The following is a 576,716-nucleotide window of genomic DNA, read 5'->3' as shown; positions in this document are numbered from 1 at the left end:
TTCCTCCAGTCATACATACATGGGAATCAAACCCAGACCGCTCCAAACGAGTAACAAGTGGTGAAACTACTATACTGTCACTGAAAGCTTAACTTAAAGCCAGGAGAGAGGGCTGAAATTTGATCATTGCTCGTCAAACTTTGGAATAAGGATAACCAATAATCTTGATCTCGATGGACGTTGAGCACTGTTCACAGAATACAGACAGATTTATTTAAGAAAAAAATGTATTCGTGTAAAACTGCAAATTGTGCTCCCTAGAAACTTATTAACCACAGAAACTATTAATTTCAACATTCTTTCGTTACCTTTCATTATTTGTAAATGTCCCACTTCTCTCTGGGGATTTCGGCGATCCGTTATACCCAATTTGAGAATATTAAAGACTATTATTATTTATATTTGTACCTTTAGCAATCGGGAAAACATGTCGCAGTCAGAATACAGTCGTAAAGATGATAAGAGTTGACGTCGCTGGAAACAATCCTTTACATTGATTTACATCAATCCTTTACATCTTTAAAACTTCTTAATTCAAATATATTAAGACATTACTAGACCCATTCATATCTTGTCAACATTTTGCTACAGAACTGGCCGTGAACCTTGGATAAAGTACGTGGTCACATGTGGTGTGATCGAATCAATGCTATAACAAGTTAGTTAACGTAACTAGTGCGTTATATTTCAGAGGAAATACAAATTAAATTGTTTTTCCTTTTCTGTGATTAACAGAAGTGAAGAGTAAATTTATTTATCTCTTATTAATTAATAATATTATAACTTTATAGAACACTTTAGAGAACTATAGTTTAACATTCCCCAAACTCTATCGTTCAGTTTAATTACAACTATACTATATTTATTGCTCTTCTCCCATATACTTTTTTTTTTAACTTACTTTTCTCTATACATACGAGTAAATATCTCTTCACAAGGATACCACGTTCACGAGTCTTACATATGCAATAGTATGAAACAGCAACTAGATGTATCGATATTTATCTCTTTTTAGATTTTTTCTCGACCGACAAAGCAATTTCACTTGAGAATGTCATGATCTTGACTAAAATACCTCTTGTCACGTCAGTGATCAATAACAACCTCTTATTCCCGATCCAAATAGCACAAACGATGTATTTGTTCGTTGACTATCGCTACAGGTGGTCGTCTTGGCTCTTTTCGCCTTGCGCTGTTGCCATAGCAACCCTATGCTCTATAAATAGTATTGTATCAATTTTACTTTGCTGGAAGCAACAATTTTTATTTCTCTGACATTTTGTATCATGTTGCTGCAAATATGCTGTTCGCCTTTCCTAATACACAGAATTAAGATGACAGATTAGATTTTATTTTACACGAAATTTCCACCTATGTTGAATTTGGACCAGTCTAATCCATAAACTGAAGTATTTGAGACAAGTTAAATTCAAGTTCCTAAGTGTTAACAACAAACAGGAACAAATGGTTCCTGTTTCCATCGAGGGTGATTATTGATAACTAAAAAAGAAACTGAACTTGATTACATTAAATATACATGTACTAATAATAACAATAATTAATTACATGTAATAATACTAACAGTGGCTCAAAACGAACTATAAAGTAGGTAAAAATGGATGGGGACGTTCTTTTAATTTATAAGTATCCAAAGATTCAAATTCAATGATTCTCAACGGTACGTTATTGAAGAAAGAATTTTCATTCTATTCTGCATTAAAAAAAGTCATCATTTTTTTTTTTAAATAAAGGCAATTAATACTTTCCGGTTCTCAAAAAAGGACGTCCGCTCACATGGGTAATTTTTCTCAATTTTATACTGTAGTTGAAAAGTTATTCCGTTCGAAGGTGAAGTAGTTCAAGGAATATAACGACACCAGAATAACAATAAGATACATATACGTCTCATTTATGTCATAGTATATCTTTTTTTTTCATAATAATGGAATCATACTAAATACTAAACACTATGCTAGTACCAAATTAATATCTAAAACACAAATTCGGGTAATAACCTACGTTACATTGGCATGAATGTGTGTTTCTAAAAAAGGAAGTTGGAATTAGCAATTATTAGAATATCATAACGATGTAAAAGCTTTCGTAATACGTATAGAAAGTAATTTCATAAAATTTCACATAAATTAAGTTATCCCTCAAAATGTTTACAAATATTTAATCCAATTTCTTAGTGCAGTTTCAGGGAGTTCTGTTAATACTAACTGATAAAGGTCGAGAAAATTCTAAAGGATAAATCAGTACATCTTTATGCGAGATACGAGTATTATCTCGCTCTCTCTTGTAATGGGAATCAATCATTTCAAAACAAAGTATTTGCATCCCAAATCTACCACCTCCCCATCCCTATTCCCTCCTTCCTACTAATTCTAGTTTTCTCCCTCACATATACAGTGAGACGTGACTTACATATTAACTAGCAAAGTCCTGTTCCATAATTTGAAATTTCACTGTCGCCACCAAGACGAACGATTAAAATACCTTCCAGGTATTACAGAGTGCAGGCGCCCTCACATAAGAATTCTTTCTTAACTCAGATTATTTGCTAACATAATTATAATTCTTTGTCTGGCTATCGGTCATATCTATCCACTCCTCTTCTCTGAATCACTGTCAAACAAAATTAAAAAGAGTATCTTTAAACTACTTTATTCTTCAGAGGGAAAAAAAAATAACATTTGCATGAATGTGCACTGACACTACCTTTTGATGCCAGTCCTTGATACGGCGATGGACGACGAGAAACATGGCAGAACACCTCCTTTCCTGCACTGTCGCGACACTATCGAGCCGCTTTCGCTGGAAGACCAGGAAGCGGTGCTCGTTCTCACTACAGGTTTCGGTTGGAGAAGAGGAACGCATCCGACAAGTCAGTCAGCACTAGTTTAGGTACTAGTTATGTTTTTATTGCACTGAAAACAAGAAGGTGATGATTAGCTTCATCTTCCTCATTCAGTCAGGCATCCAGGTGAAGGAATGGGCATCCATTATATCCGAACTACCTTAAAGTAAATATCACAACACCGACTGGATAAAAAAGGTCGCAAAGCAGAATAAAAACGCACTCATTAAGAATCACATAAAAGCGACCGAGCAATCATGAAATTTCAGCAGGTTTCAAAGTGATGCGGAGGGATTTCTCAGTGCCATAGCAACCTTCTACCCCCATCCGCAAGGTTTATCGTCTTTTCCTACATCCGATAGTACTTCATTTCGCCTTCATTGATCCCTGCGCGCGCACATAAACGAAGCAGCGCAAGACACTGTTTGAGAGAGAAAGAAAGAGAGAGAGGGGATTTGTATTTCAGTCTCGCTAAGGTTTGCGGCTAAAGGAGATGATTAGTGTAATATTTTGGATTTTTGTTTCGTTGAGCATGTGTTCGAATCATAAATCAATTTCGAGTTCCTCTGCCAGACATTTTTGAGCTAGGCAAACACTCACGCGATATTAACCAGTTTCTGTTTAAATTAATATATATCGCAAATAAAAAGTTGACAGAAGAAGACAAGAAATTAACCAGCCTTATCTTTTGGACTGTGCTTTCAATTTATCTTCGAAAAGATGGATACTGTGGAAAATAAAGATAAATTAATTGAATTTAAAAAATGCATTTTTTTCCATTTCACTGCAAATGAAGAAACAAATAATTACAGAACTGCATTACTTTAAGCTCTATATATCAGCATTTTGTGGCATATGCTGCAGTTAAAACCGAATAACTTCTGTGCCAAAGTAAAATTACGGCTCATCAAATTAAAGTAGTTCTGCATTAAAAAAAAAAACACTCACTGAAACAGTGGAATTGAAACAAATATTTATATTTTAACATTTACTTGCACCATCCTTCAAATTCCAAGAGGAATAAGAAATATTTTCATAAACTTAAGAAGAATTCAAAACTTCACCACATATTCACAGGTTCACAACCAAGATATAAATACTCAATCATACGTTTTACAATCACTAAATAAATGGTAGGACCAATCCCAAGGGACGCCATCCTGATTGTTGATTTGTACTGATCCATTATTAATATTATTATTATTAAATAAAAGGAAAAATCCTGCTAAGAATAATCATCCTAACCAAAAGATACTACAGGTATTAAACATCTTCAGTTTTCTAACAAGTCTATTAAAATATTTTTTAATTTTTCGCTTTATTATTGAACAAACATACTCTATGGTCCTTAATTCTGCAATGTAGCTAACCCTTATATAATATCAGATCCCTCCTATGAAGATATTACTCATATCTCACCTCAAAAATAAAATTTCAAAAGGTCAACAATATCTCAGTTAATGAAACGAAGCTACATCACTTATTTGCATTACTATCGAATTTAAATATCATTAATTACAAGAATATTGCAAAAGGAAGTATACTCATCTCCTCTAATCGTCTTTAGAATAGCATCAGTACATAAGTAGTTATATTTTAATGTTGCAAAGTAGTAATTATAGAAATTATAGGACTATTCCTGGTAGTTCTTCATAGTGGGATAGAGTTACAAGTGGGATCCCTCAAGGTTCGGTCCTAGAGCCGATCTTATTTCTGATCTTCTTGAATGATATAGAAGACGGAATAAAGGGAAAGATGTTGAAATCTGTAGATGAACAAGTCCGAAGGATGGTTAACAATGAAAACTAAGGTTGCGCTTCTCGAGAATGATGTAGACAGGCTTTGTGCATGGGCCGACAAATTGTAGTTATATTTTAACGTTGCCATATACTGTATAGGAGAAAGAAATGGGAGCTTTGATATAGTCAGACATGAAGGTCAGCAGGGAATGTAAGCAGGCGAACAGGAAGGCGCAAAGTATTTTATCAATGGTTTACCGAACCTTTACATGTTAGGAAAAGGCGGCTGAAATTCCATTATACAAGTCAATGGTGAGACTGCATTTGCAATGATGTGCTCAGGTTTAGAGGTCGCATTTGAGAAAAGACATTGAACTTTTTGAGAGTTCAAAGACGGGTAACTCTCTAGTGCGAGCAGCAAAGTGTGGGTTACCAGTGCTTGGAAAGAAGATACCTCAGAGGGAATCTGACAGAAGCATATAAGGCAGTGAGTGGGAGTAGTACAGTGAATATAATTACCGTTTCCCCCACACCGAGTGGAAAAGGCCTGGGTGCGAATCTTCCCACTCAATGCGAAAATTCCGCTGTCATTCAAATTGAATGATGGTCATGACCCTCGTTAGATATACTAGTCAGTATCCCAACCTGTCACGAGGAAGACCGGGGTTCGATTCCAGACAGGGGGAAGTTCCCCCCACCACCCAGTTCAATGGCAAGTCATTCTCCAACTCATACTCATTCAAGTATCTCAACAATGTGATACTTGATGACATAAGTCCTTCATCCTACATCTAAAACTGATTTAGGAAGAGGCTAAAAATTAGATAGCTATGCTTTCCCAGTTCACTAAGGACGGTGTTTGAAAGTCCGGACTCTGCTTCTGATGTATTCTGTAATCTGTAGTTACATATTGTGTAGGGATCTGGTTTCGAAGCACGGACAAAGTGATGATACGCGAGGAGCTCTATCAAATTCAGAGATGAGATTGATCCTGATTCAGATAACAAGAGGTTGTCGAACTACCTCAACGGATGTGCTACAGATCATTACAGAAGAATTATCCATGAACCTCCATTCTGTGGGTCTATCGCACTTTGTAAGGATTACATATGCGCGGTGGCACAGTGGTATCATCTCCGTCCTCCCCCACCGGGTGGAAAAGGCCTAGGTTTGAATCCTGCCGATGCCGCGAGGAACTTTAATGTGCTTTCTTCACTCCGTGGCTGAGTCCCCCCCCCCAAGAACCTGAGGGTTTTTTCGTTCAGCAAAACTTGCAAATCGACCAGAGAACACACGCAATTTACAAACAATACATATACGGATATAGGTAAGAAATTACGGGTGGCCATAATATAATAATTTAAATTTATTTTTATTTAATTTTTTTGTAAGGATTACTAAGGAAACTGAGTTCCTCGGTATCCCGTGTATACGTTGACGCGAAGCGAGAGAAAAATAATACGGGAGGATTTTATCTCCATCTGGCAATCCCGGAGGGCATTTCCCAAAGGCAAAACTTCATTTGTTCTGTAACCATTCATTTGAACGAAATGAATGGTTACAGAACAAAGGTAACGAAATCTTCATTTGTTTTGTAACCATTGTCAACAGTCAGCATCTCACTTGGTTCAAGCCTAATCTTTAGAAGAACTCTTTATTGCATACAGAAGGCACACGCCGTACACAATACCCTTCATGGCTAGAAGCCAGGGCAACTGTCCGTTAACAGGACATGGGTCTATCAGGAAGAAGCTTGAGGATTGCGACTTACCGATAATGCACTCTCTGACTGCGGTGAACTAGAAGACTAGTCTCGCCTCGTATTCTCCTATGATGCTGTACTTGGATAAAGTAAAAAGTAAAGTGCAGCCATTATCAACCCACTGCAGGATGGAAGCCTCCTCAACAATTCATGTTGAGGGAAATGGACCATAATCTGCCACGCTGATCCAGTGCGAGTTGACAGATCGACTGTATTCAGCAGTCAGGGGCTTGAACCCCGGTCTGCTCAAAGAGCGTGTGCTACTGCACTCCCGCTCCTGCCCACTCGGCTACGGATACTAGGACGCAACTCATCTGGATCTTAAGCTCCCAGGCCTTCAAATTACCTATAAGTAATTTGCGCCGGAAAGTGCACAAATTACTTATAGGGATGTTTTTCGAAGCATTTAATGCTTTTGCGTTAATGGTCTACCCTGTGCAACTGAGGATTTTCTAATCTGGCGCAACTATCAAACATACCACCGGTTCTTTCAACTTCAGTAGCTATTACAGTAGTGTCATGATCTTTCTTGCTCTACCGACTTCGGGGTGGGCACCAACACCACAGGTGCTGTCGGCTTCTCAACGCTGTCCCTAACTACAGTCTGCGCGGGTAGCACAAGTGGTATCGTCACGGTCCTCTCCACACTGGGTGGAAAACGCCCGGGTTCGAATCCCGTCGATGACGCGAGGAAATTTAATGCGATTTTTTCACTCCGTGGCTGAGTTAATTGAGGTCAGGCGTAGATAGCAAGGTTTTACACCAGAAACTGAGGTTTTTTCGTCCAGCAAAACAGGCAAATCGACCAGAGAACACATGCAATTTACAGACACAAATGCGAGTTTATGTACTAAATTATGGGTAACCATAATATAATATTTTAATAATTTTTGTCCCAACTACACTGTCTTCACTAGATCCCCCTACAGTCTCGGTGGCTTCCCCAGACACTTTTCAAGCTAACGTGGAGTGAGTTTTCATCTAGGTATGATTACTGATGACACTAACCATCCACCCACGTCACGGGATCTTTCTGATAGGATTGGACTTCCTTTCTGGCGGACGTCGGGGACCTCTTCCCCCTGGCGTGGGCACCACTCGCATTTGCCTACGGCCTACTAGGATGTTATAACACTTTGTTTGATGACCTTGTTGTATTTTCCTCCCAGGAGGGATCCCTTTTCATAGTGTCGAAAAGTGGTTCTCTTATCTCCCAATCTAGGATTATCTGCTCGTCCTTTCGGATGGTTTCCTGGAAGGATCTTTCTTGCTTGATTTCTCTTCTTCACCAGTGCTGACCCATTGGTGAAGAGCAACCCACTGGGGCTTACCTGCTGTTCGGCTGAACAGCAGGATTCACTTGCTAACGGCTGAACTATCAGCTATTCTTTTTATAGCTCTCTCGTCTGACAATTTCCAACTCCAGGCTGCTTTCACCCTCAGTGTTACCGCGAAGGTGCAATTCCCCGGCGTTGGAGTTGCTGACCTCCCTCAAGGGATGAGATATCCATTGGTTGAACCATACATCTTTTCTGTGGAGTTTTTCGTCTAATAGATACAGAAGCCAGAGGAGAGGGCGCTGTACTTCTTGCATTGTAGCTGTAGGATTTTGTGTTCCTTCAGTTTCGTCTAATAAAACTGGCAAAAGATATTATTGCTTGAAAACGAGTTGTGGATCGGATAAATCAATGCGTAGTGAGTGTAGTATTCAGTTTTTGGACTTAGATTGTTTATGTTTCAAGCTATGAGCGTATTTCAATACTTCGTTTTCTCAAGCGATAAAGTGGTAATGGCGGCCAAATAACATTATAGCAGATAACACAGTGTGTACAGATATATTGGAAAATTCAAGGTTACTAGTTTTTTGTGAAAATAAAAAGACGTAGCCGAGTGGCCAGGAGCGAGAGTGCAGTAGCACGAGCTCTTTGAGTGCCCGTAACTGCTAAATACGATCAACTCCTGGCTTGTAGCCGTGAAGGGTATTGTGTACGGCATGTGCGTTCTGTATGCAATAAAGAGTTCTTCTTCTTCTTAAACATTTGTATTGACGATTTATTGTAAATTCCACTGACCTGGTGGTCGTGCCGGAGTGTAAACAAGAACATTTGACTGGTTTAAATGTTTGTACAATAGTATCCCTTAATAGGCCTCATTTACAGCTACGCGTACATATCATTATTTTTCAAGGAATTTGCTTTATTGTAGATTTATTTATTTCGGTAAACCCCGAAAACTAACAGAACGGGACAAGAGAATTCTGCGAAGAACTGTGCGCGAAAATCGTAATTTGCCATTGTCTCGAGTCACACAAACCCTCTGTGAGAGTATTGGGACTAATGTCAGCACTACTACAATACGAAGGACAGTCCATGATATGGGTTACAATGGTCGTGCAGCTGTTCACAAGCCATTGATCACCTCAACAAATACTAGACGCCGAGTAATATGGTGTAATAACGCGAATCCTGGACTGCAGAGCAGTGGAAAACAGTCCTATGGACAGACGAGTCGAGATTCGCACTCTACCAGTCTGATGGCCATTCCTGGGTGTAGCGAATGACGGGGAACAGTTCCTTCTTCGTTGCATCCTCCCAACAATGAAGTTTGGTGGAGGCAGTGTCATGGTACGGGGCTCCTTTCATAGTTTGGCTTGGGCCTATTAGTCGTTATCGACAAAACCATGAATGCTGTGCAATACCAGAACAGCCTGGACAATTATGCACTTCCGACATTATGGTAATATTTGGAGGAAGGCCCATACCTGTATCAGCAAGACAACGCGCTATGCCATACTGCTTGGGTCATAACAGAGTAGTTCGAGGACATGGGTGTGGAAAAGTTGGATCGGCCAGCTCAGAGTTCTGATCTGAACCCTATCGAACATCTTTGGAATGTATTGGATCGTCGGGTACGTGCACGTCGAGATCGCCCAAAGAACAAGACCGAACTGGTGGCTGCTTTAAATGCCGAGTGGAGGAACATATCGCCTGACATTTATAAAAAGCTGGTCGAGAGTATGCCGCGAAGATTGAAGGCCGTCATAAAAGCAAAAGATTTCAGCATAAAATATTAAATGACACAATAAAAGCTCTTTTTTTTTGTCTAAAGGCAGATGTCTGGATATTAATGGTAGGGCAGTGTACATTTCTTCACTATGGACATACGAAGGGACGCTTTTATGTAAAGGTAATAACTTATTCTCATTATGCAAGGAGCGGACACTCCTTTTAAGAAATATTCAGGGCCCCGCAAGTAATTCTAGAACAGGATCCAAAAATTTTGTGACCGGCCGGCCCTGCCCACCGCTACCGCCCAAAAAGTAATGTAGTAATGTTTCCTAAGATTTTCACGGTAGCACAGTTGGTATAATCACCGTTTTCCGAACACCACCTAGACAAGACCTGAGTTCGAATCTCGTTAATAGCGAGGAATTTTACGTTTTTTTTTTTCACAACGGGGTTGAGTTAAACAGTCTCAGGCGAGGCTCAGCAAATCTAACAGAGAATACATGCAATTTACAGACGTATTATATACGTCGCAATATAACCTAAGTTGCTGATGCGCCTAAAATCCAACAACAACCTTTCCACAGCGGGTGTAAATGCCCGGGTTCGAATCACATCGGTGGCGTGAGGAATTTTATGGACTTTTTCAGTCCGTGGCAAAGTTAGTCGGTCTTAGGCCCCCCACCTCCTCCCGAAAACTTGGATTTTTGGTCCAGCAAAACAGACAATCGATCAGAGAACGCATGAAATTTACAGACATTCGAGTACACATGGGCGGATGAGGTTGTTCTAAAATAGCTTTAATATGACAATCACATTATAGGGTACTCGCGGAAGCACAACGGTTTTAGTCATCGCCCTTCCCACACCAAAGAAAAAACTCGCCCTGAACTTGAAAAAATTTTAAACTTCAGAACTAAAAGAGAAATGCAGCATAGCATTAAGAAAATAATGAAACAGTTCATTGAAAGACTCGCGCACAAATGTCTCCTTCACACTAATTAATAATTTCTTTAAAAAACTAAAAGCACGAGCACTTTTTGCAATTACGTAAAGCCCACGAAAGCGTAACACATCACCTAATTTACCAAAATTAGTTTTGGGAAACGCAAAGGCAACGACTTCTCAAGAAATATCTGATTTATTCGCATCTTATTACGAAGAAATAAAATCAAGCCCTAGGAAACCACCAGAGCAAATCAGTACAAAAAAATCACTCGCATTACTAATTATAAATGAAAACGATATCAAAAGGGCAGTGAATAAATTAAAAACCGATCGCTTCAGAGGACCAGACAATATCCCATTATTATTTTGGAAGCATGCTTTGAAAACTTTAATTTCCCATCTGTTATATATATTTAACAAGTAGTTATTAAAAGGAATATATCCCGACCATCTCAAAAAAAAGCCTTTATTTCTCCAATTCACAAACATGAGTCTAAACTAGAAGCAAAAAACCATAGTCTTATAACTTCGTTATAAGACTATAGTTTTATAACGAAGTTATAGTTTCATAACGCGCTGTCCCCATACTTTAATCCTATGCTAGCAGCTGAATCCCACGGATTCCACTCTGGATGATCCATTACAACTAACCTGGATTCTCTCAACTGAACCTGATGGGGGGGGATGACTCGGTTCATGTGGTTTATACTGATATCTGTCCAGAGCATTTGATTCAATAGACCATTCCTTATTAAGTAAAAAACTGCAGTCATATGGGACTACTAATCGTCTATTAAACTGGTTGTTAGACTATGTATCTCAATGATCTTATCAAGCCTCTTTGGGGCCATTGAAATTTAGCATACGAGATGTGGCAATAAACTTCCCCGACTAGTACTATCATGTCTCATGAATTTGAAAATAAACCTTTTTTTTCCCCTTCCCGATCTACCACTTGAGAACTTCTTCCTCTTTCCCATGGTGAAACTGCCATCAAAGGAAAGAGAATTCAGGTTGTTGATGACAAAGAAAAACGTAATCGTTGAACTGAACATTACCTCTATGGACACCTTTGCTGACTCTTTTCAGAAACTTTTAGAACGGTGTAATAAGTCATTCAACCAGTTGGATTGCTTTGACGAAATATAAAACCATTTTTGAGCTACTTCACTTTATGTCCTTTTTATTGCGACAGACCGGGAACTTTATTGCCACACCTCCCATATATTAACGATCTGACACTAATCCCATTTGCTGAAGGAGTTAAAATTGTTCTTTGCGCTGATGAGGTCAAATTTTATATTTCCACTAAAAAAACCGAACAGTCCCATAACCTTGAGTCTGCTCTCACTAAATTTATCGAATGGACAGAAGTAAATAATTTTTAAATAAATGTTATGTAATTACATCCAGTGATCCTAGAAAAGGTTCATACCCTACAATTATTCTATTAATCAACCAATTATATCTAAATTTACCTCTATGAAGGAGTTGGGAATTACCTTCTCAAACAATTTCTCTTTCAGAAAAGTCATTAACATCATCGGTCAAGCATATAAAATTTATAAATCGCTTTGCTCATCGTTGAACTGTTCTAACTTTAACCAAAACTGTTCACTTCACTAATTCTCCAGACATTACAGTTTGGAAATCCTGGGTGGAACGTATATTTTACAACCAAGAAAAATTAGAAAAATTCAAATCTAGACAGTTAAATACATGTTAAGACAGAACAGAATACATCAATACACCAACAACAAATATCACTCATACTATTGAAATATAAAATGAAATCTTTAAACATACGAAGAGACACTTAAAGTCTCAGATTTAGTACATAATAATAAATGATAATGGTTTAAACACCACTTTCGAATATATGACTATATTTTAATGTCTCTGTTAAAAGAACTCAAAACCCTATAACAAGAACTTTCGGATAAATTTCGGAAGATTAATTAATTATCTTCTATCACTTATGGATCACGATAATCCGGATCTATTCTTGGATGTTTTTTCTCCCGGAAACTCGGGTTTTTTGCCCAGCGAAAATATGCAAACCCACCAGAGAATACACGCAATTTATGGACATAATACACGTGGGTGGAGGAGGTTGTTCTCGGGTAATTCTAAATGATATTCGTTATCATGTTATAGGAAGTCCTTCGTATTAGCTTAGTGGGCACGATATATTGCCATCTGAACTCGTTTGGAGAGGTCTGGGTTCGATTTCCTTGGACGACTGAAGGAACTGCTAAAGTCCTCTTCATCCGAGCCTGTAGTTAACTGATCTCAGGCAGAAGATGCGGAATTTTTTCTTCGTGAATTATTCCAGGTTTTTCACCTTACCCAACATTCAAATCGGCCAGGAAATACATATCGCAACAGATATAACACTCCATTCACACCGCTACTAGGCACCAGCGAGGTGATCTGATAGAGGTGTATAAAGCCTTGAATGGTTTGAGCATGCTCAATGCTGATGGGATTCTTCCTCTCGCTCAGAATAATCACCTGAGAGGGCATAAATTCAAATTGAGGAAAGACAGATGTAGGATAGACGTGCGGAAATTTGCCTTTAGCCAGCGGGTGGTTGGTTGGTGGAACAGACTTCCATCCATTGTCGTGGAAGTTGATAGCCTAAATAAGTTTAAGGCTCAGCTGGACAGGTATTTTGAACGAACAGAGGGGTGAAGTGGAAGTGGGTTTTTTTTTTTTTTTTTTTTGGCTGATGCTGCATAAGCTTGCTTTCTTGCATCAAATGCCTCTACTAATGCTAATGCTAAAAGTACCAATAATAATATCACACTATATGATGTTTTTCATCAGACGCAGAGATTTGGGAAACTTCAGAAGGATAGAGAAGAGACATAAGCATAACTCCGTGATCAATGAAGGCATCTTTCGGGAACGAATGGGTCAAAGAAATGAAAATCAAAAAGTCGTTCAAGTCACTTGCTGTCCTGTGTGTAAGGTTCACCCAAGGCCAACTGGAGAACGAGAATGACTGTTATGTTTTGGAAAGCTGCAGCAACATCTATGCAAATATCCGTTTTACAACCGTCCGCGTATATCTGTTAAAATTATGGATACTGAAGAGAGTAGACTGATGTATCGTCATCACAAATAAGTAAGCACGAACTTGTTTTTCAACCTTTTAGACAATGGTTATCACAGCACATTGAATGTATCTGCCACTGAGGCGTCGATATTGTATGCTCACCGAAAACTTTACCTGGGATCATTTCCCAAATAGTATTATTTCGTGCAACCGTATCCAGGGTGATGTATTTATCCTAGGTTTGTTTTATATAAGCAATCTCATTCCGTACAGAAAAGAATTTGCCAGATTGGATGCTTGTATGGCTTCGGATATATATATATATCCTTTATAAGATTTTTCTGTTGTGTGATTTCTGTAATTGGGTAAATCTATTGGTCTATCTTGCGACTAGCTGCAATGATAAAGTTTGGTAGATATACATCTTACATATATTCATTTTGCGTACAATTTGTGTTTTTTGGTCACAGACAATGGTACAGCTAACAGGAGGCGAAATTAGGTAAGGAAATAGGATAGAAATAGACACTCCTGCCCCTGTATAAAATTATTTGGAGGGAAGTGAACAGTGTACGAATGAAGAATATAAAGTTAGTGCTCTGGGTTACCCGGAAGGGCATTTCCCGCCAACGCCAGCCGTGGCCCTGGACATTGTAGATATACGTACAAGTTGCATGTATAAAAAATATGATAATCTTATACTTAATATATTATAATACTAATCTTATCCCTCTAATACAGCTTTATAATAATCTTATACTTGGATGATATATTCAAAACGGAATCTCTTCAGGGTTCCACCCATTTCAGTATTTCAGTATAGTATAATCTGTACCAAAATAAAATTAAAAAAAAACAACAAAAAAATATATTTTATTCTTTTGCAGCATAGTTTCAGTAACTTTTGTCGGTGGAGGTGAAGCGAAGGTTGGTGTAGTTCTACGTATAAACTTGAATGATGTTCTGTAAGGTCCCAATGCAACACGTAAAGCAATATGATGGACTGCATCAAAGTACTTCGTCTCCCGGGTTATATATTGGAGTATAATATTACAGCCTAAGTCTGATCGATATAAATCTAGTAAGGTGCGACAGTCATAGTTCACGTTTCTATTTTATTTATTACGCACTGAAGTAGCCTTTCAATCGTGTGCATTCACTGCGATTGATATCAAATGGTAGGATCATCTGCATATAAATACAATTTGATTATGTTTGGAATATGTTTTGGAACAGTTTATTCTTATGGAAATAGAGCAGCACTGAGCAGCGAGCCCTGCGGGAATCTCTCTCGATGCCTGAATGCTTATGAATATGTATTTTGGATTCTGAACTGAAACGTTCGACAGCTAAGGAAGTTCGAATTAGAAGTGGCAGATAGCCCCGTAAATCGTAGTCATAAAGCTATTTTAAAATGTCATATGTTTCAACTCTAAACCAAGATAGTATCCTTTTTTTTTTTTTCCAAGGATTTTCCTTATATATTCGCTAAAGGCAATTGGTGGACAGTAAGTTGGATTCGTATAGTCTTTTCTGATTTGGGGAAAAATATTTGCAGAATAAACCATTTTGCTGTTACTGATACTGACATTAAAGGATTCTGTCCAGCCATTTACAGATAGTGTAAAAGGTCAGCCATTTTAACCACAGCAGAAAACAAGAGGATGTTTAGAGTAATAATGAAATACGTAATACTACTGAAATATATACTAGTAACCTGTCACAGAGCAGGAGGATTAGAGCCAGAAATTTATTAATCAGTCCCAGTCATAGAGTAGGTTTAAATATCAATTTATTTTAATCTCTCTCCAAAGTAATGTAGCTTTTAGCCGAAATGTTTATTTAGTGATACTGTATTAATTATTTTTAATTCTCTACATTAACTGATCGAAAAATTATTTTAATTAAGCACCAGTTTTACAACGAACAGGAAACATTTTGTAGAGAAAAGCCCGCAACATCACTATCGATGAAAATAGGCTAAAGTAACAGTTCGTTCGTCTGGATAAGCAGTAGGTTAATGTGCTGCCATCTATGAATGAAAACGAATGAAAACTAATCGAGAAATTACAATGGTTTTGTAAAATGGTAAGAAACATGGATCGAAGTGTAAAATGTTAAACGTAACGCTCGTTAATAAATTATCTCATTTTAAATGATTAAGAAGGTACACGACATCACTGACCCGTTAGTTCATTCCGAGCACCGCAAGAATTGTTTGTAAGAAGTTAAATAATCTTGATTGGTCAAAGAGATAAAAATCTTCATCCAATAATACCCCTAATGGCAAAACGATGCTATGAATTTCCAGTAGTAATTATAGTCGACAGCATGGAGGTAGGGTTATCGCACACAAGCATACAGATTTGGGGGGTATTTAAATAGGGAGCAGAAAATTATAATTAAAATTATAAATTTATAAAAAAATAATAAAAATAAATTTCTGTTATAATCAAGTTCAGAGGAGATTACCTACTCAGTCCTTTTAAGTTACTGATATGTTTAAATCATAAAAAATAGGAAAACAAAATGATGGGAGATCCATCACCCTATATTTCTAAATATCCCAATTAAAAGAAATAAAGATTTACCAATAACGAAATGTCTGTGTTTTGTCAAACAATCTAGACAAACGCAAACTGACTTTTAAGTAAGGAGTAGTTTATTTTGCTTTGTTTAGCAAATTTTTCATTTTTATCATGTTTATTTGTTTGAATAATTAGGCTAGCAAGAGAATAATAAATATTACTCACCAAAACGCTATTATATGCAATAACATTTTAGAGTTTATCAGAGTTAATCAAATTACAATTTCTCTGCATTCCACATTTAAAATAACAAAACAGTTAACGAAAAGTTTTAGTAACGCTAATTGTATAACTCGCACGTGGAAATAACCTTTATTAGTAATTATAATTCAACTGGTCAACTCTAAATCTGTGGCGTTTATCGTACAAAATGAATTTAAAGGTAGAGAACAATAAATTTAAAAATGTGAGCGTTCGAAGCTTTTACTTGAAATAAAAATTGTTTATTTATTATTTAATTCCATTAACAAAATCGTCTATTTTTTATACAGTAAAACTATAAAATTCGGAATTCTTAAAACCGGGCACATTTTACAAAAAAAAAAAAAAAAAAAAAAATCCCGAAATAGAAAGCAATCCGGCACTCCTTTCAAAGATCAGATTTGTCCTTGAATATAATAAGACCAATATAATAATATAATATAATGAATATAATAATTCCCCTTTATGACTTTCTGATTCTCTGCCGCCAACACGTACTTGAATTTTACCCTGGGATTGAATATTGGATTCATCATTGGATGAATAGTGTCATAAGCAAACCATTCACTATTTCACGTCCATTCTCTGTACCATGAAAGCTGCAAATTATCAACCATCATTTTGTGCATTTCATTACAAAAAGAATAGACTCCTCCAAAAATACCTTCCACCCACACCATGAGACAGGAATTTGGCTCTGGCAAGCAGCTTGAATCCCTCGAAAGGGTGTTTATGTCAACTTCATGGAAATAATATCCACGATACCCAAGAGCTGTCTTATTTGCCCATGTGTATTATGTCCACAAACTGCGTGTGTTCTCTGGTCGACTTGCCTGTGTTGCTGGACGATAAATCTCGGTTTCCGGGGTAAGGTGCCTTGCTATGCATGCCCGAGACCGAGTAATTAGCTTACACAGTGAAAAAAGCCCATAAAAGTTCCAATCGTCACTGATAATATTCGAACCCGGGCCTTTTCCACCGATATGGGGAGGATGGTTATAACTAATGTGCTACTCACGCATGGCAATATAATAATATAATAATAATAATTTTAGCTGAATACACTGGCTTTCGATATACAATTTATTGCGAGTAAAAGGCAAATTATACCTTTGTATACATTTCAGTGGATTAGCCACCGCGTACAATTATAATTTTGGAGGCAGCTAGATGGTTACAAATTGTATGGCTGTGTAGATATATTGCTCTGAGCGATCATTAAAATTAATATAGTTATGCCTATATTTATATGATGAGGTGTATTACTATGATGAAGGCGTAAGGAGGTTTTGAAAACTAAAGGAGGCTCAACACGCTACTAGGTAGGTGTACCTAATAAAGTTGCAGCACAGTGTTTAAAATTTGGCGCCCTGGGCAAAGGCTCTGCTAGCCCGTGCCCACTGCCATCTTGGCCCACAGGGCTGACCTAGCAAATAACTCCAGAAATCTAGTCCATTCATAGAACAATGCTGCCCTCTATTCCCCGGGCGTGCTGCACGAAGGCAGTCCAATAAGTTTTTTAGATTTAAAATTTTTTAGATGTTTAGATTTTTTAAAGATTGCCATTTTACAACATGGACCAGAGGAAACTAAAGGTAAATATTCATGCCTGCAGTTGAAGAATCACAGGTAAGTGTTTTTCTTATTATAATATTAGCCTATTTCACATTTCTGACCCGTGCGCGATTGCCATATCGTTAGTGGTAGAAATTGTGCAGTAACCGCCTACTATTTTGTCCAGGCTCTGTGTAAATAATAGAAATATTACTATTATAAACGGCGAAATAGAGCTTATCTATCATATAGAGTACATTAATATACTTTATTCGGGGATTTTACACGAAATTAAAATAGTTTTCTTTGTTATAGAATTAAAAAGTCCAGAAACTTCCACTCCCCCCAACAACTTTAAACGCTAATATCTCCAGTTATTCTGTGAATTTTAGCATAACTTTGGTATCGCTAGATAGCTGTCGATGGCTCCTAACATCTTATAAGCTATTTACTATTCAGAAATTCCAAACAAACGCAAAAGAAAAAAAAATGCGCGAAAATACGCAAGACGCCGATTTTAAAACCAAAACTAAAAATGCACCGGAAACAGAGAGCGATCGCGAAACGTGGGAAAACATCCCCGCAGCTGATGAAGAAGAAAACCGTCCACCTGGGCCTCTTAGTGCTAAGGGAAACATAAAGGCAAAAACTCAAGAAGCAATTGAAATGCAAGAAATTCTAGGCAAAGAAGTTGTAGAACAGCTGGCCTCTATTGTAAACATAAAGGACCGAGTAAACCAAATAGTAGCTACAAAACTACATTTGGATGACTTCGTGGCTGCTAGCAGAATTACAGTTGCAGTATGCTTACAAATTGTCCAATACTGGACGATATTAGAGAGCACAGTGAACAAACCAAACTGAATGTGGAAAACAAAGTGCTAAAAGCCAAAGTTGAAGCATATAAAAACATAAATGTAAAACCTTATGCACAGGCTGTTAGAGCTGCCACAAACAAAGATCAGACTCAACTAAAGAGATAATAACAAGGACAAAAAAATACTTAACCCCCCCCCCCAAAAGGATGCAAATGTAATAATATTAACGGCTAAAGAGAAATCCTCATTTAAAAGTAGTGAAGTCAAAAAAACATTGACTAAATTAAAACCTCACCTGAAGGAAGTGAAAGTTAACAGCCTTGGGAAAACCAGAAACAATGGTGTTATAATTGAAGCAGCCATTAAAGAGGATATAGAAACTATACAGGGACAACCTGAAACCTAAAAACTAGAATTACAAGTTGAAAAGCCAAAGGGTAGAAACCCAAATATCATCGTTGACATGCCTAAGACTACACCCCCCATGAGAGAGGTCATAATGAACTTTTATTATAAAAATTTCAGTGAGCAATTAACTTTAGACTTTATATGAAAACTTTAGATGAAATGGCTAAGGAATTCCAAATAAAACATGGAAAAACAAATAAAAAATGGCAAATTAAACGCAATTGCGGAACTTTCTCCAAGGGCGTGGAGAATCCTAAAAAACCAGCAGAGAATCTATGCTGGCTGGACCAGCCATAGATTCAGGGAATATTTCCCAGTTCAAAATGTTCCCACTGCCACAGATTTGGTCATACAGCCAGGCAGTGCCAGCAAAAAGACCCGATCTGTGGCCACTGAACAGTCACAGGCCATGCCTATAAAAACTGTAACAGCAGAACCACACAACTTAAATGTGCTACATGTAAGTTGGCCAAAATAGACTCTCACCATAGTCTTAGGGACAATAATTGCCCCAGATATCAAAAAATGGTAAAACAGCTTAACATGAGAACCAATTATGGGCCTTAATTTAAACCAGACTTGTTACAGGGCCTAAAGTTTATCCAATTAAATGCTCACAGAGCACGTACAGTTGTGGATCAAATCAAGCTTAAAGCAGAGGAAAATAATATAGATATCCTGATAATCCAAGAACCATATACTCATCGGGATAGGGTTCAGAGATACTCTAGAACATACAGAATAATAGAATCTTCACATGAAACCTCACTAACAGCAATAGTAATTAGAAATCCTTCTCTTACAGTTACAAAGGATAATTCTGTTTCCCATTAGCAGTTTGTGCACAGATAATTAGCCAAACAGAATCCTTTCATGTTGTATCCCTCTACTGTAGGCCAGGAGAGGATATAAATCCCAGAATTCATTATCTAAAAAATGTACTAACAGTTCTTCCAAATCCTAAGATAATAGTCTCCATGGATGCCAACTGTCGGTCAAGCCTCTGGCACAGCCAGCCATACAGTTTACAGACTAGGAACGCATAATGGCCAACTCCTAACAAACTACCTAGCCACTTCTACCCTACAGGTAATAAATAGACCCCACAATCTACCTATCTGCCTACTGCAGTAATACGCTGTGGGAAAGTGATATAGATATAACTTTGGCCACTACTTCCATATCCACCAAAATTACAGATTGGATGATCCATGTAGCTTGGACCATCTCAGACCATAGGGTTATAACTTTTCCTTAAAGAGAAAAATAGACAGCCAGATACAGCCACTCCAATATATAACCAGATACAACTTAAAGAAAGCCAACTGGCAGACCTTCATAGATGAAATCCGAAACCAAATAGAACAGCAGCACACTCAGACCCATAACAACAACTATAGCCTGGAGAAACAACATAAATGTCACATGCTTCAAAAAGCATCCAATCTAGCAATACCCAAAAGAAAACCGAAGAAAAAGCTGTTCCCTAGTGGTGCCTTGAACTTGATATATTCCGGTCAAGGGTGCATCAGGCCAGAAAACACTTCCAGAGAGTAAGGGCAACATGGCCCCAGAATGAGGTTAATACCCTGATAGATTCCTATTGGACTCCAGAAACGCATATACTGCTCTAACAAGGACCAAAGAGGAGTGTTGGAGGGCCTTGGTGAGGAAATTCAGTAACGCCGACCCTTGTGGTGTGGTCTACATGATTGTCAGCAACAAACTGCCAAGAGGTGACGTGGTGAACTCCACAATTAAGGCAGATGGAACCCCAACTAACACTTGGGGGTACTCTGTAAATAACATATCAGATAATTTATTCTAGTCTGAGAACCAAGGGTTAACCCAGGCTCATAGTGACAGAATGGCCAGCAATTTAAATAATAGCAATATATCAATTGAACCACCCTTCACCATGGAAGAACTTCAAGCAGCACTCTTGAAAACCAAAAACAATAAACGCCCTGGGCCTGACTTAATTGAAATAGAAACTATTAAAAAGTTAGCAGAAATTTCACCTGATACTCTACTGAACCTATTTAATCACTCTATAGACTTAATTTATATTATACTGAAGCCAACCTAAATTCTGAACAGCAATTTGGTTTCAAGTAAGGGTCCTCAACTGAGGACGCCATGCACTACGTCCTCACAACAGTAAATAATAGTGATCAAAAGTACATGCTGGCAAATCTATTGACTTCGTTGGTGCATTTGACACCTTCTGGTGTGGTGGCCAAGTATCCTCAGAAGACTGCCAGAAAAAGGGACCACAAAATCAATAATATCAATGTATAAACACCTATATTGGTAACAGACGTGTAGCAGTACGCACACAATTCCAAGAAATAAAACGCCCAGTTACAAAAGGTTGCCCACAGTGACCAGTACCAGGTCCATTCTTTTGGGCATCAGTTCTTGATGAATTCCTGACAAAAGCTTTAGGCCCTACAGACAGGGTCGCCTTTGTTGATGACCTTTTCTTATTGGTAAAAGATAACACCAGAAGTGTGGTGGAAGAAAGTGCAAACGTGGCACTCAAACAACTGCAGAAATGGGTACTAACTCACATTCTCAAAATTTCGGCAGAAAAAACTAAATGTATCCTACTTAAAGAAAACCTAAATATAAGACGACCACCAGTGATAAAAATAGGTGATACCTCAATTCATATGGTCCAAGAATTGAAATATTTAGACATAATTCTAGACTCCAAATTAACATTCTATCCACACTCGACATACTTGGCTAAAAAAAGTACAAAGCTATGCCGGAATGATTGCCAGAATCAGCCTTACCGATTGGGGTCTCAAGCGCAGAACTCTAGCACTCATTTACCGAGCAGTGCTTTTTACCTGTAATCTCCTATGGTGCTGGCATATGGTTTCATCGCACAGTCACAGTTAGAAATAGAGCAAAATTAAATATCATTCAAAGAACAATCTTATTAACAATAACTAGAGCATGCTGTACAATCAGCATCCCGGCCCTGCAAGTTGTGGTTGCAGGGCCGGGATGCTGATTGCATCCCGGCCCTGCAACCTTGAAATTGAAAAAAAATATAGGGTAAAATTATAGACTTAAAAAAAAGGAATCCACATGGGTTTCCTAGGCATAACCTCAAACCTTGCCAATGACATCAAGGGAGAGAAACGACAAATTGCCACAGAACTACATCAGATATGGCAAACTGAATGGGAGCAAAAGACCAAAGGTGCTACTACCAAAATGTTTTTTTCCCCCAGTTGGCTATGGTTATCCCAAACCAACCTAAGTGGTATGCTCCGGACTTTATACTACATTTCTGTAGACAGGTCATGGATCCCTTAAAGCTAAATTACACTCTTTGAGACTGGCCGATGACCCCCCACTGTACCTGTGGCGAAAGTGAGAATTTGGCACACGTTCTATATGACTGTGTAATCTATGAAAAGCAACGTTGACAGTTAATCACGGAAATTGGACGTCTTCCTAAGGGCCAAGAACACCAATTCATCATGGAGGAGACTTTTTACAAGGCCCTTCACCAAGTATGCAGAAAATATTTTTGAAATCCGCCAAAACTTGCAGAGACAGGCTCTTCAACCAGTCAATATTTTTGAAATCTCGCCAAAACGTGCAGAGACAGGCTCTTCCCTATACCAAATCAATAGACCAAATGCATAACTAGCTTATTTCCCTCCCCACGCCCAGTAAATGGTAAAATCTGTACATGACTGAACACAGCTGAATTGACTCAAAATTAGCGGACGTTACCAGATTTTACACCCTAACTCTGGGAACTCCTTTGGCTCATTGCCAGGGGACCATAGAGGTAGGAAAATAACCAAACGTGACTGATGGGAATAAGGGCAAGCTGGTACGATCCTCATCATAACATACGTCTAACGAAAATAAACCGAATTCCCTAACTTGACAACGCTCACGGAAAGGACTTTAAAGAGACTGGCATAGACACACAGCCAGGCTTAGCTGTCAGCTGGAAAAAACTAGTAAGCTACAGGTTTTTGAAGTATGCTAGTATGAATGAGGATGGATTAATGAATGAGAACTGGAGTGAAGGTAAAGGTGAGAGTATGAAAGGAAATGCTAGGAAGGGTGAATGAATGATAATGTATGACTCTGGGGATGAGTGGGTGAGAAAGGGTGAGTAATGGAAGAGTAAATGTGGAAATTGAGTGAAATTAGTTGTGTGAAAGTAAAGGATGAGTGTGTTGTTGAGCGAATGACTGGAGTCTGAGTGAAATGGGCTGTGTGAATGTAAGGGTGAAAAAGTGTGTGCCTGGATGAGTGAATAAATGCGAGAAGTAGTGTGTGTGTGTGTGTGTGTGTGTGTTGATTGTACAAATGTCGAAGGCAGAATGTAAAAGTGTACTAGGAAGTTTGTTCAAAAATTTTTAGTATTAGTATAACTGTTATATAAATGCGTGTTTTTGTTTCATTGGTATTAGTATAACTGTTATATAAATGCGTGTTTTTGTTTCATTGTTCAATTAGATATGTAGATAAATAATCTCCTAAATTTTATTATTTGCATGTCATTTAAATTAGCGTGCTTTCTTTAAATTATTTACTTGTCTAATTTTGCTTTGTTTTAAATTGACAGCATAATCCCCTAATGTGAATGAGAATGAATGGAACAAAAAAAAATTTTTAAAAACTTCTAAAATGTAGAAACTATAAAATGTTACCTTGAAACGTACGATAAAAAAAACTATAAAATATAATATGTAAAAAAAAAATGGTGTGTGAGCGAATGATATAAACTGCATGTTCTATTCCATTCTCTACACCAAACAGATGGATGGCCATGGAAACCTTATGGACCCCAAGGTCGTCCATGCTGACACCATGCTGTTTGCTGTTCCTAGCTGGCATGGTGTGGGATGCTGACACTGGCCAGGACAGGACCTTCGTCCCAGGTGTGACACTCCACCAGCACAGCTCAGCTGCTGCCATCAGCCCTTCCTAGCCACGCTCCCTTGAGTGGTCCTTTGCCTCCACTCCTCCCCGCGCTGACACCCCTATCTATAGCGGTGTTTTTTTTTTAAGTACTAGTCACTAAATCTCTGGAAATTAGGTGGCAGGACCTGCCAGAGTAAATAACTATAATAGTGATGTACCTGGTCTGCCTCCACAGGGTAGAGTGTGGACAACGCTGGGTTCCATTAGGGGCCCAGCGGCTAAATGACCAGAAGAAAAATGGTACACGACACTACACATATACAAACTCCATACACCTTCAAACCTCTGGTAATTGACAGGGTTCTGTGTCATACCCACAATGTATACTACGCGGAGACGGGGGAACCCCTGGTGCCGCTTGACACTAAACACACCCTACGTGCTGCACGGTCAGCACCCAGGCCCTCCAGGTTCTTGAGGGAACTCTCTACCTGGACCTGAAGGTCATTCTCCACGGACTCCTCTACAGACTGCGCAGAGGAACACCCACTACCATCTTAGATATAACTATAAATATTGCAAACGACGTCAGGCAAGAGATAAAAGATATCAATAACCACCTCCACTGTATCTGGAAGTTGGGAAAATACTCCCAAAGGCACTACTACCAAAATAATTCTTCCTCAGTTTAGAATAACCAGCCCGAAAGGATCAACCCCAGTTCACACCGGGCCTTTATGTCACATTTCTGCTGAAGTTACATGGTTCTCTCAACTTCAAACTCACCCAATTGGTCATCAAAGACAAACCACACTGCTCATGGACTGGACGATTGGGAAGGTGTTCTGTACTCCTGCCCCCCACTATCAGGACCTCAGGGCCAATCTCATCAAAACGGTAAATGGCTTGCCTATTGGCAAGGAACATATGTTCATACTTAAGCAGGAGCACTACACGCTCTCTCTCCCATTTCGTACCATTTCGTCAAATGACATCCAATACCAACAATGCAAATACGGATGCCAGCTTATGACTCCCAATAAACGTGTAATCTCCCTGAAACTGATTACAAAACTTTGATTTGATTTGATTTGATTTGAATTTTATTGGCGCATTAGCATCTAAGGCTATAATGCGCCATTACAAAACTTTCCCGTACGATTAGACGATTAACTAATGGATTCGTCTCTCGGAAATGATATCGCTCTGTGATGTGGGAGTGGGATCCGTGTACTATGCACTCTTGCTGACATCATCCTTGGATGGTATGGGATTGCTAGCGCCAACCCAGAACAGGACGACATGTGGCTACCTCATAGGACAGTCTGTTAACCTATGACTTTTGCTCTGGGTACTCTTCCCCCCCCCCCAACTATTACCCATTTCATCTGTTCACTTACTTCGGGCGGCTGCCTTTACTACAGCACTCCTTTTCCCCCTCTCTATCTCTATACGCTGATTCAATTGTTTTTTATTTTATTTTATTTTATTTATTATTATCTTTTTGGAGGGAAGGCCCGACATAGAAAGCTCAGGTGACTCTGTTTTGGGTCCAACCAGAGACTTAAGCCCTCTATTGCCTGTCCTACCTTCCCGAATGTTAGTGACGGTCAATGTTGGGTCCTACCAGGGATCCAGCGGCTAAATGGCTAGAAAAACAACAAACCCAACCACTGCACAAACCTACATTCACACATACATTCTGGACTTTACAGCGTACTGTATACATCACAGAGTTACAATGTGGAGTTGGGGGAGAGCCCTATGCCTCCTGACAACTAACACTATGTCACTACGTAGAGAAAAAGGGGCCCCTTCATGACAGTATAGTGGTTTCGTCACTTGTTACTCGTTTGGAGAAGTGTGGGTTCTTTCCCCCGACTGGACGAATTTCTGAAATCCTCTTCAATCGAGGCTGCAGTTAAGATTTCGGGCCGAGAGAGTAGGGTTCCTCCCATGAATTATTCCGGGTTTTTCAGCCCTCACAACATACAAATCGGCTCGTGAACACACTCCTACAGACATAATACACTTATAAAGATATAAATTACGCTTGGAAGCCATTAATATAATAATAATTATTATTATTGACACAAAGGAAGAACATGCTATTAGAATTACCATAGTAAACAAATTTCCCAGTAGCGCAAAGCACTTCAAGCGAGCCAGTTGCGTGACCAACTTACAGCGCGTTCAAAACGGTGAAGGCTACAGAAAGAGTTAATCATCTCAAATACGCATTTCTCCTAAAGCGATACGATTTAAAACCCGTGATTTTTTTTTTTTTCTAATCTGAAGATGATTTTGCTAAGAGACGAAAATTAATCAAAATAATGCTGAATATGGTACTTTACGTGTAATTTTATGTAGTGGGTATGTGTATAACGTTTCCATTTCATTAAAATGAGATGGAAACGTTAAATTTGGAACGGATGCAGAGAATCAGAACGAAAGCGATTAACCGCTGTCCTGAGAAAACTAATGAAGAAACTGGCGAAGAAAAGGACATGATAAAAAGTAAAAGAAGTGAATCGTGAGATGCCATACTACAATTTGCATAGAATGATCAAATTACCCCGCTTACAAGTCCAGCTCGATCGGTAATCGACATGTTTGGATGCGATTTCGGCTCGTTCACTCATGCAGTCTCAACCACAGCGAGACAAACTCTTTCTAGGAAAAAATGTGAACAGGATCTTCACAGTCCATGGGAAGATCGGTCATCAAAATTGAAGATATACTAGTATGTAAATCGCATACGATAAGAGAGAAAACAGAAACTGTGACCCCATAATAAGCTTACAAGAAAACAAAATAGACAAGTAACAGATAACACTGAAGTAATTAACAGACAACTCAATCAGAGACAGAAACCAAAAATACCATAGACTAAATAAACGAGATGAAAATGTGATACGGATTCGGAGCAATATCAAAAAAAAAAAAAAAAAAAAAAACCGAGAGAAGACAGACCAAAATTAGCAATTAACAATGAGGAAGTAATGGGCAAGAGCACAGAGGAGTTGGACGAATGACCTTTCTTCAAATGAAACAGCGCAGAGAGCACGCCGACCCAAACATTTCACTGAAGAAGGGTACTGAAACATGTGTTGGTACGAGAAGACACCCACGACCATTTCGACAACCGCAACTGGATGTTCAGGCCAGGAGCCAGGAACCATAAATATTAAGTACTAAATATTTATTAGAAGAACAAGAGGAATTGAACTACTTAATTTTTATCAGTGGCGAACGATAAGAAGAAAGAATATCTTTAAAGTATCATTATACGTAATTTGAAATTATAAATTTTTAGTTTTTTATGAACAGATCAATTATACAAATCCTTCTGGTCATTTCCATTGACTTTGCCAGGGAGTTTGACTCACTTTGGTGGCCAAGCGTCCTCGGCAGACTCAATGAGGCAAATATCCCGGGCAATCCATATGACTGAATACAAACCTATCTCTCTGACAGAAAGGTCACTGTAACTACCCCCTACTGCCAAGTCATCCGACCTGTTCATCGAAGGTGCCGATACGGCTCCGTACTGGGGCCAGTACTTTGGCAGCATGTCCTGGACAGCTTCCTGTACTGTGAATCTTGATGGAGTAGATACCCAAGCATACCAGGACGATCTTGTCCTCATGCTACAGGCGGACAGCAGAGCCCAAATGGAAGCAACAGCAAACCAGGCCATTGATAGACTACAGAAATGGGCCAGTCTCAATCACCTGAGAATTTCCTCAAGCAAAACTTCCTCAATACTCCTTAAAGGTTCTCTGGACATACGCAGACTACCACAAATCAAGATACAGGATACTACAATAAAACTAGCGACAGAACTGAACATCTCGGATTTACTCTTGACAAGAACTTATCTTTAACCCCACAATTTGTACATCTGCAGAAAAAAAATTAAGAGGTACTCAGCATTTATTGTCAGAGTTACTCGGAAGAACTGGGGCCTAAAGCCATATTTATCCCAGCCCTCTCATATGCCGCAGGTGTCTGGTTTAAAAAACCACCACGACAGTCAATAGGAGAAAATTAGAGACTATACAGCACTCCATCCTACTAACCATCACAAGGGCATGCTGTACTGTAAGCTCGCATGTACTCCAGGTCCTGGTGGACTGTCTCCTCCTAGACCTGGAAATCATCCGTTGCGGCCTACTCTACCACCTTTCAAAGGAAAGAACAGTGACCTGTATTAGTTTCATCACCAACCCAATCAGTAACACTGTAACAAAGAAGAAACGCCTTACAACCTTCCTTGAACAAATCTGGCAATCCAGATGGACGGATTCAACCAAGGGGACCGTCACCCGGAAATCCCGCAAGTCTACCCACGCCAATCACTCTGGTTATCAACTGGCCTCTACACCACTTTTCTGCTCACAGGGCACGGATCTTTCAGTGCAAATTGGCTGCCATCTGTATTGTAGAATCACGACTATGCCACTGCAGTGAGGAGCAAACCTGGAAGCATTTAATACACGATTCCCCCTCTACGAAAACCTCCGTTGCCATTTCATCACGAATATTCATTTCAATCCAAATGATCGGCAGCACCTCATATTGCTGGAGGAGGAGGACCATTACTGGACTCTCTCACAATTTGCCCAAGAGATGTTTACCACACTAAGCACCCTATCGCGACCACCCTAGAGCCTACTGTTTAATCCTGAAAAAAGCAAACAGAAACAAGACAAACCACTGGTTACCCAGTAGTGAATTTCGAACACTAACTCGCAGGACCGAAAACACCACATAACCACATTCGCTAATGGCTATAAAAGGAACTAAGAAGAAGACACCTACATCAAGAACAAGAAGAATTGGACTACAATACACCATCCCAAACTTAGACTTGCATATCAAGCATGAACATGAAAAAATACTGAACTGGACCATGAATAGCAGTGCAGCTATGCTGCCTAACGCCACTATTGGCGATCTGAATCGGACTCTCTTGCCTAGTTTCCCTTTTAACTCCCCTTCCTTGCGCCTCCATAGCCAGGTGGGCAGGAGCAGCAGTGCGTAGCACACGCTTCTTGATTAGACCGGGGTTCGAGCCCGTCACCACCAAATATGGAGGATGCGGAAAGGTCAGGGAATGACCACCACATATCCCCGGAGAAATATGGCCTTAATTGCTAATGCTCCTAAAACCAAATAACAAACAAATAAACAACTCCCCTTCCCTTGGCAGGGGGAGGATACAGGTCCTGTCTCCCCCTACCATCCACTCATTTCATCTAGTGAAGCATGGGCCTGCCTAATGACTCTCTAGGGTCGCCTTCTCTATCGTCCCCATATTTCTACCTCTTCCTCACAGCCTTCGGTCTGTCCCCCCTCTACCTGTATGCCAGCGAGCACGCTACACGTCCAAATTTAACTACACCAAATTGCTTCGCCCACAAAATTTTCGGCCCTTCAAATTCCAGCGCTGTCCCTGCCGCGATCACTGCACATGTGTGTGCTCGCTTTTTTTTTTTTTTTTTTTTTAAGGTCCTAGCTACTGAAATCTCAGGAAATTAGGTGGCAGGGCCTGCCAGAGTAATCTTAAACTACTGGTGTATCTGGTCTGCCTCCATGGGGCGAAGTGTGGGCAACGTCGGGCCTCAGCAGGAGTCTGGCGGCTAAATGACCAGAGGAACAACGGTACACAACAGTACACGTGAACAATACCCGTATAGTTTTAAATCTCGGGCCTTTACAGTGTTCTGTATCACAAGACAATGTATACCACGTGGAGATGGGGAAACCCCCTGGCGACGTTTGACCCTAAACACACTTTACACTTTACTTTACTATACAAATCCTTTTCGCCAAGAATGAGATAACTAACTCTACTATCAACACCACAAGGTGTTATGACTACGTCCTGGGACCAATCAATGGATAATATCCTCAACACCTTATTAATCAACGATATACATTTTATTAATAAGAAAACCTTAAAACGGTTTATGCCCAGTATGTTTACAAATTTTCTGCTTACTGGTCACGGTTCTCCTAATTCTAAGTTAGCTTATTTTAACTTATAAGAGTTTGATGTACGTGTATGTGGTCTTCTTGCAGATTGGAAACATATTTTGTACAACTGCATCCGTTATGACATTTACGGAAATCAACGTTTTGTCATTGGTGGTATCTTTCAATCTGGTCAGGAAACAATTTTTGGAGAATAAAACCTTCTTTTTAGAGCTACAAAATTATGCAAAAACGATATTTGAACATAGCAGGTCTTTAAGGTCTTCAATTTAGTTACTACCAGATCATTATTAATTTTAGTTAAGATCGATATTAGTATGAATTACCATGAAGTATTTGTTTAATAATTAAATTCAAGTACAATTATAAATCTTGCTATATTGAGTTTACATATACCCTTGCTAATTGGCCCAAATATTTTATAATAAATATTTGCAATTATACCTGTACAATATGTTTCATTGTTCTTTGATTAAACTTGACCGTTTGTTAACGCATTCTATAACGCATTTTGTACGTAGTTCCCACTGAGTCGATTAAAAGTGATTACAAGACCTGGGGCATCCCATGAAAATAGTTCCCAAACCATAACACCACCGCCTCCAGCCTGATGAATACCAACAGTGCATCTAGGTGTCATGGTCTCGTGTTGCTTTCTCCGAATGCGGATACGCCCTATCCGCATGATAGAGATGGAAACAGAATTCATCAGACCAGCCGACAGATAGCCACATGTCGGTGATCCAGCTTTGCTGCTGACGTGTCCATGCAAGGCACAGTTTGTGTCTCGCAGTGAGTATGGGTATCCGTGATGCCCGTCGACTGCCATAGTCTATATGAGCGCATACTCAATGTGGATATCAGTCTTGCTGTTCCTACGTTGTATTGGGGGGGTTAACTGGGCCACTGCACTGAGTCGCTACTGTGCTACGAGACGACACGCACAGCGCTCACCACGACGTCGACCACATATGGCTGTCCCACGTATGGCCTTACTGGTTGTTCGAGTTTTGTTGAGCCAATTAAGATAGACTCGTGACACTACAGAACAGAAGCGCTCAACCATGTTGGTTGTTGTCGAGATATTGGCACCTGTATGTCTTGCCCTCACAATCATTCTACGGTTGACGTCAGAAAGATCTCCACGCTGACCCATTCTTTCTCACAGACAATCAAAAACTGACCAGCACACTGGCATTTCAGTGTTCATATTTCTAAAATCCTTTAGCATATTTCTATGGCTTGTTTGTGATTTTTTTTTCTTTCATTCCCACTAATTGTATTTCAAAAGAAAAATAAAAAACAAGAGTTGATGAACAGCACACCACTTGGATCTAAGGATTCCATGCCGTGGAGTGGATAAAGTATACTTGATGTACTGCAGTATGACTGATGTGTCTTTTGAGGTTATGATAGACAAACATGGCAAGATGCAATCTTCCTTAGTTTCGAGGAAGCTCTAAACATCTGTACGGCTCTAAAACGGGGGTAGAGAGTGAAGTGTACAGTGTGTTTAGTGTCAAACGGCACCAGGGGTTTCCCCCATCTACGCGTTGCTTTCATTGTAGGTGTACTAGTTCACTGGGAAGGACAGAGATTTAAAGTGTGTGGATATTGTATATTTGTTGTGTTGTGTACCATTGTTCCTCTGGTCATTCAGCCGCTGACCCCTGCTGAGGCCCAACGTTGCCCGCACTCAGCCCCGTGGAGGCAGACAAGTAGTTTAGATATTATTTACTCTGGCAGGTTCTGCCACCTAGTTTCCTGAGATTTCAGTGGCTACGACTTCTAAAACGGGGGTGTTTGCAGGCCGGACCGAACCTATTGGTAACTCTCAAGGAGGCATCTGGATCAGCTAGGGTATGGATGTTTATGGTATAGATCTCGCTGCCTCTACCCAGTAGTTTAGCCAGATAGCGACTGGAAGGAATCCGAGTAGTGTGCATTTGGGGGGGGGGATTTTCGAGGGCACTTTATGTCAAAGAGCCGGGTATATTTTGCTGAGTGTATTTCGTATCCAAAACTTATTTTCATACAACGTGTAACCGCCACTTTTTTTTACTACTGAATATATCATCTGCAAATTAGGCCACTTCGCTCCAATCTAATCTAATTGAAAAGTACAAACGAGATGTATCCACTAAATACCATAGAAACCGTGAACCGGTTTCAGGTTAACTGCGAAAAACAGAAACGCTACCTACCAACAAACAACTGAGTCACAACACTACTAGCTGGAACCCATCATCTTCTAGTTACTCTGATCATGCTGTCATCAAGTCCTTCGGTGTGAAGTTAATCAAGGTTTAGTGTTGCGAATGCTGCTCTATGAAGACACCCAGCAAAGAAGAACAATTTTTTTATATAAATATATATTTTTCTTTATTTCTGAACTGTGAATATTTTTGTAAATTTATTCTCTGCATTGTAAATATACCCCTCTGGCTTGCACGTTGTACAATGGACGATTGTAACTAGCAATCAACTGAATGAATAAAATAGTCAAACTACTGATATAACTAATTTATTTGCGAAAGTGATCTAAACATCCCAAACACTTCCTCCTTCATTTCACAAATATACGTGGTCGCAGTTCCAATCTCAACGATCACTATTCCATTTAGAGGATTGACAAGCCCCACTTACTTTTTATGAGAGAATCTCAACTGCCGGTTGATTCAACCACTCTTCATCTCAGTTGTCCTAATCATTCGCTTAAGAATTCCTTTCGAGTCAAAGGTGGTACTTGCACCAGTCGGATGTTCCCTCTCAGAGACTTAGTAATTTAGAATCTTATCTTTTCGAACTTCTCTGGCTTAAAAACTCTCTATCTAATCTGTGAAATTCATCTGTTGCCTCTATCGATTTCCCAATTCCACTAATCACTCGGAACCCTTTGACTTCCTATCTTTGAAGCGTGACTTTCCCCAGTCCAATTTTCATAAAAGTGAGAAAACACTCTTGGTCTTTTTTCTCACGAACAACTGTTCCAAGTACACGGTCGAGTGAGTGGTCCTAGGCATCTTAGCTCCAAATTTAGTGAGCGTCTCTTTTCCTATGGAGCCTTTCTCTCATGACCATTCCCAGCCTCGTTTAGTTTGGCATTACAAGAATACAAAATGGGATGCTCTGTTATCTTTCTATTCTTCTTTTGCTTTGCTGAATTCATTCCTGAAATCCTTCGTTCCAAAAGGATTTCATTCCTGAATCCTTCGTCGTCACAATCTCGTCCATTATCTAAATCTTGGTATTTATATAAACATGCCAAAGCTGTTCAATACAAGAATGTTGCACATCGCAATTGACTCGAATCCATATATCCATGTTCATTTTCTGCCTATACCAAAGCTCGCAACAACTGTTAAGCAGTTATTAATCAGTGCAAACTAGATTTTTAACAGGCAAAAAGTAGAAAATTTGTTTCTCGTCCAAACAGTAATCGAGCATTCTGGTCTCTTACCAAAGCTATTGGTCGCAACCCTTGCCCATCTGTTCTCTCGTCCGTGGTAAAAGCTGATGATTCTATTACCACCTCTGCTAAAGAGTTAAAAATAGACCTGACCTGCTACTCTTCTTATAATTCTTGTATTGATAATCTTGGTAAACCACATCCTACCATTCCATGTAAACGACACTCAATGCCTCCTGTGATCTTCTGTCAAAAGGGTGTTAGAAGAATTTTGAACAGTCTTGATGCCATTGAATTTTTTCCAGGTGGTCCTGATAGCGTTTCTCCATTTGTTCTCAAACTTTGTGCTCCTGAGCTTACTCTTGTTCAGTGCTACCATTTTACACTTTCTTATTCCGCTGCTGTTTTTCCTTCTGCTTAGAAATTTGCTCATATCCAGCCAGTTCCTAAAACGAGTGACAAATCCCTCCAATACAATTATCGTCCCATCGCACTTCTACTCCTTTTAAAATAATGGAGAAATCCATATCCATTAACCGCCAACTTCTAAACCATCTTGAAATCTTCCATCTGATTAATGATAGCCAATATAGATTCTGCCAGTGGAAGAGTTCATTGGGAAAAAAATTCAATGGAAAAGTTTGGTGAAACTCAAGCAGTTGCTCTTGACATTTCTAGGGCTGTTGATCGGGTTTAATATTAATGACCTTCTTCTGTTTACTGGAAATCCTATCCATAGTTTTGCTGATAATAACGCATTGCTTTCCAGTTTGAGAAACCCTGCTATGCACAGCTTCAACTTCTCGAATATCCTCTACCCATTCTTTAAATGGTGAACTCGAGGCCATTCTCCAATGGGACAAAAATAACTTATTAAATCTTTTTAAAACTCAGTCCTATCTTATGTCTCGCAAAAGGGATTCTTCTGCTCCTATGCTTATCTTCGATGACACTCAGATTTCTAGACAAGATATATCTCTATTAGGGATTAGAATATTTCTCCCATATCTGGGGCGATTCCCCCATAACTCTTTCAGACTTCTAGGCTCCATTCAAAAGAAGGCAAGACTTCTAATATCTTTAGTAAAAGCACATCACAAATATTGCTTCCACTGCAACTAAAAACTGGGTGATCTCCTTCAGTGTTACTTTTCTTCTAAACAGCTATTCACTCTGTATAAATCTCAAATCCACCAGACATGGAACAGTGCTCTCACATCTGGGGTAATTCCCTCGTAACCTCTCTCAGGCTTCTGGACTCAGAAATCCAAAGACGGCAGTTGTGTTAATTAATAATCGATCCCTTACAAAGTCTGTTCACTCTCTGTCACTTGACATCTTTGAAACTAAATCGGAAATAGAAATAATATATGCGAACATCGAGGCCGCCTTTGACAGCCTGAACACATCAGCTCTGCTCTGTTACAATTCCTTCTTCAGAATAAATGGGTATCTACTGGCTTTCCTTACTTCACTGCTGATGAATAGCCTAATCATTCCTAATCCACCTAATCATTCAAAACAGGACCGTCACCCTAAAGATTACCACTGATATCCCACAAGGGGAGGGGTCCTTCCCGGCCTCCTATTCACTGGATTCTCATTCCCTTCATATGCCCTCGAACTGATTATTTAATATACGCAGATGATATTAAGATACTCAGTAAAATATCAACGTCTGCAGACATATCTTTTTTTACTTCAGGCATAAATGAGAGCCTCCTAGCACTTGCCAGTTTTCTGAAAAACTTCGGCCTACACCTCAACCCAGAAAAATAAACCATTATGGTATTCTCTCTGAAAAACCACCATACTGTCATTCGATCCATCCACAGTTCGAGAGTCACCGATATCCACTGCCACCAATTATAAAGATCTGGAGGTATATTTTGATCCTAAGCTCAGATTCGCCATCCACATCGAGCACTTACTAAAACGGTTCAAATACCTTCGATAGAGAGCAAAGCAGCACCAACTTTATATCCACGATGGGGAAATAACCTAAAGATACATACTGACTTCTGTATATCCCGCAATCCTGTATGCCACAGAAATCTGGGCTGCAATATCTCCCTCCCTGCAGAAGTCAATATTCAGTTCCGAATACTGGACCTTGAAATGTATGACAACCAAGAACCCCCCCCCCACCCCAGGCTAGGACCACAGAAATTGCACAAGAGCTGAAAATCCCGAGGTTGCCAAACCTCATCACCACGAGGCGTACTATGATGGTGATAAAAATGCTAACAGGTAACATAAATGTCTCAAACATTTGGGGTACACGTGAGTGGCACGTCCCTGCAAAGTCTCTGAGATTGCGTCCCCATATCATTCTAAAACAGAACCGGCTGCACACGTGAGATCGATTCTTACCAGCTCAGCACTTCCGTGCGTAGAAGCACTTCAAAAAATTTAAATTAATCTACAGAAACTAGTGATAGACAAGAAACACAGACAACTCCCCAGAGAGCGGATCTCTCACCTCAAAACCAAGTAAATGCCTTCGATGGAAGGTATTAAAAAAAATGCCGCTGTACCAGCAATAATCATCCGAACTGAATTATATGTAATTTTGTTCTACGTTTATAATTGTATATAATATACCTATATAACGTCCTTCCATCATCATCATTATAACCCTGCCCGAGAGAAAGATAATAATTTGTATGTATAAAAGTTATGCAAATATCCTAATTAATATTAATCATTTCCACCCTTTAAGTGTAAAGCACCTGGCCCTGATGCCATTATGATCATGTACCAGTACTAGTAATCCACTGTAACCAGCATTACGGTCATTTACTAGTAATAATAATTAATTATTTTTATTTATTTAAAACCAGAACGAAATAGCACGCGGCAAAGCAAAAGACACTAATTTCGTTGGAATTAGAAGATTCCGAAAGGAGGAAAAGAGACCAGGGATAAATTAAAACCAAATGAGTAATAATTTTAAGCCAAAAAAAAAAAATAATAATAATAATAAATAAATAAATAAATAAATAAAATAATAATAATAAATAAAAAATAAATAAATAAAATAATAACAATAAATAAATAAAATAATAATAAAATAATAATAATAATAATAATAATAAATAAAATAATAACAATAAATAAATAAAAAATAAATAAATAATAATAATATAATAAAATAATAATAATAATAATAATAATAAAATAACAAAAAAATAAAATAAGAATAAAATAATAATAATAATAATAATAATAATAAAATAAAATGATAAGAATAAAATAATAATAAAATAACAAAAAAAATAAAATTATAAGAATAAAATAATAATAAAATAACAAAAAAAATAAAATTATAAGAATAAAATAATAATAATAAGAAGAAAATTAAAAAAATAATAATTAATAAATAAAATAATAATAAGAACAAGAAAATAAAAAAATAATAATTAATAAATAAAATAATAATAAGAAGAAGAAAATGAAAAAAAAATTAATAAATAAAATAATAAGAAGAAGAAAATGGGAAAAAAATAATAAATTAATAAGAGAAAAGGAAATGGATAACCTATGCGTTTCCCTCCTCCCGTAGGTAATTATCCAGCTGACCTTTGAATTTCCCCAAACTGTCAGCCTCTAACACCCATGTAGTCAACTTATTCCAGTAATTTATAACTCGCTGGCCAAAATAAAACTTCCTGCAGTCCAGTCTAAACATCTCACCCCCGTAACTTGAAATTATGGCCCCTAGTTCCAGACTCATTTATAACCGTGAAAATTTCGTCCTCATTTCATTTTACTTCTGCCTCTCAAGAGCCTTAAACACCTCAATCAAGTCTCCTCAAAGGTGCCTAGTTTCCAAGCTCTGCAACCCACATATACGAAGTCTTTCTTCATAAGAACGCCCTTTTGCCGATCTCAACTGGCGAGTTACCAGTCTCTAGACCCTTTCAAGAAGCTCGATGTCTTTCTTTAGGTGCGGTCTCCATACTTCAACACAGTATTCCAGGGGTGGTCCAATAATAGCCTTATAAATGTATGTAATATATTTAGTATTACACCACTGAAGAATATGTTATATATTTGGTATTACACCACTGAAGAATATGTTATATATTTAGTATTACACCACTGAAGAAGGTTCCAATATAAAAATTAGAACGTATGGTTTAATGTTGCTTAATTAATTCACTGGAAAGAGATTTAAAAATATATTTCTAATGAATATATGTAAGGAAGTTCCACTCTTTATAATCATTATATGCTACGTTATTATACCTCTGAACTACTATATTAAAGTGATTCATTATTTTAATACAAAGTACTAATTTTAAAATTAAAAAATAGATGGCGTTAATTATAGAATTCCACTTCAAGTAAATTTCTGAATTACTGGCAAAATTACAGTAATGTGAAGTATATCCTTTCAATATTCAGTTTCAAAAGGAGTTTTTACACAACAGTAATATAAACACTCTCATCCACTTAAGCATTCCAAATGAATTCCATGTAGGATTCAACAAATACTTAAACGAAATGTTCCATCTAGCATATTATTTTGAATATCACTAAAATTAATGCAAATGTTTTAGCTTTTTGTGTTTGCATGTTTAATTATTTTTTAAGCTTACTACTTGCGTTAACAACCAATGTCTACTGAAATGTTGTAACACATCGCTCAAACTTGCATCGATAATCACCTGATCATCTGCAAATAAAAATAAACATTCTTAGTTTCACCTAACGGAAATTTGGCAATATGGTCGATAATAAACAGAACTTATGATAATCCATAAAAACACTGATTCTAGTGCGAAACACGCCATATTTCAAGTACTATAAAAACGTTGTGTCAATATCATATAAAATATATTAAAGGGCTAATAAGAATTAAAAACCCCAGTTTGCCACCTTTTTAGAATAGACCTTTTTAGAAGATAGACCTTTTTAAGCAACAAAACCCATTTTAAAATGACAAATAAAGAACAGATCGTACTTAAAAGAACAGCAGAAAAAGCATCTATGACATAACACAAACTGTCTATATTATCTTGTAAACTCGGTTTTTTTAAGAGAAAACAAACAACTGAAAATTATGAATGAAGACATCTTTCTCTCTCAGCTAAATATGTAAATAATAGTATAATGATCAGTGTACTTATAGTAGTAACAGTTTGTAATATATTTTTTTAAAATGTTGTTGTTTATACTCTGGCACAACCACCAGGTCAGTGGAGTTTATAATAAATTACCAATACAAAAATTAATCGTATTTAGCAGCCATGGGCTTGAATCCCGGTCCACTCAAAGAGACTGTGCTATTTGCAAAGTCGTTCCTGACCACTCGGCTACGTCAGGTCAAAAAATTAAATAATGTAATTAAGTAATTAAATATAATTAAGTAATTAATTAAATATAACTAAGTCCCCATATTTCAAAATCTCCAGGTTCATTTTCTGCCTACACCAAAGCTCGAAAAAACTGTAAAGCAGTTATTAATCAGTTCAAACCAAATTACGAACAAGCTAATCGTAGAAAACTTGCTCCTTGTCCAAATGATAGTCGAGCATTCTGGTCTCTTGCCAAAACTATTGGCCGCAGCTTCTGCACATGTCTATTCCCATCTCTGTCAATCCAGATGGGTCTACTATCACTTCAGCCAAAGACAAAGCCGACCTGCTAGCATCCTACTTTTCTTCTAACTCGTGTATTGATGACCTTGGTAAACCACCTTCCACCATTCCCAGTACACTCAATTCAATGTGTCCTGTGGTCTTCCATCAAAAGGATGTTAGAAGGATTTTGAACGATCTCGATGATAAGAAAGCTCCAGGTCCTGATGGTATTTCTCCACTTGTTCTTAAAACTTGTGCTTCTGAACTTACTCCTGTTCTGTGTCACCTTTTTCACTTTCTTATTCCAAAAGTATTTTCCCTTCTGCTTGGAGATTTGCTTATATCCAGCCTGTTCCTAAAAAGGGTAACAAATACCTCAGATCCAATTATCGTCGCATTGCACTTAAAGAAAAAACAAAAAAAAAAAAAAACTATTTATTAGGGTCACCCTGATAATACGCATGGGTAGATGAAAGGTAGTTCATCTACCCATGTGTATTGTGTCTGTAAGTTGCGTGCGTCCTTTGGTCGATTTGCCTGCTTTGCTGATAGGAAAAAACCTTGCTATATACGCTTGAGACCGACTAACTCAGTCACGGAGTGAATAAAGCCCATAAAAGTTCCTCGAGTCATCAACAGGATTCTAACCAGGGCCTTTAACATCCGGTGTGGGAAGGACGGTGACGATACCACTGTGCTACCCCGCAGACGTCACATTGCACTTATTTGTACTCTTTGTAACGTAATGGAGAAATCAATTAACTGCCAACTCTAAAGCTATTTATAAACCTACCATCTGATCAACGATCGCCAGTACGGATTCCGTCAGTATCGGCAGTGATTGTAAACAACTGAATTCTCGTGTCGGGTTCAACATCCAGTCTGTAACGATAATTAGATTTTGTTTAAAATATAATTAAAATTCAAAATAGCCATTTAACAAATTATCCACGCATCCCCTAGAAACAGGTTGGGAACCACGGTTGGACTACATAAGTCCACTGTGAAATTTTTCTTTGTTCATCTTTGTAGGTTTCATTCGACCAACGTTTACAAATTTCGGGGCTTCCTTAATCTAGCATTAATCTATCAAACAAGTCCTCCCTTACAAAGAAATGCTTAACAAATGAAGATCGCTCCCCTCCCCTTTTCTTGATCTAAGATCCGCAGAGTTTCACACCCTTTGCAAATCATTCATTACTATACCTCCTAATTATAATTCTCTAATTAGATACTTCCCCCCCCCCTCATACCATCGTTTCCTATTTCCTATAATTAGCTATCTGTGATACAGGAAATAAGAAATTCCTCTTTATTGAGGTCATCCTTGCGATCAGAGTCCCATGCGCACATTCTACAGTACCAGTTAGTGAAGTGACTGAGCCAGAACAGTTCATTTCTGCCTGTTCTTTACCGTGTGTACGCACGACTCTTGAACGCTGTATGGATGACCAAATGACACTGCAATTCTCTTCCAGTTCGCCTTGTCTACTTAGTTTCAAGTGTTATGTTCTTTCCTTTCTTCTTTTCGAAAGGAAAAGGAAAGAGCAATAAAATGGAGACGGTGTGGACTTCTGAACTTAAGCATTCGTATGATGCAAATCGTTCGTAAATACTGTAAGAGCAAATACTTTTTTCAATGCATAAAAAACGAGGAGGGGGCAGGTAGAGGGGAAAAAACAATACTCACAGGACTTTATCACTTGTCTAAAATGGAAAGGGGACCACAGATATGCAACAGAAATAATTAATAAAGCCTACATGAAAATACAATTTTTATAAAGTCGTTTTGTTATTTTTTTTGACTCGATTATGCTTTGAATGTTATTCTTGAAGGATGTTAATTTGGGTTTAAACAAGTAAAATGGAAAATTAATTCATTACGAATATAATATCTTCACATATAATTTAAACTAAAATAGTTTGGCTCTCAGTGATCATTCTACGTGCTTAAATGCATTTACTTCTCAGACTATTCATTTCTTAAGGTGCAAAACTGATTAAGTTAACTTTCAATTAAAAAGCGTAATCGAGCAATAAAAAAATCAATTAAAATTCATGAAAGTGAAGATGCGAGAGTAATTAAGCTTGCAAAACAGGTTTTTTTAAGTCTACAAAGCGAGAAAAGATATAATAACAATAATATTTGTATAAATGGTAAGAGATAAGCCAACCGGAGGGCATAATGCAATTAACTTTGGAAATAACTTCCATCAGGTAAGAAGAAGTTAAAACGGATTTAAGAATCAATCTGTCTGTAACCAATACAATAATAAGAAAAAGAAACGACATGAAAAAGCACTTAAAATATTATCATAGCAAAAAGAAAAAGAGGAAAGTTATTCCGTCTAATCAGCACACTTCATTCCATCCGAGAGCGGATTAACCGGGATAGCTACAGAAATAATAATAATAATAATAAACAGAAAAGAAAATACATGAAAAAGCGTTAGTGTCAACTTTAATGAGTCTCTACTAACTACGCGAAAGAGACGCCGCTCTCGCTGACAAGATGATGCTTTAGAGCTCTTCTGTACTGGACGAAGGATAAGTTGAGGTCACAGTAGAATCTGTTTTCTCGCGTGATTTTGTTAGTCTTCATGTTCAATAAATAATGTAATTAATTTACTCTAATGCATTAGGGCTTAAAGCCTCAAGCTGCGAAAGAGATTAGACTATGTGTGTTTTAGTGCAATTGCATCATTTATACACAGCTAAATATAGATTAGCAAATTTGCAATAGCGGCATCGTTTAAGTTACATCTCATATTGTGAATACCTTCACGACGAGTTGCCATGACATTGCACTACTTCGAATAAGTAATGCTTCACCCAAAGGAGAAGACTATTGTTACTTATTCTCAGTGGATACCACTAAGAATATTTGGGTCTTGAATATTTGATCCTTACATGGACAACCATCAACATTATCAGGATCAATTACGGATGAAAACTTTGAAAAAATAAAACTATTCAAATTACGGAGGAGAAAAAAAATTGTGTGTACCGAGCACGCATAGCGGAAGTTAGAAACTTCTTTAGGCGAACATTTATCACTTGACCGAAGATCCCGCATTGACCGTATGAATGCTGCAGGCGACAAATCTACATGAATGGGAGCCGCGGAGATTTGAGACGTTCCGTTACCAAATCTAGTTTCGGCAAGTGCTGTGGCATCGGATGATATTTAAAACCATATGACTTCGATATAGCCGGAATCACTTTATTCTTGAGAGAGAGTGACAGCTGTTGCAGGCCGATATTTGACTTACATCCTCATTTGGAAATGCTGTTTGAGGAAGAGCATGATCTCGAGCTATTACAATCTTCACATCGCTCTTGAACCAAAGCCAATCACACACGGAACAGACTGAACCAAAATCCTTATCCAGGAATGTACGTTTAAACTGTGCGTGGATGCGTCAGTGCTTCTTAAAATCCTGTTGCTCCTCTGGCTGTGTATTACGTGTTGAACAATTTGATGGAGTACTTCTGGCAGTCTGTTTTGGCTTCTTCGCTTTTCGTTTAAGACTGAGTTTCGAGGACTCTTCATCGTTTTCATTTGCAGTATCAACTTCCATGACTCCTACTTCCAAATACACTTCTAATAATATTAAAGCGACTGGAAATATACAAATCTAGCATTATTGGACAGACTGATCCTCCATCTACTAATTTACAAGTAGATGGCGGATCAGTTTACAAGATACACAGAACACAAGAAACAGCACCGTATTCAGCAGTCACGGGCTTGAACCCAGGTCACTCAAGGCGCGTGTACTGATGCATCCACGCGCCTGACCACTACGCTACGGCGGCCATAGTAATAATAAAACATGTTCTCAATCAATATTGATTATTGCTTACACACCCTCCAGTGAAAACATTAAGACCACTCCTGTGTTTTAGCAATCGGCCGTTCCTCTCCGCCTGGTGGCACACGTGTCGCGGTGATTCTCTTGTAAATGTGATGCTGTAAGTTCGTGGTATACGGTCTCCTACCAAGTATTAATTGACAAGAGCAGGGAAAAGTCATCTGAATGACTTCGAAAAAGGGTTGACTGTCGGGTACCGATTATGAGTGGTAGTATTAGAAAGACTGCGAATCTTGTGGGCTCTTCCAGAGTGCTGAAGTTACAGTGTTTCCAAAATTGGACGGATAACAGACAGTCGTCAGCCCAATTACGGGACGCCCATGCCTCATCGATGATCATGGTGAAAATATTCTGTCCCGCTTTGTGCGAGCCGATACACGGAAAACAGCGGAATGGCTAACCAGGGGACGACCAGCAATGTTTCCAAAATCAAGATCCAACCAATCCTCCTCCGTATGAACCTGCGCAGTAGGCGTCCTGTCAAGGTACCCATGCTCACTACCACCAATTGCCAACGATACCTAATGTTTCCATTTCAATGGCGTCACTGAACCATTGATGACCGGAAAAATGTTGCTGTTTCCGATGAATCACGTTTCCTACGTGATTCATCGACGAGGATACGCCACAAACTGCCGAGAAGGATCACTCAATGTCCTGCAGAAACAGCAGGTGGTGGTAGTATTTTGCATAGAGTATGTTTTCCTGGGAATCTCTTGGAGTCCTCATACCCCTACACCGTACTCTGAATTCCAAAAACTATTATCCATTGTAATTTTTCACTCCGCGGCTCAGTTAGTCGGTCTCAGGCGTAGACAGCGAGGTTTTTCCCCCCAAGAATCCGGGGTTTTTCGTCGACCAAAACGGGCAAATCAACCGGAGAACGCACGCAATTTAGAGACACAATACACATGGTGGGTAGATGAAATAACTTTCCGAGTGACCCTAATAAACGATTTTTTAAATAGTGTTTATCATTGTAATTGATCAGACACTCCCTTTAATGTCGAATGTCTTCCCGGGTGAAATCACAGGTACGTTCCACCAGGATAACGAGTCTGCCACGTTGCCGCTATGTTCCAAAGTGGTTCGCAGAACACAGTCGGTTCCAGGTGTTATCTTGGCCCGCCGAATTCGCCCGATATGAATCTCATCATCTCTTTGAATACGTGGATCGAGAGGTGTTTGAATCCTCCACCATGGACTACGGGATGCAATCCTGGCGACAAGGTACAACATACCTCCTGCAATGTTTATAGGGTCCGTGCCTCGCAGTGTGACGGAGGTAATGGTGGCAAAAGAAGGATATACCTACTGTGAAGTACGTTGTCATAATGTTTTGACTGTACAGTGTGTGTACACACACATACACACACACACACACACACACACTGGCCTACCATTATTATGTAGACACCTGTATATCTACAAATAACCTTTATCTATAGAAAAACTAATAACGTGTGCTGAAGCCTTTATGAAAGGCTCCATCTTTTTGGAACACTCTCAACCAGATTTTTGTAAATGTCTTACGATATTTTCTGTTATTCGGCTACCTATAACCCCAATTGAAGAAGCGTTACAAATTCTTTCAGTCTACGACGGCACTCAAAATAAGACATCTCCAAAAAAGAGTCACAAGTTGCGAAACTCTCTATGCTATCATAGAAAACTGAAGTACAGTATTATACTGGAGAGCAAAATTTAAGGACCAGTCAGGTTTTCACCTGTAGCTTCTCATAGGAGTGGCCTGGATATGGAAAAGCATACCAAAGGAATCTCGTGAGGTACAGAAATGATGAAGGAAACAACACCGACACGACAATGGAAACAAAACGGTACAGAGGGACTTTATTCAAAAATGACAACAGAGCACTGGTTGCCATGATACAGATGCATCACTGCCAAAGATGGAACAAAGTGGAGAGGTGGTCCTCAGTAGGAGATATGACTACCCCTAATGTCGATGCAGGCTTTGCACCGCCTGTCCATACTTAGAACAATGTTTTTGATAAGTTCTTGCGGTAACATCGTCCATTTCTTTGTCAGCGCCATCTTCAGCCTGGTGAACATTTTCTGGTGGGTGTGGACGTGCCGCTAGGCTTCTCCCCAAAGCGTCCCATATGTGTTCTATGGGATTTAGATCGTCGGGAACGGGCAGGCCAATCCACACGAACAATGTCCTCACTTTCCAAAAGCATATCACAGCTGCAGTACGATGGGGTGTGACGTTATCATCCATAAACACGAACTCGGGGCCAATGGCACCTCGAAACAGACGCACATGGGGAAGGATTACCTCAGTACAGTAGCGTGCACCGGTTATCCGCCTTCCAGTATCTGGAGTTGTGTACGTCCATCCAAGATAACGCCTCCCTAGACGAGAACACCTCGACCGCCATATCGATCCCTTTCAGTGATGTTTGCGGGGTGATACTGTGTGCCAACCTCTCGCCAGATTAGCTGACGTCCAGAATCGCTGCTGAGACTTTACTGAATCTACTCTCATCAGTAAAGCGTACATTAAGTAAAGATTTTGTGGTTGTAGCCTTTATAAATAGTGTTAGTTCTTAAGTTTTGCACACCAGTGTAGTATTAATACTGGCAAATGATGCAAGACAGCAAGCTTATAAAGCATCAGCCTCAGGCAAAAAAAAATCTTCCCACGTGACCTATACATCCCTTCCAATATTTTTTCTACTTCTTCCTTGAATTTATGCAAATTATCCACCTCCACAATGACAGATGGAAGTTTGTTCCAACAACTACTGCCAGCTGGCTGCGAGTAAACTTCCATACACCTATCTTGCAACCATTCTTCCTAAATTTGAATTTATGCCACCTGTCGGAGCAAGAGAAAGAATGCCATCAGCACTGAACATTCTCAATCCATTCAAAGTCTTAAACACCTCATTTAAATCACCTTAGAGTTACTAGTCTCCAAACGTTGCAATTTGCAGAATTGAAGCCTTTCTTGGTCTTCTCTGCACCGATTCCAGTAGATCCACATCTTTCCTGAAATGAGGCCTCCAGACTTGTACGCAGTGCTCAAGACGTGGTATAACCATTGCCTTATACAATCGAGTAAGTCCGGGTCAACCTTGAATTAGTCTCGTACACAGGCGAATCTCCAAAATTCGGCAACCATTAACCTACCACCCATTTTCCGGCTGTGTTTCAGCAAATGGGCGAATCTGACAAACCAACCGAGAATCGGAAAATTTTTTTGGACTGGCCATATGCCAAAGCAGTGCATGAGAACTGATTGGTAATTGTGCACAGGATTGATTTCTGAACAGAGCCATAAGTTTTAGTGAACCAGATAACGGACTCTGATAATAAGTGATACATTAATTAGTTTCACGAGTCGCATTCTGAAGCAACAATTCAATAAACACGTTAGTTAACATAGTGAATGTCTTTAGAGTTTTTAGATTGCCTTTGAAATTATCAACAAGGCAATTTTCTTTAATTTCTAATTGCCCATGTGCTGCATATACGAAATTAAGTAGCTGACAGAACTGTAGTCGTCTGTGATATATAGTGGTTTCACCACTTTTCACTCGTTTGGAGAAGTGTGGATTCGAGTCCTGTACCATACTGGAAGAAAGTCCTTTTCAATTGAGGCTATGGTCAGTTGCTCTCAGGCGGAGCGATTGGGGGTTTTTCCAGTGCGTTATACACTGTACACATTACAGTACGTTTTGAAATGGAAAATAATTTAATTTTTACTGTACAATATACACTGTATATTTATCGTACGTTACTTTTCTCTAGAAACAAAGCCTATACTATGCACAAGTAAAAGCCTTGTTTATATTGTATATTTACTATATTTATCTTTACTAGAAAAAAAGCCTGTATTTATGCACAAAAAGTTACTGTATAGAAACGCAGTGTTTTTAGAGGCATTTTTATTACTATTTTTGATCCTCAGAAAATTCAAAGATCCGGTAAGGATCTTGAAAGTCCCGAAGTTTCCAGATTTGGCCATTTCGCCTGTACTTGCTGTGTTTATACATCAAGTTGACGAAATACAAAATATTGTAACGGTAATAAGAGTGATGCAAGATTTCAAATAGGAAAAGAATATCAAGAAATACGTGAGAAGAACTTAAAAGAAACGAGTTTTCTGGGACTAAAAATTAAGAAAGTATTGAGACAAAGTGTTGATGAATCCCAGCGAGGGAGAGATTAATTGAAGAAACGTTGGTCGCCTAAAAGGTAATGAAATTCAATTAAAATAGAAATTTTTCGTCCTTATTTAATTTGTTTCCAGAAAATCTTTGAAATATCAGCCACAAACGAGGGAAGAGATTTCATTGAGATATTTCGACAATGGAAGGAAGAAGAAATAGCGCGATGTTAACAGAGTGCTGTTAGTTAATGAGAGACACCACGCACTAATTAAACCACAGAAAATGTGTTTAGAATTCAGCTAATATTGTATAAGATATTATACAAGAAAGGCCCGGCTTTTGCTGCACCAGCCAAAGAGAAAAAAAAGAAAAGGAATAAATCAAAACAATAATAATAAAAATGAAATATCCCAATTAAAAAAATTAAACTGCCTATGCATTTTCCTCTTCAACAAGCAGACACCCATCCAGCCGTCCACGAACTTCCCCAAACTTCCAGCCTCAACTACGTACGGAGGTGACTTATTCCAATAATTAATGTTTTATTTTAGTCGGCTAAAAGAGCACTTATATAATACATTCTAAATCTCTTCCCCTGTAATTCGAATTTTGAATTCAGCAATAATAATATCTACAGAAAATGAAATACGATGAAATACTGCACATAATTATTAGACACCTTTCATCTGCCAAAGAGAGCAAAACTGTTTTCTTTAAATAGTGTTCCCTTTATAAAACTTGTTTAACTTTTATTTTTCTATCCAAATATATTATTTATATAATTAATAAATATTCGGTTTTACTCATCGCCGGTATATGAGTGTGTGTATATAACTCATTAAAAGTATATTTTATTTAATAACTGCTTTCAACAATAAATAATTGTAATTTTAATCGATGTTTGGAAATGCTTGAGTGAATGCAGTAGATAAACTTAATGGTTAAGGTAACCATAAGAAATGCGGTACCGATTCACGAGTTCTCCATCACTAATCTTCCTGCCCAGAAGCAACGCACAATTCAGACAATTCCATTATCTTCTAACAAATTTCTCTCCCTAATGTCGAAAATGAATTACACCAGCCCTCCACCATGAGCACACTAACGGGGGAGGGCTGAAAAGCTCAAGTTCTCCAAGAGCGTTGTTTTTTTATATATATATATATATAATTGTACTGTCATGTGTTCACGGTTGTGAAAGATATTATAGCAGGAGGAAAACAACAAGCAGCTGAAGGCCTTCACTCATTAGGCTTCTTCAATAACACTTTAGTATGGTGTGGGAAGTCAATTTGTTGTTGTTAGAATGGAGATTTAATGGCGCAAGGGCTACTATGGTCAAACTGAGCCTATAACTTTTCAGTGATGATTAACATGGTAAAGAAAAAACTTGAAAGTAGTTATATAACGTGATTGCTTTTAGATATGTGAATAGTTCATTAAATTTGCTCATCTCCAATAACGTGACTTAGGTTTAGAGATTCTGTTAAGTTAGCTATAGATCGAAAGGAAGAATTTTAGCAGTATGATACCAGCACCTTTCCAGAATGGTGCTGTTAAACGGGAAGCAGCAATGTACAAAGTGTGAAGAATCTCTGAAGTATTCAGCAATGCAGTGTAGAAGATCTCCGAGCAGTGAAAAGAGATGTTAAATGAATGTCAACAATTCTTGTCCCAGCCAGTACGATCTCTTAATGCCTATTATGGAAAGCTGGATTGCCACAGTTCTATTCTTTCAACAGCTGGATTTCCATAGCCGTCGTTTCTGTTTGATTTGTGAAGCGCAAAAATGATTTCTTATACGTCATTAATTAATTGGAGAAAAGTAAATTATATACTTTTCTTATATAACTTTTACTAATATTAAATTTATAAAAATTAATTCGTTTAAATAAAAAATCTAAAGTTCCTAAAATGTAACGTAATGAGTACATTGCCAAACTTGTACATCAAAAGCCCTTGGCAAATAATAATTTGCCTATTACTGTATTTGCAGACTTTATCAACAACAGGGAAACTGCTGAGTATTAATTATTTATTTTCTGTTAGATAACAGAAGATAAGAAAGAACATATTAGTGTAACAGAATATAGATACGTACCTTAGGTTTTATTTTATGCATTACTCAAATACAATTAAAAGAAAAAATATTCACTGTTCACGCGAGCAGTACCAAACAAAATAGTTGCTAACACGCATGTCATCAACAATGTCATATGCATATAGCAGTTAATAAATTTTAATATTATTATAAATAATAATAAGAAGGATGTAATTTTCATTAGTTCTCAAATGATTACAAATACACATAAAATTTAATAAATTATCAATTTTGTAAAAACACAACCCGTTAAGTAGATCCCAAACTTAGTACATTCTGCATTCAGTTTATGTTAGCTCTCACACAGTCACATATTTTATTATTAATATTACTCCCGTTCCATTAGGATAAGTTGAAATATGACGTGTTATTTGTAGGGATGGTTTGTTTAAATTAGCACAAAAGCAACTAGGACCGACCATGAAACCACAATTTATCTTCTCTGCAAATACGCCATCTGTTATGCGTCCATATTTTAAAACTTAACTTTGTATAATGGCAAAGATTTAATACATGAAACCGTGGCCATACTTTTGACACATATTCATGCGTCAACATACTACTTCACAAATAATATAAATAATCCGATTAAAACCAACACATAAATACTTGATAATGGTATTCTCGGAAAGCACAAGAGTGAAATATTTTAATCCAGTTTTCGTAATTCTTGCTCATCTCCTTCATTAAGTCAAATTGATAACGTTCACTTTAAGAAATTATTCCAGTCCTGAATTTCGTAATACTTCAATCATTTCAATTAAATTATGTTTCCCATTCTTCTATACAAATCGCGATAACTCTCGGATATACCAGATATCAGCACATTGTAGTGGGAATTATTTTCAAAATCGCGTATGCCTAATTGGGCACACACCATTTTGGACAAAAAATGAAACCATATCAAAGCTGTAGTTTATAATTATTACCGACTTTAAGGCTATTTCGATCTTAAACCTAAATTCTATCTAAACGAAAAACGCACAGATTCTGAGTACAAATCTGAGTACATTAACTTATTCTAAGCCTAAATGAAAACTTCAATGAATATAAACTATGGTACGATAAGCATTCCATACTTACTCTTTCTATTATGTTTGCGTCTTTCAGTTAGCTGGAGTAGAATTTTTATTGCGCGTCCCATTCACGGTTCGATAACTAGTCTGAAAAGAAGGAATTTAGTTATAGAAGACGTCATGGTTTCCAGAAATAGATGCCTGCTTACGTTATTCCACTTCAACCTTCCCCGGGCATAAGCATCTCACGCTCTCTGTCTCCCCTCCTTCCTACTACTAGAAGGAATTTTTGCAGGCATTTTACAAGCAAAGCTTTGGAGTAAACAGATTTTTTTCTTGATTTGTCTGTACTGTAAAGTGCATTAACTTTGTACTAAACTAATCTCTGGTAACGTGATCGCAGGCACCAGGCATAAAAAAATAAACACAGGCATTTCGTCCAGTTTAATTAAATAGGAAATAGATAATCTGCACGTTCTCAAACAAATATAAAATTACAACGGTTACTTAAATATACTCTAGTTTGCAACGTTATAATTAGTCCAATCCAATAAAAAATCCATCAAAATTCTGAAACCGATTATCCGAATAATGCACTTGAATATTTGTTTTAAAGTTATTTAAAAATAATAATAATAACTTTGCACTATATTCTTAACTGCAGAGTACAAATTAGATGTTTAAACAACCGGAATAAATGCATAATATTTAACTCGCTTGTGTGACTACTTTTCACCAAATAAACAATTAGCACATTTTATTTTATTTATTTATTATTTTAAAGATTTCAACAGTTTGTAAATAAATAAGCGGAAGTAATACAAGCATTAATCAGTTCCGGCAAAAAAAAAGTTTATTTCAGGATTTACACTTAAGTTAAACTTACGCGTATACAGACATTACAACCAATTTGCCTGCTACTCTCAACGAAAAATAAATAAAAAATTAAAAAAACAGAGAAAACAATTGACTGCCACAAATTATAAATACGACGCTCAGTGCCCAGTTTATCAGACAAACCAAACTGATAGCGAGTAGTAGTATGGTTTTTTTAGGATCATCGGCGACTAAGGACATATTGCTCCGTGTATATTGTCTATAAATTGTGTTCTGAGGTCGATTTTCTGTTTGCTGAACAAAAGCCCCGACTTTCAGGGAGGAAAAACCATGCTACCCTCGCCTGAGATCGACTAACTCAACCATGTTGTGAAAAAGGCCCATAAAAATTCCTCCCCTAATCCATGGGATTCGAACTCAGGTCTTTTCCACCGGGTGTGAGGAGGACGGCGATCCTATCAACTATGCTGCCCACGAGAGCCTAACAGCGAGTAGTACATCATCTTAGCCCTCAGAACAGCCTCAATTTGGCGCTATGGACTCCATGAGGCGCTAAAATCATTCCAGTGATGGCAGCCTTGATCACATTCCTTCGACTACGAATATAATTGCTAATCGTATTTAGCACGGTCCACTCAAACGAGTGTACTTTTGTACTCTCACTCTTATGTTTCTTAAATGATATTTAATAAAGTTTGGTTTCCTATAATAAATAAAATAAAAACGTGGAAGTTTGATTTGTTGTAATTGTCGGTTATAGCACTTTGACAATAGTTATGATCAGAACCCAACAAGAGATATCATACAGTTAGGTTTTCAAGCTATTTGACCTCATATGGAAGGTACAGGAAAGTTTTTGTTGCACATGAAAATATGATCAACGACCTGTATACAGGAAGGTTCAAGTTGTTGATGGGTGTTCATTTTCTCTTTCCTTGTCCTTTTCCGAGTTTTCTATTACTCTAATCAGATCGCTCTTTCACGAAAAAAAAAAAGAACTTTACTGGTTATTAAACTGACTGTATATGTTTGAGAGTGCCTCATATAGTCTCTATATAAAGTGATTTAAAAGTATGTGTAAAAAATTCTAGGATCCAAAATAAGCGAAAAAATTCATAACAAACGTATGTCCGAAAATGCTCTATTGAAGAGTTATTAAGAATGAGTGATTTACAATGATCATTTAAAGATGTGGCCTTATCCCGGGAATGGGCACGGAGGTGTGAATGTGGTAAAATATTAGCAAATAAAACACGGACAATGTTCGAAAGAACAGGATCTCGAAATGAAGCAGCTAAGACAGAGCTTCGAAGTAATTTTTGGAGATACCGATAAATTACTAATTCCAATAATTAACATCATGTCATAAAATTAGCGAAAAAGACAAAGTGAAACAACTTTAATCTCAGTTAGAAATAGTTATCGATATAGCTTAAGTTACTACTATTGAAAAAGAATAAAATGAAGAGGATTATGTTTTGCTTGATTCCTTCCCCTCTCCCGTCCAACCTCTAAGAGCAACACATTCTGGCGCGTCTGCTGAGGACTCGTTCAGTGAGTCTTCGGGTTCACAATAGCGACTTCATTTTCTAATGGAATGGTTTTGTCATTTGCATTATAATACGTATCTACCTATCTAGTTGCCTCCGTAGCCGAGTGGTCAGGAGCGGGAGTGCAGTAGCACACGCTCTTTGAGTAGACCGGGGTTCCACCCCCTGACCGCTGAATACGGTCGATCTGCCAACCCGCACTGGACCAGCGTGGCAGATTATGGTCCGTTTCCCTCAGCATGAATTGTCGAGGAGGCTTCCATCCTGCAGTGGGTTGATAATGGCTGCACTTTACTTTACTTTACGTATCTACAGTAATGACAACCACAAAATTTACTTATTTTAATAAATTTAATTGATCGTAAAGTCAATGACTTTACCAGTAAAGCCACCATTATAAAGGAAGAATAATACTATAATTGAATGCTAATTTTAGGAATTGACAGAAATCACTATGTTCCATAGAAAGATAATGTGAATTAACCAATATAAAGAATGGTATTCTTATTCAACAACTATTGCGCTGAGCACTGAAATCATGCTGCTGTTGTTATTATTGGGTTTTAGGAGCATCGGCGAATAAGGCCATGTTGTTCCGCGTATATATTATCTGTAAATTGCGTGTGTTCTGAGGTCGATTTTATGTTTGCTGCACGAAAAACCACAATCTCCGGGAGAAAAACCATGCTATCCTCGCCTGAGAACGACTAACTCAGCCACGTTGTGAAAAAAAAAAAAAAAAACCATAAAAATTCCTCCCGTCACCGACGGGATTCGAATTAATTTCTCTTCCACCCGATGTTGGGAGGACGGTGATTCTACCAACTGTGCTACCCACGAGGGCTTGGAACTACGCACCAACCATCTTTATAATTTAATCCACCCTACGTTGAGGTTTTGCGAGGTGAATTTGAGTAGAATCATATGCAATACTTAGATTCATATGAATAATTAAGTCAATTTTTCACTTCTGTTAGCCTTCATCATCATCATTAGCCATTTTCAATCCACTGCAGGATGAAGGCCTCTGCAACAACTTTCCAGATTTTTTTCTGCTTTGTGCAATGGCCATCCATTTACCACCCACGAACTCTTGAATTTCATCTGATCTGTCCATCTCCGTTGTTGTCTTCCAGGTTTTCTTTTAGCTCCTCTTGGGTACCATTCTGTTATTTTTTAATCCATGTCTTCGAGCTATGTATCCTGCCCAAGACCATTTCAGGTCTTTAGTTTTGATAAAAATGTCCTTTATTTGTGTTTGCTGCCTAATCCATGTGTTTCTCTCCTTATCTAAGAGTCTGATTCCTAATATAATTCGTTCTATTCTTCGCTGTGTAGTTCTCAGCTCTCTTCCATTCTTTTGGTGAGTGCCCAAGTTTCACTTCCATAAGTCATGGTGGGGAATACACATTAGTTCATTATTTTACGTTTCAGAAAAATTGTGATATTGCTCCTCAGTATGTGGCTATATTTCCTGAATGCTATCCATCCAAAATTTATCTTTCTCTTGACATACAGCCATGTATCATTATTACAGCTAATGACTTGTCCCAGATAAGTATATGACTCCACCTTTTCAATTACTGCTCCTTCAATCATTATATCCCTTTCTGTGGCATACTTGTTCATGATTACTTTTGTTTTAGCCATAGTCATCTTTAGTCCAAAATCCTTACTAACTGTGCATAACTGATTAAGATTTTCCTCTAATTCTTTGGGATCGTGGCTTATGACCACAATGTCATCTGCAAATCGTAAATGGTTTAGGTACTCTCCGTTCACATTGACTCCTTTCTGCGACCAGTCTAATCTTCTGAAAGCTTCCTCAAGGGCAGCAGTAAACAGCTTCGGAGATATTGTGTCTCCTTGTCGAACTCCTTTCTCAATTTTAAATTTGCTACTGTCTTTGTCTAGTCTAATAAAGGAGGTAGCGTTCTCATATATTTTCTTCAAAATCATAATGTACGGGGTATCTATGCCGTGGCTTTCCAGTGCCCGAAACATTGCCTTATGCTGTATAGAGTCAAATGCCTTTTCATAATCCACAAATGCCAGGCATAATGGTGTTTTATATTCATTTGCTTTCTCCATTAGCTGTGATATTACGTGAAGGTGATCCATAGTTGAGAATCCTGTCCTAAAGCCAGCTTGCTCTTTCGGTTGATTCTCATCAAACATTCTTTCTAATCTGTTAATAATGACCCTTGTGAACAACTTGTAGATGTGGGATAACAAGCTAATTGGTCTATAATTTTCAATTTCTGATTTATCTCCTTTCTTATGCAGCAAAACTATGATTGCATTACTCCACTCCTTAGGCGCCACACTTTTCCTAATGTATTTTGTGAAGAGTCTTGCCAGTTTCTATCATGTCTCTTACAATTTTAACAACTCTACAGTAACTTCATCTTCACTCGAGGCTTTCTGATTCTTCATTTTCTTTAAGGCATGTTCTACCTCATCATGGAGGATATCGTGTATTTCGTATGTGTTACTAATTTGTGATCCATCTTCCCCACTGCTGGTATCATTCCCTCGCTCCTTGTATAATTCTCTATAGAGAATTATGCCTTCTCTGCTATTTATAAGTACACCATCGCTATTCTTCAGTTTCAGCATCATTTGTCTTTCTGTATTACTGCTCATGGCTGCTGATTTAAGTCCTTTGTTTTCCCTTAATGCTTGTTCTACTTTTCTTGTGTTAAATCTTCTTATGTCCTCTCTGAGTCTCTTTCTAATGGCTTTGCATAACTCAGTATACTCAATTTTGTCCTTGTCAGTGTTTATCTTGATCTTCATTTGTCACTTAGGCCTTATAAGGCATATTAGCCGAGAAAAATAAATATTTTCATTAATTAAAGTGCATATTTAGTATATACATACTAAATATGTTTTAGTACATAAATAATATATACTAAATATCTTTAAAATAAAAATACATAATAGATTTTATGTATTTTTATTTTAAATATATAGTTATAATTAAATATCGATTTAATTTTAAGAAGGAATTTTATGTTTCATGATTCTTTTAGCGACTTACAGTGGTATCGATGTATTCGAGAAATTGATTTAATGAATATTCCCGATGCAAAAGGCCTTTTTGCTAGTAATATGGCGAGATGTCTGTTGTACTCGCATGCAATTTTATAGAAGTGTACGGTACAATTTCTTATATGGGCGTTATAAGTAGATTTGGGCATCGTTTTTATCCAGCTTTATTGCGGTCTACAAATAAAAGTGAGATTTGTGGACTGTTTGCTTTCACAAACAACGTTCCGTGGTAATAACAACAAATTGATTTCTGATCATAAAATTCACATTGCAGACAACTGTGTAAAATGTCCTTCCAAATTTTCATTATCACTCGATTTAAAAATGCCAGTGAGCACTTTAATATATTCAATTAAAATATAGTAAAGCGCTGAACTAAATCAAATACAGAAATTCATTTTAAATAATCGCAAGAAAAATACAACTGAAGAATTCAGCACTGTACAGGACTGAGCGGAATGGAGAGCAATGATACATAATTAAATGACTTTGAGCAGTTTCTTCGTGGTTAGCGTTCCCAATATCTAAATTCTTTTCTTAATCTTCGACAAGCTCAATATTATGTCACGCCTATGACGTAAATACATTTCCAGCAGAACTATATTATTCATAATTTGGAAAGATTAAACAACAATATGTCTTTTTTATGGTTTACTGTTCGGTTATCTAATTCTGTAGAATAATAAATTTATTATGTTTTTTCCCCCTAGATTCTATTTAAAGGAAAAACTCCTGGTGCCACCAAAAGTTAAAAATCGACACTGCTACTGACCAAAATAAGCAAATGCTAAATCAAATAATTCTCTCGATATCGATATAATTTTAAACAATATTATTTATTTCATAGTTATATTATTTAAAAATGCTTTTACTGAATAATATCAATATGAAGCTTTCAAGCCATTTCTTCGGTCTGCGATTTTCAGCTTACGGAATTGATTTTCAGCTTAGAGAAACCTTTCCACAAGCAACTTCTGTACATGGTAGTGCCAATACGAATTTGTAACCAGCAAATACATTTGCATGTGGCTGCGAAGTACCTTCTTAAAATAAAGTAACAACTTATAGACTGAAATTTCGACATACTCATACTTTAACCTAAGTTTGTTTTCAATTTGAAACTTCATACTTCGAGTAGCAGCTGCTGATAATCGTGGTGTAGTTGTTTAACTTATCCCTCGAGGTGAAATCTTGGAACTCATATATTAAATCATCGAAATTTTCTGATGGTAAGGCAATTCTACAGCGTTTTACAGATTTTTAAAAGCGTGCTGCGGCATATCAATAGTATCTGCTCGAAATTTGTAGAATTTTTATTACTTCATTGCGTTAAAGTAATGAAATAGCTGATGCTAGTTCAGAATGAGATTTTAATTTTTTTTTCTTCATTGTGTGATCCAATGCAATTATACTTTCGGAAAGCGTGGCGCCAGTCAACAAGTGCTTGACCTTCCTGAATTTTTACCCTCTAATCCTTTATAAATTAAGAACATTTGATTATAAAACGAATATTCAAAAATTTCCTAATTTTTCCAACACCAATCGGCCTCGGCCCTGCTTTAAAATACAAGCCCATTGAGAAAAACATTCGGTTGCTGTCTCCAATCAAATATGGCAGCCATATTGCTGTAACACCCACCAATTTTAAGGGAGAAGGGATTAAAGTCAAAAACCAAGTTTCTAGTAAAAAAAGAGTTCACAAATTTTAAGAAAAAGTTACGTACAGTATTAAATATTGAGCAATGGGTCTATTAACCTCATTTTATTTATAAAAATTTTTATCTGATAGCAAAACACTTATTTTGTCTTCTTTTTCCCCTTTTATAGTGGTCCATTGGTGTCTCCCGTACGAGATTCCAACAGAAGTCTGCCAACATATTTGGACTCAATTTCCCTGTCATCTTTCTTCCATTTGAGAAAATCTCCGTGAAACCTTTCACCGTGTTCATCGGAGGCCGCTCCCAAATTTTCAGGAAAACAGTCTAAATGCGAATGTAGGAATGAAGCTTTAACGACACGTTGCATCCCAACTCCCTGTACGCTGAAATTAGCTCATTCACAATTTCACTGTAAATTCATTGCCTAAAAGTTTTGGCAGAGATTTTCGAATACTTTTCAGGCTCTCATTTCCGTAGCATTTAATTTTTTAGTGAATTCCTCATCTTGGAACAGCAGTTTGACTTGAGGACCGTCAAAATTTCCCCTTTTGTTTTGGCCTCGCTGACTGGAGGAAACTTTTGCCTCAAACAGGAAAATCCTTCCTTCTCCTTTGTTTTTTTTTTTTTTTTTTCTCCACCGATTTCACAAATATTTTTATCAAACCTAGCTTGATGTGCAATATAGGTAAATATATTTTTGACTTGTCCACCAAAGGAGGATGTGCTATATTTTTCTGGCCTGGTCATTTCTTTTACCTTGTAGCGGCAATCTTTCGCGCTCGGCTGTCCCACCCGCATAAAAAGCAGCAGGATTTAGTGTACCCACCTTGCAACCCAGTCAGCAAAGCTACCACATTTAGTTCGGCACAGATATTCCATTTTTATTCTTGATAGCATACTTTTTTTTGTAAATGAACCTGTAGGTTCTCGTACGTTTCCTTCATGTGAACTGCATCTGCCAGTGATATAGATGGATACTTATTTCCATTATGGAGTAAAACTGCTTTCGAACTGATCATGGATGAATTAATGAAAAGCCTCCACTGCTGAAGTCGTGATCCTAGTAATTAAGTCTTGGTTTAGGAATGATCCAAATCTCTGACCAAATCGTTCCAATCTGCCTGAGTGATTAGATGCTACGTTGCATTATCAAGAGTTGAAAAGTCTGGATTTGTGTTCGTTCTGAGTTCTTCATCTTCCAGCAGAACAGCAAAAGGCATCGATTTATGACTACCTGTAAGCCAGTCTGTTAATGTCCTTGAACATTAGCTACAGAAAATCTTTGGAGCCCATACTTTATCTTGATCTCCGACCTTACGTCCATAATAGAGTTCATAGGCTTTTCTCACAAGTTATGACAATGGCTTTCGCTGCAATTTTGATACCGTTTCTCCACAATCGTATATATACCGGTAGAGAAGTTTCTTCCTTAATACTTAATATAAGCTTAACAAGCGTTAATAAAATAAAGCTAAGCTTATATTAAGTATTTCAGTGCGACGTTTTTTTTTCGAGTATATGACTAAAACAATCGAAAACAATTTAGAGAAATTCCATAGGTATTTTCTAAGACAGTGTCTCGAAAACGTTTTCGGCCCCGGACATCTTTCGATTCATTACTTTATTTTTTATTTATTTGCTGGGTAAAAAAGATGTTTTATTGTCCCCAATAATACAGCACTGTTATCAACACACAGAGAATATTTCTAACCTGAATTCAAATTTTGTTTTTCCACTTTTCAAAGTATACAAATTTAAAAATTTAAATCAAGAAAAGATCTGCTTATCTGTATTCAGTCCGTTCGATCCTTTTAGACAAGTAATTATAAAATAATCGGCATAATATAATGTAATATAAGAAAAACATTTCCAATTAAAGCTTACATATCTCAAATATGCCATCCACAATTAAACCCACACCTCAGAGAACAGTAGATAAATCCGTTAAATATCAGTACATCCAGAAAAAGAGACAGAGTATTGTTCATCAGTGTGAGGAGAGAAGAGAAATAAAAGAAAAATATAAAATTTTCCGTGATCAGCATCTTAAATAATTAGGGAGAAAACAAAATTTCCGCATTCATAAGTAGTAATAGAGCGTGCCAAGCGAATAGTTGTGTAAATAATTAGTTCTAAATGGTAATAGGGCGAACGTAACGTCATCATCTAAAACCAAATTTAGACAAAGCTATTGATTAGATCGTAGTCTGATGCATCGCGTGATGTCACTTCTCTCTTCATTGCTGTCTCTCTTTTTCTTTATTGTTATCCTTTCCTGCAAACGGCATGATGCTGACTAATAGAGAAAATATGAGTGCCATCAAAGCTAAGCATAGAGGCAGTACACTCCTTTCTGCGAGATGTAAGACAGTGCATAGTTTTAAAAGGATTGAAATTAACCAAGTTATCTTTGCTCCATTGAAGAATTAACTAGATATCACTTAAGGAATTGTTAGCGTTAGTGAATAATCGAAAGGATGAAGCTGTTTGTGCAGGGAAAAGCTTCTGAAACTGGAAGGTGGAATGTAATGTGCTATTATCAGCAAAATTATATGAACAGGATTTCAAGGCAATGGAAGGTTCTCTTTTCCTCTTGTCTACAAGAGGAAAAGAGAATTGATCCTTGGGGAACCTTGCCCTTGTGGGTAGCACAGTTGGTATAATCAAATGTCCTCCCCATACCGGATGGAAAATACCTGATTTGAATCCGTCGATGACGTTAGGAATTTTTATGGATCTTTTTCATAAACGTGGCTTAGTCATCTTCAAGCAAGGATAGAACAGTTTTTTGTTGGACGAAAAACTCCGGTTTTTCGTCCAGCAAACAGCTAATCAACCACAGAACGCAAGTTATTTATGGACATATTATACATATCACAATATGGCCTAAGTTACTGATGCACTTAAACAAAATGGGTAACATAAGCCAACAACAAAATGGGTAACATAAGTCAACAACAAAATGGGTAACATAAGCCAATATATCACCAGTGGATTGAGACTGACGGGATTCATAATGGTGATCACATGGACGGTTTCAAGATAATTTAGGAGTTGGTGGTTAACGGATTTCTCTATTACTTCGGAAAGAGCAGAGATAACCCCAGAGAAACGTACCAACTGTGCGGTACTATACTCAGGGTAATTGAGAATGAAAAAGATCTGGGGGTAATTGACAAGACCCATGACCTGCCAGAGCAAGTCACGGGGTCTTGTCAATGATATATAGGAATTTTTCTAGCAGGGATAAGGAGATGATTATCCCATTGTATAAGGCAATGGTCAGGCCACGTCTTGAGTACTGCGTACAGGTCTGGAGGCCTCATTTTAGGAAAGATGTTGAGCTACTAGAACGAGTACAGAGAAGGGGAATGAGATTGGTCAGTGGAACAAAGGGTTGCTGTTACCAAGAGAGGCTTAAGTTCCGCAAATTGCAGCGTCTGGAGACTAGGCACCTGCGAGGTGATCTAATTGAGGTGTATAAGGTCTTGAATGGTTTGAGCAAGCTTAATGCTGATGAGGTTCTTCCTTTTGCTCAGATTTCGCACCTGAGGGGGCAAAAATTCAAATTGAGGAAAGACGGTTACAGAATAGATGTGCGAAAATTTGCCTTTAGACAGCGAGTGGTTGATTGCTGGAACAAACTTCCATCTGTTATTGTGGAAGTTGACAGCTTAAAAAAATTCAAGGAGGAACTAGACAAACTTTTGGAGTGAATTGATGGGTGAAACGGGAAGTACGTTTCGTCAAAATAAGCAAAGCATTCCATAGAAACTAAAATCTTAACTAAATTAAATTTTAATTAGTTTATTGGTATACAAAAGCCAGTTGATACAATTAGACCCCGAGCAATCCAAAGAACTAAATAAATTGGCTACGTTTCATCTTTCACTACCGAAATACGTCTTCAGACCCAGGTTTTTGAGTTCCATATAATTATGTAAAAAAAGAGAAGTTAATAAAGGTTGCAAATACATGGCACGAATCCAATTCTATAGTAGTTAAAAGTATAATTTTAAACTCTAATTTAAAACTGTATTTATTCAGTTGTTGGGATTGTTTGGGTATAACCGTACCAATTATCCTTTTCATACCAATAAACTAATTAACATACTTTATGGAGAAAAGAGCATTATTTTAAATATTTCTTATTTAGCTTAAAATTTAATTATTAAAAATTAGTGGTATATTTATTTCTTTCACACTCTAACCTAAATGAAACGAAAAATTATTTCATTTTGGGGTCGGTAGGTGGCACAAATTCATCCATCATTTTAGAATGTCAAGGTATAGCCAAGTTTGAGAACTCCTGCCTTGCGTTTAATATAATATTACACATTTAACTAAATCAAAAATATGATAAGAGTAGAAGAAAGACAGCAAAAGTAAACTAGGAAACCTAGTTTATCATTAAAGGCAAATTTTTATTCTGTTGTGGCAGCTTTATTTCTCTTAAATTAAAATATGATCAGAATTAAACAGTTGACTTCGTAGATCATATCCAATTTATGAAAATATTGTTTAAGAAAATGTGCAGGGGAGAGCAACAATTCATTATTACTCCAAATGCTCAGTTTACATAATACAATATTTTTCTCTTTCTGCTTTTGCTCTATCTAATTTATTTGTCACCTCACCAAGATATTGGGAGAAAGTGAAACACCATCATATTCCTTTCTTTTCATCTTACCTTGTTCGAGTAGAATGGTATGAACCTAGGAAATCGCTGCATTAAGATTAATGCCAACAATAATGTAGCACGCGCATCCAAGATACCACTATTCTCCCCCTCCCCCTTCCCAATTCCTGCTCCATAAATAAATTAACTGGTAAGACAGTTGGAGGCTCCAACTTAGAGCTAATATTGATCGATGCTGCTGCTGAACTCCGAATCTGGAGAATGGAATTCGCGTAAAAGATATGAAAATAATTACAGAGCTTAAAATGATAAACTTTCATCACAAAATATAGACGACACTGCAACAATTTGACAAACAAATCCCTATTCATTACCAAGTAAAGTATTATCAACAGCATTATTAAGTTAACTAAAATCATTCCGTTGAAATTTATTTTTAAACTTTTAAGCGCGTGATACTACTGAGCCCTAAAGGATAAAAGAATCATTCAAAGTGCAGCATGGGAAAAGAAGTTACCACTTAGAATAGAGTAACCTCATCTTTGGTTACCCTTAGTATGGCATTCGCACTTACACTGGTCAGGCTGGAAAAATGTTGTGAGTTAGGACAAAGTATTCTTGTGTATATGCCATTTTGCCTAGATATGGCAGGCAGGCAGGATTATAATGGAATCCCTGCGTAACTCGAGATTTCAAGGACTATCGCTTAGGCGGATAAGTTTTCTGAACAGGAAACGCAACGATTTTGCTAATATCATTGAGAATGTCTTTATGGTTCACGAAAATTGCTAACTATAATGGTAGGTGGAAGTCATAGGATGACATACAGTAGGTAGAGCAATGGACCAAAATTACATCCTCATTAGTTTATCACTGTTTTTTTTTTATCCTGCATAACAAGAAGTTGGCTGAACCTCCACAAGACTGCATCCCCACCCTTCCTCAGGGACGCTCCCTAAAAAAAAAAAAGGCGATAAAGATGTCTAAGCAGATCCAAAGAGTACAAACAAAGGTTGTGAGGAACTGCGAAAATCGGTTTATCATCCTGTAAGCTCTCGCAGGTAGCACAGTGTATATAACCGTTCTCCCCACACCGAGTGGAAAATGTCCCAGTTCGAATCCCGCCAATGATAGGAGGAATTCTTATGGGCTTTTTTCACAATGTGGCTGAATTATTCGGTCTGTAATTTTACAGAGTCTGTAAAATTACAGTGATACGAGATGGATTTGAACTAAAGTTCTAAGAGCCACTCTTAACGATAACACATGTCCACACATGTCCTGATTCAAAGCATAATGTTATCGGGGAAGCTCATCGATCAGACTAAGAATGCGATAGACTTGAATGCTGTTGGATTGAGAAATTCATCCCACACAACAAAAAGTTGACCGAACAATCTCCAGACTGTAGCTTTTCCCAAGAGGGGTTGCACAAAGAGGGCGATAAAGCTCCCGAGCCTGTATCCAAAGTATAAATGGCGGCTGTCAGGACCATGAAAATCACTTTTCCATTGGTTTTTATCCCATAAAAACCGTTGTAACGTACCATTATTGCTTCAAATATTCCAAGTGTAGAAGTGTAACGTTATCGTGAGATTTCAGCAGTAAAGTAGAAAATGTGAAAGATTTCAGCGTTAAGAGCTGAAGAACTTCAGTTTTTTTTTTAACCCTTCGCAACAACATTAAAATAGATCGAATTACGAAGACTCTATACCCTTACCCAATAAGGTCGCCCAATGATAATGAGAAGACGCCCATCAAATTCGCGGAGTATAAAAGAAGGCCATGAAAGGCCTCTGAAAATAAGTTTTTATAAATAAATAAATTTTCTGTTTATACTCCGGGACGACCAAACGGTCAGAGGAGTTCACAAGATAGACAAAATGCAAGAAACAGCACCGTATTCAGTAGTCACGGGCTTGAACCCCGGTCACTCAATGCACGTGTACTTATGCACCCGCGCGCCTAACCACTAGGCTACGGCGGCCTTCCCCACAGAACGTTTTATTTATTTATTATTTATTGCTTTTATATGCTATTTTTTATTAACACCATTTTGTAAACTTAATGTAACTGGGCGCCACTGACTATAAGGATAGATGTATAGTTTACCTTTATATTTCTGTTTTGCCCATTTATATACACAATCCGTTGTAAAATATAACGGCGCTGAGTTAAACACCACCAACACAGTTGGTAGAGAATTACTGTGACCAATTTACAGAACTTGCCCAACCAGAGATGCTGGAAACTGACGCAACCTTTCGACTGGAATTCTATTCGTCTCAGAGCTTTTATTTTTCTGGTGTAACGTGCATAATAAACATGCATTGTAATCGACAGTCTGGGCCGAGCCGCTGACATGCATGTCTGAGTAGTTCATCTTTCTGGTAACAATTTTAATACACCTGTCTGTTACAGGTAGGGCAAGGGTCTGACAGATTGTGTAGCCTTCGACGTTAAATGAAGTTTCGTCTTATTTTAGAAAAAGTCAGTAATAGAAAAAGTCCGTTTACACTTTGCTATTGTCACAACATTTTGCAAGAATGGTGTGGTCCATCCAAGTCAAACCTAAAGCGTGATATGCCACCTTTAACCTTATAGGTGATTTCTCTCATGTTCAAAGACAAACTGCTTATGCTGGCGACAGGCCAGGGGCAGTCATAATTCAATAACTAATGAAAAAGAAACACAACCGGTACGTCAAATGTTGATAACTATGCAAGAATCATTTAAGTACAATAATAAAATAACAATAATAAAATCTACCACCTAGCCAGTTTGTTACTGACTGTTGTAAATCATTAAATCTCAGTAAATCACAGTCGCCATTAGTCCAGACATTCACGGTAGTGTTTATAGGTACAGTCACATAATATCTTGCATTTGAGGAAGTTTATCCATTATCCACATCCGTACAACGAACTTACATTGAGAGATGAACTATAAGAAAGCATTTCTCTTCACGGTTTGAATCATACAATTCTTCAGGTTCTGCGAAGTGAAGTCACTAACTCTCTCTCTGAGGGAGGAGGAGGAGGAGAAGACCCAAACAGCAACTACGAGGGACGTTTGAAAAGTTCGTGTCCTTAGTATGATGGATTTACTTAAAGAGTCTGGTAATCTCTTACTTTTCAACATCGTCCTCTTTGGAGTCAGAACATTTTTGCCACAGATGCTGCAATGCATTCATTTTAGCTGCGATGTAAGTTTTCTCTTGGACCTCCAGGAATACATCCACTGCAGCAATAACGTCATTGTCGGTGGGAAAAGAGATGCCAGCTTGGTATTTTTTTCAAATTACGAAATAGGTGAAAGTCCAATTGTGCGAGATCTAGTAAGTATGGGGAACAGTCCAAGATTTCAAAGCCGCATGAATCGACTTTGAAATCTTGGACCATTCCCCGAGGACATGACGGACTTGTTAATATGCGCGTTATTCTGATGGCACAAGACTCCTTTGCTGGGTTTTTCTCGACGTCTGCTTTGACGTTTTCACGCAATCCATAAAAAGTTCTGCGTAATATGTCCCCGTGCTGTCTGGCCTTTCTCATGGGAATTCACTAGCAACACTTCATCATCATTCCAATAAACCGGTGCCATCAACTTGTCAGCAGAACGATTCGACTTGGCTTTCTTTGGAAAAGAAAAAGAGCCTGTTTCCACTGTTTGAACTGTTCCTTTGTCCTCTGGCTGAAAGTGATGGACCAACGTTTCATCCATGGTCACAAGCCTTGCGAGGAAATTTGCTGAACCTGCTTGAAAACAATGCAAAAATTCACTTTTCTTGACAACTCTTGTACGTTTTCCATCTACTCTCAACAATTTTAGAGCCCATCGTGCTGATACTTTTTTCACAGCGAGAATGTCTGTTATTATATGGTGCACACGTTCAGATGAGGTGCTCAAGACGTGGAATACTGAACTGTCACTCGTCGATCACTCAGCACCAGATCATGCACACTGTCAACAACTATGCAGTGATGGACGTTGCAGGTCTTCCGCAGCGTGGAACATCTTCCAGGCTCTCCAACCTCGTTTAAATTCTGTTGCCCACTTCTTAGCCCTGGAATAGAAAGGGGCATCCTCCCCCAATTTTGTAACCATATCCTCCTGAATTCCCTTTGACGTTAGTCCTTTTTTTCCCAAATATTGGATGACTGCACGGTGACTGATTTTATCCATCTTAAGTCATCACAGAACTCTGTTGACTTTAGGATCTGCAATTAAAAAAAAGACGTTAATCGAAACGGTATGAAACTCGATGAGTTACTAATCGAAGTTATATATGTTAAGTACAGAATTTTTTAACAGTGCATCACTACCCTTTCATACTCAGATCACGAACTTTTAAAACTCCCCCCCCCCCGGTATATAACATACATACCCTGCTTATTTAAGGTTGAGAGAGGGAAGAATGATTATATCTGCAAACTGGCGTGTGTATCTGCTGTCACTGACAAGATTTATAAAGTCAACATCAATCTGAAGTAAGGACTGGATGGTTTGCAGCGCTTCAGCTGGGATAAATCAGTCTACGACTTTTAGCCTTGATTTTATAAGTTGGAGCCTGGAATTCGATCGGCAGGCAAGTGTGGGGAGGGGGGAAATTATTAATGGCAAAAGTCCCGCATATGTGGAACTTTTATTTTGCCCGTGAACATTTTAGCGGTTGTTGTGGTTCTTCGTAAGCATATTAGGTTTGACAGCCTGGATATGTGGAATTCCTCAGCCATGTCAGTAGTACGTACCAAAGGAGGGAAACCATGTTTTAGCTGGCTCATTTAATGGTCCAATATTTTACATAGAAAAAAATTATTTCCTTCTACCTCTTAATATGTAAAAGAAAGCGCAGAAGAAAGATGACTGGAAGCACTCAGCAGTAGGAAACTCACTGTGAGTTAACTTGATTACTGAAAATATAAATGCACTGCTTAATTATTCATGTTGGTAATTTGGGTTTCCCGAGTGATTATTTGGAATGACTCGCTTGGGCTCGAGTTCAACAAGGGCTTGGTGAACTCGAAATTCAATGGTAGCTTCACTCTTATTCATACATAGAAATATGTATACTTAATACTTTCATAAGACATAGAACGAATACAGTAAGGGCCAGAGTAGTTTTCAATAGGCTCAAATCGTTGGCAATAAAAAGGTATACAAATCTCTCTCTCTCTCTGTCTCTCTCTGTCTCTCTCTTGTTTCACAAGTCTTACATAACAATACATACGAGGCATGTACGGCCTGTAAAAAACTAACAGTACTACTTAAAACACGTTTAATATATGGATTTTTTTTAATACGAATTGTATGGAAAAAAAAGAAAACCCAAATTTTAAATAATAATTGCTGGATTTCTATTTGTTCGATTTTAATGGAATTTAGACGGCCGACAAATCGTTTTAAAATAAATAAATATAAATTTCATAAAAACCCGTCCACTGGGAGTCTAGTTGTTACATGCGGACGCACAGACAGACAGAAATGGTGAAGATAACAGGCGATTATGTGCAACGCGCTAAAAAAATTTCGTTATATATGAGAAATCGAAGATAGAGAATATCTTTGATTTCTCTATCTTCAAGATCATCATAAAATATTTAATAGTCACATTAGCGTCAACCACGATCACTCAAACGCTCGCATTTCTGTATCGTTGTCCTTCACCATTCAATAGGGTATGTATCTAACGTGATATTATGTCATGTAAGAGAAATTGATTATGGCTATATATCATGGATGAATAGATTATTGTTAAACCATTTTTATTTTTAAAAGCATTGTATCAAATAGACAGCCATTAAAAAAAGCCAAAAGAAGTGTTGCTGGAAGAACTTGTATTTAAGTGGTATTCAGAGCAACGATCAAGTGGCGTTGGCGTGAGACGCAACGCCACCTGATAAATGTATAAAAAGACAATACATTTATCCATCTATCGATGGATAAGTTCATTGTCTTTTTATAGTTTTTAAATATAGGCTCTACAGTGATATATTTTTTGTTTATTTTCTAAGTATTTTTTGTGTTCTAAGTATTTTTGTCTTTTAAGGCTATCTTTTACTTCACTGATTATTGCTTAATCCAGATGACTCCCCTCCGAATTAATCCGGATTAGCCAGGGTTTACTGTATATCTTAAACCAAAGACAGGAATGAATTAAATGACGGGCTATGACGAGATTAGGAAGTGTGAAGACGAATAATTTTGAGCTCGTGGAAACGGATAATTTTTAGAATATTTTACCGTATTTTTGATTAATTAATGTATTAAATTGTTTTGACATATAGGTCAATCAATTAAATTAATTAATTTTCATTGTTATTATTGCAAAGCAATGGGGAAAATGAGCAGGAGTGCTTTGGCTCTGGGGAGAACCGAAGAGGGCGATTCTCCTACGAATCACGGCCTAACAAAATGTGCAACTTTAGCAATGTTTGCGGATTACTGGAACAGGACATGATACAGCCAAGGGGAATGTCTTTCAGTGTATACGGCGTAGAGTCTGAAGAAGTTAGGCGCCGACTCAGCGTAATGATGTGCGTCTATGAGAGATTGAAGAGTAGGGCGGATGCTCTCGAAATTTTAAATGGGAATCCATCAAGCTCTCAGCTGCCAAACTCAACACTTGTGCGTCAGGCAAAACAGTGGCAGTCCCCAAGGCAGAATGTACTCGTCCCTTAGGAGTTAGTTATTGTCGGTGACTCTATTCTCAAGGAAGAGGGAAATATATTGTGCAAGAAGGATAGGTAGTAAAACTAGATGGCGTTGTACAGCAGATATTATCTTTTAAGGGCACAAAAGGTGGTATTGTTGTACAATATTACCTTTTGAAGTAACGATATTAACAGTAAGAGATCGATCTGGGGATTTACTTAACAAGTACAGGGCAATGCTCAGGAAAACGTCGCCAGTTAGGATTGAATTTGAAATCATCTGCAATTCTGCCCCCAGACGCGATAGGAACGAGTACATGTTGAGAGTCTTGTCAATAATGGAGAGAATATGCAAGGTTCATAGGGTAAAATTTTCCTCAGCGTGGTCTGTGCTTGTTATCAGGAGAGACTGTTAAAAGGATGGGATACGCTTAAATAGAAGAAGTGCAAAAATATTTGCCGATGTTATGCAGGCAGTGATAGGTGGGTCGGAAAACTGCAATCTTGGGGGATATACAGAATAATAGATTAACTGGATCCGCAGGCAGAAAGTGATTATTGCACTTATTCTATTGGAACGTGCAACAGTCTGGAAAGAAAGATGTCGGGGATTTCAAGTCCTGCTGTGGGTCATCATGGAAGTAACATAGGCTGTGTTAGGGTAACTAAGAGTAAGAACATGCGAATGTGTACTTGCATGTACACTAACGCTTGAAGCATTGCAAATAAATTTGGTGAATTTGAAGTACTGATTAAGTCATCAAATGCACACACTGCAGGGAGAGCGGAGACATCGTGTCACTCAGACATAAGCAATGTGAATTTGAATTTGGGGAGTAAAATAATATAGAAAGGACAGAAGGTGTGGAAGGTTATGCTCTAAGTTAAGAAAGGTATTAAATATAAAGCAGTACATCCAGTCGACGTCGGTGACCAATGCAATGCTGAGTCAGTTTGGTGTGACATACGCAGTGGGGAAACAAAAATGAGAGTAAGAGTGTGCTACAGGCCTAATGGCTGTGATACCAAACAGCTATACAGGGAAATACAGAGTGGGACATCAAACCAAAATGTCTTGTAATGCGGGATTTTAACTTTCCAAATGTTGACTAGAATTTGCTTGTTGCTCATTCACACACTTGCAAGGCTTTTGTAGATTTATTGGATGACTGCTTTCTGCAGCAGCATGCTGTAGAGGCAACAAGAGAAACTAACACTCTTGACCTGAGCAACGATTCTTCAAAAATTAAGAAACTGCAGGTAAAAGACCTACTGGATAGCAGTGATCAAAGTGTAGTAATGTGAAGTTTAATTAAAGACATAAATGTCAAGAGTGAAGGGAAACGCTTTTTCTTTCGTAAGGGTGATTACAATGGTTTCAGACAGTTTTTAAATTCTTTGTAGTGGAACTAACTGATAATGCTCCCAACAACAAATTATAAATGGGAAGCATTCAGGGAAGTAATCATAGAAGCTACTAGGCTTTTCATACTAACTAAGAAATACTCTTCAAGGCCTAAATGGATGTCAGATGAACTGATGAGACCTGTGGCAGAGAAGAAAATTGTGTGGAATGGGCGATACAGAATCCTATATACCATAGGATTCTGTATCACCCGATAATTAGTCTGTAATAACATCACGAAGGATGATAGGCAAGCTAAGGAAGATAAGTCTGACAAAGACTGCAAAGAACAGCAACAAATACCTCTATGTTTATATTAACAATAGTAAAGAAGGGGTTAAATCACATTTGGCCACTATGTTAATGGGTTACCTGTTGATGACCGATTTATCAGCAACCATACTCAGGTTGCTGATATATATATTTTGCATCTACGTTCACACATAACGAATTGTTTTGAGCAAGGGATGATAGAAGTTTATCAGACTCTAACGATGGGTTTGAGTTTCATAAAATCTAAATGATTTTGTGATAACTGAAAGGAAGGAAAATGGAAGAGAAATTGTTGAAGCTAAACATAAAAAAGGCTCCTGAGGAGCATGAAATTTATCCAGTTATATTAAGGGAGGCACCAAAGGAGGTAAGCAAACCTTAGTCATAATTATGAGAGCATCCTTTGATTAAGAGGAGGTCCCTATGGACTGAAAATGTGGGAATGCATCCAAAAAGTAACGAGTAATTATAGACCTGTTAGCTTAATGTCTGTTCCAGAGATATTAATGGAGTCCCCGGTTAAAGAAGCAATGCAGGACCATCTAGTCAGGAATCTATTATACTGCAGTCACAGCATGGAATTGTTAAGGAGCGGTCTTGTCTGACCTATCTCATTGGATATCATCATGCGGTAACAAAGGAACTAGATGCGAAAAATAATTTTATATCATATACTTAGATTTCAAGAAAGCTTTTAATGCGGCTGCACATAAATTACTGCTGTTCAAACTGCAGAAATTTGGCATTAAGAGCAAGTTACTGCTATGGATAAAGGACCGGTTTGGTGGAAGAAGACAGAGAATGGTTTTTAATTGGCACTGCTCTTGGTGGACTAATGTTATTTAGTGGAGTCTCCCCCCAGGGTTCTTGCAGGGCCCATTGTTGTTTTCAATATTTATTAATGATATTGATGAAGGTATATCACGCTTAATGTCTAAGTTTGCAGATGATACAAAGCAGAGCGGTTAACGACAGTAATCAGAGTTAGCTACTTCAACAAGATCTAGAAAATTCAGGTCGATGGGGTGAGAAATGGCAGTTGAAGTTTAACATTGACAAATGCTGCAAGGTACTGCATATGGATAACAGTAATCGCAGATTAATGTAACAAATGTTACCTTACAAATGACAATTAACTCATTGACAATTAACGTAACAAATGTTACACTCAGGGATGTGGAATAAAAATAAAATTCTCTGAGCAATGCAGAAAGGCTGCCAAGACAGCTCATGGAGTATTGTCAATGAGACGCAGAAACTTTGCTAGCGGGGATAAGGAGATGATTATCGTTTTGTACAAGGCCATGGTTACGCTGCATCTTGGATATTATATACAGGTCTGGAGACCTCACTTTAAGAAAGACGTAGATCCACTGGAACAGATGCAGAGAAGAGCATCCGGATTGGTGAAGGGAACAAAGGGATGCTCTTACCAAGAAAGAGCTTCAGTTCTGCTAATTGCAGCAACGTATAGAGACCAGACACCTGCAGGGAGATCTGATTAAGATGTTTGTCTCCCTAGAATGGATTGAATAAGCTAAATGTTGATGATATTCTTCCTCTTTCTGAGACTACACACATGAGGGGGCATAAAGTCAAGTTAAGAAAAGATGGTTGCAGGATAGATGTGCAGAAGTTTGCCTTCAGTCAGTGGATGGGTTGATTGTTGGAACAAAAACTTCCATCTGTTGTTTTGAAAGTGGGTGGTTTTAATAAATTCACGAAAGAACTAGACAAATTCTTAGAGGGTAAAGATGAATGAAGTGTATAGTTTTTTCCTGCTGATGCTTTATAAACGCGCTTTCTCGCATCATTTTCCACTAATAATACTAAATTTCAGAATTAAAAATCAACAAAATAAAAATATCCTCGTAAAACAATTAACTAAGTGATGGTGATTAAATAATTTACAAATAGAGGATTAGAAGAAAAATATTTCGCAGGGAAAACTGAAAACAATTAGAGGAAATAAACAAAATAGCTGCTGCTGAATTCAAAGAGCCAATAACATTTGTATTTTGTACATAATGAAAGAAATATATCTATAAGAAAATTATAATTAACTATGTGTGTTATAATTGATTGTACCTACAATATACGTCAGTAGGAATTGTGGAATGTTTATAAACATAATTATAAATTAAGCATTTGCGAATAAACTCAAACGTGTCAATATGATTGACTATTTTGGGATGTTGATCCGTCGACCATATTGGTCATACCTGTACAAGTGTAGACTGAAAGGTTTTGCGGACTGAAAAACCGGAATAACTACGCAGGAAAACCTAATCCCTTGTCTGTGATCAGCTAAATACAACTCCCCAAATGATGACGCCTTTAAGAATTCTTCCAGTCTCCGATGGGATTCGAATTCAGACCACTCCAAAACGTTAGAAATGGCTGTTGTTGTTTGGCTCGGCAGCAACAGCTTAGGCCCTATTGCATCTAACAAAGGATATTGAAGATATCATATTTTTATTATATGTTAGTAATGACTATATTCTGTTGAACAGCTCTATTTTTAGAAACATGAACACGCTTTTTCATAAGCTGCGTGTTCACCTATTAGGTGTGCTATGGTCAGCTGGTCCTAACTAGTTAAAAGTGGCGCAGCCACTATAATGTCACGGAGGAACCATGAAAGTTATCATTAATAGTTTGTCATAAAGCATTCGTCGATTCAGAGTAATCAGGTATTTTAGCGAAACTCAAACCCACTTATTCAGCAACACTATCAGTGAGAGCTAATCAATTAAGAATATTAGAGGAATCTCTGCGGCCTCTTCAGTACGCTTTGTGCAGTGTGAAGCGTTTATATCAAGAAGAATGCATTAGGATGCAGGCCGTTTAATCACTACACATTCATTAAGTTTGTTTAATGGTTAAGCAACCGTAACACATAACTACATTTAGTTATTGAAAGGATCTTTGAATCTCGAAAACCGAATGTTTATTTATCTCTAATTGAATTGATGAATAAAAGATCTTTGAAATGATCGAAAAATTTAATGTGTGTGCGGAACATATGGTATTCTATCACGATCTATGGATTGAAAGTTCATAAGAAATTTGTTGCCACTGCCCTTGAATTTCTGCAAAATATAATTTTGAACCAATACATATGAAGGTTCTTTCAGAGAAGAGAAGTAGAGGGGAATAAATGAAAAGGAAAACTTAATTCAGAAACGTTGGGGTTGAATCATGAATGGTGTCGGTTGGATGTTTTCAGCAGTAGCTTGGGTTCCCATGAATTTAAGGTGCAAAACCACTGCAAAGTCTTAAGATGTCATTAGGTAAAAATTATTTTATTTGTTACTTTCTGCCTTTCTTTGCTTCTAAAAATTCATAAAAGATTTTGTTCACCAAACAGAAATACAGCTAGAGTTCTACAAATAAAATTTACGACACTTAATTCTTCCAATATGTATGAACTGCTTTTAACAGCTGTAGCTGGTGTGGAAGGGTGAATCGTAAATTGAAAAACTGAGGTCTTTAAATTTAAAGATTTGCTAGATGGTTTAAAAACAATAATTCTGATAGAATCACAAAACCAAAAACCATGCAAAATAAAGAGAGCTGAAGAGTGTAAGTGGTCCTACAGTGTGTCCCTAAATCTTGATAAACTTCTGACAAGGTCTAGCTCACGATTTGTTTGCAGGAATAAAAAAAATTTGGAGTAAATGTAATTTCCAAACTAGTAATGCAAATTTTAGGATTTTCTCAAATACACAAAAGTAATAATTGCAAATACGTAAAACCATGAGGATATATTGTAGTTCGAGTCAGTGTTCAGTTGGAAACGAAGTAAATAACTCAGGAAGCAGAAAGAAAAAACACTTTTTAGATAACGAAGACGTAACTAGCATGTTGGCTCTAAATTAAGTTTGAAGTTAAATACATTCTAAATAGATAAATCTCGTATAAGTTTTAAAGGATATATGTGTTGGGTTTCAGGACACCGAGACCCAAAAAATGTTGTAGAAGAAAGAGCAGAACCTTTAGTAACCGGAACATTGCTTTGAAAAGCTTGAAGATAGAACTATCTTCCATCACACAGTGAATTCACGGAAGGAAAGAGCTGCTCAAATGCAAAGGAAAGAAGATCGACCACATATTAAAGCTTGTTGTTTAAAATGACCAAATCCATGGAATTTTCACACGCATATTAACTAGTATAAGCCAAATTCTCTGTCGCCGCCCCTTCGGTAACGACATAAAAGAAATCCACACTTGTTATCATAAAATCAGCTGGAAGGACTCGAGATAATAAAAACAGTATGTGTCTCAGTAAAACTTAAACTAGATTAAAGTAAAATTAAATTATAGAGACAAGGTAGACTTAGTCGCATCATATTCAAATCATTTTATTCACGTTGTTTTATGAAACTAAATAAAATTACATAATTGTTTTATTATTTATATGCTGCAGTTATTGTTGTAGTAGGGTTTTAGGCGCATCAGCAACTAAGGTCATATTGCTAAGTATATACTGTCTGTAAACTTCTTGTGTTCTGTGGTCGATTTTACTTTGATAGACGAAAAACTCGTGTTTCCGGGAGAAAAAACCATGCTAACCTCACCTGAGACCAACTCAGCCACGTTTGTGAAAAAGGCCCATAAAAATTCCTCACATCATTAACGGGATTTGAACTCAGGTGTTTTCCATGTTTTCCAACCGGTGTGGGGTGGTTGTTGTTGTTGTTGCTATAATAGATTTAAATTTACTGTCTGTAAATTTAAATTGCGTGTGTTGTGTGGTCGATTTTCTGTTTTCTGGAAGAAAACCCGGGTTTCCGGGAAAAATAAAAATGTTACCCTCGCCTGAAGCCGACTAACTCAGCCACGTTGTGAAAAAGGCCCACAAAAATTTTCTTGTTCGACCGAATTCAGGTCTTTTCCATCAGATGTAGGAGGACGGCGATTTTGCAACTATGCTACCCACGAGGGATTTTTTATATGCATATAATGTTTCTTTTAGTTTGGTATATGATTATTTATATTGTACTGTGACTATACACCATTCTTATTATTGTTTAATTAATGCTTGTTATTAATAAAAATACAAAACAAAAGTATTCTAACTTCAGTCTCACCTGAGGTACCACGCTATTATGTCTGCTGGTCTTTCTACTATAGATAGACTTCAACTCATCCTTAATACTCATCACATCTGGATCACTATTATCCACATGCAAGGTAACTACACTCTTTCGTGCCCTAGCTCCATTTTTTGGTCGCACGTGATTCACTGGAGTGACACGCCATGATGGGTATGGATCATCGAGGCTGCCAAACTTACGCCCAGCCCTGTAAGAAGTTACAGCACCTGTTTCCGAACGGGAGCGCTCCTTCGAAACTTCTCGAATGGGTATCTGGCACATGTCTACCAATCCTTGTCCTCCGTCCGTATCGACGCACAAAATTACAAACTGCCGGTCGGCGGACGGTGATGTGACCGCTCCTTTTTGTCCTCCATTGCTATCTGTGGATGGTGAATCCTTACGTTTATCCAACGCTTTATTCTTCTCGACATTGTCTTCGTCCCCTTGGTGTGTCATGATAGATTTTCTGCGTAGTTTCAGGACAGGTTCTTTCAGTGTAGTGAAACTGCCTTGGAAATCGTTGAACAAATTCACACTTTCGTTAACTGTAACAGCTTTTCTCTGCTTTCCGTTTTTTACAGTTTCGCTGTCGTCACTCGTACTAGGCTTCGGTTTTTCTAGACGATTAAAAGAACGAGTTCCCAGAATCTCATTGTTGAAAAACTTTGGGTCAGTGACGCTACATTGATCTGACAGAAACTCCCCAACCTCAAAAGTTGATAGACATGGTCGATCGCCCATTGCCAAACTTAAACTTCCATGGTACGAAAGCACGAAATTGAAGAGTGATAGTTCCACATCTTCGGTCGTCTTTCAGATCAACCAGAGACAGATCTTCTGTCTTAAGTAACAGCGTCTGGAAAAGCTACTTAAACCAAAGGAAAACGCATGACTTGCTTCCGTCTATGAGGCGGCTGCAGCCATCCATCCATCCATCCAGGAGATTGTCGGGCAAATTATCCGAGATGCGGTAGTCTACGATATCGTGAGGAACTCGAAAAGATAAGAAACTGGAAGGCGTTGTAAACATATTCCAATATCGACATCTGAATATCCCAATGGATACTTTAGAAATCTGTTAAAAATTAGAGTTTTAAAAATTTGGAGGATTATTTGTGCTATTTTAAACGCCACTTGTTACTGAATGCGCTCTCGCTTCTCGTCTAAAACGGTCCATGGCCTACTTATATACGACTCTCGCTACTGGAAACAGCGCTCCCTCTCTCTTTCTGTTTCTAAGAGGAAAAAAAGTTTCCGTAGAAGAGTCTTGTAGACTGGTGAGACTACACAGAAAGCACGGCAGGAAGCGCTGAAAATCTTGCGTTTTAGACGAACATTAATTCCTTAATCATGCCGTGTAAACGACAAATGAAATGCGATGAAAATATCCAGATGAATGAATCGCAGAAGCATCCATACTTCCAGTGGATAAAAATAGCTGTCTCATTCGAGCTGATTTCTTAAAATTACTTTAAACGTTCAAGAAAACAAACGAAAAGCGACGCTCTCCAAGTACGGACGCTTGATGATACTAAAGGCAACGGAGGAATAAACAGGCACTGCAAAGCCATACCTTTAATCGGGTACAAACATCAGTGGACGTCTGAAACGTTTGCAAACAAGGATTTTAAAAAATTGAAGACGTTTTAACATTTAAAAAGGCACAAAGATTACTTCGTTTATACTGGTGAAATTGTTGCAAAGATCTAAGCGTGAGTCTTCCCTCCTCTACCCCAGCAGGCGAACGAGGGAAAAGACACACGAAGATAATCATCCGAAAGAGATTGTGTGGATAGCAGCGTCCTCTGCAGGTAGAAAGTCTGTTACCGTAATAGAGTTCTTAGAAAACGCACGCGCGTTAGGTCATTTGACAGTTGCGAGGCTCCTCCCATTGGTCGATTAGCACATGTTACCAATGTTCTGAAAGAGGGAGAAGATTTGCCATGCAACTCTCCATTCTATGTGCCATTGGGAAAATTATCCGAGAGGGTCAACTGCAGACAGGGAAAAAATCAATTGTTTGAATATCACATAATCCTTATTTCAGTTAAATGTTGAGGAATATTTTCTTATCGCTTTTCCGATTTTGCTCAATATTTTAAACATAACTACAATATCTCGATACACAAGCAGAGTTTAAAAATTAAAATCTTCAGTTAATTAATCATCCATTTCAATCGTAACGGATAATTCAAGATGATATAAACGCACACACGTACGTGCTTATTATTCTCATTCAAAATTGCTAATTTGAAAAATTCTTCGCATGGCTGTGTTTCAGTAAAAATCCAACGTCATAACGCAGTTAAACCTAGAGTAATTTAGACAGACAAGGGGAAGTGGGTAGTGCAAATTATACAATATAACGATGAGTAAATATCTTAAAGTCGTAGCTCATAAAATAAAGCAAACTTATTCACAACTCTGCAACATATGTTATCATTTATGTTTATATTTAAAACAAAACTAAACAGAAAGAGTATCAATGATAAGCAGACAGTTTCTTTCCCATTTGTTATAATATAATATATGTGTGTGGACCAATGACAAACATACAAACTCTGACAAATATAGGACCATGCAGAAAAATTGGCGCAAGTTAGCAATTCAGTCCAGCTACGACAGGAGAGACTGGGCAGAGACTACACTAGACGCGGAGGGACTTTATCAGCGAGGCCCGCACTAAATACAATAGAAGGAATGTATTTTGTAGAGACGGGATACATTAGAACGATAGTGCAAGAGTTTTTGCCGGTATCACTCAAGATACCTTAAGGGATCAGACACACTGGGGAGAGGAGGGGCGATTGCATTTATCTGATGATATGGGTCAAAGTAACGCTTGCACACATCTCATGGTAGCAACGTTTCAAATGCGTGGGAAGCTAATGCTAGGGAAACAAGCTTAAGCAGTGTGTGTGAGTAGTAAATGTACAATAACACTTAATTAAGTCTTTCTTAATTGTGTATACAGTAATGTCCGGAGTATCGTAAATAAAATTAGTGAATTTGACCTCCTGGTTATGAACAACTAACGCTGATATAATAGTGTTAACGGAAATATGATGAAACCCAGAAATAGCGGATGATGGGTTTCACTATGGTATGTTGTTGGTGGTTTTTAGGAGAATCAATAGCAACTTAGACAATATTGGCCCGTTTTGTATTACGTCTGTATACGATTAAGTGTCTGTGTGTTCACTGGCCGATTTTAATGTTGTGCAGTTGAAAAACTGATTTTAACTCATGGGTGAAACACTACTCCCTCCGCCTAAGATTGGCTAACTACAGCCCCTGTTGAACAGACCTTATGAAATTTCCTCCAGTCATCAACGGGATTTGAGTCCAGATCTCTCCAAACGAATGCCAAGAAGTGAACCACTGAGACTATGGAATACAACGTATTTAGAAAAAATAGAAGAGGTGGTAGGTCATGCTTCTTATCAAAAGCAATCTGAGAGCGACGAAACCTTTCACAGGTTTCGCATGCTAAGTATAGAATCTGTGTGATGTGAGATAGTTGGAAGCAAAGATATAATGAAAGTGGAAGCAATCTACAAACCAGATTATGATAAGAACCTCTAGGTGCAAATGGATAGACGAGCAAGTGTGAATGTCTTGTCATGAATGATTTAAATTTCCCCCTAACTAGTTGGAGCAAGTAGGGAGGAGAACACACCAAGAAGAACAAAATTTTAAATTAACTAGATAATTGTTACTTGTATCAGAATGTTAGGGAAACATTCTAGACCTGATCATCACACAGGAACCAGATGGCATCATAGGGCTAATGGTACAGGAACCATTAGCAGGGAGTTATCATGGAGTTGTAAGTTTAATAGAGAGAGAGAGAGAGAGAGAGAGAGAGAGGGAGAGAACAAGACTTCTATGAAATGGTGAGACAGCACACAGGGTGCGAATACATTCGAATTATGGTACACCTTTAAAGCTATAGTATGTAATATATACTATAAAGAAAATATAGAAATGAAAGAGAAGGCCAAAAATTATATAAATATGCTTGCTCGCTTCACCCGCAAAGACAGGGGTCTTAAGGGACCTGCACTCCACCTTCTTTATTCAGCTGTTTTTGTACCGTTCGTAACATACGGCGCTGCCGTATGATTCCATCGTTTGTCCATCATCAGTACTAGGAACGTTATTTTGCAGATACAACGGTTGATGCTATTAAAAATGACTCGGGCTTGTAGAACGACCTCAACAGCAGCACTACAAGTATTAACAGGTTGTATCCCCCTTGACCTCCAAGCGGCCTTCACAGCACTTTCACATACCATCAGAAAGAACAAAGAAACTGAATTCCTGGAGATAAAAACTATTGTCGATGCAGATCCGAAACAAGAACTCCGGCCTACTTGGCAGGAATTTGTTTCCCTCTGGCAAATCCGTTGGGATGATTCCACCAAAGGCAGTACTACGAAGCTATTTCTACCTAGTGTCTCCTACCTCAACAAACAAAGACTTGGCTGGTTCTTCGCTAATTTACATGCTACCTTTCTTCTGACAGGACATGTGTCATTCAAAAAGCGACTTCAGGACTTTGGGCTTGTAAACGATGCCCATTGTGTTTGTGGAGAACTGGAGGACTGGCACCACGTAATGCACTCGTGTAACATCTACCTAGACCTCCGTAATCAACTGTTACTGGATATAAATTTACTCACACTCGGCCCGGAAAGCAACCTGTTAAAATCAAAAGAAGCGTTTTTAGCTTTTATCAGGTATGCCTCGGCAGTCTTCAAAAGGCGTTGGTATCATCTCTCCTCATCCGATCCCACAACATAGACATCCACACCAGACGTTCCTGAAACAGCTATGATCTCTCCTCGTACCTGCTCTTCCCTCATCACCGGCCACTATCAGAACTGGATAAACACCTAACTGGACATCTTCCACGTTGAAATGACGGCACTGAACTGATATAAATAAAACTCAGACACTTCCCGTTGCACCTTCCCAACTTTGCAGACCTCTCTTGTTCTGCAAGCTGTCTTCCTTTCCCTGGCCTTCGGTGGGCTCCCAGATCAGGAGTGATACCTACTTCTCCCTTCCCACCTCTTCTTTCCACTAAAGGATGCCTTCTTTCCTCATCCTCCTCCTTTTGCCTACTTTGACTCCACCACTTCTACTATCCTCCCCACTCTCTTCCTTTTTTTATTTTTTATTTATTTATTTATTATTTTTATTTTTTTGGTCTCCGTCCAGAAAGCTCAGGCGACCCTGGCAGAGATCAGCCAGAGTATGAAGGCAGCCTGGCTCACCTCCCAGTGGTGGTGGCGGGCAACGTAGGGTTCCACTAGGGGCCCTGCGGACAAGTAGCCAGAGACACAACAAGAGAACATAATATAATACTGCATAGAGCAGACACTACGCTTTTTTATGCAGTAGTTCTGCATTCCATCACAGAGTACATACGGCGCAGATGTGGGAAACCACAAGTGGCGCCTAACCCTAAATCTATGCCACAGCACGAGGATTCTGTGATGGGTAATTAACGAATTAATCAGTTTCACAGAGCAGAAAAGGATAGGGTGAAAAAGTTACAAAGAAAAACAACATACTGATCCCTATATAACAGCTACAAATTGATCTGTAATAATACTACAGAAAAGGTTTAGTCCAGATCAAAGAGCAGGATAAGGAGTTTTTCACGTATGTGAATAAAAAAAACAGACAAACGAATCAAATAGGATCCTTGAGTAGTAGGTGGGGGAGGACTCTTAGATTAACCCACCTGATGAATTGAACAGGTACTCTGCATTCTGTAGAAGAATCAGAAGAATTTTCTTCTGTAAATTCGACAATTACAGACGAACAATATAAACAGTGAGGAGAAACTATGCTAGTGAAGCTAGGAAGTATACAATTAGCGATACTGAAATATCAGACGCTTATTTATTAGAAAAACATTCCAGCTCAAGGCGATTCCTAGAGCTGATGGCATATACTCAGTAATTTTGATGAGGTGGTACAGTAAGTGAGTGCATTAAACCATTAATGTTAATTATGAGGTTGTCACTGGACTCGGGAGAAATTGCCATGGATTGGAGAAGTACCAAGGTATCATCAATACATAAAGGCGGTTCAAAGATAAAGGAGGAAGAGAGACGAAGAGTCTCTCTTCCTTCTTTACCGTCTGAAGGTAGTAACCACCGACGTCAGCTCTGACTTCAGTGGTAGGCAAAATCATGGAAGCAATACTTACGAATACAATATAGATATAAATGGAATTCTGAAGGAAACAAGAGTACGGTTTTTTAAATTTTAAAGGGAAAACCACGTTTAACTAACCCGGTTACCTATTTTGCCAGAGTTACTCGTGGGATGAATGTAGAAGATAATTTAGGAATGTAAGGTTACTGCATAAGCGGAAACACGTTGGAATCACAGGACAATCCTTATATGGCTGAAAAAGCAGGAGGCAGAGGGTTGTGATTAATAGTTATTCTTCAGATTTGGCTAATGAAAGAAGTCTGGTTTTTCTAAGAATGAGTACTGGAACTACTACATTGTGTGATTTTCTTAAATGGCATCAACGAAGGGATAGATGGTGATGATGTCATTTAATGAAAAGGATGTGATGTCAAAATTTATAGCTAATGTTGTCAAGAACGATAATTAATGATCAACGCCAAGCACAGCTACTTTAGGATGACTTACATAAACTTCAAGGACGGTCGAAACAAAAGTGGCAGCTATGTTTAAATGTAGTAAAATACAAGGTCTTAAATTTGGGGAATTGAAAATCCAAAATAACTTATACATTTGGTTGAGTTGAGCTAAAAACATTAGGGGAAGAAAGTGATTTGAGAGTTACTACATGCTTGGACACAAAGTTCTCCGAGAAGTCTAGATAGGTGCCAAGGAAGACCCATGGCGTCCTATTGATGATTTATCTAAAATTTGCTTGTAGAGATGGGGAGGTCATAATCCCACTGAATAATGCAATTGTAGGACCATATTTACCTAAAAAAAAGTCATCGACCGTCTATAAAGAGTTCAAAGTCAGGCAACGCGCTTGGTGAGATCGGCAAAAGGGCGTCCCTATATGAGGAATATGAGGACTTCGAATAGGTGAGCTACAGAGCTTCGAAACTAGGCACCTTAGAGGAGGCTTCACTGAGGTGTGCAACTCTGAGAAGTGAAAATAAAATGAATGATGGTGAAATTCTCACTGTTATAAATGATTCCAGAACTAAGGGTAATAAATTCAAATTACAGGGAAAGAGGTTTAGACTGTATTGCAGGAAGTTTCCTTTAAGCCAGCGAGTTGTTAATAACAGGAATAAGTTTCCTCCATGAGCGACTGTGACTGACAGCTTAGGAGAATTCAAAGGTCAGCTGGATTGATCCGTGAGGTCGCGAAGATGGTGGAAACCTCTGGTGACGTCAGACAACTAACACAACACACACACCTACGTGAGGAGGAAGTCAAATAGGCAGTTTAAAATATATTTTATTTGGTTATTGCATAATTTGTAACTACTTAGTAGTTGGCTACGTATAAACATGATGCAATAGCACAAACCTATACGTTAATTTATTTTGTTATTTATTTATTATTTTTTAATTAACTTATTTTTTTCGGCTGGTTTAGCAAAGCCTAGGGCTTCCTTACACCATATGGCTAATATTACCTTTCAATAATTCAACCACGCTTAACATAAAATATTATTAATATTTGATGATGACGAATATAATTAATAATTGTAATCAAAAGTGTTTAATGCTTAAGAAAAAATTACACTCTTGATCTAGACTATGTATATAAAGTGCTTAGCATCATAATACACAGCCATTTCTGAATAAACAGAAAATTTTTAAGGTGGCATCGTTTTAGGTTATATCTCATATTGTGAATACCTTCACAACGAGTTGCCATGATATTGCACTACTTCGAATAAGTAACGCTTCACCTAAGGAGAAGACTAGTGTTACTTATTCTCAGATAGGTACCACCACCCAGACAGCACTGTTTCAGGGCTATTTGGCCCTTCGTCAGTGAGTGGGTAGGTACCCAAGTGATGCAATGATGGCAAAAACAGTTATGAAGTATAACTCCACAATATGAGAGATGCCTGATGGTGTATGATGTATTTAGACTAATGCGCGTTTAGGGCTAGAGCCTCAAGCTGCGAACAAATTTAGACTATGTATATAAAGTGCTTAGCATCATAATACACAGCCATTTCTGAATAAACAGAAAATTTTTAAGGTGGCATCGTTTTAGGTTATATCTCATATTGTGAATACCTTCACAACGAGTTGCCATGATATTGCACTACTTCGAATAAGTAACGCTTCACCTAAGGAGAAGACTAGTGTTACTTATTCTCAGATAGGTACCACCACCCAGACAGCACTGTTTCAGGGCTATTTGGCCCTTCGTCAGTGAGTGGGTAGGTACCCAAGTGATGCAATGATGGCAAAAACAGTTATGAAGTATAACTCCACAATATGAGAGATGCCTGATGGTGTATGATGTATTTAGACTAATGCGCGTTTAGGGCTAGAGCCTCAAGCTGCGAACAAATTTAGACTATGTATATAAAGTGCTTAGCATCATAATACACAGCCATTTCTGAATAAACAGAAAATTTTTAAGGTGGCATCGTTTTAGGTTATATCTCATATTGTGAATACCTTCACAACGAGTTGCCATGATATTGCACTACTTCGAATAAGTAACGCTTCACCTAAGGAGAAGACTAGTGTTACTTATTCTCAGATAGGTACCACCACCCAGACAGCACTGTTTCAGGGCTATTTGGCCCTTCGTCACAATATGAGATATAACCTAAAACGATGCCACCTTAAAAATTTTCTGTTTATTCAGAAATGGCTGTGTATTATGATGCTAAGCACTTTATATACATAGTCTAAATTTGTTCGCAGCTTGAGGCTCTAGCCCTAAACGCGCATTAGTCTAAATACATCATACACCATCAGGCATCTCTCATATTGTGGAGTTATACTTCATAACTGTTTTTGCCATCATTGCATCACTTGGGTACCTACCCACTCACTGACGAAGGGCCAAATAGCCCTGAAACAGTGCTGTCTGGGTGGTGGTACCTATCTGAGAATAAGTAACACTAGTCTTCTCCTTAGGTGAAGCGTTACTTATTCGAAGTAGTGCAATATCATGGCAACTCGTTGTGAAGGTATTCACAATATGAGATATAACCTAAAACGATGCCACCTTAAAAATTTTCTGTTTATTCAGAAATGGCTGTGTATTATGATGCTAAGCACTTTATATACATAGTCTAAATTTGTTCGCAGCTTGAGGCTCTAGCCCTAAACGCGCATTACTCTTGATCTATTCAACAGATGATGTGCATCAGTATTGTTCCTTTTTCACGTTGGTATTTGAATATTCAAAATAGATTTATCAATAAAAAATTTTTTTATAAAAAACTAGTAATCCATCTGTTCGTTTTCGTTTGATGACTATTGTTTTGATTATCATCAAAACAATTCTCCTTTAAGGCCCATCCCTTAAAAGGAGAAAAAATCCAATATATTTTACTCCTACCTGAGGTTGGAGTAAAATATATTGGAGTACAGATACATGCAATCCAAGAGAAAAGAAAAAAAAAACCATGAAAGACCATCATATAAAGAATCGCAAAATAATTTAACTATTCTACAAAATAATTGTGAAAAATACACTGGTGTTACTAAGAATACATTCAATGTATTCTTATATTAGCGGTTCCAGAGACAGAACCCCAAAATGAAAAATCCATTATAAGAGTGTTGTTAGATTGTTTAGAACAGACATTTCCAACCAGTGAACCCCAAAAATATAACATAATTACATAAGCCACGATCGACATAACTCAATACAGCACACTCTTAAATATAATTTAGTTAATTCTGGAAATCATTGGTGGCTCCTGCTGTACAGAGATAGTGGAGTCTGGGTTTTTTACGAGAATTTTTTTCTCTTTATAATATTGTTGTTGCAAAGAGTATATTTCGGATCATCGGTTTGCCTCCTACAGTTGCAATACAAGAATTGTGAGACTGTGCCAACAGTTCCACAGAAACGTTATTATTCTCGATTTTGTGTTGTAATTATATTTTGCAAACAACTTTTTGGGGAAAAAAGTGAACTAGTAGAATATGTTATTATACATTTATCTACTCTGCTTTGATCGGTTACTTTCCATCATATTTTTACAAAAGAATAGAAGTAGGCGGTTACATTTTCTGATTCTTCCACTCATCTCTTCAATAATGCAAAAATTAGAAGAATTTATGAAATCATCTTGCGCCACGACGGTTCATATGAAATTCGTGATCTTTCTCTATCTGCGTTTTGGCGATCTCCCCGGATGAAATATATCCTACAATACCCAGAAGAGATTTCGATATTTTGCTATTCTTCAGCTTCCTACTAATGGAAACTTTCATGAAAACACTCAAGCCAAAAAGTTACGCAACATTGCAAGATGCGGAAGACTTCTGGCTATTTACTGTCTGTAATGTGGAATTGAGAATAAGTCAGAAACCAGGTTTGTACTCTAGGAACTGGAACAACGGTCATCACGGTGCTAAAGAAATTAATATTTCCGTTGCCCAGTTTAATTGCAATTGAACTTCTCAAAAAGTTATTATAAACTTAACCCTCACTTTGATTGTTTTTTGATATTTATTGCCGAAAATCAGCTGCCATCTTTTCTCCACTGTCTTTGTCACTCTCTTTCCTTTTCTCCCTACTTTATCCTTTCCATTATTATTATTATTGCATGCATTTTATCTTGTTCTTATTATTTTTTAATGCTGACCTCATTTTTGAGGCTAGATCCATGTGGCCCTGTTTCAGGGCGCCATTTTACTTCCTTAAAAATGTTTACATTATTATTTTTTATTACTCTTCTGATACCGCAATCACAGATTATTATTACTATTGTTGTTGTTGCTCTTATATTATTTCTCCCTGATTGGGGGATTCCACTCCGTGACGGATACTGCTACCAAGTACACAGGGTGGTTGTAATGTCTGGTGTTACTGTCGGTCGAGGAAATCTCTGACTATCCTACAGGTGTTCAGGATTGCAACTTTCTGGAGTTCCTTGTAAGTGTTCTCTGGGAGACCTATTGCTGCTAGGCTGCTATGTAGAGTCTTTGGCACCATACCCGTGGTTGACACGATGATCGGGATGATCGATACTTCTTGCATATGCCACATCTCCATAACTACATGTCTCGGGTTCGTGTACTTCCTAATTTTTTTACTCATGGGTTTTCTGGACATTGCTAGTGTTCGGCACCGCTATGTCAATCAGGTAGGTAGCCTTTTCCATCTTGTCCACAAGGGTTATGTCCGGTCTGTTGTGCGGGATGGTCTTATCCGTTATTATGGCACGGTCCCAGTACAGGTTGTGGGTTCGGGTCTCTAGTACTTCCTGGAGTTCGTACTTGTAGTATGGTACACTTTCTTTGGTCAACTGGTATTTCCTCGCTAGCTTCTGATGTATTATCCAGGCTATGTAGTCGTGTGTATGAGCGTACTCAGTCTGAGTGATCACCTTTCACCCCCCCCCCCCGTGATGTGTTGGATCGTTTCTGAGGCCAGGCGGCATCGTCGACATGTGTAATCTGACATTCCGGGCTCCTTTGCAATGTATTTTCTATAGTTTCTGGTGTTGGATGGCCAACATGAATCCTTCAGTCTTGGGGAAGAGCGTCCCGCTTGTGAGCCATGCATTGGAAGCAATGTTATCGATGTGATCTTGATGGAGGTCACTGTAGTGTCTGCCATGGAGTGTCTTCTTTGCCCATCTTTCTAGGTTCGTTTCTTGTGCCGTCTGGGCGGAAGGGGAGCTCCTCGCTTAGGTTGAGTGGGGTATGCCGCTTATCTATCTTCCTTATGGCCTGGTGGAGTGGTGCTGTGTTGTTCTCGAAGTAATCCTTCGGGTTAACTATCGCTGTTTTCTGTTGCTCTATCAGGTCTGTCAGGCCCCTTCCTCCCTCTTTCCGAGCTAATGTTAGTCTCTCCACTGCTGGTGGTGGAGCCGCCAACATCACTCGGGTGGTGTTGGCGGCTCTTGGTCATCATTGTCCTTGTCTTTCGCATGATATCGTCCAGCTCGGTGTTAGTCCAATCGACCCCGAAGGAGTATGTTAGCACTGGGACTGAATAGGTCTTTATGACTTTAACTGTGTTCCCTCAGTTCAATTCTACTTTCAGCAGGCTTCTGAGTCTCCAATGATATTTTTCGGTCAGGCACTTCTTGATTTCCTTGTGCTTTAACTGCTGAGTCTGCATCATCCCTAGGTATTTGTAGGTTTCTCCTACTGTCATAGTTTCGATCTCTTTACCAGTCAGCAGCTGGTATTTTCGGCCGACTAATTTTTCCTGGTGCAGCGTGTGGGTCTTGCATTTGTCGAGACCATATTCCATCCTGGTGTCTTTGCTGAATTCTTCGATGATCCAGAGTGGTTTCTGGAGTTGCTTCTCGATTGCTGCGTAGAGCTTGATATCATCCATGTACATCAGGCGGGTGAGGGTATAGAGGTTCTTTCTTCCTTCTTTGAGGTTATATCCATATTTGCTGCCGTTAAGCATGGTGGATAGCGGGTTGAGTGCTAGAAAGAACCACACTGGGCTCAGAGCATCTCCCTGAAAGCTTCCTCTTCTGATGGGGATTGGTCTGGTTGTGATGTTCTCGACCTTAATGGCGGTTCTCCATTTCGCCATTGTTGCTCCTAGGAAGTTTGTCACTATCGGATTAAAATTGTAGATCTTCAGGATCTCTATTAGCCAGCTATGAGGCACGGAGTCGAGGCCTTGCGGTAATCGATGTAGGCCATGTATAGGTTGCGGTGCTTCTTGTAGGCTTGCTCCATAACTGTGGTATCTATGGTTAATTGCTCCTTGTAACCTTTATCCCTAGTCCGGGCGTGGTTATATTTATCGTCCTTCCCGCACTGAGTGGAAAAGGCCCGAGTTCGAATCCTGTCAATGACGTGAATAACTTTTATGGGCTTTTTTCATTCAGATGCTGATATTCGGCCTCAGTAGTAGATAGCAAAGTTTATCGTCCAGAAAAATACGCAAATCGACCAAAGAACATAATCAATTTATGGACATATTACACATGGAGAGATGAGTTAGTTCTCGCGTGGTCCTTATATTGTATGACACTTTTTTTAAAACATTTAACCCTGGAGATCTGCTAATATCGAAATACCAATGGCGAGATGTAGATCATCGAACCTTGAACATTTCCAGTAACTGATAATACTGGCAAATACAGTAGAACCCGGATAATAAATTCCCGCATAAGAAGTTTTCCCGTGTACTAGGTTTGTAAACAGTTTAAAAATGTTTCCCAAAGGCGCAGTAAAATATTTATAAATTCTGAAATAGTACTTAAAAATCATCTTTAACTCATGCACGTCTTTCTTTTCATTTTTATTTGTTTAGTTAATATTTCATACCCTTAGGTAATTTTCCCTTCTGAGAAGTTTCCCCGCGTAAGAAGTTCTAAAGATCCAGTCCCTTTGAAAACTTCTTATCCGGGTTCTACTGTGCCTGTTCATCCTTACGGCCTTATGTTTACGTCCTTAATGTGTTTTAGATATTTGTTTTCTTTGTTCTACAATTTCATTGTTTTAAGTTTCTGTAAAATATTTCATTATAAGACTGGTAAGTATATACACAATGATGGAACATTTATATTGAGTAAAATGTCCACAAATTTTCACAGTATTTGCTGATATTTATAAAAAGAAAACGTCGTCAAATAATACGATTATGCGGATACATTCGAAAATTCAACCACACAGCGGTGATTAAGAGGCAATTATTAGTTTCCCCATTTCAAAATCGTTGGATGCAAAATTCAATGCCTTAACTGTTACTTTTTAAAGAATTGTCATACCCCTGTCCAGTCCTAAAAGGATTTCTAAATTAAAAACTGCAGAGAATACAGCTGTCGTTGTGGTGGTGGTGATAGCTTAATGGCACAAGGGCTATTAGGGTCAAATTGTGTCTGTCAATAACTCACGGTCAGTTGGTATGGATTGGATTGGACGTATAACTTAATTTTTTCACAAAAAGTTATATATATAACTGATTAGCATTTGTAGTTGCATTACTAGGTAGAGCGATTATATTAATTAGCATTAGGTTTATTATTCATCACTTTCATCTGCATCACTTTGTCTGAGTACTTATTAACATTCTTCTTCTGTCTAATTCCTTGATCTATGGATTAGCATACTTCTGCTTAATCATTCTTTGCGTTTGATTAGCCTTATTCTGTTTATTACTATTTATGTTTTATTATTTTTCTGCTTCATCTGTCTGGTTCACATCTTACGTCTCGGTATTGATTTGCATATTGCTCTCCATGTTTGTTTTTTACTTCATGTTTATTTATTAATTCTAATATTCAGTTTAGACGTCTTCAGCCTTTGATTATGGTTATGAACTAGCATGTTTACATGAATAACAAGGTCCTCTCTAGTAGGGACAGGCTCTCATGCTCCCAGTATGTCGGAATATTATGACTACTATAACTGAATTTCTGGTTTCACTTACTTTTTTGCTAACTGGTTCCTATTGTTACTCCTGCAAGCAATTAGATTACCAGAAGGTGCAGGAGGCAATTAGATTACCAGAAGGTGCAAAGAATGAACAAGGACCTATTGGATTTACTCCAATAGGTCCTTGTTCTTCTCAGACATGAGAAGAACTCCTCGTCCCCGTGCTTTGCTAGCACTTTCTTATAATCAACTTTCGCAAATCAGAATCATGTGATTGTCTGTCGAAATTATCTGCAATTGTCCTATGCTTGCTTATTTTGATCAATCAAACCCTTAACCTCTCACCTGTCATCCATTTTGGCATCTTTAGTTTATGGAACTTGAGTACGTTTGTGGCTTCGAGTATAAATACCTTGGGCATTTTCCATAGCGTATTTGTATCCAACAAAATACAATAATCACTTCAGTTAATCGAACCCAAGACGTATCTCATTCCCTTATCGTCTCCTCTCTTAAAATTAAATCTCTCACCGTTTACCTTTGACTACATACGTTTTAGGACTTCATTAGATACAATCCATTTTACGGTATTATAGTCGCTGCCTGTTGTCGTTTCCCAAACTGTCCATTATTTGATACAGTTGGGCCCCTTAGTGAAAAGTCCAGGATATTAAAAGGTGATGGTCAGGCAGCATCTTGAGTACTGTATGCAGGTTTGGAAGCCTAACTTTAGGAAGAATGTGGATCTGTATAATAAATTTTCATTATTCAGATCCACATCCTCTCGAAATTCTAGTCACTCAAACTGTTACTACGGTATCATCTACCGAATTAGAATACATCTTCCGTGTATGCTCGTTTCAGAATTTAAAACAGGATGAATTATTGACTAATAATCGAAAAAACGTTCATAAAAAGGATACTAATACACAAGAGAAACAATTCATATAATTACTAAGAAAAAACACTGAACTTTCCCAAGTCTATAAATGTAAACAAAAGATATTATTTTATGTGACCAAATTATGAAATGCTTTAGGAAATATGGATGCAGAAAGATAGTACAAATTATTTCATTGATTACCGCAAGGGAAAAGGGAAAAAAATCCGCAAATAAAAACGGGGACGAGGCATTCGTGTGCATATTGCGTGGTACATGCAGTTGCCTTGGCAACCAGCAAAGCAACAGTGAAATCTAGGATACCACGAGCAAATACGTGTAAAAACAACTTGCTAGTTGCGTCTCCATAGAATTACCTTGCATCAATTTGTAAAATTAATAAGCCGCGTACAATTGCCCTTTTCCTACCAGAACAATACTGCATAAAATAAGAACGCTAAGAAGATTAACTGTGGATACAGAATGAAGAATTAATATTTGCACCAGAGGTTACTCATTTCATAATAAACAGTTTTTTCTTCTTCTTTATTTAATCCCAAGTAATTCTCTACTATTGGAAAGCAACAAAGGTTTTTTTAAGTTTCTCTAAAAGCATGAAATGTCCAAAATGGAGAAATACAGATCATAGTGTATTGTAAACTGTTGATGGCTACACGAACAAAATATAGAGAAAATTTCTTTGCTCACTGCCGTCGTTAGAATCCTAAATCTTTGCATACATCAAAATTTGTCCATTTTGTATATATGCAGTACCCTTACCAAGAGTATTGGACATCATCACTGTTGAAAAACATGAAGTTTAATAAACAAATTAATGTGTAGGCCCGTCTTAGACCCCAAGGCAGCACCGATCCTTCGTGAAGCACTTTCAACCACTTCATCTAGCAGGAATAAGTACCCATTTCTCCTTGGGCATATTCGCCCGCTCTGTGGAAGGTTGATTGGGTTATTTGGTGTTTAATGGTGCACTGGAAGATAAGGCCATAATGCACCAAGTAAAGATAAAGACCAAACATAAAAAAAGTAAATATACAGCAAAAATATAAAAGGATAAATTCAACTACGTGTGTATAAATTAATGGACAGTAAAAAGTTAAAAACATCAGACATATTGTCTCGATCATCTAAAAGCTGGCGAAATGTAAACCGTTCGGCCAGATTGATAAAATCCGTAATCCTTTTGGTAAAAACGGAACATTCCATAAAAATATGAATAATGGTTAAAATGGTTTCATAGTTCTCACACACAGGTGGGTCATCCACCCTCAGCAGAAAAATGTGTCAGATGACTGTGACGTATGCTGATGCGAGCAATGACAACTTCCTCTCTTTGCACCCCCCCCCCCCCGAGTAGATTGGACTGCCATTGCTTGATTACAGGCTTAATCGGCTTTAGTTTATTTGCCGCCTGACCACTCCAGAATCTTGCCATTAGGAGTATAGTTTATTGTATAGTGCTTGCGTGCCGTCTATATAAGGGACTGGCAGGAAACAGTTATTCAATGGGATTGCTGATTTTGCAGGGTTTATCAGCTAGATCGTTTCCCTTGATCCCAACGTAATTTGTGATCCAGCAGAAGCGGATGTCAAATTGAAGTTCGAAAGGAGAATAACTCAACTGCTGAACCCGGGACAGGACTCATGAGGATATCTCACTGTTGATAAAGCAGACAAGCATGTAGCACACTTAACAAATTAGTGTATATCGTATATCTTTTATCATTATAACTTTTATATGATCCAAGGCTTGTTTTATCGCAAACAACTCAGCAGTTTATATGCTACTTTCTCGTGCAATCTGGATAGACGCTATTTTATCTGAAAGATCAGCAGTGATCCCACATATGATTCTGCTTTAGAGCCATTTGTGTACACTAGCAGAAAGTCAGAATATTTCGTTCGATGTGCTGCAAAAAGTTGCTGGTAGACAGCTGATGCTGTGGTAGCCTTCTCCCACATCATGAGGGAGAATTTACAAGTTGTAAGATGTCATGGTGAAAGGAATTGCCTTGGTGACTGAGCAACGTTATTTACCGTCATGTTCAGTTCACTTATTCAGCTACAACAGCCCAGATTCAGATAACAAAGGGTCGATTGGCAGTCCAAAGGGAGTTGTAGAGATTTTCCCATTGTGGCTCAGAGACTGGTGTCCACGTGGGGTGATCGCGCAGGGATTTTAATTTAAAAGCGTGCTGCAAAGACAACTATTTATGCAGAAGATATGACTCCATTTGCTTCAATCGACGTAGAGGTTTTGGACGGGAGACGTATGGAATGCCCGTGGCAGTGCGGATGGTCTGGCGGTGGACTGGATCTAAGCGCACTGTCTCTAGCAGAAGCATACACCTAGCAACCATAATCCAGTTTTGAACAGACAAGAGTCCGGTAGAGCCGGAATAGGGTACAGCGATGTGCACCCCGCTAAGTTGACGAAAGGGACCGTAGAATATTAAGCTCCTTGGCATACCTTTTCCTTAGCTGGTGAATACGTTGTAAAAATGTCAGCTTGTCAAAAATAAGTCCTAGGAGTCTTCTGATGTTGTTTTACCCAAGCCTTAATTCTGAGTCAGGATGAAGATTATGCCTGCGACAAAGGTCCTCTGTAACTAAAATCTGAACCCATTAGCCAATGACCAAAACGTAAGGTGATCAACTGCTTTTCGCCCTTTCTTTTCAATGACCCTTATATTGCATGAATGACAAAATATCGTAAAAACTTAAAGGGCTTTGTTTACCGTTGGTGTAAACTGTTCTGTGATAGAATTTATTTTGATAGAAAACAGGGTGACACTTAGAACCGATCCTTGTGGGCTCCCTCGTTCAGGCAGAACATTCGAAAGATTGTGGATACTAAACGAATTTAAAATCGGCGATTAGAAAGAAAGTTTTTAATAAAAACAGGAAAGTTATCCATAAGTCCAAAGTTATAAAAGTCTTGCAATATGCCAAATCGCAAAGCAGAGCTACGTGCGTTTTCGAGATAAAAGAAAACTGCTACCAGATGCTCGGATTTTATAAAACTGCCTTTGCAAGTTCCATCTGTCCAAGATCTTGCAAAGGCAGTTTGCCAGAGCAATAGGACGATAGCTAAGTGGATATTTAGGATTCTTTTCCTAGCTTTGAGAAGTCAAGAACAATTGCCTTTCCCAGGAATCTATTTCTGGATTCCTGGCGAAACGCAATTGTCAACAAATGATTTGTCAAGACAGATTCTATTAAATAAAATTAAAATATGATACTTAGATTATGGTGAGAGGTATTTTATAATTTCATAATAAAAGTGCTAGAAATAAAACGCACAAGGCGTAATAAACTACGAATTTGAAATTCGTTACAGAACTGCTAGTGTATATACACAATAATTTGTTCGTAGTAGTGAAACACAACAGCAGTGTAGAAGGCATCGATTTAATTATATCTCATATTGTGATTACCTTCACAACGATAACAATAGTCCTCTTCCATTGTATTCTCCAATAGTCTTCTCTCTTATTGTGACTACCTTCGCAACGATAACAATAGTCTTCTCCAATGGAGAAGACTAATGTTATTTATTCTCGGAGGATACCACCACCACCCAGAAGGCACCATTTCAAGGCTTATTGGACTATCTTCGGTGGATGGGTAGGTACCACGATGTTGCAATCGTGCCAACCCAGTTGTGAAGTATAATTCTACAATATGAGAGACGCCAAATAGTGTACATACTAATAGTACTAGAAAAATAAACGCACAAGGCGTAATAAAGTACGAATTTGAAATTCACTGCAGGACTGCCAGTGCATATACACAATATTTTGTTCGTAGTAGTGAACTACAGTAGTAGTGAAGGTAGTCACAATATGAGATACAATTAAATACCTTTTACACTAGTGAATTGCGCGCACACACACATACACACAGCATCCATGTTGTATCGGACTTGGTTCGAGGCTTTCCAGTGCTGCAGCATAATTTTGATTGCTGCATTTTCACTTCTAAAATCGGATTAATTCTCCACGTTACGGCCGATTTCATTTCCAATTCTATGGTTCACAGCCATATTTGGTTTTTACTTTGTTGGAACAGCTGTCCAACAAAAATTTTGAAACAAGCGACATAGAGCAAAACAAAATCGGTGCCGTTTAAAAGGACAAACATAGTTATCTCGGAAGCTACCAAATTTTTCAAGCTCTATATTCTGCGTTCCCCTGTTATCAACTTGATCTCACTGGCCGCACTCGAGGTAGCACAGTTGGTAGAATTTCCGTCCTCCCCACACTGGGTGGAAAAGATTTCAGTTCGAATCCATCGATAAAGTGAGGAATTTTTATGGGCTTTTTCCACATTATGGCTCAGCTAGTTGGTCTCAGGCGAGGGTAGCGTGGTGTTTCTCCACGAAACTCGGCTAGTCGTCGATTTGCCAGCAAACAGGCAAATAGACGACAGAACAGACAATATATAAGGCGCAATATGGACTAAGTCGCTCATGCGCATAAAACCCTATAACAAACAAATCACTTAGGCCGACTAAGTTCGCCACATGATGCAGATATTTGAAACTACCAAAAGAAATAGTTCTTGGTTTTTCCACCTGGAGTCATTAAAGGATGGATTTCAAGGATACCCGAACTGTTTTGACGTTCTGTTGACCCGTGTAGTTCGACCAATAACTTTGCCATCCAGACTCAGGAACTGCCTTTAATAAACGGCAACTGTTAAAATGTACAAAATAATCAACTCCACTAGATACCTCAAGACGCCTTCAATATGGGAACTGTCTAGCGGTGAACACAGCAGCTTTTCACTGTGTGCACCCCGTGGTCAGTAAATCTTCATCTAAGTTATTTTTTCATCCGACTTGAGATACTGCAATTGTATAAATTGTGTTTTTACATTAAAATTATAAATTCATATTTGAATTTAATTAATAACAGAGGTTACTGTATTTTAAATATATTAAAGAAGATGGTCCCGGCCTTCTTTAATATATTTTCTATATATATTTCATATATATAGAAAATATATTAATACATTTCATAATATATAATACCAATAGTTGGTTATCATTCCTAGCATATGGAGACGACCTGGGATCGGGTGCCAGCATACGGATAATACTAAAACCACAATCATCTGTCAGCGTGCTGATAACATAATACACAACATTAGTATAATACACCCAGTTTGTAGGGTTTCAATTCATTAGTTCATACACTGTGCTGCCACTTTATTAGGTACACATACCTAGTAGCGTGTTGAGCCTCCTTTGGCCTTCAAAACAGCCTGAATTCGTCTAGGCATGGATTGAACAAGATGCTGAAAACGTTGTGCAGGAATGGAGTACCATGCAGACATGAGTGTGTCACACAGTTCCTGCCCTTTCCAGCTCATCCCAAAGATGTTCAATAGGATTGAGATCCGAAGAATTGAGAAGGCCACTGCAGCAAAGAAAAGTCATTGTCATGTTCCTGTAACCATTCCATAGTGATTCGGGCTTTGTGCACTTGCGCATTATCCTGATAGAAGTAACCATCTGAGTGAGGATAAACTGTCAACATGAACGGATGCACTTGGTCAGCAACGATGTTTAGGTACGATGTGGCATTTAGATGTGAATCTATGGGTATCAATGGACCCAAGTGCCAAGAAAATATTCCCCACACCATAACACTGCCCCCACCATCTTGCACAGTAGTCATCAGACATGATGGGTCCATGGATGATTCACGTTGTTTTCGCCAAATTCTGAGCCTTCCATCAAATGATGCACCAGGAACTTCGACTCGTCAGACCAAGCAACTGTTTTCCAATCCTCGATATTTTGTTCTGCGCACCAAACGTTGTATTCTGATGTGATGTGCGACATTTTTAGTTGATTGTTGGTTCTATTTGTTGATAAAGCACGCAGACACTTAACAACAAATTGTTGTGGAAGTGGATGGTTTAAATAAATTCAAGGGAAGAACTAGACAAATTCTTGGAAAGCATGAATGGGAGAAGTGTGTAGTGCTTTTCTTTTTTCTTTTTCTTTTTTTTTTTTTTTGGCTTATGCTATATATACTTGCTTTATTGCATCATTTTCCACTACTGAATTTGCATTTCATGCAAATTTAGTAGTGGAAAATGATGCAAGAAAGCAAGATGTATTTAATGCAAATTCATTAATGTTTATCCATATATAAACATTAAAGTATATCCGAAAACATGGTTAGATATGTACATACATTTATTTATGATAATTTTTCGGGCTTTTCGTTCATCAGTTTTTATAAATGGTACAATCCTTGCAAAATTTAGGATGAATATAATAACTCGGTTAAATTTTTTCTAATAACGCCAGAAGAAAATTTGTACCACCTAATATAAATTAATAAATTATATTTAAAAGCATAACCTGTTGTATTTGCAATTAGATCGATGCACATTTTAAAATATTTCCACTGCATCCTTTTCTCCTCTTTTGTTATCCGAAAATCTTCACCCAGTAAATATCGCGTGAGTGCAAATTACTTCCACAATTCGGAAGCAGGAGATGATCGTTTCCATAACAACCAACTGAAGCGATAAACTTGAGAATTTGAAATGTCATTTCGTTGATATACGGGTGTGAGGACGAAGGAATATTAGATTCTGGCTCCATTCAGTCTGAAGTAATAAAGTCGAAGACTACTGAACACACGAGGTTCTCAACACTGAGAATAATTTTAAAACAAACAGTCGTATGCTAGATATAAACTAGTTCAAATAACCTTGATTTGCTTTTAAAAGATTTGATATGAATTTTCTATGACTTTTCCTGCTTTTAATGCACGAGTAAATCCCAAATTGCTCAATAATATTAATGATTTGCAAGAATTGCAAATCATTATATTAACTGTGCGTGCAAAATTACACGCATTTTGAGTACAGTGGTTCCCAGCACGCTTGATTACTAAATACGATGCTGTTCTTGTATTCTCTCTCTCTATCTTGTGATCTCCTCTAATCTTATGTCGTCCAGAAGTATAAGCAGATTTCTTTTATCTGCTCCATTCCTCCTTTAAAGCATTCATGGCTCCACTAACAAAGAGTGCCAGGCCTTGACTTTGTCTTAATTCTGCTGCTACTGTTGTTGAATCGAAAGTTTAATGGCACGAGGGTTGCTTTGGCCATATTGTACCTAGCAGTATATCCTATATAATATAGGATTTGGTTGTAAATGTCGGTAATAGGTGCACATGACCTAATTAGATACTTGCAAATAAACGGATTCGTTTTAGATATGTGAAGATTTCATACACCGGCCCCATCTCCAGTGACACGTTTTAATGTTAGAGGTTCTTGTAGTTGTGACATGAAAGCGAAAGCGAATTGTCTAACCTGTGGATAACAAGGGCAATCTAGAGACAATGAGGATGGGTGTGACATGGAAGTGAAAGCAAATTGACTAACCTGTTGATAATGAGGACAAGGTATAAGTACGCGCTGTGAACAACGTATAACGACACCGAGTAGGATCATTCCTGGTTGGTAGGAATAGATGAATAAGGTATATGCAATGCATAATCTGGCAAATAAGACTTATTATCGTCTGTTTGGGAAACCGTACTCCCTTACTGTGGTTATGTTTTATTTGCATCAATTTATCAACAGGTCAGAGGGACCAATTGGCTAAATAATATCGACTGATTTGTACAGGCTTTCCGGATAGTTGACCTGCAGTCATGAAATGGCACTGCGATGTGAGTCAGGTCTATGGTCTTTAGATGCACGTTCAATCCTTAATATCCCAGTGTAAGCAGGGATCCAGTAAAATGGCGATTCAATTGTTTTCCTTAGGTTGTATCAGCTGAGAGCAAATTTTCCCCAAAACATGATACAGAGTAGGTTATTCTGCAAGAAAGTGATTGCACTGAGTCTGTATATGTTAGGAAGTTGATTAATTTCAAAGAGCTCAGCGTGAATATGCTGCATTCAATCGTAGGAAAACAGAGCTGGAAAGAAGGAAGAATGACTAACACCCGCAGTAATATCAATTTTAGAACCATCGGTATACACCTCAATCAAATGTACATAATTCTGTAAGTGGACTAGATGGTGTTGCTCAATGTTCAGATTGCCTACGGACTGTTTTCCCAATTTGGGGAAGTAATCGTTACAGGGTGGCGAGTAGAGGCCCGATGGAGGTACTGTCTTATCCTCTTCTTGATGTACCTTGCAATCTCTTTTCTGTATAATTCCTTCTTTTTCAAACAGATGAGTGGTTAACTATTTCAGGTTATCTATCTCTAATTGGTTCCCCTACTTTTAAAGAAAGTCTAAATCTAAACAAAATTCCTTCAATTTGAATTCTTAATCTAACCTGAGTTGAACTGGCGTTCCAGGTGCAGCCATTCATCGGACAAATATACTATACTGATACTTACTTTGGAAAGGTGTATATTCCAGTTTTCCTTCTAACTCACGTAATCTGGGAGCAGCAAGTCTGTGCGTTTTTTTGTTTATCATAGTGGATGGTCCTCATTGATTATAAAGGTGTGGTCAAATAGGATGTGAAGAGGGACTCCGGATTTTTACAGCATAATTCAAAAATAGCATTTTCTCCGAGGAATAATATTGATTCATGGACTTGAATACATAAGGCTGTAAATTGGGAATGTTTTGAAGGCACATTACATTAGATCAGGTTACGTGTCTGTTAAGCACTACAGCAATGAAGCGTCAGTATGAGTCGGTAACTGCGTGTAAATATGGGTTGCGAAAAGGACGACTTTCCGGGAGAAAAGCACATTTAACTCACCTGAGACCGGATAACTGTGCCATGTTGTGAAAGAGCCCATTAAAATTCCTCTCGGTATTAACAGAACTCGATTTCTGAGGGACTTTCAATAAGTATGGAAGGACAGTGATTACAACCACCGTGCTACCCTCAGGGCTCTGAAGGCATCCAGAGTAATCTAGAGTGAATTATGTAGAGCAAAAGTAATCTACTTGAGTGCACTTTTTCCTTAGCAGAATAATATACAGAAGGACCATAATCAAGGTAAGGCCTAATTAGAGATAGATATAAATGAATGATGATGACACGAGAGAGATTAGTGCTGAGTATTTTTTATGAGAACGCCAAGCACAAGGGATATTAGAACCGATAGTACTTAATACCATGCCTGGGTTGACGGTCGAGAAGATGAAAGAAGATACTTGTTAACATTAGATTTGAATTTCTGTAGCCTCTAATTTCCAGGAAATATGTATAAAGGAAGGGTGTTCCAGAAAAGGAAAGTTGAACAAATAAATGCGAAAGAAGAAAGTTGGTTCTGTGAGTTTGAAGTTGGACAGTAAAAAGATGTTGTTTGTTTGCGGTACGTGTTCGGACTGGTTTGGAAGAGAGAGAGAGAGCGGGAATTATAGAAGCTAATTCAAAAAAACAGTGAACATAGAAGGGTCTAGAGAAAAGGCAAGGTATGCACAGCATAAACAGAACGTCTATGAGAGAGAGAGACTCTGTTAGAGGTGAGTCATTAATTAACCTAACTGCCCTCTTTTAAACGGAATCTACAAGCCTGAGTAGTGAGGTTTTGGAGGCACCGCCCCAAATGTGGGAACAATATTCCATAGTAGGGCGGATTTGCGATTTGTACAGAGCGAAGAGATGTTTGGAAAAAAAGTAACACCAAGAGTTAAAGAAAAAACCCACTTTTCTAGGTGCAGAGGAAGCAATATCGTAACATATTATACCAAGACAAATTAGAAGTCCTGGAGCTTAGCATAGATTGTTCAAAATTATTCTGACGGAGGACCACAGGAGGCATTGAATGGATTGTACTGGAAATGCTCAGCATGTTGACTATACGAGTCCATGTAACTAGAAAACTGAAGCCAGCTGGAGTTGTGGACATTAAAGCATGCCAAAACCATCTGGTTTTAACAGGGAAGAATCGAGGAAAATTGGATTGGAGGAAAATCACTGTTAGGAAAATTGGATTGGAGAAAGAAATGAACGATGAAGTTTTTGGAAGGTTTAGATCTTTTAACAATAAGTTTGTTCCATTAGTTTTACAATTCATGATGTATTCCGTAGTAAGAAAAGTGGGGGGCGGGAAATGCTGTATGAAGTAATGAAATTCTTGGATATAGCGCACGCATGGCAAGAATGGACCTATCTCCACGACATAACGTGGCCCCAAACAATGCCCCCCGTATATACGCTGCTCGGACTCCCTCCAGTCACCATCTGGCAGAATAGAAGCAGCAAGATTATACACTAGCTGATCCGGAAGCCTTCTATTGAGTTACTAATAGGTTCGATCCGTATCTGATGATGATTGTCTATCATTACATCATTCAGTATCATCAATCATACTGAATGATGGAAGAGATGGGAGAGAGGCGACTGCTGGAGGTTTGCTCTGGAGACTAAACATGGGTTCCACCACTTCCAACCTCCAATAAGCAAAGTGGTAGTATTGCATTGGGTTTATGAGAGTCATTTATCAACTAGTATTGCATGGCAACACAGACGGGCGGAATTGCTCCGTGTGGTGTGGTGTGGGCGCCACACGCAACCCCGCTTTCGTTGGTTCGCACCTGGGTTGTCACCGCCAGTACTCTAGGTGCCGTATTTCAGGACTTGCACACAGAGGTTATACCCAGGGTTACTAACAATCCTACCATCGTGACGGTGCAAGCAGAGGATTTGCCTATCTCAGATCGACCGAAGTTTGCAGAAATTAGGTCCACGTGTCTTGTGAGTCACCCGAATATCAGTTCCATTAGCGTTCTATTCAAGCTGGGCTTGCTACACTCGAGAGAATGTCTGTGGCAGCAGCAAGGTTATGCGTGTTCCTTTTAATTAAATAGGCAGTTTGCATGCATTTTTTGTGTTCTTAAAAAGTTTTGTTTACTGTCAACAATTAAGCCCATAAATCGAATGCTGTGTACCCTCGTAATTCAGGAGCTACATTTTGGCGCAAAATAAAGTTTTTTGAATTGTTTGTGCTGTGGTGCTTCCAAATTTTCTTGCATATATCAAGCATAATTTATATTCCCGTAGACGTATGCGAAACCTTCATAAAAAGGAGTTCCTAGCAGTCTGGGTACAGCCATGTCCGGCTGCAATTCAGAATGTAATGCGTGATCAAAAAATATAGTGCGCGGCGATTTCAAAACCACTGCGAGACCGCGCAGCTTATAGGGAACCATGCTCCATCTTTAACGAACCAGAAGTACTTTCTGGACATTTTTGAATGAGAAAAGGTAACAGTTTACTCATCGACTGATACGACAATGAATGTAATATCAAAAAATGATGGCCAACCCTGTTGACCATCATTTTTAGGTTGGCTAATTTTTAATCTCTTTGAGATCAGAAGTGTTACGGTCCCGCTTATATATGCCAATATATAAGAGCGAAGGCTCCAGGGGTAGGAATTCATCCCAATGTAAGGTTGCTTTTTTTTATCCACGAGGATTAACTTTACCTCCGAGGTTTTCGGTTCTCCAAGTGGATGCAGCAGTGGTGTCACCAAGTGACCAAGCGGCGGTTAGAAATTAGTAGGTTTAGTTGAATTATTTGAATCATAAGAATAAGAAAAATAAAGATAACTTTCTTTTTTGAGACATTACTGACTAGACTACTTGTTACAAATAACTTTGAAATAAAAAGTTCTATAAATGGAAAGAACTAAATATAACTTTGAAGCAAGCTATGAGGTCACTCTGAATCGCTTGACAACTTCACGAAATATGCTTGGCATTCGAGGGCACTTAATTCTGCATTCAAATTCATCCCAAAGATGGTTCAGTTGTGTCGAATTCGGTGATGTGTGCTGTCCACTTCAATTTTCTGATGTGTTCTCTTCAAATCATGCGTTCACAATCCTTTCTTTGTGCCATGGGGTACTGTATTGTAAGATGCAGTGTAATGTTGATGTAAGATGCAGCACTCACGATTCAAATCCCTAAACATGATACCTACTTCTCCACCCAAATTAACAGTTGGGACAATGTGTACATTCAAATATTAAGCGTTATCCAGGATCTTCCATACCACAGTAATCCATCAGACTGGAATTGCATGTAGTGTGTCATACACCGTACTAATCAATTATGTAATTCATAGCGTGCAGCTCTCTACATATCGTGGACCCACTTCAGTGTTTTGAATTTTAATTCGCTGGGCATAGCATAATCATACTGCAAATGTAGGTAAACGTTTCAAAGTAAACGATTAATCTAGATGCAGAAAAACATAATAGCAAAGTTTTTTTGTAGAGCCTCAATTCATACGTCTACAAATATTTTATTTTGTAGCATGCAATTACAGTAGAAACCGATATAACGAACTAGGGCATTAAGAAAAAAATAATTGTATAACTGATTTAGATTTATAACATTCTGAGCAATATTTGTAAACATAAATCAAGGTTCCCCCATAATAAAACTTCAACAGATCCTACCAACACGCCCTGATCAAATACACTTTGCCTTATATTTTCCTCTAAAACGAAATGATCCTTGTTGAAAGTGGAACTAGACATTACCTTTTTTTGACCTAAGTGCAGTCTTTGATGCCAGTAATCCCCAAGATATTATAAAAACCCATCCTTTCATAAATACATCCGGGTATCAATTAGGTGCACTTTGGGGACTAATGTTTGGACTAGAAAAGCAAATAATTTTAAGTAGGCCAACTGTTTTAGCTTTAACGATCGGTGACATTTCAAAGGAATCAATTATACCATGTGCAGATGGGGGACGTAAAGAAAGCAGTTAAGGCGGAGAAAATAACATTAAATTACAGCATTTTTTACAACTTGTGAATTAATCGATAGAAATGATCCTAAAACTAACAGAAAGGAACTATGTGAACTCATTCCCTGAAAAGCTTGCCTTACATAGAACTCCATATATACGCTGAAAAACGAACCACACTCGATCCAAATGAATTTCATTTTCTGGATGAATTCATAAAATCGACAAAATGATACGCAACTGGTCCAAATCTCGAACAATTTCATTACGCTCGCGGCAATATTACAAGTTGTGTCTGCTTTGGAGATCAAGATTTTCATATTAATTGATGCGCGGTGAGAGCCTTTTGAATTAAACACCGAGAGATCTTCATGATTAAAAAAATGTAGATTCGATTCGTTATCGTTCATAGCAACCTATGTACATCTGCTATTAACCAGCACACGGATGTTTCTGTCACATATTTCACGAACAATGTATATACTGGTGGATAAAGTGTATAATTTTCAAATGGTTTGGTGAATACATCAACTAGAGTCAAGAGCAACAGTCCAATTTGATGTTCACGGATGACTTTAGATTCAATCTACAATCCGGTCCTAGATGTCGTTATTTGGAGAGCGAGAAACCCGAATCCAAGCCATAAACATCATGGAAAGGGGTTTCTAGAAAAGAAGTCTGATAGTCTGTGCAATGCGTGTCCGAAGCTGCAGAGGTTTGAGAGAGGCACTGTCTACTGCTCTAAAGTAGAACAGTAACGTATGACATTCAAAGTATGAATCTTATACTATACTTAAGGTGGGATGTAGTAGGATCCCTAATTGCTTCAAGCAGACAACAATGTTCACTCTCAACAAAGCAAAAATGACAGATTTCCATCAAGGTGAGGATCTTTCAGGAATAACGTGGCTACGGAGGACTCCAGGCCTCAATCTCGCTGGGAATGGGCTTTTGAAGTAAGGGATGCTCCGAGGAGACAAACTTAAAGTCGTCAGTTCTCCTCTTCCCATATAGAACCTTACATGACTTACGAAATGCTCCATGGGCACTTTTATTAACAGCATGATAGTGTCCGTTGTGATTTGCACGTCTTGCAGTGATAATCTACTCTTTTTACGCTATACAACTGTTCTACTGACAGTCCTTTTCAAAGCATGTATGCGCTAATTTGATTACTGTAGAAATTATATGGCTTTAGCCATAAGTTCTCGCATAGTGCTATCGACTCAACGTAACACAATGATGAACAAAAGTAATGCCTGAACAGTGTAAAAAATACACGGAAAATAATATTTCTTAAGAGAAATAAAAAATTTTGAAAAATGAGTTCAATGATCTCTTACATGGGTCTAAAGATATATCATAATTATAACGACGTGATAATCCCACCACGATTTTCTTACCAACCTATCTTTTTCCGGCACGCCCAATATGCTTAACATTGTACAACTAACATGTGGCAGAAAGCCACGCCCATCCTCCGAGATTCCTTCTTAAATCAGGGACATCGAATACAGTTACATGTACTTGGTATTCCATGGACCTACAAACCCGTACAGGGTGACAATAATGTATGGGAACGTGAGCTCACTGATGTCAGGTAATTTCTGCCCTATTGTGTACATAACTGTGGAGTCTTTTATTCTAGCAAAAGTTTCAGGCACCATCGCACTTCTTCTCTCGCCTATGCTTATTGTTTCATGAGCCCTTCGTGTTTTCCTTTGACCTGATATTTTTACAAATACTCGTTAGTTAATCTACGCACTTTCAGGTACAATGTACAAGTGATTTAGGATCTGTGTGCCCTGTAGGCGAGAAGTCTGTATATAAATAAATAGGTAAAGAACTTAATTTCCTCAACATGTCTGTCCATCCACACATAACAAGCAAAGGACAACCAGACTACTGAGCCAGAGAAGGGACAACGTATGTGCAACACTCGAGCGCCAGATTCTGAGGGACTGATAGGATCTAAAGTGCCCCAGAAACATTTTGTTGCATATTAAAAAAAATTGTGCTGTCGTGTTTTTTGACGCTTGTAAAAGCTACTTTAGCAGAGTGTAAAAGGCAGCTCATTAGTCCTTTTCTTCTATAACATTAGTATTTTGTAGAAAACGAAGTGCATCTTGAACTGGAAATACAAGACTCCTCTAAACAAAGTTTTTGGTTCTGCCACCGATAATAAATTCATTCCCAGGTCTGAACAACGGACTTAGGAACTTTTGGAATAAAAGCATAAGTTTGTAAGTGCGACTTCCTGTATGCATTCATTTTAATGACAGCAAGCTGCGAAACTGCTGTCATGGTCGTGTCTCACATTTTTAAATGCATAACAGATTCGCTTATTGGGTGATGCAATGCGATTTAAAAAATATTGACAAATCCTGGATAGCGCTATTTGTCTCTAAGTTTGACAAAAAACCAAGCTTAATTGATCTTTGGAGGATGCAGAACGTTCTCTGTGATCAGACTAAGAGTATGAAGAGGGATCCACCACTCAATTAATTAAATTGAACTCAAACTTTCTTTTAACATTTACTGATTACAGTCCACAAGTCCTAACCAATTTTTAAAGTAATTAAGAATCCTCAATAAAACCATTTTTCTTCTTTCTTGATGTTTCTGAGCAGTGTAAACAGTCTGTAAGAGTAGCTCATCATGGTGTCTTGTCAATGATATATAGGAATTTTGCTAGCTAGCAGGGAAAAGGAGGTGATTATCCCCTTGTATAAGGCAATGGTCAGGCCACACCTTGAGTACTACAGACAGGTCTGGAGGTCTAATTTCAGGGAGGATGCAGAGCTGCTGGAACGAATATAGAGAAGGGCAACGAGATTGGTCAGGGGAACAAAGGGTTGATGTTACAAAGGAAGACTTAAGTTCTACAAATTGCAGCGTCTGGAGACTAGGTACCTGCGAGGTGTTCGAATTGAGGTGTATAAGGCCTTGAATGGATTGAGTAGGCTCAATGCTGATGGGATTCTTCCTCTTGCTCAGATTACAAACCACCTGAGGGGGATTAAATTCAAATTGAGAGAAGACGGTTGTAAAATAAATGTGCAGAAATTTGCCTTTAGCCAGCGGGTAGTTGATTGGTAGAACTGACTTCCATCTATCGTTGTGAAAGTTGATAGCTTAAATATATTCAAGGCAGAACTAGACAAGGGTTTGGAACGAATGGATCAGTGGAATGGGAAGGTTTTTTTTTTCGGCTGATGCTATACATGCCTCTTGCTTTTTTTGAATACATGACTCTACTAATGCTAATGTTCCAAATATAACTGATATTTGCGTTAGAAAAGGTACAGTTCACTTTTTAAAAACCACCGTGAGTTGTATTATTTTATGGTTAATCACATAATGAAAGCATTTCAAGGTATTCACAGTCACAAAAATTATTAGCAAAGTAAATGGTTTAATAAAGTATAAATTAAAATGAAATGAAACAATTCAAATGTGGAAAATAATCTATTTGAGAAATACAAAGGTGTAGTGTTGTTTGGTCTGTATCTTCTTGAAAAACATTTTATCCCTTCCTTCACGGAATGGAGTGTTAATTTCAAAATATTTATTATTTTCATTTTAATTTATTATTTTTTTTTTACAAGATGGGGCTCAACTTCATACAGTAAATACAGTGCTGAGTGTTCTTAGTAAGCATTTTTCAACCGATATTTGTCTAATTAATATCCTGTACGTTTTTGGTTTGGATGGTGCTGGAAAATATCTTTGTGAAAGGCATACGTAGGATTCACTATAAAATTTAAGTTACTTTTAGACCCTTCTTCGTCCGGTAAATTTGGGAAAAATTGTTCCTTTTATATTTCTGAGGTCTTTTAAGCGTCCATGTGATTTCTTTAAAGGTACGTATATACACTGAGTGATCACTGAATTATGACCAACTACCTAATACTTCGTAGGTCCTCCTTTTGCCCTCATTACAGCAACTATCCGACGTGGCATTGATTCAACAAGATGTCGGAAGCGTTCGGGAGGTGTGGCCAACCAAGCTGTGCGTAATGAGGCCAGCAATGCAGGTATGGAGGTGATTGGTATATCCAGACTCCTGATATGCCTTTCCATAGTGTCTCACAAGTGCTCTATGGGATTGATATTGGGGGAGTTCGGAGGCAAATCGTTATGCTGGAAGTCAGAACTGTGTTCCTCAAACCACACCTGCACAACAAGTGCCCGATGGCTCTGCGCATTGTCATCTTGGAAAACTCCATCTCCTTTCGGGAAAAAGTGTAACATAGCGGGGTGTACACAGTCAGCAAGCAGTTGACGATAGCGGAGACCACTGATATGTTGTTCGACATGCAACAGGGGTCCAAGTTCCTGCCAGTGAAACATACCCCACACCATAATACAACCACCTCCACTGGCTTGCACTTTTGATACCATGCACGATGGATGAAGCAGTGCAGTTGACGCCATATTGTTGACGCCAAATCCGTACACGACCATCCACGGTGTGGAGTAAATAACGTGACTCATCCGACCAGCACACCTTCAACCAGTCTTCGAACGTCCAACTTGCATGCTCTTTGCACCAGGCAAGTCTTTTACGCCGATGAACTTTGGTTAGGAGAGGATACTGTAGGGGTCGTCTGCTGGTATAGCCCATACCTGCGAGCGTGCGACACATGGTCATGCCAGATATTGTTCCGGGTTGGCCCATGTTGTATTGGGTAGTCAACTCTTCAACAGTGCTGCGTCTGTTCGCCTGTACGAGTCGTCGGACCCGGCACTCACCTCTAACATCAACCATTCGCTGACCTTTGCAGTTTTGCCGTCGGTTCGTTGTTTGACCATTTTGACGCCAGTCCTGGTACACTTTAACTACGGTGACTATCGAACACCCCACCAGTTCAGCCGTTTGGGAAATCGAGGCACCAGCTCATCGAGCACCCACAATCTGTTCTTTATCAAAGTCCGATGAATCCTTTCTTTTAGCTATCACGCTCGGAATTTTACTACCTACTGAACCACTGACACCTTATCTATGCTACGTAGGTCGACTAACTCCGCACTCTCGTACCTCACGTGGTCAACGGGTCGCAGTCAGTTTTCATAGGGGTGGTCATAATTCAGTGATCACTCAGTGTATAACTGATCAACTTATCAGTTAAAAATGTTGTTTACTTTTTCCACATCTAACGCTCCTGTGTTTAAAATGGATATGTCGTCGGCATAGATGACTAGGTAGTTTTCTCGAAAAAATGTAAAGTAGATCAATTACAGAGAACATAAAAGAAGTAGTAGTAGTAATGGCATGTGATGCAAGAAAGCGAGTGTATGAGCTTATGCAGCATCAGCCAAAAAAAAAAAAAAAAAATCACACCATTCCCTCCAAATACCTATCCAGTTCCTCCTTAAATTTATTTAACCTATCAACTTCCACAACGACAGATGGACGTTTGTTCCAGCAATTAACCACCCGTTGGCTAAAGGCAAATTTCCTCACATCTATTCTACATATGTATTTCTTAATTTGAATTTATGCCCCCTTAGGTTCGTAATCTGAACAAGTGGAAGGGTCCCATCAAAATTCAGCGTGCTCAACCCCTTCAAGTCCTTATACACCTCAATCAGATCACTGCGCAGGTGCCTAGTCTCTAGCCACTGCAATTTGCAGAACTTAAGCCTCTCTTGGTAAGAGGATCCCTTCATTCCCCTCACCAATCTTGTTGCCCTTCTCTGTACACGCTCAAGTAAATCTACATCCTTCCTAAAATGACGCCTCCAGACCTGTACGCAGTACTCAAGGCGTGGCCTGACCATTGCCTTATACAGAGGGACAATCATCTCCTTTTCCTACTAGCAAAATTCCTACAAAGCATTGACAAAACTCCATGACTTGCCCTGGCAGCCTATCTGCATTGCTCAGAAAACTTCATATCTGACTGCACGATTACTCCCAGGTCTTTTTCATTTTCTAACACCTTAAGTGTAGTACCACACAGTTGGTACGTTTCTCTGGGGTTACTTCTACCCATATGCAGTACTTTGCATTTGTCAAGGTTAAACTTCAGTTGCCACTTCTTAGCCCATCTGCCCAAATTATCTAGATCCTGTTGCACTAGCACACTGTCATTAACAACCCTGCCAACCTTTGATCATCTGAAAACTTCAACATTAAGCCTGATATACCTTCATCAATATCATTGATAAATATACAAAACAACAGTGGCCCCAACAACGAACCCTGTGGGACTCCACTAATAACATTAGTCCACGAAGAGCAGCACCCATTGATTACCACCCTCTGTCTTCTCCCACTCAACCATCCTTTTATCCATTGTAGCAACTTACCCTTAATACCATTCTGCTCCAATTTGTTCAATAGTCTTCCATGCACAACAGTATCAAAAGCTTTCCTGAAATCCAAATATATGATATCAATATTTATGATATCAAAAGACCGGACAGTGCAAAGCTTACAGTTCTCCTCCGGCTTATTATGTAATACCTATATCTGCTTCTCGTAAGGATTTTTTGAAATGAATTCTGTAATAATAGTAACATGATTTTGTCTTTAAAGCTTAAACCATGCATGTGCAATCTCAAACCGCATATTGTCTGCGATCTATATACAGTATAAGGTCCCCTATCGCATATCATGACGGAGCATTTAAGCAACTGTGCGTGCAACATTTCGTTGACAGTCCTTCAGCGTTTCTGAGGAACTGTGAAAAGTCTATCGTGTATTACGGAACACATTCATTTGCAGTTAAGGAGAGTTGTGGCCAAAGAACGAATCACGACAGACTGCTGAATTCTGACAATCGTTAGTGAAGAAAAACGGATTGACTGCTTTTAGTTGCTTAATAGATGAAACGACGCACAAGTCACGCATCCGAATGGTAACGCGCTATTATATTATAAACCAGTATGGTTTCTATTCTAAAGCAGTAAAGGTGAATAGGTATTAAACACTGTGGGTACAGATCGAATGAAACAGTGTTTCATTCGATCTGTACCCACAGATCGAATAAATATATCGTTTTCACACACTATATAAATACATAATGGTTTTTTGAGCCAGAAATAGTTTAAAATCTCGCCACCAGAGGAGCCAAATGAACGAAGTGCCTCTCTGTCGATTTTTATAAAGGAAGGAAATATTTTGGAATTTTCATTTTCACATTGAAATGTTCCCACAAGCATTACTAGTCTGCCTCTACTAAACAATTATTGCATAATTTCCTCTGTGTAGCATTCACAGAATGGAAGATTATAACTACATATTTCTCCAATTCTGGCCTCTTCATTCATTAGATCAAATCCCCCAACACAGACATAGATGAACAAAAGCACGCAGAGGGATTGCTGCTGTGCTTCTGTCCCCTTCCACAGCACCAGACCAAAACGAAAATGTAATTATGTTAGAATGAATTGATAGATACTATATCACGTCGTAGATTAACTAATTTATTATTAAAATAATACAATTTTTAATGGACTGAACCACCTTAATGCCAAACACAAATAATTTATGGCTAAGATTCGGGAACTTACTTTTTCTCGTCTTCAGGCCTGTTAACGTGATACTGTGGTGGAGTTTCTTGGTAAGGTTAGGGAGGAGTGGGCTCAGCCCTCCCCAACAAGCCTGCTTTCAAGTTTCGCGCATGTTGAAGAACAGTCAGACACTTTCACTGAAGACATACATGCGAGAGAATCTAATAAGTAACATATTTGCAGAGTATGCTGAGCGTGCTCAAGCTAGAAAATGGTATCATTACATATAATAATCTGATGAAGCTGTTTCAATTGAAACCACTGAAAAAATAATTGTAACACTTCACAAAATGAAAGAAACATTATTTCCAAATTCTCCATTTCCATTATCATAAATAACTTTGCCAAAGAGAATTCTGACACCAAAAATGATGTAATTAATATCACAAACAATGTCTTTTCAATTATGCTTCTTAGGAACCTGGATCCGCAAACACACTTCAATGTAACACATTTAACTGTAATGAAACTTATGCCATACATCACTGAAGCTACCATTGTGACTGATAAAGCAGCTGGTTAGGATTTATTCATTGCATACGTGCATTCCGGTCATCCACTGTAATCCACAATTCCAAATTTTAAGAGGCTTCAGTTACCTGTTTGCCAAACCATGAACGTCAACAAGAAAGGAGGCAAACATTCAAAGTTGTTAGACTTAATGTGCAAAAGCCCATGCTTTCCTCACAGTCAACTCCTATGTTGGCTGCTTTAATAAATAATATATCTTTATTGTTGCTAAGTAAGGTAATACTTATTTTTTTTGTGTGTGTGAAAAGTACAAATACGAGAGGTATTAAAACCTATAGTACTTAGTACTGTGCATGGGTTGGAGGTTAACAAGATGAAAGAATATACTTATTGACATTAGATTTGACCTTCTAGATAGAATTTTCAGGAATTACGTATGAAGAAAGGTTATTACAGAAAACTTCCGTTTTCTGTAATAACCTTCAATTTCTGGTATTTTGCAGAAAACGGAAGTTGAACAGTAAAAGGACGTTGACTATTTCCGGCACGTGTTCGGACTGGTTTGGAAGACAGAACAGGAATTACTGTTCACACATCTGGGGTAGACCCTAACTGTGAACAATATTCCATGGTAGGGTGGATTTCCGATTTGTACACAGCGAACAGCTATTTGGAAGAAATGTAACGCCGAGAGCGAAAAGAGAAACTCGAAACTCAGTTTTTTAGATGCAGAGGAAGCAAAATATTTGTAATGTTCTTATGTCAAGAGAGATCAGAAGTCAGGGAAAACCCCAATAGCGATATGTATAGAGAGATGTTCTATCAGCACAACTATGGATAGAATTTCCGGGCACTGGAAAAAGGTCATTAATATGCAAGAGGCAAAGTGTGGGAGAAAAAACTGAACCTTGGTGAACACCAGCATTAGTGAAGAAGTCAGAAAGCCATCTACCAGCAGTGAGCGGTTAGAAAGAAAACCAATTACAAAAAACAGTTGGCAAGCCATAAGATGGAAGCTTATTTAAAAAAGCTTTAAGCCAAACACGATCAAAAGCCTTTGAAATGTCAAGAGCAACTGATTGAGTTTCACCAAACTTTTCCATTGCATTTGTCCATAAATGGGTAACATAAGCCAGAAAATCACCAGTGTATCGGCACTGGCGGAATCCATTCTGGCGATCGTTGAGATTTGTCATCCTTTTTAAGAACTGGCTGGATATGAGCAAATTTCCAAGCAGACGGAAAAACACTTCTGGAATAAGAAAGTGAAAAAAGGCAGACACAGAACAGGAGCATAAGAACAAGTGGAGAAATGCCATCAGGACTTGCAGCTTTCTTATCATCAGGATTGTTCAAAATCTTTCTGACATCCTTTTGACGGAATACCACGAGAGGCATTGAATGGAGTGTACTGGGAATGGTTAGAGGTGGTTTACCAAGGTCATTAATACAAGAGTTGGAAGAAATATAGGATGACTGCAGGTCAGTTTTAACTTTGGCTAAAGTGGCAATAGAACCATGGGGTTTTGACAGAGGTGGAAACAGTTCCCTGTTACCTAAGTAAGGTAATATACTTTTTTGCCGCAACATTTGCTCAGACGATAAAAAGTTGTGGCGAGTAGCTATGCAAGAGACCAGAATGCTCGACTACCATTTGAACAAGAAGCAAGTTTTCTACTCTTAGCCTGTTCGAAATCTAGTTTGGACTGATTAATAACAGATTTACAACTGTTGCGAGCATTGGTGTAAGCAGAAAATGAACCTGCAGATGATGAACCTGCAGAACCTGGATACAAGTCAATTGCGATATGCAACGTTCTTACCTTGAAGATCTTTAGCACATTTATCGGAAAACCAAGGATTAGATAAAGGACGGGATTTTAAGGTGGAGTGTACTTACGTCCAAGTTAGTATAATTACATCAATTTTGCACGCAGCCAACTACTAAGTAGTTAAAATTGGCATAATTTAAATATATCTCATATTGTGAATACCTTCACAATGAGTTACCATGATATTGCACTACCTCAAATATATGGTGGAATGTAGAATAAAGGATTTCATCCTACAAGAATAATTTAACTGACACGATCTGAGCAAACGATGACATCAGAAGATTTTAAACAGTAATCCGACCAAGGAAAATAAATCTCGCAGATCATCCCATTTTGCATTCATGTAATGCTAAACAACACGAGATTCAGGATGGCCACGAGAGAAAGGCTCCATTGGAGAAAAGACAATCACCAATTTGAGATCTGAAGTGCCCAGAGGACCACTCACCTCAATCGGTACTTAGAACGGTTGGCCGTGACAAAAAGATCAAGCGTGTTGGCTGCGTAGTTAGGATTAGGATGGTATTCTGGTAGGTAAATGAACAATCTGTGCGAGGTCATTAGTAATTGCAAAAGCCTCAGCATGCCGACCAGATGGTTCCGTGTAACTAGAAAACTGAAGCCAGGTAGAGTTGTGGACATTAAAATCACCAAGGAAAATTATCTCACTGTTAGGAAAACTGAACTGGAGAAAGTCGAGCTTCAAAGATAGTTCAAGTGATTATAGGACTTGGGAGAACAATAGAGGCAACAAACGAATCTGGCAGAATGTGGTAAGAGATTTTAAGCCAGAGAAGATCGAAAAGAGATTACATATTACTAAGTATCTGACAGGAAATATCAGAACGGAGATATGCACAAGTACCACTTTTGAAGCAAAAGAAATCACTCAGCGAATAATTCGGACAACTGAGATTATGCAGCCATTGCTCAACTCAACCATGATGAGCAGTGGTTGAATCAACTGATAGCTGGGATTCTGTCAGAAAAAGTACATGGGGTTTGGCAGACTGTAAGTGGAAATGGACATCATTGAGATTAGAACTGAGACCATGTATATTTGTGAAATGAACGAGGAAGTGTTTTGGAGGTTTAGATCTTTTCGCAGATAAGTTTGTTCTATTAGTTTGACAATTCATGGTGTATTCAGAAGAAATAAAGGTGGTGAGGACATGCTGAATGAAATAATGAAATGTTTTGACATGGTACACATGGTAAGAATATACCCAGCTCCTTGATGTAACGTGGCCTCCACAATGTTCCCCCCCCCCCCCCCCCCCCCGCATACACACTATTCGAACTCCCTGCAGTCACTATCTGGCAGAGTACAGGCAGTGAGATTATACACTGCTGATTCGGAAGCCTCCTAGAGAATTATCAATAGGTTCGGTCCGGTGGACTATCTAGCGGCCGGCCTGCGAATACTTATTGCCGTACTTAGCTATTATAATATTGTAATATTATATAGCTAAGTATAAGCATTGCAATATTATATATAATATTGCCTTAATTAGCTATACTGTATAATATTGTTTCTAGCACTGTACTAGGCACAGTGGTAGAAACAATATTATTCATCACAACGACATTGGCAGGGATATTACAATTAGGTATGATAATTTGAATACTGTATAACTATAGAGTAAAGCACATACTGTATAGCTATAGAGAAAGCATATACTGTATTGCTATAGATTAAAGCACAAATATTTATATGCTTTAACGCGTATAATGGCAAAAACCTTCTCGTCTTATTCACAAATGGTAACACAACGCTGTCTACAGGGAAGCTCCTAATTAAAAAATGTGCAGTACTGTCAAACAATTTAATAAGTAGAAATTGTTCAACACTGTTAAATGTAATAAAATATGGCATATAAATACTTTCTGTTCGAAATTACGTTATTTTAATAAATTTTAAAACGTTTCTAACTTTCATGATTTTTTTTAGCTTGATCAATAATATTTTACCTATGAGACAGTGTTATATATTATATTACAAAGTTATATATTATATTACTAAATATATATATTATATTACAAAGTTATATTACAAAAATAACAATTCATTAAGGTAGGTTTTTTTGTGAATATTTGCTGCATCGACTGTTTTAGTCATAGTGTGCTGATTCATATGGTTTATCTCGTATTATATATATACAAGTATGAGTTAACAGGCAATTTGTATAGTGTAGGAGCTGAAAAATCGAAAACTACTTCATTACTTATAAAGAACTATAAATAAATTTAAAAAAGAAAGATAAACACCTTTCAATCATGATTTTCTCTTTAAAACGATTTCTACTTTCCCTGCATCAAGCTCCGTTGTGTCTATTTCTTACTTAAAAAAAAACTGAGGGCGACTCAGAACATTTCCTTAACTACCAATCGGCTTCTAAATGTAATGCAATATTACCAGCAAAAACTATTATCCAGGATCTTCACTCATTAGAAAAAGATAATAAATATACAAGCGGAAAAGTGTGAGTGAAAGAATAGAATCTTATGGAACTCCAGCATTACTGCATAAGCTAGAAGACAAAGCCAACTACCATCACAAGCAGTGACAAGCCAGAGAGAGAGAGAGAGGGGGGGGGGGAAGGGAAAGAATTCATTATTCAGTTGCAAAGCACAGAAAGAAGACCATGAGTTTAGAACTTGTTTAGAAGATCTGTATGCCAAACACGATCAAAAAGCCTTGGACATGTCGCGAGCAACTGCTCCAGCTACTCCAAACTTTTCCATGTAATTTGTCCAAAGATAACTAGATAAGCCAGAGGCCCATCATGATGAGCTTGAGTCCAAGTAAAACGCTCTTTATCAACTCTCAAGGTCAATTTTTTTCTCTTTTCCTTTTGGACTCTCTTGAGCCCAAGGCCGTGGCGGTGCTACACCACAGAATCATACGTCACTAACATAAGTCAAAAGGTCAACAGTGAATCAACATTAACGGAATCCATATTAGCGAAAATTTGAAAGAACTCAAGTAACTGCTCTCGACATTTCAGAGGCTTTTGACCGTGTGTTGTTTAACCGTTAGCCGTTGCTAGATTTTTTATTACTTCGGCCATTGTTATATCATAGGCCATACTGCACTTTTACAGAAAATAACCTTTTTTGTTATTATCTGTAGAAACGCAACATTCCGTACCTAGGTGTGCGTCATATGAAACATTGACTTACGTTCACAAAATGAGATCGATGCACTTAGCAGCTAACAGTTTTATTCAACTCTACACGCAAACTGAGGCTATTGCCCTACCTGTACTACTATGTTCCGTAGTTCTCGTAACGTGAGTCTTACTACAAATTTACTTGAGGATAGATAATTCTTAACTGGAGCCCAAAACCAGTTCACAAAGGTATGGTGGCATCCAAAGAACAGCATAAGTTTGATAAAGGTTTCATATTATGTCTATTTGCTAATGAGATTATGTCAAATTTAAATCGATAAATAGCCAAAAACTTAAAACATATTTTAAATATTATAAAGACCTTATGACAATTTTTATGTTAGTCCCTAACTTCCTGTCGTGACGGACATAGTGTGCATTTTACTTTGTTATTGCCTGTGGTACGAGTAAATCCAATAATAATTATTAAATGATACATTCAATGATCTTTAAGATTATTGAATGTACATTGAATGAATTCACCATATCTTAAATTGACAATTCAAGATATGGTTCATTCAATAAAGATTATTTGGGACTGTGGTACTTTCAATAAAGATTATTTGGGGCTGTGGTACTTTCAATAAAGATTATTTGGGACTCTGGTACTTTCAATAAAGATCACTCTGTTACTGGCTATAGCACTTTCAATAAAGATATTTTTCTCGTTTTGTACATGGAGCTGTTTGCTATTTTATATATAGTGGCCAAAATACTTCTCCTCTAATAAAAATGCATGGCCATTTTTTTAAGTATTTAATTTTTACGCTCTGATACTATATTTAAGTTCTGGACAACAAATACCATAAAGAAGGGGGAAGAATCATTGAGCAAATAGAAGTTTAAGTTAGCCATCGCTGATTTAAACTAGTTGCAATAAATAAATTATAAATAATTACTACAACAAATGCTGCGTTCAAAATCTCGGAGCAACATCAAATGCAACATAAATTAAGAAAATGTGGAAGAATTATTTGTGCACATAGTAATCCCCTCAACTTTCATGAATCATTCAATATACAGCATTACGGTACATAAACAAAAATATTAATATCAACTTTATTCAGATATCAAAAAGATATTCTTACAAATATTATTATAATTCGCATAATGTGAATGCACGTGTTTTCCGCTCAGTTACAAATATCAAATCATGCAATTTAAAAACAGCAAAAGTAAAATAAACGAACCACTTTTTCCCATATCACGATGACCGCCATTGAGTCTTCCATTACGAAACCTGAGCGCGACGTGCATATGATCTGCTTCGTACAGCAACTGAAAGCACAATGTTTCCTTCGTCATCTAACCATAGCTTATTCCCTCTCCCCTCCCCCCTCCGAGGATAGACGGAGCACTACTCAGTTCCGTAGTTTTAGCAGAAAATGGCCGTTTTTCTGGGAGGATGAGAGCCGGCAGGTCCATCCATATTAATAGCGGAAAGGAACGGACTCCCCATTTCCCATATAATTACAGATCACGTTGGTCAATAACATTTGCGTACTTTGCGAATGAAATTAGTCATACAAGTCACACTTATTTCCTGAAAACTGCTTTTCCTTTGCAGTATAATCATGGTGACTTTCAGTTGTGTATGCGTATTCGTAATTATATTTACTGCCATGCGCAAGTCGAGATTATGGATTTACACATCACTCACTGTCGTTATAATAAAATTACAATCTTTAAGAGGACTACAACACAAACAAAATAAAACACTTTGTTTCTATCCAATGCGCATTTAATACCATAAAAGTTAAAAGTATTATAAATCTTAGTGGGACCACAGGTGCCCATAAAGCTCTTCTCCGGACAAGTTGGATGCAGTTCTGAGTGCATACTTCTCCTTATACTTTGAACGAAATATTACCGACATTTTAAGAACTAATGAACTGTTCATCCGTGTTCTATTCCATCGTTTACTCCATTGAGTCTACAAATACGCTGCAGTCACCAGATTTAAAAAAATAACTCTGAGCTTTGTACGCGTATTATAGCATTAATCAAAGCGTTCACATCAAGGGTATATTTAATCGCTGGTATTTCTCAACTTGCTTCTTCGTGATGATTCGGTTAAGTAGCAACTTATCTGAAAGCATTATATATTCATGTACGTGGTGTAAAGTTACTTTACGTTACCTGTATAAACTAAATACTGAAATTAATTTTGTTTGGAAAAGCGTTCTCTAGAAGTGCAATTAACTTTGCATTTTAAAAAACATCCGTTGAAGCTTGGCACCTATTTTTATTTCAGTAGGTTGATGGGTCCGGTTTGGGTTGTTAAGAATAAGCGCTGAAGCAACGAAGGCCATGAAGAATCAATATACTGCGAGTGTAAATTCGGTGTATTTTATGATTCATTTGTTTCTTTATAGCATGAAAAACTCCAGTTACGAAGAAGGAAGAAAACTTGCATCTCTCGCTCGAGACCGACCAACTGATGCAAGTGCGGGGAAAAAATAAACAAGAAAAAGCCCATGAAAGTTCTTCCCATCAAGAGGGAAATCAAGCTCATGACTTTTCCCGCACGACGAGAAGAACAGTAGTATCTAGTATGCTATTGCGAGGAGGGTTCAACGGTTGAGTGCGTTAGAAGTGTAACTTGTCAACCTCCATTCGGAGAGTGAAAAGTTACTCTTCAGTTCCTCCCTTCTCTCCAGGAGTTCCAAATAAAGAATGCAAATATTGAAATCCTCGAAGTCGCGTTTCTTTTATTCCAAAATTTTAGACCAATAAAATCTAGTCCCGCTCCGATGTAAGAGTACCACTGATATACAGTACACTATTTAACTAAAAGTAATCAGATACATATAGGTTGTTACATCTACACGTAAATGGAATGCGTAGTGTGTCGGATGTTTGAGCATTACTCGATGAGAAAAAGTCAAATCAACAGCAAATTTTCAGTGTACATCTCTGGAAAGCTTTTGACGTCACTTACGATTCGGCAGCCCTCCCACCTCCGGAAATCTATTGTATACATAAATTGATTTCTGGAGGCGGGAGGGCTATTTATGTATATAAATAGATTTCTATGTTTCTATGAGAAAGTTAGATAAGATACTCGATGCGTAATATTTCAGGAGCTTTGTATTATCAAATAAAGTAACTCATGGATTAAATTTCTGTACTATTCCCAAGAAGTGGAAATAGTATAGAAATTTACCTGGTGCTGTTCACATAGTAGGTGATCTTGAGTTGGAATTTCTGTAGCAGCTCTTTTTGGTACCGGGAAGGGGATATTGGTTAATCTCTCGACATTAAATTTGGTACAAAGATCCGAAACATATTCTAATAAAACAAAGTCTGAAATTCTTAAAATAATCGGGGCTGCTATTCTAAATTTATAGCAATTTGCCTACAGAGGGAGAAAAGGGGGTTATGGAACCGAAATTGAACTTCTCCCCACTAAAAATTTGATATTAATCCGATTTCTCCTTTTTGAGTAATGACTGAACATCTGAAACTTACTGAAAATCTCCGGAGGAGGTTTTAGACCCAATTCTATCAATTCTATTTAAGGCTTCTTTGGAAAGAATACCAATTATCTGCCATACCTGCAAACAAGAAATTATTTGTCTCTGGGCTCACCACTGAAGCAACAGTGGAATACATCACAAATTACTTTCAGGAGGTTTTCGATATTAAAATATTTTAAATAAAATCTCTACTTTATTTTGTATATTATAAGATGATAGAAGAGCAATTTAACAGTCATATTAATTTTATTCAAAATAAAGTGAAGCAAAATAATTACTTGAAGCCATTACAAATTTTGTTAATAGTCAACGTAACTGTTGTTCAAAGCAGATAAACGCGCTTACCATAAATAACAGAATCATAAATAACGCTAACGCCAAAGATATAGTGAATGCTTTCGCAGGGTACTTTATATCTTTAGACGAGATCTCTACTCCAATAAATTGGATTTGTAGCATATCAAAGAATATATTATAGTATCATCGTTTCATAACCAGATCAAAAAGACTTTGTTACGGGTCCGGAATTCCTCTGATACTGTTGGAAGAAGGGACCATACCTTCTCATGAACCTTTGTTTTCCTGTTTAAATCGTGGATAAATTCGGGAGAATATCCAGACGATTTCAAAACAGACTTTATATGCTCAATACGTAGAGAGAAAGCTCAAATGTTGAATTACTCATTGGCCAAAATATTCAATTCAATCATGTGTCGTAAATTAACAGCTTTTATCAATTTATTTTAGACCCTCCGGTTCTACACTAACAAATTTGTTCGTTTTCTGGCAAGAAGTCTCTCGTATTCTGGATTCCAGTGCCTGTATGGATATGATATATATTGACCTCGCATGAACTTTTAACTGTGGGCCATCGGCTTCTGAACAAGCATACCCAGGGGTCGTCTCTTGGTCTTATTCTTTAGAGATATAATCTCAAGAGACTATATCTCTATAATCTTATCTCAAGAGATATAATCTCTTCCCATTTGAAACAAGTAAGGACACAATTAATTTAACTTTTTGTTAAAATGCTTTACGTAATCCCCTGATTTCCGAGGCCACCTTATCGGGAGGGTCTTTCTATGCTTTTTTTTTTCAAAGACATTCGACATCATAGATTACTTTAAAATCAATTCTAAAAAAGAGGAAGGCAGATTCAGTCCTTTATCACGAACACTCAAACTGATTAATGTTTAAAGTTGGATCCTTTTATTAATTTAAATGTCTGTTATATAGCAATTTATATTATTTTAGAATTTTATATTTCTTTATTTTAATTTCGCCTTTATATTAAGCTTTATAATTTAAATTTTATCTACACTACTCTGTATTTACAGTCTTTATGTATTGCCTTTTTCCATCTCATTCATTTTATATGGGATTTAATCCCTGCTTTATTATAATAAATAAATAAAAAATAAGGACTAATCAAACTGTCCCCAACAGCACCGCACCAAATATTAAAGGAAAAAGTATGTTAATAATGAGCACTGGCAATCGTAAGTGGGTTTCTTCGGACCAGGTATGAGGGTTTCTTGAGTTAGAATTCCAAATTAAACAGAACACGGTGTTAAGAAGTTGAGGATCACGTGTACATTTCAAATGAGCCACTGATACAAGTTTTTGCATTTATTCATATCTTGTGGCAACAATTCTTGTACAGGCATACTGTGAAATGCATTCATTTACTAGTCATGTTACGTCTTCCAAAAGCTTGCAGATGAAATATATACAGGATCTGCCACTTGTGGTAGGAAATACTAGTATAACATGAAGTACGTACTCAACATTTGCAGTTTGTCAAAATCTCCATCTGCTAGCGTTTACTCGTAATTGTTTCAGCAAACCAGTTTCTCCAGGTCTCTCCACAACAGCAAATGTTTTACGGTTTGATAACAAATAAGGCCGTAATAAATACCTGAGAATAATTTTCCATAACTGTACAATTATCCATTAAAAAGCGAACTTCATTTTGCAGGTTTTTCAATTCCAAAATAACGCATACGACACGAGCCAGGAATCTTTCAATTTGATTAAAAGATTCATTTCAATAAAGACTAATAAAAGAACTTAAATTTTATAAAAATTGATATCATTGAAGAACTATTAGCTAAAACACCACCCTCCCTCTCAATAAATTACTAAAGCCGCCTTCCTTCTCAATTACAGTTATAAAGGTCCAATGAAATTCGAGTACGGGCACAATACAACTTCAGTTACTTAATACACTCATAGCAGAAACTGTATGACTTTATGAATAAATCTGGTAAACTGTGCGCTTGGTTTGGCTGCCAGCTGACTTTTTATCGTGAATTTCTAAGACCAAAGTGTATTTCCTGTGGCTTTAAAAATTCTGCTGGCTCCAAAGAAAATTCATAGATAAGTTGTCATATGAGATTTCGGAAGTAAGTTAAATATTAGTGAACTTTAACTTAAATATTCGGAGAACAAATTCATCTTCCAATAGCATTAAGTTTCCTGAAGACTAAATTTTTTTAACCAAACTGAAAGGATCGATTTCGCATATTCTACTTATACACAACGCAGTAAACACGAAAGGGATTTGAATTTCTTGTTCAAAACCCTCTTCTCTTTGCTTTGGTTAAAGTAAATAAATTTCGAATAGTAATAATCTTCCAACTGCTCTCGGCCTGCTAGGAAATAAATGAATGCTTACTATTAAATTCAGAACTTTCTCGCCTCAACAAGTAAAGTGTAATTTTTATTTTTCAGAATACTGTTCGCGTGCAAAACAGATATAACTGTGAGAGGAAGGCACTAACTCTCGCTTTCCTCTCACAGTTCATCACCAGGACAACAGCTGGAAGCGGTTTCCGGTGATGTCTCTTGTAGCAACTTTAACTAGTGGCTTTCCCTAACCCAGATGATATAAAAGTGCCACTGTTAGCAGCAGAGACTGACACGCTTGGCTGATAGTCATCACTTTTTTTCCGGTATCTTCGACGTTGTTGTAATTACTGGTGAAAAATAGAAGCTACAAGGTTATGTCACTCAAAGCGTACACATCAGAAGCCATTATACTTTCCTAGTGCGATATTAAATATTGTTTTAATGATAACCTCCCAAAAAAAAGGTTATCGCAATTCATAGTACTTGTTGAGGTAGGACTTAAATTTCTGTAAATTGTAATTTTCAGGAAACACATGAGAAGGAAGGTTGTTCCAAAGAATAGAAATCAAATGAATACATGAAGAAAGAGAAAAGACGATTCGGGAAGTGTGGATCTGAACTTTGAATGGTATTAATAACAAGACGCTGATGAATGAGTGCAGGCCGGTTTGAAATAAAAGGATTCCATCCTTTTATTTCAAATCAGTGAATGCGCGAATTGTGTCATACCGTGTCCGTTTATGCTCCTCATATTAATTAAGTTTTAGATCATCATCATCATCAGCCATTTTCAATCCACTGCAGGATGAAGGCCTCTCCAGCAACTTTCCAGTTCCTTCTGTTTTGAGCACTGGCCATCCATTTACTACTCAAAAACTCATGAATTTCATCTATCCATCTCCGCCTTTGTCTTCCAGGTTTTCTTCTAGCTCCTCTTGGGTACCATTCTGTTATTTTCTTAGTCCATCTGTCATCATGTCTTCGAGCTATGTGTCCTGCCCAAGACCATTTTAGTTCTTTAGTTTTGATAAGAATGTCCTTTACTTGAGTTTGCTGCCTAATCCATGTGTTTCTCTTCTTATCTAACAGTCTGATTCCCAATATAATTCGTTCCATTCTTCGCTGTGTAGTTCTTAGCTTCTCTTCCATTCTTTTGGTGAGTGCCCAAGTTTCACTTCCATAAGTCATGGTGGGGAGTATACATTGGTTCATTATTTTACGTTTCAGACAAACTGGGATATTGCTCTTCAGTATGTGACTATATTTCCTGAATGCTATCCATCCAAAATTTATTCTTCTCTTGACTTCCAGCCATTTATCATTATTACAGCTAATAACTTGTCCCAGATAAGTATATGACTCCACCTTTTCAATTACTGCTCCTTCAATCATTATTTCCCTTTCCGTGGCATACTTGTTCATCATTACTTTTGTTTTAGCCATATTCATCTTTAGTCCAAAATCCTTACTAACTGTGCATAACTGATTAAGATTTTCCTCTAATTCTTTGGGATCGTGGCTTATGACCACAATGTCATCTGCAAATCGTAAATGGTTTAGATACTCTCCATTCACATTGACTCCTTTCTGCGACCAGTCTAATCTTCTGAAAGCTTCCTCAAGGGCAGCAGTAAACAGCTTCGGAGATATTGTGTCTCCTTGTCGAACTCCTTTCTCGATTTTAAATTTCCTACTGTCTTTGTCTAGTCTAATAAAGGATGTAGCACTCTAATATATTTTCTTCAAAATCATAATATATGGAGTATCTATGCCTTGTCTTTCCAGTGCCCGAAACATTGCCTTATGCTGTATGGAGTAAAATGCCTTTTCATAATCCACAAATGCCAGGCATAATGGTGTTTTATATTCACTTGCTTTCTCCATTAGCTGTGATATTACGTGAAGGTGATCCATAGTTGAGAATCCTGTCCTAAAGCCAGCTTGCTCTTTCGGTTGATTCTCATCAAGTATTCTTTCTAATCTGTTAGTAATGACCCTTGTGAACAACTTGTAGATATGGGATAACAAGCTAATTGGTCTATAATTTCCAATTTCTGATTTATCTCCTTTCTTATGCAGCAAAACTATGATTGCATTATTCCACTGCTTAGGCATCACACCTTTTCTAATGCACTTTGTGAAGAGCCTTGCCAGTTTTTGTGTTATGTCTCTTCCTCCCAATTTTAACAACTCTACAGTAACTTCATCTTCCCCCGGGGCTTTCCGATTCTTCATTTTCTTCAATGCATGTTCTACCTCATCAGGAAGAATATCGGGTATGTCGTATGTGTTGCTACTTTGCAATCCATCTTCCCCACTGCTGGTATAATTCTTCCTTGTATAATTCTCTATAGTAGTCTTCTGCTATTTGAATTATGCCTTCTCTGCTGTTTATAAGTACACCTTCGCTATTCTTCAGTTTCAGTATCATTTGTCTTTCTGTATTACTGCTCATGGCTGCTGATTTAAATCCTTTGTTTTCCCTTAATGCTTGTTCTACTTTTCTTGTGTTAAATCTTCTTATGTCCTCTCTGAGTCTCTTTCTAATGGCTTTGCATAACTCAGTATACTCAATTTTCTCCCTGTCAGTGTTTTTCTTGCTCTTCATTTGTCGTCTTTGGTTCATCATGACAAGTGTTTCTTGACTAATTTTTTCTTCTTTGGATTTCTGTTTCCCTATAGGTTTCTTGGGCTTTATCACTTTCAGAAAGTTGTAATATTCCTCGTCGATATCTTGGTCCTGAGCAGTCTGCAGAAGCTCAAACTTGTTCTTAAGTTCCAGTACATACTGCTTTTTCTCCTCCTCTGTTATTTCAAAGACCTTTGTATTATTTACTCGAGTCAGTTTTTTCCTTTCCTTTCCTACATCTATATCAAGTGTACATCTTACCATTCTGTGATCACTTCCAACATTTACCTTATTCAGGACGGTAACATCATTCACAATATATCTTCTGTTAGTGAGGATGAAGTCGATTTCATTAGTTGTTAATCCATTTGGACTCTTCCATGTCCACTTTCTGTTCACCCTTTTCTTGAAAAAAGTGTTCATTACTGACATTCCTTGAGATTCTGCAAATTCCACAAGTCTTTCACCTCTTTTATTTCTTTCACCAATTCCAAAATTTCCTATAGTTCCTCTTTCTGCGCTGTTTTGCCTTTTTCCAACCTTAGCATTGAAGTCCCCCATAATAATAGTGTAGTGGGTTTTCTGCTCATCTAGAAGACTCTCAATTTCAGTGTACATTTCTTGAACCTCTTCATCATCATGGCTCGATGTTGGTGCATAAATCATTATAATCTTTAGCTTGTACCTCTTAGAAATCTTGAGTATTAGTCTTGACACCCTTGGTGATGTACTTTTGAATTCCAAAATGTTGTTTTTAAAATCTTTATGGACCAGAAACCCAACTCCACCTTCACTCCTTTCACTGTTTCCATTGGTGTACAGCAGATTTCCACTTGATAAACTTATAAGTAATTCATTTCTTCTTCTTGTTTCAGCCAAACCGATGATATTCCAATTCACATTTTCTAATTCCTTTTCCAGCTCTAATATCCTGTCTTCACCGATGAGTGATCGTACGTTATAACAGGCCAAGTTCAATTTCCGTGCATGGCAGCCTGGTCGTACCCAGAGATTCTTAGCACCCTCTGCTTCCACTCTGATCCTCTCGCTGCCGTAAGAGGGAGAGTGAAAGCTGCTGGGGACTGAGGGCCATTTGTATTGTTGTGCTCTCATTGCTGGAGGGTTTGGTCTTTTCCTCTTCACGCTGACCAGGCGTCTTGAAGAGAACCACTCTACACGTTCGTTGTCACCTAAGTGACGTAACAGGGCTTACCATCGAGAAGGTGTGCATGAGTGGATTTTAGGGAGGCAGGCCAACCGGACTTCTCCTAAATCTTCTGTAATAGAGAGATATTGGATCCATCAGTGTTTTAGGCTGAGTGTCTGAAAACACACAGGATACCTGTTCCCCTCTAAGCCCTCTAAGTTTTAGATAGGTATATTTAACTTTACAATATGATTCGCCCACTAATGGATTCCTCTTCCTCTGCTCAAGCCTGATGTGTTGTCCTAAGATAAGCAGATATTTCTAATTTTAATATTTCTGCTCATGTTTGAATACCTCCGTTACGATATATGCAAGCTTCATGTATCAAATAAAGGTCCTTGTATCCTGAAGACTTAAGATGACAATGAGGCAACCCCATGACCGAGTCATGTACTACCAAAAATTTCCTAGGCACATCCTCCCTTTCTTCTTTCTTGTGTGTTAAGTACACTTGTCTCGCTATTTATGCTTTCTTTTGCGTTCCTCGCAGCCACCTATAAACACGAATGAAGAAACACGAATACAAAAACTGCAAGGTTAAGCAGAGCCAGAGAAAATAAATAACCCGGAATTCAAGACTAACTCTTAAAAGTGAGTATTTTTATTGCCATTCTTATCCAAGTAATTTAAAGATCCAGAATCAGCCATATCACACAAATACAATAACTTGCAACAATCCATCTTCTCAGCCTGCCGCGATGGGAAGGAACCAACCATTCGATGCCATGCATGCCAAGAAACCTTTTGTGCCCACTCGGTTAAAAGAGTTATCTCACAATCTACCCAAGAAACGTCGGAAAATGTTCGCATGAGCTTTCTCTCTCTCTCTCTCTCTCTCTCTCTCTCTCTCTCTCTCTCTCAAACTGAGTCTAGCCGTACCGATTAGATACTGATCGAGGTAAATTTTCTCAGTTAAATACTGGTTCCACTGCACCTTCACTCATGTCCATCGTTTGTAATGAAAACAGGGTAACGGACCATCATCTGTTGGTACATTCAACCAGTTATGTGCATCGGTAATTAGCACAATTTTCCATTGAAAATTAATATTCAAGGTCGTGCCTCAAATGTTAATGTATTCTTCACCTAAAACCAGTCACTAGTCACAGCAGGTACTTTCCAAGATGAGGATTATTCTCCGAACATTAATACTGAAGCTACAGTTATGATCCCCCCCCCTCTCCACAGCCTGACAGTGTAGATTCTTGACCCTCCTAATTTACCACACGAGGTCGCAAATTGAAGCTATCAAGAATGAGATCTACTCACTGGGGAACTAAAATAATCATATTACCAATATGCTCTATGACTTCTGTCCTTTGGTCAGCCAAAATCACAAGTCGACAGCTCAAACACCAATAATCTCTAAACGGATAAAAACTACTCATCCTGCCAAACCTCCTAACCCTATAAAGCTTGGATCGCACATTCAAATCAACTAGTAGAGAGGTCTGCAGAGGCTCCGACGTTAGCCGAACTGTCATGTACTTAGCAGACAGACATCCTCAGAGGCTAGTGACCAACCACGGCTACACTGTCTTGAAGAAGCATCTCAACCAGCGGCCCCAACTAGGAGATAACTGACTTCCGAAAACCCCAAGAACTAAACAATACTTTAACTAATGCCCATCACGCCCCTCCCACCTCATATACCAAACTGTTATTTTTAGGAACCGAATAATTAAATTCATCTGCCGTGCATTGTGTATTCTGTCTGTAAATTGCATGTGTGTTCTCTGGTCGATTTGCCTCTTTTGCTGGACGAAAAACCAGAGTTGAAGGGGGGGGGGACCTTGCTATCTACGCCTGAGACCGACTAACTCAGCCACGGAGTGAAAAAACCCATTAAAGTTCCTCGCGTCATCGACGGGATTCGAACCCGGACCTTTTCCACCCGGTGTGGAGAGGACGGTGGCGATACCACTGTGCTACCCACGCAGACAAACAACCTCATATACTGGTATGCTTACCAACAGCTCATCTAGAGATACCTATGAAATATATATAAAATACCTTCATTACCACGGCCAGCTCCGCCTGGAATACCTCAGGATGCCACTGAAATACCAACATCGATTGCCTTCCCCACCAATCTCTTATTCCTGACGAAACCTCCATATTCCGCCAAGTAACAGCCAGCAAACCTCGTTTGTCACTCAAGAAATATATGTATATCTATAGTTTCCAGCAGAGCCAGGATTTTTTTTTCTCCCTATTTGGATGTAGAATACGTCTTGAATCTGTTAAGCGAATGTTTATTGAGGAACCTTGAAATTTTAATAAAATTTTTAGAAGTTTTAATTTTAAGAAAAAGTTAAGAACAGATAAGGTTTCGTTATGATTTACTACAGGTGAGGTGTCCTGTGTACAAAAATATTTGGTCAGATAACCAGTATGGTATTCTGCGGTAAGAGGAATGCAATTGAAAATATGGAAAATCTTTCTGATACCAATACAGCATGGTGTTCGTGCAATACTCGTCACGGTCGGTGGTTAATAAGTCTGCGTGTGTAGCACAGTGGTAGCGTCACCGTCCTCCCCACACCGGGTGGAAAAGGCCCGAGTTCGAATCCAGTCAATATGGCGAGGAACTTTAGTGGGCTTGCTGCTAAAACATATTATACAGATTAATTATCTGTTAAAATTTTAAGATATTTAGCTTCACCAGATAAAAGTTTCTTCGACAGAGGCGGATTGAACGGCGGGCGCGCCCTGGGCCCCGACTTCTGAAGGGCCCACGCAAAACCCCAACAAATTAGTTGAACTAATATGTTCAACTATTAGTTCAAAACTTTGTGATTATTATTATGCTATTATTAATTATATTATACATATATTATATTCAAATTTTATTGGAAATAAAACATTAATAGTACATAATATTTTTTTATTTATTCAAAAAAATGGTTAACATGTATTTTAATTTTCCCTGTCTCTCTCTTTTTTTTTAAGGGGCCCAATATTTTCTTCTGCGCCTGGGGCCTCAATCGACCTTAATCCGCTACTGTTCTTCGATGTAGGTTCTGCGTAGGAGACTGCAAGAAATCTTTCCATTTGTTGTTGTAAATTGGGAATTCAATCGATGTGTTTCACTGAAAGTGCCACATTGGAGGAGGTACATGTAGGAGGGTCTTCTGCTTTTAGCAGATACATCAATGAGCCAAAACATTATGGCCACCTACCTAATATGCTGTTGGTCCTCCACGTGCAAATCAAAAGAGCTCGTACCCGGAGAGGCATGGACGTTACAAGATTTCTAAATGTGTCTTGTGGTATCTGGTACCAACACGTAACCAGCAGATCCTTTAACTCCTGTAAGGTCCGTGGTTAAGACGCCGCAGATCAAAGTTGCTGTTCCAACACAAACCACATATGCTAGATGGGATTGATGTCTGGGGAATTTAGACCGTTGCCATGAAAGGGTGTACCTGGTCAGCAATGATGTTTAAGTTTTCTTTTGTTTGTTTGTTTTTTGTTTTTTATGTTCTTGAGTCAGGGTGGCACCTAGGCAAATGACCATCTCCACCTTGATCACCTTGAACAGCGCAAAACCTCTGAAACGGCCTGAAAAAAGTGTTGATGCATGTGTATTAGTATTGTGTGTGTTGTATGTCAGGCCTCTTCGTACTAGGGAGCAGCCAACACCTGAGCAGCTGCCGCCTAATGCCGGTCCCAAGCTAGAGAAGCCAGGTCCGGGTCCATTATTCACTGTCAGTGCTCAGCGCGCTAAAATCCTGCACCAGCCGGAGATAGTGCAATACCGGCCTGTGCCAGCAATCCGTTCCCAGGTTGCCCATACCTAGGAGCCAGCAAAAAAAAAAAAATTAAATTAAATTAAATTATTTAAAATAAAATAAAGATAATCATAAAAAAAATAATAGTAATAAAAAACAAAATAAATAAATAATAAAAAATAAATAAATACAATAATTATAAAAAAAATAACTAGTTGCAAAATCACTGTACAAAAGCTCATTACTTCTGAGAAAACAGTATTTTGGGAGTACAATGTGTACAGAAAGGATAGACAGGACAGGAAGAGAGGAGGGGTTATGCTGTTAGTTAACAAACACAAAATCTAAGGAAGTGCATCCAGTTGATGTTGGTGAACAAATGCAGTGTCCACGGTGCATCCAGGCACCATCACTTCCCTAGGTAAACGATGCACACCTACCTGGCCGTCCACATGGTGTAACAGGAAACGTGATTCATCGGACCAGACGACCTTCTTCCAATCACTCAAGGTCCAGTTTCGATGCTCGCGTGCCCATTGTAAGCGCTGTCGGGTGAATCGTGGTCAGTATGGGCACTCGGAGCAGTCTGCAGCTATGCAGTCCCATTTTCAGCGGGGTTCTATGTACTGTGTATTGTGACACATTACTCCCGTCACCAGCATTCCAATTACCGGCGAGTTGAGCAAAAGTCGCCCTTCCCTTGCTACGTACCATCGGGGAGAGCCTTCGCTCACCTCGAGCATCGATGAGCCGTGGCCGTCCAACACCTCGCCGGCGGTTCGTGGGTTTCCCCTCCTCGGACCACTTCCGGTAGGTACTAACCACTGCTGACATTGAGCGTCCCACCAGCCGTGCCGTTTCGGATACGCTCTGACTCAGTCGTCTGGCCATTACAATTTGGCCTTTGTCAAAAACGCTTAAGTCCGCTGCCTTTCCCATCTGAAGAACAAGAGTAACACTGATTAACGGAGCTCAGTGTCAGGTGTTTCTTATACTGTGTCCCGATCTGCGCACGCGCCGTAGTTCAACTGCAGTTGCTTCGATTTGCATAACGAATCGCTGGACATAATGTTTTGGTCCATCGGTTTATAAATACGCTAAGTGAATATGACGTATTCTAAGCTGTGTTAACATTATTTCCACTTGTCGCACTTTCCAGAGACTTGACGCCCATGGTGTAGTAATGGACTTTATTTGATAAAATTCGCTGCTGCTTGGTATCAAAGAAAAATTAATGTTGTACTGTGTCTCTATGTGAGAGAGAGAGAGAGAGAGAGAGAGAGAGAGAGAGAGAGAGAGAGAGAGAGAGAGAGAGAGAAAATATAATAATTTGAATTCGACAGGTAATCTAATCGGATGAGAAATAATTTTAAAGCACTGTAAGGTGAGGAGAAAATTCAAGGAATCAGTACGTACATATCTTATGTTGTTTATATCGAATTTTTTTCTAAAGCTTCCTTTTGAAAATCGCAAACATGAGAAAGATTAGAACCTACAATACCTCGTACCGTGCATGGGTTGAAAGAAAGTTGAGAAGATGAAAGAAGATATTTGTTGACAACTGACTTGAATTTCTGTAGAGTGTAGTTTTCGGGATATACGTATGAAGGGAGGTTGTTCCAGAAAACGGAAGTTAAAGGAATAAATGAGGAAGAAGAAAAATTGGATAGTAAAAGAATGTTGACTGGTTGTGGCACATTTTCGGACTGGTTTGGAAGAGACAGTAGGCATTACAGAAGCCAATTCAGAAGAACAGTGCCCTTGGAAGTATCTGTAGAAAAGGCATACAAACTATTATATTTAGGCCACCCGAATAATTAAATTCATCTGCCGTACTGTGTGTTTTATGTCTGTTAATTTCGTGTGTTCTATGGTCGATTTGTCTGTTTGCTGGACGAAAAGCCCCAGTTTCTGGGGAGAAAAGGCATACAACAGAAACAGAACGTCATGAGACAGAGAGTGGAAAGACTGTCAGAGATGAGATCTAGAACCCTAAGAGATGCTTTTGGGGGCACTGCCGCAGATGTAGAACAATATTCCATGGTTTGGCGGATTTGCGATTTGTACTAGTTGTTTGGAAGAAAACCCAGTTTTTTTAGCCAGCTGCTATTTCTGCCATGAAGATGTTATATTTCAAGGGAATGTGATGTGCCATTGTTACTTCGGGGGGGAAACTTCTGCCAGTCCTATATTACTCTATTTTTCAACATCAGAGTAGATTACCATAAAGTTTGAAAATTGGGAGCAGTGCATAGCATGTAGTTGTTGAAAGGCTAAGATAGCAACATGCTTTTGCTCCATTTCAGAAAAGAAAGATCACAAAGGGTGCGTGCACGTAGAGTCCATAGTGGTAGCAAGTGTTTCGGCGATAACTCAATATGGTAAATAATCAACGCTGAATCTTCTAAAAATTCTGTAGCTCGAATGCTTAAGGATCTGTTTCTATTCTGGTGTGCATTACAAATTTTTCCATTGTGGTGTGAACACTGCTTTCCAAGTGGAATGTTCTGGCATAGACTGAAGTTTTAAAATATATTGCAGAGCAAGCTGTTTTCCTGTGACGTTCCAAGGTGGTTCACTACATTTTGCGTATAAGTTGTGTACTGCAGATGATCGAAAGGCTGCTATGGAGATTCGTGTCGCGTTATCGTGAGCCGGATCTAAAGTCTGGAAAGAGCTTTTCTTGGTTGAGTCATAGACAAAGGCACCATAGTCGAGTTTGGACTGGATAACGGTTCGATATAATTGGAGAATAGTCCATCAATCAAGAAATGTTAACTGGTGGTCTAATGTTAATCCCAGCAATTTTACGTTTGCACTGGCAGGAAATGACACGGACTTGAAATACTCGATCTGATAGGAAGTTCATTATAAAAAGAGGGAGATGTCCTCTTAACCCACTTTCGTAAAGACCTTGTAAAATTTCATATCGCTTTGTGCCACAAGCCTTTTCTATATAAAAAAATGAAGATATTAGATGATCTGATCTTAAAAAACCATTTCTTTTGTAGCTGTTTCTGTTCTAACCAGATGATCAAAAGTGCATCTTCCAAGTCTAAAACTTCATTCCGTATTAATTAAACATTCCTATACTTCAAGGTGTCAGTTTAGTTGTACACCCACCATTCTTTCTAAGACTTTACTTATGCAACTCGTTAAAGCCCCTGGGCTTTCAATTATATTCCCAATTATCAGGAATAGTAGGATCTTTGCTCGCTTTAGGAATACCAGCACTATTACTCTAAACATAGTGTGCATAGTGTGCATAGTGTTAGGGTCGGGCGCCACCTGTGGTTTCCCACATCTGCGCCATATGTACACTGTGAAGAAATACAGAACACTGTAAATGCCAGAAAAAGTGTAGTGTGGTGAATGTGTAGTTTTGTGTTGGGTTCTGTTGTATGTCCTGGCATTTGGCCGCAGGGCCCCTGGTGGAACCCCACGTTGCCCGCACACACCACTAGGAGGTAGCCAGGCTGCCCATTATTCTCTGGCAGGTCTCCGTCAGAGTTGCCTGAGCTTCCTGAACGGAGACCAATTAAAAAAAAAAATAATAAATAAATAAATAAATAAAAAAAAAAAAAAAAAAAAAAAAAAAAATAATAATAATAATAATAATAATAAAAAAAAAAAAAATAATAATAATAATAAAAAATAATAAATAAATAAAAAAAATAATAATAATAATAAAATTAAAAAAAAAAATTTAATAATAAAAAAAAAATAAATAAATAAAAATAAAAATAAAAATAAAAATAAATAAATAAATAAAATAAAAAAAATAATAAATAAAATAAAAAATAAATAAAATAAAATAAAATAAAAAAAAATAATAATAATAAATAAAAAAAATAAATTAAATTAAGTTAAAAAAAAATAATAATAAAATAAAAAAATAAATAAGTAAATAAATAATAAAAATAAATAAAAAAATAAGGTAGAGTGCGGCAGTACAGGGTGTACGGAAGAAGATGGGGGATGAAAGTAAGAGTAACGGGATGTAGGTAAGGGCATCCCATAAATTGACAGTGGAGCATATGCCCCACCAGGAGAAAAGGGGGAGAGGATAACTCCAGAAGGGTAGAAAAACCACTCAGCGAGAGTGCTGAGTGGTAAATAAGGAATCTAGAATATATTCTTCTACAAATACCCTAATATACAGCTGGAAGACGTATTCACACCATGGCATCGTGAGAAGGGAACGCCATCCGGTCCAACAGCGCTCGCATGTGAAAAGAATAGAGCTATCTGTAATTCTCTCGTGAGTCCTTCGAAGCGAAATCTGAACGTTGTTTTTCACTGCGTTCTTTTATCAGAAGAAAGCCTGGAAAATGGATGTTTTTGCAGAAACGTGGTAATTCGTAATGGAGAGCTGTGCTGTTTATTTGCCAATCATTCTACGGATTTTATTTCAAACTGCATTCAATACTGGTCGATCGGGTGAGTGTTGATGTAAATGCAATTCGGAACTTTTCTGAAGTTTGTGCCTCACATATCTTGCTTTTTCTATGGTTTTTTCGAACAAAATTAGGTTTACTATCGTACGAGGTGTGATCACTTAATTCGCGGACTGGTGCAAGCTTTTAAGTTTACCGCGCGAACTTTCCATAACTGCAGCTGGAGGCGCTCTCCCTGATCGCTATTCAGCAGACCCTGTGTGCGCAGGCCAATACTTGTCGAGCCAGCATTGCGTGAAGAGAGTTTTTTAGCCGCGTGTCACTAACGAGCGTTTTGAAGCAAGTATAATGTCGGGCATACAGATTGAACAGCGATGTGATTCGTTATTGTGTCAGACGGGGCTTAAATGCATTGGAAACGGTTAAAGATGAATGAAGCGTATGGTAATGAGTGTCTTGGTAGGACGGCCATATTCCCGTGTGACCGAACTTTCCAGTGTGAAGTGGTTTCTCCATCAAGACAATGCCAGGTCCCCATACGGCTAATATTGTGCAGGCAGTAATCACTGCCATAGGTGCCAAGGCCCTGCTACATCCCCTTATTCAGCGGATTTAGCCGTGTGATTTCTTCTTGGTTCCACGTCTGAAGAGAGCTCTGAAAGGCAAGCGTTACGCGACTGACATAACGATGCTCGCAGAGCCACAACGGAAGCACTTCGCAGTCTTTCGAAAGATGGCTTGCAATAAGCATTTAATCCGTGGATACGAAGGTGGTGAAAGTGTGCAAAGTTCAAGGGAGAATGAGAATCCACATAAGATTCAGACGATGACAATTAATATAAGATCTTGCAAAAGTCCTCGAATTAAATGATCAGCCCTCGTAGTCAGAAATTATACAATTCTTTATTTTGTGCTCTTCTTGCTTCGGTACATTCACAATATTCACCTTGGATGGCTTTGGGTGACTCGGAAAACGCGTCAATGTTTTCAGGATTATACAATTTCCTGCTTTGTATCGTTCTCTCTGTGATATGTTTCACTTCTTCATTTGTTTCTTTGGAGAGTATGGTTTATCCAAACTATGCCAGTTTACTACGTGTTCCAGTGAGGGGTACACAAACGGTTTTTGTTGTAATCACTGGATATCGATCACTACTCAAAGGATTTGTACCTGGCCTGCCTCCACGAGGCGAAGTGTGGACAACATTGGGTCCCATTAGGGGCCCAGCGTCTAAATGACCAGAGGAACAACGGTACACGACACTACACCCAACAATATCCATACACTTTTAAACCTCTGGCATTGACAGTGTTCTGTTTCACACCCACAATGTATACTAGGCGGAGATGGGGGGAACCCCTGGTGCCATTTGACACTAAACACACTCTACTCAAAGGATTTTCTTGTATTTCCCAGATAACAGTGTGAGCAAAGAAGAACAGATGGGCAAATCTATTGCTGATGAGGTACGAGTAAGAAAATATAAATAAGTGTTGGTACTATTGCTAAGAAGAGTACAGTTATATTTATCTATCATTTGTTCTATGAGTTGTCAGCGTGAATCGATTCCATGTATCATCCAACTGAATTGAAATGGGTGTATTAACTGCTCGTTCATTTTTACCAGGTTGTAATTTTTGTGACAAAGGTTTCAAGTGAGGAGTGAAGCACTCAAAAGATGGGCTAGTCATTTCCATTTTGGTTGCTATGATGGCTGAGATATTACTTGGGAATATAAGAATTGAAGTGCGTACTTAAGAAAGATGCTTTGCTTCTTGATATGAAACTTTTAATTCAATTTTTCTTTTTTGCATTTCTTTTTCTTGTTTCCATTTTCCACATATTTAGGAGTACACTGGGTGTTCTCACTTTTGCTCTTTGGACATGTTGGTTTTGGTTCTGCATAGCCTTTAGTAGTATGTTTTTTATACCCGCAATGGGCACATACTGCTATGCCTCTAGAGGTTGTTTGTGAGTGGCCATATTTTTGACATCGAAAACACCTTAAAGGCACTAGCGTAGCTATCATTTTACCGGGGCCGGAGGCAAAGAACATGTTCGGGCCCCTACTTAATTAATGAAAATTGCAAAAACAGGAGACAGCTAAAGACGTCGGGCCCTTAAAGGGCCCAGGGCCCAGAGGTAATTGCCTTGCCTGCCTACATGGTAGCAACGCCACTGCTTAAAGGGTTAGGAAAATACATTCGTATTGTACGCTTTAGATGTCCTGCTTTAAAATTTGGGGGTAAACATCTATTAAATGTTATAATTGACTTTTTAGTAGGGCCTACCTCCCTCTCTTCTGAATGAAATACACTTTACTGCAGTTACCACTTGATCTCTTCTTCTTCCAGTCACATAGCTCCCTGAGGAGCTGTTGTGGCCACCAACAAATTCCTCCAACTGCATCGATCGTGTGCTATACGAGCAACATCGCAAAGTGTCATGCCCAGAAGTTCACTGATCCCATCCTTCCACCTAGTTTCAAGTTTTCCTCCGCACCTCTTCCCCTCGGTTTTTCCTTCCATTATATTCTTCAACAGAACGTGTTTTCTTCTTACTATATGACCAAAAAACTTGAGTTTTCTTTTGTTGATGCTATGAAGAAGGATTTGAGGCCTGCCAATTTTATTCAATACCCACTCATGCCTCAATTTTCTTCCTGTCAACTCTTTTCAGATGCCATCCTTCACTTCCATAAGTGGCAGCTGGAAAAATTAACGAATCAATGATTCTCAGTTTCGTCTTTAGGGGCAGATCATGATCTCTCCATAATTTTTTCAGATCAGCGTCCAACGTTTTAGCAATTGCCTGTCGTCTCTTTACATCGTTTGAGCAGTCACTATTTTTATTTATTCTTGACCTTGGGTAATCAAATTCATCAACTTCTTCGATATCTTGCCCATTAACCTTCACTTTACTGGAACCGAGATAATCACCATAATTTTAGTTTTACACACATTCATAAACAAACCTTTTTTCTTACTTGCTTCACACTCTCCTCAGAGTTTCTTTAAGATGATCCTTAGAATTATAAATTAGCACAGTATCATCTGCATAACGAAGGTTGTTTATCTTCAGTCCTCCAATTTTGATGCCAGTCTCTAAATCTTCGAAAGCTTCACGCATGATATCTTCGGCATAAAGATTAAAAAGGTGAGGTGACAAAATACAGCCCTGCCTGACACCGTTACCTATTGTGAAAAAGTCCGTGTTTCCCATGTTCGTTCCTGCAGTTTCTTCCTCTTCCTGGTACAGTAGCTTAATCAGCTGAATTATGTGGATCAGGAAACCCATATTATTGGATTGTGTTCTCATGTTGTTCTCATAGTTTCTCATGTTGAACACAATCCAATACTTTTGCACAATCTATAAAACACAAAACGACTGGAACATTGAATTCTTTGCATTTTTCAATAATCAGTCGTAGGCTTAAGATCTGATCTCTGGTTCCTCTACCCCTTCTGAAACCTGCTTGCTCTTCTGGCATTTCTTCTTCAAGTTTTCTTGAGATTCTGTTCAATATGATTTTAAGAAGAATATTGCTAGTGTAAGAAATTAGGCTAATAGTCCTGTAATTTGAGCAAATTTTGAGATCTCCTTTTTTTGGGTACGGGGTTGAAAATTGATTTCTTCCAATCTGATCTCTTAGTTCGGGTAAACATTTCCTCCTAGGAAACATACAATAAATCTCACTCATATATACTCCTTGTGATGAATTCAAGGTTTCCTGTGGATTTACTGTTACAGAAATTCTGTCAAACTTGGTGGCCTTCAACAGTCAGCCTCAGTGTTCATTACAAGCTATCTTTAAAAGAATGTCTCTAGATCTTAGTTTATTTTGTGATCGTGGAGATCTTGCCAATCACTTTTTATCTTTTTTTGGATAAAGAAGGATGACATTTTTCTGGGAACTTGTTCCTCTGTTGAATAGCTGATCGGAAAAGAAGAAACTTCAGTTTGAGCTGTTTATATCATTTGCCTTTTTACTGAATTAAATTTGATGGTGTTACTTTCTCGGTTACTCAGTGTATTAAAAAGAAGACGCAAAGGAGTAAGGCTTACCTCACTCATTTTATAGCATTTTCGGTAGATTCTGATCGGTAGAAAAGTTAATGATCAATGTCAAGCAGCGCTCCTTCAGAATAACTTGGATAGGTTTCAAAGGATGGTCAGAAAAGTGGAAACCACGTTTTAAAAGGGCAAAATGCAAGGCCTTACATTTGGGAATAGAATCCCAAAATAACATGCACACTTTGTGGGGTTGAACTAAAACAGTAGAAGAAGAAAGGGATTTGGAAGTTACGATACGGTCGGACGTGAGTTTTCCAAGAAGTTTAGACAGGAGGCAAACAAGGGCCATGGCCTCCTACCGATGATTTATTGCAATTGCAATTGTAAGCCACACTTGGAGTACTGTTTTCAAGTACGGTAAAAGCATCTAGGAAAAATAATAATAATAAAGGACTTCTTCAGAGATGAGCAATGCGCCTGGTGAGATCGGCAAAAGGGCGTCCCCATATGAAGAAAGACATCGAATATATGAGCTACAGGGCTTGGAAACTAGCCACCTCAGAGGAGACTTCACCGAGGTACACAAGGCTCTGAGAGTTGAAAGTAAAATGTATGAGGGAAGAAATCTTCACTGTTATAAATGATTCTTCAGCGAGGGGTCATAAATTAAAATTAAAAGGGAATAGGTTTTGATAAGATTGCAGGAAGTTTTCGTTTAGCCAGCGAGTTGTTAATTACTGTAATAAGTTTCTTCCGCGGATTTTTAAGGCTAACAGCTTGGGGAAGTTCAAAGGCCAGTTGATTGGATACCTACATGAGGAGGGAGGGAGAGAGGGAGTTGAACAGGTAGTTTTTCTTTTATTTAATGTTATTTTTTAATTATTGAAATTATTTTTATTTTTTTAGCTGGTGCAGCAGGACTAGGCTTCCGTGAACTTTATGGCCAATACTAATACTATCATAAATTTCATTAAGCACGTAAACTCACCTTAAGATTACGAATATATGAATGTCCCTGTTGTTTTAAAATTAAAAACGGGAAGTTAAATTCTAAATTTAGATCAAATTTACCTGATAATTTTCGGGAAGTACTTTTATTTTTTGTTATTTTTACTTGTCACGATTAGCAAGAAATGTCCATAGAATCATTTCTAAATCTAGAATTTTAATCTTCTTATTTTAGCATAATAATAACTGGACAGCCATATTTGTACGATCGAGCTTAATAACTTTATCTAATATATAATATTTTAAAATAATTTTCGACGACTTTCATAAAGGTTGCTTCAAATCACAATACAGTAGATTTTCGCATAAATTATACCTGGGCATTATTCGCTTTTAAGTGGAGGTTACAATTCTGAAAACGCATTTAACTTGTGACACCACACGAACACCTTTAAAAATTATGTACATGTTTTTTTTCAAATATTGCCATTTCCTTACAGTAAAAGGGACACGCGAAAATCAAATAAAAAATCATAACAACGATAGGACTACTATTTCGGTTTGCTAAATAAGTACCTTCATCATATTAAGCACTTCGTTTTAATTTCTCAAAAAGTTCACTTCGTTGCAGAATTTAACTTCACTCAAATAAATATTAAATTGGGCAGAATTTATAATAAAATTTGTTAGAATTCATCCCGACATTTTTCCATATGTGCAAGTTGTATATCTGGCGGTCTCGATTCGCATTTTAAAAATTCATCAGCTGTAGGTAACTTCGTGAATCCAATTGAAAACAAACTAACCGTGCGAATTCCACCAGGACTCGTTATGAATCACTAATTTCCAATCAGTACAGCAAAGGAATAGATAGCTAACGAAAATTATATAATAATGTTATGCACGTGATCATCTTACTAAAATGTCTTAAGTCAGTCCAACTGACACGAACGTGCACAGGAGTTTATCCAGTATTAACATCTTATTGCATACTAAAAAAACAAGCAAACAGATTTCAAAAAATTTTGAAACGCTTGGACTTTTACACCAATGGATACAACTCCTTTTGTCCGCTAATTCGCGATTTTCATTTTAATTCGAGCGAATGATGTCCAAAGAAAGTGCAGAGGTTGAAAATTTAATGATATTCGAAACCAGAGGAAACTGGATGGTGCCAGCAGGAAAAGATTTACTTCTGTTCTTTCTATGGATACTTAGAGCAATTGACGAGAAATAATTTTAAAGAAACTAGGCAGTTTATGAACTTTTGAATGTAAAGATCTTAATTTTTATAACGCAATGTCAACGACAACGATGGAGCGTTCGTTTGAAGTCTCCAAGCAAAGAGGTAACAGGTGTCAGTAGAAGAAATGTGACGGGAAAGCTTTCTGGCATGCATTTCCTTTGGGTCCGTGTTAGCAACAACGCTCGTAATGCATGTTGGGATATGCCTATCGATTTTTAGAATTGAGAACACGGTAACAGCGACAGACTGGGAAACCTAAGGCTTCTTTTTCATTCCAAAATGGATGCATTATGGCTTTCTTCCTATTTGTAGAACAACTTAGGAAAATGACTTCACAAAAATATGATCACACTTCATTTTTCTTTAGTACGTTGTCATAATTAGTATGATTAGCATCGTTAATAAAATTAGTTTCTATATCGGCCACCAATCAGCTTTTGATAAGAGATAATAATCAAATGAAAACAAAGAATAAAATATGAAATTATCAGCAATACTGATGCGAATATATAAATAAATCATTAAATCACTTGAATAAATAAATCAAGCAGCCTATTAAATTACAATCAAAAGTAGTGACAGGATAAACATATGTTTATGTACTAAAGCCGACGTGAACTTTCAAGATATATATTTAAAAACCCGTTTACAAATACATTTGAAAGGAATATAACTTTTTTTTTTTTAATTTAGTTCGGAAAAAATTGATTGTAACACAGACTCCTTCTCAACTATATAACACAGAAGTTCTATTTACAGATAATCACATTTCATTTACTTACAAAATAAAATGAACTCCAGTGCGAAAGAAAGCTTTTCACACTAACATTTACTAACGACAATTCGTTAATAATGACCGGATTGTGTTTAAAAAGCACAATTCGGCCACCATTTTATAATTATGAGAACACTTATATAAAATATAGTTATATATTTTAACTTATGAATAATATTAATGCAATTATAACTCAGGAAGCACCCATAATAAAAATCCAAACTCAAAATTTCTTTCCATGTTGGTTCTCAAAAACCTTAACAATGCACATTCGAAGAAAAAAGACAATTACATAAAAATATTTTAAAAGACACTAAATGTAATTTGTTTGAATGTAGCAAGAATGTTCCATGAATCAGCTCATGGTAACAAGGATGTTGAATTAGTGTGGTGTGAAATCCCTTTGGACAAACTAAATGTCAGACTAACAAGGATGTTAAATTAGTGTGGTTGAAGAATATGACAAAAATCCCTTTGGACAGACTAAATGGGCTAGTAGGTACGATGGCTCCTTATAGGCAACTTCAATCTACCTCTTATAGACTGGAATACAGAATGAAATACCTTATACGGTACCTGTTTTTTGAGAAAACTGGATGATTGCTACTTATCCCAGCACGTTCGAGAGAGCTCAAGAAGCTCTAATGGAGCCAACTGTACCTTTGGTACAGTTAGCTCCATTAGAGCTTCTTGAGCTCTAATGGAGCTAACTGTACCAAACTGTACTTTCTCCATGGTGAAAACTAGATCTAATAGATCTAGTTTTCACCATTGAGCCAGCAGTACCAAAAACTTTTTCTTTTTTTTTTTTTTGGATTTGGTAGTTGTTGGCGCATCGGCTTCTGTGGCCCATATTGCACCTCCCAAGGTTTTTGCAGTACTTTGATCCAACCAAAAACTTGACAGTTGGGTAACTAATAGTAGGCAGCAATAAAATATCATAAAATGGATTGTACGAAAAGAAACTTATGTAGGTCAAAAAGAAACTTATGTAGGTCAAAAGTAAAGCCGAGAGCTTGAATTTCAAGACAATTTTCAAGACTATTTTATGCTGTTGGTTGATAATATGCTATAGGAAATATTCAAGGAATTTATCCTCGAAGGCACAAACATAATTGTACTAGTGATTAAGTTCGGTAAAAATAAGGGGCCAAAATGTATCGCAGGTGACGTTAGGAGTTTGAATGAGCAAAAGAAACAAGCATGGAATTTACACACAATCATGCGATTCCTGTTTGTAAGTAAGTAAGTGTAAGTGTGTTTAGTGTCAAGCGGCACCAGGAGTTTCCTCCATCTCCGCGTAGTTTACATTGTGGTGTGTTACAGTACGCTGTAAATGCCAGAGATTTAAAAGTATGTGGGTCTTGGATCGTTTAGTGTCTGTTTGTATGAGCGTTATAAGAGAATATGTAATAAGCCACTGAAGGAATAAGACGGTCAAAGCTGATTATGAGAACGCACTAGCAAAAAGCGCTAAGAACGGGGATAAGGAGTTCTCATACGTGAATACGATAAAGATGAGAACAAATCCAATAGGTCCCTTAATTGGTTGCGAAAAAAAGTCCACAGAAAGCTCAACAGAAATGGGCAGATGAGTTTAACAGATACTTCTCGGGTGCTGTTAAGGAGTCAGATTGCTATTAATTTAGAATAAAGTATATCAGAGAAGTGTTTATTAGAAAAGCTAATGAGGTTAAAGAAGGGGAAGGCTTTCCGCAGGAGGATATACTCAATTGTAATTATAAAGTTTGCATGCGAGTGTATCAAACAGTTGGTTAATGAAAGCATAATTAGACAACGAGAGGATCTTTTTTGGGACTGGGGAAGTGCTAATGTCTCTTCAGTCCACAAAGGTGGTGCTAAATTGGAGGTGAATAACTATAAGTGTAAAAGGTGTGAAATTGTAGACTGCAAAGTTTGACAACTAGACGTGTAATGGGAGATCACATTAAGATGTATAAGGCGCTGAAGAGGTGGAGTAAAATGAATGAGAAAGGTCAGTTCTTCGTTGTAGGCAAAACAAAGACTAGTGACACAAATATAAAATCTCAATAACAGAATAAGTTACCTCCCAAGTATTAGCAAAGTCATGGCTAAGTTCAAAGCAGAATTGGATGGTTACCTTGTGGAAATGGGAATAGTGTGAATATTCTGTTTTATTTGATATTATTAATATTATTTATGGATCCAGAAAACGTTCACTTCCTTTCATCATTTGACCTTACTAATAAAAGCATTTTTTTCTTTTGTCCATACCGCCATTTTAACTGAAAACGTGAAAATAAATATATACGTCAAGAGCTTAGTAATTCTGAGTAACATGAAAAGGAATCTAATCGGTATTACGGAATAGAATTATACATAAATATTTTTAACACGTTTATTTCGTAATAAACGTCTTGAAAATATTTATATATAATTTTTTAGCTAATTTATTCTGCGTTCCCCGATTTCTCTTAATATTGTGTTCCAAGCATTGCATATGGAAAGGCAATAATTATCACTTACTGCTCTATCGTGTCATATCGTGTTGAGGTATACTGAAACAAAAAAAAAAGGCAAAAAAGCGCTTTTTTATAAACCCAAGCTGCTACGAATAATGTTTCATAACTGAATATTAGGTTTAACAATTTAGAAGAAATTACTTTGGGCTTTCGTCGAATCCTACAAAAAAATAAATAAATTCTGATGAGGTAATTCCTTAAGATCGCTATAAATAAACGGTTACTACTGATTTTTCACTTTTTACAGGGGAGAAAGTTTTAGGATGTATAATGTGCAGAATATTTAATACTAGATAAGTAAGAGTTTCCGTAGGCTCAATTCATCCTACGTTATATTAACATTTCAAGAATAAACAAAGGAATTACCTTTATTCCGTCTATAGGACTTCTTCTTATCCAACTCTCCTAAATGCTGATAAATTATGAATGATAATTTTAAAAAATTAAAAACAATTTAAAACTTAAAATGTGTTGCTCACCATCAGCCCACGAGTAATTCAATACCCCAGGATCACAGTCGTGGACCCCAACCAGACCCCAGAAATACCAAACCCCATGTAACCTCTAATGATGGAGGATATTATATCAAAAAAACGAGGGTTAAAAATATAAGTTAGAATACGATTAAAATAGAATGAAAAATAAACTATTAAAATCCACTAAAATTTCCTCCCTTTAATATATTTAAAGTTTAATAAATTCCATAACTGATAATATCGATTTTTTTAAATAAAAGTCATTAACAGTATAATTCAAAATGCTTCTGACACAAGTACTTTGCTCTGAAAAATTTCTTATATGCTATGCAATGTGTTATAACAGTCATGTTCAACGATAAATCCAGAAGGCTTATAATATTTTAAATATGAGGGATTTCACAACCTATAAGTTTCCACTCTGTTGATTCAAAGTGGGAATATTCTTATAGCCTACAAACAATAAATTAAACTTACCTGAAGTAAACACCTTTCATAACACTCCAGAGGTCATAAAATTTTCGCAATTCCTTTAAACAAATCTAAAATACTATTTGGATTTCTAATTTTTTCTTTTAATCATAGAAGAATAATCATATCATCAATAACTCATGCTAGAACTGAAAAAGTTAAATTTTTCGTTGTGCGATTCTCGGGTAATGTACTACTTTATTTATTTTTACTGCGCACGTTACAATACGTTAACTCATTAGTTTCTTTTAATTTTCTCTTAATAATTAACGAAATGTTTATCCTTCGAACACAGACGGAGAAAAAACTGTAATTTGGATGTGCATCCTTATGAAAAATTTTCAGATTAATTGTTTTAGCTAATTTTGGTATGGAAATCTTCCTTTCCTCGTACTCAATTATTCCAGTTTCTATGCATGAGATCGGCCAGTCGAACAATTAAATAGAATCAAATTGCACAATAACGAAAAAAAAATTATGCAGTTGCTACTGCCTGACCTGCTACTTAAAAATAAACATTATTTTATGCGTTCCACACTTTGCTTATTTATGTACATAAGTGTCTTGAATTCAAAAACACTACGAGCTGCAATAGGCTCAGAAATCGCCATATATTGCCACTAGATACTGAATTTAATACACAACACTGTCACAATTCTTATTAAATCCATAAAGTACCAAAAATTTTTGTAAGTATAATATTATTGATTTATTTAACCAGTAACCCAAACGTTGTTTAAAAATAAAAATTGGCATATTAAATATCTAGTGTGTTCTTATTAAATATTTAATTAGAACACTGTTTAAACACAGGGCAGTACAGATTTAGCCAATTACAATATTATTGTACTGTACTTATCATTCGCGGCATAATAATAAAACTTTAACCATTTCAAGTGCTGCCATCTATTGACAAAGATAGTAACCTTACTTGAGCCACTTTTTCTCCTACGTAATGTTTGTTATGGGTTTGCATCTCCTTAAGGAATTTAGAGGTAGTTGAAGAATGACTGTTTTCCTTCTGTTTAGCTCCACCATCTGGTGTGTCGTTACTAATAGAAGGTGACTTTCCATGCTGATGAGATCTAATTCGGGACAAATCGGAATCCGATGAAGCATTAGGCAAAGTTTTGTTTAAACTATTTGCTGTTACTGTAAAAGACAGAAATTTTAAGAATTTAATATCAAATGTTCGTAAACATAATCTCATGTTACAGTTTATTAATAAATAACTTGTTATTAACATTGTCCCTAAACTTCATTAATGCATAAAGTAGTATGTGTTTTTCCTTCCTCTTTAATTCTGTCTAATAAAAATTATTTGTTGCTTTTATTTTTTTATTTTTGTCCTAATAAAAATTATATTGTAGATGGCCACTTTCTACTGTCCATAATGAAACGTGTACTGTAGGCATTCAGTTATCAAATCGTTGTAAAACCTGACAAAAAATGAAAATATTTAGTTAAAAAGCTTTTATAACGGTGAAAAGGCACAAACATTTAATATATTTAAAAAACAAATAAATAAAGCACACTATACGTTTTTAATCAATTACCATTTGTTTCAAGTCAATCTACGTTTATCGAGGAAAATACGATATTATAAACAATTTAAACAGATTATAAACAATTATAACGTTGCCTTATTCTATTTTGTAATAAAAATTAAACATTAGTAATTTGGACAGATCTTTTCCGCTATGGTGTGTGCAATACCAGTTCACATCATCTAGCATTAATATCACCTGACTTCAGCAAAAACTCCAATTCAAGCATGGCCTCTCTAGAAATTGCCTCTTTGTTCTGGTTCGTTTTAGTACAACCACTTTTCATATCGCATATAAACTGTTTCCGATCGAGTTGATAAGAAGTGTCAGCAGACCAATCTTTGGCTAAGAACAAATTGTACTGCAGCTAACCACTTTATGGAAACGAATCAGAAGCGCTTCAAAAACTAAACTTAAGCATCTAAATTTATTGTGTGTCAAAAGGAAAAACAGCACAACACCTTGCTAGAAACTCATTCCCACTCACCACTGAATTCATTGGAACTTCTCTGTTTCTCGAAGACAACCAGAAAGAAATTTCTCATCACTTTATGATTTCTTTTGTTGTCATCCTTGACATTCAAACCAGCTTGCTTTTTACGTGAAACGAAGCGTGTTGAAACGGAATGAGGAAGGGATAAATTCAATAATGTAATTACCAAAAGAAAAAAAACTGACTTCAACTGCTCTCAAATCTTTTTACAGAATTCAAGCAGTATATTTATAATTTTGTTAAAAGAGACAGTAATGAACCATTATAATTTACTTTTAAAGTAGAATTTATTGTGCTAAGTATTTAGTTATTATCGAAATTCAAATAGGATGCATTCATGTTGACACATGCTCGAACAGGAAAATCCTGTTTAACTATGTAGATGAAAAGTGGGCTAAACCAGGAAATAAGCCAGCACGATCATAACAGAAAACTTAGTAGTAATAAAGCTCTTAGTTTCAGACTACATTAAAAGTCTCTAAATGGTATTCCTCGCCAACACTCCTGGCACCTCTAATAAGAACAGATCACAGTGAAAGAATTTGTGCAGACAAGAAATACAAAACAATCAAAATTTTTCCATTTCTCGCGCTTTATCTGGAGAATTTCGCCAATAAATAGTTGATATATCTGCTGCCCCAGACGTGTCAACTATTTATTTCCAATCCTTGCCTTCTAGATGAGAACAATTGCATATTCTTTTGCATTAGAAATATGCGATTCCGTTGACATACTGCACTGTGACAAAGCATGTTTGTGTGAACACTTTATGGATGATCTTTTTTATTGTTCATTTTTTTTTTACTTCTGGCAAATCCTGCAGTATTAGGGAGGTGTTGAATGCGTCAAAATTATTTAATTAAAAAGCAAATTATCAACGAATGAAGTTATTAAGAAGGGGGAGTTCAAAAAGATTTGTATTCACCCAGAAGTAGCTGTGATAGAAAGATGAAAGTTTATTTGTTTGATACCTTGAATCTCTATAGCAACCACACACATTTTAGTTTCGATCTGACAATTCATTTCTTTTCTTTACAGTGCTGAATGAAGTGAAGTGTCAAAATGGCTGGAATGGATACAGATCAGCGATTCGGTTCCTCTTTTTGAAAGGGAAAACACCCAAAATAATCCACGAAGAAATGGTCGCTGTTTATAACGAAACCTACCCAGGTTACAGCCTAGTTACACATTGAAAGAAATAATTCAAAATGTGGAAGAAATCCCAGGAGGCCCAGCAATTGCTGTAACAGAAGAGAATTTTGCGAAAATTGAGGCGTTAATTGTGAAAGATCACCAACCGTATTAGCGTCAAAGAATTAGCTACAGAGCCCCAAACTAGTCAAGGGTTTGTGGAGAATACCATCCATCAACAGTTGCATATGAATAAAGTGTCTCCTAGATAGGTTCCCATATTTCTGACCCCCTTACAAGAAAGGGGCATAATGCGCACATGAAATGTTGTCGATGTGCCAGGAAAAACTGAAATATTGCCACATCCTGCTTATTCCCTCGACCTTGCACTCTGATTTATGCCTCTTTCCTGTCCTGAATCCTTTCTTCGTCGAAAATACTTTTCTGTCGATGATGAAGTGATTTCTGCTTCCAAGTCGTGGTTCGAAGGACAATCAGAGGACCTCTAGAAAATTGGCCTACAGAAGTGTATTAAGAGGTGAAAAAAATGTGTCATCTTGTCTGGCGGATATGTTGAAAAAGTGTAATACATGGTGTTTGTTTCAAACATCTACCACAACTACCGGGTGAATACAAATCTTTTTGAAACCCCACCCATCCCCTCGTATATAGTTCAGTGTTTTTCAGCCGGTGTTTTGCTAGCTACCCAGGAGTTTGACAAATGTTCCACCAAAACGAGCACTTATCTACATTTCTATACACCTTAAAATAAAAAATACTCGATATATCTAAACTAAAAACAAATTCTTGTGATATAATTAATTTACATTTCCTGTTTTTCTAGTAACAAAGATTTTTTTTCACTGGTGGCAATTTGTGCAGTGCATATGACGCCCGTTTCGTAATGCCTGTGGTTGATCAAGATAAGCTGTGGAAACGTCATTTCTGATGGTTACATGGTAGTGTTGTAAGGCTAACACTATTCACTGCTACTCAAAACCGGAATTTCGGATGAAATTTAATAATAACCACGATATTAGCTATAGCTTCATTTGTTTGGGTAGCGCTGGGCAAGATCTGGAAACGAAGGTGAGTCGTCATTATCTATCTTCATTTACTTTACTGACAATAGATGGGATGGGAAATTCCACAAACTTTAATTATAAAGTTTGTGGAATTTTAAAACTGTCTGTATCTTCATAGAGTATAATATAATTTCATTATCTTATATTAAAAAAGTTTAAATTTCTAAAAATTTGGTATCTCGCTTTTACTTTGAGTGACTTGTCTTAATGTTTAATTGGATAGTGCTAATTTCAAATGATTTGCTTCATTACGGAAACAGTTTGCTGACTTGAACTGGAAGTATTGACTATTAACTAGCAGAGCTGGTAGCACAGGAGATCTGTATGCAGATCCCCCTACCTACCGCAGTATGAGAGACACAGTTCTTTCTTTTTTTTTTTTTTTTTTATGAGAACCCCAAACACGAGAGGTATTAGAACCTATAGTACTTGGTACCGTGCTTGGGTAGGAGGTTGAGAAGACGAAAGAAGATATTTGATGACATTAGACTTGAACTTCTGTAGATTGTAATTTTCAGGAAATACGTATGAAGGAAGGTTATTCCAGAAAACGGCAGTTGAATGAATAAATGAGGAAGATGAAAAGTTGGTTCTATGAGTTTGAAGTTGGACAGTAAATGGATGTTGGCTGGTGGCGGCACGTGTTCGGACTGTTTTGAAAGAGAGAGCGGGAATTATAGAAGCCAATTCAAAAGAACAGTGCCCATGGAAGTATCTGTAGAAGAGGCATGCAGCAGAAACAGTACGTCTATGAGAAAGCGAGTGGAGAGACTCTGTTAGAGATGAATCATTAATTAACCTAACTGCCCTCTTCTGAATGGAATCAAGAAGCCTGAGAGAGGTTTTGGGGGCACCACCCCAGATGTGGGAACAATATTCCATGGCAGGGCGGATTTGCGATTTATACAGAGTGAGCAGCTGTTTGGAAGAAAAGTAACGCCGAGAGCGAAAGAGAAAACCAAGTTTTTTAGATGCAGAGGAAGCAATATTTGTAATGTGCTTGTGCCAAGAGAGATTAGAAGTCAGGGTAATCCCCAAAAGAGATATATCGTTTTGCCTAGAAATCGGAGTGTCACTAAAGATAAGCATAGGAGCAGAAGAATCCTTTTTGCGAGACATAAGACAAGACTGAGTTTTAGAAGGGTTTAAATCAACTAAGTTGTCTTTGCCCCACTGGAGAATTACCTGAAGATCGGCATTTAAGGAATTGGCAGAAGATTTTCGAGAACTTGAAGCTGATTGAGCAGGACAAGGTTTCTCAAAATGGAAAGTTGAATGCAATGTGCTATCATCGGCAAAACTAGGGATAGGATTTCCAGTCAATGGAAGAAGGTCATTGATATACAAGAGGAAAAGAGTGGGGGAAAGAACTGAACCTTGGGGGACACCGGCATTAGTGGAGAAGTTAGAAGACAGAGAGCCATCTACCATCACCCTCAGTGAGCGATCAGAGAGAAAACTGGATAACCAATTACTAAAAACAGTTGGCAAACCATAAGATGAAAGCTTGTTTAGAAGACCTTTATGCCAAACACGATCAAAAGCCTTTGAGATGTCAAGAGCAACTACTTGTGTTTCACCGAACCTTTCCATGGAATTAGTCCATAAATGGGTAACATAAGCCAGAATATCACCAGTGGATCGACACTGACGGAATCCATACTGGCGATCGTTGATCAGACGGAAGGTTTCTAGGTAGTTTAAGAGTTGGCGGTTAATTGAATTCTCCATTACTTTAGAAAGAGTAGAAGTAATTGCAATGGGACGATAATTGGATGGGAGGGATTTGTCACCCTTTTTAGGAACTGGCTGGATATGAGCAAATTTCCAAGCAGAAGGAAAAACACCTTTGGAATAAGAAAGTGAAAAAAGGCGGCAAAGAATAGGAGTAAGTTCAGGAGCACAGGTTTTGAGAACAAGTGGAGAAATACCATCAGGACCTGGAGCTTTCTTAGCATCAAGATTCATCAAAATCCTTCTGATATCCTTTTGACGGAAGACCACAGGAGGCATTGAATGGAACGTGTTAGGAATGGTGGGAGGTATTTTACCAAGATCATTAATACATGAGCTGGAAGAAAAATGGGATGCTAGCAGGTCAGCTTTATCCTTGGCTGAAGTGACAACAGAACCATCTGGTTTGGACAGAGGTGGGAGCAGAGATGGGCAAAAGTTGCTGCCAATAGCTTTGGCAAGAGACCAGAATGCTCGGCTACCATTAGGGCAAGAAGCAAGTTTTCTACTCTTAGCCTGTTCAAACTCTAGTTTGGACTGATTAATAACTGCTTTACAATTGTTGCGAGCTTTGGTGTAGGCAGAAAATGAAACTGAAGAATTAGAAACAAGCCAATTACGATATGCAACATTCTTCTCTTGGACAGCCTTAGCACATTTATTGGAAAACCAAGGTTTAGATAAAGGACGAGATTTTAAAGTGGAGTGTGGGATAAAGGATTCCATTCCTGCAAGAATAATTTCACTGACACGATCTGAGCAAACGTTGACATCAGAAGTTTTGAAACAGTAATCAGACCAAGGAAAAGAAGAAAAGAAGTCTCGCATGTCATCCCATTTTGCATTCTTGTAATGCCAAACAATACGAGGTTGGGAATAGCCATGAGATGAAGGTTCCATTGGAGAAGAGACAATCACCAAGTTGTGATCTGAAGTGCCTAAAGGACCTCTCACTTCGACCTTGTACTTAGAAGGGTTGTTTGTGAGAAAAAGATCAAGCTTATTGGCTGTATGATTAGGATTGTCCGGTATTCTTGTAGGTAAATGAACAATCTGTGCTAGGTCATTAGTAATTGCAAAAGCCTCAGCATCTCGACCTGCTGGGTCGGTGTGACTAGAAAATGGAAGCCAGCTGGAGTTGTGAACGTTAAAATCACCAAGGAAAATTACCTCACTGTTAGGAAAGTTAGACTGGAGAAAGTCAAATTGCAAAGAGAGGAAGTCAAAGAGCTCCAAGTGATTAGTGGAGTTGGGAGAACGGTAGAGACAACAGACGAATTTGACACAATGGGGTAGAGAGATTTTAAGCCAGAGAAGATCAAAGAGAGGAGATTCAAAATTGCCAAGTCTCTGACAGGGAATATCAGAACGGACATATGCACAAGTACCACCTTTGAGGCGAAAGGAATCATACAGCAAATAATTTGGACATCTGAGATGAGAAGTAGTTGAATCAACTGATAACTGAGATTCAGTCAGAAAAAGTACATGGGGTTTGGAAGACTGCAAGTGGAAATGGACATCGTTGAGATTGGAATTAAGACCACGTATATTTGTGAAATGAATTAGGAAGTCCTTGGGAGGTTTAGATCTTTTCGCAGATAAGCTTGCTCTATTATTTTGACAATTCATGGTGTATTCAATAGTAAGAAAAAGTGGGTGGGACATGCTGTATGAAGTAATGAAATTTTTGGATATGGCGTACATGTGGTAAGAATATACCCAGATCCTTGACATAACGTGGCCTCGACAATGCTCCCCGCATACACACTACTCGGACTCCCTCCAGTCACTATCTGGCAGAGTAGAGGTAGCAAGATTATACACTAGCTGATCCGGAAACCTCCTAGAGAGTTACCAATAGGTTTGGTCCGGTGTACTATCTAGCGGCCGGCCTGCGAACACCGTTTTAGAGCTGTACCCTCGAAATGTAAGGAATATTGGATCTCGCCACGACATTCATCATAACCTCAAAAATCATCAATCATACTGCATGATGGAAGAGATAGGGAAGGGTTGGCCGAGTTAGTCGGTCCCGAACGAAGGGTACCCGATTTCCTCCCGAAAAACTCTAGTTGTCGTTGGGTTTTTTTATCCAATAAAATACAAGCGCTGCCACTTCGGCGGGAAATAGTGCGCCATGAGGTGACTTTAAACTCTAAAGAGAGTTACCAATTTGCCATTTCTCAATGCTGTGTAGCAGTTAGTGTCAGATATCAGCCATCTGATACTGATGTAATCCTGAGTAGACTTTGTACAGATCCTCGGAACACAATCTCCTAAAATTGGCTTTAAATCGGGATATCACATTTGTGTGGATATTCAGGAGTCTTGCTACCTCCACTCGACTAGATTGGCACTGTTTCAGCCTGCGGAACGAAATGATACGAGAGCCCGCAAAGAATCACTTATACGGTGTCTCTGTACCCTAAATTCATAAACAATACTCAGATGCGTTTTTATCCATGCAAAATCGGGCTGATCGAAACACGGATAAGCTGCACTATTCAAAACCACCCATATCGAAATGCCAAAACGATGTAATCAATGTATATACATGTTCATTTGTATTTGCATTCGTTATGTACATAATTTCAGTTCGACTTACACTGAGTGATCACTGATTTGACCAACAATCTTATACTGTGTTGGGACACCGTTCACACAGATAACAGCTGCTATTCGCCTAAACATTAACTCATCTACTTGATGTCTGAAAACATCCGTGGGATCTGGCCATGCTATTTGCAAGGCTTTCCATAGTGTCGGAATAGGTGCCGGCTGCGTGTCTATACGCCTCACTTCCCGTTCCAAAACATCCCACAAGTGTTCGACTAGATTGAAACCAAGCGAATTTGAAGGCCAATCAAGATGGATGATATCTTCGCTATGTTCAACGAACCACTTGTGCACAGTGCGGGCCAGAACACAGCGAATTATCGTCCTGTAAAATCCCATTTCTGTCAGGGGAAAAAACGGAACATGAAAAGGTGCACATGGTCTCCTAATAGCTGCCGGTAGACCTCACCAATTCGTCAGTTGCCAGCACAGAACACTCAACACGACAAACAACATTTACAGACCTACATCACACTTACATGGCGGATTTGGCAATCCCAGGGGATCACATCTGGTGAGTATGGGCTTGGCATACCCAGAGTCCTGAGCTGGATATCATCATCCTTCTCTTTCTTGGGGAAAATAATGAAGTCATTGGTTAAAAAAGCACGACAGAATCATCTACACAAGTCTGCAGTTATAGATCAGACACAGCATGGGTTTGTTAAGGGGAAGTCTTGTCTGACCAGTTTGATTGGATACTATGATGTGGTCACAAAGGAACTGAATGCAAAAAATAATTTCGATATCATATACTTGTATTTCAGGAAATCTTTTGATACTATTGCACATGGAAGACTACTGTACAAATTGGAGCAGTATGGCATTAAAAGCAAGTTGCTACAATGGATAAAAAGATAGTTGAGTGGGAGAAGACAGAGAGTGGTAATCAATGGACACTGCTCTTCGTGGACTAATGTTATTAGTGGAGTCCTCCAGGGTTCGGTGTTGGGCCCAGTGTTGTTTTCTGTATTTATCAATGATATTCATGAAGATATATCAAGCTTAATGTCCAAGTTTGCAGACGATACGAAGGTTGGTTCGGTTGTTAATGACACTAATGGCAGTACTCTACTGCAACAGGATCTAGAAAAGTTAAGCAGATGGGCTGAGAGGTGGCAACTGAAGTTTAACATTGACAAATGCAAAGTACTGCATATGAGTAGCAGTATCTCCAAAGTAACATACCAACTGTGCGGTACTACACTCAGGGTAATGGAGAATGAAAATGATCTGGGGTAACTGTTCAGTCAGATGTGAAGTTTTCTGACAGTGCAGAAGTTTTCTGACAGTGCAGACAGGCTGCAAGAGTAGCTTATGGGGTCTTGTCAATGATATATAGGAATTTTGCTAGCAGGGATAAGGAGATGATTATCGCTTTGTATAAGGCAATTGGTCAGACCACACTTTGAGTATTGCATACAGGTATGGAGGCTTCATTTTAGGAAAGATATTGAGCTACTAGAACGAGTACAGAGAAGGGCAATAAGATTAATGAGTGAAAAAAAGGGTTGCTGTTACCAAGATACGCTTAAGTTCTGCAAATTGCAGTGTCTGGAGACTAGGCGCCTGAGAGATGGTTTGAGTGGTTTGAATGGTTGAGCAAGTGCCTTGGATGGTTTGAGCAAGATCAATGCTGATGGGATTCTTCCTCTTGCTCAGATTTCACACTTGAGGGGGCATAAATTCAAATTGAGGAAAAGACGGTCGTAAATAATAAATAAATAAATTTTCTGTTTATAATTCGGGACGACCAAACGGTCAGAGGAGTCCACAAGATAGACAGAATACAAGAAACAGCACCGTATTTAGTAGTCACGGCTTGAACCCCGGTCGATCAAGGCACGTGCACTTATGCACCCGCGCTCCTGACCACTCGGCTACGGCAATAGATGTGCAGAAATTTGTCTTTAGCCAGCGGGTAGTTGATTGTTGATTACTGGAGCAAACTTCCATCTGTCATTGTGGAAGTTGAGAGCTTAAATAGATTCAAGACTGAGACAAACGTTTGGAGTTAATGGATGGGTGAAACGAAAAGTTTTTTTTTGGCTGATGCTAAATAATCGTGTTTTCTTGCATCATATGCCTCAACTAATGCCTTTCTACTTTTGACTCTTCTCGCTCTCTCTTAGGGTAACTCAGAATTTTTTTTTTTTTACTGGTGCAGCATAAGCCTCAGACTTCCTTATACTATATACATAATAATAATTGCCAAGTACAGACGATGCAGTGGCGTATGAGGGAACTCCTGGAGACCGCAAACAAGAACGAGAAATACGAGGGAAAAAAAACATCACCAATGAAAGGCTGGTCCATAAACACCAGGTGCCCTAGTTCTTGCCAGCAAAACGTGCCCCATATTAAGCAGCCATCGCCAACTGCCTGGACAGTACGCACCATGCACGATGTATCCCTGGAGTCAAGAAAGCATCCGTCGGCATGTCATGTTGCACCAGGAATTTGGACTCATCCAACCAGCACACTCGTTTCCAGTCCTCCAGTGTCTAACTAGCGTTGACGACACACAGCATTCACCTCAGACGATGATCAGTGGTGAAGAGAGGGTGTCTCTTGGGTTGTCTGCCGTAGAACCCCATACATCTGAGTGTGCAGAGCATCGTCGTTTTGGATATGAGCCATTGAGCCGTGCAACACGCTGCACTCTTCGCTCACCACGAACATCCATCTTGAATAATCCTTTTCAGTTCTGTCGGCGAGAGGTGGTTTCACCCATTCGACACCATTCTTTGTACACCTTAACCACAGTGGGCCGTGAGCAATCAACAAGACATGCTGTTTCCGATATGGAAGCACCCGACGCATGAGCTCTTACAGTCGTGCCCTTCTGAAACTCCGTGATATCTTTACTACGTCCTATAACTGCTACTTTATCAATTAACTTGCGCGACCAGATGCAAATTGCTGCTGCTCTAGCGAATGAAGCTGTTCGGCTTTTTATATTGCGAGCTATGCAGAAGTCCATTACTAATAGGATGGTATTAATTCAGCGATCACTGAGTGTATGTACACGTGTGTAAACTCGTCTATACCGTATTTTGTCATTCACTATATTAAATGGGCTTTTGAGAAGATGATTTAAGAGTGTGGGTAGCCATCTATCAAGAAACGCAGCATATTCATAAACTTAAAAGAATAGCGAGTTTTTTTATGTTTTTTTTATAACTTTCATTCAGGGAGTATCGCATAGCATTGTTCAGTACCGTGTAATATTCTATGCTGATTACTTTAGGATCACAAAACAGGTTTCTCAGCATCCACAGCCTAACTCAGCTCAAAATATTGAACATTTCTGGGGAACATAATCCCAGGGGGCTCACATCTGGTGAGTATGGGGTTGGCACCCCCAGGATCCCTAGCTGGATATCATCATTCTTCTCTCTCTCTCTCTCTCTCTCTCTCTCTCTCTCTCTCTCTCTCTCTCTCTCTCTCGGGATTTTTTTTTTTTTTTTTTTTTTTGGCTGGTGTAGCATAAGCCTCAGGCTTCCTTGCACCATATGGCTAATAATAATAATAATAATAATATATTCAATAAGCAAGATATTAAAAGTCACAATCAAATACAAACATCTAAAAAAACCTATGTAGTAACACAAATATTTGCAGGAATAGTTAAACAGTGTGTGTTACAAGTAAATATCAGCTGCTTTATGATGTCGTTATATGTTACTGATAGCAATAAATATCATCCACAAACAACGACTTTCTATTACTCTCAAAATATTTAAAAAAAAAAGGTATTAGAAGTGCGAGTTAAGATGTGTTTGATGTGGTTATTTAAAACTAATTAAATGAAAAGCGAAAAGGGTTTAAGAAAGACCCATATTAGAAAAAAAGAGATATGGGAAGCAATAGTTTCAAGTGACCTTTACCTTTTGGTGTAGCCCCGATGAAGTCAGATGGCCTCTTCAGATCGGGCTGTGAAACGGCATAATCAGGCTGTCGTGCTGGACAGGTGAGAAAAGGGTGATCAGGAATAATAAACATCCTTATTATAATCGCATTCGCATATGGGAAAATTAAGAAAAAAACAAATAAACAAAAAAAAATGGCTACGTACAGCCAAAAAGAAAGTTCTAAAGAAATTAGATAAGGAATTATAAAGAAAGGGAAATGATAATGATCGCATGCATATCAAAGGTTTGACTACGAAAGCTCTAGAGAAATCAATAACCAAGTCTGAAAACATATTCTTAACTGAATTCGAATTAAATGAGTGCTCCTAAAGTTACTCTAGCACAAAAACATAAAGAAGTGCAAAATAAGTTGCAGTAGAAATGCAATGAATATCGAAATTATTTATGCCGATATTTTGCGATCAATGTTTGCGAGAAATTAGACTTCTAGAAATCATAAAATGTATACCAAATTTATTAAAACTCTCAAAGGAGAAATATAAAGTAACTTCACAGAATCGCAAATTTATCATAGAGAAATTCAAAAAATAGAAACAATATGTTAACGTAAACAGAAAAAAATATTCTCGCATTTAGAAACAATCATCTATCTATTCCAAATACATGAAAACCAGCAAAGAAATAATATAAAATATTCAAATTTTTGCTCGCAAATGAGTAAAAATTTAATTCAAGGAAATTGGCATAGTACGTAATAAATTGCTTCAATCATAACACTATAAAAAGGGGAAAAAATTCACCAAAATAGCATAAACAATACAGTGAACCAATTTGAATTTGCACTTTCTGTAAAATCAAAATTATTTTCCAATTTATGAAGTAAAATTTGTTAAACAAGTTACAGCAATAAGTCATACAATCCCTTCGTGTGTGTTGGTCATAAACTCCCTTAACTGATGATAATGGTCTGTATAAAGACACAACTCCAGCCGTTTTGGTGAACTATTCGATGAGGAAATCAAAATTATATAAAAAGCATTAAAGTAGTACATTAAAAACGTTTAAAAGTTCTCAATTCAGAAGTATATTGTACAAACATAAAAGTTTTGCATATTAAATTGTTAATTGGCATGAGGAGGTCCAAGGTCTAAAGGGGCTGTAGGTCCAGGAGGTCTAAAGGGGCTGTAGCCCTCCAAATATAAAAAAAAAGAGTTGTTTTTTACTGCTGATGGTGATTAAAATATAATAAAATTAATGAATAAATTAAATGATGATTAAAATTTAATGATTCTTACTGGAACACTACTTTAGCCCGGGATTTTCCTTACTTTAGGAAAATCCTGGGACCTACCCTCTAGTTAGCTGATTTTTTTTTAACTCAAAGTTAACTTCATAACATGCAGTTTCGTGTAACGTTTCTGTGAATTGTGCTTCTTAAGGCCGATCTGTCTTTTGGATGAAAAACCGGAGAAACCACATGCCTCGGCCGAGTAATTCAACCCGCTTTTTCAAAGAGGCTGCAATAAAACTCTCGCGTCAGTGATGGGATTCGAACTCACCTTTCCACGTAAAGATCTCAGTTCAGAAGTACATTGTACTACCCTTTGTACAATATACTTCTGCAATATACAGCTAGAAAATGACACAGCTACCATTCCTCCTACGAGGAATTAGAAACTAGAAAATTTCCATATTCCGAATAGTAGTAAACAGCAGCATCAAAAACTCAAATAAATCAAAATGATTAATTAAACATAGCAGTCCTGATATTATATTCATATTTTAGCAATAAAAAACAGAACCTTATCGGTTTAATTTTTAAATCATAAATATTACCAAATGACTACTTGGTATTCTATAATCAGCGGTATAATATTAATTTTCAATTACTATTCATCAGAAACATTATACGTTTATTTATTTCTTGCATATAAAAAAAAAATTTCCACTGTGATAATTTTAGCTAGAAATAAATTAAAAACAAATCTTAATTCTCTAGAACCATGTCTTAAAACGGTGAACCGTGATTGATAATTTTGATTGGGGTGTTTAGAATTAGATCTAACGCCACTATAGCTATGAAGTGTCAGTCTTGTCTTTGTAAATTACTCGTAATTATGGGGCAAGTTTGCCTATTTTTCGGTCTGAAAAAATAATTTTCTTTCAAAGCGAAATTTATAAAACAACTAAAAATAATTTAGCAGAAAGAATGATGGTTAATATTAAAAGTGAACAATTATAATTAAAAGTCGATGAAGGATAGTAGTTTTTTAATTAAATATGAAGTAACTTCATAATATACTAAGCCTAGTAATATACTCAACCTAGTTTAACGTCCTGTTTTTATACTCGGAGGGATGAACATATTGGTCTAAAGGCATGAGAGAACTGCACGACGAAGACTTCATAAGTGGTCTGAAAACCTACTTCATTAGCCGAACCCATAAGGGAAAAACACCTAACCTGGGCTTACAAACATGCTAATTAACCAATTCAGCACTGGGGCGATTTCTGCCTCTTATCAGAGGCTACTTAAGAAAAACGATTCCGCTCCTTGCACATCCATATCGCAGGCAAATGCAAATACTGTATTAAACAATATTTCATTCACCTCCAGTACGTATTAATTTTTAATAAATACTACAGTTTTAGGTGTACTGTATTCTTCAGGTGAAGAATATCACGAGAGACTCATTTCCGACACTTATCGTCGCCAAAATAGCACTGATTTAAACCCCTCAGGAAATTGTTGGCAGATTATGAAACAAAAATTGTTTCAAAGAACCAATCGAGCAAGAAGACACTGCAAGAAACCATTATTAGTGTCCGGTATCATGAACTGGGCAGCAATTATATCATTGATCTGAAACTTTCAATGTCAGATACTGGTTCTAGGGACTAGAAACTTCAAATTCAGAAGTTGTAGACTATGGATTCCTGGGAGCATCATCCTTCTTGCAAAAGAAATATAGAATTAACTGAATCCTCGTCTTCTTCCTCATTCAAGACATCTTTGAAGCGACGAAGTTTTCAGATTCGACGAATGTTGCTACAAGGACAATCCTCCGCATTCAGTGACCCTGCTCTCCAAGGTCAATGAAAGATCGCCAGGCATTAATCTAAAAGCATATTCACTGCCTCTTAATGCCTGAAAAAATCCATGGTTGAGTTATTAGTTTCTTCTTCTCCATACCTTCAATCATGGTAAATCCTTTGAGGCCTTGAATTCACTGAGTTACACCAGGTTTTGGTCTATGAGCTTTTTGGTGTGTCAATCAACATCAAAAGATCCTAGTTCCAAGTTTAACATTGCCGAGCTCAAAAAAGCCTTTCCTGCATTTTCGAGTGTCTTTTCTTGGAAACCCGGGAAATCAGCCACACATTAAATCAATATCTTTCATATATCATTTGTACTGACCTATACATTAAAGGTGGCGATATTGTCTATTCCATTCTTGACATTGAAGCATTACAAAACTCCCTGAAATTGAACTCTAAGAATTAAGTGATTGTGATCATATAGTAGTACTGCTTGAAACTAGCAATCACATTCTATCAATAGGCTGCAAAATTGATTTCATATTAAGAAGATACAAATCATCATTCTATTTCCATATGCCATCACTAATTCATCTAATCAAGGTTGTCTGGAGACCTCGATTATTGTCCACAACGAGAAATGGCTTCGCTGCCAAGTCGTTCTTCCTAGAATAAATCTTTACTTACTTGCAGAGCAGAAAGTCTCCTGAAACAAAGCCATAATATCTGTCTTGTTTTTGTTTAACTTCTAAACGAGAAAGCTAATCTTCAAAGCTCTTGAGTTCTTGTAGTTGTAAACAAAAGCCGGCTTCAACCTGAAATTCCAAGCATTATTGCCTATCAGAAGTCTGTTGATTCTTAGATGAATTATGGCAAACTCTTCTCTTCCTTCATGATGAAAGTTCCCATTTCGGGGCTATTCTGGAAGAAGATACAAATTATATCCACTCTTACCACTTCCAGAAGGTACCAATCAGCTGCTCCTTAAATTTCAGACTATCAGCCTCGACAGCTCAGGGACAGTTTATTCCAACAGGCGACAACATGCTGCCAAACGGAACTTTCTCATGTCCATCCTATTAGTTTCTCCCAGTATTTCAGTTCCAATGTTGTAGTTACGTCCTCAGGTTTTCGTGTTCATTTCAATGTGGAAATTTCACGGTTGTTCACTTTGCTATTCCTCCCTCTCAGAGCCTCATACACTTTAATCAGATCTTCCCCAATTATGCCGAGTGCCCCAGCTCTGTAATACTCATCTTTGTCATCTCTCCTCATATGGACGTCACTTTGTTATCCTTACTAGACGAGACGTCCCTCTTTGGACCTTTCAAGAGGCTTGATATTTCTCTTTAGATGTGAATTCCAAACTGCAACACGATATATATTCTAAATGCAGTATCGTATCACTAGTCCTTAATTTAAATTTATCAAACCGGCTCAACTCGCTGAAAATTATACCTAAAATCTTATTTGTCCATCTTGACAATGCTGAAAATATTTTCGGCCTTCTGTTTTATCAAACTGGAATTCACATTAACTCCCTTCTCTTGTGTCAGACACTGATAACTTTGCAACCTCTATAGTTCTGCTTATCAATCACAATTATTCTCACTGTTGTGAGCAGTATTCCAAGTTCGAATGCTAGTTTTCTAGCTTCAAAACAAGAAATAATTTAATTTAATTTTGTTTACAAAGTAGTGGCTACTCTTAGCTCTGTTTCTCATTTGACTTCACAGACTGAAGCACCGAGTTTATTGCATAAACAAAATAAATAAAGACAAAATTGACTAATAACTGATTTTACAATCTTTCACTACAAGTATTCTTAGCAAACTGATGATTCTGAGCGACTGGAAGTTACGTACATGACGAAGGATAAAAGAACCAACGACGGATAGAAAAATAATGGAGTTAAACAGCGGACGATGGATACGAGAACGACCAACTGGGAAACCGGTGGATATCGATCGCCTATTGTACTTATGTCACAACCCTATGTTCACTGGGGTTACTGTTTTTCAGTAAACAAATTCTGAATATCAGTTACTACGATAGGTATTCATGTGGCCTGAAATATATTTGTGACTTTTTCCTAAATAAAAATGTCTAAATAGCTAGTTTTCTAATGCCAGTTATCAATATAATATAGTATGAGTAATAATCTACAAGAGAAAGACTAAAGCAAAGGAAATTGTATATAACAGATAGTTCATGATATCATTTTGCAGCAAATAATGCCATACAATATCTGTATCATAGTTATAATACAGTATTTAATTATTTTATTTAGTTTATAAGAAAGCTCAGCCTGAATGGGCAATTATTCCAGTTCCAATGCTTATTTTGCGAAAAAAAATTACACTGATATACAATTTATGTGGATGCTGCTGTACTTCAGGACTAAACATGATAAAAATGTAAAAAACAGTTTAGTTCACATTACCGAAAGTGAAAACCAACTGTCAAAACATGGAATGTATTTAAACAGCGACATTCAAAATACAGAGTTAAAATGCCGGCAACATCAAAGCAACTAAAATGCTTCCAGGTTACAGCAAGTACAAATAGTATCGACTGACTGTTGCATTTTCGTTTTGTAAATTGTTGCATTTTCGTTATGTAAATTGTTGCATTATTAATAAGAATTGTTGCATTTTCGTTTAGTAAATTGTTGCATTATTAATAAGAATTGTTGCATTTTCGTTATGTAAATTGTTGCATTTTCGTTATGTAAATTGTTGCATTATTAATAAGAATTGTTGCATTATTAGTAGACTATTTGAGAAAACTTAAATAGTTCATTTTCTACTCTAGCTGGGAGCAAATATAGAAGCTGCAACATACAACTGTATGAGTTATTAAGAAACAGGGGTTTTTAAGAAAATGACTTTGCAACTACAGTATATAGAAGCATTCAAGTATGACCTGTCATTGTTCTTCATGGAACGTACATAACCGACGGACATGTAATACAGGTTCTCAGCACATCACAACGTGCTCGGCTGACATTTTAACTTGTTATAAAGTGGTGGAGTGCTAAACCTGTCCGATTAGTCTATGTACTAGTCACATTTTCATTTTGAAGTGTCAGCATTTCGAATATTTTGGCATATTCAGGTACAGTGATAAACACGCAAGCGTTTTCTTTTACGGAGTTATGACTTTCGGCAATTCGATTGCCTCCCTTACAAAATGGTAACGTATGGAGAAGATAAAGAGCGATACCACAGCACTGCTGCGAAGCGAAATGACCTAAAACGGGAAGGTGGGAAATACATAGAAAGAAAGTGCGATTTCTTTTCCTTTCTTTGCCACTTTTAGTTGAGGAATAATTTAATGAATTTAATGAATTCACGCTACCTATATCAATACTATTATAAATTAAAGGCCTCATTTTCTTCTAATAAAATTATAATGTTCTTTTGATCACTTGGTTACCAATAATTGTGGTTAAAAGCCAATATTGAATCGGAAAGTTCAAAGATAACTATTCGGACATTACAAGTTTTTGCCAAAAAGGGCTCTTTCATCGAGAATAACCATCGTTATCACTTTCTGCTGCATTCCGATATTGTGAGTAAATAAATAAATAGTTCCCACAGTATAAAATTAAACTAGTACTTTAATATAACTGTATAATTTAAAAGCTACAGAACTACATAAAAGCGATAAAATAAGATAAAAATAACACCAAACTCCGGACAGCTTTCTCCACCAGCGGTCTCCTAATCAACTTTCAAAAAGGTATATAAAATAATAACGTTTAACTTTTTGGGTTCCTGAGTTTAAGTTTAAAATAACTGTTCGAAAGAACATCCTTGCACACATCGGCTCGTCGAATTGGCGATTTTTGAACAGGATTGAAGATTCTCGCAGTGAAGGAATTTGTTGCACAGCCACATTCTATTTCGTTGCAGCTCTGAAACATCCGGAACTTTTTCATACATGAGGCTCTATAAATGACTCCCCAAAGGAGGTACTCGAGGAGGGGAGGTGTCACGTCAGATGATCATCATACTTCCCAACCAACAGCGCCTCGCTCAGTTATCCATCTGAATATTCATTCATCGAAGTGAGCCCTAGCTTTTCGGCTGAAATAGGATGTATTGTTAACATTTATATAAACTCAATTCATCGAAGACGTCTTCTCCATAGAGGTATATCCTCTAGAAATCCCGGCAAAATATCATTCGAAAAAAGTGTTAATAAGCATGGCAGGTAGGTAAGAATCAACAGGTAAGCCATCTAAGAATCAACAGGTCAGAGTGAGAGAACATGTGACCTGATTAAGAGATCATGAACGATGTCGAACCACACGTTAATAGACAATTGCTCTTGAGGGGCCCTTACCATTATATACCAGGTGGATTTTCTTCCATTCCACTAATACAAGTTTTGTGAATTGATGATTCTATCCTGCGCAAAGCCAGCTGCATTTCTAAATAGTATTCGGCTCGCAAAACCGGAATCTTATGCGTGGCTTGTAATACCGGATCATTTTTTTTTTTTTTTTTTTTCGGTATTCAAGTACTGGTATCGATACAAAAATACCGGTTTTTAGTCATAAAATTTAAAAAATAACTGCTTATGATTTATTCACATAAAGGTTATAAAATCGACAACAATAAATAATTATTACTGAATTTGCAACTGAGGGATTGTTATACACAATACAAACGTAACGGAAACCTGAAAACGTCATGAAACGCAGATCTGGTTTCCTCACCAAGCTTAAACGTAAATCCCTTTCTTTCGTTAATGCGGATATAGTGCCATAAAAAGTCAAAAAGGTAATTTTTTTGATTAATTTTGAATTGTTATTAATTTTATATTTACAGGCTCAATAGACACAACAAATGTCTTTAAAGAGCACAGAAAAGGAAGCGATAAGTCTTCAGTGTTGTATTATTTGAGAGGAAAAAAGCATTGGTCAGCTAGCACAATGTAAAAAATGTTCGAAAGGAATTCGATGTGGTGGGGGGATCTACAAGTGGGTTCAATACGCATTTGAAGACGATACATGGTATACATTTAATAAAAAATCCTCGCAGGAATCTAATTAGAGAATGATGAACATGAAATTAATACAACAAAAGAGGCAAAGCCGAAATTTTTATTGACTGATTACTTCAAGAGCGATAAAAGAGAAAAACTGTCTGGAGTACTGGCTTGTATGAGAGATTATGATGGCCTCCCGTTCCATCTTTTCTCTACTTCCGTTGAAATCAGAAAAGGATTGATCGGGACTGGTTTTAGTAATTTCCCAAATCTCCAGTAAGCATTAAAAAATGGTACTGGATTACAGAAGTTATATTCGAAAAACGGTAGTAAATGAAATAGCTCGACTTAAATCAGAAGGTAAAAGATACAGTCAGACTTTTGACGAGTGGACATTACTACGTAAAAGACGATATTTAAATATAAATATTCACTCTGTTTGGGGAATTTTTGGAATATTGGACTAGTGCACGTGTACGGTAGTATGCCAGTAAAGAATTGCTTAGAACTTGTAGAGAAAAAAATAGGTGAATACGGTCTCTATCTTTCTAAAGACGTAATCTGCGAAAAAACTGATGGTGCGTCAGTGATGACCAAATTTGGTAAAGTAAGCGATGTCGAACAGCAGCTCTGTTTGGTCCATGGTATACACTTATCAGTAACAGACCTACTTCATAAGTCAAGAGTAAATGAAAAAAAATCTGAATTTAACAATTTTGTAAAATCTGAACAGGAAAATGACGATGATGATGATAATGAGGGTGGTGTAATTATAGAAAATAAACTTACAAGTGCTGTTCCTCATGATCTGAATCACAATTGTTTATCTCCTCTTGTAACAATACGAAAAGTAGTTAGAATTTTTAGAGCACGCCAACCAAAAATGATAAATATTTACAAAAGAATATTGCAGCATAATTTGGAGAAGATTGTCTTGCAATTAGATTCCGAGGTTCATTGGAAGATTTTACTGCCCATGCTTCAAGGATTTTTTGACTTGAGATACTGTGTGCAGAAAGCTTTAACTGATTTAGATTCAAGTATTAATTTCTGTGAGGATGAATTTAATCTGCGACTATATCTATACCAATGCCTATAAAGTTAGCAGTAGATGCTCTATGCCTCAAAGAAGCAAATATTTTAACTGCAGATGCTGCCATAAAATTTATGATGGAAACTCATGGAAATCAAAATTCTGAAATAGCTAGAGAATTGTATACGGTATTAAAACTCAGTATTTCACAGAGAGGTACAAATTTATCAGAGGTTCTTCAGCATTTGCAAAGCGGGACACGAGATGACAGCCAATTATTTCCCAGACTCAGTAAAGATGCAATAGTGAAAATTGTACTTCTCTTAATAAAACGTCTTTCTCCTTCCGAAAATGATTAACAGAATTCAACCTTAGAAGACCAACATGGAACAGAACGTCAGTGTTCCGCATATTCTTTCCAAAATAAGAAATTGCCTGACTCTAATGAGATACAGTCATTAAGAGATTAACTTCAGTCGGCAATTAATGAAAGACTTAACTGTTCCTACTAAAAAAAAAAAGTTCAAAGCCTAGAAAATGCAAAAAGAAATAAGATTTTTTGAAGATGAGAAAATAAGGGGGGGGGGGGACCTGCAGCTCAACTATCTCAGTACAATAGCGCCATCTAGCATAGAATCTTTAAAAGGGCGTTTTCTGCAGCTAATCAAATATGAACTAAATTAAGTAATCAAAATTTATTGAGGAAACTGGGTTTTTTTTTGGAATACCGGTATCCCGGTTTCATATAAAAATACCGAAATAGGGGTGTTAAGATTTTGACCGCTATTGTGAGCCATGGGAGGAGTGACTGTCACAGCTGAGTGACACCCCCTCAAATGTCTATGGACATTTGAGGGGGAGAACAGTCACAAATGTTCTATTTAAAGTTTTTGTGGCATAAGATTGTTTTGCTTCAAGTAGTTTTCCTCTAGAGTGACCATACATGATTACCTATTACTTACCTACCACAGTTAATCGCATTAAGCGAGGAATGTGTCTGGAAACTTCGTGTTAAGAGAAAATTGGCCTTGGCCGGGATACTTTTTTTTCCCCCCAAATGGCCATTTTTTGCGAAATAAATAAACAAAAACACACGATAAATTGTATACACATTTTGGTAATGTATTTTAATATTTATTTTATAAATATATAACATTTATGGGTCTCCATAGACCTACATTAATAAAAGTAAACCCAGAATGGACCGCTTGGATTTTTTTTAGCTTATTATGCAAAATTTGTTTATGGAACTCACGTAAGTGGTTGCAACTTCGCGTCATGGTACTTTGTGAAATTAATTGTCTTGTTCCTTCAACAAATTCATGCATTGATTGCGTAGTGAAAGTGACTCTTCTCAAGGGAGCAAGCTCAGGCCCTTGTGTTTTCTCAAAACAACGCCGAGATTTAGCTCCTGTAGTACAGACTCACTGTGGAAGGTTAGCAGCCCCCTTTAGGTCATCTGCACTGATTCTTCGATCCTGAAATATTTGCCGTGGTGCGGATATCTTCAACTGCAATGGGTGGCTCAACTTCCAAACCATGGAAGCATCGTACGACTTCTAGGTTCAATCGCTGACAGACGCCCCGTAAGTCGGAAAGACTATTCCAAGCCTCACTGATGCTACGGATCGCCTTCTTCATATGGATCACTATCAATATTTTCCATGCTTTGTCTTTGGCCATCATATTTTTGCATAAAAAATTTTGCCTTTTAATATTTTGAAATATTAACCACGTTATAACGAGTTCGCGTTAGCCAGAGATTCAGTAAATCGGGATTACTTGTATTGGGAAAACAACGTTACTATTACTAAACTAAACAACACTGCCACTAGAGCCAGCGGAATGCAATGTTCCGGTTATTAACGAGGGGAGTGAAGGATGAACACACGCACACCTACCCCCTTCACTTTGTGATCGAATTCTTTCGAACAAAGGAACAATATCAGCGTTTTATTTGCTAACGTTCTGGCACATACGCTCCTCCATTTCCTTCATCTCGAGTTGAAGATACAATTTCGAATGCTTATTGCAACTTTCATTTGCAATAAAACCAAACCAAAACGTTTTTGAATACGTTTATATGTTTTCTTTTCTTATTCGGACGTTAGAATATTCCGATTTTCTTTTTCTTTTTACACATGCTTTATAAACACCCTGTATATGGTAATTAAAAAGAGAGAGAGAGAGAGAGATATCAATTAGAATCAAAGGTTAATACCGATATAAATCTCAGAACCATATATCATATACTTAAATACTGTAATTTTCCAAAAGCATGCGTGCCACAATGAGGATAAAAAACACGCCGCTGTTTTAAATCACAAATGCAATACTGTCTGCAGTAATGAAGTTTCACTTCATTTATGGGTGAGACGAACTACAGTCATCGAAATCAGTAATAGTGTCCGCAGTATATACACCACTGTGGGATTCATTCTCGTATTACAACGTAAATTTCATTTATGTACGAAGTTTAAGGTATGAAAATATGCGTTGATATTAAGCAAGTTACTAATAAAACAGCTGTGGCAATGCTTGACCAAATCGTTGTATGTGTTATTGGATTGAACCATATTCTTTTCAAAATAATTTCAGACTATATTAAGTAATGCGTCTGTTACTAACGATTATGAATAGAGTTATTCCTTAACCTACTCTAATCGACAATGTATTCACAACTACTACTGAAAATCAAACAAATCCCAAGCTAAAATCGGATTAAGTTCTGCAAAATACATCTGAAATTCAATGTACAACTGTGATAAAAATGATGGGTCCACAAATAACAGAGGTGACACACAAGGGCTGTACTCACCTGTTGCAAAGGTAAAAATTTTTGTGTTCTCCTCGGCATGATCAATATCCACTGTTATTGATCGGGGCGTACTTCCCCCCGGTTTCCTATCCTTTCCTTTCTTCTTCACATTAGGATCGAAATAATATGCCCCGGTGTCAAGGCTGCGTGTTCTATCCACTGGCTGACCTTGATGTCGCACATGGTCGATATCTTCTTTAGGGGTGATGGTTCGAAGAACTACGCTTTCTAATTCAGGACTTAATCCTGATTCTGGGATAAAATCTCGTTCCCCAAATCTTTGGTCATTACTAGGAAGCCTCAACCTCAGAGTTTTGCTCCGATCTAGAGAAGAAGAGGAAGGGGAAAAAAACAGAATTATACTAAAATTAATATTTAATACATAGTCTCTTGACTTAAGTTATAGCAATATCCCAAAGCACGATGCAAAAGGGTGCTGTAGAAAATTTCGTTTCAACAAGCATAGTCAATGGATTTGGAAAGGTTTGAATTTAATATAAAAGCAGGCAGAAAAGCAAGCAGAAATTTTAGTGTGAATGGAAAGGTGAAGGAATACAGGATTTCAGCTATAAATTATTCAAAATGCAGTTTCTTTGTAGTTCTATACTTCTTTGTCTAAATACAAAACCTCTTGGGCAAGAAAGATTGTAAATCGTCCGTGCAAGGTGAATCTATAAATTCTGCCCTACCCCCGCTTGGTTTCTGAACGTCCCACGTGATCTTTATCATTCCAAGTCAGCCCCTGATTCTTTGGTGGTGAACATGGTAGTTTCTCCACTGCGTATCTGCAACGTGTATTTTACGGTAGGCTTAAATGTTGTTGGACGATGTAAGAAAAGTTCGTTTATACAATGGGTTATTAATCTCATGCTAGCAATACGTGGCCTTCTAACAAACTCGTTCATGTTATAAAATAATTAAAGTGATTTTCATGTGAATTTTGTGTTTTGAAGAGGCATGACAAGAGCTTTTGGTTCGGAGATCACACATCAATTGGAATAATATTAATTTTCGCTATTTTTATTTCAAGTGTATAGTATTTTAGCCAGGGATCCTGATTTTAGCTAATTTACGGATTATATATGCTTTTTGCTGACTACTCTGAAGAACTGACTGTTTATAATCTTTTTCTATTATAAAATACATTCAGAACACTTGATCTGACGAAAAAATACGAACGAGCTACTGACCAGACAGGACTCATTCGTAATTTGTACTACGCTATTATAATAAAAGGTGTTATCCAAGTTAGAATAAAATTTTACAAAAATTCTCGAATTTTAGTGAAATTCAAGAATAAAAAATATTTTCCTAGCATTTTATGGCGGTTGCTGGGTACGCTAATAGCTGAAGGAATCTCCCAAGAGACTTGGTGTAAATTTCTCTAAAGGGAAGGGGATACTGAGGGTGAAGACAGGAACATCAGTGAGTAATAAGTTGATCTTTCTCGATTTTATAACATTAACGAGTTTGTTCGAAAGCCACATATTGCTAGAATGAGATTAATAACCCACTGATAAACGGACTTTTCGCAAGTCTCCTAATTAAACCACTCAAAAAGTACAAAATATAATTCCACAAATATATTGTTATCCTTATTATAACCATTAAACTCACTGTGGTAAAATACAATTAAACCTCAAAATTCCTGTTGTATGTCCTTGTTATTGTGCATTTTCAACGTAAAAAGTAATTCATTTTGCCAGATATTCAATAATATTCACAGTATAGAACAGTAGTATGTATCTAGATTAGTTTTAAGGCGATGCGGTTTCTGAAATCATGTCTCGCTATATCTCATATTAAGAAATATTTGATAATCACAATATCCATACTAGAGGAAGGATTTGAATTCATGACTTTCATTTCTTAGTGAAGTGCGTTATCCACTGGACTAATCCAGTAGCACAAGTTAACATTTTGATTTAATGCTGGCCATACTGCCGGTCATACCGTTCTGTGAAGATTATAGGAATCTGAGTTAGTGTATTGTCTAATAAAAATAACGAATTAGCCTCGAATACTTAGGCTATATATATAATAACCTTCAAAAAACGGTAATTTTCAAAAATTCAGAATGTGCTATGATCCGACTAATGAAGATTCACGAGGTTCTACTGTATTAAATAATTCGACACAATGGTTCTTTCTATTCTTTACTCCGACACTTGTTCCGTTTTGCAGCATTCCCCCCCCCCCTCCTCTGAATGGCTCCCGTGTACTTCCCCCTAGTTTCACCACTGTAATAACAGTCAGCAAAAACTAATAATAGATAAATGAACTGATAAAATTTCAAAAGCCAGAAGTGCGCTTGCAAAAAGCAATTTACAATAATTTTACTGATAAACTAAGACTGAAATATTGTCCAATTTGAAATCATGGTGCACTGTCATTGCAATATTGCACCGAATATTGCAATAATTCCAAGGCCCAGAGCAGCTAACTTCAACGGATAATTGGGCCTTACTTTGTGCCCTTTTAAAACAGAACGTAAAAGCTAATGTTTCACTCAACCATCTGAATCGAATTTCGAACTAATTTTTGTTTTCAAAATTCGCACATATAGGTTAAAATAGAATAAACGGTTTTTCAACACCACTTATAATTTCTGAGTTTTTAATTTTTTAAAGTGGGAAGGGACTTCATAATCACCCTGTATAAGCTTGCGATAAACAACATCATATACAAAGCAAGAAAATCGGAATACAAAAGCATCTCTTAAGAATGAAGTATCATCGATACCAAAGATTCTACGATGTGATAAATGGAATGTTCGAATGTGAGTACAGAGGCTTCGCTAAAGAAAAGTAGAATGGTATTTCTACAGTAGAGAATAAAGAAACTTTCTACGTAACACATTTAATTACTGAAACTGAATATACATATCTTTCGGAAACTGTGATTAATGTGTATAAGAAATGATGCGGATAGTTAGAGAAACATCGTTGAAGATCAATATGTGAGATCATCATCAGTTATGGTATCTAAAAGACAGAAATTGTAGAGAATTATTTTTGTTTACCAAATTAACGAAAACAAGAAGGAGAATTACTGAAATGTGTTGAACAACATGGCTGAAATGCAATATATTATTAAAGTTAGTGTGCACATTCAGAGATTAGTAATGTAAGAAATACTTCTTTTAAACCTTGAATTCTAAGACAGAATAGACTGTCACTTTAATAATTTATATCTTTAAAACAAAATTTAAAAGATATTCTATCATTAAAGTGACTGTATTTCCATTGGCCTCGTTTTGTTTTAATGTTTACTTCATTCTTAAAAGTTGAAGCAATAATCACAGATGAAAATTGCTGTTAGGAAAAGTTGCAAATTGAAACTAAGCTAATGTTTTGGCAAAGCGTGCATGGCTTTTGAAGGCAAAATGCTGCTAACCTGAGTCCAAGCAGTGAGTACCAAAGTGAACTGAAAACAATTATAATAACAAAACAAGGCATTCATATCTTAATTCAATATTAAAATAATAGCTACAGGCTGTTAGTGAGAAAGTAAATTATTTCCAGCAGATGAAAGGTGTAATACGGTGGATGGATAATGGGCAATAATAAAAGAGAATTAAAAAAAAAAAAGAATGATAGGAAAATAAGGAAATGGAGAAAAGAGCTAAAAGACCTGATGAACAGGAACTCGTTGATAGTACATCCACCTGAAGCTCTTCCTTGGGATCTCTCAACAACTGGCCAAGAATGGGTAATTTCATAAGCACTGAAATTGAAGACAACAGATTGATACGCCATTTTGGCTTTCTGGAATTCTCACTGCAGAGCAGAAATTCATGAACACATGATTAATAATAAACAAAATCAAAGTAATCTCTTGGCATGTCTCGGCAATATGGAAAATATTGCTGATCATTAAAATATTACAGCCTTCTTATAAAAAATACTTGTTTACATGTATCGTAATAATAATTTTCCAATTCATAAAAGAAATTTGAAATTTAAAATAACGTTCTTATTATTTCCCAAAGTTCATACATATATTCTCTAGATTGTATAATTTGATTTGAATATAATTAAATTAATTATTACTAAATAATAAGTAATAAAATTGATAAGGAAAACCAATATGTTGAATATGTCACACAGCCTTTACTTAGAAAATCAAGTGCTTTATGTTCTTTGATCTCTTTAATCTTTAGAAGATGTACAGCGAATCCTAAGTTAAAAATTCTAATTATTTTAACACAGTAAATCCTATATTTAATAGACTTAGAATTTAACAGACCAAACAATTTGACAGGCACCAAAGTGTATTTTGAGCATGTCCACGAGAAATGGTAAACCGGGACCTTGTTTGAGTCACGGCTGCTGACAGCAAGCATCACAGTCTGTTTATGGATATGCTCGCTATCATATTGTTCAAGTGCTCGCCTGTGCACTGTTTCTTTATGAGAACTTCACTTAAGATGTATTATCATGGTCCTAAGAAAACAGGAGAAAATAGAAATCGTGTGCATATGAATGTGTAGCAGAAATTAAAGCTGTTAGAGAAGTTAGCGTCTGGTGTGCCTTTCCCGCGTCTGTAAGGAATATAGCGAGGGAGAAAAACCCTCTGCCAGATATTATAAAACGCAAAACTATGCATCGGAAGTTTTAAGGAGTCTGGCTCTGAAAATTCACTGTTATCTCATATTTCTCTCTTAGTTCTTGAAGGAGGTGGGACGTTGGCATCTCCGGGTTAAGTCCTTCTTTGCTCCTCCCATTGATGCGGGATCTACTGGTACCATTGGTTGGGTCCCAATGATACTGAATTACTGGCACCCATTGCAGTTGCACTACTGCCTCTGGACGCAGGATTTGGTCCATTAATACAGTGCGTGTATAGCTGTACACCGCTTTCTCCTGGATTGGACAGTTACTGAGGCGCAGCCCTTCCTGATAATCGCTGTTTCCTGGTGGCAAAGAGGCCAGAAACAACTAAACAAAGAAACACTGTGCAAATATAGTACTACATGCATTTTTTGGCCATTTTAAAGAGTTTTGTATCATCCCATAGAACCATCGAGAAGTGAAACTAACATTTTGGAGTAGCCCTACACAAGAACAACACATGTCCACTACCTCAACTTCGGCTTCTTAGCTAAGACTAAATAATTTTTTTCCCAAACATCGCAATATAGTCATGGTAAATTATCTTCAACTAACTACACTGCTGGACAAAATTAACTGAACAAAATGTTTTTCATGAATATTTTATGGTGAACAGTGTCGCCGAAGACGAATAATTGATATAATAGACATCCTGGCATGCAAATTCGGAGTATCCAATAAAAATCAATCCTTCATCTTACAGAGCAACACATTATTCAAATTATAACGCCTATAAAAAAACAGGTTGCGACCAAATCACTTCATTCCCGTTTTTTGGCTTGCTCAGTGGGACAGCCATATCTCCAGTACTCACGATGGCAAGTCATCATCATTTAGATGATTCCTTGAGATTGCGAGTCGTTGGACGGCTTGAAGCCGGGCAGTCGCAGGCGGGGGTAGCACTTTGGCTTAATGTGTCATGCTGTGTCGTCTCGGCACTATGGAAGTAGCTTCAGGAGAGAGGAACCATTACAAGAACTGGCCAAGGTTGCCCAAGGTCTATCAGAACAGACTACTATTTGGCCCTAACAGCAAGACGGAACCCTACGATGTCCTGTCATCAAATGACTCTTCAGGTTGCTGCAGCCACAGATGAAAATATGTTTAACCTGAATGTTTGTATTAAGAAAATCCAATTCAAGTGGACTCTGCGCAAGGAAGCCAGTGGTTTGTATCCCATTAACCCCAAACCATCGCAAAGCTCGTCGAAGCTGGTGCCATGAACAAGTGACTTGGAGCCCTGACAAACGGGGTACAATTCTGTTCTCTGATGAGTCCCATTTTAACCTACACACAAATTCTAGACGTTATTTCATCTGGATACAACGAGAAATGTGGTATCATCCTTCCAACCTCAGAGAAAGGGACATTATATATATATACATATATACACACGTATTAGAAACACTGAAATAATGTTATAATATATACTGTAATATACACACAAAGTAAGTGTTTAAATATTCAATTATGTGGTATTCAATTATTTTCGGGGAAAAACTTTGGTTATAACGGACACTCCTCCCTTTAAGTCCATAAAATAGGGGTTTACATTTGGGTCCAACACAACCAACAGAGAGAACACTATTCTCATATACAACCTGAGCCAGTTTTTACCACTGTTATTAGTTTCAAAGATAAATTTATGGGCAATGTGCAATTCTCAAATTACATAGAATAATGTTTTAACTTCCGCATTCCAATAACGGTTCGTAAATAACGGCTTTTGACCTCCCTCGCGACTATTACGTTATAAAATATTCATTCCCGTTCAAATCAATAATGGCCTTATTATTTTCCGAAGTATATATATATATAAAAGATCCACGGGACCCAAAACCAATAATCTGAACAAGTGGGATTAGTGCTACATAAGAGAATTTTGAAAAAACCTGCCAGTGATGTAACCTCACAAGACTGAGAGGAAAAATTACATTATAAAAAGCCAGTCTCGTCACCAAAGGTGCATCTATGGGAGGAATGACTTAAAGGGACCAATATCTTCCCAAGAATATTTTATTTTATATATTTTTTTATGAAAACCGCAAACACGATAGGTATTAGAACCTATAGTACTTAGTACCGTACATAGGTTCAGAAGATGAAAGAAGATATTTGTTGACATTATACTTGAACTTCTGTAGATTGTAATTAACAGGAAATGCGTATGAGGGAAGGTTGTTCCAGAAAACGTAAGTTGAGGAAATATATGAGGAAGAAGAAAAGTTGATTCTGTGAGTTTGAAGTTGGACTGTAAAAGGATGTTGAGTGGTAACGGCTGCGTTGAAAGAGAAAGCAGAAATTATAGAAGCCAGCTCAGAAGAACAGTATCCATAGAAGTATCTTTAGAAAAGGATGCAGCAGAAACAGAGCGTCTATGAGACAAAGAGTGGAGAGACTGTTAGAGATGAGCCATTAATTAACCGAACTGCCCTCTTTTGAATGGAATCCAGATAAATGCACTGTTATATGAAAGTAATGAAAATTGGATCTGCTCATACCGTTTTTTGTGAAACTGCTCATACAGTTTCACAAAAATATCATTAACGCTTGACTATACTGTATACGAGGGTGTTATATCTTCTCTAGTATCTGTGTATTACTGTTAAGCCCGAAATCTGGTAAATTCAATTTGCACTGGTAAATCCTTTTTCTGGTAAAAACTGGAAATTCGAACTTTTACCAAAGCGCTGTTAAAAATCATAAGATTTACCAGTTTGCGTTAATAAAAACCCAAAGAAATAATTGTTAAATTGCAATTTAGTTTTTGAAAATGATGATGAAGGTCATTTGTAAAAACCTACAATTCAAAATAAGTAGTTATTTTTGGGAGGGCGAGGCTTTGAAGAAAAAAAGGACTTTGAAGAAAATAAAATATTTCTTCAAAGATTTCCAGAGAGCAACAATACATACAAAAAATTTGGTATTGATTCGACTCTTCTTTATACTTCGATAGAACCAATAGGTCCTATGACCTATTGGACCTATTAATCGCATTTACGATTAATCATTTCGATAATGAATACAATCGTTAACAGTATTTATCACTCACCACGGTCCACTCAAACGCTTGGGCTTGTACACTCTCGCGCTTAACCACTCTTCTACACTGGGCTTGTCTCGTAGTGCTCAAACATCCGAAACTAATGATTTCTTTGGAGGGGGGGGCGGTCTGTGGGCTTATCGAATCGGAATGTATTCTATAACCGTCCACAGGTCTAACAGAACATAACCTGAAAATTTGATATCGATCTGACTTTTTGTTATTGAGTAAGGTCCAGGCAGCTGAAACATACTTCCATATAGAAAGAACTTGAAATTGTATTTAAAAATAAAAAAACTGATGAATTTCTATTGATCCAATTTTAATAAAATTTTTTTACAAGGCTTGAAAAATCTTTCCAAGAGACTTAAATTAAAAATTTAATTTGAAAACAGCCAATGGGTGTCGAGTTGTTACATGGATAGACATGGCGACAAAAAATAGGTGCTTTATGCATATGCGAATTCATCTAACAAAAACACACGGTCATGTTAAGTCCAGGAAAACGATGGTGTTATCCAACCAACTACAGAAAGCCCTTCTATACGGGCCAGAGCTGATAGAAAAATGCACCAAGGTTAAATAAAACTAATACTAATCAAGTGCCCCACAAATTAGACAAACTATCCATAACTGTATTAAATTTGAGCTTAAATCCGTCAATTTGCAGTGAAATTTGTAACGTAAATTTAGGAAGTTTAATAAATTAATATATTTCATATTATAGTTAGATAAATCCCTTTTTAAGCAGGTGTGGCAAATCAGTTTATTTTTTTCCAAAAAATCTATATAAGATTACAAAAAAAATAATAAAATCTACACCAGTTTTAATGCCCGTGAAATGCATTAATAGCTGAAATGTAAATTCCTATACTTACAAAGTTTTGGACTAGGAATTGGAGAGGTAGGATCTACCCTATAAGGAGCATCTGTCAAGTCTTCAAAATTGATGATAAACATACAGATTTCTCCGTCTTCATTTCTAATAGGAGCAGTAACTTGACTACAGAGAAATTTTGTTCCTGCGTAAAAATGAATACATATTTCAGTTAAATCAGAAAAAAATGCACGTATTATAGATAATCTGCTTTATTCAAGCGAAAAACTTTTATTTCTAAATAATTTCATCATTTAATGTGTTAATTGTTTATTACGTGTAAAAATTCTTAACCATTTCTAATTGTTCATCAATGCTGAGTGTTCTTTCTAGTTTGTGTCAAAAACTAAGGCCAGGATGCGTCACTATATGGATTCAGAGATAAGATTAGCAGAGCTTGAACACGGGAGTACAATGTGTACAGAAAGGATGAACAGGACAGAATTGGGGGATTATGCTCTTTGTTATGAAATATATTAAATCTAAGGCAGTGCAAGCAGTCGACATCGGTGGCCAGTGCAATGTTGAGTCAGTTTGGTGTGAGTCAGTTAGGCCTATAACACACTCCTACTCTCAAGAAGAGCTGGCCAAGGTGAGCTCTTTTTGTAATGGTTCCTGTCTCCTGAAAATGAGAGTAGGAGTGTGTTATAGGCCTAATGATTCTGTTAAGTATAATAAACAGCTATACATAGAAACAGATTGAACCAGTACATCAGAATGCTTTATCATGAGAAATTTTAACTTTCCAGATATTGACTGGAACTTTTGGGTTGGTCCCTCACTCACTAGAAAGAATTTGTGGATTTATTGGATGAATGTTTTCTATAACAAATATTAGAGAGGCAACAAGATGTAGCAATATTCTTGATCTGATTATCAGCAACTATGATAAACGTGCGTTAAGAATCCTCAGGTGATGATGACGATGATTTGGTTTTTAATGGCGCACTGGAAGCTGAGGGAATCCACAGGTAAAAGACCAACTAGGTGACAGTAATAACAGTGTATTGATGTAGGATTTACTTAAGGATGTAATTACTATCCGATGTGGGACACCACCGGTGTCGCAAGACCCTAAATGCTATGTTACTATGTACCTACTGTCAAGGGCAAGGGGGAGGGATTTTGCTTTCGGAAGGGTGACTGTTCTGTAGGTTCTGCCTATATTTCCTGAGAAATATGGTAGGAATTTGCGAGTAGACTCACAGCTTCAGTAGTTGATAATATCAAGTAAGTAAAATTAGTAAATGGACTAGGACACAGCTCGGTTTACAGAACAGTCGCGATTTTACTGACCCTCTGTGTTCTTGATTAAAGTATTTAAAATGACAGCACCGCTATCTATTCTTTATTACTGCGCACTTTGTTGTCCACATGGCAAGTTCATCATTTTTCTACTGGAACACGTTCACAGTTTCACAAGATTCTTAAGTTATAAGCTGAAATTAAATACTACTCAGATAACTCATAAAGGTGTACCATATTTCAGTTACAGACACTGTTAGAACGTAGAGAAGTTCTAGATGTGAGAACGAATTCTGAAATCATCAGTGCTAAACTGAGCGGTAGGCTTTATTATGAAATATTAATTTAAAATTCCCTATGAGCGATCATTCTATTAAAATTATTTCTTTATAACTCAAATCAAGAAGTGATTCTTCACAATATCAATTTTTTAATCTGGTTATGAAGCTTTCAAATGAGTTACACATTGATTTCTTCGTAAATTTTAATGATTATTTTTTTAAAAAAACTTATTTTAAATTTTAATTAACACTTGATATACTTTTTACTTTATTTTTATATTCTATTTTAAGTTGAATTTTGAATATAACTAGCCCTTAAAATTGATCTGTCATTAGAATTTAAAACTTTTATTTATTTATTTATTTTTTTTTTTTTTGCTTTATAATAAAATTTATTATATTTTAAATTGTAATTTTTCCCGTATTTCTTTTTTATGTTACCCATACCATAATCATTATTTCGTGTTATGAAAATTTCTATGTTCTATCTTTCCAATTTATAATTAATTCGTACGATTCGAGGATCTGTTCTCGGTACCTCTGCCCAGTTATGATACCCCTATCAAAAACATGAAGAGGGGTGCGGCCGTTGATAATTATTCCGCCTCACACGAGAACACCGCTGTAAGTGTTCCCTTTCTCTGATGTTGGGGAGGGATGATATCGCATTTCTGGTTGTCTCCAGATGAAATAACGTCTAGAATCTGTTTGTAGGTTAAAATGGAACTCATCAGCGAACAGAACTGTACCTCATTTGTCAACAAGTCACATGTAATAGCACCAGTTTCGACGATCTGCGGTGGTTTGGAATTAATGGGATAAAACTACTGGCTTCCTTGCATAGAGTCTACTTGAATTGAGCCTTCTTAACCAGTCCGGTTGGAAATGTTTTCACCTGTGGCAGCAGCAACTTAAAGAGACAGTAGATGACAGGACATCGCAGGGTTCCATCTATCTGTTAGAGGCCAGATAGCGGTCTGTTCTGGTTGATGTAGCTGTCGGAAAACTTTGGCCAACTCTTCTTGTAATGGTTACTGTCTCTTGAAACTGCTTCCATAAAAACAATTATTTTTAGGCCACCCGAATAATTAAATTCATTTGTCTTGCATTGTGTATTATGTCGTAAATTGTGCATGTTCTATGGTCGATTTGCCTGTTTTGCTGGACGAAAGAAACTGCTTCCATATTGCCGAGACGACACTGCGTGACACTTTAAGCCAACGTGCCACCTCCGCCTGCTACCCGGATTCAAATCGTCCAACGGCCCGCCATCTCAAAAGAATCATCTTAATGACAATGACTTGCCATCCTGAGTACTGGAGATGTGGCTATCCTAATGAGCAAGCCAAAAAAGGAGAATGAAGTGCTGTAGTTGGAACCCTCCTTTGTATAGGCATGAATAATTTGCGTAATGTGCGGCTCTGTAAGGTGATGGATCGATTTCTATTAGATACTTGGCAACACCGTTCACAATAAAATATTCATGAAAAACATTTTGTTCTGTTAATTTTTTTGAGCGGTGTATTAATAACACAGTACACCATTGGTTTGAAAACTTTTCTAGAGGAAAAACATGAGGTTTTTTTGGGGGGGGGGATTCTCTGGGAAGGAAAAAAGGGAGGATAGCCCATAATAATTCGTCCTATTCTAACGGGATTCGATCCCAGTCATTTTTTCCCCAATAGGTGATCCCATTATCACTGTACAATCCTTTATGACATGCTCCGCTTACTTCAATTGTTTTAGTTTCTTAAACTAGTGTAAACATCTTAATTTTCATCTAATGTCTTAGATCTATATTCATAGCTCGTGAAGAGTGAAAATCAAAGTGCTTTTGCTACTATTCGTCCAGTAATTTCGGATTTCCTGGCAGAATTGCTAAAGTTGAATCGGACCATATTGTTCGCCATTGTGAGTACAGTGTGTTTTCATTTACCCGTTCGAGCCCACATACTGCGAAAAGTAAGCAGTCAGCTCCTCACCACCCTACTTAATCCTAGCCTGAAGGAACATTCCTGGGTCAGTAAGTACCATGCTTTTACTTTGTCAGCAACCTTGCCATATCTTTCCCTGTAGTGTTTAGCGAATTTTGGGTACAATGCCGTCGAAAAATATGCAACCCTGCTCGAGCTGCGAAAAACTTTCCAACTGTCTAATAAAATGTTCTTCATTATCATGCCAGCTTCTTTTTTGCAATTTTTGTAGTGGCATTAAAGATCTAAAACGGACAGACAGCACAGCTTAGGAAATCAAAATGTGTACTCTGCCGCATGTACTCTGAAGCAAAATAGGGATTCGTCTGATACAGCTGACATATTGGCTGCTCCCTTAGTGCATCTGCCTCCCTTCCCAACAGTCTCTCCCTCTAGAATGCTGAATGTTGTTAATGACGTCACCACACATATCAATTCCACTCTCAGTGAACCGGCTACGAATAGCAAGTTTTTGCCTGGGGTAACTGATAATTATTCTCAAACGGAATCACAGGCTCAAGTCAGCTGCGCTTTTTTGCGGGTGTAACACTGAGAAACTTGAAACTATTGAAGGCATTCTAAGAAAACTGTACTCAGAAAATAGCTCGCTAAGAGAACGTCTGAGCCAGCTTGAAGATTATCAACGAAAGTCCTTGAGCGTACTACAAGGTCTCTTGCCCGTGAACACTAGACTCCCTTGTCCTGGCCCACTGGTACGCCCATCTCCCACACGTGAGTCATCGCTACTACCCGAAACGGATACAGTTACACTTTCTAAAGACAGCGCCTATAGCGCCATGCTAATATCAACGAAACGGAACTCTGACATTGCAGGCATGAATGGGGCACAGCAAAGCCAGATGCCCGGACCTCAACCGACTCAAGCATCCCCACGCCAACGGTATTCCAGAAACAGCAAAACCACCTTGATTGGCACAAAAGTAGTTAACACTAGAATCAGAATACGAGATCGCCAAGCCACTAGCAATACTCATGCAAATATCTTCATTAGCAGGCTGGATCCGTTGACAAAAGTTGAAGAAATTCAGGCACTATTGATGGAACTAGGCATACTCGGTAAGCCTTTCAAAATCAATACCAAGCATCCGTCTTATGCTTCCTATAGGATTCAGATTGGTGGGCCTAATTACCAACAATACCTCAATGCAGAATACTGGCCCAGAGGTCTGTTGGTAATGCCATACTATGGGACACCAAAGAACAAGAACTTATCAAGCCCGAACCCCATTCCACAACAATGTATAACTACACCAGCATAGCTACCTGGCCTCTCTAGCGGAGTCTCCCAAATTATATCCGAGAGCGGGTGCAACTTATGGATGTCTAACGTGGAGATGACGATCGAACATCGGACCGATCGCATTCCAGTTAGAATATTCAGAATGAGAGCATATCGAATGCGACATCGATCCCGGGACGAGATTTCAGATCATTATGTGAAAAGCAAATACTGTTCCAAGAGTAATCTCATCATAGTACAACCTTCTGTCGAAGTAAAAATTCGATGTTTCCTACAAAACATCAGGAGTGTCAAAAACAAGCTAGATGGTCTACTTGATTTGCTTTCCTGCTCAGAGTACGACTTCGTCATTCTGATTGAAACCTGGCTCAGAGATGAAATGGAAATTGCTGCCTTCACCTCAAATCTTGGCTATCACACGCTGGCTGCTAATAGAATTGGGAGACGAGGTGGCGGTGTAGCAATCTGTCAAAGGAGTTCACTACCGCTGATTAAGGCATCCACTTATCCAGGAGGTGACATAGAAGCTGTTCTTGGAATCTACCGAATTGCTGGTTTGTCGATCTCTGTGTGTGCCGTTTATTTATCTCCACCAGTTTCTGAGGATTCTGTCCTTAATCTAACAGCATGGCTGTCATCCACAATCAATCATCGGCAAAAGCTCATCATCCTCGGAGACTTTAACCTTCCACTGCCAGCCACAAAGAAGCTCCTACATACTCTGTCATTGAACATGTCGGAAATGGGCATTGGTCTTATTCATGTTCCCCCCTCACACAGCGATGCCACCCTGCAGCGCATCTTCTCAAACTGTTTAGTAAAGGAAACCCTGACCATAACTGAGAACTTCCTCCCGTCCGATCATGTTCCGATTGCTGCGATGATATCTCTACAGGCACCTAAGGATGAACGTACACAAGTACAAACTACGAACATTGTCAGGAGAGTATACAATCCAAAATACATCAACATTGGAAAAGTTACTATCCTCTTCCAGCTTTACCCATGGAACATACTGGCTGAGCTTAACATAAATGAGGCTGCCTACTGGCTTTCGAGATGGATGGAATTCATTGCAAGGTCTGCAATGTCTAAAACTTGCATCCTTAGTCCCCACTCAAAGCCATGGTGGAATGACCTCCTGACCAAGGCCTTTAGGGAAAAACAGGCAGCCCATGCCTCTTACAAGAAGTCGCCTTCACAAGAGTCATACGCCAGATTTTCCAAAGCAAGGATGGATTTTCAGAAGAGGAAACAATTTTCTATTGACAATTTCATGAACCGCTGTCTATCCAGGGGGAAACGTGTGTGGTCCACAAGTCATACTTGCACCCCTCTGTCTTTAGATGTCCAGGAATGGTGTGAGCATGTGCTGCGTTTTAAGCGAGATCACCGTGTGTCCGAAGCATATCCTTGGAACGAAGCGTTTATCATGTCTTCACCTACTAGTAATACAGAAATTTCCGAAGAACAACTAATAAAAATAATAAATTCACTACCTGACACGTCCACCATAGGAATTGACGCAATACCTCTGTTTAGTCTAAAAATTGCTTCTCATTTCATCAGCAAACAGCTCACTCAACTCTACAACAAAGTACTCAAATTTGCACAGGTGCCTTCAAGCTGGTTATCATACAGAGTCGTGGCAGTTCCGAAAAAGCCTCATGCGAAAAGACCGGCTGACTTCAGATCAATATCAATTGCATCTCCCTTCCTGAAATGCCTCGAGAAGTGCATCTATAATGATGTAGCACTCGCAATCTTTGCGCATAGGCCAGAACACACCCATTATGCCATGCTTAATAGATCTACGGTAACCTGCCTACAGTCATTATCACAGAAAATACTTCAGGCCTGGAATGACAACGAAGATCTTCACACCATTTTTCTCGACATGAAATCTGCTTTCGACTCAGTCCAAATAACACCCCTTCTTGCCGTACTTGAGAGATTCTACGGGATATCCGGAAATATGCTCGAGATCCTCAATAATTTGCTATCTAGGAGAATGCTTCACTTCAAAGGCGATGGCGTTAAAGTCACTAAAAGCGTCGAAGTAGAGATCCCACAAGGTGGTTGTCTCTCAGCCTTGTTATTTGCAGCAATATTCGTTCCACTAATGGATCAAATTCCAGCCTTCCTATCGTATGCTGATGATATTGTTTGCTACTTGCTATGCACACGCCATGTTGGTGATGCACAAGAAAGGCAAACCGCCTCTGAATCTGTAAACAGCTACCTAAATACATTCTATAAGTATGCTAAATTTTTTGGCCTGTCAGTCAATCCAGAGAAGTCAAACTATCTCATCTTTACGCCAAGTCGAATGACTTCTACTGATACTGCATCTTCTCTACTTCCGGAATTGGCAGGAAAGGTCCTGACTCCCACAGACAGCGTCAAATTCCTAGGAGTAATCCTTGATGCCAACCTCACATATAAAAAACAAATCCAAGCACAGTATTCCAAAGCCCTAAGAGCGTTCTGGGGAATGAAAATTGATCTGTGCAAAACGCACAATAAGAAAATAATCAAAACGTACCTCACAACTTACTTCTGTAGTGTACTCTCCTATGCCGTGGAAATTTGGTCGGCGGCACCACCCACCAGCCTCAGGAAACTATGGGGCCTCGAATTCTGGGTGCTGAAGTGGGCCAACTTGTGGTCGCACCAGATCTACACAACATCTAAATCTACTCTCTGCTGCAACCTGCAATATACGCCCATAGTCCACAGAGCCCATGTGCTAAAAATAAAGTCATTCCTTCATCTGTGCTCAGCTAAGCAGGATCACATCAACATCTGGAACATGGTTGGTTGGCGGTTGCCAGGCAGACATCTCCGTAGTACCCCCTCCTTATGCTCAAGGCTCCAGCGGTTACAGAATTTCAAGAGACACTTCCCTAATGTGACTCTGGACACTCTCAACTCGCTCAACATCGACATCGACCTGTGGACTATAGACAAGGCATATCGAGATGGCATCTTGTCCCATCTTGCTGTTTGTAAAGGACATTTATGCAAGTGCCGATCTTAGTAAGTTAACCGATGTCATTTCATGTTCTGCTCAACTTATAGTCCTTTTTCGCTGTAATTACTACTTCATTTTTAACAATTTGATTATCATCTTTGCTTTGATCTATTAATTATTATTTAGTTATTATTACTATTATTATTATTTTATTTATTTATCTTTTTTTTTTATAAATCAAAATTACTTGTATAAAAAACAAATTGTAAGATTCCTCTGGCTTTCTGTGTAAGGAATCACTATTGTATAAAATTTATATTAATAAATAATCTTATTATTATTATTATGGCAGGAAACATGAAACGACATGAAAATAAGACCGTTAACTTGTGTTTTTAATGTGCATTAATGTTTTTCTTTTTTCTTTACGGCTTATAAAGCATTATTTTCAACCTGATAAACTGGTCGATTCAAATGGATGCTAAGTATTATCGCAGGATGGCCAAAATACTTAGCATCTTCAGATTCTATGCAGCTCCAATTCATTAATTGCCCGGTTCCTTGAGCAGTTAATGAATGAATCTGCATAACAGGACCGTGCAATGATATCCTGGGAAGTAGGTGCATGGTTGTTTTTGGGAATCGCTATGTTTTGTTTTGCCTCTAATGTACTGTATAACATTTTAACGTACGTTAAATTTGTTATATATTATTGGTTTGGGACCGTGCTCAGTGCTGGAGTTCGATGCTTCACATCTAATGAACTGCCTTGCTGAATGACTTCATGTATTGTTGATTTGTTGATTAAACCTTGTACGAAGGGAGTGGGGTGATTCAAAAGAGATTTGTATTCACCCAAAATTAGTCGTGATAGAAAGATTAATTTTTTTTGTTGTTGTTCTTGAAATATCTCTATAGCACCACACAAGTCAGTGATTTGGTTCTTCTTTCTGCAAGGGGAAAAAATACAAAATAATACACGAAAAAATGGTCGCTCTTTATGGAGAAGACTGTCCAGATTACAGTTTTTTTGAACATCAGTATAAACAATTCAAATGTGGAAGAGCATCAATGCATGATGAAGAAATCCCACGAAGCCCAGAAATTGCTGTAACAGAAGAGAGTTTTGCAAAAATTCAAGCATTAACCCTGGAAGATCGCCATATTAGCGTCAAAGAACTGGCTGCAGAAGGCCAAACTAGTGTAGGATCTGTGGAGAACATCATCCATCAACATTTGCATATGAGTAAAGTGTCCGTAGATGGGTTCGCAGACTTCTGACCGCTTACCAGAAGAAAGAAAGGGCACAGTATGCACATGAAATGTCGATGTGCCAGGAAAAGTTGAAATATTGCCCGCATCCTGCTTATTCCTTCCCCCCCGAACTTGCACCTTCGAATTTCTTTGTCTTGTCTGCCCCGAAGTCCTCTTTTCCTAGAAAACACTTTGCCGCTTGCGATGTGATTTCTGCTGCCGAATTGTGGTTTGAAAGACAGTCAGAGAACTTCTGCAAAACTGGCCTGCAGAACTATATTGAGATGTGCCAAAAATGTGTAATTTTGTCTGGCGACTATGTTGAAAAAAGTGTAATACATGGTGTTTATTTCAACCTTCTGTCACAACTAATTCTTGGGTGAATACAATCTTTTTAGAATCCCCTCCCCTTGTAGTAGAAGGCGTCACACCAGCGTTAATTTTCTCCTTTAAATTAATTCATTTAAGCAAAATTAATATAAGAATTGGCTATGTTAATTAATATTTTTATTTCTGTAATATATTTATATTCATCGATTTCGAAAAGGATAAGACTAATACACTTGTCTAGTGTCCTAAAGATTGTCAAGAGATAATCGAGGCTTCGGATATTTCGCCAAAGCTATTGGCCATAGCTTCTCTACGTCCATAGTTCCACCTCTGACACAAACAGATAGCACTACTTCATCTTCATCTAAAGATAAAGCTTCATTTACAAGCATCTTACTTTTCTTCCAATCCTTGCATCAATAATCTTGGTAAATTATTTTCTACCATAAAACATAATCCAACCAATGGCTCCCTTGGTTCTCCGACAGAAGGACACGAGATGAATCCTAAATTATCTTGATGCTACGTCTCCAGTTCCTAATGGCATTTCTCCACTTCTCAGAACCTCTGTTCGGGATCCCGTTCCTGTTTTGTATTGCCTGTTTCTACTCTCTTATTCCACTGGAGATTTCCTTCTGCACAGAAATTTACTTATATCCAGGCCAGTTCCTAAAGGGTTCCCACTCCCTCCCAATCACTGCCCCATTGCATTTATCTTAACTCTTTCCAAAGTAAAGATATTCATCAAATGTTAACTTTTACACTACCTTCAAACTTTCCATCTGATTGAACAAAACCACATCGAATTTACGATGATACTGAATGAGCTATCCCCGTTCCTGAACATTGTGCATAGGGCTTGTACCACTGCCATAAGTTAAAGAAAGAAAGAAGCGTAGTGGAAACGCAGAGTTCATGCTGGCTTCCGGCGTTCCTGCATGTGACTGAGAAGACTAAATGAATCGGCACATAGAAATACTTGAGCTTAAGTTCACAATCTTTATAGTAATTTCAAACAAGAAAAAGTGTTGAAACCAACAGCACCCAATACCGCGGCTAAGTCAAAAGATAGAAGGCCTAAATAATTTTGTTGACACGAGATTTCAATTTCTGTAAGTTGTAAATTGCAAGAAACACAAATAAAGATATTCCAAGGAATAGAAATATAACGGCATTCGATCCAACAGTTAAGACTGACGGCAAAGATGCTGCTGCTGATGATGATGATCATGACATCCTGTACGAAACAATTTCGAATGTTACGAATTGTTTGTAGCCTCCATCTAATATTTATGTTATAATTCACAGTTCAGGTTGGTCAATAACGGAGATTCAGAAAAATGCTAAGCTACTGGACAGAATATAGGATTAGTGTTTATTGACTTGGAAACAGCTTATGATAGTGTCCCAAGAAAAATGCAGTGGAGTGCCATGGAAAAAATATCAATACGACATACACTGATAGACATAATTAAAATATATATACAAAAATAACACTTTCTGCATTAAAATTGGGTCAGAAATATCAAGGAAATTCACAACATCAAAAGTCTTCCTACAGGAGTGCTGTTTATCCCCCACGTTATTCAAGTTGTACCTGGAAGTGACTCTGGAGGCTCGGTCCCACAGATGCAGACCGATGGGATTGTGTGACTCAAAATATCTACCTTCCAAACCAGATGACCAGGTACTGACTGTGCAGGATGCGGAAGATACTGATTATATGTGCAGAAAGCTATTGGAACAATAAAGAGCATGGGGTTTGACAATAAATTTCAATAAGACGAAATATATGAATTCAATAGGGGACATTTTGAGTGTAAATGGAGTACATATAAAGAATGTGAAGCAGTTTAAATATCTAGGAGATATTGTTCATCTGAAGATGAGATTACAAGGAGAATTAATGAGGGAAGAAAGGTCTTGGGAATGTTGAATCCAATAATTATGGAGCAATAATATTCTCCCAAAAATCAAACGATTAATATATAATGCAATATTTCAGAGTATCCTACTATATGCATCTGAGATTTGGACCATAAAGGAAAGGCAAAGGGAAGAAATTGCTAGCTGTCGAGATGGATTTTTGGAGAAGATCAGTCCGAAGATCTAAATTAGAGAGAGTTAGGAATGAAGACATAAGAAAAGCAATGGACGCTGAAATAAACATTATTAACAAAATAAAACAAAAGTGATTAGAATGGTATGGACATGTTATGAGAATGGGGAAAGAGAGATTATCTCAAAAAGCAATGGAATGGATACAGCCGTTAATAAAACCAGTAATACAAAATCTGCATAGCCGCTTATTTCAACAGGCCATTGTTATATATTAAATTAACAGCGTAATTGTATACAATAATGATTGTTATATATAAATAACATTATTACAGTTACTAAGGTATTGCTGTTATTATATTGTTTTAAAGATCTGCAACCAGTTAATTGCGTTAATTCTTCAAATTATTTAGAAAAGGCAACATAATTACAGCTTTATGCGACAATTTGTATTCATTACAAAACCGGCTGCTAAGAATGATGATTGTCTTTTTTTTCCCCGATAAAATAACCACACGAATAATTTTAACAATTCATAAAAAAAAAAAATCTGACATAACTAGAGAGACACTCGAAACTTTATTTTTAAAGTTGTCATTTATGGTATCACCGATAGATGGAGCCACTCAATATAAGAACACAAAGTTAATGTATTCGAACTAAAGAAGTTCGTGGCATCAGACAACAGTATTTTGTTTTACTCGATCTAAAGTGTAAAACTTCAACCTTGGCACAACAGTATGTGCTAGTGCATTAGGTAATACTCAGTTTTAACAATATTAATCTTTTTTTGTATTTAGTAATATGGTGCACAAGTACGGTTGTACATTGCTTGATACTGAATCTGCTTTAAAATTATTTACAGCTAGTAATATTAGCAAGCTACCATAACACAATTTAAAAAAAGTAAAGCAAAGACGACGTCATTAGATGTTAATTCCTGATAACTTCATAGAATAACTGTAGTTTGATAACGCTAAATAAATCACCATACACGCTCAGAGTTAGACAAACAAAACTCAAATTAATGAACTAAATAAGAATAGTGGTAACCAGATTGAAGAATTTGAAATATGGGGATGCAGGGGTGGGAGGGGAACTGAAGACAACACAAGGAGAGAAAAAAAACATTAAACGGACTGTGTGCTGTCGAAATCAAAATAAAACAGAGGTGGTAAATGTAATATGCTATGCTTGTGATGTGACACTGTAGCATCCAAACAATTATTAAATAAATCAAATCAGATTAAAATTACAAAACGAAAGAAATCAAATCAACAAGAAAGGGTCAATACTCACTCAGGAATGCAAAGTGGCACAGAATCCTACAAAAATCGGGCGCAACTGTTGCCCAGAATTACGCTAAGAAAAGCCGTATCCATGATAAGCCTAAAGGCATCATTATAAAATAAAAAAATTAAAAAAAAGAACAAAAGAAAGTCTTGGTGAATCACAGTGACAAATTCATCAAGGGGACAGCTGTCATTGTGAACTCCCAAACGTTGGCGTTTCTACCATGGAATGCTTATTATCAATAAGCTGACCATGGATTCTCCAAATACGAAAGAGAATGACATATTAAAGTGAAAACAAATAAACTAAAAAACGAAATGTAATATTACTTGTTATTTAGCTACAAACCCTACACTTAACAAGGAATATTATAACTATTGTAAACATGATTTCCGTTAATTTCTCTCAATTTTCCGAATAAGAGATTTATCGTTTTGAAGTACTTCTGTGGTGAAACTGAAATCCTACTTCTGTTCATTTAGTCTCGATTAAATTATGTTGAGTTTAAGTGCCCATAAAGCAACATTTTAGATAAATATATATTAAGTACTAATACCGAAAGTTTCAGTGAGGAAATTTTACCATTTGCTATTCGAAGGTTTTATCTGGAGCTCATTTCATCGTTATAGGGACGAGCTGTCGCGTATGAAACCCTCAGCCAGTGTATGTTATTAAGATATTTTTTTTAAATATAAGAGATGCAGTTTGTATAACAAATAAAGATTCACTGTTTGCACTTGTCTAAACAGTCTAAAAGACTACTAAGCTCTTTAAGCCAAATGAGATATACTTTTCAAGGTTGAGAACTACATGGATGTCAGATGAAGTGATGAGATTAGTGGCAGAGAACAAAAATGCATCGGATGCTTATAAAACGAAAGGGGATAGAGAAATCTACAATAGGTATAGCTAATGTACAGTCAGGTCACAAAGTGGGCTAAGCATGCAAGACTTAAGTTTAGGGGGGTACATTAGCGACAAAGGCTACGATGCGCCACGACAAGGTCATGAAATTTCAAAAAAATAACATCTGGTAGCCTTTTAAGAGGTTACCTCGTTAAACGGTTAAATAAGTGTAAGGTAAAAGGCAGTATACAGATTAAAAATGTATGCAGTATTTTATTTATATGTATATAAGTTAATAAGTTGTAAAAATTTAGAAAAAGCTGACACATTGTCATTATCGCATAAAATCTGACTGAGTGTATAAGGCTAAGTCAGATGGTTAAAAGCCGTAAAACGTGTATCATTAAAATCTCTATAGTCAAGTAAAATAATGTCTTACAGAAAAAACGATATCACAGGACTCCCATTTAGGAGGATCAGTCGCCTTCAGCAAAAAGAAATGCGTCAGATGACTGTGTCCGATGCAGAGCCGGCAAGAACACCTTCCTCTTTACGATTCCTACCCAGAATAGCCTGAGCGAGGCCGTTTCACTGATTTAGGAGAGCCAACCCTAATGGGTAAAGAAGGGTGATATATTCCCTATAGGTTTGTTACGTGTAATGTGCAGTTAAAAGGATGTTGGACCTGTTATAAATTGTGTTTTCTGCCTTTTTACTGGTGACATTAGCGGGGTAAACTTCCAATTTATCAGACAGGTACCGTATTGGAGCCCCCCAAAAAAACCACATTATCAGGAGTCATGGACACTTTTTTGTGGTTCAGTGCCTGGATTCCACATCCATCGTGGAACCATTTGGAACTCTCACTAGCCAGCAAGCAATAAATGCGCTCGGGGGTGCGATGCCAGGGCTACGCACTATGCAAAGGCAGGTTTATGAAAAGCCTCTCGCAAAGAATTCAAAGAAAAGTAGCAAACACCAGAAGTAAAGGGATGAATCGAATTGGTCCGCTGCCTCTTTTTGGTGCCCATCTTAATAAAATTGGATAGATCCCATTCACCGATTATTTTCGTTGAGCTTCAACAATTTCTCTTCCACTTTTCTCTCACTCATCACAAAATCATTTAGCTCACTGTAATTTGATAAATTTCTCTATCCCTAAAAAATTCCTCAGGTGTGAATGTAGATACAGAATATCTTTCAGTTGGTCAGCAACCTAGACAGGATCATCAACAGTTATAACCATTCATATCTAGTGGACCAGTGCGATTCATCTCTTTCCGTCTAGTGTTTATATAAGTAAAGAAATCTTTTCTGCTTTCCTTTGCATTCTTTACGAGAGACTTCTCATAATCTTCCTTTGCTTACAGACCTGTAAGATTGACACGTGTTCCAGAGAAAATGGAGACACTGGTTACTGAAGTAATACAGGACCATTTAGACAGGAATACAGTTAGACAGCAGTCAACAGATGGATTTGTCAACGGGCAACGTTGTCTGACCAACCTGGTTGGTTACTACGACGCATGAACAAAGGAACTGGATGCAAAAAATAATAATAATAATAACTTTGCCATCATATACTTTAGAAAAATATTTGATACTGTTTCATATTCCTGTACAAAGTGGAGTACTATGCAATACGGCATAAGGGGCAAGTTACTGCCATGGATAAGGCAATGGTTGAGTAGGAAACAACAGATAGTGGTTTCAATGGACACTGCTCTTCTTGTATTAATGTTATGGGTGGAGTCCTACAGGGTTCAGTGCTGTGCCCATTGTTGTTTTCAATGTTTATTAAAGACATTGAGGAACACGTATCAAACTTAATGTCTAAGTCTGAAGATCTTACAAAGGCCGGCAGAGTGATTAACGACCGTAGTAAGGGTATACCTCTGCAACAAGGTCTAAAAATTAAACAGATAGGCTGAGAAGGAGCAAAAGAAGTTTAACATTAACAGATTAACAAATGCAAGGTACTGCATGTGGGTAGCAGCAATTGCAGAATAACATACCAACCGTGTAGTACCACGCTGAGAGAAGCAGAGAATGAAAAAGACGTTGGGGTAATTGTGCAATCAGACACGACAATCTGCAGACAGCGCAGACAACTCTGGAAGCCTCATTTTAGGAAGGATGTGGAACTGTTGGAACTAGTGCAGAGTAGCACAACGAGATTAGTCAGGGAAACAAATGAGTATGCATACCAAGAACCGCTTCAACTCGGTAAATTGCAAGCGTTCTGCGAGGGGATCTGATTGAGGTGTAATGAACTGAGCAAGCTAAATTCTGATTTCATCCTTCCTTTTCCTCAGAAAAAATACATGAGGGGGGTATAAAAAGTAAAGTAAAGTGCAGCCATTATCAACCTACTGCAGGATGGAAGCCTCCTCAACAATTCATGTTGAGGGAAATGGACCATAATCTGCCACGCTGGTCCAGTGCGGGTTGGCAGATCGACCGTATTCAGCAGTCAGGGGCTTGAACCCCGGTCTACTCAAAGAGCGTGTGCTACTGCACTCCCGCTCCTGCCCACTCGGCTACGGAGGCCTTACTGAGGGGGTATAGCGGACCCTTAACAGAAAATCACAGATTAATATCATATTCCTGGACATTAAATCGGCTTATGACAGAATAGACCTCCCAGCTGTTTTTAGGAGGTTTTTTATTTTTTTATTTATTTTTTTTTTTTAGGAGCATTAGCAACTAAGTTGCTAATGCTCCTAAAAAAAAAAAATAAATAAAAATAAAAAAAACAAAAAAATTCTTTCCTAGCTCAGAATCCTAACTTTGTCTCTTATGCCGACGATCTGAAGTTCTACGTGAGCTCAGATCATAATCATCAGATTTATGATATCAACCAGCAAGTTTCTAGGCAGTTATTGAGCTTGGAAAATTATCTTGCCACAATTGGGCTGCATCTGAGTCCTTCTAAATCAGCGAAACTGCCGATAACCAAGAAGAGAGTCAAAAATTATATATAAATCTTTGTTAGTGGGGAGCCGGTGCAAAAAGTGACCTCCCATACTGACCTTGGCAAAAAGGGACTGGGGGCTAAACAGCAAAGCCCTCAAGCTCATATACAAAGCAGCCTTTATACCAATAGCAACTTATGCATCGGGAGCATGGTACTCTAAATTCACCATGGCAGTTAACCACAGGTTACGCGACTCCATCCACAGAGCCATGCTATTAGCCATCACACGGGCCTGCAACACAGTGAGCAGACATGCACTGCAGGTGCTGGCTGGAACCCTTCCACTTGACCTGGAAGTGGCTAGAATCGGAATCCTCTATGAATTATCTAAGGGGAACGCCTACGCCTTCATGGGCTTCAATGCAGATCCCACTGCTAGCCGAGCGACCGAGAAGAAAAGACTCACTGCCCACCTCGCGCAAATATGGTAATCTAGATGGGACAACTTTCCCAAGGGAGAGATCACTATGAAATTTCTCCCCAACGTGGAGAAATTACATCTGAAAACCCCGCCGTGGTTCTAACCGGGGGCTCTATACAACCTTTTTACTTACCGGACATGGAACATTCAAGGCAAAACTCACAGCCCTGGGCAAAGCAGGAGGACCCTTCCTGCTGCTGTGGAGAGTATGAGAGCTGGCAGCACCTCATGCACGATTGCCGACTCTACGATGATCTTCGCTGCCGGCTCATCTCCAGGATCACCTTCTTGCCCAGAGACAGGGAATAGCGCCTACTCGACAGTAAAGAGCAATACATTGCATTCTCCAAATTCGCAGAAGACCTCTACAAGAGGAGACGTACCCTCATCGTACAACAACCAAACCGTGACCAACAGCAATAAAACAAAGCGGAAGAAACCTTCGAAGAGAGGCCAAATTCAAGCTGAGAACTGATAACGACTAGGTGTCATGATTACTGCGTCATGGAGCCTACAAGGAAACCGACTCTACTAAGAATAAAGGACACGGCTTACAACCGTATGAATGACCTCAACCCTGGACTTGTCAAAGGAATATATCGACCTGGACCGTGCAGTTCGCTGCCACCAAGCCATATTGGCGAACAAAATTGAGCACCTGACTCGATTACTTTAAACCCAAACCCAGGCGGGAGGAGGGGAGACACCCTATCCCCCTTCTCCCCGCCGACCCTCCTTTTCCTTCTGGTGAGGTATAAACATGCCTCACTGACCACCTGGGGACATCTACTCTGTCGCCCCCATACTTCTACCTTTACCCCCAACCTTCTGCCTCCCCTCTCCCACTCTACCTATACACGACACGAACGCCCTACATACTAAGTTTAATCAAATCCAAAATAATTTTCGCCCAGTCTCGGCTTAACTATTACACGCATTGCCCTAATCCTGCCGTATGAATGCATGGACGCTATGCGCTATATGCAAACATTCAAAGTAATTACAACTGAATTGATATATAATAAAAGAGGCCTACGTGCTCCGGATTCATAATGCGAAAAAATTTTTATTTTGTTGCACAGAGCATTAAACTACAATACATAAGCTTTTTAATCCGATGAAGGCTGCCATCCAGCGGAAAGCTTATTTATGTATTGTAGTTTAATGCTCTGTGCAACAAAATAAAAATTTTTTCGCATGAATGGATATATATACTTATATATGTATATCTACATTTTTTTTTTTTTCTAGATCCTAGCCGCCGAAATCTCAGGAAATTAAGCGGCAGGACCTGCCAGAGTAACTTTTAAGTCAACTATGTTCCTGGTCTGCCTCCACGGAGCGAAAGTGGGGCAACGTTGGGCCTCAACAGGGGCCCAGCAGCTAAATGACCAGATGAACAACGGTACATGACAACACACAAATACAATTCCCAAACACTTTTAAATCTCTGGCTTTTCCAGTCAACTGGTTCACCCACAATGTAAACTACGCGGAGATGTGGGAAGGCCCTGGTGCCTTTGACCCTAAACACACTTTCACTTTCACTTCACTGACCTTGGCCTCACCTGGGACGTTGCGCTCACCTTTCAGCCTCACTTTGTCAGGATGAGGCAGAGGAACTACGCGGCTCTTTGGGCAGTGCGTCAGGAGCTCGTTGGTATGCATCAGCCAGCACTGCTTGTTCGGCACATCCTGAGGTGTATTACGCCGATCCCCCTCTATGCATCTGCATCAGAAATTTGGTCATCTGCCCCTGTCTCATACCTTCACAAGTATCTCAGTTTAGAGTACTGGTTGCTTAGACGGATGAAGAGAGTGGTAGGCCACACCTTAACTATCTCCAGATCGATCCTACAAGCAAATCTGGGCACCACTCCCTGGAGACAGACATATCATCATGACAAAAAATGTCCTCATGCTTGCACGGCTTATAACGGGGCGAATTGCTGCTCCATCGGTATCCACATTAAACTCTGGCCCGAAGAGAGCAAGGGGGAAGCATCCCGACTCCTGTCTCCCTCTGCGTCTTGCGCTGTCAAGCATTGATTCCTTGAGGAACATGTTTCCAGCCAATTCGGATCTTCAATAAATTTAGGATCCACCCTGATAGGTTCTGTGAAGACAAGTTCTACAGGAAGGAAATCCTCATGAACTGCTACCAGATAATGAATCTATGATATTCACCTGCTCCTGGACATGACTGACTGCTTTTTTTTTTTTTTAATACTTGCCTATTTATATTTGACAAAGACTTTGTTTTGTGTCCATGCAACTGTATATTTAATCCTGTAAATTTCTCGGGTTGAGCACGCATGTACTCTTGTTTATTGTACATGTGTTCCTCGCACCTTTGTCTGTAAATATTCACACCCTACTGGCACAGAGCCGTCCTGGGGTGACCCACGGTTTCTTGGGAAATAAACTGATTTTATTAATAATAATAATAATAAATAAATTCAAACTGAGGAAGGATAGTGGAGGATAGATGTGTGGATATTTGCTTTCAGCCAACAGGTAGTTTATTGTTGAAACGAACTACCATTTGGTGTTGTGAAAGTGAGTAGTTTGAATAAAATTAAGGAAGAATTAGACAAATTATCAGAGCGGTTCGACGAGTGATGTGGGAAGGAGTTTTTTTTTTTTTTTTGCTTATGCTGTATAAGCTTGCTTTCTTGCATCGTTTGCCACTACTAATACTAAATAAATTGAAAAAAGCGAAAGGATGAAAAAATAATATCCAGTGCTTCAGGTATATCGATAATCTAACTGATGTATAATAAAAAATAAATAAATAATTTCAGAATATAGATCCGATTTTAATGAAATTTTGGAAAATTCGAAAAACCTTTCTAAACGAGTCCAATACAAAATTACATGCAAATCCATCTATTGAGATTCAAGTTATTACATGCGAGCGGACGGACATAGTGAAGACAACTGGCACTTTAAGTGTATACTGCCCTACCATTAATATCCGGGCACCTGCTGTTAGACATAAAAAGGCCTGACGTAGCCGCGTGGTCAAAAGCGAGAGTGCATAGCACGCGTTCCTTGAATGGATCAGGGTTCAAGCCAGTTACTTCTAAATATGATAAATATTTATATTGACGATTTATTGTAAACTCTACTGCCTTGGTTGTCGTGCCGGAGTATAAACAGAAAAAAAAAAAAAAAAAAAAAGAGCTTTTATTGTGTCATTTAATATTTTGTGCTGAAACCTTTTGCTTTTATGACGGCCTTCAATCTTCGCAGAATTCTCTCAACCAGCTTTTTATAAATATCAGGTGATCTGTTCTTCCACTCGGCCTTGAACGCAGCCACCAGTTCGGCCTTGTTCTTTGAGCGATCTCGACGTGCACGTACCCGACGATCCAATACATTCTAAAGATGCTCGACAGGGTTCAGATAAGGATTCTGGGCTGGCCAATCCAATTTTTCCACACCCCTGTCCTCAAACCACTCTGATACGACCCGAGCAGTATGGCATGGCGCGTTGTCTTGCTGATACAGGTATGGGTCTTCCCCGAAGTATTACCATAACGTTGGAAGTGCATAATTGTCCAGGCTGTCCTGGTATTGCACAGCATTCACGGTTTTGTCGATTACGACTAATGGGCCCAAGCCAAACCATGAAAGGAGCCCCATACCGTGACACTGCCTCCACCAAACTTCACTGTTGGGAGGATACAATCAGGAAGGAACTGTTCCTGATGACCGGCCATCAGACTGGTAGACTGCAAACCTCGACTCTTCTGTCCATAGGATTATTTTCTACTGCCCTACAGTCCAGGATTCGCGCTCCTTACACCATGTTAATCGGCGTCTACCATTTGTTGAGGTGATCAATTCTGTTGAACTAATTCTGTTGAACGTGTCATCTTGCATGCCCACTTTTGCAATTGTCTGTTCGAAGTCCAGTGTGCATATTTATAGCAGGTTCTGTGACGTGTTGCATTCATAAGACTTGTTTCCCCATCCACGAGGGGTCCGTATATTAATGGTAGGGCACTGTATATGCTAACGCGATTGTTCTCACTAGCCAAGGTTTTCAGGAAGCATAAGAACCGACCAGTAACAACTTTACAAAATACAGAGAATGAAATCCCAGAATTTTTTTTTTTTTTTTTTTTGCTTTTTGAAAAGCAACAAATGAAAATTTACTATACACATTATTAGTAGCATCTGGAAACTGTAAAGAGTTTCTGGGAAGGAACACAGAAAGAAATTTAAGAAAGCAAAGACGATGAAACACGCGAGACATGTCATTTAACTACTAATAACGATTAACTCTGTATAAAAATCAGCAGCGCGTTTAGCTTAGCGCCTCTAGGCGCTGTACGATTGTGTCTATTTAAAATTTAAACTTAGACAATTACACAAAAAATTGTCACTTGAATATTTTGATTAAGAAAGACTGCGTCTAGCGAGTGTGACTGCTTGACATTTTAATGGCACTGTAATTATTGCAAATAATGACACGTTTTAATACTAATTTATTTCTGCTTTTTTCTACTACAGTGTTGTGTTAATAAAATTTCAAAAACAAATATTTCAACTTTTGGAGGTCGCAGATATTGGACAGTTCTAGGCATGTGCCTCTGTATAAAGGCGCAACTGTGAAAAACGTTTGTTTTTTTTGCACTGGTCTGTACCGAATAAATGAATTTCACAAGAATTTATACTGTACAGAAGAAATCCTGAAAATTTTATAAAAGTACGACCAGAAATTAGTCACAAATCAGATATGTCCGGGGGAAGGTAAATTTTCTTCCACTATGTGCTACATCCATGGTCAGTTCGCTGGCAATAAGCAGATCATAACAGAAATGCAACCTTTTGGAGAATTCGCAGTGACATGTGACAAAGTTCCCACCGTGTTATTTTTCCTAACATAGCGAGTGCTAGTATTGCTTTTGTGGTTGTGCCTTGTTATAGATTCGTTAAATTAAAATGCACCTATGTGCTTGTAAGTAGTTAGTGTGTGTGTGTGTGTGTGTGTGTGTGTGTGTGTGTGTGTGTGTGTGTGTGTGTGTGTGTGTTGTAATTGGATATTCAATTTTTCCTCTGGCCGCTCACTGCGAGTGACAGTAGACGGCGGTCTGTCTTTCAACTTCTCCACTAATGCTCGTGTTCCCCAAGGTTCTGTTCTTTCTCTCACCGTTTCCCGCTTATATATTAATGACCTTCTTCCACTGAGTGGAATTTCTATCCTTCGTTTTACTGATGATAGCACATTGCATTCCACCTTCCAATTTGAAAAACGTTGCCTTGCATAAACAGCCTCAACTCTTCGAATATGCACTACTAATTCCTTAAATTCCAATTCTCCAGTACGGGAAAGGTAACTCAAGTTAATTTTAATCCTTCTAAAATGTAAGGTCCTGTCTTACATCTCATAGACGTTCTGTTTCTGCTGCATGCCTTTTCTATAGATAGTTCCATGCGCACTGTTCTTCTGAATTGGGCTTCAGTAATTCCCTATTTATCTCTTCCAAACCTTCAAACACGTGCATCCATTTACTGTCCAAATTCAAACTCACAGAACCAACTTTTCTTCTTCCTCATTTATTTCTTCAACTTCCGTTTTCTAGAACAACCTCCCTTCACACGTATTTCCTGAAAATTACAATATACAGAAATTCAAGTGTAATGTCAACAAGTATCTTCCTTCATCTTCTCAACCTTCAACCCACGCACGTTACTAAGTACTATACATTCTAATACCTTTCGTGTTAATTAATAAACATTTAAAAAGAAAATATAAATAAAAAGTAAAATAACTCCACTCCCAGTGAATGCGTTTAAAAGAATTTTATACTTGGGCCTTCCAGAAAGATTTGTAGAGCCATTCCAAATTTCATTAAAATTAGATCAATTGAAATTCGGCAATTATTATTTCTTTTTTTTTTCTTTTTTTTTTTTTTTCATATCACATACTTGTAAATATGAACGTATACAGTATTATTCTAGCTGAGACACTGGATACGAAAGGGGGCCGGATCTTAGCAACTATAGAAAAAAGCAACTGGAAAGTCATGCCCGGTCAGATTGCTCTTCCCAGGGCGCAAATTGGCTCTCGAAGCCTCTGCTTACATGTAAGAATTCAATGAATACTGCCAGCTATGGCTGAGATGCAGCCTCATTGGTAGAAAATGAATCATTCTTCTTCATCAATGTAGCGAGGGGAATTACATTTAAATTGCCACTGAATGTAATTTGCTCACATTTTCGGTTTATAATAAATTAAATTGTGTTTCTATGTTTCCAGGCATCCGCCCAAGTCTGGTGATCACTAGTTGTTTCTAAATGGGCGAGGCATGGCGATCGTTCAGTTTATAATCCTGCTTCTTTCGCGGTTACGCTTCCAATTGGATAATCAGCACATAGATATTCGGCATTCCACTGTGAAAAATGCAAGTCAGTCATGCCATCTATTATCAAATTTGACAACTACATTTGTTGAAATGCGTTTTCAACTACAGTTCATTCAGTTATCCGAAACTAAAAAGCGTTTCCCTTAGAAATGTTTCCATCTTTCTGATCGATGAACTAAATCAAGGTTTCTCAAACTTTATAGCTTGAGACCAGTTTTTTTCAATACTTTTTTTTTTTTTTTGCAGCCCAAAAATACACATACATATAAAAATCATTTTTTTTTTAAGTCAAATAAAATTTACAGTATAATTTAGTACCAATCACCGGGATGTGGCAAGGAAGGTGCAAAGTGGGCACGGTACACGAGCACTAGATTCTGAAGGAGAGCAGCCCGTCACGGTACGTATACTGACAACGCAAAGTTTTAGAGATTTAGAGATCTTAAAGTACCGTCTTAATAGACTAGTAAAGGATAGCGAAAGATTAAAAAGCGGTACTCACCTTGAATTAATCTGCGATGACTTACTTAGGCAGCGTGGTTAATATTTAGGTTGAATTGTTAAATTAAATAAAATTAAATGGGAGGAAGTAGGTAAGTGTTGACTGAGTTAAAATAAGCACAAGGAGACAGAAGCGTACACATCCAATCCTTGGTTGTCATTGAAGTAAAGAAGCAAAAGAATAATTGAAAACTAAATAGGTGAATATAGTGTAGCCAATAATCGTTACGGGGACTTTCGTTAGTTAAAACGTCTTCAGTTGGCAATGTGTGGAGAGAGAACGCGCATGGTATTCTTATACCATGCGCGTTCTTATTCTTATATCACAAGAGTTAATTATACTCTCGTGATGCCTTTTTTGACATGTGGGAACTTTAATCGCGAGAGGTTCCAAATTGGGGAAAGATTGAAGGGGAGTTTGGAATTTAGAATTTTGAGGTTTGAGTTGTGCCGGTACCATTCAATAGCTAGGGCTTCATATTGAAGTATTCTGTAGCTGGATTTTAGTTTAATGATGGAAATGGCAGAGTCAATGAGGGGGTTTGTGGTTGTGGGTCTGGGCATGAATTGTAAGTTCTGTAACAGATTGGTTAGACATGAGACTATGTAAATGATAGTATGCACGGGTGTTGGATGTTTTTGATGAGCCAAATTTGGTAGTGGTACTTCCGATGTAACATGTGTTACAGTTTGGTTGACAATTAATGAGCTATATTATATTATTGAGTTCGTTTGTAGGATATTTGTGTGTGTCTTTATAGGTGCTGAAGAAGGATCCTAATTTGTTGAAGGTGGAAAAAACAAGGGACATATCAGTGTCGTTAAATAGACGGCGGAACTGTCCTACGAGTTCATTGTGATAAAGGAGGACTATGCGGATGTTTGTTTTTTTATTGTCTTTGGTTGAGTTGCTAAATTTAATTTTATTTTTAGCGATGGAGATTGTGTTTAAAATAAGTTGGTGGGGGGTAACCTCTGGATATAAATTTGTCGGTGAGATATTGGATTTCGTTGTAAAGGTCGTTGGTAAGGAACTGTACTTAGTGCATTGTGAATTTGATTATATAAAACTGCTTTTTTAGTGTTTAGGGGGTGATGAGAAGCAAAAATGTAGGTATTTACCGGTGTTTGTATTTTTTCTGAAAATTTTCGTATTTAATTTTGTGCCTGTTATATAGATAGTGAGATTGAGGAAATTTATCTGATTGTTTTGTCCAATTTCAAGGGTGAATTTAAGTCTGTCGTGTATAGAGTTGAGTTTTACGAAGAGGTTGCCTAAACAACAGCTTACGGATTTATACAAACTCAATAAAACTTCTAACGTTATTATTCAAAAAGCTGATAAAGGAGACACGATTGTTATAGTAGATAAAGATACCTACACTGAAAAATTAGAATCCATCTTAGCAGATCCAAATACATACATAACTGAAAATAACCATAACATCATAAAACTTAAAAACAACTTCGACATAATTCTCAGGAAACACAGGCAAAATAAGAAAATCAACCTTTCCACACTACAGCAAATTGGAAACCGCAATAACATCCTCCCCCACATGTTTGGGATCATTAAGTTACACAAAACCGACCATCCTTTAAGACCAATTGTTTCATACAGAAAATCAGCTTTCGCTAATTTATCCTCCTTTCTGGTCGAAATTATAACCCCTCTTACTAAATTTTCTCCATTCAAGATTAATAACACCAATCAAGCTTTTCAAAAAATCAATAATATTACAATATCCGATACAAACATCTTAGCTTCCTATGACGTCACTTCTCTCTACACTAATGTCCATATTCCACTTACGCAAGTTTTTAGAAACAGACGATACCTTAACAAAACGTACCTCCCTTTCTATAGACCATATTCTTGAGCTCACCACCCTTCTATTAGAAGCAAGATTTTTAGATTTAACAAAAAAATTTTCCAACAAATATTTGGCTTACCAATAGGACTAGGCATTTCGGCCCCATTGTCCGAATTTACCTAGCCGCCACTGAGAGCCAAATTCTACACCCCTTTCCCCCTTGAACTAAAAGTATACATGCGCTACGCCGACAACATTCTTGTAATAGGCAACAGATCCATCATTAATAACCTCTTCGTTAAACTCAACTCTATACACGACAGACTTAAATTCACCCTTGAAATTGGACAAAACAATCAGATAAATTTCCTCAATCTCACTATCTATATAACAGGCACAAAATTAAATACGAAAATTTTCAGAAAAAATACAAACACCGGTAAATACCTACATTTTTGCTTCTCATCACCCCCTAAACACTAAAAAAGCAGTTTTATATAATCAAATTCACAATGCACTAAAGTACAGTTCCTTACCAAACGACCTTTACAACGAAATCCAATATCTCACAGACAAATTTATATCCAGAGGTTACCCCCCACCAACTTATTTTAAACACAATCTCCATCGCTAAAAATAAAATTAAACTTAACAACCCAAACAAAGACAATAAAAAAACAAACATCCGCATAGTCCTCCTTTATCACAATGAACTCGTAGGACAGTTCCGCCGTCTATTTAACGACACTGATATGTCCCTTGTTTTTTCCACCTTCAACAAATTAGGATCCTTCTTCAGCGCCTATAAAGACACACACAAATATCCTACAAACGACCTCAATAATAGAATATACCTCATTAATTGTCAACCAAACTGTAACACATGTTACATCGGAAGTACCACTACCAAATTTGGCTCATCAAAAACATCCAACACCCATGCATACTATCATTTCCATAGTCTCATGTCTAACCAATCTGTTACGGAACTTACAATTCATGCCCAGACCCACAACCACAACCCCCTCATTGACTCTGCCATTTCCATCATTAAACTAAAATCCAGCTACAGAATACTTCAATATGAAGCCCTAGCTATTTACTGGTACCGGCACCACTCAAACCTCAATTCTAAATTCGAAACTCCCTTCAATCTTTCCCCAATTTGGAACCTCTCGCGATTAAAGTTCCCACATGTCAAAAAAGGCATCACGAGAGTATAATTTATTTATTTCTTAAATACCGTGCGCGTTCTCTCTCCACACATTGCCAACTGAAGACGTTTTAACTAACGAAAGTCCCCGTAACGATTATTGGCTTCACTATATTCACCTATTTAGTTTTCAATTATTCTTTTGCTTCTTTACTTCAATGACAACCAAGGATTGGATTCTGTCTCCTTGTGCTTATTTTAACTCAGTCAACACTTACCTACTTCCTCCCTTTTAATTTTATTCAATTTGTTAAAAATTGAATTTAACAATTCAACCTAAATATTAACCACGCTGCCTAAGTAAGCCATCGCAGATTAATTCAAGGTGAGTACCGCTTTTTAAGCTTTCGCTATCCTTTACTAGTATAGTGACAACTTATTTAGCTTAATTAAATATGCTTATGTTAACTGGTGGCCGCTCGGCCGATTATATATTTTGTGGAATTGTAATTTGCAGCAAAGGTTCGTTGACAATCACGGTTTTTTTATTATTATTATTATTCATTTATTAAAGAACGAGGTCCCAACCATCTTTCATGGCAACAACCTCACCATCTATTGCAATACTGTACAGGCAATTTCCAGTTGGTCATCATTATAGGCACATAAGGGATCGGCTGCCAGCGTACGGATGATATCAAATACAGCATCAATCGTCTACCAGAGTACTGACAACATCCTACACAGCCTCAATATAATACCACCAATTTGGAGGATATGTCAGTTCATTAGTTCATAAATCAATGAAACAGCTGTTTCGCACTAAAGCTGATCATCAGTCTGATGGTCTTGATTAGAAGTCTTTCTGAAAAGGAAATATTTAACTATTTCACCTCACCACAGAAAGTTGACTTTGCATTCACTACATAAAATCACAATCTGGATAAGTCAAGAACTTTGTAACCACAACAAAATATGCAGCCGAATCACATAGCAACTTTGAAGCAATGTTAGAACTGAAAAGAGCTGAAATAAGAACCAAATCAATAATTCTGTAGTTTTGAATGTATTGGACTGAATGGGGGGCAATGTTTCTTAAGGCGAGTATACACTTGAACCACCTTGATGAAAGCGAGCAGACCGAACAAAAATAATCAGTGTGGATAATATCGTTCGCCGAAAAGACATTAGAACCATTCTCTTGCTTGTTCTCCAGTAGTTTGCATCGTGCCGCGAGAGAATGTCCTAAGCAAAACAACATCAGCATCCCTGATTTAACCAATGAATAACCTCTTTCGGCATATCCAAAATACCATAATCCGTAGGATTGAGTTTCCAGTGAACACTCTTGGACTTTCAAGTCCCTAGAAGTTTTTCACACGATCATAACAGAATACTGGTACTGTTTGAGCTTATTTGTTCCTTTGCGTTTACATCAAGGCCCGAACTGGTGGGCAAAGTGCTCAATTTACTTGCAAGTAATTGGCAATTAACACTGAGAATGCTAGCAAGTGAGGCGCATTATGGCCTTAGCTGCCAATGCGCCATTAAAAACCAAATCAAAATCAAAGCTAGCAAGTGAAATGTAATGAGGAATCGATAAGCTCCATAATTACCACAGACTTGGGAAAAGAAAACTTTACATGAAGTTCGCTCTGCACTGTTGGCGTGGTGAAAAAACACTTATATGACCGGATGCGTTCAAAGATTTTGTTCAAACAGCTGATAGTGAACCTGATTTCATAAACAAGCATTATTACTGGAAACGGAATTCGTGCCTCCAATATAAAATGGTACAAAGTAGCAATCACAAAGCTCATCATTATCAAAACAGGTTCGTTTCGGAAATTGCATATCCAAACCATGCTGATTGCACTATTCGATCATAAAGGGATAATTAATAAGGACTTAGTTCCAGAAGGAAGGACTGTTAACAGCAATTACTACTTAGAAATACTGAAACGTTTGTTGGTGACAGTCAAGCGAGTGCCACCAGATTTGGAACAGCTGGTTGGCGGCTATTGCGTGCCAGTACACTTTCTCATACAGTCATTAACGAACGATGCCTCACAAGCAGGTTGCAGTGCTCAACCACCCACCTTATTTCCAAGTAAGGTGGTTAAAGCCAAGTTTTTTCTGAGCTTGTATAAACGGTGTAACAAGTGTATTCAATCCCTTGGGACTATTTTGAGGGAATTGAGTAAGAAAATATTTTGTTTATCGATATTTTGCCTTATTCAATGTCAGCGTCATTACTTTTTTGCCGCACTCTGTATATTAGTGGTTGACACTCCACTTTCAAACATTTTGCATATTAGTACGGTTTGTTTATGCATTTTTCCTCTTCGGTACAATTTAATTCTAGGCATAAGTTGAGATATCAATATTTGAAAGATTTATAAAGTGCCTAGCATTTTTAGATGGAAGCGGGTGATGAATCACCCGGGGAAACAAAAGATAGAAAGAACGAAGACAGTGTTAGTTGAAGCAACCAAGTTCTGAAGCTCGGAAATGGATAAGAATTTCAAATGTACAATGGCTGACTGCAACTGCAATAGTAAACTGAAGTGAGACGGCAGATGACACAATGCCAGACACAGAATTGCAATCCAGAATGACACTTGTGAAAAAAATACGGTGCAGGAAGAGAAGAGAATGCAACCAGAAATTCTAATCAAATAGAATTAAATAAATAAATTGAGACAATAGATCCAAAATTCTGAAGAACCAATCTTCCTTATTTTCTTAAACTAATTTTTTGGGTTTTTAAATGTGCCCATGCCAGCTAACGCAACAATTGTGTTTTAAACTGAAAATCAATGGTAACGCCAGTATTTTTTTTTTTCATCTCTCTCTCTCTGTGCCCCTATTGGCAAAAAATCACCTGAAATGACACAATGGTTATACTGTTGTCCATGTAGCTGGAAAAAAACACACTTTTTTATGTTTAAATTACTTTATGCGTTAAATAAACCTCTCATTTTTATGCTCTTCAATAAGTAATCATAACTTCAGTACTAGTGAGCTCACTGTCATTACTAAATGTTATTATCAGTGCTGTAAAATATACTTTACACTCTCAAATACTTATGTGTCTAATGTGCTTATCTCTTGGCACAGTTACCGGTCTCGGGAGTATTGTACAAATAGTGTACAATACTTGATGTAAATTAATAAAAAAATAAAACTCTATCATATTAGAGATCATATCGACCAGCTTGAAATTAAAATCGATCAAATCCAGTTGCTAGCAAAGGATCAAATGACAAACGCCACGATTCAAAACTTCTAACACCGAATGGCCAATTAATTAGGTTCTCGTACCTAATAACGAGTAGATGTGCCTGGATTAGATGTAGCATAAAGGCTACGAGGTGTCGAAAGTATGGACAGGGATACTGGTTCATGTTGACTTAGTTGATTCCCACAGTTTTGCAAATTAAATGGTTACAAATCTCTACTTCTAACAGCTTGTCCCACAGGTTTTCAAGCGAGTGCATGTTAAACTTATGACATGGCGCATTATCCTGCTGGGTGAACCCATACGCAAATTTAGATACTGCAGCAATGATGAGCTGCATCCAGTCTGAAACAATTTCCAAATAATCTGTGGCATCCAGATGCTGCTCCACTAATATCAAGGGACACAAAATATACCAAGAAAACCACCCCACACCTCCACCACCAACCTGTACTGTTGAGACCTTGACGATGAACTTGCTGTTTTCGCCATATTCTGCTTCTAACATTAAGCTTGAAACAGCAGAATGAGATTGAAAAAACATTGGTTACCACTGTTGTACTGTCTTGTCATTTGACTGACTGCAGCCTTCCTATTACCCTGCATCAATCAATCTCCGCCCACCGGGCTAGCCGGGTAAGCTAGCAGGCACTTTATCTGCCAGGCAGGTAAAGTGCCTGCCTGGCAACCCAAAGGTCGGGGGTTCGAATCCCGCCTCAGGCTTGGATATCACGATGATGCTGCACTATCCGGTTGGATCTCACAGCCACGATACACGAAGGAAGCAGGAAAAAACTGGTTCATTCGTGTATTGCTCACATCATACGATAAAAAAAAAAAAAATCAATCTCCGTTGGCCTCACACATCGAAGAGCTGTTTCCCACCACAGGATCGCCTTTTGCTGGATGTTAATTTTATCGGACAAATTTTGATTCACCCGAGACAGTCGTACGTGAAAGCCACAGTAAAGCAATTTTCGAGACAATCATACTGGTACATTTACCGCCGACTATCATGCCACCTTCAAAGTTACTTATATCTTTTGTCTTGCCCATTCTCGCAATTAATTGCACACGTATGAATCTGCTACCTGCTTTATATTGTATGGTACTAACATGCAATGATGTTACTAAAAGATCCATTTAATGAAAAGGGTAAGTGTGCCTAATAAATTGCCCGCTGAGTGTATATCATTACCATTATATATTCAATAATCATCCACGGCATTTAAATCTGAATGACCGCTGCCCCAACCAACAGAAAGCGAATTTGCAAAGCGGAATGCTTTCTATTCAGGTGGGCCTTATTTGAACTCCAAATTCCTCTGCCCCAACCGCTACTCAAATAGCACATACACTTAGAATAAGACGACTACCGTACTCAGGTGAAGAAAGGAGATTTCTGTTCACATCAAAAATGACAATCGGACTAATCTCCCAGCCAAACCTTTAGAATATCTGCTCTTGGCGGTTCCCCACTACGTTCCACACCTATGCTCAGTGGCAATTTTAATAGGGCTAGCTTAACAAAACAACTGAAAATTTTCACCAATAAGGAGCCGACTGGGCTAGCCAGGTGGGTAAAGTGCCTGCCTGGGAACCCAAAGGTCGCAGGTTCGAATCCTCAGAAGCCGATGCGCCAACAACTAACAAAAAAAAAAAAACAATAAGGAATATAAAAGCAACGAACAAGGCATAAAAAAACACTGACCCATGCGTCGTATCGTACGACACATCTCTGAAGAGCTGTGTACAGTTTGTTAGATCATAATTTGATTTTATAGAAGAGAAAATGTCTGTAGGCGGGTCAAAGTCATTCACTAGCTATTCCGCAACGCATTCACACTACATTGCTTAATGGTACAAGGAATGAGAGAGCGAGAAGAGGGAACCAACGAATGACCTTCAACCGCCTCAAAATTTCTCCACTATATTACTCAATGCAATGCAACAAATGCTGTAGATAAATTTACTTACCGTCTTTCTTGTAGTACAAGATCTCCAGCTGCCGTTCTTGGCAAGTCGCCAATGATTCTCTGATTTGAGCAACTACTTGTGTGCTAGTGAGTGGACCATGGAGAAAATCGCAGATACACGAAAGCTGCATAAGCTCGGCACGTGTGTAACCAACCATCTCACAGAAACCGTCGTTGCAATAGATAATAGGATAGCCTTCAACCTGGGCATTGGCCACAAGGAATTTTCTATCTATCCAAAGAAAAAGGTAAAAAAGAAGTTTCTTATTAAATACTTTTAAAATATATTTATGAAGATGCTACAAAAATGTGGACAAGGATAATAAAAAAAATACCCTTAGAAAGTAACTGCTACTCTCTCTATTTAGTTAAATAAACCAAAACTATTATTATATCAACAAGCAACTATGCTTGTTGATATAATTGTTGATTGAAAGGAAGAATACACTTCCTCAGTTTTTTCAACGACTGTGCTAATTTATTAACCTTTCTAGAGATACATTTGTATCCCTGTACCTAAAAAGGCAGCGTAACCTGAAAAATTAGCAAGCATCACAGGTGAAAGACATCGTGGTAAAACTGAACACGAAACAGAGTTTATCCCTGATGCTATTATCATTTAATCATTTCTAGCTTAATGACTTGGCAATAATTAATTTTATTAACTCAATATGCTCAAAAGTAATGAGAGAAACAGACAATAGCATCCAATTAAAGAACCCATCCACAATCCTTTTTTCTTCCTTTCAAATTATTTTTGTAAACTACAAGTTTTGGTTAATTACACAGGCTAATCATTTAATTTGCAAAATAGTCGCTTCAACGTATTCAAGTTTTACTGAACTGCCAATAGGCAGCAGACGAGCGTGGGTCCAAGAAAAGGCTGACACAGATGCAAGTTCTAACAAGTGTAGTAGTTACAAAGTGGCCTTAATTGCTTTAACTCTGAACTGTTCTCTGAGCTGCACAATGGAAGATGTTAAGACTGAGCAATATTTTTTGTTGTTTTTTTAATCAAACTGAAGTAAACGCTTCTCCCAAATAGGGCAGTATATGACAGGGGTAACATAACATAAAATGTAACATTTACATAAGGAAATTGCATGTTCAGTAACTTAGAGCAAAACGTAATGTGAACTTACCGATGGAAGACAGGAAAAAAAAAAGTTAACAATTTATCAACATCACATATTTGGAATTGGCACATGGATCAGAGCAGTGTTTCTCAACCTGTGATCCGGGTAACTTATGAATGTGGCCAGCGAGACAACAATAAAAGGGACTTTCCCAGAATGAGGTTGAACCACCACAGGATCCAGTAGTTATGCCAAGAACAATTCTAAGTCGGCACTGTACAGCAGAGTCCCAAAGGACCAAAACATAGAGGGGGCCACGGGGACATACACCTTACCAGGTACCCAGTGCTCAGTGGGGTCATAGATACCGTTCAGTTCCTCTTTCTCTCCAGAGAGCAGCTAGGATTTTTTCTGTTGGAATTGGCAAAAGAAAGCAAGTTGATCAACCCAACCATTAGAAGATCTTCATAATGCAGGACTCTGTTGATGGGGGGACCATCTAGGAGGACAGTGATTGAATTTCTGTCTTTTTTTTCCTGAAGGTTATGCGTATGGATTTGGATGGATTGAGTTCCAAGCTGGTGGTTTTAAGATATGTAGAGCTAAGATGTAAAAAAGCATTTTCGGAGGATTTCGACGCATTCCAAACATCTTTAGGTTACGTGCATAGGGGATGGAGTCCTTATGCAGAGATATTATCACATGGTAGGCAGGCTACATATAAAACCTACAATATCTCTGGCCTTTACGGAGTTTGTACTGCGACACAGGATACACTAAGTGGAGTTTGGGGGCACCCCAGTGTTGCTTGACAAGAAACACTGTCCACTGTGTTTACAGGGTAGACTCCCACCTGTAATCAGAACAATACCACTCATCCTGCATCGACCCTATCTAGGACAATAATGTTCCGTTCTAATGTAGCACGTTACGATCTTTTCCAGCCCTTTCTAACTACCATTCAGCATCCAGCCCATGCTCCTCCAACTGCAACAAAATCCCCATTCTTCTGAATAGACGGACGGCAAAATTTCGAAGTGCGTAAAAATCTTCTTTTGTACTAACAGTTGTTCAAATCAAGGAGTAAATGACCGGAGATTGGAAGCTTCTTCAATTAATTTCCACTTCAAGTCAGATTACTCGACACATTCATAGAAAATATGGTTATAATCCACAAGTACATAGAGTACGCTCAATGATTCCAAATTCCCTTAACTTTGAAAAAAAGGAACCATGTCAAAAGTTGAATGGAGACTGAAATTAAAACAAGTTGCCCACTGTTTACCATTAGCATTTACCATTGGAAATAATTTTTTCGTTACTGTTCCTTTCACACAAGTACTCCAACGTTCTTGCCACCGTTTTAACAATTTTGTCCATAGACGCTTCTTTTCCTTTTTGTAACTCCCTTCACAATCTAATTCAAGTGACAAAGAGTTATATTTCAGCCCCTTTGTTAGATGATAACTCATTGATAGAAACACCAAGCGTAAATCAAGTGGCAAAGATGACCTTTCAAAACTTTTAGTGCATCAGTTGCCACAGTTCGACGCACATCTTCAATAGAATAGATCACTGAACCGTAAAGACCTTTTGCACACTGAATTTCGACAAAGTGGAGCCCAAGGCCTTATTTTTAGAGTTTTAACTGATTAAAGACTGGTTCCTCAAGCACGACCTTTCGATTCCTTGTCACTAATAAATGGCCATTCAGTAATAAGGTTTTACTCTTTGTTTTTGGAACTTTAAGTCTGCGCAAATCGCACCAATAGTGCAGCTCTGATAAAACAAAACTAGAAAGCTCTTCCAATCCAGAGTTACCCTTCACTAACATGACCACGTCATCAGCGTATGCTTCCGTATTTATATTGATATAAATACGGTAGCATACCCTTTAGAAACTGGGGCTCATTTCCCATGGCAGTGTAGTTCTCATTAAGTAATACTATGTCTTCGTAAGCTGAAATATCAGTTCCACTCTCATTGTGATGGCCCCAATTTCCCACCAAATTGTCCAGTATATTTTCTTCACAACTTTTTTTATGAAAACAACGGCCACGAGAGGTATTATAACCTACGGTACTTAGTACCGTGTATAGGCTGAAGGTCGAGAAGATGAAACAAGATAGTTGTTGACATTAGGCTTTAATTTTCGGTAGAGTGTAATTTTCAAGAAATATATATAAAGGTTGTTCCAGAAAACGGAAGTTAAATGAATAAATAATGAAGAAAAAAAGGTGGTTCTGAGATTTTAAAGTTGCACAGTAAAAAATATTAAATAGTTGTGGCATGGGTTTGGATTGCTTTCCAAGACAGAACGGGAATTGTAGAAGACAATTCAAAAGAACAGTGCCCATGGACGTATCTATAGAAAAGGCATGCAGCAGTAACAGAGTGTAGAGACTTTTTAGAGATGAGTCAATTAATTAACATAATCACTCTCTTTTGAACGGAACCTAGAAGGCTGAGAGAGGTTTTGGGGGCACTGCTCCAGATTTCGGAACCATATTCCATGGCAGGGCGGATTTGCGATTTGTACAGAATGAACATTATATTCTTCAACTTTCTGTTGAAGAATATAATGGAGGGAAAAATTGAGGGGAAGAGGTGCAGAGGAAGACCTACAACTAGGTGGAAGGATGGGATCAGTGAACTTCTGGGTATGACACTTTGCGATGCCGCTCGTAGAGCACATGATCGATGCAGTTGAAGGAATTTATTGGTGGGCCACAGCAGCTCCTCAGGGAGTTATGTGACTGGAAGAAGAAGAAGATGGAATGAACAGCTGTTTTGAAGAAAAGTAACGATGAGAGCAAAAGAGAAAATCCGTTTTTAGATGCAAAAGGAAGCAATAATTGTAATGTGCTTATGCCAAGAGAGAGAGAGAGAGAGAGACTGGAAATCGGGTAATCCCCAGTAGAGACGTGTGATCCGGTCTAGGAATCAGAGTGTCATAAAAGATAAGCATAGGAGCAAATGAATCTTTTTCCCAAGATATAAGACAGGACTGAGGTTTAGAACGATTCAAATCAACTAAGTTATCTTTGTCCCAATGGAGATTTATCTGGAGATCAGCATTTAAAGAATTGGTAATGGATATTCCAGAAGTTGAAACTGTTAGTACAGGTCAAAATTTCTCAAACTGGAAGGTGGAAGGCAACATGCTATCATCAGGAAAACTATGGATAGGATTTCCAGTCATGTGAAGAAGGTCAATAATCTGCAAATTGCAGTGGCTGGAGACTAGGCACCTGCGCGGTGATCTGATTGAGGTCTATAAGGCCTTGAATGGGTTGAGCACGCTGAATTCTGATGGGATCCTCCCACTTGTTCAGAATACGAACCTACGGGGACATAAGTTCAAATTAAGAAAGGATAGATGTAGAATAGATGTGCGGAAATTTGCCTTTAGCCAGCGGGTGGTTAATTGCTGGAACAAACTTCCATCTGTCGTTGTGGAAGTTGATAGGTTAAATAAATTTAAGGAGGAACTGGACAGGCAATTGGAGGGTATGGTGTGATTTTTTTTTTTTTTTTTTTTTTGGCTGATGCTGCATAAGCTCCTACACTTGCTTTCTTGCATCAAGTGCCACTACTACTACTACTACTACTACTACTACTACTACTACTACTACTACAAGAGGAAAAGAGTGGAAGAAAGAACAAAACCTTGAGGAACAGAAACATTAGTGGAGCAGTTAGAAGACAGAAAGGAATATACCATCACCCGCAGTGAGTGGTAAGGGAGAAAACTAAATATTCAATTGCAGAAATAGTTGGAACAGTTGCATGGAAGCTTATTTAGAGGAGCTTTATCCCAGTCACGATCAAAAGTCTTTAAAATGTCAAGAGCAACTGCTTCAGTTTCACCAAACTTTTCTTTGAATTTGTCCATGGATGAGTCTCACCAGTTGATGAGGCTCACCAGAATATCACCAGTGGATCGACACTGATGGAATCCATACCGGCGATCATTAATCAGATGGAAGGTTTCTGAATAGTTTAAGAGTTGACGATTAATCTCCATTGCTTTAGAAAGAGTAGAAGTAAATACAGTGGGACGATAATTGGATGGGGGAATTTTTCACCCTTTTTAGGAACTGGTTAGATATAAGCAAATTTCCAAGCAGAAGGGAAAGTACATTTGGAATAAGAAAGTGACAAAAAAAAAGATGACACAGAACAGGAGTAACTTCAGGAACACAGGTTTTAAGAACAAGTGGAGATATACCATCATTACGTAGAGCTTATTTAGCATCAAGATTGTTCAAAATCCTTCTGGCATCCTTTTGAAGGCCACAAGAGGCATTGATTGAAACGCATTCAGAATGGTGGGAGTTTGTTTCCTAAGGTCATCAATACACCAGTTGGAAGAAAAACAGGGATCTAGATCATTTGAACAAGAAGCAAGTTTTCTACTCTTAGCCTGTTCAAAATCTTGTTTGGACTGATTAATAACTGCTCTACAATTGTTGCAAAATTTGGTGTGTAGAAAGTGAACCTGGAGATTTGTATACAAGAAAATTGCGATATGCGATATTCTTATCTTGAACAGCATTAACACATCCATTGGAAAACCAAGGTTTGGATAAAGGACGAGAATTTAAGGTGGAGTGTGGAATAAAGGATTTCATCCCTGTAGTCATTTACATTCTAATACATACTTATATTCTACTCATTTACATACTAATGTCACTTACACGATCCGAGCCAACTTTGACATCAGAAGACTAAAAACAGGAATTCGACCAGGGAAAAGAAATCTCGCAGATCATCCCATTTTACAGTCATCTAATGCCAAACAACACGAAGTTGGGAATGAACACGTGAGAAAGGCTCTATTGCAGAAGAGGCCATCACCAAGTTGTGATCTGAGGTGCCTACAAGACCACTCACTTCGACCGTGTACTTAGAAGGGTTGTTTTTTAGAAAAAGATCAAGAGTGTTGGCTGTGTGCATAGAGTTATCTGGTACTGTATGTAAATGACAATTTGTGTGATAACTGAAAAAGCCTCAGCATCTTGAACAGCTTGGTGTAACTCGAAAACAGAAGCCATCTGGAGCTGTGTACGTTAAAATCGCCAGGGAAAATTACCTCACTGTTAAGAACGTTATACTGAAGCAAGTCAAGTTTCAAAGAGAGGAAGTCAAAATGTTCTACGCCTTTAGTAGAGTTGGGAGAACGATAGAAGCAACAGATGAATTTGATAGAAAGGGGCAGAGATAATTTAAGCCAGAAAAGATCGAAAAGAGGATATTCCAAATTACTGAGTCTCTGACAGGGAATATCAGAGCAGACATATGCACAAATACCACCTGTGAAGTGAAAGGAATCATACAGCGAATAATCAGGACAATTGAGATGAGCAGTGGTTGAATCAACCGATAATTGGGATTCTAAAAAGTTTATCTGGTACTTTTCCTGCCTGTAAATGGAAATGTCTCGTCGATGATGCGAAGAACTTTAATTGGCTTTTTTCACACCGTGGCTAAGTTGGCCGGTCTCAGACGTAACAGCAAGGTTTTTTACCCAGAAACTGGGGTTTTTCGTCCAGCAAAACAAACAAATCGACCATAGAACACACGCAATTAACAGACTTAAGACACACAGCACGGCAGATGAATTTAATTATTCCGGTGATTTGTAAAATGAACGAGGAAGTGTTTGGGAGGTTTAGATCTTTTCGCAAATAAGTTTGTTCTATTAGTTTGAATATTCATTACGTATTCAGTAGGAAGAAAATGTAGGGAGGGAATACTGGATGAAGTAATGAAGTTTTTGGATATGGGAATATGGTGTACACACGGTAAGAGTATGCCCAGCTCCTTGATACAACCGGACTTCGAAAATGCTCCCCGCGTTCGCATACACACTGCTCGGAGTCCCTCCAGTCACTATCTGGCTAATAGAGGCAACGATATTATATATTAGCTTATCCGGAAGCCTCCTCTAACGTTACCAATAAAATTTCAAATTATTATATTTAGGTCGCCCGTAATCCATTACATAAACCCCTATTTTGTGTCTGTAAATGGCGTGTGTTCTCTGGTCGATTTGCCTGTTTTGCTGGACGAAAAAAAACCCCAGTTTATTGGGGGGGGATTTTGCTATCTACACCTGAGACCGACTAACTCAGCCACGGAGTGAAAAGGGCCCATTAAAGTTCCTCGCGTCATCGACGGGATTCGAATCCGGGCCTTTCCATTCTGTGTGGGGAGGACAGTGACGATACCACTGTGCTACCGCGCAGACAGAGTTACCAATAAAAACCAAACTATTAGTTTTAGGTTATACCGAATAATTAAATTCATCTACCGTGCATTGTGTATTATATCCGTAAATTGCGTGTGTTCTCTGGTCAATTTGCCTGTTTTGCTGGACGAAAAACCCGAGTTGTCGGGGGGAAAAAATCGGTGTGGGGAGGACGATGACGATATCACTGTGCTACACGCACAGACAGAGTTACCAATAGGTTCTTTGGTAAATTATCTAGCGGCTGGCTGGATGAACACCGTTTCAGAGCTGTATCTTCGAAATGTAAGGAAGATTGGATCTCGCCATTATGTCCATCTTATCCTCAAAAGACATCAATCATACTGCATGACAGAAAAGATGGGGAAGATTGCCGGAGCTTTGCTCTAGAGACTAAACATGGGTTCCACTACTGCAATCCTCCAATAAGCAAATTGGTGGTATTACACAAGTTGATGAGAGTCATCTACGACCTAGCATTGCCTGGTAACACTGAGGGGCTGCAATCCTCCGTGTGACGTGGACGACACATCTGGACCCCTGCTTACGTTAGTTCGCATCTGAGTGGTCACCTCCAAAATACCAGGTGCCGTATTTCAAGACTTGCTATGACTAAGACCTTTTAAAAACTAAGAATGAAAAACCCAGGGTTAATAATAGCCCATATTTCTGGATGCAAGCAGAGTATTTGGTTATCACAGAACAACCGAACTTCGCCGAAATTCGGTCTACTTGGCTTGATGGTCATCTGAATATCAGGGCCATCAGCATTTTAGACTCTCAGTTAGCAAGCCCAGCTTGACATACCTGACAGAATGTCTGTGACAGGACTTACTTACATTCTTACATTCAGACTCTCAGTTAGCAAGCCTAGCTCTACAATAGTAGCGCTTTCTCGCATTCCTCATGATAGAAAAGACACAAAAGATTCTCTTCACATTACATGAAAGAAAATTCTAGCCGAAGTTTCGTTTTCAACTTACATTCTTATTTTACGCTCTAGATCCCTTTTTACATTTCACAGCTACTTTACATTTCAATTCCATATTTTCAAAGTTTTTATACTTAATCAATCATCTGTAACTAGTACATTTTGTGTGGTATCTTATATAGGGCGACTCCAGAATTCAATACCGCCTATGTAACAGTATAGGATTCGGATATCTAATATGTTTTAAAATAATTAGAATTCTAATATTAGAATAAACGCAATTTACAGATAAAATATGCTAATGCCTAATAGTATTTTTTTTTTGTATTGTATAAATATTAAACGACAACTGATTATGAATATTTCAGTAAGTATTTATAATTAGTTATCACCCATAAGCAACTTAATCGAAAAGTTAAAACTTAAAAAATGTTAAAAATATTTTATGGGTAAATGAATCGAGCTTCGTACTATATCAGTTAAGTAAAATGATTACAGAAGCAAATTTCAATCCATCTGGTTGTACCCAATGTAAAGGATGCTATTAGGATCGTCTATAATTCAACAGCAGCTAAGAGTGAAATGGAGCTAACACTAAATTAAATTCTTAATTCTAATTGTTCTTATTAAAAATAATAGAAATGCTAAACTTTGTTATGCTTAGCATCTCTATTATTTTTAATAAGAACAGACACACATCTGTTCTGATTAAAAATAATAGGGATGCTAAACTTTGTTTGTGCAACTGTACTTAAGAGTATCCTTCGAGAAACTATACAAAAAACTGGGTGGATAAAATAAGTTTGCAAAGTTGCGTTTAACAGAGCATGAGATTTAATTAATCGTCTCGGGATACTTTCTACAAAGTATATGTGGTAGAACCTTGCTCTACTCCCGTAAGGCTACAACTAATTCTTTGTTGAACATAAGAACTCTTGTTCTGCATTTCAAATTGTTGTTCCAAAACATTCTAGAAGAGAATTTAACGGAATCAGATCTGAGCTCACAGATGAAAATGGAAGATTCGTCATAATATACTCCTCAAACCATTGCTGTACCATGCTTTTAGTACAGAACCTCTGTACCGACCATGCTTTTTTAGCATGGTCGGTACAGAGGTTCTTCGTCACGCTGATAAAAATATGAACGCTTCTCCAGATAAATGCCATAATGGTAAGGCGGTATTAATTAGAATATCAGTTAAGCAATTTTAAGCAAGATATTCCAAGAGTGGAATTCAAATTTTATTTATTCCTATCTTCAGTTTCAAGGAGGTTACAACAGTTGAAGATAGAATAACATAACAGAGAAAATAAGTTCATTAGGTAATAAAATTAACAAATATTTAAGTGAAATAAGGAAAGTATATTAACTTCACTTAAAATAATAACGAAATTTTTATTGTGCTTCACTTACCGTCCTTGTGAATTCTTATAAGCATAGAATCCATTTCGATTTCTACTGCTGCAGCAATGGAGTCAGTTGATAAACTCAGATATGTGGTGAATTCATTCAGTAACTCCATTTTTTTTTCTTAAAGGTTCTGCCCAAAGGATTCTTTGGGCAGAACCTTGTATACACTTGGAAAAAGACTAGGTGACTGAGGAAAGGGAGTGGATTAGAACTAACTGTTCGGATTACTGTACTTCCGTAGTATCAACTGATAATTCAAAACCGAAACGCTGACTAGTAAATATTACTTGACACGATCAATAGTAAAAGGGTTACTCCTCCCAAATAATTAAAATTACAAGAACTTGTTCGAACTGAGAGATATATAATGATAGTCGACAGTTTGTTCATCTAACAACAAAAGGGTTGAAGGCTTGAAACTTTCAGTTTGCTTTTCTTGATCACAACAGTAGCCTTTCTCGCATTCCTCATGTTAGAAAAGATGCCAAAGATTCTCTTCACATTACATGAAAGAAAATTCTAGCCGAAGTTTTGTTTTCAAGTTGTTTCATTTCTTAGTTAAATCTTAGTAAATCTCTGAATGCACACCGAAGAAACTATAAAATAAAAACATGGATTTTTTGATTTTTTTTTTTTAACTTTCGGAAATGTGCTGTACGTGCTGAGAACACTATCAATTATTCATAAAAACCATTACAGCATTCCATAGCATCGTTACAATTTTGTATATCGTTCCAACTTTTGCAGCGAGCAGTGTGCTTTTCTCCAGTATATAATTCAGAGATTTCTTTTGTCCCAATTTCTTCTCTACCGGCACATTACAATTTAATTACTAAACAATGTTATTATCATCATGATTTCGAAGAAGAATTCCGAGATAATATTTCCATTCCTATACTAGAGGTTATTTTTAGATATGCTTCATTTCTTCCGCTATAAAAAAAATATATTATGCTCCTGGTATCATTACAATGAGTGTCCCAGTTTTCTAACTTTCGAATGTGTAAGAAATATAATGACAATGGCAGATAGCCAAAGAATATCAAATAACGGATCGCGTGGGAAAATTTCGGATTGAACTTTTTTTCTCTTCCTTAAAACATAAATATGCATCTGTGCAAAAATAGCACAGATGCAGCTAAAACCATGAAGAATCGGAAGATATCTGTAAACTGCTTGTATTCTATATTACGTTGATCTGTTTTTAACTTTTTTTTTTTTTTAATAAACAAATTCTAGTTTCCGGGAGGAAAACATGAGACCTTCACCATAATTATCTTTCAGGAGTGTTAGTATAGATATGACTCATGCGCCCATGGGTGGATCAGTTTGTTCTCTCAGGTAACCCTAATATGAATATTTATTTAAAAAAAAAAAAAAAGTGCTTCATATGCAATATATGGATAGTCTATGTGATACGTATAGAAAAAATATAAATAATAACACTTGTCAACAAGTAAAATGTTACGAAAACGAAAATACCCAATCCTGGCTAATTTTATGCTGCAGAACACGAAAATCACATTAAAATTTGTCAACTAGCTCTTGTTTTCGAATTACAGTTGGGGTTTCATATTAGCGAGTTAGTCCACATTATCAACTACGGCTCTCGGCAAAATGCATGACAACCAGCAGTTTCAGTAATACGACTCTCTTATCACGTGATCGGCAACTGTCACCTCGCTCAGAATCACGCTATAAGTTGTCGCCTCAAATGAGTCTTCAACTCTGCTGCAGTAATCCTCGAATACGACTAGGTACTGGGTGATTTATTCTCAATTAACGGTTGTTCTCTGTGAGATTCCTATTTTTTGCGCAGTATTTGTGTCGTGTAAGATTAACACGCCCCTTAATTGTGTGAATAGTACAGATGACTTCTGTTACTTATGTGGAAAAGTCACGTTAGCTTCAAGAAAGCGTCCCTTAACTCGAGCCATAAAAAAAAACCTACTTCTTGTACTTTGAATCTAAAGTAAGCGACCAGGACAAGAACTGTGCTCCACAAATGCTGCACTACCTGCTCATCAAACCTCAACGCGTGAGCGAATCGAATGGGAAGTTTTATGCCTTTCGCAGTGCCCATGATATGGAAGGAGCCAAAAAATCACATCGCAGACTGTTACTTCTGTATGGTGCCTCCTGTTACTTCTGTATGGTGCCTCCTGTTACTTCTGTATGGTGAATACAATGAACAAAAAGTGGACAGTGACGTACCCGAATATACCATCTGCAATTCGTCTCATGCCTCGTGGTGAAGTACTACGTATTCATAAACCACCAGACCGTTTTTCCTGTACACTCTGATGAACATCAACTTAATATACACGAAGAAGTACAGCAGCCGTCTACGTCAAAGGATTCACCATTTTTACCAAACCTTTATCCTTCTGAATCACATAAGATCACAGAAAGTGAGCTTAATGAACTCATCAGGGATCTCGAACTGCCGAAGAATATGGCAGAGCTTTTCCCTCGAGGCTACAACAGTGGAATCTTCTAGATTCCACTGTTGTAACATTTCGTGTTCGAAATAAAGACTATGATAAATTCAATCAAACAGAAGGTGAACTCGCTGTTTGTAAGGATGTTCATTGGTGGCATTAGACCATCAATTTTGTATTGAACTTTTAAAGGCACGTTCCCGAAGAATGGTGATTATTTACAGACGCTTCTAAGGTTTCAGTACAATGGACTTAAGACTGTTAATACACAACGGAAATATGCTGCCTTCAATACCACTTGCGTATTCGTGTCTAATGGCACCAGGGCTTCCCCCCATCTCCGCGTTGCTCTCATTGTAGGTGTAACAGTTCACTGCAAAGGCCAGAGATTTAAAAGTGTATGGATTTTGTAAGTGTAGTATTATGTATCGTTGTTCTTCTGGCCATTTAGCCACGTTGCCCACACTTGGCCTCGTGGAGGCAGACCAGGTACACAGTAGTTAGAAATTTTAACTCTAGCAGGCACTGCTATCTAGTTTCCTGGGATTTCAGTGGCTAGGGCCTTAAAAAAGTATCATAGGGGTAGACACTAGATTCTGTAAGATCTAAAAGTTTGCGTACTTAGTTTAATTTAGATATTGTTAGAGTTTTACAGTGTGGGACATGCGCTGGAGTATAGATAGGGCGGGGGAGAGGGTGAAGGCTGAAGGGTGAAAGGTGGAAATATGGGGACGATAGAGAAGGCGTCCCCGGATTGTCAATGAGGCAGGCCCATGCCTCACCAGGCGAAGAACGGGGAGACGGCGGGGAAGAGAGGAGACTACAGAAACTGTCTCCTCCCGCTCCCCCCTGCCAGGGGGAAGGGGAAAGATAGGACCACACAAGGAAGCGCGGTCAGGAAAGCCAATTTGGCCATACAGCAACACTACTTCTCTCTTTTGCCGTCATGTTATTCCTGTTTGGGTCACCAGAATTTGGGAGTCACTCATGGGACCAGATTCCCGTCCGGTGTGGTCAGGGCCGTATAGGATTTGGTTGCACTTGAGGTGCGGTCTCATCCACTTGTAGGTGCAGTCATCTTCATCTGTGTGGATGTATTGTGGTAGTTGAGGCCTGGGAGGTTCTTTGTCCTCATGCTGGTACCCCCCATCCGGTTGTCACTTGAGAGTGGGTGAAAGTCAGAGCTCTGATATAGCTCAGTGAAAGACAAAGTTCAATGAGGGTCAGTCTTGAGGTCGCTCGTGAGACCTTTGTCCTTTCAGTAGATTGGTGTATTGTCAACGAGGTGGGTGCACTTTAATCCTTAGTCATTGGGTTTGTAGTTCTGCTTTGTGATTCCCTATGTCATCAGGTAGCAGCTTCTGTCAGCTCCATGGTTCTGTCTCCTTTACTTGACTGTGTCCGTCCGTGTGCTGGTAGCGCGTTCCGCGTGTTGTTTTACGGAACCGCTCGCTGTCTTCTTCTTGCAAATAGTTTCTGCGCATATTTGCTGAACGCTTTATATTCGTTGGTGTTCCCGGTTTTTAGGCAGGTACATGATTTGCGTAATGAGTATACATCTTAGGTCTTCGTATAATGTGCATTCGTACATCAAGTGTTTCAATGATTCTTCTTCGCCGCAGGTGCGTGCCCCATCTTCAATAATCCTAAGCGCTGTAAGTTTGGCTTTCATCGGTCTGTGCCCCGTCAGCAAGAAAATTGCATTTAACCCTGGGGAAAACCAAAGGGGTGGAATTGGGATACACTCTGTCTACGTGCGGTATGAATTTTTTCGTAACTTCCCCCTTTGTGGATGCGATCCAACCAAACTGTAGTCCGTCAGCGACGAATATGGTGAGCACTTCCATCAAGACATCGCAACGATGGAACAAAGATACAAAAGCAAATATGGAGTGCCGCCATGTTAGCCAATTATTGTTGGATGGTGTGAAGGGATGCTCCCGAAGCTGAATACAAGCGAAAGGTGAAAAGGTCTCGTGTTTGATACAGGTATGTTCGTACCATCTTACTGCCACATAAATAAAAAAAAATACCTTGTATAAATATAAAAAAACTACTTTTTACGAAAATAGGGCCAATCTCCCATTTTAAGCACTATTTCCGTGTTTAGCACAAAAAAAAAAAAAAAAAAATCTATAAAGTAAACTTACTTTCATGCCCGTAACAAGACATGACACAAAATTTGTTGTTCAGTGTAATGCACGCAGTGCATTACATTTCAAACGTCTTAGCAAATAATAATAATTCATAAATGACTTATTCAAAATCTCCGCCGATGGTATTCTCCACACTGTCGCGGTGGGGGGGGGGAGGGGCTTGCGTGTCCCGATAACCCGGAGAGCTAAGTAGGCGGTAGCTTAGCTACTGGTAGGGCCTCCCAAACCGGACAGGTCAAAGTGTAGGGGCCAGACTAAGAGAGAGATACCCTGGTCCTCCAGGTTGGGGGTTGCTGCAACGGGCTAGCTCTTCGTTCAGTGTAAAAAATACACAAATGCTAAACGACCTACAAGTGAAAATGAAAACGGACTGCACTTTCGGGAACGACTCGGCAAACGGAAAAGGACAATGATTTTGGGATGTTGGAATATTCAAGGTCTTTCAACTAAAAGAAACTTTCTTCCGGATGAACTGCAAAAATTCAATTTAGACATCGTTGTGTTATCGGAGACAAAGAAAAGGGGATGTGGAGAGGAAATAATGGGAGAATACTACCATTTTTGGAGTGGAGTCCATAAGAGTGAAAGAGCAAGAGCAGGAGTTTCTATTGCTATTAAAAAGAAATTGAGACATATCAAAAGACATATCATAACATCAAAAGCTGGCAATTTATTAATGAAAGAATGATCTCACTGGAATTGGCAATATATGGAAGAGAAACATATATTTGGGAATATATGCCCCGACTACCTTAAAGGATGAATTTTGGGAGGATCTGAGAGAAATAATAGAAAAAATCCATAAGCACAAAGGGATATTTTTAATGGGGGATTTCAATGCAAGAGTACGAAATGAACAAAATAGCAAAGTTATTGGAAGATTTGGAGAGAAAGAGAGGTACGACAACAGAGATGGACTATTCAGTCTTCGTGAACAGTTCGACTTGAGAATAAACAACACATTTTTCCAGAATCGTGGAAGGTCCTTAAAGACTTGAGAAAACAGAATAAACACAACGCTGTTTTGCAATTAATACCTTTGAAAGACTGGATGAAGTACTATGAAGGACTTTTAAAAGAAGACCGAGAAGAGTTCAAGACGATGGAGAATTTCGGTGTAGAAGACTCGGGCTTAAAAGTTTCTCTTAAGGAAGTGGAATTCTTGCTAAAGGAAGCAAGGACTGGCAAATCACCTGGACCTGGAGAAATTTATATATGGAACTTCTGAAATACGGAGGAAGAGGAGCGGCTGTTCTGTTACAAAAACTGTTAAATGGTATACCGAGAGGAGAAGAAATACCGAAAGAAATGACAACAGGATATATTACATCAATTTAAAAGAAGGGCGATCGGAAAAGCTGTTCAAATTACAGAGGAATATGCGTCCTGAACTCACTGTTAAAGATTCTTGGAAAATGGATCAGGAACCATTTAGAAGCCCGAATCGAGGTGTCAGAAGAACAAAGTGGTTTTTCAGCCGGAGGTCATGTATAGACCATATCTCAACAGTACGACAGATCCTTGAGAAATGCCAATCGAAAGAAAAGAAATCTTTATGATTTTCATTAACCTTGAAAAGGCATATGACAGTGTTCCAAGAAAACTCTTATGGGAAGTACTGAAAGAGGCAAATATTGATGGACAACTGATTAACATTATTAAGACAATTTAGAGGAATAATAGATGCAGAATTAAAGTGGGATCAGTTTTGTCTCCTGAATTCCACACTTCAAAAGGCTTATTACAAGGCTGGTGCACGTCATCAACACTACAAAATTTATATCGACATCTGCCTAAGATCCTGGTCAAAAAAATGTAATAAAATGGGATATTGCCGATTAATAAGAACACCTATATTCACAATTTACTTTTTGCAGACGATCAGGTGGTGATAGTACAAGACTTACAAGATGCAGATTATGCATGTCGTCAATTATAGTTCCATGATTAGTATCGTCACGAAATCTTCAGGAAGTTCTTGAATATGATTTCGTGATGTCGACGGTCGAGCTTCTTGATGAGAAGTGGATGTAGTAAGGCTGACGTTGATCAAAATCTTGAGAAGCAGATTTTATTAAACTCTGCATTTTTTTCGTTCTCTATGTTTTTGAACTCGTTCCTTGTCAACACGAGAGGCTTTTTCGGTGGTGTTGAAGCATTTCTTCTTGCATAATATTACTACCAGCTGCTTACTCTACCGAATCAACGTTAGTGACTGAGTTAGCATCATTAGCGCCATTTAGGAAGTGACGTCATTTGCGTCATATAAAATCTAACAGCCACCTAATAGAAAGTGACGTCGATTGCGTCATTTCCGTAATAAAATTTCGTTACCAATCCGTTTTACTCCAGTGCCGCCATAGATGTTTTCAGATCAAAAACGATCAAAAAGCAAACGAACCATTTCGTTTCTGAGCATCTGCCATATTGCCCTTTCATTTCCCCAAACAGTGCACGGCAACAAAAATATTATTCAGTGCTACTAGCGGACAGACGGAGGAACATGGTAAAGACAATATGCGTTTTATGAATATATGCGGATGTACCCAAAAAACGAGAAGAAAGCAACGACTTAAGCGCTAACCGAGAACATGTTTCTGCTCATCGTCATAATGGCCATTGATTTTCCCAATTAGCTCACTGCAACAGACAATATCCAGTTCTTCAGATACGTCCTAGCGAGAAGCACAGAGGTTATATTTACCGTCCTCTTCACACCTTGTGGAAAAAGGTCTAGGTTCGAATTCCATCAATGATACGAAGAACATTTATGGGTCTTTTTCACCGTGTGAAAAACTCTCGTAAATCTTCCTGAGTTAGTCAGTCTCAGGCGAAGACAACAAGATTTAATTCCAGAATCCTGAGTTAACAAGTATATTAAAAAGAGAATGCAATTTAAGGTCATAATACACGTGAAAGGATGGGTTTGTATTCTCAGGTAACCCTAATATAAATATTCATTTTTAAAAAAAGTGTTTCAGTATAATACAATGGTATATGGTACATACATGATATACTGTATGGATAATCTGTGTAACGTGTATGAAAAAAATAATAATTGTTGGATTTCTGTGTGACGAAATTAAATAGCGATGATTTGAAGATGGCAGTTACACCTCAAATCTCTTGATTTAAAAAGGAGGCATTGACGCGAGGATGGCAACTGAGAAAAAATTCCTGATCACGATCGAGCCAGGTCTGGGTGATGGATAGCATATCAATGTTGCAAGGAAAGAGAATTTTTTTTGATAGTATGAAACATATTACGTAGGCTGCTCATATCAATCTGGAAGTGTCGAACTGTGATGATTCTTGTCAGTGCAAATGGTATCATCGTTCTCTTATGAAGGAGGCGGGGAGGGCATCTGCATGAAATCCTGATTATAACAGACATCTCTCCGATATCAAGAGCAGCAACAGATGGGATGGAAGAAGCGGAATAGCCTCAGAAACGAAAGTCGCGTGATGTGCGATTCCACGAACTGCCAACGTTCGAAGCCATGGGAATTCATTTTCATTTTGGAGTGGCGTAGAGTCAGCTGGCTTCTTACAGACGTGGCTGAACCACGATGGGGCTTTGATCTATATGTCAACACGAGCTGGTGTTGACATATAGAATGGGCGAATTAGAAGTCCAAGCAGCCAAATGGAAGGCTGAGTGATGAGCCGAAACTTATCAGGGGGAAATTCTAGTCTAAAGACATAAATATGCGGAAATGCCTAATAAAACTCTATAGGACAGAAGAACAAAACCTGACACTAGAATTCATAAATAGCAAAAAAAAAAAAAAACACAGCATGATGCTATACACTTCCAGTAATGGCATAGGCATCAAGATTATGATTTAAATACCACCTTGATATCCTCCGTGATGGTACAGTCGTTTTGCCACTTGTCGCTCCTTTTGGAGAGATTTTATGGATTCGAATCCAGCTCAGAGAATAGAGAATTTTTAAAGGCCTCTTCGATCAGGGCTGTAATCAGCCGATCGCAGGCAGAAGAAGGAAAGTTTTTCAGCCAACCAAAATGGTCAGTGACACGCACTTGTACAGACATAATCGACAACAGAAAGGCTTCAGTATTGCAAATTGCAGCATCTAGAGATTAGGAACCTGCAAGGTGATCTGATTGAGGTGTTTAAAGCTTCAAATAGCTTGAGCAAACTCAATGCTGATGGGATTCTTCCTTTTGCTCAGACTACACACATTAGGGAACATAAATTCAAATTGAGGAAGGATGGATAGTTGTTGTGGAAGTGGATAGTTTGAATAAATTTAAGGAAGAATTAGACAAACTATTGGAGGGGATGGTGAAATGGATATTTTTTGGCTAATACTATATAACTTGCTTTCTTACATTGCTTGCCACTACTAAAACCATATGAACTAGAAGCCATAGGAACTAAGGGCCCAATGACCTAAGTAGATGATGCACAAAATATTCGCAAGAACAAACGGCAACTTGAAACAGATTTACAAAGTGTCTGATAGCAAAGCTCACATGCGCACACGAAGAAACTCTCCTGAAACCGATAGCAGTGAAACCGATAAAAGAAGGCACAGTGTTTCCTACACCGCAAAAGAAAAAAAAAGTTTACAATAAGTGCAGAATATAAAAGGCGACCGGGAATATTCTACATTCAAGTGTCCGATTATTCCACACGGCGTTAACTACTTAAGTCACCCGTTGCAGGCCTTATTTAGATTACTCCTGAAACTTTAGCTCGGAAAAGGCAATTGAAGCCTAAGTAATTACTTGCACTGTCACTTTTGCAACGCTCAGGTTTCAACAAATTGCATGATCATGCGAACAATGAAAAGTGGTGCAGTATCGATCGTTCTCTCTTTGCAATAAAAGCTGCCCGTATTTTCAACTGACGTGTTATAAACCTCGTTTCCACTCATTTCAAGGCTGACAGGAGTCGAAAAGGAAAATAGAGAAGGATAAAAATAAAAGGATTGCATTTTAACTTGTGATTCGTAGCTTCCTGTTATTCTTTATGTAAGTATATGATATCACATAGTGCTACTCACTATCGTTGAAAAACCAGCATCATTTCGCTAGAGAAAAAAATCCTAAAGTTAAAAAAATACAGTGATTAAAAAAAATAAATAATTCTAACTTTTTGTAGTCGTGCAAATATGCTTTGGGGCGATAGCACGACATTTCTTGATATCTGAGCAAATTGAGAGGGCAAGTTTTGTTTTCGTTTATTATTATTATACTTTATTTTACAAAACAGTGATTCACAATTCCTTGAAAGCGTGTAAGGATTCGCTGACAGAAAATCGATTATCGCTGTTACCAAAGAGCCTTGAATCCAAATCAAATTACATAAAAGCTAACGCTTTTATTTATATAATTCTCAGTCTTTAATTTTAATTTTATTATATGTAAAATTAAATTTATTTTTTAATTTTTATTTAAAAATTAAATAAAAATTTTAATTAAAATTTAAATTAAATAAAAATTAAATAAAAATTAATTTTTATTTAATTTTTAAATAAAAATTAAAAAATAAATTTAATTTTACATATAATAAAATTAAAATTAAAGACCCTAATTTATTTTTAAACAGTTTTCTGGTTGGTACAATATTATTTCATTATGAATATACCCGGAGCTCAGGGCCTTTTTTCTAATATACCTATTATTAGAATTCGATAAAAGTTTCAAGCGTGTCTAATATTTTTTTACAGGCCATGGTAATTGTGAAATATGCTAATTTTTGAAATATAGCCTCAAACAAGTTACAATCGATAATCAGATATTTGCAAAAGATAACTTAATCCCAAGCGAGATTCAGAGAGACATGGTTGACAATTTTGGTGACACAACTCCATCATAAAAGGCGGCAGTAGTCGAGCAGTCAAACAAGAAGAAACGGTAAACGCGTTTGGGTTGATCGTAGTTATAGCCACAAGAGAGCTAAATAATGTGCTGTTCTTGTATTGTCTCTATCTTGTGAAATCCTCCCGCCTTATGTGGCCGTCCAGAGTAAAAACAGAATATTTATTTAATATAATAATGAGCGATCAGTGAAACACTATTAGAAAAATTTGTAAAACCACAAGGACTGTTTGTGCAACAGTGCAGTCTCTATTGACAGAACAATTAGGTATGAAAAAATTATCAGCAAGATTGCCCAAAATATTGATAACTAACCAGAAATGAATGAGAATAAAATTTTCGGCGTTTATTGTGATGTATGTTAAGTCCTAAAGAAACTACAGGTATGAGATGTAAATACGCTGCTCGACAAAATTAACAGAACACATAGAAAACTTGGTGTAATTCGTGCAGGTTGCGATGAAATGGGACAAAGTTGAGTACAGTTGCTTCTCTGATGAGTCCCGTTTCAGCCTACAAACAGGTTCTAGGCGTTATTTCATCTGGAGACAACAAGGAATGCGGTACCATCTCTCCAACATCAGAGAAAGGGACACTTGCGGTGGAGGCGGTGTTCTCGTGTTGAACAGAATGATCAACGACCGCGCCGCTCTTCATGTTTTTGAAATGGGTACCTGTGCAGAGGTACCAATGTAAGAACAGATCCTCGAACCTTATACGCGACATTTTGGGGATGCGATTGGTACAGATTTTCTTTTCATATACGACAAAGTCACTGCACATAGAGCTCAAGTGGTGGAAGAATATCTTGAAACTGAAGTTATCCAACGCCTGCAGTGGCCAGCACAATCACCAGACTTAAATCCGGACGAAGGCGTGTGGGCGCCATTGGGGGTCGTATTGCACGCTGGCAGCCAACTCCTCGGTCACTTCGTGAGCGTTGGTGGAAGAATAGAATTTGTTGCCACAAAATCTTATAGACACCCTTATATCGAGCATGGTTCACCACTGTCAGGACTTTTTAGCTGTTGAAGAGGATCATATGCCGTACTGATGTCATGTGACTATATTTTCGAGCTTCTTGTATCGACTTCTGTAATGTGACCTTTATGGTAATTCTTATACAACCCTATAAATGTCCCTTATACCTGTCCGAAGTTTCTCGCTGTCTTCTCATTCCATCGTTATTCTATGGTACACCACTATACCAAATTTTGTCCAGCTTCACCGCAACTGCACGAGTTACACCACGTTTTCTACGTGTTGTGTTAATTTTGTCGAGCAGTGTATATTGTACAGATAATAGCATTTAGTTACACTAAGTTAGACTGAACAAGAACTCACACTAAGGGAAGAAAAGAAGTTCTTTGGTAACGATGCCACCGAGAACGAAATCGAAATTTATATTCCATAAATTAAAAGCCAGAAAACAAGGAGAGGATATAAGTGAGGAGTAACAATCGGAAGTAGCAGTGCGATTAACGTTACTACAATTAGTAGTATTGCGATCCTTAATGGATGGTAACAGATTTCTCCTCAGAGGTGGCACGTGTGAAAGAGGCAACGTATTTAGAAAAATTAGAAGAAATTATTTAGTATTAGCATTGCCAACATGATACAAGAAAGCAAAGCATATACACTACCAGCCAAAAACAAAATCCTTAATTTTTTTTTGCCACTCCTTCCAATAATTTGTTCAAGCATTACCCTTTGGCTGAATGCGAATTTGGAATTCAGCCAAATGTGCGAAACCATCCAGCCAGCAATGGACGGTCGCACATTCATTCTGCAACCATCCGTTTCCAATTTAAATTTATGCTCCTTTGTGTGTTTCATCTGAGGAGGAGTAAAGTTGTCATCAGCATTTAGTTTACTTCACCCTTTAAATTTTTTATTTTATACACCTCAGTTAAGTCACCACGCATATGCGTAATAGTGTCCAGAGATTGTAATTTACAACAGAACCTCTTGGTAACAATATCCTTTCGTGTTCCCCTTAACTAATCTTGTTGCTCTTGTCTACACCCTCTAACAGATCCATGTCTTTTGTAACACGAGGTTTTCAAAACTGTATGTTATATTCCAGATGCGGTCTAACCATTGCCTTATTCAATAGGGTAATCATTTCTTTGTCTCTGCTGGAAAAGTTCCGTTACACCATTGATAGAACTCCCATTGGCTGTTCTAGCAGCTTGTTTACACTGAGAACAAAGAATTTCATGTTGGATTGTACAATTGCCCCTAGATCTTTTTCATATTTCACTGCCCTGAGTTTAGCCACATGATATGTTACTCTGGGAATACTTCCACTGAAATGTGGTAGCAGTATTCCTAGCATTTAACACTTTAAACCTAACTGCCATTTTCCAGCCAACCGTTGAGTTTATCTAGAGCCTCTTGAAGCAGCATACTATCATTACTGTCATTAACCACTGTGCCCACTTCTGTATCATCAGCAAACTTAGACATCAAACTTTAAATAGCTACATAATTATCATTAATAAATATTAAAAACTGTCAGGAGGCCTAACACCGACTCCTGTAGAATTGCACCCATCATATTAGTTCATGAATCGAAGTGACTATTTATAACCACTCTTAGTTTCTTACAACCTAACCATTATCCATAGTAGTACCATGCCCCAGATGCCAAGCTGCTCCAATTTATACAACAATCGCTCATGTGGTACAAAGGCCTCACTGAAAAATCTAAGTAAATGATATCAAAATTTCTTGCATCCAGTTCTTTTGTGACAACTTCAGAGTAGCATATTAGACTAGTGAGGCATGATCTTCCTTTAAGAAACCCATACTGTGACTGCCTTATGGTTCCATTCCTATCAAGATAACCTTGCATTACATATTTAACTACTGATTCCATTATTTTCCCTGGCAGAAAGGTTAAACTTGGTGAAGTGAGTAACTACATACCTACATACCTGCAAATAGGAAATACATCAATCAAAAAACTCCAATCTGCAGGTACTTTTGAATCCAAGAACCTCTAATTATTATGGCTAAAGGTTTAACTAGCCCCCCTACCTTGCAGCTCCTTTTAATATAATTCCATCAGCCCCATGTGCTTTGTTACTTTTAGCTGCCTTTTTTCACCATTTCCATAAATCATTTCACCCCCAATCAGTATTAGACAGATTTCTGATAATCCATTCCTAAAAATGTCTTAATGTGTGAATGCAGGTGCAAAATCCTTATTTAGTTTATCAGCAATCTATACAGGATCATCAATAGTCATATCATTCTCATCTAGTAGAACAATGTGCTTCATTCCTTGCCTTCTAGTGTTAACATATGGAAAGAATTCCTTGTTGTTTGTCGTCTATTCATTCTTAACCAATGACTTCTCATAATTTCCTTAGCCCTTCTCCCGAGTAACTTAATTACACACTATTGTGTACTTATTGTAGGAATCTGTATCTCCTTACAATTTATAACCACCCCATGTATGTTTCTTTTTCTCTGTCACTACGCACATCAGTTCGCATCTGACATCGATTTTGTCTAAATCGTGAACAATATTCCTTAGTCGGTATAAAATGTTTAGTAATTACCTCTCTGAACACTTCCCATTTACCATTTACATATATTAACATCATCAATTGGTCTCACTAAAAGAGTTTATAAAAAATTCTAAGCCCATTGCAATTTCCTTGCGAAAGCAACATCCATTCCCTTTACCCTTGACAATGGTTGTTTCTTTGAATAAATCCCATATAAATACACTGTGATCGCTGCCACTTAAAGGTTCCATTACGTAAATATTCTAATACACGATAAATCTCTGCTGATAACCAGATCAAGAATATTGCTTCTGTTGTTGCCCTTAACATTTTGGCGTAGAAATCAGTCATCCATCAAATCAGGAAATGTTGTGCTACTGAGTGAGTTGCCAACCAACGAGTCCCAATTCATATCAGGAAATTTAAAATCAAAATCCCCCATGACAAGACATTCTGACTTGCTAACCTATTTGTCTATTCATTATACTCATCACAGTTATTTGCCTTATAACACACTCCAACTCCCACCGATTGTACTGTTTTAGAGGCTGTATGCTTCTTAACTAAGATCATCACTCCCGCACTCCTGTCATGTCTGTCCTTTATATACACATAATCACCATATTAAAATTGTGTATCCCCAAAATCAGAGTGATATCATGTTTCTGCTATGCCTATGATGGCAGCATTTGATCACTTCGTCAGTACTACAAACTCATCGAATTTATTTACTAAACCCATAGTATGTATAAGCAAGTAAATGTGTGCCAGTTTGTATTTTTAATAACTCTTACACAGTTTATGTAATTAGGTGTGGTTCCCAGCAGGCCTTGTAATGCTTCTTGTTCCTGCTGTAAAGCAGGAATGAGGAACTTTACATGTCAAACCAGAACACAAGAATAAATTCGCCTCTACTTCATGGCTCCCATTAAAATTATTAGTTCGTGTATTCTGCCTTCCCTCCAAACTACTGTATGGAGGGGAGAGAAAATAAAATCTAACACTGTTAACAAACAAAATCTAAAGGCCCATCTAACACTGCCTGGATAGCATCAGCAACCATTCTTATATCCCTTCTCTTCAAGTGCATCCTACCCATGTAAAAACAGTTCCGTCTATTAACAAGCACTGCCCATGCTGAATAAAAATTGTACCTCGCGAGCCTTGCACAATTTCTCCGAAGCCGAAATGATTGGTAAGACTCTCATCATAAACTCCTAAACATCCCTAAACAATAATTTGTCTAGTTCTTCCTTGAATTTGTTCAAACTATCCACTTCCACAACAATGGATGGAAGCTTGTTCCAGCAATCAACCACCCGTTGGCTGAAGGCAAACTTTCGCACAAATATCGTGTCGTAGTAAAATTCCAAAGCTCTTCTCACTCTGACCATCAACAGTCTCCCAAACAATGCTACTAACTGTGGGGTCTGATGGCTTCTTCCTATTTATTCTCAAAATCTGTAGCCCTACCTAATCGATTTACTCCACCAAGCATATAACAACATCCTGCACACCGCCGATGTCGAAACTTTACCTCACAAGACTTGGGTCTAAAAAAGGCACATCCCAAAACTTCGAAGAACGTATATGCCCATCTCAATTAGTTTCCATACCTTGTAAAGTACAATTTATTGTACAATTTTAATTATATATCTATAGAATCTCGCAAAAGAAAATATTCAGGAATTATATTTATCCTCCAGTTCTGTTTACAACTGCGATATTCACGTTGGCAAAGGCCGACTTTATTTTATGTTTAACTTTCCAAATATTTAGACAAATACAAAAATAAACAGACAAATAATTAAGGTGCTTAAAAGTACCCCTTTGCGTTTGATATTCAAAATTCCACCAAATTATCGCAAAAAAAGTCCTGACCTGATGAGCAAGCTAACGAACGTCCGCTACAGAATAGCCTCGTTTCCAAATTTAAGGTACAATTCATATTATAGTAGAGAGAATTTCTGTAGGCGGGTCGATGTCATTCACTAGCTATTCCGCGATGCATTCATACTGCAATTCCAGCTCTTCTCATGAACAACTGTACTTTTAAAAAATGCACTGCTCACCTAGGTAGTCAGCACCACGAATTATGCGGGTGAAAGGTAAACGCAAATGAGTCATCCGAAATCCAAAATTTCTAGAAATGAGGAATCAATTTAAAGTTTTATATCAACAAACTTATGTTCCAAATTGTCATTAATACTTGCATCGTCTGAGTCAGAAAAGTAATATGAAAAATGACGAGAGATCACTTTCTTCAAAGAGGCAGTTTTCGAAATATGCGAAACTGGTGATTAAGAACAATCTTTCTGACTAGAGGGAGGGAGGGAAGCCACTTTCATCGAAATAGCATCATTCGAAAATGAAGCTGGTGAGAATGAAAAATCTCCTCACGAGGGGGGGTTCGCCCTTCAACGAAGTGGCTTCCGGGGTTGACAGGACTGACGAGTATGAACGACTCTCCTGGATTAATCAGCATTTACAGTGTAATCTCTTAATGCCAGAGTACTTGAAACCGTACGCTTAGAAATGATGATAATTTAAAAGACTACAATATTTTACGAACAGCCTAATTTAATTCTTTAGCATTTTTTGGAAAGAGAAACAAAACACATCTCACATATTGTGCAAATAAGATGATCAAAATTTAAACACAATTTACAAGATACATCATTCTTCGTGTTGTCAGAGCCTTACTAGGAACAAGAAAATTAACAAAGAACCTTCAGGAGATAACGGTGAATAACTGCAATCACAAGTTAGCAATGGTTTGTTAACTTTATTTTATAGTTATCCAAAGTTATCCATAATTGATAACGTAAAGCGAACAATACATATTCCAACAGTAAAGAAAACCTATAATCTACAACTTGTAAAAAAATACAACCTCCACAATTTTAAGTCCAGTCAGGAAGGTATTTTAGAAGTTCCCAAAAGCAGAACCCACAGAAAAAAAGCACATGCAGTGGAAGGGCCTCTGCATATTCTTCTCTTTTACAAGATAAACAAGAAAAACTTTTGCGATCTGAAAGTGGTCGCCCTTTTACTAGATTTTTAACTTGGTTTCCCAAAATTTTGCTGTTTTTTTCTGTAAATGGGACGGCATAATGGGATGGGTTCCCATTATGTTAAGAAGCGGGCATCTCGAAGAACATACAATCCTCGAGAAAGAGCGTTCACAATCTACCACTGGTTGACAGGGAAAGATTTTATTGCCTTCTCTTCATATCAAATCAGGCTTAAGGGAAAACTCAGTAAAAGCGCTTTACAAAAGACGTAATTTCCAATAGTTGAAACAAAAATTCTATCGACTTAGTGACGCGAAAATTAAAAGAGAGAATATTCACTGACCCACAAATCAAGATATCAATGAAAAACAGTTCAATTCACGAAGTCCTCAGAGCGCCAGAAAGCAGCATTTGAATTTTGTGGCACGCGAGATTTTCTGTGGCACGCCAGTGGTATCATACTTTCTAAATTTTCCATACATTATATTCAGGTTCCACCTGTCAAAGCGGCAGACGTGAAGATAATGAACAACAAATTAATGTGCGTTACATTTTCAGGCACATTAGATTTTTATTTCATAGATTAATTGATTTTTTTTTCTTTTTCTGTGATTAATAGAGGGAAAAGAAAATAACTAATTATCTTATTACCAATTAATTATTAATTAAATAAAAATATATAAAAGTACAATTCATCTCAGTTAACTTTTTTACGCCCTTCAACAGAAAGTTGAAGATTTTAATCGTCCTACATTACGATGAGAATTGTGGGAAACAAATGAAGAAGAGCACTAAGGTCTGAATTTCGTGTATATATATGAAATACTTACAAGAAAAGATCCTGATTTGACTAGAGAAAGATAAGCTCTGCCCATCTCTCTCAAACAGCAAAAGTTTAATTAAAAATTGACATATTAAAATAAATAAATAATTACATAAATTTTAAATAATAAGCCATATGCGTTTTAAAACTTTTTGATAGCTAATATTTTTATCATAGACATGCAGTTTCTGAATGGAGAACTTGATGGATTGATAAAACGCATTACTAATGCAATGATACGGTTGCCAAATAGCAACTTCCAGAAAGTCTTAAGTTAGAGGAGTTGAACTTTGATTGTTTTCACTTCAACTGCACATAACTACCTTGAGGTACGTGTGGTGAAGTTACAGTTACGCATTACAAAATGCGTAATATCGCATTTTGTAATATTTTATAATCAACAGCAGTGAAATGAAATAGTCAAGTATTTTCCACCAGGTGTGGGGAGGATAGCGATTCTACCAACTGTGCTACCCACAAGGGCTAATAAATAATAATTATCGAATTTCTATTGGTCTGATTTTAATAAAATGTAGAATTCACGATAAACCTTTCTAAAGAAGCCAAATAAAATCATGAAACCCATCCACTAGAGTCTAGTTATTACATGCGCACGGACACAGCGAAGTCAACAGGAGCGCTTTATATATTATTAGGTGCATTAACATTCAGTGATCACTGAATTATGATCGCCCCAATCTGTAATGAACTATTCCGCATAGCCCTGAATAAAAAGCCGAACATTTTTGTGCACTAGAGCAGTAGTAATCTGCATCTGGTCGTGCAAGTCAAAGTGATAAAGTAGCAGCTACTGGACGTAGTAATGGTATCACGGAGTTTCAAAATGGAATGATCGTGGAAGCTCGTACGTCGGGTGCTTTCATATCGAAAACGGCAGGTCTTGTCGGTTTCACACGGCCCACTGCCTTTAAGGTGTACAAAGAATGGTGTCGAAAGGATCAAACCACCTTTCGCCAACACAACTGTAAAGGATTAAGCGAGGTGGATGTTCGTGGTGAGCGAAGGGTGCATTGCGTTGTAAGGGTTCAACATCAGGTCGCTGTGCGAAAGTTCACATCCCAATACAATATGAGGAATGCACGAACAATATCCCAAATGACGATGCGTCGCACACTCAGACTTACTGGGTTCCTCAGCAGACGAACCTGTCTACACTGTTTGAAAATTTCGGGATTTCGGAGTTACCGTATCCGAAATCCCTTTCTTTCTCTATTGTTTTTAATTCAGCCCCACCAAGTATACATAAATTATATAAGGTTGCATAAAATATACATACATAAAAGTATACATAAATTATATATTTTGAGGTTGTTATTCCCTAAATGCAAAGCCTTCAATTGTGCTGCATTAAAACCAGTTGCCACTTTACTGACCATCTCTACTTAGGTCGACCTGAAGAAGCACTGCTGCTTGGCGCTGATTACACTACCCGACAAAATTGTGTTTTCGTAATACCTTTGGAACGAAAGTTGGTTATTCTGAACGATTATGAAAATATCACTCTTTTACTTTTACTTCTATCATGTCTGCATCAAAAGATAATGTATTAGAAGATGAAACGCACAAGGCATCAAAAGATTTACGCATTTTTAAATTCCTTGTTTTTATACAATATCAGCATACGTGGTTGTAATTATTACACACGATACTGTATATGTTACTTAGACATGTTTCCCACTCAATGGTTTGCTTTCCCGTTTAAGGAACCAACAGTAATCTTCCATCATGGCAGAGTCCCAGCGACCTTTGTATCGTTTTTTCATTGCAGATACGTCCTGGGTGGAAGCGCTCTCCTTGTTCATCACTGACATCTGCTAAGTTTTCAGGAAAGAAATCCAGGTGGGAATGAAAGAAATGCATTTTCAATGTCATTCGGCACCCCATGTTCTTGTAACATTTCAGCAAGTTTGTCACCAGTTGCTCATCGTTCTCTTCTTTTCTCTTTCCGAGGAATCCGTGTACTAACACAGCCTTGAAAGATCGCCATGCAGCCAGTTCAACATCATTCAGGTTTCTTTGAAATTCTTCATCTTTTAGGAGCTTTCTTATTTGAGGACTTATGAAAATTCCTTCCTTCAGTTTTGCATGAGATAAATTTGGAAACATTTTCAGTAAATATGCGAATCCTCTTGCTTTCTTTATCCAGTGCCTTAGTGAAATTCTTATTAGTCCAAGCTTGATGTGTAAAGGGGGAAGAAAAATCTTTTGTGGATCAACCAATGGAACATAATTTGCATTGCTTTTACCGGGAATATATTCATCTCTCTCTTATTCCAGTGTTGTACGACGTAGCGTTTGGCTGTTGCACGACTATCCCACAAACACAGGAAACAACAGTATTTAGTGAAACCACCTTTCAACCCAATAAGCAGTCCAATCACTTTGAGATCACCACAAATATTCCAACCATAGTCATTGTAACGTATAGCAGCAAGAATCTGGGACATACTGTCGTAAGTTTCTTTCAGGCCAAGAGCATGAACAAGAGGAATTGGTGGTAAAATATTTCCATTATGAAGCAATACTGCTTTCAAACATTGCTTTGACGCATCAATGAACAAACGCCATTCAGAGGTATTGTGATCAATGTTCAGTTCGTGCATAAGACCAACGACATCTTTGCAGACACACATGTTGTTTGTTTTCCACTGCAAAATATCTTGAAACTCTTCATTTCGCTTACGGTATATTGTAATGTTTGTGCCTTTGGCGAGTAAGTTCCACTGTTGTAGTCTGGATCCGAGTAATTCAGCCTTCTCTTTGGGTAAGCCCAAATCTCTGATCAAGTCGCTTAATTCTTCTTGTTCAATGTAGTGCGGGGCCTTTTCTTTTTCTGGCTCGTAGTCCAAATCATATGAAGTACATAGTTCCGCGACATCTGGTAAAACGATTTCTTCTGTACCTTCATCACTACTTCCAATACCCCAAGATTTTGGTGGTACAGGTACTGGCAGTTCTTTACCGTGTGGCACTGGCCTAACTGTTGATGGGATATTTGATGCAGTGCTTGCTCTTTTTGGAAATACCTTTTATTTTTGTCATCCAGAAATAGCAGTCGTCGAAATGATTCTTGGGCTGGCGCCACACCATAGGGACGGCAAAAGGTAATTCTCTCAGCTTGCCATATAACCACAGCCTTAAGTTCGTTGTAATACAACAGATATGTGGAGCCCAATTTTTTTCTTGGTCACCCATTTTTCAGCCGAAGTACAATGAATATGCAACTTTTGTGACATTGTATATTTTATTCCTCTGAGTTTTTGGGGTTAAGTGTCCACAAACATAGCAGAAGTTGTCTGGGTGATTGACGTAAGTTCTGTGCTTTGTCTTCTCCATTTTAAGAACGCATTAACCTGAAAACAGTAAAAGCAATTGGTAAATTTGAACAGAAGGTTAATTCTTGTAGCGTAGTTTATCATACACTATATATTGAACAGTTGAATGATGTAATAAAATTAATAAAAATACCGACTTGTCTCGAAAAGTGCATGAAAATCAAAATATACTATATTGCAAGAACAGTAATGATGTGCTTGCTTAACTTTTAGCCCAAAAAACAAAACCAAACAAAAGTTAATAAGCTTAAAAATTGTATTTAAAACAATAATGATATCTTTGTACAGAATCCAGTTATCTATCTATATCTTAAAACTGAGACGTGATAGGAAATTCGTATGATTTATTTTAAGTTCTATACATAAAACTTGACCAGAAACAACCATTGATTTGCTGGAGGTAAAAATCACGTCGGGTAGTATTATTAACTACTCTACGATCTTGACACCGTCCGCAAATTTTGACATTACGCTCTGTATCCCTTTGTCAGTGTCATTTAAAAAAATAAAAACAACAATGTCTCGATACCGATCCTTGAGGAACCCATTTCTTACGTAGTCCCAATCTGAAGAATAACCATAAAACACAACCCTCTGCCTCCTACCCTGCTGCCATCCTGTGATCCCATGTTCCAGCTTATACGGTAAAATCCCATGCGGGATCGAGTCAAATGCGTGGCTGAAATCGAAGTAAACAATGTCTAAATTATTCTTACAATGTCTTATTCTTATTCTTACAATGTCTAAATTATTCTTACAATGTATAAATTATTCTTACAATGTCTTATTCTTATTCTTACAATGTCTAAATTATTCTTACAATGTCTTATTCTTACAATGTCTAAATTATTCTAAATTATTCTTACAATGTCTAAATTATTCTAAATCATTCTTACAATGTCTAAATTATTCTAAATTATCCAACTCATAAGTGACCCTATCAAAATAGCTAACCAGTTTTTGCTTAAATTTGATTTTCCCTTTACAAAACCACGCCGTGTTTCTTTCAAAATTGCATTTCTATCCAAATGATCCTGTATTGCACTTTTAGTTATTTATTCCATGATTTTTCTTACCACTGAAGTCCGACCAACCGGTCAGTAGCTACCCACTTCACTCTAAGAGCAGCTTTTATGTATTGGTGATACTCTAGCACTTCTCCAATCCAAGGAATTTCTCCTAAGCTCAGTGATGCCCTCATAATTAGTTTTAATGTTTCGATTTTGATGAAATTTGGAAAATATTTTGGAACAACAGTCGAGAGTCAGAAGACGACTTCCTAGTTCACACGAAGAACTAGCTGTCTTATACTGGTGATACGTAAAGTATTAGTATTAGCTATATGATGCAAGAAAGCCTTAGACTTTTGCTGCACAAGCCAAAAAAAAAAATAATAATAATAAACTAGGGGACTGCGCTCGCTTCTTTTGATAAAATAAAATACTTACAGAAGCTTTCAACTCTGTGTGTGTGTGTGTGTCTCTTCCTCAGCTATGAATACATAAATACGTTATTATATCTAATAATATCGGTGTAGATACACCATAGACAACTCTTAAAGAAAAACTACGATCATAGTGTGATCTGTATCTCATATTGTGCTCATCCTTCACAACGAGATACCATGTATTGCACTACTTCAAATAAGTAACGCTTCACTAATAGAGAAGACTATTGTCACTTATTCTAGGTGGGCACCACCACCCAGACGGCACCGTTTCAAAGCTAGTTGGCTTTTCATCGGTGGGTGCCTTTTACACTACGATTGTAGTCTTTCTTAAAAAGAGTTGTCTATGGTGTATCTACACCGATATTATATAGATATAGAACCTTAAACTCTTAAAATATTATGCCTTGTTGTATTTAGTTTATTTAAATAAATACGTTACACATGGAAATCAAGAATGGTACCGCGTGGTCATGTTAGATAAACATAGCGCGTGACCACTCTTAAACAGAAGTTTGTTTTACAAATTGCTGTTTAATCTTGTTTCTGTTTAAACAAGCTCTGTTACGTATTTTTGTGTTTGTTACGTATTACCACGTAACCCGCATCTCTCTTCCCCCATTGATTGAATAAATATCTTTAGGAGGGAAATTATTTTAATGTATAGAAAGAAAGATAAATAACTAAATAATAAAATACGTATTTGACTCCCTCCTTCCTCCCTCCTCATCTTATCCAGCTGAACTTTGAATTTCCCCTAGCTGTCAGCCTCAACCGCCCATGGAGGTAACTTATTCCTGTAATTAATAACCCGCTGGCTAAAATAAAACTTCAGCCAATCCACTCTAAACGTCTTCCCCAGTGATTTGAATTTATGAGCGTTAAGTGGAGATGAGAAAGAAAATAGAATTATGCGCATGAATTTTACTGGCATTGTCAGTAACAAAATATTCCGATTTTTCGTTGTAAAAAGTTGGGAGATCTTGCATCACAGAAAGTTGGATGTAATTATGCCACAAGCGGAAATCATAAGTGACAATTGGGCCAGCTTGCTTTGATTTTGTATTATGATCATAAATCAATATGACCAACGCGCTGAATCGATAAGAATACATTTGAATGCTTCCGTGCTGTTAGATTAATGCGGTTGATTATACCACCTGAACTTCTCAGCTAAAAGCAATATATTTTCATCTTAGCGAGTAATGGTGAAAAGCTTTGTTCTCTACTGATCGAAAGCCATCGATTACAGAATTTTTTATTATGATTATATATTCTGTTAAGTCGACATCTGCGTTGAAGAAAATCACGCTTTGCGATGCAAACCATTTATCACTAATGCTGAAGTCAGCAGTATAAAGTAGGTGAAATAAACCGTGCTGGAAAAGTGCGATGGGATAAAAACGACCGCGAGCGCATATAACAAGACGTTGCAAGTGACAGGAACTGATTTCTCAAAGAAAAATGTCTGTTTTCTGGAACACAGAATTAACCTATAAACAATGCAATTCATACTTAAATCTGTTACATAAAAACAATCATTCTGCTGATTAATGGAAAAACTTTGGTTATAGAGGAAAATATTAAAAAATCATAAGAACTGAACTGCACGAATAAACCACACTTCGATTTAAATTTCCTAATTCAAATACCGTTTTTGTACGTACCTATTGAAGCAAATATTTCGTCATCGAATGAAAAATATATTCAACATTCATAAGGTTAAAAGATATCATTAAACATTAATTTTATTACAAAACAAATTTTCGGCCGATTGTTTCAAATTTAAAGTTCGTTTATATAAAGGCGCTTTATTAACTGAACTATGTTAACATTAATTCTACAATAGCTTTTGAATATTTGATTTTGCATGTTTTTACCTTCCTTGAATCGAAACTGTTTCGGGACCTATAGAAGCAAGTTCAGCAAGTGAGCACTTTTCAGAAAAACATTTGTGACGAGTGTAGGACACAAATGGAAATCAGAGCCTTTCGTTTAGGTTGATAATTATACCTATTTTACTATACAATATATCCACTTTATAGTTTTTTCGTAGTCGCTTTATTTTTATTGCCTAAAAATCAGTGAATTAATGATTTATAAGACTGCCGTGCAACTAACCGAATGAGCTTTTCAGTTTTTGTTGGAAACCGCTATCGTGCAGTAGTTTCCTGATTTGCAGTCCAACAAAGATTCCTTCTTTCAAACTTGCTTCACTTAATTTTGATTTTTTTTCCCTTTAAATAATTAAAACAACCATCATTTTTCATGTCGAAAGCTTCGCAAAGTTTCCTTAAACCCAGCTTCACATGCAATGAAGGAAATACCAAATCAGAAGCTACTAATAGTATATTTGACATTACTTTTCTCTGGAACGAACCCTTCTCGCGCTGGCCAACCCTTTACAGAATACTGCTATTTTATGATCTCACAAGCAAAGGAATCAGGAATACTTGATAAATCTATCCTGTAATCCAAGAAAAAGAACAATGACCTTAAAACTACCAAATACGCCCACCGATATTATTCATATTTGACTAGAATACCCGTGTCGAATATTTCGCCAAAACTGTTTCGGAGAAGAAGCAAAGATTAATATCAAATTAATTACAATAACCTTTTCCTCGGCTCCTTTCGCTGCTAAGATGTCAGTGGAACGGATTCGGGTAAAATTGCAATTTTGTAATTTTGTACACGTATGACTTTATCGTAGTTTAAAAAAAAAATAACAAATACTACATAAAAATTATATGAAGGAAACTGCAATGTAAAGTTGACCATGAGCAAAAACGACAACGTTGTTGAAATTTTAATCCAGAGATTTGTTGGTTGTGATGACAAAGCTAAGAAATTGCCTTCTTTTCAAAGGACTGCTAAAAGACTTTTAACTGTTGATCTGTTCTGCAGGGATTATAAGTCGTTGTAAGGCTTAAGGCGCCTTAGCAATTTAGGCCATACATGCGTCGTATATAATGTCTGTAAACCGCGTGTGGTCGATTTGTTCTTTGCTTGACGAAAAACCCGATTTCCGCGAAAAAAGTCATGATACCCGCCCATGAGACCGACTAACTCAACCACGTTGTGAAAAAGGCTCTTAAAGGTTCCTCGCGTCACTGATAGGATCTGAACTCAGATCTTTTCACGCAGTGTGGGGAGGACAGCGATTCTACCAACTGTGCTATCCACGAGAGTAATTCTGGAAGGAATAGTGAATTTGCGCAGGCTTGTGTGGATGAATTCAATAAATAAATAATGGGGATATCTCGTTTTTTTTTCTCTTAGGTGGCACAAATAAGAGGACGTGTATTAAAGACAGTTGTAGATTGGATATAAGAAAATTCTTTTACCCAAAAGATTATACTTTCAGAATAAACTTCGGACCTGAAAGTTTTCTATAAGGTGCTGAAGGAAATCAGAAAAATGAATTATTGAGGTATATTTTCACTAACAGAAGGGAGAGAGAGAGAGAGAGAGAGAGAGAGAGAGAGAGAGAGAGAGAGAGAGAGAAGAACGAGGGCACAAACAGAAAACTTTTGAAGTAACAGAAGACTATCTCAAAGTTTACTTTCGCGCAGCGTGTTCTAGATCACCGGAATGAACTGCTTGCCATAGTGGTCGAGCATTGGATAAGCACTTTCGACGAAGAGGAATGTATGAATGATAGATATTTATTTATTATTTTTTTTTTTCAGATGCATAAAACGCCCGTTTCCTTGCATCATTTAGCCATTATAATATTAATCCTAAACTGCCACCTAATCTTGTAGAACTGTAGAGTATATGCAAATTTAAGGAAGGGTTGAGGTACCTGAATGGAACCAGGTGACTTTAAGGCCGCTACTGAATAACCCTGGCCTCCTTGAATCGATTTACCTGCCTACTTCAAGGCAGTTTCTTGTCACGAAAGTCGTCATATCACGTGCCAACACAACGTTACTTGTTTCTATACATACATAGCATGTCTGATTTTTCTAAGCCACTTAATCTGATCTCCCAAAGCCTACTTCCTCCTAACTGAAGGAAGTAACATCACTGTTTCCTGCACTCAGTATCATCACTCCCGCCCACACCATCACCAACAAAGGCACAAGAGCTTCCGTTTGTCTCAGAGTCAAGTTATAAGATTCTTGATATAGTGCCAGCTTTTAAAGTTCATAGCAGCTGAAAAACATGGGTTCTAAAACCGTCTCTGTGGCGATACAATATGATAGTTAATGGTACATTTGTTGGCAGGAAGGTCGAGGGCAGAATAGTAACTCTGCTGCTATCGTAAAACAATGGACCTTGATAAGTGCCACTGTAAGAATATAAAAGAAAAATTGGAGTGGCTGTTCCTTACAAATAGATGCCTCTCGTTAAAGTGTACGAAAACCACTTCAGCTTCTACCGTATTTCAACGTGATGTAAAAACAACCCCTAATCCGTATCGCCCAGCTTTATCTAAATAGGCTGTACATCTGGAACCTCAAAGGAGTGAGTTTTCCAACGAAGGGGAGACGGGAAGCGAGAGACAGGAAGAGAGGGAGACAGAAAGAGAGAGAGACTCTAAAAATTAAATATCACGTTTCTATGACTATTAATCTGTCAGTCGGAGGAGAAAATCTGGGTGGCTCAACTAAAGAATCTTTAGAACCTTTTTCATAATCATATCAATACATGATATGATTATGGTACGAATATATCAGCAATTGCAATTAATAAGTTCTCTATGAGCATAATTTTGGTCATAGTGAAAGATGAAAAGATAAAAATAATAAATGCACAGAGTCATGTTCTTTAATAACGAGCTGCGTAATTTTTTTTACGAAAGTTTAGCTATAATAATACACTAACCTACCAATTTATTAGACATTCGATATCTACGTGGCTCCTATTATAGGCAAAGAAAACAGCCCCGACATACTGGTCATATGGTGTGACAAATCTAAAAACAGCTGTAGGGCCACAGGAGAGTAATTAAGGATGTATTATGGGAAATGCATGTGAAATCAACTCGAAAAACCACACGAAAAACATGACAATAGATACTCGTTCAGCTGGAGAATCGTTATGGGCAGTAACGAGTCTACCGATGTATCGAAAGAAGGCTGTTTGTGAGTTTTCGAAACTGCTACGTACAGAATAGTAGTCAGACAAGTGCGGTCAGAACAAGTCGGGCCGGAAAGGCTTTTATAAGCAACATTTTCGTCTTGTTCAGGAAGATGGTTATCTTGTGGGTCCTTGCCCACTTGGAAAGGGCCGAAAGAGTGGAATATGCATGCCCACCAACCAGCAGAACAAGTTCATTCGCATAAGAGAAATAGTGTAGTGTTGGAAGGTGTCGGCCAGCTACTCATCAAGAACCATGATCCACTTGCCAGGGCCTAAGATTCAATCTCGGGGGCAGTCTCGAGGTTTCTTTGGTTATAAATAAAAAATAAATTTACTGTTTATACTTCGAGACGACCACACGGTCAGAGGAGTTCACAAAGTAGAGAGAATACAGGAAACGGCACCGTATTGAGCAGTCACGGGCTTAAACTCAAGGCACGTGTACTTATGTTCTCTCCCGCTTAACCACTCGGCTATGACCGAGTGGTTAAGCGGGTGGTGTAGGATCTTAACTGTGATTTTTCTCTCTGAGAAGTAGCTGTTCATACTATCATAGATCTGTGAAGAGGACTCTACCTGCCTAATTCACCTGATGGTACTAGGCCACCAAACTCAGTCAAATGCGGGTAAACAAAAATGGCCATTACACAGTTGTATTTGGATTCTACACGTGTTTTGCTGATTTGATTTGATTTGAAAGATGACATCCATGGTCGAACTACCAGTCCAAAACCATATTGATTCTGAGTGGCAACACCTTTTACTTGATATGAAGAGCGTAGTCTAATGAGTAATAGTCTTTTCAGCATCTTCCAAAGAATCTGGAGTAGTGCTATGGGTTAGTAAGCTAAGAAGGATCCTGTAGTGACCTTGTGTTAGACCTCCAGCGGAGCCTCCAAGGACTCTGGTCAAGACTTATTTGGAGAGGAACCATCACTCTCCTACTGCCAGACGTATGAGCATCCTATCTGCGTAGCAACCAGCAGAGATGGCTAGCACAGCCGCTGAAGTCATATCAGTCAAATTGTGTACACTAAATGTCAGAAGCCTTGTTAACAAACTTAGCACATTACAGTCTTTCCTTTATCTAGATGGGTTCGGTCTTATTTGCATTACGGAAACATGGCTCATTGAGAGGAACCAGCTGGAAATTATCGCACAATCCATGCAGTACATGCTCTAGTAAACTCAAGAGGCTCCAGGAGAGGTAGGGTGTTGCCATAATCCATAAAGATAACTTTTTGAGTGGGAAAATCAAATACATCTAAACAGATAACTTTGAAGCCCTGTAATTCTTACCAAGGAGACAAATAAAGTGCAAGTCTGGATAGTCTACCTCTACCCAGACCATACTAAAGACACGAAGTCGGAACTCCGCACGTGGTTTATATGTAACCTTGATTCCAGAATCCCTACTGTTGTCACAGGAGATTTTAACAAGCCACTGCCAAGGCAGCAAGATGTCAGAAGGGACCTCGATTCTATCCTTGATACGGTAGGGCTCACACAAGTGGTAGCTACCTCAACTAGAAGCGATAATATCTTAGATCTACTCTATCACAATTTGGACATTTTGCACACCATTTCACCCATTTTAAGTTCAAGTCAGACCGCTTCCCGATTGCTTACGAATTCTTGCTGGTGCAAACGCTTGATGCAACTCACTACTCCCGTCAATCTAATCGGCAAATAACGTCAAAAACAATCGTTTCAGTTAAGTACCTGAAACAATTCTTACACGCCTAACAGAGTTTAACTGGCAGAATCTTTATGCCCCTCCCAAGGAAGCTTTATCCTCTGACGAACTCAGACAAACAGAGCTGGCTGAGGCATCAAAAGAAGTTCGGATCACATCAGTAACGGTTCCATAGCTCAATACTGACATCAAACTTGCTTTTCATCACAAGCAGAAGGTCTACCGACGATGGAAAAAGAATAATAATCAAGAGAATTTCATCACCTATAAAATGGAAAGAGCTTTATTTTTAAGACAAAAAAGAATGTCTCACAGAAAACTTATTACTGACATAATGTGACACTCAAAAAGAATACACGCGTTTACTCGAAAACAGTCAATAGAAGAGAAGACCTGCATGGAACGGGCAAAACTGGCCTTCGAGCAGCTCAATGAGCAGCATAATCAGTTCGAATTTGCAGTGGTAGGGCCCACAAGCAAATCAGTATTCATTAATTTCACTATCTCGGAAAACCGACTGATTGAGATCATAAAGAAGCTACCGCTAAAGTCAATAGTACATCCGGGCAGGTTTCCGCTGTTCATTTGGAAACTATGCAGCGTCTACATTGTTGATATTCGAGTGCATATTTTTAATCAAATCATCACTAGCGCGAATCCTCCAGAAATTTAAAACACATACTTTGTGCGCCCAATACCAAAATGTAAGCATCCGAAGGGCTACAGGCTTATCGCCATTAGCTGTGGATTCCTGAAACTCTTTGGGAAGGCCATTCTGCGCTAACAGAACTTTGCTCCAATTACAGGCCTTCCTACCTCATCACGATAATCAAAGGCAGGTCTACTAGTACCAACCTGATTGACACACTTACAAGAATACAAAGAACCTTGAGCGGCCGAGCGCAACTTGATGTCGTTTTCTTCAATGTGAAAACAGCACATGTCCGTGTCAGTACTAATGCGTTAATCCATATCTTATTTCAACATTACTGGTAATGCTTTACGAATTTTAGAAGCAATTCTAAAACCTAGACGCCTTTCAGTTACTCATCGAAACTGTCACTATAGATGCCTGGTCACTAGAGGAGTACCGCTGAGAGGGGTCCTGTTCGCTGCAGCTCTTGAACCCTTCCTTGCATCACAACAAGACTTTTTGTCTTATGCGGACGACATTAAATTGTACATAACATCATCTAATCCTAATCAAGCAGCTACCATCAATCAACTGGCCAATAAAAAGACAACAACTAGAAAGGTATCTAAATTAAATCAGTTTAGAACTTAATCCCGCTAAATCAAGTCAAATGACCTTTACAAACAAAAGGTTAAGGAATAACATAGAAATCTATATAGCAGGGAAACCCGTAGGAAAAGTCATTACACATAAAGACTTTACACTAGTCATTGCACTAGATCGCTTAAGTAATATGTTCCCCGGAAACTCAATCCAAGCTTATCAACAGACTAGCGATTGATCTAGATATGTTCTGTGACTCAAAAGTATACAAAAAGGAGAAACTGCAGGAAACCTTCATGTGGATTGAGCTATGACTTCTATTACCCACTAAAAAAGCCCGAGAAACCAAGATACTGAAATATGTCCAGGTTGGACCCTGACTCCTGTTGCTAAATTTGTATTGAAGTTTGTAAATTTGTTTGCTGTTAAATCTGCTACTTAAATTTGTAAATATTTATTATTTATGGCAGTTAATTACATAAGTTAACCTTGTAAAATCTAATGTTTGTAAAAATTGTTTCACATGTTTTATATACACAAAGTGATCACTGAATTATGACCACCTCTATGAAAACTGAAAGCGACCTGTTGATCGCGTGAGGTACGAGAGTGCCGATTTAGTCGACCTACGTAACATAGATAAGGTGTCAGTGGTTCAGTAGGTAGTAAAATTCCGAGCGTGATGGGTAAAAGGAAGCATTCATCGGACTTTGATAAAGGACAGATTGTAGGTGCACGACGAGCTGGTGCTTCGATTTCCCAAACGACTGAACTGGCGGGGTGTTCCAGAGCCGCCGTAGTTAAAGTGTACCAGCACTGGCGTCAAAATGGTCAAACAACGACCCGACGGCAAAACTGCAAAGGTTAGCGAAAGGCTGATGTTAGAGGTAAGCGCCGGGTCCGACGACTCGTGCTGGCGAACAGGCGCAGCACCGTTCAAGAGTTGACTACCCAATACATGGGCCAACCCGGAACAATATCTGGCATGACCATGCCTCGCACGCTCGCACGTATGGGCTGTACCAGCAGACGACCACTACGTCATCCTCTCCTAACCAAGGTACATTATTATTATTATTATTTTATTATTAATATCCATATGATGCAAGGAAGCCTGAGGGCTTATGCTGCACCAGGAAAAAAAAAGTTCCCAAGTAACCCTGAGAGAGAGAGAGAAAGAGAGAGTCAAAAGTAGAAGGGGAATCACCAAGAAAGAAGAATGATGATATCCAGCTCAGGACCCTGGGTGTGCCAAGCCCATACTCACCAGATGTGAGCCCCCGGGGTTAAATCGGCGTAAAAGACTCGCCTGGTGCAAAGAGCATGGAAGTTGGACGTTAGAAGACTGGAAGAAGATGTGCTGGTCGGATGAGTCACGTTATTTACTCCACACCGTGAATGGTGTGTACGGATTTGGCGTCAACAACATGAAGCTTTTGATCCATCATGCATGGTATCAAAAGTGCAGGCCAGTGGAGGCGGTTGTATGTGTAGGGAATGTTTCACTGGCACGAACTTGGACCTCCGGTCAACTGCTTGCTGACTGTGTACACCCCGCTATTACACTTTTTTTCCGAATGGCGATGGTGTCTTCCAAGATGACAATGCGCCGAGCCATTGAGCACTTGTTGTGCAGGAATGGTTTGAGGAACACATTTCCGACTTCCAGCATATCGATTGGCCTCCGAATTCGACCGATATCATCCCATAGAGCATTTGTGGGACACTATGGAAAGGCATATCAGGCGTCTGGATACACCAATCACCTCCATACCCGCATTGCTGGCCGCATTATACACAGCTTGGTTGGCCATACCTCCCGAACGCTTCCGACATCTTGTTGAATCATTTCTACGTCGGACAGCTGCTGTACTGAGGGTAAAAGGAGGAACTACGAAGTATTGGGTAGGTGGTCATAATTCAGTGAACACTCAGTGTATATATATATATAATGTAAATAATTAATTGTATTATGGATCGCCCTCCTGGCTGAATGGCCGTGTAAGGGGATGCAGACCACATTTATTGGTTCAATTAACTGATTTTAATAATAATAATATATAAATGTATATTAATTTACTGTACTGTACTGTATATACTGTATATTAATTTAATGATAAAACTAATGGAAGAGAAAGGGAAACAGAAGAGTGAAGAGAAGTAGAAACAGAAATCAACCAAGGTACATGTATACAGGGTGTCTCAAAGATATTGGTACAAACGTTTAGGGGACGTAGGTAACATCTAAAGGAATGTGAATCGCATAGGAACCCATAACCGGAAACGTCACGGGAAAGTAGTAGCAGAGGCACAAGTAGCAGAAATGACACAAGACAGTAATTAGTGGCAAACATTTATTTGACATAATATTAACAATGGATGCATTTCATGATGTTACAACAGATGCTCGACGGTTCCACCATGAGACGCGATGCATGCGTGACACCGACGCAGCATGAATTGACAGACACAGTTGAACACAACTGGAGTTTCTTTAACAGTAGCAGCAGCGCAGATGAGTCTCGCCACGAGATCCATTTCCGTCTCCACAGGCGATTCATACACGATAGATTTGAAGGCCCCCACAGAAAGAAATCAAGGCTCGATAAATCAGGTGAGCGTGCGGGCCAGGCAAAGGGTCCACCCCGGCCAATCCATCGACGCCCAAAACGCCTGTTCAAATGGTCACGAACACACCTTCCATAATGGGCAGGCGACCCGTCATATTGAAACCAAATGTTGCGTCTCTTGCTGGAACATCATCAAGTAATCCTGGTAGAACTTGTTCAAGAAAGATCCGATGTTTAGCGGAGTTCATGCGGGATGGTAACAGGTATGGGCCGACTAAGCAGTCACCGACCATACCTGCCCACACATTTATTGCGAAGCGATGTTGTGCCGCATGGGGGCGCACACCGTGTGGGTTGTCGTGAGCCCACACATGACCATTGTGCTGATTGAATAAGCCTTCCCAAGTGAAATAAGCCTCATCCGTGAACAAAACATTGAAATTTTCCCTCTTGCGAACTGATGAACAGACCCGGCTACCGACTTACGGTGACGTTTCCGGTTATGGGTTCCTATGCGATTCACATTCCTTTAGACGTTACCTACCTCCTCTAAAAGTTTGTACCAATATTTTTGAGACACCCTGTATATAAAAACAATATACAGATACCCTAGAAAAGAACATTAAAAGGAAGGAAATTGCCCCAACAAATTCTGTTAAGTGTGCGGCACTTTCCAAATTAAATCACAACGGTGTACAATCACGATGGATATTCAGAATATTTACCAATTATACTGTTGCTGTCCTCTAGTCAGCGTTTCTCAAACTTTTTTGTTCGCGTACCCCCAAAGAACCACGTTCTTATTTTTGTACCCCCATATATGTATGTCTACTATATTTTACTACGATACAAAACACGCTTAAGTAAAAAATAGGATAAATCATCAATTCTGATGAATCATCACTTAGCTTAATAATGGCAATAGTGTAATTACTACAGAATATGGTTAAGTAAAAAACACATTTCAATTGTTCCAAAATATTTTTGTTTCTTGTTAATCTCTCGCGTACCCCCTGGGAAGCTCCCGCGTACCCCCAGGGGTACGTTTACCCCCGGTTGAATAACGCTGCTCTAGTTGACCAGAAAAGAACGTGGATACCATGTACTTGTTCAAATGGATTACGTGACTGGTTGAACAAGAGAAAAAAGTCTATGCCATTTGTCACACTAATGATATAGAGCAGAGGTTCCCAAATTTTCTCGGTTCACGGCGCCCTTAGTGTCCCAGTAATTTTTTCACGGCACCACTAGGCCAAAATAAATACCTAACACAGTGGTTTTCGACCTTTTAATATATACCTATATAATAATTTTATTCTTTATATACAGATACTAAATAGAGATCAATTATCATCACCATCATCATCAGCCATTTTCAATCCACTGCAGGATGAAGGCCTCTAGAGCAACTTTCCAGTTACTTCTGTTTCGTGCAATGGCCATCCATTTACTACCCACAAACTCATGAATTTCATCTGTCCATCTCCACCTTTGTCTTACAGGTTTTCTTCTAGCTACTCTTGGGTATCATTCTGTTATTTTCTTAGTCCATCTGTCATCATGTCTTCGAGCTATGTGCCCTGCCCAAGACCATTTTAGTTCTTTAGTTTTGATAAGAATGTCCTTTACTTGAGTTTGCTGCCTAATCCATGTGTTTCTCTTCTTATCTAACAGTCTGATTCCCAATATAATTCGTTCCATTCTTCACTGTGTAGTTCTCAGCTTCTCTTTCATTCTTTTGGTGAGTGCCCAGGTTTCACTTCCATAAGTCATGGTGGGGAGTATACATTGGTTCATTATTTTACGTTTCAGACAAATTGGGATATTGGTCCTCAGTATGTGACTATAGTCTCATGATAACAGGATCAATTAATAATACACTGACGGAAATTGAAAACTACCTCAACCAGTTCGGATTAAAAATAAACCCAGAGAAATCTGAATTTATGATATTCTCTTTAAAGAAAACACCTTCTTATATTCAGCCCATTCTGTGTAATTCTCCAATTCCCATCGTCAATAAGCATACTGATCTCGGGGTTGTGTTTGATCCTAAGCTCTGCTTCAGTTACCATATAGACAAGCTCCTCACCCTGGCAGCTCGACTCCGATGGATTGCCAAACAGCATCTACATTATATAAATGAAGTCACAACTACTAGAAAATATATAAAAACCACTGTATACTCTCCGCTTTTATATGCTGCAGAGATATGGGCATCAGCTGCAACTAGCACAATCAGGCCACTTTTTTTTCTGCTGAGTATTGGCTCTTAAAATGGGCCATAAACAAACACAAACTGCCTCCACAGCTCAGGATAACTGAAATGGCCAGCTTAATTCAAATTCACAGGCTCCCCACGCTGATTAGGGTGAAACGTCTTACCACGACTATCAAAATGATGGTTGGCGAGATTTCGGCACCATCATTCTGGGACCTGTGCTCATGGAGAATCCCTCAGTCTTCCCTCAGAGCGACTCCAACTCTGTGCCCACATCACAGCCGTCTCCACCTATCAGATAGGTTTCTGCCTTTTCAGCTACTTTCGTGTGCCCAGTTCTTGGATGCTGACTTTAACAAGTTCGCTTCTGACAGGGAATACAGATGTCGCATCCTTGAATTGTACTTCCCTGTCCCTGATCCTTCTCCTCGAAGCTCGTCTTAATGTTGCAAGCCATCAACACCACCTGATGTGAAGACGGTATACTAACTCTTCAGTATGACAGTTAGTAATGATGGACTAACTACTTCTGTTCATACTACTATATGTATATGAAATTATCCGTTTCCGCCCATATCTTCTTTATATATTGTATTGTAAATAACTGTATGATACTTGTAGTTTGGAATTGTACTTCCGCATATGCATTTCCTATGTTTTATATATCAATGTTCCCTATTTATATTGTATTATTACTGTTAACCCCTGGCCTGGTGGCCGTGAAGGGCAACATTGCAATCTATCGAATTGTATCATTATTATCATTATTATTGCAATAAAGATTTCTTATTTCTTATTTCTTATTTCCTGAATGCTATCCATCCAAAATTTATTCTTCTCTTGACTTCCAGCCATTTATCATTATTACAGCTAATAACTTGTCCCGGATAAGTATATGACTCCACCTTTTCAATTACTGCTCCTTCAATCATTATTTCCCTTTCCGTGGCATACTTGTTCATCATTACTTTTGTTTCAGCCATATTCATCTTTAGTCCAAAATCCTTACTAACTGTGCATAACTGATTAAGATTTTCCTCTAATTCTTTGGGATCGTGGCTTATGACCACAATGTCATCTGCAAATCGTAAATGGTTTAGGTACTCTCCATTCACATTGACTCCTTTCTGCGACCAGTCTAATCTTCTGAAAGCTTCCGCAAGGGCAGCAGTAAACAGCTTCGGAGATATTGTGTCTCCTTGTCGAACTCCTTTCTCAATTTTAAATTTGCTACTGTCTTTGTCTAGTCTAATAAAGGAAGTAGCGTTCTCATATATTTTCTTCAAAATCATAATGTATGGGGTATCTATGCCGTGTCTTTCCAGTGCCCAAAACATTACTTTATGCTGTATGGAATCAAATGCCTTTTCATAATCCACAAACGCCAGGCATAATGGTGTTTTATATTCATTTGCTTTCTCCATTAGCTGTGACATTACGTGAAGGTGATCCATTGTTGAGAATCCTGTTCTAAAGCCAGCTTGCTCTTTCGGTTGATTCTCATCAAGTATTCTTTCTAATCTGTTAGTAATGACCTTTGTGAACAACTTGTAGATGTGGGATAACAAGCTAATTGGTTTATAATTTCCAATTTCTGATTTATCTCCTTTCTTATGCAGGAAAAACTATGATTGCATTAATCCACTGCTTAGGCGCCACACCTTTTCTAATGTATTTTGTGAAGAGTCTTGCCAGTTTTTATGTCATGTCTCTTCCTCCCAATTTTAACAACTCTACAGTAACTTCATCTTCCCCCGGAGCTTTCTGATTCTTCATTTTCTTTAACGCGTGTTCTACCTCATCAGGAAGGATATCAGGTATGTTGTATGTGTTACTAATTTGTGATCCATCTTCCCCAATGCTGGCATCATTTCCTCGCTCCTTGTATAACTCTTTATAGTAGTCTTCTGATATTTAAATTATGCCTTCTCTGCTATTCATAAGTACACCATCGCTATTCTTCAGTTTCAGTATCATTTGTTTTTCTGTATTACTGCTGATTTAAATCCTTTGTTTTCCCTTAATGCCTGTTCTACTTTTCTTGTGTTAAATCTTCTTATGTCCTCTCTGAGTCTCTTTCTAATGGCTTTGCATAATTCAGTATACTCAATTTTTTCCCTGTCAGTGTTTTTCTTGCTCTTCGTTTGTCGTCTTCGGTTCATCATGACAAGTGTTTCTTGACTGATTTTTTCTTCTTTGGATTTCTTTTTACCTATAGGTTTCTTGGGCTTTATCACTTTCAGAAAGTTGTAATATTTCTCATCGATATCTTGGTCCTGAACAGTCTGCAGAAGCTCAAACTTGTTCTTAAGTTCCAGTACATACTGCTTTTTCTCCTCTTCTGTTATCTCAAAGACCTTTGTATTATTTACTCGAGTCAGTTTTTTCCTTTCTTTTCCTACATCTCTATCAAATGTGCATCTTACCATTCTATAATCACTTCCAACATTTATCTTGTTCAGGACAGTAACATCATTCACGATATATCTTCTGTTAGTGAGAATGAAGTCGATTTCATTAGTTCTTAATCCATTTGGGCTCTTCCATGTTCACTTTCTGTTCACCCTTTTCTTGAAAAAAGTGTTCATTACTGACATTCCTATAGATTCTGCAAAATTTCACCCACAAGTCTTTCATCTCTTTCATTTCTTTCACCATTCCGGAATTTTCTATAGTTCCCCTTTCTGCGCTGTTTTGTATCTTTCCAACCTTAGCATTGAGATCAATTATAGATCACCACAAAATTTTAAAAAATACGGTACAATGGACACCGTACCCCTTTTTATAATGAAATAAATGTATAAATTTAAAAAAATAAATAAATAATAATAATAACTTTAAGTAACTTAAACCCAAATTACACGGCACCCCAAGAATGTTGTTGCGGCACCCCGGCTGAAAACCACTGATATAGAGGGAACCAAAAGACTACAATGGCGATTATTACTTATGTAATGTGAATCTAACTGGATTTTCAGCGAATAATAAGCATCAATCCCTCAAGATGACAGGATGCCAATTCTGGTACGTCCATCGTGGACGAGATTCTTCGGAAGACCAAATGGAACGTGATGAAGGTGCATTTAGCGGAAAAGAAGCAACTTTGGCCGATCCTGAGTACACACTCGATGAAGAGACATCGGATTCACTAGAGATATATCCCTCTTTAGATATAAAGCCGAAATTCTCGCCTTGAGACTAAAGCAGAAACACTTGGTTAAGATGACCGTCAAAGTGTCACACTATCGAAAAAGAAACCAAATTCTTCAGACATTATTTACAGTAAACGTCTGCTCTGCTACTGTCAGACGTATACATATTACATCTGAATGCATCTCTTCGTCGACTACACACATCGATGTCTGAAGGCTGTTCTCTTGAATAACGGGAGTCAAATTCGTCCATCCCCACTGCCTACTCTTCATCTAAAGGAAACATCCTATAATATGAAGACATTACTTGAAGCGATTCAATACAGCATTCATTGGAATATCTGAGATGAACTCAAAATCATTAGTATGTTAATGGACATGCAAGGAGAATTCACAAAATATTCTTTGTTTCCTATGCCGTTCTATCGCAGACGATTACATTACACATGACTGGCCTCAAAGAAGGATGCATGAGGCAGGAGTAAAGAACAGTGTTCAGTAAGTTCCATTTGTTGGTCCAATAAAGATTGTTCCTAACACATCTCCACATTTAAACGTGGCCTAATGAAGAGCTTTATGAAAGCGATGGGTAAGATGAATTACGTACCCGAGACTTTCTGAAAGAAGTTATATTTGTGTGGTCTCAAATCACAGAACTTCTGCAGCATGAAATAATAGTGTACTGTATTATTTTAACTGTGTATAAGATCTATTCGTTTTGAACTGTGAAAGTAATAAAATGTAATTGTAACTAGTTTCGTGTATTTTGTAATAAAATGGTCTTAATTAACTCGTACTGATTTTATCAACGGTCGTATTGCAAAAACTGTGGGTGCCAGAAAAAATCCGTAAGCATAGAGGAAATTAGCCCTTTTCTTGTTTAGAAAAGCGTGTTTACAACTTTTCTGGTGATGGAGAGGTGAGGGGTAAAGTTTTATTCTGTTGACCAGTGTAACTGATATCATATATCTTTATGATTGAGAGAAAATATTTGACTTTATTTTACTCGCTGTACAATACTAAGGTCGCGGGATCCTGTTCTAGTAGGCTAATGGAGAGGAGAATATGGTAACATATCTATAACGATTTCAATTTCGATACGGTTTTAACGAACTGTTTATTTTACAGAGCGATTTAAACGATAATAATAAGGCAATCACATTAAATTCAATTCTGAAGAAAATGCAAGACATTTTCCAGTCCTTAAGGTTGTCACAGAGATTCTCTCAGATATGCCAGACAAGCTGTACTTGCTACCTGGGAGTTTAAAATGCTGATGGAACTGATATTCGGGTGACACTCAAGTCAAGTGGACCCAATTTCGGCGATGTCCGGACGGTCTGTAACAGACAAATCCTCTGGTTGCAACTTCACGAGGGTGGAACTGTCAGTAATCTTGGATATATACCCTCCATGCACAAGTGGGTGACCACCCAGGTGTGAACCAACGTAAGCAGGGGTCGAGGTGTGGCGCCCACACCACATGGAAGAATGCTCTCCCTCTATGTGACCAGGCAGTATTAGGTGGTAGATGACTCTCATCAACCGGTGAAATACCACCACTTTGCTTATTGGAGGCTTGAAGTGGAGGAACCCATGTTTAGTCTCTAGAGCTAAGTTCCAGTCAACCCTTCAATATCTCTTCCATCATGCAGTATGATTGATGATTTTTGAGGTTATGATGAATGTCGTGGCGAGATCCAATGTTCCTTACATTTCGAGGGTACAGCTCTAAACCGGTGTTCGCAGGCTGGCCGCCAGTTAGTACACCGGACCGAACCTATTGGTAACTCTAGGCGGCTTCCGGATCAGCTAGTGAATAATTTTTCTACCTCTACTCTGCCAGATAGTGACTGTAGGGAGTCCGAGTAGTGTGCATGCGGGGAGCATTGTCGAGGCCACGTTAAGTCAACGGTCTGGGTATATTCTTACCATGTGTATGACATATCCAAAAATTTCATTACTTCATATAGCATTTCCCACCCACTTTTTTCTTACTATTGAATACACCATGAATTGTCAAACTAATAGAGCAAACTTATCTGCTAAAATATCTAAACCTCCCAAGAACTTCCTAATTCATTTCACAAATATACGTGGTCTCAATTCTAAACTCAACAATGTCCATTTCCACTTGCAGTCTGCCAAACCCCATGTACTTTTTCTGACAGCATCTCAATTATCGGTTGATTCAAATACTGCTCATCTCAGATGCCCAAATTATTCGCTGTATGATTCCTTTCGCCTCAAAGGTCGTACTTGTGCATATGTCCGTTCTGATATTCCCTGTCAGAGATTTGGCAATTTGGAATCTTCTTTCTTTGACCTTCTCTGGCTTAAAATCTCTCTACCTCATTGTGTCATATTCATCTGTTGTCTCTACCGTTCTCCCAACTGCACTAATCACTTGGAGCTCTTTGACTTCCTCTCTTTGCAACTTGACTATCTCCAGTCCAACTTTCCTAACAGTGAGGTAATTTTCCTTGGTGATTTTAATGTTCACAACCAGGGCTCCCACTCCTGGGTTTTTCCACCCAGATCTGGGTTTTTTGATTGTCATCTGGATCATGTATGCTTACATGTTCATACATGTAAGCATACATGATCGTGTTACTAACATGTATGAGCAGCCTATTGAGCAGGCGGAAGGCGGTCTTTACTGCACAGTCTTTCGTGATTGTTCGTGGTATTATTGCATTATTTGGTGTGATTTTTACATTTATGCGTGTACTAAGGGCTTTCCGCAGAAGGAAAAGACTTGCGGGTTGAGAATAATTATGTAATGTAATAAGTGTACTACCACTGTATATAGTTGCCTCCTTGGTATTAATCGTATTGATACAAGACCTCTGATGAGGAAATGTATTTGTATTTATTGCCGGAAGGCAATATTAGCGTTCAGAATATATAAGTCGATGTGCCAGGATCACTGTTGGGTGGACGGCGTCCTGGGACTTCGGCTTGTAAAAAGGTACATAAATTGTAAATCTTAAATTGTATAAATTGTAAATCTTACATTGTATAAATTGTAAGATATATATCAGGCCTCAGTAACCGAACTGGTAGGTCCTAACTATCTGTTTGGTTGTATAAGTTGTGAAGGTTAATATAGAAATTGGTGCCTTCAACAAATTGTAATAACTTAGTTGCAAGTGTTAAGGTTATACAGTATGTTTGTAATCATTCCTGTGAAGATGCTGGATCAAGACGTTTTGTAAAACCACAAATTGTAAATAATGTACAGTTACTCTTCAGCGGCGAATAGGGGAAACCCTGGAGCCCGCAGAAAATAATAAAATACTTTGAACTACGTACAGTGATATAATAAATTTAAATTGTAGTGACTATTTCTATTTTATGTTAATGGATTAGTGATTTATTTTATAGAACATTTTAAATAAGTTAACTGCTAATTAGTCATACCCACAAATTGCCCACAATGTCTGAAACTTCTTTCCCACAAAGAAAGATGAGTAAATGGTGGTATACTCAAAATTTTAGAAATGAATGGTTAGAAGATCCGGAATTAAAGGATTGGTTGAAAGAAGACAGTAATGAAAAAGGTGCGTCTTACTGTATTTTGTATTTGTTGTGAAATGAAATTAAAGAATGCCAATAAATCGATGTTACTAGCGCATAAAAATACAGTTAAACATAAAAAAAAGTGCAAATATTGCTAAGACATGTTCAACGTTAGACACGTTCTTCAAAAACGTAAACCTATGGAGAATGAAGAAGTAGCAAAGGCAGAGTTAACAATTGCTGCACTCATTTCTGAGCATAAATATTCCATTTGTGCAATGTGATCACTTTATAGAAGCATGTAAGAAAGCATTTCATGATAGCAATATTGCAAAACAAGTTCAGATGAAGGCGACTAAAGTCCCTTATCTTATACAAGATGGCATAGCCTATCATGAAAAAATATACATTTCTAACATATGCAGAAACAACAAGTTTTCAATGATAATAGATGAAAGTACAGATTTATCTTTATCGCTAGTTCTAGCTGTTGTTGTTGTTAGATATTTTGATATTCAAAAACTTGATGTTGTAGATGTGTTACTTGACACTGTTTGTGTCGAAAATGGTACTTCAGAAGGGCTTTATCAAGCTGTAAAAGATCTTTTCATAGAAAAAACATTCAAATAAGTAATCTTTGGCTTTAGAAGTGATAATTGTGCCACTATGATGGGCACTAAGAGTGGGTTCCAGTCATTGCTAAAAAAGGATGTACCATCAGTATTTATAATGGGATGTGTTTGCCATTCTTTTGCATTATGTGCTAGTCATTCAGTCAAGGTACTACCATCATATCTAGAAATATTTATAAAAGATATCTCTTGTTATTTTTCCCGTAGTAGTAAAAGATTAAACGAGTTCAAAATGATTCAAGATGTTATAGATACTGCTAAGCATAAAATCCCCAAATTAGCACAAACACGTTGGTTATCCTGTGGCAATGTAATAAAAATTATTATTGAGCAGTGGGATGCGTTAGTTCTTTATTTTCAGTCTCAATCAAAAATTGACAAAAATCGATGGTGCAGGGAATATTTACAATACTATGATAACCAAAGGAACTAAGCATATGTTGTTGTTTTTAGGATATGTACTGGAGAAAATAAACTGCCTGAATATTGAATTTCAATCTGAGCATTTCAGATTGCACTTACTTCATTCAATGGTTTCAATTGAGTATAAAAATATTCTTAGTTTTTTCATAAAAGAAGAAGTCATTACTTCATGCAAGCTGGTTGAAATTGATCCAAGCAATGCAATAAATCATAAGCCTCTGAATAAAATATATTTGGGAGGCCGTTGTATGGCCTTATTAAATTCAACACCACTTGGTGACAGTGAAAGCAGGTTTAAAAATGATTGTTTAAAATTTTTTGTTGAACTTTGTATAGAAATCAGAAAAAGATTTCCTATAAATGATGATGGAATTATCGCCAGTCTCAATGTTCTTGACCCAGCAGTGATACATGATCGTGCCAATTCGCCATCCTCAATTTTCCATTCTGAAGACAAACTAGATCTTCTAGATGATGAATGGAGATCATTTTGTTTAAATCAAGATTTAGATTTCTCTTACAAAACCATCCCTGAGTTTTGGTATCTGTTACGTAAATAATTCTAAATATTATCTAACTTTATGACCAGTCTAACTATTTTACCTCACTCTTCGGCAAGCGTAGAAAGAATCTTCTCCCAAGTAAACCATATAAAATCAAAAGCCACAAACTCAGAAACTGTGAAAAATTGGCTAACGGCAAAACAGGCGATAAATAGATCTAATCAAAATTGCTATAGATGGAAACCTAAATCAGAATTGGTAAAAGAAGTCATACAAGGAACTTGTCATAAAAGATACGAAGAACGTTTGAAAAAAATGAAAGAACTTCAAAAAATAAATGTGGAGGGAACTGAATGGGATGAAAATTCTGATTACAATTAAATAAAAGATATTTTTGCATGGTAAGTTTTATCTTATTTGTGTTGTTATACTATATGATGAAGACTAGGTTTTATTTGGGTTTATTTAAGTTGCAATCTAAGTTTTTTGAAAATTTGTGAGTGGGAGCCCTGTTCACAACTCCAGCTGGCTTCCTTTTTCTAGTCACACCGACCCAGTTGGTCGAGATACTGAGGCTTTTGCAATTACTAATGACCTTGCACAGATTGTTCATTTACCTACAAGAATACCGGACAATCCTAATCATACAGCCAACACGCTTGATCTTTTTCCACAAACAACACTTCTAAGTACACGGTCGAAATGGGAGGTCCTTTAGGCACTCGATTGTCTCTTGATTGTCTCTTCTCCAATGGAGCCTTTAGCTCATGGCTATTCACAACCTCGTGTTATTTGGCATTACAAGAATGCAAAATGGGATGACCTGCGAGATTTCTTTTCTTCTTTTCCTTGGTCGGATTACTGTTTCAAAACTTCTGATGTCAACGTTTGCTAAGATCGTGTCAGTGAAATTATTCTAGCAGGAATGGAATCCTTTATCCCACACTCCACTTTAAAATCTTGTCCTTTATCTAAACCTTAGTTTTCCAATAAATATGCGAAGGCTGTTCAAGAGAAGAACGTTGCATATCGTAATTGGCTTGTTTCCAATTCTTCAGTTTCATTTTCTGCCTACACCAAAGCTCGCAACAATTGTAAAGCAGTTATTAATCAGTCCAAAGTAGAGTTTGAACAGGCTAAGAGTAGAAATCTTATTTCTTCTTGCCGTAATGGTAGCCGAATATTCTGGTCTCTTGCCAAAGCTATTGGCCGCAACTTTTGCCCACCTCTGTCCAAACCAGATGGTTCTGTTGTCACTTCAGCCAAGGATAAAGCCGACCTGCTAGCGCTCCTTTTTTCTTCCAACTCATCTATTAATGATCTTGGTAAAACACCTCCCACCATTCCCAAAACGCTCCATTCAATGCCTCCTGTGGTCTTCAGTCAAAAGTATGTCAGAAGGATTTTGAAGAATCTTGATGCTAAGAAGGCTCCAGGTCCCGATGGCATTTCCTCACTTGTTCTCAAAACCTCTACTCCTGAACTTACTCCTATTCTTTGCCGCCTTTTTTCCCTTTCTTATTCCAAAGGTGTTTTTCCTTCTGCTTGGAAATTTGTTCATATCCAGCCAGTTCCTAAAAAGGGTGACAAATCCCTCCCATCCAATTATCGTCCCATTGCAATTACTTCTACCCTTTCTAAAGTAATGGAGAAATCAATTAATCGCCAACTCTTAAACTACCTAGAAACCTTACGTCTGATCAACGATCGCCAGTATGGGTTCCGTCAGTGTCGATCCACTGGTGATATTCTGGTTTATGTTACCTATTTATGGACTAATTCAATGGAAAATTTCGGTGAAACACAAGTAGTTGCCCTTGACAGCTCAAAGGATTTCGATCGTGTTTGGCATAAACGTCTTCTTATGGTTTACCAACTGTTTTTAATAATTGGTTATCCAGTTTTCTCTCTGATCGCTCACTGAGGGTGATGGTAGATGGCTTTCTGTCTTCTAACTTCTTCACTAATGCCGGTTTCCCCCAAGGTTCAATTCTTTCCCCCACTCTTTTCCGTTTGTATATTAATGACCTTCATCCATTGACTGGAAATCCTATCCATAGTTTTGCCGATGATAGTACATTGCATTCTACTTTTCATTTTGAGAAACCTTGTCCTGCTCAATCAGCTTCAACTTCTCGAAAATCTGCTGCCAATTCTTTAAATTCCGATCTCCAAGTAATTCTCCAGTGGGGACAAAGACAACTTAGTTGATTTCAACCCTTCTAAAACTCAGTCTTGTCTTATATCTCGCAAAAAGGATTCTTCTGCTCCTATGCTTATCTTTAGTGACACTCCAATTTCTAGGCAAAATGATATATCTCTTTTGGGGATTAGCCTGACTTCTAATCTCTCGTGGCACAAGCACATTACAAAAATTGCTTCCTCTGCATCTAAAAAACTTGGCTTTCTCTTTCGCTCTCGGCGTTACTTTTCTTCCAAACAGCTGCTCACTCTGTATAAATCGCAAATTCGCCCTGCCATGGAATATTGTTCCCACATCTGGGGTGGTGCCCCCTCCCTGCTGTGACATTGCAACATTGCAAGTCACATGACCATGTGGATATAAATGCAGCAGAACAACCTTTCTAGTATTTAAGCGACAAAATTTAGCAAGAATGGGGAAAAGGAGTGATCTAACGGAATTTGAACGTGGCATGGAAGTAGGTGCAAGACGTGCTGGACAAAGCATCTCTGAAACGGCAGTTATCCTGAAGTTTTCACGCACCACAGTTTCTGGGGTGTATCGAGAATGGTGCAACGAACAGAAAACATCCTCTCAATGGCACTCCTGTGGAAGAAAATCGCTTGTCGATGAGAGAGGTCAGAATTGTGCAAGCAAACAGACGGGCCACAATGTCGCACATCACGTCAGAAAAAAACCTTGGTGCGCAGAACAAAATATCGCAACGGACCACTACTCGCACTTTGTCGCGAATAGGTACAACAGCCGACGGCCACATCGCATACCTTTGTTATCAATGAAGAACAAGAGACACGCCTCCTGTGGGCACAGCAACACCAGCACTGGACTATCGAGGATTTGAAAACAGTTGCTTGGTCTGACGAGTCGAAGTTCCTGGTGCATCATTTGATGGAAGGCTCAGAATTTGGCGAAAACAATATGAGTCCATGGACCCGTCATGTCTGACGACTACTGTGCAAGGTGGTGGGGCAGTGTTATGGTGTGGGGGAATGTTTTCTTGGCACACTTTGGGTCCATTGATACCCATAGATTCACATCTGAATTCCACATCTTACCTAAACATCGTTGCTGACCAAGTGCATCCGTTCATGTTGACAGTTTATCCTCAGTCAGATGGTTACTTCCAGCAGGATAATGCGCAGGTGCACAAAGGCCGAATCACTATGGAATGGTTACAGGAATATGACAATGACTTTTCTTTGCTGCAGTGGCCCGCTCAGTCCCTAGATCTCAATCCTATTGAACATCTTCGAGATGAGCTGGATAAGGGCTGTTCCCTGCAGGCCTACACCTCCGTCTGCATGGTACTCCATTCCTGCACGTTTTCAGCATCTTGTTCAATCCATGCCAAGACGAATTCAGGCCTGGTAGCGGGTACACCTACCCGCTACCAGGTAGGTGTACCTAATAAAGTGGCAGCATAGTGTATGTGCAGCGCATCATCATTCGGGATATTGTTCTTACATTCCCATTATTGTATTGTGGCGTCAACTGTCGCACACTGACCTGCCGTTGAGCCAGTACAACGCGCTGTAAACAGAAGGTGCTTCAGCACCAATCTTTGTACGTCCCACCCTTCTTACAGGCATTATTTAGTATTAATATTAGTAATGGCCTCATGATGCAAGAAAGCCTATGGCTTATGCTGCACCAGTCAAAAAAAAAAAAAAAACGAATAAAACAATGATAAAATAATAATAATAAATAAATAATAATAATTAATAAAAGAAAAGGAAATTAAACCTATCATCCTATGCGCTTCTCTCACCCGAAGGTACTATCCAGATTACCTTTGAATTTCCCCAAACTGTCAGCTTCCACCACCCATGTAGGCAATCCAGTAATTTATAACTCGCTGGCTAAAGTAAAACTTCCTGCAGTCCAATCTAAACATTTTCCCCCGTAACTTGAATTTATATCCCCTACTTCTAGCATCATTTATAATCTTGAAAATTTTATCCTCATTCATTTTACTGATGCCTCTCAGAGCCTTAAACACGTCAATCAAATCTCCTCTAAGGTGTCTAGTTTCCAAACTCTGCAACCCACATATTCGAAGTCTTTCTTCATAAGGACGCCCTTTTGCGAATTCACCAGGCGAGTTACTCGTCTTTGCACTCTTTCAAGAAGCTCGATGTCTTTCTTTAGGTGCGGTCTCCATACTTGAACACAGTATTCCAAGTGTGGTCTAACAAAAGCCTTATACAAATTTGTATAATGGGATTATCACGTCCCTATCTCTACTTGCAAAAGTTCGATAGATCATCGATAGGACACCATGGGCCTACCTTGCAACCTGTTTACAATGCTCAGAGAATTTCATGTTTGACCGTATCGTAACACCCAAGTCCCTTTCCTCCAGTACTGGCTTTAGTTGAACTCCACCAAGTGAATAAGTTTTTTTGGGATTACTGTTTCCCAGGTGTAATACCTTACACTTTGTTGGATTAAAGCATAGCTGCCATTTTTCTGACCATTCCTGAAGTCTATCTAGGTCTCTCTATAGAAACTCAGCTTGACAGTGATCATTAACTACTCTACCAATTTTAACATCATCTGCAAATTTAGACATCACGCCCTCTATCCCTTCATCGATGTCGTTTATGAAAATTAAAAACAACAGTGGTCCTAATACTGATCCTTGGGGTCAGTAATGAGGTCTAGAATATTCTTTTTTCTAGTACTTTCCCTGACATGTTGATACAAATAACAGTCGTCTAGTTGATTTAAAAATTTTGTTCCCCATGTCGAGTTTCCTTCCCATTTACTCCAATCAATTAGAGGCAAATTGAAATCACCCATAATAAGACATTGACGCTTACTTGCCCATTCCATTTGCATGTAGAGGCTTTCGTCATAATCTTCACCATCACCTGGTCTTTAGATTACTCCTATTCGCATTATACCTTTGTTTGCAACAATCTCACACCATACAGATTCTATACTAGCATGTGAAACGTCTGAATCCGGGAAAGCTATCGTCGCACTCAGGCTGCTTCTGATAAGAAGCATTACCCCACCACCCCTTCTATCTACCCTATCCTTCCTAAATACATTATACAAGCCGTACTAAAACTCATCATCCCCAATTTCCGGTGGCACCACGTCTCCGTAAGCCCTATTATGTCCGCGTTACTAGTTTTAACCAGCAGTTCGAATTCGCTCATTTTATTGACGACACTTCTAACATTACTATATAAACAATTAAGACTTACTGTTCTTGTATATTTAACAACCCTTGAAGATTTTTAGGCTCTCTTCCCTGGCATTAGCTACCCGCTCACTTGAACCGTTTCTGCCCCCAGAACATCTAGATAATATGTCCAGTTGGGGTAACAGATAAGAACTCTTGAGGTATGTGCAAGGGTTACTTTGACTAATATTATCAGATAAAGGCGTGTCAGTATTACCCACATCCCCCCCAACTAGCAGTTTCCCCTGAACCTTTAAGGTATCCTCAATAATACTGGCAAAAACTTTTGCACCACCTTTGTTTAAGTGTATCCCGTCTCTACAAAACAAATTCCTTCTATCTACAAGTGTGGGCCGTGCTGATAGAAATTTCCCCCCTAAAGCCTTGCAGAGCCCTTCGAGTCTTGTGTTAATCCACAAGGCTTTTAACATATAATCCCTCCTATCGTGTCTGGGCAAAATTGCAGACATGTAGACATTGTGGCCTAGCTCGCGGCATTTCCTCAGCATGGTCCTGTATTTTTCCAACAAATCGTCAGATCGTGGACGTTTAATGTCATTTGTCCCCACATGAATAATAATATTCTCTTTATCTCCCTCCCTTAAAATCTGGCAATCTGTTGGTGAAATTATTAATAGTTGCTCCCAGCAGACATACCCTGGTTCTATTCCACCTATCCTTATTACAAAAAATATTCCCCGTTTCCCTGACAGTGGAGTGTCCTAAAGCTTCTCCATCCTGATTCATCCCCTTAATTAAGTTCTTCATGAGGCCCAGTTTGATGTGTAAAGGGGTAGAATAATTTTGCTTCGATCAACCAGAGGATTGTGCTAGACATTTTTTTCCCCGGGGCGCAGATTATCCCTTAGAGGCCAGACTTTTCCCTTGTAGTGTGAGGACCTAGCCCGACTGTCCCATTCACACAGGAAACAGCAGTACTTCGTGTATCCCAACTGCATGTCCAGCAGTATTGCAATCACCTTCAGATCTCCACACTTCATTGCTTCCAGAATTAATTTCATATTCTCATATGTCTCCTTCATGTGTACAAAAAAAATCAAATTATTATACTCGGGCCACCGGTAATTTCTTACATATACCCATTTATGTAATGGGTCTGTAAATTGCGTATGTTCTCTGGTCGATGTGCCTGTTTTTCTGGACGAAAAAACCCCAGTATCTGGGAAAAAACCTTGCTATCTACGCCTGAGACCGACTAACTCAGCCAGGGAGTGAAAAAAGCCCATTAAAGTTCCTCGCCTCATCGATGGGATTCGAACCTGGACCTTTTCCACCCGGTGTGGGGGGGACGGTGACGATACCACTGTGCTACCCGCGCAGACCCTTTATGTGGACATTTTTCATTTTTTTTTATTTATTTGTACACACAATTATTACATAAATATATATACAATACTTACAAAAAGATATATATACAATTTTATATACCTTAACATTTCGTTACACATACATAAGACATTATATTATATTTTACCTCCTGGTGCACTGCGTACGTGTATCCCAGAGTCAAGGATGGCTCCTAGGCAAAAGCCCATCTCCACCTAGTTCATCTGTTTTGGCATAGAAACTCAACAAATCTAGCCTAAAAACATGTGCGAGGTATTATATGTTTTATTTTACCTCCGTCAAAATAAAACATGTAGACAGCATGGCCTAGAGGAATTGAAGGAAGAGTGTTACCATTGTGGAGCAAAGCAGCTTTTGAACTTAGCTTTGATGAGTCCATGAATTGCCTCCAGTTCTGTGGGTTGTGCTCCACATTTAAAACTGCCATCAAACCATTGACATCACTGGAGGCAACAAGATTGTTTTCACTTTTAAAATATGGAGTCAAAGCATTCTGCCTGCCCCTGTACACGGACATCTTGACATTTGGTTGCAGAAGATTCCACTGTTGGAGCCTTGATCCCAGAAGCTCTGCTTTATCTTTCGATAGATCTAGGTCTCGAATTAGATCACTTAGTTCACCTTGAGTTATTCTGTGTGACTCACTCGGCGACTCAGGTTCTGGCACAAAATCAGGATCCTGTGATGTTGAAGGATCAGGTTGACCATCATTCCTCACACTGTCCCCATCTTCATCAGACTCCAAAGTGTACTCTTCTGGAGGGTGAGGTACAGGCAGACCATCCCCATGTGCCGCTGGGCGGATAGCTGATGGGATATGTTGGGGTATTCCACAGTCCACTTCCTTTTTTTTTTTGACATGCCATGCCATGCTGAAGAGGAGGAGACACCACGCAGAAATAACAGTCATTTACATGATTTGAAGGCCCCTCCAAATCATTGGGATGGCAAAGGCATTGAACGTCCTTTGTTATTCAACCATCCACGGAAATTTACAGCACATGTGTTGCTGCAAATATGAGGTGCCCAGGGTTTGTCTTCATCCCCTACCTTACAGCCAAAATAATGGTTGTAGGCTGTCTTCACAAGTGGAGTCAATGGCGTGTCTGAGTGGAAAATGTCACATCACCACACACATAACAAAAATTATCAACACTGTTAACACATTTACGTGGCAACCTGACTTTTCACGTAATTTTTTTCCATAAACCTAAAAAAAAAAAAGAAATGAACGTCACTCATAACATCACTTGCAAGGTAAATGATACACAGAAATACAAAAAAAAAAAAAAAAAAAAAAAAAAATATATATATATATATATATATATATATATATATGTGGAATATGAAAACAAAGATGTGGAAAAACAGGAAAAATAAGGAAAAACAAGGAAAAAACAGTACGTGCACCTGAATGCGCAAAGCAGCAAAACAGGATATATGTATATAAATAAGATAAAATATAGAAAATAAAATAAAAATAGATGGAGAAGTTATTAAACACAAAATGCCGAACCTAGTTGAAGAAAAAAAAAAGAGAAAAAGAATGTTAAGATCCTATAAAAAAAAAAAAAAAAAAAAAAAATAAAAAAATAAAATAAAATAAAAAATAATAATAATTATTAAGTAGAATTAAATCCGAATTAATGCCGAATTAACAGGCCAATTATATGTACAAAAGCTGAAAGAAAAAGAGGGAGGGTGATAGAGATAAAAATTATAAAATAAAAATTAAAAATTAAAAATTAAAAATTGGTACATAGATCAGGTATTTCATCAGGGGGCTACACCTGATCATGTACCAAACACTGTGTTTCTATGCAAACTCATGCTGATGGAGAAGCTGAAGAAATGAAAAGGAAATAAAAAAATAAAATAAAAAAATAAAAAATAAGAAATTTTTTATATATCTCCATAAACATGAGTGAGGTAGCCCCAACGCAGTGTATTTAGATTAATAAATTAAGTAACGTAGTGTAACCGCAAATGCAGTGTATTTAGATTAATAAATTAAGTAACGTAGTGTAACCGCAGTGTATTTAGATTAAAAATTAAGAAAATTGAGTAACGCAAACGCAGTGTATTTAGATTAAAAAATTAAAAAATTACGTAACGCAGTGTATTTGGAAATAAATTGAGTCGATAGTATGTAATAAATAAATAAATAACAAGGTAGCGGTATAGAAAAAGGAAGCAATGCAAGGTAGGGGAGGGAAAAGAAGTTAAAAATACAGAGGCGAAGATAGTGAGAATGAGGAAAGTGAGAATGTCCGAATCACCCTCGTATTACACTAATAGTTCAACGGACGGAAAGACGAAGAGTAGAAAGTAGAAAGAAGTAAAGCGAAGGAAAAGAGTTTAAAGGATACTAGGCAAGCTGGGGATGTAAGTACCCAACCTCATAGAGAGGGCCTTGGCTGTGAGAGTGTTAGTAGAAGTGGAAATTAATACCGCTAGCTTGTATTGTATATTTTACGAAATAAAATAAAATAAAAAATATGAAAAGGAAGAAAATTAAATACCTATGATAGTTGGCAGAAACGAGTTGAGTGAAATATAATTAAGAAATGACAATAAAATATGCGATCATGATTAATAAGGTACAATTACGCGAATATGATTAATAAGAATGGAATGCAAACAGAGGGAAAACTATGACAACGATGGTGGAGTTGCTCAGAAGAGAAGAACTATGGGAGCCCTCTGTGGTCAAAATAAAATAGAGAAAATAAGATTGGACATAAGTAATTATTGATATTAAATTACGAAAATGAAAAGAAAACTTAGGAAGTGAAAGAACACGAACATCGTTCTAATAGAAGTTATAATAGAAGTCATTATGTGTGATCACTTTCCAAGTGGTGGAAATACCACCATTCAAATGTACAACTATACAACTATACAAGTATCGAATTAACCCTAATCAAGGTGGAACATGGTGAAACCGAATTTTTCTTTAATGAAATCAGAGAGATTTTTTATAATAAAATTTAAGAAATTAATAGGAATGTCATTATTGCGAAGTTTGGTATAGAGATCATTCAAAGCACCAGCGAAAAGTGATTGATTGCTACTAATATTAGCTAAACGGATAATTTGTGTGTAGATTATATTTTTATGAACCTTAATCGAAATATTCGAGTTCCAATTTGTTAAATAGATAATATTAAAATTAAATTCGCTTCTTTTGTCAAATAGTTCCAAATTATGACGGAGAGGAGGACTATTTAAAGTAATACTTAAATCCAAAAAATTTGCATGCTGGTTGCCAAAGTTTTCTTTATTGAGAGTGAGTTCAGTTGGATATATGGATTTAGCAATATTTTCAAAATGAATGTTGAGAATAAGAATGTCATCAACATAGCGGAATGCATAAAAATTAAGGTTCGGGTTGTTATCAATAAATAGATGTTCGTAATAATGGAGAAATAGATTAGATACTATGCTAGAAATTTGTGAACCCATGGGAACTCCTATGGATTGTTTATAAGCATATTTACCATCGTGGATGTAATTGTTTAGGATACAGAGGTTGATGTAGTTATTCCAAGTAACCTCATCTGTTGATATAACGTTTTTGTATTTGAGGAACAATTGATGAAGTACATTAACAATTAGGTGATGCGGTAAGGAGGTAAATAAGTTGGTGAAGTCATATGTTTCAATACTAAATATGCTGGAATATGCATTGGAATTAAAAATTTTAATAATACTGTGGTTGTTGTTAATGATCCAAGTGGTAGGGATATTAATAAGGATAGTAGTTAACAATTTGAAAAATTGTTTACCTGGATGATAACAGCCACTTTTTTTGGCACTAGTGATGAATCTGAAGCCAACTGGATGTTTATGGAATTTGGCTATCATATACAAGAAAGGCAAAGTAGAATTGCGAATTTTGGTATGCAATTTTTTATGCAAAGCTATAATTTTTTTGATGATGGTATTAATGCCGAGATTACAGCGTGAAAAGGTGGAACTACTTTCTACTTCATTTTTGAGGGTGGTGTAATAAAATTGCTTGCAGAAGATAGCAAAGTTATTAGAAGCCTTATCTACCGGAGTGATGATAAATTTTTGTTGTAAATCTGAGATGGCTTTTTTCAGGTTAAAATACTTGGTATGCGAATTATTATAAAGGTAGTAAGTTTTAGAAATAATTTTTTTAATGTCTTGAAATGTGACATTTATCCAATTATAGAAAGCTTCGTGTGGTATTGTATATTTATATGCTAACTTGTTGCAAAAATTCAAGATATTCAGATAAATATCTTTATATATATTATTGAGGTTGGCCTTATGGACTGGTCTGAATTTAAAACCTTTTTCCATAGCGGACTTTAGTGGAATGTTGTTAATAATGTCCAGGTTACCAGTAATAATATGTTTATGATATTGATCAACGTAAGGAGCATATATGGGATCATCACAGTGACATGGAAGATCTAAAGCATGTAAGTTGCCTAAATTAGTAGCTAGAGTTTTATAATTACAAATTTTAAGTCCAATAGGAGATTCATAGTTGAAGCAGTGATGGATCTTGAACTTGAAATTATTATAAAATGGGAGAAAATTATTATGATTATTAAGTAAATAATGCCAAGGAATTTTATCGAACCAACTATGAGTAAATTTAATAGTACAGTATTCATTACTGTATGTAGTAATGCGACCTAGTCTAAAGAGAGAGATGTCTAAAATAATATGCTTAAGTTGAATATTTTTACATTTAAAATTGCTAATAAATAAAGTTAAGGCTTTTAGTATAGAGTTTTTAATATTAAAGAGAAAAAGAGAAATGTTGTGTACGTCAAGAATGGTATTGTCCCAGGAGCTAATAATATTACGAAAATTGTGCCGAATATGCCTATGATGACGATTTGATTTATTTCCACGTTTGTATCTACGCTTATTGTTATTGAAGAAATGACTAAGATGGAATAAATTGTAAATGCAGCCACTGCATTTACAATTTCGTAATATTATTAGCTCCTGGGACAATACCATTCTTGACGTACACAACATTTCTCTTTTTCTCTTTAATATTAAAAACTCTATACTAAAAGCCTTAACTTTATTTATTAGCAATTTTAAATGTAAAAATATTCAACTTAAGCATATTATTTTAGACATCTCTCTCTTTAGACTAGGTCGCATTACTACATACAGTAATGAATACTGTACTATTAAATTTACTCATAGTTGGTTCGATAAAATTCCTTGGCATTATTTACTTAATAATCATAATAATTTTCTCCCATTTTATAATAATTTCAAGTTCAAGATCCATCACTGCTTCAACTATGAATCTCCTATTGGACTTAAAATTTGTAATTATAAAACTCTAGCTACTAATTTAGGCAACTTACATGCTTTAGATCTTCCATGTCACTGTGATGATCCCATATATGCTCCTTACGTTGATCAATATCATAAACATATTATTACTGGTAACCTGGACATTATTAACAACATTCCACTAAAGTCCGCTATGGAAAAAGGTTTTAAATTCAGACCAGTCCATAAGGCCAACCTCAATAATATATATAAAGATATTTATCTGAATATCTTGAATTTTTGCAACAAGTTAGCATATAAATATACAATACCACACGAAGCTTTCTATAATTGGATAAATGTCACATTTCAAGACATTAAAAAAATTATTTCTAAAACTTACTACCTTTATAATAATTCGCATACCAAGTATTTTAACCTGAAAAAAGCCATCTCAGATTTACAACAAAAATTTATCATCACTCCGGTAGATAAGGCTTCTAATAACTTTGCTATCTTCTGCAAGCAATTTTATTACACCACCCTCAAAAATGAAGTAGAAAGTAGTTCCACCTTTTCACGCTGTAATCTCGGCATTAATACCATCATCAAAAAAATTATAGCTTTGCATAAAAAATTGCATACCAAAATTCGCAATTCTACTTTGCCTTTCTTGTATATGATAGCCAAATTCCATAAACATCCAGTTGGCTTCAGATTCATCACTAGTGCCAAAAAAAGTGGCTGTTATCATCCAGGTAAACAATTTTTCAAATTGTTAACTACTATCCTTATTAATATCCCTACCACTTGGATCATTAACAACAACCACAGTATTATTAAAATTTTTAATTCCAATGCATATTCCAGCATATTTAGTATTGAAACATATGACTTCACCAACTTATTTACCTCCTTACCGCATCACCTAATTGTTAATGTACTTCATCAATTGTTCCTCAAATACAAAAACGTTATATCAACAGATGAGGTTACTTGGAATAACTACATCAACCTCTGTATCCTAAACAATTACATCCACGATGGTAAATATGCTTATAAACAATCCATAGGAGTTCCCATGGGTTCACAAATTTCTAGCATAGTATCTAATCTATTTCTCCATTATTACGAACATCTATTTATTGATAACAACCCGAACCTTAATTTTTATGCATTCCGCTATGTTGATGACATTCTTATTCTCAACATTCATTTTGAAAATATTGCTAAATCCATATATCCAACTGAACTCACTCTCAATAAAGAAAACTTTGGCAACCAGCATGCAAATTTTTTGGATTTAAGTATTACTTTAAATAGTCCTCCTCTCCGTCATAATTTGGAACTATTTGACAAAAGAAGCGAATTTAATTTTAATATTATCTATTTAACAAATTGGAACTCGAATATTTCGATTAAGGTTCATAAAAATATAATCTACACACAAATTATCCGTTTAGCTAATATTAGTAGCAATCAATCACTTTTCGCTGGTGCTTTGAATGATCTCTATACCAAACTTCGCAATAATGACATTCCTATTAATTTCTTAAATTTTATTATAAAAAATCTCTCTGATTTCATTAAAGAAAAATTCGGTTTCACCATGTTCCACCTTGATTAGGGTTAATTCGATACTTGTATAGTTGTATAGTTGTACATTTGAATGGTGGTATTTCCACCACTTGGAAAGTGATCACACATAATGACTTCTATTATAACTTCTATTAGAACGATGTTCGTGTTCTTTCACTTCCTAAGTTTTCTTTTCATTTTCGTAATTTAATATCAATAATTACTTATGTCCAATCTTATTTTCTCTATTTTATTTTGACCACAGAGGGCTCCCATAGTTCTTCTCTTCTGAGCAACTCCACCATCGTTGTCATAGTTTTCCCTCTGTTTGCATTCCATTCTTATTAATCATATTCGCGTAATTGTACCTTATTAATCATGATCGCATATTTTATTGTCATTTCTTAATTATATTTCACTCAACTCGTTTCTGCCAACTATCATAGGTATTTAATTTTCTTCCTTTTCATATTTTTTATTTTATTTTATTTCGTAAAATATACAATACAAGCTAGCGGTATTAATTTCCACTTCTACTAACACTCTCACAGCCAAGGCCCTCTCTATGAGGTTGGGTACTTACATCCCCAGCTTGCCTAGTATCCTTTAAACTCTTTTCCTTCGCTTTACTTCTTTCTACTTTCTACTCTTCGTCTTTCCGTCCGTTGAACTATTAGTGTAATACGAGGGTGATTCGGACATTCTCACTTTCCTCATTCTCACTATCTTCGCCTCTGTATTTTTAACTTCTTTTCCCTCCCCTACCTTGCATTGCTTCCTTTTTCTATACCGCTACCTTGTTATTTATTTATTTATTACATACTATCGACTCAATTTATTTCCAAATACACTGCGTTACGTAATTTTTTAATTTTTTAATCTAAATACACTGCGTTTGCGTTACTCAATTTTCTTAATTTTTAATCTAAATACACTGCGGTTACACTACGTTACTTAATTTATTAATCTAAATACACTGCATTTGCGGTTACACTACGTTACTTAATTTATTAATCTAAATACACTGCGTTGGGGCTACCTCACTCATGTTTATGGAGATATATAAAAAATTTCTTATTTTTTATTTTTTTATTTTATTTTTTTATTTCCTTTTCATTTCTTCAGCTTCTCCATCAGCATGAGTTTGCATAGAAACACAGTGTTTGGTACATGATCAGGTGTAGCCCCCTGATGAAATACCTGATCTATGTACCAATTTTTAATTTTTAATTTTTAATTTTTATTTTATAATTTTTATCTCTATCACCCTCCCTCTTTTTCTTTCAGCTTTTGTACATATAATTGGCCTGTTAATTCGGCATTAATTCGGATTTAATTCTACTTAATAATTATTATTATTTTTTATTTTATTTTATTTTTTTATTTTTTTTTTTTTTTTTTTTTTTTATAGGATCTTAACATTCTTTTTCTCTTTTTTTTTTCTTCAACTAGGTTCGGCATTTTGTGTTTAATAACTTCTCCATCTATTTTTATTTTATTTTCTATATTTTATCTTATATATATATATATATATACATACAAAAAAAAAACATGGCGTATCGGTTCCTGTTTCACTGTTATCAACCTATCTATTCTTTAGACTCCAAAATTCCCTAGTATTCACCAATATTCCCCTAGAGGGGGCTATATCGTGGAACCGAGAGCTAAGAATTTTAAATGTTACTGTATATTCGTTTTTCTCATGCTGAAATTAAGAATTGACTATTTTCAAGCTAGAAACATTGTTCGTGTTGACCAGTGTAATTTAAATACTTGCCGATGAAAATGTGAGCTTGTAAAATCCACTTTTTTTTTTTTTTTTCTATCTTAACGGTGAGAAACGCTTTAAATTATTTACCTTTATTTGGTTGTAAATATAATCAAAAATTATAATAATATCGAAAACAATTATTCCACATACCTGTACCAATGCATTTAGCTACGATTACATGCTGCTAATATATTTGACCATGGCCAAAATAGTAACGTTTAAATATATAATTCTATAAATGTTCTCTATTGTAGGTTATCATTAGACCAACATTACTCACTTCTCGATAGTTAAATAGCAGACGAAGATAGCTCTCACGCGACGTTAGCTCTCAATTACCTGAACGCCACCTAATCAACCTGATTTTTAAAATAAAACATTAATCTGTATAACAACTAAATGTGGAAAAAAAAAATCTTTGGAACAAAAACCATATGATAAAAAATGTGAAATATAATGTCATATTTTAAATTTTTTATTGTTTAAAAATATTTTTAAAGAATTTATTCATCTGCACTATCGGATATTTTAAATTTTTTATTGTTTAAAAATATTTTTAAAGAATTTATTCATCTGCACTATCGGATACAAAAATGTGTCAGCACAATATTTAAAAAAATTTCTGACAGCTTTGAAAAATCTAATTTAATGAACTGTGAATCCAACCAATCATATTAACTAAACATGTTATTATTATATTCTATGTATGGTTCGTTTTCTATTTTGCGGGATGACAAACCCAACTTTCCGAGAGAACGAAAAATATTTTTAAAGAATAAATTCATCTGCATTATCACATACAAAAACGTGTCAGTATTTAAGGAACTTTTCCCGTTAGTTTTGAAAAATCTAATTTAATGAGTCTGTGAATCGGACCATCAAAATTAACAAAACATTTATTCTATGGTTCTTTTTCTGTTTTTCAGGATGATAAACTCGACTTTTTGAGAGGGAGAAACCATTCGGCCCTTGAACTCCACAAGATGTTAAAAAAGGCTCATAAAAATTCCTATAGTCTAGAAGGTCTTTCTCAGATCTTTTCCGCACGATGTGACAGGACACCAATCGTAACTGCTGTGCTGGTCCCACACCAATCGTAACCAGTCTGAGCTGATCCTAGCAGTTCAAAATTAATTATGTCCTCCCTACACAAAGCCCTCGTGGATCGCACAGTTGGTAGAATCGCTGACTTCCCCACATCGGGTGGAAAAGCCCTGAGTTCGATGACGAGAAGAATTTTTATGGTCCTTTTTCACAACATAACTGAGTTGGTCCGTCTTAGGCGAGTGTAGCACGGTTTTTAGTCCCTGAAATTCGTGTTTTTCATCCAGCGTATTTAAATCAGCTTTGGTGAAGACAAGAAAATCCATTAAATTGGTATAAGGCAGAAGGAAAACAAAATCATTTATCTCAGACTTTCCCGAATTACTCAAAAGCAGATTTTGCATAATTTAAACTTTAGTTCTAAATTAAAGGATTTACTCGCAAGAGGTACAATCACCGAAGTGAGTAGCAGGTTGGCAGTTTAAATTCGATTCCAAAATAAATGTTTAAATCTTTTTATTTACATTTCTGTAATACTTTTTATTGTTTATGATATTCATTCTCTAATTTTGCCAGGTATTTATTGCTGCCTGTGCATTGTATTTTTATGAAATCATTGTAATTTAATGTGTAATTTTATATCAATGTTTTTCTTTTATTTCTTTAAACATTGATTACAATCAGGGATGTGCTTGAGGGGTATGGTGGGAACTCGACCGAGACCCTTGTTAAAAAATAACCTTGAAAACTTTAACAGAATAAATTATCAATACCCTACCAAATAAGGGCAGAATGAGACTAGATAGTTTTTCCACAATTCTTGAAAAAGGTATGTGACATGTTTATCCTTGACCCTCTCCCGCATCCCTTTAACTAAATCTTGACAAGGCAACCATACGGAGGATATAGAACAACTACTACGTGAGACCTGTTCCCAAACCGAAAAATCCAAGAGGACCTAAAGACGTTAGGCCAATGCCATCCCTTGCACTCTTCTAAAAATATCTGAACCGTAAACACAATCCGATCTTGCTCAGCACCGCTTTCGGCATTGTAATCCCCCCACTTACGCATAGTCGTAGCCCTGCCTTGTTGAAACCTTGCTGCAAATTCATCATGCACTGAACAGGATATGCAAGCAGCTTATGAGAAACTGGCATTATTACCTTCTCTGCTACATATATTCAGAAGATAATTTAACATAGATGGGAAACTAGTGGACGTCACTGAAAGGTCATTAGGTCTAGGCACTCTTAGTCACCCATAAATATTTTCGACTGATCATTCACAATTAGTAGAGCGGAATCACAAGGAGGGTTCCCTGGCGGTGACCCTATTTGCGGCAGCGCTGGAACTTTTCTTGCTCCTATCTCTAGAATTAGTTTATTACGCAGACAAAATTCTTCATAATCTCAAAAGACGCTAAGCAGATTCCCTAGTCCACGCGGATAGCACAGTGATTATAATCACCCGGGTTCTAGTCCCATCAATGACACGAGAAATTTTATAGGCATTTTTCACTCCGAGGCTGAGTTAAATAAATAAATATTCTGTTCGTACTCCGTGACAACGATATAAGGTCACAGGAGTTCACAAGGTTGTTGTTGTTTGTTGTTTTGGTTTTTAGGAGCATTAGCAACTAAGGCCATATTGCTCCGGGAATATGCGGTGGTCATTTCCTGACCTTTCCGCATCCTCCGTATTTGGTGGTGACGGGCTCGAACCCCGGTCTGATCAAGAAGCGTGTGCTACGCACTGCTGCTCCTTCCCACCTGGCTACGGAGGCGCCGTTCACAAGGTAGAAGGAATATTATATTAAAACATTATTCTTATTTACATTATACCAAAGGTTTCGGGGGGAAAAAATTCCCATTTGTAATGTTACATTAAAAGTATCTGCAAAGATATTTTCGGATGCCACTTTTTATTTTCCAGTGGTGCGACCGCCCCCTCCCCAAATGATGATTGGATTCGCCCTTATTGGGAATACATAACTAGATTCCCAACGGGGCAACAAATAGTAAGGCTGCAAGAACAACTCACATAAATGCTGTTTTAATCACGTGTCATTCGAATGTTTCAAAAACAACCAATTCACTCGATCACTTTCAATCGATTGTGCCCATTACCAGGTTTGTGTAGCGAGTCAGTAGTTTATTGTTATCCTATTATTTAACGAATATCAAGACTGACACACATACAGCACCAGCTTTTTATTTTAAACTAAATTCGTTTGCATAGATCAACTACATAGGATAATTCATTTACATAAAATCACTTGTTAATTGAGCGGGTTGGGCATTGAATTTCTTGGACATTCGATGATTCGCATCTGTGCTTCATTAAAGTTCCCTAATCTCTGGATACTGTACTACGCTGAATGGTTACTCGATGACTCGAGTCACTTTTCTGTGACTGGACTGGACTGAGTTGATCAGCAAAATAACTCGTTTTGTCCATCACTACTGTGATAGCCGCAGGGACATACAGGGAATCTATAAATTATTCACCTGATTATGAAGTGCGATTAAAATTTTATTTTATAGGTATTGTAAAACGGTTTCGATGTACTTAATTAAGCAACTCAAAAAATTTCTTATCACACAACCGCACTCCAATAAACCTCCACATGAGCACTTTTGGTAGGAATAGAATGTTAAATAAAAATAAAATTTTCTGTTTATACTCCGGGACGACCAAACGGTCAGAGGAGTTCACAAGAAACAGCACCGTATTCAGTAGTCACGGGCTTTCATTCCAAGTGTTTTGAAGCATCTCTTGAGAAATGGAAGTCGTCACTGCCTGTTCAATCCAGTTTTTAAATTTAGTGATGTTGTTATTTTTTTTTCTTTTTGCATACACCTTGTTCTTTACGTAGCCCCATACAAAGAAATCCATAGGTGTGATATCTGGCGAACGAAGTGGCCGTGGAACGGGACCATCTCGGCTGATCCATCGATTAGGAATTTTTGATTGAGGAAATCGAGTACATGCAAGCTCCAGTGTGGTGGTGTTCCATCTTGCTGATACAACACGTATGGCTGTTATCTTACAGCTGACATGCAGCATACAATTCGAATATATATCTAAGCAATTTGCAAAGTTCGCAGTGTTTTCATGGAAGGAAAATGGCCCAATCAACTGGCTGAAGAACAATGTGCACACCCCTTTACCTTTGGACTATCGCAAACTGAGTGAGGATTTTCAGATCCTCATATTCAATAATTGTGTCTATTAACTTTACCAGATAGGTGAAACGTCACGTCATCGCTGTAAGCGAAATTTTCCAGAAAGTGCTCATCTTCGTCTGTACTGTTTAGAATGTGAACAGCGAATTCCTCTCGTTGAAGCTTAATTTCCTGTACGATTACCCCCCATGCATAAATCTCTTGCGAGTCACCCTGTGCAATGTTGCTCGTGGTATTTGCAGCTGCAGGCATGCTTGGAAGAGATTTTGTAGGATTTTGGGTAAACACTTCTGGATTTCCGAAACTTTATCTGTAGATACATTAGGCCTACCTGCTCCTTTCTGGTGCAGCACCTGCTGGTTTCTTGAAACTGTTCTAAACATCCCTTCATTGATTGTTCCGTACGTGGATTCGTTGAAAATGTCTCTTTACAGTCACCGGAGATTTGGTATACCACAGCCACAACATGCATATTGTTTTCCCCTGCCATTTTAATGCTGCACTGTCGCAATGCTTGCTGGGATAAAGGTTACCAACCGATTGAGAAGTGTTCAGTTACTTCTAATTGAACTGAAGTGTGAGAGATCACAGAACATAGCGATTCTGCTACGTATAGCAGCTAAAACTAGATTTACAACTCAATAGAAATGTCTATCCCTCTGAACTAATTTCGTAAGCAGTACATATGAAAGAAACGAAAATGTGAAGGTTCTGTTATTACATTTAGTACAAATTAATTACTCACTGTACAGGTGGGAGCTGGTGAATAGGTCATCGGACACTGATAGATTGTCATAATCGAGGGAAATAAATTATGTACATCGTTCATAAAATCATACAGTTGACTTAGGACTAGTAAATGTGGAGGTCACTTAAAGGTGCCGTCACAGTTGATTCAGTGGACTGGGAATTTCTCATTTAGACAATTTCTGACTTCCAGTAGGCAGTGGGAAAATGTACAAAGATGATTCTTCCTTCCAGCTCGTCGGCATTGATTTATGGTAACAATAAGATCTCGAATACATCCATATGCCATGTACATAGGCACATAAATGCTCCGGGGCGAATAAGGGAGTTGACAAGATAGAGAGAATACAAGAAACATGAATAAATAAATCTGTTATGTTAGTTACTGATAAAGAAGTCAACCTACGTATTTAACTCTTCAATTATCAAGATCTATGTTAATTCAAAGGGAATACATTTAGTAAATGTATATATCTATTTAATAGTTTTCATTATACAATAATTATATTATAAAGAGCTGAAAATTTGTACAAAAGTGTATAATGTATATTTTATGATTTCTGTATACCCTTCTAGCCCACTTGCTGTACAGCGGATGAACCTTGTGTTAATAAACTGATAGTAAATAAAATTTATTTAGTAGTCACTCAAGCTTGAACCCCGGTCGCTTAAAGCACGTGTAGTTATTTACCCTCTCGACTAACCACTCAGCTACAACGGCCCTTGACTGTCTGAAGTTGGGGTTTAAATTGTAGAAGGAGCATTTTTCTTTACAGCTTTACATGATACAAATATTTAGCATATTGCTAAAATATAAAGACCTGTTACAGCTTAGTCCTCTCAAAGCTCCATACGTTGTAAAAGATAACATTCCTCACTAGACGCACTCAACGGTAGAAACAAAACGTTCGAGTGTGTGTGTGTGCTCGTGATTTTAAAGACGTACCAACATGTAAACATAGAATGCATTCGCGTTTCTTTGTCGCTATTCGTAATTCCTTGTAATACTGTAATTTGTAGCGTAGACGCCGACGTAGTAAACAGTTCTAGAACATGTGATTTACAATACATGGATCCAGTCGGACGTCTTTGGATAAGCTTGCCTGACTTGTTTCGTTTCTCACAATAGGCTTTCCTGTTTCTTTTTTTTTTTTTTTCCCCTCTTATTTCAGTGTTAGACAACGCCTAATTTTCACAAAACATGCGTGCCATTCGTACACACAAAGATTTACTAGGCGAATTCCGTTATAATGCGCACGAAACCCTCTCTGAACTTGCCTCTTTGACTTCGTTTCTTCAAACCAAAACACACAGTGTGCTCTCTGTGCATTTGCAAAAACCATCATTTCCGTTTATTTTCACATATAATGGGATTATTATAAATAAATGAAATAATAACAATGATGTATCCAGTGAAGCTACGGAGAACACAAATACTAATAATTTGACTTATTTGATTTTAATTTTACTTTAAAAAAACTGTGAGTTATCTATACGGATAGTAATGGGAGTTTAAGTTGTTCCGAATTACTTCAAGTTTCAATTCGGAATTTAAAACTTTCGATTATTCTCTCCCTTCGTCCAAACTTAGGAACAAAACTTCAACAAAGCCCTGCTTGTTTTTGTCAACGCACCTAGTCATCCTGTTAACACTGAAAACCTGTATGACAAAATAAAATCGTTTGATGTCAACAAACACATCTCTTCTGCAACCAATGGGGCAAGCGATGATAGCAACATTCAAAGCCCATTTGGTGTGGATTAGCCTTCAATTAGAGAGTTCTGGAAGTGATAAAATATTATGAAATTTACAGAATATTGCGACATCATGAGAGGAAGTCACTCGCACAGCGATGAATGCGTGTGGCAGAATATATAAAGCCAGAGTGCGTTCACGGTGTTCAGTGATTTGCCACTGTCTCTGAAATTCAGTTACAGATCCTGGAATTGGCAAATGAGCTCGACTTCAAAGAAGTGAATGTAAGCAACGTGCTGGAAACGTTTGAATGCACGATACTGAGCTCACCAACAAGGATCTAATTAAATTTCAGCAACGAATGGTAAAAGTGGAAAAGGAAAAGGAGGAAATACAGCTAGCACCGCAAGTGAAACAGCTCACGACAAAAAGGATATCTGGAGCCTTCAATCTATTAGAGAAGGGGATGGCCATTCTTGTTTAATATGACCCAAACAGGGAGCGGAAGGGTAACCAGTCGGGCACTTGAGTGATAGGCCTGACGTAGCCGAATGGTCAGGAGCGGGAGTGCAATACCATGGGCTCTTTGAGTCGACGGGGGTTGAAGCCCGTGATTGCTAAATACGATTAACGTTTTAATTAATGATTTATTGCATACTCCAGTGACCTGGTGGTCGTGCTAGAGTATAAACATCTTTTGCGCTGCTATAGCGAACAAGGGAAGAAAAAAATACATAATTCTGTTCAGACTGATATCCTTGGTTTCCAATACGTGAACCTACTAAGATTATTAAACGGAATAATTTGATATGACGAATGTACTACGTAAATAATGAATCATTACGCATACAAAGAATGTAAGGAATTATAGTACAATACATTATTATTGCTCTCCTTCTTTAATACTGATTTGTTTAATTTTTGTTTTTAATGAGTAGTTAAGTATAGCTTAAATTGACTTTTCGAACTCAAAAATTATACCACAGGAATGCATCTCCCTTTACAACATGAAACTACGTATGTAAAAAACATTTCGGATTTCGATACACATTGCCATATTCATAGGAACACGTCTTAAATAAATTGGAACTACCGGTATACAAAATATATTGCTGTATGTTTTGTATACAGGTATGTTTATGTTTATATTATACAGTGTATAGATAACTTTTTCACAGTATACGTTTCACGGTTTAATTATTAGTATTTGTAGAACAAATCTAGCCTAACTGTTATCAATTGACGCTCTAGGCGAACCATGCAATCGCCCCCCAGAAGTGATCCTGGACTAGCTAAAAGCAACTGACAAACCATGCACTCGGCACTTCCATCACCCAAAACCCCAGGGCAGACATACTGAGATTTTTGGCGCCCTAGGCGAATCTCCTATTGGCCTATATAGACAGGTAACCCTTAGTGTTTGTGTACACCGTAACTTCCATTGGATATATCATTATAATTATTTTATTGAAGATATAATCTTTCAATTCAACAAAAATCTATAAACTCTATATTCAACAAAAAATACAGTATGTTCATTATAGTTGTAAAGTTAAACCGCATTAGGAGTGCTCCAAGTCCACTATATATACGTAATATCTTCATAATCCCTCCACAATTTAGAACAGCATCTATGCTTTAGTGAGAAACAATAGGCGTTTTACTATTTAGTGCTTGTGGATATCAAAGCGTAATTAAATAGACCAAGGTATTGGGGGAAATCCCTTCATGCATAATACACCGCCTCGAACTAATCGAATAATGGCAAAGAAAAAAACAGCGTTAACCAAAAATGGCAAAATTGTCAAATGTTTCTAAAATTAGCTATCTCTCTCAGATACCAGAGTTGTTTATTTATTTTTTCTGAAAATTATAGCCAAGCGTCTTTAACATGACATTAATTATTTTTATAAATTTGCAGTGCACTCATTTGGAAGTCTAGAGAGGGCGGAGGAAGGGACACGCTATTACAAAGTAACAGACCTGCTTGGCAATTTCTGCTACAGCTATTAACGGTCTATGGGCAATTTAAATCAATATACTTTAATTGGAAACCGCGCTGTTCTCTAAAAACGATAAAATTTCCTAATATTCCCTAAAGCGAGCGGAATTTATTGGAGATAAGTTTGCCTGCAATACCCAGTGATCTGCGTTAAAAAACTGACTGCATTTGACATCGGTGATATGTTGTTATGGTACCAGTACTGCGGAACAAGACATTTTAGAGGATAATCAGAACGAATATCGTTGAGTTTTACTAGACATTTTAGAGAGAGGCATTATATTATTACTATCTAAACTACTTCTGTCAACAGAGCCACAGAAAGGGGAGATGGGGGCACCATGGTTTCACGAGAGCGCAGGTAGTATAGTTGTTTGCTATTTCTCTTTTATTTCGGTAGCAGTTTAACAGAGGTAAGGGCATTAAATATTCTTACAGGACTCAAAATCGTCTAGCTAGGCTCTGCCTGTTATAACCAAACATCATAATATTTTGATTTGCAGAGCAATCATAAAATGAACGTAAAAATAAGTAAATGTTTTGATGTAAACATACGTCATTATCATAATAACTAAGTTTTATTGCCAGGACTCAGATCGGCTACAAATACTGCTCAAAATGTCGTCTCTCTGATTCGGGTATGAAGCAGAGTGGTAAACACATCAGTGCAGTTGCAAATGCGTTTGAGTTAACCGGGGTTTGAGTCCACATGACTGCTAACTACGGTGATGATTACAAAAGGACTAACTGTATGCACCTCTGGCTTACGTGGTCGTGATGGGGTATAAACAAAACATCTTTAATGAAATTAGGGTCATGTCTGTAGATGCCTTTTAGATTACTCCTGAGCAGTAATCTCTAGCATTCAAATCTCGACTGCAAGGTAACCAAACTCTGTTTCCAAAGATCTACCTATATTTTCTCCACCGAATTTTTTCTTTTCTATAGAAAAAGTTATTAGAGTCGGACAGGATTGCAAATCAAAAAGGTATGAGAACTTGCCTTTCTGAAATACTTTCTTCTGGGAAAATTATCGATAGCTATTATCGTTTTATTTAAATGTCGTCAATTTATAAATTATAAATAGGAATCAATTCGAATAGCGTCAAATAAAACATTTATTATTTGATAAGTGTAACGTGCTAACGAATGTTAAAATAGAACCTAACAAATCAGACAGATTAAAAGGTGTACGTGATAGCTTTTAACTAACACGTTGAAATGATAAATAACTTAGTGTTACTAACATAAAAGAAATAACGTATACATTTTTTTTTCTGGCGAGTTTCCATCAACCTTTTTTAACCTTTTAACGGAACATCCAAACAAGATGGTGGGAACTTGCCAACTGGAATGCGATAGCATTTTATGCGGAAAAATATAAGCGAATAAACTGATATTTTGAATTTTAAATATTTAAATTAAATGTGAAAGTAATCCTTTCACAATATTATCAATACTTTCTATTTCATTTGAAAAAAGAGGAAGAAGAAGAAGAAGAAATCAAATAGAATCAAAAATGCAAACTGCTAGTTCCGATAGCTGCCGGAGGAGAGGAAGAAAGAAACGTTAAATATTGGTAAATTTGGCTGAATCGTATAATTTTACAAAAAATATTGTATGAAAATGAAATAAATGAACTCTTGCTAATTTAGTTCTTCCGAAATCGCTACCTTCTGCAATGGCCTATAAAGATCTCTTAATTTGTTAGAAGCATCTCAATTATAGTTCTGCCTTGAAAAGCAAATGCGTAATATGAAATATTAATTCATATTACGCGCTCTTGTCCTAATTATTAAACTTACACATAGTAACCATTATCTGCTCTGTTTATTTACTACAGGATCACCAAGGGTATTTATAAATTTACAGGCACTAGACAAAATCCATATACAGACCATGGACAAAATATTCGTGCACTGGCTCCTGTACAGGGAACGAAAAAAAATTAAAACGCACTAATTTGAAACTAATTTTTATTCAGTTAAGAGAGGTAATGACATTTACAAATAAAATTTTAACGCAAAAGTAACTCTACTTCAAAGACAAACTCAGTCATTTCACCAAAACAAAGAACAATAATAAAAAATAATAATAACACAAAAATAAATTAACTGAAAAGTAAAAATCAACAACTTGGCAAGGTACGATTCTGCTACCAGCGTACCAAGGTACACTAATAATCAAATTAAAATAAAATAAAAAAATCATAAAATATTTAATTTGATTGTTTGGTTATCTTAGCATACAAGTAGCAGAATCACCTTTCCAAGAATAACTCAACTTGTTGCATTGATTTGCTACATTTGTTTCGTGGTATAATTACTGTTTTGTTTCGACAATTGCATTTTGACGCAAAAAAATAGAAAATGTGCTAATGAACTCAATTTTACTCATGTGAGCGCGGTAACAGATGTTTAATATGACGAAGTAAAAAATTAGCAAACAGTTGGATTTAAAAAGAAAAATTCGATGGTCAACTAGAAAAGATAATCTTTCCAGTTAAATGGCCACTGAAATGAATTATATTTCTTAAATTAGTAATAAAGGGAACACTAAGATAAATACAGAATACGTAAAAATCTGCTACTGGCAATTAATATGCATAGCTTAGAGAAGTGGACAGAAAGTAGAGTGAACTCTTAGAAACTTGACTTGATTGACCGAAGGAATGAACACAGAAAATCCTGACATCAAGGTGAGCAGGAGATGCCGATAGGTGAAGGCCGATATAGGTAAAGACTGAGAGGGGATTCTTACTTTGGGGTCGACCCAGACTAGTCTGACGTACACAGGTAGAGGACTTGTTGTTTCATCTCAAAGGTTTCCAACGAATGGCTCTTTCATTAACTCAAATAGTGGTCGGGAAATGCATAGATAAGTTTCTCACCAAAAGTAACACAGGACAAAAGCCACTGTCAAACGCAGCGCTGATGTCCAATAAAAAAAAAAAAAAAACAGTGAATAAGAGTTCATATTTATTATACCTAGACGCATATAGCGAACGTTGGAGACTAACCGAAGGAGGCATGTTTCGGTAGACCTCGCAGGAAGCAGAGAGACCACTCTCCATGTGGAGAATGGTCTTTTAGCAAACAAGTGCCTGAAAAGAGCCTACAATAGTATCTCGTCCAACAGCTTGAGAATCATATGCTGGTGTTTTTTTATTTTCCAATTTGTTGGTATTGAAATGAAAAATATGAAATAGGGAGAGTGAAAACTGCATGCATCTGACATAAATATCGTTCTCTGCTTACGTAACATCTGTTGAGCTGCTGACTTGTACCCACATGTTTGTATATTTTCGAAAAAAAATCCTTACACCTTCCTTACCTCGACCAATTCGAAATGTTGTAGTCAGTGTAAATTCGAAGTTCTTTTCCAAAATATATAACAAATATTTTGGAAGAATATTCAAATCAACATCATACAAAAAAAAAAGACGTTTTATGGGTTAGGATCTCTACTGTCCCAGCAACAGACTTGTGTAAGAGTAACTGCATAACCTAGAATAGTGTTTCTAGATTTTTCTGAACAAAGTGTTCTATTCAGAACCTTCCGTCTCAATTTGTTCATGCCAAATACCTTTAACTTCTAGTTTTCTGAATTGGATGGTGACCTTTATGACATGCATTTTCTTTTTAAACAGATTGGGAATTACTTCGATGACTTTGTATCCTTAAGTTAGGAGTTCAGAAATGCTTACAACTTATATTTTAACTATTAGAATGAGCATTTCTCACTCCATTTATAAATCAGTTAATGATTAATCGCTGGTGTTCATATTCCATGTGAACGTTCACTTTAAAAGGCTAGGAATAGACATTCTACCTCCAGCATTAAGAATCCCTTCAGCAAACAAAGCTAGGATAAATTAAATCAACTAATTTAAAATTTTAACGAAGAACCTGATAAACAAAAAATAAATTTGATGCATAACTTGATTATTTTGTTTCTCAAAGCAGCTTTTCTTATAAAAGATCGGAATGCCATATCAAGCTATTATTTAAAACTACATCACTCTTAATCGTGCTTGTATGGATATTTTGTCCTACTATACAAAACGCGATTAAAAGTAACTACCCATTTACAAATGTCAAACTGTGTATGCAAATAACACGGTTCACCATTTTTCCATTCAATCTCGATTTTATCCGAAGGTGTCTTTTTATAGCAAGCGTCACCTGTAAACACTCTACAGCATAGAAGAGAAAAGATGACAGAGTAAAACAGGATCATATGAATATGCTTACAGATGTGTATAATAAAACTAATTGAATATTTCGGTAAAAAGAATATAAAGTATAATCATTTTTGTTCACAGAAGAGATCGCGAAAAAACTGTAGTTAAAAAACCATAATAAAGGATCATTGTTGCTTTAAATATGCACGTACTACCAATATGTTAAAGAAACATTCGTATCTCTGTTATTGCACGAAAGATTTCTGTAATTATATCAGTTACAAAAATATTGTAATGTCATACTTCTCCAAGGAAAATGTACATACTGCGTATATTTGCCGAGGAAAAATATTAGAAAGAAAGCAAAAATATACAAAGTATGCTTACTGAGTCCATCGAACTTCCTGATGATACTGTCGATGAATGTATTTTGGGGGGCAACATGACCCCTTTTAACGGGCATTTTCCCCCCTCCACCCCCGTTCACCTAAAATAACATCACTAACACAGCCAAAATAGCCAACATCAGCTTAAACGGCGGAAAAGGTGTTCGGCTACCACGTTGCACAGGCTCCGTTACCGGCGTTCCACGAGATGCGCGCACTCACTCCCACGATTGAACAACGCGTCCCTAGCGTTCGCAGCAGCAAATCAAGACTATGGCGACGATCGATTGCCAACAATCCACCATCACTTCTACTCCAGACGTTCTTCTTCGATCCTTGTGGACGAGAGAAGATGAAAACGGCAGTCAGAAACTGCCTGTGTTTCAGGAAAACAGAGAGATGAAGATGAGAAAACAGGAGACGGCCGTAGCTTGGATGTTATCGTACACGCGGATGCTGAGGGTCACGCACCTTTCTCAGGCAAGGTTATTCGACACTGATTAGCAGAGCCAGAGCAAACACACGAACAGTTCTGTCGAAAAATGGGGATACAGCGCCATCTTGTGGTCCAGTTTCTTAGGTGAAGCAATAGCAGTGACTGGCGTGAAGGAGAGGAGAAAGGCGAGTGCTTTGCATTCATTAAAAAGAAATTCTCGGTATTTGTTTCCTTCCTCGTCTTTTTTATTACAAATTTCACGTTTTCTTATTGAGAATATTGTATTATAAATTACTTTACGGTGGCTGCATCATTCGCGTTATATTAAATTTGGGATGGCTGTGCTACTTCATCCTGAAAAAGGTTCCACAACTGAGTTTCCTATGTAGTAACCCGCTCTAGGACTACATCCCCTCCTAGTTATGTGCGATCGTAAGTTTTCGCTTTTATAGACTGATTTTCAGTGAATACTTTCCTTGTCTAATAACTAGGAGGGGATTATATATCACTTTTTGGACAGCCAGCGTTTTTGCCAGCACAAAACTGTCGTCGAAGATATTAGTCGTTATGCGTAGAAGTTACAAAAAGAAGGGAGAAGATATCCCATTGAATAATCGTTACATTATTTCTACATGTATAAAAAATAAATCCACTTGTTAAAACATTTATAAGTGCTCGCGTTGACTAGTTATTCTATAACTGAAATTATTCGATTATATATTGAATTGTATTATACAGTAGACTGTCGAAATAACGGAATATTCGAGCTAACGGCACATTAAGATCGGATGTTTACATACAGTCCAGATGTCTTGCAGTCAGCGCCGAAAAAAAAGAAACCGGCAAGTCACGTGATTACTGTATTTGTTACGTTCGCCATTTTGAAAGCGAATTCTGTACTGATATCACAGATTATACCGCTGTTTTACATTTATTTTAATTAGAAACCCCTCACTCCTAAAGTTAATAAACCTCATACAGAGAAGAAAAGAAGAGCAACATTAAAGCTTAGTGACAAACTTGATATAATCTAATCTATTACATTGCAGTCACCCGAAAGTTAATTCATATACCAATGTGTATTGTGTCTATAAATTGTGTGTTCTCTGCTTGATTTGCCTGTTTTGCTGGAAGAAAACCCCCAATTTTTGGGTGAAAAAACCTTGCTATCTACTCCTGAGACCGATTAACTCAGCCACAGAGTGAAAAAAGCCCATAAAAGTTCCTCGCGTCATCGATGGGATTCTAACCTGGTGTGGGGAGGACGGTGACGATACCACTGTGCTATCCGCGCAGACTAAACTTTATATAATAAAGAAAATAGAACGGGGTGTAATTCTTAAAAACTTAGACTTAAGTAAATATAAGCAAAGTAACTCTTTAAAAAATAATTATAAACTAAGTAGGCACACAGTTATTTTATGGCTCCATTAAAATATGAGATAAATGGTTATGTTTTTTTAACTCTCTGATACCTGAGTTTCTCGTCTACAAAAGAGGAAAATCGACTACAGAATACACGCAATATTATAATGATTAACATAGCATTGGTTGCTTTGGCACTTAACACACATGCACTTACTCATCCCCCTTGAATGAATTAAGTTACCCTGGGACAAAATGCCTTCAACATAAAAAATATGGAAAATCAACATATGCCATTCTGTATTTTTATGTATAGAATTAAATAATAATTATAATATTAAATAATGAAATTCTGAATTTTAATACTAATATACAAAAAATAAAATAAATAAAAGTAATATAAAAATTATTAAATGAATGTTGTTAGGAGAATTATCCTGTCCTATTTTTTTTTTTTTTTTTTTACAGCCAGCAGGATTTAAACTGCTTAAATATGAGATGGCATCATTTCTTTTGTGGTATAATTTGTTTGGTTTATCCGCCACTTATCTAAAAGACGTGACATGACTAAATAACAGATTAACTTTTTTGACAATCTCTAAATGGTTAATCCGCCCTCGCACAATCCCCTAGTTTCAAACAAATACTTTTGAAAATAGCGCAACATCATACCAACTCGTTGTGAAGGCAAAAGTTTGTTTTGAGGTTCGAAGCCATAGTTGGTCATACCCACTTATGTTCATACTAATACAGCTATAGTAGCGGTAAGGGAAAATATCGTTGACCATTTCGAGAGAGCCCATTATGTAATGGACAGAACATTGATGTGGAAAGAGTAAGTCTCAAGAACGTGATAGTTTACATTTCTTTAAGCCACCTTTCGCAGACATATTCTAAAAACCTAGACATTCGAGGGACAAATAATTTCCGGGGATGTCTAGTAACTCTATATAAAAATTAATGTTAAACATTAAGCTTTATGAACATTAAAAATTCTGTTACCTGAGGCTGCAATAGCTAGTTTCGTGCGGAGGCAAATAATTTTCTTTGGGAGTAAAATAGGATCTTATCATCCCGCAGAGGTGAAAACAGACCCCCTAATCATATCGCTCCTGAATACATAATACACACACACAGACCCGCTTTTGTCCATATCCTGTACTGTACAGAAAAGGCCTCTGGATTCAATTCTCTGCTCAACCGTTTCTGGCTGAAGTTGAGAATACTTCCCTGTAGGGACAAGAAGTTTTATGGGCTTTTTTACCATGCCTTTTGCAAGTTAATCGGTCAATGGCAAAGGTTTACGATAATTTTTTAATAGATACTCGGATTTTTATCCCACATAACCATCGATTACACAGCGTACAGACACTATATCTGACGCCTTTTGGCCTTGGTTACCTCTGCGCAAGTACCCAACAATTCAACCAAATCCCTGTTGGAATTTACATATCGCTCTGGTGGTGAAATAATAACATTAAATATCCTGTCGCTTATCTTAAAAAATAGCACAGTCTTTCATTTTTGCTGTGGGAATGCGCTATACAATAATAACTTGTAAATTTTTATACATATACATAATTTCGTGATGTGTTTTTGAGTCTTTTGCTTACTTACGTTGCCAGCTCTTGAACCCCGAGAATGTTTTCCCCATTGTTATTTGAAAAAAAAAAAAAAATAAATAAGATTTTGGAATACTTCAGCTTACGTGCTGCAGAGTAATCATTGAACACTTTATTTATTTATGAGCTATTTTAGGCACTTCATCTCTGACTGCTTTGATGTTTTACGTGGAATGTAATCAGAGCCTGTTGCTATCCACATATTAATCGTCGTTAGCTGCAAGCAGGAAAGCTTCAGTGGTTGTTCAAACATCACAGTTCTCATATTTACACAGTCAATAGAATTTATGCTGCAAGTGTTTTTTCTTCTTGTTGCTTTCAGTTCTGCATTCATATTCTCTCTCTCTCTCTCTCTCTCTCTCTCTCTCTCTCTCTCTCTCTCTCTCTCTCTCTCTCTCTCTCTGTATTCCTAGCGTCTTGAAATCTTCTATCCTTGTAACTAATTTTAAATAAAGATTTATTTTTGATTTTGAAATTGATATAGTGAGCTTAGCAATTGATACCTATGTTTGTGATTCTTATATTTTGTAAGTTATTGATAACAGTCAGCGAAGCATGGAGAAGGGAGGTAATGAAAAGGGGAAGGTTAACATCATAGAGGATGCGCATTGTCGGCTTTTCTTTCAGTCAAGTTCGAATTCCAGTTGAAATTTACTTTATGGTGTTTGCTTACCCATGGATCTTTGCGACAATGAGTGAAGAGATGTTCTAGATGCGCCTACTGGTTCGCAGTGATTGGACGATCTATTCTTTTGCGTAACTTCCCGATCTCAAACTAGCAACAAAGGGAGAAAAAACCCCGAAACTATTCCACCCCTTTAAATTTAAAATCGGGAAAGATTTTTCCCCTTTTGGCGCTGGCTTAAAATAAGAATAGATCGAGAATAGATCATTCAATCACTGAGAACCAGTGGGTAGAGCCAGGCCAGCTCTTCTCTCCTGGTCGCAAAGATCTATGGGTAAGCACCATAAAGTAAATTTCAACCAGAATTATATATTTGAACTAGTGTTGCTTCTATGGATGAATCAGGACGACAATCTTTAGCCTAAACACAGCCTACCCATAAGGCGCACCATTTATGAGGACGGACTCAACCTAATTGAACTTCATTTAAGATTTATGTACATTAAATTTGCACAAATAAAATTTATATACACGCGTACATGTTTTATACGAATTTGTCTAGTTTTCCTTACTACAATAGTTTTGTATACGAGAAAACCAAACTTACGCGAATTCTCACTTACAGGAACCTGGTACTAGTATACTTTGAGACCCTACTGTATTCCAGTGACCAGGTGTCTTAACGCTAAAGGCAATTGGAAATTTTTCAAAAAAACAAACAAAATAAAACATCGAAACGTGATTCAATTCCTCCTTTTTCATTTAGCGGAGAGCATCATTCCGTCGCTCACTATTGAATTCGGCTGGTTATTGTCAGCAGCTGTTAAATATTAGACGAAAGGATCTGTAGAGCCTTTAAAGAAACAGTCGCCTTTGTTTTGTACCAAACAGAACTACGATATTTCATAATCCAAGAGAGAAAGCAATCGATTCAGATGATGGCAATGGAATACTAGAATCAGAGAACGAGAAATATCTACTTGGAACTATGAGTATTTCTAGCTATAAGATAAACGCTGTTTTATTACGTGTAATATAATTCCACTGGAGCGAAAGAACAATTTCTCCTTAATAGAAAAGCACTTTGGAAAATTATTTAAGAATGTATGTGTGTTAAGAGTCAAAGAAACTAAGGCTATGAGGCGTCAGTATGCCTATAAATTGCGTGAAAGAAACCATTCTACTCTTGCCTGAAATCGACTAACTTAACCACATTGTGAAAAAAAAAAGTCCATAAAAATTCCTTGCGTCATTGACGGGATTTGAACCCCGGCTTTTCCACTCTTATGGAACGTGATTATAACAACAGTACTAACCGCGAAGGTATTATTTGTATTTATTTAAATGTGAACTATCACTGGTCGATCTGACCATTTTAGGTTCCTAAGCGGAATTTCAAATTTTGGTTCATATGTTATCTTTAGTATTGATATCATCATGTATATAATTCTTAACGATAGGAATCAAATATATATTGATGAAACCGATACATAGTGTTTTCTTTATCATTATTTACACGTGAACATAAAAGAACTTAAACGTAGCTGCGGTTTTGGATATAAGGTATAAAATTACAGGGATGCACTCTTCTAAGCTGATAGTGCCATATATCGAACTGTGCCTTACATCAATTTCATTGCATGCCTAATTAGTCTGGTTCTCTGCCCTTGCAACCTATTCAAGAAGTTTCTTTACAATGGAGTATTGAGTACACCACTGAATGAACAGAATCATGGGGATACCGTTCATTACCTAAAGGACTAAAAGAATGGACTCGCCTGACATATACCTCGTAATTCGCCGACCACCTATTTGGGATGAGCCAAGAAATAATACTAATCTACCACTTCAATTAAGACCTAGTCTACATAATCTGTCAAGCCTAGAACATACGCTTCCTCCCAACACTCACGGTATACAATCAGTTTGGATTCGATCCTTTGAAACTTAGACAAAACATATAGAAAGAACTCTGGCTGTATATATGCATTTGTTGAAATCAAGAACTGATATTTTTCCTCTGGGAATTTCCTGGATTAACTCATATGGTGTGATTTGCCGACTTAAATTAACTTATATATTGATTAAAATTAATGTAATGTAGTTATACAGCATTAACTTAAATGTGCTGTTTTGTAAAAAGTCATTTAACAGCTCTGTCAATTTTGTGGATTTTATGAATGTGTATATAGTGTTGTAATTAATTTGCTCGTTTAATATATACACTTTAATCATGTGGATATTTAGGAGTGAAACCATAGCTAAATTGAAATAAACAAAAAAAAATAAATAAAAACTTTCCATTGTGAATTTAAATCTTGTTTTTATTTATACTGCAAAATTTAACAAGAAATTCCAACAAAAGCATCCAACTAAGCATTTATAGCCTCAATTCAAGTGTTCGACATGATGATATAATCACCTTCATTTTATATTATTAAAACTGGTCAAGAAACATTAAACGCTCACTATTATCAATATTGAATATCCAGATCTTTATTCTAATTGCATGTTTCGTTCTAATAAATTGAAAGGCTGAGGTTTTGTAAATACAGTCACTCAAGAAGTCTCATAGCCAAAATTCGCATGGACTGAAATTGGTGCTTCGCAGACCACTTTAATATCAAAACTCCAATAGCTCTTTAAATTCCAATCTCCAGATCAACCCCTAATTGGGTGAGGGAGGACAGATAAATTATTTAACTTCGGTCCTTCTGTAACTCAGATACATCCTCTCGTCTTAAATGTAAAACGATATCTACTATTCCTCAGATTTCTAGATTAATAACGCATCTGTTTACTTGGATTATCCCTGATTTCTAAACTCATTTCAAATGCATATTACAAATTTTAGTTCCTTCCAAACCAATAAGTTTCGTTTTCTCTTTCTCTCCCGTTGTAATTTTGAAACGAGCAATACATCTGAGCAATTTGTGACTGAATAAATCGCAAGTTTTTCTCTTAAGTCTCATCCAAAACCGCTCTAAAATTCCTTGACTTAATCTAAAATACAGCAGTCAGTTGAATCAATTATCACTCCCATACAAACTCACTCTACTTCAATCGCACAGCTTTTAGTTTCTGTCACATACCTTTTCTAAATAAATATAAAATTTAATTTACGGCGCTCAAGCATGTCAATATAACCTTAAGTGTACTATGTCTATGGAAGTGTATTTTCGCTGGTTGGTTTGCACATTGTGAGGGCTGAAAAATTCGGAATAACTCACGGGGGATTATAGATATTTATGGCGGCAGTGTTCTTCTGACCTTATAAATATTTCTTTTCATCTTATGGATATTTATTGTGGCAGTGTTCTTCTGAATTAGGATCTGTACGTTCAAGTTAAAATTAATATTGTTATTGTTTGATTTCGAGTCAAGGCAACTACGACCATATACATCAGTGTATTGTGTCTATTAATTGCCTGTATTTTTTAGTCGGTTTGCTTATCTGCCATGCGAACCTTGGCCGATATCAAATGGATGCCGGCGTGAAAAAAGTCCCTTAAAACAGCCCTATCTAAACAGAACTCAATCCAGACTTTACAACATGGTATGGAAGGTCAACGATCATAATCACTGTTCTAGCCAAGAGCCTATGAAAATAATGCAAAGTCCATCTCATTAATTTTAACAATAAACAACTTTAGAAGTTTCCGTTTCAAAAATTTGTATTTCTCTGCGTCATATATGAATCTCTATATGATATTGATATTGAGGTAAGCCATTTTCTTTCTACTCATGAAAATCAAAATAAAAGCATTGAATGAAATTTATCGTCGGTTTCTTTGTTTATTTTTGTGCTGGTTTCCAAGAAGCTATTAGGCTGCGTTCAATCGCAGCCATTAATAAAACTAAACAGGTGTGAAAGAGCTTTAATTTTATTGGTTAATCGGGTCAGTAAGCACTGCCGCGTTCGCTTGAGAACTGCTTATGTGAACACAGCTTAAACCTGCAACATCTACTCATGGTAAATGTATTGTAATTGGTTCTGTTCTGTCATACTTTGAACTCAGATGCAAACTATTGTATATTAACCGGTTCTTACATTGTGACATGTCCAACAGAGTAAATTATTAGTATAAGGGATAGCATACACTTTAATCACACTGTCAACGTCAGCCTAATACTCGATAATACATTATGTTATTATTAATTTCCATCTACTTCAGCTGTCACCTTTAATACAAAACAATATTGCAAGAAAGTTCTGAAATAATTTATGACATTATCTATAAGTGATTACTTAATCTCACGGTTAAGAAACTACATGAATATTTATCGCTTATTAATAATAATTATCAAATGTGTTTATCTTTTAGAAAGTAGTAAGCAAACATTTCACTGTATTGCTGCTTATAACCGATATAAACGAAACACAGCCTTCCTGTCATCGTTCATTATTCCTGACATCGCTCATCTAAGCAGTAAATGTTTCTCTCTTGCTCTTTGTATCCCTTTGTCAAAAGATATTTATGAACTAAATTGCGAAAAGAATTACAGAGTTTTATGCATAATGGTACCAACAAAATATCATAAAAATAATAATCATGAAGTTTCGACATTTTTTGTAAGTAACAGAGTCACTGATACAATCGCAGTTTTTTATGGGAATTGAAAAAGGGATTCTTCCAAAATAGAATTCATCTGCTTAGATAAACCGCAGACTGAGATGCTAAATAGGACTTTACTGAGATGCTAAATATGACTGACAAAGGTTGGATTGAAATGTTAAGGCGTGAAAGACACTAAGGTCATGAGGTGTCGGTATATATAAGTTCTGTAAATTTGCTTGCAGCATTGTATGATTGAATAAGCTTGCGGATAGGTAGGAGATAAAAGAAATCGAACTGAAGGAAGAACAGGCAACCATTTCCTCATCTTGATATCCATTAAATTCAGTCTACAGGTGAAAAAAGCTTTATAAAGATTACCTCCGATGTGCAGCGGAACAGAATCGCAAATCTTTAATCTAATAAATTTCTTTTTTCCATACAAATTATATGGAAAAAGAAAATCATAACTGCTCAGTTTCTCTTTGTTATTTTAATTAAATTACGTATGGCTCAACAGATCTTTCTATACGAACCAAATATAAAATTTTCTGAAAATCCGTCCCTCTGCTACATATGGACGAATAGAAGACGGACATGGTGAAGGACTTGTGCATATATGTTCACGCAACTAAAAAAAAGCCAGTGAACGGAATCGAACTAATGGCATGAAAATTAAGTTCTGCATTGCTTTCTACTCTCTCTTTCTGTATATTTATTTATTCCTCTCCCCGGCCCCTCGCGGGTAGCAGAGTTGGTGTGATCACCATCCTCCCCACACCGGGTGGAAAACACCTAGGTTCGAATCCCGTTAAATGACAAGAGGAATTTTTATGGGCCTTTTTCATAACGTGACTGAGTTGGTCGTCTCAAGCGAGGGTATTCAACTCGGGTATTTTGTCCAGCAAACAGCAAATCGACTAGAGAACACACGCAATTTACAGACATATTATGTACTGTGTAATATAGCCTAAACTGCTGATGCGCCTAAAAACTCCATAACAACCCCCCCCCTTTCTCTTTCCCCCGGCAGCAGGCATAATATAATTTTCCATCCAATTATCAAAAATTTATAGTCACATATGACTTCTCGATTCTGTCCTAATTGCAGCATACTCCAATTTCAGTGATTAATAAAATATATTTATGATCTAAGACTAAGTAAATCCGTGCACACTATCTAGATCTGCTGTTTAAAATATATACGGGGTTTAGCAAAAATTTATTCAGCCACAGTATATCAATAAGACCATTCCAACTGGAAAAATAAAGAAATAAGCAAATGATAATGAAATATTATCTTGTTTTACTGTGGTAAAACAAGCTTCTGTTTAAGCGTGGTCACGTGCTATGTTTATCTAGCATGACCACGCGGTACCATTCTTGATTTCCATATGTAACGTATTTATTTAAATAAACTAAATGCAACAAAGCATAATATTTTAAGAGTTTAAGATTCTATATCTATATAACATCGGTGTAGATACACCATAGACAACTCTTAAAGAAAAACTACGATCGTAGTGTGAAAGGCACCCACCGATGAAAAGCCAACTAGCTTTGAAACGGTGCCGTCTGGGAGGTGGTGCCCAACGAGAATAAGTGGCAATAGTCTTCTCTATTAGTGAAGCGTTACTTATTCGGGGTAGTTCAATACTTGGTAACTCGTTGTGAAGGATGAGCACAATATGACATACAGATGAAATGATGCCTTTCACACTACGATCGTAGTTTTTCTTTAAGAGTTGTCTATGGTGTATCTACACCGATATTATATAGATATAGTAACGTATTTATGTATTCATAGCTAAGGAAGAGACACACATAGGGTCGAAAGCGTCTGTATTTTATTTTATCAAAAGAAGCGAGCAGGGGATGAAGCCCCCTAGTAAATATTATTAATAATTATTTTAAAAAGTAAAATATATAACAACAAATGATATTCCTCAGGATTATCTGTCGACCAGTTTTAGAGACTGTTCGATTGAAAACACCTGTGAAGTGTTTTTCCTTAGAAAATAAGTTGACTTCACTTTATATCTTAATGAAAATACAAGCATTCCAAATTCAATAATAAAAATAGCTTCCTGTTAACTACAGTAAATAGTAATTATTATAAATTCGTGGACTCTTGAGATAACATTGTAGATACTTATGTGAAGAATATTCTTCGTTGTTTGGGAGATGATGTTAGTGTATAATTTATGAGGGATGCTTCAACGCTATACATAAGTTCAAATACTGCTGTTCTTTTTAAAACAAAAACATGTCACAACCTATTTAATAACAATGTGGGTACCCGCTGTCTCCTCTTTATTCCGTATACTGTGTAATAATATCTTTTTTTTATAGCATGCATGCCATCAACTAAATAATTCATATTTCATCACAGATAACATTAACTAGAACAGTTGGAACTTCACATGAGCTTCTCCCTTCTTTGTTTTGCTATTTATGGTTACATATTTCTGGCATATTTATTTTAGCACGAATGTCTTTCCCGAATAGTTTTTTATTTATTTATATAAGACCTAAAAGAACTGAACTAGTAAAGACCATGTAGTCTTTACATCTCGTCTCCCATGTGCTACTAATGTATAATTGGCTGAAAAAGATAACATATTCTAAAATTATCCATGGCAACTGTGATCTGTATACGGTAGCATCATTGTGAAGGTTGCATACAAAACACCAAAAGCTGGTTTAATAATAAAAGGAAAGTTTCCACAACTTTATCAATGCTGTAGAATTCACGAAAATATTTTAAAGATGAATGAATAAAAAACAGAAACAGAAAGTGGATGGTCATTTTTTTCAAGATGAGAAAAGTATGAATGAGAGCTTTTTTTTTTTCCAGATGCAAATTAGTCCACTTCCTTGTATCATTTAGCCATTTTAATACATACATGCTAAGAAATATATAAAAGGATAATCATATTATCCGCTAAACAGCAGAATTAAATTCTTAGAATATTTACGTTCTTCCTTCTCATTATGAATTATTATAAGAAACACTTCTTTATTATCCTGTTATGTTTTCGTAAATAAATGAATCGAAAGGAATCTTTATATATATAATGTATTCATTTGGATAGTTTTATTATTGCATATAACACGATACTAAAAATTAAAAAAAAAAAAAAAAAAAGACTCGGCAAGATATCTGTTTCCCTCACCAGAAAATATGAGGTATTCTATTTAGAAACGTTTCTTGGGGCATCGCTCATACCTACTCTATTTAAACTGTCGAATGCTTCATAACTAATTATAAAGGCAAAAAAAAATATGTTATTTTCTGACGCGACGGTATGAGTATCTCGGACACTCCAACCCTGCTGAGGTTTCCACGTACGACTGTGTGTCGGGTGGTCCCAAGTAGGGAGCCAAAGATGCTCTAGGCTAATGTGGACTTTTTTTACTGCTACATAATGATTCCCCGAAATACTGATTTAGCACCCCCCTCCATTTAAAGAATCCTGGGATCCGCCCCTGGGTCTGTCTAGATTGGTTTAATAACTAATTAACATCTAGCTAACAGCGATTCTGTAGTCTTAAACAGCTCGTTGATGCGAGATCCCAACGGAGGCTGATAAGACTGCAGGGTAACAAAAGGATATAACCACTCAAATAACAACCCAGTACAACAGTGAAAACTAAACAGACATTTCAAAATGCAAAACTTGCCCTGCCTTCTCACGGATGAGGTATCACAGGCAACAAACGATCCGGGTTCCATTCCTGTCAACAAAAATCAAGAGGGCACAGTTACAGTTGGATCAGGAACACCAACACTCCACAGTGGAGGATTGGAACAATGCTGTCTGGTGTAACGAATGTTGGTTCCTTATGTTTCAAGCTGATGAGAAGACCACAATATAGAGAAAACAGCATGAGTTCATGGACCATTCTGCCAGGTATCACGATGCAGGTTAATACTATTGGAGAAACATTTTTATGCCACAGGTTATCCGGAAAATATTTCCGACCAGGTGCATTCATTCATGGCTGTATCCATCTGCAAATGGATTCTTATAATAGGATAATGTGCCATGTCACAAGGCCAGAATTAATAAGAACTGGTTCCAGGAGAATGAGAGAAAATTCAGCTTACTGCTGTGGTTTCCCAAACAACCAAATAATTTCAGTCAACTGGAGCACCTGTGGTATGAAATGGAACGGCCACTTCGTATCAGAGATCTCTCTCTCTCTGCCAAAATAATGCTTATATAAACTTTTGTTTGTTTACAGTGAAGTTAATTCGTAAAATTACTAAAAATATAAAACATTTTTAAAAGCAAGTAAAAATTTAAATAAATATACACTATTAAGTATTGATATTCAATCTGGGCAATATATATATAGATTAATATAAACATAAGATATTAAAATATTTTGTTCTTTATGTTTATAATCGGTTTTTTTTTTCTTCAGCCTACAGCAGATGCGAATTAAGAACATCTGTTAGTGGAGCCAACAGAAGTACAACTGCAGACCTATAACGCGCTCCACTAACGATCCAGTAAGCGCTTTCATTCATCCAGATGGCGATGGCTATTTGAAATGAATAACTCCCGTGTCCCGGACGCATGCAACCAAAACCTTTTCTGGTTGATTTGCAACATCGATTAAACAGCCGGCATTAAGATAAACGAAGAGTGCTGAATTATTTATTTACTATTCTACTGTCGAAACTCTTTACACCCTGTCATTCAAATTAATAATATTGTCATCAGTAGCGTAACATCACGAACTTGTACTCAGGGTGCAGTGTAATGTAATTTATTTCTTTATTAAGTAAAATTCTCATTTTTCTCCTTTCCTTTTGAGCCAAACTCTCAGCTCAGGGCCTCTTGTGCAGCTGTGTCACAAGATGAAACGCCACTGGTTGTCATATAAGCCAGTGTTTCTCAATCTTTTTACTCTCGTGGCACATTTTCCAAAGAAGAAAAATTTCGCGGCACACCTACGTAGTCATAGAAGAAGAAATTTCTAAATTTCGCGGCACACTTGGAAAATTTTGCGGCACACTAATGTGACGCGGCACGCCCTTTGAGAAACACTGATATAAGCTGTGCTGCCTTAACCATTAGGCTAAATGAGTCTAGAGACGCCGGCCTTTTACAATGCATTCCTCTCTTTTGTGTTTTTATATTTTCTGATTTTTACAAGACTTTGTTGCCTTTATTTATGGACGGTAAAATGTATATTTAATTTTAAAATAAATATTTGGTTACTCACTAAAAATTTATATTTCTTCGACTTATAAGAGAACGTATAACAGCATTAGACGAAGTCGTCTGCATTTCTTAATATCGTGGGTTTAATGTCAAACAACGTTAACTACAAAATTGCATTTTCTTTTTGCGATAACTTTAGTTTTGCTTTATACAAATAACAATGCATATCTTGTCATAGAACTGTATCTAAGTTAGCTTAGGCTGTAAGTACACCAATAAAATGTTAAATGACTTTTTTTTGATTAATTACAAAAACATCAACTACAAAATTATTTTGTAGTTAACGTTTTTTTTTTTTTTTTTTTTTTGATTAAGAAACGTAGATAATATAGAAAAGCATCAATTTCCGTAAACAAAAACTGGTAATCATTGGTATGAAAGAGGATCAAAATATGGCAGTATTACTAATGTTAAATAAGTAGATTAATTTCATTAAAGATTAAGGAAAGATGGATTACGTTTGCGCTTGAATGATTATTCAACGCAATTTTGGAGTAAAGTCAGAGGATCTGAGAGAGAGAGAGAGAGAGAGAGAGAGAGAGAGAGATGACTGGAAAGCTGTTGTTCTTGTGTGATAAAAAATTATAGAAGAATGGGCAGCAGGTTTCAGTTTCCAGAATTTTCATTGTATACATTCTTTATGTGATCCTTGGGAAAATTTATACTAAATGGTATCAACTTTCCCAATGCTCACGATGATATATTTGTGTCATCTGATCCACAAATCATACGTAAATTGTAATGTTTATTTGTCTATAAATTTTATTAGTGTGTCCTCCCCGTAAAATTCGAACTCAGTCCTTTTCCAACCGTTGTGGGAGAACGATTATTATATCCACTGTGCTACCTGCGAGACTGAGGGAGGGGGATAGAAAGATAAAAGCTTGGTTCAGTTTATAGTTCATAAGCCTTCAATAATTTCAGGTAATGAAATTTAAAAAATTAAATGAGCTTTATATATTTTATATTATACTTTTGGCAGCAATTGAATATCCGAGAGGACTGGATTACCAACACCCATACCACCTTTGTAGATCTTGGGGAGTCTGCGGGCCAATTGTTGGAAATCACTTTATTAGAGTGGATCCAATAACTTTTCACGGGTTAGCTCACCACAGAACACTAGTCTTTTTTTTAATTTTAATTGAGATATTTTTGATAAAAATGTTTCCGCGCTGTTTGGGGTTAGCGACATGAATAGAACGCTTGTCGTTCTTCCTGCTGATATGTTCAGCGGAATTTTTAGAAGCCGGCTGGCCAGGACTGACGCTCTCGGTTTTTTTTTTTTTTTTTTTTAATTCGGTGTTTCCTTCACCAAACTCAATGCAAACATTTATCGTATTTAATAGTCACGGGCTTAAACCCCGATGCACTCAAAAAGCGCGTGTTACTGTACTTGCGCTCAAGACCACTCGGCTACGTCATAGCCATATTTTTGATACACATTAAATTAAGTGAAGTGTTTCATTTGTTTCCCTGCGCCTTAAAAGCATTTCTGATGTTCATTATGATACACACCTGTTAGATTTTTTTTATTGAAAGACTTGTTGCAGTAGTATTTGTATTTTTATACTTCCTTTTCGCTGAGAAATGAGAATATGAAAATAAAATTGCCACTTTCATTCTTTAGTGTCTGCTATTTTTCATTATTATTGTTTTGGCTAGGTTCCCAATGCTGGCGACGTCAGCGCTGATTGCTTCGAAAGCGTTTTGCTCGTAATAGCTGCGAGAGAGAAACAACTGTTGAACTGAGTATTGCAGAACTTGCCAAGAATTCTTATTTACAGTAGAAAAATGCAGGATAATTATTCTGTTATTCGCGAACAAGGTATCTCTGTACCGGGAACCTTTTATTGGCCAGGGTGCCTTTGTATGTGTGGTAGAGGGAGGCGAGAAAAAATTACATGCCAAAGATTATTTTTGTAATTATCTGGATGAAATATGATTTCAGAAAATGATCCCCTTCCACCTCCGATGCGATTTACTCGGTGGAAATCTAGTCATCCCAACATCTGACAACCACACAATTTCAGAGATCAATGCCTTTGAAGAGACTTTTGTCTTTTAATTTAATTTGTTTGTTCTAGAAAAGTTCTATTATAAAAAATAATTATTATCCACAGCAAAAAAATAATAAATAAAATAAAAGGATTCAACACAGTATTCAACAACAAACTCAGATTCTCTAGAAACAGATGGCGAGATGAGGTTCGTCGACTCCTGCCAGTCAGTATTTGATGCCTACCTAGTTGTTTCTTTTACTGTCACCTCTGGACATGAATTTCTCAACACGTTGCCAGTTTGGGAATGTTTAATACCTGAACGCAGGACATTATTTCCAGTTGACATCCTCCCCTCCCGAAACTTTGTTACCTTTGAAATTTAGGCCAAATTGATAACCCACCCCCGTTATAGGGCATGATACATATTTCGTAGCCACGCAGAATTTTCTGCAGTCTTTCCCTTGACTATGGTAGGATAATGCATCCTGTTTTCATTTATTTTTTGTTTTGTGTGTTTGGAAAGTTGTTGCGGTTGGTTTTTATGTAATATCTTTATTGCAATCAGCGAATATAAGCAAATTTTACATGGGTGCCTGATGCAATACCCATAACAGCAAAAATGATAGGGGTTTTACATATAAACGAACTAAAAGTCTAAAAATAAAAAAAAACAAAAAAATAAGTTTTAAACACAAGAAAACAGTTTTTTTTTTTGTTGTTTTTTTTCACAATATCAACAAGTTTGATCAAGGAAAAACAGTGACAGTCACTCGGTTGAAGAGGAGAGCTGCTCCCTGATACATCTTCTGTAGGCTTTGTCCTCAATGAATTTCTTGTAGTCAGCATCCATATCTTGGACGTTTTGGAGCATCTCCACTGGCAGGAATCTGTCGCCCTTCCTGAGCCTCCACGCCACGGACTGTAAAGAAGGAAGGGCCCTTAAGGGTTTCGGGGGGGAGGGATTCTCCAATTACAAATCTGCCAAAAACTTGGCGTATTGATTTCACCCGCTATCATTTTAATGGTGGCAAGTAAGCGGAGGGTGAAAATCTGTTCTGAGACTTTTCTGTGGTTTAGAAATTTGGTCATTTCTGCAGTATATGTGAGGGGTGGAAACTTGTGCTTGAAGAGCACCCACCGAAGAAGCCAGTACTCATCAGATGAGATGGTTTATAGCGTGGTTTTTGCTGCCGACGCCAGATTTCAGATCCGTAGGTAATGACTGACTGAAGAAACTGGTAAATATATTGAAGGGTGAGTGAGACTCTGTGACATAAAGGAGGTGTTGTTTGGCAAGCCATCTGGATCGGCAGACCTTGTTGTGAATATCTGCGACATGGTGTTTAAAGCTGAGCTTAGGGTTAAAGATGACCCCGAGATTTCTGTGCTTTGTTATTGGAGGGATGGAGGTTCCATGGATTTTCAGGTTTAGTTCAGTTGGGTGTGATTTGAGTGAGAACACCATTTGTGCAGATTTATTTGGGTTAATTTGAAGAGAAAACTGTGCTAAGTACATAACAAGAGTTTTTAGGCTGTTGATGATGGTGTCAGATGCAGTCTCGGGTTGGTCTGTCCCATGGATCCGATAGAGGAGCTTCAAATCATCTGCGTAGCTGAGAAAATCCATTTTGTGGCACAGGAATGGGTGGATAGCAGCAGTAAAGAGGAGCCCAGTTCTTCACCCTGGGGAACGCCTACACTGACTTTCCTAATGAAGGATTTTTTATTCACCGTCAAGTGAAGAATCCTGGTTGTAAGAAGCAACTTTAAGAATTCAAGGATATTCCTTTAATCTGGTATTCCCCCTCGCATAGCTGAAGAAGGGGCTGGACGTCAATGCAGTCGAAGGCAGACTGGATATCTAGATACACAATTGCCAACTCCTCCCTGTCTTGTAGAGCCTCCTGAATGGTGTTAGTCGTTGCCAGCAGGTTGGTGATGGTGGACCTGCGTTTCACTGCATAATGGATAAATTGTGAATTATATGGGAGAACCCGGTTGGTTAAGATGGGAAGAAGGCACTTCTCCACGTGTGTTTTTGGAATTGCCCGAACTATGTATATTGGTTCCAGGCTGTTGGAAAACTTTGAGTTGTGATAATTCCATTTAGGATTCCTAGAAGCGCATCTATGATGGAAACACTTACTCTCTTAAGGATAAATTGTGGGATCCCATAAAATCCAGCACATGACGTTGGTAGGATACTATTGATGGCCTGGATGAGCTCTCCTTTTGTAATGATGATGGATCTGAGAGTATCTCACTGACAACTGTTGTGAGGGTTCTTACGGTCTAACGCACACTTGGGCTTAAATCTTGTAATGTAGTAAAGCCATTCGGATGGGATCATTGTAATATTTCACGTTATTCGGTTTCGACGGGTGCCAGTCTAAATTTATTTGTAATTGACTTGTAACTTAACCATTTTGACCTTTATTTAACGTATTCTAAATTATCGGATTTTTATTCTTCAGTATACATTCAGTTTCTTTTATTTCAATCTGTGGGAATAATATGAATATTGTGTTTTATTTTATTTCTTCCATTCATTTATTTTTGGCGGATGCAAAAAAATACGCTTCCTTGCCTAGATTCTTGGTTGTCTGGCTTTCGAAATACTGCTTGTCAGTTATGGATCTAGTAGCTTTCTGAAGAGAATACATTCATAGCTGACGATTTTCTTTTTCAATTTTTATTTTCCTTTCATACCGTTGGATTATTATTATGATATTTCACTTTTTAGATCTCGGTTTACTTCTATGTTTAGTAGTCCCAACATCTCAACATCTGGCAAAATTCTTTATTTTATTATGATTATTTACAATCTTGGGCATTATTAACTTTTCTAAATTTCTCTTTCCTCGATATATTCTAGTTGCTTTTGTCATATATGCATATGAAGAACGGGTTAGAAAGTATGGGCTTCAAAGTTTTACAATTAGACAATTAAGGGGAAATCTGATTGAGGTGTATATGGCACTGCAGGAGTTCAGTAAAATGAGGAAGGACTGTTTTCCCCCGTAAATGAGACGAGAATCAGAGAAGCACAAATATAAAATCTTAGGGAATAACAGAAGGTTGGATCTCATGACGTTCATGAGGTAGTTGACACCTTAGTAAGTTGCCTTCCAATCGCTTCCTTGCATCATTTGGCCTAAACTAATGCTAAATGAAAAATTAAAAAAAACAAGAACTGCTATCGTGGCGTTATTCGAGTGGATGATCAAATTACCAGGTTGAATTTCAGTAGGTTTTTTTTTTTTTTATGTGCAGCTATTTAAAAGAAAATATTGATTCAAGAAAGCTCATAGCGTTGAGAAACTAAAAGTACTTGTAACTGAAAATTTTGCCAAAATTGATTACGTGTTTCATGTTCGAAAGCTTGAAAAAATGTACAAAATATAGAATATGAAAGCCATAGAGCATCATTTTGTCGTTTACAAGCCTTTTTTTTTTTTTTTTTTTTTTTGAGTTTGTGAAATAACAAAAGTTTTCTTTTATTATAATGTTTCTTTACTTTTCCAGAGAATTTCAAATAAAAGTGTATATCGACTTTTGGCTCAGCCTGTATAATATAATCGATCACATTATTAAGACGATTAATAATAAGACCAGTAAAACGACACGACATAAACCAATGTTTTCTAATATATTTTGGACACGACCCAAATTCGGTATTCTCGCTGGTAATACAATAGTTAATAGTAACGATCGCGATTCTTCCACATAGTTTGGAAAAGGCCTTGGTTAGAAATATCGTAAACACTGGAGGAGCACTTTTTTTACCGTAGCCTAATTTGTAGGTGGGCGAAAGTTGCACGGAGACAACTAACCGGGTAGCATAACGGTTATGACTGCTGTCCTTCAGCAGTGTGTGAGAGAGGACTAGTTCGAATCTCTTCAAGACCGTATAAATTTTTATGAGCTTTTTTCACATCGTAGTCAAGTTGGTGGTTATATGATGAGAGTAGAAGTTCTGGTCATTTGAACCGAACATGTTCAGACAGGTATTGATGATGTCACAGCCTACCGTACTATAGTTCAGACACATTTTACCTCCATCATCCTTTGTGCGAGATGACATCACAAGGTTCACCACATGAATAGCCAACTGCAAATTGTGAGGAGAGTTCTTTATTTTTCATCTCATACTCAAATTCACGAACCACGTCATATGAAGGCATAGCTTCGAATATAGTTCATACACATGGAGGAAATGTTCATCATCAACACTACTCAAAAAATTAGGGTCTCCCATAAATGATTATGGGAGACCCTAATATAATAGGGTCTCCCGTTTATGTATTATATCTGTAAATTGCATGTGTTCTCGTGCAATTTACAGACATAATAATGGTCGATTTGCCACTGGACGAAAAACCCCAGTTTTTGGGAGGGGGCGGGGAGTTGCTGTCTACGCCTGAAACCGACTAACTCAGCCACAGAATGAAAAAAGTCCATTAAAATTCCTCGCATCATTGACGGGACTCGAACCCGGGCCTTTTCCACCCAGTGTGGGGAGGACGGTAACGATACCACTATGCTACCCACGCAGATTTTTCAATACATACAGTTTTATTTGATAAAATTTGGACTTAAAACTCTTTTAGTATAGCTTCGTGTTTTCTGCAAAATATATAGTAAGAAATCAGTTCTCGCACACTGTTGTCAGGTTTTCAATAAGTGATTGTTTCATTGTACTGTATTGTTTTTCCACCAAATACTTTGTTAATTCTGAAAGCATTTTCTGTAACCGGATCCACGTATGTCGGGCACCATTTGAAATTTCGCAAGACTTTCATGAAAAATCCAACTCCTCCCTGTCTTGTAGAGCCTCCTGAATGGTGTTAGTCGTTGCCAGCAGGTTGGTGATGGTGGACCTGCGTTTCACTGCATAATGGATAAATTGTGAATTATATGGGAGAACCCGGTTGGTTAAGATGGCAAGAAGGCACTTCTCCACGTGTGTTTTTGGAATTGCCCGAACTATGTACAGTATATTGGTAACTCTCACTTACACAACGAAAGATAACACTTTTCACTTATTTACAATGGTATATAAGTGAAAAGTGTTACCTTTCGTAAAATTTCCGTGAATTTTACGAAATAAGGAATAGGGAATGAAATAATGGATAAGGAATCGGTAAAATTTCCGTGAAATGGGAAAGTTAGAGAGTCTCGAAGGATTTTCAAAGTTCAGAAATCATAGCAAGCACTGTTTGGAAAATTATGTTAAACTGCTGCTCAGTTTGCATCTAGCTGAGAAGTCTAAAACTACATTGCACGGTTCTTGCAAAGGCATTTAGAAAAGGAATATCACAGACACTGTAGAAATTGCGATTTCGCATGTACTTGAACACCATTTGTTCCGAAATACAGTATATTCTTTTCGATTTGTAGAATTTTCGAAGTTTCGAAAAAATCGAACTTTCGTGTAGGTCGATACGAAGATTTTCCTCGAATTCGCTGTTGTTCACCTCGTCAACCCACACTAAGGTGGTACTGCAGCCTTCAGTTTGTACACTTAAACATTTCGTAATATGTAAACACTCATTAACTCTATAATTAATAATTGTATTGTGTTATTTTTACCTTTAAAAGCTTCCTACATGAATGTTCTTATTGCCTTTCTATTCACCCCACTGATTTTTGGAAGGAGAGATGTATGCTTCTTTACATGTAGTAATCAAGTCCGGATTTCCCATTAGGAACCATAGGCAATGTGCCTAGGGCCTAAGGAAGGAAAAAATTAAAAAAAAAAACAGTTCACTGTTTTCACTGATACACGAAAACTGAGCTGAGAAATCATGCGCGCAATCGGCTCTAGGACCTTCGATTCAAAACGCATACGCTATCCAGCGACTGTTCTCGAAACTAGAACAATCGAAGTGACGGTCGCTCCGTTAATTGAGATTGTTTATTTGAGTAGCGTTAATTGACATGATTCGCATTCAAAGTGTTAAAATAGAAGAAACATTTACCCACCCCCCTTTTTAGCACATTTCGGAATAAAAGTGCCTAGGGCCAACGAACACCAAAATCCAGCCCTGTACCCCTTGTATATGAAATTGTTAGTTTAATTTTGTGAATTGTCGGAATTGTAAGTTTTCTTGTGATTATGAGTTTTAAGGAAATTAGCCATTCATGTATAGCCATTGATTTCTGGTGAAGAGGTATAAGAACGTTATCTCCCTTGACTGAAATTAAATCTTGTTTTCCGTTGCAAATATTTTCCTTCAATAATTGTTTCTAGCGAACTGTTATTGAAATCTGCGGTCTACTTTTCAAACTGGAGATTTTCTTTTCTGTGTTTAACTTGATTTTTCTCTTTTTAATATCACTTAGAAGGCTTTATGTACACTCTCTCTCTTGTCAGTTTGTCCACTCTCTGTCAGTTACAATCAAGTTACATATTCTTCTGAGATGCTGAAAAAAAAAATTAAAAAGCCTCACTTAGAAATTATGTTCCGTTAAATTGTTTTATTAGCTTCAGAATTTACTGTTCTGCTTTTATGATGTGTGGTCCCGCCTCCACCAATGCTATCTCAGAAGTTGCGATTCTGCAGATCTGTTGTTAATACTTTGAAAAGTGTGCGCTGAAAAGGAAGCTGAACAATTTTTCTCAGTTGTGCGTTTAAGCTTGATCAGTGTAAATTTTGTAATTTTGTATTTAGATAGGAATTCAGCCTCAATTAAAATTATTTTTATTATTATTAACAAAATAGTCAAAAGAACTCAGCAGTGGACTGCTCGTTCGTCCGAATTCTTACTGACGTGCTTTCTTTTTCAAAAAAAAAAAAAAAAACCACAAGGAATATAAAATTCATACAGTCACAGAAAAAAAAAAAAAAAATGGCATCTGAAGTTGGAATAACTCTTTATTCATTTTTTTCAGTATCTATAGCCCACGACTGTACAATGTATTAGATTTAAAAAAAAAAAAAAAACGCGAGATAATAAAAAATTTCACAATCACGAACAGTGTACCTCGGGTGAGTCAATTTCTTATTACATCTGTCCATAGCTAGCGAGCATAGAGGCTGTTGTGTTGTTGTTGTTGTTATTTGGAGCATTAGCAACTTAGGCCATATTGCTCCGGGATATGCGGTGGTCATTCCCTGACCTTTCCGCATCCTCCGTATTTGGTGGTGACGGGCTCGAACCCAGGTCTAATCAAGAAGCATGTGCTACGCACTGTTGCTCCTTCCCACCGGGCTACGGAGGCGCCTGAGCATAGAGGCATAAGCCAAATAAGCCATGGCTTGGGCTTCCCTATCAAAGGGAACTTCGCTGTTTCCTTTTGTGAACTAAAATATCTATAATTACATATTTTGAAACCTCTGTACATTTTTTGGCTAAGGAAATCATCATGCCCAAGTCTGTCCCAGGGCATAGCCCATAGTCGTATGACTTTTTAAAAATTTTATTTAATAAGGAATAAAGCATTTTCTAACATTTCGTGGATTTCTTTTGCACTTTTCTGTAACTTGAAACAAATTTTGACTCAAATTTCTGTTCAATAAAATCATGCATATTAAAATGCCACGGAAGACATAAAACATCTATTCAAGTGTGCTAATTCAGATTGACTGCAGATAAATTAGCGACTTTCTTATTCTATTATGTCTAGCAGAGTCACCGAACACGTTTTGACAAGTTGCAACATATTGCTATATTCCGGCAATTTCCAGGTACAAAGACAGCCTTGAACTTTTTGATTACACTTCTATATGCAGCTTTGTTTCCATTGTTTTAATATCAATTTTACAGTAGGAAATTCGGTTTAACAACCAAGGTAAATTCTATAGTGAGAAGAGTTAGTCCGAAATTCCCAAGGGACCTTCCCAGGAAGTAGTTACAGATCAGTGATATGGTGCAAGTAGGTTACGCCTTTCGAACCATACTTTCAGCCTTTACCTCAGCTATAATTTAGCTAGCTAAGCTACGGAGTTTTCAAAAAAGCTTAAAAGAAAACAATGGAAGAAAAACATGACCAAATGATCATTTGGACAAACAAATTTCGTTCGGGTTGACAAGTATACTTTTAAAAAACTAAGGTCAAACCCTCCTGTTGTTAATTTTTTTAAAATATGAAGGTTTTCATTACCGATCACAAGTGCAATCACATTCATAATTATGACGTCCAAATGTCAGAGTCGATAAAAACTATTGTACAATATTTGCATGTGTTGGATTAACTTTTTGCAAAAAAAAACATATTCAATCTTATTTTTGTTTCCAAATAGTAGCGTTCTGGTTGTTTCCCAGAACGTTTTCCAATTTAAGCGCTGAATGTAAGGCGCGTTTCCTATCATGTGCCTTGGGCATTTCGTTTTCAAAAAAGCTATCAATTGACATACTGTGATGAATGCTTAACTTTTAAATAGAGCGGCTATCTTCTGAGAGCAGCACTTGCGAAAGACGCCAAATTTAATATATAATTATAGAAAAAAATGTAGGGACTTCATATTTATATTATGCATAGACGATAAAATGTCTATCTCCAGCAGCAGTCTTCGAGATTAGCACAGTAGATATAATCACTGTTCACGCTGCACCAAGTGGAAAAGATCCCGGTTAGAATCCAGTCAATGACACGAGAGACTTTTATGGACTTTTTTTTACTCCATAGCTGAGTTAGTCGGTCTTAGGTGATAACATCAAGGTTTTACGCGATTTATGAACATAACACACGTAGGTAGGTGAGAGTGTTTTCGGTAACCCTAATATGAAAGTTTTCGTGTTTTACACCCAGCAGCAGAAAATAGTAGCTTTCCCACTGTGGTGGTGGGGGGAGGGGGGTTAATTAAAACCATGTACCACCTGAGGTAGCACAGATTCATTCACAAAGCCTATACAACCTCGTTCAGCAACCTCATCTGAAATCCTTGTTACTTGGGGAATCATACCCATTTGCTGCTGGAGCCAGGGCCGCATTAATTAGGACCAAACCGACCATGGCTGTGAACCTCACCGAAGAGGGTTCTCATTTTCAGTGTAAATATTTTCTGACCTAGTGATAAAAATTTCGAATAATAATAATAAACCAGGAACAAGTGAAATATAAAAGCATTCTTAAACTTAATTTTAAGTGTTTAAATGTTATTCTTATACATTTTTATTGTACAAACAAATATTTAAAATTATAAATTTCTCTTCTAGTTTAGTGTGTTTTTGTCATTCTTATATCAACATTTTTTTTTTTTTTTAATCAGAGATTTCGGATAAAAACACACAAAAATCTTAACTTCGTATTTGTGTGAATGCAAAAAATTAATAATTGCCATAACAGATGGCGCTTATGTCACCTCTCATGCCTATCTCTACACGCATGCGTAGAATTAGTTTTTTAAAAGGAGAATGTCTGTTGTTTATGTGTGTGATGTATGTATATTAGTCGTGTTTTGTTTGTAAGTGTTATTTTTGGAATTTTTGATATGGAAAGTTTTTCTCTGTGCTGATGAAATTAGAGGAAGTTCCTATGAATAAAGTGACGTAAAATAGTGGACGCTCAGTATGTTGCGATTTTTAAGTAAACGATTTGGTCGCGCTTCAAGAAGAGCTAAAGATCGTCCTGACAATGCACACCCAGTGTCGTCAAAATCCAAAAGCGTGTTACCGTGTAAGGTAATTTTGTTGGATGGTACTGACCTGTCTGTGGATGTTCCTGTGAGTAAATTATTTCAATTAAGCATGAATTTTGTCTCAATACATTTGCTTATATTTATTATTAAGAATTTTGTTGTATGTGTCGTACAAAAATTATATGGGTAGCTTATGAAAACCAACCGTATATTAGTAACAATTTTTTTCACATAAGAAATTACCAAAGTTCAATTAAGAAATTTATCTGCTTATATACACTGCAGTCACTAAACCTGTCTTATGAATCGGAATATGGACAATGAGTATTGTACTCTTAGCTGCAGTTCATAGGATACGATAGTGCCGCTTGAATTGTTTGCTTAGTTTCTTTGATAACTTCTGATTTCTGCGTTTTGAAATAAGTTAAAATAAGTTAAGTGAAATCAGTCTGCAGCACTAGATTTATTATTATTATATATATATATATATATATATATATATATATTTTTTTTTTTTTTTTTTTTGTCTTCATATCGACTGTTGCAAGCGTGAATCTTGGCTATTAAATTTATTCCAGAGTTCAGCTTAGATTCCGACTCCACATAAATAGGATGACCACTTTAATTAATTAAGGAAAAATAGTATGCTTCATTCAAAGAACAGAAGTTTAGAAATTTTTGCAATTATAAATTGAAAATATTCCACTTTTGGATGTTTTATAAGAGATTGAAAAGATAGTATACAACCATAGTCCCCTATCCTTTTTTTTTTTTTTTTATCCTAGTGAAAGGAGGCACACAGTTCAGAAGAAAGCTGATTTTAAACACACACGCATATATATAAACATACTTTTGACCTGCATATTTGGTAAAATGCAGGAGCGACTTTTTCACCCCTTCCTCATAACCTGTGGTTAGGTCGGTCAGAAGTGGTTCTCAGACTGCAGTGGTATGGACACTTCATCCTGAAAATTTTCTGTGGACTTCCAAGCGTAATGAAATTTGAGTGCTGTAATTTTTTTTTTTTTTTATTTTTTCAGTTTTTAAATATAAGAAATTTCGCCAACCTCCAGGAGTACCGTTACAAGCTCACAGGGCTCCAAGTTTTAACAAACACTTTTGTAAAGTACTTTTTCAATCCTGGTTTATGCCACTCTAACGGATATTGCTGATTTCGCATTAACCCTTCTGCCGTCCTTTTTTTCCTCAAAAGTGTATAAGGTTCAGTATGAACTGAAAACTACTAAAATTATATCAGATTTTACAATGAAAGTCAAATTTATTTTTCAAAATAAAAACGTTTATTCTGTACATTTAAAAAGTAAGTAGCTTATTTAATAACATTAATAAATATAATAGCGTGTTCATTATTATGCAAACCCATGAAAAAATAATTAATTATAAATACATAAAAAAAAGTTTTTGTAACACCACAGTAAAAAATCAAAAATTATATCAGTGTTTTTAAGTAGTATATTAACAAAAAAGGGTTAATAACCCCTATGATAAGGTATTCAGTGCCACAATATTTCAGTGAATCAGATAAGTTTTTGCAGTGATTTCTGTTGATAATTAAAGAAGTAGTGATAAACCCCAGGGGCTCATATCTGGTGACTATGGGCTTGGCACACCTAGGGTCCTGAGCTAGATATCATCATTCTTCTCTTTCTTGGTGATTCCCTTCTATTTTTATCTCTCTCTCTCAGGGTAAATCAGCAATTTTTTTTTTTGATTGGTGCAGCATAAAGCCTCAGGCTTCCTTGCACTATATAGCTAATAATAATAATAACATGGGGTTATTCCATTGGATCTTCTCTGAATAACCTGCAATAGTTGCTCTTATTGATACAACTTTTGTTTGTTAAGATGGTGCTGTTGATCTAAGTGAACTATAAAAAATTATTCTCAGTTGGAATGGAGTAATTAATATTTTTTTCTTCACTGTTCCATTGTGATTTTCTTACATAATATCTTCCTTGTATAATAATTGTTTTATAACTATAATTTATATAGTACTAGTTGAAATATGAAGCCAGAATTATCTTTGCTGCAGCCTGGTAATATTTTAATCTCCATTACTTAACCATGCACTGATTTATGCAGCAATTTTATTTTATATGGATTTGTTGTTTTATATTTTATTTATTTATTTTTTACTGAAACTGTGATCTCCTCTCTTATACTATGTGATACTGTAATCACAAAACTCCTCATCTGAAGGCACTTCCTTTTTAAAACTCTATTTTTGATATGTTATTTTCCACAATCAGTTCTGCTTGTTCATCAACAATTGATGGGTGTAAGTTGATTAGCCTCCCCATCTCCTAGGACAATAGGATGACAAGAAAAGGATATCTTTTCCTTGTCTTCACATTTACCATAGTTCTCAAGGTTTACTGCTCACCAACAAGATGCAGTTCATAGCATTTAATTCTTGGCTTCCCAGTAGCTTTAATAATTTTATGAATTATATTCCTAAAAGGAAAAAGTTTGTAAAATAGGTGGATTTTCTTTTTGTATCCCTCAAATGTTTGACCATATATAGGTCATATATGTGCTCTCACTTTAATTAGCTTTTTCTAAAAAAAGGATTTTTGTTCGTTAAAATGAATGGGCATAGTTTACTTACAACTTCCTTTATGGTAATAGATACATTCAGCCAACTGTGTGTTAAGTATGTCATAATCTATAGCCCAATTAAACAAGTATTTGAGTTAACTCAATGTTATACACTCATAAGTTATTCAGAATCCTTTTATTTTCATTATTATTATTTTTATTTACTAATTTTATCTTTATTTTGATGTTTAACTTTAAGGATTTAGTAGTGACAAATGATGTAAAGAAGCAAGCTTATACAACATCAGCCAATAAATTTCCACATCACCTGTCCAACCCCTCTAATAATCTCTGTGATTCTTTCTTAAATTTATTCAAACTGTGCACTTCCACCACGCTAGGTAGAAGTTTATTCCAACAATCAGCTGCAGTCTGGGTGAAAGAAAATTCCTGCATATCTGTCCTACAACCAACCTTCCTCAATTTAAATATGTTCTCCCCCTTGTGTGTCATGGTATCCTTACTCTGATCAAGAGTAAGGATACCATCTACACTTAGCTTATTCAATTCTTTCAAAGTCTTAAACAACTCAAGCACACCTTGCATATGCCTAGTTTCCAGATGCTGCAATTTGCAAAAATGAAATCTTTGTTGGTAAGATTACTGTTTTGTTCCCCTCACTAATTCCATTGCTCTCTTCTGCACTCATTCCAACAGTTCCAACTATTGGCTTCCAGGCCTGTGTGCAGTACTCGAGATGTGGCATAATTATTGCCTTATACAATGGGATAATCACTTATCTCTGCTGGAAAAATTTCTGTATATTATTAACAGAACCCCATGAGCTGTCCAAGTGGGCTGTCTGTAATGGTCAGAGAATTTTATGCGTGACTGCACATTACTCCAGTTATTTTTCATACTCCACAACCTTTAGTGCGGTACCATACATTTGCTACATTACTCCGGGATTACTGGTACTCATAGTCAGTATTTTTCCATTTATCAAAGTTGAACCTCAGTTTGCCACTTTTCAGCCCATCTGTATAATTGTTAGGTCTTGTTGCAGTAGTATTCCTTGATTCCTGTTAACTGTCAACCTTTGCATTATCTGCAAATGTAGACTTGATATGTCTTCATCAATGTTGTTAGTAATATTGAAAACAGTAAGGGGCCCAGCACTGAACTCTGAGAAGCTCCACTAAAATAACATTGGTCCAAGAAGAGCAATGCCCATTTATAACTAGTCTTTATTTTGTGCCACTCAACCATCCCTTTATCTATAGCAGTAACTTGCCACTAGTGCTACATCATTTCAATTTGTACATCGCCCTTGTCTAGGTGCTTAAACCAAACCATTGTACCCTTTCATGTGAAAAGAGTCGTATACTTTACTGAGATCTAAGTATGTGATGTCAAAATTATTTTTTGCATCCAGTTCCTTTGTGGCTATCATAGTAGCGAGTTAGATTGGTCACATAAGCTGTTCCATTAATAAATTCATGCTGTTATTGCTGCTTAACTGTATTCCTCTCAAGATGATCTTGCAATACTTCTTTAAGCAGTGAACCTGTTATTTTTTTCTGAAATAGAAATCAGGCTTACAAGTCTGTAATTACTTTGCCCTTTGATCCAATACCATATGAACTGGCGCATTATGACCAACATAGTCCATGTGCCATTAAATCTTAACACAACCAACCAACCCACCCTTTGATCCTCTTTGTGAATAGCAGAGACATTTATGTATCTCCAATCTGTAGGGACCTCCCCTGAAACCAAGGATACTCTCATAAATATTTTGCCAAAGGTTTGCCTACCTCTTTTGCTGCTGCTTTTTAATAAAATTGGAGAGATTCTATCAGCCCAAGGTGCCTTATTTACTTTTAGCTTCAACAATTTCTCTTTCACTTTCTCCTCAATTATCACAAATAATTTAGCTCCCAGTTGTAACTTGGTTTCTTTTTATTTTTCCTGTCCCTAAAAACTTCATTCATGGATGAATGGAGATATAGAATATTAATTCAATTTGTGAGCAACCTGATTAGGATTATCAATGGTTATGTCACTCATTATGGAAGTATGGTTCAACACATTTCTTTCTAATGTTAACATAAGCAAATAAATCTTTTCATTTGCATTCTTAGCCAAAGATTTCTCTTATTCTGCTTTAGCTTGCTTAAGCACTTTAGTGATTTGATTGTAGATGAGTTTTTACTTATGGTAGGTTTGTGTCCCTTGATAATCCATAATTGTCCAATGCATTTTTCTTCTCTAAAATAATTCTCATCAGGTCATCTAACATCCATTTAGGTCTAAACCTTGAACAGCATCTCTTAGTTGGTATAAAAAAACTAGTAGCTTCCATGATTACTTTCCCTTACTGCTTCCCATTTAGAATTTGCAGCTGTTCCAACTGAAAAGAATTTAAACTGTCAGGGATCATTGTATTCAGTGATGCAGTTAATTGGACAAAATATCTTTCCTTTACTCTTCACACTTGTTATGTCTTTTAAGTAAATCCCACATCAATGTACTATGATAAGTGCCACCTTGTTGTTACTTTATCTGGAGATTCTTAATGCATGAAGAGTCACTGTTGTCTGCAGGTCAAGACTATTGCTTTCTCTTGTTGCCTTTTGGACATGCTGGTGCAGACAACAGTCGTCTAGAAAAGCTCTGCTACTGTGTGAGCAGCCAGTATCTTTAAAATTCTCCATATAAATCATTCTGATTTCATGCTATTTTATTTATCTGTATATAGGTTGTTTGTTTTACTCCTCAGAGCTATTTGGCTTATAATGTATTCCAACTCATTTTTGTTTTCCCAGTGCTTATCATTATGCTTGTATACTAATATGCATATAGTATATAGCAAATTAACCCTTCATGGATTTATGGCTAGAGGTTTTACAGAGGAGTTTCACAATTGACTAAAATGATATTTATTGAAAATATAAGTAATGAGTAAATATTAATGAAAATCATAAAAAGTAAGCAATAAATAGTAAGTAATAGTAGTAGTAATAATGGCAAATGATGCAAAAAAAGCAGGCTTTTATACCAAAAGGACAGAATTCATGGGATACCTGGTTCCTGGGCAATGCAACAGTCATCCCTCTTGCTAGTAGACGAACCCACCGCTTAGCAGGTATATAGTACACTGCATTCATGCAGACAGTAAGTCAATGTCAGTATGGATAAACATCATGAGTTGACAGACTTTGAAAGAGGAATGCTAGTGGGTGCCTGACGCACGAGTCACTCTATCGCAGAGGTGGTACAGAAATTGTACTATCCCTGTTCGACAGTATCAAGAGTGTGTCTGGAATAACATCTCATCGTGGACAACGCTGTGGGCGGAGAAAGGTGGTGGATGAACGTGGCCATTGACGTCTGTCTCGCATTGTTTCAGCCAACCTGAGAGCAACAGTGGCACAAATCACCGCCGAGTTCAACGAGGGAGGTGCCAGAAATGTTTCTACCAAGACCATCAGGTGATCATTAGCCCAGAGTCCCATTGCTAACATCACGACATGGGACTCCAGGCCTCAACTGGGCGAAAGAACATCAGCACTGGACCTTGAATGATTGGAGATGGATCTCCTGGTCTGATGAGTAGCGTTTCCAGTTATTTCAAGCAAATGGGAGGGTGTGTATATGGTGGAAACCGCATGAAGCTATGCACCCGTCATGTCAACAAGGAACTGTTCAGGCAGGTGGACAGTTGGTAATGGTCTGGGGCATGTTCAACTGCCACATGTTGGGACCTCTGGTACATCTAGATGCATCTCTGAGTGGTCCAGGTTACGTGTCCTTCCTTGCAGACCATCTGCATCCTTCATGGTCATCGTGCACTCACAGGGCAGTGGACTCTTTTTCAGCAAGACAATGCACTTCCACACAGAGCCGTGGTGACTAGAACATGGTTCAAAGAGCATTCTGGAGATTTCATCAACATGGAATGGCCTCCCTCTTCACCAGACATGAACCCTGTGGAGCATCTTTGGCAAGCTGTGGCATCCTTCAAGCATGAACAGAAATACTTGTGAAATGCTTTCGTGAACTAGTGGACTCAGTGCCTCGCTGTGTGACTGCCCTTATCCTAGTGAAAGGTGGACCTACCCCGTTACTAGGTAGGTATCCCATGATTTCTGTCCCTTCAGTGTATAGCATCAGCCAAACACAAAAAAACACACACATGCACAATTCACCCATCTGTACCCTCTAAGAATTTGTTCAGTTCCCCCTTGAATTTATTCAACCCATCCACTTCCATAAAACAGATGGAAGCCTGTTCCATCAATCAACCACCCCCTGGCTGAAGGTAAATTTCTGCACATTTATCCTGCTACCACCTTCCTCAACTTGAATTCATGCCCCCTCATGTGTACTCTCAGCAAGTGGAAGAATACCATTAACAATCAGCTTACTCAATCCATTCGAGGCTTTAAATACCTCAATCAGATCTCTCTGCAGGTTGGGGTGGATCTGATTGAGGTGTTTAAATGGATGCAGTTTGCCTTTCTAGGTAAGAGCACCCTTTTGTTCCCTTCACCAATCTGGTTGCCTTTTTCTGCACCCATTCCAGCAGATCTACATCCTTCCTGAGTGAGGCCTCCAGACCTGTATACAGTACTCAAGATGCGGCCTAACCATGGTCTTATACAAAGGGATAATCACCTCCTTATCCCTGCTGGCAAAGTTCTAATTATCATTGACAAAACCCCATGAGCTGTCCTCATGGGGTTTTGTCAATATATCTGCTCAATTTTTGTCAATATACCTGGCAGCATATCTGCTCTGCTCAGAGAATTTCATGTCTGACTGCACAATTATCCCCAGGTCATTTTCATTCTCCATTACCCTGAGTTTAGTACCACACAGTTAAGTTACTCTGGGATTACTGATACCCATGTGCAGTACCTTGCATTTGTCAATGTTAAACTTTGACTGCCATTTTTCAGCCCATCGATCCAATTTTCCTATATCTTGTTGCAATACTCACCCTGATGACTGTTGTTAACCACTCTGCCAACTTTTGTATCATCTGCAGACTTAGGCATTAAACCTGATATACCTTCAACAATATCATTGATAAATAATGAAAACATGGACCCAGCACTGAACCCTGGGGAACTCCACTAATAATAACGTTAGTCCATGAAGAGCAATGCCCATTGATAATCACTCTGTCTTCTTCCACTTAACCATCCCTTTATCCAAGGAGTAACTAATGTAATGATAAAGTAATAAGTAAATAGCAGTCTTTTGTGCAACATCATCAAAGCTTTTCTGAAATTTGAGAATATGGTGTCAAAATTATTTTTTTGCATTTAGTTCCTTTGTTACCGTGTCAGTATCCAATGAGGTTGGTCAGACAAGATCACCCCTTAACAAATCCATTCCATGATTGCAGTATAACTGCATTCCTGTCTAAAAGTCCTGTATTACTTTTTTAACCAGTGACTCCATTATTTTTTATGGAACAGAAGTTAAGCTAACAGGTCTGTAATTACTCATGTCACCTTTTGTTTCCCCCAATTTTTGTGAATTGGGGGATCAAAAGATGACATTCACATATCTCCAGTCCATAGGAACCTCTCCTGAATGAAAAGATGCTCTCCTAATTATGGTGAAGGGTTTGCCTACCTCCTTTGTTGCCTCCCTTAATATAATTGAATAGTAGCATCCATTCTAGGTGCCTTTTTTTATGTTGGGCTTCAACAATTTCTCTTCCACTTTCATCGTAATTATCACAAAATCATTTAACTCCCTATTAGATTTTGATGATCTTCTGGCATTCCCCTCCCTAAAGAACTCTTCATGTGAATGTAGACTCAAAATACCTATTCAGTTTGCCAGCAACCTGAGCAGGTCATCAACAGTTAAACCACTGACATCAAGCAGTCCAATATGATTCAACCTCTTCTGTCTACTGTTAATATAAGTAAAGAAGTATTTGCTGATTTTCTTTGCCAGAGACTTCTTTTAACCTGCCTTAGTTTGCCTAACCTCCTTTGTGATTTGATTGCAGATTAGTTTATATCTACTGTATGCATTATTTGTATCACATGATAATTTATATGCATCCCATGCATTTTTATTTCTTTGTCGTCTCATCAGTTCATTTGACATCCATTTCAGTGTAAGCCTTGAGCAGTATCTCTTAGTTGGTATTAAAAACTTAGTAACTTCACCAGTTACATTCCTGAATGTTTCCCATTTAGAATTAGCTGTTGGTAACATCATCAGATGAGCCCACTGCATAGAATTTTAAAAATTGAGACTGTTATAGTCACTTTTACGAAAGCATTTTTTCGTGCTTTTTGACAGTTGTTACATCTTTATGTAAATCCCACATCATTGCACCGTGATCACTGCCACAGAGGTTATTTTATCTGCAGATTCTTAATGCATGACGAATTGCTGCTTTCTCTTGTTGACTCTCTAACATGCTGGTGTAGAAAACAATCATCCAATAAATCCACTGTCTTGCTACTGTGTGAGTGACCAACCCACAAGGTCCAGTCCATATCTGGAAAGTTGAAGTTCTCCATTATAAGACATTCTGATGTACTGGCACACTCTGTTTACAGTTTGTTATACCCATCACAGTCATTAGGCCCATAACACATTCCTGCTCCCTTTTTTTTTCTTTTTTTTTCTCCTCTCTCTCAATGCTTATGTCTCACTAAACTTACTGAAATTTGCACCAACCACCCATGTCCACTGGATGCTGCATTGGCTTAGATTTTATTGCTTAACAAAGAGCATAACTACTCCCCCCCCTCCTGTCTGTCCTTTCTGTTTACATTGTACTTCCCATATTCAAATTCTGAATCCATTATACCTGAGTGACACCATTTCTGTGATATTGCCACAGTGTCTTCATTTGATGACTTGACCAGTACCGCAAACTCATTAATTTTTTATGCTCCTTTCATTAGTATACATGCACCTGTTTTTACCCTTATTAACTGTAACACAGCCTTATGTATTTGCTTGTTCTAGGACCCCAGCAGGTTTTAATTGCTGACACTTGCTTTCCAGGCTGTTGTATGTTCCAGTGGAAGCAATGCAAGAATCTATAAGTCTGTGTATTTTCTCCCCAAATTATTAGTTTTCTGGCCCACTTAACGCTGCCTTGATATTATTGGAAAATATTCTTGCACTCATATTTAATTATGTCTCTCCTGTTAATGAGCATAGATCATTCAGAGAAAAATTTCTACACCATGAGTCCTGCATAGTGTCTCTCCAGGATCAAGCTGATTGACAAGGCTCTTTTCATGTACTCCCCTCCCTCCTATTGTGTCACTTTAAATTTGTGACTGTTTTCGTGACTTTTTCTCAACATTTTTCTGTTGAGAAAAAGTCAAAAGTTAGGATTAAACCTTGACTTATACTTGACAATCTGTGATATTGTTCATTAAAAGAAGAAAGAAAAACATATACAGTACTTGAAAATGCTGTGACACTACTGTCACACCTCCCAAATCTGGCAATCTAGGATCTCATCCCTGATTACTTGATCTTGGAATTTTCCAGATTTCAAATGGTTATATCATAGTCATAAAAACAGTTACAGAAATATTGCATTCCTGTACTACAAAAAAAAAAAAAAAAAAAACTTAAAAAAAAAAAAAAAAAAAGATGATGAAATATTGGTATATTCCAAGCAGAATTCAGAAAAATGCCAGAAGCTTTTGATATTAGTATTAGTACTTGCAAAATAGTGCAAGGAACCTCTGGGCTTGCTGCACAAGCCAAAAAAAATAAAAAAATAATAATAAACCACCTTTTGACTTCCACTTCACAGAGGTATCTATCCAGCAGAGCTTTGAATTTCCTCAAGCTGCCAATCTCTTCCACCCGTGGAGGCAATTTATTCCAATAATTTACAACTCACTGGCTAAAAGAACTTTGCAATCCAGTCTAAACCTCTTCTCCCATAATTTTAATTTATGGTCCTAGTTCTGGAATTAAATATAACAGTGAAATTTTCACCCTCATTTGTTTTACTTTCACCTATCAGTGCCTTGTATATCTCAATCAAATCTCCTCTGTGGTATCTAGCTTCCAAGCTCTGCAGCCCACATATTTGAAATCTTTCTTCATGTGGTTGCCCAAGCATGCACTATAGCCCAGCAGCATATGTGCCCATAACACACACACACACACACACACACACACACATGGGTGCCCTTTTGCCAGGCATGTTGCCCATCTCTGGATCTTTTCAAGAAGCTTATTGTTTTTTTTTTTTTTTTTTTTTTTTCCAGATGTAGTCTCTATACCTGGACACAGTATTCTAAGTGTGGTCTTATTTATACAGAGGTATTATGACCTCTATCTGTACAAGAAAATGTTTGATAAATCATTGATAGGACACCATAGGCCCTCCTTTGCTACCTGTCTACTTGGAGATTTCCTTGTCCAACGTCATCTATTGTTTTTAGTTCAACTTCACCAAGTGTGCAAGTTAATTTTAAGGTTACTATTCCCAAGCATGGCAGGCCTCCGTAGCTGAGTGGTCAGGAGTGGGACTGCAGTTGCACACACTCTTTGAGTAGACTGGGGTTAGCATTAGTAGAGGCATATGATGCAAGAAAGCAAGCTTATGCAGCATCAGCCAAAAAAAAACACACACACTCCCATTTTACCCCTCGTTCGTTCCAAATACCTGTCCAGCTCAGTCTTAAATTTATTTAGGCTATCAACTTCCACAACAAAGAATGGAAGTCTGTTCCACCAACCAACTACCCACTGGCTAAAGGCAAACTTCCGCACATCTATCCTACATTCTGTCTTTCCTCAATTTGAATTTGTCCTCTCAGGTGATTATTCTAAGCAAGAGGAAGAATCCCATCAGCATTGAGCATGCTAAAACCATTCAAGACTTAATACACCTCAATCAGATCACCTCGCAGGTGCCTAGTCTCCAGACACTAATTTGCAAAATTTAAGCCTTTCTTTGTAAGAGTAACCCTTTATCCCATTCACTAATCTTGTTGCCCTTCTCTGCACTCGTTCCAACACCTCTACATCCTTCTTGAAATTAGGCCTCCAGACCTGTATACATTACTCAAGGTGTGGCCTGACCATTGCCTTATACAAGGGGATAATCACCTCCTTATCCCTGTTACAAAAATTCCTATATATCATTGACAAGACACCATGAGCTACTCTTGCAGACCATCTGCACTGCTCAGAAAACTTCATATTTGCCTGCACAATTAACGAAAATGACCCCAGGTCATTTTCGTTCTCTACCACTGTCAGTGTAGTACCACAGAGTTGATACGTTACTCTGGGGTTACTGCTTCCGATATGTAGTACTTTACATTTGTCAATGTTAAACTTCATTTGCCACCTCTCATCCCATCTGCTCAACTTTTCTAGATCCTGTTGCAGCAGCGCACTGTCATTAGTGTCCTTAACAACCCTGCCAACCTTCGTATTGTCTGCAAACTTGGACATTAAGCTTGATATACCATCATCAATATCATTTATAAACACAGAAAACAACGATGGACTGAACACTGAGTGACTCCACTAATAACATTAGTCCACGATGAGCAGTGACCATTGATTACCACTCCGTCTTTTCCCCAGGGCTTTTTTTGTGACAGTACGCAATGGTATGGCGTACTGGCACCTTTTTTACGGCGTGCGCACGGGTGACACGGCTGGCACGCAGTGGATGTCAGCCATGCCAGCTGCTTCCATCTATTAAGGAGATCACGTGACAATGGGTGGAGTCAGCACCCGTCAATCACTGCCGCTAGCAGTCTGGAAGGGGCACCCATTTCTGAATTTGACCAAAACTTCATTATGAATTTTTTTTTACTTGGTACTTACCGTATTTTTACATTTTACTTATTATTTTTTATTTATTAAATAAGACTCACCTTTGACTTATTTTTTATATACTTGTATAATAAATTTATGCTTAATAAACTGTGTGTTAATAAAATTAATGGTTGAGATTCAGTATCGGATACAGCGTTCCCACTGCTAGTGATACGGCCGTGATTGACGGGTGCTGGCTCCGCCCAGTGTCACGTGATCTCCTTAACAGACGGAAGCAGCTGACATGGCTGACACCCACTGCGTGTCACCCGTGCCGGCACGGAATTTTTTCTGAGAGCAAAGAATGAGTACCAGCACCTGCTTTTTTTTACAAAAAAAGTACTGCTTCTCCCACTCAACCATCCCTTTATCCATTGCAGCAATTTGCCTCCAATGCCACACTGCTCCAATTTGATCAGCAGTCTTCGATGTGCAACAGTATCAAAAGTCTTTCTAAGATCCAAATATATGATATCAAAGTTTTTCCCTGCATCCAGTTCCTTTGTGACCACATCATAGTATCCAATCAAATTGGTCAGGCAAGACTTTCCCTTAACAAAACCATACTGTGTCCGAGCTATAACTGAAGTCTTGTCTAGATGATCCTGCAGTGCTTCTTTAACCAGTGCCTCCATTAATTTTCCTGGAACAGAAGTTAAACTAACAGGTGTATAATTACTTGTCGCCCTTTGATCCTCCTTTGTGAATTGGGGTCACATTTGCACATCTCCAGTCCACGGGTACTTCCCATGAGTCCAGAGAAGCTCTCATAATTATTGATAAGGGTTTGCTTACTTCCTTTGCTGCCTCCTTTAATGTAACTGGTTAGATCTCTTCCACCCCGGGTGCCTTTTTTATGTTTATCTTCAACAATTTCTCCTCCACTTTCCTCTCAGTTATTACAAAATCGTCTAGCTCACTGCCAGAGTTTACTTCACCTCTGCCATTCCCCTCCTTCTCTGTTTTTTGATAATTAACAGATTTCAGGATTTTTTAATGATGAAATGAAAATAAGTTATTTTGTTGGAAGGTGCGTGCATGCATGCATGCGCCAGTGAATGGATGAGCAGGTAATCCCAGCCAACCTTCGACAGTGCCACACATGTAATGTGTGAGGACATTGTATGGATAAAGTCCATTCATTCAATTTGTGAAGTATGTATGGGGTCTTGAACACCCCACATGCCGGGATTGGGGTAAATGTCTGTTTTCTGATTATACTAAAGATTAGGATGATTAACAATGGCCATGGCATGCTACTCCAACAAGATCTGGATAAATTAGGCATGTGGGCTGAAAAATGGCAATTATGGTTTAACATCGATAAATGCAAGGTAATAATTGGGTAGCAGTAATTAGAAAAAGACCTATGGTCAATTGTACAGTCCAACATGAAGTTTTCAGAGTAGTGCAGACAAGCTGTGCTATGATAGTTCATAGGGTTCTGGCTATAAAATATAGTAGTTTTGTCAGCGGGAATAAATGGGTCATTATCCTGTTGTATAAGGTGGTGATTAGTCAGTTTTCATTTTATGAAGAATGTGGATCACTTGGAATGGGTGTAGAGAAGAGCAACATGATTATTTGGAGGCACAAAAGGATATTCTTACTCAGAAAGAAATGTAAATTGTTGCATATGGAAACTAAGAAATCTCCTTGTATATGTGAGAAGACCTGATTGAACTGTGTAAGGCTTTAAATGTGGATAAACTAAATGCTAATGCAAATCCTTACTCTTTCTTGGATCTCACACGCAAGGGGACAAATTTGAATTGGGAAGGGATGGTTTCAGGTTACTTGCGTGAAAACTTTCTGTGTGTGTGTGAGAGAGAGAGAGAGAGAGAGAGAGAGAGAGAGAGAGAGAGATTTTTGACAGTGTTCCATTTGAGACTGCTGTAAATGAACAAAATTGTACTTATGAAATACTAAAATCTAGGTTATCATTGTTCTAATAGATATCATTGTGTAGATAAGGCAAAGCCTCATTTTGTTCATAGAGAGCAAACTTGGTTTGCTACTAAATACATTGATATCATATTGTAGAGTTCCCATGATCATGGGTGAAATGCACTATTTTAAATAGGGTGTGAAGTATATTGCTTTTTACTTAAGTGTATGTCATTACCCATTACATTATTTTAAATAAATTTTTGAATGCCTTTACACTTTGATCCTTAACTACTATGGTGCTATTTTTGTTGTGTTAGCAGTATGATGGCTGTCTCTCACATCATTATAGTTTTTTTACATCTCATGCTTTGCAGACTTTGTTAAAAAATATTCTGGTAAAATAGGAATATATTTTCAACTATGTAAAACGACGATGATAACTTACATACCAAACTTTTATGTAATTTTTTGTTGTAGTTTTGTTTTACCAATTTTATTGGCACTTAAAAAAGATCATAATTGCACATTGATTTTTATATACTCAAAAAATATATAAATAGTAAAGTGCAATCTGACAGACTACAAGCAGAATTTAAGAATTAATTACTCAAAAACAATGTGCAGGTTATAAATTTGTAAGAATACTGTTGAACAGTGGTCGAAAGGTGCTGAAATGCTCCTTTAAGTAAGTAAAGTAAAATCTGCACAAGCAGAAAATTTGAATGCCTTGCTAACTGAGAAAGTGCACACTTACTAGTTAAAGAGTAAATAAAAATTCATCCTTGGCTAAAACTAAAAGTGACTTACCAGCATCTTACTTTTCTTCCAACTCTTGTATTGATGACCTTGAGAAATCACTGCCTACTATACCTAGTACACTCTGCTCAAGAATTCCTGTGGTCTTCTGACAGGAGGATGTTAAGAATTCTGAACAATTTCTTCTTTGGCATTTTTTTTTCCAAAAAAAAAAAAAAAAGTTTCTGTTGGTAACTTGCACTCCTAAGCTTTCTACTGCTATCTGTTACTTTTTTATACTTTGTTATTCCATTGATTTTTTTTTTCCTTTCCATCTGCTGGGAAATTTGCTCATATCCAGCCAGTTGTGAAAAAGATGACAATCCCCTCCCTTCCAGTTACCATCCCATTGCACTTATCTCTACTCTTTCAAAAGTAATGGAGAAATCCATAAACTGCCAACTCTTGAACTATCTTAAACCTTTGAACTGATCAATGATTGCCAATATGGATTCACAATGATAGAATTACTTAACACAACTGACTGAACTTTATTAAAAGTATACAAAAATAAGTAAAAATAAATCAAGAATAACAAAGAATAAATTAAAATAAAAAATTAGTGATAAAAACACACAGAATAAAATGAGTTAAGATCATGGAACTTAACAGCAGATTAAGTAATTTAAAGTTGCAAATTTAAATGAGAACCTTTCAAGCCAGGAGCTTCTTTGTCAACTAAACTTCAATGGCATAATATGACATAAATAACCGCTTTGTCATGTGACAGAGTAAACCAGGACTGATGATACTCAAAAAGAAAAAAGTACAAATCAGATAGATAAACTAACTGCTTTTAGTATATTCCTTGTCATTCTTGACTTCTTTTTACTTATTTTTGTATCATTTTAATAAAGTTCAGTTTGTTGTATCAAGTAATTTTATTATTCATATGATCCTGAATGCACAAGGCCTTTTTTGCTAAAATATGGATTCTCTCAGTGTTGATCTGGTGGTGATATTACTAGCTTAGGTTACTCATGTTTGGACAGATTTAATGGAAAAGCTTGAAACTCGAACAGTTGCTCTTGATTCATAAGGATCTTTAAAAAAAAAACAAGCAGCTCCCATCCTGTGGACTGCTAACTGTGTTTTGCAATTGGTATCCACTTTTCTCTGACCGCTCACTGTGGGTGACAATAAATATCTCTCTCTCTCTCTCTCTCTCCCTCTCTCCCCCCCCCTCCCCTAACTTCTCTACTAATGCTGGTGTTCCCAAAGTTCAGTTCTTTCTTCCACTTATCCTCTTGTATATTAGTAACCTTTCACTGACTGAAAATCATATTCAGTTTTGTTGTTGATAGCCAATATGTTCCTTCTTCCAGTTTGAGAAATCGTGCCCTGCAAGAACAGCTTCAGCTTCTCGAATATCCACTACAAATTCCCTAGATGCCAATCTCTAGGTAGTTTTCCAATTAGGTGAAGAAAGCATAATCCAATGAAAAACTCATTGCTATCTCTTTTCATGCAGAAAAAGAGTGTTGCTCTTGTGCTTATCTTAGTGACACTCATTTCTAGAAGAGATCACAAATCTTTATTGAAGATTATCTTGACTTCCAATCTCTCTTGGTATAAGCATATCACAAATATTGCTTCCTCTGAATAATTACTCACTCTGTACAAATCTCAAATATGCCCTACTGTGGAATATTGTTCTCGTATCTGCGGTCGTGTCCCCAAAACTTCTAGAGTATACAAAAGAGCCCCTCTTTTGAACAGAAGTTTCATTGTTCTTATGAAAGGCATCAGTAATTACCTCACTCTCTTCTAAACCCCTCTGAACACATGCCACAACTAGTTAGCAACTATTTGCTGTCTGCTCCAAACTCACGGAACCAACATTTCCTCATTTATCCCTTCTGCTTGTGTTAGCTGGAGCAACTTTCCTTCATATTTATTTATGAATAGTACAATATACAAAAATTTAAGTCTAATGTCAATCAGTATCTTCTGTATTCTCAGTCTTCAATGCTTGAATGGTAATAAGTGCTATGGGTTCTAATAACTTTAGAGTTTGGAATTTAATTAAAAAAGCAACATAGTTATCTCTGAAGCAGTGCTTTTTATTTAAAGTACTGTAATACAGAGGAAGCTTGTAGTGAAGGGCCTCCACAATATGAGATCGAAGCATTTATTGGCAAAACCAGTTTGCTCTGCTACATACAGAATGAGACTTTGTCCTGCTTATACAATTGTGTTCTATAGCTCTTGTGATATGAGGCGTTTTGATCTAAATTTAGTTGTTTCTAATAGATATCTTAAGTTTTAATATTATTGCGGCATTAGCAATTGGTTACACAGTTAGTTACACCTTTCAAACATGAGATTTGAAAGGTGTAACTAACTGTGGAAGTCTTCCATTCAGTATAGCTAGTCCCAGCTTTGTCTTTTCTTATGAGCTCTGATGACAGAATTTAAGGAATTGCAAAATGTGATTTAAATACTCTGTGTGAGAGTTTAATGTTTTTACTTTTTACTCCTCCTAACATTTCTTATTGTAATACTGTGTAAATAGTAAAATTTGCTAATAAAATTTAAAATTATAATAATTCACATGGTTTAATTAGAGTTGATAATGTTTTGAATTTTGACTCTTGTGCCATTGTTTATCTTTCTCAGCACTATTTCTGATATAGCTGAATGAATTAAAATCAACTTTATTCACTTCTTTTGCTTCAGGTATAATTCGATTGCAAAAGTTCTAATTTGTTCTACCTGCTTTCCTAACTCATAATTTCCTGGCATGTTCGTGCGTAGTGCAAATTCTCGTTTTCAATACGCATTCGCCTTCTTTTCCCTTAGGGAGAACTGTTCTCAGAGTCCAGTATGCTATGCTATAAAACTAACCTTTACATAGTCAATAGTTTTGTCCCCGCAAATAAATTTGTTTGGGAAGCTGACTCGTAACTATGATCATGGCAGAATTTAGCAACCCTAAGAAGGTGATGTTGTGTACAGACTAGTCTGACGCTGCTATTGTGTGCAAATTTCAAACACTGTTTTAAAAGTAACCACTGAGTAGATCCACTGTTTTGTCTTAGTATGGAGAAATCATAAAGGAAGCTTTTTTTTGCAATCGTCCCGTGTAGTGGCCAAACAAAAGTCAAACGGTGGTTAAGGTATTACGTCGCCATCTGAGGATGAAACCAAAACCATACAAGTTATAGCTCATACAGAAGTGGTCGATAAAACCAAGAGTATGGAATTTTGTTATGATTACACTTTTTCGATTATGCTGCCATCTACCACAGGGTGCACATTTAAACTTTTATTGCTTTGTCATAACTGAACAACTTTTTACTCCTCTTAGCATTTTTCTAAGTGGGAGAGATTTTGAAGATCAAACTTCTTTTTTTTTTTTTGTGATATTGCTAAAAATTAACAAACAAGTCACTTCGCCGTATGTCTCCATTTGTGACATAACAAACCAGTGTTGGGGCTTTCTATATCTAGGTGGTGTTTACTCTGCTCATTATGTAGCCTGCGGTTGAGTTACACTGTTAAAAAAAAAAAAAAAGATAAAAGCATACCTGTCACTAATTCTGAGAGCTAGGCCAAATACTGGCTTTTTTTTTTTTTTTTATCCTCTTAACATTTTTGAAGCAGAGATAAGAGTTTTTGTATCCAGCAGACTGCTTGAAGACGATAATTTAATTTTATTATTTAGATTTGTGTACTTTGAAACACGAAGGGCAAATTTTGAAGGTAGGTTAAATTTATTTTATTATTATTTATTAAATAATAAAGCAAAATATTTAGTTTCGGAGATCTGCTAAAACTGGGAATCAAAAGGGATCTGGAACCGAAAAGTTTCTGTGGCACAGGGCCAGATGAACTTCAGATATATATCTACTCTTATTTCTTTCAATATTCTTATAAACTCCATTCTTTAGCCTTGCGTTGAACAGAAAAAATGCAGATATAGACATTCAAAAACTAGAGAATGGAAAGGGAACACTGTAAAGATTAAAATGCAAAAGCTAGTTCAGAATTATACAAGTGGCCATCACCACCACCTGTACAGTCGCACCTTCCCTCCTACTTAGGGAATGCACACGCCTGATACCATGTAAAGGTGCAGTTCATACTTTGAGGACTTCAACAATAGATGCTATTCAAAAATGGGATTACCAGTACATTTCGACAAGACTTCACTCGGTGTATGTGTGAAGTGCATTGGTCCAGTTTAGTAGAGAACTTATTCAAAATTAGTGGTTATAAACTAGATTTCAAAGACTTCTTGGGAAATAGCACTGCGGTCTAATGTATAGTTGCAAAGGAAACAGAAGAAATACTGGTGGCCTTATTAATAATATTGATAACTACGCACACAGAAATTTATTGCATTTGTGAACCTGCACGAAATCCAAAAATACTGAATTTTCAGAGCGGTGCTGTCAGAAAACAAATAAAAATTCTGAATAAACCATAAATGCCCTTTATTCACTAAAATTCTGTTTATAATTTTATTGAAAATCCTGTCCAAATTCTATTCATACCTTAATATTAAATTTTAATTTTCTTAAATGATAAGAAGCACATTTATATCTAATTAGAAGCACATAAGATAAGAAGCACATTTATATCTATATAAATGTGTTTTAAGAGACTGATTTTGTATAGCAAATTAGTTTCTTCTTGCACTCAAATTAATATTTTTTTCATGGGGTTTTCAAACCATTTAATGTTCTTCGTCTAGATAAATTTTTTGAGTAAAAACTGAAGAATTAATACAAATGACTATCACCGCCACATATATAATCACATTTGTATAATCCTTTCTTTAGAATTATGCAAGTTTAAAAAAAAAGTGATTTATGAACTGCCTGCACTTTTAAGTGCAGTTCATAAACAACTTTTTTAAACTTAAAAATTGAGTAATCGTGAAATAATGAGGGTAGCTGGAAATTTTTTTTTTTTTTTTTTTTTTTGTTATAATTTCTGTTTATATTTTCGTACGGTCCAGGTAGAGTTTAACTTCATTGTAACTGCTCTATTGCAGCCAATATATACTCAGTGATCACTGAATTATGACCACACCATCCCAAGTGGACTATTCTCAATAGCTCTCAGAATAAAAAGCGAAGAGCTTCGTTCGCTAGAGAAGTGGTAATTTTCATTCGGTCCTGCTAGTCAAAGTGATGAAGTATCAGTTATGGGATGTAGTAAAGATATCATGGGAGTTTCAGAAGGGCATGGTTGTGGGTGCTCGTGCTTTGAGTGCTTCCGTATCGGAAACAGCACCTCTTGTCGGTTGCTCATGGCTCAAACCACCTCCCACCGACAAAACTGTTAGCCATGAATGGTGTTGTGTATGGAGTGTGCCTTGTATATACAATAAAGAGCTTCTTCTAAAGCAGCGCTTCCCAAACTGGGGTCCGTAGACCAGTTCCAGAGGGTCCCAAAACGACCCTCTAGAACTGGTCAAATTATTCGTTGTATGTATAACAAATTGATGATTAATAAAGTTATTATATATTTATGTAAGAATAAAGTTGAGTTGTTTTAAACATAAAACTTTGAATTTTCTTTTCAGAAAACACATACAAATGCTTAAATGATGGCTTAAAAGTTTAACATAAAATAAGAAAATAAATAAATAAATATTAAGCTATCATTAGAGGCAGCAAAATGCACCTCCTCCACATGAAGCCCAGATATATCCAATAATTCAAAATAAAACAACATAAAATATAAGCCAGTAGTATAGGGGGGTACCGCTAAATCATTATAATTGGCATTATTTTAAATTTTATATCGGTTTTATTAATTGGAATTAAAGTGCCAAATTATATAGGGGACTATCGGCTACTGTTTATATCTTACCTTTACTTCCCCCTCCTTGTTTATTTATTTTTACGTTATTTTATGTTAATTTTTTGCTCTACATTTTTTGCCATACTACTGGCTTATGTTTTATGTTGTTTTATTTTGAATTATCGGATGTGTGTGTGTGTGGTCTGCAAACTCTTTTTTTAATTTCTGAAGGGGTCCGTAGATCTCATTAGTTTGGGAACCACTGTTCTAAAGGATTGCATAAGATGGATGTTCGTGATGAGCGAAGGGTACAGCGTGTTGTACTGGCTGAATCGTAGGTAACTGTGTGATAGTTGACATCTCAATACAATATGGGGAATGCAAGAAAAATATCTGCAATGGTGATGCTCTGCACACTCAGATGTATTTATGGGGTTTTACCACTGATGACCCACTTCCTCACCTCTGATCATCGGCAACAGCGAATGCTGTGGTGCCAACGAGATGCTGTTTGGAAACTAGAAGACTGGAAATGAATGTATTGGTAGGACGAATCCAAATACATGGTGCTACATGCCGACGGATGCCTTCGTGGTGCAAGCTGCACAAGTCCATGAACTCATCATACTTGGTGCCCACTATCCAGGCAAGTGGTGATGGTTGCTTGATATGGGGCACATTTTTCTGACAAGAAGTTGCAACCCTTGTGCATATAGACCAGCGTTTCACTGGTGAGATATTTATTTATTTTTCTTGTTCTTTTTTGCGGTCTCCAGAGTTCCCCCCCCCCATACACTGCTGTATCGTCTGTACTAGGCAAATTCCAAAGCCGGCTGTGCAAGTGTAATGTAGGTTTGCAAGTGTTATATTTGTTGTGTGCCAGCACCTGGCGACTTCACAGCCAGGGGGCAGCAGACACCGGGTCAGCTGCCCCTGCCTACCAACCTCAGCCATGTGGAGGCGCGCCAGAAACTGTCCAGGATGGGTCTCACACCGACTTTCCAGAAAATTTTAGAGAAGTCCAAAAGAAACATTGAACAGAAGAGGAAATAGTTGAAGAGTGGGGTAAAATGGAGGGAGGGAGAGTAGACAGAAAGGTAGAGGAAGAAAGGAGGAGACATCCCCAAGAAAAGTAGAAGTTACAAGATCAATGAAGGAAAGTAAAAGCAAAGAAAGTCTGGACAGTCGTGTCCGTTAATCCCACCCCCGAAGGGGTCAGTAGAAGGGTCCCACCTCAGGCTACCAAGGTTAGCTGGTCTCTAAAGAGGGTTGTTTATCTTCCCGCTCTGAGCCGAGCATCAGAACCAGCAAAGATCCCAACCCTGCTGGATAAGCACAGGGGAGAGCAGTTCATGCAGAGTTCCCACCTGTGGAGGTAGGGGTTAGCAGTTGACAAGTCCTGGTGATCTGAAGTGGATCAAAATTCCAGTCCAGTGAGCAGTCAGCCCGGGTGTGTCATTATAGGTGGTGAAGTCTGGGGTCAATATATTTGTGGATAAATGTTTGCAATGGAGTCTCCAGGTTGGTAAGCACAATTAATATGGACAGCGAAGGCTGTCTATGTGGGTATTGAAGTTTGTCAGATGTAATCCAGTTCAGGTGGGTCTCTTCGGATAGTGTTTGTCACATCTGTGTGAAGGCAGGTATATCCTCTGTAAAGACACAGAATATCCAGGAATTTTATTTTTTTTTTATTTACATACATTTTTATTACATGTATACATAGATACAAACACTTTCTATTTACAATCATCGTATTCTGCATATGAAACTATTTTAATTATACAGCTTCACTTGCAAGTAATAAAAATGCAATGAACGATATACGTACTATATATTGAAATGTATACTTCCCATCCCACTGTGTGCTTCACAGATTTGGTCCTCTGCCACACTGAGCAACCTGAAAGCTTTCTTAGTATTGAATACTGGCTCCTGAGATGGCTGAACAGGATCTCGAATCACCCATTTACTATCTCTAGAGCCACCGTATTTTCCAATATCAGCATTCCTCCTTGGAAACAGACAATCAATACGAGAAACATTTTCACATTAGCCCAACTGCTAACAGGAAGATTAGACGCTCCCAGTATTAGTATTAGTAACGGCCGCATGGTGCAAGAAAGCCTATGGCTTATGCTGCACCAGCCAAAAAAAATCCGAACAAAACAATGATAAAAACAAACAAAAAAAAATAAATAAATAAAATAACTAAATAATAATAATTAATAAATAAAAAAAATAAATAAAAAGGAAATTAAACCTATCATCCTATGCGCTTCCCTTACCCGAAAGTACTATCCAGATGACCTTTGAATTTCCCCAAACTGTTGGCCTCTACCACCCATGAAGGCAACTTATTCTGGTAATTTATAACTCGCTGGCTAAAATAAAACTTCCTGCAGTCCAATTCCCCCCGTAACTTGAATTTATGTCCCCTAGTTCTGGCATCATTTATAATCTTGAAAATTTTGTCCTCATTCATTTTACTGATGCCTCTCAGAGCCTTAAACACCTCAATCAAATCTCCTCTAAGGTGTCTAGTTTCCAAACTCTGCAACCCACATATTCGAAGTCTTTCTTCATAAGGACGCCCTTTTGCCGATCCCACCAGGCGAGTTACCCTTCTTTGCACCCTTTCAAGAAGCTCGATGTCTTTCTTTAGGTGCGGTCTCCATACTTGAACACAGTATTCCAAGTGTGGTCTTACATAAGCCTTATATAATGGGATTATCACGTCCCTATCTCTACTTGCAAAAGTTCGATAGATCATCGATAGGACACCATGGGCCTTCCTTGCAACCTCTTTACAATGCTCAGAGAATTTCATGTCTGACCGTATTGTAACACCCAAGTCCCTTTCCTCCAGGACTGGGTTTAGTTGAACTCCACCAAGTGAATAAGTTTTTTTGGGATTACTGTTTCCCAGGTGTAATACCTTACACTTTGTTGGATTAAAGCATAGCTGCCATTTTTCTGACCATTCCTGAAGTCTCTCTAGGTCTCTCTGAAGAAACTCAGCTTGACAGTGATCATTAACTACTCTACCAATTTTAACATCATCTGCAAATTTAGACATCACGCCCTCTATCCCTTCATCGATGTTGTTTATGAAAATTAAAAACAACAGTGGTCCTAATACTGATCCTTGGGGAACCCCACTTCTTACATCAACCCAATCTGAGGAATAGCCATTTATCACAACCCTCTGCCTCCTGCCCTGAAGCCATCTTTTTATCCATCTAAGGATTTTCCCAGTGATTCCAACCTGTTCCAGCTTATAAAGCAACCGCTCATGTGGGACTGAGTCAAAAGCTTTGCTGAAATCTAAATAAACAATGTCGAAATTATTCCGTAAATCCAGCTCGTGAGTGACCCTTTCGAAATAGTGAACCAGATTTGTTAAACATGATTTTTCCCTTTACAAAACCATGCTGAGTATCCTTGAATTTCAATTCGATCCAAATGATCCTGAATGCCACCCTTGATCATTGCCTCCATGATTTTCCCTACTACTGAAGTCAGACTGACAGGTCGATAATTTCCAACTTCACTTTTAGGGCTACCCTTATGTATGGGAGATACATTTGCCCTTTTCCAATCCAAGGGAATCTCCCCAGAGTCTAGTGATGCTCACATAATTAGCCTCAATGGTTCAATGCACTCACTTGCCACCTCTCTTAAGATTATAGGGTATATTCCATCAACTCCAGGAGCCTTACTGGTCTGTAGGCTCGAAAGTTTTTTCATTAAATAATCTTGCGAAATTTCAATATCATTAATTACATATTTTTTAACTTCGCTCCCACAATCTCCCTTTGCCACAAAAGGCTTTACATTTGTAAATATCGATGCAAAATAACTGTTGAGTTCATCTGCAACGGCAGCTGGTGTATTTATTACTATCCCCTTTACCTTACGTAAAGGTCCAATCTGGTTTGTCCTGTTCTTCCTGGCATTTATATATGTGAAGAATTCTTTATCCCCCCCTCTTTGCTCTGTTTGCTAGTGATTTCTAGTGACATTTCTAGTTTGCTAGTGACAAGCCACCAGTATTGGTGGCTTGTTTCACTCTCGTCAAGAAGCCACCAGAATTGCTGAAACAAGACATCCTCTTCAAAGCAACTTAAAAAACCTGGACAGCCTAAGTTGCTTTTTCCAGAAAACACAATAGAACTCTTCAATAAACTAAGAATTGAACTGTAAAAGCTCTGTAATGAAAAAGCCTACAGATTGCAAGTCTTTGCTTACTCTTATTGTCTCCTGTAACTGTAGTGCACAGCCACTCGTCTCAAAAACTGCATTTAATTTTGATCCCTTTTAAATATATATTCTTGGTATTCTAGATGCCAACATAAGATGTTAAAATTTTAAATATTCTATAATGTTCAAAGATACCAAAAAATGTAAATATTCTATTATAAAATCATAATTACTCATGTATTCCAAAATTCTTATGCAACCTTTCAAGGTGAACTTCCCATGGACTTCGTAACCTTTTGCTCATGGGTCTGCTTCACACCTCAGAATGTAACTCTCACCCTTCTAGCCAATGTTTGTCCCAGGGGTGTCTTTTCAACAGAAATAAATTGATAATAATATAATAGTAATAATGTATGTATGCGTATGTACTTGTTTTGGATGGCACCTAGATGTTTAGTTGAACTCCACCTTGGAAAATCTGTGTTGAAAAAGTAACACTGTCTACAGCGATCAACACCCGGTCGATCACTGCCTAGTGCCCATTTCTAAGCATGAGTAGTTGTGCTTGGTTCTGTTATCTAGTGCTGCTGCTGCACCAATTTGTTGTCCAGTGGAAGAAGTGCAATACCAAAGGACAGGAGCCCTCGGGCTGCCCAACCCAAGGGAAAAAAAAGAAATAAAAAGAAAGAAATAATAAAAAATTCAATGTAAAAAAAAAAAAAAAAAATTCTATGTATAGTTAATACCATTATATACATTCAATATTATTACTAATTTAAGAAAACAATATTTATTTTCTAAGTTAATAGATAGATATTGACCCCAGACTTCACCACCTATATTTATTAACACAATATTTATTTTCTAAGTTTGACCTAATAAGGTAGAAATATAACTTCATGAATACATCAGTCTACTGTCCACTTCTAGAATTGGTAAACAAGGTGCGTCTTCTTTTAAACACCTTGTTAGAAAAAGATTGGAATGTTGCAAAGTTCTTGTTATCTTGAATTAAAATATTGAAGTTTTCGGTCCTAATGGGTTCACTGCTGTTAAATAGGTCTTGTCTGAAGTCATCATAAGCCTTGCGATAAGGCAGAACATGCCTCCAATCTTCTACTGCCCCACAAAAACACAAAGGGTCAGGTTCAAGTCTAAATTTACACAATTTATCCCCCATGAACCATGTCCAGTAATTAAATATTACGTTGTCATTGAAGGATAAAACCATCCCATAACTTTCTTATTTAAATAAATAAATAAATAAATATTCATTTATTGCAAATACAGCAAGCCCATCACAGCACATGGCTAGGGGCAGATAAAAATACAATGGGAATGACATAAAATAATCAAGTATATGTACATAGCAGATTTCAGATTTTATATAAATATTAACAATGCCTAGGAATTTTAATTATGAATTTTAAAAATTGCAGAACAGTTATGAATTTTAAAAAATTGCAGAACAGTTATGAATTTTAAAAAATTGCAGACAGGACATTTGGCTTTCAGTTGCAATTACTGGGTTGGATTATTTTTCTTCATTTTATCGGAGATCTGACTCCTGTAGGCTTCAGAGTTGATTAACCTGTTGCAATCAATGTTGAGATGATTTATGAGGTGAAGAGATGCATTGAGGAACATTCTGTCCATTTGTTTGAGCCTGGAGAGGTTGGATTTGAATTGCTGGTTTCTTGAATTTTCCCTGTTGGGGATAGCTATTATATTGGCTAAGTTTGGTGAATCGCATGCAGAGGTGATTAACTTTGCTAGAAGCATGACTCCCGACTCGTTGATCATCTGTTGCAAAGGCTTTGTTTTTAGGTTTTTATAAAGCTGTTGCCTGGATATTGTATGGGGAAAACGAAGCTTACTATTGAGCCATCTAAGAACCCAATATTCTAGGGCAAGGAATTACAGCAAACGTTGCATCTTCAATGGACTCCCTGGTAGTGAGTCCTGTTTCACTGGATTGCCATCTGTATTTCCACTTCTGAGTGAATTTTGTCCAAATATTAATTTTCTCCTGCCGAATGTCTGTGGCCGGATTACTTACAATGTCGAGAATTTGAGTTGCCAAACCTTTCTTTAAATTAGAAATCATGCTTCGGTATGCCACATAGAGGTCAATCAGAATACAACCTGAGATCACTTGTAATGCATTGGTTGATGTTGTTCTGCAGCATCTGTTGCCAATATCATCATTTCTCTGCAATGATAAAAGTTTGGCCTTCACTGTGATGTGAGTAACCCTAGGAAGCCATATGGCAGTCACATATACTACAATTGGCAAAAATATAGCCTTATAATATAATGCCAAAGTTTTGTGCTTTATACCCCATTCAGCTTTGGAGAGCCTAATCACATTGGCAGTAAACTTCTTAATCTTTTCAGCTAAGTTCTTTACGTGGGGGGATAAAAGAAAATTTATCCTCTATTATTATTATTGTTGTTCTTATATTATTTCTCCCTGATTGGGCGATTCCACTCCGTGACGGGTACTGCTACCAAGTACACAGGGTGGTTGTAATGTCTGGTGTTACTGTTGGGCGAGGAAATCTCTGACTGTCCTACAGGTGTTCGCAGCAGTGCGTAGCATACGCTTCTTGTTCGACTGGCGTTCGAGCCCGTGCCCACCAAATACAGAGGATACGGAAAGGTCAGGGAATGACCACCACATATCCCCATAGCAATATGGCCTTAGTTGCTAATGCTCCTAAAAACCAAATAACAACAACCTACAGGTGTTCAGGATTGCGACTTTCTGGAGTTCCTTGTAGGTGTTCTCTGGGTGACCTATTGCTGCTAGGCTGTATTGTAGAGTCTTTAGTACCATACCGGTTGTTGACACGATGATTGGGGTGGTTGATACTTCTTGCATATGCCACATCTCCTTGATCTCAGGATCGTGTACTGTGCTTCCTAAATTTTTCCTCGTGGGTTTTCTGAACATTGCTAGTGTTCGGCACCGCTATGTCAATCAGGTAGGTAGCCTTTTCCATCTTGTCTACAAGGGTTATGTCTGGTCTGTTGTGCGGGATGGTCTTATCCGTTATTATGGCGCGGTCGCAGTACAGCTTGTGGGTTCTGGTCTCTAGTACTGCCTGGGGTTTGTACTTGTAGTATGGTACACTTTCTTTGGTCAACTGGTATTTCCTCACTAGCTTCTGATGTATTATCCTGGCTACCTGGTCATGTCTATGAGTGTACTCAGTCTGGGTGATCACCTTGCACCCCGCAGTGATGTTGGGTTGTTTCTGAGGCCAGGTGGCATCGTCGACATGTGTCATCTGACATTCCGGGCTCCTTTGCGATGTATTTTTTATAATTTTTGGTGTTGATTACCTGGTCTTGGATGGCAAGCATAAAACCTTCAGTCTCGGGGAAGAGCGTCCCGCTTGTGAGCCATACATTGGAAGCAGTGTTATCGATGTGATCTTGATGGAGGTCATTGTAGTGTCTGCCATGGAGTGTCTTCTTTGCCCATCTTTCTATCTACCGTTTGGGCGGGAGGGGTTTCCTCGCTTAGGTTGAGTTAGGTATACCACTTATCTATCTTCCTTATGGCCTGGTGGAGTGGTGCTGTGTTGTTCTCGAAGTAATCCTTCAGTTTAACTATCGCTGTTGTTCTGTCAGGTCTATCAGGCCCCTTCCTCCCTCTTTCCAAGATATTGTTATTCTCTCCACTGTTGACTTCAGGTGGTGTTGGCGACTCTTGGTCATCATTGTCCTTGTCTTTCGCATGGTATCTTCTAGCTCGATGTTAGTCCAATCTATGACCCCCAAATGTGTATGTTATTACTGGAGCTGCATAGGTGTTTATGGCTTTAACTGTGTTCCCTCCGTTCAATTTTGCTTTCAGCAGGCTTCTGAGTCTGATGATATTTTTCGATCAGGCATTTCTTGAGTTCCTTGTGTTCCAACTGCTCAACCTGGATCATCCTTAGGTATTTGCAGGTCTCTCCCTCTGTCATAGCTTCGATCTCTTTACCAGTCAGCAGCTTGTAGTTTCAGCCAACTAATTTTTCCTGGTGCAGTGTGTGGGTCTTGCATTTTTCTAGATCAAATTCCATCCTGATGTCCTTGCTGAATTCTTTGGTGATCCGGAGTAGTTGCTGGAGTTGCTTCTCGGTTGCCGCGTAGAGCTTGATGTACATCAGGTGGGTGAGGGTGTACAGGTTCTTTCTTTCTTCTTTGAGGTTGTATCCATACTTGCTGTCGTTGAGCATGGTGGATAGCAGGTTGAGTGCTAGACAGAACCATAGTGGGCTCAGAGCATTTCCCTGAAAGATTCCTCTTCTAATGGGGATTGGCAAGGTTGTGATGTTCTCCATCTTAATGGTAGTACTCCATTTCACCATTGTTGCTCCTAGAAGTTTGTCACTCTCGGATTGACCTTGATCTTCAGGGTCTATTAGCCAGCTATGAGGTACGGAGTCAAAGGCCTTGCGGTAATTGATGTAGGACATGTATAGGTTGTGGTGCTTCTTGAAGGCTTGCTCCATAACTGTGGCATCTATGGTTAATTGCTTCTTGCATCCTTTCTGCTGTTTGGCCATTATGTTCTGACTCTCTAAAAGTGGTCTGATATATTCTTAGTTATGTAGCTGGTCAGGATCTTGTACATCGTTGGGAGGCATGTGATTGGCTTGTATTTCGCTAGGTTTCTTGTATCTTCATCTTTAGGCTTGAGATATGTGACTCCTTCCGTGAGAAACTTCGGGATTGTCTCCGGGTGCCGTATCATTTGAGTGAACTGCTCTGCTAGGTGCTTGTGTGTGCAGGTGAGCATGTACCAGTAGTTGTGAGTGTTCCTGATTGACTGGTTTACTTCTCGAATCTCCAGCTCTCTCATCTCTTGTATGTCCTTCATTTTCTTCCGTTCCACTTCTATCCAGAGTGCTTTGCTGTTATTCCACTTCCAGAGTGCTTTGCTGTTATGTCTTACTTCACTGCTCCAGATATTTCCCCAGAACTCTTCGATCGTCTTCTTCTTGGGTGGTCCGTTACCTGCTTTCTCATCTTCACCCAGTTTCCTGTAGAAGGCTCTTTGGTCCTCATCAAAGATTTGGTTGCTTATTTTTCTTTGGGAGCTCTCTTTGTATCGGTGTAGTCTCTTGCTGAGTGCGAGGAGGTTCTGCTTCAGTGCGTCTAAGTATTCTCTGATTTATGGTCTCATGTTTGCTGCGGGGGCTGTCTCTCTTGAGGATGCTCTTCATGTTTCCAATCAATTTCTTCTATTACCCTGTTACTGGGTCAACTGACCTATCTTAATTCTTTTGTCTTCCGCTGAAGTCTTCTTTCCCAAGCTGGGGGTTCCTTCTGTTTTTGGTTCTTCTGCTTCTAGTCTCATTTCTTTTCCATTAATCCTAGTGGCTGCTATGGCAGCACAGTATACGGCTGTGTGGATAGCCTCCAGCATTTCAACATTGTTGTCAAGGTAATGTGGCATTATTTGCTGATTGAGGTGGTCTGTTACTCTCCACAGGATTTTATTTGGCCTCTGCTTAGGTATCACATGGGTTCTTGTGGAGTCCATTACTTCGAATTCTGTTAGGGCCTTCTTCCACTCGTCTTCTATTCTGGATAGCATGACTTCATCTCTTTCCACTTCAGCTACTCTGGGTCGTATTTATTCTTGCTGTTCCTCCTCTGGTTACATATTGACCATATTCTTTGTGCTTTGTAGCAGATCACTAACATCCTGCTTGATTTTTTTCAAAACGGCAGGAGCTATTAGGTTCTTCGTAACGATGGTCCTTCTCTGGTCTGCTAATCGCTGTTTGGTGACCTGAATATCCGGGTATCGTTCTAACCACTTGGTATGTAGTTGCGCTCTGACATTGTCATCGGTCTCTAGCCTGGTTATTTCATAGTATGCCCGCATGATGTATGTATTCATTTCAATGCTCCACTTCATGTGTAGCGTTTTCTTCCTTCCTGTGTGGTCAATAGTGCAGTTCTGCAGGAAACACTCCCAGTTGGTGAGGCTGGATGGTCTTGCCCTTCTCTTGTGGTAGCCTTACGGGCGACAGCACCACTAGCTTCACTGTCTTGACTATCTCCGACTTTTCGAACCGACCCCTCTGCCTAAGGTCTGAACGTGAGTGACTTTATCCTACGGCACCCTCGATGCAGTATGAATAATATTTATCTGCGACATCATCCATCTATGGAGGTGGACTTGTTTAGCTTCGACTTATGTCCAGTGGTTTATTTATTTAGTTAGTTCTCGCGAGTGACACTAGATGGTGCCGCAATCTGGTATATGGTGCAAGGAAGCCGGGGGCTTATGCTGAACCAATCAAAAAAAAAAAAAAAATTTTTTTCCCTATTACCGAGAGAGATAGAGAGAGGAATCACCAAGAAAGAGAAGGGTGATGATATCCAGCTGAGTACCCTGGGTGTGCCAAGCCCATACTCTACAGATCAAGATATTTATTTTGAGGACATAAGGGATTTGGGCATTGTTGATATGAAGTTTAGGAGGTCTGTTATACTCCAGTTTATTATTGAAAATCATGATTTTAGTTTTCGTCTCAGAAATTTTTAATTTGTTTATTCAAGACCATTCCAGCAAATAATCCTGCATTTCTTTCTTATGTGTTTCTAGTGAAAGCCTTGATCTGCCTGGTATGCATAACACTAAACCGTCAGCATATGCTATTTTATTGCAAATTTGACTTTCTTTTAGTAACCATTGGTCTAAAACAGAATTCCAGAGGAAAGGACTGAGCCTTGTGGGCATCCTGTGGAAATGAATTTTGAAAATAGCAAATGTTGTGAGATGACTTTTATCTGCCTATTTGAAAAAATAAGATCTAATAACCTGATATAGTAAATCATCACATTCTGCCTCTTGAAGTGACCTGAGGGTGCTCTCCCACCAGAGTTATCGAAAGCGCCTTCAAAGTCGATAAAAATAACCATGTATGTCTTTGTCTGTTGTTTTACGTAGATTCACCAAATTTCTGATGGCATCTTCAGTGGAGGAGCTTTTCTTAAAGCCGAATTGTGAATTAGAAATTATATTACTTGTAGCCAAAACCTTCTGCATCCTAGGCTCTAATAATCTCTCAAAGCTTTCCAAGATTTCCTAGAAGGGATATAGGGCGATATGCATTGGGATCCATTGCCAATTTTCCAGGGTTTCTGAGCATCTTTAATAACGCAATCTTCCAAAAATTTGGGAAAGTCCCCTCTAATAGACATTTGTTGAATACATTCAACAATATATGTGGAAAATGTTGGTGAAATCTTTTGATTGTCGCATTTTTAGCTAAGTCCATTCTAGGTCATTTTGACAGATTGATTTAAGACAGTGCAAGTTCATCTAGACTAAATAGTTCCGTGTTATTTGATCCCTTGTAAGATCCATTAACGAACCTTATCTGAGCTTGTTCCGTTGTCTTGCTCTGGGTGATCATCGGAGTAAAGTCTCTCTATAATAGCTTCAACCGTGGATACTCAATCAGTAGTCAGACTTCCGTTAGAGTAAACAGAACTATATATCTCAGGAGTTACAAGTTTGTCAGGACAAATTTTGTATATTAATCCCCATTGATCAGAATTACCTGTCTGGGACACCAGTTTCTGCCATGAGGATCTTTTGGCTTCCGCAGTAGCTTTGAAATATTCTTTACGTAATTGATAGACTTCTTTTAGTCGTCTAACATCTGTTTCTGTTAAGTATCTGTGCTGCCGTTGGACATTCTTCCTTTCATCTATAACCCGTCTTCTCAAAACAGATAACTGGGGATTCTTCCATGGGGTGGAGCCAGGTCTCCTAACTTTCCTTTTAATGGATTCAGTCAAAGCTATAAAGAGTGTTTTGCACAAAGTAAGCATATTCTATTGCAGATAAACTGGTCAGTTGTGAAATTTTATCATCTAAAATTCTTGTTGCATGACTTGCTTAAATTTGGTCCAGTTCCTGGTTTTGATAGAGAAGCGGTTTAAACCCTGGAGGTGACCTGAGGAACCTCCATCCCTAACATATAATGCTAAATCAAAAGTGATAGCACGGTGATCGCTATTACATACATCTGGGCAGGCCATCCAATTTTCTACATGCTGCAACAAGCATGGAGAGGAAAGGGTAAGGTCTATGTTAGACCGTCCGTGAACATTCCAAAAGTTTGTTAGCATGTTGGGAAGGATTATGCACATTCCAATAGTAAGTCGATATAAATTTTTCAAACACAGAACCTCTAGCGTCGTTACGTTCGCTAAACCAAAGTTGAGATTTTGCGTTGGAGTCAGTTGAAACCAATATATTTGCACTATAAAAAGTGCTTAAAATATCTTCCAAAATATGTATTGGTACCTCAATATTATCATTTGGAGCGCAATATAAAGAAATCATGTAGAAGTCTAAAAATTGGGTAGAAATATGGATGCAGGTAGAAAAGGATGTAAAAAACGAGATATTAAGTTAGAGCTCCATTAAATACAACAATGGCAGTTTTTGGCTGCTTGGATTCACATGCAATGACTCTAGCTACTAACGGGTATCCAACAACGTGATATAACTTATCTGTTTGAGGTGTATAAGGCCTTGAATGGGTTGAGCACGCTGAATTCTGATGGGATCCTTCCACTTGTTCAGATTATGAACCTAAGGGGGCATAAATTCAAATTAAGAAAGGACAGATGTAGAATAGATATGCGGAAATTTGCCTTTAGCCAGCGGGTGGTTAATTGCTGGAACAAACTTCCATCTGTCGTTGTGGGAGTTGACAGGTTAAATAAATTTAAGGGGGAACTGGACAGACATTTGGAGGGAATGATGTATATATATATATTTTTTTTTTTTTTTTTTTTTGTTTGGCTGATGCTGCATAAGCTCATTCTTGCATTACATGCCACTACTACTACTATACATCGAGTAGGGCTCCTGAATAGCTAAAATATCTACTTTATCCTGCAAACATGAAGCTCTTAGTTCATCTGCATTATTTTTAGGAAGTCCTTGTTGGTAATTTAGATGGTTTATTGCGTATTATTCATTAACAATTTTCAGTCTTGCAAGTTCAGCTGCCTTCTGATATTCTGGACAGAGCGGATCCCTTACAGAATGTGCATTGTCCCTATTCCTCCTCTTACAGTTTTTACATCTCGGGGGTTGTTCTTTATGGGGGAAATCTGCATATATATGTCCCCGTCACTGATGTAAATTTCCTGTGTTTATGGGCTGAGAATCCCAAGAAAATTCTATCTTTTTCTAAAATATGTCTAAATAATCTCGGTGAGAAACATATCACCCAATTTATCACTTTTTCTTTGTACGGGAGCTAAAACGTAACATCACCTCTTCCTGAATCTCTTCAAAAGAATATCCAGGACTACTGGCAGCTCTTAGAAGGCCACGTGCACCCTGCCATGTTGCATTTTTTTCCCGGACAGAAACGGGATCTTCCAAGATGATAATGCGTGTGTCATTGGATGTGAAACAGATTGAAAATATCATCCATCTTGACTAGCCCCTCAATTTTCATGACCTCAACCACTTGAACATCTGTGGGATGTTTGACACTGTAAAGCCTTATAGGCAGCATGGCTGCAGATCCCTACGGATGTTTTCAGACAATGCCTAAGCGAATAGCAGCTGTTATCCGTGCGAACTGTGGCCCAACTATACAGTAAACGGTCGATTTAACAGAAAAAAAATTCGCAGGCACCAGAGAGTGTATTCATAAGAAAGAGGGAACCGGGTACTCATAAATTAGGGCAGCTTACCGCAAACGTACCAGTCTGCTTTTGGATACGCTCGCTACATATCGTGCTCTTTCTTTATTAAAGCTCCAATTTACTGTGTATCGTCATTCCCTAAAAAGACTTGTGAAAAGACAAGGCTTGTACATTATGAATGTTGTGCAGAATTTAAAGCTGTTAGACTCTGGTGTGTCTGTATCCCGTCTGTGAGAGATATATGGCAAAAAACAAAACAAAAACAATAACTGTCAGGTATTGTGAAAAGCAAGGCTAAGAAGTTTAATGGACTGACTCCGAATAATTTTTCCAAGCTCCACCACACAGTGCTGGGATAAAAAAAAAAAAATGCACTTCGTGTGGGGTACAAATGTTCTTCGAAAAACTTTCGGTTTAACGGACATCCCCTTCCCTTGTTAGTCCACGAAATCGAGATTTTACTGTGGATGTGTGTGGATGGAATTTCGATTCTCGTACAGTCAAATCCTTTGTTTTCACCTCTGCACTGTTTTATATATACATGCAGTATATAAGATAGTGCAGAGGTGAAAACATAAGGATTTACTTGGTGGACCAGCGTTGCTCTCACCGAATTAGTCAGTGGCTTTATGTACTCCAGCTGTATATTGACTATTGGCATCCTGCCAAGAGGCTAAAGTCGGCCAGTCATGCTTCTGGCTAGCCGTCGTGCTTGTTTGTGTGAGTTCGTTACACGAACCACGCAGATATCTAATCTGTTTTGAAACGGCTGTACATTCTGACTGTATTATTGTAATCCTCCCACTTGGTATCCTTATTTAAATTGCAGACAGCTGTTAAACTTGATAACTACCATTTGTATAATTATATATTACGAGAAATGATTTTGCATTATAGCAAATATACTCTACATGTCGTTCTTTCAAATTTTATTAGCTGCGATGCCCATCGGGGTTCGTGGTCACTAAAATATTGCTGAAATGTATAGCACATCTTGTTTATGATCACTGTGCTACTTGGCCCCGTGCAGCGCAAGTTTCAGAAAATTAATTTTTATATTGCATGAAAATACGAGTAAACTGATGATATGACATCCTTGTATGGAGAAGTAGTCACATAAGTAGAAAGAACCTTGCCCATTTGTATGTTATTGGGTACTTACAGTATAATTTCATTAATTGAAACAATGTAGCATCAAGATATCAAGTGGTTAAATGGATGATGGGTTTGAGGGAGGTGACAGGAAAGATTATAAATGGCCTTTTCTCTTCAGATCAATGTCGGGAGTGGGATCCATCAAGTTGGATTGGTCCCTTACTATTCCTGATATTTATTAATAGCATTGATTTAGAAATTTGAAGTTAATATCTATGAGTTTGGTAATGATACAAAGGTAGGTAGGGTGGTTAATCTTACTCGCTGACTAAAAACTTCCATTTGCCAGTATATCCTCTTCTTTCCACAAACTGTGAATTTGTGCTTCCTGTTTAGTGTCATTTAATACTGTGAAAATTTCATCATCGTTCATTTTACTGCTTCCTTTTGCTGTCCTACCCACATCCCATGGAAATGGCTTGGGTCGAATCCCGTCAATGACGCGTGAAATTGTATGGGCTTTTTCACAACGGGGCTGAGTTAGTCGGTCTCAGGCGAGGATAGCATAGTTTTCTTCCTGGAAACTCGGTTTTTTTGCCCAGCAAACAGGAAAATTGGGCCACAGAATGTACCCAGTTTACACACACAATATATTGACGCCTCGTAGCTTTTATGAGGCGTCAGTATAGTGCACACGTCAGTATATAACACACTGTTTTCTCTCACAGTTAGATTCCCTCTGAGGTACCTAGTTCCCAAACCACCGTAACAAACATATTCGAAGCCTTTCCTCATATGGGCGCTCTTTTGCCAATCTTAAGAGGGAGGCGCATTGTCTATCTGTGAATATTTTAATTAAACTTTGTTTAGGTATGCCACAGGGCACAGCATTCCAATTGAATGCTGGTATAGAATTACAACCTCTCTGTCTCTCTATCAGCAGCTGTTCGGTAAATCATCAACAGAACATCATAAGCCTCTTCTTGTTTCATGTGTGTCTGGATTATAACCTCCTAACTCTTGTATATAAACTCTTTATATATAGAGTTATTACAACCTCTGTCTCTCTATCAGCAGCTGTTCGGTAAATCATCATAAGCCTCTTCTTGTTTCATGTGTGTCTGGATTATAACCTCCTAACTCTTTATATATAAATATATAAGCAATTTTTGGGTTACTATTTCTCAAGCAAAAGGCCTTTCATTTTGTAGCATTAAGACATACACATATACCACTTTTTGATCATCCATACAGCTCAGATAGTCCTGAAGACAGAGGCGGATTTAACGGCGGGCGCACCGGGCGCGCGCTCTGGGCCCCGACTTCTGAAGGGCCCCTCAAAACCACAACTTTACACTTTTTTTCTAATGACACCAAGTTTGGTTTCATATGTGCAATTTTAATTACGTACAGGTTTACAATCGGCGGTAAAACCTGATAGTATGTTTATATTCGCTTATTTTCATTATTTCATTAATGAAATAATGAATTTCACTACGCTGCATACTATACACATGCTACGCTGCATAGGCCCCGTGCGGCTGCGCTACCGCTCATCAGAGGAATAGAATCATATTTGCTCCGATATACGCAAATACGCGTATATCGTATTTTGTTGAAATTATATTAAGATAAAATTAATTCCTGTTTATGAATAATCTTTGAATTTTAATTAATCATTAATTTATTGCACTATTAACGAAAAATCTCTTCTCTAGTATTCTAATCATCAGATTATTAAATTTTATATTTTTCTTTTCATTGATAGGCTACCAATGGTAGCTAGAAAAATGAAACGACATCTATCAGGGGCTTAAAAAAAGACAAATTAGAAAAAGACGCGAATATAATATAATACATATATTATATATATACATTTTTATTGGAAATAAAACATTAATAGTACATAATATTTTTTATTTATTTAAAAAAATGGTTAACATGTATTTTTATTTTCCCTGTCTCTCTCTCTTTTTTTTTTTAAGGGGTCCAATATTTTCTTCTGCGCCCGGGGCTCAGTCGACCTTAATCCGCTTCTGTTAGTCATTAACTAACAGAAGCGGATTAAGAATACACATATGAAGTAACAGTCAATATTACATGAAAAATGAGATAATACAGGCGGCGGCTATAATAATATAGAACATTACTCTACAGCGGAACACTTGGGGAGGAAAGCAAACGGAATAGGAACGTGTATTATAAAACGTGGGTGGGGAAGTAGACATGAAGCAGTGTGATAAGAAGATTGTGGCGATTTAGAGAGCTGTATGTAAAGGAATTGGAAGAAATTTGACACAAGAAATTGATTGTTTGAGATGCGTACAAGAAAGATGCTATTACAAGTAATGATATATTTCCAAGAATTTTTATAAAACTTAGAATTATAAAACCCAGCAGAATCAATTTCATTTTCTAACTTCCAACAACCGGTTGTTTGAAGTTGGAAAATGAAAGTTAAATCGTCATCACCTCCATATTGGACCAAGTAACTCGTCATCCAATACGTGACGCCTATAATGGGGCCGAATACCTCGTCATCTAATATATGACGCATATATAACGGTCAAACGCCCATGTATGGTGCCAAATGTCTCGTCATCTAATACGTGACGAATATAAAACGGCCAAGCGCCTCGTCATCTAATAGGTGTAGTCTACATACGGGGGCCAAATGTCTCGTCATCTAATAAGTGACGCTTACATATGGGGCCAAGTGCCTCGTCATCAGATAAGTGACGCCAAGCAGCATTGTGTGCAGGGCCCATCTTCCCTGTCAGCCTCTTTCTTCTGGGACGGTGGGTCCCAGAATAAGTTATCAACGAACAACCTCTGTGCTAAAATTACTCTCTGCTAAAATTACAAAAATTATGATATTAGGGTCCCTTGATTACATCTACCAATATTTATTTTGTCTGTAAATTGCGTGTGTTCTCCGGTCGATTTGCCTGTTTTCTGGACGAAAAAATCCCAGGTCTTGGGGAAAAAACCTTGCTATCTATGCTTGACACCGACTAACTGTTAAAATTACAACGATGCTCAAGAAACATCGATCATTTCATTCTCAAATCTGGCCTTAGCCACTGAAATCCCAGGAGAGTAGGTGGCAGGACCCAGTCAGCCACCCCGTGGCATGGTGTGTGGTAACGTCTGGTCCCACTAAGGTCTTTGCTGCTAATAGACCGGAAGAACAAAGAGCTTGGTTTGTATTGAGGTTTAATGGCGCATGGATTACGCGGGTCATAATGCGCCAAGAACAAAGGGCACATTATACTGCACATGACCCAACACACCTTCAAATCTCTGACCCGATACAAGGCACACCCGCGGAGATGGGAGAAATCCCAGAAGCCCTTGGACACCAACATACCTTACAACCAGAGGCGGATTTAACGGCGGGCACGCGCCCTGGGCCCCGACTTCTGAAGGGCCCCCAATACCCCAACTTGACACTTTTTTCTAATGACACCAAGTTTGGTTTCATACGTGCAATTTTAATTACGTACAAGTTTACAATCGGCGGTAAAACCCGATTTTCATTATTTCATTACTATGCTGCATACTATACACATACTACACTGCATAGGCCCCGCGCAGCTTTTCAGGGACTCAAATTGTTCCATCAGTGCACCAAATTGTAATTTAAGATCGGTGCACTCCTTACATCGATCACAAAGAAAAGAATCCCCAGGTGAGGTAGGATTAGTCACCAGGTTGACCTTGGAAAACATGTATTTTTAATATTGTAGTTTTAAATGTTTTTCACCAACCTTATGTAGAAATACACAACGAAAACGAAAACTGGAATCCTGATAACTTGTATTTATAATAAATTATATTTAATAAATCCTGTATTTACAATAAATTATATTTAACTTTACAACTAAAATATATAAAATATACATTCAAATATACTGGGTTAAGAACCATAAAACCAAAAATATACTAAATTAAAGGCGATAAAACCATAGCTTTCGAAGGCTCCTGCCTTCTTCTTCAGCGGTATTTTCTTTGTTTTGCGGTGCATCTTTAAATACCAGCAGGTTCACGGTACTCATCACATGTTCCGTTATCTTGTGTTATGGAACCGGAAGTGGCTCGGGAGTGGGTCATATGGAACCGCTCATCCCTTCTGAGGATAGTAGCCTCGAAGAAGGGATGGATCCGCTTTCCTTTCTCTCTATTAATGTTCACTGGACCAGATCTGCAAACTCTCGAGCCACTTGCGATCCCAGAACTTATGCGCCCTATCATATATGTATTTTTAATATCCCTGTCTCTCTTCTTTTTAAGGGGCCCAATATTTTCTTCTGCGCCCGGGGCCTCAACCGACCTTAATCCGCCTCTGCCTGAAGATGTCGTATCTTATGCTGGTCATTAACCATTCTTCCAATCTTTAACACCAACTGCAAATTTTGACATCACACCCTGAATTCCTTCATCACTGCCATTTAAGAAGATCAGCAACAGGAGCTGCACTGATACCTGAGGGATTCCACTTTTAATCCTAACCCATTATTGTAAGGTGTAAATTTTTTTTTTTTTTTTTTTTTTTTTTTAAGACCCCAGATCCGGAATTGTACTTATGCATTTTGTAAGCTCAGTTCTCCGAGCTTTCCCTTACTATTCCTGATATTTATTAATAAATATCGGGAAGATTTTAGGTGTTTTTATTTATTAATAACGTTGATTTTGAAATTTGAACTTAATGTATATAAGTTTGTATAGACATTATTTTCAAATATAAATGAGTGGAAGTTGCTTGCCGATGTAGTTTATAAACGACAATCTTGAAAGTTCTTAAACATTCACTAAACAGTAAATATGTTTGTTGATCGTTATCTCAGAAAGTTTTCCAAAAAGTTTTGAAACTGTAGTTCTCCAACTTTTTCAGCTGACGGCACCCAAAAATTTACGCGCTCTTCTTTGATCATAACTTGAAAGGGTGACATAGGTTTCCAAATTTACGAACAACCTAAAATTTTACCATTCTTAAAATCTTGTCTTCGTAAAGAAAATTTTCTGTCTGGTATTATCTATATCAGGAAACCAAATTGTTAATCAGATTAAGTTCTACCAAGTTGTTCAGTTATTTCGCAATAACTATTCTTCGAACATGTAATTTTAAATAGGAGGAAAACCACGAAACAATTTTTTTTTTTTTTTTTAATCGGCTTTGTAAGCTCTTAAGACAACCAATTATTCGAACCGGTATCCATGCTTGTGAATTCTATTAAGTTTGTCTTAAACTCAGGTTAGGCGCCTCCATAGCCAGGTGGGAAGGCAGTGTGTAGCACACGCTTCTTATTAGACCGGAGTTCGAGCCCATCACCACCAAATACGGAGGATGCGGAACGGTCAGGGAATGACCACCGCATATCCCGGAGCAATATGGCCTTAGTTGCTAATGCTCCTAAAAAAAAAAAAAAGAAAAGAAACTCAGGTAACTTTCTCAGAACATAAATTCAGTTACTCAGTTCTGTCTACCGATTGTTAAAATTTTAAAATAAGTTTATGCATTTATTGAATCCATCAAAAAAAAAATAAATTTTCAGAAAGTATGCGGCACCGCTGTGATACGTACGTGGCCCCCCTAGTTTTCGAACCACTGCCTTAGGGCCAATGCACACGAGCGACTTTTTTTATGAACGGGCTCGACTGCAAAAAGTGGATTTGTGACGACCGCAGTGGTCGCCACTGTATTGCATCAGGAATCTCCGCACACGAGCGTTATCCCCACAATTGTCCAACTTCTGTCGCCGAGCAGTGCCGATCCCCGCCACTGACCACAGCATTTTCTCATAGCAAGCACACAACCACTCTTCAGCCACTTGTAGTTTTTGTGTCGTCATTTGCAAAGTTGTTTTGACATGGAGTGGTTCGACACTGATATTTTCATTAATGAAATACAAGCTCAACCTGCTATTTGGAACTATACATGTGAAGAACGCAGCAATAAAATAGAAAAGATAAAAGCCTGGGACAAAGTGTATGAAGTTTTTTTTTGTTTTTTTTCTCGCAGCAGTTTTAAGGAACTGAATAATGAGTAGAATGATATAGGTAAGTAATTATAATTTTTATTAACAGAATGACGACGAAATTTTTAGAATTAAAAAAAAAAAACGTTTTCTAGTGGTTCAAAAATAATAGATTTTTATTGGAAATTTCAAAAATGCCCGACATTTTGCAGTCTGACTGTTTCGAGTCGCGCGGCTTCGGTGTTTACTTTTTAGCGACTCTCTGGCCACTTTCAGTCGAGTCTGCCCTCAAAAAGTCGCTCATGTGCGGAGGCCCATAGACTTGTACTTCTTATACAAATTAATTCTTATGGCCAAGGTCACATTCGCCAAAACCTGCTTACACATTTGTATATAATGGACTGATTATGTAAAGTACCATGTTAAGTGTTTAAGAAAATGGCAGTACTACAATTCCATTTCTCTCTCTTCCTTTTTTTTTTTTTTTTTTTTTAATCTGCGTTTGCATATATGAGGTGTGGCGATAAAGTTCCCGGACTGGTGCTATTGTGGCCATGTTTGTGAGTTTAAAAATAAACGGAAGTGGTGAGTTGTAGTTCAGATTTCCTCCAACAGATGGTGGTAGAGAGATTGACAGGTTACAAGTAACAACCAGTTTCGTCAGTAGTGTTGACGTCATTTCGTGACACGATTTTGTAATGGAGCAACGAACGTTTTTCGAATTTTGCTTTAAACTGGGAAAATCTGTAACAGAAACGCATGAAATGTTAAAAACTGTTTGTGGTGATGAACTGTTAAGTCGTACTAGTGTGTTGGAATGGTATAAGCACTTGAAAGACGGACGTGACGATGTTTGCTATTCGTCTTTCAACCTCTCGAAATGATAGAGTTGCAAAGGTTTGGGAGATTGTGGCAAGAGATCGTCGTTTGACCCTCAGAATGATGGCTGATGAGTTGCATAGAATAAGGAGACGATTTTTCAAATTCTACAAGACGATTTAGGGAAAAGGAAGGTCTGAGCAAAATTTGTGCTGCACAGCATCGCGGATGAGCAGAAGCAACGAAGAGTGTAATCATGTGAAGACGTCATCCAGACTTGTCAAGACAGTAATAATTTCTTCGACCGTATTATCATTGGAGATGAGTGTTTGGTGTTTCAGTACGAGCCGGAGACAAAGCATCACAACATGCTGGGGACTTCAAAATCATCACAAAAGTCCATAAAGTTATGTTTACAGAAGTTCAGGATCAAGACGATGCTGATCATGTTTTTCGACAAACAGGGTGTAATTCACCTACAATACGTATTTCCTGGGCAAAGACAATTTAAGTGAAAGGCAGCTGGTTCTTGTTGCACGACAATGCCCCTGCTTGTTTTGCACTTGATGTGAAGATATTTCTGACAAAACATGGAATTGTGCAGGTCAACCATTTACCCTACTTTCCCGATATAGCACCAGCATACTTTTTTTTTTTTTTTTTCAAAGTGAAAACTGCCCTCAAAGGAAAGAGATTAAGTTGTCGAGGATATAAAAATGTAACCTCCGAACTGAACATCATCTCTTTAGATGTCTTCACTAACTCCTTTCAAAAACTTTTAGAATGGTGTAATGAGTGCATTCAAGCAGGTGGTGATTACTTTGAATAAAAATAAAACCTTTGTGTTCTTTTTATTGCACTAGTCCAGTGCAATAAACTTTATTGCCACTCCTCGTAATAGTTGGCGGATCTCTATTTGTCTTCACTGTGTGTGTGTGTCCGTCCATCAGCCTTCAAGTAACGACTATGCTTCAAGTGGACTGAATTTCATTAAATTTTATATTTGGGGCTTTTAAAAATATTTGACGAGCCATTCTAAATTTCATTAAAATCGGACAAATAGAGATCCGCCAATTATTATTTACATTTTACAAAAAAAAAAAAAAAAAAAATCATAGATTAAATGTAATTTTAATGCAATATTGTGCTTTAGACAGCCCATGCACGCTTTGAAGAAGAGTAATAAATATATTATGTGCAGTACTTGTAATTAAATTGAATTGCTAAGTTTAGTGAACTTAAAGTATAGAGTTTTATTAAGTGTTCTATAGAGTTATAATCTTAATAATTAATTGATAAGAAGATAACTATATTTACTTTTCGATTCTGTTAATCCTAAAAAAATTAAAATTAAATCGAACTTGCATGAAACGCACTGCCTTCATTAACAAACGTCTTTTTTTTTTAAATATTGTATTGTTTGGAATTTATATGTTGCTATAAAATTGTATTGTTTGTATAGTTCTCTTAAATTGTATGGCATGTATTTGGAACAACAATGTTAATTACCATGGATCCTTTTACATATGAATAAAGTCCTAAAATGTTTTGTGTTATTGTAGGCCTGAATATGAATGTCTTTTTTTTTTTTAAATTGCTTTAACTTAGCGTGTCTCATGAACGTTAAAGATATTAATAATAATGGTAATTAAATCTAGAAAACATGTCATGTGCAATACGTATTTATCTAACTGATGGCAAACTGATACTTGAAAACCGATATAATGTAATAAGATCATAGTTTTAATTTTATGGTAATTTTGCAGAATTAAGGAATTACTTTGAGTATTATTAAGTTGTGGGAAGAAACCTGTACAAAGCTTTTCTTATTATTGTATGTTTTGTGCAGTCTGCTGCAGGCAATGTTTTAAAAAATGTAAGCTTGTTGTCGCTGACATCAGAATGTAGATAGATATTTTGGAAATGTCCTTAGCGCTTATTTCTGCAACCAGTTCTGTTATGCTTCATGCATTGGATGACATTTTTATCATTATTCTAAGATAAAGAAAATTTCCTCCTTGATGATTGTTGTGAGAACAAATTCCTGTGTTGCGAAAAGCATTCTGCGTATAAGCTAAGATAGCGACATTAGAAATACTGGTAGTTTGGTATGGTTTTTCATTGTGCAATTGTCTTGTTCAGAGTAATTTTCATTCCCAGGCTGTCTTAAAGCAGTCTAATATAACTGCTAACGTGACCGGATATAAGAAACTGCGTAGTTGTTAGCAATCTCCCTTTGGACAAAAGTAACCGGAATTTTTGATAAAGTTTTTTTGTTTAAAAACTGCAGTATCTTACACTTCCCACAATTTGGTCTACTCTTAATTATAGATCGTGGTATTAGTATCAGTAATATTGTGCAAGGCGATTGAGGCTTTTGTTGCGGCATAAAAAAAAAAAAAAACCGCGCTGTTTAACTGCTTCACTTCTCATGTAGGAGCCGTTGAAACTGACCCTTCAATTTCTCTATAATGTCAGTCGCAGACTATCCATGAAAGTAACTTTTTTTCTATTAATTAACATTCGCTAGCTAAAACCACTTAACTCGTTATTTAGTATCATAACAGTGAAAATTTCATTTATTTATCTCAGAGCCTTATAGAACTCAATAAGATCTCTCCCCCTTCAAAGAGCGTAGGTACCAAGTTCTGCAGCTCACATATTCAAAACCTTTATTCATATGAGCGCCCTTTTGCCAATCTCAAGCCCGTGACTGCTGAATACGGTGCTGTTTCTTGTATTTTCTGACCGTGTGGTCGTCCCGGAGTATAAACAGATTTTTTTTTTTTTTTTTTTTTTCCCAGTGTTTGGACTTTTGTTTTAGGCGTATTCACACATATGTGGAATTACTATTATCTTCACCATGGCCGTTTGTCCATCCTCCGTCCGCACGTAACAACTCCCTTTGGACGGATTTTCATTAATTTTATATTTGAGCTGTTTGCAAATACAGTAAACCCCCCGCTATTCGCGGTATCTGTATTCGCGGTTGCTGATTTAATGTAAAATGAAACCTAAAAAAATGTGAATTTTAAAGCGCCGTGAACATTTTCCGCCATAAAAAAACATGGGCGTGGCTAAAATTATCTTTCCCGGTCAAAACAGCACTCAGTTGGTGGGGGGGGGGGGGTGACAAAATCCCGGCGTGGGTGTTTCTGGCTAATCCTTGTTCAGTGTGTAAATTGAATAAATTTATCAATTTATAAATTGATATGCTTACAAAAGTGATAAATCTACCGTTTTGCAGTGTAAAACAGACTTTTTCGAGTGTGTTAACGGAAGAAAGTGACTTTATTGTGGACAAGTTCTTTCTAACCCGTACAAAAATATGGCTACGAATAACGAGGGAAATGTGTAAAGATCAAAGAAGGTGATGACATTAGCCAATAAAATTGAGTTATTAGACAATTTCAAATGGTGAAAGTGTCGCCTCAGTGGCAAAACATTATAAAATCAATGAGTCAACGGTACGATCAATAAAAAAATCGGAAGAAAAAATCCGCCCTAGTGTCCGTGAAAACGCGCCAATTGCTTCAAAAATTTGCTCTGTAACCCGTGATGTTAAATTAGAAAAAACGGAAAAAGCTTTAAATCTGTGGATAGAAGACCGAACTCAAAATAAAATTCCGTTAAGTTCACTCATCATTCGCGAAAAGGCAAAACTCCTTTATTAACACTTTAGCGAAACTGGTGATAGCACTGGCGGGATAAGTTTTTTTAGCTAGCAAAGGCGCTAGTTTGAAAGATTTGTTTGAAATTTCTAATAAATATTACATTTAATATTAAATTGTTTCTTATTTTCATTTCGATGCCATATGCTTGCATTTCACTATGTACTGTCTATGTACATAGTCATATTATGAAGGTACATATAATACATACATAGACACAATTTTAGACTAGTTTTTGTTATATACTGTATTTCATACTTTGGAACGGAACCCCTTTATTACTATGGGAGCCATAACTCAGTATTCGCGGCATTTCTCAGGAACGCAACCCCCGGTATAACCCCCGCGAATAGCGGGGGTTTACTGTACTTGTCAAATTCCAGTTTTCATTAAAATCGGACAAATTGAAATTCCACAATCATTGTTTCTTCTTTCTGCATTAAAGTACTGCGTGTACTTGTCATGCAGTATTATTAGGTCATGGACCGTCTAAAGTTTAGACAGTCCATGACCGTTTCGCGTGTATTGTTATGTAAGACTCGTAAACGTGGTGTCGCTTGTGAGAGGGGGGTGGGAAATATATATATATAAATAAAAGATTGTATTAAAGAGTAAAAACAGATAAAACATCAGAAAGTTAAATAAATTGGTTAAATTTACTTTTATCTGTCATATTAATTATTATATATATATTGTTTTATAAAGTTATAATTTTAGTAATTGACAAGGCGATAACTATATTTACTTTGCTCTCCTATTAATCACAGAAAGGGAAAAAGATTTAATTAATTTATGAAAAAATTCGAGCGCGCCTGAAATGTTTATTAACTAACTACTTTTTTCTAAGTGCAGTCTCATAGTTGCTGTATATAGTAGAGTTGTGTGACTTCTTAACTCTACAAGCAAATCTTCGATAAATCATTAATAGGACACCATTGTCACTCCTTTCAACACACACACACACCCTGCATGTAGAGCTTTCTACACCATGCCCAATATCCAGTGCTGTAGTCGTAAAATTAGCAGAAGGTATACTCTGAATTTTACGTATGCAGAGAGAGTATACTGTGCTTATTAATCGAATTGCAGAGGGTATACGGCATATACTCTCCACTACAGCCCTGCCTATACCTCTTCATCAACGTTAAAAACAATCAAGTATAAAAGCGGCCCCAGTGATCTTGCTTCTAATACTAGCTGTGATTAATAGCACTGGTTTACAGTGTATCTGGAGTTGGAGTAAAAGTATGTGGCAGTTATTTATGCATGTTTACTGATTACTGAACCGAAGTCCGTTTGTTTCTATCACGTAAAGATTTTTCACAATTCATTAACAAAATATTACCTAGGTATTATATGCAAATGTGTACATAACTATAGTTTCTGCAATGGTTTACAAGTTTTATATTCGTAATCAGTATCAAATATTTGCCTCAAATACAACAGATTGTGCATGTTTATTCCGTAACTACACACACTGCAAGGTCATACTGAAAGGTAGCCGACCTTGACCCAGGAAGGTAGACGGACCCCCACCCCGCTCTTCCGGCCCATCTGTGATTGCCACAATTTTATTTTCCGAGTGGAGTCTGGGAGACTCCTGTATGTAGTTACGGGTTAAACTTGTCTGAGCATGCACTCACTTGTTTGTACAGTCCACTCAACCACAGAGCTTATATAAGTGGCACATGCCTTATGCGGTCACAGTACTGTACTCCTGTAAAAACTGTCGTGAGCTCTCATTGTGTGTTAGTTTTCTTTTAGTATGGCAACCAGAAAGTGTATAAACAGTCCCGACATATTTTGTTACATATGTGGTTGTTTTGTTCCTGTAAAGCAGAGGCGAAATATTACCGATTTTGTGAAAAAGTCGTATTATGTATACTTTGACATAAAACTAGGCGATCAGGATAAATCGTGGACATCGCATAAAGTATGCCATACATGTGTCGAACATCTTAGAAAATGGAGTCAAGGAAAAAAAGGTGTGCTTGCCATTTTCTATTCCTATGGTGTGGCGCGAGCCAATAAGCCATGCCGAATTCAAAAAATAAAAAGGACATCAAATATACATATCTACCTTATAGCTCCAGGAGAAGAAGCTATATTTTTAAGAGACTGTAGTAAGTTTCAGATGCTCCAGGTATTCGCTAAAGAAGTATTTGAACTAAGGAAAAGTATGATTCCAGTGATACGAGGTTGATGAAATCCATCTGGCTGGAGGCACCGAAGTGTTTTTATGCTGCCGTTCTTACTGGTTGCACAACTGGAAGATCTACTCTTTTATTTATCTCTCTCTCTTCCCCCCCCCCCCTTTGTTTTTCCCCTTTTCACTTTTTTTTTTTTTTTTTTATGAAAACCCCACACACGAAAGGTATCAAAACCTATAGTACTTAGTACCGTGCATGGGTTGAAGGAGAAGTATGGGGGGGAGGGGGGATGCCGGAAATTTGCTCTAGAGACTAAACATGGGTTTCACCACTTCAAGCCTCCAATAAGCAAAGTGGTGGTATTTCACCGGTTGATGAAAGTCATCTACCACCTATATGTGTATGTATGTTTGCGTATATAGGCTAAAAACCGATAAAATATATATATATAATTAGTTTATTTATTTATTTTATTTTATTTTATTTTTTTATTATTATTTTTTGTTATCTTTTTTATTCTTTTCTTTCTCTTCCTTTCGGGTTTCTTTTTCTTTTCTTTTTTTTCCCTCTGGAGTGGGCCCCAGTGAAGGGTTTTTTTTTTTTTTTTTTTTTGTCTCATACTCTGAGACCATAGGTGTCCCATCTACTGTAACTGGCCCACCTTCCCGTGGTGTGGACGAGTACCCAAAATCATCTGTCCAGGTGATTGATGCTTCTGGGTAGCCAAGTGGCCAGAACATAACAACAGAACACACACACAAACCGACGTCACACACATATCTGGGCCATTTGTAGTGATACTGTTCTTCACAGACATACGAGGTGGAGTTGAACTGACGTTCTAGGAGCCGCCCCTTACATAAACACATGTCCATACAGATCTATCGGCAGCCATAAGAACGGTTCCGCGTGGACCTGATCTGCCTGTAAAACCTCCACCAGAAACTTTGAAGTCCACATCTTCCACCGAAGCAGAAGCGAAAGAGGTTAGTGAAGAGGAATGTTATCAACCAGAAAATATTTTAACGCCACAGCAATTCACGCAAGTCGAACTGAATGATTTAGTAAGAGACTTAGGTCTTCCAAAGTATGCTGCTGAAATTCTGGGATCCAGACTTCAAGCGAAGAACTTACTTGCTCCAGGTACATCATTTTCCTGGTACAGAAATCGTGAAAGGGAGCTTATATATTATTTTTCACAAGAAGGTCCTTTCGTATATTGCAGTGATATCGCTGGTTTAATAAGTGCCTTAGGAGCTCCATCATACGTTCCTGGTGAATGGAGACTATTTATAGACTCTTCTAAGACTAGTTTAAAAGGTGTTCTCTTGTATAATGGAGATAAGTACACATCTGTGCCAGTTGCTCATTCAGTCTACTTAAAAGAAACTTATGACAATCTAAAGTTGCTTCTGGAGAAAATTAAATATCAAGATCACGAATGGCAACTATGTGGAGACTTGAGTGTTATGTATGTTGTTGGGGCAACAGGGTGGGTACACTAAAATGCCACGCTTTATTTGTGAATGGGATAGCAGAGCTAAAGCGCTGCATTGGACAAAGAATCAATGGCCTCGGAGGCACAATCTTACACCGGCGCCTCTGTAGCCAGGTGGGCAGGAGCAGCAGTGTGTAGCACACGCTTCTTGATTAGACCGGGGTTCGAGCCCCTTACCACCAAATATGGAGGATGCGAAAAGGTCAGGGAATGACCACCGCATATCCCCGGAGCAATATGGCCTTAGTTGCCAATGCTCCTGAAAACCAAATAACAAACAACAATTTTACACCGGGGTCAAAAAATATTTTGCACGAAAGTTTGGTGAAGCCAGATCTTCAATGGTCCCCAAATTAGAAAATTGGTTTTAGACGGTCAGTTTGAAACTGACTGACGTTGAAAGGGAAGCCTGGATTGCTTTTAGAAGTGTAATGGAAAACTTTCTAGTAAATCATAAATCACAGGATTATGAGAAAATTGTTCCAAATATGCCCGAAAAGCTTTGCAAAATTAGGTTGCATTATGAGCATCAAAATTCACTTTTTGCATGCCCATCTTGATTCCCTCCCCCCGAAAATCTTGCACAGATGAGCGAAGAACAAGGGGAGAGAGATTCCATCAGGACATAAAGGAAATGGAGCAGAGGTACCCGGGCAGGTGGAATTCAAGCATGATGGCCGACTACTGCTGGTGTTTAAAAGAGAGAAACCTGGCACTGCACATAAAAGAAAAACGATTAAACGTTCTTTTCAAAGAGACGAAGGTCTGATTAATGAAAGTTTCAGAATTGTGATTAATACTTGTTAGTATTTACGTATTTTTTTGATATATGAAAATGTAATCTTATCAATTTGTCATTACTAAATATAATAAAGTTATATACTTCCGTAAAAAAACAATACTTTATTTCTTAAATTGTGATGTATCTGGATGTGATAGAAAAAAAAAAAAATCTAAATCGTATTTGAAATCACAGCAACATATTTCGGCAGTAGGACCTATTGAAATTCAAACCCCAGTGAACAAACTAAAATTTGTAAACTAGTGTAGTTAGTCTCCGATCTGGATTAATGGTTAGTCTGTTAATCACAGCTTTTCCGCGTAAGTTGCATATGCATCTGAGCTGATTCGCTGTTTTCTTTGTATTTGCACATGAAAAACTCCTTTTCCCGTCTATCCTTTTCACATGTTTTCGGCTTCCATTTTCGCTCATCCATTTAAATTACAGTATTTCATGGTTTTTAATAAAAATAACGGACACACACGACGAAGTTTGGCACAATAAAGAAATCTCACTGGAAAGGGGTGATAGATTATAGTAAGAAATGCTAATCTAAAATATAATGTAAGTAAATTGAACATTTATTCAAAACAGTAACTTGTAATTTAAATTTGATTGCGAAGCTTTCATAATTTTTTTTTTTTTTTTTTTTTTAGAGAACACAAAAACAATTGAGGTATATTAAAACACTCAGCGCAGAAAGTTATTTTCATTTGCCTTTGGAAATTATATCAGTAAGCTCAAATACCAGGCTGTCCCGGTAAAACTGGACACTTGGGAACCCTATATTTTGCTGTCAGTGATTTCCCATAATCAGATTTTACCTAACATTTTTTTTGTCTGGTAATATTACAAATCGACTTGCAGCTGCTTAGGCTTCAGCACTTTCCTTTGCGAGCTCCTTATTCATCGGCATCCTCCTTATGCTACATTTTCTTAATGCATGTGTAGATATTGGATTTTGACTTCTGCTTTAAATGTATTCCATGATTTCTCCGTATTCGTTCTCCCTGGGCTATATGCCCAATTGATATATCCCCCCCAACTGGGATCTGTAACAAATTTCGTCAAGCTGGAATGTTCAACCCACTTCTTCCAAACGAAGCAGCTGCTGAATTAATTTGAACGAACAAATATCGCGCACACGCTCACACATTTAATCCATTTTCGCCCTCCCCAATTTGTTATAATTTACGCGTAGTAACGGAGTTTTGGACGCCTAAAAGAACTACAACAAGCAGAACACCTTCAGTGAAATTCTGCCTCTATGATATTAAGTAATAATCTTTAGCTAAGGAACAATTGTGATCATGTTTTGTAAATATTTCCTAGTTACATAATGATTTTGGTAATACTGAACAATGCCATTTTCATCGGTGCATAGATAAACTAATTGCGAAAACGCTCGTAACGAATTTTAAACGAGTGTAACTGCAAATGTTGGGAAAACCAAACGAAACAAAGAACGTTTAGGCCTGACGTAGCCCAGTGGTCAGGAGCGAGAGTGCATAGCACGCGTTCCTTGAGTGGACTGGGGTTCAAGCTCGTGACTACTAAATACGATAAATATTTGTATTAACGATTTATTGTAAACTCTACTGACTTGGTTGTCGTGCCGGAGTATAAACAGAAAAAATTAATTTTTAACGTGCAACTCCCCCTTTCCTTAATTTCTCACAATTCGTGTTTTTCCTTTTTCCCCTTGATCGGGACCGTGACATTTAATATTTATTGGAATGCTCGTATTTGTAAATTTCATACATTTATTTCAGTTTGTCCCTTTAAATTTGAGAGACGGGGTAGGGGAAGTAAAAATCCAGCGATATAACAAGTGTTAGACTATGGTTATAAAACTCAGTGTTACACTAAAAGATAAAATTAGATAAACGTTAAGTTCATTACGGCTTTCCGGGCCAAACTGGTTGTGTGCACCCCTCCTGGTGGCCAATGTGTCTCTTTCGAAGCTTGATTGAAAAACTAGATCGCTTTTTATTTTTAAAAAAATTGCGATGTTTTGTAACACCTTGCTAACGTTTTCGGCCTTATAAACTATTCGTCTTTCTCCAGATGCGAAAACTGCATAAAATATATAGAAATGTATATTATATAATTTTAACTTTATATTTTCATATAAAGGATCATCATTTTTGTTGTTTGAATTTTACTATTTGTATTTGTTTCCTGGACATTCTGAACATGGCCATTCATTTTAACTTCATAAGAAGAAAACTATTTTCCTAACGCATTTTGACCTAGTTCCTCTGTGAGAGAATCGTTCCTGGTTTTGTCTTACAGTGCTTTCCGGAAATGCTTTTATCGTACAATAAACTTAGGTCTATCCTATCACTTGATCTAACTGTGTGCTTCCTGCCTGGTTGCGTCGGGAAACTTTCATTCTATCATGCTACAACCGACCGTACTCGGTTCTCATGCTGCTCTCTCGTTCACTCATGGGGTTGGGGAATGTAAGGAGGCGAGAATAGAGATATACGCATAAATTTTATCTTTCAATAATAAGTTAAGCTATTTATTTAGTCATCACTACTATACAAATTTAATATATAGGCTAAATTTTTTCTAAATAAATGAACTGATTAATGTGTAATTTGGTATACTCTATAGATCGTAGTATTAGCGTCAATAAGGTGCAGCAAGGGAAGGGGGGGGGGAATCCTCCGTAGGTGTTTTAGCTCTTGTGTAGGTGCCTATCCAGCTTGACCTTTGAATTTCCTCACAATGTCAGTCCCAAACTACCCATTGAAGTAAATTATTCCACTAATTAACAACTCACTGTCTAAAACTCATCATTCGCAATTAAAAATTTTGGCCCAAGTATCATAACTGGAAATTTTATCATTCATTTACCGTCCTGTCTCAGAGCATTATGGAGCGCAACAGATCCTTCCAAGGCACTTAGTTTCCAAGTACTTAACGTTATATTCAATGCTTTTCCTTATATAGGCGCCCAAAAGCCAGTCTCACATAGCGTGGCCGTCCGGTCTTTGGATCTTTTCAAAAAGCTTGATGTCTTTTTCCTAAGTTAGATCTTCTTTATACAGTATTGCCTTATACAGTAGAGTTATGATCTCTGTAACTCTACAAGCGAACTTTCGATAAATCATCATTAGGACGCCACTGGCGCTTTTCTTGCACCGTTTTCTTTCCCTTTGCACCGTCTTCGTTATTCGTTATTTCGAGATTATTTCCCAAGTGTAAGCTTGAATTTTACAGCATTAAAACATAGCTGCCACTTTTCTGAGTAGCCTATGAAACCTGTCCAAGTCTAATTCAACCTAGTAGTTAACATTAACTTTTGATTTAGTTTAAAGTGCATTGCAATAATAAAATGTCTCGCAAATTAAGTTCTCCATGCAGTGTTTTCTAATCTAAAACGTAATTGGAAAAAATATATTATAGGACAAAAATCCAGTTCGCTATGGAGCCAAAAATATTGTAATGACATTTGCTGGGTTGTTTTTTTTTTTAAGTATAAATCCTAAATATTTTCTGGCTTGACGTATGAACATCTTGAAATTCATGCCTTGTCAGGTGTCTAATAACAGTTAACTGTAGACCAGGTTGACCCAAACTTTTTTTTTTTTTAGCAGTGGGCCGAATAAGAAAATGCTATGTTTGCTATGGGCCAATAGTTGTCCGGGTACGCAATAAAAAAAAATAAAATAAATATTTCTCCATATTTCTTATGTAAATGAAAACAATACATTCAATACGCTGCCTATCGGAGTAAAAGTTAATCATTAAATGTAATGTTTGAAGTTGGCTTGTGTAAGGAGTATGCGAAGGATGTGACTGGATTTGAGACATTAGCTGCTAAACATTCGGCTTCATGACCTGATAGATAAGTGTATTATGTTATCGAAATTTTCGTCTTTTAGTTGGTGTTGGTTTCCGGTATTATTTTTATTTATATATTCATGATCAATGAGAAGCCTTGCTCATATACTGCATATGTTCTTCCAAACATGTGTCATGTTTTTCGGAAAAGAGCATTATCCAAAATATTTGGGTAAGAGTCATGCGGTAGATCATTGTAAAAATGGTAATTAGTCGTCTGGTTTGAATTTCGACCGTAGCAAATTTGAACTTTGAATATCAGTTAGTTCTGTTTGAGATTCACTTTAATCTACTGACTTTGAAAGATTTAGAAAATACTGACATATTGCTTCTTAACTCCATGATATCTGGGAATCCTGATGCAAATGACTCCAGAAATCAGTCTGTTAGCTTTGCATATTCAAACGAATATAACATCTTTCTGTTTTTAAAAAAATTTCATAGAGTTTAGAAAATGAACAGAATTATTTGGAAGGATTTGAGATATAAAAATCTTTTTAACTTTGCAATAAATTCATTCACATAATTTGAGTGCCTGTTTATTAGTTTTGTTTTTTTTTTTTTTTTTTTTTTCCACTTGTAACTTTGTTTCCAAATCACTGAAATAAGTTAGTAATGCCAGTTAGAAAACGTTGATAACATTAGGACGAGGCTACTAGAGACGGTCGTTTTCAAAGCCGCTAAGTGGATTTTTCTTATTTATTGATTTGAAATTATTGTTTTTCTAAAACTTTTGATTTAAATTTAGTAGTATAACATTATTTTGTGATTTTCTGATTAATTTGGTGTATTTATTCTTTACTCGGCCTTGTAATTGCATAAAAGTATCGGTAAAGGTTTCCACGTGTTTCAACTCCGCTAACCGTTCGTAATTTTCCCGCCTTTGTGATACGATATACCGTACTAGATAGCGTTAGTTGAACTTCGTTAGCAGTTAAATTGTACGTTTAAATAAATACATATAACGACTTAGATTACAAACGTAATATAATTAATTATATTTAACATAATTAATTATACATATAACCACTTAGGTTACGTAACATAATAATTAGTAAAAACAAATAATTAATACATAACTTGATACGAAAGTTTTATATAAAGGGATTTCGCAGATAACACTCGTTACTGAAACGTAAATATTTCGTAGATAACACTCGTTACTGAAACGTAAATATTCCGTAGATAACACTCGTTACTGAAACATAAATATAGCGTTATAACTGTGTTTGGATACAAGTTTAGGATTTAATTTTGTACAGAAATTGAAATTTTATTGAAAGTAAATCTAAATCATGACTCAAACCAGAGCAGCAAAGCAAAGGGCTCAAGCTAATGGGAATGCTGTGGCCCAGGGGAGAACTGAGGGGGGCAGTTGTCCTTTGAATCACAGCCTTGTAAGATGCACTATTTGCTTGATGTTTGCGGAGCAGTCAAGTATGGGACATGATACTGCCATGGGGGATGTCTTTGTGTGTGTGCGATGCAAGGAGTGTAAGGAGATAAGGCGACAACTCAGCATTGTTATGGGCCTATATGAGAGCTTGAAGGATAGGGTGGATGCCCTCGAAGGATTACAAGTGAGGGGCCCATCAAGCTCTCAGCTGCCCACACCAATGCCAGAGCTTGCACTTGGTCATCGCGGAACACAGCGGCAACCCCAAGGCAGAATGCGCTGGTCCCAAAGGAACTAGTAGTTGTTGGTGACTCTATTGTCAGGGAAACGGGAAACATGCTTTGTAAAAAGGATAGGTGGAATAGGACCAGGGTATGTCTGCCAGGGGCAAAAGTTGATGACGTTGTAGAGCGGATATCATCCTTTAAGGGCACAAAAGGTGATATAGTTGTACACGTTGGCACTAATGACATTAAGAGTAGGAGACCGGCGGAATTACTTGACAAGTACAGGTCACTGATGAAAAAAAGCCGTGAATTAGGGTTGAAATTGAAAGTGTCTGCAATTCTGCCCAGACACGATAGGAGGGAGTATATGATGAGAGCCCTGTCAATCAATTCGGCCCTGGAAAGATTGTGCAGAGCTCAAGGGGTAGAATTTTTTTCAGCCTGGTCTGTACTTGTTAACAGGAGAGACTGCTTCTACAGGGATGGGATACACTTAAATAGAAAGGGTGCAAGAATGTTTGCTGATGCTATCGAGGCAATGTTAGGTGGGTCGGAAAACTGCTAGATTGGGGGGATACAAGGACTAATAGATTAACAGTAGCCACTGGCAGAGGTGAAAGTGATTCTTGCACTGCTTCTATTGGAATGAGCCGCAGCCTGGAAAATAAGATGCAGGATATTTCAGAGACTGCTGGGAATCATTGGGGTACAAGTAAACACATGGGTTGTGTTAGGGTAGCTAAGAAAAAGAACAGGTGCATGTATACTTGTGTGTACACCAATGCTAGGAGTTTAGTAAATAAATTTGATGAATTTGAGGTGTTGCTCAAAACATCAAAGGCAGATATTGTGGGGATTTCAGAGACGTGGTGTCACACAGATATAAGAAATGCAGAACTGGAATTTGGGGAGTACAATGTCTACAGAAAGGATAGACAGGATAGGAAGGGAGGAGGGGTTATGCTATTAGTTAAAAAACACATAAAATCCAAGGAAGTGAAGCCAGTCGACATCGCTGGACAGTGCAGTGTCGAGTCAGTTTGGTGTGACATAAGCATTGGGAGATCAAAATTGAGAGTAGGAGTGTGCTATAGGCCTAATGACTCTGATGAGTATAATAAGAAACTGTTCGGAGAAATAGAGTGGGCCAGTAAATCAGAGAGTCTTATAATGGGGGATTTTAATTTCCCAGATATTGACTGGAATTTGGGGGCTGGTCACTCACACAGTAGCAAGGCTTTTGTGGATTTATTGGATGATTGTTTTCTACATCAGCATGTTCGGGAGGCAACTAGAGGGAGTAATACTCTTGATTTGATTATCAGTAGTGATTCTTCATGCATTAAGAATCTGCAGATAAATGAACCACTTGGTGGCAGTGATCACAGTGTGCTGAAGTGGGAGTTACTCAAAGAGGTAACTACCATTAGGGGTAAAGGGAAGGGGTATTGCTTTCGTAAAGGCGACTACAATGGACTGAGACAGTATTTAAATTCTATACAGTGGGATCAACTGATGATATTGCCAACAGCAAATTCAAAATGGGAAGCATTCAAAGAACTTATCGTGGAAGCTACTAGGCTTTACATACCAACTAAGAAATATTGTTCAAGGTTTAGGCCTAAATGGTTGTCAGATGAACTAATGAGGCATATGGCAGAGAAGAAAAATGCATGGGATACATACAAATTAACACGTGACACGGACGCCTATGATAGATACAAGTTGATCTGTAACCAAGTTACAAAGGAGGTTAGGCAGGCGAAGGCAGATTACGAGAGATCCTTGGCAAGGGATGCGAAGAAAAACAGCAAAGAGTTCTTTACTTATGTAAACTCTAGAAGGAAGGGGATGAATCAGATTGGTCCACTTGAGATCGATGGGTCAACTGTTGATGACCCTGCTCGGGTAGCTAACAAACTAAATGAATATTTTGCATCGACATTCACACATGAGGAGTTATTCAGCGAGGGGAATGCCAGAGGTGTATTCAACTCTAGCAGTAAGCTAGAGAATCTTGTAATAACTGAGAGCAAAGTGGAGGAGAAATTGTTGAAGATAAACACAAGAAAGGCACCTGTGGTGGATGGGATCGATCCAGTTATATTAAAGGAGGCAACAAAGGAAGTAAGCAAACCCTTAGCCATAATTATGAGAGCTTCCTTGGACTCAGGGGAGGTACCCATTGACTGGAGATGTGCAAATGTGACCCCAATTCACAAAGGGGGATCAAAGGCTGACACAAGTAATTATAGACCTGTGAGTTTAACTTCTGTTCCCGGAAAATTAATGGAGGCACTGGTGAAAGAAGCACTGCAGGATCATCTAGACAAGACTTCTGTTATAGCTAGGACACAGCATGGTTTTGTTAAGGGGAAGTCTTGCCTGACCAATTTGATTGGATACTATGATGCAGTCACAAAAGAACTGGATGCAGGGAATAACTTTGATATTATATACTTGGATCTTAGAAAGGCTTTTGATACTGTTGCACATGGAAGACTGCTGCACAAATTGGAGCAGTGTGGCATTGGAGGCAAGTTGCTGCTATGGATAAAGGGGTGGTTGAGGGGGAGAAGACAGAGAGTGGTAATCAATGGACACTGCTCATCGTGGACTAATGTTATTAGTGGAGTCCCTCAGGGTTCAGTATTGGGGCCTTTATTGTTTTCTGTATTTATAAATGATATTGATGATGGTATATCAGGCTTAATGTCCAAGTTTGCAGACGATACGAAGGTTGGCAGGGTTGTCAAGGACACTACTGACACTATGCTGCTGCAACAGGATTTGGAAAGGTTGAGCAGATGGGCTTCGAGGTGGCAAATGAAGTTTAACATTGACAAATGTAAAGTACTACATATGGGAAACAGCAACCCCAGAGCAACGTATAAACTCTGTGGTACTACACTAACAGTGGTAGAGAATGAAAGGGACCTGGGGGTGGTGGTGCAGGCAGATATGAAGTTCTCTGAGCAGTGCAGACGAGCTGCAAGAGTAGCTCATGGTGTATTGTCAATGATATATAGGAATTTTTCTAGCAGGGATAAGGAGGTGATTATTCCCTTGTATAAGGCAATGATCAGGCCACACCTAGAGTACTGTATACAGGCCTGGAGGCCTCATTTCAGGAAGGATGTAGAGCTGCTGGAACGAGTACAGAGAAGGGCAACTAGATTGGTGAATGGGACAAAGGGGTTCTCTTACGAAGAAAGGCTTAAGTTTTGCAAATTACAGTGTCTGGAAACTAGGCACCAGCGGGGTGATCTGATAGAGGTGTACAAAGCCTTGAATGGTTTGAGCATGCTCAATGCTGATGGGATTCTTCCTCTAGCTGAGAAAAATCACCTGAGAGGGCATAAATTCAAATTGAGGAAAGACAGATGTAGGATAGATGTGCGGAAATTTGCCTTTAGCCAGCGGGTGGTTGGTGGGTGGAACAGACTTCCAACCCTTGTCGTGGAAGTTGATAGCCTAAATAAGTTTAAGGCTCAGCTGGAGAGGTATTTCGAACGAACAGAGGGGTGAAGTGGAAGTGGTTATTTTTATTTATTTATGTTACTTTTTTTTTGGCTGATGCTGCATAAGCTTGCTTTCTTGCATCAAATGCCTCTACTAATGCTAATGCTAATTACCACTTGGGATTTCCAATATCAGTAGTTATTTGATTTTTGCCCTAAATGTAATTTCAACCAGCTTATTTTGATTTGGTGTTTTAATTCTTTGTGGTATCTGATTTCTTCAAGAAATTGATTAAACAGGCGATTGTTTAATCAACAGGCTCTTTTGCTTTTATGAACTTTATAGTTCTTGTAACTGCCTTCATTACATACTTGAAGTGAATATCTTTTCTGCCGGTTCTGTTGATGTATAATACAATATACCTTTATCAGTGGCCTCTTACGATCACCATGATAATTATATAAATCGGTAACAAAATCGGTATTTATTTTCACGATGGATGAAGCTCTTGATAGTGCTTCAAATATGACTTTTGAGTATTCCTTCAGAGAACGTATGCCTAATAACTCTTTAGTTAAAAATTTATTGAACTCCCCGCATAAAAAATTAAAATCGTGCTGTTGATGAAATATCAATGTACTTATCTAATTCTAAAGAGAAATATACAAACGCCTTTGATTTTTCTTTCTTTTTTTTTTTTTTTTTTCAATTAATTATCCTTTATATATATCATTCCAAAGAACGCAGATGATATTGTCGTTCATATTTACAAAGCAATATAGTTCGGACCGCTCAATTTAGAGTTTTCTGTTCTCTACATCTATTTTACGTTTCTTTCCCGACATTTTAAGAAAATAATAATAGGGACAGGTAAAACAAAACTGTACAAACTCAACTATAGATACAAATTTCGCTACCTGTGTTAGTACAATATAACCAGATTATTAACTTCGCTTCACTAGTAGACCACAGAGTGCTGGTAGAACCTCTGTGCCATCTCGTGGCTCATGGCAACAACATTTGACTTTCGTGGATACAGTAAAAAAAAAAAAAAAAAAAAACTTCCAATTTTCACGCCTGCCGGATAAAATTGTTAAATGGGCCGGGATTTGTGTACATCTGCTGTAGACCATTACAGACATTATATTATCGACAACACTCATTTACAACATGCAACGTATTGATTAAAAGACGAAAGGCCTGGTACAGTGAACGCTGTTCGTTATTTTCGGAGATAGTAATAGATAGAGATCCATTAAACGAAATCTTTTAAAGAGAAGGTTTGCTGTATTCTTTTGATAAATGGTTTTGTGAATGGTGTTTTTTTTTTTTTTTTCTCTGCTTAAAATTTGTTATTTGAATTAAAAATTTGTAAAGGCAGTCAAGAAGTTGCTGTATATAGTACAGTAGACCCTCGACTAACGATCATAATTGGTTCGGCGAATACTATCGGAAATCGAACTTTTGGGACCATGACTATTCATTTGATTTAGTAAAATCTTAAGAAATTTATGAAAATCTGAGAGAGTGGGGAATTACAACAAATATGAAAATCAATTTGATTAAATGTAGAATACACAGCAGAGAGAGAGAGAGAGAGAGAGAGAGAGAGATGGACTTAAGCACTGATAAATGCAACCGCTTGACTTTAGAACTGTGATTGGCCGAAAATAAATGCCCATATGTTTGTATCGATATTGTTAATTGAAACTTTCATCGTTAATGAAAACCTCGTTAATCGAGGAATCGCTGTATTTCAAAATTTAAACTGAGTGCTCTCGATGGTTCATATCAGGAGTCAGCTACCTTGTTCCTTATGAGTTCCACTAATGTTCAATACAACTATCAAAATATTCACGCCTTCCGCCGTATCGGTGTATGAACACAAAGCGTTCTACTTGTGTTAAAATCTAGATATAAAAATAACTATTAGAATTAATATCGTACTATCAGCGTCCGCAAAAAATATTCCCTCGCTTGCCACCCGCTAGTGCGTCGTGTGCTTGGGTTGCCAGTGCTTGGTTTATGACTTTGTAAGAGACAATGACTCTTACTACGTACCAGCTGTTTCAACGTTTCACACGTTTTCCGTATTGTAGCGTAGCAGATTTTGACAATGGCTTCAGAAATAGCCCCACATACGTTGTGTGGGGCTATTCCCTTTATAAAATGTTATTTACCGTTGTAGTATGTCTTAACATTTGTTGCTGGAATTCCCAGCAATCGCGGTCCCTCATTTTTATAACTCCGAGGGAGATTTTCGAAGCATTCTCGATTGCAGACAACGGCTGTAATGGTGTTATTCAAGGATTTGGTCTGAACAAACACGAAACCAAAAATACAGTATACTTTTTAATATCCTGCACCGTCCAGAATTGAGAAGTGCCAGAGTTTAAAACCTTCCCGATTTTAGAGTATATCTAGTGGTTGAGCAGTTTTTCGAGAAATAAACCTGAACTTATTTACATCTATAAATATTTATGACTAAAAGTAAAAAAAGTAGTGATAGTGGTTACAAATGTTTAATTTATTTAAATGCATGCCTAGTTACAATGTCAGAGAGAATATGAATGAATATGTTTCAGATAAAGTACCTTTTCAATGGAGAACAACATTCTTTAGGAATAATTATAACGAGATAATGTGCAGTCTTTCTATCAGTTAATATGACATTTTGGTTTCAATAATGTATTGTGAAGAAATTCAAATTCTTGCATCTAATAACAAGTATTGGCAAGTAGCGCTTTTGCTGCTATTATAATGGCAATCAAAAATCTTGTCATTCATGTGATGATCTGTGACTGCTTATAATTGCTGCAAAAACCTTTGTTGTGTAGAATTAAAGCTGTTGTTTGTCTGTTGCATAAATTAAACAAATTTTCTGTTTATCCTCCCGGACGACCAAACGGTCAGAGAAGTTTACAAGATACACAAAATACAAGAAACAGCACCGTATTCAGCAGTCACGGGCTTGAACCCCGGTCACTCAAGGCACGTGTACTTATGCACCCGCGCGTCTGACCACTAGGCTACGGTTTGCTGTTTAAGGAAGTGATTAACTATACATTTTTCCTGCTGTATCCATATTGAGCATTTTCTATCTCTTCGCTGTCGGCGTTTCTAAAGTGATGGTTCAAAATGCAAATAATATATATATATATATATATATATATATATATATATATATATATATATATATATTTTTTTTTTTTTTTTTTTAATGAAAACCCCAAACACGAGAGGTATTAGAACCCATAGTACTTAGTACCGTGCTTGGGTTGGAGGTTGAGTAGACGAAAGAAGATATTTATTGACATTAGACTTTAACTTCTGTAGATTGTAATTTTCAGGAAATACGTACGAAGGAAGGTTATTCCAGAAAAGGGCAGTCGAAAGAATAAATGAGGAAGATGAAAAGCTGGTCCTGTGACTTTGAAGTTGGACAGTAAATGGATGTTGGCTGGTGGCGGAACGTGTTCGGACTGTTTTGAAAGAGAGAGCGGGAATTATAAAGCCAATTCTTCTGAATTGGCTTCTATAATTCAGTGCCCATGGAAGTGTATGTATAAAAGGCATGCAGCAGAAACAGTACGTCTATGAGACAGCGAGTGGAGAAGACTCTGTTAGAGAGGAGTCATTAATTAACCTAACTGCCCTCTTCTGAATGGAATCTAGAAGCCTGAGAGAGGTTTTGGGGGCACCGCCCCAGATGTGGGAACAATATTCCATGGTAGGGCGGATTTGCGATTTGTACAGAGTGAACAGCTGTTTGGAAGAAAAGTAACGCCGAGAGCGAAAGAGAAAACCAAGTTTTTTAGATGTAGAGGAAGCAATATTTGTAATATGCGTGTGTCAAGAGAGATTAGAAGTCAGGGTAATCCCCAAAAGAGATATTTCATTTTACCTAGAAATCGGAGTATCACCAAAGATAAGCATAGGAGCAGAAGAATCCTTTTTGCGAGATATAAGACAAGACTGAGTTTTAGAAGGATTGAAATCAACTAAGTTGTCTTTGCCCCACTGGAGAATTATCTTGAGATCGGCATTTAAGGAATTGGTAGTAGATATTCGAGAAGTTGAAGCTGATTGAGCAGGGCAAGGTTTTTCAAAATGGAAAGTGGAATGCAATGTGCTATCATCGGCAAAACTATGGATAGGATTTCCAGTCAATGCAAGAAGGTCATTAATATACAAGATTAAAAGAATGGGGGAAAGAACTGAACCTTGGGGAACACCAGCATTAGTGGAGAAGTTAGAAGACAGAGAGCCATCTACCATCACACACTTCTTAGTGAGCGGTCAGAGAGGAAACTGGATAACCAATTACAAAAAACAGTTGGCAAACCATAAGATGGAAGCTTGTTTAGAAGACCTTTATGCCAAACACCATCGAAAGCCTTTGAGATTTCAAGAGCAACTGCTTGTGTTTCACCAAACTTCCATTGAATTTGTCCATAAATGGGTAATTAGATAGTATGAATCAGAGCTGTAATACTCAATAAATGGGTAATATAAGCCAGAATATCACCAGTGGATCGACACTGGCGGAATCCGTACTGGCGATCGTTGATCAGACGGAAGGTTTCTAGGTAGTTTAAGGGTTGGCGGTTAATTGATTTCTCCATTACTTTAGAAAGAGTAGAAGTAATTGCAAGAGGACGGTAATTGGATGGGAGGGACTTGTCACCCTTTTTAGGAACTGGCTGGATATGAGCAAATTTCCAAGCAGAAGGAAAAACAACTTTGGAATACGAAAGTGAAAAAAGGCAGCAAAGAACAGGAGTAAGTTCAGGAGCACAGGTTTTGAGAACAAGTGGAGAAATATCATCAGGACCTGGAGCTTTCTTATCATCAAGATTCGTCAAAATCCTTCTGACATTCTTTTGACGGAAGATCACAGGAGGCATTGAATGGAGCTTGTTGGGAATGGTGAGAGGTGTTTTGCCAAGATCATTAATACATGAGTTGGAAGAAAAATGGGATGTTAGCAGGTCAGCTTTATCCTTGGCTGAAGTGACAACAGAGAACCATCTGGTTTTGACAGATGTGTGGGAGCAGAGATGGGCAAAAGTTGCAGCCAATAGCTTTGACAAGAGACCAGAATGCTCGGCTACCATTAAGGCAAAAGCAAGTTTTCTGCTCTTAGCCTGTTCAAAATCTTGTTTGGACTGATTAATGACTGCTTTACAATTGTTGCGAGCTTTGGTGTAGGCAGAAAATGAAACTGAAGAATTGAAAACAAGCCAATTACGATATGCAACGTTCTTCTCTTGAACAACCTTAGCACATTTATTGGAAAACCAAGGTTTAGATAAAAAGACGAGATTTTAAAGTGGATTGTGGAATAAAGGATACCATTCCTACAAGAATAATTTCACTGACACGATCTGAGCAAACGTTGACATCAGAAGTTTTGAAACAGTAATCCGACGAAGGAAAAGAAAAAAAGAAATCTCGCAGGTCATTCCATTTTGCATTCTTGTAATGCCAAACAATACGAATTTGGGTTAGCCATGAGACAAAATCTTCATTGGAGAACAGACAATCACCAAGTTGTGATCTGAGGTCCCTAAAGGACCACTCACTTCGACCGTGTACTTAAGGGTTGTTTGTGAGAAAAAAGATCAAGCGTGTTTGCTGTAGGGTTAGGATTGTCTGGAATCCTTGTAGGTAAATGAACAATGTGTGCAAGGTCATTAGTAATTGCAAAAGCCTCAGCATCTCGACCAGCTGGGTCGGTGTGACTAGAAAACGGAAGCCAGCTGGAGTTGTGAACATTAAAATCACCAAGGAAAATTACCTCACTGTTAAGAAAGTTGGACTGGAGATAGTTAAGTTGCAAAGAGAGGAAGTCAAAGAGCTCCAAGTGATTAGTGGAGTTGGGAGAACGGTAGAGACAACAAATGAATGTGACACAATGAGGTAGAGAGATTTTAAGCCAGAGAAGATCGAAAAGAGGAGATTCCAAATTACCTCTGACAGTGAATATCGGAACGGACATATGCACAAGTACCACATTTGAGGCGAAAGGAATCATACAGCGAATAATTAGGGCAACTAAGATGAGCAGTAGTTGAATCAACCGATAACTGAGATTTTATCAGAAGAAGTACATGGGGTTTGGCAGACTGCAAGTGGAAATGGACATCGTTAAGATTAGAACCGAGACCACGTATATTTGTGAAATGAACTAGGAAGTGTTTGGGAGGCTTAGATCTTTTTGGAGATAAGCTTACTGTATTAGTTTGATCATTCATGGTGTATTCAATGGTAAGAAAAAGTGGCGGGGGGACATGCTGTATGACGTAATGAAATTTTTGGATATGGCCTACACATTGTAAGGATATACCCAGATGCTTGACATAACGTGGCTTCGACAATTCCCCATGTATACGCACTACTCAGACCCAGTCACTATCTGGCAGAGTAGAGATAGCAACATTATACACTGGCTGATTTGTAAGCCTTCTAATCAGTTACCAATATGTTCGGTCCGGTGTACTAACTAGCGGCCGGCCTGCGAACACCGTTTTAGAGCTGTACCCCCGAAATGTAAGAAAGATTGGATCTCGCTATGATGTTCATCATAACCTCAAAAGTCATCAGTCATACTGCATGATAGAAGAGATGGGGAAGGGTTGATAATGGTAATCTCGTCATGATAATACTTGCAGAAGGCAGATAGCGCGTCAACATGTAACATTACCGATGCGTATGACGAACCGGAACATATTCCGGCAGTCCATTCCGAGACATCCAGCAACGTCAGAGTGGTCACTAGCTCACACATTCACTTTATGATCAATGACATAGCTGTAATAAGCAATAGCATTAACGGAAAGAAATATCACCCTTGTTTTGCATGGAGCGCGGCGTCTGCGACGCCTTCTGACGCCCAGTTTTACAGGAAGCAGAGGGTAAAGGCATGCAAACTAGACTAGACGGGCATTTCGGACGCGTTACAAGCGCGTATGCCTTGGCGTTTGCATAGCATGGGGAGACATTCTCCCCGTGCATGGGGGTGGTTGGCCCATACTTTGGAGAAGACGATGTTTAGTTGTTTGTGTGACCATACGCCGTACAGATGTCATGTGATCATATTTTCGAGCAACTTGTATCGACTTCTGTAATGTGACTTTTTGGTAATTCTTATACAACCTCTGTAAATGCCCCTTATACCTGTCCGAAGTGTCTCGCTATCTCCTTATTTCATCGTTATTCTATGGTACCCCACCATACCAAATTTTGTTCCGCTTCATCGCAAGCTGCACGAGTTACACCACGTTTTCTACGTGTTCTGTTAATTTTGTCGCTAGAACGGGTGCAAGAATATTTGCTGATGTTATAGGCGCCTCCGTAGCCAGGTGAGAAGGAGCAGCAGTGTGTAGCACACGCTTCTTGATTAGACCGGGGTTCGAGCCCGTCACCACCAAATACGGAGGATGCGGAAAGGTCAGGGAATGACCACCGCATATCCCGGAGCAATATGGCCTTAGTTGCTAATGCTCCTAAAAGCCAAATAACAACAACAACAGCTGATGTTATCGAGACAGTGTTAAGATGGGTCGGCAAACTGCTGCCTTGAAGGGTGGGGGTGGGATGCATAGACTAATAGGTTAATAACAGCCGCAGGCAGAGGTGTAAGTGGTTCTTGCACAGTTTTCTGTAGGAACATGCAGCAGCCTGGAAAGCAACGTGTTGGATTTCAAGGTCTGCTGGAGTTTCTCGAGGAACAAGCTGCGTTAGGGTAGCTAAGAGTAATAACAGGTATATGTATACTTACATGAAAAACTTAATGCTGGGTACATGGTAAATAAAGTTGTTGAATTTGAAGTAAAAGTACGGTTAAGTTATCAAATGTGGGTAGGACTGTTGTGATTATAAGTTACCTTCCTCTCTTCCGTAAGAAGCATATAAAATCTAAGGCTGTGCATTCAGTTTATGGGTAGCTAGTGCAATATGGGTTCAGTCTGGTGTGACATAACCAGTAGGAAAACAAAAATGAAAGTAGGAGTGTGTTACTGGCCTGATAACTGTGATGAGTATAACGAACAACCGTACAGACATACAGGGTGGGCCAGAAAATCAGTAGGTTGTTGGATTTTAACAGCATCAGCGACTATGGCCATATTGCTCCGTGTATATCGTCTGTAAGCTGCGTGTGTTCTGAAGTCGATTTTCTGTTTGCTGGACGAAAAATCCGTTTTCGGCAGTATCAGTAGGTCTTATAATGGAGAATTTTAACTTTCCAGATACAACTTTTGGGTTGATCTCTCACACTAAAGCAAAATTTTTGTCGATTTATTGGATTGCTTCTACAGCAGCATTTTAGAAAGGCAACAAGGGATTTTTCATGCATTAAGAATCTGCAGGTAAAGAACCACTAAGTTACAGTGATCGCAGTGTATTGATGTGGTACTTAAAGATATAACTACCATCAAAGGATGGGCTTTTGTATAGGTGACTACAGTGATCTCAGACGGTTTTTTTTTTTTTTATTCTATACATTGGGACCATCAGCAAGTTCTGAATGGGAAGCATTCGGGAGTACTGGTAGAAGCTCCTAGGCTTTTTATACCAAAAATGGATGTCAGATGAATTGATGAGACTCGTGATGGGAAAAAAATGCGTGGGATGCATATAAATCTGTAGATATAAACTAGTCTGCAATCAAGTCACAAAGAAGGTTAGGGAAGCTATTCTTAAGGCAAATTATGAGATATCTTTGGCAAAGGATGTAAATGAAAAATAGCCAAGACTTTGTTTACTTAGGTAAACACTAGAAAGAAGAAGATGATTGAATACTTTATTTCCGACTTTGGAAATAAAGATAAAATAGAAATATGTAATCGATAAGATTAAATGCTTTATGCGGAAATAGGGAATATGTTAACCAGGCAATTTTGCGGGATAGTAGATCGTTCCACTGCCCCCCCCCCCCCCCCCCCCCAGCAAGCCCTTCGGAAAAAATCGAAAAGTGCTTGAAGCAGAAATATATTGTTTCCGTTTTCGCACTGTTCGATCATCTCTGTTCCGATTTTTAAACAAAGGCTTGGGGACTATATCTGTTATTCCCTCAAGTTTGTCTGGGTAACGTATTTACCATATTCTGAATATAGTGAATATCCATCCCTATGCCTTTGTTTAAAATTGAAAAAGAGATGATCAGACAGCTCGAAAAGGGAAGAAACCTTAATTTCCTGCTTCATTCACTTAAACAGTGTAGAGATACGTGCCAGCAAAGTTGTTTGGGTAAAATGTTCACTATATTCGGAGCGCCTAATATAAAGTGCTTCAGTCATAATGGAAAAGATTTCAAATGCGATTATCAAAAACGAGCTTTGACCAACACGAAGTGTTAAATGATAGCGGTAATATTGCGAAATAAAGTGAAATGCGTTGATTTTCTGACTTTTACGAATACAAATTTGGTAAATTTTTGGTGATTTCTCCCCCCCCCCCTGTCTGTAACTCGGAAATTTTTTTGGCTGGTGCAGCATAAGCCTCAGGCTTCCTTGCACAATGTGGTTAAGTAGTAGTAGTAATAATAATAGTAGTAATAAATCATACGATTTGCCGAATTTCGGGCTTTTACAGTAACATATGTAACTTGTAATAATCTCATAAAAACATAATGAAATATAATCCGATAATAAAATTATATTTTATTAGTCAAATTTTTTGTAAAAACAGTATTTGACAGCATGTTCTTTGCAGGCACATTTGAGTACGCATGGCACAATTATTAGATACTGTATTTTAAATACAGTATCTAAGATAACAGAAGAGGAGAAAAGGCAGTATGTACTGGAACTTAAGAACAAGTTTGAGCTTCTGCAGACTGCCGAGGACTAAGATATCGACGAGGAATATTACAACTTTCTGGAAGTGATAAAGCCCAAGAAACTATAGGGAAAAAGAAATCCAAAGAAGAAACACTTGTCATGATGAATCGAAGACGACAAATGAAGAGCAAGAGAAACACTGACAGGGAGAAAATTGAGTATACTGAGTTATGCAAAGCCATTAGAAAGAGACTCAGAGAGGACATAAGAAGATTTAACACAAGAAAAGTAGAACAAGCATTAAGGGAAAACAAAGGATTTAAATCAGCAGCCATGAGCAGTAACATAGAAAGACAAATGATACTGAAACTGAAGAATAGCGATGGTGTACTTATGAATAGCAGAGAAGGCATAATTTAAATATCAGAAGACTACTATAAAGAGTTATACAAGGAGCGAGGGAATGATGCCAGCAGTGGGGAAGATGGATTGCAAAGTAGCAACACATATGACATACCATATATTCTTCCTGATGAGGTAGAACATGCATTGAAGAAAATGAAGAATCAGAAAGCCCTGGGGGAAGATGAAGTTACTGCAGGGTTGTTAAAATTGGGAGGAAGAGACATAACACAAAAACTGGCAAAGCTCTTCACAAAGTGCATTAGAAAAGGTGTGACGCCTAAGCAGTGGAATAATGCAATCATAGTTTTGCTGCATAAGAAAGGAGATAAATCAGAAATTGGAAATTATAGACCAATTAGCTTGTTATCCCACATCTACAAGTTGTTCACAAGGGTCATTACTAACTGATTATAAAGAATACTTGATGAGAATCAACCGAAAGAGCAAGCTGGCTTTAGGACAGGATTCTCAACTATGGATCACCTTCACGTAATATCACAGCTAATGGAGAAAGCAAATGAATATAAAACACCATTATGCCTGATATTTGTGGATTATGAAAATGCATTTCACTCCATACAGCATAAGGCAATGTTTCGGGCATTGGAAAGACAAGACATAGATACCCGCATATTATGATTTTGAAGAAAATATATGAGAGTGCTACCTCCTTTATTAGACTATACAAAGACAGCAGGAATTTAAAATCAAGAAAGGAGTTCGACAAGGAGACAATATCTCCGAAGCTGTTTACTGCTACCCTTGAGGAAGCTTTCAGAAGGTTAGACTGGTCGCAGAAAGGAGTCAATGTGAACGGAGAGTACCTAAACCATTTACGATTTGCAGATGACATTGTGGTCATAAGCCACGATCCCAAAGAATTAGAGGGGAATCTTAATCAGTTATGCACAGTTAGTAAGGATTTTGGACTAAAGATGAATATGGTTAAAACAAAATGATGAACAAGTATGCCACAGAAAGAGAAATAATGATTGAAGGAGCAGTAATCGAAAAGGTGAAGTCATATACTTATCTAGGACAAGTTATTAGCTGTAATAATGATAAATGGCTGGAAGGCAAGAGAAGAATAAATTTTGGATGGATATCATTCAGGAAATATAGTCACATACTGAAGAGCAATATCCCAGTTTGTCTGAAACGTAAAATAATGAACCAATGTACACTCCCCACCATGACTAATGGAAGTGTAACTTGGGCACTCACCAAAAGAATGGAAGAGAAGCTGAAAACTACACAGTGAAGAATGGAACGAATTATATTGGGAATCAGACTGTTAGATAAGAAGAGAAACACATGGATTAGGCAGCAAACTCAAGTAAAGAACATCCTTATTAAAACTAAAGAACTAAAATGGTCTTGGGCAGGGCACATAGCTCGAAGACATGATGACAGATGGACTAAGAAAATAACAGAATGGTACCCAAGAGGAGCTAGAAGAAAACCTGGAAGACAAAGGCGGAGATGGATAGATGAAATTCATGAGTTTGTGGTAGTAAATGGATGGCCAGTGCTCAAAACAGAAGGAACTGGAAAGTTGCTGGAGACGCCTTCATCCTGCAGTGGATTGAAAATGGCTGGTGATGATGATGATTTAAAATTTCGGTTTTTCTTGCACTGCGGCCCCCAGAGAATAGATTTCTTGAATTCATAACACAACGGTTCTGTTGGTCGAAAAACTGCGCGAAGATGAATTTTTTTTTTTTTTTTTTTTTTTTTAAATCAATGATGGTTAATAAATTGAATAGCATTTTAGCGTACTCGTTTTTTCATGCTTTAGTTATATTCTATGAAATCAGGGGGGGGGGGGCCTCCCAGGTTTTGCTGGAAGGAATGAGAATTCCCAGGTTTCAGTTAAGCTTAAATCATAATGTAGCAGCACAAAAATTCAACGCTTGATCATAATAGAAGGGGTTGAGCCCCTAGTTGATTGCTTTGTGTATAATATATATGTTTTAGGAGTTAGTTCCGCAGTTATTACTAAATTTATAACTTGAAACTTTAGAATATTTTTAAGCAGTAATATTAATCAATTGAGTAGTTTGATGGCTTTTATAATTTAGCGAGAAGAAAATATGATTAATTAAAACAGTATTCAAATAGATTCATAATTTTATTTTTTGGTTCTGATACAATTAACATTAATTAGTATCAATTCATATTTATAATATATTTATTATGCACAATAAATATGGATATTTATTTATTATTTAAAATTTTTCATAATTTGTTCCTTTTGTGTTTCTGAAGTTTGAATAGGTAAGAGAGTTTCGAAAATAATTGACAACGAAATATATCATCTGATGGTTTTGGATATTTAGTTTAGAAAAATAGCTTTACTAGCTGGATATTATGCGGAAAACAAGCATGTCTGGTCGGAGGGAGATGGAGGAAATTACTTTTTTTTTTTTTTTTTTTGCTTTGGCCCATAATTTGAATACATAATATTACCTATTAAACCTATTGCTTAATACCTATTATTACACTGCACATTACTCTAGAATACTTAATTCATCGGCTTGTATTTTCCACACATAAGAGTAGACAAAAATTAAAAATTAATTATTAATATATCTGTTGCGAAAAAACTCAACTTTATTTCAAGAGAATTAAACATAACTGATAATTATCTTGGCAAACAATCTCTTCTGTTTGCTTTACTTCATGAAATAAGAAATTAAGTGTTCGGATGAAATCGAAAATGTATACACATATTTTACTTTGCATTTCATCCTTAATTTTCTTACTTCAGTCACCCTTCAGCAGATTATACAAAATTGCTCTTTAAGTGTTTAGATATTTTGTCCCAATGTCGTACTAAAGGAAGTCTACTCCTGTCATGTAGAATTTTTGCAACCTCTTTTGACCATTTCACTTTATTCGTGTTATTCTTTGCATAAAAAACTTCTTTTGAATTAAAGATATAGAGAAATAATCACAGAGAAAGGGTTTTGGTGTATGGAGTATGCGTCCTTATCCCAACGAAATAATTTGACTCTTTCCTTCGCCACGCGTGGTAACTCAATGTCGTGCCAGTAATGGGAATGTTTTTTTGTTTTGTGGTATTTTTCAACATTTATGTGCCATGTATATTGTTGATTAAACATATAAAATATAGAAAAATTATTATTATTATTATTTTTTTTGTCACATTGTATCTCTGTACATACCAATCTCCCTTTCTTTCGAAAATCCCCGCAGTCCTCCTTAATTTTATAGAGAGCATTTTAGAATAATAATAATAATTTTAAAAAAAGTTAACACTTTTGTGTTGCTGTCAAATTGGAATTTGACACCATAGGTCAAATGGCGTAAAAGGTCTTTTACACCATTATTCTCTGAAATGCACACCAACAATGAAACAGCTTCCTGGGAGAATGAGGACGAAAATGCTCTAAACATAAAATTGTCTCCAACCCCCCCCCCCCCTTTCGTGTGGGTGTTATTATACTGTCCTGCTACACAAGTTGCAGTTTTTTTTTTTTTTTTTTTTTTTTAATCTTCAGTCATCGACTGAGACTGTCAAACCGGTTGGGGCCCTTTTGGTGCCTCCGTACACTTTAATTTCTGTGATGCCGTTACATTTCTTTTCTTGGTGTGAAAACCAGCTCAGATAACGGGCTCTCTTACATGCTTTCACTTATTAAAACGTAGGCCTACCTCATAACTTCAACTTAAATTTCGCTAGTTTTGACGACAACATCAAAAATTCCTAAATAATTTAGTAAAGACATTATAAATAAAAATAACGTTTTCTTTTCTCTATATCGACAGTGTTTTTCTCTCTTCACTGCTCTTTTATCCCTTCACAGACGGGTAAAATTGGTCAGAGTGGCTATCAGGCTACTCACTTGTCGAAGTGTGACAAGCACGAAGCACGTTTTCGCTGTTCTAAATAAAATTCACGTATAGGAGTACAGTATATTATATTGTTTCCTTTTACCATCCATTGATTCGTGATAGGTCGCCTAAGTTCTTCTGGTTTTGAACCTTTTTCGGCATATCACTCGAACATCTTATTTATTTTTGCTGTGTTCCAAACATAAAAGCGGAATGGCTTTCCTCCCCTCTCAATCTGAGTTACGAGGAGCGTTCAAAAAGTCATCTGCCATGACTGAATATGCTTGATATATATATATATATATATATATATATATATATATATATATATATATATATATAAAAAACTGTAATTTTATCATACTCTCATAAATATCAGTATCTTATTTGCGCAGGTTCAGTGGAAGAACGGAAGAGATTGAAAGTAGTCAACCCAAATGTAAACATCAATGTCACAAAATTGGAGTATCGAAGTACTCAATCGGCACCATGGAAACGTTCGCGTATTTATAGTATCAGTGAAAGAGATGTCTTGTCATCATCTGTGCTTGCAGGTTTTGGTTTCGTGACCTACTGTATACTCTTACCGATTTCTTTGCAGTTGACTGTGCAACGTAATAAAAAGTATACATTGGTTCTTTTTTTTTTTTTTTTCTCTCGTTTAGTGATATTACTGTGCGAGATACGAAAAAAGTTAGTAAAAAGAGATATGACCAAACACGAAAGCACCAAGTGGGGAGGGGATAGATAGATAGATTTTTACGCCGGAATATACGGTATTCTTATGATCAGGACTCAACAATTTTTTTTCGGATCTCAGTTGATAGCTGGGAGGTGGTGGAACGGCTTATCTTGCCTAGAAATCGGAGTGTCACCAAAGATAAGCATAGGAGCTGAAGAATCCTTTTTGCGAGATATAAGACAGGACTGGGTTTTAGAATAATTGAAATCAACTAAGTTGTCTTTGCTCCACTGGAGAATTACCTAGAGGTCGGCATTTAAGGAATTGGTAGTGGATATTCGAGAAGCTGGGCAAGGTTTTTCAAACTGGAAAGTGGAATGCAATGTGCTATCGTCGGCAAAACTATCGATCAGATTTTCGGTCAATGGAGAAGGTCATTAATATACAAGAGGAAAAGAGTGGGGGAAAGAACTGACACCAGCATTAGTGGAGAAGTTAGAAATCAGAGAGCCATCTACCATCACCCTCAGTGATCGGTCAGAGAGAAAACTGGATAACCAATTATCAAGTTTTCTCTATGGTTTGCCAACTGCGTTTCCAGTTTGCTAACTGGAAAAGCAGTTGGCAAACCATAAGATGGACGCTTGTTTGGAAGACCGTTATGCCAAGCACGATCGAAAGCCTTTGAGTTGTCTAGAGCAACTGCCGAACTTTTCCATTGAATTTGCCCATAAATGGGTAACATAAGCCAGAATATCACCAGTGAATCGACACTGACGGAATCCATACTGCGATCGTTGATCAGACGGAACGATTTTAGGTAGTTTAAGAGTTGGCGATTAAGAAAGTGAAAAAAGGCGGCAAAGAACAGGAGCAAGTTCAGGAGCACAGGTTTTGGGAACAAGTAGAGAAATACCATCAGGATCTGGAGCTTTCTTAGCATCAACATTCGTCGTCAAAATCCTTCTGACATCCTTTTGACGGAAGACCACAGGAGGCATTGAATGGAGCATGTTGGGAATGGTGGGAGGTGTTTTACCAAGATCATAAATACATGAGTTGGAAGAAAAATGGGATGCTTTCAGGTCAGCTTTGTCCTTAGGTGAAGTAATAATAAAACCATCTGGTTTTGACAGAGGTGGGAGCAGAGATGGGCAAAAGTTGCGGCCAATAGCTTTGGAAAGAGACCAGAATTCTCAGCTACCATTAGGGCAAGAAGCAAGTTTTCTACTATTAGCCAGTTCAAAATCTAGTTTGGACTGATTAATAACTGCTTTATAATTGTTGCGAGCTTTGGTGTAGGCAGAAAATGAAACTGAAGAATTGGAAACATGTGAATTATGATATGCAACATTATTCTCTTGAACGGCCTTAGCACATTTATTGGAAAACCAAGGTTTAGAAAAAGGACGAGATTTTAAAGTGGAGTGTGGAATAAAGGATTTCATTCCTACAAGAATAATATCAGAAAATCGTGCAAGCAGACGAAGCTCCATAAGATGAACAACCTTCGAATATTTATTTTTCCTGATCAGTTAAAAAGGACAAAGATTGCTGTATCGACGAATGAGAAAATAATTACGAAATGTTCTCCAGGCAACAGTAATTTTCGTGCTATTTTAACGCAAGTCCGAATGATTGAATGTCTCATACTTCGCGACCTTCTTTCTACCAATAAGATTAGTTCCGTATATAATGCTGTCAATATTTTAATGTCCTTCTTAAGACTCCGTCATATTGTAGTTTCGTTAAAAGTCATGTTTCTTGCAATATCGACCACAGCTGACAGTTCATTTTACCAACGTTAGATCAGTGATTTCTGTGGATCCACCGTGGGTCGGGTAGATTTTCTAAGGGTCGTGAAAACACGAGGATGACTGCCCACTCTTATTTCTTTAATAAACGTATTTTGTATTTGCATATAAATGGACCCTTTTTTTTTATATTACGCAAGATGCGAAAAATGAGTTTAAAATGTGGGTGACGTCAACTGACATGGTGAATATATGATTAAGCATGAATTTAAGGAGAGGAAAAAAAAAAAAAAAAAAAAAAAACAGACTGCCGCGGCGCAATTTGTTTTTCTTCTTCTTGTAGTTAGCCGATGTCTGCACGGTTGCATCGTCACCGTCCTTCACACTCTGGGTGGAAAGGGCCCGTCAATTACACGAAGGGCTTTTATGGCCTATAGCAGTGGTTCCCAAACTGGGGTCCGCGAAACGAACCTCTGGAACTGGTCAAATTATTTGTTCTATGTATAACAAATTGATTATAAATAAAGTTATTGTATATTTATGTAAAAATAAGAATAGAGTTGGGTTGTTTTTACATAAAACTTTTGAATTTTCTTTTCAGGAAATCCAGTGTTCATATATATATACACACACAGAAACATATGAATATACAGTATATATAGGGGGTCCCGAACTCTTCTTTTTTGAAGGGGTCCATAAATCTCAGTAGTTGGGAACCACTGGCCTATAGTGAGGAAAGCGTGACGCGTGTTTTCACTTGTCAATCGCAAGTGTGCAGAAGCACACGCGTTTGAGTGAAATGTAGTTCAAGTTCATTTGATTGCTAAATACGTTTAACTATTGTATTCATTGTAAACTTGTCTGGTCGTATTGGAGTATAAACGAGAACAGAATAGAACCATCAAAATGTTCATAGTAAAGCAAAAGTATACTAGACAAATACCAGCAGGTGTGCCACAAGGAGTCGTCCTGTCTGAATTCTTTTCACAGCTATCATCTACCCGCTAACACACAATAGAACAGATTTGATATCATATGCGAATGATTTAAAGATCTTAACAAAAATAAATTCGACCGATGAAGCAAAAGACACCACAATAACCATCAACAAGACCTTATCAGAAGTACAGCAGTGCCTCACGAAATTTGACCTGCAAGTTAACCCTGAGAAATCTGCCATCATGGTATTCCCACTTAAACCCACACCAACCATAATTCAGCCTGCAATTGACGGAGTCCTGATCCCCTGCGTTGAAAAGCAGAGAGATCTGGCTGTGATCTTCGACAGAAAATTAAGATTCCATCATCATATAGAAGACCTTTGTGCTAAATTCAACAGGAAATGGTGGGTTGCCAAGCAGCACTTGCTACACATTCAGAACACAAACCTGATAAAAATGTATACAGGACGAAATTTTTCGGAGGTGTACTGTATGGAGTAGAGTTGTGGGGCTCGGCTGCAAACACCACAATTAAACCATTAAAAGCCACTGAATACTGGCTCCTGAAGTGGGCAACCTGGAAGTGTCCTCTCCCACCACAGCAGCACACAACACCGACGGCCAACGCACTGAAGTTAACCAAGTTTTCAGCATTAATGCACGAGAGAAGACTCATCTTCACCGTAAAAATGATCGCACGGAGAGTATCAGCGACCAACATTTGTGAGACCGTGTGCTGGCGGATCCCCCAACCAGCTCTCCGCTCCACTCCCAAGCTTCTTGTGCTTCCTTTGAGGCTTCAGTTTAAAGATCGGTTACTCCCTTATCAGAAGCTCCATCTAGTTCAATCCCTGGATGCTGACTTGTTTAAAAGCATAGATGATAAAAAGTATAGACGGCTCATCCTAGATCTGCACGTGGTCTCCACAACTACCAGCTGATTTCAGATAGTTACAGCTGGGCAAGAATCTCACAGAAAACCGGACTCATTGAACTATCTTTTGTTATCACAATTTGTATTATTTTAGTTTATTTGTATTATTTATTTTGTATAATTTAATGTTTAATTCTTCCGGCTAGGTTATCTCTGTCCCTTGTTAACCCCTGGCATGGTGCCGTGAAGGGTATTGTAGAGTCGTAGTAACTGCGTGTACCGGTGAACTTTACTATCACGATCTTATTTATTTATTAACATATATACCTCAGGGGCTCACATTTGGTGAGTATGGGCTTGGCACACCCAGAATCCTGAGCTGGATATCATCATTCTTCTCTTTCTTGGTGATTCCCTTCTACTTCTCTCTCTCTCTCTCTCTCTCTCTCACTCTCAGGGTAATTCAGATTTTTGTTTTTTTTTTTTTTGAATGGCGCAGCATAAGCCTCAGGCTTCCTTGCACCGTATAGCCAATAATAATAATATTTTTCGAAGGATGGGTGAATCTGTGGTGTAGTAGTGAACAGAATGATCTTTAAACTCTTGAAACGAAGCTTTGCTGCGGAAGTGATAGATTGCACTGATTTAATTATTTGCATGCTCATCGGCCTCTGCAATGGTAAAATACGCCGAAGTTGTTGTTTGTTTATTTGGTTTTTAGGAGCATTAGCAACTAAGGCCATATTGCTCCGGGATGTGCGGTGGTCATTCCCTGACCTTTCCGCATCCTCCGTATTTGGTGGTGACGGGCTCGAACCCCGGTCTAATCCAGAAGCGTGTGCTACGCACTGCTGCTCCTTCCCACCTGGCTGCGGAGGCGCCTGCCGAAGTTGTGAAAATCCGAAATAGTTTGAAAGGCAAATTGTGCCGATAGTGCAACAACAATGTTAACTCAATAAACAAACGTACCTTATTCCGTCTAAATTATTTCTTCCTTGCACACTACCTTTAAGTTACTTAATTGGGAGGAAAAAAAAAAAAAAAAAAAAAAAAACATTTGTTTAGTCTTGATTTGAACAGCATAATTGTGTCTTTACGCAGTTCCAAGAATTCATTACGGCCAGTTTTATGGCTAACATTCTGCAAACAGTTTTGAATATCATTGCTGTTTTTTGGAATGTTGGACGATTTTATTTTTCCGTCGGCCAGTATACACTACTACTGAGAGTTATGGACACTCCATCTGATTGGATGATGTTGTTTGACCACGAAATGCAAATGCTGTACACTATGTGAATTGCAATTTCAGCGCCTTGAAGTAACAGGAATATAGAGAGGATATTGATTTGAAATTATGATGAAATTGTTTTGGGAATTCATTATGAAACGTCACCAATGGGGTATGTCAGATTTATCAGAAATTGATCCTTCTAGGCATTCCAATAGTTAAATAAGAAAACTGCCGAGAAGGGAGTGGGACACCCCTCAAGCAAGTCTTTGTGAATTATGCATATTCTTCTGTGGGTTGCTAAGAATAATTGCTTGGCTACAGGAGTGAGAAAGAAGTTAGTTATTTGGCCGCTTTTGATTATTGTATAAAAATATATGTCGGAATTTTGTGGATTATAAACAGAAAATGAGTGCAGTGGTGAGGAGTATGGGGGAGAGAATATACTATATTCACATGGTCTGGTGAATACTATGTGCACTAACCTTGACGGCGGAAGTTCAGTGACCTCCCTTCGAAGAAACTGTTCTGCAGTGGTGTTGGTGCGAAAGAAATTTCTGGATGATAGGAAAGTAATGACTAATGCAAAAGCGTGTACTAATAAAGCATATAAAATCTTGTTCTTACTTGTAATACTGTACGCATCATACGCGTATGCTGCGGGTAGACTATGCTAAAAACTGCAAGTCTTGGTTTTCGAAAACTCTTATTTTTTTTTTAAACATTTGTTAAATAAAATATAAGAACAATAGGCTTTCATATATTTGTATGGCCTGACGTAGCCGAGTAGACACGCGTTGAGTTGACATTAGTTCCAAATCCACGCGATCGCAAGGTACGGTTAATGGAAGTATTTTTGCCAAATGATTATTTGTAAGCTCCTGTGATTTAAGAGTGTGTTTGATAGTTCCCTGATATTATAGCAGAACAAGTCTAGATTTCCTCCATCCTCTCCTCTACTCTGCAGTAAAGGGGATGGAAGAATTGAGGACGAAACTCGATAAGATGCCCAGTTCTTAGAGGTTGGTTGAATCTTATCGGGTTAGCTTTGTTTTTCCCTTAAAGCGCATAATTGAACAAGAAAAGAAAAGCTTACATATGCAGTATACAAAATCATGGTTAACTGGAAAATCGGACAACGGACGCGAATCGGGTTAAGGAAGCGAAGCTAAGACAATTCAAACTTATAGCAGAATGCTCCGCTCTAACAGCGGAGTATTTTGCTATAAGTTTGAACTGCCTCCATAGCTGAGTGGTCAGGAGCGGGTGTGCAGTAGCACACGCTGTTTGAGTAGGCCGGGCTTCAAGCCCCTGACTGCTAAATACCGTTGATCTGCCAACGGGCACTGGACCAGCGTGGCAGATTATGGTCCATTCCCTCAACATGAATCGTTGAGGAGGCCTCCATCCTGCAGTTGATTGATAATGGCAGCATTTTAACTTTTTTTTTTTTTTTTTTAACTTCACTGTTTTCTTACAAGTGCCCGCTAAGAGCCAAAGCAACTAAGACTACGAGAGATGTCGGTAGTGGCATGTATTTTCTTCGGCCGGCTCACCAGTTTGCTGGAAGAAAAACTCGAGTTTCTGGTATATAAGACCATACAATTCTTGCCCGAGCCAACTAACCCTATACATGACAAAGACAGCTAAAAGAAGTTCCCTCATTGAGGTGGGATTAAATTTCTTCATTTATAGTTCTGGCAGTCATTGTGTTAATGAACTCCAATATTGCAAGTTGGCCTCCGTGAGTAGTTGCGTTCTGATCTTGTATGGGAATAAGTAAAGGTTGAATTTATATATATAAAACGCAAAAATAAAGATCTGCCTTGAGTATTCGTTAAAAATTGGTGTGTTTTGCACCCAATTCTTGAGATGCTATTTTTGAGCTTCTTTCAAATGTTTCTTTCACTGCGCGATTCTTCGTAGTATTTTTTATTTTATTATTATTATTTTTTTTTATTTTTTATTTTTTTTTTTTTGCTTTTGATGGGTCTGCCATGTTTTAAAGGAATCGTCTAGAACTCGCATTCGCAAATATATTCGAGTTTAAGGATTGTGGATCAATCTCCCCAGTCTTTACATTAAACTTTCTCTGAAAAGCTGTCTTGACAGTTTCAAGGCTTTCAGCTGAAGATATACAGTATATACTCATCGATCATTAAAATACGATGTTCCAGCTGTACAACGCCATATTGTGGTCGTTACGCCATCTCGGAAAAAAAAAAAAAAAATTGATATAATACACGTATTAAGTTATGAGTGGTATAATTTTTATTAGCAGCATATTTTCATTAAATTCTACTCTTTCATTACACAGAGAATTTGATACGACTGTCAGATTTCTTTCGTATCCCTTCCAACTTTTTTTTTTTTTTGTAAAAATATTCCCGAGTTTTAACGAATTCCGGATTGTTAAGTGCTGGGTTTCACAGAATTTTTTGTATATTTATTTAGTGAGAGAAGAATTGGGTTTTTTTTTTTTTTTTTTTGAACAGATTCTATCAAAGCAACAACAAAAGCAGAAGTAAAAATGAAAATCAACGAACTGATAAATTGCCGAATCCTTAATATTTAATGGTGAACATTTAAAAAAAAAAAGTTTTGTATTATCTTATATTGATACTGATTCTCAGTCTGCTTAATTTGAAAAAAACTGAGTTATATCGAATTGAGGGGTACCTCTTTCTTCAGCTGTTAAATTTCGTTAATTTCTGATAACATTGCAATCTCGGGACTGGATCATTGCCGGTTTACACGAACACGGACATTGTACAATATATAAATATGTATTGAAATGTAAGTAAAAATATACATATTTTATTTCACACACAGCTGTAACTCTAATTTTAATGAACTAGAGAAGTATAATGTACGTACAAGTAAAAAAACAAAACAAAACAACAAAAAAAAAAAACATTATATATACCAAACTTTTGTATTCTGTATAAATTTAAGTTACATGATATGCAATTGGAATATTATTATCGTGATGATTTGTGTTAAGAATAATTATTAATTTAATTATTTAGCGCACAGACCTCATGCTGAGAGAGAGTTCTCTAGCTGTTAGTACCATTCAACGCCCTCTGACCACCCTCTCTCATCACCGTTCACGTTACATTTTACGTGTTGCGTCAGTATTATTCGTGTCAATATGTCGCATAAAAACTGACTTTAATAAAATCTTCGTGTGTGAGAACGACAATGCCCATTGATTAAAAAAAAAAAAAACTTCATTGAACAGATCGTAAAGTGATTATTAAAATAACTTGTATTTTGTGTGTGGTCATGAGAATGGAAGCAGGGGTGTAGAAGAAAAGCAAAGTGACGTGGTGGAGCGAGCAGTGGGTGAAAGTTGACCGTGTGAAAGATCTGTAAGAGCAATGGCACGTCACCTATGCCTCTAGGAGTGTAGGTTTTTGCTCATGAAATTCTACACCGTATATGCTTACTTCTTTATCTACATTTTACGATGCATAATAAAATGTTACAATGAATACCTAAAAACGAAGGGCGGAAATAATTGAATTAAAAGCAGTGTAATTCTGAATGTAGAATTTATTGTAATACACTATTGCGAAAGATAGCTAAAGAAAACAAACGGGGGATAGACTTATAAGGTGAATATATGATTAATTAAGCTGAAATTTACAGTAATAAATTTTTGGTTGTGAATAAGCTTAGGTTGGGAGAGATTTGCAGTTTGATCGACTTCTCTGGCTGGAGGAATTGTTCACTGTATTTGTCATTTTTAGAAAATTCGAAGACGGAAATATCATATCAATGTTTCTTGCGACGACCGACTAACTGGTTAAAACAAATTTATTAAAATTTGTTTAATTAACAGTTTAAAATTTGTTAAACTGGTTAAAACAAATTTATTAAAATTTGTTTTAACCAGTTAGTTGATCATGCCCAGATGACTTGTGCTATTGTAGCCATTAATATATACTGAAGTACACCATTAACAGACTAGCTGATGAAGAGGCACTTCGCTTCGAAAGCTACTATGTATTTTAACGCTTTTATTATATATATATTTAACTCTTTTATCTTATTGTATTTTAACGCTTTTATCTTATGTTATTTCTGTTTTATCTTATGTATATATATATATATATATATATATATATTTTTTTTAATACATTTGTTTTAACCTGTTAGTCGGTCGTCGGCGCAAGAAACTTTGATGATATAATGCAGCCCGACGCACAAGGCCTGTTTTCTAATGAAGACGGAAATGTTTCGAAACCTTTAAGAGATATCTATGGGAACTAGAGTTTTTTTTTTTTTTTTTTTTAAATACCTCTGTACAAAGGTAATTACAGTTAAAATTGCGTTTTTGGGTGTTGTAACTTTCTTTTTAGATGGAGTACAACTAGTACTGTGTAGCTTTGATATGTGCTGAGGTGCAACTTAGTGGTTGTAATAATAAGACGAATAATAAGCAAGTTTTTTACGTGATGAAGGGGTTGCCGAAGAGGCGGCTTCCGTATTGAATACGGAGTTTTCTTGATTGGCTCGATACGGATACCTGTGTAAATATGGGTAATGATATGCATAATTTTCCTTGGAGAACGGTGGTTTTTATTTGAATTGCAAATCAGTACCGAGCAACTTGTGATTTTCTTCACGTTATTAGACTGATGCATTTTGTAGCACACTTAGTTTGTTACAAAATGCATCAATCCTTGAACAAGTCGTTACTTGGTACACAGAAGTGTTTAGTCAATCCATGTGAAAAAGTAATTATTTTAAAATGAAATGGATATCGATAAAATTTAAATGTGCGGTGTTTTACAGTATAAAAAAATTATAAACACGATTCTCCGTGTTTATTATTTTTTATAATTCTTTTTTGAAATAAGAGAGGACTAGTTCCTCCTATGAGTAACTCCTCATCCTACGTTCTTTTGGTTGAAAAGAGACAGAATTACCTGACCAGATTTGAAAATGAACTCCTCTAACACTAGGAAATGTAGGACAGTGTCATGTTTTTCTCAACCTAGAAAGAGTCGTGAAAGTTGAGTAACAGTATAAACAATAAAATTAAGGGACAACACCCTCTTCTTTATTTATCCTTGAGGAGCACAGTATCTGCCTGGTTATCTTTATTGTTCTCCACTACGAGGAATGAAAACGAGTTTTTTCCCATTCTTGTTAACTTGCCTTACAAATAAGACAAACGTTTCACGGCAGTTTATTTCTGCAGTCTTCTCAGTAAATACGAACAGATATTAAGAACAGGCGATTTTTGTAATCTTGGAAGGCGATACACGCGCATTTATACCTAGCGTATAAATGTGTATGGATTATGAAAGCAGGACGCATGTGAATTTCACATTTTGACGTTTTGTATTCCTGTCAGTGCTCTACTGTACAGTAATACACTCGTTTCAGTTGACTGTTTGTTCCGTATAGACGCTAAACACTGCCAATGTTCTTGTTAAATAACTAGTTAAAAAAAAAAAAAAAAATTATATTTCAGTATGGTCCCATAATGACAGAGGAGTTTACAATTAGTCATTTTGACAGAATATAATTATCTGTGCCTAGCAGTCACGTGGGCTCTAACCCCTTTGTCATCGTGCAACCAGATTATTTTATTTATATATCTGTATGTACATAAAACAGTATAATTTATACATTCTAAATATGATGTTGCGCACATCAGATTTTTGGAGTGGTGGGGGGGGGAAATCGTTTTTATTTTATTATTATTTTTTTTTTTTTGGTGATATATCAAAGTAATAGTAGAGGCATGTGATGCAAGAAAGCAAGCAATTGAGCTTATGTAGCAACAGCTGGGGTGGGGAAACAATTTCACACATCTGTTTCCTCTAAAACTTTGTCCAGTTCCTCCTTGAATTTACTTAAGCTATCAACTTTCACAATGACAGAAGGAAGTTTGTTCCAGCGATCAATTACCCACTGGCTAAAGGCAACTTTCCGCACATCTGTTCTACAACTGTCTTTCCTCAATTGGAATTTATGCCCCCTCGGGTTCATAATCTGAGCAAGAGGAAGAATCCCATCAAAGTTGAGCCTGGTTAACCCATTCAAGGCCTTATGCAAATAGTCTACAGGTGCTACAATTTGCAGAAATTAAGCCTTTCTTGGTAAGAGGACCCCATCGTTCCCTTCACCAATAGTGTTGCCCTTCTCTGTACTTGCTCGGGCAACTCTACATCTTTCCCAAAATGAGGCCTTCGGACCTGTAAGTAGTACTCAGGTGTGGCCTGACCATTGCCTTATACAAAGGGATAATCCTCTCCTTTTTCCTACTAGCAAAATTCCTGTATTTCATTGACAATACTCCATGACCTGCTCTGGTTGCCTGTCTGCACTGCTCAGAAAACTTCATATCTGACTGCACAATTACTCTCAGGTCTTTTTTCATTTTCTACCACTCTAAGTGTAGTACCACACAGTTATTACCTTCATCAATATCATTGATAAATATAGAAAACAACAGTGGGCCGAACGCCGGGGGACTCCACTAATAACATTAGTCCACAAAAATCGGCATCTTTTGATTACCACTCTGTCTTCTCCCACTCAACCACCCTTCTATCCATTGTAGCAATTTGTACAGTAGTCTTCTGTGCACAACAGTATCAAAAGCTTTCTAGGTAAGCAAGTCATGTACTTTTAGGTCTAGTGGAGAGCCTTTGACATCCTGGACAGAGCATGGAAATCCCATGCTGATAAGGGATGTTCATTGATGTTAACAAATTGGAGAAGGTTCTCAGCAAGAATGTAGCTAGACTACTGTTCTAAAGTGCAGGTGGCTGGCCCTTGAAGAAAAAAATTTCAAAGTGGAAAATGGGTGGGCTGTTTGCCCACCCATTTTCCCTCATTTGCCCTCCACCTATGAGGAGGCATCCTCATAGAAATAGAAGGATGGGAGTTTATAATATAGTTACAATGTAGAGAGTCATACTTCAGAATTTCACCTGGGACAGAAGTGTAGGGCCATCAAGAGGTTGCTCCAGGATGACCTGGACATGTATTGTAGCAGAAGTAGGGCATCTACAGAGCAACAGGAAAATGAAAAGGTGTCCTATACCTGTAGCTCCAATGAAGAGTCTCTGGACATGGAAAGGGAGGAAATTCCATGCCAAACAGGTAGGATCAAGGAAGGGTACTCAGCAAGGCCATCAGCCCTGGAAGATACCACTCTTGGAGAAGAGTGGTATCTTCATCCCAAGAGAGAGTGATGGATGTTCTTAAGGCAAGAAAATCCCCTGCTGTCAGAGAGATGATTGGAGGTGTAAGTAGTTATCCCACCCTTTGGAAGGAACAGAGCAAACAAGTTGCATTTACTTAGGAGTTCAGAGATTTCGCCGTGAAAGGAATCCTGGATGAACCATGTATGCAAGTCTGTGGAAGAAGGCTAAATAGTTATATTACTAAATCATCATACCCCTAGAGTTGGGTTTGTATTTGATCCTGTGTGGGTAGGCATCTAGGAAAGGCAGTAACTATTCCCACTGCAGAAGGATCTGCAGTCAGCAATGTTTGTAGGTAAGTATGGGGGGGGGGAATACTGAAGCCTATGCATAGGCATAAGTTGGTTTGGGATGGGTTGCAAGGCTGTCAGTGCCCAAGCAAAGATTCCTCTGTTAATCCCACCCTGGGCAGAATCCTATTGTCAGTAAGTTGATCATTCCCTAAACAATAAAACATGGGTCTGTCACAAGGTTACCCTAGTGGAACAGAAAAATGCAGTGGTGTCCTGTACCTGTAGGCTAAATGGAGAGGTTCCAGATATCCTAAAGCATGGAGTGTGGGATGAACAAAGGAGAATGAAAGGAAATAAATAATCCTGTAAAAGAAAGATAACAGTTGATAGTGTATTTAAAGATGTCGAGAGTCATCTCTACATATTTAACTACTACACAATGTCATGAGGGTGCTCCTGAGTTGTTTCTCAGGAGTAACCTCTTGATGGAAGTTTTTCCTCAGAGGAAAACTTTAGAGGTGAGTCCTGTAGGTCCAGTGTATTTGATCCACTGAGAGAGGTCCCAGATGCCTGGGTTGGACAGTTTGCAAGGCTATTATGCTCAAGCAGAGATATGGAGTTGGTTTAGATTGGAAGATGGGTCTATAAGGACCCATTCTCTAATTGGAATGCCAAACGCAGATGGCTCCTAGGCCTCGTCTAATTCATTAATGCAGAAGATGGTTTGATTGATTCCAAAATCTGTTAACTTCCTATTCATGCTTCCAAGTATTGGCTTATCCCTTCATGGGGTAAACCTAGCTTTTGGTGACTGTGCCTTGCAGAGAAACACCTCAGTATGCTTACTAGAGATGAAGGATCTCAGAATGAAGCCTTTTTTATCAGTGTTGACCTGTAGTGCTTAGGTCAATCTTGATGTCATCAGTACACTAGGAATATTATACTTGGTGCAAGTGAGAGACTGGCATATTAAATATCATGGATCTGGCAAAGTCAAGTTGAGCTTCTTTTGCAAGCTGATGTATGAATGTAACTTGTTGGTGATAGTGTTATAGTCAGTGGATGGTATAGTCAAGGGAAGCAAATAGACCTACATGAGATGAATGGCAAAGAGAGAAAAATGTCAGTGATGGATTTTTCTGTATCTGCTGCTGAAGGTATTGGGTTGGTTTAGAACGTGAAGACAATATGCATCAGTGAACTCCTAGGAGGTCCTTAAGAATCAGTGCATCCAGAAACTAGAGCATGAAGTGTGTGGATTTGTATCTATGGGAAGGATGATATTTGAGCTTCCAGTTTGACAGAGTGCTTGATCCATGTAATCAGTAAGATAAGCATTAATAGCCTTATCTTACTGTTTAGTTATTCTCTCTATTACCAATGTTCCAACCACGAATAGGTGCAGCTAGCCAAAGGGAAATTTCATGCAGGCACAAACAGTAAGAAAATGCAAAGGCTGTTAATCTTGGTAACTGAAAGAGCAGGATTTATGATAATAGCAGCCAACCACTGTGGGATCATAGCTTGGATAATGTGGAAAGACATATTGATAATAGGGTATTGTATCAGTAGGTTTCCTGTAATAGTATTTGCCATATAGTGCAAGGAAGCCACAGACTTTTTCTGTACTGTCAGGAAAAAAAAAAAAACCACCAAGTAGATAAAAAAAAATACAAATTATATGCTTCCTACTCTCACAGTTAACTATCCAGTTGACCTTTGAATATATTCCAACTGTCAGCCTCAGCTACCTTTGATGACAACTTTTTCCAACAATCAATGACTCACTGGCTAAAAGAAAACTTCCTACAATCTAACTAAACCTCAACCCCTTTAATTTCAATTTCTGGCCCTTAGTTCTGGAATTCTTTATAACAGTGAGAATCAACCTTCCTTCATTTTACTACTCCCTCTCAGAGCCTTATAAACCTCGATCAGTTCACCTCCGAGGTGCCTGGTTGCCAAGGTTTTGTAGCCCACATAATTGCAGTTTCCCCCCCCCTCATACAGTCATCCTTCTGCCAATCTCACCATTCAAGTTTGCATGTCTTTGGACCCTTTCAAGAAACTCGTCTTTTTTCAGATGAAGTTTCCATACTTGGACACAATGTTCCAAATGTGGCCTTAAATTGCCTTAAACAGTAGGATTATGACCTCCCTATCTCTACAAGATAATGTTCATCCTGTAGAGATCATGGTGTCCTATTGTTAATCATCGATAGGACACTGTGGGCTTTCCTGGCTGCCTGTTTACACCGTTCAGAAAACTTCATATCTGCTTGTATTGTAACTTCCAGATTGTGACCATGTCTCATCCATGGTCACAAACCTTGCAAGGAAACTTGCTATATCTGCTTGAAAAATGATGCAAACATTCACTTGACAATTCTTGTACATTTTTGATATGCTGTTAATAACTTTGTGATCCATCATGCTGACACCTTTTTCATAGTGAGAACCTCTGTTATTATGTGGTATGTATGTTCAGATGAGATGCCCAAGATGTTGACAATGTACCGAATTGTCACAGATCATGCACACTGTCAACTTCTGGAGTGATGGATGTTGTAGGTGTTCCACAGCATGGATCATCTTCTAGGCTCTCTCTCCCTCCCTTATTTTTAAATTCTCCTATCCACTTTTTAACCATGGCATAGGAAGAGACATCTTCCAGTGTTGTCACCATATCCTCATGAATTGCCTTTAGTGTTAGTCCCTTATTTCCCAAATATTGGATGACCACTGACTGATTTTGTCCATCTTTCCTCATTCACACAACTTTGTTGACTTCAGAACCTGTAATTTAAAAAAAAATACATTATTGAAACTGCGTGAAATTTGGTAGGCTGTTATTTGAAATGCTATACTTTAAGTACAGAAATTTTTAACACTGTTCCACTACTCTTTCATACTCAGGCCACAAACTTTTCAAATGTCCCTTGTACTTTGTCACAGTAACAATGGATCTGGATGCAAAAAATAATGTTCACATCATATAATTAGATTTCAGTAAAGCCTTTAATACTCTACCATATGAAAGACTGTTCACCAAATTGGAGCAGTGTGATATTAGAGGAAAGTTACTGCTATAGATAAAGGGATGGTTGAGTGGGAGAAGATAGTGGTTATCAGTTGGCTTTGCTCTTCTTGGTGCCCCAAGGATCAGTGGTGGCTATCGTTGTTTTCAGTATTTATTAAATGATATTGATAAAAGCACATCAAGCTTAATATCCAAGTTTGCAGATGCAAAGGTTGGCATGGTGGTTAATGTGAATAATTAGGATGTGCTACTGCAATGAGATGTAGAAAAATTAAGCAGGTGGCTGTGAATTGGAAATTGAAGTTTGACATCGACAACTTCAGGGCACTGCATATGGGTAGCAGTAATCCCAGAATAACATACCAGCTGTGTAGTACCACATTCAATGTAGTGGAGAACAAAAAAAACCTGTGGGTATTTGTGCTGTCAGACATAAAAGTCTCTGAGCAGTGCAGATGGGCTACTAGAACAGCATTTTTTTGATTTTGTGAATTAATTGAATGAATTTTGCCATCAGGAGGAGTAAAGAGGTGATTATTCTGTATTATGAGGCAGTGGTTAGGCAACGTCTTGGGTACTGCATGCAGTTATGGAATCTTCATTTTTGCAAAGATTCCAATCTGTTGGAATGGGTGTAGAGAAGAGTAATGAGATCAGTGCGGAGAACAAATGGGTATTCTTTCAAAAAATTTCAGTTCTACAAATTGCAGCATCTGGAACCAAAGCACTTGTGAGGAGATTTGATTAAGCTATTTAAGTCTTTGAATTTTTGAAGAGTTGATGGCATCTTTGCCCTGTCTCAAGCAACACTTATAAGAGGGCATCAATTTAAATTGAGGATGGTTGCATGAGAAATATGTGGAAATTTGCAGAGGGCAGTTGGTGGTTTGAATAAATTTAAGAGAAATTATTAGAGGATATGGACAGGTAATGTGAAAAGGTGTTTTTTGTTTTTTTTTTTGTAATGCTGTATAAGTTTGCATCATTTGCTACTACTAATACTACTAAATTTTTTTTTTTTTTAACATATAGACTTGTCTTTATCACCTTTCACTTTGTTGAAATATCTCCAATCCATTGCCATTAGTAATTTTGATAGTGTAACTAATTGCTTAATAAATAAAATTGGTAATTGAAACAAAATTATACAAGAATTATTTATTATTTGTGTTAGTCAATAAACAAATACTCTAAGCAAAAGGATTTGCAAAAAAAAAAAAAAAAACATTTTAACAAATAGAAGTTTATTTGTGATCTGTATTTCAAAATATTTAAGAGTGAATATTCCCAGGAATGAAGAATGCAAAGAATCCTGAATTTTTTCCAGAATTGGGAATAGGATTTCCTGATTTCTAAGGACTAGTTCTGCAGTATGAAGATAAGAGTTTGCTTTGGTGAAAAAATAAATAATAAATTAACATACAAAAATTAAGTATCTGCAGAATGGCATGGTTACTAATATTTATACTGTTCTCTGGCAAGCTCCCTCAAAATTTCACAAAAGATTAGTCTGCACACACACCAGCTCATCCATCTGGTCAGCAGTTTTACATTAATTGGAGTTCTTTTTATTTTTACTGCATTATTGAGGCAGTTCCTTGGTGATAGAATCACAACACAAGATTATTGTTGTGTGAAAAGACCCAGAGGTCTTCCTCTGAAAGATTAGTTGATCTATTCTTTCTGAAAAGAATTGATCTCTGCTCTGTAAATTTAATTTTTCAGTAGATTGGCAAAGAACTTTTAAGTTCATTATCTTAGTGCAAGTAAAGTTGTACAGGGAATTTAGTTGAAGAGGTGAAAGACAGAAGAAAGTGTTGCATGGATTAGTGCAGGAAAGAAAACCCTAGAGTGAAGGAACTCAAGCGTAATTTCGAGTATAGTCAATAAAGGAAATTTTTATATTCCATTTGTAGCCAGTAATTTCTTCTTTCCTGCCCTAAATCTGCTAATTTAGCGTACAATTATGTATGATAAATTAGCAGATTCATTAGCAGTTCCTGAACTTTACTAGTAATGGCCTCTGCTGCTGGCAAGATGTCACTTATCACAACAGTATTCTACAGTATTTGATATATTTTTAACTTGATTTGTATATTTCATTTTATTTATTGTTTAAGGAAGACGATTAACATTTTGGATGTTACTTTTCAGAAAAAAGCATTGGGTTCTTCTATTTATGAGCAGGTTTATTATCACTTGGATCTCACTGAAAAGGACTATTTTGGTCTCCAGTTTACTGATGCTAATCATGTGCAGGTATACCTTTTTAAATGTTGAAGTGTAATGATAACTTGTTTTTCTGTGTAATTCTGTTTGAATATAGTAATTATCGAAACACACACACAGGTCAAAAAATTAATATGCAGCATCCTCCAATTTTTGATAACTGTTTCAATTTCTCCACCAAAGAAAAGGCTCTCAATTCAGAATTGCAGTGATCATGACCCACAAAATCACTGTAATAATTGAAGTTATTCACATTTTTAATTGGATGTGAATACTTAAGATTTAAGCCCTAAAATTAATTACTTAACTCTGGAATACACTAATCTGAAATTTATTTAACCATACAATCATTCATCCATGGGTAGAATATATACTAGTTTATTGATGTACAAATGATTTTTTTTTTGAAAAATTCTTTTGAGTATAAAAAATAATTTGGGTTTCTACTTAAATGATATTTAAACTCACTGAATCATTGCTTATTGTTAAAAACCAATGCAGTAAAAACTTGTAAGGCAGGCATCCCTGGAGACTTGATCTAGTCTGGACTGGATTGGCCAAAACCTTAGAAGCCAAGCATAAATTATTACAAATTTCACCGTACTTATCGATACTATATTAATCCTTTTGTTATAATGCTAATTAATATCTTGTGTTTGTTTATTAAGTTGGATCACTGCATTGTTGCATTTTATTTTTTATTTAAGCCTTTACAGTTGTAATTGCTTTGCATTATTTTTCTCTCTCTCTCTCTCTCTCACTTGTATATAAAAGGTGTCAGTATGAAAATACCAGTGTTCTACAGATTGCATTGGATTGAAATCTTCCTGATTTGGGCTATTCATATTGAGTACTGTTTGCTGTAGACTACAGCTTGAGCACTGCATATAAGTCTGGAAGCCTCATTTTAGGAACAATTTGGATCTATTGGAATTTGTGCAGAGAACAGCAATGACATTAGTGAGGAAAACAAAAGGATTCTCTTACCAAGAAAGGCTGCAAATTGCAGTGTCTGTAAACTAGGTGCCTGCAAGGAGATCTGATTGAGATGTTTAAGGCTTTGAATGGATTGAATAAGTTAAATACTGATGGCATCCTTCCTGTTGCTAAGTTTAAATTTAAATCGAGGAAGGATGGTCGCAGGTGCTAGATGTACAGAAATATGCTTTTAGCCAGTGGGTAGTTGATTATTGGAAAAAACTTGCACTAGTGTTGTGGAAATGGGTAGTTTGAATAAATTTAACCCAGTTGCAGATTACCTGACAGGTGCCAAAATGTTTGTTTATTTTTGGAAAATGTTTTGAATTCTGCTTAAACAGTGTCAGTATTTCATCTTTTCTTAATTAACTGCACTACTTATTGCTTTAAGATTTAACCCAGCAGTGGTGGCAGTGCACCTCACAGGTGTTTCTAGAAAATGTTCTTGCATTAACTGTTAGTCAATGATTAAAATTTTGAAATTTTTTTCCTACCTTCCTAAATGTAGCCAAACTTCTATTACAATAGTTTCTGAAGTGATTTTTCTCATATTTTCTTATATAAATTGGATGCGAGAACCTGGCAGGTACCATGTCACTGTTTTTGCAACTATTTGGATTTTGTTTTAAGAGTAGCATCACACCAGACAAGTGCTGGTGTTATGTTAGTTTAAAGTTTTGGGCTACTTGTTTTTTCCTTTCTCACTAGGTCAATAAACATCCACTTTCTTAACCCAGTTTTTTGAAAGATTTGTTATTGTTTTCACAGCATAAAGATGATAACACAAACTCCAGTATTCTCTCAAAATGGCCATTACTCTGCAGGAAGCAATAAACCTAATTTCAAATTTCACCTGCTGTGAAGGGCACAGCAGGTGAACCCATCAGGAACCTACCAGGATATATATTTTTTGTCTTTAAGAGCCCCACAAACCATCTGCTCTGTTATCCAATCCAGCTGTAATGGTTATTGACAACTAAAATAAACGTTCCGCATTTACTCAATTAGGTAATAGTAGTAATGGCTACTACTACTAATCTAATCTAGTAGTAATAGTAGAAAGCAAGCTTATATAGCATCACACACACACACACACACACACACACACACACACACACACACACACACACACACACACACACTTCACTCTGTATTGTCCAAGAATTTATTCAACCCATCCAACCACCTGCTGGCAGAAGGCAAGTTTCTGCACACCTATCCTGCAATCCTTCTTATGCCCCCTCATGTATAGTCTCAGCAAATGGAAGGATACCATTAACATTCAGCTTACTCAATTCAATCAAAGTTTAAACACCTCAATCAGATCTCCCTGCAGGTGCCTGGTTTCAAGATGCTGCAATTTGCAGAACTGGAGCCTTTCTAGGTAAGAGCACCCTTTTGTTCCTTCACCAGTCTGGCTGCCCCTCTCAGCACCCATTCCAACAGATCTACACCCCTTCTTAAAGTGAGGCCTTCAGACCTGTATACAGTACTCAAGATGTGGCCTAACCATGGCCCTATACAAAGGGATAATCACGTTCTTATCTCTGCTGGCAAAGTTTCTGAATATCATTGATGAAATCCCATGAATTGTCCTGGCAGCATGTCTGTACTGATCAGAGAATTTTATGTCTGACTGCACAATTGCCCCCAAGACTTTTTCATTCTCCAGTACACACTGAGTGTGCCGACCGGGCTAGCCGAGTGGGTAAAGTACCTGCCCGGCAACCCAAAGGTCGCGGGTTCGATTCCCGCCTCGGGCTTGGATCAAAGTACTGCAAAAACCTTGGGAGGTGCAATATGGCCACAGAAGCCGATGCGCCAACAACTACCAAATCAAAAAAAAAAAAACACACTGAGTGTAGTTGTTGCTCTGGAGTTACTGCTACCAGTAACAAATTTAAGTTACTGCACATATGCAGTAACTTAAATTTGGCATTGTTAAACTTCAAATGCCAATTCCTTAGCCCATTAATCCAGTTTTCCTAGATGTTTCCTAGGTTGGCAGGGTGAGCTACCTGCAGTAGCTCACCCTGCCAACCTTTGTATCATCTGCAAACTTAGACATTAAGCCTAATATACCTTGATAAATATTGAAAACAACAGTGGACTCAGCACTGAACCTTGAGAAACTTCATTAATAACATTAGTAGTCCACTTAACTGCCCCTTTATGCATAGCAGTAACTTGCCCTTAGTGCAACATTGCTCTAGTTTGTACAGCTTTCTTTTATGTGCAACAGTATTAAACGGCTTCCTGAAGTCCAAATATATGATGTCAAGATTATTTTTTGCATCTATTTCCTTGGTCACTGCATCATAGTAACCTATCAGATTGATTAGACAATCCACCCCCCTGGAATAATCCATGCTGTGATTGCGGTATAATTGCCTGCCTGTCCAAATGGTCCTGCATTACTTCTTTAACCAGTGTTTCCATTATTTTCCCTGTAATGGATGTTAAGCTAACAGGTCTGTAATTATTCATGTTGCCTTTTGATCCCCCTTTATGAATTGATATGTTTGCACATCTCCAATCCATAGTGACCTCCCCTAACTCCAAGGATGCTCTCATAAGTATGGTAAAGGGTTTGCTTACCTCCTTTGCTATCTCCCTTAATATAATGGATAGATTGCATACACCCCAGGTGCATATTTTATGCCTATCCTCAACAGTTTCTCCTCCACTTTCCTTTCAGTTATCACAAAGTTATTTAGTTCCTCGTTAGAGTTTGATAAACTTCTGGCATCCCGTTCCTCATGCAAAATACGCGTTCAATTTGTTTGCAACCTGAGCAGGATCATCAACAGTTAACCGATGGACATCAAGTAGCCCAATGTGGTTCAACCCCATCCTTCTACTGTTAATATAAGCATAGAAGTATTTGCTGTTTTTCTTTGTATTCTTTGCCAGAGACTTCTCATAATCTGCCTTAGATTGCCTAACCTCTTTTGTGGCTTGATTACAAACTAATTTATATCTATAATAGGCTTTTGTATCACCTGCTAATTTATATGCATCCCATGCACTTTTTTTCTCTGCCATGTGTCTCAATAGTTCATCTGACATCCATTTAAGTGTAAGCCTTGAACAGTATTTCTTCTTTGGTATGAAAAGCCTAATACCATACCTTCTTTGATTACTTCTCTGAATACTTCCCATTTAGAATTTGCTGTTGGTAACATCATCAGTTGTTCCCATTGCACACAATTTAAAAACTGTCTGATGAAAGCAAAAGTCTTTGTCTTTAATTAAATTCCACATTAATACACTGTGATCGCTGCCACCCATTGGGTCCTTTTTTTTTTTCTACAGATCCTTAATGCACGAAGAATCACTGCTGATAACCCTCTCAAGAGCATTGCTTCCTCTTGCTGCCTCCCTAACATGCTATTGTAGAAAACAGTCATCCAAGAAATTGACACAAGTCTTGCTAGTGGGTAATAACTCTTGCTAATGCTCCTAGCATTAGTGTGCAAGTATACATGTGCATCTGGGGAGTGTATGGGCAGTCTAGGCAAATTCCAATCAATATCTGGAAAATTAAAATCCCCCATTATGAGACATTGATTTGCTGGCCCACTCTATTTCCCTGTATAGCTGTTTGGTATGTTCATCATAGTCATTAGGCCTGTAACACACTCCTACTCTGAATTTTGTTTTCCCAGTATCACACCAAACTGGCTCAATGTTGCACTGTCCCCCAAGTCAAGTGGATGTACTGCTTAGATTCTTCCTAACTAAGAGCATAACCTCTCCACCTTGCCTATCCTGTCTGTCCTTACTGTATACATTGTAATCCCCATATTCAAATTCAGCATCACTTATATCTGAGTGAAACCACATCTCTGCTATTCCTACAATGTCTGCATTCTATGACTTAATCAGTAATTCAAATTCATCAAATTTACTTAGTGTTCCTACTATTAGTGTGCATGCAAGTATACATGCACGTGTTCTTACTCTTAGTTACCCTAACACAGCCCATGTATGTTACCATTAGCATTAGTAGAGGCATTTGATGCAAGAAAGCAAGCTTATGCAGCATCAGCCAAAAAAAAAAAAAAAAAAAATACACTTCCACATCACCCCTCTGTTCGTTCAAAATACCTGTCCAGCTGAGCCTTAAACTTATTTAGGCTATCAACCTCCACCACAAGGGATGGAAATCTGTTCCACCTACCAACCACCCGCTGGCTAAAGGCAAATTTCCGCACGTCTATCCTACATCTGTCTTTCCTCAATTTGAATTTATGCCCTCTCAGGTGATTTTTCTGAGCTAGAGGAAGAATCCCATCAGCATTGAGCATGCTCAAACCATTCACGGCTTTATACACCTCTATCAGATCACCTCGCTGGTGCCTAGTCTCCAGACACTGTAATTTGCAAAACTTAAGCCTTTCTTCATAAGAGCACCCCTTTGTTCCATTCACTAATCTTGTTGCCCTTCTCTGTACTCGTTCCAGCAGCTCTACATCCTTCTTGAAATGAGGCCTCCAGACCTGTATACAGTACTCTAGGTGTGGCCTGACCATTGCCTTATACAATGGAATAATCACCTCCTTATCCCTGCTGGAAAAATTCCTGTATATCATTGACAATACTCCATGAGCTACTCTTACAGCCCGTCTGCACTGCTCAGAGAACTTCATATCTGCCTGCACAGCCACCCCCAAGTCCCTTTCATTCTCTACCACTGTCAGTGTAGTACCACAGAGTTGATACGTTGCTCTGGGGTTGCTGTTTCCCATGTGTAGTACTTTACATTTGTCAATGTTAAACTTCATTTGCCACCTCTCAGCCCATCTGCTCAACCTTTCCAGATCCTGTTGCAGCAGCATAGTGTCAGTAGTGTCCTTGACAACCCTGCCAACCTTTGTATCGTCTGCAAACTTGGACATTAAGTTTGATATACCATCATCAATATCATTTATAAATACAGAAAACAATAATGGACCCAACACTGAGCCCTGAGGGACTCCACTAATAACATTAGTCCACGATGAGCAGTGTCCATTGATTACCACTCTCTGTCTTCTCCCCCTCAACCACCCCTTTATCCATAGCAGCAATTTGCCTCCAATGTCACACTGCTCCAATTTGTGTAGCAGTCTTCCATGTGCAACAGTATCAAAAGCCTTTCTAAGATCCAAGTATATAATATCAAAGTTATTCCCTGCATCCAGTTCTTTTGTGACTGCATCATAGTATCCAATCAAGTTGGTCAGGCAAGACTTCCCCTTAACAAAACCATGCTGTGTCTGAGCTATAACTGAAGTCTTGTCTAAATGATCCTGCAGTGCTTCTTTAACCAGTGCCTCCATTAATTTTCCTGGAACAGAAGTTAAGCTCACAGGTCTATAATTACTTGTGTCAGCCTTTGATCCTCCTTTGTGAATTGGGGTCACATTTGCACATTTCCAGTCTATGGGTACCTCCCCTGAGTCCAAGGAAGCTCTCATAATTATGGCTAAGGGTTTGCTTACTTCCTTTGCTGCCTCCTTTAATATAACTGGATAGATCCCATCCACCCCGGGTGCCTTTCTTGTGTTTATCTTCAACAGTTTCTCCTCCACTTTACTCCCAGTTATTTCAAGATTCTGTAGCTTACTGCTAGAGTTGAATACACCTCTGGCATTCCCCTTGCTGAATAACTCCTCATGTGTGAATGTCGATGCAAAATATTCATTTAGTTTGTTAGCTACCTGAGCAGGATCATCAACAGTTGACCCATCAATATCAAGTGGACCAATCTGATTCATCCCCTTCCTTCTAGAGTTTACATAAGTAAAGAACTCTTGGCTGTTTTTCTTTGCATCCCTTGCCAAGGATTTCTCGTAATCTGCCTTCGCCTGCCTAACCTCCTTTGTAACTTGGTTGCATATCAACTTGTATCTATCATAGGCTTCTGTGTCATGTGTTAATTTGTAAGTATCCCATGCATTTTTCTTCTCTGCCATATGCCTCATTAGTTCATCTGACATCCATTTTGGCCTAAACCTTGAACAATATTTCTTAGTTGGTATGTAAAGCCTAGTAGCTTCCAAGATAAGTTCTTTGAATGCTTCCAATTTTGAATTTGCTGTTGGTAACATCATCAGTTGGTCCCACTGTATAGAATTTAAATACTGTCTCAGTCCATCGTAGTCGCCTTTACGGAAGCAATAACCCTTCCCTTTACCCCTAATGGTAGTTACCTCTTTGAGTAAATCCCACTTCAGCACACTGTGATCACTGCCACCTAGTGGTTCTTTTATCTGCAGATTCTTAATGCATGAAGAATCACTGCTGATAATCAAATCAAGAGTATTACTCCCTCTAGTTGCCTCCCGAACATGCTGATGTAGAAAACAATCATCCAATAAATCCACAAAAGCCCTGCTAGTGTGTGAGTAACCAGCCCCCAAATTCCAGTCAATATCTGGGAAATTAAAATCTCCCATTATAAGACTCTCTGATTTACTGGCCCACTCTATTTCCCTGTACAGTTCCTTATTATACTCATCAGAGTCATTAGGCCTATAGCACACTCCTACTCTCAATTTTGATCGCCCAATGCTTATGTCACACCAAACTGACTCAACACTGCACTGTCCGGCGATGTCGACTGGCTTCACTTCCTTGGTTTTTATGTGTTTCTTAACTAATAGCATAACCCCTCCCCCCTTCCTATACTGTCTATCCTTTCTGTAGACGTTGTACTCCCCAAATTGCAGTTCTGCATCCCTTATATCTGTGTGACACCACATCTCTGATATCCCAACAATATCTGCCTTTGATGTTTTGAGCAATACCTCTAATTCATCAAATTTATTTACTAAACTCCTAGCATTGGTGTACACGCAAGTATACACCTGCACCTGTTTCTATTCTTAGCTACCCTAACACAACCCATGTGTTTACTTGTACCGCAATGGCTCGCAGCAGGCTGTGAAATACCATGCATCTTGTTTTTCAGGCTTCTGCTCATTCTAATAGAAGCAGTGCAAGAACCTCTTTCACCTCTGCCAGTGGCTACTGTCAATCTATTGGTCTTTGTGGCGCCTCCGTAGCCAGGTGGGAAGGAGCAGCAGTGCGTAGCACACGCTTCTTGATTAGACCGGGGTTCGAGCCCGTCACCACCAAATACGGAGCATGCGGAGAGGTCAGGGAATGACCACCGCACCGGAGCAATATGGCCTTAGTTGCTAATGCTCCTAAAAACCAAATAACAACAACAACAACTATTGGTCTTTGTCTCCCCCCAAGCTAGCAGTTTTCCGACCCACCTAACACTGCCTCGATAGCATCAGCAAATATTCTTGCACCCTTTCTATTTAAGTGTATCCCATCCCTGTAGAAGCAATCTCTCCTGTTAACAAGTACAGTCCAGGCTGAAAAAATTTGTTCTATGATGACCCACGGCAGGGCCTGAAATCCTGGACATCGTTATCCATATAAATACTCTAGACAAAATATATGAATTTAAGATTTCTTTTCGGTCTTCTTGAGAAGCAGAACAGCTTGGATATTGAGCAATAGTTACTCCCGAAAGTAGTCTATTTCAGCCAATTCTAAATGGGAAGCATTCAGGGAAGTAATCAAAGAAGCTACTGGCCTTTTCATACAAACTGTGGCCAACTGAAAATGGTGGGGAATGATCTGACTGTTCTTGTTATAACGGGCAGCATTCCCTGCATGTTCCAATACTTGCATAGCTAAGTATTCCAAGACAGCAGTGAGGTACATTGGTGCATAAGCCCCTACATGTTCCACATAGTTTCTCTTCTGCAATAAATGATGAATATGCCCTGGAAACTGCAAACCAGAAAGACTTGACCTAGTCTTACTTTTTGCCTTAGCTTTACCTCCCTTACCACGGGCAGACATGATTTCTCAAAAAAATTAAAACTGATGGAATAAAACACGTAAAATATCTTTGCTCTCCAGGCTGTTGCATATACCAATAGTAGCAATGCAAGAGTCGCTTTCACTTCTGCTTACGGCTCTAGTTAAACTATCAGTCTGTGTATCCTCCCCAGTAGTTTTTTGACCCACCATCACTGACTTGATAGCATCAGCAAATATTTCTGCACCCTTTCTATTCAAGTGTATCCCATCCCTGTAGAAACAATCTCTCCTGTTAACAAGCACGACCTGCTTAGAAAGATTCTATCCCACAAGCATTGCACAATCTCTCCAGGGCTGAACTGATTGACAAGACTCTTGTCATATACTTCCTCCTGTCATGTCTGGGCAGAATTGCACACACTTTCAAATTTAGCCCTCACTTGCAACTTTTTATCAACATTGCCCTGTACTTGTTAAGTAAGTCTAGCTCTCCTATGCTTAATATCATTAGTGCTAACGTGTACAATAGTACCATTTGTGTCCTTAAAAAAATGATATCTGCTCTACAAAGTTATCTTATCTACTTTTGCTGCTGACAGGCATTTCCTATTTTGCCTATCCTACTTGCACAGCGTATTTCCCGTTTTCCTGCCAAGAGAACAAGAGTGAGCTCTGGCATTGAGTTGGGCAGCTGAGAGCTTGATGCCCCCCCCCCCACCATTTAAATTCATTTAATAGCATCTACCCTACTCTTAAAATTCTCATAAATGCCCACCAGAATGCCGAGTTGGTGCCTAATTTCTTAACACTCTGCACTTAACATGCACAAATACATCCTCCTTGGTTGGATCATGCCCTGTTCCAGAAAATCTGCAAACATTTCACAAGTTGCGCATTTTTTTTTTTTTTTGGTTGTGATGTGTTGAAGAATCTCCCCCCCGAGTCACAGCACTCCCACTACTTTGTGACCACTGCTTTGCTTGTCTAGTCTGGGGCATGATTTTTGGTTAAATACAATTTAATTGATTAACGATTAAAAATTAATAAGATTAATAAATTTAACTGATTAATTGACAATACTACACTAAGCTAATAGATTCCTAAGTGCAGTGATACATATTATGCTATTTAGTTTTACGTTATACCTTATGCCATCAAGTTCAAGATATATGTTGCACTATACTATAATGATCGCAGTGTTAAATTCGTTATATTCTTGCTAAAAAGTAAAAAATCCTTAGCTAAACACAAAAAAGATATGCCTAACAAGTGAATAGAACCTTTGAGGTACTTATTTATCACAATTAAAACTCTCCTATTCCTCTGCACTACTCGTTACTTGCTACGATATTTGCACAAAAACACTGATACAATAGTGGTATGAACAGTTATACAAAATCACTAGGTAAATTTAAAAATAAGCTAACGAACATGACTATATAGAAACCAGAAAGCATTCTATTTCACTGACAACTTCTGACAAGGAAATGTTTTCCTTGCAGCTCCTATTAACATATTAAATTGTTAACATATTAACAATTTAATGTTAATTAATCAAAAATATGTAGAAATTTTCAAAAACTTATCTGTTTCCACAAGCTCAAATTATCTGCATCCTCTGGGATATATCTGTGGTGACTGCAGTGGTTGGAGCTCCAAGACTGCCAATTTTTGTGATTGAAATACATCCATTTTTAAACATTCTAAACAACTTATGAGTTGTACTATGTGCAAGTGGAGATTCACCATAAGCCTCTTTTAGCATTTCATATGCTTTAGCTGATATTTTCTTGAAATGGAAACAAAATGTGAGAGCAGCATATTGTTCCTCATGTGTCATGTCCATTGTTACGTAGGCAAAACTGAACAGGCATAAACTTGACCGACTGCCAAGGTCACACTTTGCACACGTGTCAACTCCGAAATTGTTATGTAATGCAGTTCGGTTTGTCTTAAATTTCGTAATTCAGCCAGAGATAGCAAGCAGTATGGTTGTTAGGTTATTGGATTGGTTGAATGGTTATTGGATTAACAACTAATGAAATCAACTTCATCCTCACTAACAGAAGATATATCGTGAATAGTGTTACCAACCTGAACAATGTAAAATGTTGGAAGTGATCACAGAATGGTAAGATGTACACTTGATATAGATGTAAGAAAAGAAAGGAAAAACCTCACTCTAATAAATAATACGAAGGTCTTTGTGATAACAGAAGAGAAAAACCAGTATGTGCTTGAACTTAAGAACAAGTTTGAGCTTCTGCAGACGGTCAGGACCAAGATATCAATGAGGAATATTACAACTTTCTGAAATTGATAAAGCCCAAGAAACCTATAGGTAAAAAGAAATCCAAAGAAGAAAAAATCAGTCAAGAAACACTTGTCATGATGAACCAAAGATGACAAATGAAGAGCAAGATAAACACTGACAAGGAGAAAATTGAGTATACTGAGTTATGCAAAGCCATTAGAAAGAGACTCAGAGAGGACATAAGAAGATTTAACACAAGAAAAGTAAAACAGGCATTAAGGGAAAAACAAAGGACTTAAATCGGCAGCCATGAGCAGTAATACAGAAAGACAAATGATACTGAAACTGAAGAATAGCGATGGTGTACTTATAAATAGCAGAGAAGGCATAATTCAAATAGCAGAAGACTACTATAGAGAATTATACAAGGAACGTGGGAATGATGCCAGCAGCTGGTAAGATGGATTGCAAATTAGTAACATGTACGACATAACTGATATCCTCCCTGATGAGGTAGAACATGAATTGAAGAAAATGAAGAATCAGAAAACCCCAGGGGAAAATTAAGTTACTGTACAGTTGTTAAAATTGGGAGGAAGGGACATGGCACAAAAACTAGCAAGACTCTTCACAAAATGCATTAGAAAAGGTGTGATGCCTAAGGAGTGGAATAATGCAATCATAGTTTTGCTGCATAAGAAAGGAGATAAATCAGAAATTGGAAATTATAGACCAATTAGCTTGTTATCTCACATCTACAAGTTGTTCACAAGGGTCATTACTAACAGATTAGAAAGAATACTTGATGAGAATCAACCGAAAGAGCAAGCTGGCTTTAGGACAGAATTCTCAACTGCGGTTCACCTTCACGTAATATCACAGCTAATGAAGAAAGTAAATGGATATAAAACACCACTATGCCTGGCATTTGTGGATTATGAAAAGGCATTTGACTCCATTCAGCATAAGGCAATGTTTCGGGTACTGGAAAGACAAGACGTAGATACCCCATATATTATGATTTTGAAGAAAGTATATGAGAATTCTACCTCCTTTATTAGACTAGACAATGACAGTATTAAATTTAAAATGGAGAAAGTAGTTCGAAAAGGAGACACATCTCCAAAGTTGTTTACTGCTGCCCTTGAGGAAGCTTTCAGATTAGACTGGTTGGACAGACAACTTTTTACTCTATGTCAAGATTAGACTGGTCGCAGAAAGGAGTCAATGTGAACGGAGAGTACCTAAACCATTTACAATTTGCAGATGACATTGTGGTCATAAGCCACGATTTCAAAGAATTAGAGGAAAATCTTAATCAGTTTTGCAGAATTAGTAAGAATTTTGGACTAAAGATGAATATGGCTAAAACAAAAGTAATCATGAACAAGTATGCCATAGAAAGGGATATAATGATTGAAGGAACAATAATTGAACAGGTGGAGTCATATACTTATCTGGGACAAGTCATTAGCTGTAATAATGATAAATGGCTGTAAGTCAAGAGAAGGATAAATTTTGGATGGGTAGCGTTTAGGAAATATAATCACATACTGAGGAGCAATATCCCAACTTGTCTGAAACGTAAAATAATGAACCAATGTATACTACCCACCATGACTTATGGAAGTGAAACTTGGGCACTCACCAAAAGAATGGAAGAGAAGCTGAGAACTACACAGCGAAGAATGGAATGAATTGTATTGGGAATCAGACTATTAGATAAGAAGAGAAATACATGGATTAGGCAGCAAACTCAAGTAAAGGACATCCTTATCAAAACTAAAGAACAAAAATGGTCTTGGGCAGGACACATAGTTTGAAGATACGACAGATGGACTAAAAGAATAACAGAAAGGACATTCTTATCAAAATTAAAGAACTTTTTTTCTTTTTTTTTTTTTGTTAGTTGCTGGTGCATCGGCTTCTGTGGCCATATTGCACCTCCCAAGGTTTTTGCATTTTCTACTCTGATCCAAGCTCTAGGCGGGATTCGAACCTGCGACCTTTGGTTTCCAGGCAGGCAGGCATTTTATCCACCCAGCTAGCCCAGTCGGCACTAAAGAACTAAAATGGTCTTGGGCAGGACACAGCTCGAAAACATGATGACAGATGAACTAAGAGAATAACAGAATGGTACCAAAGAGGAGCTAGAAGAAAATCTGGAAGACAACAACGGAGTTGGACAGATCAGATGAAATTCAAGAGTTTGTGGGTAGTAAATGGATGGCCATTGCACAAAATAGGAAAAAAAACTGAAAAGTTGCTGGAGAGGCCTTCATCCTGCAGTGGATTGAAAATGGCTGATGATGATGGTTGTTAGTGAAAAATTATGTTCATTCTTTATCAAATGGTCCTCATTGTATAATTTAATACAAATAGATATAACTGCTCATAAGAGGTTACAGTTAATGTATCCAAAAATTTGAAAATTATGTACACTTAAATTTTATGAAAGCAAGACCATGTGATACAACCTTATCTTTTAGTGCTTAATAAATATTTAAATATTAGTAATGAACTAAATAAAAAAAAAAAAAAAAAAAAAAATTGTCACATTTTGTTACAATTCATGTGTTTGATTTTCATATGTCAGGGTAGCTATGAGGTGGGGTTTATGCAGCAGTTCTTTTTTAGGATGGGAGCAATCAGTGCACAGTGGATATAGTATTAGCAATGGCAAATGATACAAGAAAGCAAACTTATACAGCATCAGGCAAAAAAAATAAAATCCTACATCACCTGTCTTACCCTTCTAATAATTTGCCTAGTTCCTCAAATTTATCCATACTACCTATTTCCGCAACGCCAGATGGAAGCCAACAATCAACTACCTGCTGGCTGAAAGCAGATTTCCATGCATTCATCATTGCAAAGACAATCAGTGATTGTCTTTGCAAGTTACAGTTGTGAATTACAAGCTCCAAAAAAACAAGTGTTTTAACCTTTTATTTACTTGATTGTCATATTATATTGTACTTTATAAATAGCTTTATAGTTGGGCACCTCCATAGCCAGGTGTGCAGTAGCAGCAGTGCGTAGCACATGCTTCCTGATTAGACCTGGATTCGAGCCAGTGACCATAAATACGGAGGATGCAGAAGGTCAAGGAATGACCCCTTAGCCGACCGGGCTAGCCGAGTGGGTAAAGTACCTGCCCGGCAACCCAAAGGTCGCGGGTTCGATTCCCGCCTCGGGCTTGGATCAAAGTACTGCAAAAACCTTGGGAGGTGCAATATGGCCACAGAAGCCGATGCGCCAACAACTACCAAATCAAAAAAAAAAAAAAAAAAGGAATGACCACCGCATATCCCCAGCCCAGATAAAGGGTGAGGAAGGGCATCCGGCCGTAAAAATTTCATGCTAAAACAGTAAAAACGTTGACCTCATATATATATATAATAGGAAAAAGGTGAGGACAAAAAAAAAAAATAAATAAATAACTTTATAATTCTAGTTACGTTCGCTATTTTTAATTTAGAGTTTTGAGTTTTTGTAGGTTACTACATAATATACGTAAAACCATTGTTTCATTTGAATCTTGCACCATTGATTTCATTAGAGTGAGTGGTAGGGAATTCAAATTTTTATTTGTGGTAAATAGGTAGCTCTAACACAAAACTAGATAGTGTAATGTGCATCATTATATTTAGGAATCGATTAGATAGTGTAGTATTGATAATTAATTAAATTATTAATCTTATTAATTTTCATTGTTAATTTCAATATCATGCCCCAGACTAGAGCAGCATAGCAACAGGCACAAAGTAGCAGGAGTGCTGTGACTCAGGGTAAACCAGGGTGGGGGATTCTCCAATGCATCACTAAAAAAATGGGCAACTTGTGAAATGTTTTTGGAACTATCTCGAACAGGACATGATCTAGCCAAAGAGGATGTCTTTGTGTCTGCTAGGTGCAGAGAGTGTCAAGAAATTAGGCTCCAACTCAGCGTTCTGATGGTTGCTTATGAGAGTTTGAAGAATCGGGTAGATGCCCTTGAAAGTATTACAATGGGGGATCCATCAAGCTCTCAGCTGTCCAACTTAACACCAAGCTCACTCTTTGTACATCAGGCAACACAGTGGCAATCTCCAGGGCAGAATGTGCTGGTCCCACAGGAGTTAGTTATTGTGGGTAATGTATTGTGCAAAAAGGATAGGTGGAATAGGACCAGGATATGTCTGCCAGCGGCAAAAGTTGATGTTGTAGGGCAGATATCATCTTTTAAGGGCACAAAGGGTGGTATTGTTGTACACATTGGCACTAATGACATTAAGAGTAGGAGATCTGCGGATTTGCTTAACAAATATACTGTATTTTTCCCCTGTATAAGACGCACCTTTTTTCGAAAAATTTGGGGTCTAAAAACTGGGTGCGTCTTATACAGTGGTTATAGATTTTTTTTTTTACTTGCATTTCCCGCTTTTTCGCACTTGTTTTCTTTGCGCTCATTCTTTTGCACTTGTTACCAGTATATTAGGTTACGTTTTGCCACGTTCTGTCTAGAAATGGCTCAGAAAAGATTTTTGTACAGTGCTGAATTCAAGTTAAAAGTGATCCAGTTTGCAAAAGTGAATGGAAATTGTGCTGCTGAACGTAAGTTTGGTCCTCCTCCAACTGAGAAAACAATCAGAGACTGGCTATGGGAAGAAGAAACCCTACTGAAAACGCCACGGTAGAAGGCCATTAGAGGCAAGTCAGCAAAATGGCCTAATTTAGAGAGGGAATTGAAGATATAGATTGAGGAGCAAATGGCAATTGGAATTCCTGTGTCCACAAAGATGGTTCAGCATGAGGCAAGAAGAATTGCTGATGAAAAAGAAGTTACTGATTTCAAAGGAGGACACAATTGGTGCTTCAGGTTCATGAAGTGGAATGGACTAAGCATGCGTACCGCACCAGACTTGCCCAAAAGATGCCTGAAAGCTATGAGCAGAAGGTCCTTGAATTTCATCATTTTGTCATTCAATGTTGGAAGACATCAGTTTGAGTTGGGACAGATTGCAAATATGGACAAAGTTCCCCTTCAATTTGATGTCCCAAGTAACAGAACTGTTGATAAGAAGGGGGTGAAAACTGTAACTGTGAAGAAAAGTGGACATGAAAAGAGCCATTATGCAGTTGTTCTAGCTTGTTGTGCCGATGGAACCAAGCTGCCTCCTATGCTGATTTTCAAACGCAAAACAATGCCAAAAGAAGACATTCCTCAAGGAGTGATTGTCCACATCCATGACAAGGGTTGGATGGATCAGGATGGGATGAAGATCTGGTTTGAGAAAGTTTGGAGCAGGAGACCAGGTGGGCTCTTACACAAATCTGCCCTGTTGGTGCTTGATCAGTTCAGGGCACACAACAAAAAATACAAAGAAGATTGCTGCAGAGCAAAAAAAAAAAACTTGCCGTCATACCTTGACATCCCAGCTCCAACCACTTGATGTCAGCATTAACAAACCCTTCAAAGCTAACAGGAGAGATGAATGGAACCAATGGATGAAGTCTTCTAGGGACAATTTGACACCAGCAGGAAGAGTGAAGAAACCAACTATAGGAGAAGTTTGTACCTGGGTGAAGAGATCCTGGGATAATATCAAGCTTGAGATCATTGTCAAGTCATTTAAGAAGTATGGCATTTCAAATGCCATAGATGGAACTGAGGACGAGGCAATATATGAAGACAGTGATTCGTCATCAGACACAGATGAGGACAAGCTAATGGATGGGAGTTTTGACAGTGATGAGTTGTATGAATTTTATGATGAATAAAACTTGAGTTCAATAACTTTATGTAATACATTTTTTTTCAAATTTCGGGCCCGAAAATTAAGGTGTCTTTATACATGGGGAAATATGGTAGGTCAATACTGAAAAAAGTCATGAGGTTAAATTTGAAAGTGCCTGCAATTCTGCCCAGACATGATAGGAGGGAGTATATGATGAAAGACTTGCCATTCAATTCGGCCCTGGAGGGATTGTGCAAGGCTCGTGGGGTAGAATTTTTCTCAGCGTGGGCTGTGCTTGTTAACAGGAGAGACTGCTTCTACAGGAATGGCAGTTCTTCCCAGAAAAATTTACCCGCTGGGTGGCATTATGAAGTAATGCCATCTGGCCATAAAAACTAAGAACAGTCCTACAGTTCTTAGTTTTTTATTCATTAATTCAGTGATCATTGTATTTATTATGTCTTATTATTATATATCTTAATCTGATATGTATTTGTATATAGAATTCTTTAAGGTACTTTCTTTTTTTTCTTTTTTTTTTTTTTCTTCTCTCTCTCTCTCTGGCATTCCCAGTCTGTGCCACTGGGAATTGGATCCTTTTTTTTAATTTATTTATTTATTTATATATTATTTTTATTTATATTACAGTAATACCCCAACTTACGCAAACTCGAAGTTACGTGGTTCTTGATTTTTTCTTTTGGCAACACTGCTGCCCACTATCTTCAAGGTCGTTTTTCATATGCTATCGATATACAGTGCGACGGCAGAGAGTGAGAGCGAAAGATGAACAAAATTCAACTTTGCTGCCACGTGAGCTGCACACATATACAAGAATTTTCATTCCAACTGTCATATTTATATGTGTGCGTTCGAATTTGTGCTCAACTTTTGTCGGAAATTACATCGTTTTCACGAATAAAAAAACTTTCCAGTCTTTAAGGTTTCCAAAGACCGATTGACAATGATGGTCGGCAGGAATGCATCTGGTGACTGCAAGTTAAAACCTCTCTTAATATATCGCTCCGAAAACCCAAGAATTTTAAAAAATATATCTAAAATTAGCTTACCAGTGATTTGGAAATCAAATCATAAAGCTTGGGTGACAGCTTCCGTTTTTGAGGACTGGTTTGGTCACCACTTCATACCCGAAGTCGAACATTATTGCAAGTCTAAACAAATTCCATTTAAATTGATCCTTCTTATTAACAATGCACCCGGTCACCCTCCTGCCACCCTAATTAATTTCGGCTGACGTGTGAAAGTTGTGTTTTTGCCTCCAAACACAACCAGCTTGCTTCAACCGATGGACCAGGGGGTCATCAAAACATTCAAGGCCTACTACACGAGGCGTTCGTTTGCACGTCTGAATGAAGCTATGAGACAAAATAGTGAGATATCTGTTAAAGACTTTTGGAAACAATTCAATGTTTTAGATGCCGTAAGAATCATTGAAGAATCTTGGGATGAAATTCACAAAAAAAACATTGAATGGTGGCTGGAAGAAACTTTGTCCATTTTTTTTCAAAAACGAGACGAAAACAACGCCAGAAACTGATCATGTCGCTCATATGATAGAAGAAGTTGTTAATCATGCCAGGCAATTAGATTTGGAAGTCAGTGGTGATGATGTCAACGAGCTGTTGGATTCACATAGTGAAGAGCTGACATTGAATGAGCTCATAGAGATGTGTGAGCAAAACGTCACTGAATTATCCGACACTTCAGACCCAGTTCCACCAGAAAAGCACATGACAATTGCAAGCTTGACAGAAGGTCTCAGCTCAATTGAAAAGGGCTTAAAAATTTTAGAAAACAGACTCCAATGAAGAACGCGTTATAGCTACAAAGCAAGGAATAAAAAATCATTAGCTTGCTACAAAGAAATTCTGCGTGAAAAAAAGAAGGCGCTGTGTCGTCAGATGAATTTGTTAGATTTTATGAAGCCATCGACATCGAAATAACTTTTTTTTTTACGTAACTCATTTATTTTTTTTAATACATAATATGTATAAATAACTGCAATTTTATTAAATATTTTTCTTTTAAACTAGTGTTTTTGTTAGTCCTTGGTCCCAATTAAACAAAATTTATATGTATTTATATGCAAAGTTGTACCCCGACTTACGCGAATTCAACTTAAGCGATTTTCATCGGACCCACCTATCGTGTAACTTCGGGGTATTATTGTATTTTTATTTATATAAATTTTTATTTAAATTATTTTATTTTATGTTAATTTTTCGCTCTACATTTTTTGGCATACTACTGGCTTATGTTTTATGTTGTTTTATTTTGAATTATCGGATATATATATATATATATACAGTGCTTTTTTTTTTGTAAAAAAATAGGTGCCAGTATTCATTCTTTGCTATCAGGAAAAATTGAAAATTAAAACAATATGAAAAGTACTCTAAAAATTTTTTTTTTCCTGATATTGTTACTTTCGTAGTAATGCTTTTGGAATAAGAACAACAAATTTAGTATATTAACAGTTTATTAAGTATAAATTAATTATTCAAGTATATATAGAAAAATAAGTAAAATGTAATTAAAATAAATAAATAAATCGGTCACTGAGTGCCGGGTGCTAAAGATGTTAAGTTTTCATCCGACACCCTATGCCGACTTCTTTTCTTCCTCTTTGTGTGTGTCAGTTGCTGAATGACGTTTCCGAAGCAGCCACGAATTGACATATTTTGCTGGATCAAAACGGGTCAGTGGTGGGCATACAATTTTAAGAAACAATAGTGAAGAAACTGTTTTTGTCCTCAATGAAGCTCTGGTTGGGCTGACAATCAGATTCATTTGTGAAAATCCTCGTTTACATTCACTCAATGAAATTGGTATCGTACTCAGAGCATCCATCAAATTCTTCCATTCTTCCGAAACCATCTTTTCATCCTTTCATTTGGTGCCGGATCACCCAAGGCAGACTGAGTCAAAAATTCTTACCAGGAAAAACTTGTAGTGGTCTCATATTAGTGTTTATGGCCAAAATCACACTGACCTCTGGCTCACTGGGTTTCCCTGGTAAGTTTTATGGGCAGCTAAAGATAGTGGAGGCTGGCTCTTTGTGCCGAGAATAGGCACTGGGAAGCAGCCTCCCTAGTGATTACTGCTTCCTGGTGACAAAGAGGCCATAACAACAAAACAACTTATATGCACACATTTGGCCTTTTTTACAGAGTCTGTTGCACCACAGAGTACATGTGGTGGAGTTGAACTGTAGTTCTTGTTCTACCTTAGAAACTACATATATGCATGTCCTTTTTGTATGCATTGTACTCCCTGTATTCAAATTCTGCCTACCTCAGGTTTGAGTGACACTATCTCCAATATCCCTGCATTGGCCACATTTTGTGACCATCAGTACTTCAAGTTCATCAAATTTATTTACTGAGCTCCTAGCATTGGTGTACAAGCAAGTATACATGCATTTGTTTGTATGGTTAGTAACCCTAACAGCCCACAAGGTGCCTCAGTAGGCCTTCCAATCCCAGACACCTTACTTTCTGGTCTGCCCATATTCCAATAAACAAGCACTTTCTCAAATGGAATCAGCTGGTGACCATAAATTTTGTTTAGATCACACTGCAAAACAGGAGTTCTAAATTAGTGGCTTATAATTTAAGTGATGGTCGCTGTTTCAACAAGTCAAATCAAAATATGAACATCCCAATTAGGATCTCCCCCCCCCCCAAATGTACTGTAAGTTTAGTTTATTTTGAATTGGACACCACTGTTCAAAATTGGTGGGACATATCATTTGATTTGCAGCCATTTTGAAAAAAAGATGGCAGATTAATCAGGATACCCTTTTGAATGCGTTGTAAATTTGGTTTGGATTAGACTATTATCCAGAGAAGTTATTGGAGCAAGATCGTATCTTAGGCACAAACATGATCCCACTTTCCAAGTTTAAATTTTGGAAGTGCTCTAAATATAATTAGTATTAGTATTTTAGAATTAGAATGGCCCAAATGATACAGTGAAGCAGACTTTTTCTGTATCTTCCAAAAAAAAAATTCTAGCTACATCCAATTTTAGCCTTGTCAACATATTAGGGAAAAAAAAACATTTACGCCTTGATCATTTAGACAATTATTATATTCATTAGCAAAATGTGTGTAACTTTACTATAGGAACCAATGGGTTAATCATTCGAAACTTACGAAAGAAGATTTCAACGTGAATTTGCTGTGTTATTTGGTTTGGCATTTTTCTCTTTTCATAAGTTTTAAAATGTGCATCTTAACTTAAAATACATTGATTATTGAATACATATTTGATTATTACCCTTGTATTTTGCAGCATTGGCTTGATGCAACTAAACTCATCAAGAAACAAGTAAAAAGTAAGTTTCACATTTACTTGATCATGGCCTTAGATGCTAGTAACTGTTTGTCAAGAGTGTAATTCATTATTATGAACTTGACACCAACACCATGATTAGTATTAGTTTTGGCAACATGGTACGAGGAAACAAAGAGCTTAAAAATAACTCACTTTGATATGTACAAAATTCAGAATAGGACAATTAGAGAACTCTACTATTTTAATCTGTGGGCTACGGGTAGTGGTGGTGTTCTGTGCAGTGAGTTTCTTTGTTTAATTTAAGTATTGTGAAAATGAATGCTTTGCACTAAACTTTTTAAAAGTTAATTTGTTCTTATTTTGGCTTAATAGTCCAGCTTAGAGAGAAATTATTGTCAAAAATAAGATCAAAATTTAAAATAAAACATGAATAAATGGATATGCTACTTTATTTTATTATTTTGATACAGTAATATCCCTCTATATCACTATATATTGCATGATTCAGTTTCATCACCTTATATAGATCAGAATCCATGGAATTTGTTAAATTTCAGCTTTTTTATGGCTTTAAGTATTACTGTAAGATATTTATTATTTTTAAATATTTCTTTCTTTAGCATATAGTTATAATAGTTTAATATTGTAACTCATTCTAGGATATACTATTTTTGATTATAATTCAGAAAAATATACCACAAATATTAATTCCACCAAAAAAGGACAGGAAAAATTTGTGGTAAATCTAGCCAATGGCAGACGCCTTTTTTTATTTTAATTTTTTTCTGTATTTTTTCTGTCATGCAAATTCCTCAAGAACTTTTGAGATGCATCACCTGGTTGGTTACTAGATACTTGAGTCCCTGATAAATTCAGAGTTATATTGTCTCTAGGACAAGCACCCATGTTTTTCAGTGGCTAAAATTCTTTTAGTAATGCACCAAGCTTTAATTTGAGATCAGTACATTCCTTATATCGGTAACAAAGAAAAGAATTGTCAGGTGAGCAGCTATTGTTAAGTGATTGCTTACTCTAGCCAACACGATTTTTACCTCCAAGAACTTAAATACTGTTTTTAATCAATTTTTATGCATAGATCTTGAAAACCACGATGATAGTTTCACATCGCATCACAGTTATTAAATATAGAGAAAGCTACATTTTGCCAAAATATGCCAATTTTGAATAATATAGTCAGTAATGTATTACATACTGATTTATTTTCACAGATATATGCTAATTCTCTTAATTTTAACAGTCAGTTCTGGCCTTAGTTTTCTTGTGATAAACATAATCAGACTTCTACCTATGGTTCTTAGGTTCAAATTCTGATGCAACAATTTGAAGAGAGCGCACTTAGTGGTTTTGTCGGGGACTTTTGAAGGCTATGCCAAGCTTTTCCAAGTATTAACCGATTGTGACATATTCTCAGGGTTGTAAATCTATTCACCAAACAAACAGCCCCTCGAGAGTAGGAGGGTGCAGCCTGCAACCCTTGAGGTAGGAAAAGTTTGCGAAATAATTTGCTATTGAGGACAGTATGTGTTTTTACAAAGACATTATTGGACTTCTGAAAGAACAAGGTGTCATGCATAAGTCAGATGAATGGCATTTATTCATAGATGCCTCAAAATTAAGTTTAAAAGCAGTTTTGCTTCATAATGGCAACAAATTTCCATCAGTTTCTGTGTTTCATTCAGTTGGACCTTAAAGTCGTGAAAGTATGGCTAAGGTTCTACATGCTTTAAAATACCAGGATTATGGTTGGAACATATGCAATGATGTTGTTTTTTGTTTGTGGAACAGCCATGTGACAGAAGAACATTATGTTGTGCAACATTGGGACAAGCAGGATGAATTCCTACCAGGACAATGTAATGTAAAATATATTCCTTTAGTGGAATCGAGGTCTTCTTCCACCCCTGCACATCAAACTTGGATTGGTGAAAAATTGTGACAGGACTAGATAAAGAAGGTAACAGATTTGCATACTTGAGAAGTGTGTTTCCTAATTTAACATATGCCAAACTTAAAGGAAGGAAATTTTTGTAGGACCCCAAATTAGGAAACTCCTGAAGACTGTGTGTTTGGAAACTCATTTAAAGGGGGTTGAATTGGCAGCTTGGCGATCATTTAAGGCAGGGTTATTTTGGGTAATAGGAAAGAAGAAAACTATGAAATGTTGGTGTATAATTTACTCAAGTGCTACAAAAACATGGGCTGTCAAATGTCGTTAAATTCATTTTCTTCATTCCCATTTCGAATTTTTTTCCCAAAAATATGAGAGATGTGAGTGACGAACAAGGGAAGCGGATTCATCACAATATTTCCATGATGGAAAAGCGGTATCAAGGTCGCTGGGATCCTGTAATGATAGGGGGATTACTGCTGGTTCCTTGTGAGGGATAGTAAGCAGGAATACAAGAGAAAAATCCCTTAGTAGCAAACATTTTTAAAGAAAATTACAGGTATGCTGATTATATATTATCGAAATATAACTAGTTCACTATGATTTATGACTTTTTTCTGAAGTTACATGAGTTGTACAGAACATATAATATTGTTTTACACTTGTACTACAAACATGAATTATACATATACAGTGAAACTTCCCTTTAACGGACAGCCATGGGGAACGAAAATGTGTCCGTTAGAGAGAAGTGTCCGCTAACAAGAAGTCTGAGGGAGGAAAAAAAAAAAAAAAAGAAAGAAAAATCGTTAAACGTTTAATGTAAAATTAAATTAAAATATATACAGATTTTGAACAATATTTTTGTAAATAATATACATACAATTGTGCTATGCATATTATGACTTTATCTTAAAGAAAAATGCATACAGTAATCACTTATTTTCTTCTGCACCTTCTTCCGGCTGATAATTTTGTTTTCAACATTTGTTTGGGGGTGAAGAAACCATCGAAAGTCCTTCAGTATCTTCTTCAGCGGCAAAAAACATTTTTAAACGATTGATTTGTATGAGCGCTTCTTCTATTTTCATTGGTGGTTCGTCGATAATATGTTCTTCGACAGAATGACCTCCTTCCATTTTCTTCATCCTCATGAGGAACTTCTTGAAAAATATCGATGATAATGTCGTTGATATCTAGAGCACCATCTTCTGTAGTGAGGTTTGAGTCTTTGTAGCCAGGGTCACTTGTAGCGGAAGTATCGTACATTATCAATAGATGTTGAAGTTCTTGTTCTTCTTGATGCTCCACATTGCTGTTCACAACTTCAATTTTTGCGTTTGAGAAGCCAGACTTTACAAAACAGTTCACAACGGTTTGTTTTCTAATTGCGTTTACTGAAGAGGAAATCCATTGAATCGCATCTAGGATGCTGATTTTCTTTGCAAGGTCACTCGCACATGTTACATCGTTCATGTTTGCAATGAGATGTCTTAAAACACGTTTTCTGTAGTGAAGTTTAAAATTTTTTATTATCCCTTGATCCAAGGGCTGACACTCTGCAGATGTGTTTGGTGGCAGAAAAATGATTTGAATGTTGGACAATTCAATGTGCGGGTGAGATGCAGCATTATCCATGAAAAGAATAATTTTTCTGTTTTGACGAATCATGTTTTGGTTAAAGTGACTTATCCATTCACTCATGATATCTCGTGTCATCCACGCTTTTTTATTAGGCTTCCAGTCAACATCCAAAAGAGTCAACTTTATGCCCTTGAAACAACGAGGATTTTGTGGGTTTCCTATAACAAGAGGTTGTTCAAAGTCTCCCAGCATATTTGTACACAATAGTACAGTCAAGCATTCCTTAGAAATTTTTCCGCCCTGGCACTTTTCGTTTTTTAGACTCATTGTGTTTTCAGGAAGACGTTTAAAAAAACAACCCTGTTTCGTCACAGTTATAAATATCCTTAGCTTCAAAATCACGACATAAATCTTCCAATTTGACGGTCCACTCTGTTACAACCCCAGTATCAACAGATCCACCTTCACCACTTATGGTTTTCCAAGAAATTTTATTTCGAGTTTTGAACTTGTCTAGCCATCCCACAGAAGCTTTGAACTCATTTACTCCCATAGATTTCACAATCTCCAAAGCCTTTTTCCTAATAATAGGCCCATTAATGGGAATTTTTTTAGCACATGCGCGACAAATTTGAAGTCCAACAGTTTTCGGGAATGATTTTTGACCCTGATCATTTACGTGTTGCCAAAATTGTTTGAGCAGTTCATTTTTTTTCTTTAGGATGTCGCTTACCTGCGTCTTCTCGATTTTGAATTTTACAGCGAGATTGCGAACACTTTTTTTTTTTTGCCGATCATACGCATTAATGAGTTCGACTATCTTTTAAAGTTAAATGTTTACGAGAAGACATTGTGCACTTCACACGACACTGAACAAAACTGAAACTGAAAAGACGAAAGGCCGACCATATTCCCCCCTCCCTGCACACACCGAATTCATCAGAAGTTTTACACGTGCCTTAAAATTCTTGAAAAAGGGTTTAGAACCGCGACGTAAACCTTGATAAAATTCAGAGAATCGGAAATATAAAATAAACACACGATTGAGGCAATACGTGGAAGAAACGTTCCTAGAAAAAGGGCTGTGAGCTCACCCGCTGTCCGTTATGGGGAGATCAAATTAAGTGCTAATCTAAACGAAACAGTGCAGATTGTCTGTCCGCGTCCGTTACAAAGAATGTCCGCTAGACAGAAGCTGCAAACACGTTAAAACCAATGGAGGTGAGTTGGGGAATTTGAAAATCTCCGTTGTAGAGAGATGTCCGTTAACGAGAGGTGTCCGTTAGGAGAAGTTTCACTGTATATCCCTTTTATTTTAACAATAAACATTGGTACATCTTTTGATGTAGATGTGATAGACTTTATGGTGATTTTTGGAATCAGCATGTTTATTTCCTCCAGAATCACATTTTCATTGCGGAGGTATGACAAAAAATATTTTTTGTTGGCTAGTGTTACCTTATGATTCATAATGTAAGCAATCACTTACCTTATGAGTCATATGAGAATTGTCTGTAGCCATTTACATCTGAGTCACAATATCCTTGAACAGTGTTCAGTGTGAATCTGGTGACAATCATTATTAAAGTAATAATTAAACTAACAAAATATTAAGAATTAATTGTACAGAATTTAAATTTAAAAAAAATTACTAAAAATTAAATTTATAAAAAAATTTACTTAAGCAGTTTATCTACTATGAACTTAAAAATTTAAGATACTGGAAATAATGTAATTTAGCTGAATTTAGTTTTAGAAAAGGAAGGAATTAAAGTAAAGTTGCAGAAAGAAATGAAAATTACAAGATATTTAAACAGATTAAGGAAAAACAAAAATTTCTCTGCTAATCTTTCAATTCAATCTTTCAATTCAATCTTTAGTATTCTTGAATTATAACACTGGCGAGCTCACTACCCCCACATGTGCTAACAGCCTCTTAATTTTTAATTTAAGATCTAGAAATGCAATCTTACTGTTATCTACAATTGTTAGTGTGAGTTCTTTTAGGTATATATTATGCTTAATTTCTTCTAAATTACAGTTGAGCAAGTTCAGGTTGTGTGTGTTTTCTTTTATAATATATAAACAAATTTGCAGCCCATGGTTACCCCATTTGATTGTTTATAAATGTCTTCCTTCATTACATAATTGTTAAAATGGCAGAAGTTTTCCATTGGTTCTTTTCTAGTTCTAAATTTGTTTATTCTGTTTGAAATAGATGTAGATTACATTTTTAAGTTTGTCTAGAGGGACAGAAGTGAATAGGTTAGCCAAATTTTATATGTCCATCTTTCCAGTGCTAGGTTGTTATAAGTCATTACTGTTAATTTTCCAAGTGCTGGCTAAATTTTTATGTATCCTTTTTTTAGTACCATTTCAAATAGAAATTATGCTTGTTAAGTATTTCTACCACTGATCAGCCATAAAACTGGCTGACTGCCTTATGGAATTTGGGAATCATATACAGCAAACGCCAATCATAATTCTCCTGTTTATAGTCTTCTCCCTCTTAACACTCGTTACTTCTGGTTTCATGGTCAACCCTATGAAGTACCATGCATTTTTTTAATGTTTGTAACTTTCCAGTTTAAAATGCTTGTGTATGTGTAGATTTTTGACTTATATATTGATCATTTTTTCATGAACAGTGCAATAAAGAGCAAAACAATTTTAAAAAACTCAGTCGTGTCTAGTAAGACTTTGGAGAAATATGCAAAATAGACCCCCAAAAAGGTGATTCTGTTTATAATGCTTTCCTGATTATAGTGCTCTTTGGGGCTAGTCCCTTTCAAAGCACAATAACAGAAGTTTTCTGTATAAAGGTGTGTTGTTTATATTATCTGTTTTGGTTTTTAGTTTCTTATGCAGCTCTAATATCTTTTTAACAGTACAAGCTTTTCCAATGTTAACTTTTTTTAATATTTCATTTTTGATTGTTTAAAAATTTTTACAAATGATAAAGTAATTTGTAGCTTTATCTACTCTTGTAACTCCTTTTGGATTTATTACATTTTTCTCTTAAGGTTGAATAAGCAAATTAACTAATAAACATTTTTTTAAAATCAACTTCATGAATATCAGGAAGAAAGCCTACATATGGCTCTCCCATATGAGTGCCAAAAACTATACATTGTACAAACATTTCTTAGATACTGATACTTTGGGGAAAATAAAGCAGATTTACGTTTTGGATGGATTAATAAAAATGAGCTGCAGCATGTTACAATACAGCTTGCCATACATCCTTCTTAAACTAGATTTACATCATATCTAAGGATCCCAGTTTATTTAGAAAATTTAAAGTATTTTTATTCAGGCCAAAAAAATCATTTATTAGGATCCATTCAGAGGAATCACATTTTCAAAGGACCTGACAGACAGAGTACATAATGGCAGATGTTGTCACACGGTTGATCCTGTTCTTTCTCTGTCCTACAGATTGCCACAGCAGCTTTGTTTGGAGCACATAAGCAGAGGTAGCCTATCAGGTGTCATAGTCCGCCTTAAACAACCTATGATTTTTCTGGTGTTAATTTAACATCTTTTTAAGTGTAGATAAATATTTTCTTGTGTTAAATTCTTGATTCTAATTTTTAAGTTTACGTCTTAAATTTTGAATTTAATCCTATTCTCCCTGATAGAGTAACTTTTGCTATTGCCTTGTAATTATTAGATTGTGAACTCTTTCTTCTAGTAAACTATTGTTTGTCTTGGTGCCTTTTTGTGCAAAGATTGTAACTCAAAAAAATTTAGCATTAGTAGAGGCATATGATGCAAGAAAGCAAGCTTATGCAGCATCAGCCAAAAAAAAAAAAAAAAAAAAAAGCTGCTCCCATTTCACCCCTCTGTTTGTTCCAAATACTTGTCCAGCTGAGCCTTAAATTTATTTAGGCTATCAACTTCCACAACAACAGATGGAAGTCCTGTTCCACCAATCAACTACCCGCTGGCTAAAGGCAAACTTCCACACATCTATCCTACAACTGTCTTTCCTCAATTTGAATTTATGCCTCTCAGGTGATTATTCTGAACAAGAAGAATCCCATCAGCATTGAGCATGCTCAAACCATTCAAGGCTTTATACACCTCAATCATTTAATTGAGCTTTGGTTAAAAAGTGTTAATTAGTTCCCAGGTTGGTTACTGTTTAGTAGTACATTGGGAGAAAATTATTCATTGATGGATATACAGGCAACCTTCGTATAACACAGTATCCTACAACACGGTTTTGCTCTAATACGATTGATAAATTTCAGCATTCCTCGCACAACACTGTACTTATATCACACTGTTTCATTCTAAAACAGTTAGAGAATTGTGGCAAATCTCGAATAACACTGTATTTTTGAGCTTTTCTGTGGGGGAAAACCCTGCTATTATGTTGGGTGTAATTTTTCAACATTTCCATTCTTTTTTTTTTTGGATCCCCGCTGTTGACTCTCTGTCATTATGCAAAAAAAAAAATTATTGGGAATTCGCTGTAATTTATTTTGTTGAGAACTCTCAGTGTTAGGTTCTGTGCTATTGAACTCGTACTTGTTTGAGACCATAAAAAATTGTGCCTTCGAAGCATGCAGTTCGTAACTTTTAAGGTTTTTGTAAGGTTAGTTTAGTTTTTATTTGATCATTTATAAATTTTTCCGGATATGTATTACTAAACTTTGTTCTTAAGAACTGTATTGGAATAATTTCTTTGTGTAATAAATTCCAGCCCTAAATTATGCCTAAAGAAAGTAAAAAAGCATTGCTCAAAATAAACTTTATTTCTCTAGAATCAAAGGTACAAAATTTTGTATCATCTTAAAAAAGGGGGAAAAGGTACCATATGTTATAAAAAATTTAAATTTAAATGAAGTAACAACCCAGACATTAAAGAAAATGAACAGAAAATCAGAACTGCTGTTGCTGAAGGATCTTTCATTTCTGCAAATGTGACAGCTCTTTCCCAAATGCCAATAATTGAGAAAATGGAAAAGGCACTCAGTATTTGGATTGATGATAGCAGTAAAAATAGATCCCATTAGATGGCAATGTAATTAAACAAAAGGCACTAAAAATTTATAACAATTTAAAAGAAAATGGAGAATCTTCTGTTAACCCAGATTTTACCAGTAAACTTGGTTTGAGTGATTTTTTAACTGCTTCTCATTACATAACATAAGAATTCAAGGGTAAAGTGCATCGGCTGATAATGAAGCTGCTAAGACATATGTGGGGGAATTTCAAAAAATTATTGGAGGACACAGATACACACTATCAAGTTTTCAATGCTGATGAAACAGGTCTTTTGTGGAAAAAAATGCCCAACAGAACATTTATTTCAAAAAACGAGAAACTGTTTTAAGGTATCAAAAGATCGTGTAATGTTAATTATGTGCAGTAACGCACCATGCTAGTTTATAGATCCTCTAATCCTTATTCAGTGAAAGGTGTAAATAATAATGCATTACCGGTATAATGGAAAGCAAATAAGAAAGCTTGGGTAACTGCTGATTTATTTAAAGAATAGTTTCTAAATTGTTTTGCGCCAGCTGTGGAAAACTATTTAAAGTGGAAAAAATCTAGATTTCAAAGTTTTATTATTATTGGATAACATGTCAGGCCATCCAATAGATTTAAGTCTTCCAAATGTTGAAGCAATGTTCCTACCATCTAATACAACTTCTTTAATTCAGCCGTTAGATCAAGGTATTATATCTACCTTTAAAACTCATTACGTCAGAAAATCGTTACAATGGATTTTGGAAAAAATTGATTCTGAATATATTGAAGTGATGGAGGCATGGAAACATTTGTCAATTGTGGACTGTATCAGAATCATAGCTTTATTGCTCGAAGAAGTAAAACCATCAACATTAAATGTATGTTGGAAAAATGTATGGCCAGAGTCAGTTCATTCAGGAAATATGGTCGAACCAGCAGAAAACGGAATCGGTGTTGATAACTTGCTAAATCGGTAGGAGGGAAGGTTTTGATGATATAACTACTGAAGATGTTCAAGTATTACTGCTAGAAAAAGAGGCTCGTGAAGTGGATTTGTTGGAAATGGCATCGGAAGTAAACCAAATCAATTCAAAGAATGATAGCACAGATGAAAATTCTGAAGTCCCAAATTTTAACTAAAAAGCATACGGGAAGGCTTAAACTTAGCTGAGCAATTAGAATCTTATTTTTTGAATGCAGATCCTTCAACTGAAAGGAGCACAAAGTTCAAAAGAGAGCTTCAAAAATACTTAGCATCATACCAAGAAATTTACAAAGATCAATCAAGCAAAATCAAACAAACTCAGATTACTGATTTTTTAAAGAGAGCAGAAGATACACTCAATGTAGATGCTGCAGAAGAAAGTTCAGAAGGTGAAGATTTTCTACAACAGAGAAAATGTTTTTATTTGATTGTGCTTAGAAGGAATGAAGAGGAAGAAAATGAAATGAACATACATTATCTGACATATAAGTATCACAGTTTGTAAGATGTTTGTTCAGTTATTTTTTTTAATAAAAATTAAGTTTCTGATAGTTATAAAAAAAATTGTGCATTTTTGTTAGCTTTTGGAATGCAACACCCCCCCCTCCATCTTTTTGTACTGGCTCTTAGTCCCATATAACACTGTTTCGCACTACACTATATTTGATATGAACCTAACTACCGTGTTATATGAGGGTTGCCTGTATATCAAATATACCAGGAGTGGCCTACTTAATTTGTGATGTGATCTACTTTTTTCCTTCAAAATGTGCCGCGATCTGCCATCTCAAAAATTACATTGCACAAGATGCACAAATCGAGGGATGACTGTATATTTAAAATTCGTCGTGATCGACCGAAATTAAATCCGCGATCGACTCGTTGGTCACCCCTGAAATCTACTAATAGTAGATGTTTAATTATTTTTAGGTTGATTATAATAGGTGTTGTTGTAATTATTATTATCATCATCTCTAATAACTACCATTGTCATCATTATGTTTATTAATTTTTTAAATTCAATCCTGGGGGAATTTAATTCAGTTTTGATTTGCTTGCCTTTTAACATTTCAATCATTTTTTTAAATAATTGAATTGAAGATATGTACAATTTGTCTGATATCATTTCCTTTGGTTTTCTGTATGTAGTTGCCGCTAATGATTTATCCCTCTGAAGTGAATGGTCAATTAGAGGATGGAAATATATAACTATTTCCAAAATTGTCAGTGTTAATTAAATTATTGGTTTTTAACAGTGTAGTATAACATGTGATGCTGAATTAGGAAGTTTTAGGGAGGTTTAGTTCGTTTTACCAGTAGATTTGCTCTACTGGTTTGGCTGTTTGTGATACATTATAATTGTAAAAGTTAGAACAACACATGTTATGTGAAGTGATGAAATTTTTAGGTTTGCCACAAACATGGCAAGATATATCCAGCTTCTTTATAAAACATGGCTTCAGAAGTTTCTCCTCATACACACTACTTTTAAATTCCTCTAATTAAAACTTGCAGAGTAGAGTCAGATAATACCCAATCCATATACCTTCTAGAGCAGTGCTTCTCAAAGTGGGTGATATCGTCCCCTGGGGGGCATTTGAAATATCCATGGGGGTGTTAGGCACGAAAGGGGGCGACAGGGGGGATGATAGGCATGAAAGGGAGCGACAGGGGCGGATAGAGTACCATCAATGATTGGCCATTACAAGGGTTTTATAGCTTATTTAAAAAATGCTGTGCCAAATATTATTACTGTTCATTGTGTCATTCACCATCAGCATTTAGTTGCGAAAAAACTTGGTGATCAACTGCACAATTCTCTACAAGCTGTTATTACTGCTATAAACAAAATTAAAGCACATTATTTGAATGATCGTATATTTCAAAAGCTTTCTGATCAAAACAGTGAAGATTTTGAACGATTGTTACTTCACTCAGAGGTTCGGTGGCTGTCAAAAGGCAACTGTCTCAACAGATTTTATGAACTCTTTGATACTGTTGTTGAGTTTTTTGAAGATAGGAACAAAAGACCTCAAGAAAATGAAAACTGATATTGCTTATCTTGCAGATTTATTTACTAGATTCAACTCAATGAACTTACATTTACAAGGACAAGATGTAACTCTTATTAAGGCGAAAACTCAAATTTCAGCATTTATTTCAAAATTAAAGCTTTTTGTGCACAATTTAGGATGACGTGAATTGTATCAATTTCCAAATCTGTTGGAAATAGAGAAAAAAGAAAAAGTAGCTGATGAAACTCTACGAACTTTTTGTAATCATTTAGAAATGTTGCACAGAGATATGCAGGAAAGGTTCGAAGATCTCCTTAATTTGAAAATTCCAGATTGGGTTATAAATCCTTTTTTAAATAATGACGATGGTAAACGTTTTGTAGAAGAAGAATTGATTGAGTTACAAAATATTGTCAATATAATATAATATTGTCAATTAATCAGTACATCTATTAATCTTGTTAAACTTCATTGTCAATTAAATTGTACTTTTAACTATATATATATAACGACTTAGAGTACAAACGTAGCAAATAATTAATACATACTTGATACGGAAGTTATATAAAGGGAACTCGTAGATAACACTCGATACCGAAAAATAAATATAGCGTTATAACTGTGTTAAGATACAAGTTTAAGGTTTTAATTTTGTTCTGAAATTGTAATTTTATTGACATTTAAATCGAAATCATGACTCTGACCAGAGCAGCAAAGCAAAAGGCTCAAGCTAATGGGAGTGCTGTGACTCAGGGGAGAACTGAGGGGGGCGGTTCCCCCCTGAATCACGGCCTTTTAAGATGCACTGTTTGCTTGATGTTTGCGGAGCAATCGGGTACGGGACATGATACTGCCATGGGGGATGTCTTTGTGTGTGCAAGATGCAAGGAGTGCAAGGAAATTAGGCGACAACTCGGCGTTGTTATGGGCCTATATGAGACCTTGAAGGACAGGGTGGATGCCCTCGAAGGAAATAAATTGAGGGGCCCATCAAGCTCTCAGCTGCCCACATCAACACCAGAGCTTGGACTTGGTCATCTTGCAACACAGAGGCAGCCCCCAAGGCAGAATGCGCTGGTCCAACAGGAACTAGTAGTTGTTGGTGACTCAATTGTCAGGGAAACGGGGAACATGCTTTGTAAAAAGGATAGGTGGAAACAGGACCAGGGTATGTCTGCCAGGGGCAAAGGTTGATGACGTTGTAGAGCAGATATCATCTTTTAAGGGCACAAAAGGTGATATAGTTGTACACGTTGGCACTAATGATATTAAGAGTAGGAGACCAGCGGAATTACTTAACAAGTACAGGTCACTGTTGAAAAAAAGCCGTGAAGTAGGGTTGAATTTGAAAGTGTCTGCAATTCTGCCCAGACACGATAGGAGGGAGTATATGATGAGAGCCTTGTCGATCAATTCGGCCCTGGAAAGATTGTGCAAGGCTGAAGGGGTAGAATTTTTTTCAGCCTGGACTGTACTTGTTAACAGGAGAGATTGCTTCTACAGGGATGGGATACACTTAAATAGAAAGGGTGCAAGAATATTTGCTGATGCTATCGAGGCAGTGTTAGGTGGGTCGGAAAACTGCTAGCTTGGGGGGAGACAAAGACTAATGGATTAACAGTAGCCATGGGCAGAGGTGAAAGAGATTCTTGCACTGCTTCTATTGGAATGAGCAGAAGCCTGAAAAACAAGATGCAGGATATTTCAGAGACTGCTGGAAGTCATTGCGGTACAAGTAAACACATGGGTTGTGTTAGGGTAGCTAAGAATAGAAACAGGTGCATGTATACTTGCGTGTACACTAATGCTAGGAGTTTAGTAAATAAATTTGATGAATTTGAGGTATTACTCAAAACATCAAAGGCAGATATTGTTGGGATATCAGAGACGTGGTGTCACACAGATATAAGGAATGCAGAACTGGAATTTGGGGAGTACAACGTCTACAGAAAGGATAGACAGGATAGGAAGGGAGGAGGGGTTATGCTATTAGTTAAAAAACACATAAAATCCAAGGAAGTGAAGCCAGTTGACATCGCTGGACAGTGCAGTGTTGAGTCAGTTTGGTGTGACATAAGCATAGGTAAATCAAAATTGAGAGTAGGAGTGTGCTATAGGCCTAATGACTCTGATGAGTATAATAAGATACTGTACAGGGAAATAGAGTGGGCCAGTAAATCAGAGAGTCTTATAATGGGGGATTTTAATTTCCCAGATATTGACTGGAATTTGTGGGTTGGTCACTCACACACTAGCAAGGCTTTTGTGGATTTATTGGATGATTGTTTTCTACACCAGCATGTTCGGGAGGCAACTAGAGGGAGTAATACTCTTGATCTGATTATCAGTAGTGATTCTTCATGCATTAGGAATCTGCAGATAAATGAACCACTGGGTGGCAGTGATCACAGTGTGCTGAAGTGGGATTTACTCAAGGAGGTAACTACCATCAGAGGTAAAGGGAAGGGTTTTTGCTTTCGTAAAGGAGACTATGCTGGTCTGAGACAGTATTTAAATTCTATACAGTGGGACCAACTGATGATGTTACCAACAGCAAATTCAAAATGGGAAGCATTCAAGGAACTAATCTTGGAAGCTACCAGGCTTTACATACCAACCAAGAAATATTGTTCAAGGTTCAGGCCTAAATGGTTGTCAGATGAACTAATGAGACATATGGCAGAGAAGAAAAATGCATGGGATACATACAAATTAATGGTTGACGTGGAAGCCTATGATAGATATAAGTTGGTCTGTAACCAAGTCACAAAGGAGATTAGGCAGGCAAAGGCAGATTATGAGAAATCCTTGGCAAAGGATGCAAAGAAAAACAGAAAAGAGTTCTTTACCTATTTAAACTCAAGAAGGAAAGGGATGAATCAGATTGGTCCACTGGATGTTGATGGTTCAACAGTTGAGGATCCAGCTCAGGTGGCTAACAATCTAAACGAGTATTTTGCATCTACATTCACACATGAGGAGTTATTCAGGAAGGGGAATGTCGTAGGTGAAGTAAACATTGGCAGTGAGCTAGATGATTTTCTAATAACTGAGAGGAAAGTGGAGGAGAAATTGTTGAGGATAAACATAAAAAAGGCACCCGGGGTGGATGGGATCTTTCCAGTTATATTAAAGGAGGCAGCAAAGGAAGTAAGCAAACCCCTAGCCATAATTATGAGAGCTTCTTTGGACTCAGGGGAGGTACCCATGGACTGGAGATGTGCAAATGTAACCCCAATTCACAAAGGAGGATCAAAGGTTGACACAAGTAATTATAGACCTGTTAGTTTGACTTCGGTTCCAGGAAAATTAATGGAGGCACTGGTTAAAGAAGCACTGCAGGATCATCTGGACAAGAATTCAGTTATAGCTCAGACACAGCATGGGTTTGTTAAGGGCAGGTCTTGTCTGACCAATTTGATTGGATACTATGATGTAGTCACAAAAGAACTGGATGCAGGGAATAACTTTGATATTATATATTTGGATCTTAGAAAGGCTTTTGATACTGTTGCGCATGGAAGACTGCTGCACAAATTGGAGAAGTGTGGCATTCGAGGCAAATTGCTGCTATGGATAAAGGGATGGTTGAGTGGCAGAAGACAGAGAGTGGTAATCAATGGACACTGCTCAACGTGGACTAATGTTATTAGTGGAGTTCCTCAGGGTTCAGTGTTGGGTCCATTGTTGTTTTCTGTATTTATAAATGATATTGATGATGGTGTATCAGGCTTAATGTCCAAGTTTGCAGACGATACAAAGGTTGGTAGGGTTGTTAAGGACACTACTGATACTATGCTGCTGCAACAGGATCTGGAAAGGTTGAGCAGATGGGCTGAGAGGTGGCAAATGAAGTTTAACATTGACAAATGTAAAGTACTACATATGGGAAACAGTAACCCCACAACGTATCAACTCTGTGGTACTACGCTGACAGTGGTAGAGAATGAAAGGGACTTGGGGGTGGTTGTGCAGGCAGATATGAAGTTCTCTGAGCAGTGCAGACGAGCTGCAAGAGTAGCTCATGGTGTCTTGTCAATGATATACAGGAATTTTTCTAGCAGGGACAGGGATGTGATTATTCCCTTGTATAAGGCATTGGTCAGGCCACACCTTGAGTACTGTATACAGGTCTGGAGGCCTCATTTCAAGAAGGATGTAGAGCTGCTGGAACGAGTACAGAGAAGGGCAACAAGATTAGTGAATGGAACAAAGGGTTTCTCTTACGAAGAAAGGCTTAAGTTTTGCAAATTACAGAGCCTGGAGACTAGGCATCGCCGAGGTGATCTGATAGAGGTGTACAAGGCTTTGAATGGCTTGAGCATGCTCAATGCCGATGGAATTCTTCCTCTTGCTCAGAATAATCACCTGAGAGGGCATAAATTCAAATTGAGGAAGGACGGATGTCGGATAGATGTGCGGAAATTCGCCTTTAGCCAGCGGGCAGTTGGTTTGTGGAATAGACTTCCATCGCTTGTTGTTGAAGTTGATAGCCTAAACAAATTTAAGGCTCAGCTGGACAGGTATTTCGAACGAATTGAGGGGTGAAATGGGAGTAGTGGTTGTTTTTTTTTTTTTTTTTTTTTTTCTTTTTTTTTGGCTGATGCTGAATAAGCTTGCTTTCTTGCATCATATGCCTCTACTAATGCTAATGCTAAAATGAAGTTAAAACTGAAGCCAAAATTTCAAAATTAATATCATGAATTTTGGTTACAAAAGAAAATCCCTGACCATTATCCTGCATTGATTGTGGCGAATTGTAAAAAATTTACTTATTTCTTTCCAACATCATATCTAGTCGAAACCGGTTTCAGTGCTGTATCTCAATTGCTGACAAAACAAAGAAATTGTCTGGATGTCGTTAAACGTGGCGATTTAAGACTTCTACTTACAGATATTAAACCTAATATTGATAAGCTAATAAATATCCACCAAGCTCATTCATCACATTAAATATTAAAATATGATTAACTATTTCCATTAATATCATGACTTATTTATGTAATTAACTTTAATTTTTATGACTTAATTTAAGTGACTATAACTGACTTTATTTATGTAGTTGTAATTTTTTACGAAGAAGGAATAAAGTGCAGTAAATAGTTCTTTATAATTCACAAACATTCATGCAGGGCTGCATTTACGTTTTTGGAGGCAAACGACAAATATTTGTTTCAGTTATTTAGCTTCACTTTATATTGGTGGGCTAAAAAAAGCCCTGGCGAGGGCTTTTTTTAGGCGGGGCCGGTGATACAAAAAAGTTTCAGAAGCACTGTTCTAGAGCATTGCAAATAGATTTTTTCTAGTGGACTATCTATTTGCTGGCTTCTGAAAATCATTTTAGAGCAGTGCCTTTGAAATATTATGAATATTTTATTTTGCCTACTGCCTGTTGCAGCCTCAAAAGACACAGCCCTTCCTGTGCAAAAGAAAAGATAGGCAGATTCCAGGGCTTTTTTCCTGGAGGCTAAATTTGGTGTTTGTTACTTTAAGCCCCCATTAAGCAAAATGGTTGTAATTTACCAGATGATGAGAGTTGTCTACAACTTAGTATTGCCTAGTGTTACAGGTTGGACGTTTCTGTTTGTTGTGGATGCTACATCTCAACCCATGCATACTTATATCTAGTATACTAGGAATTTGTAGTATTTTTACTCTTTTTATAGAGTATATGCTCAGATACTGAGAGTCACACCATTGTTAAAGGTGTAAGCAGTGGATTTAATATTAATATTAGCCATATGGTGTAAGGAAGCCTGAACTTTTGCTGTGCCAGCAAAAAAAAAAAAAAAAAAAAAAATAGAAGAGTATACTTAATTAATAAATAGTAACAATAAATGATAAAAATAAAACAATCATCTATATCAGGGGTGGCAAACGAGTCGATCGCTGATTTAATTACGGTCAATCACGACGAATTTTAAATATACAGTCATCCCTCGATTTGTGCAATGTAATTTTTGAGATGGCAGATTGTGGCACATTTTGAAGGGAAAAAGTAGATCACATCACATCACAAATTAAGTAGGCCACTCCTGATCTATATGAATCCCTCCTTATGTAGGTCTCTGTCCAGCTGACCTTTGAATTTCCCCAAGCTGTCAGCCTCTACCCATGGAGGCAACATATTCCAGCAATCGACAACTCACTGGCTAAAATAAAACTTGCTACGATTCAGTCTAAATTTATTCTCCTGTAATTTGAATTTTTGTCCCCTAATACTGAAATCATTTACAACAGTAGCAAGCTAGGTTTTTCTCAACTTTTATGTCTACAGTGTGTCACGAACAGCCAAACCAGTAGAATAAATTTACCTGCAAAAAGAACTAAACCTCCAAAAAACTTCTTAATTCAGAATTAGTAAGGAACACACAGAATTAGTAAGGAACACATTACTACACATTAAAAACCAATAATTTAATTAATACTGATAGTTTTGGAAATACACCGATGAGCCAAAACATTGACCACCTACCTGATATGATTTGGTCCTCCACATGCAACCAAAATAGCTCGTACCCGGCGAGTCATGGACGTTACAAGATTTCTAAATGTGTCTTGCGGTATCTGGTACTAACACATAACCAGCAGATCCTTTAATTCCTGTAAGGTCGGTGGTTGAGACACTGCAGATTGGAGTTGATGTTCCAACACAATGGATTGACGTCTCAATGGGATTGACGTCTGGGGAATTTGGAGGCCAGGGCAATATCTGGAAGTCTTCCTCATGTTCCGCAAACCAGTGTCGAACAATCCGGGCAGTGTGGCATGACGCATTATCCTGCTGAAAGATGGCACTGCCAGAGGGGCAGCTTTTGCTGACTAGGTACACCCTTTCATTGTCATGAAAGGGTGTACCTGGTCAGAAATGATATTTAGGTAGGTGGTAGATGTCAGAGTGCCCGGCACATGGATGACTGGACCAGATTATCCTGGCAGAACATCGCACAAAGCATGACAATGCCGCCACTGGCTTGTTTTTGTCCCGCAGTGCATCCAGGCACCATCACTTCCCCAGGTAAATGATGCACACATACCCGGCCGTCCGCATGGTGCAACAGGAAACGTGATTCATTGGACCAGACAACTTTCTTCCAATCACTCAAGGTCCAGTTTTGATGTTTGCTTGCCCGTTGTAGGCACTGTTGCCGGTGAACCGTGGGTAGCATGTGCACTCGGAGTGGCCTGTGGTTGTGCAGCCCCGTTTTCAGCAGGGTTCGATGTATTGTGTGTTGTGACACATTACTCATGTCACCAGCATTCCAATTACCAGCTAGTTGCCATTCTGTTACCACGTACCCTCCAGAAGAGCCTTCGCTCACCTCTAGCATAGATAAGCCGTGGTCGTCCAACACCTCGCTGGGGGTTTGTGGGTTTTCTCTCCTCAGACCACTTTCGGTAGGTACTAACCATGTCTGACTGTGAGCACCCCACCACCCGTGTCATTTCGAATATGCTCTGACCCAGTCGTCTGGCCATTACAATTTGGCCTTTGTTAGACTCGCTTAAGTCCGCTGCGTTTCCTATCTGAAGAACAAGAGTAACACTGATTAACGGAGCTCAGTATCAGGTGTTTTTTTTTATACCATGTCCCGACCTGCGCATGCACCATAGTTCACCTACAGTTGCTTCGATTTGCATAACGACTTGCTGGTTATAATCTTTTGGATCATTAGTTTAGTTACATATTTCCATCCTCTTAGGAACTGGAGGATATTCTGCATTGCAGCCTGCCTTTATGTTATTACCATAATCAGAATAGTCCACATATTCCGAGTCTTTCCTCATATCGACACCCTTTTGCTGATCTCATCAGGTGCATTGCCCGTCTTTGGACCCTTTGAAGAAGTTCAATATCATTTTGTATTAGCTTAATGGCTTTATACCTGGATACATTATTCGAAGTGTAGTTTCTTGAAATTGCCTTATTCAGTGGGATTATGGCCTTCTTATCTCTACATGCAATTATTTGCTAAATAATGAATTGGCCATCAAGGGCCTTCTTTGCCACTTGTCTACATTGTTTGGAGAACTTCATGTCTGGCTGTATCATAACTCACAAATTCCTTTCTTCCTTTACTGTTTTTAGTTCAACCTCACCTAATGTGTAAGCTATTTTTGGGTTGCTATTCTGTAAGTGTAAGACCTTGCATTTTGCTGCATTAAAATGTAGCTGCTACTTTTCCAACCATTCCTGAATTCTCTCCAAATCATTCTGAAGAAGTAACGCTGTTTGGTGCTGATCATTAATTATACTGTCAATCTTTACATCATATCATCTATCCCCTTGATGTCATTTAAGAAAATCAAAAACAGCAGTGATCACAACACTGATCCTTCGTAAATTCCACTTCTTATGTTAGTCCACTCTGAAGAATAACTGTTAATCGCAATCCTTTGCCTCCTGCTTGAGAGTCAATGCTGCGACCATCCTGTGATCCACTTGAGGAGTTTCTGGTGATTTCCAACATATTCTAGTTTAATACATTTGCTGCTGCTTATTTTTTTTATTATTTTTTTTTTTTCCCTGATGGGGGTTCCACCCTGTGACTGGTGTGATTGCAGGTAGATGTGTTTAATTTTGCCTTTAGCCAGAAGGTGGTTGATTGTTGGAACTAACTCCCATCTGATGTTGTGAACTTGAATAATTTGAATGGATTCAAAGAATTTATTCAGACTATCACTGTTTGTCTAGTTCCTCCTTGAATTCAAGGAGGTTAAACTATTAGAGGGGATGGACAGATGTATGAGAAATGTTGGGTTTTTTTTTTTTTTTTGCTGTTGCTGAGAGAAAAAATATATGGTATATTAAAAGAATATTGTGTGTATATGTAAAATACTCTATTATCCTATATATGGGTTCTATAATATTGAAATACATACATTTCATTTTAGCTATTATTATTATTATTTAATGATTGATTATTCATGAGGATTTAATTTATATTTTTTTTGTATATCTTATTAACCTAGTTGGCCCTCCTTTTACGTTTCGCCTTCGAGTGAAGTTTTATTCTTCAGAACCAAATAGTTTACGGGAGGAGCTCACAAGGTAACCGCATTCATTAATTTAGTGCAGTGGGTTTCAGTTTGTTTTCTGGAACCTTGGGATTCTGTAGTTTTTTAGTTCATCATTGTAATTTTTAACTTGTGTATATATATATTTTTTTCTTGTAAATCCTGTATGTTACTGATTTACATTGACTTCATCCAGACTTGTCAAGACAATCATAATTTCCTCAACTGTACTGGAGATGAGTGTTAGGTATTTCAGTTACAAGCCAGAGAAGCATCAGAGCATTCAGGGGACTTCAAAATCATTACCAAGGCCCAAAAAGTTTTGTTTACAGAAGTCCAGAATCAAGATGATGCCGATTGTATTTTTTTGACAAACAGTGTGATTCATAAGGAATTTGTACCTGAAGGGAAGAGAGTCAGTGCTGCGCTCTATGTACAGGTGCTTCAAAGACTATTGAAGTGCATTTCTCAGATGAGGCCACAATTTTGAGAGAAAGCCAGCTTGTTTTTGTTGCACCACAATGCGCCATCTACCCTGCCCTCCCGATCAGGCACCAGTGGACGTTCTCTCTCCCAAAGTGAAAACTGCCCTCAGAGGTTGTTGAGGACATAAAGAAAAATGTAACTGCCAAACTGAACATCATCTCTTTAGTTGCATTTTCTGACTCTTCTCGGAAACTTTTAGAATGGTTATAAGTGCATTCAATCAGGTGGTGATTATTTTGAATAAAAATAAAACTTTTGAGTTCCTTCACTTTGTGTTCTTTTTATTGCACCAGTTCAGAAACTTTATTGCCACTCCTCGTACATTGTATTATTTTACTTCTGTAATAGTGCAGGTTTAGAGATTTTCAGGTGATATATCTCTAGATGAAAAGTTTAGCATAAGTTCTATCCAAAACAATAACTTGCAGATCATTATCAAAATTGAACTTTAGATAAGGAATCATATCACATAGCCATGTTAAAAAATGATTAAAGTACCTATCGTCTTCACCAGAATCTACTTTGTTCCCAGTAGATAGATTCCATGAAATTTTGTTTTAGAAATATTTATTGAGCCATCCCAAATTTCATTAAAACCTAAACAATAAAATTTGGTTAGGTTTTGATGAAAATCTAATATCTAGTTATCTCTATATATAAATGGAAGGTTATGTTGGTATTTTGGCATTCTTTGTGAAAGATTGATTGATTGATTTAAGCATTCTTGGTGCAAGAGCTACTGCGGCTAAAATGCGCCTGTAATCTTTGTGAAAGAAAGGTCAGATCTACACTGCATTTTCATCGTATGTTTTGTTTGACCTGAGAAGTTTCTATGATCAGTTGCAATTCTTGGTCCTCAAGTGCTGTAGGTAAATCATGGATAATTAAATAAACCTACCCATGATTTACACATACAGCATATAGAAGTAGTAATTTCCACTTTGTTCTGTGAAACAAGGGCTTTAGCCTATAAGCTCTCTTGGAAAAGACTAGTCACCCTTAACATACAGCAATTTGTCTTAAACAGAATCCTAAAGTGGGATTCATTGGCATGAATTGCAGTTTTATCTTATTAATGCCTTCGTTTACACAATCCTCTTTCATCTCTGGGCAATAATCAGTAAACTGTATAATTTGCAAATATACGTGGAGTCTGCTTTACCCCCCCCCCCTTTTAATTTAATATTCCACTTTATTTTCCTTAAATAAGTTATTACTACAAAATATTTCTGCAAATACTTCATTGTAATATATGCTCTGAAATTTTTGCAAAAATTATCATTGTGAAGGCATATCATGAAAATTCGGCCTAACTGTAATTGAAAATGTTCGTTCTTATTGCATTGAAGTTGAATAACATTACTAAACTAGTGTGTGAAAAGAGTGAACTGCTTACTTTGCTTTGCTTTCTTTCATTCATGAAAGAATGGGGCTAAGGAGGAAACTCCAGCTGTCTACATTGTCATAGTAGATTAAAAATATATGTTGCTGATAACATAAAGTATCTGGTAAATTTCAGGCATTGATGATTTCAATGGGACTAGGTGTTAGTTTTTTGTGTGGGAAATTTTCAAAAAATAGGTATAGCTTAGCATTTTCATGTACCTGTATACCTAATTCTAAATTGCATAGAATCAAGTGAATTGATTTTATTTATGTTTTGTTGTTATTATGAACTTTTGATAATAGTTGCTTTAAAAAAATTTCTTGCAGGTATTTATTTTTTCTGCAGCTAAAGCAAGATATTCTTTCAGGAAAGTTGCCATGTCCTTATCAGACAACAATAGAACTTTCAGCATTTGCTCTTCAGTGTAAGTTATATGTTGTTTCTCTCTTAAAATTAAACTTCACATTCTGAGCATCACAAGATTGCAGTGGACAGCCACTGTTTATTGGCTTTATTATGAGCATTATTGGCTTTATTATAAGCTTTCCAGTGTAGGTGCGATGTTGGAGAAAGATTATAAAGTATTACGAAAAAACACAATGAATGTATAATTTTTCATCCATTTTACTTGTTATTATTTATTAATAATTGACTATTTAATTAGGTGGTGATGGCCATTACTGTCACCTTTTACTTCATTTATATGTGTTGTGGGACCAATTACTTATATATGTGGTATCCATGATACTGATTTTATCTTTGATTTACTTTTGGTGTCTTTGGATTTAATGTTTAGAATGGGGAGTATCTTCCCCTCCCCCCTCAGTTCCCTGCTGTGGTAATTCCATTAGCATTATGGAATGGTATTAAATTATTTTTGTTGTTGTTCCATCAATAATTAAACTATTAGTAAAACATAAAGCAGTAGAATTAACAGCTGAGTTTAACACCATCCCCCTCTCACTAAAACCTGAAAAAATGTTAATTTCTCAGGTTTTAATGAGAAGGGGATGGTGTTAAGCTTTTGTGCAGAAAATATATAGTTAAAAAATGTTCCTTTTTGTTATTTGTTACTGTTTTTGTACCTTCTGTAATTAAAATTAGTGTTATACACTATAGTTTATTTTAGGACAAGAGCATCGTACTACATGGGGCCGACCGGGCTAGCCGAGTGGGTAAAGTACCTGCCCGGCAACCCAAAGGTCGCGGGTTCGATTCCCGCCTCGGGCTTGGATCAAAGTACTGCAAAAACCTTGGGAGGTGCAATATGGCCACAGAAGCCGATGCGCCAACAACTACCAAATCAATCAATCAATCGTACTACATGGTAGAATGACTAACATATAGGTTCGTGCAGTGGCATCAGTTTAATTTGTAGCCATCTACCAAAGTAGTTAAATTGGCATCTTTTTAATTATATCTCATATTGTGAATACCTTCACAATGAGTTGCCATGGTATTGCACTACCTCAAATAAGTAATGCTTCACCAGTGGAGAAGACTAATGTTACTTATTCTCAGGGGATACCACCACCCAGACGGTACCATTTCGAAGCTTATTGGCTTCTCATTGGTGGATTGGCAGGTAACCTAGTGTTGCAATAGTGACAACCCGGTTATGAAGTATAATTCCACAATATGAGGGGATGCCTGATGGTTTGCAGTAGTATAGACTATAGTGTATTTCAGGCAAGTACCTCATGCTATGTGGTAGAATGACTAATGTATAGGTTAGTGCAATGGCATCAGTTTAATTTGTAACCTCTACCAGAGTAGTTAAATTGTCACTGTTTTACTTATAATAATGTAATAATTAAAACAATAGCTGAAACTGAGATCAACTAACTACAGCCTTTAATGAAGGACTTTAAAAATTCTTCCTGTCATCAGCAGGAACCAAACCTAGATCTCTCCAATGAGTGGCAAATGGCAACATATCATGCCAACCAGGCTGCCATGGAGAGGCTTGGTTTCTTGGTTTCTGTACGGTCAGTGAGAAGCACATTGGTGTCTTGCTTAACGTAAAGGATATTCTGCATCCATTATTTTAAACTGGGGATATGCTTACCCCTGGGAGTATCTCGGGCATTGCATCCAAAATGGTGAATAACCTATAGTACTTAGTACTGTGCATGGGTTGCAGGTTGAGAAGACGAAAGAAGATATCTGTTGACATTAGACTTGAACTTCTGTAGACTGTAATTTTCAGGAAATATGTATGAAGAAAGGTTGTTCCAGAAAACAGCAGTTGATTGAATAAACGAGGAAGATGAAAAGTTGATTCTGTGAGTTTGAAGTTGGACAGTAAATGGATATTGGCGGGTGGTGGCATGTGTTCTGACTGTTTTGAAAGAGAGAGCGGGAATTATAGAAGCCAATTCAGAAGAACAGTGCCCATGGAAGTATCTGTAGAAAAGGCATGCAGCAGAAACAGTACATCTATGAGATAGCGAGTGGAGAGACTCTGTTAGAGATGAATCATTAATTAACCTCATAAAATCAGGCTTCTTGATTCCATTCAGAAGAGGGCAGTCTGAGAGAGGTTTTGGGGGCACCACCTCAGATGTGGGAAAAATATTCCATGGCAGGGCGGATTTGTGATTTATACAGAGTGAGCAGCTGTTTGGAAGAAAAGTAATGTCGAGAGCGAAAGAGAAAACCAAGTTTTTTAGATGCAGAGGAAGCAATATTTGTAATGTGCTTGTGCCAAGAGAGATTAGAAGTCAGGGTAAATCACAAAAGAGATATCATTTTGCCTAGAAATCGGAGTGCCACTAAAGATAAGCATAGGAGCAGAAGAATCTTTTTTGTGAGATATAAGACAAGACTGAGTTTTAGAAGGGTTGAAATCAACTAAGTTGTCATTGCCCCACTGCAGAATTACCTGAAGATCGGCATTTAAGGAATTGGTAGCATATTTTCGAGAAGTTGAAGCTGATTGAGCAGGGCAAGGTTTCTCAGAATGGAAAGTAGAATGTAATGTGCTATTATCGACAAAACTATGGATAGGATTTCCAGTCAATAGAAGAAGGTCATTAATATACAAGAGGAAAAGAGTGGGGGAAAGAACTGAGCCTTGGGGGACACTGGCATTGGTGGAGAAGTAAGAAGACAAAGAGCCATCTACCATCACCCTCAGTGAGCAATCAGAGAGAAAACTGAATAACCAATTACTAAAAACAGTTGGCAAACTATAAGATGGAAGCTTGCTTAGAAGACCTTTTATGCCAAACATGATTGAAAGCCTTTGAGATGTCAAGAGCAACTACTTGTGTTTCACCGAACTTTTCCATTGAATTAGTCCATAAATGGGTAACATAAGCCAGAATATCACCAGTGGGTCGACACTGACAGAATCCATACTGGCGATCGTTGATCAGATGGAAGGTTTCTAAGTAGTTTAAAGAGTTGGCGGTTAAGTGATTTCTCCATTACTTTAGAAAGAGTAGAAGTAATTGCAATGGGACGATAATTGGAAGGGAGGGATTTGTCACCCTTTTTAGTAACTGGCTGAATATGAGCAAATTTCCAAGAAGAAGGAAAAACACCTTTGGAATAAGAAAGTGAAAAAAGGCAGCAAAGAATAGGAGTAAGTTCAGGAGCAGAGGTTTTGAGAACAAGTGGAGAAATACCATCAGGACCTGCAGCTTTCTTATCATCAAGATTCGTAGAAATCCTTCTGACATCCTTTTGGCGGAGGACCACAGGAGGCATTGAATGGAGAGTGTTGAGAATGGTGGGAGGTGTTTTACCAAGATCATTAATACATGAGTTGGAAGAAAAATGGGATGCTAGCAGGTCAGCTTTATCCTTGGATGAAGTGACAACCGAACCATCTGGTTTGGACACAGGTGGGAGCAGAGATTCGCAAAAGTTGCGGCCAATAGCTTTGGCAAGAGACCAGAATGTTTGGCTACCATTAGGGCAAGAAGCAAGTTTTCTACTCTTAGCTTGTTCAACCTCTAGTTTGGACTGATTAATGACTGCTTTATAATTGTTGCGAGCTTTGGTGTAGGCAGAAAATGAAACTGAAGAATTAGAAACAAGCCAATTACAATATGCAACATTCTTCTCTTGAACAGCCTTAACACATTTATTGGAAAACCAAGGTTTAGATAAAGGACGAGATTTTAAAGTGGAGTGTGGGATAAAGAATTCCATTCCTGCAAGAATAATTTCACTGACACGATCTGAGCAAACGTCGACATAAGAAGTTTTAAAACAGTAATCCGATCAAGGAAAAGAAGAAAAGAAATCTCGCAATTCATCCTATTTTGCATTCTTGTAATGCCAAACAACATGAGGTTGTGAATAGCCATGAGCTAAAGGCTCCATTGGAGAAAAGACAATCACCAAGTTGTGATCTGAAGTGCCTAAAGGACCTCTCACTTCGACCATGTACTTAGAAGGGTTGTTTGTGAGAAAAAGATCAAGCATGTTGGCTGTATGATTAGGATTGTCTGGTGTTCTTGTAGTTAAATGAACAATGTGTGCAAGGTCATTAGTAATTGCAAAAGCCTCAGCATTTCGACCAGCTGGGTCGGTGTGACTAGAAAACGGAAGCCAGCTGGAGTTGTGAACATTAAAATCACAGGTGGGCAGGAGCAGCAGTGCGTAGCACATGCTTCTTGATTAGACCGGGGTTCGAGCCCATGACCACCAAATACGGAGGATGCGGAAAGGTCAGGGAATGATCACCGCATATCCCTGATGCAATATGGCCTTAGTTGCTAATGCTCCTAAAAACCAAATAACAAACAAACATTAAAATCACCAAGGAAAATTATCTCACTCTTAGGAAGGTTGGACTGGAGAAAGTCAAGTTGTAAAGAGAAGAAGTCAAAGAGCTCCAAGTGATTAGTGGAGTTGGGAGAACGGTAGAGACAACAGATGAATTTGATTCAATGATGTAGAGAGATTTTAAGCCAGACAAGATCAAAGAGAGGAGATTCCAGATTTCCAAGTGTCTCTGACAGGGAATATCAGAACGAACATGTGCACAAGTACCACCTTTGAGGTGAAAGGAATCATACAGCGAATAATTTGGGCATCTGAGATGAGCAGCAGTAGTTGAATCAACGGATAACTGAGATTCTGTCAGAAAAAAGTACATGGTGTTTGGCAGAATGCAAGTGGAAATGGACATCGTTGAGATTAGAATTGAGACCACGTATATTTGTGAAGTGAATTAGGAAGTGCTTGTGAGGTTTAGATCTTTTCGCAGATAAACTTGTTCTATTAGTTTGACAATTCATGGTGTATTCAATAGTAAGAAAAAGTGGGGGGGGGGGGCATGCTGTCTGAAGTTTTTTTTTTTTTTTTTGATTTGGTAGTTGTTGGCGCATCGGCTTCTGTGGCCATATTGCACCTCCCAAGGTTTTTGCAGTACTTTGATCCAAGCCCGAGGCGGGAATCGAACCCGCGACCTTTGGGTTGCCGGGCAGGTACTTTACCCACTCGGCTAGCCCGGTCGGCACTGCTGTCTGAAGTAATGAAATTTTTGGATATGGCATACACATGGTAAGAATATACCCAGATCCTTGACATAACATGGCCTCTACAGTGCTCCTCACATACACACTACTCTGACTTCCTCCAGTCACTATCTGGTAGAATAGAGGTAGCAGGATTTGAAGGAAGAAATTTTTTTGCTAATCCTTTTAAAGGAATAGCAAAAAAATCTCCTTACCAGTTCATTGGAAATTGAGAAAAAAAGCCTGGATGACAGCTAAATTCTTTGAGATTTGGTTTTTAAATTGCTTTTGCGTCGAGACAAAAAGATATCGCCTTAACAAGAATGTAGCATTCAAAATCTTGTTCATTCTTGACAGTGCACCCAGTTATCCTGAACATTTGTCTGATCTGCACCCAAATGTTAAAGTTATCTTTCTTCCAGTGAATACAAGTTTGTTAATTCAACCGATGAACCGAGATGTTATTGCTTTCTTTAAAATTTATTATCTAAGAAGATCTTTTTTACACTTGGTAGAAGCTACTGATGGAATAGGCAGTCTTTCAATTCGAGATTATTGGCGGAATTATAACATTCTTGATGCTGTAAAAAAATTGGGGTAAGGTAAAGAAAGTCTGCACGAGAAGCGCGCAAAAGTTCAGTGAAATTTATCGGTAAAAGTACTTTACCGTAACGGCATTTGTATTGTTGCTCGCTCAGTAAACATACAGTGGGTGTTATTGGTCAGGAGTACAAATTGAAACCCTCCCGAAGTGGAGGGGGTAACCTGACTTTTTTTCTTTAGAATCACTGGTGGACTAGTGGATAAATTGTTTAAGAAGAAAAGGGGGGGTGGGGAGGCAAAGGAAGCCCACACGCGAAGCACAGCAAACTTCGAAAAAGTTTACCGGTGAAACTATGTTACGAACATTTTTTACAACCCCAGAACTTCCAGTGTGACTCTATTCATGATTCAGTTAGTTAATTTAATTAGTGATTCTAAAGAAAAAAGGTCAGATTACCCCCCCACACACACACACACACCTCGGGAGGGTTTCAACTTCCTGTGGGATTTAACTTCTACTCCAGACCGATAACACCCACCATCTGTTTACCAAGCGAGCAACAATACGTACTTTGTTACAGCGGAGTACCAGTAAATTTCATTGAACTTTTGCGTGCTTCTTGTGCAGGCTTTCTTTACCTTAGCCAAAAATTGAATTCACATAGGGTGAAGTTAAGAACTCAACAATGAATGCAGTGTGGAAAAAGCTGTAGCCACAAAGCTGCACTAAAGAAGCCATCGTTGAAATGCTGGAGGCAGTTGAGATTGTGAGACTTGCCAAAATGATTAGCAGAGAGGGATTTGAAGAACTCGAACCAGCAGATATCACAGAAGTCCTTGAATCTCGTAGAGAACATTATCGGTGGACGATATTTTTTCACAAGGTGAAGAAGAAGATAGCAAAAATGATAAAGTGGACAGATACTAGCTTAGTTTTTAAGGCTTTCAAATCAGCTTAGCCAAAAAGCTCTGAATATGGATCCTAATAATTTGGAGAGGAGTCTCTAAGTTTTTGCAGAACTTTATCATTAGCTTTAGTTCCTTATGAAGAAATTTATAGAGAACAACAGTGTGCTTCTAAGCAAACAATTTTAACTAATTTTTTTCAAAAAGTGCCAGATACTGTTGTACATTTATCACAGGAAAACAGCGAAGAAGCAATGAATTTAGATTAAAAATTTAGAGGTAAGTATTAGCAAGATTAATTTTATGTACGTTTCTAATTTTTTTTTTTTTTTTTATTTAATTTTTTTGCACACTTTTTTTTTGTGTACAGGTATGGAACCCTCATTATGTCATATCAACTACATTTCGCATTGTGCGGATTTCGACTGTGTAGTGTTTTCCTGGAACGTAACTCCCATGCAAATCGGGAGATGACTATTTTTTTCCCATCTGCTGTGAAATAAAGTTCACTTAAGCAGAGATTAATTTTGTTTAAAATTCTTGTAGTATTGGCAAACAAAATTCATCTGATTTCACTTTGTGTTTGTTGCATCTGAGTTTTATTTTAAATTGTATTTTCACTATTATACTGTTATTGTACTTTAAATTGTGTTTTTACTATTATATTGTTATTATATTTCGTTTATTTGCGATTTTTTTTCTCTACCCTTAATTCACAATAGCTGAACTAGGTGATTATGATCCAGAGCTGCATTCTCTGGGGTTTGTGTCAGAATTCAGATTCGTTCCAGAACAAAGTGAAGAGATGGAAATTGATATTCTGAATCAGTATAAGCAGTGCAGGTATGCAAAAGTGCTTAAGCTGCATTTTTATAAAGTAGTTTAACTGTTCTTGAATATATTGCTTGTGTATGATCTTGATGAGGAATAGAGCTTATGACATTTGCTAGAATTAAATTCACTTTTAATAACAAAATTGTATAAATGAATAATTGCATTTGTTGCCAAGTTGTACAATTCATGTGCTTTCTGTTGTGGAAGGCAATGCATTACAAGTACTAGCAGTTTAGGAATGTGTGACATACTACAGCATTTTAGACATGACTTGTCTAAAATGCTGTCAGTTTTGTGAAGTGTTTTTTGTAGTATGTGAGATGGAATCTAATGACATCAGATTTCTTTTTTTACCCAATATTTCAATTCTTTTGACAACAAAAAAATTTAAAGGAAGTTTTATCAGTGATAGATATTAACTAATCACCACAGTTAGAGACTGATCAACAAAAACTTATTTTTGATATATAGTAAGCAATGTAAATTATGCAAAATTTCTGTTATGTTTGGAATGTTCTCAGCACAACCTCTCCTGCAGAATGCCAAGAAATCTGTAGATCTGCTTTGGTATCCAAGCATCACAATCCAGTCAAAGAACTCTTATCTCTGGTTAAGAGAGTTGAGGTATATTTTGTGCTCAAAGAATATTTCTTTCTTTTTAAAGGATAACTCCAAACAGGAAAGTTATTTTTATATAGCTGCCAACTCTGGATTTATAATGGAGAATCTATCTTTTTATTCAATTCGACCCTTCTTCATCTCACCGTTGTAATATAGTTAGTGACCAAGATTTTTCTTTATCTTTTCATTTTTGCAAAAAATAAAACTATGTTAAAATTGTAATTTTTTTTAATTGCAAATTTCTGCTTATTTTCATTAATGAATTAGCTATCAGATGTGCTCTGGTAGTCCATATTACTACAAAATAGAAATGTACAGTAATAGCATTGTTTTCATAGTACTTTCCTTGAACCTTTTCAGATTCTGTCTCAAATACCTTGGGAGGTAACCTGTTCCAATGATCAACAACATGCAGCTCAATGGCAAACTTCATCTTATCTTTGACTTCCCAGAATTTTATATTTATGATCTCTCATTCTTGTTTCACCTACCAGCATAAAATTATATCCCTCAATCAGTTTTCCTTCTCCTTTAAGGACCTTAAGTGCTTCTTTAAAGTAATCCCTGTGGTGTTTAATCTCCAGGATTTGCAGTTCAAATCAAAGATTCTCCTCATGGGGACATCCCTTAGCGCTCCCTACCAATCTATTTGTCCTTCTTTGGACCCTTCCCTCCAGAAGTTCTGTGTTACCTTTCATAGAACGTAGAACCTCCTCACAGGCCTCCATACCTGAATATAATATTCCAAATGAGGTCTTGCCATTGTTTTATAAAGGTAAAACTGGTAAAGGTCCTGTTGATCAATGATAGGAGTCTAGGAAAATTTACCGCCACGTCAGTTTATCGCATAAACAATTTACCACCAGCAATTTAACGGTGCGTCAGTTTATCGCATTTTACTGTCTAAAACAGGAGTGGGGAACAGCCGGCACGTGGGCCACATCCGGCCTGCGACGATGTTGAATCCGGCCCCCTCCGTAAATGCATAAATATAGAAAATCCATACCTGACTACACTCGCCATAAACGTTCGGCTTAATTCAGTTCAATCGGGAATTGTGGCCAGTGCAGCGTACAGCAGTAAGCAGTGCGCAGTTAACCAGGTGATTCTACGCAGCGTCAAAGAGTATTATTTCCTAATTATTATTGTAGCATCGATCGAATGAAGTTCCTTTTGGTTTGACTTCTTATTGAAAAAAATAATATTGGTGCAAGATATTTTAGTCATTAACATTAGATATTTTAGATATTAAGTCAGTTTATGCCTTTTCTAATTATTACAATTTTTAATTTAATATAATTTATAGCCTATAAAATGAGCCAATTAAAAAAAAGAAAAATTGATGCCAAATGCCGCAATTTTCAATGATAATTGGACATTCAAATATTTAATTGCAGATATAGACGATAAAGCTGTTTGTTTGGTTTGTAACGAAACTATTTCCGTTTTTAAAGAATATAATCTAAAAAGGCATTTTTCAACAAAACATTTCATAAAATATAAGCTGTTTTCACCAGAACAAATGAAAATTGAAGCAGAAAATTTAAAATGTGGTTTGCGTAAGCAACAAAATACTTGGAAAATTTTCAAAGTATTTTGAAATCTCAAATACAGATTATTGCTGAATTATTATGCCCTGATTAAAAAAAAAAAAAAAAAAACCGACCTTTTAGAAAATTTCTCTGTCATGAAGAACTCTTGTGAGACGAATTGATAATATTTCGAGTAATTTATGCGATAAATTAAAATTGGAAGATTGTACTTACCATGCACTGGCTTAAGCGGGTCATGTGACATTACGAGTCAACTTTTAATCTTTATTCGAGGTATAAATCATAGATTTGAAATTATGGAGGAATTACTTTCTGCATATCCTATGAAAGACACAACGACTGGCGAAGATTTTTTTTTATAGCTCTTCAAGAAGCTTTGCAAAAACATAATATAAAGTGGGACAAAATTGTCAACATCACAACTGATGGGTGTCCTAGTTTGACAGGAAAAAACATTGGATTATTAAAAAGAATAAGCAACAAAATAGTGTATTCCAGGAAAAGAAATAATTTTCTTACATTGTATAATTCATCAAGAAACCCTTTGCAAAAGAGTTCTAAAGCTGAAGCATGTTATATCGGTTATAACGAAAGTAGTTAATTTTATTCGTGGAAGAGCTTTAAACCACTGGCAATTCATAACAATTTTTGAAAGAAATTGAATGTGATTTTAGTGATATTCCTTACCATACGGACATAAGATGGCTTAGTCTTTTGCAAAAGTGTTAAAACGATTTCATGATTTGTTGGATCAAATTGTAAATTTCTTAAATGCTAAGGACATGCTGAATGAATTTTGTGAATTAAAAGATGAACAATGGCTGAACGATTTTTTCTTCTCTGTTGATATGTTTTCGCATCAAAATGAATTAAATTTATTATTACAAGAGAAAGGACTATTTATTTTTGATATGTATACAAATTGTCACATCGTTTACGAGAAAACTCAAGTTATTTTTGCAACAATTCCAAAATAAACAGTTAACTCACTTTCCAATCATACAAAAAAGAGAAAAAAACTTAATGTGCTGATTTTAAGAAATATGAGGCTATAATAAGTGACTTATTTAATGAATTTACCAGAAGATTTGATGATTTTCAGAAAATTTCTAAAGATATCTTTAGTAAGCCTACCATTTAATTTTAATGTCAATGATGCACCACCTTGTATCCAGCTGGAACTGATAAATTTACAATCAAATTTAATATTAAAGAATCAATTTGCTGAAAAAAACAATAATGGACTTTTATGCCTCATTAAATCCAGAAATGTTTAAAAATATTCTGGATAATGCACAGAAATATTTGGCATTCTTTGGATCGACATATCTATGTGAAACTGCATTTTCTTTAATGAAAAATACAAAGAGCAAAATTAGATCAAGAATAACGGATAAAAATTTAGGAGCAGTTCTACGAATAGCCACTAGTGAATTGAATCCCAATTTTGATGAAATCATAAATCAGGAACATTCCAAATGTAATCCCTCACATTAAAGTTTTTGTTTTCTGCATTTACTTTGTTATCATAACAATAAAAATGTTTATTCCAAATTGTAGTTCTTATCTGTACCTATCTATAATCGACTCCTATTTAAATGTTGTATTTACTTTTTTTTTTAAAATACATTAATAATTTGGTAATTCAAGTAATATTACATTTTTTTTTTTTTAGGTTCTGATTTTTTTTTATTAAATCGTTCAATCTATTCTGGCCTGCGTCATGATATGAAAATTTCATTCACCCTGCTGACGAAAAAAGTTGCCCACCCCTGATCTAGAAGCAATGAGATGTGTTTGGTCAAATCATAAAAAAATATTTTTTATTTAAGTTTCTGCCTTAAGCTATGATTAGCATATTTTCGGAACTGAGAGGGAATAGTACGGAAATTAAAAAAAAAAAAAAAAAAAAACACATGTATGGAAATACGTAATTTAATAGGTAGATTATGTATTTTAATATGTAGATTATGTATTTTAATAGTTACATGTATCACAAAAATAGTAAAAAATCCATTATTTGGACAATATAACAATTGGTTAATTTTAAACTAAACTAATTATAACATTATGTATGTCATAGTACACTGCAAAAATTCAAAATGAATGTTCATGCAATTTTCAGGATCAGTCACGTTGGGATAATTAATTACTAAGAAACTGTAATATTTACAACACAGTATGTAAATTATTAATAAGAAATATTATGCGCTATACCTCTTAGACAGAAAAGCTGAATAAATAGGAAAGTGCAAATCGTTTTTTGGTCATGACGTTCCGAAATGTGCTTTAGAAAAATATCACAAAGCCATTCAAAATTGATTCTTATAACGGAACATATGATAATGATGAAAGTTTAGTGCAATTTCCGTTATAAAAATGACCTTTTACAGAGATAAATAGATTAGCTATATAGCAAAAATTTCAACTTTCAGTCTTGGAACGGATTATGAAAAAAACAGTGTGTAATTGGGTTCACATTACAATATTTTCACGATACCTCCAGTTATTCCTACAGGATGCAAAATACATTTCCATATTTTTTTTTCAGTTTGTACTGGCTGGCAAAAACTTATGTAAAGTCGAATTTGTGTAAGTCGAGCATTATGAAAGTCAGGGAGTGCCTTGTATTAGAAATTTATACTGAAGAAGATAAGGACACTGGATTATATACATTTCCTAAAAAAGATAAAATTAAAATAGATCGCTATAAGCTTACTGCCTCTAAAAAGTAACCGGACCATCCTACCATTAAAACTAAAGAATGAAGCACACATTATAATAGAATTGTCAAGGACTATGTACTAATACATTTGAACTCTACAACCTAATCTGAGATTTCAATCCAGCAGGCACTTGCTTACAGGGCGCCTCCGTAGCCAGGTGGGAAGGAGCAGCAGTGCGTAGCACACGCTTCTTGATTAGACAGAGTTCAAGCCCGTCACCACCAAATACGGAGGATGTGGAAAGGTCAGGGAATGACCTCCGCATATCCTGGAGCAATATGGCCTTAGTTGCTAATGCTCCTAAAAACCAAATAACAACAACAACAACAACTTGCTTACAGGAAACATATTTAACTCCACAAGTGGTCCCCTCAATAAAGAAATATACTTTGTACAGGCTGACAGGAATGCAGTAACTGCAGCCCATGGAGGTGTAGCTGTTTTAGTATGGGTTAATAATCCATCTAGGAAAATCCCCGGTGCAGGTTTAACTCGGTAAGCAGGTGATGCGTCGCATCGGGGCACGTTCTTCAGAGGGCACTGAAGTGAGTAGAAAAAATAAAATCAAAACACATTTTAATATTAGCGTTTATTAAATGTGGATATGCATTAAATATATTGTAATAAATACAGTGACTTTTAATAACAATTTAGCAAAAATTGCAAGTTGTTTTTTTTTTTAAGCACTAGACGAGCCTGGCGCTCGTCCGGGTTGTCGTGTTACCGGGGAACCCTTACACTGCTGACTTTCTTTTTTTACATGCAGTGCGCATTCGCCAGTTAGGATGTGAGGCACAATCATCATGTGCATTATATTTAGACATGGTACACGCAGCATTTTCCTCAGTTCAGTGTAGCAATCGCGAGAATCTGTACCCAGCTTAACCTCTATTACGAAGCGTAAATCATCGAATTGTTGATTGCTAAACACACAGTGAATGTGTAGTTAATTCACAATGACCAAATTTTTGTTCAATAGATTTTTTATTTCAGAATAAATTTGGGCATAATAGAGATGGGAAAAAAATTACCCCAAGCTGCAAATAAAAAAATAAAAGCAGCAAAAGAACTTGTAAAAGAGAAACAGAATGGGCGGCTAATTAAATTTCTCAAAAAGTCTGAAGATACAAAAACAGCTTATGAAGATAACAAACAACAAGATGAAAATGAACAAGCCAAGCAACATTACATATTCTGAAGAACTTTCTATGCAGCCATCAAAGGCAACTTCTGATTTCGATTTATTACAACCATCAACATTAGCCATAAGCGACACTACAAATTTCCAAACCAGTTTTAATTCAAGTGATCTGGCAATTTGGCCTGCAATTATTAATGGTAATATTTGAAATTTTCTCATAAAACATGGACAAAAACAAACTAAAAATAATTATCTACGTGATGATTGTGGTCTAAGTTTTAGTAATGTTTATTATAACCGTAAAGTAGCAAACGATGAAATTTTGCCAAGAACGTGGCTCGTGTATTCTGCTTCCGTAAACTGCGTTTTTTGTTTTTGTTGCAAAATATTTTCAAATGAAAGAAACCAGAAATTAACTACTGATGGTTATTCTAATTGGAAAAATTTATCAAAAACTCTTGCTACTCATGAAGGAAGTGCATCACATTTAAAATGTTTCATAAAGTGGATGGAACTTTAAAAAAAACAATTAAAATAAAAGATCACCACAATAGATCGTAAACTTGAACAAGCATATGAAGTTGAGAAACGACATTGGCATACTGTCCTCGATAGAATAGTCGAGATAATAAGATATCTTGCAGGGCAGGGCAGTGTCTAGCTTTTCGTGGCACATCGGATATTATTTATGAGAAAGACAACGGCAATTTTTTAAAATTGGTAGCATTATTTTCAAATTTTGATATTGTTACTGCAAATCATTTGGCCAAAATCCTGAACCGAAAAAAAAAAAACTGCTCATTATTTAGGTAAAAATATTCAAAATGAATTAATATCTTTAATTTCAAATCAAATTGTTCGGTCCATTGTTCAGATGATAACTAATGCCTGACGGCATTAGTTATCACCCCTGACGTAAGTCTTACTGAACAAATGACAATTATTGCCAGATTTGTCCATAAAAATGAAAGAAATATAATTACTGTGGAAGAAAATTTTTTGGGCTTCCTAAAAGTTTTTGATTCAACAGGAAAAGGTTTATCCACACCTCTTAGATAAATTAAATAAAAGATTTAAATTTAGATATTAAAAATTTGTGGGGACAAGGATATGATAACGGGGCGAACATGCGAGGAAAACGCAGCTGTGTTCAGAGACACGTATCGAATATTAACCCTCGAGTACTCTTTGTTCCGTGTGCAGCACACACATTAAATTTGGTAATCACTGATGCTGCTAAAGTTAATACTGAAACAGCGAGTTTTTTTAGCACTATACAAGAAATTTATAATTTCTTAATGCTTCAACTAATCAATGGGATGTACTGAAAAATACACCAAAATTGCATTTAAAACTTTATCAGATACTAGATGGGAAGCAATGATTGATGCTCTTCGTTCACTTAGATATAATATTGGAGAAGTTTTAGATTCTTTTGTGGAAATTCATGATAATATTCAAATTGACAATAATACAAAATATGAAGCAAAAACATTATCTTTGAAAATTAAAGATTATAGATTTTTGTGTTCACTTATAATGAAGACAGGCCCGATTAATAGAGAAATGCATAATCTCATAACTAGCTTGCAAAATCACAATCACGAATTCAAAGGAGAGGCACAAAGGTATAAACGGAAACTGAAAGAAGCCAATAATGACATGATAAAAGTATGTGTGTGAACACTTTTGAAATTAGGATTTTGTGCATATGTGAAGGACATTTTGTATTAATGTATAGTAGTCATATTTTAAATTGTATCATCCTTTATTAAATATGAGAGCTGTTTGAAAAGTATGGTAACTGATATTTTTGTGAAAAGATGTATAATCACAGAATGGTGGTACTTGATAGGTGTACACAAGAGTCTTGTCAATCAGTTTGGCCCTGGAGAAATTTCTGCATGGCTCATGGGATAGGATTATTTTTTTTTAACATGGTCTGTACTTGTTAATGTGAGAGACCTGTTTTTAAAGGGATGGACTTGCTTAAGTGGTTCAAGAATATTTACTGATGCTATTGGGGACTATTAGGTGGGTCAGAAAAACTATTAGTTTGGGGAGTTACACAGACTAATGTTTTAATGACAGTCACAAGCAGAGGTGAAATTGATTTTTATGCTGCTTCTATTAGGACAGGAAGCAGCCTGGAAAGCACAGTGTGGAGTATTACAAGACCTGTTGGAATCCTCATGGAACAAGCAAATATATGGGATGGCTGTATTAGAGTTAGTAAGAACAAAAACAAGTACATATATACTTGCTTGTACACTACTGGAATTAGTAAATAAATTATTCAAATTTGAAGTATTGGCTAAGTTATCAAATGCAGACATTACAGAGATATCAAAAACATGGTGCTACTCAGGCATAGGGTATGTAGAAATTGAATATGATGAGTAAGTTATGCTTCTTGGTTAAGAAACACATAGATTCTAGGGTGTGCAGGCCCTAAACATACTAGTTGCTATGTTTTTCCGCAATTATTAATAATTGGTATCATTTTCGTGGTAGAGGAGAACAAAAAAAAAAAGACCTACCTAGCAGTAATTGTGCAATGTGATATTGAAGTTCTGTGAGTAGTGCAGATATGCTGCTAGTACAGCTCATATTGTTCTATCAGTGATAGATAGGAATTTTACCAGCATGGGCAAGGAGGTGATTGTCCTGTTTTATAGGGCAATGGTTAGGCCTCACCTTGAGTACTGCATGCAGGCCTGGAAGCCTCATTTAGGAAGGATGTAGATCTGTTGGAATATGTACAAAGAAGAGAAACTAGATTAGTTAGAGGCACAAAATGGTACACTTACCAAGAAAGACTTCATTTCTGCAAATTACATACAGTGTCTGGAAACCATCCACCTGCAAGGAGACCTGATTGAAATGTAAGACTTTAAATGGATAGCGTAAACTAATGGCTGATGGCATCCTTATTCTTTCTCTTATGAAACATATAAGAGGATGTAAATTTAAATTGTGAATCTATGGTTGCAGGATAGATGTGTAAAAATTTGTTTTCAAATTAAGGAAGGATTACTCAAAATATTAGAGGGGTGGATATTTTTTTGTGCTGATGATGTATAATCTTGTTTCCTTGCATCATTTCCAGGACTAACAGTAATTTTATAATGACAAGATCCATATAAAGTAGAAAAACAGTCTGACACTGCCATTTTAATGAAACAGCGCACAGTGTTTGAAGGTAAGTTTTGAATTGTGGATCCATGTTATCTTTCTATACATTAAAATAATTTTCCTCCTAGTGATATTTATTCAGCCAATGGGAGAAGAGGGTTGTGGGTTACATGGTAATACATAACAAATACTAAAATACGTAACAGAATCTTGCTTTACTGTGGTAAAACAAGCTTCTGTTTAAGCATGGTCATGCTAGATAAATCTCATGCATGTGCTTTGTTTATCTTGCATGACCGCTCAGTACCATTCTTGATTTTCATATCTAACGTATTTACATTTTCATTGCCAAGGAAGAGAGAGACAGTGTCGAAAGCTTCTGTAAGTATTTCATTTTATTTTATCAAAAGAAGTGAGCGCAGCGAGCAGGGGGCAAAGTCCCCTAGTATTTTATTATATTTATTTTATAAATATAGATAAATACTGTAATCTCTATTGTTTTGCCTTTTTGGGGCAAGTTTACATTCAGCTGCTCACTAACTTCTAAGAAAAAATAAATAATGCTGCTGTCAAGTCAAAACAAATTAGATAACATAACAAAAAAAGGTGCTGCAAACAATGCAAAGTGCATCAATTGAAATTGGGAGGGGGTTCTGTTTTCTGATTGGAGACCTTTAATTGAGCCACTGCTGTTAATGATTGAAGACCCTCACTTCCCATAGCAAACATGAGCCAATGCAGTTAATAGATCAAGTTCTTATTTAACCAGAACAAGTGAGTCAACTGACATAATATACATTTCTCATAATATACATTCCAGATAAGAAGTAAACTGACAGTGTGTGTATGTATGTATATGTGTGTGTATATATATGTATATGTGTGTGTATATATATGTATATGTGTGTGTATATATATGTATATGTGTGTGTATATATATGTATATGTGTGTGTATATATATGTATATGTGTGTGTATATATATGTATATGTGTGTGTGTGTGTGTATATATATATATATATATATACTGTCAGTTTACTTCTTATCTGGCTTCACTATCCCTTATGTGGACTGAGATAAAAAGGAATGAGTGAAGGGTTTCTGAGAATTTTTCTAGTTAACTCGCTGTCTAAAGTGAAATTATTCTCTGAGATATGGAGCTATAAAAGCATCAGGTGAATAATTTATACTAACAGTACTGTAACTTAAAGTTATTGAAGATGTCTGTGACAATAGACTATTAGTTCTTGTAGGGAAAATTTAACTTTGTAAAACTCCATCTCCAGTGATAATGCAGAAGCCTTTGAGAAAATCATATCTGCAAAATGTATATAAGCATTTTAAATAAATAATGCTTAAAAATGGCTACAATGTAATTCACAGCCATAAGAAGAAATTGTTGAAGTACAACAGTGCTTTCAGTTTAATGTTTTGAAACTGTACTTGATGAATGATTTGTAATTTAGTACTTTTTTATGTGAATAAATATACCTCTATAAGGAATTAATTTCACTTCTGCAAATAGAATTCTTTTGAAAATCTCTTTCAATAAAGAATACAGGATGAGTATTTCAGTATAGGAGCTGAATAGTAATACCAGTGTAAAAGTCATTAGTGCATTGCATGTCAGAGGGCCTTGTCCTCCACTTTGGTGACATCAAAATTGAACTATAGATGAATACAACACCAAGGCCCTTATATTTTGATATTACTTTAATCGATATTCCATTAATTGTAGAAAAAAGTATAATGGATTTTTTTTTAGGTATACTGAATTAGTCTGATAGGCAAATATTAACATGTGGTATTAATTTTGCTGAATGCTCAATTTCTGCTCATTAAATTTAGTTTTGGCATTATTTTCACATATAAAGATTAGCTTACTGTTGTGAATGTTGCAAAGTGACAGATCTGAGTAATTAAAAAATTGAAAGGAAAAAAAAAAAAAAAAACATTGGTCTAGTTGTCAGTCATTAGCACTTTTTTGCAGTCATTTCTAGGCTGTAAAAATTCATTGAATCTGAATGAAATTCTCTGGGGCCACACAGCATGCATATGAGAGAGAGAGAGAGAGGATGGATTAATATGTATAATGGGTTTATTTTTAGGGGACAGACATCAGCCCAGGCAGAACTAAACTACCTCAACAAAGCTAAATGGCTTGAAATGTATGGAGTGGACATGCATACTGTTCTTGTGAGTATGGAGTTCTTCTTTCATAAAATGAAAATTGTAAAAGTTTATATTGTAAGTGATAAGTTAAAAGCCAAGCTAAATTTTAATATTTGAAAATAAAATATTTTCATGTATTAAAAGTATGCAAGTTGGTTGTTCATATTGAATTAAAAATTAAATATGAATAATACTAATTAAGCTATGTGAATTGTTGTCGTCAAGTGAAATTTATTGTATAAAAGAAGTTTGGGTTTAATTAAGTAAGTTAAACTTCCATACAGTAGAACTACTCACGAATTGCAGAGTTTTTGGATTTCATAAATTGAATTCTGTCGTCAGGCCTAATCAGGAAAGATGGAAAGATTTGGTCTTAATGATGGGATGCATTGTGGATTCCAGAAATGTCACTAATTATTAGGCAGTTTTGTTGTGTTTGGAATTTAACTTACTTAATGTAATACTTTTTCTGTACAGTAAAGTTCACTTACTTACAATAATTCATTTGATTTAATTAGTGTTATTTTTTTGAATTAGTTATTCTGATTTAATTAATTTGAAAGAATTTCAATTTCTCTGCTGAAATTGCACATATTTTTCTTATTTATTTGAAAGATATGTGAATGGAATGTTACTGAGCTGTAAGTAACGTGCTCAGGCTTGTGTACACAGCAATAGCTCAAAATGTTACCAGCTGTGACTGAAGAAGTACTCTGCCACAAAAGATTGGTTAGAAAAAAGGAATGATAGTATTTGGCAGTTTGAAAGGACATTTCCCATCAAACAAGTACCTGAATTTGCTGCTGTTTCAGAAAGAACAGTAATAAGAGTTTTTCAGGAATGGTATGAATCAAAATAACCAGAAATCAGTGGGAAAATTGTGGGTTGAAAGTGTGTGTGCTAAGCGATTGTAATTGGCAATGAATATCGCATCTAGTAAGTTAAAAAAACATTTCAAATAAGACTAACTGCTGGATACCATTAAAAAGGACCTTGTTAACTGTTTTTTGAGAGAACACTACCAAGAGTGGTGAAACCCATGTTTAGTCTCTAGAGCAAAGTTTCCGGCATCCCCCTCCCCCCTTACTTCTCCTTCAACCCATGCACGGTACTAAGTACTATAGGTTTTGATACCTTTCGTGTTTGGGGTTTTCATAAAAAAAAAAAAAAAAAAAAAAAAATTGAATTGCATAATATGGATAAGTAGACTAGGATCCATCAAAAAATACCATTGTTAAAAGCAGTGTGTGTACCCTGTACGAATGCATTATAGCCAAAGTAGCTTATGCACCATCAAACCTCCTCCCTGTACGAATGAAAGATGTTTTATTTTATGTGAAAGCATCCTTGGCTTGGTTAAAGGGGTTTAGTATAAAAAGAATCTGAATACGTTTAACATGTTAAAGCATTTTTTTTTCCCCCCGACAGTTTCGTGAATTTGAAGTTGCAATACATGTTGGGGTTGTGATAGCTAAAATATGATATGTACACTTGAGATTGTAAAGAGTGTATGTCTTTGAAACACAGCATCAATTATAGTTCCATGATTAGTAGTCGATACAGATCTGGAAGTATTTAACATTAGTCAAATTATTTTCTAAGAAATCGGTCAAAGGTTTGGATTGAGTATCTGCAAAATTAACATTAAAATCTACACTAAGTATCATTGGTATTCAGTCGCATTTTTTGTGATAAAATTGTTGAACACTACCGCGTAAGTAAAACGAAATGGATGAATTCCATGATGTGTTCGATCTTTTGGTTAGGTGAAATGTAAATGACTACCGACAATATCGTTTGACCATTGGGAAGAAGGCATTCAGCTGCACAAATGTCTCTAACAGGTCTAACACTCATGGATTTTCCAGCAGTTTGCCAATAAATCACTTCAATATGAGAAGTAACAACATGAGTACAATTTTCATCTCTTATGATAAACTGCTACACTGCCAGCTTGTTGATCTTCTCGTTTGAATTGAAAGACCCAATCGAAGTTAGGTATTTTACAGAATTGATTCTAAGCTTGGGAAGGCCAACAGACTGTGTGCGTGCGCACACACACAGAAGAAAGGTACTTTGAAGGTGATTTGGTTAGTAAGCTCAACCGTTTGCTCAAGCTTTGATAATAAAATTCTGGCAACTTTTTGAATGTAGCTCAAATATCATTGACAGAATCCCATGGGCTGTTCTAGCAGCCTATTTTCACTGCTCGGAAATGTGATGTCATGATTCTACAATTACGCTTAGATAATTCATTTGCCACTTTTCAGTACATCTGCTTTATTTATGTAGATCTTGAAGTATATACACCCTAATTATTATCATTAACCGCTGTGCCTACCTTTGTACCGTTGTCAAACTTAAACATCAAACCTGAAATACTGCACCAATAATTATTAATAAATAAAAATTAAAAACCATAAAGGAGCCCAACACTGAATCCTGTGGCAACCCTCATCAGTTTATTCCATTAACAGCGGTAGCCATTTATAACCATTCTGTCTCTTACCATGTACCCATCCCTTTATCCACAATAGCAACTTGCTCCTAATACCATATTACTCCAATTTATATAATAATTGTATGTGTGATGCATCATCAAAGACTTAAATCCAAGCATATGATACCAAAATAATTCTTTTCATTTAGTTCCCTTATGATGACTTCATAGTAGCTAATCAGATTGGTCAGGCATGATCTACCTTTAACACAATTAGAATTGCAGACACACACATACATTCTGTCCGGGTTCGAGCCCGTCACCACCAAATACGGAGGATGCGGAAAGGTCAAGGGAATGGCCACCGCATATTCCCGGAGCAATATGGCCTTAGTTGCTAATGCTCCTAAAAACCAAATAACAAACAAACATTCTGTCCAAACCTGATAATTTTTTTTTCAGCATCAACCTATATGTAGTATTAGCATTAGTAGAGGCATATGATGCAAGAAAGCAAGCAAGCTTATATAGCATCAGCCAAAAAATAAAAAAACCTTGCTATTTCACCCATCCATTCACTCCAATTGTTTGTCTAGTTCTGCCTTGAACTTAAGTTGTTAACCTCTACTACAACAGATATCAACCACCTGCTGGCTAAAGGCGAATTTCTGCACATCTATTCTACAATGGTCTTTCCTCAATTTGAATTTATGTCCCCTCAGGTGAGTAATCTGAGCATTGGGCTTCTCAAACCATTCAAGGCCTTATACACATCAATTAGATCATCTCTCATGTGCCTAGTCTCCAGAAGCTACAATTTGCGGAACTTCAGCCTTTCTTGGTAACACCAACCCTTTGTCCCACTCACCAATCTCGTTGTCCTTTTCTGTACTCGTTCCAGCAGCTCTACAGCTTTCCTAAAATTTAGGACTCCAGACTATGGTACTCAAGGTGTGGCCTGACCATTGCCTTATACAATTGGACAATCACCCCTTTATCCCTGCTAGCAAAATTCCTGTATATCATTGAAAAGACACCATGAGCTACTCTTGCAGCCTGTCTGTATTGTATTGCTCATAAAACTTCATATCTGACTGCACAAATATCCCCATGTCCTTTTCATTCTCCGCTACCTTGAGTGTAGTACCACCCAGTTGATACATTACTCTGGGGTTACTGCTGCCCATATGCAGTACTTTATATTTGTCAATGTTAAACTTCATTTGTCGCCTCTCAGCCCATCTCCTCAACTTTTCCAGATCCTATTGCACTGGCATACTATCATTACTGTCATTAACAACTCTGCCAACCTTTGTATCATCTGCAAACTTAGACATTAGTCCTGATATACCTTCTTCAATATCATTGATAAATACAGAAAACAAAAATGGGCCCAACACTGAACCCTGGAGGACTCCACTAATAACATTAGTCCAGAAAGACAACTGGATATACCGCCATCCACCCCAGGTGCTTTTCTTATGTTCAATTTCTCCTCCACTTTACTCTCAGTTATTACAAAATCATTTATCTTCCAGCCAGAGTTTGATAAGCTTCTGGCCTCCACTTTCCTACAGACCTCCTCACGTGTGTGAATGATGTAGACGCAAAAAACTCATTCAGTTTGTCAGCTACATTAGTTACAAAAACACACACAGCAAGAAGGACAGTGCTGAGCAATGGAAATCTGAAAAACTGCCAGAGTTACTCAGCAAGTTCATCAACAATCGAACTGTTGATATCAAATGGACTGATCTGATTCATCCCCTTTTTTCTAGGATTTACATCAGTAAAGAAGTCTTTATTGATTTTCTTTACATTGTTTGCCAAATATTTCTTGTAATCTGCCTTTGCTTCCCTAACATCCTTTATGATTTGATTATCTACCGTAGGCAGATAATCAAGTCACCAAGGATGGTAATTTATGTGCATCCAGTGCATTTTTCTTCTATGCCACGAGTCCCCTTAGGTCATCTGACATCCATTTAGGCCTAAACCTTGAACATCTATTGAAGCCTAAGCCTATGGCCACCCCCCCGTCAGCCAAAAAATCTCATCTGTCCATCCCCTTTAGTAATCTATCTAATTTTTTCTTAAGTTTATTCCAACAATCAGTTATGCTCTGGCTGAAAGCAAATTCTTGCACATCTATTCTGCAGCATCCTTTTTCAGTTTATGTCCCCTTGTGTTTTTTTTTTTTTTTTTTTGATTTGGTAGTTGTTGGCGCATCGGCTTCTGTGGCCATATTGCACCTCCCAAGGTTTTTGCAGTACTCTGATCCAAGCCCGAGGCGGGAATCGAACCCGCGACCTTTGGGTTGCCGGGCAGGTACTTTACCCACTCTGCTAGCCCGGTCGGCTGTCCCCTTGTTTGCATTGTCTGAGAAAGAGTTAGAATACCATCATTAAGTTTACTCAATCCATTTAAAGCCTTGAACACTTCAATCAGGTCTCCTTGTAGGTGCCTATTTTCTAAGCACTGTAATTTTCACATTTTTCAGTAAGAGTACTCTTGTGTTCTTCTCTGTAGCTGTTCAAAGCGATCCATCTCATTAAAGTACATGTATAGTACAGTATTGCTATATAAAAAAAGATAAAGTGCAGCCATTATCAACCCACTGCAGGATGGGAGCCTCCTCAACAATTCATGCTGAGGGAAATGGACTGTAATCTGCCATGCTGGCCCAGTGCGGGTTGGTAGATCGACCGTATTCAGCAGTCAGGGGCTTGAACCCCGGTCTACTCAAAGAGCATGTGCTACTGCACTCCCGCTTCTGACAGTGCGTAGCACACGCTTCTTGATTAGACCGGGGTTCGAGCCCGTCACCACCAAATACAGAGGATGCGGAAAGGTCAGGGAATGACCACCGCATATCCTGGAGCAATATGGCCTTAGTTGCTAATGCTCCTAAAAACCAAATAACAACAACATCCCGCTTCTGACCACTCGGCTACAGAGGCTCTCTTTTTAATTTTCATACAGATACAGTATTAAGAATTGTTTACTAAGAAAATGTCATCAGTTACTTGATAAAATATAAATACAATGGATTCAGGTTAATCAGGGCAGCCATTTATTTGGGAAAAAATTTGAAGAACAGAAACAAAACAAGTATTTAGCTTGAATTTGTTCTGCCTATTTGAGCCAACTCTCCACTTAATTGGGGTTGCGAAGGTCATGATTGAACAACGAACTGTATTTAGATGGCACGCACGCTCGTAACATAGAGATCATGCAGGCAGCAGCCGAGTCAGTTATTGAAAAGTCGTGCTGTAGGGCAATTGTGTTGTGGTAATCGGATTCTGATAGAAATTTTGCTTGCGGTATACAATTATTTACGATCACACTAGGTACATATGTATATGTCTTTTGGGTTAACATAAGATTAAAAACTGTACCAAACACTGCGCTGTTTTTTTGGTTTTTTTTGTTTTTTTTTTTTTTGTTTTTTTTTCCCCAGTACATTTAAGACCCCTGTCAAGATGCCATGTAAAGATTTGTCACTTTCAGAAAAAATTGCTATTCTTGACAAGATAAAAAAAGTCAACCTCCTTAACATCAGTCATCGTCAGCTAGTGGAGATGATTAGGGTGCCAAAATCTACAATTTCACAACTGCTACAGCAATAAAAACTTAGAGAGGAGTGGACATTGTGTTCGGGAAATTGTGTTTAAAGAAAACATATCATAAGCGAAAGAGGGAAGGCAAAGATCCAGCTGTTGAGGATGCTTTGAATTGATAGTTTTCCACTGTATCTAAATGAGGTGCATCTGAGCCCTATGCTAAAATCCAAGTCAGAGGAGTTGGCCAAATTTCAAAGCGATGGATGGTTGGTTGTCTCGATGGAAATGTAGACAATTAATTACAAAACCACACACAGCGAGGACAGTGCCGAGCAATGGAAGTCTGAAAAACTGCCCGAATTACTTAAAAAATTTAGTGGGGATGACATTTACAGTGGCAATGAAACAGGCCTGTATTATCATGCTATGCCGTGTGGTTCCCTGAGCTATCAACACATAACACTGTCTGGTTCAAAGAAAGCAATGGATCATGTAAATATTGTTGTACTGCTCAGACATGTCAGGAAATGATAACTTCAAACTTTTGTTATTGGTAAAAGTGCTAAACCCTGTTGTTTCAAGGGGCTTACAATATGCAGTTTGCCAGTGTCATATTATGCCAATAAGATGGCATGGATGGCCACATATTTTTATGCAATGGCTAATGAACTGGGATACAGAACTGCAACAGAAGTCCAGAAAAATTCTGTTGTTATTGGACAACTGCACAGCACACCCTAATGTAGATGGTTTAAAAAATATTGAACTGGAATTTTTACCCCCTAACACCACATCCCTGATGCAGCCAATGGACCCAAGAATTATAAGAAATTTGAATACCTATTATCACGGAACGCTGGTTAATCGCATCCTTGAAGCAATTAAGGGAAATCTGATGACATCATCTTCAAAAAAGTTAGTGCAAAAGTTTCAAAAATATGTTAAAAGCTGTACAATTTATCGCCTGTAGCTGGCGAGGAATAAGCAGCAAAACAATTCAGAATTGTTTTGCTTCTTATTCCTGTACAGAAAATGAAATGCCTTTGGAACTGCAATACGTCCACAATTGTGAAGAATTTTTAAGGATTGGTGTAACCTTCAATGCCACGATGAAATGAAGATTATGAGGAAACAATTATTGAACAAACTGAGGCAAAACACTCAGAGACACCAAGAAAATGATGACACTAAGTGAGTGGCTAACCAGGATGCCAGGAAATATATTGCTTAATTGAGATACTATTTCATGCAGTAAGGCAATGAAGGCGGTCCTTTGTCAGCATTAGATACCTGCGTTGACTTTGTTCAGTTGCAGTCCATAAAGAGAACATGTCAGGGTACACTTGATAATTTTTTTCAAAGTAAGAACCCTTAATTAATGTGTAACCTTTGCTTGACATAGACATTGTTATGTATCTTCATTTTACATATGTACATAAATACATTTTGTTTGCTTTTAGCTTTAGTTATTTTTAAATAAATGTTTGTACCAATATAACTTAAATACAGTGTGCTTTCTTTAAATGCTGCATTCTTTTTATTTTATTCATACCTTTTTGCCTCTGTTAGAATGTTTTTCAGCTCATTAAAATTTCCCTTAATTGGGCCAAAGTGATCTAGTCCTGATGTGTCCCAATTGATCAGAATCCGCTGTAAATCAATTTTTGTATTCAGTAAATTATTTAATTATTTCGGAATAGATGCATGAAATGTAAGGATTACAGGGATGTGTAACAGTAGTGTTAATAAAACGTAAGGAGAGTGTGCACCTTTAGTAGCTTATTTCTTTTAGTCATTTTGTGCTCATATAAAAAAAAAATTTTTTTAATTTAGGTTTGCATTTAATATACATGTTAAATACTTGCATTTTATTGAGGTTAATTGTGTTATGTTTTTAAGACAACTAAAACAAGGATTAAAAATAAACAATACACGAGTTTTCATTTTAAGGTATTTTACATATCCCTTGTTGCGATATGTAAAATGCCCTACACAGTAACAATAAGATTAAATATGTCAGAATTTACTAACTTTAACTTAAATGTAAAGAACTCATTTACTTTCGTTATTTAATGGATATAGGGGTAAGTATCACACCAGATGGATATGAAGTGATAATTAATTTATAATGCATTGAATTTTTCCCCCCTCATTATAGGGTAAAGATGGCAATGAATATTCACTTGGTCTGACCCCTACAGGAATTCTAGTCTTTGAGAACACAGCTAAAATTGGACTATTCTTTTGGCCTAAAATTACAAGGTTGGATTTCAAGAGTAAAAAACTTACCCTGGTGGTTGTGGAAGATGATGATGAGGTACAAGTTAAAAATGATTTTAATGAAGTTTTAGATCAGATTAACAAATTTTAATTATATATATCTCACTCTCCTGTTGTATGATATTATCTGTTGTATAATCTCATGTCAAAGGCATTCTAAAAATAATAAGGAAAATATAAAGTTCATGTTTAGGATATCTCTGTTTTCACCATTTCTTACTCAACACTGAACTTAAATGTTATGCTCAGTTGAATTACAAACCTGCAGAAATATGGCTGCAAAATACACCAAGTGTTCAGTTTATTAGTGTATCCCAATTATCCAAGCAGCAAATGTCTCCATCAGAGACAGTGCTGTGTATCTATACTAAGCTAATACAAAGTAGGTACCGTGCATGCATGCAGTTCACTGAGACAATGGGATACAGCATGATAGTGGTTACCTGACATACCAGTGAAAGTACTGTGGACACTTCTGATATTGTTTCATATACAGCAGCATCTAGGATATACTGAGAATTATCCAGCAACCAGAAAACATTCAGACAATTTGTTGATGTAAGAGAGTGAAAAGAATCATGCAGTTTATACTTTGATTGGTTGAATGACAGCAAAGAATGAAAAAATAGAAAAGGCAGTTCAGGTTTGGGTGCACAGTGAATCCAAGAGAAGGAAGACTCATCTTATCTACAGACCCTGCCATTGTAGCAAATGAAATGAACATTAGCCATGGATCTATAATGCATGAGTTCCTGGTCATGTACAAGTTGGCAGCTCGATAGGTTCTCAGATTGTTGATGAAAAAAAAAAATTTTTTTTTTTGACCAAATTGTGACAATAGATGAATGCTGGCTACATCGCTACAACCCAGAAACAAAACAGACGTGCAAACATTTATCTTCACCAACCTCCCAAAAAGAGCTGATTCAATTGTCCATTAATGAAGTTATGTTGTCAGTATTTTGGGACTCTAAAGGTATTGTCCTTACACCTTATCTCCCAAAAGGCAATAGCATCACTGGGGAGCATGACAAACCTGAGAAAGTTAAGAGAGGCTATCAAGTTGAAGTGATGCAGAAAGCTATTCAAAGGTTCCATCTCATAGCTGACAATTCTTCCTCTCACAAGGCTGCTCTAACAATTGCAATCAGATGTGACTTCGAAAAGCTGCAGCACCCACCTTCACACTTCTTTCTCTTCCCTAAAATGAAAAACCATTGCACAGCTGCAGATTTCAGACTTAATGAGTAGGTGGGTAATGAATTGGAAGCCCAGTTTTCTGCTCAGAGTGGAAAGTTTTATTAAAGAGTTTATCCAAGATATGAAGAATGTGTATCTCCAGAAGGTGTGGAGAAGGTTGAAATTGCAAGCCAAGTTTCAAATCCCTAACTTAAATATTTCTAGGTGAGGATAAATACTTATTGACTATCCCCTGTGAAAATGGATTTCCTGGCATCCTTTTGCTCTTTTTAACTATCATTAATAACTTGGTTCTGTGTTTTCAGTCACTAAATAAAAATGGCATTAAAATGCTTTAAAATGGGTTTCTTGGTGTACTTTTTTATTTTTTTTGTGTAGGTCACTACTGGCTCTTTGGCAGAATTCTCTCCTTCCCTTGCAACTTAAAGCAGTGTCCCCAATACTCTATATTCCAACTTTTTTTTTTTTTTTTTTTTTCTTACCCTTTATCTCTCAGTTGTATGGCTAATTGCATTCTCACTTGCTGGCTTCCCTTGGATGCTGCTGGTTTATATATTGTTTTTCAACACAAACAGTGTGTGGTTATATGTTGCAGCAGTAGGCATGGTATTGTTAAAATCCCAACTCTGCTGTATCATCTCTTTTTTTCATTACAGCAATTTACCTTCACCCTTATTTTGTCTTTACACTGGCTTACTGTTGCATTGTTTACATTCTTTGCATTTGAATTCTGTAGGTTCTACTAATTAATACCTTTTATTGCTCTAAATTCTCTTTACTTCCAATTTTAAGTCTTCCTATATTGTGAATGTTTTTCATTTTTAAACAAAACTTTTGATTTCAAATATTTTGATTTTTAATGATGTTATTCTAAACTTAATTCATTACATATCATAGGGACTACCATTCTACCAGTGCCTATTCAAAATTCATATTAATTTTGTATTAAATATTTATAGCATTAGTTGGAGTATATGAAATGCATTGATGTAAACTATTGTTATCTCATGATGTTTGCTATGGTAGTCTATCTTTGTCTAGGTTTGGCATCTTCTCAGTAGAACTTTCTCAGTAGAATATTACATTTTGTGGTGATGATGATATCATATGTGCTACTCATGCAGGCACTTTGTTTAGAAATGTTTCCAATGTTGATACAAAAAAAAAAAAAAAAAAAAGGTCGTGGAAACAAAAGCAGCAGGTACTGTTGGGTTAGTGAAATTGCATGGATAAGGAAAGAAGGAAGAGGTAATGGTGGATATGAAAAATGGACCATTTTTATCAATCAAAAGCAGCTGATAATATCAGCTGCTTTTGATTAAGCTTCTCAATGCCAGCATTGGAACGTGACTCTACTGGTACATTGGACATCTTTTGAACAATCCAAAAGCATGTGCGATTCTAAAAAAAAAAAAATAGTTTAACACACAGTGTTGATAATGTTCATGTTGATTATAGTAGACCAAACTGTAGTAACAGTGGTATTAAAAAAAAAAAAAAGAGATTGAGATTTAGCACTAGGTGGTTAATAGGCTGTCCTTGTCATTTATTTACTTTTTGGAGTGTAACATTTTCTGCATTTCCTAAGATACTACTAAATGTATATTCATTTTGTAAAAAATGAAAAGAACCATCCTCTGCAATCGTAATTGCAAGAAAATATTGATTATTCATGAAATAAATTTAACAGAAATGTTTTTATTATAACTTTTGTCGTAGAGGTGTCGCTTACCAAATTGTACAGCCAGGCAAGAAGTTCTTGGAGCAGTGCAGATTTGTTGCTGGTATTACTCATGAGGTTTTTCAATGATGTGCAGGAATTTTGTCAGCAGGGATAAGGAAGTGATTATCCCATTGTATAAAGCAATAGTTAGGGCATATCTTGAGTACTACATACATGTCTGGAAACCTCATTTTGGGAAGGATGTGGATCTGTTGGAATGAGTGCAGAGAAAGGCAGTGAGATTAGTGAGGAGAGCAAAAAAGGTACTTTTACCAGGAAAGGCTTCAATTTTGCAAATTGCTCCATATGGAGACTAAGAGGACATCCTATTGAGGTGTTTAAGGCTTTGAATGGATTGAGTAAGCTCAATGCTGATGGAATCCTTCCTCTTGTTTTGACTACACACATGATGGGGTCTAAATTCTTGCATCATTTGCCACTACTAATACTAATGAAAAAAATTGGTATAATTTTGTATTTAAGTGATGGTTTAGTTGTATTAGAAAATTTTGTATATTTTTCTAATGACCAGGAGACATAAATCTTGTATTAACCAAAAATTTAGTTATCAGCTAGCTCTGGATGTGAAATTAAGATTTGCTCAGGAAGTGTTTTGTGTCCTGAGTTTCAACATGTACCAACTTCTATTTTTGTTTTGAAGATTTTTCCTAATCTCACGATACACCAATTAGAAATAGTTATGAATGATAGTATAGAAGAAATGCATTCCCAATTTAATGTATGTTAGTTGTCAATGCATAAAAGTAAAGTAAAGTGCAGCCATTATCAACCCACTGCAGGATGGAAGCCTCCTCAACAATTCATGCTGAGGGAAATGGACCATAATCTACCACGCTGGTCCAGTGCGGGTTGGCAGATCGACCGTATTCAGCAGTCAGGGGCTTGAACCCCGGTCTACTCAAAGAGCGTGTGCTACTGCACTCGCGCTCCTGCCCACTCGGCTACGGAGGCCTAATTACTTCAATGCATAATTACTTAACAATTTATTCTACAAGAAAGCAAAATGATATTAATTGTTTTTTTCATCTTATAAGTAAAAGCCTAAAACTAAAGTAAAACATATTTTGATAACTGTAATGTAAAGAGCTCATTATTATTAAACTATAAGAAAGGATAATATTTTTTACTTGCCATCTGTAAAGAGGCAAAAACAATCCATTATTACTGTGGTTATTGCATGGAAATGTGCCCTCTTGGCTTAGAAGTTTACCATTAGACTGTGTACATTGGCACCACAGGTCTCTCTCTCTCTCACACACACACACACACACACACACACACACACACACACACACACACACACACACACACAGAGAGAGAGAGAGAGAGAGAGAGAGAGAGAGAGAGAGAGAGAGAGAGAGAGAGAGAGAGAGAGAGAGAGAGAGACGAGAGAGAGAGAGAGAGAGAGACGAGAGAGAGAGAGAGAGAGAGAGAAATTACCTAAAAATAATTTGCACAAATTTTTTGTGAATATTTTTTTATATCAGTGATTCTCAAACTTTAACTTTGGCCTCATTTGGACTTTTTTAATTTTGATCATAATGATTTGTATGATAAGTGATTCTCACCATACTTCCCCCCACTTGAAGCTTTTGTGCTCCACCAGTGGGGCATGCTGTACAGTTTGAGAACCACCGTGATAGATTATAGTAACTTGTCTTGTTTGAGTACTTGTTCTATAGTGCAACCACACATACACACATTCTATGTTTCTTATGTATAGTTTTCAGTTTAAAGTGTTTGCCTTTAAAGTGATATGCTAATTCTTTTAGGGAAGAGAGCAAGAACACACCTTTGTTTTCCGCCTTTACAATCCAAAGGCATGCAAGCATCTTTGGAAGTGTGCAGTTGAACATCATGCATTTTTCCGGCTCAAGGCCCCATCCAAATTAAATTCCTCTCGTCAGAACTTTTTTCGAATGGGCTCTCGTTTCAGATACAGGTATTTTCTTGAAGAATTGATTAATTTTTAATACGATGGCTGTTCAATAAAGAATGATCATAATTTTTCATGAACAACCATACTGCCATTTCTAGCTGAGCTGTAGAACTTAAGACCAAACCAAGCTGCATCACTTAACAACTGCATAGTTGACTCATGTGTACAGTGGGACTGTGGTGGTCTGTCAAGTTTATGCCTATTCAGTTTCACCTACGTAACGATGGACATGACACTCAAGAAATGGTATGCTGCTCTCAAATTTTGTTTCCATCTCAAGAAAACACATCAGCTGAAGTGTATGAAATATTAAAACGAGGTATATGGTGAATCTGTGCTTCCATATAGCATAGCTCACAAGTTGTTTAAAATGTTTAAAGATAGATGTTATTCAATCAAAAATTGGTGGTCCTGGAGCTCCGACCATTGCTATGCACCACAGATATTATAAATACTGCTTCTTTAATTGTGAGAGAAGATCACAGTGAGGCAACTGGCAGAGATGTTGAGAATATCAGTAGGAAGCATGCATGGTATTCTCCCTGACCATTTGCATATGACACGTGTTTGCACGTACTGGTTTCCAAGACTACTCACACCTGAGCAACAGCAAGTTTGCATGGAAGTTTATCAGGAGCTGCAATGGAAGATTACCGAAGATGGTGAGGTTCTTTGCAAGGTTGATAACGGTGGATGAGACATAGTTTCAACATTTCAATCCAGAGAGTAAACAACAAGGCTCTGTTTGGAATTTGCTTCCTCACCAACACTGAAAAAGCAAAAATTGTGCCTTCTGCAGGAAAGGTTTTGGTCATCTCTTTTTTTTTCACATTCAAGGAACAGGTTACCAGCATGATGTTGTGCCGTGTCATACGACTATTATGGGCCCTTACTACAGAACTGTACTCCACACATTGTAGGATTGTATTTGTTGCAAACAACCACAACTGCATGCAGGTGAGTGGATGCATTGCGACAGTGCGAGACCTAACATTGCTCATACTGTTATTGAGTACTTAGCCATCATTAATGCCATATTGTGTTCCTCATTGGCCTTATAGCTCTGACCTTGCAATTTTTTATTTTATTTTTTTTTTATTTCCATCTTAAAGAAGGAGCTGTGAGGAAAACATTTCCAATTGTCAAAAGTTGTAAAGACATTAGAGCCAATTCTCCAACACATCTCAAAAAATGGCTTCCACCAAGTTTTTGAAGAATGGCAGAAATGTTGGAGTAAGTGCATATCATCAAATTAGAGCTACCTTCATAAGGACTATCAAAATATGGATGATTAATAAAGATATGTATGTTGTGGGAAAAAAAAAAAAAAGTTATGATCATTCTTTACTGAATAACCCTCACACTTGATTCCTCAGTTAATGCCATATTGTGTTCCTCATTGGCCTTATACCTCTGACCTTGCAATTTTTTATTATTTTTTTTTCTATGTTTTCTGACATATAATATTTATGTTTTCTGACATATAATATTACTCAAGTAATATTATATGTCAGAAAGTTTGTATTTTTAAAAATATTTTAAAACTAGAAATTGACTTATTTATTTATTATATTTGTTTGGACCAAAAATAAAAAATAAAGATCAGTTTATAGTAGGGTTTCTTTACTGGAAACTGGGATCCTGACTGTTTTATTGGATTTGAAAATCCCAAGAATTAGATATTCCAGGAAATCCCGGAATTTTAATTTTTCCTATATCCAGACATACTAATGTTACTCACAAAATCATTATACTACATGAAATTATACTTATTTCCTGATTAAGATATTTTTGAATAAAGAATAATAATTTTTACTCTCATGGTACAATATTTAAGCTTTGACATTCTAGCAACACTGTCCACAGATCCAGGTCTCACTTGCCACCTATCATCCATATTGTGAGGTGTGTTTACTTCCTTATTATTTTTTTTATTTTAAACCCCTCAATGTCTGATCTAAAATCATTTGTTTGGCAATATTTTATTAACAACTCCAATGAAAAAAAAAAAAAAAAAAAAGTGCAAAAAGTATGGTTCCATGTTACTGTGCCAAAGTTGGTTCACATGTAATTTTATGCATTTACAAAAGAGACACTCAGATAAATTGACAGAGTCAATAGAGAGTGGATTTGTAAGCACAAAGCACTTGAGAACAGTGAAGAAAGCACTTCTACTGGTAAGCAAAAGGAAACATTATTAATGTATTTTGCTAAAAAGGAAAAAAGATACCCTAGAGGAAATTGTTAGCAGATTTGTTGTACTTGGTGGATTCTCTGTAAATTCAATTTAAAAAGTAATTTTATAAGACAGACATTACGAAATGAAGGGTATTTGTTTCCTGCAAGCTCTAGTGATGTGATGAATGTCATATATAAACAATGTGATATCTTTAAGACCAAAGTTAAAAATGAAATTTCTGCAAAGAAAAAAGCAGGATCAAAATTTACTATATCTCTTGACAAATATTCGTCTTTGAAAAATAGAAAATTCTTAATGCAAACCTTTGTGTGGATGAAGGCAATTTTTAAAGCTTAGGAATGGTACGAATTATTTGGTCATTTTTTGCAGAAAATGCTGTAAGAACAGTAGAGACTGAACTAGAAGAATTTGATCTCATTATTCAGAAGCACATTGTTGCTTGTGTTACAGATGGTTCGTGTTTGATGATTAAGTTTGGAAAACTAGTAAGTTGCAAACATTTATGTTATATCCATGGCATTCATCTTGCTATGTATGATGTTCTTTATAAGAAAATAGGTGATTCTGATATAAATATTAGCATAGAAAATGGGTCAGGTGAAGATGAGCTAGGCAAAGAGTTGAGCACAGAAATTGAGGAGTTAACTGCAACTGAGAAATAAAATTCCATCGATGAAGACATTAAAATGGTCCCAGATATTAATGAAACTCTCAGTAAGGTTAGGAGAATTGTAAGATTATTTAACAAGTCAATAAGAATCAAATTTTACAAAATTACATGAAAGTAGAGCATGGTCATGAAAAATATGTTAATTTTAGATTCCAAAACTCATTGGAAAAATTTATTGGCAATGCTTGAGCAGTTTTTAGGATTAAGATCAGCAGCTGCCAAAATCTTGATTGATATTAAAGAAAAGCAACTTCTAACTAATGAAGAATTTGATGCCCTTAACAACATTGTGTCAGTCCTGTAAAAATTCATTCAGAAAAATTGTGTAACTGTGATGCAACTTTGCTAGCTGCTGAAGGTGTATTTGCTTTTATAATTGATGATTTCATTTTCTTGGCAAAATCAGAATTTGCCAAGAAAATGAAAAACTCTTTAATACAGAGGATTAGTGAGAAAAAAATACTTCTTTGGTTGGCCTGATTGAGTTTTTAAATGTTGGGGAAAATTATGCAAATTGTGCAGCCACTCTTGGCTTGCTTACCTTACCAAATAAGAAATCATTATTGGAATCTGTAAAGATGACATTGTCAAGGCATAAGTAATTAATTTTTCCAATTCTAAAAGGGTATTATCATCACACAATAAAAAAAAAATTAATCACAGTCTAGCTCTTCACATTCAGAAAGAGAGGAAAGTCAGGTAATTGCACAATCCATGGTACTATCAGACAAATTAGAAGAAGCAATACAATCAGAGACAAAAGCTATACATTATTCAACATTTTCATGTCAGACACTGGGTTTAAACAAGCATTGGAAGCAAAAACTGTTATTATTTCAGACAATAGGGAACGGAACTTAAAACATAATTTCTTTAATGCACTGAAAACCATTCTGCCAATTTCTTTAACATGACTTTCCCTTTTGTCTTAACAAAATCAGAAAATCGTTTCTGCAGCAGTTTTATTTATAATCAAGTTGAGAACTCATCTTAGTAACAGAGGTATTGACTATTTATGTTTTTTAAGAAACTATTTTAAAATTTTTGATTAAGTCTTTAAATATTTTAAGATTTTAAATTTAAAATAAAAATCTTTTTTAAGTTGCAAAATGCACTTAATTATAATTAAGGGAATATAATATTTTAGCCTTTTATTTGTCCTTTGCTGATGAATAGAATGATAAAAATTATGTTTAATAAATAATTAATAGCCACCACTGATGGTGAATATAATTGAAGTATTACACTGTATAAATGATCATCTATGCATAAGTAATTAATTTTTCCAATTCTAAAAGGGTATTTCATCATCACACAATAAAAAAAAATTATTGTTCTATTAATACCATTTCCTGGATTTCCTGGGAATTAGCTTCTTTTTCCCAGGAATTCCTGCAGTGAAGAAAGCTGCATACAAAGAGAAACTCTAGTTAATAGTTGCAATATTAGAAAAATCCATTTCCTCTACAAAAAATTTAACATTGAAATATATGCTAATTGGAGATAGTTGTATGGTACAGTCAAAAAGTTCCTGGACTCTTCTATTAAATGTCATTAACCTAGACACAACCACTTGCAAATTACTCATTTTACAGTAATGCACTTTTTCCACTGTTGGTAATTGCTTGGTAGCAGGTCTGGAACTGTCTGGCTGGATATAATGTGGAACATCTTCAGTTTGCTGTGGAAGTGATGGCCTCATAAAAAGTTTCCATTTTGGGGAAAAGAAAAAATCCGTAGATGGCAAGTGGGAGGGTTGCATAAGAAATTAGTGTTGTTTCTGTGTTTTTTGTTATGCAATGTCTTCCAATGTTTCACTGCCTGAAATTTTTTTCTCACAACTGCCATAACACCTGTACATACCTCTCCATATTTACAATGGCACACTGAAAAATGAATTCCTAGTACACAATAGTAAAAAAATCTAACATGACTTTCCCTTTGTCCTAACTTTTTTTTTTTTTTTTTTTTTTTGTTGTGGCAAACAAATCAATTTTCAAGTTGATTCATGATTTGCTTCTGGGTTGCAAATAAATCACAATTTTGCTCCAGTAATGATGGATTCTAGGAACAGCGGATCATTATCAGATGCTGTTGCGAGATACTACAAATTGTCATCTGCTCATTGTGTTGATGGTCAGTATGCATCCAGGGCCTCACATGCTGAGCATCTCTACACGTGTTCATATCAATGCTTCTGAAAGTTTCTTAATAGTTACACAGTGGATCTGATGCATGAATTGTTCTGCTCTTTCTGTTTTTTCCAGACATACAAGCAATTAAAAGGTCTTCAAGCACAGTTATTGTCTGCTAAACTTTCTCTCCTTTCTTTGAATATACGATGCCATCAAAGCTCAGTAGTAAAAGATGAAGCCTCCTCTTCATAAATCTGCTGCATCCTTTCCATTGTTTCAGAATCAGATTTTCCTTAAGTGTTCTGAATTTAGTATTTTTCACACTGGGGAATCATAAAATAAATGCATGCAACAATGAAACATTTACTGAATGACTAACTTCTACATATGAGGAGATGCAGGTTGATATGTGCAATTTGACAACATAAAATCTTGTTGCTTTATTGATTGCAGTACTATGTGACTAGATTGGAAACTTCTTCACTCTACTGTGTATAATCTGTTAATATTAAGAGTTCTCACCTGTGTGGACCATACTTATCAACCCTGTTCTGATGCATATACTACTTTTGGCCAATACAGATTACTCCAGTTACATACCTCAATAAAATTTGAAGTATGTAATTGGAGTAATTTGTATTGACCAATTAGACATTTTAAGTGTATTTCAGGGTTCACCATTCTTTGCACTCCACATGAAAAAAGAAAGAGAGAGAGAGAATATATATATGTGTAACTCAATTATAGTCTAGATTTCTTATTTACATAAAATTAATAAAACATTGAATAAATTGTTTTTATTCCTTTTATCAGTTATTACAAACCACTTATAAATAATACTTGATTATATTGTGAATGTACACACCAGTGAGAAAAAATCAAATAACTTTTGTTATACATTTAAATGAAAAGTATCACGTGTATGGCAGATAGTGTTTGACTACTCCAAGTTGCAGCAGACCTGCATACAGATCGTAATTCCCACTATTCACTGATATGCTTGTTAAATACTTTGACATTGTTTAATTTTATACATGTAATTAGGCTGCATAGGCCGACCGGGCTAGCCGGGTGGGTAAAGTGCCTGCCTGGCAACCCAAAGGTCGCGGGTTCGAATCCCGCCTTGGGCTTGGATCAAAGTACAGTAATACCCCGACTTACGCGAACTCGGAGTTACGCGGTTCTTGATTTTTTTCGTTTGGCAACGCTGCCGCCCACTATCTTCAAGGTCGTTTTTCATATGTTATCGATATACGGTGCGACGGCGGAGAATGAGAGCGAAAGATGAACAAAATTCAACTTTGCTGCTTTTATGTTTTTTATATCAGTGAAGGGGAAACACATTTCACCATAATAACGTAAAAAGCAACACAATTCCAGCTATCGGTATAATCGCAAATGCAATTAGATCGAGTTTACTACCAGTTTATAACAGATTTCACTAACAGAAACGCAACTGGATTTTTATTGTTTTATGGTAGTAACCCCTAGAAATGTGAGGTGTTAATAGTGTATCTCTGCCTTTATGGTGTTGTTTATTCAGTTGCTACATGCGCGAAGCTTTGTTTATGCGTATCAAGCGTGCCTCCTCGTTTTGTAATTGTGCTTTATTCCCTAAAAATGAGTAAAATACTTAATTAAAAGGTGTGAAAAGGAAGCGTCCTGGTGAAGACACTGCAGATTCAGAGAGAAAAAGAAAAGCAATTATCGATAAACAGAGGCGGACTGGGTCAAAAATTCTTACCCGGGAAAATTTATAGTGGCGTCATACTATGGTTTATGGCCAAAATCACACTGGCCCACCGGGGTTTCCCCGGTAAGGCTTATGGCCAGTCCACCTCTGTCGATAGAGAAAAAATATGAAATTGTGAAACGCTTTGAGCGAAATGAAAGACCATGTGATATTGCACGTGCTACAGGTCTAAATGAAGCAACGGCGAAAAGCACATGACAATTGCAAACTTGACAGGTTGAAAATTGAAAAGGGCTCAATTGTAAAGGGCTTAAAAATTTTAGAAAACATAGACTCCAACGAAGAACGCGTTATAGCTACAAAGCAAGGAATAAAAAAATTATTAGCTTGCTACGAAGAAATTCTGCGTGAAAAAAAGAACGCGCTGTGTCGTCAGACGAATTTGTTAGATTTTATGAAGCCATCGACATCGAAATAACTTTTTTACGTAAGTCATTTGTTTTTTTAATACATATTTTGTATTAATATGTATAAAGAACTGCAATTTTATTAATATTTTTCTTCTAAACTAGTGTTTTTGTTAGTCCTTGGTCCCAATTAAGCAAAATTTATATGTATTTATATGCAAAGTTGTACCCCGACTTACGCGATTTTCGTCGGACCCACCTATCGCGTAACTTCGGGGTATTACTGTACTGCAAAAACCTTGGGAGGTGCACTATGGCCACAGAAGCCGATGCTCCAACAACTACAAAAAAAAAAAAAAAAAAAAAAAAAAGGCTGCATAGCATTTAGTCACTCATTTAATTATGAAATTAAATTATAAAATAAATCGAAAGAAAACATTCAATATAATGTATGTGGTGGTTTTTTTTTTTTTTTTTTTTTGTCACACAGAGCTGGCTTATAGAGCAAGCAAGTGAGGTTACTGGTCTTGGGAATGGAAATTTTAGAGCTGAAAAACCTGGAAAATAAATAAAATTAATATTCAGATTTGCTTGCCATTTTATTCTATCTAAGTTTCTTCATATGATTTACAGAAATGCATATTTTGGCTATTTTGTTAATGAAAAGTTATACTTGAGAAAATGCGTAACAGAGGGAACTTCATAAGTTCTCTGTCACGTGACAGGTCCATGGCAGCCATTATCATCCCCTGTCTATAGACTTCTTCTTAGCCTACAATAACCATCTGCCTCCATCAAATTATGAAACATACCAAATCTCCTTTCCCTTAGTGTCTTGTCTATCACTTCCCTTTCAATTACATCTTGTAACAAACTATCTCCCACAGTACATGTTCAATCAAGTATTTTTCTTTTCTTTATAGCCTTAAGGGAACTTGCAAAAAATCCAAAATTAAAATAATCTATTTATAACAAAATTATTAACAGTATGTTCAGATACTCATGGTCGACCAAAAATTATTGGGGATCCAAATGCAGACTGCAGTTCATCAATTGGTAACCTCTGGTGTATTGTATTGATAAATTCTTGGAGGGTGGTCTATTAAATGAAAGCCTATATATCTGGTTTTTCTGAAATCCTTTTAGTAACAGAACAGCATACTCTTGCCTGAGGTAAGTATCAAGTTACTTGAGTGAAAACAGTGTTAAGTAATCCTGTTCCTTTTCTTCACTGATGAATTGTAGAAGATAAAACTGCATCTTTGTCTGCCATGTCTAATTCAGCAGTCTGAAAATTTAACATTTTAATAATCTTTTGTCTGAAGCAGGTAATGGGGAAGTATGTCATCTTGTTGGAAAACGATTTCCTTCTAGGTTGTTGTTGATTTATTGTAAATGTTAATTAGGAGTTAAATGAAATAAATACACTGTTACACCACATGACTGTTTGGTATGTTTCAAGATATTTTATTTAAGCATTTTCACGTCAATCTACACCTAATACAGTTGCCTATGTTTTAAGGTGCTGCTGGATGCCCTATTTTGGCCTAGGAGGTGGGGATGTAGAAAAGAAAATCAGTTATAAAACAATTACAGTAATGTAAGGTACAGATGCTCTGTGAGCTTACATATATAATAATGAACTTAAAGAAGCTAAAATTATATTGTCTTTAGAAGAGAGCTGAGAATGTAATGCTTGTTTCCCAGCCCCCCCCCCCTTACAAAGAATAAGACGTAGAAAAACCTTATCTCTATATTAAAATTACAGATATTGAGAGTCACCATGAAAAAATCTAGGTGATATAAAGAGTAACTGATAATTAAAGACCTGTTAAATTTAGAAAATTTCTGATAAATAAATTGCTTAAAAGGGAGACTTATCATGCTATAAGACTAAATTGAAAGAAAGAGAGACATACAAAAGACGTACCTGAAAAGATAGGCTGCTGCACAGGAAAGACTAACAAGATGGGATGTTGCCCATGTTTTTATATATATGGGCAGGTCTAGGTCAGACGTGTGAGTTTTGACCAGTAGAGAACATCTGATAATTGTAAACCAGGGAGTCAAATTCTGGGAACTTACGTATACAGTAATTTTCCCAAAATGTGATGATGATTAAAGGATTATGCCATGGTGCCAAGAATATGACTTCAAAGGTTGTGGGCTACTTGAATCCAAGGATTGAGTCTGAAAAAACTTAAGGAAATAAAATATTAGCTGTGTGGAAGAAATGGACTAAGTGCATAAACTAATTAAGTTACATAAATGCAATTTGTTAAATTGCATTTATGTAACTTAATAATTTAACCTGAGAGGATTTGAAGTACTGCTTTACAGATAGGACCTGGTTGAATTAAGAATTATACTGACCAAATGAAGTATACTAAACTAGGATAAGGTGTGGTCTTGATTATGATCTGCAGGATATAGAGGATCTATAGGTGGAACAGGACCAGGGTATGTCTGCCAGGGGCAAAGGTTGATGACGTTGTAGAGCGAATATCATCTTTTAAGGGCACAAAAGGTGATATAGTTGTACACATTGGCACTAATAATATTAAGAGTAGGAGACCGGCAGAATTACTTAACAAGTACAGGTCACTGTTGAACAAAAGCCGAGAATTAGGGTTGAATTTGAAAGTGTCTGCAATTCTGCCCAGACACGATAGGAGGGAGTATATGATGAGAGCCTTGTCGATCAATTCGGCCCTGGAAAGATTGTGCAAGGCTCAAGGGGTAGAATTTTTTTCAGCCTGGACTGTACTTGTTAACAGGAGAGATTGCTTCTACAGGGATGGGATACACTTAAATAGAAAGGGTGCAAGAATATTTGCTGATGCTATCGAGGCAGTGTTAGGTGGGTCGGAAAACTGCTAGCTTGGGGGGAGACAAAGACCAATAGATTGACAGTAGCCACTGGCAGAGGTGAAAGAGATTCTTGCACTGCTTCTATTAGAATGAGCAGAAGCCTGAAAGACAAGATGCATGGTATTTCAGAGATTGCTGGGAGCCATTGCAGTACAAATAAACACATGGGTTGTGTTAGGGTAGCTAAGAATAGAAACAGGTGCAGGTATACTTGCGTGTATACACCAATGCTAGGAGTTTAGTAAATAAATTTGATGAATTTGAGGTATTGCTCAAAACATCAAAGGCAGATATTGTTGGGATATCAGAGACGTGGTGTCACACAGATATAAGGGATGCAGAACTGCAATTTGGGGAGTACATCTACAGAAAGGATAGACAGGATAGGAAGGGGGGAGGGGTTATGCTATTAGTTAAGAAACACATAAAAACCAAGGAAGTGAAGCCAGTCGACATCGCTGGACAGTGCAGTGTTGAGTCAGTTTGGTGTGACATAAGCATTGGGAGATCAAAATTGAGAGGAGGAGTGTGCTATAGGCCTAATGACTCTGATGAGTATAATAAGGAACTGTACAGGGAAATAGAGTGGGCCAGTAAATCAGAGAGTCTTATAATGGGAGATTTTAATTTCCCAGATATTGACTGGAATTTGGGGGCTGGTTACTCACACACTAGCAGGGCTTTTGTGGATTTATTGGATGATTGTTTTCTACATCAGCATGTTTGGGAGGCAACTAGAGGGAGTAATACTCTTGATTTGATTATCAGCAGTGATTCTTCATGCATTAAGAATCTGCAGATAAATGAACCACTAGGTGGCAGTGATCACAGTGTGCTGAAGTGGGATTTACTCAAAGAGGTAACTACCGTTAGGGGTAAAGGGAAGGGTTATTGCTTCCGTAAAGGCGACTACGATGGACTGAGACAGTATTTAAATTCTATACAGTGGGACCAACTGATGATGTTACCAACAGCAAATTCAAAATGGGAAGCATTCAAAGAACTTATCTTGGAAGCTACTAGGCTTTACATACCAACTAAGAAATATTGTTCAAGGTTTAGGCCAAAATGGATGTCAGATGAACTAATGAGGCATATGGCAGAGAAGAAAAATGCATGGGATACTTACAAATTAACACATGACACAGAAGCCTATGATAGATACAAGTTGATATGCAACCAAGTTACAAAGGAGGTTAGGCAGGCGAAGGCAGATTACGAGAAATCCTTGGCAAGGGATGCAAAGAAAAACAGCAAAGAGTTCTTTACTTATGTAAACTCTAGAAGGAAGGGGATGAATCAGATTGGTCCACTTGATATTGATGGGTCAACTGTTGATGATCCTGCTCAGGTAGCTAACAAACTAAATGAATATTTTGCATCGACATTCACACATGAGGAGTTATTCAGCAAGGGGAATGCCAGAGGTGTATTCAACTCTAGCAGTAAGCTACAGAATCTTGAAATAACTGAGAGTAAAGTGGAGGAGAAACCGTTGAAGATAAACACAAGAAAGGCACCCGGGGTGGATGGGATCTATCCAGTTATATTAAAGGAGGCAGCAAAGGAAGTAAGCAAACCCTTAGCCATAATTATGAGAGCTTCCTTGGACTCAGGGGAGGTACCCATAGACTGGAAATATGCAAATGTGACCCCAATTCACAAAGGAGGATCAAAGGCTGACACAAGTAATTATAGACCTGTGAGCTTAACTTCTGTTCCAGGAAAATTAATGGAGGCACTGGTTAAAGAAGCACTGCAGGATCATTTAGACAAGACTTCAGTTATAGCTCAGACACAGCATGGTTTTGTTAAGGGGAAGTCTTGCCTGACCAACTTGATTGGATACTATGATGCAGTCACAAAAGAACTGGATGCACGGAATAACTTTGATATTATATACTTGGATCTTAGAAAGGCTTTTGATACTGTTGCACATGGAAGACTGCTACACAAATTGGAGCAGTGTGACATTGGAGGCAAATTGCTGCTATGGATAAAGGGATGGTTGAGGGGGAGAAGACAGAGAGTGGTAATCAATGGACACTGCTCATCGTGGACTAATGTTATTAGTGGAGTCCCTCAGGGCTCAGTGTTGGGTCCATTATTGTTTTCTGTATTTATAAATGATATTGATTATGGTATATCAAGCTTAATGTCCAAGTTTGCAGATGATACAAAGGTTGGCAGGGTTGTCAAATACACTACTGACACTATGCTGCTGCAACAGGATCTGGAAAGGTTGAGCAGATGGGCTGAGAGGTGGCAAATGAAGTTTAACATTGACAAATATAAAGTACTACACATGGGGAAACAGCAACCCCAGAGCAACGTATCAACTCTGTGGTACTACACTGACAGTGGTAGAGAATGAAAGGGACTTGGGGGTGGTTGTGCAGGCAGATATGAAGTTCTCTGAGCAGTGCAGACGGGCTGCAAGAGTAGCTCATGGAGTATTGTCAATGATATACAGGAATTTTTCCAGCAGGGATAAGGAGGTGATTATTCCATTGTATAAGGCAATGGTCAGGCCACACCTAGAGTACTGTTTACAGGTCTGGAGGTCTCATTTCAAGAAGGATGTAGAGCTGCTGGAACGAGTACAGAGAAGGGCAACAAGATTAGTGAATGGAACAAAGGGTTGCTCTTACGAAGAAAGGCTTAAGTTTTGCAAATTACAGTGTCTGGAGACTAGGCACCAGCGAGGTGATCTGATAGAAGTGTATAAAGCCTTGAATGGTTTAAGCATGCTCAATGCTGATGGGATTCTTCCTCTAGCTCAGAAAAATCACCTGAGAGGGCATAAATTCAAATTGAGGAAAGGCAGAAGTTGGATAGACGTGCGGAAATTTGCCTTTAGCCAGCGGGTGTTTGGTTGGTGGAACAGACTTCCCTTGTGGTGCAGGTTGATAGCCTAAATAAGTTTAAGGCTCAGCTGGACAGGTATTTTGAACGAACAGAGGGGTGAAGTGGAAGTGGTTTTTTTTTTTTTTTGGCTGATGCTGCATAAGCTTGCTTTCTTGCATCAAATGCCTCTACTAATGCTAATGCTATTTTGGGTATGTAATTGCTTCTTTGCTTCGTCTCCTTAATTTATGTTAATAGATAATGCTCTAAAGCATTGGATTGAAACAGCTTCCTTAAATGTTCTCATAGCATTGTATAATTGTCATTTGAGAGGACTAGTGGAAGTGATATTCCTGTGTACTCCTGGCACATGGTAGGGCATGTGCTGTTGTTTACTTATCCTGCCATATATGCTGTGTTTTCTATGTGTATTTATTATTTTATATAATCTTTAATTCTACCTACATAGGAGAATCTTACATATGCACTGTAGTTAGTATATTTGAGGTATTTTATGAGGATTGGTTCCTTTTTTGCCAGGAGTGTTTTAAAGTTGCTGTTCCTATATAACAGCTTTGGATATTGTAAGTGGTGGCACTTTGGAAATTCTTTTGACAGCCAAGTCTAGGCAACAGGGCCATTGTAATTAACAAAACATTTCTGGAGAGGCATAGTCTGCTGCAGTATCTTTCTCAAAGAAATCAGAATCAGTTGATGTCTGATTGCTTTTAGAAAAATGCTGTTGATTGTTGAGCAAGACCAGAAATCCACAGACAGAAAAATACGTAAGCAAATGTTTGAATGTCTATTGTACTGGTAAATAAACTTGTATATGTATTTTTATTATAAAATCTGTATGTTGTCAGTGAAATTTAATTTCTAGCAGTATGGGCTTTACAATTCCTTTTTTTTTTTTTTTTTTTTTGGAAAAAAAAATGAACCCTTGCACTTTACAAAAAAACTTGTTTTTCACCAGTTTTGGCCCAAAAAAAGTGTTTTGACTTTTCAAAACCTGAGCTTCAGCTTTTGAAAAGTCAAAAATTGGCAGCTATGACCCTGTAATCAGTATCTGAATTGATTACTGTTTTGAAGGAGTGGGCCAAAATACTGCCTTCCAATTATTAAAATTTGATTCAGAGTCAACTAACAAGGATACAGTGTGTAATTATGGCCAAAGGTAGGCCAACATGTGTTTAAATATTCTATCAAATAGAATATTTTTAAAATATATAGAAATAACTATTAGTTATTCAAACTTAAGTTTGAACCACCCCACATTAATAGCTTTTGATTGTGTTTGATGTCTGTTCAGAAGTAAATTCTAATGACTTTTGATAGTTCTTGTTACATTGCTATGCAGTGTATTATTTTGGAATATTAATTTAAAAATATAAATTATTTTTTGAAGTGGGAGAACAGAGTTTCAAACAGCACAGAACAGAGCTCGCCGTACCGTCCAGTTTGATCGCCGTCCAAGCCAACGTTATTCCCGTCGTCCAAATCACGAATGCCGTCAAGAAACCGATGTGCGTGCAGGGCATAAGAAAGAAAATGAATGTATTACAAGGTAAGGAGTATTAACTGCATTAGTGGTTTTCAAGCTGTGTTCCACTGGATCTTGGGCTTCCTCAAAGGAATCTCAGAGGTTCTGCTTATGTTCATTGACTTTTTATTTCATTTATACAAATACATAGTGTCTCTGAAATAAGTATAGCATATTGGAAGGGGTTTTATATATATAGTGTAAAAAGCAGTTAATCATTTGCATCTTTACTTTTAATGATCCCAGTTTTCTTAAGATGTGCCCCCAGGCATAAGGAACTTTTGAAACAGAGCCCTGTTATCCTATTGTTGCAAAGAAAATGTTCAAATGGGTCTAGTTTGTTAATGAAGCATTTTTGAACCCATGTTTATATAATGATTTTTCATTATTTTGGTCCACAAAAAAACACATCTGATTTACTGCACTTCAGGTAAATCCTATATCACAGTTTTTTTTAACATATTGGAATTTGGGAAAGGGAGTACCATGGGAAAAAAATGGCTGTAAAGCATTGATTGTTGGGGGACTAACAAATTATTGGGGGGCCAGAACAGACATCTGTTCTGGAAACATTCAACTGCTCGAACAATTATTAATTGCACAAAATTTATAGTGAAGGTCCATGAAGTTAAAATATCCTTGATTTGTTTGCTTCAACCATCAATGAAAATTCTTACCCTAAATTAGCATGGGTGTTAAAAAAAAAAAAAAAAAAAATCAAATGGTGTTCTATTAAATTTCACACATCTAATTCTAATCATCTTCTGGAATGAAAAAGAATTGTCTTCTCCTCAGATTCCTGGGTTTCTGGGAGAGATGTTCTGCTTGACCCTCTACTATTTGATGCTTTAGTTGATCTCCATAATGAGTGAGGTCCATTAAAATATCTCAAAACAGACTTGAGGAGATAATTGCAATACAAAGTAAAAAATTTGAGAGAATTAATGATTAATCTTCATATATCTCACACTTTTTTTTCCCTCTACTCAGCCTTTTTCATTTTCTCATTGGCCACACTGTCATTAAAACTCATAATAGCTCCTGGGCTTGGAGTTTTTCCTTAATGCCACATAATCTTGGTGAGAGATCCTGATCACTTTTATTAATTTTTTACAATTGAATATTTCAGGAAAATGTCTCTCCTAGTTCTTGGCATTTTTACTTGATTTTTCAAACTTATATGACTTCTAGCACCTCATCCATTGTGAACATTTCTCATCACTGAGTTGCCACTTCATGGTGCATAGTTACCTAACTGCTTACATCACACACATTATATTACACATACGGGCCAGTCTTAGGGAAGTGCAGTGGGTACAGTGTACTCTTCATTCGAAAAGGGCCCCCAAATTTTTAAGTATTTAAGCAACTACCGTGTATTGCAAAACCAAAAAGAAGTACTTAGCGTATGGTAAGCATTTTTCTGTCATGGTTATTGAGAGTGGATGGAAGAAAGACTTTGTGGTGGGGGGGGGGGGTGAGGTACATTTTGATGATTCATTCCCAGATTATTGCACAGCATATTCTGCTGAGATACGTAAGCTGAGTACATAAGGCTGCTATTTTACTTCCCAGTACCACCAGTTTTGTGCAGCCAGTGGATCAAGCATTATTTAACCTCAAGAGAGCATATAGTGCTCCTCTTATATTGCAGTTTGTACTCTAACTGCAACATAGACCAATCTGCAGCCAAAGTATGGCGCACTGTGGCTGTAGTTGCCGATGTGCCTAACAAATCTCTAAACTAACAACAACAGTAACCAAAGTGGAAAGTCTTGAATGCTATTTGTAATGTTGTTATTGCTTGGGATGGTATTGCATCAAGTATAATAATAAACTGTTTTACAAAGAGTGGCTTGAAGAGAATATCATCAAATATTATAGTCCAGCAAATGAATGTGATAACAGCATTCAAGGAATAGAAACTTGGAAGTGTGACATATGACGATGCAGCTGCTACAGAAATGTCTATAGCAGAATGGTTGCTAACCACAAACCAAAATTAAGTTTGTTTGTTACTGGACGTAAAAGTGAAGAGACACATGCTGCCTTAAAGATGCCAAAAATGCATTGAATAAATTGGAGAACAAGTTGCAATAATGTTGATAAAGATAACGACTATTGTATTTGATAATATTTGTGATGTAGGTATGAATGCATATAAGACAAAATTGTGCAAATTAAATTGGATTCTTTCTTCAAATTAGATTAATTTATTGATGAGTTTACTGTGATTCTGCTTTACTGGTTTATATAATACAAATTAATATATATTCATCATATTTATGTGGTTTATTTTTTTAAATTGAAGAACACCTACAGTATTGTTCTCATTATTGCTATACAAGGCTTAAGTTTAAAGTTTGATACTTGTACCAAAGAAATTAGTTAGGTTTTGACAGATCTTGTTATTGCAAATGTCATTATTACAATACCTGAAAATTTAGGTCCATTGAACTTTGTATTAATACCTTCTGTTGTAGTGTTATTCCCAATGATGTTTATATGCTTTTCAGCTGTTCTGAAACTATTGCACATAAACCAGAAATATCAACCAAGACTACTACTGCTCCTACTACAACTACTGTTTCTTCCATGAGCAATCAGGATACAAGTGCAGTATCTGCTTCTAGTGTTTCTGAACCATTGGTTACATTAGCTGATACTTCCATGACTTCATTATCTTCTCCACCTCTGACTACAACCATTGCTGCGGGTCTAGTGACAAACGTTAGTGTTCCAGAAGGTGTAATAAAACAGTCTGCAGAAGAAAGGTTGGATAATTTAATTAAGTCACTGACTAAGGATAAACTGTCAAAAGATTCTCTCAGTGACAAGAACAGTGATGTAGTATCTACTGCAAGAAAATTAGAAGATGAAAAGAGTTCTGAAGACCTAAAATTAGGTAAATTTTTCTTTTATTTTTTAATTACAGTAATTAGTTTTTATTTAAAATTTTTTGATCCCTTCATTTTATACATCATACTGTGTTTACCCGATTCTAAAAAAAAATTATTTTTTTTTTTTTTTAATTTCGGAAAATTTTTAATCTTTGTTGTAAGAATTTATAGATATTTCAAAATAAATCTCTCTGTACATTTACTTAATTTCCACTTAGTTTAAGATGACTTTTATTCACTGGCTAAATGCTCCCCTCTGTAAGCTAGCATACATTATTAAAGGTGTTCTTGAATACCTTTGTTCATGATGTTATCCTCTAGTTACACATCACAAAGATATATCATTTGAAGAAAAGTCGTGATGAGGGATCTTATTTTGGTATAAATCAAAATTAAATTAATTTAATTGCAAAATAGCAGTGATTCTTCATACATTAAGTATCTGCACATAAAGGAACCATTAGGTGGCAATGATCATAGTTTATGGACTTGGGAATTACTCAAAGATTATAACTACTCTCATGGGTAAAGGAAAATGACTTTGCATTCATAATGGTGGCAATGATGGTATTACACAATTTTTAAATTCTTTTCAATGAGACTACCTGATGATATCAACAACTGCAAATTCTAAATGGGAAGTATTCATGGAGGTAACAAAATGCTACTACTTTTTATACCAGCTATGAGATATTGTTCAAAGTTTTGACCTAGATCGATGTTAGATGAACGGGTGAAACTAGCAGCAGAGAAAAAAAATGTATATGATGATTATAAATTATCAAGGGATGCAGAAACCTACAGTAAGTGCAAACTGGTTAGGGAGGAAGCTACTATGGGGAAGGGTTTAGCAAGATAAGGCGAATTCAATTGGGAGTTAAATGATTTTAACTCTCAATCACTCTCACTTTCATGAAAGAGAAATTTCTGAAACTAAAAGTAAACAAGGCACCTGGAGCTGATCTATACAGTTGTATTTAAAGAAGCAGCAAAGAGGTCAGCAGGAGTACAAGATCATCTTGGATTCTTTGAGGAGGTCCCTAGGCATTTAAGATGTGCAGATGTCTATCCTATTCACAAAAGGGGGGGGGGGGTCAGAGGGTTATGTGAGTAATTACAGACCTGTAATTTAACTGCTGTTCCTGGGAAAATAATGGTCAGTCATTAAAGAAGTAATGCAGTTCTACTCTAGAATATAGACTTTTACATGCCATTTGACTTACATATGAGCTTTCCTCAAGGACTTATCTTTAGCGAAAGGTAAATGAACTGACTGCCATATCTATTGAATTGTAATTGCCCTAGGCTTTTATACAACTTGTAATTTTTGTCTAGAGTAGCTGTAAAGTAATCTTTTAACGTGTATTGTTAGAAAATGCAATTTGCTTGCACTTGTAATATGTTGCTCTTGGCAACAATGTTATTGTTCATTCAAACTAGCACACGTAATTGATATCTGTGAACGAGAAATGCTAGATGGTTAGAATGTGACCGCAGGAAGCACTGGAAAGAGAAGGTTAACACACACACACACACACACACACACACACACACACACACACACACACACACACACACACACACACACACACAATTAAAACTGAATTGATTAGCTATTATGATGCAGTAACAAAAGAACTGAAAGCAAAAAATAATAATTTTGACATCACATACTTAGATTTCAATAAATTTTGACACTATTCCACATAAAAGACTGCTATAGATAAAGAGATGAGTGGCAAAAGACAGAGAATGATTATTAATCGGGCTACTCTACTTGGACTTACCTTAAATAAATGTCTGTTTATACCCTGTATGGCAGAGACCAGAAGAGTTTGCAACTTCATTGTAACTCAGCCAACATAGCCCAGCAGCTAATAATGGGGTGTGCACTTTTCATGACAGCATATGGGCTTGATTTTTGCAATGTATGAATTTGCATCCGTGCCTGTTACCCATTATCACAGCCCAGGCCCTCAGCTTTCATTGCTGTACCCCCCCCCCCCCCCCCCCAGTATTATTTGCAATATTTCTTAATGATATTGATATTGCATATGAAAGGATGGCAGGGTAGTAAATCATGGGAATCAAGGTGCATATTACTTGATCCCCTGGGTATGACTTCAAAAAAATTAGGCACTTTGGCTGAGAAGTGGCATTTGAGGTTTAACATTAATAAATTGAAAGTACTTATTCTTAGATATATAGTATGTACCTACCCTGAAAAATTTTGACACTTTTGGGGGACCTCAATACTACAAACCTCGTTACAAAATGTGAAAATGTAGGTACCTTGAACTTTGTATTAATGAAATTAGACTGTATATTGAAGAGAACAGAAAACTGCTTTCTCTTCACATCTTCATAATCGCAGTCAGTTAACACTACAGAGTGTTTTAGCAAATCAGCAAGACATGGATAACATTTTTGTTTTCCTAAAACTGATTAATAAATATTACCTTATCTGAACTTCTGTTACTTGCAAAACTAATAAGTAAAATATAAGACAGTAATCAATGTATTATAACCTCAGTTGCTGATGCACCAACAAATAAAACAACACGTTTGTTGCTACCTGTATTTGAGAGAGCCCATTCAATGTGCCTTAATTTTCGAAATGTTGAGAAATAACATTCCAAAAATTCATAAATAATGGTTGAAAAGTCTGGAATTCATAGCTAAAGTTGAACACTTACTTTTTTGGGTTGAATATTGTAAATCAGAACAAAACTCAGATTTTATCAAAAGTTTATTCTGTGTACATAAACTAACCTCAACACAAGCTAGAAACAGATAAAAATGTGAACCGAGCTATAAACAAAAATGAATCGTTGATTCTAATAACCCAGAATTCAGTCAGTATACCAACAGAATCAAGCAGTTCATTTTACATGCCTTTACTTTTACTCCACTTGTACGTTAACCACTTAACCTGTATGCATTACAGCATTTGGGTTGCCATTGAATGCTTATACATGGGGACTCAATGAACATGCTAATTCAGATTTATAAAATTCTTAATGTACATAATGCAAGCAAACTTTCAGATATGCACTCTTTTCCAAAACCAGATTTCGTGTGAACAGTGGAATCCATCTCCAATATTATCATGTGACTAAGTTCCTTAAAAAAAAAAATAATAAAAAAACCACACACTTTTTCTCCCCATGCTAATGTGAGACTTTTTTTATGCATTGCTTTTGATAAGTGTTATACTAAAGGATTAGTGCTTCCCAAGTCTGTTCAACAGTTATTTTTTTAATTGCCATCAACCTAATGCATGTTATTACTGTTAGTAACACTTCAGATATACGAGGAGCAGTACAAAAGTAATGCCTCCTATGTTTTTTTATTCAGAAATTTAATTCCCACAACTATGCCTTTTACATCAATTAATCCTCAATCATTAAAAAACACTTATTTTCCCACAAAGTCACCATCATTTTCTATGGACTTCCACCATCTCTGAGTCAGATGTTGTATTCCAGTCCTGTAAAAGTCCTTACTCCTGCTCCGGAGGGCTTTGTGAACGCTGTTTGATCTGGTTGTCATCCGCAATATGGGTTCCACAGAGTGCATCCTTCAGTGAACCAAAGAGGTGATAGTCAGAAGGTGCAAGGTCTGGGCTATGAGAGGGGTGAGGAAGAACAGTGCACCCCAGTTTTGCCATGGCCTCTATCGTGCGCAGACTGGTGTGGGGTTGTGCATTGGCATGGAGAAGAAGAATCTCATTAAGGTTTTTGTCTGGTCAAACTCTACAGATGCAGGCTTTCAGCTTTTTCAACGTTTCCACATATTGAGCTGAGTTGATTGTGCTGTCATGCTCAAAGAAGACCACAAGTCAGACCCCCATCTTTGTCCCAAAACACTTTGCCACAACTTTGTATTCGATATGGTTGCTAACCACAAAGCAAAATTAACTTTTTGTTTGTTACCGGTGAATTTTGACTCCATTGACTGCCTCTTCGTTTCAGGGTCATAATGGTGGATCCAGGTTTCATCACCTGTGACTATGCTGAAAGAAAAGCCTCTCCTTCACTCTCGTAGCACTGGAGAACTTCCGTACAGGTGACTTTCCAGGCCCCTTTGTGCTCATGTGTTAGCATCTTCGGGACCCACCAGGCACAAACTTTGTTGTATCCTAGTTCTTTTATTATGGTTATTGCAGCAGGTTTCCCTATACCCTACCGCATCGCACAGTTTTCACGTTGTGATGCGGCAGTCCTCTTCGATTAGCACGTCGATCTGGTTGTTGTCTGTTGTCACTGACGTTATTGGCCAGCCACTTTGGGACTTGTCAACAGTTGGTGAATAGGGGAAACCCTGGAGCCCGCCAAAAAAATATAATAAAATACTTTGAACTTTGAAAAAGTGCCACTTTCCCCACTCTTAAAGTCTCTTACCCAACGTCTAACTATACTCTTATCTACAGTATTGTCTCCATAAACATTTTTGAGATGCATATGGATTTCGATGGGCGTCACTACTTCCTTGGTAAGAAATTCAAATGAATACTCAGTGATATATAATATGATCTGTGGCACCACATTTGAAAGCAGAAAATTAGGAGGCATTACTTTCATACCAGTCCTCGTATATAAACACACAGACTAGCAAGACTGTGAATTTAGTGGATGATGGTTTTCTACAGCAGCATGTTCAAGAGGCAACCAGAGGGAGTAATAGTCTTGATCTGATTATTTATGCATTAAGAATCTGCAGCTAAAGGAACCACCAGGTGGAAGTGATCACAGTGTACTGATGTGGGATTTACTTAAAGATGCCATCAGGGGTAAAGAGAAGGATTTTTTTCTTTCATAAAGGTGACTACAGTGGTCTCAGACAGTTTTTAAATTCTATACAGTGGGACCAACTGATGATGTTACCAACAGCAAATTTTAAATGGGAAACATTCGAGGAATTAATCTTAAAAGGAATTCAAGGAATTAATTCCTTGAATCTTGGAACTAGGCTTTTCATACCAACTAAGAAATACTGTTCAAGATTTAGGCCTAAATCAATGTCTGATGAACTAATGAGACTCATGGCAGAGAAGGAAAATGAGATGTGTATAAATTATCAGGAAACATAGAAGATTATGGTAGATACAAGCTAGTCTGTGATCAAGTCACAAAGAAGGTTATGCAAGTGAAGGCAGATTATGAGGAATCTTTGGCAAAGAATGCAAAGAAAAACAGCAAAGACTTCTTTACTTATGTAAATTCTAGAAGGAAGAGGATGAATCAGATTGTTCCACTTTATATCAGTGGTTTGACTGTTGATGACTCTGCTCAGGTAGCTAACAAATTGAATGAGTATTTTGCTTCCTCATTCACACATGAGGAATTCTGTAGAGAATTGGAGGCCAGAAGGTTATCAAACTCTAACAGGGAGCTAAATGATTTTGTAATAACTGAGAGCAAAGTGAAAGAAAAACCGTTGAAGTTAAACACAAGAAAGGCACCCATTAAAGGATGCAGCAAAGGAAGTAAGCAAACTCTTAGCAATAATTATGAGAGCCTCCTAGGATTCAGGAGAGCTCCACGGACTGTAGATGTCAAATGTATTCCCAATTCACAAAGGGGGGATCAAAAAGTAATAGAGTAATTACAGACCTGTTAGTTTAAGTTCTGTTCTGGGGAAAATAATGGAGTTACTGGTTAAAGAAGCATTGCAGGATCTCCTAGAGAAGATTGCAGTTACAGTTCAGACACAGCATGGATTTATTAAGGGGAAGTCCTGTCTGACCAATTTGATTGGATACTATGACGTGGTCACAGAGGAACTGGATACAAAAATAATTTTGATAGCTTTTGATACTGTTGCACATGGAAGACTGCTGTACAAATTGCAGCAGTGTGGCATTAAGCACAACTTGCTGCTATGGGTAAAGGGATAGTTGAGTGGGTGAAGACTGAGTAGTAATCAGTGGACACTGCTCTTCATGGAATAATATTAGTGGAGTCCCCCTCCGGGTTTGATGTTGGGACCATTGTTGTTTTCTATATTTATCAATGATATTGATAAGGTAGATATATCAGGCTTATGTCCAAGTTTGCAAATAATACAAAGGTTGCCATGGTTATTAACGACAGTACACTATTAATAGGATCTTGTAAAGTTTGGCAAATGGGCCGAGAGTTGCCAACTGAAGTTTAACATTGACAAATGCAAAGTACTGCATATCGGTAGCAGTAACCCAGAGTAATGTACCAACTGTGCGATACTACACTCAGGGTAATGGAGAATGAAAAAGCCCTTGGGATAATTGTGCCGTCAGATATGAAGTTTTCTGAACAGTGCGGACAAGCTACCAGAACAGCTCATGAGATCTTGTCAATGATATACAGGAATTTTGCTAGCAGGGATAAGGAGGTGATTATCCCTTTGTACAACAGTGGTCGGACCACGCCTTGAGTTCTGCATGCAGGTCTATAGGCCTCATTTTAGGAAGGATGTAGAGCTTCTGGAATGAATACAGAGAAAGGCAAGATTGGTGAGGGGAACAAAGGGTTGCTCTTACCAAGGAAGGCTTAAGTTCTGAAAATTGCAACATCTGGAGACTAGGCCCCCCCCAAAGTGATCTGATTGAGGTGTATAATGCCTTGAATGGTTTGAGCAAGCTCGGTGCTGATGGGATTCTTTCCCCTTACTCAGATTATGCACATGAGGGGGGGATAAATTCAAATAAAGGAAAGACAGTTGTAGAATACATGTACAGAAATTTGCTTTTAGCCAGCGGGTGATTGATTGCTGGATCAAACTTCAATCTATTGTTGTGGAAGTTGATAGCTTAAATAGATTCAAGGAAGAACTGGACAAGCTTTGGAGTGAATGGATGGGTGGGTGAAATGGGAGGTGGTTTTTTTTTTTTTTTTGTCTGTGCTGTTATAAACTTGCTTTCTTGCGTCATATGCCTCTTCTGATGCTAATATGGTTATAAACCCACCAAATAAAACGTGTGGGGGAATTCCTGGATAATTTCATTACTTTTGTTTTTAAGTCAGCTTTGCATTAATTCATATGTACTTCAGCAGTTTGTGAATTAATAATGTAAATTACAATAGTGGTAAGTTACATTATAAAGAAGTATTTGACATTTTTTTATGTTAATTTCCATTTTTAATTAAACATATTTCAAGTATGAAATGGATTTTCTTGGATTTAGATTCAGAAGTATTGTCATCAAAGTTGAAAGAGCTTGATTCAACCCCTTCTGCAAAACTATTCAGCCTGAATAAAGATGTTAATGTTATTCAAAACAACAAAGTACTTCCAAGTGGTGGAGGTGCAAAGCCAATTCCACCTGAGCAAATGAAATGTAATCTTCTGAAAGCCAAAATAGATGAAGAAGAAAAAAAAAAGAGTAAGTATTTTATTTGTGAATGTTTATAGCTTGCATTTTTGTCCACATTATGATATTCTGAATCCCTTCACACAATTGCTCATTGTGGAAGGGGTTGGGGAAGAAATACAGACAGACAGAGAAGTGCATGTTAAATATAATTAAGATATGTATAAATGATAATACTGACATTAATTTTTAGTAACTTCTTTTTACTGTATACCTAATGTAATTTTAAATAATATTAATACAATTAACAATATAATTGTGTATATATATAAACTGTATACAGGCAGTTCCCACTTTACGAGTTCCCAGGTTTACAAGTTTTTTTGTCCCCCCCTCCCCAAGTATCAACAAAATCAAGAAAATGAACATTAATTGCAAAAAATAAATGTTAAACATTCATAAATAGCGCATTTCAAACCATGCACGTAGCTATACGATACAGTGTACCCAGCCTTACGATATTAATCCATTACCATCGTATCGCAAAAATATCGTAATGTGAACCCAATAACACATTGTTTTTTGGTAATTCATTCCACGACCTCGGAAGTTGAAATTTTCACTATATAACACTATAAAAGGTCGTTTTTATAGTTTAAATTGTATTAGTTCCCAATTCAAATCATTAAATGCACTACACTTTCATCATTATCCTATGTTCTGTTATAATAACCACTTTTGAACGGCTTTGTGATATTTTTCTAAAGCATGTTTCTGTAGGTTATGACCATAAAACAATAAAAACAATTTGCACTTTCCAGTTTATTGGACTTTTCTATTACTGCAAGAAATTATAAATGGGCACTAAACTCGATGTTATTGCATTTGCAAAAATACCGATAACTGGAATTGTGTGGTTTTTTTTTTACTTTACATGTGTGTTTCCCCTTTAATGAAATATTCAATTGTATGAAACACAAATAAATTTTCAGAATCTTCTCTTCGTGCCTTTTTTTTTTTAAGCTTCGTAAACTTGTTACTCAGTGCAAATTGTGTTAGTTGCAATTTGTGTTTAGTTAAATGCTTATGCATGCTATTGAAATTTATAAAGAAAAGAGAAGATTATCTTGGAAACAAATACCTCTTGAAGCATTTCTGAAGAAGACAACTCCTTATGCAACAAAACAAGTGCCGAGCTAATAATGAGCGATCAACAAGTGTGCATTTAGTTGATGATGAAGAAGAATAAACATTCTTTAACATTTGTAAGTCATAAATTAATTTAGAAAATCTAATTATACGAATAATAATTCATTGAAATTTAAAAGCCAATTAAATAGAAATTTAGCGGTGCCCCCTCTGATGGGCACCAGGTCCAAATTTATGTGAAATATCACCAAACAGAGATTTAAACCACTAACAATAAAACAAAACAAAAATAGAAAAAATAGACTGACCATTATGCCCCATCTCAACAGAGGACCACAAGGCCTATTTTTTCTATTTTTGTTTTGTTTTATTGTTAGTGGTTTAAATCTCTGTTTGGTGATATTTCACATAAATTTGGACCTGGTGCCCATCAGAGGGGCCACCACTAAATTTCTATTTAATTGGCCTTTAAATTTCAATGAATTATTCGTATAATTAGATTTTCTAAATTAATTTAGAGTTTCCGCTGCAATATTTTTATTCTTGTTACCTTTCTCTTCCCTCCCTGTTAGATTTGAATTTAGGTTTAACTTTTTTTTCGGTCTTGTCTTGCCATACTGCTGGCATTATTTTAAACCTTATTCTAATTTATAAGACTATATTTCAAGCATCATGTAGAGGAATATGCTTTTTGCTGCCTCTGATGTGTGCTGTACCCTCCTTTTTATTTTTATTAAGTAATACTTTTCCAACATTATTTAAATATAATTTTTTATATATATATATATACATATACAGGGTGTCTCAAAAATATTGGTACACACGTTTAGGGGAAATAGGTAACATCTAAAGGAATGTGAATCGCATAGGAACCCATAACCGGAAATGTCACCGTAAGTCGGTACACGACGCTGTTCATCTGTTCGCGAGAGGGGAAATTTCTGGTTTACTCATTCAAGCAGTAGCTGCCGCACGATGAGCATTCATCAATATACGAACTGTGAGCTGGCAGACATGCACCTAGTGTATGGATTAGCAGAGCGCCCACACGGTGTGCGCCCCCATGTGGCGCAACATTGCTTCGCAATAAATGTGTGGGCAGGTATGGTCAGTGACTGCTTAGTCGGCCCATACCTGTTACCGTCCTGAATGAACTCCACTAAATATCGGATCTTTCTTGAACAAGTTCTACCAGGGTTACTTGATGATGTTCCAGCAAATGTGAGACGCAACATTTGGTTTCAACATGACGGGGCACCTGCCCATTATGGAAGGTGTGTTCGTGACCATTTGAACAGGCGTTTTGGGCATCGATGGATTGGCCGTGGTGGACCCATTGCCTGGCCCCCACGGTCACCTGATTTATCGAGCCTTGATTTATTTCTGTGGGGGCCCTCAAATCTATCGTGTATGAATCGCCTGTGGAGACGGAAATGGATCTCTTGGCGAGACTCGTCTGTGCTGCTGCTACTGTCAAAGAAACTCCAGGTGTGTTCAACCATGTCTGCCAATCCATGCTGCGACGGTGTCACGCACGCATCGCGTCTCATGGTGGAACCTTCGAGCATCTGTTGTAACATCATGAAATGCATCCATCTCATACTCCATTGTTAATATTATGTCAAATAAATGTTTGCCACTAATTACTGTCTTGTGTCTCTGTTACTACTTTCCCGTGACGTTATCGGTTCCTATGCGATTCACATTCCTTTAGATGTTACCTACCTCCCCTAAACATTTGTACCAATATTTTTGAGACACCCTGTATATCCATGATATGCAAAAATGTATATATGAATTTAAGAATAAATTATAAGATTATTATAAGGTAATTATAATAGTATAAATATTTTTATATATAGCTTACACTCATTGAAAAAGTAGTACCTATATTTACTCCATGGGTAGGAAATAATTCTGTTATACTCTATTTTGTCTCTGAGAACCATCTAATTGTTTTCATTACCATATTCTAGTTCCTTATTCCTATACAAATATTACAGAGGGTGCTACGGCTATTTGATTTAATTATGACAATTTTAGTTACCTTACTTACTTTACTTCAGATCCAAGGGGGCACTCTTGTCATCTAGCGTCTCATATATAGCTACACGTGCTTTACTCCTTGTTCTTTCTAACTTCGTTTTTACTGGTGGTAAGCATGCTTATTTCTTAATCTATATCTACTAGGAGATATTGCTTGATACATCTAACATAACGGTCTATCTAATCTATATTTATCTGCCACTTACTAGCCATTCCTGTTATTATTATTACATATTATGCTATATAATTTTGGCTATATCTTCAGCATCCTACACCATACTACATGGTGATACTTCACCTCATAAATTGCCGACCGGGCTAGCCGGGTGGGTAAAGTGCCTGCCTGGCAAACCAAAGGTCGCGGGTTCGAATCCCGCCTCGGGCTTGGATCAAAGTACTGCAAAAACCTTGGGAGGTGTATTATGGCCACAGAAGCTGATGCGCCAACAACTACCAAAAAAAAAAAAAAACCTCATAAATTATCACAACATTGATTGTAAGAGGTTGCTCAACTCTGAAGCCTACGGGAGTCTCATTTCCAAACAAATTATGAGAAATACAAACAGCTGCCTGTTTGCAACCCAGTAACTACATCCGAGAGGGCGCCTCCGTAGCCAGGTGGGAAGGAGCAGCAGTGCGTAGCACATGTTTCTTGATTAGACCGGGGTTCGAGCCCGTCACCACCAAATACGGAGGATGCGGAAAGGTCAGGAAATGACCACCGCATGTCCCGGAGCAATATGGCCTTAGTTGCTAATGCTCCTAAAAACCAAATAACATCTAACATCCGAGAGCCAAATCTGATGTTCTGCAATATATATTTTTGATCATTACAATTCATATTCGTTGTTAATGTATATATGGAATATGCTATGTATTTTTAAATATATATATTTGTCTCTTTTGTACTGAATTTATGCCCCTAGCCTAGTGCTTTGATGGGCTTGCTGTAGTTGCAATAAATGAAAATTTTTTATTATTATTATTATTATATAAAATAAACCAGGATTCCTTACTACAAGGAACAGTAAGTTACACTCCCAGTTTTATCCTACATACCATTATGCCTAATCTTTTTCTATACTTTGTACTATTTGCTGTATAAGCCTACTTTTCATACCTCAAGAACTATTAGAGCAATTCGAGGGGATTGAGGTACTATTGCTATACTTTACTCTACTTCCGTTCTCCTTCTGTTAGCTTATGCTACTATTGATACCAATATAGCACATTATACCATATGCTTATATGAACAATAGTGGATGGATCTCTTTCTACATTGTCTTTCCCTTTTGTAATTCTAGGTATCTTTCTATAAATTTGTGATTTAGCTATCTGTCGGGCTAATAGTCATCCAGCCAGTTAACAACTAAATTGTGATATACCATAATGCTATTTTGTAGCATAACTATTATCTTACATCTTATTAATAATAAGTTTTATTTTTCACATAACATATACTATTTTGCTTTCATCTGGACTTCGTTAAGTTGGCGGATGACAACAGAAACAGATAGCTACGTTAATTATGGTTGATACGTTGAGAGGGTTAGCCCTAGAAAAAGTTCCTTTCAATGTATCTTTTTATCCATAATTAACATATTTTAATCTTTTAATTTAATTTTAATTGTAATTTACTTTGCTTTGTATTCCATATATGTTTTCAGGAATGGCCGTTGGTGCGTGCCAGCATAGGCTATTATATGTTACTTGGGTTGTTACATCGTTCTTTGCCTGCACGTTAACCTGCATTATTTGTAACCGTACTTCAATATAGATTCAGTATCTTACATATTAGCTTCCTCTAAATAGATAAATTACTTAGACTATATTAGAAAAAAAAATAATAATAAATAAATAAATATATATATATAATATTAAGGATAATATAAAGAACCATTAGAATAAGCAAATCAATCCAATAATAATACCATCAGGAACCTAAGAAAATGCAAAAAAAAAAAAAAAAAAAAATTTATTATCGCTTTTTACCGACAATCTAGATGACTTCAACTGGGGCCAACCACCCAGAATGAAGGCAAAAAACGACAAGAGGTTCTCTGTTTCTGTGATGATCAATATATGCTAAGTAATAAATCTTATCTTATCTTATCTTACCTTTGATTCTAATATTTCTAAATTTTCTTAACTTTTATTATCATCTTTCGATTTATTTATATTCGATTTACTTTCGGCCTATTCTGGTTTATATTTGGTTTAGATTTAAATTACTTAGCATATATTGATCATCACAGAAACAGAGAACCTCTTGTCGTTTTTTGCCTTCATTCTGGGTGGTTGGCCCCAGTTGTAGTCATCTAGATTGTCGGTAAAAAGCGATAATAAATTTTTTTTTTTTTTTTTTTTTTTTTTGCATTTTCTTAGGTCCCTGATGGTATTATTATTGGATTGATTTGCTTATTCTAATGGTTCTCTATATTATCCTTAATATTATAGACATTATGGGTGTATTGCATGATTGCTTGCAACTTCATTGACTCATAAATATTATTTACATATTAGTTACAGTTATTGTCGTTTTAACTTTCTTTCTTTACTTTTTTATCAATAATTATAAATATATATATATATATCTCATTGTCATCAGCCATTTTCAATCCACTGCAGGATGAAGGCCTCTCTAGCAACTTTCCAGTTCCTTTGTTTTGAGCACTGGCCATCAATTTACTATACCAAAACTCATGAATTTCATCTATCCATCTCTGCCTTTGTCTTCCAGGTTTTCTTCCAGCTCCTCTTGGGTACCATTCTGTTATTTTCTTAGTCCATCTGTCATCATGTCTTCGAACTATGTGTCCTGCCCAAGACCATTTTAGTTCTTTAGTTTTGATAAGAATGTCCTTTACTTGAGTTTGCTGCCTAATCCATTTGTTTCTCTTCTTATCTAACAGTCTGATTCCCAATATAATTCGTTCCATTCTTCGCTGTGTAGTTCTCAGCTTCTCTTCCATTCTTTTGGTGAGTGCCCAAGTTTCACTTCCATAAGTCATGGTGGGGAGTATACATTGGTTCATTATTTTACGTTTCAGACAAACTGGGATATTGCTCTTCAGTATGTGACTATATTTCCTGAATGCTATCCATCCAAAATTTATTCTTCTCTTGACTTCCAGCCATTTATCATTATTACAGCTAATAACTTGTCCCAGATAAGTATATGACTCCACCTTTTCAATTACTGCTCCTTCAATCATTATTTCCCTTTCTCTGGCATACTTGTTCATCATTACTTTTGTTTTAGCCATATTCATCTTTAGTCCAAAATCCTTACTAACTGTGCATAACTGATTAAGATTTTCCTCTAATTCTTTGGGATCATGGCTTATGACCACAATGTCAGCTGCAAATCGTAAATGGTTTAGGTACTCTCCGTTCACATTGACTCCTTTCTGCGACCAGTCTAATCGTCTGAAAGCTTCCTCAAGGGCAGCAGTAAACAGCTTCGGAGATATTGTGTCTCCTTGTCGAACCCCTTTCTCGATTTTAAATTTCCTACTGTCTTTGTCTAGTCTAATAAAGGAGGTAGCACTCTCATATATTTTCTTCAAAATCATAATATATGGGGTATCTATACCTTGTCTTTCCAGTGCTCGAAACATTGCCTTATGCTGTATGGAGTCAAATGCCTTTTCATAATCCACAAATGCCAGGCATAATGGTGTTTTATATTCATTTGCTTTCTCCATTAGCTGTGATATTACGTGAAGGTGATCCATAGTTGAAAATCCTGTCCTAAAGCCAGCTTGCTCTTTCGGTTGATTCTCATCAAGTATTCGTTCTAATCTGTTAGTAATGACCCTTGTGAACAACTTGTAGATATGGGATAACAAGCTAGTTGGTCTATAATTTCCAATTTCTGATTTATCTCCTTTCTTATGTAGCAAAACTACGATTGCATTATTCCACTGCTTAGGCGTCACACCTTTTCTAATGCACTTTGTGAAGAGCCTTGCCAGTTTTTGTTATGTCTCTTCCTCCCAATTTTAACAACTCTACAGTAACTTCATCTTCCCCTGGGGCTTTCTGATTCTTCATTTTCTTCAATGCATGTTCTACCTCATCAGGAAGAATATCGGGTATGTCATATGTGTTGCTACTTTGCAATCCATCTTCCCCACTGCTGGCATTATTCTCTCGCTCCTTGTATAATTCTCTATAGTAGTCTTCTGCTATTTGAATTATGCCCTCTCTGCTGTTTATAAGTACACCATCGCTATTCTTCAGTTTCAGTATCATTTGTCTTTCTGTATTACTGCTCATGGCTGCTGATTTAAATCCTTTGTTTTCCCTTAATGCTTGTTCTACTTTTCTTGTGTTAAATCTTCTGAGTCTCTTTCTAATGGCTTTGCATAACTCAGTATACTCAATTTTCTCCCTGTCAGTGTTTTTCTTCCTCTTCATTTGTCGTCTTCAGTTCATCATGACAAGTGTTTCTTGACTAATTTTTTCTTCTTTGGATTTCTTTTTCCCTATAGGTTTCTTGGGCTTTATCACTTTCAGAAATTTGTAATATTCCTCGTCGATATCTTGGTCCTGAGCAGCCTGCAGAAGCTCGAACTTGTTAAGTTTCAGTACATACTGCTTTTTCTCCTCCTCTGTTATCTCAAAGACCTTTGTATTATTTACTCGAGTCAGTTTTTTCCTTTCCTTTCCTACATCTATATCAAGTGTACATCTTGCCATTCTGTGATCACTTCCAACATTTACCTTATTCAGGACGGTAACATCATTCGCAATATATCTTCTGTTAGTGAGGATTAAGTCCATTTCATTAGTTGTTAATCCATTTGGACTCTTCCGTGTCCACTTTGTGTACACCCTTTTCTTAAAAAAAAAAGTGTTCATTACTGACAGTCCTTGAGATTCTGCAAATTCCACAAGTCTTTCACCAATTCCAAAATTTCCTATAGTTCCTCTTTCTGCACTGTTTTGCCTTTTTCCAACCTTAGCATTGAAGTCCCCCATAATAATAGTGTAGTGGGTTTTCTGCTCATCTAGAAGACTCAATTTCAGTGTACATTTCTTCAACCTCTTCATCATCATGGCTCATGTCAGTGCATAAATCATTATAATCATTAGCTTGTACCTCTTAGAAATCTTGAGTATTAGTTTTGACACCCTTGGTGATGTACTTCTGAATTCCAAAATGTTGTTTTTAAAATCTTTATGGACCAGAAACCCAACTCCACCTTCACTCCTTTCACTCTACAGTAACTTCATCTTCCCCTGGGGCTTTCTGATTCTTCATTTTCTTCAATGCATGTTCTACCTCATCAGGAGTACAGGATTTCCACTTGATAAACTTATAAGTGATTCATTTCTTCTTCTTTCAGCCAAACCGATGATATTCCAATTCACATTTTCTAATTCCTTTTCCAGCTCTAATATCCTGTCTTCACCGATGAGTGATCTTACGTTATAACATGCCAAGTTCAGTTTCCGTGCATGGCAGCCGGATCGTACCCAGAGATTCTTAGCACCCTCTGCTTCCACTCTGATCCTCTCGCTGCCGTAAGAGGGAGAGTGAAAGCTGCTGGGGACTGAGGGCCATTTGCTTTGTTGTGCTGTCATATGCTGGAGGGTTTGGTCTTTTCCTCTTCACGCTGACCAGGCATCTTGAAGAGAACCACCCTACACGTTCATTGCCACCTAAGTGACGTAACAGGGCTTACCATCGAGAAGGTGTGCATGAGTGGATTTTAGGGAGGCAGGCCAACCGGACTTCTCCTAAATCTTCTGTAATAGAGAGATATTGGATCCATCAGTGTTTTAGGCTGAGTATCTGATAACACACAGGATACCTGTTCCCCTCTAAGCCCCTATATATATATATATATATATATACACATAAAACTTATCGTTGTCTACCCACAATCTAGATGACTTCAACTGGGGCCAACCACCCAGACTGAAGGCAAAAGACGACAAGGAGTTCTCTGTTTCTGTAATGATCAATATCTGCTAAGATATATAAAACTTCCGAGATTAAGTAATTTGAATCTAAACCAATTAAAGGTAGTTAAAAATTTTTTTAGAATCAAAAGAAAGATATTATAAATGTAAGCATATATTGAACATCGTTGACCCGACAGAGAACATAATTTAATAATTAAAATAAGAATAAATGTAAAGTATAAGGCATATCTACCGTATCCATCACATATAGTGAGTATATATGTGGTGACCCCTGTGTGATGGATATGGTAAAAATAAATAAATAATTAATTAATTAAAGTTAAGTTAACGCAAAGAGAAACATGCAGATAGTAAGAAGAATAAAAACTAATAGAGTAGGAATAATAGAACCTGAACTCCATAAAGGCAAAAATATAGTACAGATAAGAAATAGTTTCTCCTACATCCTCGGATTACGCTAATAATTTCGGAGAAATAAGAACAAAGAGTGTAGGACAGCTTAAAGACAATACAAGATATAAGTTGTAGCTCGCTTATTCCCGGGATCGCAAACCCGTTCCTATAGTAGTACCCTAAGCTGAATTTGCATGTCACCTTGGCATGAACTTAAGTATATACAGTGTGATTATAAAATAACATAAAATAAAATAAAATAAATGATACGCTATAATTTGCAGGCCAGTGGGTACAAGTTTTCTAAGCCTTAAGACACCAAGAAAGCAAAGCGTATCCTATGTACATAATATACATGGCTCTAAATCCGTAATTATGGTAATTATATTGAAGCAATGGGTTCAGAAAATAAATTTTTGAAATTAATTATATTTATCACCTTCCTGAAGTGGTATTTTGGGTAAGCGATAGGGAAATTATTATTTATGAACTTATTGTACAATGCTATTATGTTTGCTGCATAGGTTCTGTGTTTATTGCAAATAGAAGCAATCCTTGGGCATTGGGATAAAATGATATTAGCATGCACTGATTTTGATATATTAGATCTCCAGTTTGTAAGGCCGACTACATTGAAATTAAATGCATCTCTTTTATTATATACGTTTACATCTATATTATTATGGAATATTTCTGTACAAAGATCCAGGTAATTTGCTATAGTATCAGAACTGTTAGTTTTTTACAATACAAGTTCTTCTGGATATAATTTGCTGTAATCCTGAATGAAATGCAGACATTTAAACACATATAGATCATCTATGGATCTGAACATAAGTAGGTTATCTTGGAATATTCTTTCTGTAGAATATAGATAGAGGTTTGCAATTATGCAGGATGCTGGACTTCCCATAAGGGTGCCATTCACTTGTAAGTATAACGAATTTCCGTCATACATAATTCTTAAAAATACATAAATTTATTAGCGTATCTCAGTAGGTTAAATGAAACTTTATAGCATTTTTATGTTCCAAATATAGTTTTTGGAGAACATCTTTTAAATTGTCAAGATTGATACTAGTGAATAAACGGTTAAAGTCAAATGTTTGTATTTGCTGAATATTGTTATTTTTTATTGCATTTATAATCGATAAGTTGTTATTTATTATAATAGTTTTATTTACATTATTTAATATAGTTTTAAGTAACTTTTCTAACATTTTAAGTAACTGGCAAAGTGACTGGCTATTCTGCCAGTTTTCTGCTAAATTTAAAGTATATTAAAGTATATTAAAGTATATTAATTAAGCCAATTTGATTATATATTTACAGTAAATTCTTAGTATGCTTGAACATAGAAAAACTGGAAAATGGCAAACAGAAACAGATAGCTTCAGCTAATTATTGATGGGATATATTGAGTTAACGTTCCTTTGTTAACATTCCATTCAATAAATATATCTATAATTAGCTATATTTTTATTTTATTTTATTATATATGTTTATTTATAGGGTACAACAAAGAAGTCCAACTTGGGTTGATTAAATTTGGCACTTTGAGCTAATGAGTATAGCTTTCACCCCTAATACTTTTATCCAATTTATCTAGTTGGTATTATAATTAACAACTAAAATATTGTTATATACAAACAGATGTAATGTGCAGTCATAAATTTGATGGCATTAATCTGTTCTGCAACTCTTTCTTATATTCTTTTACACAACTTCATATATATATATATATATATATATATATATATATATATATATATATATGTGTGTGTGCGTGTGCGCGAGGTAGAAGTAATAAATCTATTGAAAAGTGAGAAGATGGGGGTGTAAATTACACAAAATGCCAAAACTAATAGAAGGATATAATAAGGTATAAGGTATGTTCGTGTTAGACGGCACCTGGGATTTCTCCCATCTCCACATGTGTTCGCTGTATCGAGGACAGTACACTGTCAGGCCAGAGACTTGAAATATATTTCGGAAGCGTGATCATTCACAGGGTGGTTCCCATCCATCCTGCAGTTTTTACCGTCAAAAGGTTCGGGTTTGCTTGTCGGTGTTTGTGGGGTCTTTCTTGTTTCATTTCCCATCCATGTGGTGTTTTGCGTCAATGTTGTTTATAAGGTCATTTCTCATTGATTCACTTTAGGTCCACTTCAGGCCTTGATTATCTGAGGCCATTGGGTTTCAGGCGTCTTCCGCGGGACGATTTCCTTCGAGGTTTGTTCATTTCCTTATTGTGTCAGTGGTTGGTTGCGGTTTGCTGCGATAAGAGCTCTTATCGCTGCAATAAGAGCTATCTGTTTCTGTGAACAGGGCCAGTGCATAGCTGGAGAAAGCCTGATATTCTTCCCTGGTGTCCAAGATGTGGTGCTCCTGGCCATATGGTAGATACTGTATTTTGGTGATGAATGCACTGCGGAGATAGTCATAGAGCTGGCAGTCGTGCATGAGGTGCTGCCAGCTCTCCAGCCCCCCACAGGTGCAGGTGCAGGTGGGATCTTCCTGTATTCCTAGTAGGGATAGATTTGCATTCAGAGCTCCATGTCTTGTCAGTAGGTATGTTACTTGTAGGCCCGGGGAAAACCAGGGTGGGAAGTTCGGAAAAACCTGGCCAGTGTTGGGCAGGAACTTTCTGATGATTTCGCCTTTTTGCGAGGTGGCCCATCTATCCTACCACACCTGCAGCAAGTGAGCATACAGCTTTTTCTTTTCCATAGTCTTGCTATTGATGATGTCAGTGGTGAATCCCAAACATGTTTGTGGGATACCCTTGTCCATAATAGAAGGATAGCAGAAATTGGAAATAAAGAGAGAATGAATGTGAATATTCTATATGATATAATGAATTAAATAAAATTATAGGCTGAATTGGATAGCCAATTAGAGAGAATAGAACTGTAAAGCAAAAATGATTAGCTTAATATATGAAGTAATAGCAAGCATCATATAAGGGTGGGATGATTTGGTGAAAAATCTGAAAAGGGGAGCAAAAATTAGAAAATCACTATCGGCGCCTCTGTAGCCAGGTGGGAAGGAGCAGCAGTGCATAACACACGCTTCTTGATTAGACTGGGGTTCGAGCCCGTCACAACCAAATATGGAGGATGCGGAAAGGTCAGGGAATGACCACCGCATATCCTGGAGCAATATGGCCTTAGTTGCTAATGCTCCTAAAAACCAAACAACAATAATCACTATCAATATTTATGTATCAGTATCAATATTCTGATTATGTATCAATATTTATTCTAAGGGTGAGGCATCCCACACTACTCAAGATGCAGCCTGACCATTGCTTATACCACCGTTTCCCAAACTTTTTTAGTCATGGAACACTTTCCAGCTCACAATATATTTATGGAACACTTACGAAACACAAGTTTAGCAGGAGCCAAAGAACTGTTTGCTAATATTTATTACATACGACGCACTGTGCATCAAGAGCATCTCTATTTCCAATACATGCAAAGACAAAATTCAAATAACTCATCATACTTTCATTTTGATCTTTTATTAGTTGGTTCCTGTTTTTTCACTTCGGATTTTTGGGGAACAAAAGGCTGCAAATGTTCATCCTCACTTTGAAGTGTGACAATATGTGTTCATTTTCATCAACTACAGTTGCACTACTAGAAGTACTTGTTTCCATTTTAAAGTTCCTTTTTTTTTTTTCAACCACAAATTCATGGTCATTTATTTTAATAATAATATTTTTAAATGATAATTATCAAAAAAAAAAAATTATACAAGGAAATGAATGGGTTTAGTTATGACATCGGTTTGCTTCCCCCCTCTCCTTCAAACCCATGTACTCCAGACTAAATTGCATACAAATGGCATATTACATCACTACTTTTTCGTAGACGTCGTTATCTCTACGCATACTTCTCTGTGCAAAAGCCTGCCAAAATAGTGTTCTGCAATCTATTTGATTATTAGTCTTTGCCAGTATATTAATAACCAGAAATTTTTTTTTTTTTTTTTAAATTATAATGATACAAAAGTAGTGTATGCTACAAATATGCAAAATTTATTTATTTTATTTTATTTTTTAATTATTAATTACCATTTTTCACGGAACACTAGTGTTCCGTGGAACACAGTTTGGGAATTGCTGGCTTATACAATGGAATAATCATCTCCTTGTCCTTCTTGGCAAAATCCCTGTATAAATTGTTAAGTTTCCATCCACTTACATAACCAAAAGACTAATCTGCTATTTATCCTTTGTCTCGTCTTTTCAGTTCACCTCTGGGCAGCAGGTTGTTGAACATTGGAATAATTTGCCCCATATTGTAATGGAGGCAATGCCTCTGACCCTGTTCAAAGCAGAATTAGATTATTACCTTGTGGGAATGTGAATATTCTGTATTATTCAAATTTTTATTATTATTTTATTTATTTATTTTTGGCTGATGCAGAAAGGGTTTGGCTCCTTGCATCATTCGGCCAAATGACAAGTTGGCCCAGTGGTTTTCAACTGGGGTGCCACAACAACATTCTTGGGGTGCCATGTAATTTGGATTTAAGTTACTTAAAGTTATTATTATTTTATTTTTTTTAATTTATACATTTATTTCATTATAAAAAAGTGTACAGTATCCATTGTACTGTATTTTTTTAAATTTTGTGTTGATCTATAATTGATCTCTATTTAGTATCTCTATATAGAGAATAAAATAATTATATAGGTATATATTAAAAGGTCAAAAACCACTGGGTAGGTATTTATTTTGGCCTAGGGATTCCGTGAAAAAATTACTGGGACACTGAGGCCGCCGTGAACCGAGAAAGTTTGGGAACCTCTGAGTTAGCCTGTTGGTTATGCCATTTGTTTGAAAGTAGTTCAGAGCTTGCAACTCATTATGAAGCAAAGTTTGCTTTGCTGTTTGTTTTGCTAAGCATTGACCATTTTATTAACAAAACAATTTAAATCCTGCTTGTTGCAAAAATTGGGGGTACTGAATAATCCTCTTAATTATATATATAATTTTATTTTTATAATTAATTTTTATATATTATTTCTTATAATGAATTAATATTAAAATTAAACAATTAATATGATACAATTGTTTTATTAATTAAATAAATTCGTCATTTTTTTTTATTTAATAAAAGTATTATTATTTAATTCAGCCCCTGGATTTGAATGGGGGGAAAATTGTAACTTTAATTATAAAGAAATCCCAGCATGGCTTTTTTAAGGGAAAATCATGTGACTAATCAATTCAGTTATTATGAAGTTGTCAGTAAAGAATTGGGTAGAAAAAAGAACTTTGACATTATTTACTTTGATTTGAGTAAAGCTGTTGATGCAGTTCCACTCAAACAATTGTTATGTAAATTGGTGCAAGTTGGCATTAAGAGCAGCAAGATACTAGTATGGATAAAGGCAATGTTAAATGGTCAGGGACAGTAGTTATAAATGAGACTGCACATTTGTGGACTATTAATGTTACGAGTGGGTTGATTCTTAATCCCTTGCTGTTTCTAATATTAATTAATGATGTTGATGTAGGTAATCCAAGTTTAATGCCCCAAGTTTTCTGATTACATAATGGTGGGCAGTGTAGTTAATGACTGCAATCTGGGTATGCTCTTTCAACGAGACAAATTATTTGGGTGGACTCGGAAATGGCTGCTGAGATTTAATACCTGAAAATTCAAGGTCTTGCAGATGAGTAGCAGTAATCCTAATGTTCCACTTAAGTACCACCAAACTGGATTGTAGATAATGAACTGGACTTGGGAATAACTATGTAATCTGATATAGAGTCTTTTGTACAGCCTATTTACACTCTCCATAAAACTTTATATTGAGTTTTATTAGTAATATATAGGGAATTTGTCAGATAGAGATAGGGGTGATTATTTCACTATATAAAGCAGTGATTAAGCTGTATCTTGAATTTCATACAGGCTTGGAGGCAACTTTTTAGGAAAGATGTGTACCTGTTGGAAAGAGTACAGAGAAGAGTTATAAGATTAGCTAAGGGCATACAGGAGTATGTTCAAGACTTGTTTTGTAAGTGGAAACCAGATATTTGCAGGGTGAGATATCTCTGTGTGTGTGTGTGTGTGTGTTGTCTGATGGCACTGCGGGTTTCCCTCATCTCCACATTGTATTCTTTGTAAATGACACAGAACTCTGTGAAAAATAAACCAGTTAATAAGCTGTGCCGTCTGGGAATCAAATCCAGGAATCTTGCATGATACCACTACCAGACCTTCAATAATCTGAGGATGCACTCTGTCCTAATGTATGGCAATTCAATTTAGCATTAGCATTAGTAGAGGCATATGATGCAAGAAAGCAAGCTTATGCAGCATCAGCCAAAAAAAAAAAAAACACTTCCATTTCGCCCCTCCGTTCGTTCCAAATACCTGTCCAGCTCAGCCTTAAATTTATTTAGGCTATCAACTTCCACAACAAAGGATGGAAGTCTGTCCACCAACCAACCACCCGCTGCCTAAAGGCAAATTTCCTCACGTCTATCCTACATCTGTCTTTTCTCAATTTGAATTTATGCTCTCTCAGGTGATTATTCTGAGCAAGAGGAAGAATCCCATCAGCATTGAGCGTGTTCAAACCATTCAAGGCTTTATACACCTCAATAAGATCACCTTGCAGGTACCTAGTCTCCAGACACTGTAATTTGCAAAATTTAAGCCTTTCTTTGTAAGAGCACCCCTTTGTTCCATTCGTTAATCTTGTTGCCCTTCTCTGTATTCGTTCCAACACCTCTACATCCTTCTTGAAATGAGGCCTCCAGACCTGTATACAATACTCAAGGTGTGGCCCGACTATTGCCTTATACAAGGGGATAATCACCTCCTTATCCCTGCTAGAAAAATTCCTGTATATCATTGACAAGACACTATGAGCTACTCTTGCAGACTGTCTGCACCGATCAGAAAACTTCATATCTGCCTGCACAATTACCCCCAGGTCCTTTTCATTCTCTACCACTGTCAGTGTAGTACCACAGAGTTGATACGTTGCTCTGGGGTTACTGCTTCCCATAGGTAGTACTTTACATTTGTCAATGTTAAACTTCATTTTGCCACCTCTCAGCCCATCTGCTCAACTTTTCTAGGTCCTGTTGCAGCAGCATAGCGTCAGTAGTGTCCTTAACAACCCTGCCAATCTTGTTAATGCAGACTTGGACATTAAGCTTGATATACCATCATCAATATCATTTATAAATACAGAAAACAACAATGGATCCAACACTGAACCCTGACGGACTCCACTAATAATATTAGTCCACAATGAGCAGTGTCCATTGATTACCACTCTGTCTTCTCCCACTCAACCATCCCTTTATCCATAGCAGCAATTTGCCTCCAATGCCACACTGCTCCAATTTGTGTAGCAGTCTTCCATGTGCAACAGTATCAAAAGCCTTTCTAAGGTCCAAATATATGATATCAAAGTTATTCCCTGCATCCAGTTCCTTTGTGACCACATCATAGTATCCAATCAAATTGGTCAGACAAGACTTTCCCTTAACAAAACCATGCTGTGTCCGAGCTATAGCTGAAGTCTTGTCTAGATGATCCTACAGTGCTACTTTAACCAGTGCCTCCATTAATTTTCCTGGAACAGAAATTAAACTAACAGGTCTATAATTACTTGTGTCACCCTTTGATCCTCTTTTGTGAATGGTCACATTTGCACATCTCCAGTCCATGGGTACCTACCCTGAGTCCAAAGGAGCTCTTATAATTATGGCTAAGGGTTTGCTTACTTCTTTTGATGCCTCCTTTAATATAACTGGATAGTTCCCGTCCACCCTGGATGCCTTTTTGATGTTTATCTTCAACAATTTCTCCTCCACTTTCCTCTCAGTTATTACAAAATCATCTAGCTCACCGCCAGAGTTTAACTCGCCCCTGGCATTCCCCTCCTTGAATAACTCCTCATGGGTGAATGTAGATGCAAAATACTCATTTAGTTTGTTAGCCGCCTGAGCAGGATCATCAACAGTTGAATCATCAATATCCAGTGGACCAGGATCATCAATATCCAGTGATTCATCCCTTTCCTTCTAGAGTTTACATAGGTAAAGAACTCTTTGTTGTTTTTCTTTGCATCCTTTGCAAAGGATTTCTCATAATCTGCCTTTGCCTGCCTAATCTGCTTTGCTTGATTACAGACCAGCTTATATCTATCGTAGGCTTCCATGTCACCCATTAATTTTTATGTATCCCATGCATTTTTCTTCTCTGCCATATGTCTCATTAGTTCATCTGACATTCATTTAGGCCTAAACCTTGAACAATATTTCTTAGTTGTTATGTAAAGCCTAGTAGCTTCCAAGATAAATTCTTTGAATGCTTCCCATTTTGAATTTGCTGTTGGTAACATCTTCAGTTGGTCCCACCGTATAGAATTTAAATACTGTCTCAGACCACAGTAGTCACCTTTACGAAAGCAAAAATCCTTCCCTTTACCCCTGATGGTAGTTAACTCTTTGAGTGAATCCCACTTCAGCCCACTGTGATCACAGTTTGTTGACTTTGTCATTCATATTGAAATGAGCCACATTTGGATATGCAGGTAATGTTTTGTTTATGTTTTAAAATGTCCTGAAATATGTTTAGCATTATTTGACAATAGCATAATCTATTCCCATAATATGGTTGTTTCAAGTTTGGAACAAGTTAGAATTTGTGTGGAAACTTTTAGAGATTATGGTGAAAGATTGTTTCTGACACTTTTTCGACTTATTCAAAAACACCTTGTAAAATCCATAATTTTCTTGTAAATTTTTAAGGGCATTTCTGCATTGTAGCACTAAACTGATGGCATTAACATTTTTTGTGTAAGGTTCATTCTGAAACGAGCTGCATGATAAATCATGTTGTTTGATGACTAATCATATCTTGAATTTGAAATGAAACCAATTTGAAATAAAGTGCTATAATTTTGGTTCTTAGTAAGCAAAACCACAGTATCCATGGTAACTAAAATTTGAATTAATATATAGATATCTGCTCATGAAGTATCATTGTTCATGGCTCTCCCTGTATTTCATTAATACACTATAAATAATTAACATCCTGATTCAGAAATTTTATAAGCACATTCACTCTGCCGACCCGGCTGGCCGGGTGGGTAAAGTGCCTGCCTGACAACACAAAGGTCGCGGGTTCGATTCCCGCCTCGGGCTTGGATCAAAGTACTGCAAAAACCTTGGGAGGTGCATTATGGCCACAGAAGCCTATGCGCCAACAACTACAAAAAAAAAAAAAAAAAAAAAAAAAAAAACATTCACTCTGAACATCATTCTTTACTGTGAAAATGGAATTCAACTGGAGTACAAAGACTCACTAAGTTCTTTCATAATCATATATACATAATAAAAAATAATTGAAAGTGATATATACTAATTTTTATTTATAGTAAACATGAATAAATAGTTAATGGTTTTTTTTTTTTTTTTTTTTTTTTTTTTTTCAGATGAAAAGATGCCTCTTCTGGTAGATCTGGATATATCAGAAAATGAAAGCATATGTAATGGAAACAAACACGATACTTATAAGACTACCATTATTCTAAATGGGTAGGTATAGCTAATTGCACATGGTTCTTTACGTAGATTTTTTTTCTCTTCTTGTTTTTTTTTTTTTTTCTGTCACCTAGATTTTTTATTAATCTAATTAACAAGATTTTATTTGTCTATTTTTTTTTCCACTCTTGACTACCAGATAAAAGATCTAGTTTTACAACTCTATCTTTTATCTTGTCTATTTACTATACCCATAAAAGTCAAAACTCCAAACTTGAAAGATTCCTTTTCACAGTATTAGAATGGATTTGTGGACTAGTACATACTTTAATTCATGTAGGTATTAATCAACTTTATTTTGTCAGTTAAATTTTTTTTTGTCTTCACACACACACACACACACACACACACACACACACACACACACACACACACACACACACACACACACACACACACACACAGTGATCCATCAGTGAAATACTAGTAAATCTTGATGTTAGTTGTGTGGATTGACATTAGGAAACTCAGAATTTACTTTTCACCATGAAGTGGGGGGGGGCTTATGGTTCCTTTGAGGAGCAGAAATGGAAAACCTTAAGCATTAAACCAAACAGATGTATTAATCAATGCCAAACTGAATGCAAAACCTGAAGAACTATATTTGAACAGTGCAGAATGGTAAGAAACAGATTTCACCAAAATAAATACCTGCAGATTCCTTGTGTTTAATCAACTCAAGGCCAATTGGGAATTATTGCCCTTCAAAATCCAGAAATCAGTTGAAAAATGATTTGATGAGTACATTCAGGTAATATCTTTGTAAAAATACATAATGCCTAACAATCTGAGTTAACCCCTTGGAATCCCACTTTTTGGAGGAATTCTCATCACCATCTTAACAATTCCATGCTAAACACCTCAAAGGTATCATAGCTAGGTGGGATCTTCTCTTTCTCTCACAAAAACTGGTAGAAGGCATTGGTACTACATGAAGTAGCTATTATCAGTAATTCTGTTATCAGGGAAACAATAAATATTTTGCAAGAAGGATATGTGGAATATGAACAGGGAATTTTTCCCAAGGGTGCAAAAGTTAATGACGTTTTAGAACAGTTAGCTTTCATTGGCACAAAAAGAGATATTGTTGTACACATTGGTACTAAGGATATTACAAATAGACAACCTGGAATTTACTTAAAAGCTATAGGACAATATTGAGAAAACAAACCAAGTTAGGATTAAAATTGAAAGTATCTGGAATTTCCTCAAGATACGATAGGTTTCAAAATATTAGGGCAGTAAAGCTCAATCCTTTCTACTTAAGTACTATTTGTAAAATATAAAGATCTCATACCTTTTGATAGGAAAATTCTTCAGCCCAACACTCACATCAAATTGATTCAATTAATACATTATGTGAAAGAACTAAATTTATAACGCGATGTTATGCTTTAAAATTGTTAATATATATGGATTTCTTAAAAACTAATCTTGTATTCAATTTCCATTATCTACTCACTGCCAAAAGAAAGAGCAAAGAGTAGCCGATGTACGTCGACCCACCCACAACTGAACCAACCAGCAATAACAGACTGGAAACCGAAGACAATTGTCAAATTTACTTAAAATATTTTTGACTTAATTTCTTTATAAGGGACTAGGTTATTTTGGTATCATCCGTGCTCACAAGAATTAAAGAGTGACACCCTTAACAATATCCACTCTCTTATATAATAAGATTCAATTAAAATTAAAATTGTCGCTCCGTGACAAGATTATTTTTGTTAACCAATGTAAATAGTGCTATTTACACATGCGCATAAAGGTCCATGAGTCCAAAATAGTGTATGGTCTACGTACATTTATAGAGTTAGGGTTTAACTTAATTTTGAGTGTTTCAGCTGTTAACAGCTTTGAATATTCGTATTGTGTATCAATTACTCTTGCCTCATTAAAAAGAAAAACATGGTTCTCGTGGATGGCACGAAAGGAAAGTTCAGACACACCTGTCCTTTTTACCCTCACAGATGCCTGGTGTTGTTGAATTCGCATTGAAATATAATTTTGGGTAGAACCAATGTAGAAAGAGTTAACATTCCCCACACGCAATGTTATAGACTGTTGGTTCGGGGGGGGGAGTACATGATAAGAGCCATGTCAGTCAGTTCAGCCCTGAAAGTGTGTAAAGCTAGTGAAGAAAAATTTTTCTCAGCAATGCATGTGCTTTTTTACAGGACCAAGACTGGCATACACTTAATAGAAAGGATGCAAGAATATTTGTGATGCTATCAATGCAGTGAGCATTAGTTGAGTTGGAAAAATCGGTGGTTTGAGAGGGATAGTAGTAGTAGAAGTAAAGCATGTGATGCAAGAAAGCAAGCATATGAGCTTATGTAGCATCAACCAAAAAAAAACAATTTCGCACATCCATTCCCTCTAAAAGTTTGTCTACTTCCTCGTGGAATTTATTTAAGCTATAAACTTCCGCAACGACAGATGGAAGTTGGTTCCAGCAAACTACCCTGTGACTAAAGGCAAATTTCCGCACATCTATTTTACAATTTCCTCAGTTTGAATTTATGCCCCCTCCCAGGTTCGTAATCTGAGCAAGTGGAAGAACCCTGTCAGAAATTGGCGTGCTTTCAACCCATTCAAGGTTTATACAAGTCTCCAGGCCTAGTCTACAGCCACTGCAATTTGCAGAACTTAAAGATTTCTTTGTAAGAGGACTCCTTTGTTCCCTCACCAATCTTGTTGCCCTTCTCTGTAAATGCTCAAGCAACTCTAAACTGAGACATCCAGAACTGTATGCAGTACTCAAGGTGTGGCCTGACCATTGCCTTAGCATTAGCATTAGTAGAGGCATATGATGCAAGAAAGCAAGCTTATTCAGCATCAGCCAAAAAAAAAAAAAACACACACCACTCCCATTTCACCCCTCCGTTCGTTCGAAATACCTGTCCAGTTGAGCTTTAAATTTGTTTAGGCTATCAACTTCAACAACAAGTGATGGAAGTCGGTTCCACCAACCAACCACCCGCTGGCCAAAGGCAAATTTCCGCACATCTATCCGACATCCGTCCTTCCTCAATTTGAATTTATGCCCTCTGAGGTGATTATTCTGAGCAAGATGAAGAATCCCATTGGCATTGAGCATGCTCAAACCATTCAAAGCCTTATGCACCTCTATCAGATCACCTCGCCGGTGCCTAGTCTCCAGACTCTGTAATTTGCAAAACTTAAGCCTTTCTTCGTAAGAGCAACCCTTTGTTCCATTCACTAATCTTGTTGCCCTTCTCTGTACCCGTTCCAGCAGCTCTACATCCTTCTTGAAATGAGGCCTCCAGACCTGTATACAGTACTCAAGATGTGGCCTAACCATTGCCTTATACAAGGGAATAATCACCTCCTTATCCCTGCTAGAAAAATTCCTGTATATCATTGACAAGACACCATGAGCTACTCTTGCAGCTCGTCTGCACTGCTCAGAGAACTTCATATCTGCCTGCACAATTACCCCCATGTCCTTTTCATTCTCCACCCCTGTCAGTGTAGTACCGCAGAGTTGATACGTTGCTCTGGGGTTACTGTTTCCCATATGTAGTACTTTACATTTATCAATGTTAAACTTCATTTGCCACCTCTCAGCCCATCTGTTCAACCTTTCCAGATCCTGTTGCAGCAGCATAGCGTCAGTAGTGTCCTTAACAACCCTGCCAACCTTTGTATCATCTGCAAACTTGGACATTAAACTTGATATACCATCATCAATATCATTCATAAACACCGAAAACAACAACGGACCCAACACTGAACCCTGAGGAACTCCACTAATAACATTAGTCCACATTGAGCAGTGTCCATTGATTACCACTCTCTGTCTTCTGCCACTCAACCATCCCCTTATCCATAGCAGCAATTTGCCTCCAATGCCACACTGCTCCAATTTGTGCAGCAGTCTTCCATGTGCAACAGTATCAAAAGCCTTTCTAAGATCCAAATATATAATATCAAAGTTATTCCCTGCATCCAGTTCTTTTGTGACTACATCATAGTATCCAATCAAATTGGTCAGGCAAGACCTGCCCTTAACAAAACCATGCTGCGTCTGAGCTATAACTGAATTCTTGTCTAGCTGATCCTGCAGTGCTTCTTTAACCAGTGCCTCCATTAATTTACCTGGAGCCGACCGGGCTAGCCGAGTGGGTAAAGTACCTGCCCGGCAACCCAAAGGTCGCGGGTTCGATTCCCGCCTCGGGCTTGGATCAAAGTACAGCAAAAACCTTGGGAGGTGCAATATGGCCACAGAAGCCGATGCGCCAACAACTACCAAATCAAAAAAAAAAAAAAAAAAAAATTTACCTGGAACAGAAGTTAAACTAACAGGTCTATAATTACTTGTGTCAGCCTTTGATCCTCCTTTGTGAATTGGGTTTACATTTGCACATCTCCAGTCTATGGGTACCTCCCCTGAGTCCAAAGAAGCTCTCATAATTATGGCTAGGGGTTCGCTTACTTCCTTTGCTGCCTCCGTTAATATAACTGGATAGATCCCATCCACCCCAGGTGCCTTTTTTATGTTTATCCTCAACAATCTCTCCTCCACTTTCCTCTCGGTTATTACAAAATCATATAGCTCACTGCCAATGTTTACTTTACCTACATCATTCTCCTTCCTGAATAACTCCTCATGCGTGAATGTAGATGCAAAATACTCGTTTAGATTGTTAGCCATCTGAGCAGGATCCTCAACTGTTGAACCATCAATATCCAGTGGACCAATCTGATTCACCCCTTTCCTTCTTGAGTTTAAATATGTAGAACTCTTTTCTGTTTTTCTTTGCATCCTTTGCCAAGGATTTTTCGTAGTCTGCCTTTGCCTGCCTAATCTCCTCTGTGACTTGGTTACAGACCAACTTATATCTATCATAGGCTTCCATGTCACCCATTAATTTGTATGTATCCCATGCATTTTTCTTCTCTGCCACATGCCTCATTAGTTCATCTGACAACCATTTAGGCCTAAACCTTGAACAATATTTCTTAGTTGGTATGTAAAGCCTGGTAGCCTCCAAGATTAGTTCCTTGAATGCTTCCCATTTTGAGTTTGATGTTGGTAACATCATCAGTTGGTCCCACTTTATAGAATTTGAATACTGTCTCAGACCATCATAGTCGCCTTTATGAAAACAAAAACCCTTCCCTTTACCTCTGATGGTAGTTACCTCCTTGAGTAAATCCCACTTCAACACACTGTGATCACTGCCACCTAGTGGTTCATTTATCTGCAGATTCTTAATGCATGAAGAATCACTACTGATAATCAGATCAAGAGTATTGCTCCCTCTTGTTGCCTCACGAACATGCTGATGTAGAAAACAATCATCCAATAAATCCACAAAAGCCTGGCTAGTGTGCGAGTGACCAACCCACAAATTCCAGTCATTATCTGGGAAATTAAAATCCCCCATTATAAGACTCTCTGATTTACTGGCCCACTCTATTTCCCTGTACAATATCTTATTATACTCATCAGAGTCATTAGGCCTATAGCACACTCCTACTCTCAATTTTGATCTCCCACTGCTTATGTCACACCAAACTGACTCGACGCTGCACTGTCCAGCGATGTCGACTGGCTTCATTTCCTTGGTTTTTTATGTGTTTCTTAATTAATAGCATAACCCCTCCTCCCCTCCTGTCCTGTCTATCCTTTCTATACACATTGTATTCCCCAAATTCCAGTTCCGCATTACTTATATCTGTGTGACACCACATCTCTGATATCCCAACAATATCTGCCTTTGATGTTTCGAGCAATACCTCAAATTCATCAAATTTATTTACCAAACTCCTAGCATTGGTGTTCACGCAGGTATACATGCACCTGTTTCTATTCTTAGTTACCCTAACACAACCCATGTGTTTACTTGTACCGCAATGACTCCCAGCAGTCTCTGAAATATCCTGCATCTTGTTTTTCAGGCTTCTGCTCATTTCAATAGAAGCAGTGCAAGAATCACTTCCACCTCTGCCAGTGGCTACTGTTAATCTATTAGTCCTTGTATCCCCCCCAACTAGCAGTTTTCCGACCCACCTAACACTGCCTCGACAGCATCAGCAAAAATTCTTGCACCCTTTCTATTTAAGTGTATCCCATCCCTGTAGAAGCAATCTCTGCTGTTAACAAGTACAGTCCAGGCTGAAAAAAATTCTACCCCTTGAGCCTTGCACAATCTTTCCAGGGCCGAATTGATCGACAAGGCTCTCATCATATACTCCCTCCTATCGTTTCTGGGCAGAATTGCAGACACTTTCAAATTCAACCCTAATTCACAGCTTTTTTTTTCAACAGTGACCTGTACTTGCTAAGTAATTCCGCCTTATAGAAAGGGATAATCACATCCTTTTCCCTACTAGCAAAATTCCTGTATATCATTGACATACCCCATGACCTGCTCTGGCAGCCTGTTTGCATTGCTCAGGAAATTTTATATCTGGCTACACAATTGGTCCCAGGTCTTTTCATTTTCTATCACCCTAAGTGTAGTACCACACAGTTGTTACATTTCTGTGGGGTTAGTTTTACCCATATGCAGTACTTTGCATTTGTCAATGTTAAACTTCAGTTGTCACCTCTCAGCTCATCTGCCCAACTTTTCTCGATCCTGTTGCAGTAGCACACTGCATTACTGTTATTAACAACCCTACCAACCTTTGTATCATCTGCATACTTGGACATTAAGCCTGATATACCTTCATCAGTATCACTGATAAAAATACATAATGACAGTGGGCCCAACACCAAACCCTGGGGGACTCAACTAATAACATTAGTCCACGAAGAGCAGCATCCATTGATTATCACGCTGTCATCTACTCAACCACCCTTTTATCCATTGTAGCAACTTGCCCTTAATACCATATGGCTCCATTTTGTACGTTAGTCTTCCGTATGCAACAGTATCGAAAGCTTTCCTGAAATCCAAGTATATAATATCAAAATTATTTTTTGTACCCAGTTCCTTTGTAACCACATCATAGTATTCATTCAAATTTGTTTTACAAGACTTTCCCTTAATAAAACCATGCCTGAATTATAACTGCAGTCTTGTTTAGGTGATTCTGCAATGCTTCTTTAACCAGTGACTCCATTATTTTCCCTGGAACAGAAGTTGAATTAACAGGTCTGTAATTATTCATGGCACCCTTTGATCCTTTTGTGAATTGGGGATACACTTGCACATCTCCAGTCTGTGGGGACTTCTCTTGAGTTCAAGGATGCTTTCATCAGTAAGACTAAGGATTTTCTTACTTCTTTTTCTGCCTCCTTTAATATAACTAGATAGATCCCATCCACCCCAGGTGCCTTTCCTCTGTTTAACTTCAACAATTTCTCCTTCACTTTGCTCTCAGTTATTACAAAATCATTAAGCTCCCAGTTAGTTTAATAAGCTTCTGCCCTTTACTTCCCTAAAGAATTCCTCATGTGTGAATGTAGATGCAAAATATTCATTCAGTTTGTCAGCTATCTGAGCAGGATCATCAACAGCCAAACTATCAATATCAAGTGGACCAATCTGATTCATCCCCTTCCTATTAGAGTTTATTTAAGTAAAGACGTCCTTACTGTTTTTCTTAGCATCCTTTGCCAAAGATTTCTTTTAATCTGCCTTTGCTTGTAGTCTGCTTTGTGATTTGATTACAGACTCTTATATCTGCCATAGGCTTCTGTGTCGCCTGATAATTTTTATGCATCCCATGCATTTTTATTCCCTGCCACAAATCTCATTAATTCATTTGACATCCCTTTAGGCTTAAACCTTGAACAGTATTTCTTAATCGGTATGAAAAGCCTTGTAGCTTCCACGATTAATTCCTTGAATGCTTTCCATTTAGAATTTGCTGTTGGTAACATCATCAGTTGGTCCCACTGTACAGAATTAAAAAACTGTCTGAGACCACTGTAGTCACCTTTATGAAAACAAAAACCCTGTCTCCATTTTGCTCTGTGTCACACAATAATAATGAATCCAGAGCACACAGGCCTCTTTAATCATACTAGTAGACTTTTTAATTTTTCAGGTTTTAGACCTAAATTGATGTCAGATGAACTGATGAGACTAATTGCCCAAAAAAAAAAAAAAAAAAATGCAAGATTATTAACAGGTCTTACAGATATCTACAGTAACTACAAAGTAGTCTGCAGTCAAGCCACTAATGAGAGTTAGACAAACTGAGGCTGATTTTGAAAAGTCCTTTGCTAAGAATGCGAAGAATTTTTGCTTATGCTAGCAGTAGACAAACTGAATAAATATACATTGATGCATGAAGAAGTTTTTAAGGATGGGAATATCAGAACCATAATCAAGTCATAACCAGAACCTAATTGATTTTGTGATAACTGAGAAGAACTTGGGGGAAAAAAAATTGTTGAAGCTAAAAGTTAATAAGGCACCTGGAGTGAAAGAATCAGCAAAAGAGGTAAAGCAAGACTTTGCCCATAATTATGAGAGAGAGAGAGAGAGAGAGCATCCTTGGATCTGAGGTATTAGAATGAAATAAAAACAGCCACTCCCTGGCTAACATAATACTCCGCTTATGGAAATTCGACTTTGAGTTTTTGCCGGCCGGTGCAAAAAATTTTCAAGTTAAAAATTTTTTTTATTAAAACTTAAAAAGTACATACCACAGTTACATTAAAAAAACATGATATATTGGCACTGATTAAACAGAATTCAAAACCCCCAAAATATTTTCAATAAATTACAGAGGAAATTTGGCCTCTGTCAAGTGACTTGTCAGGTTAAATTAGAACATATATGAAATTTAAAAACAAAAAACATAGACTAACTTTGTGTGGTATATACAGGGTGTTTCCAAAGTGATGGTCAATAATTTAAAGGTGAAAAGTACAAATAAAATAAACAAAAGTTCCAGTGAACAATGGGCCCCAAACGAACTGTTTTTGAGATAATGCACATTTTCTGTTAAGATCTGCCACTGACTATGGAAGCACTCTGGGATGGTAGTCTGTATTGCTGAGACCTTGTACATGCTGGATACGGTAGGGGTACAGTAATTGGTGATGTGAAATTTGCCACACACTGCTATGGCTCAGAACACACCCTTGCAGAGCAACCCTCCTTGTCGAAATTCCTAGATTTTGTTCTATTCTTTCTAACACCCTTTCCTCAATATCAGGTGTTATGCTTCTGGGCCTACCTGCTCGTACTCCATGTGCAAAGCACCCGTGTTCTCTAAGGCATTGATGTACCCTTATGAATGTTAGGCTGCCTTCGGCGGGGAAATGCTTCTTGGTACAAATGTGCAGCCTCGAGTGGTGCCTCCGTAGTCAGGTGGGCAGGAGCAGCAGTGCATAGCACATGCTTCTTGATTAGACCAGGGTTGGAGCCTGTGACCACCAAATATGGAGGATGCAGAAATGTCAGGGAATGACTACTGCATATCCTTGGAGCAATATGGCCTTAGTTGGTAATGCTCCTTAAAAAAAAACCAAACAACAACAGCAGCCTCGAGTGTACTGCCGTTGGCTTTACCATGCAAGAAGTGCATGCCGCATACTCTTGCTGTAACCTCTTTCCATATTGACTATCCTTTGACAAGGACCAGTATGCCTGCTACGTTTCAGAGCATGCGTATGGGGAAAGGGAGAGAGAGAGAGAATGAGCATAACCTAACCTAAACAAACAAACAAGTCGGTGGTGGATCCCAACTAGAAATGTGCAATAACTCAAAAACGATTCACTTAAGGACCCATGTTTACTAGGCTTTTTTTGCATATTATAGTCTGTACAGTTCACCTTTAAATTATTGACCATCACTTTTGAAACACCCTGTATATATGTTGCCTTTATCAACTAAACACTGATGTGAAATGAAAGAAATTTTTTGTTTGTACTGTGGGATAACCATGTATGGTTAGACAGAGTTCGCAAACTTGAACCACAGGTCACTCAACGTGCACCTATGTCTGTACCTTTGTGCTTGACCACTCAGTTACGGCAACCTAAAGATATCAGTTTAAGTAACATAACACAGAGTATGATGGAATATTAATGTCATGAAACATATATTGCTACCAAGGGAACAAGACAATCAAAAGAGTAGGGCAGGAAAGGTTACTTTTGGAGCGGGGGAAAGTTATCATATCACAAGCTAGCTTGTAGTATGGTGCTGGATACCAGGGAATATATTATCAGTCCATCGGTTACCTGGACTATCACGGTATAACACGGTAGTTTGGTTCCTACAAAATCTCGTGTAAAACGAAACTATACGGAAAGAAGAACCAGTACAAAAAAAGGCAGGTTACGTTCCAAAAGCTAACAACCATTTTTTATAACTATCGGAAACTTAATTTTTATAGTAGTTTTATATTAATAACTTAATATTTTAACTTTATTTTTATAATAGTATTAACTTAAATAGTAATAACTGAACAAACTTCTTACCTTACAAACTGTGATATTTATATGTCAGATAATGTACATTCACTTAATTTTCTTCCTCTTTATTGCTGCTAAGCACAATCTCTTCTGCAGCATCTAGATTTTGTGTACCTTATGCTCTCCGAACTGCATGCTTTGAAGTCAGAATTTTTTATGGTCTCAAACAAGCACGAGTTCAATAGCACAGGACCTAACTCAGGGCTCTCCCAGCAAAATACAGTGGAGCTCCCAGTTTAAAGATATAAAGCACAAATTTAATTGTTTTTTTATTACCTTACCAGTTAACAAAGTTAAATGATTGGTGAAAATTGGAAGAATATTTTCCAGTTAGCAAATCAAAATAAATTTACGTTTACGTACATAGTTTAATTAATACATACTGTAATATGTACATACTAACTAATTGATGTTTCTGTTCACTGACTTTTTTTTTTTTGTTGTTGTAAAATTTAAAACAGTAAAAATGATAAGCGATTAATAACAAAGAACACTGCACACTCAAGTAGCAGCAAATGCAATACAGTACGTATAAATGAGATATGGAGTGATGAGTTTCTGAAAATTTATTTATTTTTTTTATATGATTGAATATTTCATGGAAGGGGAAACACATTTTGCCATAATAACGTGAAAACCTACAGAATTCCAGCTATCGGTACTATTCCAAATGCAAGAAGATCGAGTTTACTGCCCGTTTATAATTGATTACTAACAGAAAAGACCAATAAACTGGAAACTGCAAATTGTTTTTATTGTTTTATGGTAGTGACCTCCAGAAATGTGCTTTGTGAAAAATATCACAAAGGCGATAACTATTAGTGAGTCAACAGCAGGGATTTACAAAAAAAAGAATCGAAAGGTTGAAAATTACATCTAACATAATAGCAGGGTTTTCCCAGCATAAAAGCTCAAAAATATTGTTATGCGAGATTTCCCGCAATTCTCAAACTGTGTTATATAAGTACCATGTTGTGCGAGGATTGCTGGAATTTATCAATCATGTTATGCGAGGGTTGCCTGTATTAGCATAATAAGGTAAGCTGGTAAATTTTTGTGCAGAAATAACTTCAAATGGTGTTTAAACTGAATATTTTTTAAAAATGTTCCTATATACTGTAATGTTAACATTTAAATACTAGACAATACTGGTAAGCATATCAATCTTTATTGATCAAAATATCAACATTGATTGGTTAAAATAGCAAAACTGGGACAGATAGTGGTGCTATAGCTTCAGTACTTAGACTTGGATTGCTCTTATTTTGGGAATTTTTGGCACATTGATTGCTTTTGTTCATAGCAGCCATTTTGTATGATACTTGATAAATATAAATTTTTCTGCTAATGTTACTAAAGTCCTTATTTTTTGTTATGCAGCTGATAAAAGACTGTCCTTTTGCAGATTTTTAAAAGTATAGTGATTCTGAGAAATAGTTGTTTAATAGAATGCTTACCCAAACAGTGGTGGAACAAAACAGTTTTGGGGCACAACTCTGCTAATGCCACTCTTATTTATTCTACTACTTCTCAGATGTTAGTTCATCACACATTATGTATTTACAGAATTCTGAATAGGAGGACTTCTGCAAAAGCACTATATTGTTGAAGCTATTATGGCATATGCATAACTTTATTTGTTTTTTATAAATAAGTAGGACATGATGTATTGGCTATGTTCTGCTCATTTAATTTTAGCCACTCGGAGGTGACCAAAATTTTCACATATTATATTTTAGAATAGAAAGGATGAGGATCTATTCTAAGTATAGATAGTTATATTAATTTTAAAAACCAGCTGCTAAATAAGTTAATTATCAACATTAAGGTTATACATAAGTGAAAAATGCTTCTGATTTGAAAGGTTCATTGAAAGGTATCACGTTATTGTATACAATAAAACAGTGTATTTTATTTTCTGTGTAGGGATCCTTGTAGTAAAACATATAAATCTGGAATGGAAGATGGTTGTCCTGTAACATTGACTCCCACTTCAAATTCATTTTATCCAGTTGTAAGTAAAAATAAATATTTTGATATTCTTTCTTATATTAAAAAAAAAAAAATTTCCATAATTAATGTTACATGGTATTACTAATGTGATATTTTAGTATGTTTATATACAGGAAATTACAATAACCTACTGACACTTCAACAGCACATTTTGTAGCTTAAAATAGTTTCTGTGAGCATATGTCTGAAAATGTTTATTTACTGAGATACAGCCACTTGAAATTCTGTTAACTCTTTTCAAGAAACATTATTAATTAAATCTTTCAGAGCAAGGAGGCAAACATAACTCACGAGTTGAAATTAAATTTCATTTCTAGAAGCCAATTCATTGGCTTCTAGAATTGGCAAAGGCCTCATGTTGTGAGAGCTATAAACGTTTCATTGATCTCATTGTGGTGGCACTTACACCACAAGTTGCTTTGTTATTGTCAGTATTCTTCTGTGCACTTAAAATGAGCTCTGTTCTAATGTAAACATCTTTGGAGATATTGTATCTCCTTGTCAAACTCCTTTCTCAATTTTAAATTTGCTACTGTCTTTGTCTAGTCTAATGAAGGAGGTAGCGTTCTCATATATTTTTTTCAAAATCATAATACAGGGTTAGTCAAAATGAAGTCCGGGGTTTCAAACAATTCCTGTATACACATGAGCAGACATAGGAAGAAAGAAATATTTCCAGAATGCAAGTACAGTCAGTCCTCGTATAACACGTGTTTACACTACACAAATTCGATCATACACGATTTATAAATAGGGGAACGATATCTTATATAACACGAACCGAATTCGCTTACGCACAATTCGCCTTTGTGTTTACAAGAAATGGCAGTCGAACGCGGAATCACCCCAACTGAATGCAACACGATAGGAATGAAGAGAAGATTCTGAAAATGTATTTGTTTTTTATATCAGTGAAGGGAAACACATTTCACCATAATAACGTAAAAACCAACACAATTCCAGCTATCGGTTTAATTGTAAATGCAATTAGATCGAGTTTACTACCAGTTTATAACAGATCCACTAGCAGAAACACAACTGGAAATTGTTTTATGGTAGTAACCCCTAGAAATGTGCTTTAGTAAAATGTGAGGTGTTAATAGTGTATCTCTGCCTTTACGGTGTTGTTTATTCAGTTGCTACACGTGCGCAGCTTTGTTTATGTGTATCAAGCGTGCCTCCTCGTTTTGTAATTGTGCTTTATTCCCTAAAAATGAGTAAAATACTTAAAAGGTGTGAAAAGGAAGCGTCCTAGTGAAGACACTGCGATTCAGAGAGAAAAAGAAAAGCAATATCGATAAACAGAGGCGGACTGGGTCAAAAATTCTTACCCAGGAAAATATATAGTGGCCTCATACTATGGTTTATGGCCAAAATCACACCGGCCACCGGGGTTTCCCCAGTGGCCGGTGTGATTCTATGGCCATAAACCATAGAATGGCCAGTCCGCCTCTGTCGATAGAGAAAAAATATGAAATTGTGAAACGCTTTGAGCAAAATGAAAGACCATGTGATATTGCACGTGCTACAGACCTAAATGAGGCAACGCCGAGAATTACAAAGAATGCGGAGAAAATAAAAACAACTTTCATAGCAGGAACAACTCAAAGTGTAATTAAAATCCATTAGATTAAGACACAAAGAATTGGAAGACATGGAACAGCTGTCATCTGTTTGGATAGAAAACCAAACAAAAAACAAGCTTGCTTATGATAGAAGCAAAAGCATTAGCAATATTTTATTACGTAATAGTCGTAATAAAATATGTATTTTATTCGTAAAAAATACTTACGTATTTTTTATTATTTTATTATTTATTATATTATAATACAATATAATAATAATAAAAATTATAAAAAATATAAGATTATTTTTTATTACGTATTTTAATCGTTATAAAATACATAAGTATTTTATTTATTGTGTTTGGTAATGTTTTGGTTACCAATGTGTGTTCAATCTTGGGTGGTTGGCACCGAACCCTGTTTTTCCCATAGGGCCTGTTGTTTATATTGCATGATTTTGCATTGCACAAGGGTTTCTAGGAACACAACTGTCATGCTATACGAGGACTGACTGTATAGTAATGAAGTTTTTTTACATACCTCGTAAATGTTCAATATGAGAGCCTTTAGATACGGCAGACATCAACTTGGAAGAGGAATTCTTCCCACACACGGCTTAGTAAGTCAGGAGTGATGCTGTCAGTGGCTTTGGTGATCCGATCTTTCAGTTCTGGTATAGTCGCAGGTAAGGGAGGCACAAAAACATTATCCTTTATGAAACCCCACAGGAAGAAATCACATGGCGTTAGGTTGGGAGACTGAGGTGGCCATGTCGCAACAGAGCAGAACTTGCGTCACAGGCAAACGAACGACTGCACGGTGGTATGCGTCCACCGCCATCTGGTGGTTAGCCATGCAGCATACCAAACATCACGAGCATGGGAATGAAACTTGAGATATTATGTGTTCTTTCGAGATGGCTACAAATGATTATGACACACGCACTTTCCCAAAAAAAAATTCTGAAACCCCGGACTTCGTTTTGAATAACCCTGTATATGGGGTTGTCTTTACAGTGTTCAAAACATTGCCTTATGCTGTATGGAGTCAAATGCCAGGCATAATGGTGTTTTATATTCATTTGCTTTCTCCATTAGCTGCGATATTATGTGAAGGTGATCCATAGTTGAGAATCCTGTCCTAAAGCCAGCTTGCTCTTTTCGTTGATTCTCATCAAGTATTCTTTCTAATCTGTTAGTAATGACCCTTGTGAAGAACTTGTAAATATGAGATAACAAGCTGATTGGTCTATATTTTCCAATTTCTGATTTATCTCCTTTCTTATGCAGCAAAACTATGATTGCATTATTCCGCTCCTTAGGTGTCACACCACCTTTTCTAATGCATTTTTTGAAGAGTCTTGCCAGTTTTTGTGTCATGTCTCTTCCTCCCAATTTTAACAACTCGACAGTAACTTCATCTTCCCCCGGGACTTTCTGATTCTTCATTTTCTTCAATGCATGTTCTACTGCATCAGGAAGGTTATCAGGTATGTCACATGTGTTACTAATTTGTGATCTATCTTCCCCACTGTTGGCATCATTCCCTTGCTGCTTACATAATTCTCTATAGTAGTCTTCTGTTTTTTGAATTATGCCTTCTCTGCTATTTATAAGTACACCCTCACTATTCTTCAGTTGCAGTATCATTTGTCTTTCTGTATTACTGCTCATGGCTACAGATAAGTCCTTTATTTTCCCTTAATGCTTGTTCTACTTTTCTTGTGTTAAATCTTCTTATGTCCTCTCTGAGTCTCTTTCTAATGGCTTTGCATAACTCAGTATACTCAATTTTCTCCTTGTCAGTGTTTATCTTGCTCTTCATTTGTCATCTTTGGTTCATCATGACAAGTGTTTCCTGACTAATTTTTTCTTCTTTGGATTTCTTTTTACCTATAGGTTTCTTGCCAACATGATTCAGCTATTATCAGTATATCGCATATCATTGTCACATAAAATTGGCAACATTTGTGGATCAATTATTTCAATAATGAACCTATCTTCATGATTGCAATATAAATTACTCTTGGAACAGTCGTAACTGACATCTGTGAATTTATATATAAAACATTTAATGCCTTATTCGATCAAAGGATCGAAATTAATTAAAGAACCTCTATCATTTACCTATTAGCATTAGTAGAGGCATTTGATGCAAGAAAGCAAGCTTATGCAGCATCAGCCAAAAAAAAAAAAAAAACCCACTTCCACTTCACCCCTCTGTTCGTTCAAAATACCTGTCCAGCTGAGCCTTAAACTTATTTAGGCTATCAACCTCCACCACAAGGGAAAAGTCTGTTCCACCAACCAACCACCCGCTGGCTAAAGGCAAATTTCTGCACGTCTATCCTACATCTGTCTTTCCTCAATTTGAATTTATGCCCTCTCAGGTGATTTTTCTGAGCTAGAGGAAGAATCCGGGGGCTCCCATCTGGTGAGTATGGGCTTGGCAAACCCAGGGTCCTGAGCCAGAAATCATCATTCTTCTCTTTCTTGGTGATTCCTTTCTACCACGCTCTCTCTCTCTCTCTCTCTCTCTCTCTCTCTCTCTCTCTCTCTCTCTCTCAGGGTAACTCGGGAATTTTTTTTTTTTGGCTGGTGCAGCATAAGCCTCAGGCTTCCTTGCACCATATAGCTAATAATAATAATAATAATAATCCCATCAGCATTGAGCATGCTTAAACCATTCAAGGCTTTATACACCTCTATCAGATCACCTCGCTGGTGCCTAGTCTCCAGACACTGTAATTTGCAAAACTTAAGCCTTTCTTCGTAAGAGCACCCCCTTTGTTCCATTCACTAATCTTGTTGCCCTTCTCTGTACTCGTTCCAGCAGCTCTACATCCTTCTTGAAATGAGGCCTCCAGGCCTGTATACAGTACTCTAGGTGTGGCCTGACCATTGCCTTATACAATGGAATAATCACCTCCTTATCCCTGCTGGAAAAATTCCTGTATATCATTGACAATACTCCATGAGCTACTCTTGCAGCCTGTCTGCACTGCTCAGAGAACTTCATATCTGCCTGCACAACCACCCCCAAGTCCCTTTCATTCTCTACCACTGTCAGTGTAGTACCACAGAGTTGATACGTTGCTCTTGGGTTGCTGTTTCCCATGTGTAGTACTTTACATTTGTCAATGTTAAACTTCATTTGCCACCTCTCAGCCCATCTGCTCAACCTTTCCAGATCCTGTTGCAGCAGCATAGTGTCAGTAGCGTCCTTGACAACCCTGCCAACCTTTGTATCATCTGCAAACTTGGACATTAAGCTTGATATACCATCATCAATATCATTTATAAATACAGAAAACAATAATGGACCCAACACTGAGCCCTGAGGGACTCCACTAATAACATTAGTCCACGATGAGCAGTGTCCATTGATTACCACTCTCTGTCTTCTCCCCCTCAACCACCCCTTTATCCATAGCAGCAATTTGCCTCCAATGTCACAATGCTCCAATTTGTGTAGCAGTCTTCCATGTGCAACAGTATCAAAAGCCTTTCTAAGATCCAAGTATATAATATCAAAGTTATTCCCTGCATCCAGTTCTCTTGTGACTGCATCATAGTATCCAATCAAGTTGGTCAGGCAAGACTTCCCCTTAACAAAACCATGCTGTGTCTGAGCTATAACTGAAGTCTTGTCTAAATGATCCTGCAGTGCTTCTTTAACCAGTGTTTCCATTAATTTTCCTGGAACAGAAGTTAAGCTCACAGGTCTATAATTACTTGTGTCAGCCTTTGATCCTCCTTTTTGAATTGGGGTCACATTTGCACATTTCCAGTCTATGGGTACCTCCCCTGAGTCCAAGGAAGCTCTCATAATTATGGCTAAGGGTTTGCTTACTTCCTTTGCTGCCTCCTTTAATATAACTGGATAGATCCCATCCACCCCGGGTGCCTTTCTTGTGTTTATCTTCAACAGTTTCTCCTCCACTTTACTCCCAGTTATTTCAAGATTCTGTAGCTTACTGCTAGAGTTGAATATACCTCTGGCATTCCCCTTGCTGAATAACTCCTCATGTGTGAATGTAGATGCAAAATATTCATTTAGTTTGTTAACTACCTGAGCAGGATCATCAACAGTTAAACCATCAATATCAAGTGGACCAATCTGATTCATCGCCTTCCTTCTAGAGTTTACATAAGTAAAGAACTCTTTGCTGTTTTTCTTTGCATCCCTTGCCAAGGATTTCTCGTAATCTGCCTTCGCCTGCCTAACCTACTTTGTAACTTTGTTGCATATCAACTTGTATCTATCATAGGCTTCTGTGTTAATTTGTAAGTATCCCATGCATTTTTCTTCTCTGCCATATGCCTCATTAGTTCATCTGATATTCATTTTGGCCTAAACCTTGAACAATATTTCTTAGTTGGTATGTAAAGCCTAGTAGCTTCCAAGATAAGTTCTTTGAATGCTTCCCATTTTGAATTTGCTGTTGGTAACATCATCAGTTGGTCCCACTGTATAGAATTTAAATACTGTCTCAGTCCATCGTAGTCGCCTTTACGGAAGCAATAACCCTTCCCTTTACCCCTAACGGTAGTTACCTCTTTGAGTAAATCCCACTTCAGCACACTGTGATCACTGCCACCTAGTGGTTCGTTTATCTGCAGATTCTTAATGCATGAAGAATCACTGCTGATAATCAAATCAAGAGTATTACTCCCTCTAGTTGCCTCCCGAACATGCTGATGTAGAAAACAATCATCCAATAAATCCACAAAAGCCCTGCTAGTGTGTGAGTAACCAGCCCCCAAATTCCAGTCAATATCTGGGAAATTAAAATCTCCCATTATAAGACTCTCTGATTTACTGGCCCACTCTATTTCCCTGTACAGTTCCTTATTATACTCATCAGAGTCATTAGGCTTATAGCACACTCCTACTCTCAGTTTTGATCTCCCAATGCTTATGTCACACCAAACTGACTCAACACTGCATTGTCCGGTGATGTCGACTGGCTTCACTTCCTTGGTTTTTATGTGTTTCTTAACTAATAGCATAACCCCTCCCCCCTTCCTATCCTGTCTATCCTTTCTGTAGATGTTGTACTCCCCAAATTGCAGTTCTGCATCCCTTATATCTGTGTGACACCACGTCTCTGATATCCCAACAATATCTGCCTTTGATGTTTTGAGCAATACCTCAAATTCATCAAATTTATTTACTAAACTCCTAGCATTGGTGTACACGCAAGTATACCTGCACCTGTTTCTATTCTTAGCTACCCTAACACAACCCATGTGTTTACTTGTACCGCAATGGCTCCCAGCAGTCTCTGAAATACCATGCATCTTGTTTTTCAGGCTTCTGCTCATTGTAATAGAAGCAGTGCAAGAATCTCTTTCACCTCTGCCAGTGGCTATTGTCAATCTATTGGTCTTTGTCTCCCCCCAAGCTAGCAGTTTTCCGACCCACCTAACACTGCCTCGATAGCATCAGCAAATATTCTTGCACCCTTTCTATTTAAGTGTATCCCATCCCTGTAGAAGCAATCTCTCCTGTTAACAAGTATAGTCCAGGCTGAAAAAAATTCTACCCCTTGAGCCTTGCACAATCTTTCCAGGGCCGAATTGATCGACAAGGCTCTCATCATATACTCCCTCCTATCGTGTCTGGGCAGAATTGCAGACACTTTCAAATTCAACCCTAATTCTCGGCTTTTGTTCAACAGTGACCTGTTCTTGTTAAGTAATTCTGCCGATCTCCTACTCTTAATATTATTAGTGCCAACGTGTACAACTATATCACCTTTTGTGCCCTTAAAAGATGATATTCGCTCTACAACGTCATCAACCTTTGCCCCTGGCAGACATACCCTGGTCCTGTTCCACCTATCTTTTTTACAAAGCATGTTCCCCGTTTCCCTGACAATAGAGTCACCAACAACTACTAGTTCCTTCGGGACCAGCGCATTCTGCCTTGGGGGTTGCCTCTGTGTCACGCGATGCCCAAGTGCAAGCTCTGGCGTTGATGTGGGCAGCTGAGAGCTTGATGGGCCCCTCAATTTAGTTTCTTCGAGGGCATCCACCCTGTCCTTCAAGCTCTCATATAGGCCCACAAGAACGCCGAGTTGTTGCCTGATATCGATACACTCCTTGCATCGCGCACACACAAAGACATCCCCCTTGGCAGTATCATGTCCCGTACCTATTACTATTATACTTGCTGGTTAATTTTGTAAGTTTATGAAAAAAAAAAAAAAAAAGTCTTCAGTTTGATTTATTGTCAGATATATAAAATAAACTCCTTGCTCCAAGGACAAGGAGTTCATTTGACAGTTTTATAAATGTTGATTGTGATATAAAATTGGTGGACTGTGTTCAAATAATGCAGAGAGCTTACCAGATATAAGCATAAGAAGAGGGTGATATGGAGCATGAGGATGATGTAAAAGGAATTTCTCACATGTATCTACATGTGAGGAAGCTTAGAAATTAGTAAATGTACTACATAGATTTGCTCTGTCTTTCAACTGCAAAAGATTTTTTATGCAATAAATCAGTCATATTGAGGACACTGATGTGTAAATGAATTAGACTCTTAAGTATTTTAAATGAAAATGAAATGAGTGTAGGTAAAATTTACATATATATTTTTTAATATGGTGTGATACGGTGCTGTAGTTACACACACACACACACACACACACACACACACACACACACACACACACACACACACACACACACACACACACACACACACACACACACACACACAGGGATGTTAAAATTGAAAGTGATTTTTATTTGAAACAAAAATAAAAACAATTAATAGTAATGATGAGTAATTAAAAGCATGAGAGGGTGTGACACAGCTGCACCCACAGTTAACCACTCATATCTAAATACACCTACTACACCAGTTACAGAATTATAGGCATCCAGTTAGTAATATTATTAGTTAGTAATAAACAACTATTGTTTTTATTTTGCTTTTTATTCAGATAAAATCAGTTTACTTTCATTTCTGAAGTACAGAGATGACATTTTTAGACTTAACTGAGTATGGGTCAGCAACTTTCACATTGAAAATAAAGCAATTTATTAGACAAAATTTGTGAATTGGGGACATATTTGCACATCTCCAGTCTGTGGGCACCTCCCCTGAGTCCAAGGAAGCTTCATAATTATGGCTAAGGGTTTGCTTACTTCCTTTGCCGCTTTCTTTAATATTACTGGATAGATTCCATCCACCCCAAGTGCCTTTCTTATGTTCAATTTCACTTTGATCTCAGTTATTATGAAATCATTAAGCTCCCTGTTAGAGTTTAATAAGCTTCTGTCCTTCACTTCCCTTCAAGCCTCCTCATTTGTTAATTTAGATGCAAAATACTCAGTTTGTCAGCTACCCCAGCAGGTTCATCAACCATCGATGTCAAGTGGACCAATCTGATTCATCCCCTTCCTTCTAGAGTTTACATAAGTAAAGAAGTCTTTACTGTTTTTCTTTGCATTGTTTGCCAAATATTTCGCATAAATCTGCCTTTGCGGTGCATTATAGCCCTAGTCGCTAATGAGCCAATAAAACCCAAGCAACAACAACAAGTGACTTGATTACAGACTGTCTTATGTCTACCATAGGAATCTGTCTCTCCTGAAAATTTGTGTCCAATGTATTTTTCTTCTCTGCCACAAGTCTCATTAGGTCATCCATTTAGGCCTAAATCTTGAACAGTATTTCTTAGTTGGTATGAAAAGCCTAGTAGTTTCCAAGATTAATTCCTTGAATGCTTCCCATATAGAATTTGCTGTTGGTAACATCATCGTCAAGTCAGTCCCACTGTATAAAGTTTAAAAAACCTCTGAGACCCCTGTAGTCACCTTTATGAAAGCAAAAACCCTTCCCTTTACTCCTGATGGTAGTTTCATCTTTAAGTAAATGCCACATCAGTACACTGTGATCACTGCTACCTATTGGTTCCTTTATCTGCAGATTCTTAATGCATGAATAATCACTGCTGATAATCAGATCAAGAGTACTACTCCCTCTGGTTGCCTCTCAAACATGCTGCTGTAGAAAACAATCATCCAATAAATCCACAAAAGTCTTGCTAGTGTGTGAGCGACCAACCACAAGTTCCAGTCTATATCTGGAAAGTTAAAGTACCCCATTATAAGACGATCTGATTTACTGCCCCACTCTTATTTCCCTGTACGTTTGTTCATTGTACTCATCAGAGATTTTAATTTTATTTTATTTATTTATTATTTTTTTTTTCCAATTATAGGCATCCAGTTGCAAGTAATATTAGAAAAAATATACTCACTACTTACACTTAGAACACCATTTTACAAAGAACAGAATTTGCATAAATTATACAAAAGAAAAGTCAAATCAGTTCAACAGTGTCATCGATGCACGTTAAAAACTTTTGACAACTGCTACAGTCATCAAGCAACTTTACTGCACTCAATTCTCTCTTGAACAAAACGTAAACATCTTGTTTGTTAGCATGACTAATACTTGAAAAGTAACAACTGAAATTTTAAAACAGTGCCAACCCCACGTGTGCTTAAGGAACCTTTGAAAGTTACTGTAATCTTGGAAATTGATGAGCAAATTCCTTCCACCCCATTTTAGGTAATGCACATAGAATAATTAATATTTGTAAATAATTATAAGTAGACACATGCTCCTTTGAGGTAACTGACTATATCTTATTAAAAACAAACTGACCAAACGGATTTTTGATGGCACAGGCCTACCAAGATAATGATCCCATTGCAAAACAAAGTCAACTGGGGCATTCACCATGAGTTTCTGTATCTAAAGAACAGTCATAATTTGTAAGTTACTGATATGTTAAAGGGTCACTCGAAGAGGTGCTGAGAGCATACCACACTTGTTGCTTATAAAGAGTGAGTGATTAACAGTTACACTCGGTGCTATCATTTCAGTTTTTCTTTGAGTTGTTTAACAGAGTTACAGTATATGTATGAGGTGTGGCAATAAAATTCCTGGACTGATGCTGCTGCATTTTCGTTCAGTGAGTTTGAAAATAAATGGATATAGTTATGTTTTAGTCAAACTTCCTATAACAGATGGTGGTACAGAGATTGTCCAGTAGGCTGACAGGTTGCAAGTACCAACCAGTTTCGTCAGTTGTGTTAATTCTGTGTCGTAATTTTGCAATGGAGCACTGAACAAATATCAGATTTTGCTTTTAACTGGGAAAATCTGCATCTGAAATGTATGAAGTCTTAAAAACTGTTTATGGTGATGAAACATGTACCAGTGTGTTTAAGGTGTTAAGATGTACCAGTGTGTTTAAGATGTTAAGATGTTACCAGCGTGTTTTGAATGTTATAAGTGGTTCAAAGACAGATGTGAGGATGTTCGTGATGATTCAAGAAGTGGACATTCATCAACCTCTTGAAATGAGGACACAGTTGCAAAAGTTCAGAAAATTGCGGCAAGAGATGGTTATTTGACCCTCAGAATGATGGCTGATGAGTTGGATAAGGAGATGATTGTCAAATTCTGCATAAAGAGTTAGGGAAATAGCAAAATTTGTGCTGCGCAACCTACCAGATGATCAGAAGCAGTGAAGAGTGTCATTGTGCAAAGATTTCATCCAGACTTGTCAAGACAGTCCTAATTTCCTCGATTGTATTGTCACTGGAGATGAGTTGGGTGTTTCAGTACAATCCAGAGTTAAAGTGTCAGAGCATGCAGTGGATTTCAAAAGTTTAATTTCCAGAAGTCCAGGATCGAGACTATACTGATCATGTTTTTGACAAATGGTGTGATCACAAGGAATTTATACAGGGGGAGAGGGTCGGTGCTGTGTTCTACATACAGGTGCTTTAAAGACTATTGAAGTGTATTTTCCTGGTGCGATTGCATTTTCAAGAGAAAGGCAGTGGTTCTTGTTGCATGACAGTGTTACCACCCATTCTGCACTTGTTGTGAAGACATTTCTGGTGTAACATGACATTGTTCAGATCAACCATCCAACCTGCTCTCCTGATCTAGCACCAGTAGTTGCCTTTCCCAAGATGAAAACTGCCCTTAGAGGAAAGATTTCAAGATGTTGAGGACATAAAGAAAAACATAATTGCTAAACTGAATGTCATATCTTTGGATTCTTTCACAGACTCTTTTTCAGAAACTTCTAGAATTGTGTAATAAGAGCATTTTTCAGTCAGGTGGTGATTACTCTGAATAAAAATAAAACCACTCTTTGAGCTCCTTCACTTTGTTCTTTTTATTGCACCAGTCCAGAAACTTTTTTTGTAGTTATGTTTTAATTGTTTATGATGCCCTGCTGTAATAGTAGGAGGAAGCATAAAACATCTCTCACTTACTCAGAGAAGTATAACATGTTAAAGCAGCTTGACTCAGGGGAACTAAGTTGGCAGATGATTTTGGTAAATCTTATGTTAGTGAAAAAAAACCCCTTTTGTTGCCATTTCTACTAACCAAGGACTAATTAGGTTCTTAAACTAGGTGAAATGTCTTGTAAATCTGGTTCCTTCAGGAGTGATCTCATAATGCTCCAATATCTGGAAAAATTTTACAGAGGTAATTTTTTTTTATTCATAAATTTCAGAAAGTGACACGTTCACAACAAGAAAATGATGTATAGGTCAACAAATTTAAGAAGTGCTATGGAATTAAGTATTTCTCCATAAATAGTGAAAGACTTTCTAGTGATATTACTGCCATAAAACCTTTTCTGCTTAAATTTATTCAAAATATAATTGAATGAGATTTGAGTTCTGAACAAGTTTACTGTGCAGCATATTTTTTTTTTTTTTTTTTTGGAGAAATTTCCAAAGGAAACTGCAGTTCATAAGAAATAAAGATTTTCATCAGATAGCAAAGTCAGCAGAGAGTGAGTGCTCATGCCTTGCACAAATTTCCCCCAGAATCCACAAATTACATTTATTAGTGATAGAAAAATCACAAAAACCATTGGCTTTCAAAAACTGTTCAATTCTATTTTTTTAAAAGTGCTATAAGAAGAGGTGAGCAAATAGAGAATTGTTTTCAACTGGGCTTATGCTGAATATGTTCCATCTTCAAAAAAATGTATAAAAGAAATTAAAATACCAGAAAAACTGCTAATTCTGATGGCAACATTTTTACAATGTTTTTCTTCTCACTGGATAAATATGATGCAAGCCAGTGGACCAAAATGTGATCCAGGCAATAACTTTATAAGATATGTTGTTTTCTCTTGCTAAAGCCTTGGATCTTATATATTAGAGACCTCTTTGAGGGAAAAAAGAAAAAATCCACTGAGAAAGTGAAATAACTCCAGAGAACATTGGATTAACAGCAAAAATGAAAATAATTTTGAATTTTAGACCAATAGCAAAATTATAAATAGCATCTTAGAGGCAAAGTAAAGAAAAATGGTGAGGAATCTGAGCACTTGACCCTGTGTAGAGTCAGATTGTCTTTATTCCATGCTGGGAATAAATGCAGATACTGCCCAACAAGAAATAACAAGCCTTACCTCCAGTTACCACATCCACTTATTAAGAATGTATATTGATGGGGTAGGGAAAAGCTAAAAAGCACCTGTATTATTTGTTCCATCTGTGAGAAAAGGAAGGGAAAAAAGTCATCCATCTGTTGTTTCCTATAACAGATAACTTCAGATTATTAAGAAAGTGTGGTGCACATTTGCCGTTTATGTAGTTTATTTAGGGCTGCCTAAGTGGTTGTATTATTACATTATAGCCATAGTTACCACTGTGCCAGTAAAAACTAAACCAAACCAAAATCAGTGGTTGTATTTGTGAACATTGCATTTTTATCAGTATGCATTACCTAAAATAAACCTCTTGTACCCATGTAATAAACATACTTCTCTTTTCAGAATTCTTAGTTGTGTTCACCACTTTTGGGTATCCACTATTCACAATGTTATCCCACCTCCACCATTTCCAACCTATAAATCTTCAGTAATTTCAGATATAACATACATTTTGTATTTGTCTCCATCTCATTTTTTTTTAAGTGAATGAATTGTATCTGTATTTTTAATTAATAATGATTGATTATAATTGAATTTGTAATTCAAGGATATTATTAATTAAATAATATAGGTGATTCCGAAGCGTATGGTAGAAGTCTGTAATCAAGTCACAGAGGAGGTTAGGCAAGCTAAGGCAGATTATGAGAACTTTCTGGCAGAGAATGTAAAGAAAAGCAGCAAAGACTTCTAAGCTTATATTAACAGTAGAAGGAAGGATGGAATCACTTTGGGCCACTTAATGTCAATGGGTTAACTGTTGATGACTCTGCTCAGGTTGCTGGAAAATCGAATAGGTATTTTGCATATTCATTTACACATGAGGAATTCTTTAGAGAAGGGTTTGCCAGAAGTTTATCAAACTACAATGGGGATGCTAAATGACTTTGTAATAACTGAAGATAAAGTGGAAGAAAAATTGTTGGAGCTAAACATAAAAAAGTCACCTGGGGTGGATGGTATCAATCCAATTATTAAGAGAGGCAGCAAAGGTGGTGAGCAAACCCTTAGCCAAAATTATGAGAGCATCTTTGGATTCAGGAGAGGTCCCTATGGACTGGAGATGTGCAGATATCCCCAATTCATAAAGGGGATCAAGAGGCAACATGAGTAATTTCAGACCTGTTAGCTTAACCTCTGTTCTAGGGAAAAATAATGGAGTCACTGATTAGACAAATAATGCAGGACCATCTGGACAGGAATGCAATTATACTGCAGTCACAGCACAGATTTGATAAGGGGTGGTCTTGTCTAACCAGTGAGATAGGTTACTGTGATACAGTGACCAAGGAACTGGATGCAAAAAAAAAATATTTTAATATCATATACTTGGATTTCAGGAAGGCTCTTGATACTGTTGCACATAAGACTGCTGTATAAACTGGAGCAATGTGGCATTAAGGGCAAGTTACTGCTGTGGATAAAGGAATGGTTAAGTGGAAGAAGACAGTGTGTGGTTATCAATGGGCACTACTCTTTGTGGACTAATGTTATAAGTGGAGATCCCCAGGGTTCAGTTCTTGGCTCATTATTGTTTTCAATATTTATTAATGATTTATTTTATTTTTGTTACACAGAGCATTAAAACTATGATAAATGAATTAGCTTTCGGCTGGGTGGCAGCCTTCATCAGATTAAAATACTTTGAATGGCAGTTAGAATAGAGATGCACTGGCAGGATGGTGCGTGAGGCACGTGGTTAATTGTTTGTTGATGTTTGTGGCTGTGACGTATGGTGGTGACGTGGCCAGCGTTTGTCTATGGACAGAATTACTGCTTCTGTGATGGGGTTAGGTTGACAACCACTGTTCCTGTTCAACGAGGTATCCGAGCATTTTTATACTTAACGATTCCAACCAGGTGCGCCTTAGGTAATGGTGGGACTTGTCTACAACCATGACATCGCGGTGTGGGTCGATGTCGTGGTGGGTTGTCCAGACATGCTCGGCAATAGCTGAGTGTTCTACATCCGCCAAACAGATCGCCCTTTTATGTTCTGAGAGGCGTTTCTCGAGACGACGTCCAGTCTCTCCAAAGTAGCAGTTCGTGCAGTCACGGCAAGAGATGCGATAGACCACACCACTCTGTAGAAGGGTGGGGACAGGTGTTTTTATGTTGGAAAGGAGAGAAGGCAGTTTCTTGCCTGGGAGTTGGATGCACTTTACCCCATGTGATCTTAGGATTCTACCGATCTGCTGTGACAGGTTGGGGTAGTATGGGATGAATGCCCTCGTGGAAGACTCGTCACTGTTGGCGTTGCTGTTGGTCGTCACGTTGTCGCGTGCTTGTAGATCACATCTGTTAAGGACATCGATGGGGTAGCCACACCTCGTAAGGTCTACTTTGACTCTGGTGATCTCTTTGCGCCTTTCATCTGCAGAGCTGGAGTGTGTCCAGGCGCGAGTTAGCAAGGTTTGGGTGGTTGAGAGGAGGTGGCCCCGTGCGTGTGCTGACTGGAAGTTGGTAAATTGGCCAGCACACATAGGCTTACGATAAACTGTCGTCTTCAAGCATGTGTCTTCGCGCCGGACAAGTGTATCTAGGTATGGTATAGAGTTGTTTGACTCCAGCTCAATTGTGAATTTTATGAAGGGCGACAGTGAGTTGAGGTGGGTTAGGAGTCGCTGACCTGAGTCTCTAGGGATCACTACGAACACATCGTCTACGTAGCGACACCAAAAGGCGATGTGATCCGGTGCGTGTGTAAACGCACGTCCCTCTAACTCCTCCATCACGATGTTTGCTGTGACCGAGCTGACAGGGGAACCCATGGCTGTGCCATGTATCTGCTGGTAGATTGAACCATTAAACACGATTGCACCCCCTGTTAAGCACAGTCTGAGGGCGGCGGAAATGTCATCAGGCGTCAGCTTAGTTCTGTCGCTGAGGGTTCCATCATTATCCAAGAGTTGTTTTGCGCAAGAGATGGCAAGTTCCACAGGGATGGAGGTAAAGAGTGATACGACATCGAACGATGCCATGACTTGATCTTGCGAGATGGATATAGTGCGGATCCTTTCTATGAACTCAACACTGTTGGAGACGGTGTAGGTGGTCTTGCCAACTAGAGGAGAAAGAAGTCTCGAGACAAATTTAGACAGCTCGTAAGTCGGTGATCCACAGCAGGATACAATAGGTCTTAGTGGCGTGCCTTCGTTGTGCACTTTCGGCAGGCCGTAAAACCGCGGGATCTGACACCCGGAGGCACGGAGGTGATTACGGGTTGACTGTGTGATTTTCCCTTGCTTCAGCCAAGTGTTGGTGAGGATATTCACCTCTGACTCCCATCGTTCCAAAGCCTTGTTGGGGTCGATGGTTAGGGGTTTGTAGACGGTAGTGTCTCGTAAGAGCAGTAAGGCTTTCGCCATGTAATCAGTGTGGTTCATTACAACTGTACGACGGCCTTTGTCCGCCGGTAGAATGACGATGGACGAATCCCGTTTCAGTGCCTTGAGGGTAGAAATCTGTATACGGCTGAGGTTTGAAGAGACGGGCCGAGCATGGTGTAGAACTGCTGCAGTCTTTAAGCGGATTGCGTTGGCTACTTCTTCTGGGAGGCGTGATAAGCTTGCTTCCACACCCAAGGCGATGTCGGTGATCGGTGGGTGCTTTGGAAGAACGGCAAATGTCATGCCAAGGGTCAACGAGTTTATTTGTTCTGCAGATAACTGCTTGCTGCTTAGGTTCAATACGAAATCCGTGCAATTTGTGAGAGGGGCATTACGCTGGCGCCGAAATTGACGGGATTCATTAATCAAAGTATTGAACTTACGTTTCTGTCGGGCACAATAACGATCTGATTCTCTGATGGCCTGGCAACATAAAGTATTGATTACCTTGGTGTAAATAGGATCGGGAATCAGAGCCTTAAGGTCGGCAAGTAGGGCTGCTTTGCTCGCTGAAGCACGTTGTATGTCACGATGGAGGCAGCCGATCCATATGCGTAGAGTTCTGGAGCCGAAGTTCCGACAGGCACGTCCCATACGCTCACTAGGAAACGGTTGTTTGTAGCGAAACCCTTTCGGTATAATCCAGTTAGCTTTGCATCTATGTGCAAACCTCAGGTGTTGCCTGCTACGGGCTATGAAGATAAAATCTTTCTGGAGTCTCACGACCATATCATATGTTGGTTGGCCAAGAATAGTCCGTACATAATAAAACCGTGATAAGCACGGTTTTATTATGTACGGGGCCACCTCCTCTCAACCGCCCGAACCTTGCTAACTCGCGCCTGGACACACTCCAGCTCTGCAGATGAAAGGCGCAAAGAGATCACCAGAGTCAAAGTAGACCTTACGAGGTGTGGCTACCCCATCGATGTCCTTAACAGATGTGATCTACAAGCACGCGACAACGTGACGACCAACAGCAACGCCAACAGTGACGAGTCTTCCACGAGGGCATTCATCCCATACTACCCCAACCTGTCACAGCAGATCGGTAGAATCCTAAGATCGCATGGGGTAAAGTGCATCCAACTCCCAGGCAAGAAACTGCGTTCTCTCCTTTCCAACATAAAAACACCTGTCCCCACCCTTCTACAGAGTGGTGTGGTCTATCGCATCTCTTGCCGTGACTGCACAAGCTGCTACTTTGGAGAGACTGGACGTCGTCTCGAGAAACGCCTCTCAGAACATAAAAGGGCGATCCGTTTGGTGGATGTAGAACACTCAGCTATTGCCGAGCATGTCTGGACAACCCACCACGACATCGACCCACACCGCGATGTCGTGGTTGTAGACAAGTCCCACCATTACCTAAGGCGCACCTGGTTGGAATCGTTAAGTATAAAAATGCTCGGATACCTCGTTGAACAGGAACAGTGGTTGTCAACTTAACCCCATCACAGAAGCAGTAATTCTGTCCATAGACAAACGCTGGCCACGTCACCACCATACGTCACAGCCACAAACAATTAACCACGTGCCTCACGCACCATCCTGGCAGTGCATCTCTATTCTAACTGCCATTCAAAGTATTTTAATCTGATGAAGGCTGCCACCCAGCCGAAAGCTAATTCATTTATCATAGTTTTAATGCTCTGTGTAACAAAAATAAAATAAATTATGAATCCAGAGCACGCAGGCGTGTTTTATTATTTATTAATGATGTTGATAAAGGCTTAATGTCAAAGTTTGCAGATGATACAAAGGTTGGCAGGGTGGTTAACGACTGTAATCAGTGAGCTACTGCAACAATATCTGGGGAAATTGGGTCAATGGACTGAAAAATGGCAGTTGAAGTTTAACATTGACAATTGCAAGGTGAGTAGCAGTAATCCCAGAATAACTTATCAGCTGCATTATACACTGAAGGTTGTGGAAAATGAAAAAAGACCTGAGGTTAATTATGTAGTCAGATATAAAGTTAAGAAGTAAGAAATTAATCTTAAGATGACTGCGCTTCATTGCATTCTGTTTAATAATTATAATTTTCTCAACCTTTTTAAAGAAAAGCTATGTATACTGGTATGCACAGTTTTCAGTTTGAGCAGAAATTAATCAAATTATGTTCTTATAGAAAGTTTGTTGGTTGCTTGTTGGTTTATAAAATGGTCCTCCTACTACTACTTTGAAATTTTAATGGACTCCATTTTAGTTACTTGCTTAGCAGATTATTTGTATATGGAAATGTTTTTATTTTCAAATGCATTTTAAAAAATTGCTATTGTCAGGCTAATCTAAGTATTTTATCATCTTGGTTGTTGCTAACATTAAATAATTTTCAGTGTAAATCTACTAGCTTTAAATTAATTCAAAATGTAGTAAATATTGTTTTCATTGATTTTTTTCTGTAATGAACCATAGTAAAATAAAAAAAACTTGTGTGCAAACCAGAAATTGTGCAAAATGCAGTTTTCATTTTTGCAAAGAAATCAACCAGATTGTGTTTTTACTTAGGATTGATTAAAGATTGGTTCTGCTACAGTTTTGAAATTTTACAGCACTCCATTTAAGTCACTTGTCCATGGAATATTAGCATAGGCAAAGTTTTTTTCTTTCAAATGCTTTAAAAAATTGCTGTTGTCAGACAAATCTAAACATTTTGTTATCATCTTGGTTGTTACTTAACACTAAATCATTTCCAATGTAATCCTATAGGCTTCAGTTGACTTGAAATCATCTAGTAAGCCACCTGCTTTGAATAGGCCTCTCAAATTGCCTATGGATATGGAGGATAACTCTGGTAGAAAAGAAGACTGTGATAATGAAGATACTGTTCCTTTACTGGCTGGGGAGTCTGTTAGTCCCATTTCTTCCTTCTGCCCCCCTTCTCCTGAGAAATCTGCACTAAATGTTGAACTTCCATCACCTGGAAATTTGCCAGCAATATCATCAACATCCAAGCAATTGAATCCATCAGCTGAAGTTGTATCTTATAACTTATTCCCTTCTAAACTGCCATATACTAAAGTGAGGAATGGGGAGTTACAGTCAGCTGTAACAGGTGGTGGTGATGTTACTAGCAAAATTGGTCATATGGAACCCAACTCTTCTAAATGGTGTTCCAAAAAAACTTCTGGTACTGCTTCAAACTCAAAAAAAGAAGATGATTTGAGCTCATCTGAGGAATCAACTCAAACTCGTATACTTACTGTAAGTGAAAACCTTGGTATTTCTTCCTTCCCAACTGGCTCAACTAACCCAACTACTTCTTCAATAACATCTGCATGGAGATCATACTAATTGTTTCGGGCTTTTTATATATATATTGATCGCTTTTTTATAGTATTAAAAGGAAATGATCTGAGAGATTTTTCTGTGATATTGCTGAGGGTAATGATATCACTGAAAAACTGTACTGACATTATGCATGCTTACCACGATGAAAATGTATTGCTTATTAAGTACTTCTTTCATTATGCAATATAAATATTGAAAATAATGTTACATTATATTTTCTTTATAATATAAGGTGTACAAATTACATTTACAACTTTGTCATTAAAAAAGTAAAGTGGTATATTAGTGCAGTTTTATGCATATATTACTGATATATATAAAATATATGTATTACTGATATATATTTTTTACATTTCTAAATGAAGACATATTTACTACAGATAATTTAATTTTAAAAAAAGTGCGTTTTGGTGTATAAAGACTGAAAATACATAGCTTTGTTGCAGTTATGTAAGTTTAGAATGGGCCAAAATCTTGATTGAAACTCCTAGGTAGCAGAGAAGGTTGCAGGTGACTGGTAGCATTTTATAGATGTAAGGAAGCAGGATGACCAACCTTGCTTATTAGTACATCCTTATAGGTTCATTTTCAGATTATTTGAAATGAGATGTATTTCAAAGTCACTGCCATTCCCTGACCAGTGATAGGGTTTTATGTGAATTTTAGTATATATTATTCAAAATGTGTTCAATGAAATTCAAAGTCTGAATTTCATTGGGTTCTGCAACTTGTGAATACCCTAATTTGAAAAGACTGCTAAGACCAACTACATCCAAAACTTTTTTATAATGAAATTGAATGAAGCTATAACAAAAATTTATATTTTTTTTCATGAACAACTGTATTGCTTGCTATTTCTAGCTGAGCTGTACAATTTAAGATCAAACCAAGCTGTATTCACAGAGCAACTGTGCGATTGACTTGTGCACACAGTGTGACAATGGTGTTCAGTTTTTCCTACAGAACAATGGATGTGACATGCAAGGAACAGTATGCTGATCTTAGATTTTGTTTCTATCTCAAGAAAACATCAGCTAAAGCATATAAAATGTTAGAGGCTTGTGGTGAATCTCTGCTTCCATATAGCACAGCTCGCAGATGGTTTAGACTGTTTAACGATGGATGCGATTCAGTCACAAAAATCGGCGGGCCTGGAGCTCCAACCATTTCTGTCACCACAGAAACCATAAACGGTGCTTCTCAAAATGTGAGAGATCATCTTGTACCAGTGGCAAAAGAGGACCCCAGTAAAATATGAATGTGTGATGCCATGAATGCAACAGCAAGTTCATTTCCAGCTATGTGCTCATTGGATCCTGTGACTTTCCATCAGTTTTATAGATCAGGGTTTTGTTTTCACTGTTCATAAAATTTTAGTGGAAAGGGGGGAAAATTATTATTGAGTGAAGAAAAATCAATTTGTTAAAATATACTTAAAAGAAAAATTTTGTTAAAAATACATGAATGGAAATATATATTCATAAAAATATAAGAATGTGTAGAAGCAAAAAAAAAAAAAGTGATTATATCAATTTTGTTATCTTTCGTTTGCTTTTATGCAGTTCTTTTAAAACATTATTCTGTAAAAATAAATGTGAGGATTTTTTTTTTTTGTTTGCCTTTCACTTTTCCTATAATTTTGCTCACCCCTGTTTTTTTAAATGTTTCATATCATCTTGAGCTATTGGTCAAAATAGAAGAAATATGTTAAAAGCTAGGTATCCACTTATGTTGGTAAAAATTTATACTGTTAATTGTAATTGCTGTTCTGTTGCCAATGAGCATGGTGGGATGCAAGCTTTTGCCATGAAATATGGTTGTAACATGCGTGGAAGGAAAACCTACTCTGATGTCAGGCACAAAGCACATCTGACTTTCATAAACAAAAGTCAGATTGAAATTTAAAAAGTCAAGTATGAATTTTCAAAATTTTCTGCTTGGAAATTTTGATATATTCATGTTTTTATTGCTATAAATTTATAGTTATGGACTATTAAAAGCACTTCTGATATTAATTGCACTCTTACAAAACTGCATAGAAAACCAGCAGGTAGTGTCTATATCATTCCTGTATCAATACTGTAACAATTATAATGTTACAGTTTATGGATTCACTATAGAAAATTAAAAACAGCTGAACTCTATCCTACATCTGTCTTTCCTCAATTTGAATTTATGCCCTCTCAGGTGATTTTTCTGAGCTAGAGGAAGGATCCCATCAGCATTGAGCATGCTTAAACCATTCAAGGCTTTATACACCTCTATCAGATCACCTCGCTGGTGCCTAGTCTCCAGACACTGTAATTTGCAAAACTTAAGCCTTTCTTCGTAAGAGCACCCCTTTGTTCCATTCACTAATCTTGTTGCCCTTCTCTGTACTCGTTCCAGCAGCTCTACATCCTTCTTGAAATGAGGCCTCCAGACCTGTATACAGTACTCTAGGTGTGGCCTGACCATTGCCTTATACAATGGAATAATCACCTCCTTATCCCTGCTGGAAAAATTCCTGTATATCATTGACAATACTCCATGAGCTACTCTTGCAGCCCGTCTGCACTGCTCAGAGAACTTCATATCTGCCTGCACAACCACCCCCAAGTCCCTTTCATTCTCTACCACTGTCAGTGTAGTACCACAGAGTTGATATGTTGCTCTGGGGTTGCTGTTTCCCATGTGTAGTACTTTACATTTGTCTTTACTTTACTCTTAAGACAAGTGCTTTTGGACCACATGTTATCCATCATGAAATGATTAAGCACCTTTTACCAGAATTGTTTTTTTTTTTTTTTTTTGAGCAGTAGTTCTGGATTCCTGGCACAAGGAAATTGTCCTTGCTTTTCCCAAGCCATGAAAGGATCCTAAAATTCCAACTTCCTTCTATCACTTCGACTAGTTGTTTGTACTAATGTTAAGGAGAATGGTCAATGCTCATCTTATAGTGTATGCAGAAACAAACCTGTTTTGTAGTATTGATGTGGCTTCCAAAGGAACAAGTCCACTTTTTGGACCATCTAATTAAACATCTATCCGAAATGCTTTCCTACAACAAGAGCACTCAGTGTTCGTGTTCTTTGATACAGAAAAGTGTAGGACACAACTTGGAGATTTGTTATTTTAAAAGACCATTGTAGTCTCTGTATTAGAGTTCACCAAGCCATTTTTATTACAAACGTTTCATCCCATTGGCCTTTCCAAGTTCATGTAGGATCCTCCCTACCTCTCCCCCCCTCTCTCTCTCTCATGCAATGTGAGGATTATTGAAAGACAGCTTCAAAAAGCTGTTGATTGCCTCAGCTCCTGGGCAGTGCTGAACAAGCATAATCTTCATCTTGAACCTAAATTGAGGCTTAGATAAAATGCTATTCCAGTAGTACCCTAGACCTATTTTTGGGACTTGTATTTGATAAAACAAACAACAAACTGAATGAATATTTTGCATCGACATTCACACATGAGGAGTTATTCAGCAAGGGGAATGCCAGAGGTGTATTCAACTCTGGCAGTAAGCTAGAGAATCTTGTAATAACTGAGAGTAAAGAGGAAGAGAAATTGTTGAAGAAAAATACAAGAAAGGCACCTGGGGTGGATGGGATCTATCCAGTTATATTAAAGGAGGCAGCAAAGGAAGTAAGCAAACCCTTAGCCATAATTATGAGAGCTTCCTTGGACTCAGGGGAAGTACCCATGGACTGGAGATGTGCAAATGTGACCCCAATTCACAAAGGAGGATCAAAGGGTGACACAAGTAATTATAGACCTGTTAGTTTAACTTCTGTTCCTGGAAAATTAATGGAGGCACTGGTTAAAGAAGCACTGCAGAATCATCTAGACAAGACTTCAGTTATAGCTCAGACACAGCATGGTTTCGTTAAGGGGGAGTCTTGCCTGACCAATTTGATTGGATACTATGATGCAGTCACAAAAGAACTGGATGCAGGGAATAACTTTGATATTATATACTTGGATCTTAGAAAGGCTTTTGATACTGTTGCACATGGAAGACTGCTGCACAAATTGGAGCAGTGTGGCATTGGAGGCAAATTGCTGCTATGGATAAAGGGGTGGTTGAGGGGGAGAAGACAGAGAGTGGTAATCAATGGACACTGCTCATCGTGGACTAATGTTATTAGTAGAGTCCCTCAGGGTTCAATGTTAGGTCCATTGTTGTTTTCTGTATTTATTAATGATATTGATGATGGTATATCAAGCTTAATGTCCAAGTTTGCAGACGATACGAAAGTTGGTAGGGTTGTTAAGGACACTACTGACACTATGCTGCTGCAACAGGATCTGGAAAGGTTGAGCAAATGGGCTGAGAGGTGGCAAATGAAGTTTAACATTGACAAATGTAAAGTACTACATATGGGAAACAGCAACCCCAGAGCAACGTATCAACTCTGTGGTACTACACTGACAGTGGTAGAGAATGAAAGGGACCTGGGGGTGGTTGTGCAGGCAGATATGAAGTTTTCTGAGCAGTGCAGACGGGCTGCAAGAGTAGCTCATGGTGTATTGTCAATGATATATAGGAATTTTTCTAGCAGGGATAAGGAGGTGATTATTCCCTTGTATAAGGCAATGGTCAGACCACACCTAGAGTACTGTATACAGGTCTGGAGGCCTCATTTCAAGAAGGATGTAGAGATGCTGGAACGAGTACAGAGAAGGGCAACAAGATTAGTGAATGGAACAAAGGGGTGCTCTTACGAAGAAAGGCTTAAGTTTTGCAAATTACAGTGTCTGGAGACTAGGCACCGGCGAGGTGATCTGATAGAGGTGTATAAAGCCTTGAATGGTTTGAGCATGCTCAATGCTGATGGGATTCTTCCTCTTGCTCAGAATAATCACCTGAGAGGGCATATTTTCAAATTGAGAAAAGACAGATGTAGGATAGATGTGAGGAAATTTGCCTTTAGCCAGCGGGTGGTTGGTTGGTGGAATAGACTTCCATCCCTTGTGGTGGAAGTTGATAGCTTAAATAAGTTTAAGGCTCGGCTGGACAGGTATTTCGAACGAACAGAGGGGTGAAGTGGAAGTGGTTATTTTTTATTTATTTTATTTTTTTTTTTTTTTTTGGCTGATGCTGCACAAGCTTGCTTTCTTGCATCAAATGCCTCTACTAATGCTAATGCTAAAACATAGACTTTTCTGCAACACATCTGTCAACTATGTACAGAGTGATGTTTAAGCATCCTCCATGCTATATTCTCTTCCTCTTGGGGCTGATGACCAGTGCATCTTACTCTGCTTCTATCATGCATTTGTGTGATCTAAATCCAGGCATATGCATTAGCCAGAAACTGTACTTTTATGGCGAACTCCTATCCACCAAGCAATTTGTATTGCTATTGGAGGCATTTTGAATTTCTCCTATCCAGAGTCTTTTTTGTGGAATCAAGTGAGCCATTGTTATCTCTTCAGCAAAAGTGGTTGTCTTTACAATATGCTTTAAAACTGAGATTCCTATCAGATCATCCCATGTGAAAATCAATGTTCAAGTCACATTTAGAAAGTCTGTATTAATCTGCCGACTACCAGCCATCAATTTGGTCTTTGTGTCCAAATGCCTCTCAAAGAACTACATATCGAGGTAGACAGTGTTGTCCCATCATCAAAGCAACCCCTGTTATCCTGGAATGCTCGTGTACCAGCATATGATTTTTCCCTTAAAAGCTATGGGAAGTTTGTTACTCCATTTTCTGTCTACCTGCAACTCTTGCTAGCACACCAACCTGAACTCTGACTTCCTGCTAGTTTATATGGAATTAATTTGTATGTTTGTATCTGTTAGCCTTTCCCGACATTCCCATAGCATTCAACTTTGCAGCATATATGCTGCAGAGTTGAATGCTATAGTTAGCCTTGGATCACATACAAATCTCCCATCACCACCAGAAATTTACACAGACTAAGTTCATTGTATGCCTTAAAAATGATTAGTTATAATTCTCATATAATCCTGTCTTGAATTCTGTAGAGATTTCATTCTTTTTCAATCTGAATTTGATGTTTTCTTCTGCTGAATTGATTCCCAACTATATTGTGATTGGGAAATGATTTGGCTGACCTTGAAGCCAAATCAGCTGTAACCCTGAAGGACCCCTTGCATGCTAGTCCTCTATACAGATTACCAGCAAGTAATGTGAAACTGTTCTCCAATGCAACATTCATGGTATTGACAAACTTCAAAGAAATTATGAGACTGCGCCTGCAATCAGACTATGGCAGTCTAGTGTGCATAGGAACCATAGAGAGGAAGTTGTTCTTTCTCTGCTCCACATCAGAGTCTTAAGTTATTTTACATATTCTTTTCTTCTGAGGGCTGATAACTCTCCAATGTGCCAGTAGTGTGACACTGTCTTAACTAACAACATGCTTCTGTTGAATGACTGAATTTAATTTGTGCACACCATTTATGTTTTAGCACTTTTAGTCAGCCTGATGAGCCTTAAACGCTCAGTTGGTTTTATGTGACAAAGATAATGTCAGAAATTTTTCAATTTTTACAAGTCATAAACATTTACAACTGTTTTATTAGTATTTACTACTTCTTTGTTTTATGTGTATTGATATGGTAACCTTCTTGGTTTGCATATAACTTTTAATGTATTTAATTTTGATTTGATTTGGCCAGTTTTACAATTTGCCATAAAAAAAATAAATAAAATCAGCCAGCTGGGACTATAATTAGCCATTAGGCAGAGGGTTGGAATGCCAGTAATAGCTGAGGGAATTCTTAAAGGTCTCTACAAATTGGGAGACTATATTTAGCAATCAGTCCCTCTCCCGGCTATTCCACAGTGTAGCCTAAGATGCTAATGTGCTGTAAAACTATTAACAACCGAAGTTTTGCCACTAAAAAATGAGGTTTTTGATCCTACAAAAGAGAAATTATGCATTAAAATATGCACTACTTATAAACATGCATGGGTACATTATGGGCTAAATTTACTTTTCTTTTATCCTGATCAGTTCAGCAGTTACTCTGCAGTGCATTTCCAGATTGTTTAGTTCATAAGTTATCCAGAACTTAATCTGTTGCTATAAACCAGGCAGCAGAGATGCCATTTGCAGTAAGCATCATGTTGAGAGTATGCCTAAATATAATTACTTGCAAGAAATCACTTAAAAAAAAGTTTCATATATTCCAAACTGTTAAGGAAGCTCATGCATAAATTCGATTGAATACCACCTTACTGAAAGCAGTAAGTGAAATTTCAGCCACCCTGAAAGAATTACTTTGGTTGGATTCATCAGAGCTTTAACTTTTGTGAGACTAGAGACAGTTTCAAGTGTGCTGTTCAAAGTCAGACCAGCACATGTGCAACATAGCATTGTGGTGATTGGAGTATACAATGATTTATGTGTATTGATGAGAAAAATTGAGTATTCTTCCATTTCCAAAAGAAAATACTCTGACGTGGCTACTAGCTCAAAAGAGTTTACAATGCTAATGCTTTCCTTCTTTATATAAAAGGCAGTGAATCAGGTTGAAAATTGCTTACTGAATATTGCCTTTAATTTTTCAGTTTATTTCACATCTAGTAAATAACTTTGTCAGAAAATGCATTACATTTTATTACATAACATTAGATTATATTAAATAAATGATTTGAATCTTATGAGTTTAATTTTTACCATATATTCTGGCACATAAACCTTTGAAGTGTTAAAAAATTGTCTAAATTTTGAAGTCGACTTATGTGCTGAATATGAATTGAGTTTGAATTAGAGGCACTCTTAGGATTAAAAGGATATAAATTAATACCAATATATTTACTTTTTATTAAATATAAATTTTTATATCACTGCTAACTAGCTAAGTTAGCAACAGTATAAAAATTTTTGAAAATCTGTGATACTACCAGGACAGTTGTTTAGCTTACTGACTTATCAACTGGCAGATGGTATCTCTTAGTGGGTGTATACTGAACTAAGTGAATATATTATTATGTCTTAGGAAACAGCTGAGAAAGAAATTCTCTATGTATGGAAGAAAATTTCGATTTAACCATGTAACAACCATTATGTGCACATTCCAGATGAGTACTTAGTCGTGTGTAACTTTGTGCTCCCTCAAAAGGACAACACAACGAACTCAGTCTTATGTCCAACTTGAAGACAAATATTATTATTCATGGTTCCTAAACAGGTGATTTCTAAGGGGAATGCACACAATGGTTTTTATGTGTTTAAATGGAAGTTTTCTTCCATACATAACTTGGCTGTTCACTTAAACATTAATGTATTATTCACTCATTTTGTCATGCATTCACTAATAGAGGTCACCTGCTAGCTGACAAGAAGCCAGTAATCTTTGAAACAGCTGTCCTGTCCTGATGGTGTTTCAGATTTTTAAATGCATAGCAGATTCACCTGTTTAGGTGATGCCATACAATTTAAGATGTAAACAACTTAGGTGGAACTGTGAATAATGGTTATCTTTAAGTAGGACAGAAGACCAAGGTGTTGCTGAAGTCTTGGTGTCAGTCTTTTGTGGGAGCAGAAGTTCCCTGTTATTGAATATGTAACATAGTAATGCACCTCAAATTTATCATAGTTTGTTTTCCGCATTAATCCTAGTAATCCTTTATCATTATTAGAGGTCCCAGTAGCCACTCAGCACTCTGAGTTACAGAAATCTGTGTTGCATTCTAGAAAAAGAAAGAGCAGCTGGTCTGGACATTATAGAGGTGAATTGGAGTCCAGACTCCATAGAGAAAAAGGCAAGGCAGTGGCATGAGGTTTGTCCCAGGGCCTGTGCAGTCTCTCAACAACTCTGCCTGTGATAAAACTGACAAAACAGATGTTTGAATAAACTCAGAATACAATAGAAAAATAAATAAGCCACCTGTTTGACCAACAAATAAAATATGTTGACACGTGCACTGGCTTTCCATCTCATGTAGACTAAACAATGGCCATGCTTAACTACCTTCAAGGCATGTGGATTATATATATATATATAGAGAGAGAGAGAGATTTTAATTTACTCCTTACTTTTGTAGGGAGTGCTCTTAATGACAGTGCTCTCTTCTTGGACTTCCTTTTGTATATGTAATTGGAAACATTATTTCAATTTTTTTGGAGGAAAAATTTTTTAAAAAATAAATAACACTGGTCAACACCAAAAATGTTTCTGGCTTGAAAATAGTCAATTTCAGCATGATAAAAATGAATATAACATTTAAAACTCTTAGCTCTCGGTTTCACGATATAGCATCTGATTTAGGGGAATTTTGGAGTCTAGAGAATAGATAGGTTGGTAGCACTGAAACAGGAATCGATACAGTGTTTCTGGGTTCCCCCCCCCCCCAGGTTTATGGACAAAAATTACATAAAAAGCCAAGATGCCACATAAATGTGCTAATGGTGTTGACAATTTGTGTTATGTTTGTGGTAATGTGACATTTTCCACTCAGAAATGCCAATTGACTCCACTTGTGAAGACAGCTTACTACCATTATTTTGGCTATAAGGTAGGAGTTGAAGACAAACCCTGGGCACCTCACATTTGCTGCGACACGTCTACTGTAAATCTCCATGGATGGTTGAATAACAAAGAACTTTAAATGCCTTTTGCCATCCTAATGATTTGGAGGATCCTTCAAATCATGTAAATGACTTATTTCTGCATGGTGCCTCCTCTTCAGCATGGCATGTCAAAAAAAAAAAAAGGAAGTGGACTGTGGAATACCCCAACATCCCGTCAGCTATCCAACCACCTGCTAGCTGGCACATGGGGATGGTCTGCCTGTACCTCACCCTCCAGAAGAGTACACTTCGGAGTCTGATGAAGATGGGAACAGTGTGAGGAATGATAGTCAACCTGGGCCTTCAACATCACAGGATCCTGATTTTGTGCCAGAACCTGAGTCGCTGAGTGAGTCACACAGAATCACTCAAGGTGAACTAAGGGATCTAATTCGAGACCTAGATCTATCAAAAGATAAATCAGAGCTTCTGGGATCAAGGCTTCAACAGTGGAATCTTCTGCAACCAAATGTCAAGGTATCCATGTACGGGAGCAGGCAGAATGCTTTGACTCCATATTTTAAAAGTGAAAACAACCTTGTTGCCTCCTGTGATGTCAATGGTTTATTGACAGCTTTGAATGTGGAGCACAACCCACACAACTGAAGGCTATTCATAGCTCATCAAAGCTAAGTTTAAAAGCTGTTTTGCTCCACAATGGCAATGCTCTTCCTTCAGTTCCTCTAGGCCCATACTGTCCACATTAAGGAGACATATGAGTGAAATTAATTCTGGAAACAATGAAGTACAAAAACTACCAATAGCAGATCTGTGGAGACCGGAAAGTGATTGCAATACTGCTGGGCATGCAGTTGGGATACACAAAGTACTGCTGTTTCCTGTATGATTAGGACAGTCGGACTAGGTCCTCACACTACAAGGGAAAATCTGCACCCCGGAGGAAAAAATGTCCAGCACAATCCTCTGGTTGAGCAAAGCAAAATTCTTCTGCCCCCTTTACACATCAAACTGGGACTCATGAAGAACTTTAAGGGGATGAACCAGGATGGAGAAGCTTTCAAGTACCTGAGAGGGCAATTTCCACTGTTGAGTGATGCTAAGGTTAAGGAAGGGATCTTTCTTGGTCCGCAAATTCATGAACTTTTAAAGGATGAAAACCTTGAGCGAGTCCTCCAGGGTAATGAGAACGCAGCTTGGGAAGCCTTTAAAAGTGTTGTGCATGACTTCCTGGGAAAACGAAGAGCTGGAAAATATGTTGAGACTGTGAACAACCTTCTAGAAAAGTATCATCAGTTAGGCTGCAACATGTCACTTTCTCGACTCTCATCTGGACTTCTTCCCTGACAAACGTGGTGCAGTGACTGATTCCACCAAGACTTTTCGGTAATGGAAAGAAGATATCAGGTTAGGTGGAATGCTTCTATGCTTGCTGACTACTGTTGGACAGTAATAAGAGATGCCCCGGAAGTGGAATATAAGCGGCAAGCAAAAAGAAGGCTCTGTCATGAATAGGCCACATTTTGAGAAAGCACTTTTTGTTCCTGTGCAGTTATCTTGTGTTCTTGTTGTTTTTATGTTTTAATTAAAAACAACTGTGTGTATCAAGAAAATGTAAATATGAGATTGTTTTAATATTACTTTTTACTCTTGACTACTACTGAAATTACTATATTCTTAGACAATAGCAAAAGTACTGTATCTCAAAAATAGAGCTAAAAAAAAATTTCTGAAGTCATGTTCATTTTTCTTGACCCAAAATTAGTAAAGTTTGCCTATCTTAAGAAAGGAAACAAATTCAAAGAATTTTTTTGTTGAACAGTGTAATAGGGTTAATTACAGAATTCATTGTTTGAGTTTTAATTGGAAAACCATGTTTTCTCAATTTTTTTTTTTTTTATTGCTGCTGTTTTAGGAAACCTCCTTTGCAGGAGCAAACCCAATAACCCGCTCAGTGTCATCTGCCAGTTCCCGAAACATATCTGTTCAGTCTGTGAAGAGATCGACGTCAAGTATCACCCAATTGTCACCATGGCATGTGGCTCCTAATGAGACTACCACAAGGCGAGATTCCTCTACTATCCAGCGTACAGTTATGACAACAGAGCTGTAGCATCCGTCCATGCATGTATATCTGCATAGTGAAATTTAAATTCTTGTGCCAGTTTTAGCACTCCTGTTTTAAGTTATGTTTTTGTTATTCTGGCATTAATGATGTTGTTCACTTGTGGATATACTATTTATACAGTTCTGCTTGATGTGCCTTGTATTTATTAGGTGGACATTCCAAGCTTGTAGCTATATCTGCAAATTATGTAATTTAATGTAGAGTGTACAGTTATTCAGTCTTTTCTTTGTGTCATAGTATAGTGTTATTCTGGTAAGTCTTTTAGTGAGTTGGTGTAAATTTATCTGTTTTTTCTACTCATTCCAGTAAAATATATTTTTATATACTTTTTTTTTTCAACTTTATAAATTTTACCTTTTGCAAACAAAAGCAGCTTAATCTGTAATTATTTTGATACTTTTTTTTTTTTTTTTGCATAGAATGTAATTGTGAAGCAAAAATGTAATTAGCAAGAACATAAGCCAAATAGGTAAAATAGATACTGCTCTATAGTCAAAGAAAAATTTAAAAAAAAAAAAAAAAAACCTTATAAAACTTAGTACTGAAATTGAACTTGCCTCTAAGAAGTTGCAATAAAATATTTATCCTTTTGCATGTATAACTGTGAATGTTTTTGACTGATTTTGAATAGTTTTAAAAATTAATTAACATGAATCATTTCTTTTGAAACTGAATTGGCAACATATAATTCCAGAATTTATTTTTTGACTTAAATATTAGTTTAAATATCTCCAATTAAGAAAAAACTGCTTTGGCATAAGCATATCTGAAAAATACAGTAATTAGTAGAATCTAATTCTGTATAAAAAGGATCCATGTTTTGTTGACATTCAGAAATATTCTAAAATATTTTAGTTATAGGAACCTCTCATTAGTTGATGTGGCTACCAATGTTATTTTTCAGTAAAAATTAATTCTTTATTATTTTTTTTTTTTATAGTATATAGCCAGCTGTGATGCCAATTATAAGATGATTGTGATCTTAAACATGGTATATTTGTATCTTTTATATAAGATATTTTAGCATGTGTTTTGAATAATGGAGAAATTGTATGTAAATTTTTACCTAGTGACTAAATGCCATTAAAAATTACACTGCTGCTCATTACTCAAATAATTTAATTAATCATGTGTTTATGAAAATTTAATGTTATCAGTATATGTTAAAACCTGATAATAGGAATCACATGCACCACTGGAAGAAATACTTTCCATATTTGAATGTTTTTATCAGCATTTCTGTGTCAGGATTTGCTTTACAACTATCAAGAACGTAGACATCTTTGCTACTCTCTGTAGTGAACGATTGTTAAAAGATATTCTGCATTGCAATCATGCTTTTGTTTCTCTTGTAGGTCATTGTCAAATGCTTAATATTCATAAAAGTATAGGGATAGGCAAACACTTGCATTGCACAATAATTACACTTAATATTTTTATAATTATGATTTAATTTCATGTTTTTAACAAGGTTTTCTCATGCAAATTACACTAACCTAAGTTCAGTCACACTCTGTAACTTTCTGTACATGCTAGATTGTTTGAAAGTTTATAATTACATGTCTTTACAGTTAATGATAGGGGTCAAACTGTTTCATAAACTGATTCTGAACAAGTGGTAGATGTGGGCCTGCTATTTCACTTCAACTTTGAAGTGAGTAGCAGGCCCACATTCTTTGTGTAAACCACAAAATTCATGTCATTTTAAAACTTAGGTAATCAAACCAGATTTGAAACAAAACCACTTATATTAAGATTAACATACCTGTTATCTTCAGGTTTTTACAGAACGTTTACTTTTATCCAGATTTCAGGCAAGTTTGTTATGTTTTTCAAACATGCATATGTTTTACACTTTATGTGGTCTTCAAAGTCACGATTAGGTGGTTCTATCAGTACTCCTCATTAGCCTTGCCAGATTTTGAGAAGTTGTTATATTCATACATAAAGAAAGAAAATAAAAAGAGTACTGCATTTCTTTACTGCAAATTACTGTACATAGCTGTGCGGTATAATAAAAATAAAATTATTTCCCTCTTTTATGCCAGTTGATGAAATACCACTGCAGATCACCTATATTTGCATTTTGAACATCAAGCCTCAGTGCCACTTGCTTTTATGCAAAATGCAAGCTAAATATTTAAGAAATATAATATAAAATATTTAATTTTATATAAAATTCAAATCATAGCCATCTTGGTCAGGTGTGGGTTGCATGCTTCTTTCTTCACCCACCAAAAGATTGTCACTTCATCCAGTAAAACAGGTAAACGACCCTGGATTGCAGGCAGACATGAGATTTCTCAGGGACTTTGGTTGCCTCAGCACAAATTTAAAAAATAACTAACCACCCAAACTACAAACAATGTGTTCATACATGGTGTACAATCAAAGCTCCTTTATTATATTGTTTTATTACTAGATAATCTTAATGTGCACAAATTAACAAATGTATTTTTTTTTTTTCAGTATTTCAAAAAAGAAAAAAAAAAAGGAATGCAATCTGCTTTTACAAATGTTGCTTGCAAACACAATTTAAGTTGTTCAGTAAATGAATTTACTGGACAACTTTTCAGTATATTTGTGATTGGCATTAGTTCAGCCTACTAGTTCACATATGAATGGCCGGGACCTACAAATTCTGTATAACTGCGCATGCCAACAGCCAATTTAGTAATGGAAATTGGATTGCTGGATTACATTTTTAAGTAATTACATCATTTAGAAATAAAGTGGCTTCTTGGCTTTACTACTTCTGATATTTTAGTAAAGCCTTGTTAACTTAGTTTACCTTTTGTTTTATGGCCATAATTTATACTTCAAGCCTCCAGTAAGCAAAGTGGTATTGCACCAGTTGATGAGTCATGTACTGCCAGTAACACAGAAAGGCAGCATTCCTCTGTGTGGTGTGGATACCACACCTTGGCCCTTGGAGTAGTGTTTTGCAAAGCAATATTTATGATGGTAGCCTACCTTTCTTGTTCATATACATTTTCAAAAACTCTTCATCCTGGTATGTTTTCAAGTTTATACTAAGATACTATACGTATTTTTAATTATACAAAAGCTACTTATTTAAAAATATCAGAAGCATATAATTGTAGTGACGAGAGGGGGAAAAAATGCTCTTAATATTTCCGCATACTGCTAAGGATGCATTTATTATCCCTCCATTAATTCATAGCATGTGCTTACTTTTTTAAAAGTATTGCTTAATGAGACTGTAATGTATACTGATGTTATATATGTTTACAGTTTCACAGAAGCAATGTTTGTATTGTATTATTTTTGAACTTCAAAAATATATAGAAGTATTTATTTTCTAAATTTGCATTTTTTCTCATCTCTATCATCAATGATAGAGACTGCAGAACTATCATAGCTAAAGTGCAAAAAAAAAAAAAAAAAAACTATTGCTAATCTGAATAGGGTATGAGTATTTCATGTCATCATATATATGTGTTGTACTGTAGCTGCATCTTATTAGTAGTATTATCTAACATTTGCAGCCACGGGTTGGGGGGGGGAATGATGATCCCTGTAACTAATTTATCTGAAAGAGTATTGAATAAATCATAAGAGCAACTGTGGATAGGTTTCAAATTTCAGTTGCACAGCATTATAATATCTCCACAATAATTAATGTCCAGAAAATTGTACAAAGACTGAAGGTTTAAAATATGATAGGTCAATTTAGAAATTAAATTAATTTTTAAATTGACCTATCACATTTTAAAGAATTCATACATTGATGTGATCAACATCTTATTGATCACTGTTCTAGATGAAACAGCAGATGCTGTCACATCTTTTGGGAGCATTTGAGATTAATGTGTATATGATATATCTCTCTCTAGATCAGAAAGTTCACATTTTCTTTGTGTTGGTGTGGTTATAAAAGATTTATGAAAGGGCTTCAGTTTTTAATGATTTTATTCTTAGTACAAAGAAGGCTTTTTTATCAGTTTTGTACTTTCTAATGGTATGTATATAAAGTACCATAATATGGTTTATAATTATATTAGTTAAATATACAAGAACTTTACACGTAAGTTAGTAGAAAGCATCATATCAAGAGAGCAAAACTAAGTTTACATAAATAGCATTCTTACTCACCTACGATTTCACCTTTTGTGAAATCCTACACAACTTTCCTGCTGCACTTCAAATAAATGCTTCTGAAATAGAGAAGTGTTGTTACTTATTCTCATTTGAGTGTCACTGCCAGGTTCATCTTTATCCCACTGTTAAGAGCCTTTAGAGGCCCCTTTTTTGTAATCAATACTTGCAACATTGTTCATAAAGAGCTCTCTACTATGTTAATGTATATGAATTTTTTAAAATTTTATTAAATTATTTCCAATGTTAATAGAAATTAAAAATTATATATATATAGGGATCCATTTGGACTCCCTCTCTCTATATAAATATATATAATACAGGCATATTTTTTTATAATTTATTATTACAATCTTTGAAAACATTAAAATGA

At 37.2% G+C, this 576,716-nt stretch overlaps 2 protein-coding genes across 3 annotated transcripts in view; one reads left to right on the top strand and one right to left on the bottom strand.

The window, feature by feature from the left end:
- The window catches only part of LOC150090984 (voltage-gated inwardly rectifying potassium channel KCNH6-like), a 490,763-nt gene extending 198,626 nt beyond the window's left edge, over window positions 1–292,137 (bottom strand). Inside the window, exons 1-6 of the mRNA XM_090379306.1 lie at window positions 291,648–292,137; window positions 209,686–209,916; window positions 177,711–177,854; window positions 169,177–169,500; window positions 157,304–157,378; window positions 145,736–145,956 (exon numbers count right to left, since the gene is read on the bottom strand). Coding sequence (XP_090235432.1) covers window positions 145,736–145,956; window positions 157,304–157,378; window positions 169,177–169,500; window positions 177,711–177,854; window positions 209,686–209,916; window positions 291,648–291,723 — 1,071 coding nt within the window. The 5' untranslated portion in view covers window positions 291,724–292,137. The remainder of the gene's footprint in view (window positions 1–145,735; window positions 145,957–157,303; window positions 157,379–169,176; window positions 169,501–177,710; window positions 177,855–209,685; window positions 209,917–291,647) is intronic.
- A 24,757-nt stretch (window positions 292,138–316,894) lies between these two features.
- yrt (erythrocyte membrane protein band 4.1-like yurt) lies at window positions 316,895–572,212 on the top strand. Of its 2 annotated transcripts, XM_090380954.1 has the most exons (16): window positions 316,895–317,159; window positions 408,942–409,046; window positions 430,116–430,158; window positions 450,568–450,646; window positions 452,812–452,909; window positions 460,131–460,251; window positions 471,527–471,614; window positions 479,752–479,910; window positions 484,590–484,759; window positions 498,988–499,146; window positions 501,639–502,027; window positions 509,191–509,388; window positions 528,323–528,425; window positions 540,770–540,857; window positions 560,023–560,517; window positions 572,012–572,212. In XM_090380954.1, the coding sequence occupies exons 1-16, from the start codon at window positions 317,007–317,009 to the stop codon at window positions 572,207–572,209; spliced, it is 2,646 nt and encodes an 881-aa protein (XP_090237080.1). In that variant the 5' UTR covers window positions 316,895–317,006; the 3' UTR covers window positions 572,210–572,212. The 2 variants fall into 2 exon arrangements, with proteins under 2 accessions (XP_090237080.1, XP_090237082.1); XM_090380956.1 differs by lacking the exon at window positions 560,023–560,517.
- Window positions 572,213–576,716: the final 4,504 nt, after the last annotated feature.

This window comes from Mastigoproctus giganteus, chromosome 1, assembly GCF_048544385.1.
Source record: "Mastigoproctus giganteus isolate SK-2022 chromosome 1, ASM4854438v1, whole genome shotgun sequence".
Classification (NCBI taxonomy): domain Eukaryota; kingdom Metazoa; phylum Arthropoda; class Arachnida; order Uropygi; family Thelyphonidae; genus Mastigoproctus; species Mastigoproctus giganteus.
This window is presented reverse-complemented; position numbering and strand designations above follow the sequence as displayed.

Coding starts and splice junctions, on each gene's coding strand:
- yrt (XM_090380954.1), top strand. CDS start 317,007: ATGTTGCGATTTTTAAGTAAACGATTTGGTCGCGCTTCAAGAAGAGCT. Junction 430,159..450,567: donor CATCAAGAAACAAGTAAAAA/GTAAGTTTCACA, acceptor TTATTAACCTAG/TTGGCCCTCCTTTTACGTTT. Junction 528,426..540,769: donor ACTACCATTATTCTAAATGG/GTAGGTATAGCT, acceptor TTTTCTGTGTAG/GGATCCTTGTAGTAAAACAT.